Here is a 491,880-nt window from a genome sequence, read left to right as displayed (position 1 = left end):
ACTCTTTGGTACAGTAAGGCAGCTTCAAATTTTTACTACAATTTAGACTTTGGATTGCTTTGTATAAAAAGTGCAATTTATATTTTAAAAGGGAAAGCTGGAAAGACCTGGTTTCAAGCTTTGCTTCTTACATGTTTTAGACTGGAAGCATTCACAACATGACTTTTTTTTTTTTTTTTTTTTTCTTACCTCCTTGGATCCTTTTCATAGTGTAATTAAGGAAGAGACTATTACATCACCTACCTTTGACCTGTATATAACAGGTGATTAATCGTTACCCTGTTACTCTGTGTATTGAGTCCAATAACTACTGCAGTTGCCCTTTTAGGCGCTCAGTGTTTGTGGCAGTGTTTAAATAAAGTAGAAGTTTGTCACTCTGCCTTCCTGCCCAGGAGGCCCAATGCCACTCTTGAGAAGGAAAGGGATTGTAATGAGTAAATGTGAGAAACCAAAACAGAATGAGAGAATGAAGCATTTGCAACTTCTACTTTATTCTATAAATATATTATGTAGACTGTGATAATGCCATGAGACTCAGTAAATGATCAAGGCCTCGTGCCAAATGTTTCAACAGCTTGAAATAAGAATAGACAATTGTAAGCTAGGCATGACTTGAAGATCTTTGCCTCAGGGAAATGACTTCTGTTTTGCACATCCCTTATTCAGACTTAACAAGCATGAGTTTCCTATCCTTAAGGAAGGCTTTATTCCCAAGATTAATATTTTTTTTTACAAGGAGAGGGTGGAAGAAAAAACTTATGAAGAGAAAGAGTAAGTGGGACAGACAAGTAGTGTGTGCCTGTGCTCTTGTCCTACTACAGAGGAACACTCTTGCAGCTTACTTTCCAGACCTGCTTGCTGTGGGCTGCAGGAAGCAATGTAGTGGTGGTCCATGGGCTTTTCTGCAAGTCACCTCATAGTGCGGTTGAATCTTAGAAACTTGGTTCTGCCCAAGTGAAAAAAAAGCATTGGGGGGAACCAAACCAAACAACAGTTGAGATACTTGGAAAATCTCTGCTTACACAGTGACTAGTGTCTGTGCACATGCAAACACATGCACTACAGCTGTTCTAAGTATTTCTACACCCTTAAAGGAAGTACTTAATTTTAGACCTCATGCAGGCTACAGCAGTTCTCTTCAATATATTACAAGGTGTCCATTTGCATTGCTGATAATTCTGATTTCGCTCATAAGAGTGTCTTTCGTTTGGAAATTACCCTTCCCCACAGAAGGTTAGTGCCATAATGAGATTAACTTCAAGAGACCCAGAATCTACTGGTAGAGTAAGGTCCTGAGATGTGCAGATGAACATACATCTATTAACTTACGTCAAGGGAAGTACTGCTGTGTACTAAATCTCTGCAGGGGCACTGATTCTGAAATTGCTTTCTTAAATTCACTACAATGATTCTCCTTGCTTAGTATGTTTAGTCCCCATTATAACTGGGAAATTCTCTTTCCAGAAGTTTTGAAATATTGGTTAGAAGATTAATATTTTATAGTGTGATTTAAAAAAAAAAAGGCATCTTTTTTAGGTTACTGCGAACTGTTGTGAATTCAATTTAAACCTAGAGGATGGTATTAGAGTATAACGGTAGGAGTGAAGCATCTACCAATCCAAGGTGATCAAGTACTTACCGTTAAGGTGTGAGACACTATGTGATGTATCATTTGTATCTCTGTTAAGGTTTTATCAGTATTCCTATAATAAATCCATGTTTCAGGGATTTATAACTTGGTTGTGCGTGTGATTGAAAACCATCAGTTGCTGTAAAACTTTGACTAGGAATGAATGTATTTAATCTACTTAAAATCAATATAGTTTTTCAAATTTGAATAAAATAGGATTTTAAGTTATGTTTTTGTGCTCAAAACTGCAATCAGATTTATTATTTAAATGTGAACTAATGGCTTGTACAGTTTCATTGTGAGCTGATCACTTTTATTAGCTGTCTTTTATTAAATCACCTTACTGCTTACTGTGGAGAAGTGCCAAAAGCTGTTTATTTATTTTACTTTTTTAATTTTGTGCATGTCCACAAGCCAAAACTGAATTCAGCTAAATGGTTTCTTTAGTCTTTGAACTTTAATTTTGCTTTGCTCAGGTGCATTTCAGTCTATTGATTTAATAAAAAAGACACCTTCTTTTTCAGTATTCTGAGATGAAAGTTCAGAGGTCAGTTATGTGCCACAGTTATGACAAATAGTAAAATCGAAGGTAAAATGTCTTCCAAAACTAAATCATAGTGATGTCTATCTTGATGTTCTAAACTTCACTCTACTCTCACTTTCATTTCTTGATATTAATTCTTCCTAAGATAACTAAGTTTTTCTAGTTCTCTTAGACTAATAGTTTTGGGTTTTAAATCTGAAAACGCCCACCTGTTCATGGAAAAAGCCATACTGGTCGATTGGAATGTAATATTTCACCTATGTAAAAATGTGATCTTGAATTAAACAGTTATGTATATTTACCTATGTCTTTAACTGTATATGTAGTTTTGATCCAGTTTATCTTCACTGTTTAAACGTCTAATTCTTTACTAATGGCTGTAATCTGACATTTCTATATAGCAGAAGTTGAATTTTGCCTTTGAGATTACTGGGGACAGGAGCCTGGTGCCAATCCCAGATGGTCCGCCAGGGGGCGCTGCGGTCCGCGCGGCCGTCAGTCAGGGGCTTTCGCGCTGGTACATGGATGCTGACTGCACAAAAATTGCAAAGGGGACCAGAAGTTTGTGTCTGATGTTTTGTTCATTTCTTAAGCCAGTGAACAGTTCTTTCAATGCAATATGTACAAACTTGTACAGGTTAGCCTTGTTAAGTATGATGAATAAAATGGTATGTAATAGGACAGAAACCTTTTCTTTTTGTCATGCTGCCTCTTTTAGTTTCTTTTGCGTATGTGTAACTGTTCTTAAAATCACTGAGAGACTTGATTCCAGCAAGATGGATGAGTCTAATTTCTAACTTAACCTTACTGAATGATGGTTTTGCTCCTGTGTGCGCATACAGAAAACAGAACTTGATCTCAACTGGGATCTCAACTCAAATCAAACACCATTCTTGATTATATCCAACATTATTAGGTGCTGACAGAACTTAATGGTCCTGGTAATTTGGAATTATTCATCGGAGGAACACTGTTCCAACAACCTGTTGCAATGCATTTGAATGAAAAGAGAATGAGCTTTTCTGTCTTCCCTGAATACTTCCCTCACCCTGCCCCTGCCACCACCCCAGTTGCCCCTCCACATATGTCTCGGGTCACTCGTCTGTTTTTAGGAAAGGACTTGGTGTTTTCTACTGTACTTTTCCATAAGGTCTTCCAGAACCTGTTACAGAAAGGGCCAAAGTCCTGTCAAACATTGGCATTAGTGATACTGCGTTCCTTGCAGATACAGCTTGCTCCACTCTTGACACTTTGTAGTTGTTGAGGTCTGATGCTGTACCTGGCTCAGGACCACCTTCTCTCCCAAAGACCAGCAGTCTCTCTCAGACTTAAGGCAATGCCCATTTGTTGTCTCCACAGTTCCAATTGTATCTTCTTTTGATAATCAATTTTCCAATGTCTTTCCTGAGTCAGTAGGATGCTCAGAGGTGTGCAAACCAGGCATCTCGTGTCTGTTAGCAATGGCAACAGTTCTGTTACTTCTCTTTATGGTTGTCTTCTATGTTATTCTGTGTTTCTTTCTGTCTCTGGGAGAGGACACTGTAATGTTAAGTAGGCATATTAAAGACTGAATGTGTACTGCAAGATGCTGCTGCCTAGTGTTATCTTAAATTTTATTTTTAAACCACAGCTAGGATTCTCACAGAAATGGAATTAGTTTCTTAGATTTGTATAATCACTTCATCCAGACTCTAAACTTTAATCTTGCCTCTATTTTTATCTTAGCTAATCAGAATATGGCATTCCCGATATATTGGGACCTTCTTAGCCTTTTTTTCCTGAATAGTAATCATAACATAACAAACATAACCATAATCATAACATGACCATAATAACAGTAACAGAAGATGCAAGTTCCTGACTTTGTTTTATAGGCCTTAAGAGTAGACAGATTTTTATCTCAATGAGCCAAGTACTATTTCTTAATCTGTTAATTCCAACATAATTCTATTTAATACCTTAATACCTTATAAGTTATTAAAATGTTACGGTTGTGTCCTGTCCTGTTCTCTAAAAACTATGCTATTGATAAAGATGCTTCTCAAATTAAATTTCTTCCCTAATTCCAACAATTTAAGAAAAAAAAAAATCACTCCATGTTTCAGGGGTTTTGTTCCATGTAATTTTTTCAGCTCAGTATTGTATTACTGCTGATTATAAAATAATTTAAAGGCATTTTTGGTTGAATTAAATGCTAGCTAATATACAACTTAGTTTTTTTCTTATTGTTTTCTGAATTACTTTACTTTCACTAAACGCTTTATTATAGCAAGCATAATATTTCCAGCTAGTCTAATTTTTCCTGGTAATAGCACGGAGGTGATTCCTTTTAATCTTTTAAATACTAGAATATTTGGGGAAGACTTACTATACCTATTGTAGTAACTTGAATTACAATAAAATGAAATGGTAGATGTGATTTGTGGCTTGCTAACTATTATAGGCTTAATGTGAAATTATTTTTTGCATTCAAAATCAGTTAACTCTAAATCATTTTTTCTAATGAAAGAGGAGAGATTATCCTGTGATGTAATGCCTCTCAATTAAAACTTAAGAAAATATGATTAACTTCAACAGCTAGTACTACATCCTCTTCTAGCTGCTCAATGTACTTCAATTTGAACATAGAAAAGTGTTAGTCAGGACACCTGAGTGAATGAATTGGAACACATCTGAAATAAATCACATTTAATCCATGAGAAATGTAATCACTTTAATTTTTTGCAGATTACGGCAACAGTAGGAAGAGGAGCATTAGTTATTTAAATAGTAGGTCCTCTGGGTATCTGGCACTTGCTTCTGAGTTGTGCTTTTGTGTAGTAATTTGGGGTATTGGTTCTGTGTGCATGGATCTACAAAACAAACACTTTATTCTCATACGTGTTTGATTTTTATATCAGGGCTTGAGTTGTAATACAGTTTGCTGAGTATTTGTATGAGCAGTGCTGGCATTCCAAGGGCTGGACATAGATCGTGACACTGATTTTGCCATGATGTGAAACAGAAATATTCATGGCACATAGGGGAAAGAATAGGAAATATATCTGCAAATAAAAAAGCCATATCCTACCATTTTTCTCTTTATTTCCATGCTTATTTGTTTTACCAGAGGAATATTCTGTCTATTTCAGACTTGTAGTCTGTATACATGCACACGCTTTTTTTATATATAAAAACAAATCTATAGATGTTTACAATCTGATGTTCAACCTAGTGGAAACTGCCCAGAAAGGCTTTGAAGATGAAAGGAGAATTATGAAAGGACTTTAGTTCTCCTTCAGCTTTCCTATAACATATGTAGATTTGTGGGGCTGTGGAGGTAGGCGGTACGAAAATCTCCCTCAGTGGTGTTTTTTCTGTATTTGAATAGGTCTGTCCTAGGTGCCAGTTTAAAGTTTTAACAGTGAAATGCTGTTCCCTTCCTGAATCTTCGGTAGGCTTATTCAAGACCCATTGACTGTAATTGTATGTTTGGGGTTTGTTTTGTTTTGTTGGGTTCCGCTACCACCACCACCCCACCCCCAGTATGGTGATTACTTACAGAATGAATCCTCAGCTGTGGAAAAATCATGGTAGAATTGCAGGAGCCAAACCTGACAACGTTCATGAGAAGACAATAATTATTACTGATACTTGGGTGAACCACCAGCATATGTGTGTGCCAAGTGTGCCCTTTGCCAGTGCCTCTGACTTTTTTTGTTTTGCTTATGGAACTGTGATTTTAGGTCTTGTATTAAATCACACAAGGATATTGCTGTTCCTGTGCAATACAACTGAGTTCATTACAATGTGTAAATCTTAAATGCTTATGACTTTAATGCTGTAGGTTGTTATAGTATGTGGAGCTTCTTCATGTATTTTTGCAACATAATGAATATGATGTATAGCTGAATGGAAAACCACTGGTTTCTGAAGTCATGGGGAAGCATCTTAAGTGTCAGTAGCTATTTGTAAGCAGCAAATAATAAGCTTCAAAACACAATTTCATTTGCTATTTTATTTTTTATGCTTATTTTAATTTCCTAAAGGATCCTATTTATCAGGGTACATGTTCATATCTTTGTTTAATAACAGAAAGAATATAATTTTTCTATTAATTTGAGGGGGGGGGCAGCTAGTGTACTAGCATGTAAGGCTTCAGTTTCATTGTACTAGGTACTGTGTTGTTAATAAGAATTTTGTCCCAACCTAATGGTGTTACTGTCCTACAAATAAATACTGTGCTTACGCTTTGCATAGTGCTTGTCTAGTTAAGAACTAGAATATTCCTACAATCAATATTATTTTTCCATTCAACTGCATCATCTATAGTTGCTCAGAATTCCTTAAAAATACCAGAAACCAAAAACTTGTTTTCTAGTATTATGTTTACCAATGCGAGATAGAAAAATCACCCTATTTCCATTTATTACTTTGTTAATATGTTTGTTGAATTTTTTGACCTCCTTCACCTCAAAGATTTGATTTGTGTTAGCATAGTTTGAGTTCACCAATGATTCTCATCAAGTTATACAATTATTTTGGTTAAATTTTGCCTTTTGGAAGGAAGTAACAGGCCCAATTCACCAAACATCATTAAGATTTCATCCTTACAGAAATTAGGTTCCTAATGATTGACAAGGCATTTATTTTAGGCTCTTTGAGCTTAGATTTTATAATGGTTCATCCCTGAAATAGTGGCTGCCTCAAGTACAACAGAAGCAGTAAATGCTAATTGCTAAGCTTCTGCTGCTTTGAAATGCCAGGTGGAAGACAGAGGAAGCATTTAGGTTGGATTGCAGGCTGGGTGAATGTCACTTGGGCTACAGTTTGAAACAGATGTGAAGGTGGCTATGTTTCTTTTAAGTAAGTTCTTTTTGTTATATTGCAGTGAGAAATAAATATCACCATGCTACATTGTAAACATCTTCATAGGTGTAGAAATGATAGGGCACAGTAAGGCACAGAGAAACAGAAGGAAGCATCAGGCAGTGTCTGACATACATACTTGGCTTCCGGTTGGTACAGTGCATTACACAAATCTGTCTGGTCTGAATTTTCAGGTTTTTGGATGTTTCCTTATGCAGATGCCTAACATGCAACGCGGAGGGCCTGTTTTTAAGAAGCTTTGAATATCCCAAAATTTTGGCACTTTTCCTTTGCAACAATGTAACCCCTTGATGATATTCTGGTGGCTGCTAGGAAGAGGAAATCATTGGATTACTGGATGTTTCCTAACTAACACAGGAGACATAGGACCAGTGGACTCCTATTCCTCTCTTGTGCGTTGGTTAGAGATGTCATACTGGACATCAGGAGCAGATGCACTTTGGCTGTCCGCAGCCATATGTGATGCCACCACCCCCACCTGACGATCAGCTTCTGACAGATTTCATCTGGAGTACAGAATTGGTAAGCAGTGCTCCCAACAGAAGTTTCCTGAATATCCATGTGTTATGGAAATGTGACACATCACTGCTTGGTAGCTAATTTGAAAGGAAAAACATTACAACAGCCATTTCAAATCTAAGCAAAGCAGGACTAGATTTAACCAGCTTTAATAGATTTAATTTGTGGGCTGAAATTGCCTTTATGCAGTTCAGAAAGCCCCAAGTTACTTTGGTTTTGCTGAGTTAGCTCTATGGGGTTTCAGCTGAAATTATTTCCATGCAATATACAACACATTTTGTAAGCAAGGAAGTGATTGTGGTTTTACATGACAGTGTAGTGCCAGTAAAATATGGTTGGGAATAGGTAGAATTTCTGGACATAAAAATGTATCGTTTTTTATCAGAGGATGGCTTACATGGTTGCTTTATTTAACATTGCTAATCTGGTTTTAGAAGGACTTCTTGCATTACTGTGTTGAATTTTGCAAGTGCTCATCAGCATGGACAAGAGTTGCACAGGTGTGTCCTTTGAAATGAGTTGATCTTTTATGTCCCACCAACACAGAGGGGAAGCAACTGGTATTAACTGAAATGTTAGAGCATCAGTGTATAAATGGACACAGAAATTTGCATGTAACTATTTTCTTCTGCTCTTCCATTGCTGATGGTAAAGCTGGCAGTACTGTTGATGCCCGTGGCAGCACTGCACTAGGAATGCAGCAGTGAAAAGCTTACTGCCGGCTCGGCTAACATTGTTCTTCTAGCCGCTTGCACAGGCTTCACAGTATGCACAGAGGTGCAGACCATCACAGCCAAACAGCTGGAGAACTCTGTCATGGGAGCTGTGTGATGGAAGATAGTTTAAGTCTGCCTGCACTATCCGTCAGTCACAGTGACTGCAGCCTAGAGGTGCCGTACCAGTTCTGGGAACAGCTTTCTGGTGCATGTGGTTTCCATTTCAAAAGGAATTATGAATTGGTTCCTGCTAAAACATGATTAGATAACACTATCTCATTGTTTTCTTCTTATTCTAAAGATATTAGATAGATGTTTTGAATGTTTTTACTTGCTAATACAAATGCTAAGCCCATCAATACTAGAAGATACTCAGAATGCCTCACACTAAACAAAGTAAGTTACTAATTCCATCCAAACAAGAAGTCTGATAAATCTACGACACACTGTGAGGTATGATGTGTTTCATCATTTAGATGCATATTTTCTGTTTGTATAAAATAGAACTTTATAGACACAGAAGAAAATAAACAGATTTCTGCCAAAGGTTACTATATTTTGAATTTAGATGAGCACTTACAGAATGCCTTCATGTACTTATCTAAAAGCACTTTATTAATGAGTGAAACTTCACTGTGCTCATTGTTTTTATTTATTTATATATATAAATATATATATATATATATAAATATGGCTACAGTATTGTAGCTACAAAATTATTTTCCATTTAGCAGAGTGATGTGCCAGAGGTTACAGGGCAAGTGACTGGCATATCAGGAAACTGTACTGCTGACCTGTTTTACTAACCTTTACAGTCCTGCCAAAGCTGCGGGGTTTATGCCTGCAGGAAGGAGAAATTAATGGGCTTTGATCCAGTTGTACGGTTGGAATTAGTGGTGCACGTGTATCTGCTACTCTGTAGCCCTCATCACCCTTCAGCATGATTTTACCTAAGTACAGAGTAGCAATTTTCGCTAGGAATTTGTTTATTTGCTTACCTTTTCAACAAGCAGAGGAGAGCTTTACATCTTGTGTATTTGCCAGTGCATTTTGCCCCCAGATTGTATGTGCTTACTGTTGTTACTAAATATTCCTTATGTAACATGTTGCCAGTGTTTGCTCTGTATGGCCAAACTATAGTGAATTAGCAATATGTTAAAAAAGTAAATTTATAATTTTATACAAACACAACTTTATACAAATTTGTAGACAAAGGTTAGAAATTACACCCACAAATAAGAAATCTATGGTCCCTCTGTCCCTTCCAACCCGGCTTCCCTCCTCTGTAATTGTGAATCTTTCCAGTATATGAATGGAAAAATCCTGAAGAAAAATTTCAGAAGAATGAAATTAAGAGAAACTATGACTAGAGGCAAGAGAGTTTTATTTTAATTATCATTTTACTGAATAACTTGGTTTGAAAATTATGTAGTTGGACGCTAAGCTTCAGAAAAAAAGTGCAATGAAATAAAGCTACAGTATTGCTCTGCATAGTATTGTTGAGTGTTGTAAACATCTTGGAGAAGTTATGCTTGCATAGTTAAAATATTTTTTTTTCTTCCTAGTTTCAATAAAAGACATTAGAGGTTCAACTGTTTTGCAAGGAAATATTTGAATTTGACTGCTATCAAAGTCAAATGTTTCTGTTTCAGCAGAAGTACACCTTGGATCTAATCTTTCTCCATCTTTCTCTACATAAAGAATCGAATGAAGAAAAGGTTGTACAAAATAAGAACAAAGTAGTAGTTTCTCACCTAGGTAATATGAATGAACCTAACTGGAAATCTGCTAGATCTAGTTCAAGCAAAATTATCTGGTGCAAGAAACTGAGAGCAGAGAGAGTACTAATAATCCAGTATTTGGAAGAATATTGAAACAATTGCTTTCTAGCTACAACAATTTTAAATAAAGAAAAAATCCCACAAAAAATTTTGAACTAAAACTCCACATTATAAATGCGTTTAAAGTATTTGATGCTTCCACTAGTGGCATTAACTTGAAACAGTCTTTGCAAAATTACTTTTAAAAAATGAAATGAGGTATGTTAAGCTGAACCAAAATGGAATGTTTTCTTTTGAAATAATGGCTTTCCCTCTTTTTAAACTATGAATTGAAAGTATGCTTCTGGGCAAAATATGGGAGGAATCCCAGATTATATGTCATTGTATGAGCCACACGCAAAAGACAGTCCTGAAAAGAGATACTGGTCTTCCTTTTGTCCAGTAACCTTGTAAGCTTACAGGACTTTCAGGAAAACTCAGATAAATGTTATAAACTTGAATATTCATTTCAGTAGGGATTGTATTTCTGATAAGTACCTGCTCCACCAAATAAGGTGTAGGCACAGTCTAAATCAACTCTGGAAATTTTCTTAAAATCACTTTTGACTCTGACTCATAAGTGTGGTTCAACAGAAGAAATAAGGTTTATAACTGAATATATTTAGTGTAGCCTGTCAGCTGAGTAAACAGGTTGGATGTAAATCAGAGACACTGAATGAGTTCATCAGGCTGCTGGAAGCTGGAGCAGATGGGTCACTGGCCATTTCCTGTGGGAGATGGCATCGCTAGCTATCTTGCAACCAAATTAAGCAGGGGATACAGCATCAGCTCTGCTACAGAAGAGTGAGCTACTAAAACTGCTCTGTTCAGCACTTGGAATTTCCTTGGAGATCTGGCCCAGTCCATCTCAGTTTAATGTTCATGAAATAAATGTCCAAGGTCTGCAGAAATTCAGTAACTGTAATAAAAATTGCATAAATAGATTAAAGGAACTGTCACAGGTAGGAGAATGAACTGAGAAGCTAAGCCATCAGGGAGAAAGACACGATGCTTTAACAACAGTAAAGAGAGTATGATCAAACACATTTCCATTCATTTTTGTATTCTCTTGCATTTTTTTTGGTCTATTTTAGGAGACCTACAGACATAGAAACTTTTAATAACATGTTGGGGTTTTTTTCCTATGGTTTGTAGAAAAACAGAGTATAATAAAAGCAGGAGAATTGAAGAATCAGATCAGCCCACTTCTGCTACTCAGACTAGCCTATTTTGGGTTAAGTTGGGTTTCTTAATACTGCTGCAGAGTGAATATTGCTTGGGTGTGATTTTTACTTGCCATCTATGTAGGACAAAGTGTTAAATGCTCCTGTGGCTTCATCTGATATCTGTAAAAAGCTGATTTCAAAGAAAATTGGAACTTTACTTTGATTGCTTCTCCATCTATAATTTGAAAAGTTTAAGAAGTTTTTAACTTGTTTCCCAATAAATAAAAAATACAAATAGTTTGTCCTCCACAATAGTAGTAGTTCCTTTATCTTGTGCAGATTTTTCTTTCTGAAGTAAACTCATTATTAGAAAGGTTCTTACTTTTCTGTTCAGAAGGCGTTTTTCCACTGTTAAAGGGACCACTGCATGGACTAGGTAGGTAGGTCAGCATCCCTGCACAGACTCTTTGGGCCAGAGTTATTGTTCGAGCTATAAGGGTAAAGGGAAACCATGGAAGTTTTGTTCTTGAGGTCTATGGCATGTTCTGGAGGGAATTTCTTCCCCTCTGTTTCTATATCCTTTTGTTCCTCTAGAAACCACCTTTACAACTTCAGACTTCATCTGAAGTGGACTTGATGCCAGAAAGGTCATAAAAGTTATCAGTTGTTTATTAGATTTTAAGTAAGGAATGCAGTCCTGTTTGAAATTCATAACTCATTTGGAAATGCTTGCTGACAAATGTTTAATATTTTTCCCAGCCTTGATGTGTCACTGGCATACTGCATCAGTCTTTGTTTTGACTAAGCATTATGTAATGGTAAGTGTTTGTAGTACATCAGCTCTATAATAGGCAAGCCCAGAAAACTCAGAAGGCTGCGGTTCTTTGGGGATTTTTGAAAGGAGACTTCTAGAGCAAATACTGCAAAATTTGTTTCATTTACCAATGTACTCTATCTATTTCCTAATGTGTGTTCTTTATTACCAAATATGCACATCTCCTGGAAAAAAGGCACTCCTCTTTTTTTTTTTTTTTTTTTTTTTTTTTGTAACTGAGGCTTTGATGCACAGTGTAACATCATGGGGCCCAGGCAATGTAGAAATAAACTGGAACGACATTAGTCCCACCCTGTCTTAAAAAACCCCATATCTATGAATGCAGTACTACCATGGTTTTGACCTACATGGGTGCTGCACGGTTTTATTTATTCTTGTGGTAGCTGCTAACTCCTTCACTTCAGGAGTGGGTGATGTCTGTATACAACTTGGTTTACAAGAGCGTTGGTTTAAGAAAGCCCAGTTACTCATGTCAAATTACTATCGGTAGCAAGGCTGTGATTTGATATTCAGCATTATCCCGTACTGGATCATAAGTATTTGTTTTGTTTTAAGAATGAATATAGTTGCAAGCTTAACCAAATACAGAAATATTTTATATCTTTGTGGTGGTTTTGTTTCAGGAACAAGTTGATATATGGCACTTTATGCCATCAAACTTTGACCTTACCTGTTCTACTCTGATCCATTTTCTCCACCAGTGAAGTGCCTGCGGCCTCCTTTCTGTCCCGCTTTTGTCTGCTGTTCCATCCCTCTTCTAATCCATACTTACTTTGAGTCCAGCAGCTAAGACCCAGGTAGATTCATCTATCAGCAGCGCCTCTTGTCTTTATTTAAACCTCGTATGAAATTCTTCCATCGCTCCCAGAGAGTTCAGGCTGCTGTAGCGAGTTTGTAAGCTTGCACAACTTCAGGGCCATGTTTAACCATAGAAATAGCCATACCTTGTCTGTGGCACTGGGAAACACAGAAGCTCTGCTGTCCTTTGCTAAATATTGTCTGCCTGAAAAGCATGAACTTTATGGTTGGGTTTTGGGGTGTGGGGGTGCCTTTTCTTTGTGTGTGTGTGTATGTGTGATTTCTTCATTTGTTCATGTAATTTGCTTCTGTGAGTGGGTCACATATTTTAAGGACAGGAGCAACCAAAATCACTACCTAGTTTTAATCTCTGGGTAATGCTGACTGTAGAGTTTTACCTAGTGATTCTAGCTATGGAGATAGATGTTCTTTTACCTAGTTCTCCAACAGCAGTATCTGATGCTGAACAGATTAATTTTTTATATATTGGCACAGCATTGAAGTGCTGTAAACCTTCTCAACAAATTCATTTTTCCATTGTAAAAACAATAAAATTGTCATAACAGCTGAAAGAAACCGAAGCACCCTCCCTCCTCCCCGACCCGCAGCAGGCGGCGGGGGTGGCACTGAGCCGTAAGGCGGAGGGCGAGCGGCCACGCCGGGGGGCCACCGCCGCCGCTAGGGGTCGCCCTGCCGTCGCCGGCCGGGTCCCACTGGCCGAGCGCCCCGCACGGCCCCGGGGAGGCGGCGCGGGTGCTGCCGGCAGAGGGCGCCAGCGAGACGATCGCCCCCGGCGTCCGTCCGAGCCGCGGGTTCTCCCCGCGCTGGGTCCAGCCTGATAAGGAACGGGCGCAGCAAAGCTGGGCACGGCGGGGCTGCCAGTGGGTCGACTTCTGTCTGTGTTTGTTGTGGTATTTATTTCGGCACAAGGACAAAGTGAACCAGAAGAGCCCTCTAAGTAACGTTTCTGTGTAGGGCAAGCATTGCTCCCTCACTTAGGTGAGTTACTGGATTAGGTCTCATTTTGGAATGTGCACTAGGGACATGGCATTCGCAACCATGTGAAAGCATCTGATTCTGATAAACCTCATCAGATAACCCAGTTTTATGGCTTCGTTGAGTTACTGAAGGATACGTATTACACAAATCTATCATTTTCGCTGTTTCCAGTGTATAGCCTTGACTGAAAGTCAACAGAAAGCAGTCTCCTGTGACCCAAAATATTTAGAAAACAGGACACAGAAGTGGAGGTTTCTCAAAGCATCTTGGGTGCGTAACTCTTTAAACACAAATCTGACCCTGAAAACCAAAAGTTGAAAATACAATTTAGAATGGAAGTCAATATCCACTTTACCTATAACTGAATGATGACCAGATAAGAAGGAATAAAACTTACAGTTCCTTATCTGGAGACAAATAATAGGGTCTTGTCCCATGGAACTGGGATTTGCTTCATACCAGTACCTAGAAATGCTGAGAATGCAACAAGGAAAAAAACAAAAAAAACAAAAACAAAAAAACCCCCAACCAACCAAAAAACCATACCAAAACCATACCAAAAGTGGTTTATTACTCTTGCACTTTTTTTCATGTGGAATATCAATGTGCACTAGGCTTTTATAACAAAACAAAGTATAAAAAAATACTTAATGATCTTAAATATCTAATGTTAAGGTCCTATGATTCTTGTAGAACTCCACCACGGCTGCTAAAATAAAGTAATAATTCAAAACAATTGGAAATTTGAACACTTTACATACACACTGCATTCTTGCATATAGTAGGCTAACTGTGCCACTGTACTGTAGGGACTGAAATAAACCATAAAGCCAGTTTGACAGGCCTCTTAAACCACTTTTCTGTTCCTATCCATGTAGCCAAATTTTCCTGTTGACTTCCATCCTACATATTTTAATATGGCATGGCTGATGCAAGAACATCATCAAAATATAGTCAACAATCATCTGGGTACTTTAAAACTCTAGCACCTCTGCAAACTTCCTTGCAGAGTAGGGATGACATTTAAGGATTTTATTGTTTTAGAAAACACTTCATAATATACTGAATTGTGAACTGATTTAAGTGGTCAAACCATGCTGCAGTAGACAGAATTTCAAAGGAAATGGAATATATTTCTTTCCCTTGCTGATGCTGTGCAGCTTCCGATAAATATGCAACTGATTCCCAATGGAAATGAGAAACAGATAGGAAATCTACATAGATTTGTGCTTTAGGGATGTTTCTGAAAAATAATCAAAACATCCAACTTGTATCTGGCTAGAGCTTGGGTAATGATTGTGATTGAGCAGGATTGAAAGCAGCCCTGAAAAGAAAGACTTGAGGATCTTGATGGATGAAAAACTGAATATAACCTGCCAGTGTGCGCTTGCAACCCAGAAAGCCAACCATACCCTAGGCTGCATCAAAAGAAGCATGACCAGAAGGTCAAAGGAGGTGATTTTCTCCCTCTACTCCACTCTCATGAGACCTCAGCTGGAGTACTGCATCCAGCTCAGGGGGTCCCAGCACAAGACAGACCAGACGTGGACCTGTTGGAACAAGTCCAGAGAAAGGCCACAAAGATGATCAGAGGGCTGGAGTACCTTGCATACGAGGACAAGCTGAAAGAGTTGGGGTAATTCAGCCTAGAGAAGAGAAAGCTCCAGAGAGACCTTATTGTGGCCTTTCAATAATTAAAAGGAGACCTAGAGGAATGATGGGAATGACTCTTTATCGGGAAGTACAGCGATAAGATGAGGTAATGGTTTTAAACTGAAAGAGGGTAGATTTAGATGAGATATGAGGAAGAAATTTACTGTGAGGGCGGTGAGGCACTGGCACAGGTTGCCCAGAGCAGCTGTGGCTGCCCCATCCCTGGCAGTGCTCAAGGCCAGGCTGGATGGGGCTTTGGGCAACCTGGTCTAGTGGGAGGTGTCCCTGCCCATGGCAGCAGCTGTGATTAGATGATCTTTAAGAGTCTCTTCCAACACAAAACATTCTATGATAACAAAGAAAAGGCCCAGGAGGTTTCCCCCAAAAGACTGCACAAAGGAGAAGAAACAGCCAATAGCTCAGGAATCAGAAAAATAATTCCAAGGTCAGTTTCAGAGAGAGAGCACAGGTGGTGCAGAACTCCCCTCGTCCACGGCTGTGAGGAGCCTCCAGCAGCCTGTGGGACCACGCGTGGTGCAGACTGTGTGTGTGTGCTTCCTGGGCCTTGGTCAATGGCTTGTTGAAAGCTGCAGACATGGCTTTCATGCAGAAAGCTGGCTGAATGGCCGTGGAGGGAGGGGATGGGAGTGTGCCATGGTCTGGGCCTGCAACTGTAAAACGCAAGATTACAAACAAAGGAGCAGCCACCCTTGCTCCCCATGGGCAAGCCTGGCCCAGGGCTCTGCCAGACAATTGGTGCCTTAACTTAGTGTCAGCATCCCTGTACAAGGTAGCAAACCTCTCTGGCTGAGTGGATGTGGAGGGAAGGTGTGGGAGTGCACCATGCTCTGGTCCTGTCCTGGTGCGAGCCTCCAGCTCAGGAAAAGAAGAAGCAGCCACCATGGCATGCCGTGGGCAACCCCTTCCTGCCAGCTCAGGCCCAGCAGCCCTGCGCTCCCCTCCCTGCCCGCCTCGCTGCCCTCCCCCCTCAGCCCTGGCTCACCCGCCTGCTCGCCTCCAGCTGCCTCACCGCGCAGCCCTTTCCGTGCCTGTCCTGGGATGCCCTGACACCAGCCCCCTGTGACATGGCCACCACATCACCGCGTGAGCCAGGGCTGATGGAAGGCCCAGCCCTGGGCTGCTCGGGGGAAAACGGGCTGTAGCTCTTCAGCCATGTTAAATGCAGCGGGATGGACAAACCCCACAACTCAGGCCCATGGGGAAAATGGCCGACACGCAGAGCTGGCTGTCACTCCTGTCTGCGTGGGGACAGCCTCCTGACCCGGGGCTGTGGCCACCTCAGAGCCCCTCACCGTCCTGTCCCACCCCACGTGCCCTGGGCCTCAGCCTTGCTGCCAGGGCCGGGGCAGGGCGAGGTGGAGCTCAGCATGAGGGTGCACACAGATAAAGGGGATGTCTCAACACCCGGGAGCAATTCAGCGTTTAACAGACTGGCCTAGGGCCACTTGGGCTGTCTTACAGCCTGGTGTCGTATGGATACACATGAAACTGGCAGATAGGACAAGGGACCTGGGGAAAATACACTAAATGCTTACTTCAATAAGCACCTAGAAGGCGGCTGTCCCCATGCACGGACAGTCAGCTCACAGCCGGCCGCACAGAGCAGGGCCCAGGTGCCTGGGAACAGGCCCCGCAGTGTCACCTCAGGCGCTGCCAGGAGCCTCCCCTGGCCTGTACCCGCTGCGCCGGGGCCGGGCAGGGCTGGTGTAAACGGCACCGTGCGGCTCAGCTCGGCTCTGCCCGGGGGTCTCGGGCACTATGGAGGCCTCCCAAATGGCACTGGGTATTTATCTTTTAGGAACTGAACACCCTGTACAGATACAGAATAGTTCAGGTGTATAAAGCTGCTCAGGTGGATTTTATAATCAGGCACATTTTTTCTCTTTTTCCTCAGACATCATCCGTGTCTACTGTCACCTAAAAATCTAACCCTCACCTTGGTTACTCGTGAGACTAGCATAACGTCTCAAAGAACATACTGCTACAACTGTTCATGATCAAACTGGTAAAACCCAGAGATTCATTGAGGGATATTCTCACCCAAAAGAGCAGGCTGATGCAGTTGACTAGACCTGAGTCTAAACCCCAGAGTTCATTAATCCTGATGTTTGCTTTCCAGAGGATAATTTCCTTTCCCTAGCTATAGCAAAAAACACTTTAGATTTATATGTGTATGTATGTTTAGAAAGTGTTTGGATAACATATATGCATAGCATAACAGAACAATACCATAATTATTTTTCCCTGACAATTCTAGATTTGGTCCACTAAGAATTTTAGCATGGGTATAGCTTTATGTACATATAACCTCACTATACATATATGAAGTGTTTTCAGACTTGAGGCTTAAGAAAAGACGGAACACGTTTACAAGAGTTTAGGTGATTGAAAAACCTTAGTATAGAGAATAAATATTCTATTAATAACTCGAAGTGCAAAACTAGCTGTAATGAAGAGTTCTTAATTATCATAAGAACCACAAATTAAAACTATATTATTTTAAGGCATATTAGCAAATAAGTTCCAAATGTGAGATTTGTTTTACTGATAAATAGTCTCCCAAGGGGAGTCACAGAAGCAACCTTAAAACATTTAAAAATAGACTGAATAAAGGTTAATTAAAAAATCACACTAAGAAATCCTAATGACCTGATAATAAAAGGGACCAGACATTTAATAATGTGTCTTACGATTCTCACTACATTCTATCTTCATAGATAGCTATCTACTGTCAGGCAACTGTCATGTCTACTTACTAATTTGTGCTCATACCCCTAGATTTATTTTATTAAAACCAAATTTCTAAAATAATCTATTTTCATATCAGTTGCATTTTCTCTGTTATTGTCATAACAATATGACAGTATTGTCTGGGAGACTTATTCTTACACAAAAATAGACAACTAAGTTAGGTAAGTATAAAGACCATGGAAAGTTACAAGTCAGTATACCAGGGGACTCTTACACTAACAGGGTATTCAGGTAGCAAGAAAGGCATAATGTGGAGCTGGTTGCTAGTGAAGTCACTAGCAGTTAAGGTAGTCTTTCAGATGTAAGAAATATTATTGCAGACTTTCAGAGCTGTTGTAATTCCATATAGACATTCCAGCCACAAACATCAGTCTTTCCTGGAAGTTTCTGTTCAGTATTTGATTTAATTTGATAATTGAGCTGTTGAACATGACTGGTCTTAAAAATATGCCAGTGCTTACCTTGCAGCTTGGAGTCAAATACATAGAGAACGTGAGTACCCAGCTCCCATTGCTGCCTCCACATTTTTAAAAATCCAGTTATATGCATGCCTGAATTGTTAGATACCTTTGACAAGGTGGGTCCTTATCCTGTATTAGAAAAAAAAAAAAAAAAAAAAAAAGAAAATTGATCTGTGTGCAGGAAGTCCTATAATTCCAAATGAACCAAAGTTCTTAGCCTATATGTCACTGCTCAGTAATTCTTATCATGTCTATCTTGAGGCTTGGAGCATCCAACCAAGAGCACAAGTTTTGGTCACAGCTGGCTAATCAGCTTATTTTCATGCCATCAAGAACAATGAGAGTATTTGGACATTTTACAGGTGATCAGCGTAGGCATAATTAACAGTGACGTTACACAGTTGAAAATTTAAGCACAAAAGGAAAATAAATATGGTGCTTTTCCAGAGGAATTTCTACAAAGCACAGGCTTCCTAAAAACTGCTCGGCACAAAGCTCTAATCTGGGCATGGTAGGTAATAATTGTGTGTTGGCAGGGAGGATTATCAGCTAACTCATGACAATAGCCCTCCCCATCTCTTATTTTTATGATTTCCATTATGATTCTAGCAGAGGGCTACCTCTTTGATGGCAGACGAGAGCATTGACTCAAGTGCAGCTTATCACAGTTTCTGTATCTCTAGGTACTCTTTAGGAACAAAAGGGATTGGCAAAAGCAAAGTGAAGTAAAACCACTTGCCCCTTCTTGGCAGGCAGCTGGGCTGGGCTCTGATTTGCAGCCAGGGAATTTCTGTCTAGTCCCATGTTTGCTATTCACAATCACTCAACCATGAGCTCTCCTAAACTGCAACCACTGTAGTTCATGTTTTCTTTTTGCTTTTAGAGCCAAGGGTAACCTGGAGCACAAATCAGAGCAATGAGTAGACAAAATTAGCTCTATATTGTAAAAGAACTACAGCTGTATTATTCTGTTACATTTCTGTGCTAAGTAATGGGCACTAATTGATGCTGGAGGTTAAAAGAGTTCCTGTTCAATTCAGCACAGAGCTATGTGACAATCCCCCAATTTCCATGTCGGTTGGTGCTTGGCAGCCCATTCCAGAATGGTTATAGCAGTGTTTCATGACTGGTTTGGCTCTCCATCTCTAATTGGAAAAATCCTTTTCTTCTGAATTCCAAGAAACAGCAAAGTCACAGCTCTGTTCAGGGATAAACAGTCAGGATCCAAGATTGACTCCTCATTTTACTACTCATTCCCTTTTTTTGTAGGATGTATCATCACTTTTCTTAATACCTGAATGGAATATATAAAGTAACTACTTCTATTATCACTTCTACTACTTTTTATTACACCCTGTCTCCTCATCCTTTGCTTGTTTGTTCTTTTGGGACCTGGAACTGCAAATGATGTCAATATGGGTACACAAAATACTGTGAAGGACTTTGAATTTGTGAAGCTCATAGAGAAGGATTGCACCCTCTTGCATGATTGTATAGCTGTGATGACACTCAATTTTCTCCTAGAAACACATTCATAATATTTATTATTTTTCAGATGTTGGCATTGCATCAAGGTCTACCAAACTTACCCAAAATAAGCTAATTCTGGGAACAGCCAAGAACAAAATTCTCTTGTTTCCATCTAGAAGTATTAAAGCCAAAGTGGATCCTGCAAATAGAACAACACATTAGATCCTTCTTGGCTCCCATTGATGGTTTCCCAAAGCAGAGCAGACTTAATTAATAGCAGAACCACGAGGCAGCTCAAAAGACAGTGGTAAACACAAATTTTAAGATTTTTTTACAGTTATTCTTACATCGTAATTTAGCAAAGGTTTGTTTTTTTAATATCATGCCTGAACTTGCTTTGAAAGTAAGTATGTGATGGGAAAAGATTCCAAGAAAAGAGCACAGTGGATGCTTTCAGCCCCGATGGGCTAAAGCTAAGGTAAAATCTATGTGCAATACCCACTGCTAAGAAATTAAGTGTTTGGCATGACTCTCATTTATCAAATAATGTTATAGGTTGATAACTGAGGAGAAAAACATTCCATTCTGTGCTTCTGCCCTTTGTATTAACTAGTTGAATAACAGTGCATTTAGGAAGGTGGTTTAAGGATTGACCATTGGACCCACATTATATCCTATATACAGTATTCATCATCAAGTACACCACAAGGATAAAAGGCAAAGCTACTGCACAAAACTGTGAGCCTTATCAATCCTTCCTCTGAGCAGCATGGTTGTCAGCTTCATTATCTCACGACTCTGAATCAGTCTGTGTATGATGAGGGGCAAATGATCTGAAATCCTAGGAAGTCCAAAGATTTTTTTTTTTACTTATATATTTTTTACCCAAAACCATTGACATGATCAGATTGTTAGTGTTGCTAGTTTGATTCATATAAATATTTGCATTTTCTGTGCCACCTGGGCAAAGACGTCTATTCTCAAATGAAGTAGCAGTACTTCTTGCTGCTATATTAGCTGTACTGCGGTATATATATAACTAAAAAAGAAAACTAAGCACCAGTGGCTTCCATAGCACACTGAGAGAATGCTGAAATCATCAATAATAGAGCTGACTTGCAAGTACTACTCAGCACGCCAGAAAACAGAAGCTAATAGCTGTTTTTACAAGTACAAAGGCCCTGCATCCAAAACGGCTTCATTTGACTATGACTGGGAGTTTCTGAGAATAATCATTTCATGTAGTCATTAGTTTATTCTGGCACAATAAGTAACTGCATTTTTCTAAGTGAAGTGAGAGCTTGTGATCTTAAGAGGTGATGTAAGCAATCTGGACCAGTATAGATGTAAGAAATCAAATAAATCGAAGTTCACCTCTACATTATTTCATAAAAAAAAAAACCTCAAAATGCCTTTTGGAATATTTATAAATTGCAACATAAGGGAATTTTTACCATCTGTAATACACAGAAGGAGAGGAAGCAGCAGCTGCTCACAAGTTGAAAGTCTTCCTAGCAAGAAGACACACAGCTCATCTCTCCTTTGCCTGTGACTCCAACTTTGACTTCAGATCTGTGGTGGAAGAAGTGTGCAGAGGCCTGTGGTCACCCTTTCAGTATTCCAGTATTGTCACTAACTTGAGTCACCTACTACAGGCCTGCTTTCAGTTCAACAGCTCTGTACTATGGATCTAGCTCATTCTATCTCATCTGAATGCACATATTTTATGAGCCTGACTGAGAGTAACTGGTATTTGAAGCATACAGTCACTGGTAAAATTAAAACTTGCTTGTTGATTACTTTTCTCATTAGTTATGTGATGCTATTTATCAGCCAGAGATCTATAGTGCCTTACTCATGTTTACATTCATATTAATTAAAATTGTACCAGCTGTGGTTTAGGTTCTATCAGAGAAAAACAAAGACAGCATTTTCCAGGAGTAGCTGAAACAACATGGATGGTGCTGTAGCCTGCTCATCTTTGCTTAGTTACTGTATGCTGCAAAATGCAGAAGCTTAGACACAAATGTGCTCATCAGTTTGCCAAATCCTGCAGCACATCAACTATTTACTATGCACTGGCTTCTGCACCTTTAACAGCAAAGACACACATCTAAAAAAAAGAAGTTTTAGAAAGAAAAAACAACAAAAAAACAAACAACAGAAAAAGATGGTCAAGTTGCTTGATAAAGAAAGCTGTCCAGGACATGTGTAAGCACATGTGGTAACACATTCTGTCATACTCTCCATTCGCCCATCCAGCCTTTGGAGAAAATGTTGAATAACACCAGATCCAGGAGGTAGGCTACTGCATGAACTTTGTAGTCTCACTGAGAACCCATTGTGCTCCCACCTGATGATGTTCACACACTGATGATCCACTTCCCCACCTGGCTCCTTCACCTGCTAAGCAACAAAGCCGTTTCCTTTGTCTTTCTTTTATTTCTAATCTTACTGTATGGCCTACACTTGTTGCTTTACGTTACCTTCAACAATCAAAAGTGATTTATTGTCTTAATCTTTCTCACTTTGTGCCCACATGCTACTGTTATTACTTTATGTTCATACTTAATAGTGTTTCCCCATTTTATTCAGTTCCCTCCTATTCTCAGGTACCTTCAAGTATGATGGTATCTTCCTTTGACCTTTCTCTTGCTTCAGAAGAGTTTGCCTTTACACAGTTTATGCACTTTATTTGGTTCTCTTATTCTGTCCTACACTCAGGGGTTATTTTCTTAGACTATTTTCTCAAAAGATTGCACCTACCACTTCCCTGATTTTCTTGTGGTCTGCATTCCTGAAACCAATCATTCTTATTCCAACTGCTCTTATCCCTTCTTCCTTTCCAAAAGCAAGCATTATCTATAAAGCAAAGAGAAAAGCTGTGGCAAACAATATACAGTAGCTACAGTTGCTAGGTAATGACCTAGATGGGTGATAAGATCTGTGAGTAATTTTGTAGCTTTATTTTAATCTGAAGCTTTTGTTTCATATTAATTTTCATTTGCATACAAGTGGATGAGACAGTACATTATCATTCATTTCTCTTGACACTTACAATCATGGTCTTTTATTTTCACTTCCAAGGGTCTCTAAAACATCTAAAGGTAAACAGAAGATCCTTGTAAAATTTAGCAGGGAAGAAACCATGAGAGTTCTATGAAAATAATACAACTGAGATGTAGATAAATAATTTTTTTACTCAAATCTGTATGAAAAAACACAGAGGGATATTTTCTACTTCATTTGAAAAACAACCAGTGATTTACATTAAAAAACTGAATTCCTTTCATAGAATGCTAATGCTTCTATAGGATGCTAAATAGCAGATTAAAATTATGAAAGGGATGAAGTTTATACACTAAAGATTTATTGGAATTTAACAGTCAAATGAAGTGTCTGAGTGATACACACTAAAAGAGAAGAAGGAAATACATTGGGCAAGAAAGCCAAAAGTAATCTGTGTTCTCATGAAGGTTTTCGCAGGATTTTTAAGGATCAGAGGCAACTTCAGTTCTGAAGAGCTCAAGTAAATGAAGAAAAGAAGAAAGAAACTGCAGAGGATGTACTTTATATGTCACGGAAAACTGAAGGGCTAAAAATGTGCTTTGCTGATTAAGGAATATAAAGGTGCTGGATCCTTTGGCTTTAATACAATGGGTGAAGAAACAGTTATGGTTGACTTGAAGTCAGTCTCTCCAGCATGGTCAGAGAGTTGTTGCAAGCACAGCGCTCAGCTCTGAAGTGAAGAATGCTGTGGCCCTGCTCCTAGCATCTGCAGGAGGTCCATTGGCACTCTGCAAGCTCTGCTGCTCAGCACCATGGCAGGATTGAACCCATAACAAAGTGTTTCTACAAATCTGCTTTCTCCCCAGCAGTATTGTGCATCTTAAACACGAACAAATAATCACAAAAATTTGAAGAAATGTTTAGAGGCATGTGCTGGTTCCTCCTGCCTGCTTTTTAATGCTTTGTGTGTTGGCATGTTTTTCCACATTCCCACAAAGCTGATTTCTTTGTTATTGGTTCAGATTACTGTCAGTAGCTACTGTCAGTTCTCCTGTTTGTAATCACTATGATGATCAAACTGGGCAAAGTTTATCTGGAGAAGGGAGGGGTATTTTTTGTTTAAACGTTAGTGTGTAACAACAAAAAAGAGCCAAGAAATGCTCTGTTCTGTAGCACTCTGCAGTCCTTACTGGCAACAGCAAAACCACTGCTAGTGTCATGTTCCTTGTGGTGGATTCTTCCCACGCCAGCTCAGATGGCCAGTCACCTCCCCGCTAAGGTAACCTGAGGCCTCAAGCTTCTTTTCCTCTCTACTCTGACAAGAGGGAGACTTGCTGTCTGCTGCCTCTGAATTTGTGATGTAAACAACAATTTTTGTGGTTACCATTCTTGGCAAAAGTGGTGCTTCTAGGAATGAAAACCCCTTTGCCTGGTAAACAGGAAAAAGCAGTGTGAGCCACTCAGAAGTTTGTATTACAGCACCCATACTGTGTGGACTTGAAACCGATGAAGAACTTCCATTACACAAAAGTCTGCTGATTACACAATACTTAAGAATGAGAAAAAAATTTAGATGGCCTAATGTCAGGTCTCTGCCCCAACCCCTCTTTGCCAGCCCAGCACGCAAACTGAGTTTTTAGCTATCTTATACAGATTAGGAATTGATCTTGCAGCAAGCTAGTGGGACAAGATTTTGAGATGCCAGTTAGCAGTGAAACAGGGAAGAGCACGTGAAGGGATTATTGCAATTTATTTTGTAGAGGGGTGCCACCCTGCCTCAGGGCTGCCAGGTGAGTTACAACAGGATGGGCAGCTCCAGAGAGAGCAGATCATGAAAGTTTCCAATTTACTGGTCGGTGTCAAGCCAGAGTATGCTGGCATTGCATTTCTTCCCATCCCATGCTGTGGTCTCCGAGCCAGCCTTCTCAAACTTACAGTCATGACTGTTTCCTCTGCCTCTCTCAATCTTTTCTGATGTACCCCCATAGGTCTGTACAGAAAACATGATTCCAGACCATACCCCTGCTATATGTCTGCTGTGCAGCCTTAGGTACAAGACTGATCCCAAAGGATCATTCCCACAGAAAATGCAGGAGAGCCATACTGCTGCATTAACGCAGCCTAGAACGGCACGTCTGCTGCTCTGCACTGAGCAGCGTGCAACACAGGTGTGCCCACATGGCAATGGAGCTTCACCCGTCCTACCCTCACGTGCTCCAGTACCTCCCTTTCGCTTCACTTTGCTTTACTTGGCTTCACATCAGTTCACTTCAACACCACATGTAAATCCCTTCCCTGAGCTCACCCTCAGGAGCACCGCGGGTGGCCGGTGGCCACAGTGGAGATTCCTGTTAGCACATGGGGCTTTGTTGAAACCCCTGGCGCTGTCCCCCCATCTCCAGGTTTCCCTCTCCATCACAGGCTCTCCAGGAGCAGGGCTGTCTCTCACTCCTCTGGGTATGAGAAGAAAAACACTGAGGCATCCCATAAAGAAATCCTGCCAGACCCTGCTGCAGGAAGCTGGGTAATTTAGAAAGCCTCTTATTGTCTAGGGGGAAGTGCCAGGGAGAGAAGTGTATGAATATAAATGTCATAGTGCATTTAGATGAGCGATTGGATTATATCCCCTTCACCTTTAATTGTGAGAAATCTGGCTTTTCTGCTTACATTCTCTCTGAGATGGAGTTCAGCCCAGCTGGGAAGGAACAGGGACGTACAAACTGGTCATCAGGCCAGCCAGCACGAGAGAGGAAGGAAAAGGGGAAATCAAGTTGAAAATATTAAGAAATGATTCTTGGAAGTTAATCCAGAGTTCAGGTAGGGAGGTATGTTTATGTGCTGGGATGTGGCAAGAAGTAGGTCACAGACTTCCCTACAGGCTGGCCGGGAAGTCATTCTAATAGCTGTGGTTTGGCTCAGGTTTGCAGATGCACTGTGATGTGTCCCAGGGATTGCAGCACCTTCTGGAAGCTTCTGCCAGCCTGTGCTGGGCCTGACAGGGGCTGAGCCACCCTGACCCTCCTTGCTGTAGGGCCCAAGCCACCCCAACCCTCCTCGCTGTGGGGCTGAGTTTGCCTACAGCTGGCCATAACTGTAGCCCTGTTTTTCTGCTAAGATTGCATAGCTCCCAAATTGTCTCACTCCTCTAATTTTTATTGAACTGGCTGAATTATTTCAAGGCAAATATTTTATTTACAACTGACTTGGTAAAACTTCTATAATTTCCACTTCCCAAGGACAATGCAGGGGGAAGGCCGGGATGTTCAGTGACAATGACTTTCTCAATCATTACAGTTCTTCCTGAGTAGTTTTATCAACAAAAATGTAGCAAATCAAGTTAGAATAGAGGAAAGGTTTACTAACGTGCCTAATGACATCCCCTTCCTCCTTTGACCCTGCAGAGAAACACAATAAAATTTGCTGATACCTCAATGAAGACTGAATTAATGGAAAAGCCACATATTGGATTTTTCATTCTTGTCACACTCCACAATTGCACGTAGCAACATCAGCAGCAGACAGGCAGAAACCCACAGTGGTGCCGTTCTGCAGCAACTGCTGGAATTACACCGGGAATTAACATGCCCTAAAAATCTTATGATCTCTTTGTTCAGTGCTCATGATCATAGTCTTCCCCTTTGTTCCAGAAAAATAAGTCACCAGTATGTGATGCGGAAGATATTATCCTGATAGGACTCTAAAGTGGTTACTGCAAATAGATTTGTGGCGTTACAAACAGATTGATGGAATTCTTCTGTTTTATTTCAGCAGACTACAATAACAAGTTTGTAATTCATCTGTTCTTTTTCTAATATTTTTTTCCAAGATACAGATCTGAAAATGTAGTTCTAAATCCCACTTCAAATATTTTAATAGCAAATGGGAGATTAAAGACAAAAAGACTAACAAACCATGTTAGTCAAGAAAGATTATATGTATCTAACAGCTCTTTGTTGGTTGCTTACAGAAGTGAGCTGTGATATGACAGAAATATAAGATCATATATATACAAAATACATTTTTAAATCCAACAGACCAAGTACTGATCTAAACAGAGATTATTTAATACTTAATAAAGGTTCTCCTGTGCAGCTTTTGACTCTAACTCTCTGTAGAATTGCATCACTCTGAAAAACCTCCCTCCTATTTCAGACTATCACCTTTTTCCACTTCCAGGTTTTCACATGATACCCATTGAAACCATCCAGAACTTTGCCCTGTAACTCACATATATAGGGGTAGCAGTGGTGACACTGGGTATCTTAAATTCTTTGTGGGCTTCCATTCAGGACTGATTTAGAACAACACAAATATTAGTAATAGTATGTGCAAGTATTATCTTTTGCTGAAAAGAAATATCACCTCCGATACCCAGAACAATTAAATGTCCTCCATAACCATCATTAATTAAGCCCAGGGACTCAAAACATAGCCTATATTTTTAAAATAATCTGGTAATCAAATAGCAAAATAATCTTTGAAATCTCTATTGTTACTCGTATCATTAGTTCAAAAGCATTGTCAAAGGTACTAGTACTTAATGCAGTTTTTCAACTCCATCATGTTTCAGCTTCTGCATTACAGAGTGGAAGCTTGAGACATCATTCCCTTGATTTGGTGAATGCCTATAAGGACCCATCCTGGAACATTTGTAACTTCTGGCAAGAACTTCTGACTTAGCTAGTGTCCACTTCTATTATCCAAAGAAACTGCGGGATAATTAACCTATATTTGTGGCCAAGCTACCACAGGCTGAGGACAGCATACCATCCTGACTCAGTAATTTTACATTCCCTTTGGTCACAAAAGCTCATCCTTGATGTCAGTATTTATGCCACTCAGGTCCCTATATTTATAGGTAAATATTTTTCAACAGGCATTGATTCTTGCACACTTGGATTTTAACTATGGGCTTTATATAATAAACATGGATCCACACTTCTGATGTTTTTCAGGCTTCTTCATAAGCTATAGACCTGGAGAGAACACTTCGTGCACTTACAACACATGTCTCAGTAAGTACATCTCTAGCCTGACAATGTAGGAACTGCCATGTACTGTTTAACAGCTGCTGTGCTGCTGTATTTGGCTGTTATGCTTCCTTTCTTTATCAATAATTTGTGATGATGAGTGCTGTATGTGAGATAAGGGCTTTTCATATCCAATGGTTTTGAATATCTTTGTTTTGCAATAGGCAATAAACATTTCCTCCTTGGAATGCAAAAACGCATTCCAGTGGAGAACAAAACAAAGCAAGTTCAAGGTACCTAATAAATCAGGGTTTGCTGTTTTCATTTTTGCTTATTCTACTTATTCCTAGGCATTTTGAGTTCAGTACTAGGATATGAATCATGTGTTGTGTTTACCAGAGTTTTTATTTCATTTTGTGACATAATATAGACCATCAGCTCCAGGACACCTGGGATTACAGATGTTTCACCTTTCCAAACTTTGGACTATAGTTTCCTCCCCTCCCTTACTTTGCTTACTCTTTAATTTTAATAGTTACACACTAATAGGACTATTATTTGTTCTTGATAGAAGCTTCAAATAAAGGACACAGTTGCACTGTGTTTTGTTATGATTGTTTTATTTATGTCTATGTAGAAGTTGGGTTTTTTTTATCAAGAACAGGTTAATTGTGAAGCTACCTCCAGATGTTTAACTAAGCAAATTTTCTTAAGCCATATTTTTCTCAAAGAAAGTTCCATTTTTAACATGCTTCTCCACAGTGAATTGCAACTAAAATGTACATAATTTCACATAACTAAAGCTAGTCCTTCAAGAGAAATGGAGAGGGGAAAACATGAATATGTGAGGAAAAAGTCTGAACCCATAAATCAGCTTTTCTTCTATGTTTCCTTTTCATGTGAAAAATAAATACATCCACTAGCAAGACTGCTGCTTGATCAGCTTTGCTTGAGTCTGTGACTATACTTGGGACAACTTGCAGCATCTTTTACATGAGGAGGATAAAGAACTAATCCCATCAAATCTTTTCTGCTTGGTTTCATGACAATCATCCTCCCAAATGAATCGGCCTACTCACCTTTATGAAAGGCTTACACTGTTATCCTGCCTTTTTTTTCACTGCTTCATCTGAATGCCCTGTGCTTTTAATGCCTAAATCATAGGAAATTTTCTAGTTTGCAAATATGGTCTCTCTTATTGCATCTTTGTACATTTTTCAGACCCCAGGCCTGTCTAGAATCCAAGTTCATGTAAAGTGGGGTAATCTTGAAAATTTTTGTTCTACATTAGAGGATTTCATATATTTGTAAATACAGTGTGGAGGGCAGATCAATATATATTAGGAAAGTTCCTTGTACTCCCATTTAGTTGGATGTTACAGTCTAAGGACTGTAATCACTGTTCTGTTCGTAACTGTTGCATAACTGGCTTTTATTAAAAAGAATGTTTGACTGACCTCTCGAATACCGCCGTCAAAAATTTCATTAACTCAGGATGAGTAGGAGTAAATAATTCCAGTTTATATTATGCATTCTCTGTGCCATGACCATTCTAATAGTATGTGGATCTGTTCTAGCATCTCAGGTTTGGGATTTAGCCTAGAGCTGTAGGGGTTCAACATTTTACCACTGGAAGTCTGCCCCTTGTTAATCAAGATAAGGGTCATTACATTGGAATTTCACCACCTACTCCTACAAAGATGACTGTCAAGTAAGGTTACCCCTTGTGATGTCTTGGTTTGGTTTGGTGTGGTTTGGTTTCAGTCTGAGTCAGACAATACTCAAACTTTTCTTGACGAAGAGCCCCTGATACTTAGCAGCTACTCAGGGAGATCAACAACTCTGTAGCTTCATTACTATCAGCAAAGAATGTCCGTTTAAGGTATTCTGCAGTTTATGCGATCAATAATGTCAGGGCTGAATCACCAGATTCTGTTGTAGAAACAGAAAACGCTTACTCTAAACAGAATGTCCAAGAAATTTTTTGGAGCAATCTGAGCAGGCTTCTCCCTATGACACATTTTCAATTTCTGCATAGCCTGGTCTAATGACAGGGAGAGGTATCCAAGTCCTTAACAAGAAAGTTCTGAATAAATGTCTGAATATCTGAATATTTGAATAAATATTATATTAATATTACTGTCCACATAGGATTGTATTTAAAAAAAAAAAAAATTATTTAATCAGAAAGATCTTCAACTTATCAGGATCCTAGCACTCTGGAGCAATTTTGATAGTGAGAAAATTGCTTGCATTTATAGATTGTTAATAAATCAACTGTAAATTTCAGACATTTTTAACACAGTTTTTTGACTCTTTGCAGAGATTTAGAAGTTGTTTGGAGTAGTGTCTGTCTACAGTCATAGACTTGAAAAAGAGGACTAACATAAAGTAGTATGTCAAATGAATCTTTTGGCTAAAAGAGTTGAGAAAATGACAACACACTCTTGTACCTGGGCAACGTTTAGCTCTGTATTTCTTCAAACAGAAAGACTTAGCATATAGAAGAGATTAATTTGAGTCTTCCTTAACATGCAGCACATTTAAGAATCCATCTGTTTGTTGTTATGCTTCTAGTTATTTAATAGCAGTTGTGGAAAATCCGCTAGTGATTCACGGGAAAGACCTCTACTTTCAAATGTCTGTGAACCACCTTACTCTACTCCCTAGGTAAACAAGACAGAGGAGTTCCCTGCTTCAATTGTCTCTTCATTTTTTAATAATCTAAAAATACTGTCTGAGTTTCAGACTCAGACTTGAGTCATAGTTTTATGTGACTCAGATAACCATCAACCAAGTCTTATCAAATCACAGGTGAACAGCTTCAGTTCTCTGAGGTTAAAGTGGGCACAATGTTAATTAATCTTGCCTGACTGCATGCTAGCTTTGGCAACTGAACGACTCATTTTATGTTCCCAGACATTTTGTAACCCTCATATACACGGTGCTCACTCACATGTCTAAACTCCATAATGAAAGAATTAAGAACGGTCTATTTTGAACACTTAGTCCTCTTACAAAGTGTTTGTAGACAACATTTTTGTGAAATTTTTATCCAGCCACTTTGACATTTTATTTTCCTTCTCAAATGAATGGGCTAAGCTTATGAATCAATAGAGAGCCTGACACAGAATTTAAAGGGAGAAATCTACCAAAGTTCTATATAGTTTTGGGTTGTCAACTTGATTTCTTTTTTGAAGTTGAATACCAACAGACTGATTACATGGAGACTGGAATGGGAAACCATTAGCAGTGGATACCCTTTTGTTGGAATTATTGGTTGAAGAATTAATTTGCAAACCTCATTTTAGCATCATGCACTAGAATTTGGACTTTCAAATCTGCAACCATCTTTAATGAGTTTCTGATATTACTTGTCTGTAAATTAATATTTATTGATGATTTAACCACTATTTTTAGGATCCTCCTCTATAAGCATACTATTAATTTTTCATTTTTAAAATTAATTTTTCATTTCAATCAAAGAGTCCTCATGATTTGAGGACTAAAATTAGATGCTTAACAAACTGCCAGAAATAAATGCAATTAATTTGGCAGACACTGTTTAAGTTTGCGACCAATCTTTCTCAATTTAATGTACACCTTGCAAGAAACCGCTTAGTTAGGTAATAGGTACATATGATGGTTAATCACCTATTGCTTGTGAAAGACTTTGAAGCTAGAAGACTGATTTTCAGAATTTTATTGTTGACTTACTACTATTAAATGTGAGAAAACTCAGAGCTAAAAAAACCCCAACATTTTAGACAAATATTTTGTTCACCAAAAAAAATGCCATTTCAAAGCACCTGAAAATGTTCACAAATCTGAACTAGGTGGAAGAAACATCATTCAGACTTAGGACCACAAAAATCAACAAACCAAGAGCAGTGTGCAGAGTATCGTTTCTCAGCAGCTCGGGTCTTAAATTACTTAGGTTCCTTCTGAAAGACCTTCCAGTGACCTACTGGATCAAGAACAGCCTTCATTCAAAGAACTGAATAAACATAGATTAATTTAGGTTGGAAGGGACCTTCAGAGGTCACATGGGAACCTTTGCTTGTGTTTAATTAGACCACATTGCTTAGGGAGTTGACTATTTGAGTTTTGAACACCTGCAAGGATGAAGATCCAAAATGTCTCTGGGCAGCCCATTCAAATGTTTTACCCCCCTCATGATAAAAAAAAAAAAAAATCCTAATATTTAAGTGGAATTTCTGATGTTCCAGTTGGTGTTCATTGCCTCTTGTCCATTCTTTGTGCATGTCCAAGAAAAGTCTGTCTCCATCTCCTCTGCATTTTCTTGTCAGCTACTTGTAGATAACAGTAAAGTTTCCCCTTTGCCTTCTCTTCTCCAGAAAGAACAAACCCAACTTTACCAGCCTGTCCTCCTATGCCCTGTGTTCCAGCCCCTGACTGTCTTAGTAGCCTTTTCTGTGTATCAGGGAGTCCAAACCTGGACACACCACTCCAGATGTGGTCTCATAAGTGCCAAACAAAGGGGGTGATCACTTCTCTGGATCTTATGGCTGTACTTGCTAATACTACCCATGGGTTTTAAACAGGTTTTGCTTAAGCCTTAGCTCTTATTAAATATACATTAAATGTGTTTTATTTTTTCCTTCTGACAAGAAAGACAAACACAAAAAACTTCAGATCAAATAAATCTTCTTATAAAATAAATATTGTCTTCTCCTGACTGAACAAAAATATCAGCTATTCACACAGCTTTAGAAAAAAACCCCACGCATTTATCTGGTGCACAGCACATTGTATATCCTATAATTTAACTTACATTTTGTTTAGCCACATGAGGGTTTTTTGTCATGTCAGCTTTGAATGGGAAATTGATCTTTTCTTACTGTTATTCTTTTCCTGTAAATGATAATGAAGGAATGCAGCTAAAATTGCACAATAAGATAAAATAATTCTTACATTTTGATAATGTTAGAGCACAGTGTGCACTTCTAGAGTTGTTTTGGGTTTGGGTTTTTTTTTTTGCTACCACTAAGACAGTAGTAGCAAAAACTCTACAGTCATGTCAACTTTTATTCTTTAAAGTTGGTTGATACTCTTTCTGCCTTCTGGATTTGGAAGGTAAAGAGCCTGCTGTATAAGAGCAAAAGTGAAAACTCCAGAAGAATAAATCTTCACTCAGTAATCAATGGCTTAATATTCTGTGGCAGCCAAAAGTAGTCAACAAAGTGCTCAGCATCACCAGTATAAGGGCTGAGAAAGTGAATGACGGAGAGCGTAATTTTGCCACTATAGAAGACCTTCCTGTGTCCAGTCCTTGAGTACTTTGTGCAGTTTTGGTCTCCAAATCTCAGAAAGGATGTACTGACAGTGACAAAAGTACCCAGAAAGGCATTTTAAATTATTAAGTGAATGGACAAGCTACCAAGTTAGCAGTTTGGAGAAGAGATCGAGAACTTGATATAACTAAGATTTGTAAAATCGTAAGATAATCCTAGGCTGAATGTAAAGTTTTTATGTTCCAGATTCTACAGTATTAGAACTAGAGGGCTTTACATCAGGCTTGCAGGAGTCTGATTTCAGACAGAGAAATGAAAACATCTCTTACAGAGTGGTAAGTGAATATCTGGAACTTGCTATTACAGAAAACCATGAAAGCAGCCAGCATCAGTCAAAAAATCATCAGACTCATGTTCTCCCTAGATATTGTCTCTTATTACAATTGCTGAGACAGAATACTGACTTAGATGGATCATATAGTCATCTGCATGTTACATGGAGAAATTGAAGCAATTCAGCAAAACCGAATGAAAGTATTTGTATTTAATGGTACAATCAGAGTTTTGTGCTCTGGGAATTAGGTGCTCCAAGAAACAGGATTAAAAACTGGATTGATTCCTTTGCACACAAAGGCAGGAGGAACTGATTCAGCCCTTTAGTACAGCAACAAAGGCATTCATCTGGGATGTAGGTGAACCTCAAGTTCCTCCTTTGCTAGGTGCATGGATGTGAAATTTTGTCTCCTAGTCAAATTCCCTAAAAACCAAAAGTAGATCTGTCATGTTGTAACATCCTTTTCAAGTCTGAAGTCTTCCCTTACTGGAAGTCAACTGGATTAATTTTGTTGTAAGTCAGTAGTTGATACATGTGATGTTTCCTAAACAGAAGTGGTAAAAAATGTTTCAGTTATTCCAATACTTTCAAATAATTCTTTATAGAAAAGCAAGCTTCAGAGAAAATCTTGGCGTGTCATAATATTTTGCTGGGTTTTAGACAAAGCTAAAAGATATTGCTTCAATGCTCCTCTTTCCTCATCCAGAAAAACAAAAATACACAGACCTTATTTCTAACCATTTATCTAAGGCTGAAATGTAAATAGTCTTGTTATTTGCTAGTAATGGAAGCATTTTTAGTAGTCAGTTTTCCATGTCAGTTTTAAGCAAATTTTATAAATTATTTTGCACTGAAAAGAAATAAAGCGATAGCAAAACTTAATGCATAAGCTCTGTGAAACTTCCAATGAACATTTTTCATGGTTTGCTTTTAGTCAGGGATTTCCACATTATGTGCTAAGGGAACCAAAAGGCACATGGTGCCAGATTTTTTATTAACCTAAAAGATTCTGGTACAACTATGGGCAGATACTTCCTAACCTGTGTATATGATAAACTACATTTCACATCTGGCTAGTGAAAAGTGGACTAAACAGACTAGAAGATAATTAAACTTTGGGAGGATGTGACTTGAAATCTTCCCAAGACCTTGCTGTGACTGTCTCATGAGTGTGATAATATCATGATTGTTTTCAGCACAAAAGCTGGTGAAGAGAAGATGCTCTAACCATTTTAAAATAGACAGGGATAGAATCTATTCTGTCTTAAACCTTGTATCATTTTAGTGATGCTTTTAATAGTTGTGAAACTGCAAGTATGAACTATCACACAGTATTTCACATTTATGACACACATGAATATTGCTTGCATTTTGTGTATTCTTTACACAGGTAACATTTCTTTCTTTTTCTAGATCTCCCAATAAATGGAACCATGCTTGCCCACCTGTAGAAAATACATACTGGTGACTCCCAGTAGCCTCTAGTCTCCCACTGGTGCACCCTCAATTGCTGGGAAAGACAGTAGGAAATTTAGGTTGATTAAACAACTCTGAGCCTTTATTGGGAGGTTAATCACTGGTTTAAGTCATGGAATGGTAACTACCTGGTAAGATGCATACATACTTAACAGTGGGAGTGATTTCTAGCAGCTGTTTCATATGCCTAGTCCTTGTGAAACATCAGAACTTAGTTAACTATAGAGATGGGGGAAAAGTAGACATCTGTACTGGATTTGAGACAAAAAAATCCAATTGGTTTAGCACTTCGGTAACAAGTATGACTGCCTTCAGATAATATTCATTAGGGCAATGAAATAAACCCAATAAGCCACTGTATGCAGTCGTTGGACGGCTGAAGTCTACATGGAAATCAACAGCGATGAGCCACAGAAAATGTCTGACCAACTATTATCTGTAACAAGCAATTTTTTGTTGTGATGTTTTAGGTCTAGCCGAACTAGCTAAAGCAGTGACTTCTCTGCTGTATTTTCCTTAGGTGTTTTACAGATATAAACTCCTGTATGTTTCCTTACGCAGGTATTGACTAATAACCAGAGAAGTTCATTTTTTCCCTCTGGTGCTCTTTAGCAAAAGAAAGACTTGCTTATTTTATTGTGTCTATAAGGTGTCCAAAACTTCTAATGGTTAGCCTGTCTTTTGGTAAAGGGCAGATTTCAATATGCATCTAGCTGAAAACTAACTGTGGAATAGTATGTTGGGTTTTGGCATGTATTGACAATTAAAAAGAATTATTTTTTATTAAGAGATTTGGCAGCAGTTCTAAAAAGCACTGTGACAGATAAACACAGAGAGGGAATGCAGGAAATAACTTAAATCCCTAAAAAAACCCTTAACTCTGTGAAATAGGAAGCTCCATTGGAAGCTAATAGCTAATAATAATATTCAACACTGGTGGGGCTACACCTGCTGTATTGTGTCCAGTTCTGGGCTTCCGAATACAAGGGGGACATGGACATACTGGAGAGAGCCTAACGGTGTCACGATGGTGATGAAGGGACTGAAGCATCTTTCCTGTGAGGAAAGTCTGAGACAGCTGGGACTGTTCAGCCTGGAGAAGAGAAGGTTCCCAGGGGAATCTTATGTATATAAAGACCTGAAGGAAGGGTGCAAAGAGGATGGGGCCAGGCTCTTTTCAGTGGTGCCCAGGGACAGGACCAGAGGCAATGGGCACAAACTGAAATACAGGAGGTTCAGAATAATCAGGAAAGACTTTTTTTTCCTGTGAAGATGACTGAGCACTGGCACAGGTTGCCCAGGGAGGTGGTAGAGTCTCTACCCTTGGAAATATTTAAAAGATGTCTGGAGATGGTAATAGAACCATAGAATCATAGAACAGTTTGGGTTGGAAGGGACTTTTAGAGGTCATCTATTTCAGTCCCCTGCAATGAGCAGGACATCTTCAACTGGATCAGGTTGCTCAGAGCCCTGTCCAACCTGACTTTGAATGTTTCCAGGGATGAGGCATCTACAGCCTCCCTGGGCAACCTATTCCAGTGTTTCACTACCCTCATTGTAAAAATAATCTTCCTTATATCTAGTCTAAATCTACCCTCTTCTAGTTTAAAACCATTGCCCCTTGTCCTATTGCAACAGGCCCTGCAAAATGTCCCCATTAAGTACTTGAAAGATCACAATAAGGTCTCCCCGGAGCCTCCTCTTCTCCAGTCTGAACAACCCAACTCTCTCAGCCTGTCCTCATAGTAGAGGTGTTCCATCCCTCTGATCATTTTTGGTCTGGGCAACTGGCTGTAGCAAGGGAGTTGAATAAGATGACCTCCAGAGGTCTGTTCCAGCCTCTAAGCTATTGAAGTTCAGTTTTTCAGCATGAATATGAACAAGCATTTCTAACAGAAGTCACAGCCTTGGCAAGTCTTCTGTTAACCAATAATATTTCTAATTTTACTTTTTTATAATCCTTTAACCCACTAACCTGTTTGAATTACTAGTAGATGGTCTTTACCACTGCAGTGAATCAGAGCACACTGCCTGCTGAGGAAAGAAGAAAAAGTATGTAGAAAATACCACTTTATATTTGCTGGTACAGAAAAGAAAATGGTGAATGTCAAGGCTAGGAAACACATGATTGGAAATTTTCAGCAGATATAAGAACAGAGATATTGTGATGAGGAATTAATTTCTAAGGACTTGGAAAAACACTGCAGAAATTCCTTCTTTTCATTCTCATTTCATCCCACAGCTACCATGTTCCAAGTGCTCAGTGTTTAGAGCCACATGACAAGGAGACTGAATACGTTTTACTAGGGACTCTGTGTGAGAAAACATCATCATCTCTTCCCCGTCCTGTGTACTTGCAATTGAATGCTGGTCATTTTATGCTAAGTCTTGTGAAAAAGAGGAATGGAAGCTGTTATCTTTTTTTTGAAAGTGGGTATAGAAGGGTATCTATATAGCAGAGGATGGGGTGAAAATGGTAGAATATTAGAGAATGGCTGAAAGAGAAATGAGGAAATCTGTAGTAATGGTTGAAAATGCTCTGTTAACATGATTCATATAGAGCACTGTTAGCTTGTAGGGTATGTTGTGGCATTAGATAGGCTAATAAGATGTTCAAAATATCGAAATTACATATCTGGAGAACTACCTTTGAATCACACTAGAGTTAATCTGCATTTGCAAACTATGTTGGGTAGTTAATTTTTCTGTATCGGTATATAATGGTGGACTTGGCAGTCCTGGGTTAACTGGGTTGAAATGATTTTATGATTCTATATATCCGACCAGTATTTTGCAGTAACTGAAGACCCACTAATATCAGGAAGTCATTAATAAATAAATTTGAACATGATAATCCTTTAAAGATAGTTTTCAAATGACAGCCAGCATTTGCAAGCCTGTTTTTGTGGGTTTTTTTTACCAAGACTAATTCATTCTCAAAAATCTGTGATGTATGGAATTTGAGTATGTCTTCAGTGTCACATATCAGTATATCCACTGAAATGTTTTCAAAATATCTAATTTTGATATTTGGTTACTGATATTAAGGTATAGAATCACAGAATAACTCAGCCTGGAAGAGACCTCAGAAGGCCTCTGGTCCAACCTCCTGCTCACAGCAGGTCAGCTCTGAGGCCAGACTACTCAAGGCTCAGGACCTCACTCAGTCGGGGTTGAAACCCTCAAAGAACAGAGACTGTTTAATCTCCCTGGGCATAATCTCTCTGTCCTCATGGCAAAACCTGTCCTCGTGGCGAAAAGTCTTCTCCTTATATCCAGGATGAACCTGTCTTGTTTCAGTTAATGCCCACTGTCTCTCATCCTCCTGCCCTCCACCACAGTGACATGACCAGCTCCAGCTCCTCGAAGACCTCCCCATAGGCAGTGGGAGCTGCTGTTAGGTCCCCCTGAAGCCATATCTGCATCTTCATAGGGCAGGTGCTCCAGCCCCCACCATCTCAGTGGCCTCCCCTGAATTTGATCCATATGGGGGAGTAAATTTTTTAATTAAATGTACAGCCACTTTTATATTATATTTCTTTGTAAAGGAGAAAGAGGAGGCATTTATTTCTGTGCCATTTATCTTTATAGTTGAAAACATGCACTTTACTAGGTATCACGAGGAATTTTCTTAAATCCTCCGTTAGTAATCTCTTACCAGTAATTCAGACCTTAATTTTAAACTTACTACTTGCTTGTGGTACTTCCTATAAAACTGTATGCATCAGACATCTAGGTTTTTTCCCCCTTATTCTCAAAAGCTTTTGCAATAGACTTGAGAAACTGGTTTTTAAAGAGCCCAGCTGTATAAACAACATGAATGTGGTTGGCAAGCAAAAGCCAAGGCTTTAAAAATTATACTTCCTTTCCTAAATGCTTTTAAAATGTATGGTCTTACTCCTAAAAGTCCTTACAAATCAAAAATTTACAGTAAGCTTCACTTAAAGAGGTTTTTTTCTATGCATTTCTGTGAAGGACAAGCACCTGTCCTTAGGGTTTGTGATGATACCTCTTTTCAGTAATTTCAATGCAACTTTTTAAATTGATGTTATTCTGAACAATTTGTGTGCATATATGGGAGGCTTTGATCCTGAAAAGAAATCTGAGGTAGACACACAGGTGGAAATTCCAGTAGGTATTGACTCGGAAAAAGAAAAGTCATCAGGCATACAGTTCAATTAGGCTGTACTTTTAATGATTGACGCATCTGGGAAGTTTCAGGTAGTATCTAATTCACTATAGATCATTATCTTGTGAACAGCGGCCACAACTCTCCTATTTTTCACTGGTGCTGAAGAGAGGATTTCTCTCCACTCCTCTCTTCCTCTGCTGCATTTCTTCTTACAATACCTGGACTACCTAATACCTACAAAGCATTCATGGGGTTAGGTACTAGAGCCAGCAGTGGTTCGAAATGTCTGGATTCAGTAATAGTACTTGTTCTGGTTTGTTATTACTTAAGAGGTATAGAAGATATAGTGCTCTTAAGTAGCGATCATTAGAAAGCTTAAGTTATGAGGAGTCTTCATTACTAATAGTAACTGTTAACATACATCAGAGAAAAGAGCTTGTGAGGACAGGAGAAGGATGTTATGTGTTTCTGTTAGGGTCTTAGCTCCAATTTTCATAAATAATAAATAGTCTGAACCAAAACATTTCAGAAGACATTATACCACTTTTTATTTCACATTCCTAAAGGGGCTATTTGTCCTTCCTGAAGGTGTGTAATGCACTAATTTAAAGTTGAAACTCCACTTAGGCATTTAACATGCAAAATTTGTTTCACCCAAACAATTTCTTTAAAACCTTGACTGTCTAAACTTTTAGAAGGAAATGTTGAATCATTATATAAATAAACCTGGAAATATTTTTTTCTTCTTAATGTTGATGGTTTTTATGTCTACAATGAACTATGTCTTTCTATGAACAATAGCTATTCATTCATAGCAGAGGTCTTAAGATTTGAGAATAAAGCTCTTATAGCATATTATTAAAGCAAATTGGCAGACAGCAAACATATTTTTCCATGGTGGAAGAGCTAAAATTAAAATGGTTTAAAGATATATGTATTTTTGAGTTGACATGAGAAATAGAATACATCAAAACATACCAAGACCTAATTATGAGTGTCCGAGAGCCACAGTGCTACTGAGGTAGTCTTTAAATATATTTTTGTAAGTGTTTGCAAACATAAACATCAGCATTTAAAAAATAGAAACATAAGGTGCTGGATGTCTCAAAAAACAAAGTTAAAAAATTAAGTTTTTACTTAATTGGATTTTTTTTTAATTAATTAATTAAATTTAATTTACTTAACTGGATTTCTGGGTTTCATTTTCTATTCTTTGTACTGTTGACCAGCTTCTTCCCATTAAGAGCAAAATTATGTTGACTAGACACAAACTCATCATTTACCTACAGTTTGCTAGCAATAGAGATAACAGGTTATTTTGTACTTGATTTGAACAATCAATGAACCCTTACAGTGGAAGAAGGCTCTGAGGACATGGATAAGGGTGACGTTCTCATAAATCTTGGGGAAGAATATAAGGAGGGACTGTCCATGGGTGTTGCAAAGAAAGCTGAAATTGTCTCAACACAAATGGGACTGAAGGCTACATCTACTGGGTGAATCAGCCAGCTGTGTAAGTGTTCATCCCTGAGTTAATCAAGAGTTGAAAATATATTCCTGAGTTAGCCAGAGCAGCACGGGCAGTGTATGTGTGGGGGCAGTGTATATGTGGCTCAGGCTCACACTGAATATAAAAAACAGCCAAAGACCTCTGAAGAAGGAAAGAGTCTTGAGCTGGGTTCTTTCCAGGGATTGTGGACACCTAGTGTCATTACAGTGAGCATATAATAGAGACTGGTAATCACATTTGTATTGTGATTCAGCTGTATGTTGCAATTGCTATATTTTGCCAGATGTAATTTTACTTATATTGTGAGTTTTATGTACATTGCTGCATCACTGTGCTAATTCAAAACCCCATGTCACTTCAAATAACTTCAAGTAAGTAAACTTTGTACTAAGCATTAAACCCTACGCATGTGGAATACCTGAAAAAGCCCAGTCAAGAGAGTACTGGACTTTGACAGTTGGGTACCACATTTTACAAAGTAATAAAGTAACTGTATTGAAAGAATAAAACATGTCTACAATCTCAGAATATAATGGCTACAGTCAGTCTTCAAGTAATTATAAATTTTTTAGTTCCATCTATTTCTTTCAAGAATCAATAAAATTCAGTTACCAAAAAAAAAAAAAAAAAAAAGACATAATAAATATCTACCTCAAAAGGTTAGTGCAGCCTGGATACAGAGGCACTATCCTGATTGCAATATGAAGCACAACAAATAAGCAGGTCTTGAGCAGATTAGCATTGGTACATACCACTGCAGATGTAAAAAAATTGCCATTAAAATGGCAACAACTGCCACATGATAACAGATAGTTTAGCATCGTATGTTTATCCTGAAGCAGAAAAAGTTGTGGGTGGCTCATATAGAATGGCTAGACCAAAACTGGAAGCCAGTGACAGTCCTTGGGAGCATTTAGAGTAGTAAGGAGAAGAAAAGCACAGTCTGACCTCCACAGGAGTTTACAGCTGATGCTTTGCATGGAGCAGCTGACTGGGGCACACTCACTTCTCTGGAGCAGTTTTCCTGAATCTGACAAGGAGTTGTTTGGACAGAGAAAACCTGTATTCTCACATCTCTTTGAGGCATTTTCTCTATTTCAGTTTGGCTGTCAGCATGAGGTAGGAACCTCTCCTTTCTCCAAGGCCAGATGTAGCTGTGAGCAGGAGCGCTGTTCTGACAGGAGGTGCACGGCACCCCACTGCCTTCCAGCTGCAAAGCTGCCACCTTGCACAGCGACACAAGAAACTCTGCAACATGGTGGCCGCTGGCTTGTTCAGGCATCAGCAGAAAACAGGCCTGAAGTTCAGCTCTAGGGTAGGTCACCTAAATTGAAGTGTCTCTGTGTGCACCATATGGTGGGGCTCTGTAGAGGAGTTATAGAGGACTGTATGAAAAATTTATTTGTATAAAGGTTGTAATGATTGTTAAAAACATTAAAAAAAAAAGGGAATGAAGTGTAGTGGAATGAAGCTGGGTTAATTATCATTGATAATATACAGCTGTGGGCTGGCTTCAGGGGCGGTGGGTTGGCCGATGTAGATAAGGTGCAGCTGTGGCTGGTTCTGTTAAGGGGTTGAGAGCCAACGAAGGGAGAGCAGCCCAGGAAGATGTGGAGAGAGGGAGAAGCAAGAGAAACAGAACATGCACCCTGGATGAGGTGGGATGAGGAGAAGGCAGTAGAGGGACTGTATGAAGAGTATGCTGGTATGAGGTGGTGAGAGACCTTGTTGCAGCTTGATAGTTTGGAGAGTGCTGCGACAGGTCAGTGCAGCACAGCTCTGAGGGACTCACACAGCAGCCTGGAGAAAGGCATCTAGTGCCATTTGAGATACAGGAGGGAAATGTCTCAGATATGACATAGGACTGATAAGAGCTCTCTGTCCTTCAAACAACATCAGATATCTATATGTAGGGTGCTGAAATAATCTGAAGGTGTCCACCTCAGTATAAACTGAACTGCTGTCTAGGGTTTAGTAAGTGTATTGGCTTTGTTACATACAATGACAGTTTAGACACGCAGCACCCAGGAGGTGCCCAGATTTAGTTCTTTTAATCTACAGTTGAACCTTACCTTGGAACTCGGTGAATCCAGAAGAAAGGTAGTGCTGATCAGCAGCTCCTAGTGTGGCAGCAGCCCCCACCCAGGTCCTGCCAGGCTTCTGCAGGTGCTGCACTGCAAGCTGTCTCATGCTACAGGCAGACAGCCGCTCCATGGTGCCTTAGCCTCTGTATGACCTAGTGGCCCACAGGATCTGCAGAGACTCATTCTAACAAGAGGCATTACCTCTTTGAGACTTGTTTATATATTTCTTGCTTCTGGCACTGGAACCTGCTGAACACCTCTGGGCACCCCAATTGCATCTTTTTTTTTCCCAGAAAATGCCACAGGGATGCTGCTGTTTAATATAAAAAGGAGTCAGGTTGGTGTAAAATTGTTTGCTGTCCCAGCTTAAGAGCTGCTTGTGGAAACCGTTCTTAGTTGTCTTTTGACTCTTTTCTTGTGAAAGGTCCCACAGATGGAGTCCCACTCTGGAGAGGCAGAGCCAGAGCGTGTGTTTTTAGCTATTTTGGGACTCCATTTACCCACTTGCACAACGGGTCTCAGAATATTGTCTTTCTTCCTAGAGGAACCTGATCTAAATGTGATGGTATAGGAGGCCTAGACACTGGAGGTGTTCCACTGGAAATCCAACTTGCAGTAAAAGACACTAATAAACAGACCCATTGACTTCCGTTTATTTGTCCTAAGTGAGGTGTCTGCTGTTTCAGGGTCACAAAACATTCACCACGTTCACTGTATGGTGCTATTAAGGGCACCAACACAGAATGTAAATCAAAACATGACACCTTTTAATTATTTGTGGTAGCAAAATGTCTGTTGAAACCATGTGGTTGGCATAATTCTTGTTTTCAAGTAATTAGTACCTAAATGCTGCTTTAAGGCACTTCATTTCTTCTTGTTGCATCCCTCTTTATCCATTCTTCCTGGGTGCAGGGGAGAAACCCCCATGATCATTCCAGTCTCTGCTGTGCCTGTGAAAATTAACCATCAGTCCAGCTAACTACCCACACCCACAAGATGCCAGAACTGCAGAAATTTTGCAGTGCTTGTTGAAATCTCACAATTCAGCAGTTCTGTGGGTTTCAGTGCTTTTAAACTGTAACTTTCCATGCTTGCTTCTTTGCACTGGGGTCAGCACAAGGTCTATGAACCACTGCTGACTGCTTTTACCTTTATTTACATTTCACTTCACAGTTTTAACTTTTTTTTTTTTTTTTTTGAACTCAGACAGTGGCATCGCTTGAACCTGAGCCATAGATTTTACATCTTACAATGCCCAGCACTGGCAGCCTTTGACATCGTCATTCATCATTCCCAACTTTAAAAACTTCAATTTCTTGAGGCTTTAAAGAGTCAAGCTATTAAGGTAATTGATAGCAACTTCACAGGTCTGTACTTAGCTCTGTCAAGGCTTTTTGTCTCCCCTTAAAAAAAAAAAAAAAGTTACACACTGTGTCTGTGTTGCTGTTTCAGAAAAAGGGAATACTGCTCATTTTCACTGGCCCTTTTATGTGCTTGTTTGCACAGCGCTTCACCAGTGTTTCTTCAGTTTGTATACGGAGGACATAAAAATCCAGACTTCAATATAGGCTTCTAGCCACTGGTGTAATATAAATAGCAATAAAACGGGCAAGAAAACATATTGGAATATGTATGTTTACGTGACCAGGGCTCCCAAAGGAATCAACTGAATGTGCAGAAAACACGATACAGCCATATCTGCTCTCAGATGGTTCACTACACACAATCATTCAGAGATCAATTTCTGGTTTAGCATTTTGATTTATTCCCTATGACAAAATTTTTACAGAATTCCTACCTTTTTTCTCTTGGTATGTTTTTACTCACAGCATCTGCACAAAACAGTGGACTGTCTTTTCACTCGTTACTTTCATTGTCTTATAATAGCAAAAGACCGAGCTTTACGCATCTCTTAGACAAATCTAAGAAGAGAGGTTGTTTTCAGAAAAGCTGCTTCGTTTAGTTTTTTGCTATGATTACTTTGTCCAGTTTTTCAAATATTACTTGGAAATGCCTCAGGGCAGCTCCGTAAAGGGTACCAAAGACAAAGTTTTTGAACAAGTTTTCATTGTGAACATCAAAGGACTTCACAGCACCTGTGTAAAAAAAATCACAGAGAGTAGAAAGTGAAAAATCATTATTCCCTGCCTAATCTATCATTCTCTTCATGCAAGACAATTCTCTACTACTGCTTTGACTACTGCACCTTAAGTGTTTTGAACAACAGGGCTCCACAACTCCTTGGACCATTATTCAACAGGCTAACATAATTCTTAATTTTACTTTTGTGCCTAGCTAAATAACTTTTCTGTTCTACATTTGTATCATTGAAATATTGTCCCTGATTACTTGGTTTTACCTTTATTTACCAGTTACCTAAACTATATTTATTAAGGCAACCCTGAAACCATTTGGGAATAATTTGGGATCATTCTCTCATAAAGTGTGATGAGCTGATCACATTTTTGCATTAACAGTTGGTTAGGAAATTAATTTCTCCTATTTCAGAAGCAAAGATTCCAACATCAGAGCTGAGAAAAAATAGTGATGTAAGGGCCTGGAAATAATAAAAAACTTTTAGTTAAGTCTGGCAGTGATATACACATGGTGGTATCTAATTCTCCTCCCTTAGGTACAAGAAAGCTAATTTCAGAGAATGTTACCTGTGGAGTTTTAAGGTGTTCGTTTTACTCAGGCTTCTGAGATACTTCGAGTACTGTTCTGCAGAGCAGTGATACAGCTTCATGGTCTCAAGAAATTATTCCTTATAGCCATGAAAACCATGACAAGGTAGCACCGCTGCTCCTAAGCTCCACACAAAGCAAGAAAAATTCACTGTAAACTCTGCTTACCACATAACCGAGTATCCCATCTTTAATGAAAGGTATGCTGCAAATATTAATATAGAAGTGTTGGAAGGAGAGAAATGAGACACATACATCATGTGACAGTCTGCATGAGCAAGGAATGCAGCGCAGTGAGAACATCGGCAATACGATTCAGTGCTCATCCTGAAGCAATCCAGGGGAGAGCACTTCTTAAGAAGGTGGGATAATTAACAATCTTTATGCTACCGGTTGTTCAGTAAAAAAGTCTTAGTGCTGGTGATGGACAATGTAAAGAAGAATATACAAATTGACTGAACAGATGTTGCCTGTCCCTAATTGGTGTAAACATATTTAGTATTGGCTGAGATGGGCAGTGAGGCAGAAATAGCCTACATAACAAATTCCTCTCAGCTTTATTTGCTTTTGCTGTTTGTCATCATTAGACACAAGGCTGACATTGTTTGAGTAACAAATAGAGCTTTTACACATTCAGCTTCACTGATTTTTGTCTTTTTCCTGTTTTGTCAACAAGGCAGCATCCACGGCAGGGTAGTGTATTACAAAAGTGTACCAGTGTCTACCAGAAATCTACTTGAGGTTTTCATTACAGGAACACCCTCCATGAAAGAGGAAGGTGGATTCAGCAGAAACAGTACCTCCCCTCAGACCCACGCTCCTGGGCATGCAATATGATACAAGTCTTAGCAGCGGTTGAGATTGGAGTGTCGCTGGGGAGACAAAACTTCAGGCTTTGAAGTATAATAATACCCGTATCTGTCATAATGCCAGATTTATCTTATTACCCACCTCGTAAGTCAAAATCACGTATTACTGTCATTCTAGACACACAGATACATTGCCTGCCTGTAGCTGGTAGATTGCCTCTCTCAGAGTAGTAGCTGTCTTACTGATCTCTGGCTGTGCTTTACTCATGAAGCAAATTAAGTTCATATTTTTGGAGGAAGATAAATTGTATGAACTAGTCACTTTGCGTGACCTGCTTTAGTACTAATAAAAACCATTTTAAAATACTCAAAAATATTGCCTGATATTTAGCATTTCTGTTTTTGAGTACATCTTAAGCAGTAAATCATTCTGAAAGACAGATGGGAAGTCACTTTAAGGATCTCTGAAGTAAAATTTCTGTTAATACTTTGGAGTTATATTTCTTTACAGAAACAAGGAAATGTAATATCCTGTTGTATACTTTATAATGTTATTTCTTATCAGCCAAGGCAACATTTATGAACGATTGAAGTGTGTATGATCTATTACAACTGTTAAAAATTGCTGTTGGACTAGTGTTACTACTGAAAAATTGCAGAATTTGTTTTAAAAACCATGCAGCTTGTTACATATTTTTATTGTCTAACAAACAGTAGAAAGGCAATTTTTCTAGCAGAGAAGAGTAAGTTATTGCAAAGTTATTGCCAGTTATCGTCAGTGTAAGTTATTGCAAAATAATCAAAAAGTGCAGTTTGCTTCTGCCTGTTTCTTCCCACAACCTATGTCAATATTCAGAAACCGTGTTTATATGAGGATACAATTTCAGAGCCCTCAGTGGGACAACAGATGCCTAAACCACAGTGTTGGGGAGGAGAGAAAAAGTAGCCACCTAAGCATGTTTACTTTCAGCGACAAGGAAGTTCTAACTTGTCCCTAAGTGGTGACTCACTGGGTTGGGACTATAAAAGTAAAGGTAACTGCTCTCTAAAACATCAGCGCTTCAGACTTCACAAATCCAACATGATGCAGGCAAGACTTTCAGCTGTCTTCTTTTTCTTGTTGGGTTTGTCATTTTGCCTGACAATCCCTATTCCACTTGAAGACAGCCATGAATTCACAGAGAAAGACCTTCAGTTTGCAGAGGTACAGTATAAAATAACTCATTTGCATATTTTATAAATAGTGAGTTGTGTAGTTACAACTGTTTCAAAACTAGGCTCATTACTTCTTTTCCCCTTTTTAGCGCTATCTCAGGACTCACTATGATCTCCGTCCAAATCTTGGTGGCCTAATGAGGAAGAGTGCTAATACAATGGCATCTAAACTTCGAGAAATGCAAGCTTTTTTTGGTTTGGAGGTGACAGGCAAATTAGATGAAGAAACATATGAACTGATGCAGAAACCAAGATGCGGTGTCCCAGATGTGGGGGAATATAACTTTTTCCCTAGAAAACTCAAATGGTCAAAACCTAATTTGACATACAGGTAAATGCATGGCATATTGAGTGTTACTACCGTTATTACCTTCTTTCAGGTACCTTGTCCAATAGGTTGCTCAGTTAGGTTGTTGGGAGAAGGATGCATTTGAGTTTGACAAAATTCATGTTGCAGTTTAAAATCCTCACAGCCCCATTTTTGGAAAGGTTCCCTGAGCCCATCTTACAGCCCAAGGAAGTAAATATGATTTTTTTCCATCGCACTTTGTCGTGGAGGAAGGCTGGTGTGGTGTAAGCTAGTAACTCCTCATCTGGCCTCCATGTAAACACTCTGGTCACATCCATGGTGCCCAGTGAAAGAGGGGTAAGGACTACGACCGTGCACCTCACCACTGATCCTCATAGCACTTTAGGTCACTCCTTAGCTCTTAGTGCTTTGGACCTGGTTTAGTGTCTGCTTCATATAGGTCCTGTCCTGGACAAAGCACTGTAGAGGCAAACCGATCTGTGTAATGTGGCTCTGAGATCAGGGACTGATCCTTGTCTCTCTTTCACAGTCCGTTTCACAGTCCCATTTCACAGTCCAGATGTCTATGCTTGGTCTGACAAATTTCACACCATAACCTCAGGAAGCTGACCTCGGGAAGCTACGGTGCTTAAAGGTCACACAGCAGCTCCTTCTCCCTTAACACAACAACGTCATCAGCAGGGGGTTTTGACTGGCTGCAACCCAAGTTTCTTTAGAGGGCTCCAGATATGAAATCACCAAACTATCATTTCAGTATCTAGGGATAAATATTACTTTTATATGAGTGATTCTAGCTTATAAAAAGCCTTGAATCATGTTTGCTCCTCCAGGCAGTGAGGGTCATGAAATATTTTATATGGCATAAGAAAAAGTTTGAAATTACTGATATGATTTGACATAATACAGTATACAACTGTCATTTTCTGTTTCTTCTGGTGCATATAAAATCAATTACAGAAAGCTGTTGGATCATTTCAGATGTCTCTGAATGATTTTAATGAAAATAGAAATGGTTATTTTTACTTTTTTGAATACTGTATGCATCTGCCAAGCTCTTTGGTTTTAGGTAAGAACATAAGGAGGAAAAAAGCAAAAATTTTAGTGAGGTGTACAGTTAGATAAAAGTTTGTTACACATTTTCTTCAATTCACACAATTAACTGGAGATATTAATCTGTTTGATAGGATTATGAATTACACTTCAGATCTGAGACGTGCTGACGTAGACAGAGCTTTCAAAAAAGCATTCAAAGTTTGGTCTGATGTGACACCCCTTAACTTCACCAGAATACGAAGTGGTATAGCTGACATCATGATCTCCTTTGGCACTAAAGGTAACACAGAATGAATTATTTTTAATTATAGTTATATTGCTGCCAATAAGACAGGATAGTTGATTTAAATGTTTTGAATGTTGTTTTATAGAACATGGTGACTTTTATCCCTTCGATGGACCCTCTGGATTATTGGCTCATGCTTTTCCCCCGGGTCCAGACTATGGAGGAGATGCCCATTTTGACGATGATGAAACTTGGTCAGATGATTCTAGAGGTAACAGAAGTTCCTGAGATTATTTGAAATGGTGATATATGGACAATTTTGTCCTGTTTGATAACTGTAAACTGTTTTGCCTGTGTACTGTTCATTATGTTCACTGGTAACTCATAGGAATTTGGGGTTAACCTCCAATCATAAATAGAAGTAGAATATATGCCTAGCATAAATTTTAAGGTACACACCTCCTAAACAAAGTGATAGAAAAAATGCCACAAAGAAGGTATTTTTTCATCTTGGCATTTCACTGAGCTCAAGGGCAGCTAGTTCTGATCACAGATTGATGGGAATTACATACTGAATCCTATAGATAACACATATAATTTAATTCGCTGCAAATTGTCTACTTGCATTGAATTTGAAAATTCTTCACCTTGCCTGTTCAGGACAGAGCTTTAATAGAACAAAACACTATGGGTTTTTTCAGCACTATGTTATTTCACCCTCCTGGCATTAAAGCTATTTTTTGCAATACCGAAAACAATATAGACTCCCTGCTAGACGTGAATTCCTGACAAAAGATGAAAAATGTTATTGATTTGAGTAAGGCTGACTTTGCCCTAGAGCTTTCTGGTGTTACTAAGAAATTTTAAGAAATCTAAATCTGCCTACAGAGCAACACTGTCAAAAAAAAAAAAAGATTTAGTTTGAATCCAGCTATAGCTATGAGATTCTCAATCGATTAGGCCCTTAACAAAACAAAACCCATGGTACTTCAAAAAAGGCAAGCAATGTACATCATTTTCCAATTTATTCAGGTGTCTGCTTCATTGCCCCATATGTTAAAACATAAGTGTTAAGATCAGTTGATTAGTCTAAGTACACTTTGGTGATACAGGGAGCTATGCAGTCACTTTCACTGTGGTTTGTTATAGGGTATAACTTGTTCCTTGTTGCTGCCCATGAATTTGGTCATTCTCTGGGACTTGAACATTCTAGAGACCCTGGAGCTCTGATGTTTCCAATTTACACGTACACTGGAAAAACTGGCTTTGTGTTGCCTGATGACGATGTTCAAGGGATCCAAGAGCTCTACGGTAAGTCTGTATAATATACATACCCTGTGTTGTTATAACCTGTTACAGATGCACTACACAGTTACTACAGATCTTCAATAGCAACAGTCATGACTGATTCAGACCAATTCACTGGATACTTGGCAACCAGACTTCAGGAACAGAAGATGCTTAGATTTAATAGTTCAGATTAAAAAAAAAATGAATAAAAAGGAAATAACACTGCAGAGGACAGTTTGTCACTCTGCTGCCTCCTTTCGTTGGGGGGGCAGAATCTTTATACTTTTTGAACTGCCTCAAAAGAGAAGGGAAAACAGAGCTGAAAGGAAAAAAACAGAAATATCCATTTTTCATCATGGAAAGAAGAAAACTTTTGGGGGACTTTCACAACTTGGGTTAAAGAAAGCAAGTCTGTTTAACATCTTTGCAACACTGCTGAACTGTGAAGTCCATGAATGTATTTGGCTAAAGAAGAGAAAGAGAGAACAGACTTTCCCCAGTACAAATAGATTGCTCATTATGCTTGTATTCATCATGCTGTTTGGGAATTCTTCCATGTCCTCCTGTTCAATACCATGATCATATAACCATAAACTTATAGAATGGTTTGGGTTGGAAGGGACCTTAAAGATCACCTAGTCCCAACCCCCCTGCCACAGGCAGGGACACCTCCCACCAGACCAGGTTGCTCACAGCCCCATCCAGCCTGGCCTTGAGCACTGCCAGGGATGGGGCATCACCACCCTCACAGTATCCACAGAAAAGAAATGAATGTTGTCAAACTTAGATCATATGATATGATTCCAGGTGCTGGAGATAGAGATCCCAATCCAAAACATCCCAAAACGCCAGAGAAATGTGATGTAGATTTGTCACTTGATGCAATAACTGAACTGCGTGGAGAAATGCTGATCTTCAAGGACAGGTAAAGCGATTGCCATGTCACAGATGATGGGTGCTGGATAAAATTTGAGCAAGAGAAAACACCATCACAGATTTTTACTAAAGATTTGAGTAATCATACATTTAAAAAATCACAAATCAATACAGATGTCTCTAAGAAACTGCATCATGTATCTTTTTAGGGAGGATTTATAATACAGTTACAGACTTGACTGCCTAGTAATATGAAGATAATATGGCTAAAGACTGACAGTATTTGTACACATTTTTAATTTCACGGGGCTTTCTTCTACACACACATATCTACTAACATTTATCTGAGTGAAGTTATACTACATTCAGAAGCCTTACATGGGACAGCAGTGTTTCTTTTATTCTAAATGAAAAAAAGATTCAAGTTTGGGTTTTTTTGTGATGATCACTGTGTGAGTGACAGAAATGGTCTGCAGCTAGGTGACTATGAGGAAAGGAAAGGTCTACAAGGAGCTCTATGTATTGAAAAGTCTATGTTATATAAAAAAAAAAATTCTCCATTAACTACTTTTTAATATAGCACATCAAAGTTACTGGTATTCTGTAGTATGAAAAAAAACCATAAAATATGTTTTCTTTTTATGACTAGGTTTTTCTGGAGACTGCACCCTCAGATGGTTGAGGCAGAACTAGTGTTACTTAAGTCTTTTTGGCCAGAGCTTCCAAATAAAATAGATGCAGCTTATGAAAACCCCATCAAAGATCTTGTGTTCATGTTTAAGGGTGAGTTTTCAATTTTGTTGTTGGCAGAAAAATATACATAGTCAAGCTCAGTAAGTGATGTAAAGGTAATCAAGAGAAGAACAAAACATCCTACCTTCCTTGCTCAAAAAGCAAACTCTGTTGGTTTCACCCTGTGAAAATCTATGCAATTTCCAGTGACATTCCAGTGATTAAGCTCAGACTACAATTAGGCTCAGATGACTAGGATCATACTTAGCATAAATAGTTTAATAACTGCTGAGTATGTGACCTAAGAATCTGTTGCTTGTATTAAAACAAGGATCATAGTATCCTCATTTTATTCTGTTCTAAGTTGAGCCTTTACAAAAGACTCATGCATACTTTGTTCTTATTTTCAGGAAAGAAAGTCTGGGCTTTGAACGGTTACGACATAGTTGAAGACTTTCCTAAAAAGATATATGAAATGGGGTTCCCAAAAGAAATGAAAAGAATAGATGCAGCTGTCCATATTCAAGACACTGGCAAGACTCTCTTTTTTACTGGAAATAAGTACTGGAGGTAAGCTGGTGACAGACTGGTGTGTCCCTGGTCATAACCTGTCCAGAAGTATCAAAACATCAGTTTTTTTCAAACCAGCCACTTGATTGTAGCTCATGTTTCCAGTCTGTGCTTTTCATTAGTGCTGTAGCTGTGTAGAAGAAATATGTCATAAAGATGTATGCAAGACATAAACATATGGGCATAGCCTTTAAAAACTGAAAGAGTGCGAGAAAGGAAAGGAGAATAACAATGCCTTAGTCCAGGAGAGTTTGTAACATCAGCATGTCTCCTAGAAAAAATTCCCTTCTTGCTTCTTTGAGTTGCTTGTGTGACACAAAATGGTATCAGTGCTGTGAGAGTAAGAAATCTATCCCACCCTAGGATGGCTGCTTTTTGCTGCCCATGAGTGGGACTTACAGCCAGGTCTGATGCATAATTAAGACATTACCATCCCTTCCCAGTATCTTTGTGCCAAGCAGCCTCAGGATAGGCTTGTAGTGCAAATACATCCAGGTACAGTCATCTCCATATAATATGTACCTTCTAGATCAGTTCTGAAAATATAGCTTTGTTACTTTAGTGTTTATTGAGCTTGTACTTGCGGTGGAAGAGTGCCCTGGTTATTGTCCTGAGTTTCATTAGACATAAAGTCCCCAAAGTACCTGGTGCTTAGGGACATGGTTTAGTGACGGACTTGGCAGTGCTGGGTTAACAGTTGGAGCTGATGATCTTAAAGGTCTTTTCCAACCTAGATGATTCTATGATTCTAAAGGCTGCTGGTTACTTCTGATGTGGGTAACTTCAAAGCATATAAAGGGCACAAGACCAAAGTCCCAGGCTGTTTAAATCTGAATTATTTTTTTTGTGTGTTTAATATAGTTACGATGAAGAGGCAGAGGTTATGGAAGCAGGCTACCCCAGGCCAATAGAGGAAGAATTCGCAGGAATTGGTGATAGAGTGGATGCAGTCTATCACAGAAATGGTACATAATCTGATAATGAAACTTTATTAAAATTAGTTGTTATTGAAACCTGAGATTAATGTCCTGTGGGAAATTCTGTTATTTGCAGTTTTGATTTTTTCACATCAATACTTCGGTTCTTCGCTGAATCAAGTTGCTGTTCTAAATTGACCTCTAGTCAAGGTGCTCTTACAAACTGTGTACATACATATTTCAGGAGCCAAAAAAGATCCGCCTCCTTACTTAAGGAACCTAAAGTGATATGCTTAATATAGAAGTGCTATAATGTGTCCATTCCTCCAAATGGAGCTCATTCCTATCCAACTCTTCAAGGAGTGTTTCCAAGTCAGAGCCTTAAACATTAACTGGCAAATCCTGTATTTTTCTAAGCAAGTGCTGTATAGGAATAAAACACAGAGCTTGACTCTAGATTAAAATATCAGTTATTTTGAAATACCGGTCCAAGCCTGGCAAATGGAATAAGGACCTTTGAAAATTTAGCTCAGCATTCTAAATACTAAAATAGTGCATTTAAAAGAGTTATTAAAAATGAAAATAAACAGCATAGTTTTTATTTGAAGGGTAATTTAAACATGCAATGCAGTTTTCTCAGGGTTAATTAATTTTAACTTTTCTTTTCCTTAGGTTATCTCTACTTCTTCAATGGACCACTGCAGTTTGAATACAGCATCTGGAGCAAAAGAATTGTCCGTGTCCTGCATACTAACTCCATATTTTGGTGCTAATTACATCTGAGTGCCATTTCATAGGCTGCAGAGCAGCTAGTAGTACAAGGAAATAATAATATGGGCATATAGATTTATTAGAGGAGAGGACAGCAAGGTTCTGTGAACAAGCACTGGCTACCTATCACCAAATGTATACTGTATATATTGAACTATATAGCTGCATGTCAGTCTGGGACTGAATTAACTTAATAGGAAAGAAGAAAAGAAATCATTAGCATTTCAAGGGGCATTACACCATTTAAAGTTTGTCTAGTATTGAAGTGAGAAGCTGGATACATCCTACATGATCATGAGTACTATTCCCGGTAATCTGAGCGTGTCTAATACCTTTCAAGGATCTCCTACCATGTCCCAAGAAATAGACCTGATAAACCCAGGAGTGTTATATTTTTAAACTAATCCTTCAGCAATTTGTGAAATTCTCATTAATGTACTGGGAATTCAGATGTGTAATGGATGAGTCAGGACTGAACGGTGGCTGCCTGGTGGCTGCCTGAGCAGGATACACCCGGCTGCGTTAGGGGATTCAAAGGTATTTGAATGTATCCCCATTTGAATAGGAATGTCCCCCTGGAAATGGATGCCCATGTCATGTTTGGAACAAGTAGACGTATAGAAGCACCGAGGTGTCATTCCAAAGCAGACAGAAAAGCAGGAAAAGGGAAGAGTATTCCAAGCAGAAATCATCAGCCTGTGTGATACTGGGGAAACCTGAAAGAAGTGGCAACAAGAGCATCATGCAGGCTGAAACCTTGCATGAAGCTACATCTGGTATCACAGCCCACGTTTTCAGCTGCTGTAAAGTGAAGCAGTTCAAGTGACATTTATAGAGGTTATGCCTAGCTGTGCCAGCAGAGAGCCTGCACATCCAAATCAAAATATTCAAAAGAATATCTTTTTTCATGTTGGTCATTCTTTTAATATCTATATCAATTGTTTCAGTACCATCTAAGGGGGTTTGGGGGGGTTGTTTTGTTTTATTTTAGTTTGGGGTTTTTTTGTTTTTTAATCATTGCAGGTGATGCGAGATTGGGTTTATTTATCAATTTGGAAAAATAATATTAAATAAAATGGATGAATAAAATGACATTGTGAAATTGCTTAAAATTTAATTTCCTACACTGCATATCATAAAAGCAAGACAGAACTATTAGATAAAAGAAATCAGGAACTCTACCTGTGCATTTTATTCATTAAAATTTTCACCTCTATTTAAAAATCTGTTTTGCTTTTTTTTCCCTTTGAGTAAATGACTTTTTTAGAAAAGAGAGGAGGAGAGAAAGACAGAAAGAGAAGAAAAAGGAAGGAGCCCTCAGATTTGCAGAATAAGAACTAAGTTGGAATTAGTACTTATCATTACTGAAGGTATGAGAAATTAAGAAATACTGTGAAATTCAGTTCCACATTAATTTGAATGCTAAACATAACTAATAACTAATTGAACTACATTGTCCTCTTCTGCCTCCTCAAAATCAACCCCTAAGTCAATCAACCAGCCAGGCCTGCCAGACAAAGCCCATCAACAATGAACATGTTTAAACAGGCATTAATTGCCAGGCTCACCCTCCAATGAGCCAGATGATTTTGACTCTGTAACTTATGCAACATAAACAGTTAGTCAAGGTAACCTAATAGATTTAGTGGTCTCTTCTGACTGTAAAACTCTGAATTAATCAATTTCAGACCTTAGTATGCTTAAAACAAATGCAAGGAATTAGAGCTGAAAGAAAAAACATTACAAATGGAAAAAAACAGACTAAAATGAAAGTTCATTGTATCATCTGTTACATGATATAATATTCATAAAAGTGGTAGGGAAAGAGGCAGTACAATTCTCTATGCATAACAAACAGAATTTGGCTCATTTATATGTAAAAATCATTTTTGACAGACATGGTCTGCCTGAAAAAATAATGCTTGAATTGGGCTGCAGTTTATCTTAATTACTCTGCAGTGAAATAAGGGTCTCTAGATGTAACCCTAGTCCTCATTATTCTCAGTATAAAGACTTGGTGGAAAATTGTGTCAAAATAATAAATTGCTTTCCTTAAGGGCTAGTTGTTGAGTCTGAGTGTTCTGAATTTCAAAGGTCTGACCTGAGCCTCACTGGAGCAGGGAATGCAAAGGTGGACAGGGAAGCAAGGAGATATCAATGAATGTCTTTCATACGTACATGAATTTCTGTTAACGTTGAACATTTGGCAAGGGAAAAAGCTATTGCATAGAAAGCTGAATCTTCCAGAGACTTCAGCATGATCGCATTCAGCTGCTCCCCAGTCCAAACAGTCAGATTCCCGTTTGCCACTGGGCTGACTGGAAGCAGCCTTTGGTACAAGTCCAAGCACAGCTCCAGCTCATGTGCCTGCATCCCCGGTGAGAGGCGAGCACCGCTCTGTGCTTAGCTCTGCCTCAGCTGCGAGAAATACCAGGCTGTCAGTTCCTGGCACTTTGTTAAGAAAAAATGGAAAACAAAATGCCTGTGCTGTGGATGTGGAAGGCTGAGGACAGAGCCAGAGGAGCCCTGGTGGTGCCAGCAGCCACAAAGGAAAACTGTCCACAGGACCTAGTGCCCTGTGGGACCTGCTGCCACCTCAGGAGAGTAACATCGCATGAGTGCCTGGTGGGAACCCGTATGGGATATCACCCAAGTGCTGAAAAGAAATGAGCCCTTTTCTTGAGACAGAGGCTGAACTGACTGTTTTCCTTGACATGTGAGTGAGGAAAGGACCACAAAAGGCTGAGACATCTGTGCCCCAGGATGTAATATAAGCAGAACTAATAACTTCCCACCTGGTTTCTAGTTTTCACAGAACTACACAAACCCACCTAACGATACATGAACTGTTGCTGATTAATACATCTTTTATATCCATTTTGGTCTCGGCTGAAAATTATCTTTTGGAGGGGGAAAAAGAATAAGGCAGGAAAAGCAATCTGTCATATGCTCCTTAGGACTACTTTCTGTGCTGGTTACATGATCCCGAGCAAGCAGGACGGAAATAGATATTCCAGGAGAGAAAGAAGTGAGCAAACATCATTTAACCTTTACAAACTGAGAAACTAGACAGCTGTCTTCTAAATTCATTAATACTTTGAAAAGGCAGCAAACACTCTGAGAGGTACTGTGAGCCCCATGAGATTTACTACGAGCTGAGAAACTGGTGAGAGAATTCATTCTTATCATGAAAATGCCTTTTTTTCTCAGCATAATCTCCAGAAACCTACTATGAGGACACTAGATGGCAGTGACAGCTTTGCCCCTTAGAGGATTTGCTCAGAACCGAACATGATATGGTGAGTGAGGAAGCTGCAGCTCATTACAGCAAATTCTTACATTTGGTGAAGATATAAAAAAGCCAGGACTAATAAGTAGAAATTAATAAGTAGATTATATTCTGTTGAAATGTGGATCTCTGAGTAACAAATTAAGATATTAAAATATTAGGAATTTCTTCTAGATATAATAATTTTCAGGGCCACTAATTTTTCAGTCTATTGATCGTCCTTTTCTGAACACCAGTGCAATACACTTAAAACAGTATACTCTGTGGGTAGTCCTAGGAATAATGCGATCCCTTAGTGTAACTCCATTCTTTGGAGAATTACACATGCACACACATACATAGGCATACTCCAACTCCTCAGGAGCACGAGTGCCTTCCAGAAAACAACTTGATTTCTGAAAAAAATGACACTGCAGAATATGGAAGTAAGGCGAAAGTGGAGAAAAATATCAGTTTCAAAGAGCCTAAGTAAAATAGTAAAAATCTACTCAAAAGTGTCTGAAATGTCAAGTATGCGGTCACATCTGCTTGGAAGAACTAAGGGCAATTTCTAAACTTTTCACAGTTCATTCTGAGCTAGTATTTCCAGACTTGTGAATATTTTACAGATGAAGAATATGGTCTTGATCTTTGAATCCCTAATACTACCCAGATCAGTAAGACTACTGTGCGTTTTGAGCCAGGCAGGAATTGACTTTCCTATCCTGAAAATATTTCTGAGACTTTCAAACATCTTTTCTGTTTGCAATAGAAAGAAACAAGAAATTTTGGGAATTTTTAATGGAAAAACATTTGTCCTCTGGTATAGTCTGTAACTATATTGTCAATCAGCATAGTTACTGTGTCTGGGGAGAAGAATATACTGTTTCAGTTTTTTGCTCATACTGATTTAAACAAGGGCCTAGGCCTCAATCTTCAGTCTTCTAGGTGAAATCATTGTACATTCACTTAGGTTGAGTTTCTTTCCATTTGCCCTGCTGATAGATGTTCCCTCTTTACACAAATACAATTAAACAGTACTCTCTGGAAAGACTGGCTACCCATTAATCAGAAAGTTTATTTGGCATGTAGGATCAAGCCCTTCTGTCAATTATGTTTGGGGTTTTTCATACCAAGTGGGGTGTCTATACATGCTGGGAGTCCACACCAATTTTTGGTTTTGATGGTTCTGCTGTTCCTAGTGAAAAACATTTCCAGAGAAGACCTCACCAGTTCTCCCTAACATGGTGCTAAGGGTACAAATTCTACAGAGACTCTGTCTGGCCTGGGATCTTCCTCTTTCCTACTTAACACAATCTTGTGGTTGACACAACCTTTTTAGTCACAGCCTTTTGATTACACGCTGCAGTTTGAATTTCCAGCCAGTGCTGTTCAGGTGTCTCTCTGGCACTCACTTCAGCTGTCCCTTCAACTTCATACACCGTTATCTCCCACGCACTGTGCTACAGGCAGTGCACTCTGCCTCTGCCTTTGTCATAGAAAACGGATGAGGAAGCATTTTGCTCTAAGAAAATTCTTTCTGGGCTTTCTGGTATCGCTTTCTTCCTTACATCGTATAACAAATATCCTACTGCCATAATAATACAGGATAATGCAGTTCTGTGTGTACCTGAGTGAGCCACCTGAGTTGTATCTTCACTTTTTGCACAGATTACACCACAGTCCTACCACCAGGCAGTAGGAAGCTCATGGAGCAGTGTCCTGGGGATGGTCATGTCCATACTGCATAGTCCCTGCTGGACCTTGCATGAGCCTTTTCTGCTCTTCTTAAAAGAGGCAGATGGACCATTTCCAGAATGAAGTGCTGCTTTCTCTGGCCCAGATGACATTATTATGGCACTCTGTAAGTTTACCACTACAGGGATTGCCACCCTAGGAAGAGAATAAAAAAAATTCCTTTTATCTCTGCGTGACTCGTGTTGTGTGAATATATTCTTCACAGGAACATCAAATGACGTAGCCCTTTTCAGAGCCTGCCATCCTAAGAGGGACCTGCAGGAGTCTGTTGAGAACCAGTTGTGTCTCGAGTTCACAGTGTCCTTCCCATGAACTGTTTATCTAACATCCTTTTGAGGCTCAGCATGAGCTGTGTCCCAAGCCACATCCCCCATTGTGCCCCATCCTGAGAGGGGTAAGTAGTTCAAGCGCTGTAAATGCGTGCTACACTGGAACAACCCTGCACTTTCCTAGTGAGCATTAGGGAGGGAGCACATGTAGGTGTAGTTGGGAGGAGGGGTGCATTTCAGAGGGTGCTTTTGCCTGTGCTGTTTGCTGGTGTCCCCCAGGTGGTCCACGCAGGCAGTCCAGTCTCAGGCAGGAAGGACATGGGCAACTGTAGCTGTGGCTGGTGGAGTCAGTGCTGGTAGAGGGACCAGGATAATTTAGGTGGACTTCATAGACAACCATGACTTCAGGATCCCAGCAGTCAAGGCATACCATGCATATACATTAAATTAATGATTCCAGACTGTTTCCAGGTGAATCAGCAGATCAAGTCCTTCCTGACCATGGTCCCGGCTGCTGTTGAGGGACAAAAAAGTGCAGAAAGTGTCCCTCCTTAGGGCCAACTAAGGGTTATTAATGATAAAATAGTATTTAAAATTGTTAATGTTAAAAAAAATTACACTGGCACAGATTTGTTATTGTCAGGGCCGGAATGAATATCATTTGATGCATGCTTCTTGCATTATGAATACTGATTCAGGGAAGGACTTAGCTGCAAAAGGCTTCCCTTCTTCTCCATTCACGCCATCCAGAGAATTATCTCTCCTCCCATATTTACCATTGGCTATGGCTCTGGGTGCTCTTGAGGTCGCTTGATTCTGGTCTGGGTCTGTAGGGTACCTCAATAAAAGAAGGTATGCAGGTGTATGAGCAGGTATCACATAAGCCTTGGGACATACTGTGAAGCCTTGGTCACAGAATACTGGGGAGGAGATGTCACCACTCACAGGAGCCATGCATGAGAGGTTTGAAGTCAGATATTTAACCCTCCGCAGGCCTCCAGGTTCTGGCACAGATGCCATAGAAAGTTGATAAATCATAAATCTTACATATGGTTCAAAATTTTGTGTTCTTTTACTAAAAGTATGTGGCTGGATAACAATAAGTACATCATGCAGAGATGCATGATGGGGTAAAAGGGCATGAGTGGTGCAGAGAAGTCAGGGTTAGACATATGTCGGAAAAATTTGGTCATGGAAAGCTACAAGGACCCATAGTATAAGATGTCATGTTTGAGGTCCCCTGAAGCAAACTGCAGTGCCAGTACCCCAGGACAATTAGAAGTTGCCTGCAGTGCCATGGAGTACAACTTCAACAAGGGACAGCCTGATGAAGTGACTCACCAGGGCAGTGAGGATGTGGCCAGACAACTGGAATAACTGGAATAACTGAGCTTGGGAAAATGTATGCTCTCCTTCTAGCTACATATTTTGATCTATTAGTCTCAGTCTATTAGATTAGACCCTGCAGGCAAAAGCCATAAAGGAAAACAGGTTTTATGATTCTGACAGAGCCTAGACGCAAGGTTGGTTTATGCTCCAAAGTACCCCATATCAGAGACTCAGCTGATGGCTGGGTTATCCGGCTGTAATTTCCAGGAATCTTCCAAGGACCCCTTCTCATGGAAAATTTGGCTGTCTTGCACTAATAACTTAGCAGAGTGGTTTATTGACAAAATGCTTTGGGAACATTTTTGTAGTTCCAATGTGGAGGTTCTGCTCCAAAACAAAGGGAAAGAAACTCCAATACGATCATCAGTCCAAAAATTAGCTTGCATATGAGAATAGCTTTCCAAATGTCAATTCCAAATTAAGAGAAGCAAATATTAAATGAAGCTCTCATAAGTTCCACAGAAGTGTCCTGTCTAGAACTCTGTTGAAAATCATGGTGCAGATAACCTTTGGGGAAAATCATGGTGCAAATAAACTTTCTTGGAAATAAAATGTAACCAGATCTACAGTGGCACAAAACAGCAGAAGGGCAGCATAGTAATGTAACAGGGAGATACGGAGTTATAACAGGAGAATCAGGATGTAGTGGGAAAAATAAAGCGAGTGATAACATCAGTTTATTTCCAATTACTGAATTTGTGTAACTATTATGAGCATCTGAAGTATGAGAACTAAGAAAGAAATAATCAATGAGAAACACTGCTAGGATCTGAACCAAAATTCAGACAAAATAGAAATCTCAACATTGACCTCACTCATCTTTTCAGTAAGTAATTGCCCAGATGACAGCTGCTTTGCAGACGGCTTGGGTAACTTGCTCCTCCTGTACAAGCAGGCTCAAGTTTAGTAATAACTTGAGAGAAGATGCTATCAACGTATGCGCATTGTTTTGGAAGAGCACCTGGTACCTTTCAAGTGTTTCCACCAAAAGACAGTAGCAGCCCTTCGGCAGCTTTCTGCTGTGTGCCAAGGAGGAAACACAGAGCTCACAGCCTTGAATTTGGGAATTTTCTGCGTTATGTTCATGAGACTTAGAGTATGAGTTATGCTTTCTGAAACTGAGTCACTGGATGCACAAAGTAAATACTGGATGTGGGCTCACTATCTCTGCGTGAGGCTGCACAAGCATCAGCTCTGGGGGGAAAATACGTGTTGAAAGTTCAGGCTCAAACAAACCAGTACTGTGCATGCAACCTTAAATAAACACTGGAAATTTTAATTTTTATGTTCCTCTTGCTCCATTCACAGCATTGGATCTTTCATGGCACTCCAAGGAATGACTTGCATCATATTGACACGTTTAAAGTGTGAAGTTTCTCCTTGGGTCTAATAATTACAGTTGCAAAACATCAGAATTGCCCAGCTGACCAAATCAGAGGCCATCTCAGACTGTCATATTCCTCTCTATCTTTAATAGAAATGAGGACTAAACAAGAACCTGTCGTGGAATATTTCAAGAGCTGCTGAATTTTGCATTGTTTTTCTTCAGCTCTTTCTTGCATAGATAGAGGTGTTCTTAATATCTACATTCTTACTTGAATCTCAGGTTTAAAATAATACAGGAAACCCCAGATTTTTTTTGTGCTCTTTTTGAAACGGTACTTCCCTATTATCTTTTCAAACTATTGTCCTGTTCACTGAATGAGTCATTGAGTCATTGTGTTGAGAAAGAGAGTAAATAAGAGCACCTACTTTCTGTAAGTCCCCTGCTTATATAATTTTAGCAGATGTCTTATTTGTTTTAATCTTAAAACTGATGTTATAATTTTTTGCCCTTTAATGTGAGCAATATTTTTTAATTCCCCTGACAGTTTTGGCAGTCTTTGATTCTTGTTGTCTGCTTTGTAAGACTGTGCGACCAGAACTAGACACAATATTCACGTCAGACTGAATCAGGTCATTATGTTCCTAGAATTATCATCAATCTCTTTCTCTATACTTTATGACTTTATTTCTTATAGTCAGCTGTATTCTAAGAGGTTTACTCTAACCTCTATTATCAGTAATGACATCTAATAACGGAAGCCAAGCCAAGGGAACACAAACTTAAGAATTCCTCCAAAATTATAGAAAAATAAGCAGGAGCCAAGGACATAATCAGTATTACTTCATTGATCAATTATCTACCATTTACCATTTTCTCTGTGTTTATTGAAAGCCAGAGATTTACAGGCTCTATATGTGTTATTAACTGCCAAGATTGAATCACACAAAAGCCCAGCCATCCTGTTATAATGAAACTACTTGGGACTAAAATAATAGATATTAGCACTGGACAAAGACAGAGGGCTGTGTGAAGCTATGACTTGTTTTACTTCCTTGGATGTATCTTACCACAGGGTGCTTACTGCTCACATTACTGTGCCAATTTTGTGGTGCCAGGTTTGAGAGAATGGGTTTAAGAAACAGCCAGAAGGAAAGAAATCCAGACTGAAAATACAATTCTCAGAAGTAAAGAATTTGGGAAAACAAGCTACTTTATGACAGTGTAGAAGCTTAATGGATGTATGGAATGCACACACTGCAGGGCAGGAGAGGAAAAAAATGGGGCAACAGGAAAAGGGGAAGTTTGTCATTACCAGTGAACTCCACCAGTCCTGTTATCCTGAAAAGGCAGGATACATAAAAGCAGAACTCCCAGGAGCAAGAGATGTCAAACCAACTTTGACAAATATGTGAGACCCATGGATATGATCCTATGTGGAAAGACATGGGCGGGTTAAATCACCCATTGTTGCAGATCAGGCTACAAGGTTACAGAGGTGTAATTCCACCCCCTTACACACACACACTTTACAACGACAGCTGTGTAGGTGGCACAGATGTGTTTAGGCTTGGAATGTGTAGACTAAATTTTAGTGAGATGATGTAATCAAAACAATTCTTAGTATTATTTCCAGCAATACAATTTGTTACTGAAAATAGTACACATGTAAAATATCTATTTTTAAAGATATCACAATGACATAATTAGCCTCACTTCCTCTGTGTCTGATGATTAAACACTACCACATTGTATGTCTGTGTAGTCAAGATAGAAACTGCAAGTCTAAATTATATGACAATTACTGTATCATTAGTGACTTACACTGAGAATGACCAAAAGGGACTCTCTCTTCTTCTGAAATATTGGGGCAGAAACAGAGGCAGGCTTTAGGGGCCATGCAACTCAAGATAAAATGCTTTCTGCTTTGGCATGGGCATGCTGTTTCTTGTGGACCAGGTAAAAGCAGTCTTCATAACTCAAATTTGGGATGAGTCAATTGCTCCTCCAAAGAGTTTGGGCTCCAGGTAGATGTAGCACGCAGTGAGGCGGCAGGTATAACTGCAGTAGCCTGTGAGCAGAGCTCCAGCTTGCAGGATCTGGAGCCCATCTGTGGTTTATTTGTTCTCTGTGTGTTTGGATGACATGCTGTTGGATGAAGAAGCCACTAGGCAGGATAGCAAAGAGAGAGAAGGACCACCATGAAGAGGGCCTGTCAGAGAGCAGGGAAAGGGAGGAGGTGAGTGATGGACAGGAGAGGTGGGAAGGACAGCTGACTATCTCAGACTGTCCCTGGCCTGAGGGGCAGGGCAACGCTGCAACGCAGCCTGCTCGTATGGTCAGCTGCAATGGGGACACACTGGAGTGAGCCCTTTCCAGCTCAGTTTCCTTTCTGTGGGGGAGATGGTAGTTTGATGTGCTTGGTTTGATTCCCAGAGGGAAATGAAACATAGCCAGGGACCTGCAAGCTGGGAATTGCTCCCAAATCCCTTTGCTTAGATGTAGGGAAGATGCTTAGATGCCCTGGCTTTCTTATAGATCACAGAAAATGGCATAATTCAACACTTTGTCTTAAAATGTTTATATTAATGGTGCTTGGTAACAGAGCTTTTTTAAAATTTGAGGATGGTCTATACTGGATCTTTTGCTAAGAGCAGGCTCATATGCACAGTGGGATAAAGAAAAGGTTTCCAAGCCCACCTGTTTATTCTCTTAGGAGTGTTTTTGGAGTCAGGCTGAACTCTTCCTGTTTGAAGTTTCAGAGGAAGTAGGATGAGACATTTTTATGTAAACAGTAAACATTTTGCGTGAGCTGGTTTAACAGACCCTATGTTCCCTATCTCCACAAAAGGAGACATTTACTGGGACTTGGTGTTAAGTTTGAATGATGTATCTTTCTGCAAAAAATTTTGCTGCTACTCAACACAAATAATGCCAAGGAAAGCCTTGTAACCCCATGTGTGAGATTAACTAAGAAGCAGCTTTGGGTTGTCATGTTGTCTTTGTTCCTTCCCGCTACGATGGTAAGAGACCAAAGAGCAAATGTGTAAGCTGGTGGTAGAGTGATAGTCACAGGCGGAGTCACTGCAATCACTCCCATAGCTATTAACACAAAGATGTCAATATTTGTTACATTTCTTAAGCATCTGGGACTACGTTTAAGTGTCACTTACACAGCTAAGTGTCTCTTTCAGAGGCCTACTGGCACATTTGCACACACACACGCACCCAACTCTGTAAGTCCATAAGGCACCTAATATTTCCGACGCCAAGCATGGCCAGAACTGTGTAAGAGGTTAGACATGCAGCCAGCCTGCAGCACGTTACGAAGCACAGCAGCTGAACTATACATTCTTCAACCTAATTGTCCCAGCCGCTTTATGTGGCAGTTGTGGTCTAAGCAAGTCAGTCCCCACAGAAAACCCTTGAAAGCTGATGAGGGGGCAGAGCCGTTTGTCTGACTTGATTTTTGTTAGATCACTTGTGCAGAATACGAGACATCCAGGTTCAAAATCCTTCTTTTCCTAAGAGATAGGAATACCTACCACCTACTTCCTAGAGAGACCTGTAATCACCAGATTACTGAGCTTCTCAAAGGCTTGGGCCCTTCCACTGAAGCTGTTCTTGTGTAAACAACCATATTAAGCCAGTGAGGAGACAGTGATACTGGATCCCAGGTTCAGGGAGACCACCTGGAAGCAGGGCACTGTAGCCCCATTCCTAGTTGCACTGAACTCATTCAAATTCAAACAATTTTTCTGTGGAGGTCTGAGAAAGTGACTCTACTCCATACTGCCCAGCAGTATTTTCGGTTATTTCTGATACTTGAAACATCATAAGCAACTGTTGGGGCTTTTTTTTTTTTTTTTTTTTTTGGGGGGGGGGGGGGGAACATCCCAGATTTAGTGTGTGGGTGTAGTACTTGTCTAGCATGATCCAGTTGACTAGTCTGCTTCCTCACTTTGAATCATTAGATATTTCCATCAAGCAGCTTGCACGGATTTAATTTTCTTTCAGCTCTCAGGTGCCACAGATCTTTTCTCATTTGCTGTGTCAGGCATTCTTGCTTCAGGTGGTTTGGAGTAAATAGCAAAGACCTGGAGGGCCTTTTCTGCACCCAGCAAAAGAACAAACCCACGAGGCTCTGGTGTATCATGCAACAGGAAATAAAGCTTGCTAGGACTTGTGTGAAGATTAATATAGTTTGGATTCGTGTTGAAAGAGCAACAAAGTCCCTAGCCTGTTCATGTGCTTATATGAGATTTCCATAGCAGTGTCTGCATTTGGATGTTATCAAAGCAAGCAGGGCCACCATTCTAATTGGATCCCCTGGGCACTGCTGTCACATAAATGACATGAATAGGCATCTCATTAGGCATCTCATTTGTCACCCCCCCAGTGCCTTAAAATCTTGTGTGTTTTTCAGTTTCAAAGGGTTCAGAATTCAAGCACCATCCAGCTGAAAATACCCTGCAGGTAAGGAGGTGTAATACAAATGTCCTGAGAATTTATCAAACACTTCTCAGCTAGTCTTGTCCCCAGACTACCTGACAGTGAACAGGTTATAACACTTGATGGCAGATGATGGAACATAAGGGACTCATTTCTCAGAATGAACAATTGCAAAACAGAGTTATTCAGAGAAGGAAGGTACAGGAGAACTTCAGGGCTAGAAGAGAAATTCTAAACCCTGACAATAACATGCACTTGCATAAGGATTTGTTTCCGCAGACCAGATGAAATACTTCACGATGGTACAGAAAAATGAAGAAAATACACTAAGTATATAACAGAAATAAGCAAATCATTTTGTGCCACAGAACTACAGGATGAATTGTAAAACTCCTTTTTTTCATACTTAGCTGTGAGACAGCAATGGCAGAGGCAGCACACTGGAGTAATTACTTCCTTATAAATAGTGAATAGTTCTGGGTTAATATAATTTCTTTTCTTTGCATTCATTGAACCAGGGTTCATGTAAAGTCCAGTAACAGACATCACGCAGCTAATTTGGTTTGAGCTTAAGGAAGAGATGATGTATCTTGCAAGTAGAACTGATTGTCTGTGAGAAAAAAATAAACTCTTTTGGAAAGATAGAAATCATTCTGGCTAAAGAATGGGTTGGTTTATAGTAATTATTTATTGATCTGGGGGGGAGATCCAGTGGCTTTGCGATTAGTTTCCTGACATAGAGGCTAGCTGGATTGTTAGGAAGGGAAGTTCACATTCCACCTACCCCAGACATATCATTTTGAGTTCTATGTAACTTCTTTATGAGAACGGTTTGACTAGAGCTAATATTTCTGTTCAATCGATGATGCAGAAAAACAACAAATAACTATATTTGATTCACAGATCATGGTTCTGTGTTGATTTATACTAAATCTGTGAAATGCCAGGTTGACCAAAGCTACAATGATGTCCAGATTAGAAATGGTTAGACAATTACATTTCTGGTGAACAAGATAGAGCCGGTGATAAAGAATCTTTTGTGGGTATTAGCTAGTTTATATGGTGGCCAAGAGAATAGACAATGCCAAAGCAGTATGACGGCTGCCCACACCCTGTTAACCCTTCAGAACTTTTGAATTAGTGGGAATTGGTGAAGACAGCTTCTATCATTTTAGAATCATAGAATATTTCAAGTTGGAAGGGACCCATAAGTATCATCGAGTCCAACTCCCTGCTCCTTGCAGGACTACCTAAAATTAAACCATATTACCGAGACTGTTGTCCAGATGATCCTTGAACTCTGGACTACTTCCCTAGGGAGCCTGTTATAGTCACTGACCACCCTCTCAGCAAAGAAACTTTTCCTAATGTCCAGTCTTAAATTCCCCTGACGCAGCTTCATCATTCCATTTCCTTGTGTCCTATCGCTGGTCATACTGGCACCATGAGTTAATGTAAATGAAACAATTTTCACTTTTAGCACAGAAACAAACAAACCAACCCCACCTCCACCCCACCCCCACCCCCCCAAGATTCATTTTATGGCCAAATGCATAAAGAAAGTAGAAAGCTTTGGTTGGTACTGAAGGGTAGATTAACACTTTAAATAAGGATAATACACTGAAGTACTTGTGCATAATGCAAAATGCAGAACTGCTTCATTTCGTAAGCTAAACCTGACCTACATTACCTAAGGCACTCTGGTTATTTTTCAGTCTTGTTCTCTCTCTGCTTTATCCTGGGGCATCCCTGTAGTTGTACAATTTGCCTAATCATCTCCATTGATCAACAGATTTCTTCCTTTCAGCTCACTTTTCCGCAGATTGAGGATCAAGCCATAGCAGAGATGGGCTGAAGCCATCAGGACCTATTGAATGTGGTGATAATAAGAGGGATCTTCCTCACATCTTCTTTTTAGTATCTTAGTGAGTGCAGTGTTAGTGGCTTACAGCCACCAATTTCAGAACCAATTTTCCCATCTGTATTTGAGAAAGTATTATTTGATCTAGTCCTGCTGACTTCAGTGCAATTCTTAACCTCGAAACTGAGTGTCAATACCACTGTCCTCCAGGAACAGCAGACCAATAAAACATCCTCCTTTGCCACTTCATGCATTATGTCATTTTTAATCCGGATAGATTGGAGAATGAAGCTGTGTGCAGAGCTGACACCCAACTGGGTAGTTAGCACAGTGCAGCTGGTGGTGGCTGGTGAGCAGCAGTAGCTGGGGCAAGCTGGAACGGTGAGCGCCTTTCCCGTATGTTGGAATAGCCATGGTAGCAGACTTTACCCTAGTAAATCTTAATCTAGACAAATTTTGATGGTTGCACTCAAAATTTTATTCTGAGCAAAACCGGAACACACCATCTATACACATCTAACAATTTCATGTTAGTCCCCTTTGTGTTAGGAGGGGGGCCAAATCCAGGAGCCTGATAGAGGTGAGTGTGGCACAGACAGCTCCATGCTCCCAGATCCAACCAGTAGCGAGGATGGGTTCGTATTCCCAGCAAGCATACACCAGCCTTTGGGAGGCTGGTCACACTCCTGTGATGCCATGGGTGCAGTCTGATCAGTGTATTATTGGGGTCCCCGCCACTGATCTTGGGGCTCCTCTGTGCGCGGAGACCAGCTCCTTACCGCGTAACCTAACTTACTTAACATTTTGCCAGTGTAACAAACAACAAACAACATGACTAGACTACTCTTTGCCGTGAAATTCACTCATTGCCCAATAAAAAAAAAAAAAACCAAAAAACAAAAAACAACCAAAAAAAAAGCTTGAACTGTGCTATTGAAACTGTTACACTGAGAAACAACTTTCTGAGCACCTACCTCTTCTCTTTTGTGCTACAGTCTGGGACCTGTGTCTGTACTTTCCCACACCACAATTTAGTCCATGCAGAATAACTTCTCACTGTTGCTACAAATGAAAGCTAAGCTAAAAAAAATTTAGGCAGTAACAGTCTAAACAATTGCTATCACAGCTGAAACAAGCTAGAATCTGTTCATGCTGAAGCAAGTCTAGAGAAATCCTATCACATCAGCACAAAGGCTATGGACTTTTTGTAATGGCAAAAACTTGACTTACTGGGCTACACAGTGCTAAGAATTTTGACAGAGTAAAAGAACTCAAAATTTTATTTTCTGAAAGTATTGATTATAATGGTGTATATTCACTTTGTATAATCATAGCTCTCTATTGTAGCATTTCTTCAGGAAGCTTGTTCAGAACAGCTACACAGGACTTAGAAAATACTGTTGCACCACAGTGCAAGACATACTGTACAAAATAATAGGAAATTATTTTGATTTAAGCGATGCTTGTGGAGCTGTTTTCTGTGGCTGGATTTAGTCAGGACTCCCTCCTGCTCTCTTGCCTGTGTTGCAGAACACCATAAGAAGATGTCTGTTTATGAGCTTTGCCAAGACTGATAATTCAGATACTTTGTTGAGGATGTTGACTATTAAAAGAATAGTGCTTTTTTCCTGCCTATTCTGAAATTGTAGAACTGACCCAGCTGAAAAATTATTAGAGGAAAGCATAGGTGAAAGACAGAGGTGTTCGTTTTTCAATTCCATACTGAGATCACTAACTGCAAACTCCTATTCCACCTGCAACAAGGTGGTTCCTCGCATCTTCATGTTCATGCCAGAGAAGGGGCTTGCAGAGCCCTCACATAGGATTTTAGCCCAGACTGCGGGTCATGGCTCAGGGCCCTTCTCAGCAGCCCGTCCTGGTGTCACCCTCCTTCTCTGTCCCTGCTCTGCATCGTGGGTCCCATCCTGCTGCAGCTCCCACCAGCTCTGCCCCACTCCCTGTCCTCTCCCACCTGCGGTCTGCAAAATTTGTCCTGCTGCCCGAACACCAGCAGACATTTGTATCACCACAAATTCCCTATAATAAACTGCCCAAAGACAGTTTTATTAGGAGTTATAAACAAGTCCTTTGCACAGCTGCAGAGTGCAGTGCAGGCTGATTGAGATCTACTGATGCCTATTATTCTGCCTCAGTATCTTGTCTCACAAACTTAACCTTTTTGTTGCAGTGCTGCTAAATATTGTCATGTCATGAACTTTTATGGAGGGGCTAATTAACTCTGCAGCTGAGGAGCAATAACAGCAGAAGCTTTCATGAATAGGGACTGGCAGCTGTAATGAAGTCTGCTCTTACTCCTACTCTATGACTTGCTTCCACCAGAAAGCAAATGATAGGTATATCAATGTTTCAAGTGAAAGTCGCTATTTAAAAAGGCATTTCTATTAAAAACAATACATTTTCTACCATTTCAGTAGCAATTTCAGCTTTTTTTGATACAAGGTATCGTAAAAATTATACACTGCTAATGTATATGGTTGCATTAAAGATGTGCTAGAGAACCTTGTTGAATTTTGTGGTTTACTTGTGATTTTGATCCTACAATTAATTCTTGCTTTTTTCTCTGTTTTTTTTTTTCTTTTGTTTGTTTGCTTGTTTGTTTTGTAAAAAGCTGAAGTAATGAGGAAAAGGGATAAAAAGAGAGGGAAAGGCAAGGATCGATAGGTTTAAATTTTTTAGAGACATAAACATAAATGAGGGAGAATCTTGACTGACTGAAGAGAAGAAACTGAAGTTACACCAAAGACAGCTATCTGAAACAGCCTCTGAAATATCATGTATTTTAGATTATTATTTCTGGGACCTTTAGGGTAGGACTAACTTTTACTTGATTTTAATTATCTAAAGGTGAAATTGTCTAGACCTTCTTTATAGTCAAAGGGAGATAAATTTATGCATCCAGAAGTGACTCACCTATCCTAATATGGTTAAAAAGACAATAAAATTGCTGAATATAATAAGCAAAAAGAAAGATGATGAAGATATTGATTTTCTCATGCATATCCCTGATGTTTTCCAATTGATATGTAATAAAAATAACTGTTCATTTTTTTAACATGCTTGCCTAGGAGATAAGGGATATTGTGGGAGACCCACATCAAGGGCTATATAATATTTTAACGATCACTTCTAGCGAGGACTGTCTGACAGGATGCCCATCAGGATACGGAATTCTCTGTCTGATTTGCTTAAGGGTACACATAATGAACCAAGGTTTCAGAAGAGACTGTGAGCAACAGTCTCAAAATATCAGCTAGAAAGGAGTGGCTATGGTTTACTACTGTATCTTTCATAAGTTTGTTTGATAGTTGCTTTTTTCTTATCTTTAATATGAAGCATTCAGGTCTGGGCACCAAGTGTGTTGTCTAGGTGGAGTTGACTTGTACTGCACAAACTCTTTTCTCACGAGAACAAAAAAGCAGACAGACATACCGCACAGGTGTCTTGCACCTAGTGTAACATAGAGAAGATTTCTAGAGCTCCAATATGTATGTTGTGTTGTACTGCATCTGATGCACTGGGAATTCTCAATCCCGACAGGTAATGAAAACGCCTTTTTGGCAAGGTGTCTAATGGTATTAGAAGTATTATGAGTAAGGAATCACATCAGCCTCCTGACAGTCTTCAATTCTGAATTTTGCAGTTTCACGGTATTTATTTTATATGAGTTCTCAGGTTCATCCTGCATCATTCTCTTGTGTACTGACAGTGCCTTCAAGTTGTTCTTTTCTGCCCAGCTCTTTGGTTAAATTAGTAAAGAAGAAAGATCCCTTGACCCAGCCAGACCCTGAAGCCCTGCAGTTCTTCTTTTACCATAACCTGTAGTGGTCTTCTTTATAGTTAGCTCTTTGTTCTCCCTGAAGTTCTACTTCTAATCATCATGCTCTCTGTTTTAGCTAGTTTTCCTTTGGTATTGCTTCAAATGCTTTACTGAAGCTCAGGGAAGTGTGATCTAACACATTTACATTGTCTATGAAAACATTTGCATTAGTCAAAGGAAGATACGAAGTTCCTTTATCTCATTCCCTTATCTCGTATTATGTTAGCTTCCATGTTTAGTTATCCTTACCTTCAAGTACATTTAATGTTTTGCATACTGTTATGGTTGGATTAACAGACTTTCTTTCGCCTGGATCACTGTTCCACCATGTCCAATATGGGTACTATATTTAATAAAATCTAGTAATTCTATGTCACTCCTCAACAAACTTTTTCTAATATTTGCTTGCTGACATTTTTCAGAGTTTTCAGTTCACATACTTTGCTCTGAATTATGCTTCAACTTAAAAATATTGCTTTCTACCCCATTCCCACATCCTCTTACTCATCTGGTGTTTGGTCCTGTGTTCAGTGCCTGTATTCCTGCTGAAAAGTGGAATGACAAATTTTGCTTTCAAGCCATACCTAGAATATCTTAAACTTCTACCCCACTTTACCTATATCATCTTTTTACCTTCTTTCCTTCTATTTTTAGTATCTCGACATTACTGACATTTTTCTGGCAAATTAATTTTTGTTTCAAGGCATGATTTGGGCTAACAGCTTTGACTTTATCCCTACATTTCCTAACACCTAAATTAAAGCCTTCTTTGAATGCCTACATTCTTCCACTTAACTTCAGGCCTCTAAAGAAGATGCTAAGCAAGTTGTAAAATTACTCTTTGCTTCCCATATAGTCGATGGAGAGAGATAGACAGAAAAGTGATTGAACCCACTAATATCTCATCTTCTTTCTGAAGACATCTTATTTTGTTCATTGACTGTAATAAGGAAACCAGATTACTATGTTCCTAACCTAGACAAATCTATGAAGCATCTACATTTATGGGAGATTTATCTTAGATTAGCCGGTTTTCTGTCTCCTACATATATCACCTCTGCTTTCTTTTAAAAATCAAATTATTAGTATTCTGATATGATGAAGTACTCTCCTAAGATTGTATTTTTTGGACACCCAGTTTCTTTTCAGATTTGACCCACAGATAATTAGGGTCTCCTCTCATTCATGTACCTGAACCTTTTACTCCAGTTGACTTCTGATTGATTCCTTGATTTTGCCCAATGAAAGTCAAATGCTATTACTAGCCAGTGCAGTCACATATTTTGTAGTCAGCTGTTCCTTAATAGCCTTGGTACTTAGCAAAGCCCAAACCAAAATAGAAATACTTCATAATGAGAGCAACAATCACTGCTACGCACTGTGTTGACTATAATACCAGGTTTCATCTGGACCCTGCAGCTGTTATTATTATTTGTTAGGAAGCTAGAGTGAGATTCTTCCCATGAAACACAAATGTTTAAACCCTTGCAAATCATCTTTAGTCTCATAATTAAAGCAAAAAAATAAACTTCTTATAAAGCTCTGTTCATGTATTTTAAGTGTGTACTTTGGGGTGAGATGAATCACATAGTCGGTATGCATATCTTTCAAAGGGAGACATCCAACATTAAGGGAAATTAATTTCACCTTTGAAGATTCCTTTCATAGCTTTTATTTCTCTAAAAGCATTCCAAATGATTTGTTCAGAATCTACCCAGGAGTCTTAATCAGATACTCAACTGCACATAATTTTGATCCAGATAAATTACTTTTCCTTTGAAGTGACTTACTTGCTTCTATTCCATCACATTGTAACACTTAAGGCTAATTGATCTTCCCTTTCTTCCTTCTCATCTTATGTTCCACTCACACTTGTTGCTCTGTCGTGTTATTTCTAACTCTGTCCTTGGATTCTTGTTCTGAGATACCACCTAATATGTTTGGTAGCCTTCAGCATTTAAATGTTTGCTGTCTCTGCTTACGGTCAAAAATAAAAGATAAGTTGAGTTAAAAAAATTGGAGTTAAAATTCAGGAATATTCTGGGAAAAAAATAATGAATAAGGATTGTTGAGAAAGTATAAATCAAATAACGTAAAATAACAAAATGGAAGAAAAGTGATTTATTTGCTTGTAAGCAATTGTTCTGAATAAGTTAACAGCCATTGTACATATGTTTTCAAACTACACTTGAGGACATAAAAGGCTGATGATGCAGAAAGATCCAGGAAGCCTCTGTGGTCAATAATGCTTTTGGACAAATAATGTAGAAGTGTGGGAAAAGACAGAAAGAAACCAAACCCTTGCTGTTGTTGATAACAGGGAAGGGAAGAAGGAAAGGCGGATCTCTGGAGAGGGATTACTGGATTCCACCTCTTTCAGTTTTATGTCTCTTTTCACATAGCTTTTGCTATGACAAAGCAATGAAACAGCACAGACTGATCAACATTGTACAAGTAATAAATTCAGACTTACAGATGGGTAAATGGCAGCTTTTACTTGTAACATCAGTTGGCTTTAGGATTTGTATTTCTTCTGCAAAGGTGCCTGGTACATACAAAGGTGTCCAAATCCACCAGTTAAATATTCTAGTGAGACATCACCAAACTCCAGCTTAGCTTCTAAGCCTATCTCCTACGCTCTGGCAGGGCTTGGGGAGAAGAGGAATGTGGTGGCAACTCTGCCAAGCGCAACAAGACTCTGTGAGGTGTGGCACCTGCCCCACGAGCAGGCTGTCCTCCTGGGATGGCGACCCAGTTGCATGGCCTCCAGCATGGCACTGGGGGAAGGAGGGAAGGCAGTCCTTTTCTGACTTCATTCAGTCCCTAGCTCCGGCAGCTACTACGCCTTGTAGGGGAAATACTACCTGCGACAGCCCATAGAAACTATGCTTACACTGCTGAGCTGGCAGGGACTGGGATCCAGCAGCAGTGGGTGGCTGACCGTGCCATTGGCTTTTCATCCCATTCCCAGTACCAGTCAGTACCCTGCAGGCGATGCCTCTGGAACCCCAGTTTGTAGGAAAGACACCTGTTTTGAAGCAGGGAGGGCAAGAAAGCTTGGCTGCAGGAGGGCATGAGGCACACCATGCTTTCCAGGACCAGTTTGTGGTTCTCTATTTACCTGGGTGGGTGTCACCAGGAGGGTGTCATCACCCTCCCCTGTGGGTGCGCAGAGTTTACCTACATGACACACAGTGTGGATTTCTGTAGTAAGGTCTGTGCTGCCTCACCTACACTGGTACCAATGTCACTATTTAAAGACATAGCATGCCTCAGACTCAAGGCAACACGTTCAATGCTGTCATTGAATGTATATCCTCAAGGAAATTCTCGGCACAGCTATTGGCCTTAGCTACTGCTTGGGAAGAGTCAGGGCCTGGGCTTCTGTTAAAGCAGACGTGATTTTCAGAATATTCTCCTGTCCTAGCTGTGTTTCCTCACCCCCATAGACCTGTGACTTCTGGGAATTTGTTCAGTGCCCATCAGAATAGTTCTGCCAGGTGTGGAAGTGGGTACATGACTGTTGCAGCAAAATGCAAATACTTTCCAGTAGTCTTTGTTCAAGAACAGAGCCTCGAGCAGATACTAACAATTGAATCACTCTGCTGAACAAATTGTAAGCACCTGAGTCACGCATCATTTTAATGCTCTTAAGAAAGAATTAGCTTAATGAAAACTGATATGGATTATTGAGTCAAAATAATTTTCCAGCAATACAATCTAGGTTAAATATACCCTTCCCAAAATGCCTGCTGGGAGGAATTGAGATATATTGACACATTCTACTTAATTCCACAACTGGAGTATGGCAGCAATATTCACAGAATCATAGAACAGTTTGGATTGGAAGGGATTTTAAAGACCATCTAGTCCCACCCCCCTGCCATGGGCAGGGACACCTCCCACCAGACCAGGTTGCTCACAGCCCCATCCAGCCTGGCCTTGAGCACTGCCAGGGATGGGGCAGCCAGAACTTCTCTGGGCAACTTGTGCCAGTGCCTCACCACCCTCACAGTAAAGAATTTCTTCCTCATATCTAATGAAAATCTACCCTCTTTCAGTTTAAACCTATTACACTTGTCCTACCACTACAGGCCCTACTAAAAGGTCTGTCCCTGTCTGTTTTATAATCCCCCTTTAGGCACTGTCAGGCTGCTGTAAGGTCTCCCCGGAGCCTTCTCTTCTCCGGGCTGAACATCCCCAACTCTCTCAGCCTGGCTTCACAGGAGAGGTGCTGCAGCACTGATTACATGGGAGATTTTTTCCTAGAAAACTCCTGTTGCACTTTTTGCATTATTCTTTGTTTAACAGTAAACATGAGGGTTTTGCCTTTTCATTATCCTTCTTGTACCAATAACAAATACTGTTATCTTTAATTGACCAGATCAAGTCTCCTATAAGTTGCTTGTGAGCAGAACACATTCTTGTCCACGTTTGCCATTCTCTGTGCTAATGGTTCAGTAGTTAACATGACAGCCAGATGGTTTTGGTACTATCTTTTTTACTAAAAGGAAAATTACAGAATTATTTATACAGCTGCACCAAAATGTGGGATGTCTTTTGTGGAAGGATTTATCTCACTGTTGTTATAAAAGCCTCTTTATGGTCAATGGACAAACAGAGGAAACTCTTTTAAGAGCTTGTTCAGCCCATCCTAAAGGAATTATTTCAGGCAGTTTGAGTGAATTATGTTCCCCAGATGCCTCTTACACAACCTTGAGAGTAATGAGAACTACATTAATAACAAACTACATCCCTGACTTTACACAAAAAGAACTAGTTGAAGTGAACTCTATCCTTAATATGCTGGAGGCTTAGTACTAATGAAGGGCATGGCTGCAATCATTTTTTCATTTTTTCCTGTCCTCTAAAGCAGTTTGTCAGTGTGTACCAAGACATCTCTTCACATCCTTCCCCTTTCAGGCTCTGCTACTGCAGTGGAGGAATGTGCTGCCTCTGATCCCTTTAACTATAAATTAACTTCTCTCCAAGGTCAACTGTGCATCCAGCAATGTTATTAATATTTTTAAAGAAAGGTTTAGGGAAGATGGAGCAAGCCAAGGTATATAACCAGCTACTGTAGTTGTCCACTTCTCCTTGCTCTCTGTGTGCCTTTGGGCATACAGATTGTGTTTAAGTTTTCCTCATTAGCTGTGACAGATGAAATGACAAGTACTGCTTTGAACATCGGTCCCTCCCTGCTCTGATGGATGCGGTTATTTCATCTTGGAAGTTACAAGGTAATTTTTATCAAAAATGGCTGCTTTCATTTTCTTTTAGTTAAAAACATGTTTCAGACTTTTTGTGTGTGTGATCATTCATCGGTGTTATGATCCTTTGATAGGAAGGTGATGTACCAATAAGGGAACGTACCATAATTCTCCAGAAACATTCTCTAAGTTGAAGTTCAAACAAATAGTCCAAAGGAAAATGTATCTAACATCCTTACAAAACAGAGTTCTGGAGATAAGAAAAGTCATGTGAAAGGGCAAGAACTTCAAGAGTTAATGAATAAAGAGGAAGCAATGAAGCTTCTTGCTAAGAAAATAAAAGGTGCCACACCTAATGAGAGGGAGACCTATGTCTCCCCATGTTCCATCTCCAGACTGTGTCCTGTAGACTCTTGTGGAAAATAGTACAAAACCAGGGTACGTGAAATGTGCATCTTCTATGACTGTCCTCTCCCACCATCTCACAGACTCTGATTAAATGCACAATCACAGAATAGTTTGGGTTGGAAGGGACTTTTAAAGGTCATGTAGTCCAATCCGCTTGCAATGATTAGGGATATCTTCAACTAGACCAGGTGTTCCATCCCCCTGATCATTTTCTTGGCCTCTGGACCCGCTCCAACAGGTCCAGGTCTTTCCTGTGCTGAGGACCCCAGAGCTGGATGCAGTACTCCAGTGGGGTCTCACCAGAGCAGAGTAGAGGGGCAGAATCAACCCCCTCAGCCTGCTGGCCATGCTTCTTTTGGTGCAGCCCAGGACATAGTTGGCTTTCTGGGCTCCGAGCACAGATTGTTGGCTCATGTCCAATTTTTCGTCCACCAAGTACCCCAAGGCCTTTTTTGCAGGGCTTTCTCAATCCCTTCGTTCCCCGGCCTGTATTGATGCCAGAGGTTGCCCTGACCCAGGTGCAGGCAAGACAGCCTGTGAGAGAGAAGCACCTTGGCATTTTATTGTTTCATCATAATTACCCATCTATGCGCCTGTGTTTACATTCACTGCATTGCTCTGTATATGAGGAAGGTTCATAGGTAAACAGCACGGATGGATGCATGTACCATCTCGGCACCACTGGAAGTTTTACGGCTAGGTGTCTCCATTTCCATGTACTTAGCTGGACATTAGGTACTCTTTTATATGTTTTAAGAAAAAAATAAATTATTTTTTTCTGTTAAATGCAAAATGTATTTTACAAGCAATATATACCTGATAGGATTACACGCCTTAATTCTAATGGTGTTAAAGAAAAAAAAAAAAAAGTGTAGAACTAGAAATCAAAACTTGCCAAGTTCAGGAGAAAAACTAAGCTTAAATGTTTCCAGTGCTCTTGGCACTCAGCACCCTCTGATGCAAACAAGATCTTTTCCTTTATTTGTCAGCTTTGGGCAGGAAACTTTTTTAAATATATGAAGTAATAGGTGGTGTAGAATTTTGGAAGATATAAAAGATAATCTGGGAAAATTTGGGTGTATTTGACTGGTTTATTTTCTAAAGGAAAGAGAAACTTTCTTGGTGGTGGAAAGAAAAACTAGGAGTTGCTAAGCATATTATGGTTGAGAAATAATGACAAATTCTCTATTGACAATTTAACAGACTTGTATGATTACTTTTAACACATATTCAGTGACTAATTCACATTACGTGGCATTTCTCAAGTGTATAGCAATTTATTATATTATCGGCCCAACTATGATTTATATTAAAATTGAATCATGTTTGAGCCATTATTGCAATAACAAAACTTACGGGAATTTTTTGATTCTTCCACCTGTGAAATTCCTATTAACACCAAAGGGAATTCAGACCAGATTCTCACTCTACATAAAATGATCAGTCTTTTATGTCAATTAAACTTCTCTTAATTTTACCACATGTGAATATGTTCTCAAATATTCATCAAAGGAGAAAAGAAATCCTTTCTTTGCAAGATGCAGGAACAAACAATACACAATACCTGTTCTCAGAAGAAATAAATCAGGAAAATATTTACCGGATGTTTTATTAGAAGTTGGTTTCAGATGCATTAAGATGAGCTGTTCTTTGAACAAATTGGTTTTTTTCCTCACCTGTATTATTTCCAGACTATAAAGGAAGACACACCTGTTTCTTGCAGGATTTTGGCAGGTCAAAAGAATAAGGTCTTTCAGATGAAAAATAGAAAGAAATCAAGTTTTTAAGTAATCCTGCTCTCCTTTCACTGCATGTCTGCAAATAACAATAATGCCTGAACAACAAAGAAAATACTCACTTTATTCTTCTTCCATATGGCGTGAATAGAAGAACACCTCTCTCTATGCTGTTGCATTTTTAATTGCTTCACAAATATTACTTGTGTTCTCAGGTAGAATGAGGAGACAATATATGGCACAGATCTTAGAGGAATGAACTAATGACCTGTTTTACACAGCATCCAGGCTCTAACAGAACAAAATTCGGATACTGCAAAGACAAATTCTCAACAGTGAGCTCCTTCGAGAATACCAGTGTCTGAAAGGATGTGCCTGTGTCACCTGAGGCAATTCTAACCCTGTATTTTGCAGTGTATATGCATTGCATTTGCTAAATAGCAGAGATAAAAGAAGGTCTATTATTAGATAAATGTTCACACTAACAAAATTTCTTTGGGTGCAAAAGAGGAGCAGATGGTTTCAGAATCAAATACTGTGTGAGATTACTGACTGAGAGTTTAATTACAAGTGTATCAAGTAATCATCTCTATAGGAAAAGACAGTTGGCATATGGGGGCTGAGAAGCTATTACTGACAGACAGGTAAAGCTAACCAAAATTTCCCTGAGGAAATAAAAACTTCTCTAGTTATCTCCTAAAGAAAAAGAAAGACAAATTTTGACCTGTAAACAACAGGAAGATTAGTGACTGAGACGGATGTCATGGTGTGCCCTAACTGTGTGTGTTGGTGCTGGTTTTGGTACTCAGCATAGCCATGTGATTTAGTTTCCAGCTCATCTTTGGAAGGCATTGTCCAAGTCTCCCTTAGTTTATCCTACACAGCTACCAAGAGAGTATATGGTGCACTGGGTAAAGTGTCTTCCACTGCAAATTCATGAATGTTCTGGAGATTATAATGGTTTTATGATGAGGTGTTTACAGTAAGGACAGAGGAGATGGTTTGACAAGCTTTATGTGTCTTGTAAATGCATGATCTAGTGAAAAATCTGTCATGAATTACACATCTGCCTATTATTTCATTCCTCAAGCTCCCTGACAACCTGCAGCACTTCCTTCTGTTCATATTCACCTGAACTACTTCCCATAGCGCTGGGAACAGTTTACTGGGTCTTTAGCATGTGAAGCATTATGCTAAAGGAATCTGGAGATAAAAGGCTGTGATCAACTCTTACACAACTATAGTGAAGCAACATCCTGATGAGCCTGCCTTGTGCTTTTTGAATTAGCTGCAGGCCACTAGATAATAATTTCCAGCCAAGTCATGTGAATCCAATTCCTTGAGAACATTGTGATCATGAAAAAATAATTTAAATTAACATCTGAAACCTAATCCCTGTCCTTGCTCGTGACTGTGCATGCAAGCTTGGCTCATGTGCCATCCTCAGCAGTGCCAGTTGGAGAAGCTGCTGTTCACCACTCCCTCTCCCTGCTCTAGAGCAGAGCTGACATCTCCCTGACATCCTTCACTCACAACACTTGAATTTGATTTAAAAATCAAAGATACAAAAGTTTAATAGTCCAATCTGTTTCAGGTGAGGTAACGTGAATTCATTCGAGTATCTCAGTCAGATGTTCTGAGGACGGTAACCTCTGTGTGGGCAGGTAGCGATGAGCTGGAGGAAGCCACTGCTGGGAAGTGGTGCATTAATAAGGTCTTGTCATCATTTTGCTTTGACCTGACTCTGCATTCTTGAGATCACAGGTGGTTCTCTGTTAACTACAAGAATTATACGCTCAAAGCAATTTTCATATAAATGAAATAGATGATGACTTTAATATTTGCAGTATTTATTAAAAACCATGCTTTTGTTATAGTCAAGAAACATTCTTGGAATTGTGTTCCAAGGCAGTTTAATGTGTCCACTGTGGTGTTTCATTATTTGAACTGCTATTCAAAATAAGCATTTTCTTTGGTATTCAGGTTTAAGAGAGATGTGAAAAGCTGATTGTTTCCTTTTAGCTTAGCATTGCCACAGATGCACAATGACAGCACCTTCATGTAGTGAGCATCTTTAAAGAAGTGGTTTGAAAAACTGACCAGCTTTTTTTTTAACAAGAGTTTAAACTAAACAAATATTTTCCTTCTTTTAGATGTACAGCAAATATTCAATTGTTTTGGCTACTCTGCTTATGTCTGGCAATTTTCCTGTGGCTTGTGGCTTCGTGTCTAAGAAGTACATTTCTAAAACCTTTAATTGCCAATAGTATTACAAAGCTGATAAATTTTACCCTTGACAGCCTGTGGTAACATCTAAAGATTTCCCTCTTCAACACTTTGTTGAAAGACATTCTTCTGCCAAGTGAAACGTTTGCGGATGCAGGGCTGCTTGGAGAAGACAGGGGTTTAAGATGGCTATTGGCACTTCTGAGCAGGTGAGCAGCTCCACAGGAGCTACTACCTCTTTGTGACTTTTGTACCATCTGAAAGAAAAGAAGCCATTTGATTTAGAAGTATGGGCCATTTGAAAAATATCTGGTTTTGTCAGTGGTGGGAGCACCAGAAATTTTGGTGTCTTTTATTGTCTTATGTATTTCCCTGCCACCTCCAGCTCTCTTTGGTAAAGGCCCAAATGCATGAAGGCAGGGTCAGTGCGTGAGGCATGTACAGGGGCGACAAGATGAAGAACTGAGTGGCTGTTACATGCATACCAGTACCTCCTAAATATCTGCAAAGTATCTCTTCCACACATAGACGTTTTTACAGGAGGAGCGTTAGAATACTATACACTTTCTAACAGAAATTCTTCAAAGTAAAGACATGATTGATTACACAAATGGCGTTAATCTCCAGCTAAAGATGATAAGTAATGAAGGTAAAATTCACGTTTGGTACTCATGGTCTACTGGCAGGTATTTAAGGATTATTGTAGACCACTGTACAAAGCGGTGATCATATCCAGATCAGAAAAACATCAAGGAAATATGAAGATGTTAAAGAATTCCAACTATAAACAAGTCTCCTTCAGAAAATGGACCCCTGCCCCACAGAGCTTAAGACTACACCAATCAGTGGTCAAGTTCATTATCCAATATTTAAAACCATTGTTCTAATCTCTGCACCTCAATAAATAAATCTGTTGCATCTATCACACATCATCTATGTCCAGAAGACTTTCTTCTTAAGAACCACACATGAAAGACAGCAGATATTGTATGAGATTCCAATATTAAAATATACAACATGAAGACCAAGATTTCCAGTAGCTGATTGTCTAAATTTTCAAATTATAACCATTATATATAACAGCAGGATGACAAATACTTCCCTAGAGAGCTTCCCTGCTCTCCCTGCTCATGTCTGAAGGAAGCACAGAACTCAGGCTTCTTAAGGAGGCATCCTGAGTGTCACGTTTCTTATAGCATCTTGGATGAATACCTTAGTCAGGGCTTCCATGTCAAATCATCAAAGCTGTAAGCTTTTCCCAGTCCACATCAAAAGTAATTCCAGAAAAGTTTGGAGACGCTTTGAATGGCAAAGCTTCCTGTATCTTCCCAATACTCAGTCCAAAGCATTGCAATCGAGATCATATAACATTACATATAACATATTAACAATATGGCTTATGGAACTAGGTCAATTGCTTAAGCACTTGTTAAGAGATGGAATGACCAACTGCACATAGGAGAGCATTTTCTGTGGACTTTTTTTCTGCCCTACCAAGAAACCACATAAAATCTTCTTGAGGCTAAATGACCATCACCTTAACTACCAACCCAGAGATCTGGAAGCTTATTGATACCCTTTATAATGGAATAAAAATCTTACAGGTTTAGGTCATTGACCATTAAAGTCTTTGCCTGGGAGAAGAGGGGAGGGCAATGTTTTACTGATTATTCCCCTTCAGAAGGAAAGGTGGGATCTTGCCCACATTTCAGTTTCTTCAGTGATTTGGTGTTTTGAGACAGTGACATAGTCTGAATCTAGAAGGGGCATAGATGGCAAAGAGGGAACAGTGAATTAAGTGTGTCTCACAAGCACAGTGCTTCCCTCCTCATCTATGTATTCCTCAGGGTCATGTCTAAATCCAGAGTATGGCCCCCATATATTGTCACTTATGAAATAAGGGGTCATAAGTAGGGTGCCAAAATTTCACAATTTTGTATTCCAGTTTAATTCCTGTTAACCTCAAAATTCTTGGGCATTGGATTCTGACCTACGTCTTGTTCATTGATGGATGATATAACACCAATGGACTGCAATCACTTTCTGACCACGTGTTCTTAAGCTACTAAGCCAGATGTTGCTGAGAGGAAATGACATGCAACTTATGAAACTTGTTTATACACTAAATAGAAGTGCGGAAGTGATTTCAGCTTTATTGCTGTTGATAATACTCAAGAAGAGGATACAGACATCAAAAAAATATCCAAATTCCTGTTTAATTAAGATCAGCCAATGAGAATATCTCTACATGCCATCTCTCAGTTCGCAATGGAACCTGGACAAAATGCTCGGTTGAAGTAGAAATGACTAACATAATTATCACCAGCAGCTCTGTATTATAAAACTAGGATGAAGAGATCCCACTGGTGAATGGAAGTATATAGATATACAGGCAAAATTGTGGAATTCAAGTTAAAGCCTATTTCAGGCTCAGTTTCAATACTTTCAAAATACTGTCTTGCAGAGATAGATTTAAAGTGTTTCATTTTCAGTAAATATTTTCTGGTTTCCCTAAGTCTTTAAGTAACAGACCTACTTTTTTTTGCATGTGGCAATTTTTTTTGCTTGCCTGCCTCCCCCAACTACTTCTTTGCTATTATCCAGCTGTTATCTGGCAAAGACTGCTCCATATAATGATGTAAAGGGCTTGTGTCTTTTTCTGTTCAGTTATTGTTTCTCAAATCCCAGAACCTGCTCGTATGGATTTATTTCCCAATACCCCTCAAGTGGAAAAAAAACAGCAGCTTCTTCCTTGTCTGGGTATGTCCAAGACCTTCATACCCCATTGTGCTGCTTTGGCACAGGCAGGTCAAGGAGGGAGAGTTTAAAAACAATATGACCAAAAAAGGAGATGGGAAAGAAGACATCTACAGATGCTTCTATAAATTTAGGAAGTAAAACCATAGTGTATATATATTTAGTTAAGCTTCCTTTGACCTAATTTGCAGTTGTTTATACAGTTAATGACTATTTGTATGACTATATTAAGTATCCTTCCGCTTCTTTCTGTAAGTCAAAACTGCCAAACAGAACTGGCATGACATTTCTGGATGGAATTTCAACCATATAAAAATAAAAAATGGCAAAAATTCCTAAAATTTTGACAAAAGTGCTAAAAAGCCTAGTACTTGGGCTAGACCCCACAGGATAATATGAATTACACTGCAGAGGACAAACAGTTCTGTGGTGGAGGAGTATTAGCCTGGATGTTGGCAGTCATTCAATGAAATGCTGTTCTACTGCAGGGGTCTTCCTGGGAAAGCACCCACTCTTGTCCCTGCGTGCAGTGATTAAGTGCACTCACCAGTGATACGGGATGTATGAGTCTGAGTGCTGATGAGCTGAGGGAAGAAATGAGCAGTATTTCTGAATCCATCCTGGCTGCTTTACTGCTGTATAAACTGGCAAAAGTCACAACTGCAGTTTGTGTGGTCTCCAACCCAGCCCAGCTGGAGGGCAACAGGACTTCAGGGCACAGAGGGGAGCAGCCTCCCAGGGCAGGTGGGAAGATCAGCATATCATGGGGGCCAAGGCATGAAGCAGGCACCCGACCTACTCAGCCTTGTCAAGAACTATGTGTTTCTGGGCACCCCTGAAGCAGAACTCATGAACCAGTAGACCTATAGATAAGGCAAAAGTGCCATGTGAGGCCACCTTTTCAGTTCAGCTGCCCCCATTTAAAGCAGAGATGTGTCTTTGCCAATAAATCTTCACCGCGTCCACTGACAATGTAATTTTCAAGCACTCTAAACCTCTGATTAAAGCCACAACACAGTTCCTGGTTGGATCCTGTAATGTGTAAACCCAGGACTGAGTACCCGTATAAGTTTAAACCCTAAAAACTGCTGCTGTCTTTGGGGTCAGCACAAGAAGGCAAATCCTCTCATGGATCCGCATGCAAGGAAAAAGCACACTCACTCACACCTCTTGGAGATGTGCAGGCTGCCTCAGCTGTGAATTTCCCCCACTCGTCCTGCCAAACATATTCCAAACGCAAGACCCAGCACTCACCAGCCACTCTGCAAACATCAGCTCCAGCACGCAGGCAGAAGACCCTGGAAGGGGAAGCCAACAGCTATGAAGGAGCTCTAACATGCCTTTCGGCAGCCTTGCAAAAGTCAGTGAGAAATGATAGCTTGCTGAAATGTTCGCCAGCTGGCTGTGCTGTCTCTTGCTGCTCTGACTGCTTTGCCCAGATCCCCTGGACACAGCAAGCAGGGTGTTTACAAAACATTTAGCTGAAAGCAGGGGATAAGTGCCACATGCTAACTGTTGCTGCTAGATGCAGAGATACAAACACAGTGTTTAAAATGGCCCTGCTTTTTCTCTGAATTTCTTTGCCGAAATGCAGGCACCACCATACAAAAATGCAGACACCATACCATACAAATGAAGTCTGGGGTGCTGTTCCATGACCAGCAGAGATAATCTTTTATGTTGCTGCTGTCAAAAGGAGAGGTCCTAGCATCCCAGCCTCATGTCTGGCTGCATCCCTGCATTCCCGTGGTATCACACCCCTCCTTGATGCTGACTCTGGTACTCTTCTCACCCCTTAGGGAGCCAGCGTAGCTGTTAACCTGAGCAGAAAACTACTGCTGGTGGGGCTAGGGTTGTTTTCTGGGCTGCTTTCCCATACTTCAGCCCTCTGAGTCAGTTCACTGAGGGCACACTCAATATCAGAAGGGCACACAGAAACAGCAGGAGTGCTGGCCAGGATGGGAGGAGCAGAAGCACCCCACTACAGCATCAATGAGGTATTGGCAAAGCCACCCTCATCTCACTGCAGCCTTAGACATAAATATTTGTGCCACTTAACTCAGCAGTTCAGGGACCTGGGCTCTGACCTGGGTCATGCATGCAGTGTGACCCTTCTCCAGTCGGGCGGTTCAGCCCCAGTTTTCTTTGGAAGTAGGCCATGCCCTTTCCCCAGGCCACCTCACAGACTGCAGAGCTCAGCTGCTGTGGTGTTAGGGTTGGTTTTTTTGAAGTTTATAATGTTTGCGTTCACTAGAAAAGTGGTTTCTTCTTTTTTCTCACGTTCAAAAAGAAGTAGATTATTTTTAGCTCACATTTTCCCCTTTGAACTTGCATTTGGGCACTAAGTCAACACAGGAGAATTCTGGTTCAGAAGACGGATGTCTCAGAAATGACATGCAAGAAAGAGGGAAGCGAGTAACAGTGGTTCTGCAACTTCTGAATAAAGTGGAGTACACCACCTTCAGAAAAGGACACTAGGAACCAAAAGCAGGAGTCCTGACACACTGGGGAACTTGGAACGTACAACTCAAATCCTCGTCATCTTTCATCTGATTTGGGAGACATGTAGGAAAAGGTTCTCTGAAGACCCCTGCACCCACAAGTTTCCTGTATTTCTCTAGGGCAATTTCTGCCATTTATTCTTCAGTTGTGAGAATGCCCTTGGCCGATAGACTATGCAGACCGGGATATGTGACCTGGGGTGCTCTCCTGAGACCTTTACATTGTGGTGTGGGAGTTGCCTAGGGCAAGTACGGGAGAACAAGGGGATGCAGCCATAAATCTGTGGTTACACAGGCCAGGTAGCAGCACGGGTGATGGTCCTGTAACTGTTCTGGGATGTCAGGTTCAAGAGAAGAGACGAATGAGTCATTTGTATAATCAGCTATGTCACTAAAATTGTCAGGGACAAGATGGGCTAAAGGAAGGGGTTCATGCCTGGTGTTCTGAGGTCCTACAGGAGTGCCGCACTGAGAAAACCGAGGGGCAGTTTCTGGAGGTCTTTTATCGTGTGCTACAAAATGTTACAGACTCTTGTCCCTCACAAAAGGTGAGGTCTTTTCAGCACCTTGGAGAAATGAGGTGATTTTTACCCAGGTGACCGATTATACATTTAGATACTTGTAAGTTTAAAATACTGGTCCAGTTTAGGAATGAAGAAAAAAAAACAAAATACTGTCCAATAATATGATTGCGAAATCAGGGGGTTTCAGGCAAGGTGAACTGTCATGTGTTAGCTTGCTTCTAAGAACAAATTTGTTTTCTGTGGGAAATCAGAGGATGTTATAAACTGAGTCATGCAGTTATTGACTTTAACAAGCTCACAACTGGTATAAATAGAGAAACACAAGTGAGCCTGGGACAGAAGAAGAGATTGAAAGGTCTTCTAGCAAGGGCTGATAAGACAGGGAGGCAAAGATGGAGACAAAAATCCTTTCTTTTCTTGGGTTACTATATGTTGCATGTTCTTGTGCTTTCCCAGTGGTTCCAGAAAAGGAAAAAGAAGATATGCAATTTGCTAAGGTAAGGACTACAGACAGAACCTAAGAAATCATTTACTGAGAAAATTAACATAGTGATAGTGATGTAGAATATTTTATTAACAACTCTCTGTCTTTGAAAATAAACTTCTATGTTCTAAACTGTTGCTTTTTCTTCCCCATCAGAAATATCTGGAAAATTTTTATGATTTTCAAGACGAGAAACGTTCTCTTTTTAAAGCAGAGAACCTCGATCGCATGACTGACAAAATCCGAGAAATGCAGTCATTCTTTGGGCTAGAGGTGACTGGGGAACTCAATCGTAAGACACTGGACATGATGAAGCAGCCTAGATGTGGTATACCAGACGTCCGATCATACAGCACCTTCCCACAGAGCCCTAGGTGGAAGAAAGAAGATGTGACATATCGGTAACATACCTTAAACCATGTGTCTCTGTACACCACTGGGAATCTTTGTGAATGCTGGGCAGAAGTAATGCCAACAGGTTCCTTACTATTTATTCCTGTATTTCTCTATATAAAAGCTTCATTGAGGATAAAAGGGACATGAATGTGCGGTCTATTCGATAAAAATACCAAAACAGGAGTTTACATTACTCAGTAAAGCAGCCTACTAAATAATATACTCAGTGGATAGAAGGTATACAACTGAGAATATATATGTTAGGGTTTCTGAAAGGCTTGAAAGAAAACTGTGAATATTTCTTCTGTAATTTAAGCAAATAATTTGAAAATAAACAGCTTGAGACACATAAATAAGAACAACCACTGATTAAAATATTTGACCTTGATACTATGTGCCCCAGCCACATGTGGTCTGGTTGCTTTTAATTCCCTTCTCCTTATTTCACAGGATTTTGAACTATACTCCAGATATGCTAGAAGATGATGTAGACGAAGCAATTGCAAAAGCCTTCCAGCTCTGGAGCAGTGTCACCCCTTTGAGATTCACCAGGCTCTACAGTGGTGAAGCAGATATAATGATCTCCTTTGCAGCTGGATGTAAGAGGACTTCCTTGCCCAGGAATGATAAGCATTTATCACTTTCTTACAGATATGATGAAAAGCATAACTTTCTCACCCCACCCCTTTTTTTTTTTTAGTTCATGGTGACTTCTATTCCTTTGATGGTCCAGGAGGAACTCTGGCTCATGCCTATCCTCCCAGCCGTGGGATAGGAGGGGATGCCCACTTTGATGAAGATGAAAACTGGACTAAATTTACTACCAATAACGGTAGGTAACCTCAAATATTGCATTGTCTGTTTTTTATTAGACATTGTTTTCTTGAAGACACTGTAAAGTCACAGATTCCATGGCAGTAGTTCCAGTATTTACTGAGATTTAAAATGTTAGTGTAATTTAGTAAAATGATTCTGCACATATTGACCTGAGCTGCAGTCATGGCAGGACCCCTGAAGTTAATGCACAGACTACAGTTACAGCTGCAGTGAAGGAAATGAGATTAGCATGAAACAGCAATATTGGGTAATAGTGACATTGTAAGGCAGGGAATTTTCACCCTCAGGTAATGATCTCAAAAGTTGTAATACTGTAATATTATAATCATAATATTATTTTTTTTTAAAGTGATACAAATCTTTAACCTCTACAAAGGAAAAAGAAATCTTGAATTTGTTGGTAAATATAATTAAATATAACAGTGAAGTGTTCTGGTTTCCAGCAATGTCCAGGAACGTTCTTACATGTTACTGATCTCTGTGACGTAGTCACCAGATGAATTCCATGCCATTTATCATTCCCTAAATCTGGCCAGATGACTAAAATGTTCTCACCCAGTTTTCAGTTGCTATTAACATTAAAGAAACTGATTCTTTGTTGGCAGGAAAATTTCTGCAACATGAGCAAAAAGTGTCCTCAGATTGGTTTCCCTGAGAGAAATAAATGTTTATAATTCAAAACTCATTTCTCCTCCAGGATGTCAGAGAGCCTTTTACTTAAGACATAGTTAGATTTTGCTGGTTTATTAAGACCATAAATGATATATCATGCATGAAAGGATGACACCTGTATGCCACTGTTGCGCAAGAAAATTTATTTAGTGATTGTTCTTTGTGCTGGATATTTTTTTAGGATACAACTTATTTCTTGTTGCTGCTCATGAGTTGGGCCACTCACTAGGTCTTGGTCATTCCAACGTCTTCGGTGCTTTGATGTATCCTATATATATGGCTGTGGATACAAGGAACTACAGACTTCCTCAGGATGATATTGATGGAATTCAGGCCCTCTATGGTAAGCAGGAAGCATAATTTTTTTGGTGGATGATGGATAAGTATTTATAATGAATTTTACCAAACAGCTAAAATGGACTGAACTTTCTACTGCAAGAAGGATACTGAGGTTTAATTTCCTGATATTATTCTTGGCCAATTCTCTTGGTTTCTTTGTGGCTAAGAGCCTACATCTGCAAAATGGAATCTGTGGGCTGTATCCATGCCAGTTACTCAAAAGGACCAAGAGCTTTATTACCAGGGGAGCAGCCCATGTCTGTGGTATTAAACTCTCTTATCTTCCACAAAAGGTAGTCACATGCACAACTGCCTTTTGGAAATAGTGTTTGCCCTGCATTCACTCTTGAGCACATACAGTTTGACACACCAACAGCTTGTCAAGGCAAAACAATGCCAGAGACCATTTTAATAGCCACCAGCCCAGAGAGCCAAGTCAAATTGCCCAGGGACGTTTCCTGGCATTAATTTACTAGTTGAGTTTCAACCTTAAGAAACTTATGCATTTGGCTCCATATGGTACATCCTGAAGCTCCGCAACATGAAATGCTCTAATTCAACTTCCAATTCTACACTTATCTGTTTCCCAAAGGACCCCCCAGGGAATCTCCCGTACTTCCAACAAAAGCTTTTCCCCCACAAGAACCAACTGAAACGACACCTGCAGAAGCACCAACTGAACTGTTACCCCGGGAAGAACCAACAGAAATGACACCCATGAGACCAGAGGACTGTGACCCTCATTTGACTTTTGATGCTGTCACCACTCTCCGGGGCGAAATACTGTTCTTCAAAGGCAGGTAAGTGCTTTCATTTCTAGCAACAGCTTTTTGTGAGACTCACAAAGGAAAAGCATAAAGTTCAGTTCAAGGAATTTCTCTTCCCTCGGTTACAAAGGTAGGTATTTCTTTCTGAAAGTATTCAGGCAACTTTGCAAAATTTTACCAGCCCAGCTGGGCTGGATGAGTAACAAGGTTTACTGACAGGTGAGTAAAATGTTTTAAACCATCACATATCATCACCCATATCTGTTAAAACTGTGCAAGGCTGAATAATCCCAGTGCCACTGCTCAGCCTGCAGCTGCCTTGCATGCAGGACAGTCCTTGTCACACCAGCCTATGTGGGGGTCAGGGAACTGTAGAAAACATCCCGGGTGACTTTTGGTGACACAATGACCTAGGGGTCTGCACTGGACCACTGCCCAGTACTGTCTGTAGGGAGCCACTGCTGTTACAGGTGTCTGCTTTTTGGGCATGCTCTGGCCCTGGGCACTGTAGTGCGTTGGTGTATGGGCACATCCACCCTGGTGAGGGAGAACAGCGTGTTCAGCCCATGTTTTCACCCACTTCTTGGGTTGGTAATTGTGTTTTGATTGAACAGCTTCCTTCGGTGATGTGGGTCTGATTTCTCTTCTGAAACACAGGATGAAGAATTGTAGCTTAAAAACAATAATTTTCAGGGAAGAGGAGAAAGGAGCAGTTTCTCCTTAAATTGGATTTTAACATGCTTCTTAAGATGTTTAATGAGCATTTGTAACCAAACTGAAATTCAGAACACAGCTGTGTCTACCTGCATGGCACATGGTGAAGAGAAAGGTTCAGTTGTCAGCACTACCACAGATATCACATGTTGTCTTGGGTAAACTATCCGTCTAAAGGTCTAAAGGGCCACCAGCTCTAGGTGCCACTTCTTGAATGAGGGTTTGGTCAAGATGACCTTCAGAGGTCCCTTCCAGCCTCAACTGTTCTGTGACCTTAGAGCAACCCATAGTAAAGGGCAAATATCTGTGAGAGAGCAGGGCAAAATGAAGCACTGCATCCCAAGAGGGGTGATATCCCTGCCCCATAGGGAGGACTGGCTCCAGCACCCCAACAGTAGGATTTAAAGTACATTTCTATGCTACTAATCTCTTAGTGAAACACAGACAATGAAACAGTGCTGTTTTCCTTCCTATCAGCTATGTCTGGCGCAAAAGTCCATTTTTCTCAGTCATTGAGCACGACACCATCTCCTCGTTCTGGCCATCACTGGCAGCTGGTTTTGATGCTGCTTATGAGGTTGACAAGAAGGATCGAGTTCTATTTTTTAAAGGTATTTCTCTTATATTTACATCAGTCCTTTTTATGAATGAATAAAGTTAAAATACTCCTGCTAATGTTATGTAATAAAAATGGACATAATATTATACTAATACTAAAAGAAGATATTCTTAATATTTAAATCCATTTTAATTTTGAAAATGCTGTTACTCTCATTAACTAATGCTGCTTCACAACAGCCCTCTACAATATGATACTACTACTCTTTTTTCAGTGAGAGAAAGATCATAGCTGAGACAAAATTGATTGCCTATATTAAGTTATTTAAATACATTTTTTAAAGTGATGGCCACATTTGGAAAATATGTTGAGTTTTAACTATTGAGTATATAATACTCTTAATGACTATAAAAAGTGGAAAATCTAACAGCTCTGAAATATTCATACTTATGTGTGCCCTAGATGGTCATGATCTCAGCTGGACAGCTGTGCTGTTAGTGGCATTTACTACACAGAAAGCTCTGGGGCTTTGAGGAAAAGGAGCTCAGCCTCCTTCTGAATCCTTACTAACTTCTGGTTTTCCTGCAGACGACCAGTACTGGGCTGTCAGTGGCTACAGTATAGATTCAGGCTTCCCCAAGCCTATTCAGAACCTGGGCTTCCCAACCAGCGTCAGGAAAATCGATGCAGCTGTTTATGATCAAAATACCAAGAAAACCTATTTCTTTGTAGGCAGCAAGTACTGGAGGTAAGGCTCATTGCTCTTTTGAACAGCAGAAATTCAAATTAGCTTTTAAAATGTCAAGTTATATTAGTATTTGTACAGTAAGTTCCACGGCCTCTTGTTGTCAGCCTTCTCAGCCAGTATAAAGCTGAAAGTCAGAGGCAATTACTCATGTCTTTTCATAAAGCAAAGTCTGTAACACCTGAGATGGAGACAACATCCATTTACCCTTACCATTCTGCAATTAACAGGAAAATGAGCTTTGTTTATTCATTAAGAAGCAGTAGTGAACTAAGTGAACTTAGTATAAAAGGATAACATGAGTAGACCTTGTCATCATGTCATGTATTCATTCAGTAGCTATTAAGGGACAGAAGTGCTCTCTGAAACTCATAAATGACAAATCTATCAAGAAAGTTATGGAAGGAGATTAGAATATTTACTTTTTAAGAAACAATTCAGCTAAACAGTAATGTCATCCTAATAATTAATCCATCATATCATCTTGAACATGTGGTGACTTCACAGATTGGATGTTGTAAAATTAAAATATTCAGTTAGAATAATTATTTAAGTTTATTACCCAGTATAAGCCCTATCCAGCCTCATTAGCAGTCTCAGGAAATGGAAGTGATCTATGTAATCTAATGTTCTGAAAATAGGCCATTAAAAAGATTACTTCAGATGTAAATATTCACACAGCCGGGATTTATACAGTTCTGTGATATCACAGATGCTCACAGTTACTGGATTTTCAGCTGACAGTAGGCTTATTTAGTAAAAATTCCACCTGGTTTCAACATTGAACATCACATGCTTGTTTCTTGTTTTCATGCATTTTCTTTATTTAGTTTCAATGAAAATACCCAATCAATGGAAAGTGGATACCCAAGAAAAATAGCAGCTGACTTCCAAGGAATTGGCCACACAGTTGATGCTGCCCTTCAGAAAAATGGTAAATAAATTAAAATGTAACTAAAATCAAAGCAAAAGACCACCAATCAAAGCAAAAAAAGTGTATGTTTCAAATAGATATATAAATATATGATTTTTTAAAAAAAATCACCCAAGAAAATAACATGTGTATATCAATAGGTACACAGAAAGGCAAGATTAATTTGCCAATATTTTTTCCTTCCAATTCTAGGATATTTCTACTTTTTCCATGGATCAAACCAGTATGAGATTGACCTCAAGAACAAGAAACTCGTCCGTATAATAAAAAGCAACAGCTGGTTTAATTGCTAGAAATATTAAGTGATGGTGCAGGGCTGTATTTATACCAGAAATGTTTTTTTCATGTTCCTTGGGTATAAACAGTACCTTTCAGCTGTTACCGTACATCTGAGTTCGAGATGCCTTTGAGAATTCTAATTTAAAACATTAAAAAATATAAAATTAATGTACAGTTTTAATTTATTTTGTTTTCCAACTATTTATTAATCAATTTGGTTTTAAGTAATAAAGTATTTTGCTCAACTATAGCAGCCTTCTTGTGTTCTGATTCAGTCCACTGGAGGCAAGGCATCTGATACAGCCACACACAAGCCTGAGCAGCACCAGGACCCCGCCACCATTTTCAGCAGGGCTCAGTGTCTGTAGGGGGAAGTTAAAGAGAAGCAGAAGTAGGTGGGCAGCTTTGACAGGCAATAAGAAATGACCTGGGTGACAGAGGAGGGAGAAGAAGACACTCAGGAACAGTGCAGGGGAGGCAGAAGAGGGAGGAGTAGATCCTACGCGATGGTGTAGGAAGAGTTGTGGAGAGACTGGTGGCTGTGGCCTCACCTGCCATGATGCCATGGCATGGCAGCAGAGGGGGCAGGGCAGGGATGGGGATGGGTGCCTGCTGGTAGGTGGGGAACATGGCAATGGGCTGAGAGGACCCATGCTCCATTGCTGCTGTGGGTGGGTTTGGCGGGCAGTCATTGGTACAACAGGACATGAGCAACCAGGAAAAGGTTAGGGCCCAGTTTGGTGGTGGAGCCAGCACACAGACAGGGCAGAAAGTGTTGAAGATATGGTCACAGGGAGTCAGGGGATTACCCCTGTTGATCTGTGACCTTGTGCTGTGGGAATGAAGTCAGGGCTCACAGTCCAGCTTACAATATCAGACAAGAAATTGCCTACAAGAACCACTTCCCAGAGCAAAAAAGCCAAAGTGATAAGAAAAAAACACCAGGATTTTCATGTAACTACCAGAGATAAATCCTCCAGAGGACAAGTGGTGACACAGAGAAAAGCACATGCGCTTCCTCCATCCACCCTGTTTAGCCCCCCCCTCACAAGGCAATAGCTCAGTGACTTAAACACCTCTTGAGCCATAAGAAAGCTTGGCTGAGGTCTGTCCTCTCCTTGAAGGGATTTGATCCCAACTCTCACAGCACTGCTCTGATGATGTGATTGCACAAGGAATTCAATTCCTCCTCACTGTTCCTCTTTCTCCAGCAGAATTGGTAAAGGCAGCAAGATGGAATGGGAACGGCTGATGAGGACAGTCTTCCAGTTATCACAGCTGAAACCCCAATAGGCAGAGGTGAGATATGCTCCTGGTCTTCTGCGCAGGGCAGATCCCTCAGTCATTTGGTCAAAACACATACTAACCTCTGTTGCACCATTCGTCAGGGCCGGAGGAAGCCATGTGTCTCCCAGTGTACCCACAGACCCACTGTCCCACTGTGCCAGCAGACAAGTCCAAGGACAGTTAATTGAGATGCTGCCACGTCCGACCTCAGGAAAGCTCTTCTCTGCCGTGTTCTGATCCTCATGCATGCTTTGTGCCACGCTAGATATGCACTGAGCACTGCTAAAGCAAAGTCTAAAACCAGCCTAGGTGAGAAACTAAGCAGTAAATTGCAGCAGGGCTTGCAAGTCACGTAGGAACTGAACAGCTCAGCATTGCCACAAGGGCAGCCGTGCACTACGGTGAAGTCATGGACTGGAAAGCGAGTGAGCTCACCTGGTAGCAGGTCCAGGCAGGGTAGAGACACTGGAAAACTGGTGTTGCCCCAACATCTCCCAGTACCTTTCTCAACAGTTTGTGTTATGTACACAGCCTGTCCAGAAGAAACTTCAGTCCGAGGACTTCAGGTGCTGAGTTAGGCAGGGTACTGCTGTGAGTACTACTGCGAGTACTGCTTGTACATAAATAATGGAGTTTAATTGCCTTTGATTTTAAAAGTGCCTACACACTTTGATATCCTAACGAGATACCTTCTTGTATGTGAAGCCTACCTTCAGAAATCAGGTCTTTAGGCTCTGGCTGTTGTCTGAGACTTGAAAGTGGTTAAGGAGGAGCCAAAAGGACATTTCAGCAACGGTGAAGCAGAACACTGATAATGTTTACAATGATGCACATTGGCCATTATTTCTTTTACAGAAGGCCAGTGTATTTTTAGTTATGAATTCAAGGAAACAGCTAAATTAAAGTACTCTTCCCACCTCCAGGTATTAATAAGCTTAAACTACTAGTATCTGGACAATTAATGGTACTTCTTTGGCTGTGAAGGAGAATCTAGAAAGTGTCCTGTGTTCTGGTCTAATCTGTACCATAAATGGAAGACAACATGGCATGGATTTTACCTGGATAACGGGACCATGGATTTTTCCATCTGTATTTCTGCTTTCTCAATGTCTGAAACTTTGGCAACAAAAGAACAGGACTTTTGATTTAGGAAAATCAATGAAATCCCTGGCAAATGGTATAACAATAAGTAGCTCAGATGGGTTTGGAAACTGGAGTGCTGGAGCTGTCTGTCTACACTTAATGGGCAAGAGAAAATTTCTTGTAACCATGATTTTGTTATAACTCATAAATGATTGCTGGAATTAAAGGCCTCTTGGATACCAGCAGGGGAAATTCGTCCATAAACATAATTTTAAGTATTCATCCTCTATAAATATGAACTTTCCCTGGAATCTGAGGCCAGGCACGCAAAAAGAGACACACAAAAAAACCTAGTTACTTCTGAAATTATTGACTGCACAAGTGTTGTTCCAGCCCCAATCTCTTGCACATGAAAACTCGGGCAAAAAAAAAAAAAAGTCTTAATGACTTCACTGAGAGTTTAATAGGGCCCTTACAAAATATTGGCTGTGCGAGCTTGTAACAATATATACTAACACAAAAATGTCAGAAGCACAAGAAGCAAAAGGAGTCTGAGGAGCATCTTCTCTCCTAGCACTCCTCGAGTCATATATACTGGGCACTTCTAAATGCTACAGCAAAGCAAGAGGCTCCAGACCCACACATTTGACAGCTGAGTCATAAGCACTTGGTCTGCAGCTGCCAGACTGGTCTAGTCCCACCAGCAGTAACTGTCGTATGTTGCTTCTTGAGAAGGAGAATTAACTTGTTACACAGAAGCCTTTGGAGAGGTTGTGACAAGGATCTTCCGCATTTCCTCTTCCTGGCCTTATTTTCAAGACGATTGCTGTGGTTGCAGAGGAAATTTGGAAATATATGACTAATGCTGTTCTATGTGCCTGGGATTTCAGATCATCCAGGGTGGGTTTTCTGTACAAAGCAAGACACCATTCATAGGAACAGACAGCACTGCCACAAGCAAGGAAAAATTAAGAATGAAGGATTAAGCTGCCAGGAGGCCCTGAACACTCAGCACTCATGCAAGCTTACTGGGACACAACGGACCCTGTCAGTGAATCAGCATTACCATGCTGGAGATGGGTGACGGTTATATAAAAACGAGAAGTAGGTCACACACTCATCTTCATCAGCAATAAGACATTTTTGAGGCTAGGTTTGTAGTGCCAGGTCTGAGGGTTTGCAACACAGCCAGGTGGCACGGGTTGAAGCTGCAGTTTTGCAGCTCACAAGCTCCCTGCTCAGGGACCTGCTCTCCCAGGCTTTGGCCAGGGGTCCCACATTGCTACCAGAGTCCAGCCTGGCCAGGACATCGAGGGTGTGTAAGGCAGCAGAGTTGAAGCAGTTTCAAGCTTCACATACTTAAGCCCTTGTCCTTTGCAAAACAACTTAATTATGTCCTCTTGAGGCCTTTCATAATGTTCTTTCACTTTTCCTTTCTCTGTACTGCAGTTTGCATTAGTTTTTAAATACATAAACTAAGCATTAGCAATTACCTTACCAAAAAAGGAGCAAATTTTAACTCTTCTTGTCAGTGTTACATGTCTTTCTCAGGTACAGCTAGTAGGGGCTGGGGCTCAGGAATGCATCCAAGGCAGAAAATTGACTCTGGAAGAGGGAAAGATAAGGACAATCTTAAAAGATTATCCAGGCACTTTTAAAGGTTGAAAGAAAGAGGGCATAGCAATTCTCACACTCGCTTCTGTCCTGGTTTCAGCTGGGATACAGTTAGTTTTCTTCCTGGTAGCTGGTGCAGTGCTGTGGTTTGAATTTGGTGTGAGAACAGCGTTGATAGCACACTGATGGCTTTGGTTTGTCGCTGGGTGGTGTTTACACTGAGCCAAGGACTTTTGTGTTCCTTGGGCCCTGCCAGCGAGAGGGCTGGAGGGGCACGGGAAACTGGGAGGGGACACAGCTGGGACAGCTGACCTGAACTGGCCAAAGGGATACTCCATACCATGGGATGTCATGGTGAGTATATAAACTGGGGGAAGAAGGAAGGGGGGGACATGTGGCATTATGTCATTTGTCTTCCTGAGTAACCGTTACCCATGACGGAGCCCGGCTGCCCTGGGGATGGCCGAACACCTGCCTGCCCATGGAAGTGGTGAATGAATTCCTTGCTTTGCTTTGTTTGCGTGTGTGGCTTTTGCTTTACCTATTAAATTGTTCTTATCTCAACCCTTGAGTTTTACATTCCTTTCTGATTCTCCTCCCCATCCCTCTGGGTGAGGGGGAGTGAGCGAGGAGCTGCATGGTGCTGGGTTGCCGGCTGGGGTTAAACCATGACAACTTCTTTAAGCCAAAACAGGAGATTGTCATTATATGTTGTACTACTTCTGGATGAAGCCACCTCAAAGGACAACATCAAAGAAGATCTCTGTGTTACGGAACTTCCTTCATAAAGCATATTATAGGTGATTCAGAAATGTTTGAGGAGGTGATTGATCTCTGGAGGGCAATCGTGAATAGTATCAAGAAAAGTGAGAAAGGTTGACAGAGTAGCAATAGGATGTCCTTTAGAAGGCTGCTAATCAGAACACCATAAATTTCATCATTAGCTTCCTAGACAGTTTTGATGGCTTTTAATGGCCCTTTCATTAGAGCAAGGAAAATTTATCAAGTCCTCTAGGCTTGAAAGTTACTTCTTTCCTCTAGAACCACAGAGACACTGTGCACATAGAGACACTGTGTGGGAACAGAAAAAAGTTGTAAAGCTGTGGTGGGGCTCTAAGTACCAGAAGTTATTTCTGCAGAGAGGTATGGTGGGTGGGTGTGTAAGCTGCACAGGAGAGCTCTGCACCCAATTTTTAGATTCATCTCACTCAGTTAGGGATATCTAACACAACTCTGTGAGTAGAGTCATTATCAAAAACTCCCTCAGGGGATTGCTTAGCTCATCTTCTCCAGCTCTTGGTCTTTCCCTGAGCCTGTCCATCTCCTTCCAGGACCAGGGAGGGGGTCTCTGCCTTAACGCACCTCAGGTGTCTGTTTTCAGGGTAGGAATTCAGTCCTCGGCAACCAGACAGCCCCTGCAGAGTCCCGTCGGCCTTGCCAGGGTCTGGCCCCATTTCAGCTGCACAGAGCCAGCAGTCCCCCATTTTGCGCTTGGATGGCACAAGGCATGCTGTGCTCGGGGGAACCTTCTGGTACCAACACAGTGTTCCTCAGCAGGAAATGTTTTCAGCAAATATCTCAAGCGTACAAAATATTTATAACCTCTTCTTTCACAGCTCTATTATTTTGCCAGTCCTGTGGAAGGGGGTTTATTTTTTACACATGTGATGTCCCACCTGCCTTGCAGTGCTGCAGGTCATACCCTAAACCCTGTGTCAGCCCCACACAGAAGGCTGTCTTCAATGACAGTAGACACCTCTCTTCAGGATTTCCAGGGTCTTCACCACCACCTCTGCTTTGTCCTCATTTGTGGAAGTGTGTGGAGAGGGTGATTGGACATGGAGAGAAAGCGGACCCAATATTAGAGTAGATCTGATGTTGAGTCTCAGAAGTTCTTGCCACCAATGGAAGATATGGAGAACAAAGGACCCTCTCCTCTGACTGGGAAAGCCATCACAGAGTTTGATCTAGGAAACCTCAGTGCTTTGTAAAATCTTACAGTAAGTATAAAAGGAGACTGTGAAATATGAAGTAATCGGGCATTTCTCTGGAACAGTGGAAATTGCTGAATAAAAATGGCATGCAAACACCTTGGCTCAATTTCTATAATGAATTCAGCTATGCTGAGAAAAGTGTTTTCATTTCCTTGTGGGACTACCATGTTTTTGTGCAGGCAAAATGAAGTTTCATCCAGGTGAGAACTGTATCAAAGAAAAACTGCATAAACAGAGCACTGCTTCATCAGACAGGGAGTTACAGCCCTGACCTTTTAATTTTGAAGGACTCGGCCAAATGGAAAGATGATGGCACTAGAACAACCTCCCTAAGTACATGCTCCTGTACAAACAAGTACAAAAAAATGCCTAGAAAGCAAATTTTCTACTTCTAGTCTACAGTCCTGTAACCCTCTGTGAATTTAGGTACTTCAACAACGCATCTGAAATCAATACAAACTTTGAATGCATAACATTAAAGACATATGCTTTGTTTTTGGAGAGTAAGACTATGTTTTAATAACCAAAGGTTAATGAGCTTATAAAAAGAACTACAGGTCTGTTTTCCCCTCAGTCATATTTCCATGTTGCAAAACCTGCACAAGGATGGAACCACATGAAAGACAGCACTGATCTTTTTTATGGCAAAAACACTGTTACACTTGTGTTCTCTTGCTAACTAGAAACTGTGAGAACTGATAAGTCAGGGACCGGAAGGCTTTATAAAGCAAACGATTCCTAAAGAAAAGTGAAGCAGTTGTGTGGCACACTACAAAAAGGACTTTTTCTAAAGGCCAGTGAAAATGAGAATGGAGACCCTCCCGTTTCTCCTGTTACTATGTACAGCACTTTCTTGTGCTTTTCCTGCAGCCATAAGGCAGAAGGAAGGCGGCATGCAGCTTATCCAGGTGAGGAGGGTAAACCTCGGGGGAGGAGATCTTTAGCAACTGTTGAGCATCCGTTGCAGTCTCTGGAACTAGTATATAGTAGCTGAGGAGCTAGTTCTGCAAATTCTAGCAGAATGAATAAGGTGACTATTTTTCAAAATAGAGGGGGCTGCATTCTGTACCGTGACAATGACTTCTTCAGCCCTGACTCATTTTTCTCCTTTTTTGTAGAGAACTAAAACTGATGATGCATTCACTCATGTGTTGATTCTACAAATAAACAAACTCCTGAGTCAGTCTACATTTGACCTGTAGTTCAGGTGGAAATACAGTTATTTATGTGACTTCTGTCATTATGAGACATAACTTCATAAAATAAGGATATGATTTTGTCTGAATTATTACTGTCAAAAAAAAGTGGGGAAAATGCGGTACTACTTACTACTGCTGACATTTTGTATTCAGTCATATATTTCAAACAGCTGCACTGTGTGCTCTAAAGGACTCTGGGCAACCCTAGAGAGCAGGGTAAGTGGAGGGTACATCACCAGAAAATAATCAATTAATTAGAGAAATACTCATTTTGACCATTTTCTGATTAAACTGCAAAACTTTTATGGTGATAATATAATGCAAAAAAAAAATATTATTAAGAGAAAGATATTCATACAGGGTTTAACAAACTGTATTACGCATGCTCCAGTGGAACAGAAAGAAAAGTAGTAAAGGTACACGTCTGAAGCAGTGTTAGTATAATTCCTGAAGTGCTTCAAAAGCAAACACAACTGATTGTCCTAAAATCCCTCCCCACTATCCCCCGCCTCCCCACCCTTCCCCCATTAGAATTACCTAGAAAATTATGATTTTCTTTAAGAAAGGTGGATAATCTTTCATTCTGAAAAGTAATAGTCCAGCAGCCCAAAAAAGTTAAAGAAATGCAGGAATTCTTTGGGCTGGAGGTGATGGGCAAACTGGATTCTGGCACTTTGGACCTGGTACAGAAATGCTGCTGTGGATTTCCTGATGTAGCTGGGTTCTCCACCTTTACAGAAAAGCCAAAATGGGCAAAACAAGTTTTGACATATAGGTAATTATAGTGGAACTCTTAATGTAAACAGAGTGTGTTACACAGCATAAGTTGTAAAAACACAGCTGGTTTTCTATCTTATGTTTTAAAGGATATTAAAAAACACACCAGACCTGCAAGCAGCAGATGTCAATGCAGCCATCCAACAGGCGTTGTGTTTGGAGCAGTGTGACCCCACTGAAATTCATCAAGAAGGGCAGAGGTGATGCAGACATTATGATCTCCTTTGCAGCCAGAGGTAAAACTCTATGCAAGCATTATGAGTTATTGCCAAGTTACTGCCTATATGGAGCAGCTGCGCTGAAACGCTAGTGATTTCTCCCCGTACATGGCATGTGCAAAGGTCGGTGTCCAGCTGTGCCAGCAGACAGAAAAACACAGTTCCTGCTCAAGATGCTGTGGCTATAGTTCTTGACAGTCTTTGAAGAAGGGTATAGAGGCAGATGAAAAGGAGAAGGGAGAAAATAAATGTAATGAGCTGCCTGTAGTTCACTGGATCTATACCTAGTATATGATGCCCAATGCATGTACAAACCGCAAGAGGCTCAGTGCTTGCAGGGTATACCCAAGCCTAGAGCGTTATGGAGCAGATAGCTCTAGTTACGCTCCTGGGATTAGACATGTGCTTTGTGTGAAATAAAAAAATTCTAGACAGACTCAAGGCATATAATTCTGGCACTGCCCTCAGGGTAGGCTTACCAGCAGCCTTCCCTCTCTCATTACCAACCATGCACACATGCACACTTCTAGTCGGCTCCTGTGTTCCCACCCAAACACACCCACTCACCCGGGCTATGTAGAGTGAGCACATAACGTCTGTGTCCTTAAATCCTTTTCTGGAGACTACATTCAGGGTATTACAGTCTTTCCAGGATCTCGCTTCTGCCATCAACACTTAACTTACCAGTCAGATTCAAGTAACCACCTGATGGTTGCTGACACAGAGTTTATGAATGTTTTTAACTTATGAGCAAAAAAGGAAATACATTTCAACCTAAAACACGTGTTCCTCTTCCCTTGCAGCAGCAGCAGCGTGTAAATGCCCACCTATTTCTTGAGGAAACCAAGATTTCACTCCTGATGCATCAATTCAAATTTTCCTAAGTTTTCCCTATGAAAAATAGAGCTTTTTGCAAATCTGTATGGAAGGGGAATTTGGAAGTTTACAAAATCAGAACAGAGCGCTCTGTGCACGGCTGAGATCCACTACTTCCTTAACCCCCCGTCAGCTGTGCATGGGACTTGCTCCTCACAGTGACTTCAACTCCCTTTCATGGCCCAGGAGAGTCCATTACTCCCTGAGCACGCAGCAAGGACTTTGGTGGAGTTGCTTGCTTTGTTGAGGATGAAACCTGGACCAAGAGCAAAGAGGGCAGGAAATTAAGGTCTCCAAGCCCTTCCTGAAGCAGGCTGCATGTGAAATCAAGGGTGCAGTGTCTTTCTTCTCTCTTCCTTAATGAGTGCTTAAAAATGGTGCTGATTTCAAGGACCATTGGGCAGCTGGTTTCCATAGGTGTAAAAAGTCTCTGAGCCCTCTGGTTTAAAATGTTAAGGCCTCAGCTGAACTTCTGCCATGAACTCAGTAGAGACTTGTTTGGGCGGGTTCTGAGGGACCTGGTAGCTCCCTTCTCTCCACTCCTCCAACCTGCTTGTCTCTCCCCATGCAGTTACATCACTTGCATTGGTCCAGGGTCCTTCTCCCGCACCGATTTCTGCAGGATCTACAGACTATTTCCTTGTGCTCTACTGTAATGATTTAATTATTTTTCTTTCTGACCAGAATTTCATCTTCAACTGAATTTCCTATAATAGATTCATTTGCTTAGGCAAGCAGTTATGAAAACTTCTGATCTACCTTATGTCCTTCAAGTTTTCAGGACAAATGAGAAAGCACAGTTCTCCTGTTATGTGTTCTGTTTGCTGTTTTCAGCTACAAACCTGTTTTATGTTGCTGCCCATGAGTTTGGCCATTCACAGGGACTTTTCCATTCCAAAGACCCCAATGTTCTGATATACGCAGTCTGCAGGAAATTTGACCCTTCAGTATTCCCTCTTCATCAAGATGATATTAATTACCTCTATGGTAATTGGAAGTTATTGATCAACTAGTGCTTATAATCTCAAAACCTTTGGAATACCTTTTAGTGACATTTTTGTGTACGGGATATACCTGAATGAGTTCTTTAATTTCTTCCATAAATGGCATCTTTTGGGACCATCTTCTAATACCCACAATGATCAAAGGGAATCTGCTCAGATGAAAGACCCAACTGAGACAAAAGATCCCTCACTGCCCAACATCTGAGGCCCTGATTTAACTTTTGATGCTGTTACCACTTTCCGTGAAGAAATCATGTTCTTTAGGGACAAGTAAGTCAGCTTTCTGAAAGTAAAATGGCTGGGTGTCATTTTTAAATTATACCCCACAGCATGGAAAAGTAACTTTACCCAGAGTATCAGCCATTCCAGACAGAAAGGTGAGACAGGGAATCAGGGTAAGAGGTGGAAGTCAAAAACCACGAGGATGGTGGAGAGATTAAGAGGGATAAGTATAAGGAGGAAGATCACCTTTGAAACCAGGTATGTTCTGAATAGGATGGGGAAAAGTGGCTCCTCTGGAAACATGGGCTGTTTTCACATTAGGTTGCAAGCAAGTCCCAAGTGTTTGGCATCTGGGAGAGTTCAGCTTTGGTAAAAGGCACAACCAGCCCTGGGACACAGCACCTTCATTACTGTCCTCACTTGCAGAGAGTTAAGGGTTTGCAAGTCCTAACAAAATAGCTGCTTAAAAAGCACCTGCAGTGGTGATTTAGTACAATAATAAAAGTAAAATATAACTGATTCAGTGCTAAATTCAAACTGTCCCTCTCTGGGGCATGACAGCCCAAAGACTTCAGGAGAAGGGAAAGAAAAGCTGTTTTCCCTCCTTTTCACGTGGTAGGGTTGTGCTTCCCCTGCTTCAGATCCTCCCCAAAATCAACATTAAAGCAAGTTTTGACCTCAGAGTTTGGAGTCCACAAAGCCAGTGAAGTGTTGTTTTGCAGAAGATCCTCACGTACACTGATTGTTTCTCCAAGCTGTTGTTGGTAAACCCAGGGTGGGGTTTCATTCCCAAAATCTTATCCCATACCAGCCATGTGAGCCAGGCCTCTCTAGGCTCCCCTTCTGCGTAAGGGAAAAAAACACTGTTTTGACAAAATAGTTCGTCTGACCTATTTTAGATGTCTGCATCAAGATGAGAGGAATGCCACCATGGAAATAACTTTCTTTCCATCGACATTACAGGGAGCTTAGGGTGACTAACGCAGGATACATGGCTGGGTTTAGTCAGATAAATCCTGCCCTTGTTGCCATGATGTGGTTTCATGCATTAATGTGTGTGAACATCTGATTTGATTTAAAACCTGTTCTGTATTTACATAAGGCATTTTTTGTGCAAGAATCCGGCAGTTAGAAGAGCTGATTTTAATTGAATATCTTCATTCTGGCCACGGCTGCCACCTGGTGTTATGCTGCATATGAAATTCCTGAAAAAGACAAAAACGTCAATTTTAAAGGTGAAATGTTGTATTTTTTTTTTCCTATATTGTCTTTCCAAGTAAACTTGAGAGTTTGTGTCTGGCTTAAAAAACACTTAAGCTCTTTCTGTAGGATTCCGTAAGCTTTAGTTTAGTCTTACAAATTGGTGCGTTTCAATCACAGAGATAACAAAAATATTATCCAAGATAAGGAACATGCATCTTATTTTTTAATGTCAATACAGAAAAGTTTCTCTGCCAAAATAAATGCCATTATTTTCCTTTGTACTGGAAAATTATCTATTGAATTTTAAAACGATTGCACGTGCTTCTTCCTAGTTCATGGAAAACTAACATAAATATGAATGAAGACTGAAATTTCAGTTTTCAAAAAATGTGGTGCAAAGAGCTATTGCAAATTTTTGGGGCTCTAGAACTAATACATAGAATGTTTTCAAGTAACCATTGTTTTCTCTCTGCATTTTTCCATCCGAAGATTAGTTTTCATGAAAAGGATTGTGTCATTCCCAGAAGAAGATTCTGATAAGATCTTTACATGAACTTTTCTTGATAGGGGATGAATTCTGGGTTGTGAGAGGAGATACCATACTTCCTGGATACCCCCAAAAAGTCTACACCCCATGCTTTTCAAAAGGCATTACCAAAATTGATGCTGCTTTTTATAACAGAAGCGAGGAGAAAACAGATTACTTCATAGTAGACACATTTTGAAAGTAATATTTCCTGTGCTACTTTCCTAAATAGGAGCAAACATAATCACATGATCAATATCCTGTCATGATTTACGATGCGTTAGTCACGCACTTTTAGTAATCCCTTTCAGTGTCACAATTAGCTATGGAAAAACATTTGAAAGGGAGGCGAAACAGTGCTTTTGGATTTCTTTGTAATTAATTTAATTAATTAACAGTTCATTTATCTATATATTTATTAATTTTTATTTAACTGCCTTGGGGGAAAAAGCCATCCTACTGGTCCACAAGTTAACTCAGGAAACCTGTGGGAACCTCACTATATATCAAAACCATCTCTGTGGGGTAAGAAGGAATGTGCAACCACTTTCCCAGTTACTGATCTATAGTTTCATAAAGTTTCTGGTAAATGCCATGTACTGCAAAGAATTATCTGCTGTGCATGGTTATTATTTCCTCTTTTCAACCCAATTCCTACTGCTCAGGTTTGTGTTATGGGATATAGGTGTCTAAGAACTGAAGGAGGTGCTTCTGTAACAGAAGCAGTAGATAACCTGACCCTCTCCAAATGAATGACACAACTTCTCTCTTTCCTGCCACCACAATGCCCAATTCATCATACATACAAAGATCATCCTGGAGCAACTATTCAGCCACACATTTGTAGTTTAAGCAGAAGATCAGACTTCCAGATTTCAGTTCAGACTCTCATAGCCTGAAGGACTTCAGCTGAGCAGTTTGCCCTATCATTAAATCTCTTACTGAGCAAAGGTCAGAAGGAAAATCCTTTCAGAAGCCTTCTTATTCCAGCACTGATAGACAAACTGCAATTCATTAAAATGTAACAGCCTGCTATAAGTAACTTAAGTAAAATGACTTAAAATAACTTACAGTTTAAAAAAAAAAAACCACATTTTTTTCCTGATAAACATATCTTAACAGAGAGGCAACATGAAAGCAATCTTTTTATAATCCTACAAATCTGAAATTTGAGATAAGATTACCTACCTCTCCTTTAGGTTCAGTCTCTTAGCAAAAATATTTAGCAGATTTATGATGATGCTTCAAATATTAGGTATTCTTAGTCATATCCTGACTCGATGTAAACAGAAGCAATTCTTCCAGAGCAGCTAATAATGTAATAATAATTTATGGCATATCATTCCTGTCTCAACACTACCTAAATGACACTGAAAGTCTTTAACTGTAACTGAGCTACTTGTTGGTAGGAGAAGGTAATGAGATGAGCTGTACTAATTATGAGTTGTTTGCAGTTTTCATTGATACCAGGTTGTTTATAATTTTTTTCAGTTGTGATAAAAGAAGTTAGCCCACATACAGGAAGCCCGTACTGATAAGAGATGCATTTCCTGGAACTAATGGGAAGGTTGATGCTGGTTTTCAACATGACAGTGAGTAACTGTTCTTAATAAAATCTGTATGAAATGCTCAGGGTCATATTGCTGAGAGTTCTTGGACAGACAAAGGCGCTTCTAAACACTGCTTATAGCCCTTAGGATGACCAACAAGACCCTGAAACAGTCACGTAACACTCCCATACTTCACTTTACCCCCCTGAAAAACAGTGATGATAGTCCTCTGGTGACAGCTTCACAGCTGGAAAGGCCAACCCTAAGGAACAGATAGCTATCTCTGTATTCATGTTGACATGCACTTCACACCATGAAGAGCACCACTCAGTACAGTGGTGTCCCACCGAAATAAGGTCTGCTTGCTGTGAGCAAGGCTATCACAGCCTGGCCCTCTGACATGAAATCGCACTGCTTTGAGAATAATAATCGGCGCCAGCTTCTGCTGCATGAGGGAGATTGTTACTTAGAGAGATGCTGGGACAGACTGAAGGGTACATCCACACTATCAAATGGCACAGCTTCCCAGTTGTCTCCTTGCTCCTCATCTCCTGATCATCAAGACCCACGCATGTTAGTTGTTTCCCAGCAAATCTATCAGCTTCGTCCAAAATGAGTCTTGCATGTGGTGCTGGGGATCCTTAACTGCAGCCATCACTCCTGGAGGGCAGTGTGGGCAGGGCTGCCCTAGACTGGACCTCCCCTCCCCTGCACAGCATCTGGTAGCACCCCACCAAGCTTGTACCCACTCTCACCTTGCCATGCTCTGTGCCGCACTCCTGGTTGTGCAATACCTACCCACAGGTGGCCAGAAATACACCCTTCTGGAGTGTTTCAACACAGCCACTGCGTAACAGCAGATATTTTAAACTGCAGAAACACACAGGATAAATTTTTTGTAGGGTCACCTCGTGGAATTCATCAAGAATGTTATGCAGTCTGTGCATGGCTGGCTTGCTATGGGAGGTGTCCCCATGCTGCTGTGCATCATTTTGTAGAGGTCACACCTGGGAGCAGGTGCTGGTGACAGCATAAGTGTATCCAAAGTTTTTTTGAGCTCTTTCTAGGTGTTGTTAAAGCATACTAATCTTTACACCTGCAAGATCATCATTCATCCAGGTTTTCCCCCTAGACTTCTTTTATTTCTTCCGTGGAAGAAAGCAATTCCAGTTTGGCTGTGATAAGTAAAGACAAACTTCTGGTTTCCATGTTAAGATAATGAAATCTGTAATGGTGTTGGAAAGAATGTAGTGTTATTGCACTAGAAACACTTCATCTTTTCTAAATATACGGAACGTATAGGTACTTCAGTGTTAGTCAACAAACCTCAGCCCTGTACAGTCTATGTTCCTGTAAATAACAGAACAGTATTTAACATACTGATGTATATATATGTACATAATTAACATCAGGATTGCTTGTTTACGAAAGAACAATGCAGTCTTCAATTTCGATCCAAAATTGTGTCTTGTTTTATGTTTCCCATCTTCTTGTCACTCTCCATGCTGTACCTCACCCTGCACAGAGCCCTACCAGCCAGGAGTCCATGAGGAAGAACATTTCTGTTCCTAGAAGCAAGGATTGCTTTCAACAAGTTTTAGCTATTTTAAAGTCAAGCAAGCAGGCTAATCAAAGCTCACAATTACCGAGAGACAGGCAGGAATTCCAGAAGGCAATCCCTTCCCAGCCTGAGCTGGGTGCCTAGGGATGGAAATGCTCCTTTTCATTATTGACTGGAGAGGCAGCCTGTTTGAGCAGTTTATGTTAGACACCTGATTACAGAAGGCTAATCTTAATCTTACCCTAAGATATTTGTTGATAGATATGTGATTAAAGGCTCATCCCCACAAACACAGAAGCAGAGGGGCACAGTGGCATGTAGGGGAGCCCCAGTCATCCCTGATCTGCCTAAAGGGATCAGCTCCACTCCACTCCAGCTGTCCTCGGGGACCCCCCATGGGCTAGGGGACACCTGTCACCATGTGTCAATGGTAGAGAGTCCCCATCACCTCACAGGCTGAGGGGTCACTGCCAGGGGAACAGGGATCAGTATCCAGGGGAAAAGCAGTTGAGGACTTTATAAAATTCATTGTCATGTTTGAAGGGGACTGTGGGAATGTTGCAAAATTTATTATGGGTTGATTAGAGGAAAGACCAACGGCAGGGAAATGGAAGGATCAAGGTAGACTGGGGAGAGGAAGGTTTGGGAAAATAGAGGGATAAATAGATGAAGGGGGATGGTTGCATGCAAACAGGCTACAGGCCAGTGCACTTCTTTGCTCATGCTCTGCATATTTGGTCCTGCCTTCTCAGTAAATCATATCTTATGCACGACTGAGCTTTTTCTACGTGTTTGGGTGAACTTCAAGTTGAACTGGCTGCCGTGTAGGCTGAGGTCTGAGTACTGGCAGCTGGACATAGCTGCAAGCTGTAGGGACTTGTATGTTACTGGCGATGCAGGAGGTGTGGGGGCAGCTGTTGGGGGGACTGAGGGCATCCACACTGTGTTTCCGTGTCAGTGCTTTACCAGTGGATAGAAGCCCTCATCAGCCAGAGGACAGGAACAGGATGGGGCCATCAGTCCTTTTCGTATTTGTCCAAGCGCCCCACATGTTCTGTCTGTCATGGTCTCTGTGGCCAGCCTCATGGATCTCTGGACTCGGGAGACAGACACACAGCAGCTGCCAGCTCAGTACTGCTGGCAATAATCTCCCTGCTGCTGAAGTCAGTCATCACTTAGTAGTGCTTCACAGGAGCCCATAAGTTTTCAGATTAACAGCTAGCAAGATCTAAGGTCTTAAAGCAGGTATCTTTTCTATTTGATTCCACTTCTCCATGAATCACACAATCACAGCATGATTGAGGTTGTTTGGACCTCTGGAGGTCATCTAGTCCAGCCCCCTGCTCAAGCAGGGCCACCTAGAGTGTGTTGCCAAGGCTCTAGGTGGCTTTTGAAGATACTACTTTTGCACATACCCAAAGAGGGAGACTCCAGCACCTCACTGGGCAGCCTCACTCAGTGCCTGGTCACCTTCACAGTAAAAAAGTGTTTCCTGATGTTCAGAGGGAACCTCCTGTGTTTCAGTTTGTGCTCACTGCCTCTGTCCCTGTTAGGACAGGGCAACTGTATTGATACATACAATTGTATCGTATGAATGCAATATGATATTTTAACACACTTTTTTTCTGATGCATTTTAAAACCTCTGGTAGCAGAACTACTCAAATAGGGCACACCAGTGTGTTTCTAGACACCAAAAAAATTTTATCTGAATTCTATCAAGGCCCAAACATATGATGGCATTCTCAGCCTTGAAGACAAATACTGCCGCCACACCCTGCTGTGGAGGTGGTAAAGATGACCTTGCTGACCAAACAGAACTACAGTCAAAATGATTGGCTTTAATTACAGCACCTCCAGAAAAGGAAATTTGTAGCTCTGATTGGTGTCTGATATTGCCAAGGCCAGGGAAGCAGGTTCATGTCTTTTAACTCAAATATTTCTATTCAATTTAGCAGGAAATATTTCAGTCTGCTTATTTGTTCCTTATTAAGCTGTTCTTGTTTTCTAGTTCTGGTTTTCCTTCATGTTTCTGGTATGGCGTTTTGAGTGGTCTCACAACTGCAAGACTTAATCAGTCCATGGTCTCAGCTATAACAGTAAAGTCAAAAAGACGCATGTTTGAGCAGTTGGCTCACACTTTATAGATTTTTTTGTTCCTTAAGGAAGTTTCTAACTATCTTAGGTATGAGCGGTTTTCTTCGGTTGTTCCTGTTGCTGATCCTCCTCTACAGTATCTGTGCCCTCCTTAGCACTGCCATTGCTAGACCATGTCCTCTCTTCCAACTCCGAGCTTTCCAGCCTTTCTTGGAAATATTCTCTTTCAGGTGGGATTATAGCTCTCAGAGCAAAGCTGGCTTGTCCTAGACCTTTCATGATTGTTTTGTAGATTTCTGGCTCTCAAATACTTACCTGACTTCTTTGTTTTTGATGGTTTCTGATTAGTCAGGACTCTTTCCTTCCTTATTTCACTAACTATGTACACAGATGATCATGCTAATTGTTAAATACAAAGTCTTGGATCTGTAGCAGAAACAGAGCATAATCTACTCTAGTACTATCTATTTTAACATAATTTCTCTGTTTTAGTGGCAGATGTTGATGTCTTTTTTTCTTTCACAATTCTTATTTTGAAAACCTCTGGTACTACTGACAAGTCAGCCTCATCACCTGGGTGAAAGTAAACTTTTGAATGGAAGGTCATTGACCTATATGCAGTATCCTGTGCTCTCCTAAGATACAGTTTGATACCTGGACTCTGAGTTGATATATTCATTGCCTGTGGTACACTCAGTCCAAGCATTTCAGTTATGGTTTTCTCAGTCTTCTTCACACATCAGATTTTTCCATGCTATAGAAAAATTCTAGCCTCTTTGCATGAAAAATTGTGTGAAGACAAAAGTTTATTCACAAGGAACAAGTTTATCATGTGACTCTCCTCTAGAATTCAGATCACAAAAATTACTTTGCTTTCTTCAATGCTTTATTTGTAATGGTCTCATTTGTTGTGGTTTTCACCACCTTGTCTTGGAGGAAATTTTGCCTACATCTGAATGTATCTATTCACCTTTTCTTTGCCAAGGACTTCGTAGTGCATCCACCAAAAACAATCCAGGAAGTCCAACATGGAAAACCCAACACTATCTACCCCAGAAAAAAACAGTTTGGTTTGGATGGTGTTTTTTTCCTTACCGTTTATTGGTTTTCTTGGTTTCACACGTTCACCCTGCCTGGAAGGGACAAACGCCCTTTGATACTGCTCTTGGCAGGATTCCATATGCATCATTACAATAGATAAGGCTGTGACAGTGAACCCAAAAGCTCTTGTGTAGTGATTTGGACACCCAGAACTAAAAGACCAGAGATTTTAACACCTGAGTAAAACAGACAAAGGTAAGTGATACTGGCAGAAAAGAAGGAAATTAGAATGAGTCCACTGAACTACTGTTTGCAGGTAGTTGTTCCTAGTGAAATGTTGGCTTGGGTTTAAGGAAATGGGGGTTGGGGGAAACTCTTTCTTGGTGACAGAAGCAGCGTATTTGTGGGCTCAGAAGTGCTGAAGGCAACTCAGAACTGCAAAGACACATCTCAGCTGCCACTGGTATTCCAGAGAAAATAGTTAAAAGCTGCCAAGGTGCAGACTTTGTTTCCAGCTGATTCCTTGGCAACCTCTCAACTGCCATCTGGCTGGGCTTCAATCAGCTCATTCATGTCTGCTCCCTGCCAGCAAGACAACAGCCCTTGCAGGTTCACCAGTGGTAGCTGGTTCACAGGATGTTTTGGCCTTGGTGCCCTGCATCCAGCTGGTGGTCTGTCAGCCTGTAGCAATTCCAGTATGTCCCAAATTGTCCAGAGCCCCAGGGCATATGCAGATTTATCTTGTAGATCAGTGTGGAGATATTGATCTCCTCTTGCTGCCTATTTCAGCGCAAGTTTTACATCTGCACAACTTGTATGGCAAATGCCAAGTTTAGAGGCAAAGGCCTTTAAGCTGGTAAGGCTGGCTTTGCAAGGCATCCCAGGGCCTCTCTGCCATCAGGGAGGTCATGCCCAGGACACATCAGAGCAAGTTCCCATCCCAAGCAACAGCTCACCTGCAGGGATGAAGAATGTGATTTGGTTTTCCTGTGTGTTCAGGAAACAGGTGCTTGGCATGGCAAGTGGCACTCCATTTACTGAAATCATTGATGATGCCACGTCTGAGACTGTGCAAGTCACTGATGTGTAACTCAGGCACTGCCCTAGTGTGTGACTTGCTACGCTGAATTGCTTTTCTACAATAGAATAATTAGGACTGATTCAGCACTTGATATCCTGAGCCCTATCACAGTGGCCTTTGGACTTCAGCATGAGCTGAACTATGCCATTGTGCTCCTAACCCTGCCCAGCACAGCACCCTGGTTCGTAAACAGAGGGAGTGATCATTCTCTTGGAGCAGTATCAACAGCATTTCTATAAAGGAAATGTTTAACATTGGGTGACATTAAGCCACAAGCTTATGCAGACTTCAAGACTGTCTTGGAGGGATGCCTTCAACTTCAGACATCTGTCTTGGAGGGTTGCCTTTGGCTTTTTCATCTTGGTATTAAAATGTATTTGGGTTATTAAGACAAAATTCTTAATGGATTCTCTAACTCCGTGTGAATATCTGGCAACCAGTTGAATATTGCTGCACAGTGACATGATCTGGCACTTTGACACTTCAGTCTTTGCATGAAAAGTGACATCCTTCCAGGAAAATACCCTGTTTCAGGGTAACATTCTGGGTTTGCAGAAAGATTTTTATTTTGTTGCTTCAAAATAGATGGGAAACCCGTTGTTACAGGAGTTACCTGAACCTACGAAGAGTGAGATACGCAAGGAACCAGCCGAGTGCAAGCATGAACCAAACCAAGCCAGTGCTGGTGCCCAACAATCAAACATACTGCTTCTCCTGTCCTGAGTACCCATCCTGACAGATGGGGCCCAAGTCACAGCCTTTTGTGAACATCTGAAGGAGCAAAGAAAGCTCATGGAATGGAAAAGTAATATCTATCTGTTAAAAGACAAAATAGTAGTTAATGAGAATGTATAAATCTGTATGTTGGGTATAAAGATGGTTTAGGTATGTAGTTTAAGTTGTAAATGTTGGTAAGAAGGAATTTCAGTAATGAGAATTAAATACAATGGAGTGGTTAGATTTATATATGTATTAAGTCATGTGGGACCTAAGCATGATGCAAACAGTATGGGATAAGGAGCAGAGATTGTATTGGGTCTGGCTGACTCCCACAGCAGCCCCCACAGTGCTGTGCTTGTATTGGTAGCTAGAAAGGTGGTGATAACACACCGGTCTTTTGACTATTGCTGAGCAGGGCTCACACGGCATCACGGCTGTCTCTCCAACATTCCCCACCCCTCTCACCAGTAGGCTGGGGGTGGGCAATGTCTTGGGAGGGGACAGAGCCAGGACAGCTGACCTAAACTGACAAATAGGACATTCCATACTATAGGACATCTGCTCAGACACAAAAGCTAAGAAAAAGGAGGAGGAAGGGGGGGCATTCATTTTTTACGGCATTTCTCTTCCAGAGCAACTACGACATGTACTGAAGCCCTGATTCCCAGGAAGTGGCCAAACATCGCCTGCTGCTGGGAAGAACATCTTTTGTCTTCCTTCAGTTCTGCACATGTGACTTTTGCTGTTGCTTCATTAAACTGCCTTTATCTTGACAGACAAGAGCTTTTTCATCTTATTTTCTCCCCTGCTGTTCTGCTGAGGAGGGGAGTGATAGAGCAGCTTGGTGGGCGTCTGGTGTCCAGCAAGGTTGACCCACCATGCACATGAAGAGATTAAGATATGCAAAGAGCACAGAATAGACATAAAAGTGCTTCCTGCAAGACTGACGATTGTAGTGCCACCTGCCACTGAGAAAGCAATTTTAAACATAATTGTGACAAATTATAACAGCAAACAATTCTCGGAATTGTGAATACTACTTTTATTTTTTGTAATATTAAAATTACAGAACTACCAATCAAAGTTCCACTGTAGTAAGAGACTTTGGTTTAGGGAAAACCCACTATGATTCACACTGTGAATTTATCTTTTCATTATTTAGTCAAGGGTGTGGGTGGAAGTTTCTCCTTAGGGAAAGAAGGATGAAAGCCATTAGAACATTTTAAAATATTATCAGGTATAATTAGGGGAAAAGGGAAATAGCCTGAAGAGTCAAATACAAGCCCTAGGTAAGTGAGGTACAAAGTACGTGGAAATGTAGTCACTACATGTACTGAGACAGAAAATTGTTCCAGGCTGGGCAACTCTTCTGGGGAAATAAGTCTCCTTTTATGCTTCTGCCTAAATCCTTTTCAGTCAACGCTGGAAAGGAGGAACGTGCTGGATACACCTCTGGCAGTGCTTACGTTCCTATGCAGACTGAACAAACAAGGAACAGTGAGTAGAATACCTAGCAAAGGGATACTTCAGGGTCTCTTGCCTCAGTACAAACAACAAGGGTGCAGTTTTAATGAGGAAGAAATGTGCAAATAAAACAAGATTGCTGCTAATACAGGCAGACATAAGCCTTACTTCCTGGGTGTACGATGGAAAAGCCCTTGAAAATGCTGGCCCTTTCTTACCAACAGTGTCAACCCCCTCTTCCATAGGCACCCAGTTTGGGTTTAGCAGTGACTTAGCAGATGAATGCCAACCTGGGAGGGTGATTCAGGGTGACCTGACTGAGGTACTGATGCTCATGGTCCAGGCAAGAGCTGCCTGTGAAGAACAACTGGGTGTAAGTAAGGGCAAAGTTTATCTCTCTCCATAGGTTACATGGAGATTTTTGGCAAACTTCAGGCAAGGCCAATGTGTCAGGAGTTTCCCAGATCTTGTACCCTGATAGACATGAAGCTCCTGCAGCTCCATGCCCCCAGGCCAAGCCAGCAACAAGGCTGAGCATGTATTCCCATGAGGTGCATGCACACAAGCACACACATACAAAGACGCTATGGATCCCCCAGCAGCTGGGCTCAGACACCTCATCCACCCAGCAGCTACCCTGGGATGTGCTGGTGTCCCCTGCTGCCTCATGTGCACATACACCAATGGATGTCACCACCCACCCCAGGTCCCACAGCCTCCCCAGTTGCTGACTTAGCCCCCCATCCCTCCCTCAGGTAGCCATCCCACTGAACCCTGGTCTCTCCAGTACCCAGCCCTGGCTTATGGCCACTTTGACACACAGCTCACCCAGCTGGATCTTCATTAGCCCTCACACACATACCTATGTGCCCAATTGACATGCATGCACCCCAGTCTCTCCAGCTGCAGCACCACAGCCACAGGGGTCTCCAGCCCCTTATCCTACCCCAGGGGCTGTCACTGAGACCCCACACACACCCCTGCACACAGGACAGAGCCCCTGAACTGGGAAAATGGGTAGAAATTGGTTTTAGTGAGAGGCCAGGACAGACTGTGCCTATCAGATGCAACACAATGCTCCTGCAAGCAGTGAGAGACTGTGTAGACACTGGCTGGTACTCAATGAAAATTTTCCTGTATTTCAAGGGGTCTCAGTTTCATTTTGACATATTCATGTCTCCTTCTGTTGAGTTTTGAGTTTTTTGTCTGAAGGCATGTGCTTGCAAAGGAGATGGTGGCAATGTGCTAGCTGCCACACCATGGGAAGAGCAGATGACCAAAACCTCTCCTCCCTCATTTGAGGGAGATGTGCTGAAGGACACGCAGTAGGAAGCCAATGCAGACAGTGAAACGGGACATGACTTTGTAGCCTAACACTGTGGAAATTCCCAAGACGGAGGGAAGCCACTGCTTCTGCTTCCTCTTCCTGATGCTCTTTAAGGTTTTTCACTTGACTTTTCAAATGAATAAACAGTTCTCACAGCTAGTGCTGAAGTCCAAGACTTTCTAGTTCTGCCACTGGCTGCTTTGGAAAGTAATTATTTATTTTAAGTTTCCTGGAAAACAACCAGATGTTCCCTCTCACCCTCTGCCTGACTCAATATCCCCTTGGTAACATTAAAATCTGGTCATAGGAAAAAAAAAAAAAAAAAGAAGAAAAAGAAAAAAAAGGAAAAAAAAGAAAAAAAAAAGAAAAAAGAAGAAAGATATGGAGGTATTGATCAAGAACTATATAGACCAGCCTATAGAAACACATGAAGGAGAAATATTTACAGGGAAATAACACTGGTTTAGAAACACAGTTAAAGAAGTTAAGCAGCATGTCACAAATTCCAGGATCGTGTGAGCCATAGCAGACTTTGGAGAAGCAACCAACATGCACAACTGTTTTTGTTCTTCTCTGAAAATCAAGATAGATTAAGAATAATCAACAGTGAAGTTTTCTTGGACTATGAACCATGAGGCTGAATTTCTTTACATCTACAAAACCTGTACCTTTTGAGGAATTATTGTCCTAGTCATTTCAAATATCAGCACTGGGCTGCTGCTTCTGCTTTTGGAATGTCCTGTTATTAGCTTTATTCCTCCAGACAAGCAATGTGACTTGCATTGGGTGGTATAAAGTAATTTACTTTTCCTAGGAATGATGTCTGTGCTGCTGAACCTAGGTATAATTAGGGGGTGCTACACTACAGTGAGTGTAGAATCATATACCAAATAAATTATCTTTACTTGATGTTTGGGAAATTAAGTACTTCCCAGCACAGTTAAAATTTTCATCCTGTATTGAGCTCCTTCAGAGCAAAACTTGCTCATGTATCAGAAAAATATGATACTGGTATGTATTTGTATTTCTCCCTCTCGTACTAACATTTACTGTTTCCCTTTAAAGGTTCCCATGGAGGCTTTTTACCTCCAACAAGGACAGCAATACCAAATCCATTCTGAAAGATGTCCCACCTGTACTTGACAGCTTCTAGAGTTGGCAAGCATGCAGCTACTTCAGGTCATCTGCTCTGATGCTTAGCCATCCTTGCAGTTAGAAATGCTTTCCTCAGTGTAGGGGGCTATACTGTAGGTTCCCACATGTGTCCTGGGTATTTAAACACCTTTTATCATTGGTAGAGATGTAACCAATACATTCAATGAAGCATAAAGAGCAATTAATCTCGAATTAACTCTCTAGAATCCATTATTCAAAATGGAAGCTTAGACACCTAAATAACTTATGGTTATCTACACAACAAAACACAAATTCCATCTCATTACTCATCTGCCTGTACTGGAGATGCCCACCTGGGGTGGGCTGCCATGACACAGGAGCTATGGAGACCTACATCCTTCCAGGGATGTGGAGGTCAAGTGGGATTCCCTAGAGCATCTCAAATAGTACTAATGCTCAGGCATCTGAACTCCAAACCTCATGTCTAAACTTAACCACTGTTGTTTAAGACCATTCTAGAATCTTGGAGAATGGTCACTGCTTCCCTTTTAGGAAAAACCTTTCGTATATTTAACATCATTTGTCATGGCTCCCCTCGCTCTTCCTTCCATGAAACAGTGAACACAGTCACAAAATGGTTACTTTAATCTTCCTTTTCCAGACTCACAGAAATTCTTGTTGAGCTTTATGGAATCCTTCCGACCAGAGATGATCTATCTGTCTGAATCCAAACATGCTGCTGCAGCTGAGACCTCACCCATGGTGGCAAGAGTATAAACATTATTTTACTTACCATACGTATGGGAACCTAGTTTATGCATTCTACTAACACAACTGATTTTTTTTAATATTAGTCAAAAATTGTTCAATCATTTCTGCACTCAGTTTTGCTGACATCATGAGATTGTTTTAGGTAGAACTTTTAGTTAGCTGATGACAGTCCTCCTGGAGTATACTACCATCTATTCCTAGATAAGAACAGTTCTTTGTAGTCTTTTAAAGATATTATTATCACATATTATGACATAATATGATGTATGTTTTAAATATTAAAACATAAGTATCATGCATATAGCATAACATTATTAATTATAATACAATGTTATATTGTTACTCTTATATGTTATTTCCTATTTTTTCTCCAGTTTGTCAAGACTTTGTGCCATAAATATTCTAAATTCATGATTAAAAAAATCCTATGAAATGTAGCTCCATGTTACCAGAAAAGCATTTCCTTATTTATTAAACACACTATAACATCGTCCAAAACAGAAGGCTCAGGCAAAATAAGGACAGTTACATTACTTAAATACATTGCGTCACTACCTGATGATGAAACTGTTACACATCATTTTTACTAATCAGAGGATATTATACAGCATGAGTCAGACTGTCACTGATTTATGCTATATAAACAGACCTGAGAAGCATGTTCAATAGCTCAACAGTGAAACTGAGACAGACAGCCTTAGACGAGGATGAAGACGCTTTCGTTCCTGTTGCTACACGTGGCCATCTCCTTTGCTTTTCCTGTGGCTCCAGAAGCAGAAGATGAAAGAAAAGCCCTAAAGCTTGTAGAGGTAAATATTTTTCAGTGCATTTCTAAGTGAAACATAAGGTAGTCTGAGAGAGAACTATAATTGCAATTCTTTTCACAGAATATGGCTTGAAATTAAAGGTGTAACATTTTGCAGGGGTTTCAGGAGAAATCTTTTCCTATCAATCTAGAAAATGTGTGAAAATTATGTGGAACTTATTTACCCAAAAGTCATTTGAATATTGCATAGCTTCACTTCTGATGTTGTCAGTAAAGTAATAACAAAACTTCCGAAGCATAAGTTCTGGCAGCAAGGCTCTGGGGCTGTGCAGAAATAATAACTCAGCCACAATTTACATTTCAGAACGTGCTTTGAAACTTGTGATATGATCACTCTCAGTGACATAAGGCAGGAAATTTTCTTGAAGCAGGCATGTATTTTAATTTTTTGCTGAATAGAACTTTTACAGAATACTTTGAAAAAATGGGACATCTATGAGAAATACAACACTTACATAGACGCAACACTATTTACTTGAGACAAAATTGATGAAATTTCGTAGGAAGACCTGAGTTCCTAATATCATATTTCATAGCTAAAAACGAATGGCATGATTCACGTGCTGACTCTGTAGCAGTAGCCACCTGCTTTGTTGGCATTCGTGGTTGTGTGGGGTCTCACTGCCAATCTTTATTCCCTTGAATGAGACCAGGTTTGCTATTACAGTAATTGGACACCATAAATAATGAGGAATTACTTATTAATAGTAAATATTAGATTTTAAAGGCACTTCTTCATATATTCCATCAGTGAAACAAGAAATTCAGAAAACTTTATGAAAACTGTAAATTATATCTCACTCTTCACACCGGTTCCTGGAGAAAATAGGTTGTTCATGCTCCTGGTAAACATAGGGGGTGTTGATATGGGAATAGTTCAAGATTACATAGAAAATTTAAGTGTGACTGCAGACAGTGCTGGTATGTCATGATGCTCTTTTTTTTTTTTTTTTTTTTTTTTTTGGTTCAGAATTATCTACAGAATTTCTACAATCTTCAAAGGAGTCATGAGCCTCATTTAAGAAGGAAGGATGAAAATGCCCTTTCTGAAAAGCTCAAGGAAATGCAGGAATTCTTTGGACTGCAAGTGACTGGGAAACCTGATCTTGAAACTTTGGAGATGATGAAAAAACCCAGATGTGGTATACCTGATGTAGGGCAATATGTGTTCACAGCAGGGAATCCCAAATGGAAAAGAAATAATCTGACATACAGGTAACCTTTCCTAATCTGGTACAAAAAGATATAAATCTAGCATCCCAACTTTGGGGGGTCTGGAGTAGGTACATTACACCATATACAGACATCCAGAGTGATTAATTGATTTCTGTATGAAGGCAGGCACACTAGAAGACAGTATCTAAAATGAAGACATTATTAATTTTCATTCATGCAAGATATGTCTAAGTTTTCTGACTTTTGCACAAGTTACTATTTTTCAGCTAAAATTCTGTATTCTTAACAATATATAATACATTTGGTTTCCTTTTAAGGATTTTGAATTACACCCCAAAGATGAGACAAGCTGATGTAGATGCAGCAATCCAAAAAGCTCTCAGTGTCTGGAGCAATGTGACGCCACTGACGTTCCAAAAGGTTGAGGACAAAGAAGCAGATATAATGATCTCTTTTGCCTACAGAGGTAACTGATATATTTATGTATTAAATAGCCATGTGCGATCATAGAAATAATTTAGGATACTAACTGATTTTTTCCCTTTTCATTTTAGACCACCATGACAACTCTCCTTTTGATGGCCCCAATGGGCAGCTGGCTCATGCCTTCCAGCCTGGTGAAGGCATTGGAGGAGATGTGCATCTTGATGAGGAGGAAGCCTGGACAAAAGATGGAAGAGGTAAGGACTTTGTAACTAGATCCATTTATATAGTCTCACCTCAAACAATCTTAGTTCATGAGCCTGATCACAGGCAAAAAGTGAGCAAAAGTGGCAGAATGTGTCCTTTTAAATTGTTTTCCTCTTTTTTTTTTTTTTCTTTTTTATTTTTTTTTCCTTTTGGTCATTTGTAGGAATCAGTTCTTAGAAAAGAGACTTTTAGGTCATAGTGGTCTATAATGGCAACAAAGTGAGCACTTAAAAATACTTTTCTTGTTCAGATGAAACCTAAAACTTGGATACAGGAACATCTGGTGGTAAACTTCTCAAGTCAAATCCTTTATCTTCCTTAACTTAGCACTTCAAAGTTTGGTGCTAACTGGCATATTCAAGTATCACCAAAACTGTCATCTCAGTGCTTCTTTTGAAGGTTGTGGGTTTTTTTTCTGTTGGATGCCTGAACCACCACGTGTCACTGGCATGTCCTTGATCTGAGCAGTTCATGTGATAGCAGGGGAAACAGGGTTTGTGTTTAAGACACAAGGGCACTAGAGAAAGGACAATGAGACCACAGCTACAGCCAGACATTCTTTAAGTACTCATATAGCTCTTCTGTAACAATATTTTTGAGTCATGATGTTGATAGCATTACCTACAGCCTGTCTTGTACCTGTAGTGTATTTTGGGAGGATGGATAAGTACTTTCCATTTAGTCAATTGCGCTGAATACTGAAACAGATTTTACCTTGGTTCATGTGATTTTTATCCTACAGGATACAATTTGTTCATTGTTATTGCCCATGAGCTTGGCCATTCGCTGGGTCTGTCGCATTCAAATGATCCTGGAGCACTGATGTATCCAACTTACTCCTACACGGACCCCAGTGAATTCCTTCTTCCTCAGGATGACATCGATGGCATTCAAGCCATCTATGGTAAGAAAAAAAAATATTTAACATTTCCACTTGGGAGGCTGGTAAACAATAATAAGAATACATTTAAAATATGCCTATTCCACCAAAATGAGACGTTTAACTGTTGCTGAACAATGGATAACAAAAGGGAAAATTCCTAGAACCTAACTTCAGCTAAAGTCTGGTTCTGCAAAAAAACTTATTTTGGAAAAGATGAACACAAATGGCTTTATCAACATTAAAAGCCTTCTTTTAGTGACAGAACCTTAGTTTAAAACCATATGCCTTCTCATTCTCTGTAAAGAGGCTTCTTGGTGTCCTCAGAGATCTTCTAAACACTGTCTTTATATTTCTCCATACTAAAAGATAAAATATTCTTCCCATAGGACAGTCTAATGCTGCTGTGCAGCCAACAGGCCCCAGAACTCCACAAGCTTGCGACCCAAATTTGACATTTGATGCTATTACTACCCTACGTGGAGAAATAATATTCTTCAAGGGCAGGTAACAAAAATAAGCACATATACTATCTCCTTAAAATATTCAGTAGTTTTAAAAAATCTGTAATCCATGAGGGAAAAGTGTCCTTTTTGGAATGTAGTAGAAAGAGAAGCACTAGAAAACTATCATGTTATTTACACAAGTGAGAGCTCTCCAATCATTAATCCTAAGAGCCCTGGTTGACAAGAGCAGTGAAGGAAACGAGGGCTTTTAGATTGTTTTCCAGCTATTCTGCTGCTGTTGCAAAGCAAGAGCATTCCTACATCCGCCAGCGATGTGCCCGTGGGTCCCACACTAACCCTTCTGCTGCTCCTCGATACCAGAGCAGGGGCAGAACTGAGAGCACTGTTATGTAGAAAGATGCCTGTTGGGTGGTTACCGAAGCCAGATCTTAGCCTGCTTGTCCTACAGAGAAATAGAAGGGCTTATATTTATCTTGCCTGATTTTTAGCATGTAACTGTGGTGCTAAAGTTAAGAGTGCAGTCACTCAAGATTTTCTTCACATTCAGTGGAGGGATATGTTCACATCCAGGTACCCATCTCCTCCCTGTTATACTCCAGGAGCTATAATTATTACTTTGCACTTACGATCACAATGGAACTACTTCATTACATAATTTTTGTTTAAAACAGATATATGCTGCGCAAACATCCTTTGAGGGCAGAGGCGGAGCTCAATTTTATCTCACTGTTCTGGCCAAATTTACCAGCAGGAATTCAAGCTGCTTATGAAAACGCGGAGAGAGATGAAGTTTTACTTTTCAAAGGTAATGGAATTTGAAATTCTCCACCTTTTTCTGACCAGTTACTCCCTGCTCCTTTGCAAACTATGCAATTACGGAAGTCAAAGTGGTTTTTAAGGAAGATCAGTGAAAGAGAGAATATTACAAATCTGCAGATAATTAAACCAGAGGATCATAGAGTTATATTGTTTAAGGGATCTCCAGAGGTCCTAATACTGAAACTTGCCCTTTGTTATTGTTAATCTCTAAAAAACAAGACATGGAAATAGCTTTCCTTCTCCAGGTCTAGTTCTCTTCAGGTAAAAACATTTCACTTTATGCAGAGGCACTTTTGCTAAATTGAGTTGGTAAATACAGATATTTGTACACTACTGTTACTGATATGCTTATTAGTATTTTGTGATTTTTTTTTTGGGGGGGGGAAATGTCTGTGGAAAGGCATACTGTGAAAGGAAAGTTGCTAATTGAAAAAACAATTAGTTTTTTTCTTTAAAGGTCTGAAATATGCTTTAAGTGTCTCAAATATCTTCATTATGCATCTGTTACAGTACATGATATATTATCATACATGAATGTGTTCATTACTTTTTAAATTACGAAAGCATTTTCATTAGACATATGCCCTTCTTAATGGTTTAATTTAATGCACATTGTCTAATTTTCAAAGTAGTATATGGCTGTATAATCAAATAGCATATTACAGGCATTTAATAAACTCAATATCCCAACCCAGTGTCAGTGGATTAACTCATCAGTCTCCAGCCCTCCCTAAGTAGTTACCCAGACAAACACTTCATATTCATTTGAAAATAAAACCTTGGAAAAGTGCTATCCATACACCTTATGATTCTAATGTTTGACTCATAAAACCAAAATACATCTCCACTCTCTTCATGATGTAGCCCCAGTGCAAGAATTAGAACCATTTTCTAAAGTAAGAAACTGAAATGAATAATGCTGATATCTAAGACATATTGTTTCCTACCCACCTAAAACACAATTAAATGCTGTTTACAAATAGCAAAAACAAATGAAATGCAATTATATTTTTCAGAGGGTAAATACTGGCTTCTCAGGGGATACGACATTGCACCTGGCTATCCTAAACCAATCTATCATTTGGGGTTCCCGAAGACTGTTAAAAGAGTTAATGCAGCTTACAGTGATGAAACCACGGGAAAAACATACTTCTTTGTAGCTGACAGATACTGGAGGTAAGATTCAATGTTCATTTAATAGAAGGTTTATTTTCACTTGTCCCTGAGGACTCATGTAATACTATGAAAGTCAAGTGCAATAATGTTTAAACCAGGTATATTCCAGAAATTACTCAAATCTCTCAAAGTTTAAAAATTTTAAGCATTTTCTAAGAAATGTCAACATTTCTAGAGGATTTTTTTGCCATATATTAGATTCCTGTAGGAGCAATGTAATTGATTGCAACTGAATGAAACATCTGCCCAATAAGAGTGATTTTCTAGTAAATTATTCACTTTTTCTCCACAAGAGTGCTGCCTTCCTGTGCGATGCTGTGATAGCATCCACTTTTCATTTACATTTCAAACAAAAATGAACTGCTAATAAAAAGTGTTCTAATTTAATTTCTCTATGAACAAACTATAAATATTCTCCAGTTGTACAGTTGGTCATATTTATAATTCAAGAGTAGCTCATGACAAATTTCAGAGAGTAGTTTTGTTTAAGAAGCACGTAGCTGACACTTACACAAGTATGCTTCAGGACTGTGCTACCATCTTCTACTCCCAAGTTTTATATTTTACTTTTATACTGAACTGGATATCCCATGCCTTGAAATAGAAACTCATTTTAGGTGCAAGTGATGGCCAAGGCTCTGAACAGTCCAGAAATGCATGAATAAATCCTGGCCTGCATTGCCAAGGTCTTTGAAAGTCTTGTTGCAAACTTTACCAAAGGCAGAATTTTGAGATCTCAAGACACTCATAATGTGAGAATCTTTATACATAATAGGAAGAAGCAAAAATCTACTTTAGCTAATCTTTATAAGACTTGTTGGTAACAGTGGAATTGTATATGTGTATGAATTTGCTTTGGACTTTCAAAATATTGTCTGCTTCCTCACAAACTGTAATGATATTTCTTGTGTTAAGATACGATGAAAACAAAAAAACCATGGATCATGGTTATCCCAGGAAAATAGTCTCTGACTTTGGAAAAATTGGCAGAGTTGATGCTGTTTTCCAGAAAAACGGTAAGTAAAACATACCTTTTATCTGGGTTTACTTGAATATTTAGGCTTCTGTAAATAGAATTATTTGTTTTCAAAAAATCTGTTATTAACCTTAATGAGAAAGTAATTAAAAATAGCAAGTATATATGGGTTGCCTGTGTTGGGTTTTTTCCCTAAATACTGGAAAGGAATCACCTATGAAGTATAATTGGATTAAATTTTATTTCTAGGCTATGTTTACTTCTTCCATGGAACAACTCAGTTTCAGTTTGATCCTCGTGCCAAACGGATTGTTGGACAAATGAAGAGCATCAGCTGGTTTAATTGTTAATTGCAGTATTTTCCCATATGCACACTCTATGTTTTTATGTACTGAATTTTTCAGCATGTCATGACTATCAGGTCAGAATGTATTTCTGCCCAGATTCTGTGGGAGTATGGTTTTAAGAATTATTTATTGTAAAAAAAATACATTTATATAATTTATGACAATTTCACTTGCTAAATTAAAGTTTAAAAATATATTATGTTGTATCATTGTGTCCTTGGTGTCTTACTTGCAGTAATAATCAAGAGTCAAGTCTAGCTTCCAAACACTAAAATATACATTCTGGCAGGAAATGTCAGATCTTTTTCCCAAAGCCAGAGAAGGAGCATCCAGCTGACTCTATCATCCCACATAAGCCCTGGTGAAAACCCTATGGGTAATTAGGCCAGTTGGGGCTCATTAGCATCAGTCTGCAAATCACTGTTTCTCTTTCCCCAGCTTCCATTCTTAGCCTTCTCCCCAAGGTGTATGCCTTTGCAAGCGTAGGCAAGGTTATTTCTCATGTTTTTATGTTTAGGAACTGGGTTTAAGCCTGGAAATGTAGATTAGAAAGGACCTCTGAGATCACTGAAACCTCTCCTTTGCTACCACAGGTAACCACTCTTTACTCAAGGCTCTTTCAAGCACTTACTCCTCCAGTAATTAGTAAAACCCTCCTAATTTCACTGGGTTACAGGATGAAGAAGTTTACTTAAAAAAATGAAAATTCCTGGCCAAAAATATTTCTGATGCAAAAATTCATGAAAAAGATTGCTTGACTTCCAGCTTAACTGCAATTTTTTCAAATATCCTCCACTAAAATGGTGTTTAAAGTGTTACCCACTCTCTCTTTAGTCTTTGTAGCTCAGCTGGTTAGAAGCCATATGACCATTACTAAATATATTCTCTCATACACTTTCTTTATTATTAGACCTGTTTAAGAAGAAGGTTTCGGGTTACTGTAATAGAAGTAATAGCATTTTGAGAAAAGAATGTATAACCTTATAAAAATGTGTCTGTTCAATTTTTTAAACTACTTAGCTCCCTGTATTAGAAGCCTATTAAATTGTATCCCTCGTAAATAAAGAACAGACTTAGTAATTCTTACATTTATTAAATTCAGGAGTAAAAATTAGTCTAAATACTATTCGAAGATAAGAAATTGTATAACTGTAAATTAAATTGAATATATTATATTCTTTATAAAACTGGGGCAGGGGGGGAGATCATAAAAATAAAATTAAATTACATTAAATCAAAGACCGTAATGAAGAAATTGATTTATGTGAATTCTGTTCTCACAAGGTGATTTAGGTATCGGTTCTTTAATTTGAAGCATTAGTAGCAGTGCTATTTAATCATATTTTCTTGTGTAAGCTGGTGCTACCGAGCTACCAATGACAACGAAACCAAAATTTCTTTAAGTACATAATTCCAAGTTGATTATGTTGTTTTAGCAGAGATGTTCTACAAACATAACACGAGATTTACAGGGAAAGATAATATTTCTTACTACACCAATTATGCATTAAAAAAAAAATTTAAAAAATTGGAGTTCACATGTTCCCTTCAGATACGAAGTAAATCAGAAGATCTCACGGTAATGCCAGAACAACTCCTCGAATGTAAAGAAGAATGCTAATCCCTCTCTAGAAGAAAATAGTAGAGGGAACTCATGGGGCAGCGAAAATGTTAAATGGGAGACAAGGGGTCTTTCTTTCCATGTTCTGGGGGAAAGACAGAATTAAAGGGTAATTTAAAAACCATAGAAGACTAAGAAGTTAAAGGGAGGATTAAGTTTATAATGGCATTTTTTAGACCAAGCTTTTGGTATCCTGTGAAGCTCTGATTTTTAGTTGCCTGGCACATTTTTTTGTTTTGTGGATTTCTCTTGAGCGGGAAGACTGAGAGAGCAAAATGAAGTGATTTCTTTGTGGAAAACCTTCCCTGTGCTTATGTGAGTGACTCTTTCCTTTGCCTGCATGAGCATGGCAGTTGCTCCATCCCAGCCACACCGTCAGGAGGAGGGTACATCTAGTGCCGGCGGCTCTCACCTGCCTGCAGGCACATATTACTTCCAGTAATTTGGGATCTGGCTCTTTTCAGTTTAGTCCACACAATCACCTGTCATTTGCTTACTCCTTTTTAATAAATTTACAGTTCCTATTTGCTAATTACTGTACTACGGTAGAGTACCGTACCACTCCCTAGTGTCTGGTTACTGGTTTTGTGTGTATTTGTAGCTCGTATCGTTATTAACTGAGCACATTTGCCCAGGCAGAGATCCATTCCCCTAAATAAATGTTTAGTGCATTTGAGGTGCTATCAGGTATCCAAGCCACCCATGCAGGGATGCAACAGGATTTCTGGGAGACCAGCACTTCCCAAAGCCCCACAGAGCCTACGCTGTCTCTAGGCACCTATGTTCAGGTGGTTGAATCCTGCCCTCACAGGCTGCAGCCTTTGCTAAAGGTTTGCCAGGGGTCAAATACAGTATTTGAACCACGCTGTTATGCCATGGCTTTCACTCAAGCTAAGTAATGATTCAGCTTTTTTGAGTCTATGGGAGGACTGAGCCTGCAAAGCAGTGGCTCAACTCAGTTGCCTGAACAGGTATCTAGTGCCATTAAGGTGCCTGAAGGTTCCCAGTTAGCTTCCAACCAGTCCAGAAGCCAAAGGTCCCCTGTAGGTCCTGGATCTCAGCCACCAGGCCTGTGTCAATGTCTCAGGTTCACTAGACTGTCTCAAAAGCATAACAAAACTGTTGATGCGGTTTAATTGCAGCCCAAGTGTTTTCATGTGATCTCAAGCTTAGGGTCTCATCGCAGTCAATGGTGCTGGTCAAAATGTTTGGCGGGCTTCTGAAAGCTGCACAAATCATCCTGAGTTTACCTCTGACGTGTGGTCAGATCAAATGCTCTCTAGATGTCATTTGACCGTATTGATTAGACTTCTGTTGATATAATGCAAACTGACAGTTAACTCACGTGCAGACACCCATGCTGTGAACACCTAGGAAAGCTGAATCCCTGCTGGTATTGTGTTAAGATCACCAAGATGCATCAGTATTGATGATTCCTGTCATGTTCTGTGTAGCATCACTTGGTACTACTGATGTGATGAAGATAGGCAGTGACCTTTCCAGGGTAAAGCATGAGTCACATCACTGCAGTCTAAATAAAACAAATTATAGGATGAGAAAAAAAGTCACGAAGTAAATCAACACCCACCAACTCCAACCAGTGTCAAAAACAAGCATTAGGAAACCATAACCAGCAGCTGCTTATACAGCTTCTTCTTTTCCCAGACCTCAAGGACAGCTATTGGTGCATTTGTGAAACATTGCTTGCAAAAAAATGTCTTCAGGCCTCTCTCCTATGGGTATTGGGAACCAGCTGCTATGTTGTGTAGGTGGTCAAGTTGCAAAACCATAGAAGTGCTTTGAGTGTCATAGGCCTCCATCATCTGTCACTCAGATGTCTTCTGAGCAGCACTAAGGTAGCTTGAGCTGTTAGCTGAAACTAGAAATATAGTCTAAATTAGTTGCTTAAGCTTCTCTGTGTTCACTAAAGACAGAGAGCACCTATAAAGGCCAGTTTGTCCTCTTCTAAAATAGCTGGTTGAATAACTCTCCATAGATATGTATTTCTCCATCTTCTATAGAAGAATGCTTAATTAATAAAGTTAGGTGCAACTAATCTTAACCTAGCTGCTCTCACTGTCTCTATCCTTCCACCACCACAGAGCAGACAGCTGTGGGGATCTGATGCCAGCCACAGTGGGAATAAAGATAACCACTTCTCCCAGCGCATATTGAATCTGCTTATAGTGCTGCCTTGATTTTTTTACAAAATTATATTCATATCAGCCAAAACCTGTTCCAGAAATATGTTCTAGTGCCATTGGAAAATATGTTTGGTGCAAAAGCCACTGAACAGAGCTTTTGTGACCTATACCATGCACATTAAGTAAGGTGATAGCACCTTACTTACACCTTACTAGGACTATTTAAATAAGTAAGGTTTCTAGCTTTAAAACCTTCGAAACAAATAAATATATCCATTTGAAAACATCAGATAGATCTCAAAAGAGAAAGTCTGTACTTCTGAATAAACACACGGGTCGTTTCCATTATCAGTTCAGTTGAGCTTTCCACCTCAGAAAATTCATTGTCACCGTTTGTACCTCAACTACAGAACTCAATGAGATCCAGGCCTCATGGGTCTCTTACCTTACAGTACAATGACAATAAAAGCAAATTAAGGGAAGGGTTTGGTTTGGGGTTTTTTGTGGTAGCTGAGAAATGCCGTTAACAAACAAGTTTAACTAACAAGGCTACATTGTGAAATTTGGGCTACAAAATCCATCATTAATGCCTCCAGCTGGAGAAAAGCTGGCCGCAAGTGACAGCAAAAAAGCCAAAAACACGAAAGCAAGGATTTTCTAAAAAAGCCTCAGTCAGACATAAGGGTATTTCTTACAATTGTTTTGTAAAAGTTGAGTACATGCTGTCAGAGCTCCTCTGAGGTGCCAGCAGAAGAGGAAGGTGCTTGGCCAGCACAGGGTGAAATCCCATAATATGTCACAACTTGTATGACTTTTGAAACTTCCTTTATTCTGAATTACTTAAGACAGGAAATAATCATATCCCCTGTGGCTAATGTGGTTAAACTGAAGAAACCTTTTGTAATGAAATGGCAGATAGGTAGATTATGGATAGATAAATAGATAGATAGATTAGATAAAAGTAGACACAGATACAAGACTATTCACACCCTTTAGGCTCGATTTGTAGGGTAAAATCTTTTTCATTTATGTGTATCTTGGATTCCACTAGTATAACTTAAAAGAAACACACCTTTTAAAAAGGTTTCAGGGAAGTGGTGGGGAGGGATTTGGAATTTTCATCCATTTTCCAAAACACCCAGTCTCACTATTAATCAATTTAAAAAGAAAACTTCCTGTTTACGGCAATTTCTCCCAGAGTTTTAATTTTTTGGATGAGATTCATATCTGGTGCATGACTCCCATTTTCTAGGCTGAAAATGGTTAAGAGTCCCTACATTTCATGGCCCCATTTCACACAGCTGGGTCAGGGCAACTTAAAAGGTTTTGCATTTGCCCACCATTTCATCTGGCATTAAATTGCACAGGTTCACTAAAATTCAGTGTAAAATAACTAAAAGTGAGTGCCAGTTTTCCAGTTTTGAAATGGTAGCCAAGCAGCTTAGGAGTATTCAAATACTAACTGACTTCAGATGTCTGTGAAATCAGATGCTTTTAATTAAATTTGATAGTGTCAGCCAGCACAGTGTTATAGGATGTGTGGAGGAATTCGGAGCGTGATACACCCTGAGTCAGTCTACAGCTGACTCTACAAAGCACCCCATAGCCATAGGGACTGGGATGCGAGAAAGGATGCACATGGAGAAGAAAGCGGACTGCTCTCCTACCAGGACAGAGGCGAAAGTGAGAATGAAGGATCTTCCACTTTTGCTTTTAGCATGTGCAGCTGTTTCTAATGCCCTTCCTGTCCACCCAGAGAAAGACAACCAAGAAGATGCAAAGCTTGTGCAGGTAACTGCCCAGCCCGTACCTGAGATCTATTGAGCCCTCTCTTCTTAGACATTATCTGTGTGTTTCAGCTACAAGGCAGCTTGCTGTCTTTCTCAGACAACACTGTTACACAGAACTCTGTTGCACAAACTTTACTAAAGTGGGATGAATCTGTATAAATTGGAAATGTCAAGTAAATAAGTGTCAGGGACAACGTTGTCTGTTTCTGTTTAGCTATGATCCTCAGGAAAACATCTGTTGTGCTTCAGAATCACAGGCAGATGGTTTTGCCAGCAAAGTACATGAACCAAATCAGTCCTAAGGTATTTGTTTAAGAAACAGATCAAAATGTGAAATGTGTTTGCTTTGTTTTTTCACTAGGACTATTTAAATAAATTCTATGCTGCTGAGCCAGATCCAAATCAGCTTGGATGGAAAATAAATGCTGAATCCACAGCTGAAAAACTGCAGAAAATGCAACAATTTTTTGGTTTGAAAGTGACTGGAAAACCAGATACTGAGACATTGGAAATGATGAAGAAACCCAGGTGTGGAGTTCCTGATGTGGGTCTCTATGGTGTTACTCTTCCAGGATGGAAAAAAAACAAGCTGACGTACAGGTAGTATTTCAATAATTACTTTTTGAGTTTAAATTTGGGGTTTGTGAATATCCACATCTGTTATATTTAGGTATAACTTTATACCAATTGTTTCCAGTTGGGAATATAAAAATGTTTCTCTTTCCCCAGCTGTTAGCTATACATATTCCTGAGAGGAATTTCTGAGAGTCAGGCTTGGTATTTTTTATTTTCTGAGTCAACCACAGTATTTTGCCTGTTATGTATCACTTCTGACAAATATTCTGTAAGCCAAACAGAAATATCAATTGCACCCTGTACAAACCCTGTTATCCTCAAAACATGCTAAGACCAACAGTTTAGCAGTCACAGAAATCTGAGGAGATGCCTTTCCTCATGCTCAAAAGACAATCTTCTGGCTAAGGGCCATTTGGAGAAAAACCGATACTGTGTACACACAACTATTATTATTATGAAAAAGACCTGTTGGACAGTTATCGCATTCCTCAAACTTACTCAGTCCAAGATGAATCTTGGGAGCTATTGGATTACAGGTTAAATTGCTTCTTATACCTCTCTGTTCATCATCTTAATATTAGAGAAATTCTTTCTGCAAACACTAAATATTATTACTTGAACCCTCGTAACTGTAGAATTGTGAACCACACGCCAGATATGAGCAAAGAGGATGTGGATGAAGCAATTCAGAAGGCATTTAAAGTGTGGAGCACTGTCACCCCGCTGATTTTCAATCGTATTCACGAGGGAATAGCAGATATAATGATTGCTTTTGGGACCAAAGGTAATACACTGGCTGCATACTAATGGTAAGATTAATTTAAAGATTTTCCAATAGTCATGGCATAAACTCAATGTTGTTTCAACATCATATTATTTAGCTCATGGACGTTGCCCTCGTTATTTTGATGGCCCCCTTGGTGTCCTCGCTCATGCCTTTCCACCTGGCAATGGTTTTGGTGGTGATGCACACTTTGATGAAGATGAAGACTGGACCACAGGCTCAGTGGGTAGGTAAAAAAAGGTTTCTGAAGTGTTATGCAGATGGTTAAATTCCTTTCTGATTTTATTTCAGTGAAGGAATAGACTGAGATGAATCACAGCATTAACCATAAGAGCAGTGTGAGGATGTTACAGGCCATCCTCCAGCTGGGATACTCACGATGACGCTGACATAAAATCACCCTGATCTACTCCGGTTCTTATTTAATACTGGTAAAGATACCAATGGGACAACCCTTTTCCAATACGAACGGTACAGGCATGGGCCACTCTTCCCTGGGGGCTGGTAGGGTCCGTGCCCACCGGAGTTTCACAACCCATGGCAAAAACTTTCTAACTGCTGCCCCTCACGGTGCACATGCCGGCACCAAGCCTGGCACCACCACACACTGCAGGGGAAGCACACTGTGCCTTGTAGCAGCCCCACCACCTAAAAAAAATTACAGACGCCAGTGATAATGAATATATTTCACTAATAATACCAAGACAGATCCAACTAGGCTGTTACAGCTTTACTCTGCATTCAAGCTAGGATGGGCTTATACATGAAAGTGTTCTCCAAGCAATTTCAGTCACCTGCCAGCAGCTGGGAGTTTGAACGTGCTGTTCAGGCCACCCACAGGCAGTGTGTAGAGCTGTCTACAGGTGTGTGCCACCACGCCAGAACAGAGGGGAATGCTGAGTGCTTACCTATCTGGCTGGGACCCATCTGCTCCCCTCGATCCCCTCCCCTCAACCTTCAGGCTGGCCATGCAGCACCTACTGCCTCTGACAGATCTGTCAGTACAAGGGCACGTTGCCCTGTTGTGCTCTAGAGCCTTATCTCATTCAGTTTGGGGATGGAAAACTGCAGAGGATAGCTGCCACAGGAGAATCGAAGTCACACTGCAGGACAAGCAAGGAGCTAACAAACACGAGGTGCTGTAAGAGCACTGCACAAGGAGGAAAGCTGTGGGTTTATTGTGCTGGGAAGGATGAGGGGTGGACATGTCATACTGATAAAATGCAGTGTTTTCCTCACACTGGGACTGAATGGGTCAACCTGTTTTGCTGCTGTTCCTTAACATCGTGACTCCAGCAGCCAGGCATTGCAGAATTTGTTGGAGAGCTCAGAGGACACGTGAGAGAGGACTGGAAATACGTGTGGAAAAGATGATGCTTTGTTTGGTTTTTTTGAGAAACAGTTATCTTGGCTCCAGCTAGCCTTTCTTGGGCAATCGATGACCAGTCCTCTGCTCTGCCACGGATTTGTGATCCTCACTAAGTCTGTTGATGCTGCTAGCTCCTGGGCTGCAGGGCAGATAATCATTCTTCCCTAATTTAGAAAGGTGTGTTACTTGGAGGGATGCATTTCGAAGGAAATTCCATTTTTTTTTTAATTTAACGTGTTAACACATTTCGCTGGGATTAAGCATGCATGAGCATAATATTTTAAAAAGATATAAGGGCTATGAAGTCCTAATGATAAAATGGTAAGTCGTTCTGTTAACCTGATATTTTTCCTTGTCTATTCATGATTTCATCTTTCTTTCTCAGGTTTGTAGGAAGGAGGGTGACACACAGACTGACACTTTGGTACCTCAAATGAGCACGGAGTACATGGTCCTATCCTTGCCCTGGAGAGCTGTTAGTGTGATCTGACTCACTACCTAACCTGCTCTAGCTCAGCTGGGAAACCCTGCCAGAACATTCCTCAGAGCTGCACCCACATTCACCCCCAGACATCTACTCATGCCACACACATACTTTCAGTAGCTAACAGAAAGAATAGCAGGAACGAGGGCCAAAAGTCACTCCCTTCTAGTGGGGGAAGAACATTACCTTATCCTTTACAAAAAATACATTTACATATATACATACTGTAGTGAATGCCAATGTATTGTACGAAAACTGTCGCTGAGCAATAGCCCCGCTGTGCTCATATCAGCCATTTGCAGACCAAAATTAGACTGATCTCTCTATCCATTTTTTAAGGGTTCAACTTGTTCCTTGTTGCTGCTCATGAGTTTGGCCATGCCCTGGGTCTTTCCCATTCTAATGACCAGAGGGCTTTGATGTTCCCCAATTATGCCTACATCAGTCCCAGTGAATTTCCGCTCTCTCCAGATGATATAAGTGCCGTTCAGTCCATTTATGGTGAGTAAAATCCATGGCTTTAAAAAAAGGAGGAGAGAAATAATCTCTTTCACAAAGTTTTACCATAAAAATAATTGTATTCTCATAATATGAAAAAAAGCATTTATATGTGAAAATATTAGTGTTTCTATAAATTTGGTGTATTCTTTCTAAAACTTAGGATATCCACCAAATGCTCCAGACAAAAGGCCAGCCACCCCTACCCCACCTAAAACCTGTGGCTCCCAGATGTCTTTTGATGCTGTAACTACACTCCGACGAGAAGTCATTTTTCTAAAGGGCAGGTAAATATTGATATGACATTTTTCTCTGCAAAGTTTATTTTTTCTTGATTTCTACAAAGACTGAATACTTTGCTGGTTCACATGATTATGATTATGGGATTTACAATGAGACAAATGGTTTCAGTTCACGGAAAGAAAGCTTTCAGCAGATGCAAGTTATATTAATATTTTTCCAGCATCCCCTGAAAAAACATGCTTCATTTTTCTCCAGAAAACATCTCAGTCCCAATAAATCTTTATTCCCAAATGTAGAGATGGTTACACCAAATAGTAAAATGACTAAATGCTGCAACCACTTCCTAAGAAATTAGTATGTTCTACCATATAGATGGGCCAATCTCTCCTCCTATGGTGACCTATGCAAGCCCAAAGTCACCAGGGTAAGTCAGTCATCCAGGGAATAACTTACAGTCAGGCTCATCTAGGACCCTATAACATTCTTACTTTATGGCATAGGAACAACCTGAATTTTTCAGCTGCCTGTAGCTGATCCCACTAATCAATCAGTACTGATGGGAAGGGTAATTCCAGAAAGCCAGAATAAACCTCACTTCCCACTGATGGGAGTATTTTCCTTTCTGACACATCTACCCAGGTAGCTCCAGACAAGAAAGAGCCTGTAAGTCACAACGTTGTTCACATTCCTGTGCATATACAGAAATGTGTGTGGTTTGTTATTTACTACAAAAACTGTTTCATATTTAAATCAGGCACTTATGGCGAGTCTATCCTGATAACTCAGAAGTCGAACGTGAATTAATTTCTACCTTCTGGCCAACTCTGCCACCTGGTATTGAAGCTGCATATGAGAACATGAAAGATCAGATCCTATTTTTCAAAGGTTAAGTATGAGATTTTCTTTAATTTTTTTCTTACCTTTAATTTTGTGAGAAGATGGGAGAAAGGTAGGGTAGCTATACATGCATAAAATTAACTTTTCAAATAAAGAAAGAAAGAAATAAAACTTAGGATGTTTATTCGAATTTTCCTGCAACCTGCACTAAGGGAGCACATTTTTTTCTTTTAGTGTCTGAAAATCACTGGTGAAACGAATTCTTATTTTTTTAACAGGCAATAAATTCTGGGTTATCAGTGGATATCAGGTGTTACTTGGTTATCCAAAGAATATCAACGCACTGGGCCTCCCTAAAGGTGTCAAAAAAATTGATGCAGCTGTTTGTAATAGAAACACAGGGAAGACAGACTTTTTCATAGGTGACAAGTACTGGAGGTAAGAACTGACAAATGTTTTCTTATGATTGACTCCAATATAATCTGAATACAATTAAAATTGTCTACTGCTAAAAGAGAATGTAGACCTTTAGCGAACTATATGTAACTGGGTCACTACAGTAATACTGCTTTTCATTAAAATGTTTCTTTGACTCCTGCGCAGGGAGAAGAGTATAGCTTTGAGTTTTGAGAGCTTAAGGGTGTCCTGAAATGCACATTTAAGATATGGACCCATTTGGATGCATTGTGCCTGGAAATTGAAAAAGTTCCAGCATATAGAGTATTTTTATGAATAAAATAGATAAAACTCTAGAAAATAAAGATCTGAAAGCTAACCTACTTCAACAGAAGGTTGGCTGGGATGGCTTGTGCAGCATTTCTCTGATCTCTGGAAAGTCCTGGATTATTTTGTCTCTTTCAGAGAGATAGAACTGATAGTTCATTTTCCTTTTTTTGGTGATCAACACTGAATTTGCAACATGCTCCTTCTAAATCCTATTGCCAAGCTGGCATGAGTGATTCCTGATTCCCAAATACCAGCAAACAGAAGCAAAAAGTCAGCTTCGGGAAGCTGATAGATTCCTCTTGTGTGCATGCACAACTGCTGCAAAGGACTTCTGCCAGCAACCAGGAACATGCTTGGCTCAAACAGACTTTCTTGTGACCAGTTGTGGGGTTCCTCAGTGAGACATAGTGTCAGCCGGATTTTGAGCTGCATGTCACTTCCTGTCCTTTGGTTTTGATAGTTTTGGAAAGAGTATTTACAATATTTTGCATTGCTTTGGTCACAAGGCAAAGGCATGCAAGAAAACCACAGCATGGATTTCTTACTTAATAACTCATCCTCTCAGTCTCATGTGCCTGTAAAAAGTATTTCTGGTATCCAAGGAGAAGTAAAACAAAGGCTTGCTTGTTTGCTTGGTTTTTTTTCCTGGGAGGGTTCGTCAAATCTTGAAGAACCATTTAGGTCCTTCTTTCAGCCCCCACATTCAGCCCCATCTCATAAAAATTGTCCTGTCTCAGTTATTAGAAATAAGTCATCTTCCTTTCCTCCATCTAAATCTGTCAGCTGGTAGAGGGTTATGTACAGTATCATGTCAACATCTAAGAGGAGTTTAAAATTCGTGCAACAAATGCTGCATGAAACAAATTACAGCCACTATAGCAGGAATCAATCTGGCCAGTTTCCACGTGCTGCCTGTCACACTGCTATCGTGTAAATCCCGCCAGTGCTGTCAAAACTGTGGGTCTTACTTCATTTTTTCTCACTCCAGATGCTTCTTTGGAGCTCTGCCTACCTTAATCAGCAAACCAGCAGCCTCCTCATGGAAAATGTGATGGCCAGCATCCCGCAGACATTTGTGCGAGTAGATAACTTTACTCTCTGTAACCCCAGTGAAGTCAGTCAAACTACAGATGGTGGACACCTTTCAGCTGCTGCTTAATTCTTTGCAGAACTGATGTCCAAACTCTGTAAGATTACATTTCTCCCTTCATGTGATTTAGGTTTGATGAAAACAGCAAGTCCATGGAGAAAGGTTATCCTAGACAGACAGTTGATGACTTTCCAGGAATTAGCCAGAAGGTCGACGCTGTTTTCGAACAGAAAGGTAAATGAAATGAGCTTTTAAGTAAAATTGGTTTACTTGTCACAAACCTGAGTTCTGGAGTTATGATGAATGTCATTACTGCTGTAATCTGCAAAAGACAGAACTAAAGAGATGCTCTCCTGTGTGTAAAAAGATGATGTTCCCTGCTTTGTCAGAATGAAGCTTTTTCTTGTATCCATAACATAACGCTTTACTTTTTTTATTTCCAGGTTTATTCTACTTCTTCCATGGATCAAAGCAGTGGGAATTCAGCCCTACTGCTAAAAAAGTTATCCGTGAAATAAAGAGTAACAGCTGGTTTAACTGTTAATATCGCTAAACTTTCTTACACACAGCAAATGACAACAAAAATAATTCTAGATTTCTCAAAGGTTGTTCAGATATATATACTACTACACAGAAGAGGCAACAGGACTAGTTTTATATATGTCTACTATTTTAATAAATCAGCATGTCAGCTCTAATGGTATCTTCAAAGGCTAGACCAAAACTGCATGTTTCCCCTATTTAATTGCAAAATGTCCAACATAATGTATAATTTTATACTCCAGATGGATTTTCAAATGTTTTGACAATAAATGGTTTTAGGTTGATGTCAACTATTTTCTGCTTCATCTGTTGAAGGCATTCTATATTTCTGAGGTGTTGAAGACTTCAGGTTGGTATGCTAATATCCTTCCAACATACAATGTTTGTATTTTGCTCCTTTTCTCTCCAAACATCTTCAAGAGCCAGGCTTTTCATTTATCACTTGTTTTTCTGCCCTGTGTCCTACATCTTCTCCTGCTCTTCTTTGGCCGTTGCAGCCTTGTCCTTTTCACATCATACCAATATTTCGCCACCAGAATCACCCTCCCGCCCCAGTGTCTAAATACATTATCTCACCCTGATCTGTCTTAATAGTGTAACAATTAGCATTTCATCAATGGCCATTTTTTTGTGAATCTGTGAATGACATCCTTTACAAATCAGCCCTGTCCTATTCAAGAAATAGATTCAATTACCACGTCACGGAGCACAAGCTTTGCTCTGCTAACACAAAGCACGTGTTTAACGTACACGTATATCTGAGATTTATTACATGCTGCCATTGCACGTGGAGCAAACCCCTCAGAAAATCAGACAAAAATCCACAAAGTCACAGCTATATCCCCTCCAAGTATTTCCTTTACATTTAATTCTGGAAACAGGCCCAGAGCACACTGCCACATGGCTGGCCATACTGCCTGCATGGCTGGGTATATCTGACAACGTGATCTCATTAGTATTGGCTTGTCCTCCTGCTCCCTAGTTCTTACATATCTGGCTGTTTTACACACCTGTTGTATGTTTGAGTAAAAAGTTTCTTTTTGCTGGGTGCTTTTAGTGTACCAGCTACAACAACGCAATGATCCCGACATGAACCTTCCCTGCCTGATTTGGTGCAAGCAGCAAGAGCACCGTTATGTTACTGCTATTGCTATGAGAACCCCCCTGGCTAGGTTCTCACCATGAAATCAAAATAAAGGCTCAGATATGCCACTTCACTGATCTACAAAACTAATCATGGTGAATACCACCCCACACTCTAGATCCCTAACAAAATTTAAATGTGGTGAAATGGTAGACATTTGGGTGAGATTCATCTGACTTAAGTTTGGCTTTCTGTCTACCTCCCTATATCCACTCTACATGAGTTAGGGAAGATCCTTGTACTGAAAGAAGAGGGAGAAGTTCTCCACAAGGTTACTTATCTCATCCAAGGACCGTACCAGGGCAAACCAGTGTCTTCAGCCCCTGAGGAAAACTCCTCTTTGCAGCAGAAGGCCAGCCAATTAGCTCAGAGTAGCTAACTTTCACACAACTGAAGTATGGTGAAATGTATAGTGTCTTTGCTGGGTATCTTTCAGTTTTCATGTGATCCAAAATATAATGACATCCTACTTTTATCCTCTCTGATGTTCACTTTCTGGCAAGATATGCCATCAGCTTTTAATAACACAAGCCAGTGATAAAGTTGCCTGAAGGCACTTGATTGGACTGACGCTGCCCATGGAGTCACCAGGAGTGACCAGAATGTGCTGGAGGCAGGTGGGATGGCAACGGTTCCTTACCTATTTCTGTATTTCCAGCCTCCTCCAGCTCTTCATCATTCAACTGACGGTTGTGTAGAAAGCACAGTTTAACAGCACAGTCAGAGAAGCTGCCAAGTTACACCCAAGTGTTTATACTCTGAGGCAAGATTACTATTTCACACACACACTGCTTAGTGTATAATACAATTGTAATTTTAGCTGCAAGAAAAGTTTAGTCACTGAGTTATCAAGATGATTATTCAGCTCTTTGTAATATGTGGGCAAGTTCCTTTGTCTTCAGATATATAAACAAACATCATAGCTACTCTGCTCCTCCTTTTCTCAGGTAAAGCATTATTTCACAATTTATATAAAACCTTTGTCTTAAGGAAAGTTAATCTTCAACAGTGAAATGCTGATAATGAAGTTTTCTAACTGGCAGCTTTGCCATTCTGTTAAACCAGTGTGAGATGCATACTCACAGGTCGCCTGCAAAAAATAAATAAAGCAATGAGTACTGCTTTTCCTCTTCTTTTGCAAACAAGGCCTGTACAGTCGCTCCCAGCACAAAAAGGCTTGACTTTTGATTAGTGATAATGGCTTGGTCACTCAGTTTTCCCTCTTCACTTGTCATTTCTTTAGAGGAATAGGAACCAGGATAGGAGTGTCACACAGAAATCCAGTAAGTGATGAGTGCTTAGCGGTGTTCCTTCCCCTCCATCTCTGCCAGGAGCCTTGCTAACATGGGATTATATCTTACACCTCACCATACCCTCCCACAGCCCTAGAGAGCTCCCAGTGCCACCTCCCCCACATCCCTCATGCCCCCTATAGCTCCTCATAATGCATGTCCCCATACTACATTTAGGTTACCATCTGAGTAATGCTGCTCAGCAATGGGAGCCGATGAGCCGCTGGCCCCACAGCCCAGCCAAAGGATGAATTACCCACCTTCCCACTGTTAGGGGTTTTTCTCCTCTAGTCAGCTGCTATTTTCCACAAAACCTGTAGGAACTACAGCCTCTCAGTTCGGCTTGGCTGAAGGTGGCCAGTACCTTCCATTACTGTGGGACCAGATGGACACAGGAACAGACATGCAGAAAACAGAATCCCATGTGGTCAAGTTAAAAAAAGGTTTCTTGGTGTTTTTCCTAAACATCTTTCTTGCTTTCCACTGCACGCTTCCATTTCATTTTATAATGCCTATTTCCCTTACTATTGACCAGAGTTTGGAAGGGCAGGCAAGGCGAGGCAGAAAAGACATATAAACCCAAGGAGACAGCTAATCCACACTTGTCCTTCCAGTTGTTTTCTATCACAAAAGAAAAAATGGTCATTTGTTTCTTGGCCAGTTAATGCATTTTTAACAGCTGTTTTTCAAATGGATCATAAGATCATAATGATGAGACTAGATTAGGAAATGAGGAAATTATGCATCCTAATGTAATGTGCGTCTGAAATACAGAAAGTACAGCATCCCTGGTAGGTTGTCCTCAAAAGTCCCGCTCGCTTCTCTGCCTGCAAGAACCTGGTCTCCCAGAACTGCCATGGCAGTGCTTCAGCTACCAGAGTGGGGCAGGAGCTGGGTATAATCAAATACTTGCTAGACCAGAGCTTAAAACCCACCTCTACCCCTTATCCTTTCAGAGGAGGAGCCTATCCCCTGTGTTCCTGGGTGACAGACCGATATGCCAAAAGCCTTGAGAAAACTGATACTTAATCTTTCTAAGGGTCTGGTACCTCAAAGGAAGAAAAAAGACAAGCATGGGAGCTTACGTATGGAGAAAGGACTTGTCATTAGCTGGCTGTACATAACTGCTCTTCCCTGAGCTTGCTCATAACTTTGTGCCTCTTGCTGCTAATTGCCCAAATCTTGATAAAAGAAAAGGAAGCTGAAAGGTTGGTATTTAAGTGTTGATAGCCAACACACTCTTTGAACAGCTTATGAAGCTTGAACCTTTTTGAACACTGAACCTTCAGACGTGCCGGAACCATACGCAAAGCACAGTACTAAAACCCAGTGCAGCCATCGTGGGTACTGAGGTGGGGCACCAGCAAGAAATGCAGACGAGGTGCACGATTTGCCTGGCTAGAATGGGGGAAAGCACTTCTCTGAAGGCTACAAACACAGGCAGAGACTGAGCAGGGTGTGCACTCTTAATGACAGCCATCTCAGTGGCATTGCTGGATGTACCCTGTACACATACTTTGTAGACAGGACGTAAAGGTTTGAGATGTGGGTTCTGTGGTTCTGACTGTGAATCAGAGTTTTTCATGGTCTGCCTACATTCATTGATTAAATCAGTTTGAAGAGGGTGTTTTCTGTTGGGGTTTTTCCTCATGCATCATGTGTTTCATCTATTTTTATGAACTGTAAGCACTGTGTCTTGCTACCTTTCAAAAAATGAAAAGACATAGATGTCTTTGTGTGATTATGTGTTTATGTGCTCCCATAAAAGTGCCTTGCCCGTGGTGCATGTGAGTCTGCACAGCCTTCATGGGGCTCTGCAGGCTTGCGGGGTCTAAAGGAGTAAAGGATCTCACCAGCTACATGGAAATGCCTTTTGTGTATTTTATGAACAAATGCTGCTTGTAGAACTGAGGGCAATACAGCCTCCACACAACTGAGCAACACAAGGTTTTAAACCATCAGATAAAAAGCCAGCATGAGCTCTGAAAGACTAGGTACAGTGTGGGTAGCTCAGGCTTTTGATGCTATCAAGTGACTGCGGAGCATCTGTTTAACCTTGGACCGATGAGGTTGGTGGTTACTTTTGGAGCACTTGCTGAGGAGACAGAAGGGCACAGGCCGACAAAGAAAATGCTGATTCTTGCAAGAGGACGCAGTTGTGAACCTCATATTGCAGAGCACCTCACCTTGCACAGCACCGCTCATTGCCCAGCACCGCACACGCATCCCACCGCAGGGACCGGCCGGCGCTGCCCACCATCGGGCGCACGGGGGTCCCCAGGGCTGGGAGAGGGGGACCACACACATCCACCGTGGAGCCGTCAGCTGCCACCCAGTGGTCCCAGTGCCACCCAGTGGTCACAGCTGCCACCCAGTGGTCACAGCTGCCCCGGCATCTGCTCCGGGTTTGCTCCCGACAGCTCGGCTCCTCGGATGCTACGTTTTAATTGTGCGGTTACGCAGCGCTCAGTTTTCTAAACAATAGTTTGCATAAAGATATAAAAATGAAAATTGAAAATGAAAAACGCTTTGCTAAATCGATTAACAATGTAATTTGAATTAAATAAGCTGAGCAGTGTGTTTCCCATATTGCTGGTGATTCAAAATCACCAAAGAGAAAACACCTAGAAAAAGCGTTGATAGCATGCAGGAAGCTATGCCCTGAAGGACTGAGTCCCCTAAATTGACAGCAATTATTATGGGAACCAGTAAATGCTGTTTTACTCGAGATTGTGAAGGTTACGCTGGTTAAGATGAAAAATCAACATTTAAAAATGAAGGTGTTTTCATTAAAAAAAAGCTTACAAACATGTGGTAAATGTCATTATTAAACAGAAGAACTTGGTAAGATGAAAAAGACATAGTTTACAGAATTACTGGGAAACATTTTTCAAATGTGTGTATATGTATATAATACAAATACATACACATATTTTCCTTTAGCTGTGCCCCATCCCTGGCAGTGCTCAAGGCCAGGCTGGATGGGGTTTTGAGCAACCTGGTCTAGTGGGAGGTGTCCCTGCCCATGGCAGGGGGGTGGAACTAGATGATCTTTAAGGTCCCTTCCAACCCAAACCATTCTATGAGTCTATGTTTCAAACTATCATCATTACTTTTATAAGCACTGCTTTTGATTGTCACCAAAGATTATTGAGGAAGTGATTTACACAATAATTATATGAACTATTTTCTTTAAATGATGGTGTAATTTAGCTTAGGTTATTATATTTTTTCAAGCAGCTGAACAGTGTATTTATCACTTCATCCTACTGTGAACAGGATTATTGTGAACAAACTAGGCTCTTAATGCAAAAGAAATACATTTGTTTAAGGAAGCAAGGAAAGGTTGCACTGATCTCAGGAGGTGAACAAACTGCTACAGGTATGTTCTGGAGCAAAATTCTGCAGGTTAACAAGTACTTTTTTGCAGAGATGTACAGAAACATCATTTTAACAAGCATAGAATATGGAAGGAGAATGGCTGGTTTTAAAGATGTCTTTTGAATTTCTAAGAGTTACAAACTCTTTCCTGATTTCCAGGGTCACAGTGCAGCCTGTGTACAACATGAGCTAGAGGATAGGCTCTAATTAGAGAAGAAGGTGCTGATTCAGCAAAGCCTTCAAGCCCGTGCCAAACTTCAAACACAAATTTAAGTAACGCTACTTTTGAAATCTTTTCTTTAGTCAGAGTCCTAATGAAGACATCTGTGCTCATTATGACCAAAGAAATGTATCATCATAACAAAGTTCACACCAAGCATGGCTGTTCCTCAAGCACTTGGCTGAAGAAACGTGCATTCACACTGCTACATTCAAAATTATCTGCATGCGAAATAGGAATGGACCCCTGCACCTTCCTTCCCTTTGCAGTCCCCTCAACTCATGCCCAGAGCTTAACCTGCCGCCCTGCAAACTTTTCTGCCTCTGCCTCTGCTGTTGCAAAGGTTACCCTCAGGTGCAGATCATTGGAGGTCATAATTTTGGGAAATAATGCTATTAAAAGGCAGAAGGCTAAATAGAATATGAATTGTACAAAGGGAAATACATAGGTCATTCATTCATTTCTGAATACGCTGTGGGATATTTTTGCACATGTGGTATTTTTGTATCAATTTGTTTAGATTGTGAAGGCCAAGTTCTAATTACCTAATTTCCACTTTTATCCATGTCTCTGGGTGTCCTGCTAACTGAGCCAATCTTTTAAAGATGCTTAACCATCACGAAAATCTGTCTCTGCAATTTGGGGTCGATTTGACAGTCATAACCGCATCCTCAAAGCTTTAAAGTGAGTGTGAAACAAAATACCTATGTAAAAATGATCCTGAACTTAGAGAACACACTGACAATGGGCAGGAATAAAGATTTTATCTCTTAGAGCATCTATTTGGGGCAGGGGACAAAGGAATTATAGACTCCAACGCTAGGATAAGCATGCCTAGAAAGGCTGACGGCACGTAAGCATTTTGGTTTGGAGCAGTGTGGTTTTGAAGCCAGTCTCCTCATCGCTCTCACTTACCATGCATGGTTTCAGTTTGTGGAGCACTTTGTGGCCCAAAAAACAGAATCCTGGTGGAGAAAGCTACCTGGGAGGCTCTGCCACTGCTGCCCATGCACCTGATGGAAAGATCCGAGCCTGGAAGTACGGTCCTTTCGACACTTTCAAACCACATGGCCAACGGGAAGTGTTTAGCACCAGAAGTCAGTCCCGAGTCTCTTACTAGAATGTTTTGCCTGTGTATAGCTAACAGCAGGGAGTTATAAAAAAAAGATGGATTTAGCCCTCAAGTAATGCTTCACTCAGCAGCAGTTATAAAAAATGTAACTGTGCATGCCTTCAGTCATGCTGGAATTTGTTTGTGGTGTTTGAGGCAAACAGATGAATACCCAGTCTGGGCAGCTTCCCCTGACAAAACTGTGTGCTTATGCATGCTGGCGGTGACCACAATCACCTGAATGGGTGTAGTGTATGTAGTGTATAAGCTTTCTGTTTAATTAGAAATTACAAAATCAAAGCCAGTTTTGCAGCAATGTGACCCTAAAGTGGCAGGAGTAAATATTTAGTGTAACACATAGGTGCGAAGCAGGTAAAACAAATATGCACTGGGAGGAGAAATAAGGAGACCCGATGCCTGTGCGCACTGTCAGGTGGTGTAACTACCCAGCATGGGTTGCCTGTGGCTATCTGAAACCCCACAGCTTCATCTCAGGGCTGTGCTTTGCAAGGTTATTCTCTGCCCAAAATTAAAGCCAAAAGAACAACCACAATGTCATTAACCAAGTGTGGAAGCGCTAGCTGAATCCTCTCATATCCCTGCTGGAAAATCAAAGGATTGTTCAGTTTTGCACAGAAGGGAACAGAGACCACAAAAAGAGAAGCTGCTCACTGAAATCTGTGTTAAGTAACCTACTTGGCAATCCTTGTGGACCTTGCACATTGCCGTGGCCATTCCCTCATCCCAGGTTATCAGACCTCTCTCAAGAAGTTACTACTGGGTCCAAGATATGACCTACTTCTTTCATGGATTATGTCCAGGTAGTACCTTGCTCTCCTGTCCTACTCCTCACCCAAATCCTACTCCTCACCCAAATCCTTTTTTTTTTTTTTTTTTTTTAAAGCTAAATATTGGAGTTTCACACTTAAATTAAAAGACTCTTGTAACTTGTGAAGTGCCAAAAGGGCTGCTTGTAACATAACATCAGGCCCTTGCCTCTTCCATGGGACAGCTGGGGCTTCCGTGTCACCACTGGGCAGAAGCATCCCTGTCCCTGCAGTCCAGCACAGCAAGGCCCAGATTCATGTCACACAGCACCTATTCTCTTTCCCACCAAGCTTGCACTCTTTCTGGGTAAACCTGGCTGAAACTCAGATTTGCCCTGATTTTGATGAAGGTATGTGCAGATTTAGAAGCTCCTTTTCAAAATTACCTGTACAGCCCTCCCTCTGCCATGCTTAATCACAAGAAGATCAGCAGAAGAAAGCACACCACTCACAAATTACAGGGTTTCCATGAAGATTTCTGTGACATTAGAGTTCTTAATGTCATGATTAGGCTTGAGATACAATCACGAATACTTTCTCTGCAGTTTAATTAGACAGAGTAATTCAGAGAGTAATCGAGACATCTGTAGCTAGAACTTGTTATCCATGAAACTCAAAAAAAGCAAAACAGAGCTCCTCCCTTCCCAAAAATGAGCATGTAAGGCTGAAAGTTTAAAACTCAGTATTTTTGTCTTGGCAAGTATACGAAGCATAACTCAGTTATGAGCAGTGGATGGCTGATAGGCTTGTCCCTTCAAGAGAGATGGGTAGGGAAACTTCACAGAGTGCACACCCACCCCAATTCAACAATCAATCCCTTCTCTTTGTCAAGATATGAGTGCTGCAATGATTATCAGTCCCTTCCTGAATGGTTTAGATATTTTTGTTTGTTTGTTTTCCACTGCAAACCTAACCCACATTGCTAGGAAAGTAGAAAGATGACAAAGGAGTGCACAGAGGATTACTGCAGATGAGGGCCTGAATGTGCACAGCAGGGGGACAAGCAGGGGTATCTAAACATAGGCATTTATAGAAGGTCTTGCTTTCAGTGTAATAAGTTTTTATTATTAGAAGTATAAGATTAAGTACAAGAGAATAAAATACACACAACTATCACATGAAATACAAGAAACTTGATAACATGTATTGTTATTAAAATATGGGTACATTAATTTTTATCTGTCATTTAAATGACATTTTTATATTCTTAGTTCCATGCCTGTAATAAAGGAGATACTTCAAAATGAACCATCGGATATGAAATATGGAAGAGTCCTGGGAGCGAGATGTAGACAAATCACATAAAGCATACAACAGTCTAAAATTCATAGCACTCCTTAGAGTTACCGCATGCTACAGACACTTGCTGTTAAGGGACTAAAGTGGTGAGAAAAAAAGAAAACACTGCAAATTGTCTTAAAACAGAAAAAAGGGGAATAGTCTGTGACTACACACTTTAAATAGGCCACCGACCATGAGATCCTGTAACAAGCCATGTTCTGGTCTTTGGTGAAGGTCAGCAGACAGGATCGTTACACTCACGGGCAAGTAACAAAGAATTTATCTAACTCCTTACATACAGTCTATTTGCTATCAAGAGCATTCATTTTGATCTGCTTCTGCAACACCAAGTGAAAACTAGCACAGAGTTACCTCCTGCAGTCACCTCTTCTGGGAGCCTTTCCCTCCTTTGGCACAGACAGCCAGGAGCCATGCTCAGGGAGGCATGGAGTGCTTAAAACCTGGTCCGTGCACCTACTGCTGGTCACCAAAGCAGAGCTGACATTGTAAGAGAAATACTGGGCAGCTTCTTTTGGCATGCTGAGGAAAATGGTCTTGGTGTGAACACTCTACAACACAGCACAGCTATGTGCCGTTGGTGTGTGAGACAGAGCAGTTCCTAATCCTCTCTCTTAGACTAAATTAATTTGTCATCCTCCAGCAACAAAACCAAATCATTTATCTGTACAACTGCTTGGCTGGCAGCTGGAATCATATGATTCCAGCCAGCATCATATGATAACTGATAAAGAGATGAAGGTCTTGTTTCATTATAATGTACAGTAACAAGTTTATCTCCATGCACAGTAGTAAATTTGTCTCACTTTTTTGACAGAATACAAAATAATAGTGGTATCTTTCCTGTGCTACTGCTAGACATGGGCCTGTGCAAGTCACAGGGTATGTTATGGCACAATTAATTTCTAATTACTGAACTCATTATACCAGTGAAAATTATGGCTGGCCAAGCTCCAAGCGATGTCACTGGATTTCATATCATGCTTGTATTCAGCTGTGCATTTACTGATTAAGGTTTATACACACAAGCAGCAGTTCTCTCTCTGTGACTTAACCATTAGTGGTGTTCACAATATCCTCTCACTCTCAGCACACCTCTACTGCCTTACTATGTCAGATACCAGCTCAGTCCCCGTCCTCACCGAGCAACAAGATTCCACAGGCTTGTGCTGTTTTCAGTCTTTTCCCATGACAAACCCACAAGGCGAGTTGAGGTTTGTAACCTGTCACGCTGCTGGTTTTGGCTGGGATAGAGTTAATTTTCTTCGTAGTAGTTGCTATGGGGCTTTGTTCTGAATTTGTGCAGAAAGCAGTGTCGGTAAGGCAGAGATGGTTTTGTTATTGCTGAGCGGTGCTCACACAGAGCCAAGGTCTTTTGTGCCTCTCACCCCCTACATCAGCAAGGGGGCTGGGGGGGGGGCACAGGGAGCTGGGAGGGGACACAGCTGGGACAGCTGACCCCCACTGATCAGAGGGATGTTCCATACTTTATAATGTCAAGCTCAGCATATAAAGCTGGGGAAGAAGCAGCAAGGGGGGTGTTCAGAGTGATGGTGTTTGTCTTCCCAAGTCACTGTTATGCGTGACGGAGCCCGGCTGCCCTGGGGATGGCTGAGCACCTGCCTGCCCATGGGGAGTGGTGAATGAATTCCTGGGTTTGCTTTGCTTCCATGCGCTGCTTTTGCTTTACCTATTGAACTGTTTTTATCTCAGCCCACGAGTTTTCTCACTTTTACTCTTCTGATTCTGTCCCCCATCCTGACACAGAGGAGGGAGGGAGTTAGCAGCTGTGTGGGGCTTAGTTGCCAGCTGGGGTTAAACCACCACACAGACTTTGAAGCTGCTTCAGTAAGACATGAGAAGAGCCCTTCTGTGCACCACCATATTTTCAAAGATCGTAACTGTACAAGCTCTCTGAGAAGAAGAAATCTCAGCTACAGTGGCATGTACAGCAGATTCATCTAACTTAAATCTGGGTCAACTAATTTGGTTGCCTAAGTGCAAGTATTCAGTGCCACTGACTACAGGGTGTCGAAGGTATCTGCACATACCTGGCAGACATGATGTAGAGCCTGTCTTGAGAAGACCCACAACTTTCCAGAACTGCAGCTGGCAGCCAAGCAGGATATCCTAAGAAACCTCAAATAGCCCTAGATGGCTACATGTTGGCAAATTAATGGGTAATAATTAAAAAACATATATCTACTTCTGGGATTATGCAACCATAGGTTTCCTTTGCAGATGATTAAAAGAGGTAGGTTCTTGCAGATGATGATTCATCTGATCATCCTAGTTGAGGATGTTTTTCACAGGATACCCATCTTAGGATAAGGTGAGTCATTCTTGGGGGTACCTTGTCCCAGTCTTTAGATCAGACTTAGACATCTAAAGAAAGACATCTATAGGACTGCTCATCATCAAGGATGTGCTAGTGTCTGGTCCAGCTATTCTCAAATATGTCACATGCTTTTTCCATGTAACCTCTTTGCTATCTCCTTGCATTTTCTTGAACAGTTCTACAGATACACATCAGGTCCCTTCTGTATCTTCAGATCTGTGTATCTGAAAACAAAAAGCTAAGCAGTAATCACTCTACAAGCCAGTCATCACTCTACAAACTAGAATAAAGTTATCATTTAGCCTTCTTTGCCAAATTGCCTTAGAGAAAGCTCATGCAAATAAACTAAGCTTGTCAAAACCTGAATGTTTGATATGATAGAAAACTCCAGAATTACAATTTCCTTTCATTCTGAATTGAACCTCAGTTCAGTGTAAGACCTAATTTCAGTATAAATATACTATAGTCTCTTTATGCTAACACTTGCCCAGTTTTCATTGCCAGACTTTTCTACTAATACTATGTTCAGCTACATTATTTTTTAATCAACATTTCAAACAATACAAATTGTGAAAAATGCTCCATTTATGTCAATGATCAATATCTGCTTGGATTTTTCTGGATTTTTAGGAGTACCTTAATATGTATTATACACAAAAGGGAAGGCATCAGGCTGTGGAGATGGCAGCAGCCACATGACAAGGAATCTTGGAGACATGTGGGTATTCCTAGGTGTTCAGGAATGTGGACTACAGCTCAGAGACCATGGTGTGGTGTTCCTAGCATAGCAAAGTACCAGCTCTTTCCAGAAGATCCTAAATGAGAAAAGAATACATGAATGCACAGCTGGTGAGCTATGGGTTTTCTGGCTCTGAAAATGAGTAGGCATTGCTTGGATGGTTTAAAAGAACTATTAACATTTTTTAATTTATATCAATGTTGTCTCCTATTTGTGTTTCAGATCTTTTACCTCCATTATAGATTCAGCAAGGACTTTGTAATAAGTCTTTATGATGTTGCCAGAAATTACTAGGACTTAGAATTAAGGGAAGACTATTATAAAGGGCACAGCCCAAGTTCAAATGCACAATTCTTGATCCTTTTTAGTGAGAGGCACACACTTGCTACTGCACCACTAAGATCATTTCATTACACTAGGAAGACTAAAATTGTAAAATCACAGGTTCGCAAAATGAGATGATCTCATGATATGTTAATGCCTAAAATTTTCCCGGGGTGTGACGTCTCTGACCACCTCTGGCTTTTTTTTCTCTTCCTGCTATTGCATAACGCTGCCGCCAGGTGTCAGATGATGAAAGGGCCCCTCGAGTCCCCACAGATGCGTGGACCTGGTTAACAGATGAATTTGAAGAAAGTACTGCATAGGCAAGGGGGATTGCCAGAAAAAAAAAAGAAAAAAAGAAGAAAAAAAAATAATAATTTTATTGATCTTTAGCTTTTGGCAGTATTAAAATTCTGGTCGTCTAGGAAGAATCACACTGCTGTGACATACTAAAATCTCCTGAAGCCATCTTCTTCCTCTGGGCTTTTACGCTGTTTTTAAAACATCTTTCAAAATGGACCCTGATCCATTACAGGAAGTCTTCAGCATTACCATAGTGCTAACACTAAATAACGATAGAAAATTGAGCCACAGAGCTTACCCAATGCAAATTAAAATCATATAAAGAAAAAATAAATAATCAGCTCTACTTCCTTCAGTCAATACAGACTTACCTATAGAATCACAGAATGGTTTGGGTTGGAAGGGACCTTAAAGATCACCTAGTCCCAACTCCCCTGCCATGGGCAGGGACACGTCCCACCAGACCAGGTTGCTCACAGCCCCATCCAGCCTGGCCTTGAGCACTGCCAGGGATGGGGCAGCCACAGCTGCTCTGGGCAGCCTGTGCCAGTGCCTCACCGCCCTCACAGTAAAGAATTTCTCCCTCATATCTCATCTAAACCCACCCTCTTTCAGTTTAAAGCCATTCCCCCTTGTACTATCACTACATGCCCTGGTAAAAAGTCCCTCTCCAGTTTTCTTGTAGTCCCCCTTTAGGCACTGGCAGGCTGCTATAAGGTCTCCCTGGAGCCTTGTCTTCTCCAGGCTGAACATCCCCAACTCTCTCAGCCTGGCTTCACAGGAGAGGTGCTCCAGCCTCTGATCATCTTTGTGGCCCTTCTCTGGACTCACTCCAACAGGTCCATGTCCTTCTTTTGTTGGGGACCCCAGAGCTGAATGCAGCACTCCAGGGAAGTCTCACAAGAGTGGAGTAAAGAGGGAGAATCACCTCCCTCGACCTGCTGGTCACATTTCTTTTGATGCAGCCCAGGATGCAGCTGGCTTTCTGGGCTTCAAGCTCACATTGCTGGGCCATGTTGAGCTGCTTCATAACCAACAACTCCAAGATAAGAAAGCTGGAGAGGGACTTTTTACAAGGGCATGTAGTGATAGGACAAGTGGTAACGGCTTTAAACTGAAAGAGGGTAGATTTAGATGAGATATTAGGAAGAAATTCTTTACTGTGAGGGCGGTGAGACACTGGCACAGGCTGCCCAGAGCAGCTGTGGCTGCCCCATCCCTGGCAGTGCTCAAGGCCAGGCTGGATGGGGCTTTGGGCAACCTGGTCTGGTGGGAGGTGTCCCTGCCCATGGCAGGGGGGCTGGAACTAGATGTTCTTTAAGGTACTTTCCAACCCAACCCATTCTATGATGAGTACAATCATCTTGACAGCACACAGAAGTGGACCATGGCAGCAAATGGTACATGGAAATATCTTATAGATTTTGCAGATTCAAGGAGTTCCTGCGAAACAATCCTCAAAATTTACATCCAGAAATCAGTCTGTTCCTAAGCTACCTGGGGATAAACAGTGTAATGACGTGGGACGTTACAGCAGTTTAAAATGTGGAAGTGTGAAATATAAAATCCTGTATTAGGAGATAAATTTGAGGTCAGTTTGGAAAGTGAATACTATGTGCAGGGACTGACAAGCCTTAATCCCAAGAAAACTAATCAAAACAAGTATAAAGAAAAGGATCTAATCTTATTTTTTCAAAAGTAGACTAACCCAGTAAACCCTGAAAGAGTTATTTCTGATCTGTCGTTGTGTAGCAGGAGGTGGGAGAACAAAATCTGATCCATCATTATCTGTGACAATAATTTAATAAAATAGCACAATCCACAATTTTTACTGCTGGCCATTGAGGATCAACATATATACAGAGAAGTTCATTATGTGGCTTATCGTTTTGTTTTGCTAAGGAGCCACCAGATAACTGTTTCCCTGTTGTGTAACAGGAAGCTGTATGACCCTGATGGGAGCGACTGCTTGTTCAAGGCTAAGCCTATCCTGAAGAGCTTTGCAACATCAGTGCTCGTCTTGTAGTGCTGAGGATTGATATGTCCCAGTATGTTGGAACATACTGGTTTCTTGTCCTCAATAGAGTAAATTAAGCAGTGTCAGAGAAGTAATGATCGATACTGTGAAATTATTAACTTGGTCCCTGGCACAGCCTTGTCCTGGACAAACTAATATTTGGACATGATTCAGGAGTCAGTACAGCTCAGAGATTTCCTCAAGAAGCAATCTGCATGTCCCTGCCCTGATTTGAAAGATAATTTTAGATAAGAGGAGAGTGGTTCCAGGCCTATTTATTTTATTAGTACAGTGATAGTCAGTGTTTGCTCTTTGTACCTTGATGGCTTGCCACACTCATGTGGATAAACATGACATGCCTGACCCTGCTTTCCTGTTTATACCATCAGGTTTTGTTCCTATCTGATAGGCTGTCTATCATCCTCCTGGGTCTTGCCCAACCCTCTCTCCTGCAGGGTGCTGTGGTAGCACATCCAGATTTTAGTAACCTTTCTTTTGGAAGCTGATAAGGAAAACAAACCTGACTTTTAGTTAGAAGTCAGAGGCCTACTCTTAAAACCCTGTAAAAAATTGCAAAAGCCCTTTTTTTCTGGATATTCTACTGCTTTATAATGGTGGGTTTTTTGAGAGCACATCCTCTCAGTCATCTCAGTTCTGTTTGGGTGGGTTTGCTTGATAGTGCCACTGAAATCTACTGTCATGGGAGGTCCTGTTCAATGCCTACTGTTTGTCCAACTGCGTTCTATAATCCTTCTTTACAAGGCAGACTTAAGACTGATGTCTTCTATTACTCTGTCACTTGGTCTACAGTCAAAACAACCAACTTTAAACATGTCCAGGGCATCTGACAAGCCACTGTCTGCAGGCCTTTCTGCCAAGCTTCAGGTTCTTCAAAGCTCTGGACTATCTTTTTTCTAATCTGCCCCAGAGCTTAGCTTTCATCTGCCTAATTTCAGCATCCATATAGATTATCTCATCTGAAAAATTCAGAAGTCAAATCCCACATTATTTCTCCAGTCCTTCAGTTTACCAGATAGATCCATATCCAGCCGTAGATCACTCGCCCAAGTGAACACATTCTCAAGGATACAGACATAACCACTCGCACAGATTGCTGCTGTCTCCTCAGAGTTTCTGCAAATGTTCACCAAATTTGGTTTTCTGAGGTATGAGAAATTTTTTCCTTTTCCAGGAATCAGTGTAAACTCAGAATCCTGACCTCTAACCCCCAGATGGTAAGAAATACAATCATCTGCCCATGATGGAAATACCCATGGGTTTTTTTTAATTATTTAGGATTTAATTTATTTACTGTTGTTGCCCATGAATTTGGGCATGCTCTGGGCCTCGGTCATCCTACTGATCCATCTGTTTTGATGTATCCTACTTTCAGATCCCAGTCTTCATTTGGATTTTGTTTGCCAAAGGATGATGCGAAAGGGATTGAGGCATTCTATGATACATTCTGTATACCTCCTAAAGAACGATCTACTTAACATGAAATGAAAAGAATCACAGGCAATTTCTGCCTCTTTTAATGCTGTTACAGTGCTGGGAAAAGTAATTATCTTCTTCAGAGTCAGGTAAGGTTTACACTCCCTGATGTGCTAGTCCTGACAAAAGAAACATTTCTAGATGTTTTGCAGTTTCCCTGCTTTGTACAGTTTCTCAATGTTTAGTATAGTTTCATTTTGGAATAGCTGAAACCTGAGTTTCTTCGTGGGCAATAAGATTTTGGAAGAGATGAAAACTATATGTTTGCTCAATAATTTGTTGTCTAGCTGTGATAAAGGAGATAAACACTGTTTTTCCTCCAAAGAGGTTAAATCACATCTGCACTGAAATCAGTCATAAATGCCTTTATATCTGGGGGAAGACTCTGCCTCCAAAGGATTACAATATCTTGACTAAAAATCCCTTCTGAGAGATAAAGGTATATGTGGGACAGGTGATTATTTTCCTTTACAAGGAGTCCTTTGAAAGCAAGGAAGCAGTTTGTCTCAGACTTGTTACCTCTTGAGCAGATGCTTCAGCGGCTGTGGAGGGTGAAGATAGATGCACACTTTTTTTTTTGGTGAAAGCATCAACCAAATTAACACTTAGAAGAGGGTGGCTAATGATTGCTGGATACATTTCAGTCCAAGTTTACAGCAGAAATCCCAAACTCTAATTCTTCTGCTGAGCTAGAATAACTTCTCTTTCTTTGCTGGTCTGCCACTTTAGCTTCTGTGAAACCAGAGACCAAAGGGACCAAGAGCCTCTTCCGTGAAAAATGTAAAGTTCTTACAGATAACAATCAATCAGCATTATTACAGATAACAATCAATCAGCATTCTGCTTAAAGCTGTGACAACACTGTTTCCCTTGGGCTTTCCAGACTTAAAGTAGTCAGCATGTTTGTACCATTTTGGAGGAGCAGTCCATTGAAATCCCATATACTGCAGCCTCACTTCATCACAGCCCACCGTGAGCCGGCAGAGTCATGCAGGATTTCACTGGACTCATGCCTTAACAGCACTTTGCAAAAATAATGGTTGTAAGCAAATGACTTTGGAAAACAAAGAAAACTTCCTAAAATAAAGTGTAATTTCAATTAATCAGGAATTGAAAAATTCCCCAGATTTCATAAATTGGTTGCCGTATCGTTTGTGGCTTGTGAGTCATCTCCTAGATCTGTGGTAGGAAAATTTTTTTAAGAAAAACCTTTTTATTACCACTCAGTCTCTCATTCCGAAGCTTCTAGAGGAGATCCCACCTGCAAAAGTGTCTGACAGAACAGACATAACATGATTGTAGCTGGACTAATGCATTACTCAGTGCTGGGGACTGATCTCCAGCTGTAGATATAACCAATATGACCAGATCAAAGAGAAGTCATAGGACTGATATGATGAGGCTACTAGACTGAAGCACGTAAACCTAAGGCTGCATTTGTAGCCGGAAATAAAATATAATTGGGACCATTCTTTGACATGTAGGGCAACAGACATGAAACAGTTCATGCCCAGGCTATTGAACTCTCTTAGTTTCTGAGATAGGTTGGCTACACCCTGGGAACCATTCAGAGAGTCGGTCTGAAATGAAACCACCCAAGAGCTACTCCAGCAATTTAGAACAGAGAGTTGAGATTTTTAATGCCTGGGGATGTTTTTCAGTGCCACAAAATTTACTAATACCAGACATAGCCTAAGCATCCACCCATCTGTCTCAAACTCATTCGAGCAGCAGTGAGGCCCACAAGGCAAAATGTTTTCTGCTCTTCTCACCTAGTCTACTTCCTTTTCATTTTATGCCCATTTAGTTAGTTTCCATTTAATTTTATGCCTGGCAGTCCGACAAGAAAATTGAGATGACTTTGACAAGAATTTGAATCAGAGTTGCAGCTGCTGCAACTGTTTCACAAGAGGCAACAGAACAGTGACTTATGGGCAGCCACAACACCACAATAAAAAAGGGAAGAAATTATAGAGCAGGATATCCTTTGGAGACTGCTACTGTTTATTCAAAACAGATGTGAAACACATTGGTCTAGTGGTAGGATGAACGGACAGAGTGTTGCCTTGGAAAGCTGGCCCAGTAAAAGTGCACAGAATCTTTTTAGACATACACACATAAGAGCACATGCATATATTTACACGTGTGTATATTTGTATAACATTGAGGAGGATCCAGCCAACATATTGCGGAGGTTCTCTGTGTGTGTGGTAGCTCCACATGGACAAGCTGCATTTGGCAAATCTGTAGCCCTTTGACTCTATTCTCCTCCTCCTCCCACCCCATACAGCCTTCGTTAAGGTACCTATGGTGGTCCATGTTGCAGTAAATTCAGTGCAGATTTTCTATGGCCTGTTCTTGACAGATTATCTATAGAGTAAATCTGTTTTCTGTCTGCCAGATGAAAGTCCTATAAAAATCAATCAAATATAACAATTATTAAAAAATGTTCCACTTGCGTCATGTGTTCAGATTCAAGCATGGAAAGGGATGCTTTCTCAACCAGAACTTTGTGCTGGTCCAAGCTATCTGTCTTGAAGAGTCTTGGGATAGACCATCTTAGCAACAAAAAGTGAAGAATAGGCAGGACATCAGCAGGTGACATCCCTTTCACTTAACCATAGGTATCTATCATACAGGTTACGTGAAAGTTAATCCTTGGTGCCAGTGGAGAGAAACAAGCACTTTTGGGGAATGAGATGTTGTATTCTAAAGCAGATAGTTAAAGTCAGGAAATATTAACCTACACTTGACATCAAAATCTACCTCCAACAGTATAACAAACACTCACACGTGATCTACATTGGTGTTCTTGTTGCTAGCCAAATGGTACAACTTTGACAGGTTTTTTAATCTCTTCATTTGAAGGGAACACAAGATTGAAACTGGCAAAGAAGTCACTGCCATGTGCCGTTCATCGAAACAGAGAACCTACAACATGGTGAGGCTCACTGACCACCCCTTCCTTTCCGCAGTTCATGTTAAATGTTGTTGCTGCTTATAAAGTTCCTGAAAGGGCTTTTGTTTCTTTTGGCAAAGGCCAATTATCTCGGAGGTGGGGGGAGGGGCAAAAAAGAGTAAATTTGTTTAGCAAAGAAAAATCTCTCAGGCCTACTCGTCTCTTGAAAGATAAACACAACTGTCCATAACTTAGATCATTAGTTTGGGTCACTGGAGTACAGATCCAATACTGCCAGTGGGAATTTCTAAAGCTGTCAGTTCGATGTCTTTTTGTGTGGATTAGTCAGCTGGAGATGGAGAAAGTTAAGGTTACCTTTAGCAATCACAACAGTAAATTAAACCAAATTCTGCCTTCTCCTAAGTTAATTTTAGCCACACTTTGCCAATCCATAGCAATGTGCTACTTTTCTAAAGAGGCACAGCAAGTATTATATATGAGCTGGGACTTCATGTCTTGCACAGAAGTTCTAGCTCTATATAGAAACATTATTCCTGAGGAGAACACTTACTGAAAAGTAAGTGAACACTACTGAACACTAAGTGAAAGTTAGTGTACCAAAAGTTTTAAAAAGAAGGAGCCATTTCCAAGCATATTTACGTCCAGAAGGACCTATTCCTTCACTTTATTTTACCTTTCACAACACAGAGACCAGAAACTTCTCCAGTATTTCTTCTCTTCCAAGAGGCCTTACATTTGAGCACTTTTTCAAAGAAATGGGTCCAATCTTTATCTAAAGTCATTAAATGATGAAGAATTTCCCAACTCAAGGAAAAAAAAAATCCACAACCTTCCCAAGAACAGTTTTCTGGAAAATTCTGACCCACCTATCTTAAAATCAGCTCACACTTACTAAGCAAATGAAATAAGAATGCAGAGTGAATGCAATATTATTACAGCTGTTCAAACCACTGAGGAAACACATTGATTCATTCTAAAGAAACCACATTCAAAAAAGCTGTAAAATTTTCATAAGAGGTATTACATTAATTTGACTTGGTGAATACAGAGCATGTGTATGTTTTCTGGCATAGGCATGAGTAATAAAATAAATATGGATGGAACTAAAACAAATGTCTGTGCTGCTGTCGTTCGTACTTAGCGAAATTACGATGGAGAGCACCTGACTTTCCTTGAAGAATAACTTCAAAAGTAGTATCAAAGTTTTTTATCTGATTTTCTGTTTTATCAACTTGACAGTGTGATACTGATCTTAGAGAAAACCAACGATGAATTGGTTTTCATAAGCCTTTTCTACCAATCCTAGAAAAATTCCATTATCCTAAAGATGATGATGTTTCTTACTTGCAGTTTCTATAGCTTTCTTTTTAGATCAAGCAGTTTCCTATGGCTCCCTGTAGATTTTCTACTTAGCACGTTTAACCAAAATCTTCAAACATTTCCTTTTCTGGCCTATGTAGTCCATTTATTTTAAGGTATGAGAATGTCTAACTGCATCCATGCAGAACATATTATGTAAACTGCATAATCCAAGTGAAGTTATCTGAAATCAGTTGCATAGGTGAGGAGCAAAGGTTAGTTAGCCATGGCAGGGCTACTGGGAGTAAGCAAGTGTGAGCATGCTTTCCTGAGGGAGAGACAGCAGAAACAGGCAGGAAGGGTTGTGGTTTTTTTATCTTATTGCTCCTCATACACCACCAATAAGCTGAAAAGAGCTGCCTCTGCCCACTTTCTGATATCACATGTTCAAAGTTTTCTATGAAAGATGCTATTTAAGTCTCATTTATTGATAGCAGTGAAGAAGTAATTGGCCTTCCAAATACATTTTCAAAAGTATGAAAAAACCCAGCATTAACACTGTTCCATTCATAGCAATAGTTTCTTCTTCCAAAGCTACAATGAAAAGAAAAGAAATGAAAAATATCCCAGAAAGAGCAGCTCTCTGGAGGAAGAAGATCTGCTCTTGTGGTTCAAGCAGTCCTATGCAAGACAGATGAGCAGAGAAGCAAATATTCACACCTATCCAGTCTGTGATTGCTGGAGCTCATTCTACCGCCCCTTCAGCCTGACCTTTCATCAACACAATCTGTTCTCATCAAGGAGGAAAGGTGGTAACAGAGCAGGAGCTAATTGCCCATTTCTCCATTTTAGGTTGAAAGAACTTATTGCATGATCTTATGAATGAGGCCTAACAGAGTAACTACACAGTTATTCAGCTAATCACAGTGACAGAGGATTTGCATTCATTAAAACACTGCAGAAGCATAGTTTAAAGTATGGATATTCATGAAGTCTGGTGCTTTTTGTTGTCATCCTATTGTCACAGTTATTTGCAATAAACAAATATATACATATATTTAAACATATGTATGCTTCATATTCCTTCCTTCATGCCTTTGCATGCCAATCACAAATTTTCTCCACCAGAAACTCTTCCAGGCAGTACTCTTCAGGTGACTGCCAAAAGACTGGCCAACGGAACAGGCTTACGTAGAAACTGCAAAGATGTAGAACGCTTGTTACATAAGTTTCATTTACTTATGTAACAGAAAAAGCCATTTTAACCCCCAGGAGAGCCTGGGAGCAAGGCATAAGTGAGCCATAAAGTTGTTATGCCTCCCCTCAGAACTGTGGAACCTATGCAGAAGACAAACAGATTTCATTTCAGGTATTTGTAATTCATTGATTTTTAGTCTTCTGTCCCACTTCTTGTGAATGGATCTTCCTTTCTATTTGCTTCAGAACAAAGCCAAGTGGAAAAAAAAACTGCTAGCTAAAACTGGCACAAATTTATCCTCATCTGGGACTAATAAAAACAGCCTCCGGTTTTGCACAATGAGAGTCCTGCATGCACATCCCTTTATTTCCTACTGTCATCAGTGAAAACCAAAACTTTTTTCATCTCTAGCTCTCTAAGCAAAAAAGTGCAAGAAAGATTTGCCAAACATGCTGATAAAAGGGAATAGCTATTTATTGCTGTTATTGAATTCAGCAGACATTATTGTGCAATCCTGAAAATCAGTATAAACACACAAGGAGAGAGCTGACAAGAATTTAGGAGGCTTGTTCAAAGCCACAAAGCTATGAGAAAACACAGTAACTCTTCGCAACAGCATCCATAAAAGACTGGCTAAGATAAAGGCAGATTACTTTTCTCAAGATAAGAAATGCAGGTGCCATTTTAACAGATAAATTCTCCATGTCATCAAAATCTTAGATTAAGAGTCTGATTTTTCCGGTAATACACCTCCAAGATGCAAATCTGGGAGAAGCCATACTACAATAACTCTACTGGAACAGAATTTCCTCATACAAGGAAAACAGGACATTTACTCAGATGTTGGCCATGTGGATAGAGAAAGCAGAGGAATAATTATCTGCTGATGAATTGAAACTACTTCTGGGATCATATGCACTAAGCAATTGATAGCTTTGACTTTTGTACATATTCTAGGTTACTGAGTTTTAAAACACCAAAACAAATAATTAAATAAATATAAAGAAAATGTGTGTTATAAATGATCAAAATACAGCTTTCAAGTGACACTATTATCACAGTAGAAAACATCTTTATTTGTGGACTTATAGGTTAACAGTTAGTTTGTACCTATAATACTTGCAGTTAAATATTTTTGCATGGAATCATAAAAATGTCAAGAAACTTGTGAGCTAACTGGATTTATTAAATATCAAATTAAATTAATTAAATTAAAGACAATGTTCACTGATGTTCCATCAACAATGGCAATTTTCTAATCAGAAATTAAATAGGACATTAGGAGCTATCTATTCTTTTATGTAATTTTTCTTGTTGGGGTTTGCAGTGCAGTTTTGAGAATTTTAGCATCCAGATCCCATTATTTTCCAGTTATTTTCATGCCAAAATTTTTGATTCAAAGAAAAAATTGCAAAAGATTCAGACTTGCAAAATGGGAGGACATCTTTCCCTAATATTTTGCTTTGCAACTATGGAGAAGGGTATTTTTTTTTTAATATCCATGATTTGTGAAATTAACAAGCTTATTTCATGTCATCAATTAAAATCTTTTGAAGTATTAGCTAAGCTGTCTATAATAATGAATGTTTTCCAATTTCAGTGTGAGAAAGGGTCTCATCTACTACCCTGAAATATTTCCAGCAAGATAATTTTTTTGCTTATTGAAAAAATATTTAGGTTGTTCTTAATATTCTCTTTGAAGAGATGTGTCTGCTTTTCAACTTGCCCTCATTTCTGTAAAGTTAAAAAAGAAACTGTGAGTGTACTTCAGTGACATTTTTTTCTTACCGAAGGCTGATGTACAGATATGTTATAACAAGAAAGTTCTTTATATTTTTTTCTCAACGGGTTGTGACAGAGCGGCAGCTGGTGAGAATGAGGTGAAGAGATCTGAAGGGAAGTGCAGGCCTTATTGAAATCAGTCATTTTTACCACTAGTCTCAAGGGGTTAGAAGTTTCACACTGAGACTTAGTATTTTTGGAAGCCAGGATCCCAAAGCCTTGCTCCGATGTATAATTTGAAGTGTGTGGTACCATGCCTATGTAACCAAAATACTGCACAATAAATCCATTCTGTATGTATTTTCCTTGGTTTGAAGTTTCTCATACCCATGCTTTAAAATAATGATTCTTCTGTTATTCCTGTATAGTACAAAGTTGTATAACCCAGAGAAAATTAAGACAGCACTGTGTGATCTAGCTCGACTTAGGCATTGCAGCAAGGCTCTGCACTGTGCCCAGGTGGGCACTGATACTTGGTATCAGCCCTTCCTCAAACGTTTTGTCTCTCTTGAGAGCCCCCCCCACACGTACTGTAGCACAGCAGGCTCATGTCTAGAAAGCCAAGGTACGTTCAGTCACCAAGTTCAGGTTGTCACATACCTGTGAACGGAGGAGTTCGGGACTGGCATATTTGTCACTGCTGTCATCTCCCATTTTTCTGTTGCTGTTGTACCTTGTCATAAAATCTGAGGATAAATTCTGAAAACAAAGAATTTCTAGTGTGACCTGAGAACACCCAGCAAGAAAGAACTTAAAGGATGAGGCCCTCTCATGCATGGAAATCATGAAGGAAGACTTTTTGGCAAGAAAGACCTCTTCACAGATGTCCTTCAAAACATCCATTTGGAGGCTTTGTTAGGAGAGCAGCTTTCTGCTGAAATACCCTGTCCCAAGCCTGGGCACTAATCAAGATGAGAGCGCTCTTGTATGGACATGTTGCCCCTTCCTGTGGGGTCTGGTCCTTGGCAAACCTCTCAGTCTTTGGCTGTGTAGCTCAAATCAGAAGTTACTTGCTGGGAGCAGTTGTGGATCCCTGGGGCAAAGCAATATAAATTGAATTATATTATATATATATATATATATATATATATATATATAAGTTATAATAAGCTGAATTATTAGGTACCTGGTTTGGATCAACCTCTGAAGAGGCCCCCTTCCCTCCAGAAAAGACTGTGGAACCTAGACAGAAGACTAACTTTAAGAAGAATCCCTCCTTTAGTGTACTTTATATTTTTATTTTTATTAATATTTATAGCTTAAAGATGAACTATAGGAAAATTCTGTTTCACTTCCCCTTTGCCAACCCGGACCACTGGTACTACTTTCTTTATAGCGTCCTGTTTTAATGACACAGCTGGTCCCTTACCTCCTGAAACTGCCTGTACACCGACCTAAATTGCTTTAAATTGTGCAAAATGAATGCAAAGTTGCTGTAAAATGTTTATCAGTTAAACCTATGTGAAAGTCATGCTGGCTTACTGAGTTCAGAGCTGTCAGGCAAATACATTGCATAGTCCACTTCATAAATTTACCAAGTCCTGTTTTGAAGCCACTTCAATTATTGTTCTTTTCACTAGAGAGCTATCAGAGCTTCATTCCTCTGGTGATTAGAAACCTACTTATTTCTCTTCTATTTTTTTCCATATAATTTTCTATATCCTATAAATTCAATTGTCTTTGCTCTAGTTTAACCTCTGCAATGTACTTGAAGAAAATAATGCTATCTCCTCTTCATTGCAACAATGCAAACCACTGTTGTGGTGTTTGGAATTTAGATGTGAAATTAGCAGCTGCTCTCGCATTACAGACATACGAAGTGGCTCCAGAGCAGAAAGCAAAGAACCTATTCCATTAAAATTCAGCAAATTTTGCTCAGCTGACACCAGTAAGGATGAAAGTAAAGGAAAACAGAAGTCCGGCTTAATATATGACGGACATCTGTGGAATTAGGCCATAGTTATGTTAAAACAATGCAGTTATTAATCATTTTGCAACGCATTGTAAATGAATCATCTTTAATTACCAGCAAACTTAGGCTTATAAAAATACCTGTAAGCTACATTTTTTTAATTACAGCAATGTAGGTTTTAGCTATCACTAAAGTGTATTTGAATACCACTGTTATCAGTGTCACATCTTTCTTCAGCCAAAACTTCAACTTTTTTCTCAATTTTTCATTTTGTCATCTAAACTTCTAGACTTCTTTGCCTTCTAAGGATTTCTTTGTCTTATTTTCTACAGAGTATCAATATGTATGCTCTATAGTGTTTCACTTTTTCAGCTTTAAGTCTTGAGCAATGCCCCATAGACATTCCTGCCACACAGTACAAAAAAAGCTGCTATAGTGATAAACTCTGAAAAAAGAGGTAGTTCAAAGGTATTTAAGGGGAGGGCATACTTTTGTCCTCGGTCTGCAAACTTACTGAATTTTACATTCAGTACTTCCTTAACATGTACTGCAGGTAACTTAGTGGTGGATTACTCTGCTGATACAAGAGCACGGTTAGTATGCAGCATAAAGGAAAACTTGCTTTTATACATATCTTTGTAGCTCACAGAGACTTTTGATCATCAGGGAAGCAACTGGTTCATGTGTTTGGACCTGCATCTGAAGGAGACATACACTATGACGGGCATGAAAATGAAGTCTTCTAGTGCGTAGTGTGAAAGCATGGGAGAAAAAAATGGGGGGAAAGGGGGATGACTCCACTTTGGTGTTTGAGCCTGGTTAGAACAAGCCTTGATCACATTTTGTTCAAAGAGACACCCAGTATCAAAAGAAAAAGTCCACAGGTATTGCTTCATATTTCTTCCTGACCACAGCCATGTTCTGTTTGCCTGTGACACACTCTTACTTCAGCTTTTGAAACTGCTGTTTCTCCCCTTCAGTCACTGCACTGTCCTTTAAAGGTATTAACTTGCACTTCCTTGCTGCTGGTGAGTTTGACTACTCTAAATTCCCCATTCAAAAAACAAATATGTCTGAAGCATCCACATACCAAAACCACAACAGGAACAGGTTGCCCAGGGAAGTGGTTAAGTCAACGTCCCTGGAGGAATTTAGAAGATGTGAAGCTGTGGCACTTAGAGACATGGTTTAGTGGCAGACTTGTCAGTGCTGGGTTAATGGTTGTACTTCATGATCTCAAAGGCCTTTTCCATCCTAAACCATTCTATGAATCTATGATTTAAACATCTTCAAGTTGCCATGATCAAGATGCAAGGGATTTCCTAAAAGAAAAGGGACTGAAGCAATATTTGCAATTTGTTGAAGGTCACGTTAGGCCATTTTGGACCAAAGTGGGCAAGCAAAGAGCTCAGCCTCTCATCATCATGTGCATGCAGACCAGGGCCTGTTAAGCAGTAGGAGTGTGGGCCTGGTTCAGTCCTATGGCGGTTGAGAGCTGATATGTTCCCCAGAGTTTTTTTTAGACCAGCTACTGATTCTATCTGGAAAGAATATTGTAGAATATTTCCTCTATCCTTCATCCTGGTATTTCACTGTCTGATGGTTTCTGGGGCACAGAAAGGCTATAGGAAACTAATGGTATATCTATGGGAATGGACAGAGACTTCTTCTTACTCTGAACTTAGCAGGCAGGTAAGAGGTGACCTTCTCTTCCCATTGACTACAAAAAGAGATTCAATAGTTATTTTAAGTTGGACACCTTAAGTGTAGATGTCTAAGGGAAACCTACACCTTAGTTAGAGGTTGGCTTCTGAATATGTCTATAAACATCTCAGTGTTGACTATGTCCAGCAGCTAGGTGCCTCTCCCATGTTCTATGTCCAAAAAGTCTCTCAATTGATCATTTCTCTGGCTAGCTCTTCTATGTCTCCTCCCACCTAGCACATTAATTCTCCTCCCAGCTGGCACATGAAGCAATCTCTTAGCTACACAGTTGTACCCAGCTTGTCTTCTTCCCTTTCTCAGAGTGTGGCTTCATTAGCAGCAGCTGAAAGATGTCTTAATCTTGGAAAAAGTTCTGAGCTAAGGATCAGAAATGGATGATAATCCCTGTTATGGAGGAAGGAATGACCCATGACTTAACATTTTCTACTGTTAGTTTCAGGTGACTGAAGCATTTTCTATAGCCTATTTAAGGATAGGATAATTCATGTGATGTTTGTTTGTCATTCTTGCCAATAGAGAAAGCACATGTGATCAGCTCACATTAGAGGAGTCCCTTACTCATGAGCTTTTAGACATTGATGTAGCAACCAGGCAGGGAGAAGTTCCCCATCTAACTGATTCATTCTCATCTGCCTACTCTTCCTCTGTATCCACAAAAGGAAACCAAAAAAAAAAACCCATGAAGACTTTTAAATTTAACTGGCATAATGTTGAATGGCTGGAGTCAGAATGTAGAGAAGAACAAAAATGTATTTGGAGAATAAATATGGAGGAATGCTACAACAGCCGACAGGGACCATTTGGAAAATTCAAACATTCTAGCAATTTCTGAGTTTGTACCTTGTAAGGATCTCAGACTGTCCATGAACTACTGAAATAAGGTTCTAGGAAAAGAGAGTGAAGATGAGCTGCTAAGAATAGAGGTACGACATCAAAACACACAGGATCAAGCAGTTACTTTCAGTTGCTCATTTTGCTGAATAGTATAAAGGGTGGGAAGAAAGAAATTTCCATATTGCTTTGTCAGCAGGCTCAATAAGAAGACAAAAATTTGAAGATTAGTGACCCTGTAGATTTGGGTTGAGGTCATAATAATTTGTTATAAATTAAGAATTACCTATTAGCAAGAAAATGGTAATTTCCAGTTCATTTATATAAATTTATCAAAAAGTATAGGTTTAAATTATAATTAGCATTCCTAAATAGCCACTTGATGCCTTCTTTTGGTTAATGCATATCAATGAGTATCCAATGACTATTTAATTGCTGTTCATTTTGCAAAAGATTACCTGAATTCACATGCAAACAAACATGGACATCTGAAGAACAGAACTAATAAAACATGACTTTTATAAAATGTTCTGTGAAGCAGAGAACACAAAAGAGTATCTCTCATCACTACCTTTGAATTCAGCAAAGTTCTTATCAGATGCTACACATAATTATGCTTGTGTATCTTAACACAAAATAACATAATTTGATCACTGTGTCATTCAAAAGTTTCACTGCCAAGTCAGGAAGCACAACCCACGCATTAGGAGTGGTGTGACAAATCACACTTGACAAACTAAATTTAGTCAAAATAAACAGTTTGGAAGCAAACATAGTTTCTAACTGCATCTTCAATACGTCTGTGAAGAATCAATGTATTCATTAATAATCTAATGGTCAAATCTAAGTGCACTGCAGGTCTGTACACAGACCATTTCCATAACAAGGTCATTGAGAAATCTCTAGTCTGGGCGTATTTGTATAACTTTTGTCAAATCTCGAGTTGAGGAACTGGGCTGGAAAATTTGATTTGAGAACGTGACTTAGATTCACAGTGGGAAATTCAACCCAGAATTCTTTTCTTTTGACCACAGAAGGCTGGCATCTCACTAAATACTGGTTGATTTAAGAAGTCCTGGGATTTCTCAGAGGGGAACTAGGGCTTTGCATGAATAGATCCTAATTGGAGGAAGTGCTTGCTTCACTGTTTCGTATAACACAGCTGTCCATTTATTGAATTTTCTAGACTGGATCTTAATGAATAGTTCATTGGGATATAATTTCTTTTTTGTTTCCTCCTTGCTGGGTGTTTAGGGAAGGTAGAAGAAGAAAGGGTTGTTATTCTTCTTCCACTAAATTTCAATTAAACCCCACTAAACTGATGTGTCCCAATTTCTGTAGATTACATTCTTCTGAAGATAATCCAGAAAGTAGGGAATAATATCGTTCTGGTCTACTGAGTAGGGGACAGTCAAACAAAAACACTTAGTTTACCATGAAGCACATTCAGCCGCAGCAAGTTCATCCAGCACAAAAAGTAAATGCAAATATTTTAACAGAAATTGTTATACAAGAGAAAGTCAGTCAGTGTATCTGATAAACTGAACCACAGAGACTACAAGTTAGGGCAGACTGTCCAGATACGACTTAAAGTTTCTTTTTGTGTGATCCTTGTGTATACCATTCTTCCTGGGTTGGTTTAAGTCAATGCCAGATTTACATCATGTTAATGCACAGGGATGAGCCTGTAAGACCACAAGGAGTTCAGCATTCTAGCTATGTGTTGACGTAGCCTCTTAACGTTTTGACATTCCTGTTAGCTCATTTCAAACACAAGGAACTGGCTATACAAACCTCAATTTCCCAGTCAAAATATCCAAAGTCCTGGCATCATTTTCCCAGTCGGATCGCTTTACAAAAATGAGGTACCTTCCTTTTCAAACCATAAATAACATATTTGAAGGTACAGCTCTATTCCAAGAAAAATGTCCAAACGCCCAAGAATCAAATCCTACAAATACTTCCTATCAGAGAACTGCCACAGTAGTAAGATTACCACATAAGGAGATTAGCACTATGTGTATGGAGAAATATACCTCAGCTAATGTCTCTCAGTAATAGAAACTTTTATTTTTACATCAGATTATGAATAAAATGATCTGTTTCAATACTCAAGAAAACAATTTTCTATGTTCCCTGGTGTTTTAATCAAACAGAACATTTTGTCCGACTTGAAGTGTTTTGTTTGCTTTTTTAAAAACCCTAGGTACATGTAGCTTTGAAACACCATTTTGTAACAAAGTATATTTTATCTAAAAGTTGTAACGTAATCAGATTTTAGGAAGGGCTGAAATGATTGAATGTATTCAGGTTGAGCTCACAAATTGTTCTATTCAACATGAAACTGCATTATTTTAACAGATTAATTATTTCCCTGGGAAACTTCACTCTATTGCTGCTGTTATTTGAAATGTATTAGTAAAACACACATCTTCCTCTGTTTCTGCATTATACATACATTTACACAAGGTGTATCCACACACCACCAGTTTTTAGTGGCAAGAGACAAAGGGGGAAATTTGGCAGGCCAGAATCAGCGTTTGAAGTTAATTATTGCCAGTTATGTCTAAGTGCTTTTTTCATCAATCTTAAGTACATTTAGAGCAACATTCTTTCTAAAATATTTGATCCATCTATCATGTTTCCACCTCCATAACAAACTTGGGCTTGGGAGAAAACTCCAGCTTATACAAAATATAAGTAGGTACAAGTCAATTACAGAAGGACAGAATCACATCCATAGAGCCAGAGGAAGGCAGTGGGGGAAACTGGTTGTGAGAAGAAAGTTCTTAGAAGATACAACGTTAGTAGGTCAGTTTTCTTAATTTTGTTAAACTCTGGGCTGCATTTTTCCTTAACGTTGCAACAGAAGGCTGAAGCAATAACTAATCATGATCTTCCCTTGGCCAAGGTAGGTGCAAACCCTTTCACAGCTCGGGGGGCACCAAAGTAAAGAAAGAAGGATCACTGACTGGGTCCCTTAAGTGCAATGTCAGGCTCTGAGGACTGCTGCAGGCTTCATGGCCCAGATCCTGGTCTCATTGCCCTGGGTAAGCTGCTTTGCAAATAGCTCTAGTCAAGTTAGAGGGCAAGGGCGGACTATGAAGCTGTTTGTTATCAGCAAGAGTTGCAGATACCTGTGAAGCAATGCCTGTAGTCCTTAGAAAAAACAGATGGAAGGAGAATTTGCCTGCAGTAGATGGAGGGGCCTGAATTAGCTCCCAGGAACTGATTCTTTCAGTTGATTAAAAAGACAGTTGAAACCCACAAAAGGCAAAGCCTAGGGTTGGGCTACAGAAACAAAAAACCAGAACAAGTAACAAGTGTGTCAGCTACAGACTGATCCACCACGACAGTATGATGAACACTTCTGGACATACTTTTAAATGTCATAGTTTGATTTTAGAATATCCATTGGCAAACACTATATAATTTTTTAATATTTTATTTTCAGGATTAACCTTAGATACTATAGTAGCAAGGGCTGCATCAAAAAAGAAGCATGACCAGCAGGTCAAGAAAGATGATTCTCCCCCTCTGCTCTGCTCTCATGAGACCCCACCTGGAGTGCTGCGTCCAGCTCTGGGGCCCACAACACAAGAAGGATGTGAAACTGTTGCAACAAGTCCAGAGGAGGGCCATGAAGATGATCAGAGGCTGGAGCACCTCTCCTATGAAGCCAGGCTGAGAGAGTTGGGGATGTTCAACTTGGAGAAGAGAAGGCTCCAAGGAGACCTTACAGCAGCCTGACAGTGCCTAAAGGGGGACTACAAGAAAACTGGAGAGGGACTTTTTACATGCAGTGATAGGACAAGGGGGAATGGCTTTGAACTGAAAGAGGTTATATTTAGATTAGATATGAGGAAGAAATTCTTTACTATGAGGCTGGCAAGATACTGGCACAGGTTGCCCAGAGAAGTTGTGGATGGCCCACCCCTGGAAGTGTTCAAGGCCAAGATGGGTTTTTGAGCAACCTGATCTATTGGAAGGGGCAGGAGGGGTGGGGGAGCTGCAGGAGTTGGAACTAGATGTTCTTTTAAGTCTCTTTCAACTCAAACCATTCTATGATTCCATAATGTAAGTAGTTGGGCCTTATTGACACAGGTTGGAGAAAGGATTTTCTCTTAACATCTACCAGACTGGCTTCTATATCTTCTTACACCAACACATGCCTACTTAGGGGCAAATTGCATCCTGCTCGTTCCCTCCTGTACTTGCAGTGTCCTCCAACTCCCTCCAATGCTCATACTGAGCAATGACACATCCCGAAATGGCATTGTGTCTTTCAACGAGATAGTGCAAAATGTGGGTTGGAGTGGTGCACGCGCTGTCTGGGCATGAGGTTTCCTCTGTTCTCCATCCCGTGCCAACTGCAGTTTCCTGTACGCTGCATTCCTCACTCGCCTCCCCTCAGTCAGTGCCAATGCAAAATAGAAATGACAAAGCATATATTTGCTTCTGGACTTGCATTTGGATATTTTGGCTAAAACGTCAATATAACTAGGTTTTCTTTCAGATGCTAGACATATTACCTTGTTTTGAATATCTTTTTCCTGACATGAACAACCTCTGAACCTTCCACATTCATACAGAAATATCTGCAGCAGACTTATAGCATGAACCACAGTTCTTCAAGGAGACGCAGATACATTCAATGTGTCAGAAAGATTAAAGAAATGCAAACTTTCTTTGGGTTTCATATCCCTGGCAAGCTGGGTGCTCAGAAAGTGACAAAGATGAACAGTTTCAATGTGGAATCCCTGATGTGAAGACATAGCAGTTCTCTCTCTCCTCTTAGTTTCATATGAATATGAGGGCTTGCTGCTTGTCATCCTTACGCACTGGCTGTAGTACTGACTCCATTGCTTTAGAGATGTAGAATGGTGATATTGCAGAAAGGTGCCCTCTTTCTAATAATACCTAAAATGCTTGACTTCAGTGAAAAAATAATTTAAGACAGAAAATCTATTCAGCAAATTGAAAATGGTATCATACTTTTGCTCTGTTACTGATTGCCACTGTCATACTCACATAAGCTCACATCTTTCAAAATCAAAGAAATATTAATGCATATTCAAAATATACTTGCACATTAATAAACTGAAGTGAGAAAAAAGGAATAACCATGGTCTACAGATGAGCACTAAATAGCAAGTACCTATTCTAGCATGTCAGTAGTTTGTCATCACCCTGCTGGTATACCCAGTATAGCTTGGGACTCTCTCATTCCCTAGTGCATTTGCATCTACCGGAATTGTTTTCTTGGGAATCAACCAAAGCATCCCTTCCTGGTCCTGCATTATGAAGGCACATGTTCCCTTTAACACGTAATATTTGAATATACCATCTGACTCTCAGAAGCAAGGTCAGAAGAGGGATGGTGAAGCTCTAACAATGTCTCTGTTTATTTTGTCATTCTGAATATATAATAAGGTGACATAATTCAAAACATCCATAAAGTGAAACAGCTAGACTTTTCTTTCAGAATAGACTGAACAATGAAATACCACTGGATATAATTCAAAAGCAAGGACCCCTTTGCTGTGTTTGTTAGTGCATTGCTATTATTATCATCCAAAGTAAGTGTATGAAATAAATCTGATTTCTATAGATAGCAGAATAAAAGATACAGGTGCTGACATTTTGGGGAAAAAATTGTTTCTGACAAGCCAGTCTTAAAACTATTTCCTGAAGCCACATAATCTGTCAAAATCCTTCCTGGATCAGCTTCCATTGATCAGAGTAATTAGACCATTAGGCAATGGTGTTTTAGAAAATCAGTTTCATGGTCACTACAGAACAGGAACAGGATTTCAAAGCATGTGGCCAAACGCCAATTTTTTTTGCCAGTCTATTAAGCAGAGTGCAACCTTTTCTCTATGATATGGGTACACTTTGAGCAGTGGTCCGCACCTCTGTCACCTTGATTTTAGGTTGAAGTGCACCGTTACCTTCAGGCCACAATGAATTCATATTAAGGGGAAAGCTAAACAAGACATTTTGTGTCAATCTGTTTAAACAATATCTAAAAGTAGACTACAGTAACTGTTCAGGATCTGATAAGGAAGGAGAATACTTGCAGACTCCTTATGTCTGCAGACAATTTCCCCCATGCAAAGGGAATTTTCAGTGTTAATTTCCAACTGGTTTGGACGTACTCAGTACTGCTTGTATGAGGCTATAAACAAAGCAGAACTTCCTAGCCCACAGAATAAAGTATTTGTATATCAATATTGGTATTTTTGGAACTTTCCTTATGCGCAGTGATACAGACCTGCAGCAGGAAGAGGTGAACCAAATAGTCCAAACATCTCTAAAGAACACAAGGGACATGACATGTCCAAACTCTGTGTAACTGCAAAGTGAGAACACTGGTATCAGAACAACCACCTTTTCTAAGGTTGGTTGTTGACATTTTGAAGTGAGAGGTTTTCTTCTCAGAAAAATGATGAGCCTCTTGGTGTTAATGCCACCTTCTCATGCAAGCACTGCTGAGAAACGACAACTTGTTTCAGTCATACAGGACATAAGCTCCAAAAGAACTTCAAGTGCCACCTGCAGCAATATACCAAAGCCCAAAGGTAAGTGATCCAAGAAAAAGCAGTGCACACAAATCCCTAACTGTACACAGTATGTTTTCTAAAGGTATCTAAAGGTGCTTAATATTCAGCATAAATTTCATCTGTGAGTCTTTGATGGGCAGCAAATAGGCATACCACTGAACCAAGCCGTTCCTGCTCCCATGCCTGCAGCATGCTGGCTTGAATACTGCCTCTGTTCTCCCTCCAGCTGCTGCCATCTCTGCTGCTGCGTCCTGCAGAGCAGGGAAGTGTGCAGAATGAGGCATGGGATGCTCTGCCCTCACATGCTTCAGATACACTAGCTCATCTTCCACCCACAACAGGGGAAGAGAACAAATTGGCCTTTGTGTGATATTATGACCTTAAAAGTGCAATACTACCAGGATAGAAAGGAATCCTTACACAAGGGAGCAGTTTAATGGGAAGACATTTAAATATGTTACCTAAGTCTTGGTACTCACACAAACTGTTTTCAATGTTTAGAAATACATACATGCACTACGTATGACAGAGAACCTTTTAAAGATTGGAATTCCTACCTAATCTCAGTCTTGGTCACCTCACTCCATCTTAGGCGTGTAAGAGTTTGGTGTCTAGTCTAGACTCTATCAGTGGCCACTACTGAGAGAATGAGAGATTCAGAGGGTCCTTCATTGTGCCTCTTACAACAGAATTATTTGCTTCTTGGAAGTGACTGTCCCTTTATATTTGACTGCACAGAGAACCTGATGAATGAGATATGATGGATTTCAGATGACTAAAGTCTGATGACCAAAATATTTAAATTACATGTTTCAGGCTCTTCTAGTAGGTTCCCTTCTCTTGAACCAATTATATTGGTTCAAATGGCACAAGGCAACCAAAATGTGCATTAAGGAAAAAACAGAGATTCTTTTTGGAAATATGATTTGGCATAGAGGTAAGCGAGAATGAGAGAGGGACATGTCACAAGCATGCTAAATCATGATGCATTCTTGCACTATTTGCTAGAAGACAGACACCTTAGGAGAATCTGTTTACCACTGCCCTTAGAAATTAACCCATGGCAGCTCTCCATGTTGGGAAAAAGAAGTCTCTAATTAGCCCATATAATTTTAATTCCCTGCACCCCTAGATGTTGCTTATACCATAGCTGGGAATATAGCACCTGTTGACGTAATGTGTACAAGGGTTTTGAAAGAAAGCCAATTTAACAGCGAAGGAAAATTCAAAGGTTATTATCCTACAGCTTCAAATTACCGTAGTTTCTGGTTTAACTGTTTACCTGTGTACAAGAACTGCCAGCTAAAATCCAATATGCCTCTCACTACAACAAGGGAACTTTTTCCCATTTGACAGATGTCATGTTGTGCTAGGTCATGTGAGAGAATGTGAAGGAGAGGAAATAGGAGGCAATATTTACTGAGATGAAGAGGAATTTTGGACAACAGACTATGTCCCACAAGCTCGATCATCAGCCTCCGACTAATGAAATCTTTCTGCTGGTTTCCATGAGCTTGGATCTTGCCCAGAACGATGACGTTGCAAACGAGGAAGTGTGAAAATCCAAACCCGCTTGTGTACAGCAGCTAACAACCTTGCCACTCAGCAGGCACGTCCACATTGACCTTCAGTCAAAACCAGGTTTCTTTCACCAAGGATTTTGTTATGTGATAGATGCCAAAGGGTCAAAGAACAATCAGTTTATAAGAATCCTTTTAGAAAGGATTTTTACTGCTTCCTTCCACTTTGTAGCTCAGGCCAGGAACAGGTTTATCTGCATGGAAGGTTTAGGGTTATTGCATATTCTCAGTAGTTGTCCTTCATTAACCCCTCTAAGCTCCCCATCCACAGTATTGCTGTATCTGACCAAAACTATACATTTCCTTCATAGTATTCACCAGCAAAACATATCCCTTCTGTCAAATCTTTTTCCACATGTGTTCCTGATTTCAGGTCAAATTTTACTTTCCCCAAGGAAATGACTGCAGGGCCAGTACCCCAGGAAACTGCAGTCAAAAATGTAACAGAATTCAAAGAAAAAGTTAAAGAAATTATGTTCTTTGAGCTATGAATAAATTAAAAATAGATAATCACAACTGTACCTTCTGGTCTAAAAATCCTAAGTTCCTTGTGTTTGTTATATTACAATATATCACAGAAGGCAGAAATTATTCATCTGTCAAACAATGTAAATTCCTGATGAAAGCTAAACTATACTTTCAAATCTGATGTTAAGCCTAATGATTTTTTCTTTCATTAGGACATGACCTGTTCAGCAGAGTAGGACAGCTCATTAATTTAGTCATTCTTTTGGACAAGTTCACAATTTAGAAATTTTTCATCTCAGAGGAATTCTACCCTTTCTATTCTACTTTTTGGTAGAATACAGCCTTGTATGGCAAGCTGCACTGAAATAGTCCCCATGTGAATGGCTAAGCTTCTCTCCTCCTCTGTAACACATCATAGCATAATAACATTAATTCTAGCCTGAAATTGGATTAATAATTTGCTGAGGCCTGGAGGGAATACTACAATGATAGGTAAAGGGACTATATGAGTGCCCTTTAGTCCTCACTTTAAAAAAAATAAATCATAAAGGTGTGCTTAACTAGAGAGAAAAACTTATATGTCCTCTGGAAAATTAGCTCAAGGAGAGCACCTGAAAGATGCATAACATTTACACATAACTGCATAACATTCTGATACAAATCCAAGTATTTTGGCGTATATGTAACATACTGAAGAAAAATCCAGCATGCAGAAGAATGAAGAATTTCTATACAGCTATTTTTGCTTTGGCCAAAAAAAAAAAAATATCCTGTTGTTATGACTGCTTGCACAATGACCATAATGAAATCCTTTCAATTTTCATACACACCACCACCACACCCTTTACAATATTACTTCCTTCTGCCTCCTTTTTAGGTGAGAATGTTTAGTATATACTGTTGGGAAGGGATAGTTCAATAAACTGTATGATAAGCAAAGTGTCGTCTCTAGAGGCTGGAAGTACTGAAATTTAACAAGATCTAAAAGAATCAATCCATATTCTGCATTTCATCCAAGTGCCTCAGGCTGACAAAAACATGTGTGAGCTCTGGCCTATTCTTTTTTTATTTTGAAGACAAATCAGTGATTTCTTAGTGGGTTTTCATCCCCATTTCAAAGCTTTTCACACCTCTGGGATCTGACTCTGCAGGCCATCTGTGCATAAATCTTTCCTGCGAGCCCACAGCAATTCTCCACTTTCTCTAACACGGCAGGAATGTTCCCAGCAATATGTGAATAAAGACTCCATACTAAAGAGTCCGTTTAGTTTTAGACAGAGTTCTAAGACAAAAATGAAGTGGAAGATATTAAGATCTCTTTAATGATTTGCTAATAAGCAATAGTGTGGGAACAGTTACAGATTGCTTATTTGAATCAGCTGTTTCCATGAGATTTTGGTCCAGTTCTTTCAAGCCAAAATAAATATACACATCTTTCATTCAGTTTTGATGAAATTCACAAAGTACTTCCAAGTAAAAAAAATAGAAGAAGTTTTCTCTTGGATTAAGAATACAGAAAATGCAAGATTTGAAAAAGGAGGTGGGTGGCAAATGTAATGTTGAGCCAAAGGAAAAGGTTTAAGTGTAGCATTTTTTAACATGTATACTTCATTTTGCAGAATATAATAATGGTCTCCATCAGTCACCTATCAACACTGCCTGTAACTTACTTCCATTATGCTTGAAACAAAACCATGGTTATTTTACAATGGCTGTAGAGTCACAAAATGACAAGCAGAGCCTGCTGAGATGACTAACATGCTGCAATCATTACTACCCAGCACAGAGAAGGTAAAACATATGTTCCTCAGTCATTTACATTGCCTTCGCATTGGTCTGTGGTCACAAAAATCAATATTGGCTGTAGTCCAGCACACCCATCATTTGCTTAACCTCATTAATGTTCATAGTCTTGCACATAGTTCATTAGAATTTAATTGGAAATTAAATAAAAATTTTTTTTTAATAGATCTCATTTGTTTTTTTCCTGATTCTCAAGAACACGCAAAAAACTACAAAAAAGAAAAAGTCCTGTCTGGATGTTCATGTCCAGAGGCATCAAAAGGACACTGTCAGCCTGCAGCTGTTGAGCTGAATACCAAGCACCCCTTCGCAATGCATGCATGTGTGTATTTTACGTAAGATATTTCAGTTTACTAGCTCCTGTGGTACTGCAAGAAAACAATGCAATGTATGTTTGGTCAAACAAGATAGTCCCTGAAAAATCTCTCATTTGCTTTCATACCATAGATCTAAAACTCAGATACTGGAAGTCTGGTTATCCTGTTCCTGTCTGCCTCAAACCCAACCGGTACTTAGAAATGCAGCTCCAGTTCTCCAAGGGGCACAGTAGATAAATGAGTGATGTCTTTTAACCTGCTGTTCTTAGAAGTTTACTGCAAAGGAGATTCTGAAGCCTCACCAAGCAATGTGCTCAACTATCCTGGTGTTACCACATTTTTCCTACCTGCTAAGCTAAATCTATTCCCAGCAGACACTTTCTTCCCCTTCGCCACTCTGCCCCATGTAGCTGTGGAGCCATATCACTTCTTCAGTCCTCTCTTCTCTAGACCTAGCATCCTTATTGTCTTCAACCTTTCCACAGAAGTTATGTTTCAAATAACATTCCTGTGGCTCACCTCTGTGCTCCCTTCAGTTGGTCCCCACCCTTCTAGATGCATGGTGCACAAAACTGTATGTGAAACTCCCCTCAGGGACATATCAGCACAGACTGGAGCAGAATGACTTCATTTGTTTTAGTTCCGGGATGATGTTTGCCTTTTTCAAAAGAGCAACTTTTTTTTTTCTTTTTTTCTTTTTTTTTCTCCCATTCAGCTTCTCATTAACTATTAACCAGTTCCTCATCCTGCATGGTAATGTGCAATATTTTACCACAACCACAGCACATGATTTCAATTCCTTTTTAAACTGCACCCTGTTGTGCTGGGTCTTGGATACATTTCCAACTTAAATGTATATCACAGTCGGATTTAATGTGTACCTGCCGCTTCCAGAAGACTTCACTGCTTCTACCCATGACACCTATACTTCAAATGAAATGCTTCATTAAAAAAGTCTCTAGATGATTTTTTCCCTAACTCCAGTATTTAAAATAATTTTTATTGGGTTTTTTTGTCATTGTTTGTCTGTGACTTCTTATGTCCAGTATCAATCCTTTACCTAGCCCATGAGGAACAGGTATGTCCTTATGTTTATTTCAAATAGGGACTTAACAAACTATAACTTACTAGGCAAGGACTCAATAAAACAGATACAGCCCTCCATGGATTTTGGCTTCCCTTGAGTTATCCTATGCAGGATGCTGACATGAAAACCCTATTCTCTGCTTCATGTAGAAGAGTAATCTAGACCTTAGCAAAGCCTTTGAGATTGGCTCCCACAGCATTCTCCTGGATAAACTGGCTGCTCATGGCTGGGACAGATGTGCTCTACACTGGGTAAAAAGCTGGCTGGACAGCCGAGCCCAAAGTGTGGTGGCAAGGTGGTGTTGCATCCAGCTGGCAGCTGGTCACAAGTGGTATTCCCCAGGGCTCAGTACTGGGGCCCATCCTGTTTAATATATTTCACAATGATCTGGATGATAGAACTGAGTGCACACTCACTAAGTTTGCTGACACCAAGTTGGACAGTACTGTTGATCTGCTTCAGGGTAGGAAGGCTCTGCAGAGGGATCTGGACAGGCTGGATGGATGATGGGCTGAGGCCAGCGGTGTGAGGTTCAACCAGGCTCAGTGCCGGGCCCTGCCCGTGGGTCACACCAGCCCCAGGCAGCGCTACAGGCTGGGGCAGGGGGCTGGGAACTGCCCAGTGGGAAAGGGCCTGGGGGTGCTGGCTGACAGCCGGCTGGGCATGAGCCCCCCGTGTGCCCAGGTGGCCAAGGGGCCAGCAGCGTCCTGGCTGGTGTCAGAAACAGTGTGGCCAGCAGGGCCAGGGCAGTGACCGCCCCTGTACTGGGCACTGGTGAGGCCGCACCTCGAACCCTGGGGTCAGTGTTGGGCCCCTCACTGCAAGGTGGATGTAGAGGTGCTGGAGCGTGTCCAGGGAAGGGCAACAGAGCTGGTGAAGGGTCTGGAGCACAAGTCTTATGAGGAGCAGCGGAGAGAACTGGGGGTGTTTAGTCTGGAGAGGAGAAAAGGAGGCTCAGGGGAGACCTTATCGCTTTCTACAACTACCTGGAAGGAGGCTGTAGGCAGGTGGGGGTCAGTCTTTTCTCCCAGATAACTAGTGATAGGACAGGAGGAAACAGCCTCAAATTGCACCAGGGGAGGTTTAGATTGGACATTAGGAAAAATTTATTGACTGAAAGGGTGGTCAAGCATTGGAACAGGCTGCCCATGGAGGTGGTAAAATCACCATCCCTGGAGTTATTTAAAAAATGTGTAGATTAGGTGCTCTAGCAACGTGGTCTAGTGATGGACTTGGCAGTTCTGGGTTAACAGTTGGACTTGATGACCTCAAAGATCTTTTCCAACCTAATTAATTCTGTGATTCTATGATTCTTACGAGTTTTTTGAGTTCCCATCACTTTGAAAGGGACACTAATACAAATTATTCCAATTTTTAATAACATGACTAGACATAATTTGGCTAGGTCTGGATAGCGTAGGTAGGTCTAGTACTACACCTGCTCATTTTAAGCGTTTTCCATAACTCTCACAAGAGCATCACATAAGAGCAGCATTAAAATTTACACCAAAGTCAAAGCACTGAGGGAGGGAATGAGTATTACTACACTGAATCCCTAACAATAACTCAGTTAAATTAATGGTTTCTAGAGACAAAGCAATGTGCTTTTGCTGGTAGAAGATAATGCCTGTTCATGCAAATTCCTTCATGCAGGGCACCCATGGGTGATATCTTTTGCTTGCTCCTAAACACAACTACGCATTTTACTGGGCCAAATATAATCCGTTCTGGAATTAGACCTAATAAGCCTTACCAAAACCAGTCATGAACTCTGCTTGTCTTCTTTTAGAGCTTGAAGACTTCCAGGGACCTCCTGAACTAGGTGAGCATAAGACAGCAGAGAACATCTTAAGGGAGTGGTGTTCATGTCCTTTTCAGCCCAGGAGGAGCTGACAGCCCACATGCAGCAACCAGAAGCTGCAGAAGTAGCTAGATCAGGAGCAGTCACCAGCGGCAGCCACGCTGCCTTTTGGAGAGCTCTCCTCAAAACCAGGCTCAGGTCTGGGGAAGCAGCAGGTTTGCAAGCCCAGCACTGTGTGCTCTGCAGCTGAGAGCACAAGCTGCTGGTGGGCAGTCAGCCCCTGTTCCTTCACCAGCTTCCTACAGAGCCACATACACTCTCCAGGTCACCTGCTGAACTGCTGCTTGGCTGAGGACCATACCTGTGCTCCGATCATCAGTAACTGAGGCTGTCACAACAGGGCTGAGCTTGCACAGGGCAACGTGATCCCCATGGAGGAAGCAAACATTGCCAGTTTTATTTTTCAGGTTTTGCCAGCCTCCGTTTCAAGATCATATTGCCACATTTCGTGTTGACTCGATTACTCAATTTGCTAAAATTGGATCTCTCATATATTGTTGTTTTGTGATCTCTTCCCCCATTACGCAGAGTTCAAAGGGTTTAGTTACTCCTACCAAATTTCCACACACCCCACATAACTCCAGCAGCTCTTTTTAAGGACATATATGCTATGATGTTTATCTGTTCTTTTCCTCCCTCTACAGCAATCACAGGTTGATTTATCACTATAATTTTGGATTTAATAATATTTGATCTTTTCAAGCACCTCAGAGACTCAGAACTAGGTGAATATATAGTATGCCTTCCACTTCTGTGGTTGCCTTTTTGAAGGTAATAGAGTCCATCTTCATCTCTGTAACTTTAGGTATCTATGAGCTGCGAGCACCAGTGTGAAAGCTGAAAGGCTAAGAGAGCATGAGGGGGGAAAAAACCCCAAACCCTAAAAACTGAAGGGATCAGGTTGCTGTAGTAGGTCTTTTAGTCAAGAGATTAGTAGCATGAGAATAAAAAAAAATAATCCTGTAGGACAGCATTGCTATGGACAGGATTACTGGTATGCTGTGCTGCCTGGAGGAGACAAGGCTGAAATCCTAAGCCAGATTTCAGTGTGCTGTCTAGATCTGATGCAACCTTGAGCTGAACGGGCTGTGTTATGCTAAAGGGTGCTGCAGCAGTACCAGATAATAAAGATTAAGTTTGATTAGTTCTCTATGCTTGGTGCTAGTTCTCCTACTCAAGGGAGGCTCAGGAGAAGTGCCACAAGCCAGTGGGCCTTTGTTTGAAAAAAAGCGGGCATACAGAAGGGCCAAATGTGATAGTACACATGTATATATATTTCTTGCTTGCCACTTGTGTCAGAACATGATGTCTTATTTTCTGTTACAGTGATTTCATACCAGCTATCTACTATTGTAAGATTCTCTTCTTTCAGTCCAACACGGATCTACTCTATAATCATTAAAAGCTAATGTAACTTCAGTTGGTTTTTCCATGCTAAGTGAAAGAAATCCAGCTGCTGGGAGAAGAGGCTGGAAACTATGAAGCAGCTGATGAAAGTTCTTGTTAACACCGCACCACCTGTAAGTACATCACAGCCTGAAGCTTTAGCAGATCTAGGCCAGCTGAGGTGTGTGGATTGTTTGTCCATCTTCACCCACCCTAGAGCATAGTAATGATGCTGCTAACTGTGCTGTTTGCAAGGTGAGCATAATTTGGGAATAAACAGTTATAAATATTCAGAATGTTATATTTTTTCAAAAACCCTAAGAATTCTGGCAAAATGCACCAGCTTTGGTCCTGCCTTACCACAAGACAGCAACTATGCTCCTTGTCAAACTAGAGTAGATACATGGTTTTGAGAATGCAGGTCTGTCAGTTCCTGCTTCTATGAATCCAGGGACTTTTCCTGAATACCCAGTTATCTATCTCAGTCAGGCATTTGAGAGCAACTTTAGCTGTCTAGAGATTCATCTGACAGCTAGTTGCTAACCTTAGTTTGAAACTTCTCCCACCCGTAACCATGAAAAGAAATCTGGATTTTATCTTCTTTGGTAATGTTCAAAAGATGTTAGTGGCAGCAATGTAGCTTTGGCTAGTACAGACGAAGTAAGCAAACCTCTCCTCTGCCCACAAAGAAGATATACTGTAGTCTCATTGTGTGATGTTCGCTAGAAAATTGCTGGAAGAGATACACTTACATTCAAGTGGGTTGGCTTCCGAGTTCATTGGGGAAGTGGTTATAGCTTCCCGATCTCTGCAAGGATGCTTATATCACGTGATAGCTAAGCAAAATGAGGTCTCCACACAGTCCAATTGGTAAGTCAGAAAAACTGCATGAGGTTGCATCCCTAAAATGGGAACTGACATGTTTCAAGCAGATTCATCATTACAGAAGTTTTGCTTTCCATAGTTAACCACAAAAATTTTGCCATTAAGTCTAAGCATGTTCAAATCTTTCCTCTCGACAATTTCTGCCACTGTGTACCTATAACCATTAAAGTCTCGCAATTCACATTGCATAATATTCCTTTAGTTGCTTAGTGTATTCATTTTCTGCTTGTTCACCATTGAAATGTATTACCATTCTGAGGTATACTCATGTCACACTTTGTTCCATTCATAGCACTAGTCTCTATCCATTTTGCTTATCCGTATGTATAGGTTCCCTACTGATAGAACATTTTTCTATGTTCTTGCATACTTCTCAAGTTAATGTTTATGCTGTTATAAATATTACATGGGATGAACAACCTACTAGCATGAATGCACTCTATAAAAATAAGTAAACACGTATTCTGATTTCACATCTCTTTCTCTTTGGTTTAAATTCATATTACCAGACAAAATTGCAAAGACAATAAGGCCCATATAAATCCATAAAAATAATATGTAGAAATAAAAGAATCATGGGAAATGTCTTTCCCATGCAACAGAGTCAAATTCTGTAGAGGTATAAAAGATCCTATAAGCTATATAACAGGCCAGCTATAAATTGGGTCCAAGAGAGAAAACTGTCAATCAGCATAAAAATAGTTGATCAAACATCGATCCAAATTTTCATCTTAAAAGATCTCCGTATGAACACGTGAACTTTGCTTTCATGCAACAATGCCTACAAATTTAGCTTGGTGGGCAGCTATAGAGCTGTTTCATGATCTGCTGCAGTTTCGCATTGGACAAGTGTGGGCTGGGTTTCTCTGAAGCCTGGGAACAGGTATGGCAAACTAGGGCAGAGTTTCCCAGAAGGTAACTCCTGCTTCCATATTCTTGCAATTAATGTAACAGCCCTCAGTGGTTTAGGCCAGACATCCTGAGTGAAACTAAAACAATAAGTCTTTATTCCTTCACAAGGAACTATGATAATAAGCAAGGACTGAAGACTACTGATTCTGAAAACACTGTTGTCGCCAAGAGCATGATGCATTTGCTCTTTTAAGATCTGGCACTATTGTTTGTATTAAGTGCAGGAAAAGCCACCCTTGCTTGATCAGAACATTTGCATTATTGAAGTGACTACTTTTTTCCTCAGGATTTGGGAAGCTGCCATAATCCAGGGGGCAACACCTGCAACAGCCAATACAGGCTAGATAGAGAGCACATCCCCAGTGCAACACCTCTGGTTTCGCTGTACACAAGCAATAAATCTAAACTAATTGTAAATGACAGAAAACCAGCTGTACTGGATTTGCATAAAACACACTGGGTCTGCTTTTTTTTTTTTTTTTTTTCTCCTTCTTGTCACAGTATGGTCGCTGATCTGTTACGAGTGTGACAGAGTAAACTCCTTCCACCCTTTGCAGAGCAATTGACAACTACCTCCAGACCAAGCCAGAATAACAACAGGCAGGGGCAGGTCATCTTTAGACAGGATGCTGTGACAAATTAATTTTTACTGCAAATAAACTGCCTTTTATTAATAGCCAAAACCCCCTAGGCTAGTTTCCTCCTCCCATAAAAATGTAAACTTGCATTATGTAAAAATGCAAACTTTAGTTACAGTAAACTTTTGAGACACGGACTGAGGACTGGAGGGAGTCTTCCTTTAGTGTGCAATCTTCTTTTGTTACACATTAATGTAAAAGATCATAAAGGATTAAAATGCACAAAAGCCTATTGTTCCTGATCCGTGATCAGCCATAATCACCTGGCAGTGACATTTCCTCAGGAGAAAAGGTAATGATGTCAAGTTGATTGTAAAGGGATAGGGCACCTGGTATGCCTCTGGGAGTGTTTCACTCCAGACCAGGCATGTGTTTCCAAAAGCAGTATCCCAGTCATCTGAACACGTGGCACTTGGGTTCACGCTAGGATCTGCTGGGCATGAGCAAACTTTGTCCCTTTCAGACAGTACTGAGCCAAAAAGCACACCACCCCACTGATGGACCCTCAGCTTGCTGGATCAGACCCGAGTGGGTCTGGAGCAGCCCGCTCCCACATGGGTGCCCAGGCCTCAGCACCCACTTTTCACCCTCCAGATCCACTTTACTCCTTAATATAGACACAGATTGTGGTGCCTGGGAAAGAGTCTAACAGACTTTTGGTACTGATGAAATTGTGATGTGAAATTCCCCCTTCCCTTATTTTGCCCTGAAAGTGCTCTGACTCCAGTTGGTTGACCTTGGCAGGCTGCTAGGTGCCCACCCAGCTGCTCTCGCCCCCCCTTCTCAGTGGAACGGGGTAGAAAGTAAGATGAAAAAGCTTGTGGGCTAAGATAAGTACGAGGGGTGGCTTAGCAATGGCTGTCACACAACAGTCTCGACTCAGGGAAATTAGTTTATTACCAATCAGGTTGGAGAACGATAATGAGAAGTAAAAACTAAATCTTAAAACACCTCCCCCGCCGGCGCCGGGCCCGGGGGCCGCAGTCGGTGCCGCCCCCGCCGTCCCGGCCGCTCCTGCCCCTCGGGGGAGGGTCCTCACCCCCTGCCCGGCCCCGGCGCGGGGTCCCCCCCACGGGAGGCGGGTCCCCCCCACGGGAGGCAGCTCCCCACGGGCTGCTCCAGCGGGAGCCCTTCCCAGGGGCTGCAGTTCCTCACCCCCGGCCCCAGCGCGGGCCCCGCCGCGGGGCGCAGCTCCTCAGGCCCGGCCGGCCCCGGCGCGGCCCCCGCGGGGTCCCCGGCCCTGCCCGCAGCCCGGCCCCGGCCCGGGCTCCTCCCCGCGGGGCCACGGGCCCTGCCCGGAGCCGGCCCCGGCGCGGCCCCCGCGGGTCCCGGCCCCCTGCGGGCACCCCCTGCCCGGGCTGCGGGGGGGAGCTGCTCCCCCGCGGGCTCCGTGGGCCGGGGGCACGGCCTGCCCCGCCGGGGCTGCCCCGCGGGCTGGGGGAGCCGCTGCTGCGGCGCCCGGAGCCCCCCGGCCCCTCCGCACCGCCCGGGGCTGCGGGGCTGCTGCGCTCACACGGTCCCGCTCCCCTCTCAGCTGCTGCGCGGTGTTCTTTACCCTTTCTTAAGTATGTTACCACAAAGGCACCACCAGCACCGCTGACAGACAGCTTTGGGCAGTGGCAGGTCTGTTGAAGCATGCTGGAATCAGCTCTGCCTGCATGGGGGCTGCTGCTGGTGCCTCTGTACAGAGGCTGTACCTGGAAACCCCCCACTACCAAAACCTTGCCACAAAAAAAACAATACACGAACATCTGTCAACCTCCTGTTTCAGCCGTCTCACGTGCTTCCTGGTTCTGGCCTGTAGCATCCTTGGGAGGGTGAGAACAGAGGGAAGTTAATTTCCTGGAACAAAGAAAAGTGAGAAGGAGAGGGGAGCAAGCACACAGCCTCCTTTGAGTAATTCTTTGCCTGAGATTGGGTTATTGCCTTACAAAAGACAGGAGGTTGTCTTTACAGAAAATGAAATGACATTTAGATGTCATGTTTTTAAGATGAACACCAAGTTCTTTTTAAGTGTATGTATTAATGTATTTACTAAGATTTTTACAAATTAGACACTGTCAAACTCCTGCTAGAATGTTGCAACCCCATCAAGTCTATATCTATTATGTCCATTTTGTACACTGTTGTAACATACTCTTCTGTAAAATATTGTTTGGTTGAAAGCAACTCTAAGAGTTTGGTAAATTTTATATCAGTTATAGATCCTGAGGGGAAAAAAAAAAAAAAAAGAAATGTAGAGAAGCAGACAAAATGGAAATATTAGACCACAAAAAAGAAACCGCAAATAAAAATAAAAAAAAGGTGAGAGGATGTTCCCATGCTCTATGGATCTCCTTCAGGCAATGATGCAAGAATTTTTTATGTTGTTTTCATAAAGCAAACATTTTAATGGTAAATTTACTGCCTTTAAATTATATATTCATCATAACAGAGTAAAGAGAACAATGAAGAGGCCTTGTGGCTGTACTTCATTGTATTTCTTGTAGTTTTGTGGAAAAATCTGAGATAAATGCATCACAGATGAAGTCAGGAGTAATATTAACACATGCAGTAACAACAGGAGGCTTTTTCGTAACAGGATGACAGTCTGGGGGTGGGAAATGGCACACTTCAGGTGTCTGTAACATAAGCAGCAACATCTGAAATGCTCAGTTAAGTGCTCTCTATGGCAAACAGTGATCAATAGGCAGTGACAGGCCACAACTAACTCAAGCAATTTCAGGAATCAAGTTACAGGCGATGAAGCCCGGTGTTATCCTTCCATTTCAAAGAAATGGAGTGAAAAATAGTTACTCACGTGGGGTTTGGCTAAGCAACCGCTCAGGCTGGCGAGCAGCTATATGAATAATTGTTCTAAAGTTAGCAAGGCTTCTTTGTGACTCACTCTTCACCACCCGAGTGCAAGCGGTCCTTATTTGGTTGTGCCGTTTTTAATGGTTGTGTTGTGTTTTGATGGTGCCAAAGTCAAAATCCACCATGCTGGAAAACTCAGCGTAACTTGCTTTGTGTGAAACAAAGGCTGCAGCCCTGCTTAAGAAAGAAAATCTTCCGTGGAAGAACATCTCAGCAGTATAACCAAGTTTACCAACAAGGTGATGCTATTGTCTTTACACTCAGTTACTGAAAGTCAAGACAGAGGAATAGAAAAGGACTCATCCCACACTCAGAGGACCTGTCTGACGAGCAGATAACTACCAGTCATGAATTAATGCTGTGAATCAGGAATCATTTGAATAGAGACAATAGCATGATCATGACTGACAACTTCTAGGGGAGGGGGAAACGGTGTAAAAATTTTTTACCTGTGTGTTCACTTATGGCTGTTTTCAGGTTTTTGCAATCCTCCTAGCTGAATGTCAGCTCTCTCTAATACACATGAGATAAATCAAGCTTCTGCATGGGTCTTACATTGATTACATTCAAGTTTAATATCTCACACCTTCTATACTAGAGCATAAAACCCCGGTGGTAAACCTATAATTCCTCTGGAATTGCTTTACTGCATGTCAGTTTACAATGAAGTCTATCAACTCTCTGGTGTTTCAGGGCTGTTTAATTTTTTGATAGAAATAGGATTTAGCAAATCAGGCTAAATGCAAAATTTTGGTTAACACTGTTTATACTCCCAGCACTTTTTCGAAACACCTATACAAGTCCATGAGACTCGGCACAGGCAAAGGCACAAGAAGGTAAAGCCTTGCTGTGTCTACCCTGCCTTTTGGACCCTGGCCTCCGTCACCACCGAAGCCCAAACTCACCATGAACTGCATGTACAGACATGTGCAGTTCCTCAGGATGAGTCAGGGAAAGCTTCAGACGTTGACTGCTCCTTGGTTTAGGTTACATTTCGTGTGGATGGACCAAGTGCAGCATGCCTCCCCATGCTGTCACAGGTACTCTGCCTGCCCTTGCAACGCTGTTACATGATCAGTCTGTTTTAGATGCAATTCTGCTGCTTATCACAGAGATTTGCTGCAGAATTACAGGCAGTCTGAGGTTGTATTAGTCCAAGTACTAAGTTAAAGGTTTCCTGCATGAAGGAGTATGGTTTTGTCAAGACAATATGTACGCAAGGCTTTAGATTGCATCTTGACCCGGTCCTTTAAAGACAGTGTTGAGCCAGGCTTACAAATGGATGGACACAGCCAGCTACAAAAAAGGAATTAATAAATCAAAGGTGACTACGGGATGATGCCACTGCTACTGCCCAGCAAGGTTTGGATCCACGCTGCAGTGAAATGCAGCTGACTTGACCTCTTCCCTTCTCCCTTCTCCATGTCCTGTACATGTGCTTCTGGAGAAAGGAAAGACTGCATGCACCTAAAAGTTATATCTGGTTACTTCAATTTAAATCAAATAAAGCAAATTACTATATGGAAAATTTTGAGAGATCCACATGTGTCTGTTAGATGGAGGAAAGAGAGACTCCTGATCATTGACAAAAGGAGCATAAAAAAATGGAGGATGTCAGAACTAACACATGTAGGTAATATTTAGAGGAATCCTATTTCCCTTGTGGTTTATTGCTCAAAATTATTATTGTAAAAACTTATCTCTATATTTACATCTTTTTCCCCACACAATGTCCCAATTACACTGTTGTAAATACAAAGTCATTAAATGCAAAGCAATTCTAGACACTGTAAGAAGATGGTAAATCCACAAGTTAAGATACCTTAAGTTTTATTGCTAAATTATTAGTAACTTAGATCTCTTAGTTGTTGTCACATTGTGCTGAACCTGAACATCTAATCCCTTCCTCAGGCCTTTTTCGCCCTAAAGCAGTGGTATGTGAGGTACATCTTGCTGAGAAATACCGCAGTACACCTTGATCCACTGAAGAACTGCATTGCCTCTCTCCAGGGATGGGCTGACACAGTGCCAAGGGACCCCAGCAGGACCTCCATGCCCAGGCAGGGATGACTGAAGGTTTTTACCCTCACAAAGCCTGCAAAAGGGATACATAGCCCTGGCTTCCAGTTTCCAAGGGACAGCTTTGAAGAGAGCCCCCCTCAGTGGTATATTCTGTGGAAATGGAGTGCAGAAGCCATGGAGATGTGCCTCTCCCTACAGTCTAGGCCCCAGCCAAGAAAGATGGCACATAACAACCATGAGGGGACTTCAAATTTGTGTTGTGCAGAGGCCATTCTGCATCCAAAAGGAGTGTGCCACACAAAGCTGAGGCAAGAAGAAGGCTGAAGGTTCATTTTGTGCAAAAATACCAGGAAGGTTCTGAAGCAGACTGTGCCTCACTGAGCTTAGCCTCAAGAAATCACTATGCAAAAAATCATTTTACTCTGCAGAAATATTTGCCATGTTTGAATTTTATTTTCTGTTAGTCAAGTTGAATAACCAGGTAACAGAACAAAACAAATCAGGAGTCCTGGAGACCATAAGAATCCAAGTGTATCCAGTTTGGTAGGACCTTAAATACAATATCATGTAATCCATAAGTGTCGCAAAGAAAACCTTTCCCAGGAATTTTTGGGCTTTCTTTTTGCTTGATACTCACTGTAGACCACAGCCAGAAGCCGCTCACTCACTCGCCACACACAATGGGATGGGTGAGAGATTACAAGTGCAAAAGAGAGAAAACTCATGGATTGAAACACAGTTTAATAAGTGAAAGAAAGGGATGGGGGAGGGATGCAAAGGCTCACCACCTCCTGCGAGCAGATTGATGTCCAGCCAGTCCCCATTCAATGGCTACCTTGGAAGACAACCCTCACTCCACCTTCTTCTGCTAGCCCAGTTTTATTGCTGAGCATGACATTGTATCATACGGAAAATCCCTTTGGAGAACTTGGGTCAGCTGTCCTGACTCTGTCCCCTGACAGCCTCTTTACCATTCATCCTCTTCCAGACACTGTGGGGACAGAGTGTGAAACAGAAAAAGCCTTGACACTGTGCAAACACTCTTTACCAATGCCCAAAACACTGGTGTGTTATCAACACTGGTTTAGCCACAGACCAAACATGGCACTATACAGCCAGCTATGAAGAAAGTTAACTCCATCCCAGCTAGGTCCATAACATTCACAAAGACATTTGAGCAGCTCTTGAGTTGCATTGAGTCCACTGTTGGCTGCATTCAGCTTGGGCAGAATCCTGCTGAGCCTCCTGTCCAAGTCAAATTACTAAGAAACAGTGATCATTCACCACTGAATCATCCAATCCTACTTCACTTTTTCATCCTACCACATCCAAAGGAGGCTCAGGTCTTAGTTTCTATGTCTTTTCCACTAGACCACAAAAGCTCTGATGCCCATTAACAAGTTCTGCATGGGACAGACTTCCATGAAACATCCTTGTTCAGCATTACTCACTTCAGAAAATGTCACAGTGTAAATATTTCAGTGACAATAATGTGAGTCTTCTTAATATAATTTTACATCATGGAGCCCCTTTATTGTCACTATGGGACTGCAGCAACTTCTTTTATTAAATGTCTCTAACATCATTTCTTCTGACCTCCTTGAACTTTCTCTACAAAAGCCATACTCTCTGACATAGGCACAGGCACTCTGCTGAATGTAAATGATACATTATCTATATATCATTATATGTACAATGATATATAATAACTATGATGTTTGGGCAGGAAATTATTTTGCCTGACCCAAACAGTTCTTGTCATTCAATATCAAGACAAAAAGATGAAGTCTGGAAAATTCACACAGCTAGATCTAAAAATTAGCATCTGTTTCCTTTTGATATTGATCTTATTAGAGTTAGATTGATTCTTGCTGATTTTGAACCCAAAGAAATTACAATTCTTTTAGTGGAAAGCTTTTTATTTCAGTTCAAGCCCAATGTTCATCAAACCCCTCTCTCTTTTTAAAAAAAAAACCACCAAACAACAAAACAAAAAAACAAAAAGGAGGGGAGTTGAGAAATTTCCAGTAGAAAATAAAATGGAACGTGATGTCTGTCCTTTCTCAGCAAGGTCTTGTGTTTAAACTCTCCTTTTCAGTTTTACCCATGGCCCAGTTAAAAGATATGTGTGATTTGCTCAATAGCCTGTCAAGCGGAATGGGGCTCTGGAGGCTTTCAAATTCCTCTAGTGTATAAGAGGAAATAGTCAGTACCACACACTAGAGACATGGAGTTCAAAGTGGTTTAAGCACATCCTCATCTCCTGCCACGGAGAGCATGGTCCAGATCCTACTTTACTGCCACAGTCAGACATAAACTCAGTTGTTAAGGAAGAAAAAGATGAACCTACCCTAACAATAATTTTTTTTTTTTTTTCATCAAGCTTTAGATTTTGGAAATTGATAGATTTCCTGTAAGTCTACCAAAATGTACAGAAATTACCATATGGAGGGTATCTGGGTTGTTTTCAATATCAGGTGGAAGCATCGTTCCTTTAGCAACTGCTTCAAACATAGTGTGTAATGTAGTCCTCTCTTGCATAATTCAGCAGTGTTTTTAGTATAGGTCATCTTTCTCTGAACTGAAAGTTTTTCTCATCGTGTCAGTCAGAAGTACATTGGACTTAAGCTAGTAACACACAAACTCGTCAATACATGTTCAGCTATACCCATATGAGCTGACCTATTGTGAGAAACCATAATGGTCTTTTTCCATTTATGTGCCTCTCCTTTTGGATTAGAGGTAATATGCACAGCCTGAAACAAATCACAAGCCAGTCTGTGGACTGGTGTTTCCAGTCCTCAGAAACTATCACTTCCAGTAGGGTGTGGTGGTATGAAGCTGAGACCGGTGATGGTCCCAGGGGACCAGGGAGGTTGTGGCTGCCCTGCTCAGCTTTGGTTTTCTCTGCCAATGCTTCATGGACCTCGATCAGATTGCACTGGTACAGCTAGAGGTAGAAGATATCTTCACATTCGTTAGGGTAAGCTCCTCTCTCTTTTTCCTGAGGGATTTCACCTATTTTTGTAAATTATATTTTATATCTAGTTCTCCAATATAAAAAGACTCTCCTGAAAGGCCATCTCATTTGGGAGGAAAGCGACAAAGACTTCCCACAGCTTCCTATTTCTAAAGGGCACATTTAAAGAGCTGCCTTCCGATCTCTGTAAAAACAGCAGAAACCTATTTAACTTCACTGAACTTCACCTTTCCTGCAGCATAGGGTACCTCACAAGAGAACTTGATTCAGAATAATTACCTAGACAGTGTTGTGCATGCTTCCTAGGAAATGCCACTAGTTTCAGTGAGATAGGTCTCCCATCCATCACATCTCTGCCTCTGCATCAACTAATACAGGCAGGCTGTCTGACCAAGAGGCTGTTGCAAAATGCCTTTGTGTATAAGGAACTTGGGGGAAGTCCAGTAAGAAGCGATTATACAGTAACTGTACTGATGAAGTTACACAACGTGAACTTCCCTATGACCCTGTGGTTTCACTGTTGGGAGAATATGAAAAGGAAGAGCCAAAGCTGGCTGCTGGCTATGACATGACATCAACAGGGAAGTCAAAGGCAAGGTTTGTTTAACATGCTTTCATTTAGTTCTTAGAACAGTGATGACATTACATTAACACCACCAAAAAGTGAGTCATGTATATAATTGCCACTTGGAGCTATCAGGACCTATATAAGTATTTTAGCTGTGGTCTTGAGAGACAGAAGGTCAAACCCTTTCTGCTGTAGCAAGGTTCCTTGGTAAACTGGGCACTATGCAATACCTCCTGCTTTGTGCTGCCATCCTCTTACCTAAGAGTCTTGCTTTCCCAGCACAACTTAAACTAGAATCATCGAGCAACACAGACCTTGAGGATTTAAAGGTATGTTACCAGGGGGACAACATAACTGCATTATCGATAACCTGATTTTTGATTTAGCTTCTATGTTCCTTTCCTATCTGTTTATATTATCTTCTTGTCTTACACTACCACACCAGTTTTCGCAGACGTGACTAAAGAATTTAAACTTGCTGACTAGTTTTAGACACCCTAAGTCTAGCATACAAAAGAAATCAAGTTCCAACTGGCAATAGAGGAGCATGTCACCCTTCCAAAACATCTCAAAAATATTATGTAGACTACATTGGAAGGTTGCATATTTGAATGCTCAGTAAATAGTGTTTACTTAAAAGGGTTGCTTGCTTACAGTGTTTTGCTGCTATTGCAATTCTTTTTATATGTGTTGGTCAATAATACAGTGAGAACAGAATTTGATAAACTAAAATAGGGAGAGAAAATAGATCTAAAACTAGCATGACTGCAGGATAATGAAACAATTCAATCATATCTATAATGCAATTACCAAAAGATCACAGGTATATGTATTAATTTTTGTTTCCTTTTCTTCTTCCAGGCATATCTTGACAGATTCTTTCCACTTCTTACAAAAACACCAAGTTTAAGCTTAGAAGACAGGATTAAAGAAATGCAGAGGTTTTTCCACCTGACTTTAACTGGAAAATTAAATGCAGAAACAAAAGAAACAATGAAACAGCCCAGATGTGGAATCCCTGATATAGCAAATTACGAAACATTTCCTGGAAATCCAAGATGGAGAAAGAGACATTTGACTTACAGGTAAGTGATGTTTCAGGTTTTATGGGGAAAGGGGTTGCTTTGTATTTAACTGCATGGGTTTCCTTCACACTCTAAGTGACATTAATCTGTCTCATTTTGCTACCAGGATTGTGAATTATACACCTGATCTACCTCAAAAGAAAGTGGATGATGCAATTAGAAGGGCCTTTATGGTATGGAGTGATGTGACTCCACTGAAGTTCCAAAGAGTATTCAAGGGACATGCAGACATTATGATTCAATTTGCACGTGGTGGTGAGAACACTTGTAATTTTTAAAATACAGTGGTCCATATTTGACTCAAAACATGTATTTTTATAGCCACAGCTTTAAGGCAGAACAGTTGGAATTATTCTGAAGTGTGCATAAATTTTATCTTGTCTTTATCATGCCACCGAATTTGTATGTTATGATTCAGTTTTACTCCTACGAAACCATTAAAAAATCCTTTCAGAGTTATAGCTGAGAAATGGAGGGACAATTTAGCTCCAGAACAAGATACTTAGATTTAGATGTTCAAAGCTCTGTCTGCCTTGACAAATAATGCAAACTAATGGGAACTGATCTGTAGAGCAAACCAGCTGGTTCTGAAGATCCAGCCTCCACAGGCTGGATTCAGGCAGGTTCAGGCTGGTTTACTTTGATCTAGATCTAGTTTGGTACCCCGGACTAAACAGGCTTTGGCATCTGGGGTACATTAGGTTTGCTCATAGAGAGTATCTTCTCATTGATTTTCTTCTAGAAGGAATCCCATTGATGCACTCCAAGATTGCACCAAGGTGCAAGCAAAAGCATGGTAAATGCGCATGTCCCAGTAGAGTTACTTCAGAAGCTCCCCTGTGATCTAGATTAATATATGAATGCACCCATACCTTTAACCTGTGCCTGGCACCTAAATTGACTCAACTTACCCAAACTAAATGACTACTTTATGGTTAGCTGACTTGTTCTCTAGATCCATTGACAATAGTTATTAGATCTCCATCAACCGTAAGTGAAGATCAGACACCTAGCTTACAAGTAGATGGCTGCATATAAACACCAAAATGTCCCAAGCTCACTAATGGGAAGCATCTTGTGTTGCCATGAAGAATTGACTAATGTGCCAGTCAAAGTGAGAAAGGATCCTGCAAGCTGGAATTTCTGACAAAGGCTCACAAAAAATGTTCAGCTCTTTCTGAAACATGCAGCAGTCTGAATTAGCAAATACAAGTTTTGAACCTAAGTCATTAATTTGGACAGTGTTTCCTAAGCCTTGCTCCTCGTTTCACAACCTTGCTGCTATTGTAGGATTTTTTTGTAAGGTTTGGTAATGAACAAAACTCGCACAAACAAGCAACATGTTTCAATTTGCTGAATTTAAACATTACAGCTGATGTCATCTGAGGATACATTTCTTTTTAAATGCAGAGCACGGTGATGGATATCCTTTTGATGGAAAAGGTAAAACACTAGCTCATGCATTTGCACCTGGAGAAGGTATTGGTGGAGATGCTCATTTTGATGATGCTGAAAGGTGGTCAGAGTACAATCAAGGTAAAACCCACATGTGTGTATAAAGGGGAAAGGCAAATATTGTACATGTTAGAAGAATACGGCCATAGGAAATGCTTTCCATAACGCTTCATGCTTTGGCACCATTTCAGGACCAACATTTCTGTTCTCTTCAACTACCTTTCTAAGTACTTGTGCCTCATTATCATTAGCAGCTACATAATGCCTGTCTGTCCACATTTTAAAGCCCTTTCATGGACTAAACAAGGACTATGAGCCTCTGTTTTCAATATAAATTATGAAAAGGTAAAATGACCTGCTTGTAGTTTGACTAAAAGCAGGGTTGGAAAGAGACTCAGGGCCTCCAGATGCAAGAGATCAGTAATGTTTTTATTAAAATATTACAGTAACGTAAGAAAGATCAGTAATAACTGATCAAAACTCTGAGATTTCATTCCAAGGGAATTAAAGATATAAATTCTCCTGCTGCTTCAATTCTTTGTATGCTAAAAAGAAATGTCACACCTTTAACATACTTTTCTATTCTTCTGTGCTGCAGAAGTTAATTTGTTCCTTGTTGCTGCTCATGAATTTGGCCATTCTTTGGGACTTGCTCATTCAAATGTCCGGGGAGCTCTGATGTACCCTCTCTACTCATATGTGAACCCAGCAATCTTCAGACTTTCAGAGGACGATAAGCGAGGAATTCAGAAGCTATATGGTAAATTCATTATAAGATTTGATTTTCAAGATAAAACTTGCTGTGGTACAGGTCTCACTACTCTCCCTGATTGCAAGGGCCTCATCATATTACCAAAAAGAAAGAAGGGGAACAAACTTGTGAGAAACATATCCCTGTATACTCCATCTGCTATGTTCCTTCTGTAGCATGTTGCCACTGCAACCAAGAGGTGATGGAGTAGCAGTGCAGCAGCCTGATGCACTGTCTTCCTGCAGACCTACATATTGCCAAACAAATCCAGTGGACTTTGCTCTGCAAATGAGCTCTTTCAGTGAGTGGGTTTACTGGCAGGGAAATGAAAGATACTGTGCCACTTACTGAGTCAATGGGACAGTTCAGTGAAAGCAGAAACTACTCAGCAGTAGAAGTGGAACACAACAAGAATTGACCCTACAGAGTAAACTTTGCCAGGTTTGCTTTTCTTTAGATGCCACCTTCCTCAGGGTGAGGAACACTAGGAACAAAACACAGTTGTCTACATTGTGTATTTCCAGTACAGTCTCTATATTTTGTGCTTCTTTCCCACAGGGAGAAAGTCATCAAACTTTTGAAGGCAGTGCTTCAAAAAGATGAAATAATTCACATCTGGTTGCTTTGGTATGCCAAAACGATTTTAATCCTCTAGATAATTAAAGTGGTAAACTCCTGGACTGCACTTTCCCTCCCTGATTTTTTATATTGATTTATTTGCACTTTATACAATTTCACTTAACAATTAAAAAAAAAAAAAAAAAAAAAAACACCAAACTTGTATACTCTGTTGTCTAATAGCGTTTTTTTAATTGTCTTCTGGTATTTCACTGGAGCATTAAATAACTCCTGTATGTGTGATAGACAAATATCTTTCTGAATAGAGGTATAGGTCCCTGAAGAGCCTGTGTGCATTTACCGCTGGAGTTACAACTGTTCATGGCTCACTTTCAGTTCCCATGCATGTCCTGGCCCTCCACAGTACCTACTGCTGCCTTCTCAGAATCAGTGTGCTTCTTTCCTATATGGTTCACACAAAGAGGAGAAGGTCCCCACAGGGCATGAGCTGGAATGCTTTCCCAAAGGGAACAGCTTTTCAATTTTGTGTCCTCTCTGGCTTGCCAGAGAAACAGGTTTGAGAAGTAGTAGACTAGGATTCCCATCGTCCAGTGTGATATTCCAACATGTCTCAGGTATTCTGAAATTTAAAAAGACACCAAACAGGAATTCTCCTTCCCTCCATTGGAAGACTATTCCCACATTGCCAGAAATCAAAAGCAAGCACAGACAGGCATAGGATGACCTCCTGGTTGCTGGAGCTGGCCAGTTGTCCTAGAGGTCTGAGCTCTCTGCTGCAGGGTGGCATACCTGTCTTCCTGCCATAACTGAAGAGATGAAATGACATGGGAAAATGCATTCCTGTCTCTCAATCCCAGAAGGAAATGGCTGTGCCTTCCTGGCTCCCTGAGCAAAGCATCACCTGAGGAACTTCAAAGCCTCCACTGGGCTTAGTCCTTGGAGAGACTGGGAAAGATGTGATGAGAACAGTTTACTTTGCATACAGGCAGTGGTCTACAAACACTGGAGTTTTTTTGCATATATAGCAGGACAAACTCTTATAGGATCAATGGTTTCTCCATTAGGAGTTTTTTATGCTCCCTGATGGGGAGAGAAGGCAGCTTCTACCTCAACACATTTGCCAGATGAGCACAAAGATCTAGTCTCTCAAAAGATTGACAGTATGTCCCAGCCTTTATCCAAAGGCTTTTTCCAGTTCAAGAGCTGCTGCCTGGTGATGCAAGGGCTCCAAGTCCACATACAGCTGAGAAGAAGTTTTGCTCAGCCCCAGGTTTAGTGCAGGACATGTGAGAGATGGAAGTCTGCTCATGGGCCAAGTGGGACTCAAGAAAGTGGTAGCATCTTTTGCAATTCAAGGGCTGAGTGGAAAGGAGGAGAGGCGATTTTAATCTCCGTATACTCAAAAGACTTATGTCCTGCTCTCTCAGCCACTTAGACATACACATTTCCTAGGATGGCATCTAAACACGAATGCACTTCCTAAGGTAGGTCTAATTCCCACTCAAGTTTCTGGGTACCAACTGATCTCTGGGTTTGCTCTTCCTCGCTCCCTGGAGCTGGAAGGGATGTGAAACAAGTTGTAAGGATACAGGTCAAGTTCCCTCTACCATATTACAAAACTACCTTTTCCTGCTTTCCTTCTGACCTCTTCTAATCACTCCTTTCCTAGCTGACACTTTACCTTCAATGTACTCCATCAGGAAAAGTGTCTTCAGCATCCACGGGATTACCACTGCTCTGTGATTGCCTTGGAAGTGCCTCCAGCAACAGCAGAGGAGCAATCCTATAGTAATCATCTACCTGAAGAGGGTAGGAGAGAGAATTAGAGCTCTACACCTACCAGACAGGCTGCAGTTTATTCGATGGAGAATTCCTGTTAGTCCAGTCCCTCTAACAATATCTGCTGCAAGAAGCAGCACCTTATCATGGTATGGCTGAAATAAGTCACTGACAGACATGCAGAGTGTCAAGGATATGTAAGGACAGGGTATGAAGCATGCTTCTTTCAAGTGCTTCCCTCTCAGAAAGCTTTCTCACCTCTAAACACTCCCACCAGTTACTAGCCACTTCTTCCACATGAAGCTCAAAGATGAAGTAGCTAGGGCTAAGCGGGTATTATCCTGACGGCACAGGTGTCTTGAGGTATGAGAAAAACAGGAAGCCCCAGAACAGAGGGTCAGATCCCAGACTGCATCAAAGACTATGAAGAATGGGACTAGTGAGCTCCATGACCTGTGTGGATGCTTGACCAACTTGGGTCTACCTGTGGAGTCCTGGAAAGATGCAATGCTGACAGAAAGTACCCTGTTCTCTTGGCCGAAGTCCCCACAGGGAACATAGCACAAAACAGAGACACACCATGCTCTTTATTGAGCTCAAGTCACTCGCTAGTGCTTCTTAAAGAGAAGACAGACATCATCAGAGGAACGACTGTGCAGAGAGAACCATTCCTAAAGATGCATGGGACAATCCATGCACCGTGCTGGACGATGTGCTGTACTGACACATGAGGAAGGCATGAGAACAAATACTTGACTGAAAGTAGCAGACCTGTTTTCTAGAGTACAAATTTCCATGTGAACTGAGAGGAATGGGGTAAAATTCCAGAGGTGTATTCCTAGGAAGACCATCCTGACAACAGGACACATCTGGGAGACAGCTTCCAGTGAGGACACGAGCTGACTGGCCTGCAGCAGGGCCAGCACAAGGTGGGAGGGAGGCACCCTTGTGTCTTGAAGTAGGCACATCTGAGAGGCAGCAGCACTCGGCTAGCATCTCTACAGCATGTGAAATAAAGTAGGAGCCACAATTTCTGTCCTGAGAAGGCAACGGTAGCACTGATGAGCTGTCAGCAGCATCCTACCTCTTGCTGAGCCCTTGTTGTGCTGCCATTTGCACACAGGACCTCCTTCCCTTTGGGGAAAACTGCCACTGGCATACCTCACCCTGCTTACTAGACATTGATGCGATATCTGCCTCCATCTAGTGGTACAGCTCAGCAAACTGCACTGGCTTTACACCCTGTTGTAAGGTGCGTCTTGCCTGTCCACAAGCCCACAGCAGTTACTACTATACATCCCACCATTAGGGTAACTTAGAGACAGGAGCAAATTTAGAAAGGATGCTGCTGCCTCTTCCTTCTTCACTTTATTCTACTCATTCTGTGTAAGTTTTCACATGCTCTTCCTAGTAGTATCTGAGGACATCTAAACACCATCTGCTTCCTCCTCTTCCATACAAAAGAAGAAATGGGGATTCACATAGCATTTTGGTTTGGTAGGGCTTTGAATTTTTGTTTGCTTGCACTACTGTTCTTTTAAATAGAAATTTACTTAAATGTAACTTTGCTGTTCCAGAGAGTACAACAAGCAGCAAATGAACTTTCAAATATGCTAATATTTCTGATGGGTCCTTTGACCAACCACACGTAAAGGATAAGCTTTACTGCTGTTTTAAAAAAGTCATGGTTACTACCCTAGAGAGGCTATTATCAGGACTTACACAGTCACTCAGGTATCTTGAGCCTACTCCATCAAACACAGAGTAATATTCTGAGAGGGTAAAGTCGATATACACGTGGTGGAATTGTGCACAAGAGGTGCACAGGACCGGTAGGAAAATAGCAGCTTTAATTCACACTACACTATTGATTCTACTTATCTGCTGTCTAATAAAAGTTGATGACAAAATACACATCTGGATAATTTTAATTGTACCATTCATTAATTTTTCTTTCTTCTAAAATGTGCTTTTAAACATAATTGTCTTATATTAATTTATCTGTCCATATAGATGTATGTACAGATTAGATTTTACTAGTATAAATTGAAACAGTATCACTGGTTAGTTATTTGGAGAAAAGCCTAGTGCTATGCTTTAGCTTCTATTCATTACCTAGATTTTAAATATTTATTATTTTATGAGATTTTGAAACAATTTGTGTATCCAAAGACATTTTAAAAAGTGAGGAAGCTTGTAATTTCCTAAGCCATCAGAAATACTGCAAGAAGAATCCTTATCTCTTCTCATCTGCTTTTGCCAAATACAGCAGAAGCAGCATTTTACTTCAGGCACTAGCAATTTTACAGTTTGAATATATACCATTTTGAGGTGTGCAGGGGAGACTTACCAATCCTCCTTTTCTAGTCTTGGGTCACTGCTTTTTCCTTTCATATTAATCTCTTTACATACATCCTTCCTCCTTTTCTGGTATTTTTAGAGATTTTTCTTTCTTCAATTACTGTGCCTGCATTGTCTCCTCTTCTCCTCGGTGACTGTAACAGTGTTTGGCTATGCGGCGATAACGCACATTCAAACACGACTTCAGTCCTTTCTTTCAGTCTACCATTTCTCTCACACAATGAGGGAGAATCATCTTTAATCCAGAGCTTCTCTGTGAAATGTGTGGCATTATGTCCTTGGGATGAGTTTCTTCTGGAATCCTGGAAATGGAAACATTTGATTCCACAAATAAAGCTATGAAGAAGATTATACTGGTATAAGGACACTTTCATTTATCTTTTAATTTATTTATTTCCCCAACAAACAGCCTAACAAAAACAGAACCGACAGTAAAAATGTGTAACAACAGTGCATCAGGAATGAAGAGAGATGGCCATTTTGACATTGCAAGGATGGACAAACAGTACTAGATAAAACATCTCAAAGTAAGAAATACACCTTCATTTCAAGTTCTCAGCTACAGGAAAGTGGTCCTCCAATACTTGAAGTGATTGTAAGTCCAGCTCTAAAGTTTATATAGCAGCTTGTATCTCTTCATTTCCTGTATCTCCATGCCTGAGATCAAAGAAATAAAAAATAGAGGTCATGCTATGAATAGTACAAGTTCCCAAGACTTTTTGTTTGTTTGTTTTGCAGCAAGGTATTTCTGGACAGTGTTAACAGCAACATTCAGCAGAGCTTCTCTGATTTCTCCACATGAGAAACCATTTCTGGTGCTATAATATTCATAATACTTCACTTCCAAAAGGGCCATCATTCTTGAGGAAATTCCTTGTATTTTATAATCTGAGTACTTAAACTTTATATGGTTCAAATACTGTCTGGACAAATTCATGCAGAAAAAAAATCCATTAAATGATTCTTTATGAGTCCCTATCTCATGAACTTCCTGACCTATAAATTACTAAAAGCTAATATGTTTTGCTTGGGAATGAATACTGTATGTTTGTTCTATTATTATATTCTTACCTAGGTGGCCCTTATGGGGGACCAAACACACAGCTACACAGATATTTTTTGAATCTAGTATAGCCATCCTTATATTTGGCTTTTTTTTTTTCCTTTCTACAGGCTATATACTTAAATCAAACCTGCTTTTCCAAGCTTTGCAGTCTGCCAAACTGCACTCTTACACTTCTTCTACAAGGTTATTTGCCACCCTGTCTCTGTCTGGTTATTTAATAACTGTCTATCTTACTGTTATCAGAGTATTTCTCCATTTTCTTCCTCATTTACATACAGTTCCATCCAGGGCTCTTTTTCCTTCTCAGATGAATAATAAAAATAAAAATTTACCTTTGCAGGCTGCTGTCCCTAAAAGAAACAAGGGTACTGCCCTCGGCACCCTGTCACCTGTGATTGTCCTGGTTTCAGCTGAGATAGAGTTAATTTTCTTCTTAGTAGCTGGTGCAGGGCTGTGTTTTGGATTTAGTATGAAAATAATGTTGATAACATGCTGATGTTTTAGCTGTTGCCAAGTAATGCTTGCTTTAAATCAGGGACTTTTAAAGTTTCCCATGCTCTGCCAGCGAGCAGGTGCACAGTAGCCGGGAGGAGGCACAGCCAGGACAGCTGACCTGAAGTAGCCCAAGAGGCATTCCATACCATCAAACATGATGTTCAGTATATAAACTGGGGGGGGGGGGAGGCTGGGGGGTTGGCTGGGGCCTGCCGGTTGGTGCTTGGGGACTGGCTGGTCAGTGGGCAGTGAGCAGCTGTATTGCGCATCGCTTGGGGGTTTTCCCCTTTGGGTTTTATTCCTCTCTCCTTCTCTCTCCTTTTCATTACTTTTTTTTATTATTATTTATTTTATTTCAATTATTAACTTGTTCTTAGCTCAACCCATGAGCTTTACCTTTTTCCCAGTTCTCCTCCCCATCCCACTGCAGGGCAGGGGGTGGACTGAGCGAGTGGCTGTGTGGCGCTTAGTTAGCCACTGAGGTTATACCACGACAGCGATGCATTCAGATCCAGGGAAAACCTTGCCATCAGGCAGCTGAACTCCCACCCCTGCTCTGTGCAGGAACTTGGCTTTGCATGAAGGCTCATGTTGTTTCAGCTTTTAATTTTATAATGGGGCTTAATTGCTACATACTCTAGATGAAGGCCAGTGATAGCTGGTATTGACAGGGGAATAAGATCTCTGGAGAATAAATCTAATGACATCAGCAGCAATTCCAGTCTTAGCAACGTATCTTAAAGCTGCTACAAGTAAAAAGCTCACAGATATGCGATGGGAAAGAGCTGATGAGCTGCAAAAGTATGAAGTGTGGCCTGCCGCAGTACCATCCTCTTGACTTTTCCTTGGTAGTGGAAAAAGCTAACTGGAAATTTCATCCAGTTTGAAGATACCTTTTTTTCCTGTTTTTATAGCATCGTATCTTCAACAAAACCCACCTTAAACAGGATGTTCTTAATGGTATCATAATCATGTTTTCAGTTTCAGCAATGCCCATCTGAAGTAGCTCCACTGACGTCAATGCAATTATTTTGGATTTATCTGTAACAGTAAAAGTGTTAGCAAAGGACTACAGAAAATATTATCTGTTTTGATTACTGTTACAGCAGGAACCACAAGCCAGAGAACTACAGATAATCACTGTTGGAAAAGGCTGAGGAAAATTATTTAGGGGTGGAAATGTCTAGTCTGTTCTGTCAGCCCTAAAAATAAAGTTCAAAGGCAATAAAACCAGAAGCATACAGACAAGCAGCAGGCTGCTGAGGTATATAGGAAAATACGGAAATCCATCCACATCAGAAAAACAGAAAACACTAGATGTCTTCAGCTTGGCCACATGAAGGGATCTGACAGAGCTGATACACTGAGTGTAGCGAGATACTCATTATTCCTTGTAATTCAAAAAGTAAAGCACTCTAAATGAAATGTTATGGGAGATTTAAAAAAAAAAATGTACTTTTTTTACACAGCGAATAACTCAGCTGTGGAATTCACTGATGGTGGAGACTCAAATTCATAAAATCATAGAATTGTTTAGGTTGGAAAAGACCTTTAAGATCATCTAGTCCAACCATTAATTTAGCACTGCCAAGTCCACCACTAAACCATGTCCCCAAGCACCACATCTACATGTCTTTTAAATACTTTCAGGGACGGCAACTCAACTGCTTCCCTGGGCAGCCTGTTCAAATGCTTGAAACCCTTCTGGTGAAGATTTTTTTCTTAATTCACCTAAAGGTGAAAGGGATCTATGGTACTACTATGGGCTTTCTCTAGATGGAGCTTTGCACTTGAAGCAGAGGTATCTAGGATCTAAGTAAGGTGGTGCTGAAAAATCAGTTTGCATTCAACACCAATCTACCCAGTTCGGGCATGAATTACAGAATACAGTACATTGCCAAAAGCATTTGCCCATTCCATTAACTGCTGTTTGTGCAAAAAAAATCTGAACATAAATTGGAGTTTCTAATGTTAAATATCTTTTCAATTACAGAACAGTGTCGTGGTGGCATTCCTGATCACATACTACTCACAAATAATGCACTCAGAGTCCAACCATTACTCTTGAAGTCGATGGCTTCCCACTAAAGAAACAACTTACTCTTTACAAAAAATGAGCTTTGCAAAAGATCAAACACAGTGTTCTTGTTATTCACAATTGGATGTTGGATCAGGAAAGGCCTGAATCAGGACTTTCCTGTTTTCCTTTGAAGGGAATCAGCCAAATGACACACAAAGCTTGCAATAACTAGAGGTAGGTTTAACACAAAAATAGGCTGCATTTAAAGAACACAGCCAGGGATGCATTCTTTCTTTGCTTTGTACTTTCAGGAGCAGTTACTCTAATCCTAATGCAGAGAGCAGAAATAACCTAAAAATGTCCATTTCCACTGGAAGACAACTCTCTTTGACTTGAACTCAGATGTAAATATATTCACTGCTCACTGATGTTCAGAAATAGTAGAAATGAATTCCACCCTTCCAGTCCCAGAACTTTAAGTGGATTCCTGGGTTGAACACACTCGGCACAGTCATCTTCGAGTCATCACTAATGCATCTTTCTTCTACCTAAAAATAACTGCATTTAGGTTGTTCCTAAGTGTTTCTCACACTGACTTGTTTTACTAGGGCCCTGCTCTCCTCTTTGTCTGCTTGGCTGACCTTATACTCCTAGACTTTTTCCAAGTGTAGTCTCACATTCTTCACAACATTTGCAATATTCAGCATTTCTAGAGTAAACTGGAAATAATTCACAATGGGGTCAAGCTGAGATCTATCAGTGCATGGTAACACAAAGACACAGTAAAATGGCAACATTTCCATCTTTCCATTTTGAAGTGATAGCAGCAGCTTTGCAGTCTCCCCAGAACCTTTTCTATAGAACCACTAATCATCAAAAAATGCAAGTAAAAACTGTAGGAATCTAGTAGGGATGAAAAGTGACAGGCTAGAGAGGAAGATCAGGAATCTTTGTACTGTCAGTATGGAAAGAATTACCTAGATTCATGATCAAGACCTCCAATAAAATGCAGCCTGGAATAGCTCAAAACAGCCATTCCCTTAGATGAGAGGTGCTATGGCCAAGGAGAGGCACACTGCCACCAGGGGCTGACCCATAGGGTAATGTGAGCCACGAAGGAGCAACAAAGAACATCACCCCAGGAAATGTGGTACCACATCCTAAAGCTAATGACTGCCAGTAATACAAGGTCCCTCTCATCATATTAGACAAAGGAGCTCAAAAATCCTGACCCTGCTAAGTGTCAGATGGGAAATTCCACAGCTAAACAGAAAAAAGAAAATAAGTTGCTGCTGAAAACATACATTCAGTTTTCTCATTATAATCATAGTCTTCCTGACTAGCAAAGCCTTTCTTTCTCGCAATGCTTACAACAACAACTAACAGCAGTTAAGGATGAAAGGGAAAATTATTGCAAAATACATTAAAAGACATTAAATAATTAATGTGCAACAATACATTCATGTTATTTTAATGGTCCCGATGCTGTTCTATTTTTTTAATACTTGGGGGAAAATGCAGTATGAACTGACATTGCTTAAAAAAATTAACAGTAGAAAAGTATATAAGAATGGTGCTTTTGTTGGTAATTGGGCTTATCAGAAACATTTTTGCCTCAAGTTTCCTTCAATATTTTCCAGTGGTTCTGAATATGAATGGAAAGAGTGATAGAAGAGGTGGGAAAGAATCATAATGTGGTGAAGTAAAGGTTTAACTTTTTCTCTCTAGTCATATTATTTTCTTCATTCCTACCTTTAGTGCCAGAAATGGGAATGAGGCTTCATTCCTTGCATAAAAAGATTTAAGCTTTCACTTCCTGGCAGTGAGAAGTTCGATAGAAATTTGAGCAGAAGTCAAAATGCTGGGACAGCCCTAATATCAGCACAATACTCTTTTAAATGTGCCATAGCTTTGCAAATAAAACTCGACCACTTAGAATCCTCCTTGAGATAATTTTCCAAGCCATTAGATGATTATCTAGTCCTGCTGTAAAAAGATCCAATTTTTAGTTAGGAGTGAGTAGAATATCCTATGATAATAAGGAAGATACCAGTTTTCATAAGAAGCCAGAACGAAGAAGTCACTTTTACTTGAGTTTGCTATGGCTACAAAGCAAAACGTTGGTATCACACCACTATCAGGCTGGTTCAAACAGCTCAGAGTTCACACACATTGCAAATCATGTTTGAGATGATGGATAAATATTGGTCAGTACTTTCCACTGAGCTATTTGCTCCCACAGTACAATATCCACTGCATAGAAACCCTTTGGACGTGGGACACTTCGTACATACTCTTCCTATGTAAGCTGAGGAATGGGTCCATCCATTTAGAAGACTCTGCCAACAGTCTTTGCTGCTTGCTAGGCCAGTTCGATCATTTTGCCATGGTCTTTCACACAACATGTGAGCATTAGAAAAGCCCACACAAATTCCATCTCCCATTACACATTGCCCGTCTTCATATTTTGGCTTAACATTGGGTTTTGACAAAAACACCCTACAATGCTTAGGGATGCAGCATACCTATATCACTTAAAGCACTAATCCTAACTTCTACATGCTGTCATCCTAAGATTTTTATTGCCCTATTATCTCTTAGCTTCAATTTGTGTTGTAAATATTTCAGTTGTTTAACCATATTTTCATTAGGTTTGTACAGTACCTCAAATGATTGGTCCCGAGTTCCGTTTTTTAGTCTCTTTGTTATTACAGAAGAGGTAGCAGTATAAAATAATATTCTCCCATCTCCCTACATTAACTACATACTAGAATTTGGGAAAACTTACATAAGTGGTAACCAGATTTCTGCTTGTAACACAGTTACAAATGCTACAGACTTTAGATGCCTTAATCAAAGTTCTCATGGGTAAAAATCACTAGCAATCTAGATGACAGCCAAGAAGCTGTCCTAGGTAGTACCTTGGCAACAGTTTGTTTAACAGCATAAAAAATCACCTAGCAAGAAGTTCAGTGTGAATATCCTGGAAGTACCAGATCAGAGCAAACACACTGTTTCAAAGGGAATCCTGCATCTACAGTATTTTTGCCAATCTGACTTCCCTTCAGGCAGCCCTAGCTTCTGCACTTCACTTGTAAAATGTTGTCACTATTTTTCTTTAAATAAAATATATTGCACTGCAAGCTAAGTTTTGTTTCTAAGAATACCACAGTTCTTTCACACCTTCAATCCCATTTGCCACATTCTGTACTCTTGAGATCAAAGGTTTCTTTTACCAAGTAAACTATGCAAAGACCCTGCGTAAGATTAAATAGCAGTTTTATAAATCAAACCTTAAGTGCATAAATGCATTTTTTATTTCAAGCAGTAAATTAAAGAGTTGAAGCAGAAACATTGTCTTTGCAGCCATTACAATTCAAACACTGAAACTTGTAAAATTTTTATTACAGCCCATTTTAAAAATTCCTATGCTTAATGTAAGAAAGGTATTTCTACTTCTGGTAATTTGTGCTACCAGAGAGGTACAAATAGTGAATGTAGTGTTATTCCCCCTAAGTACTTTATTTCCAGGCTATGTCTGTAAACAAAGTAAAAATACCCTTTTTGTAATTACTTCAAATTTAATTTTAGGTATCATATGATATAAATTAGAGTTCCCTAAATCTTTGCCAACTTGAGTGTGCATTCACAAGCTGATGTGCTCTCATGCAGAGCCACAAATGCTTAGCGGTGTACCTCCTCCAGCGCAGACTTACCCTTGGGCCACAATCCTTTCAGAGGTGTACCTCCTGTGGCATGGACATAACCATGGCCACAGATGCTTCGAGGTGTACCTACCTGCTCTGGCATGGCCACAGTCACTTTGGGGTGTCCTGCTCCTGCATAGACTCATCCACAGGTCACAGTCCCTTTGACTCGAGTTCACACTGGAGCTCCAGCCTGTCCAGTACAGCAGCACAGAAGCAGCAGCCATGCCCTGGCCACCTGCCAGCCCAGGTGCACTGCCACGGCTGTCATCAAAATGTTCCCAGGCACAGCACAGTAAGATGATAAGCAGTGCAGCAGTACAGTGAGCAGCAAAAGCAAAAAGCAACCACTAATGAACGCTAGACTCTAACATGCAGTAAGGCAAGCAAGCCCCATGGCAAGCACCAGAGCCTGCAAATTAATAGCTAAACAGCAATAACAGCTATAAATTCAATCTAGCACATTCCAATCAAATCTGTCATTATGTTGAACCCTTTGACCTCCTCATTAGGCACCAAGAAGGATTGTCATGGTTTAATCCCAGAGGATCCCCAGAAATATGTGTCGGCAAATTACTTAAATTAAAAAAAAAAAAAATTAAGAGAAGATGGATGTACAGGTTATGACAGTGAGAAGGACAGATATTTGGAAAAACTTTCTCGAAGTACCAAGTGTTACTGCTGGAAAACAGTTTCTGTGATACTGGTTCTTTCTTTCTTGAGTCCTGCAGCGCATTTTTTTCAGTTCCGGATCAAAGTCTGATACTACTATTTTACCCTTACTGATTTATGAGCATGTGCTTTCCAGCTACATTACGACATTGTTATAGCATTGACCCATGTGTGCCAATATTGTGGTGCTCACAATGAGCAGTATATCAAACCCTCACATGAGTTTGCAGCTCACAAACTGTTAATTCCCCAAAAGGTGATCCAGCCTGCCAAACAAAATGAACGCCTGATTGAACTAACTGCAGTATAAATATTTCATCTTACTATTATGATAGATTTTAGCAGAAACAGATGCAGAATCCTATGGAATCTAAAACATTTTCAAAAGGAAAACTTACCTTCTTGCATACTGCAGCACTGACCTAATTTGCATGCATTTTCATAGCAACTACAGACATATCATTAGTCTTTGTTTAAAAGATATCAATCATTATTACAATCCAGAAACAGTATCAGTTAAAGGGGTGAAATCATTTTAAGACCATCAATAGTGAAAGCATGGAGCTATATGACAGACTTAATTTACAGATTTTTCAGCTGCTACATCACATATAGTATTTCTTGCTTTTAGAAAGGGTTGGGTTTGGGGTTTTTACATCAGTTACAGATTCCCTTTGCTTGTTATCTTGCCTTTTCCAGCTGCAGTCCCAGACAGGAATAAGACCAGACCATGATGTGCTGAAGTCCTCAGCCACACAGCCAGATAAATTTGCTACCTTCTACAAAGACACAGATATTAAGGAATCAAAAATTACACCAGCTCTTGGCACCAACCTAGTGATGCAGTGGCACGGCAAGAGCAAGCAGTCAGCTGGCCCATGCCACAATGGGATGGGTGTCTCCTGGCTACCAGGGAGATGTCAGACTGACAGCTTGGAAAGACATAGGCTGGAGCTGCCCATGGGGATTGAGGGCAGCTGCTCCCTTTTTTTCTTGATATTAACGTGCCTTTTGCAGCCGCAGGCCCAGACAGGGACAGGACCAGACCATGGCACACTCCCATCCCCTCCCTCCACGGCCATTCAGCCAGAGATTTCTGCAGCTTTCAACAAGCCATTGACCAAGGCCCAGGAAGCACACACACACAGTCTGCACCACGCGTGGTCCCACAGGCTGCTGGAGGCTCCTCACAGCCATGGACGAGGGGACCTTTGTGCAGGTGGCTCTGTGCACCCTCTCTCTCTGAAACTGACCTTTAAATACAATTTTCTGATTCATGAGCCATTGACTTGTTCTTCTGCTTGGTGTGGTCTTTCAGGGGAAACTTCCTAGGCCTTTTTTTTTATTGGCCTTGTCACACTGAATGTCTACATCTTTACGTATGTCTATAGATAAAAATATCTTTGTATATAGACATATAGAATAGAACATTTCCCTGTATCTTCCTTACGGGAAGGAAGCGGGCAGCCAACCAGAGGCTGCTCTGAGACCATGTGGGTATGACGCTTTCAAAACATGGAATCCACCCAAACACAGAGCAGCATGAAAACACGTGGGGTGTGAGCCTGGAGCCATGTCCTTGGGTCAGTGGGGTGAGGCAGGAGGCAGAGGTCAGCCTGTGGTACGTGGGCTTCATGCCACCATCACCACGAGGTCCTTCATTGTCAAGTGCATAGCTGGGATGTTCTGCACTCTCTCTCTGGGAATTTCCACCTGAGGCCATCAAAGGAAAGCATTTCACTGTCTCACCTGTTTTTTTCCTAGCAAACATCCATTAGCCATGGAATTCCTTATAGATTCACATAAAGATGCATATGGCTGCTATACTGAATTTACTGATTGTAATATTACCACACAGTGCATCAAATCCAGGGCAGACCTTATTACTGAAGGTTTTTTTTCTCCAATGTTTCATTATATAAATATTAAAACCCCTCATATTCTCAGAAAACCATAAATCTAAGTCAATGATGATAAGACAATACTCGCACCTTTAGAATATCTTGGTAGCTTCCCGAAGTCACGGTAGAATCTAAGTTCTGCCAAAGTATGTAAGCCAATTTTTTATGATTCAGATGTCCCTGGAGTAGACTATGTCATGTGAGCTGGCACAGTGCTCTTAATTCCTGTGTAGTGGAATCTCATTTGCCATCTAGTTACTAGGATTCTTTGTATTATTCTCTGAAGCAATGAGATTGCTAATCAGGTTTGAAACTAATCATTGCTAATCATTGCAACTAATATGCAGGAAGAGAACACTGTCTAGAGGAGACTCAGAGCCTTACATTCCTTGGCAATTTAACATTTATGGTGTTGTTTCCTTGCCCTCTGCTCTGATTTTTTGATGTTTAGTTTTGTATGATGATCATACTTCCTAGAACATTTGTTTCACAGAAATTAACACAATATCAACACATTCATAACAGGCCTGGATGAATGTGGACTGGAAACAAGGACAGCACTAAAATCTTCCTCCTTCCTGAACACAAGAGAAGTCATAAAAAAATGGGGTGGTGACCGCAAGCAGGCCCCCCTGAGCGCTGGCAGCCCCAGCCCCAGTACAAATTCAGGAGAGCAAAATACTCCTTGCTACAGCAGCAGTCACACGTGACCTGCAAAGGCCAGAATTAGGGTTCAGGTGCTTTTGATCTGATGATGCTGTAATAACGCAAAGGCAAACTGGCATGTTGATAATAACATCAGGATGCTTCTAGCAACGGACACCCATTGTTACCAGAGTCGCTCCACTTGACTATACGCTTCCCTGCTACAGTCTCTCCTTTAATAAAAGAGTCCTCTTAGCATCTGCTTGAGTTGCATCAAACCAATGTGATTTTAAAAGTCATTTTGTGGGACCTCTCTACCTCCATACATATCTCTCATACATCCCTTCCAAAGGCAGGATGGTCTCCCTTAATACTCAACCAAAAAGTATGTCTAGTCCAGAATTCCACCTCCAGGAACTAGGAAAAGCCTTTGGGTATATTAGTCCCTTGTCAAATATAATGGAACAGTAAAAGCTGCAAGGGAGTAAGGCCAATTTCTCAGAAGATGTGATGGGAAATACATTTTTTAAAGGTTTATCTAGATGTGTGCTCTGAGCAGCTTGGTCTAGTGGAAGATGACCCTGCCCATGGTCACCTTCCAACACCCAGCAGGGGTGTTGGACTAGACGACCTGTAAAGCTCCCTTCCAACCCAAACCATTCTAGGATTCTGTGATATCTGTAGGAGATTAGTCTACAATGAGAGAAGAAAATAATTGTTTCATGGGAGTACCAAGTAGAAACCATCTGAACCAAACTGAAACAATCTAATTTCCCATTCACATCTGTGTAAGTCCAGAAAGCCTCCAATGATACCTATAAAACTCATCCTGGACTTAATCCAGATAACACAGAGCAAAATTTACCCCATCCTACTGATAAGAAAACCAACACTTCCTGAAGTTTTAGTCCATATTTTTTAAAGTGTTTACATGGAAATTTTTTGTCCATTCAAACGTATCTCAGTACAATCAAATGTATCACATTCATAGAATCATAGAATGGTTTCAGTTGGAAGGGATCTTTAAAGGTCATCTAGAACAACCTCCCACAATGAGCAGAAACATCTTCAACCAGGTTCCCTATCGTTCCCATTTCTTCAAGGATTAATATACTGTAAATGACTCTACCTCAGCAGGGAAAAAGAGAAGTTTCACATAAATCTTTCCCTCTCATGTGAGCAGTAGACTGGGACTTAGTAGAATTTCTCAAATTATGAAACCCATTCAGCAAAGAGCAACTTTGACTGATTTTCAGTTTGTTCATTAGAACATTGATTTTCAAATCTGGGCAGCATTTAGTCTTCTGGTTCAACTTAAGAAAAGTTAGTTAAGGATGCTTAAGGCCTTCTTCCTTGCTTTTTTAATAGAAAGCACTCTAACCTAAGGCTCCAAGACTCAGACTGAATTTACACATTCCATTTTAAAATCCTACTTATATTGTAACAGGATTTTTAACAAACAATATTGCTTCTGACTAATTAGACAAAAAGATGTATGCAACTTTTGAGAACTGTTTATTTTTTCTGGTTTTTTTTCAAAATGAGGTCACTATTCACAATCTCTGCTTCGATTAACAGAAGAGTTCATAAACACAAGACTTCATAAAGACAAGATTTCTAGATTTTAATATAAAGGAATGTCATGCAGTGCAGAACATTGCCTCAAGCAACCACTAGTGCCAAGTACGTTGGCTGATGTGTTTGAGTAAGTGGAAGATTCATTCTTCCGATGCAATTACATTTCCATGAAAATAAGTATTTTCATCTTTTTTAAAAAAAAAAAAAAGTGTAATTCCAGGTTTACCTCAGAGAATATTCTGTAATAGGAAGAGTTTTCTCCAGTACTGAGAATTACTTCTGAACACCAAGATCTGATTTAATTTACAGCAGACTGCAGCTGTGTTCATATCTATTGCTGTGAGCTCCCTCTCTTCCTGCCTGCTTAGACGTACATCTATACCCAAGTCTGAATCAGGCTGCCGAAGCCAGCAGATAGCCTTAGTCAGCACTCGGACAGCCATAGAATCGCATGCCCAAGTGATACCTGCCAAACGCTGAAGGAAGCAACACTGTCCATGCCAAATAAATAAATCTCCCTGTCCAGGACACTGGACAGTGTGAAACTGACAGTTGCACCAAAGACTGCACCATTAAGGTCCTGTAATGGATTTTGTCGGAATAGTTGTTTCTTCATCCCATCAAACTGGGCAGGCTCCAAAATCAGCTACTGACTTCTGGATCACTGAAATTCACCTGAAGTTCTAGTTAGGGGGTTTTGTTGTTTGGTTTGTTTCGTTTGGTTTTTTTTTTTATGATTTCCTGGTTTACACCATTACAAAAATGTCTGATGTCACCTTTGTAAGGTGGCTGTATTGCACTCAATATTCTGAGTCTATTGCACTCAATATTCAATACAATAATACTATTGTATTCTGTCACAGCACAACAGAGAGAAGTTTGCTATGTTGCTGAGCATCTGAAACTCCCACTCATCACTAATGCATCTGTGCACTTTCACTGGAAACTGAATAAACAAAAAGTCCACTGCACTTAATTTTCATAAAGAATTTAGATCTGTATGGGAAAACTGCGGCGTAAGAGGAAGGCACTCTATTTTTACCATTTAAATTATCTTCAAATCAGGTCAATGATGACTGGAAGTTTTTTCCCTCTGATAACCACTCCACTATATGAGAAGCAGCTAGTTCTTACAGTCAGATTCTTAGAAGACAACAGAAAAAAAAAACCAGCTAAGGACATGGCAGGTACAATTCCCACATTCCTGACCACACACACTCCAGACTTCCAGGCACCCTCAGCAGCAGGCTCTATGCTTTACCAGGCCACTGGCTGAAAGGGTGCATGCCTCAGGACCTGCATGCAAAACTCTGCACCAGGCACAGCATCCACAGAAGTACAACACGAGGCAGTTTTAGTACAGAATTCACTATAGGAGATAGCATCATAGAGTTTGCAAAACAGAAAAGCCATCAGGAGGTTCACACTTACACCAAGTACAATACAGTGAGAAAAATCTGGTGTATGGGTTGGAAAATTTTAAGCTCTTCAGGAATAAAAGTGCACAGAGTTAAAGACTTTTCAAATCACCACGTATACAGACCTTTCTGACTGAAATACTTGAATTATGGTTGATTTTCATTACAGTTGTTCACTTCCGGGCCCACACTGAGCTCAAGGAAATGCCAGTATTCATTCATAGTGTGCTGATGCTTCATGTGGGCACTGCTGCTCAACAAAATATGGCTAATCCTGGTAGTGCCAATATAATTTTGAACTTAATCCCTTAATCTTTAAAAAGTATGCATGAAGAAACCCAAACAAATACAGATTTGCTAATGCCCCCGATTAAGAAGACTGCCAGTTTGGTCAATCTTGGTTCTCATCTCTCCTTCTGTAGTGCACAAGTGTTAACTATGCGATGTAAAGAAGCATGAATTAAAGCTACCCTTGCCCCTATTTCAGCAAAACATGTTGCATGTTGCTGTCTTTTCCTGATTAGAAATACTTCGCTGTTAGCTAGGAGTGTTGCTGTAACTCTGATGTCTAAGAATATGAAAATGAACGTGATTTGTAAAGTGAGGTGCCATCTATGACCTTTTGAGTAAGACATTTTGGGGTGGGGAATAAAAACTCATTTACAAGTTGGATCAGTACACAGCAGGCATCAAGCTAAGTATAGGCTTATATTGATGTACAGGGAATGATTGTTCTTCCAGTAATCTAAATTAATATTCCTCAAACACCGGAAGAAAGGAAGACAGCTGATCAAGTATGTTAACTAGGAGAGATGACAGCCTATAGAAGTTAACTTCTGTGGAACAACAATGGGTTAATACTTGTTGAGATGTATGGAAAACTATAGTGGTCATAAAACTTTCACTGTGCAAATATATGGATCCAGTTCTCAGTACTGAGAGAATTGCTACTTCTGGTTCCCAGGCTTGCCTTTGTAGGTCTTCCCCGAGGATCAAGTTTCAGATGTGAATAAAAAGTTTTCCTTGTTCCAGTTGGGTGTATCTGTTTTTTATTGATCCTCTTATTGACTTAACCCTGCCCTGGAGCTGTTGAATAAAAAGTTTTCCTTCTTCCAACTGGGTGTTTCTGCTTTTTATTGATCAACTTTTGAGTTAACCCTGCCCTGGAGCTGTTGTTTGGTTTCACCTGCACCATCTCCACAAAGCCATCTGAACATCTCATGGACAAAATGGATCTGAAATGCTTATGTTCCTGTTCCATGAATTTTGACAATTCTGTTGAAATCATTTGTAATACTTGTGTGAATGTCCTATCAGTTATGCATCTACTGCACCAACACAAGAACAACTTTCACTAATCAAGGACATTCCTCTAAGACATCAGATTGTACTTTTGAATGAACTGCCTGAATGTCAGGGCCACGAGTGGACTTACTAAGCCTTAACTTGTAGTAATAAGCCCTAACCAACCTCACCTGGGACCTCCATCCACATGCCCTCTGCTCATTCACCAAGGAGCTCTGTTTCAACCCTGGCCTGAGCTGCATCACACCTGTGCCTGTCCCCACCCCTGCCTCCAGCTGCCCTGATTTACTGGCTGGTTTTCCTGGAGAGACACCAGACTGACAAAGCTGGTAGCTTTCATCCTGTCCCCTGGACTGCCATTGGGAGGACTGATGAAAAAACTACCTGTGCTCCTGAGTCCCTTACTGCTGCTCCTAGGGCTCTGCAGTCCTCCTTGGTACTTCTCAGACTGCTCCTGACTGTATCACTGGTGCCTACGTGAAACAACAGCAGCGGGTCATAGTCAGTGGGACTGTATGTACCAAAAGGAGATGATAATTTCCATTAAATTCTCCCAGAATGTTCCCTTCTCAGCACAACTCCCAGCCACCTCCAGATACCTAGTCAGAAATTTGCCTCCCACAGAACAAGGCCCCAAATGAAACAAGATCACACCAATGTAATCAACACAAGACTTCCCAACACCTCTGCCTTTACGCAGTAAAGAACCTGTACTGTTTTGCAACACATCTCAGTTCCTGCTTACTCATCACTTCTACAGAAGTTACGTAGCTATCTCACACAAGCCTGTGACTTCTTTTTGTTCCATGTATCTTAACTACTTTTTCCTGCAGACGCACAAGTTAAGCAATGTTAATTAGGCTATTCCAAAATAAACTGCTTCGAGTCTGTTCTAAGCCTAAGTTGTGCAACAGCTGAATGATTTACACAATATCTTTATCCTCTAAATGTATGTTAGTTTAATAAAAAATATTCTTTCTCACTATATGCTTTGCCTCTATAACCAAACAGAGGTCCTTATACTTAGCAACATATAGATTACTAGTATTTCTAAGCTTTACTGGAGTTAGGCTAGCTGCAGATATCACTCCTACTGCCATCATAAAGAAAAGCTTTGGAGGATCATCTCAGAAAATTCACAGGAAAAAAGACACACGTTGGTGTTCAGGTACCTGAGTCATGAAAACAGCACGGGAAGCAATGCAGAGCAAAGGCGTAAGAAAATGCCAGAAGTATAATGCATGCACCTGTTTTCACCAAATGCAAACTACAGGGCCTAACTAGGCTAGAATAAATAAATAAATAAATAAATTTTATTCAGTATTATAGTTTACCGCTCACTTGCTGAGAGTTACAGAGCAAACGCATGTGGAAGGATGATGCTGTTGCTGGGGAAGGGGAGCAGGCAGCACGCGGTGCCTGAGCACAGCTTCGCAGCCCACCCTGCGCTCCCAGGCTGTCACCTGCCCGCCACGGCTCAGCCGCGTGGCTGTCGCGGGAATGCCGCTGTGCTGCAGCGATCAGAAATGCAGCAATGCATGCTGAACATCCTGCCGCTGCTCGGGTGGTGATCCTACAATTATCCACGTTAAAAGTGTTTTTCTCTAACTTACTAGAAAGCCATCGGTAGTAGCGCAGTTTTCCTTCCTTTGACAAATAATTTTCAAGCTGTTTTCGGTCTTCAGAATGTATTAACAAATTTCCCACGAAAAATAAATTTCTAACATCAACTTGACGTTAGAAGTAGAGGAGAAAAATGTGAAAGACTTGAACGTGGCTGTTATCTTTCACTTTCCCTCATCAATTTCTCGCTGGTTTCGCAACTCTCCAGGCACACGGGGAAGTCTCAGAGCGCCTCCACGGCATTAGCCCCGGTGACCGACCAGCACCGAACCCGGCCGGAGCCCGTGCGCCAGCCAGCACCGCGCACCCGGCCCGCAGCCGCCGTGCGACAGGGACGGCGCCCCCGCACCCCGGGCGAGGTGCGCTCAGGCTGCGGAGAGCACCGCGAACAACCGGCTGGGCGCCGGTCACACCGCTGCTGCCAACAGGGGGGATAAATCCGCACGCCGAGGCTCCGGCGGGGGGTACCACGCCGGTGTTGGGGCCGGGGTCTGGCTGCCACCGGCAGGGCGGGCACTGTGTGCAGGCGGCACGCCCGCTGCCCGACCCCCGGCCCGCCGCCGCCCACGGGCCCGCCGCAGCGGGTGGCAGCTCCGTGCGCACGGTGCGGGGCGCGGCCCCGCTCCCGCTCTCTCCTTGCGGCTACCGCACCGCTTGGCCCGGCCCGCCGCAACAGCAGCGGCAGGGAGGCCGGCGGGACAGCAGCCCCGTGGGGCTGCCGGCTGCCACCGGGCCGCGCTGAGGGGCGGCCCCACGCGGGGGCGGGGCCCGGCTGCCGCGCCGCGGGCTGCGGGCGGGACGAGCGGAGACCGGCCCCCGGGCAGGACGCGCCGCCGCCCCGCTCCGGCCCCCCCGCCCTTCCCGGGCAGGCCGCGCCTGGCGGTGCTGCGGCGGCTGCGAGCGCGGCGTTCCGGCTCCCTCAGCGCCATGCGGCTCCTCGCCGGCGCCTGCTGCGCGCTGCGGGCGGCAGCGCTGCTGCTGCTGCTCACCCCCGGCTCCCGTGAGTAGCGGCCGCGGGCGGGCGGGCGGGGCGGGCACCGGCAGCCGGGCCGGCCGGTGGCTGCCGCGACAGCCCCGCTGGGTGGACCCAGGCCTCGCCGTGTCGCTGGCGGCAGGGAGCGGGGCTGCCCCGCAGGGTGTCCCTACGCTCGGGTTTGCAGCCGCAAGGAAGTTCGGTGGGTCGCCGGTTCTTGCTTCCCACCGTCCCCAGGCAGAGCTCGGCTGCACGGTGCGCATCGGTGCACGTGGCCCGGCGCTCGGGAGCGGAGCCCTCACAGAAGTAGGGGGCTCAGGCTCGGTACGCGGGACCGTTTTGAAGCAGAACCGAGTAACACGTAAAACAAGAAACAGTGGGAAAACAAGGAGGAAGGGGGTGCGTGGCGTGGGTGTTTGCACCCCACAGAGGGGTGCCGGCCTCGCTCCGCCGTGGGTCCCCTCCTGGAGCGGGGTGGGGGACATACCCCGGCCCTGCAGGTGCCCTCGGCGGAGAGCCAGCGCCTTCCCGCGGGGGGCGGCCGGGCCGGGCGGTCACAGGGAGCCGGGGAAGCCACGGCGGCCCAGGCAGGGGTGGAGTGGAAAGAAACGCTTTCGCTTACCCGCCGTGATGCTGCGCGCACAGGCGGGGCTTCTCGTAGCGCGGGGGCGGCGGGGGACCCGCTGTTGGGACCCGCTGTTGGGACCCGCTGTTGGGACCCGCTGTTGGGACCCGCTGTTGGGACCCGCTGTTGGGACCCGCTGTTGGGACCCGCTGTTGGGACCCGCGGTGCGTGTGTCGCGCTTCTGCCAGGTGCTTGCAGCGATACCCCTTTTCGATGGCCGAGTCGAGAGAATACGCAGCCTCCCGTTTGCCTGTGCTTCAGCCCCGGTGGTAGAAGACCAGATTCGCTGATGCACACTCAGATAAAATGGGACGTACGAGATTCCGAGCTGCCAGAGTTCCCTTTTCGGAAGACTGAAATGCCCCACGTGGTGCCCCATAGCTTTGCTAATTAAAGAAGCTGAAAGTTAGGTACCAAAATGAGCCTACGAAGGGATGTCAGCCAGTCCAACGTTAATATGCTGTTGTTTAATCTGGTGAAGCTATAATATAAATTGATACAAAAAAAGTAAAATGAGGAACGTAAACAGCTTATTGCCCTTTCCAAAAAAGCAAGGGTTTTTTTGTAGAACTTTACCAGTAACCTGTTTACCACTTTGCCAAGATCTTGTGGCTTCCATTTTACAGCTATAGACTGTCATTTCATTTGATACAAGATCGGCTTGCTCTGTCTTTTACCATGCTGCTTCCTGAGTGCGTATGTTGGTTTAACTGAGTGTGCAGTCAGTGCTGTCTCCTGGGGCAGGGGTGATCTCATCTAACTTTCGACAGTCAAATGTAGACCTTCCTCTATACATGAATTTGTTTTCTAGAGCCCGTTTATAACTTGCTGAGAGAATTTGTGCCCTTTTAAGGCTCAGTCTAATGTATCTATTGAACTCTCTGGGGTTTTTTTTCTGCCCACTTACTCAGAAACTTCCAGAAACTACTGCTGAGGTTTGTGTTGGTTTCAGCAAAAGTTTGTGGCTCACTAATGAACGCTGCAGGAGAAAGTGTGTAACCAGTTAAATACTGTGATTTGCAAAAAGTGAAATTGGCAGTAGATTTGTCGTCACTCCAGTTAGATTTTTTGGGCAGACTGCTTATTTCAGTATAATGCTGTTCTTTTATTCTGCTGGAAAGTTTATTTATTTCCATGTGTCGGTGGAGTTAGTGGAAGACACATCACCAAAATGTTACGGTTTGGGAGAAGTCCTTCCCACTGTTACGAAAAGCCCAGCCAACTTCCTGATACCTGAGCAAGTAAGGAGAATCCAGGCTCCCTGGCAGGGAGCTGCCCCCATGCCCTTCCCGTGCTGCTCAGAAAAGATAGTTGGCAACATCTTCCAATAGCCTACCTGTATACAGAACTACTCACAGTACAAAAATGTACCGAGCAGCAGCAGCCTCCAGGCCTGAAAACAGGTATGGTCTCCTCACTTCTCTTAGACTCTTGGGGGACAGCAAAAGGTGTTGTAGCTTTTCAGTCTCAAACTGACCAGGGCTGAGAATCAATTACTTGGGTCTGTGTTGTTTCCTGAAGCCAGCTGTGTTTACAGCTTTCCTTTGCAAGACTGTGAGGTAATTTCACAATGTTAAGGCATGAGGACCTGTCCGAAAAGTTGCGGAGATAAATAATCCTGGCTGACCTCTGTCTCAAGATGAGAATGCCACTTCAAAAAAAAAAAAAAAAAGGTACCAAAAGACCTTGTTCAGTCAAAGGGGAAAAGAAATAGAAAGTGTCCAGATAGCAGCAATTTGAATTTATAGTTTGTCAAAATTGCTAGGCAGATGTTACAGTAGATTTGGGATTGGGAGTTGTTTTTTTTTTTTAATTTCCAGAATTTGAGTTTCATCCATTTCAACTGAGAAGAAGAGTATCCCGATGGTGGAGACTATCTAGGGTGTGGTTATATTAATGTCACCTGCTCTAACATCTCTGCCTTGACCCTTCCAGCACCTCAACTGTTACTCATTCAGATTGCTTAACTGTTGCTGTGCAAGTCAGAGATCTCTCTGACGGACTGTGCAGTGTCAGTGCCTCTGTACTTTTTGGTTTTTTTAAACCAACAGAAGCAGAATGGCTTAAGCGTAAAACTCTCATACTTACCTGCTAGGCATCAAACTTGAGAAGATGCTGAAACAGAATTTTATGTATGACTTTTGGTATGTCCCCAAAATGAATGTGTAAAATTGCGCTTATAAAAATGTGAGTTTATATACCAACATCTTTCTGCAGTCTGAGGTTTAGTCAGACTAGATGTAAAGCCTGTGAGCCCTTAGAAATGTGGTTATCTTAAATGTGAAGGCAGGAGCGGGCAAACTGACCTTTGTCACATGCAGGGATTTGAACGAGTAGTGCCACTTATCCTTCATATACAAATACTAGTAATTTGGTACATGCCTGAGCCAGAGACTACTGATTCCTAGCGTTAAAGGTTCATGGGTGTTATCCACTGTGCTGATTTTTGCAGGATCTGGCAAAACCAAGTCCTTTTAAACTTGTCTTGTCCATTTTCAACAAGTATCGGATCAATCCCCTTTGCTTACCCTGCATCTATCTATGCATTTAGCACAAGCACGGATCTTCAGCTCCTGTGTCTGAAAGCTACTTCTGGAAGCCGAGTTCCAGCTATAAAGCTGGCAGAAGTGGCCTGATTTTGTCCTTTTGAAAGTTTGCTTATCTGAATTGTCTCCAGCTCATGACTTTTCACGCACTAGAGCAACAAAACGGCGAGAGGCCCTGGAAGCACTCAACGTACCAAGCTGTCGTAGCATTTCACAGGAAGCACGCTTGCCTTCAGATACACCCTGCCCAGCCACAAGCAGTTGTGTTTTTAGCTGCAGCTGACCTTAAACAGAGAGGAAGAAAAAGAGTTGTCTGACAAAAATGTCGTTGATCCCCTTTCCCTGTTCTTTTCCAGTGTGTAGTGCTTTGGTGCATTGGTTTTAAGTTTGGTATTTCCTTGGTTTGGTTCTGTTTCATCATGAAAAATGAACACAAGAGCTCCTTTCTTCCCCCTCCAGTCCCCTCCTCCCTTTCCTCTGGATCACGGTGGGAACAAGCATTAGCAGAGTTTCTCTACTCAAGATTTGTGGGCCCAATATTGCAACTAATCCTGTGGCCCAAAGAGCTTTACCTCTGCTTGTGCGCAGCACCTTCCGCCTGCAGCTGGCTGCCGGCTCCTTCCCGCTTCCTTCCTGCGCTCATGCCTGCACTGGTACACCTGGGTCGGTAACCCTTGCGCTTCTGCTCCCTGGAGAAGGCCAGAAACCCTCGCTGTTTTGCTTTGGGCCGGTTGCCCTGTGCAGTCTTTGGTCTCAAATGAGAGTCTCCAGTTGTCAGAGCCATCGCTGCGTAGAAGCATGTGCTGCTTTTCCCTTTGCCTTAGCCCAGGAATCCTTCCTGCCTCCTTGGTTCAAGTTTCCTGCTGTCTCTGCAGATACACACACTTCCAAATCCAAAACCACAGTCTGAGGACAGAGAAGTAGGGGAATAGTGTCAATCTTCTTTTTCTTACCATGTCCTGTTTGCTGCCACATGTTACAATGTGGCATATGCTTATGCAGTGCCCCATATTAAGATGTATTGGTATTCTGGAGCAACTGTTTGTGATCCAAATTAAGCAACTTGTCAATTTGGGGTTTTTTTGAGAAGGGAAAAGAAAAAAGTTTTATCTTTTAAGCTGGATAAGGTCCTTGACATCTTTCAAGGTGTGCAGTCCAACCTGATCTGAACTAGGGCTAATACAGTCCTGCCTTCCCTTCCACAGCTGGTTCCTTCCCTTCTCTTTCTTCTAATCCTACAGGGAGTCAGTTCTGCTGGTTGATGCAGCAAAAAACATGGTGTACTGTTGGGGAGGGGGTGTAACGTCAGTTTTCTGTTGGCTTAGCTTCCTCAGTCAGATCATTGTTAAATGTGGGGGGAAGAGCTCTGATGTGGACCACTTTCTGTAGGATTGGGTCCTTCCTGGGGAAGCTGTATTTAGCTGTGTCACATCCTCCTTTTTTGTCTGCTTGCTTTCCCTAAGCTCCCTCATGAAACAGTCTAACATATCTTGCAGTGCTGCCATCAATCTTGATATCGCAGGGGTGGGATACAGTGAGTGGTTTGACTTTTTTTTTTTTTTTTTTTGCAAACATTACCACTCTGAGACCTTCACTAAGGTTTTGCAACTACTAAGAAAATGTCCTATTTCTGTGATACTTAGTTCATGTTATTTGCCTTTAGTAGGATATTGTTACAAATTACCAAAACTGAACTGCTTGGCAAAGACAGAATCCACAACTGATCCTCTTACATGCATGTGAATGCCAGAGTTTTCTTTTTGTGTGGTTTATCTTTAAATTTTACCACTTGTGTGTAGACCAGGCCTGAGGACAGAGTAATCGGGCCTCAATTAGTCTTTAGGGTATGATAGTATTTCACCAGAGGTGTGATCTTCCTCTGTCCCACTCCCCACCTGCAGAATGCTTAGTGGAAGCATTAACATGCTGTTAGTCCCAAACTAAGTAATTCTGCTTGTTAGTGGAGCTTGTTATCTTACCATGCTGTCCATGTCGGGGCAGAGCAAGTGCCCATCTGCCTGCAAAGGCCTTGCAGACTTTATAGGAAAAGATTTACATGAGAGATTCTTTTCTTCTGCTGTAGGCAATGCACATCATGTTATTACTGAAGGAAGGTGCCTGATTTTCTACCTCTTGCTTCTTTCAGTCTCCTTTCATGTCAAGGAAGAAGAGAACTTGGGATGGTGATGATGGGGAAGATAAAACTGAGGATGGGAAGGAGTTCCAGTTCATTTGATGGCTGGGTAGTGCAAATACAGTTTTTGATGTGCTAAAAGCAGGCTGTTGTGGTACCATGCTTTTATATCATCATTATACCTAACTCCTGTCCGTGGTAGTTTAGTCATTTATATGCCCAAAGCAAGTGACAGATGCTGCACTAGCTTTTTCTTCTTTCATTTCTTAGTAATAAAGTGCCTAAATCTGTCTCACTCTTTCTTGTTTTCTATGTTCAAAATGAAGAGATGAACATCTCCAGCAGTACTGCACCCTTCAGCACGGTTCCAGACCCTAAGTTGCAAGGTAATACTCTTGGCATTTCTGTTGCTGTTCCTCAGTAGCATTGAGAAAAGCAATGTGTATTATTGTATGCCTCAAACTGTCTTGTAATAGTTTGCCCTTTATTTCATTTTATGTAATTGTGAACAGCTGTAGGACATGAGGATGGTACTTTGATTGTCACATCTATTCCGAAACAACTAAAGACATTTAAGAGGAACAGTAGAACACAACTCAATCCTCATATCCTTAGGTAACCTAGAGCAACAGAGAGGAGAAGAAATAAAATGGCAGAATTTTATGTATAGAAATAGAAATAACTGCCAACATCAATTTACAGTTAAAAAGACATCCACCAGCTCAAGAAGTCTGCTAGGCTAGAATTGAGTGCTCTTGAGAAAAAGGCAAGGCACTTTTTCATTTGATTTTTAATGTCAAAATGGATTCTAGTTCCACCATGCTTGAGCTCATTGCTAAAGTACACATTTATTTCATAGTGTTATCTCATTTGACTGCATTAAGCTCTATGCCTTTAAGCATGTGCCATGCAAAGGCGTATTCCTTGAGTCATTTTTGTCTTGTACTACTTCGCTCATCTCATTTGCTCTTGGCCAGCGACATGGGACGTATAGTCAATACTCTGCTCATTGACTCACTCTGTCTTGTGTTAATTCCATCACTGACTCACACCCAAATTCCAGGCAGTGTACGTGGTTTCTTTTCACCTGTATGAGCATGCAGTCCACATCCAGATGTGTTCCCAGGATTGCAGAAGTAAGCACTCGGAACCTGGGGGAAACCCAAAGCTGTGTTCTGGTTACAGCACTGGGCCAGTGCAGGAAAGGTTTAGCCCCATACACGTACATGGCTTACACTGGTATAAAAGCCTACATAAGGAAGAAAGAATGTGTTTGTAATTGTACAGTCATGTACTGTTTCTCAAGAGCAATTAAACCTGCAGCTTAATATCCCAGGTATGTCAGTGTGAGGGTTTTTTGTGCAGTACTCAATGATGGGGCTGGTTGGCTATGATTGTACCAAAGAAAAAGCAAAGAGGAGTAAAGAATTCAGACGGAGAACTTTTGGGCACTGTTGTGCATACAGTGTAACTATGTTCTTGCTGCTTTGAGATCTGGAAGCATTTTACAAAAGGATCAAACCATCTGCTTTGGGATGGAATACTCTGCTGTATTCCCACTTGTAGAGTGCACACACAGATACCCCAAGGAAACCATTGTTGTGGGTACTTTAGTTATAGTATGTTAAAATGAAAATGAGTAATATTTCTTCTCTTGTTTTGTTTTTTCCTTGAAGGCAATAACAGTTCATTCAATCTCACTGTTATATCATTCACACAATCTACAGCAACATCTGCAGTAGGTATGTATCTGTTCATCTGTCTGTTACTATGAACTTAGAAGCTAGCTCCAAACCTACCCCAGATCATACCAAATTCTAAAAAAATACCCATCAAACCATGGGTGCTTGAGAAAGGCATTATCATTTTAGGGCTGGGAGGCAACATGTAAAACAGCTCTTGAAATGAAGCTATACTGTTTTTCAAGTTTAGGTACTGTGCTTCATCAGTAGAAGCGCTGATGTTTGTGATAACATTGAAAAATGTGATAATCAAAATAAAACTTCAAGGAAGAATTGAAAGAAGTTGGTCTTTTTAATGTTCATTCTTTGTCGCTGAGCAAAATTCTTCCATTTTCCTGAAGCAAAGATGAATAGGTTATTGTGCAAACAGTGAGTATCTGTTTAATGTTATTTCACAGCAGGTAGATTCAGGGTATAATGAAGTTCTGGAGGCTTGAGTTTCAAGAGTAAGATTCCATTGCCTTTTAGATAATACTCATGGCACCTTATACCATAGAAAATAGTCCTTATAAAGCTCACAGCACAAAACAGCAGAATTCAAGCGAGCCGCAAGTAGCAGATCTGGAACAATCTGTCACAGATACTTCTGCATTGTTCTAGCACTACCATCTTTCCTTCACAACTTGGCAAAAGAACTGTAGGTAAGGGTGATTTCCCAAGGCAGCAGTGTTGCAGTTCTGATGCTCCAACATAAGTAATATGTTTACAAAACACATCTTTGTCGAAAGAAGAAATAGCTGTATTAGATCAACTAGTAGAGTTTGAAAGCAGCTATTTAACCTAGGACACAAACAGTTCATTCACTTGTATTTGCAGTGTTCCAGCTGTTGGCTATGTCGGTATGAGATTATGAAAAAAGGTAAATAAATAAAAAAAAAAGGTCTTTTGGAAGAACTTGTTACAGGCATATTTCACCACATCAGTAAAGACTGGATAGTAATTCATGTCATGCAGTTGTTCAGCCTGTGATGCACAGATAAAAGGTTATAACTGAGAGAAGAGAAGCTAGTTTCCTGCATGAACTGCGTCCCCTTTGTGCTAAGAGCCATGTGAAAGCAGGGCCTGCCCTAAGATACTTTGTGGAGTTTTATTCTGATCATAAGATCCCAGTTATGTTGTTGTTTCCAGTATGGCTTTCGCTTTGCATCTCTGTAATCTTCAGATAACCTCTGAGCTACCACACTCAGAAGATTGCTTGTTACTCATTTAAGAATAAAATACTCACCAGGGAAAAAAGACAATCTCTGCAAAGACCTTCCTTTTGATACAAGGCAGTGGTGCAGTGCCTCATTCCATTGCCTGCAGTGTACCGGTTTAAGCATGTCTGACTTGGAAAGTGGAGAGATGGTTGCAATCCCCTTGTTGCCTTAGGGCCTTCCCTATGTGTAAAGCCATTGTTAACCACAGGTGTTTTCACCCTCTGCTCCAACCCTGACTGAGGGGTTCTTGCAGAGGTTTGAGCTTTACCATCTCTACATAATAACAGTGAAAAGAGACCTGAGCCTTTTACTGTTAGTACTGTTAGGCACAGGCACAGTACAAACCTAACAGCCATGCTTATGTGGTTTGAGTCATGTCCTCCTCTTTTTTTTTTTTTTCTTGGTTTTTTTTTTCTTTTCTAACAGTCCACGGATTTTTAAGACCATGTTCATCCATTTTGATTATTTGTCTTTACCTCTTCAGGGTAAAGACTACTGGATATATGTACTTAGTTTTGCTTAAAGTCTGTGCTTTTTTTTCCTTTCTTTCTTTCTTTGGAACCTTTCCACGACAGGAGCAAAAGTCTGTTTCATTCAATCATTTTCCATGCAAAGGAGAGTGTTTATTTATTTTACGATGAGCATTCAATAATAATTATTTCGTATGTTAGCACAGTGCTTTTGTGGTTTGACTTGTATTCTAATTGAACAAGAATGAACACTAAGGGAGTAGTGCGTGCTGCTAAGAATTCTTATCTTTATGCTACATATATAGTTTGATTGATGGATATAGCATAGCTATTTATTGTTTAAACACAGGTAGCATACAAAGTAAAATATTTGTCTCCTTCAAAAATAAGTTGTCATAAACCTGAACTATATTACTGCCATGCATTCCTTTTTAAATAAATATTAACTCAGTCTGGGTTTGTTTAGTGTGATGTTCAATGAAGCCCAGCTGGTCTTTTGGGGGAAAAGTAATGGGGGGAATAAAAGATAAAAGGACAGATGTTGCTAGCAAATGTTCTTTCATCTGTTGGTAAAATAGTACGGGTGAGATTGTTCAAAGATACAGAAGAACAGATTGGTGCCCGATTTACGTCAGCTCCCCAAATTCTCCAGCTGCCTCAAATAGCCTCCCACTGATGTTTTGAACTGACTGATGCGAAATACATCATGAAAGATAAGTCTGTAGGAGATTTAACCAGATTTTACTCTTTATGTTACATCACCAAGTGCTGTAAGATAAAGTAAGAAAATAGGATGGCTAGTAGACAAGGGAGGAGGGGAAAATGTGCAAATTTGCTGAAATTCCTCATGATAGCTGCTTGGATATTTTTTGTGCTGACTTCAGGTTTTCTGTAGGGTAATTTAATGCCCATGGAATAAGTACCATCTTTGTGTAACCTCATCTAATACCATTATGCATGGAACAATTAACCATCATACTGCTCAGAAACACAAGCAAGTTTGACACTCGGAAATCATGGCTAAAAAAAACCCCAACAACAAATACCCACAGAAAACTAACTGGTTGAAACTTGCATTCAGATTTGTCTTTCTTTCGGTATCTTTTATATTAGGAATGCAGTCACCAGGTGTGGTTTCATGTGATATAACTGTAGATGGTTTCCATACAGACGTTTCCTTGCTTATTTCCTACAATGAGGAAACATTTGATATTTATAGATCATTGTGCCTTTGGGGAGTTTACCTGTCACCATTAAAATGTGCCCTGAATTTTATCTGATGTGTTTTACACATGCTTCATAGAGGAACTGAATTTCCTAATTGTAACAAGGTAAGCACATAAATATAGTACTCCAACTGTTCCATCTCAATGAATGCTCATTTCAAAGTGTTTCCTACGGTTATGGCACAATACATCAAAGAACAGGAAAATAAATAACATTTACTATGGGGACTGTATTGGGCTGTTTTGGTAGTTTTAATGTTAAATGTCTCAGAAAAGTGTTGTGTAAGCCAGTTCCTTTCTGAATGCTTAAATTGTTGCATTGTTTGGTTTCTTTAAGTTTTTGATGTTCACATCTGAAGTAGTGATACTTAAGTCTTAGCAAAGACACTATTCTGTGTGTAGCTACTCACATTTTAAAGCACGCTTCCAGGAAGATTATTCTGTAGAAGCGTTTTAGATGCTGTATAAAAAAGCAGAAATTGAATATCAAGTTTACTGTGGAATTGAGAAGAAACTACCTATTCTTCAGTTCTAGTTTTAGACAATTTCAAAAAAACATGGCTATAATTAGACATTTGAATGTCCGTAATAAAAAGCTTTTGCAGTGGTTAACATGAACATAAGCTTGTATGAGGTTATAGAAATAATACACCTGCAAATGGAGGTTTTTCTCCCTAAAATTCCCTCACATATAAAAGCTTTTTGCCTCATATTGTCTGCTTAGAGAAATGTTTGTTGCATAACAGGCTCATGTTTCTTGTTAGTTGCTTCTTAATTAAATAAGTAATTATTCTTGAGATCATCCTAGCTGGGTGCCTTCCACTAGGGTTCTAAGGATTTTTCTATAAATATCAATCTCTATTATTCTTGAATTTTGCTTCATGGTATTTTTATTCTGAACAGTTCACTACTGCTTTCTGAGGAGGGAAGGGGAAGTGTCAGGTAAAAGCAGAGTAAAAGTTAAAGAGTTTAGGTGTCAATTAAACTTGAAACAGCATTCCAGTCTTTGTTTTAACCTTGGCAAGACAGCTTGCTACTAAATAAATGATAGAAGCCAGCAGATTTACTTTGGTCGAACTTTTATCACGTGTGGAAAAACCTCTTGAGCATTAAGTTTACCACATGCAGAATTCTCTCTGGTAAGTATAATATACATGCAGCCTTAGCAAAGCTAGTGTTTCATTCAAAAACAAGTTAAAGATTAAGTCATTACTGAAATGGGGGGGGGGTGTGCGTTCTCATGCAAAAACTGTTCTTATCAGAAAAGCTTTGTTATCTGAAAAGTTGGTGCTTCAAGTGGAAAGTTACTCTTGATGCAGAATTTTATCACATTTTCAAATACTGTAAGTTAGGGATGATTCTGTGGAACTGGATAATGATATCCAAAGAAAAACACCTTTCTAAAAGTTATCAGCTATTATCCAGGTTTGCTTTACAGCTTTTCCTTTAAACTATTCTTGACCTTGAGCCCAAGACATCAGAAGTTGGGTCTTTCCAAAGGAAATGCACAGGCGAAGAGTCTGTTAGCAAGCCTGGATATCCAGGCAGTGGCATTTTCATTGTTACTCTGTCATCCTATTTGGGCATGATAAATGCTGTCTTACTCAATGAGTATACAGTTGATTATCTTTATGTATTTTTCTGTGTGATATCACAAATAAAAATTTCCTAGGTGTGTCGACCAATACTACTCATCTGACCAGCCAGCCCACTAACACCACTATGCCTGTCACCTTGACAACTCAGACCACCAAAACCAGCCAGACAACAAGGTCCACCACAGCTTCATCAGTCACATCATCCCAACTCAACACCACAGTGGCCGTGACCACTTCCAAAATTTCTTTGACTTCTGTAACAGGTGAGATCACATTTCAAGAAGCTCATAGACACTTGTACATTGACATGTGTTCCACAATTGTAGAATTGTTAGTTTTACAGTGGTATAACAGAGAATGTATTTGCATGCTGAAAAACGGGAATAAAGTGGGGGTTTATTACTAAGTTGGCTATAATAACACTGCTTTGAGCACTCCACTTACTTAAATAAGGCTTCACTTAACGTGAGAGACTTGACATACTTAGGAGAAAAAAAAACCACCAATGTGAGTGGTGAGAACCAGCAGCCACCAGTGAGGAGATCAGCAATGTTAGGGAGAAAGCCTGGCTTTTGAATACAACTTCTGTATTTGTTCAGCTCTCCCTTCTACAGCTCACCTGAACTCATCTCTAATACTTTCTTTTTCATAGCTGACCTGTGGCTCAAAATACATCTGCTGGCTTGGTAGAAAGACTGAGTTCTGTTAGCAATGTAATTAATTCTGTCCCTAATGGAGAATAGAGTATGACTATGAATGAGTCACACTTTATGTGAAAGTTGTCAAATACAGTTTGACAGCAGCCTTTAATACGAAAACAGTAAGTGTGGAATTCAGTACTTGCAGTTAGCTGCTTGTTCGCATCGCTTTGTGCTTACACTTCCAAACAGATTGGGGTTGCTCATGTCAGTGAAGTCTTACTGAATAGGTGAAGATGTGTTCAGCAGAGCTTTTTTTTTTTTTTTTAGTTGGCCACGTAATGCTCCCTGTGGCAAGTATAAACAGAGATTGGCAAAGGCTGGCTCTTTTGTTTGGAGTTTATAGCAGATAAAACCAGTTTTTACACAGAAACTGCTGTGGCTTATCAGAGGTCATGTTATCTATGTCAATATTTGTGTTGGGCTGTAGAGCTGGTCTTGCGTGTGGAGAGTGAGGGTGCAATTCTATCGGACAAGGTAAAGATATCTGACAGCTCATTGCCACCAGATTTTAGCACCACCACATAACCTATACTGCTTGACTTGGGTGTTGTTGGACCCCTCTGCAGGCTGACTCAGGATGCTCATCGGAAAAGCAACTTCCTTTTCTGCTTGGGTTAATTTCAGGCCAGCTTAGTGAGTTAAATTGGCTCACGGAGGGTATGAAAGCACTAGAACTGGCCTGAGGAGGGCAGGAACTGCATGTGTGGAAGGAAGGGAAAGCAGGGGACAAAAAGGGAGGGGAAAGAGGGAGCTGGAGAGGAAAAGGGGCAGTCTTTCAGAGACAGCAAGCAGTTGGGTCAGCTGCCTCTGTCACCAGAAACTGGCACTTAAAAATGGAGCTCTAGGTTTCAGTGTGCATGGCTGGTGTCTTGCCTGTTGATCTGTGTTAAATTTTTCTAATTGTGTTTTTAGATGATATATTAATGGGGAGGGCAGGATGTAGAGAAGTCCCTCAAAACACAATTTTGCAAGCTCTGTAAAAAGTGCCTTTTGTTGTCTTCTTTTCAGCCACATCAAAATCTGAGGCTGTTGTACCCAAAACCTCCAGATTTGATGTGGGCAGTTTTGTAGGTGGCATTGTGCTGACACTTGGAGTCCTAGTTATTCTCTACATCGGATGCAAAACCTACCACTCTAGAAGAGGCATACAGTACAGAACCATGTAAGTTCCCATCAATTTTTCACTTTCTTGAGGGGAACAAGGACAAACAGAACAAGGAGTATGAACTCTGATACATACATTTGTTTAATGTACATGATATTAATGTCATTAAGGGATTTAATGGTGATATTTTTGTCTTTCACCACTTCAGCTATTCCTCATTATTACTATGCCACTCTTCTGTGTGGGTTTTTTCTCTGATCTCTTATATAATTTTTTTTTTTTTTTTTTAAAGAATACTTGTCCTTTAGCTATTCCATCAATAGATAACCTTCCCTTGAAATGTTTGCTCCAATTTGCAACACTTCTGGTTCTTCCTAACACTTTCTCATAGACTCTTATTTTTCTATTCACTCTTTAGTGTTTTTCTCCCCCTTGCCATTATTTTTTTTTGTAGTAGCTCTATTTTCTATTACCTCTATGACATCTTCTTAGAACTCTGTTACCATCTCTTTTGTATCACCTTCTATGTACCTTCAAGTCTAGTTCGAGCAGCCAGTTTTAAAGCCAGACATCTAATATTCCACATTCTTAAGCCACCACTCTTGAACTGATTCCTTTATTTATTGTCACAGAAAACATTTGAAAGCAATATGGCCATTATTCACATTTTTAAAAGCATAGCATTTGATTGTTGTCAATACGTGAACTTAGACTTTTGCCCCACCTTGCAACATAGGCAGGCCGACTAGTTAATCTCTAATACTTAGTTTTCTCTACTACCCTCTTCTCAACTCCAGAAACCTGTCCATAAAATCATATGCACTGAACCTGCTGTAAATACTTTTCACACATCCATGAAATGAGAAGTAGCATTAATTTAACTGTACAGGCATCTGCATGTGAACTACTCATTTCATATCATTACTATTACCCTGAAATTGGGTAAATCTGTCAGATGAACCAGCCTATCTGTGCGTTTTTTGTATTCACTTACTGTGAGGGTAGCTGAGAGTCTTAGATAAAGTCTGTGCTGTGGATGTTGAAATGTGTAGGCTGGATCCCACCTAAAGTCACTTGTTTACTCTGTGTATGCCAGTGACTTTCCACCTTGTCTGAGCTGCAGGCTGCTGGTATTTTCCCTGTGGAGTGCAGGTGCTGTACAGCAAATACAAGCCTATCTTGCTCTTCTTAATCATCTTTTCAAGACCTTTTAGAAATTGGCTGTGGGCTTCTGTCAGTCTGTACAGTACAAGTTGAAAAACACTGATTTAACTGAATTCTTTGCCACCAACTTCTTCCAGGCAGCTGGTCTCTCTCCTTTATGTTACCAGATTGGGGGACAGGAGGTAGTAGGTCCAGTCTTGTCTTGGGTATGGTTCTTCTCTGTGGAGCTACTCTTTTCCTTTCTTTTGTAGCATTCATTTCTGAGAGCACAGAACCAGTCAGACATCTGATTTTTACTTCATCTTGTATCTCACCCGTTTCTTAATGAATAGTTCAACCAAAATTGTACCATTTCACTTGCTGTTTATACTCAGCTGTACTCTGTTTTCTTCCAGGCTTCCAGACTTACCTCCTTGTCCCACATTTCATTTAGGACCTGGGAATTCTTAAAACTAGATTGCTTTTCTTTTTCCTATTCAGTATCACCCATCTCAGTTGAGAAGCTTGTTTTAAGTGAGGTGATGTCATTAGATTTGTTGGGATGCTAGCGTTTAGGCCTTGTGCTTTCTCCCTGTCCTGACTCCTGCTTGCTGGGGACAGAATTCAACCAGTCCCTGCTGCACGTTTACCCACAGTGGTGTCTGAATGGATATTGTAGAATTCAGATCAACAGTCTCTTTAAAACAAAGGAAATGTGTCAATGAGCATGTGGCTTTGATTACCTGTCACTACTGGGTGCAGGTAAGATAGGATAAAAATGCCTGAGCAACAGGTGATCTAAAAATATATACTTGAATGAAATGTGAAAGCCAAAATGTTAATAAGGCTAGTGGAGCTTGGAGTGATGACAAAATGAAATTGTTCTATTGACTTCAGGCTTGGCTCAAAGATGACTGTAATACCCAGATCAATGTGCCCTCCTTAGCCCTTCCCAGCAAGACAGCCTCTGTTCACAAAATAACCTTCTTGGCAGTGGCTGGGTGGCTTTTTCTCATGCTGACTGTTGTTTGTACTGCAGAACATTAATTACTGTGTTTCTGTTACAGTGATGAACATGATGCCATCATTTAAGGAGACTTCAGGGAAGGAAGTGTTGGAAACCCATCCTATCACAGCTGTTCTAACTTCTGAAAGAGTTCCTTTTGTAAAAATAATCACAGTCTGTAACCTCTCCTGGGTGTGATCCTGCAAAATGTTGAGAACACCCTGATTATTTTTTGGCATTGGCTTTCATAAGAAGAGAAACTCCAGCACTTTGTAGAGACAGTATTTTCTTTTACCAGTATTTGTAACCAAATTTGAAGAAACACATATATTGTCATTTTAAGATATACATACAAGTCTCTAAACAGCTAATTACTAGCACAGTGAATCACGTCATTGCAATTCTAATCAAGTTCCATAATTTCTCACATATTGCATAAATCCTGTGTGTTCCATAGTGGATATAGTTGGTTAAATAGGATACCTTTGAGACCAAGCATAGGTTTTTGCAAATAAAATGGGGGGTTTTCCCAACATTTTTTATGAAGTTGTATTTATTTTGAAGTTTGATGTGAACTTCAGTTTAGAAATTTTGAACAATTCAGTTAATTTTTACTAGGCTATAAAGGGATGTGGTTTGCTAACTGTATTAGAAGGTGATAACAAGTACTTAAACTTGAGTCATTAGCTTACCAGTGACCTGCAGAGACTTTCCTCAACAGGCTATACAATGAGACTAGCTGCAGGAAGTATGGACAGACTGGAGATGTTCATCCACAACCTTTTTCTCTAAATGAGTCCTTATAAGAAAAAAGACTGTGTAATCCATACTTTTTTTTTCTAGTATGTCCTAATGAAGGATGTGCAATTGAAGATAAAAAAAGTAAAAAAAGTAATTGCATCATCGTAAATATGATGAAATACAAAAATTGCTTCTAAAAATTGGCTTTTAAGTTGAATGCAGCAATCATTTGGCTCTAGGGTTTATTATGAAGCTGTATGCAGTGTTTTAGCAGCATTTGACAAGCATTGAAAGTTACAGAGAAGTGGAAAATCTGTAAGATAGCATTTTAGAACAATATAATCTGGATTTTACAACTGTTTTCAGAACTTGGTACTGCTGCACACATGTACAGAGGTCTGGTCAGAAGCCCACTGAAGGCAACAGGGCATCTCTCAGAAGGCCTCTAGATTCAGGCCCAAGCACACTGGGAGTCCTGTGCAAGGTAGCTGATGCTCCTTCCATCTCACTTCTGCATTTACCCTGAGGTAAACCTGCTGTCTTCAGTAGACGGGCTCCTGATTCACACTGGTGTAAGGAAGGCTAGAGCAAGGATCAAGAAACACAGGTCTGTACCTCCTTACGTCACTGAGTAATTGTTCGGTCCTGCTCAGGCTCTACTTGTAGACCTCTCTGTGGTGAGGAGGGTTGGTGTAGTGGGACTCGACCATCCTGGTTACTGCTGGCACTAGTCCATCATGCAGGGCATAGTGGGAGGTGGTGACAGCTGAGGAAGGTCCCGATGGGAAGTGCATTATAGGTGTGTCAGGAGGCTGGGGTACAGCACATCAGGGAAATAAAACTATAGCTCTGACAGAGGTTAATTTTTTTTGTTGAGCAATAGTTCGTTCTGACATGCAGTGCTGAAGTGGCCGTATGGATGTTTGGGTTCTTTCCTTTTTCACATGGAGAAGTAAAACTCTTGTTTCTGAAGCACAGCTGACTCCAGCAAACCATGGCTAGTGAGCAGTCTCAATAGCACCAGCCACGCACCTGAGATGAGGGTAGCAGGGTTGTGCTGGTTTATACTGAGATTGAGGTACAGGGGGAAGAGTGATTTGAAGTAGCTTTTGTTGGTTTTCTTAATTGTGGTGTTTGGAAAACTGTTTTTGACTTGAAGAATTTGAAAACAATTCTTCCACAGTACTGCAATTCCTTACTTTGAGTTGTACTTAATTGTCTTCGTTTCCACAGTTCTTAGGATTGTCTGATCTCTGTTGTATAGATGAATAAATAAATATTTGGAGTTACTTTACCAATTTCAGTTGGATTTTTATTTTATTAGACTGTTTCAAAATTCCCCTCAACATGTTCCACAGTTGTATGTATTGAATAAGAAGTGTTCAACACATTTTTAAATGCTTGATTACCAGTCTTAGTACATTTTTGCCCAGATCAATCATTTGTAATGTGTTTTGTAATCTAATTATTACCATAAAGCAAAATTATGTGCTTAAGATTTCAGAGGTGTCAATGCAAACAGAAAACCTGACTCCTCCTTTCAAGGAAGTCCAATTGATAAATCTTACCTTTAACGTTACATTTGCTTTCCAATAGTAAACAAAAGCCTAGCTTTAAATTACACATGTATAAAGTGAGATGAACAGGACTGCTTTTCAGTGTGTCATACCACCACTATGTATTTCAGCCTCAGTCCTGGAGGTCACTCTACAGCATTGGAACAAGCAGTGGACCTGAATTTTGCTATGCTCTACACGCATAGAGTGGTTGATTGTATTAAATAATCAGGATTTTTTAATGCTAAATTACTGTTTCAGTTATGTTAACTAAACATTGGCCCTTAAGATTTTGTAAGGAAAAAGTAACTGAAAGGGCTTGGCACAAGAGTCTACCACGTTGTAGACCAGTATGAGGTATAAAGCTTAAGTAGGAGCAAAAGACGGGAAAAGGTCTTTTATCTCGTAGACTGATGTCTAGTGCTATCCCAGGCAGCGGGGAAACAAAATATAGAGTAGTTGCAAGGGGCCTAGAGCAACTGCCTGACCAGTTCAGGGTGGACCAAGTTAAAGCATGTTCTCAAGGGCATTGACCAAATGCCTCTTGAACGCTGACAGGCTTAGGGCATTGACCACCTCTCTAGGAACTCTGTCCCAGTGATCAACCACCCTCTTGGTAAAGAAATGTTTCCTAAATGTTCCTTCATGGAAGTCTCTTTCCACTCACTTCTCTGGTGATCAGTTATCCTAAATTCAATCATTAGTTTATGATCTGTTTATATTCATTTTATGCTACAATTTTTTAGCATAAATAGCTCCTCCCCTTCTCTAGGTATACTTATGCTACAGTCTTTCAGCTGTTCCTTGAGGGAGTTTATTAATATTGTATTCAACTGTTCATGGTTCATCCTCTCAACAGGGCTGCGTTTCTGTTTCCTTACTAGTACGGATGGCCGAGCAGGCGGTTCAGAGGTCTGTCTTGGATTAGGAACCCCTCTGGTGACACATCACAGAACTGCATTTACAGTATCAAGTTTTAAGGCCCTGCCCAGCATTCAGGTGATTGTTACAACTTTCACACAACCCCTTACTAATTTTTAATCCTTAGAAGTCATGTTTTTGTGCTTTGTATTAAGTGAAATGAATTTTTAATATTACAGGCTTAGGAAATCATCCCATGGCTACAGAACACAGCCACCTTAGGCCACGTATCACGAATGTTACTTTTGCCTTTCAAACACATCAAGATCAACCACACAAGCACATCTCAAAACTGCACTGTTCTGCCTTCTTCCCACCGGTCTCTCCTTTTTATGTAGCTCTCCTTTAGCCTGTGTTCTAGTACCAAATCATGGCCCTTCCAGCTTAATGGTTCTGATGGGGCCCTGCATCAAAGGCTTCAAAGTCCAGAAATCCTGCAGTACGGTATTTAGTTTCTTATTTTAAAAAAATATTACAGCAAGATTATGTTACTGTGATAATATTCAGTGACATAAACATCATCCCTTTGTAAATCTACTTCCATACCTTTTTGTTCAGTGACTCTTAAAAGGTCTTACATACTCATGCCACTCTATTTTTACCCTGAAGACATACAGAGCATTCTTCACATGCTTTATTGAAAAAGATATAAGCAAAAAAATTACAATATTGCCAAAAGCAAAGTGGAATGGCATCAGAGACTGAAAATTGCCCAGATAAGAGGTTAAGAATTTAGCTGTGATATGGAAGGTGAGAGGATGAGAATGGACCTGTGCAGAATGTAAACACATTCTCTACACAACGCTGAAGGAGTCACGATCGGTGTGTGATTACATTCCTAAAAAACAGGAAAGTTAAATAAATTTAGGAATCTGCATTTGGTAGTTCTCACAAACAACATAGGTGCAAGGACTGCAAATTCCAGGTATGCACTAGACTGGGTAAACAGCTGGCTGGACGGCTGAGCCCAAAGAGTGGTAGTAAGGGGAGTAACGTCCCGCTGGCAGCTGGTCACAAGTGGTGTTCCCCAGGGCTCAGGATTGGGGCCAGATCTGTTTTAAGATCTTTATCGATCACCTGGATGAGGGGATCGAGCACACCCTCAGAAAGTTAGCAGGCAACACCAAGTTGGGGGGGAGTGTTGATCTGCCTGAGTGTAGGAAGGCTCTGCAGAAGGGTGGCTGGACCGATGGGCCAAGGCCAGGTATATGAGGTTCAACAAGGCTCAGTGCCGGGCCCTGCACTTGGGACATAACAGCCCCACGCAGCACTAGGGGCTTGGGAAGAGTGGCTGGAAAGCTGCCTGGTGTGTTTTAAAAAAATGCCTAGTTGTGGTGCTTAAGGACAGGGTTTAGCGGTGGCCTTGGCAGTCCTGGGTTAACAGTTGGACTCAATGGTCTTAAAGGTCTTTTTCCAACTGAAACTGTTCTATGATCCTGCAGTGTCTAACCTTTAGCTCGCATTACCATATATTATTTGCTTTGCTATAAACACACTACTTTTAATCATTGATCCATTTTATCCTTCAGTGTCAGGTCATGCCTACACTTCAAAACATCCAACTCAAGAACTCCTGAAAGAATGAAAGGGACACTAAGTTCTGGAGGCTTTTCAGTGTTCTTTTGGCATACCAAGAGGAAAGATATTCTCACTCTGATACTCCAAATTTTGAGTTTGTCTATTGTTTGTTCTGACCTCCACATCAAGTGTAAAGCAGTTTACAAACCAAGGTGTTGCACCTGGCCAGTACTGGGGTGATGGATGCTTCTAAAGTGTTAGAAAAAAAATGATTGTAACTCGGTTTTCTTGACAGGGTTTGTGAAGAAAAGCAATGAGTGTCTGTACAAATGGTGTGCTTTCTTCTTTTGATAGTTGCACACGTAACAGTCTTTTCTACAGACTTTATTCTTCCCTTAGAATTGAAGCTATTTTCCACTGGGCAAATCACAACCCTAACTAATATCCTATACTCTATAAATCAAGTATTTCACTTCTCTATCTGCCAAAAGAATAGAGCATCACTAAGTCAAGCTATACAGATCCAACAGAACAAAATCTTTGTTTTGACCAAGTCTACACCCCCTAACACATGAGCTTAGGAACCTTGGCAAGCTCTCCAGCTGTTCCCTAAAAAATTTCACCAGGCCACAACTAAATGTGAAGGCTACTGCTAGGACATCACTTACTGTACAAGCAGCATATTTTGAACTCTTCAAAAAGAAAAAAAAAAAAAACAAAAACAAACCCTCACCTGTTTCTTTTTTGAAAATAGCACAGCAGGATCTGTTGTTTGGAGTTCTGCTCTTCCTTGCGCAGGATGCATGCTATATTCCAGACTCTTAGGCTTGAAGGGTCCCATGCCAGCACCCATCGGTGAGGAAGCTGAGCTGGAGCACCAGTAACTGTTGTGATCACACACTCAATGAAAAACAGGAACAAAGGACTAGTGATTTAGTATAGTCTCAGAAAGTTTACTCCCTGCACTAATAACCTCCAGAGCAAGAGTGACAACAATTGTATGTTAAGTAGCTCAACAGAACAGATAATACCCTTCCACATCCAGAATACATCTGCCTGAATTCACATACCTGGGGTGGGTGACTTTAGAAATAACTAACAGCAAAACTGAATTTGCAAGTTCATCATCTGCAACACTAAGCATGATAGTGCATACCTCAGCCTCGCAACACAGAATTAAAGGCAGATGAATACACTGTTCACAGTTCCGTGTGCTTCTCTTCTTCTGATGTCTTGTGAGGAATACGTCAAAGAACCAAGTTCTGAGAGCGTGGCACTGTGAGTTACTGAACAACCACTAACTCATCAGTCACAAAAAGCAGCAACATAAAGATTTTTCTTTTACATCATGCTAATGGACTTCCTAGGTATTTTACACGTGGCCATTTATTTCAGCATGTAAGAGCAGTACTCTGTTACAATGCCAGGTACCGAGCTGATCACTTACAGTTACTAGGACTGCACGCAGTCTTCAATTTGAAGAATGCTAGGCTTCCTGGTCAATGCTCAAAAGCAAACAGAAGAGAAAGACACAATTCAGTTAAACAAAGCACACACACCAAAACCACCATGCAGGAAACCGCTCAATAATTACAATAAAGCATCACGGCACTTGCTTCACAAAACATACAGCCGCTGCCTGGGAAGCCACTGTATCTTGCAGTATCTCAAACCATTATTGGAAACTGCAACTGTTCCGGGCTAGATCCTTTGCAGATACGATAAGCTTCGTTCAAGTAAAGAAATGGCTCTTTTATAGAATCTGGTTATATTGCCTTCTGTCTTCACCTACAGCAAGTCTGACCACCGACTCCAACAAACTCCAGCTTACCCACCCTCTACAACCCCTAAGCCACGCAAACATACTCTGCAAGCTCAAGACAAACTATGGACCTGGAACGCTGACGTCTGAGAACTTGAGCTGCTTCATCAGCAGAGCTCACAGCAAGCTGGGGGCAGGGGCGGAGGCTGTTTATTGCTGTTCAACCCAGTCAAAGCTCTGGAAAATGCTTTCAAAGCAGGAAGCGGACACAGTACAAAGTGTGAAACATGATCAGCTGGTTCACAACTAACAGAAGTCACTTGATCCTCGCCAAACATTAACACTGCAGTCCCCAGGGTTTAACATGGTGCTAGGGTTCTGCTTGCAGTGTGCTACAGACAGCTAGTTTTATTAGAGCTTTCTTGGAATAACACTGAGAACATAACTGCTCACGTGCACAGCATTACAGATCAGGGCAACCACAACTGTGATAGTGGGGAACAGGGGAAAGCCATAACCTAGAGTAGCCTTCCTGTCAAAACTAGGTCAAGGAGTTTTATCCAGTAGTTTCTAGACCAAGTTCCTCCACTTCTCAGAACACCGTTCAGGTGCCTAGATGCAGGCAGCCGGCACTGTTTGAAGTTGCCCAGGACATTCAAAACATTCACCAGCCCTGGCTGACAGCTATGCTGCAGGTCCTGAGATACCCTCAGGCATCACAAATGACACTGAACACCTGAATCAGTTTTTAAAGCCCTGTCATCTGATCTGTATGTAGTAACTGCAGCGTTTGAAAAACTTGTAACCCCCATATGCTTCTAAGGAAAAATACATTGCTTAAGAAGTCTGCCTGCTACCATGTTTTTCCCTATCCTCCCTCTTCCCTGTTCAGAAATAGGGCTTACATACTAACAATTCCACACTGTTCAGGTGAGCCTGACCTCTCCAGCTCCCCCTGCAAGATTCATCTTAATCTGTATAAAGTATACTTCGTTCCAATATTACTCATTTTATGGGTCTGAATATCGAATTTCAACTCACAGGCTTTATTCTTTTAAGAAGCTTGCATAATCTTTGACAACTTTTTAAGTTGCTACACAAGACAAGAGTCTTTAGAACCATTTCAAAACCAGAAAAGCGGAAGTATGTTAGTTAAAGCTGTTCAAAACTACATGCTACATTTGAAACACAGTTTTAACACCAAAACTAAAGGGAAGATATGTACCTATAATAAAGTTGGACAAAAGCCTGCATTTAAAAGAATTACAGCAAACTGATCTACAGTTAGCAAATAATCCTGTGTGCTACAAGGAACCAAGTATACTGTGTGCTACAAGTATACCAAAGCATTAAAACAATTATGATGCCAGCTAATGCACAGCATTAAAGTGTTGCAGAAATTATGGAAGAATGGATGAAACAAAACATCAGCATTGCTGAATTCACACAAAAATGTTTAAAGACAAACCAGCTGAGATTCTTGCACCCCTCCCTTAACCCCCCAAACATTAAATCTTTGAGAAATACCTATCAACACCTTCCCTCTGTAGACAGCTACTATGCAAATCTAGGGATACAAAGCTGAAAAAGGTAATTGTAGGAGTCAACCAGTAAAACAGGAGTCCCTAAACTAACAGCTTGCAAACCAAGACCCAAGACTTCAGAGGGGGCTGGAAGACCCTACTGTTTAATTGCAGATCACCATAAACTTCCAAACACAGAAAAGCAGGTTTGACATTTTAATCCCCAGCATCAAGGCTGTAATTGCTACCCTCTGCCTCATCACTGAGGTCATGAGGACCATTCCTGACCATGATTTCTGTCTTTGAAAAAAATCAAGACAGAAAGAAATAACAGGTGCTGTTAGGGTTTTTTGAGGGGTTTTGTTAAGCAAGGATAAAAATCTGAAACCCCTACTTTACCAGAGGGAATCCTCAAGCAGCACAGAAGCTCATGCCCCTGTTCAAAAATGAATGATAGACACAGAATTAAGTTTTATTGTACTTTTGCAGGCAGGCAACCAATCCTAAACTTTTGTCAGGAAAAGACAGCATTCTAGTCACTGCAGCCTACAACAGAAAGAGAATAAACAAGCACTCACTGGAGAAGTAGAAATATTTTAATTCAATCTTCATATAAACTATTATTAATATATAGTACACAAGTATGTAGACATGAACAAAACTTAACAAGAAGTCCTGCTGTCCCTGCAAGTTTGCCTCTTTCCTCCTCAAGTCCACAAAAAAGCCAAGCCAGAACTAAAACAGTAACTGAAGTTAATTAATATCAATTATTAATAAACAGCAATCAATGTATTTCCTCAGATCCTCAAGGAGGAAACTCATGAGAAGAGTTATGCCAAGCTTCATTTCAGGAATTCAGCCAGGAAGTTTTTCTATTCAAAGTGACACAAGGGCATACTAGTGAAACTGCTTTCCTTAGAAAGGAAAGCTACAAAAACTTCACCTTAGTATTGAGTTAGTTTTACAAACAGAAATAGTCTTTGGCAAGGAAAAGCTAGTATACTCATAACAACTATACAGTTTACTATTACACAATGTTGTTAGGTAGTTGATTAATCATCTTCTGGACCACAATTTTCCATTCTTAAGACACTGCTGCCTTAAGCTTCAGCAGTTGGAGGATGACAGGAACAAAGATTTTGCAAGTTCCCCTCTTTATGAAAGAAAAGTACGAACTGTACCCTTTATTGTCCCCCTGCAAATAGGGCATTTTCTAAGGGATGGTGCACATTCTTTGCATACCACTAAGTGACCACATGGAATAAAAACAATAGAAACTTCTTTGTCCATGCAAACTTTACATGTTCTTTCCTCTTGCAGCCTTCTTAATTGCTCTTCCATAGGTAAACCTGGAAAAAATTTTAAAACTTTTTAAGACAACCAAATATAATTCTATTTAAAATACAGTCATGTTCTATTTCACCCTTTATTTCCCTATCTGCATTCACTAAAACCAGATGGCAGTGAGAAAACAGATACATTTTCCAGAGCTCAGAAAATGGCATGCAAGGAACTAGTCTGTAGTTTCCACTTCCATGAGACAACACAAACAGCTTAGGGATTGGAAGCCAACTGTAGCTCAAGACCAACCAATGTTTACATTTTAGCAAATGCTGTACTTTTCTGGCTTGGATATTAGAAGTGCAGAGCACACAGCCCAGCTGGTGGAAGCGAGCAATATTCAAGCTTGTATACTTTTCTGCAGTCTATTAACATATTAAATTACAGGACTAAGAACCAGAGCAAACTCAATCCCATGTCTGACAATTCTTTATCTACCCAGCTGTTGGTCAAGCTAGACCGCAAGACACCTATAACCTACTCTGGAAAAGCAGAGATTATAATACCTGCTGTGATATGCTAAGCTACTATTCATTGTGCAATCTTTACCAAATGCCTGAATGAGAGCTTGTACCAGGATCAAGTCCAGCATGTGCTTGAATTGTCAAGCTCCAGAAAGCTCTACCTCCCATGGTACAACAGCATGTGTAAGGCACGGAATGACACAGCTTACAGCAGACAGACTTGCAAGCAAGTCCATGCATGCACTTAACTTTTTCAAGTAAATGCATCTCACCAAAGCACTGTTGGGGAAAGGGTAATGCATAAAACGTATTTCTTAACCAAAGTAATTTTCTTTTTTATGATGTTATCAGCTATTTGTCCTTTGAAGTAAGAAGGCAGAGTTTAAGGTACCTGAAACATCTTCTGTGGGAACATACTTCATGTTCTTCTCCACTAAAATAAGAGGGGAAAAAAAAAAACAACTAGTCATTTGGCTAATCTATATTCAAATGGTATTCCCCCCCTATTTTTTTTCCTTTAGGTTCTTATGACAGCACTGGTTAGAATTCTGTAAGCTTACATCCTTTAAAAATAATAATAATTAAAAAAAAAAAAAAGGACAGACATACCAAATAAATCTTTGTACAGCACTGGGTCACAATCTCGTAGACAATTTTTGAATATGCTGGCTGCTTCATTTCCTTTCACTAAAACTGTATCTATCAGTTCCCTTGCTTGCAGTGGTGTCTGAGTCTTTTGCTTAATAACATCATGCTCAAGTTCCGTTATCACTTTAGCTGATAGTAAACTCCCAAGGATTGGAAGCACACATGTTAAACGTTGGAATAAAGCCATACGATTCTTTCGGATTAAGGACAAATCATCTGGAATGCAAAGGGGATCAGACATTTGTTAAGAATACACTCCTCCAAGCTGCATTTCTGCTTAGCAATAATTGATACATTATTTAATCTCTACTTGAAATGTTCGCTTACCACACACCATTAAGAAAGACCTCAGTAAGTTTTAATGGTATTCACATGAAGAACAGACTGAAGAAAACCACATACAAGCAGCTTCTGAGCTGAAGCATTTCCACCAACAAAACTTCCTGCTTCCATCTCTAGGTTAAATTAACTGAGGGGGATCTTGTCTAACTTCACACTAGCAAAATTTACATTCTCTGCACAGCTGCAAAGAAAAAAACCCACCACCTCTGCACAACACCAATGCTAACTCGCTGACAACCAACGGGTTAATTTAGTCAGCAGCAGATAAAATAAAGTCTGAGATGCAGACAGAGTAAGTTTTTCTAAGAGGTGTCCAACAGAATTATGTGCAAGAAAACCAGAAGTACAGCACAACCAGACTCTGGCTGTTAGATTATTTAAAAAAAAACAATCTCAACAGCAAAAAAAAAATATTCAGTTAAGATTTAATGGTTGAATCTATCCATGCTTTTTTGATAGAATGTGCACTACTGCAAGAAGCAATCTTAATTCAATTTATAATTGTGATATTTTATTACAACTTCACAGACTCAAAAATAGTAGGATTTTTTTTTTGCTTCCAAAATTATATAGTATTAAAACAAAAGGAAACGTTAAAGACATATCAAATAAACACTGTTAAATATCTGATATACCTGGTTGAGTCAGACACAGAAAAAAAGACCTTTGGCCACCTTACAGAATCCAAATTTGCAGAAGATTATAGCCTCTTCTAGAAAGTGGATATGGTAGCTCATTGCTTCAAGTAGCTTAAAGAGCAGGCAAATTTGAAGAAAAAAATTAGTAGGGTGTGCCAAGTAAAGTATTTTGGTTCTACTTATTTTATTAACAGCAATAAAAAGGCACACTTTTTTTTTAAAAAAAAAAAAAAAAAAAGGCTTTGTTCCTGTGGAGAAAATCAGGTGATTCTGAACCCTAGGCAGCTGTGTGAACCATCATCCTGAATGGGAACAAAACATTTCCCAGACTGCTAGTTCCATACAGATGCCCTGACAATGCTTTTACAGAAGCTGATCATAACAGCAATTAAACTGAATCACTTCATGCATACGTAATACAAACCACTTCCGCTTTTACTTTTATTCATGCCTTTTCCGTACCTGATGCCACTTCTTCAAATTGCTTCTCTTTCTCTTCTTCTCTCTTTTCATCTTCAGCAGTGAGCAGATCAGACACAAGGTCATTAACAGTCTTGTAGTTTTCTCCAGTGGCCAAGATTTTACTTTGCACTGTTTGCTTTATTAGCCTTCTACGGAATCCCATCTCCAAGGCAGCTTTAACCACAGGCGTGTTCATCATGATTGCATCTTCTGAATGACACTCTCCAGGTTCAAAATGAATAACTAATCAAAGAGTAAAAATCAACGTGTGTAATATAACAAATAAAATACCTATAACAACCCAGAAGTCTGACTCACCAACATGACCTACACACATGCATATACACATGAATACCTAGCATTAAAAGGTTTCAATGGTTTAATAGATTTTTTTAATTAGTTAGTTTTAAAAATGGAGGACAGTTACTTAAGATTCAATTGTACTGAATCCATGAGGAACTCCAGCCCATGTCAGGCTTTCAGTAAAATGTAGGATAATCCAGAGACACCACAGAGAGAGAATACCATTGTGTTTCAGCAGCTTTTTTTATACTAAGTCATTTCTAACTTCAGCCTTGAAAAAAAGTCTTGGAGGAAGAATCAAAATTCAGGTTTATAGTACAAACAATTGCTCTATTGCAGCTCTTAATCAGTATTTTCCATTCAGCTTACTAAACACCAGACACAGAATTCTGACTCATTGTCCTCAACCAGCAGTGACTATGATAGCATAAGCCACTCACCCTCTTGGAGGAGTTTTTTCCCACCATAACTAGAGTCCAGCTCAAAAAGACTTCACTTTATCGGCTCATCCTACCCTCTCCTTAACCACTGCTGTTCCAAGTCAGAGCATTTACCTAGCTATGTGCCTAAAAATGGAGTTGCATAACTGCACAGTCATGACACCCCACCCTCTAGCAACTGTTCCACCAAGTTCAATACTGTGCGTCAATCTAACAAATATCAAACCAACTTGTTTTGTTTAACTCAACCATGAAACTAAAAACTACAAATCCAGCAAATGCCAAGCATTCAAATCAAAAACCTTAAAATGAACTGCTAATAGGAAAATAATGAAAATGAAAGACAAGATCTCTTAAAGGTACTTCCCTGAAGTTTATCCATATAGTATCAAAGCTACCTAGCTTTTATCATTAGTTAGAAAATGTTAGATAGTTAGATAGTATTGTTGTTTCCAAGAAAATTTAAGAATTGTTAAGCGGGTTAGCTTTGAATAGCCAATCATTAAGATTGCAAAATGCTGAGGAAGTTTAAAAACATGCTTTTATATACATACTTGGGGGATCAATGTTTTCATCTACAGGCGTATCAGAGGTTGACAAGAGCTGTGGAACACAACAGAACTACATTAGTATCAAAGTATTGCTTTTCCTCTAACATACCTTTCTAATACATTCTGCCCTCATCAACCATCTGAACAGGACCTGGGAAGTATTTTACATGCAGTTACACAAGTCTACAAATTTGTGCAGCTATATCATTAGTTAGTGATGACCAATTCCATGACGAGAAGTTCGGCTTACTCTTTCTGTAAGAGTTATGGATAGAAGTATTTCAGGCTGTTCATCACTGATTTCTGGAACAACACGTACTGATCTGCATTACTCACTGAAACTTGCATAATGAGAATTTCCTTCTCCTGACAGGAAGGAGCTCACTGCCTCACAACACTTTCCACAAGTAATCCGTACAGGTTAAACTCTACTAATCCAAGTCCCCATGGTTCAGCACCAGTTTCATTTTTGTGCTCATGAAGAGCATTTATCATCTTAGAAACCTAGTAGAAATATATGCAGAAGGATGGACCAAATTCCCAAAGGGAACACAGTGCTCTTCAACAGGGGAAAATCAAAGTTACACAACAGTAAAGTTTACCTGTTCCAGAAGATGGGGAAACCTGGCCTGAATTTGACTTACAAACTCTCCTCCTTTTACACGAAGCAGATACTCACACCTGAAACATTGACAGAAGTGTACCAAATTATACTTTCTACTTGCCAAAGAAAAAGATACAGAAGAATGAAACAGTTTACAATAACATAGTGTAACTTAAATGTTGCTCAGAAGGCAAAGAGTTCTCATAAGTGGAAGCTCAATGCAGTCTTGTGTCTGATGACTTTGATAAAGCGTCTCCATGATGTTCATCAGTCAGTAGGCTTACGTATATAAATGCAGCAGCTTTACATTCTGCTATCACCCCTAATCAAAATGGCAGTCATGAGAAATGATACCGTTAGCATCACTGCAAGTGCAGTGATAAACTGTTTCCATCTCACCATTCTTATCTCCCCCTCAAATCATTCAAAAGAAGTTAAAATTTAACACCACGATCAAAGCCAGATCTGCTTCAGTAACTCAGAGTTATCTCTCTAAAATACATCTACTGACAGGGACACCACAGAAGGAAACAAACATGTCATTTGACTCTTATGTACATCATGTAGTCCAACAGTAGCTGGTAAATTGCCCATGACAGACTACCTGGACATCTGTGATGTGAAGAATTATTGTTAGCTTTCCTGAAATAAAGTGCAGCTCTTTCTGTCATTAACGTAGGCAGAGATTTCCACAGGCACAGATAGGAATTAGGTATGCAATTCCCATTTAATTAAGGGTGACATGAAAAAAAAGTTATTTCTGGCATTTTTCCAAGAGGGACACAGTGCACAGCCACTGAAAGCTTCTTCACAAGCCTTTCTACATCTAACAAACAAACTGCATGAACTCTAAAACTGGTTCAAGAGCATTCAGCATGGGCACAAAACTAGACTGAGGGAGTCAAATGTTCCTTTACTTTCTCAGCAGCTTTTCTCTCCTCAGTCTGCTTTCTAACTGCTTCTCTTAGATAAATATGCTCATAAACAACGTAGCCTCACTTGCTAATCGTGATTTCGGGATGCACGCAGCTTTTAATTATGAAGCGGAAAGCATTAAATATCATGCTTAATGAAGAAGCATTTTAATCAAGGCCACCTTAGTACTTCAGAGATTTTCAATAGAGGTACATGAAATACATACAAATGAATGAATTTGTATATCATATGGTAAAGTTAAATAAAAGTACAGTACTTAGCTACCAAAATTAGAAGTATTTAAGGATGTGAACAAATTATAAAAAAGATTTTGCAGATTACCTTGGAAACCACTTTGCATGCTCAACCCATGGATCATCTCCAGATTCCCAGCACCTTAACCCACCATCACAGCAAAAACACTTGACATCATCATTGCGGCCTTTAAAAAAAATACAGGGCAAAATAATCTAGCAAACATTTGCACAATTTAAGTAGTAAATGCTGACATAGCAATATGAACAAAACCAGAGACTCAATCAGTTTTTCTTACCTACATAGTAAAAGCCAGCATCTGCAAGCTGTTCAGGCTGAACTGGAATTCTAGCTGGCCAGTTTATGAATGTTTTAACACGTGCTTCATGCGTTTGCATGCTCACGTTTGAAACATTGAAACTTGGCTGGTCTCGGGTAAGGTTTTCCACAAAAGGGCAGTCAGGAAAGTGTCTCCGATGCTCTGACATAGCATTATCTTTTGGTTCCCAGTTACTCAGCTGACCACCACAGGTGAAACAAGCAACTTTGTCTGCTGTCCCCAAGTAATACAGTCCAGCCTTTGCCAGATCAGAGGGCGAGAGAAAAGTCAGTGGCCATGAGTGAAAAGTGCATAGTCTAGCATCTTCTGTACTCATAGAAGGATTGTGAAGTTTAGGTCTCAAGAATGAAAGGTCTTCAACTGCCCTCGTAGTTATCGGGTCTTGAGGAAAACTGGAAAAAGAGCCACTGAAATATCCAACTTGCTCTAAATTTGGAGAAAGTGTTATGGAATGTAGAGATGGTGACAGACTGCTTGTGACCAGAGGTGAAAAGGCAGAACGAGAAGACAGTCCAAGGTTGTTAACTGAAAGCATGTTTTGAACAAAACTGCAGCTAGGATACAGCTGCTTATGTTTTTCCATAGCATTATCTCCTGGTTGCCAGTTGTCCAACGTTAAGCCACAACTGAAGCACTTAACTTTATCTTGCACACCAGTGTAATAAAACCCAGCCCGGGCAAGACTCCGTTCTGACACTGGCACGTTAACAGGGAAAGTAGAAAACGTTGACATTCTGTAGAGTTCACAGGATAGATCGTACTTCAGTTCACCGCACAAAGCACTCTGCTTCGTGATGCTAGCCAAGAAAGGGCTATTTTCCATTATGTTCATAATGGACTATTTTTGGAAGAATGGGACAAGTCTTCCTCTGGGAGGTAGTTGTGTGCATTAAAGGCAATTTGGAATAACCCCTGCCTGTACAAAAGCAAGAACCTGAAAATTAAATACTTCAATGTGCAACTTTGAATGCATATGTGAATACAATTAGCTTCATGATTGAACAGCCTTTAAATATTTGGGAAGTTCTTGTACTTCAGTTTCTGCAACTGCTTTCAGTGTAAAAGCTGCCTCATCCCACTTTGACAGTTGACGAAAGCATGGCAAAAAGGACCTTCCCTTGAATCATACAGGCATCACATGCTTTCCTGGTACAGTGTATCTGGGGGCACAGTATTAATTTGTCAGGCTAGTTGAGGGGGGATCCAGAGGGGAAAAAAAACCTCAAATAGGTTTATCAAAATCCTTCGTTAATAAAGAAACTAAAACATGGGGCAACTAAAAAAAAAGTCATTTCTAACCAGAACATATGTTAAGTAATTTAAGAACTATTTCACCCTAGACAGCTGATAAATATGCAGCTTATACTCAGGTTAAGATTTTAGTTTGTAAACCTCATTAAGAGGCTGAAAATAACGGTTTATCAGCTCCAAAAGGCATACCAAAATAAGCACCTCTGAACTGACATTACGGAACTGATCTGGTGTATTCGCTACTACTAGATGTCCAAAAAACTCAGCTCACCTTCTGCATATTGTTGGAATAAAGAAGTTGATGTAAATATTGTTGTTGTAAAGTTAATTTATATTCAACTTCACATATATTGACTATACAGCTATGAGAAAAATAAATCCTATACACTGCCACTGACAGGGTGAGCTGTCTTAATTAACAAGCCTGGAATAGCCCCAGGCTTTTCTGTCTATAACATTGTCAGCACAGACTTAACAGGGAATTTCAGTTTTAACCTGGTGACTTAGTTACCAGTATAGAGTTAACAAATTTAACATAAATGAATTGCCTTGTGTCGGGACATTCTAATACTTTATACTGTTGAATTAAGTTTTTCCTGTGTGCCATCTTTATGGCATACAGAAGCAAACAGAATCCTCAAATTAAAAAATTTTTTTAAGCCTTAGTTTCTTTATTTGTGCACAGAACTACCTCCCAGAGTTAAGACTGAAGTCCCTCTAAAGCGCCTACGCCTCCATATTGATACTGACTGTTCACAAGAAGAAATTGTAAGTATCTATAGTTTCAATCACTTAATTCTTTTGAGTGGAACAAAACCTGTAAGAAAGAGAGGAATGTTTCAAAATACACAAAATGATGTGCATGTAATGTCTATACAAACAGAAACTACACAAACTGAAACACTAAAATCTCAGTGTAAGCTCTTTTGTAATGTTAGCTAGGAGGTTTAAGGGAGTCACTTTTACATAACGTCCTACTGAAGGGATTTACACACTTAATTTCCTTGTTACTGATACATATGCAAAACTGTTTAATCTACAGGCAGAACTTCTTTGGCTGATAGATGAATCTGACAGCTTGTGATCAACTAAACTAAACTAAAGGCAAGATCTTGTAATAAAGAAATTGCATCCATTTAAATCAGTTTAAGCTTTCAGATTCTCAAACAATGAAGATCCAGTTTTCTTACATTGACTTAATTTAAGAGTACTGCAATTTCTTATTTAGGTAAATCCAATGATACTTGAAATATAGGGCATCAGCACAACTGAAATTCAAACAAATTCACATAACAGCAAAGACAAAGTTAAAAATTTTCAAATATGTAACTTTATATTTATTCATATATAGCAGTCAGGTCCTAAAAAAGAACCACATATACTTGTCATGATGACACAGCCGTCGAAAAATCACCTACTGGAAACCAGCAGAGCATTTCCTACACAACTCAACAGCTCTTAGCAGGTTCGTTCTTAATATGGTCATGCCACTACTACTAGTAGTTTCTTAATCACTGAGGACACAAGTTACAAATACCTTTCCCCAATGCACTCCTCTAACTCAGACGGTGGGACTAAGCGATCACCACACACAATGCTAGCCCAAGAAGTTAAGCCAGTTTCCGTACCGCAGTAAGTCTGATACCTCACAGTAAATGCCAGAAATACCAGAACAAACTAGACCTTAGTAACCCTACAACATTTATGATCACTTAAACCCGAAATCCTGAGGTCATTTTCTGCTGAACACTCTTCTCCTAACGTTATCCTCCACCTCAGCCCCACGTACCCTCGACTTCCAAAGACACCCAACTGCTCTGGTGGTTGGTTTTTTTCTTCTGTTACCTTGCAGCAACGCTCAGGGGTTACTTAAGCACAGAGCTGCAACGTCTGAAGTACAGCAACCTCAAAACTCAATTTAATATTCCTCCACTCTTACGTTACAAACGAGGCAAAGCAAGTCTGCCTTCCGAGCACCCCTCACTAAGTTTACACATCTTGAGCACCGAAACCCACCCGGCGGGGTTCGTGCGCCGCCGCCCCCGCCACCCTCCCTGGCATGGCGGGGCCTGGCCCGCCGCCCCTCCGCCTCACGCCCCCGCCGCGACCGGCTGGGAGCCCCCAGCGGCCACCCGGCAGGGCTGCCGCGCTCCCCCCCGGCGGCCGAGACCCCGGCCTGGGGCGGAGCAGGCCCCTCAGCCCGCCCCAGCCCTCCCCCCGCCGCCGGCCGAGCCCAGCGGCCGCCGGCCAGCGCCGCGAAGCCGGTGACAGGCGCAGCCGCCCCGACGCGACACGACGTGCCCGCGCCCCCGCCCGCCGCCCCCTCAGCCGGGCGCAGAGGCCCGACGCGGTCGCGACGCAGCACCAGGCCACAGCCCGGCGCGCACCCCCATACTCACGGACTGGGGTCGCACCCCGGCAGCGGGCGGGCCGGCTCCGCGCCCCAGCCTATATACAAACGGTGCCTGGCGAGGGCGCGGGGGGGGAGCGGCGCCCCCGGCCGGCACCGCCCCTGCCCAGGAAACTCCGAGTGGAGGCGCCGCGCCGGGAAAGCCCCGGCGGCCGCCGGGCGCATGCGCTGCCTGACGGGGCGGGCGGTGCCTCCCCCAGCCCGTCTCTCCCTGCCCGCCGCGTCCGTGACGAGCGCCGTCGTGTGGCGGCCGCCGGCGGGAGGAGCGCGCCCCTGGGCTGTCCGCGCCCCTCGGCGCCGGGGGCTCCGGCCGGGCGGCTTCTCCGTTCGGCCTCGCCGCCCTGCCGCTTGTTCGGGTGGCTGCGCTGCGGGGGAAGGAAGGCCGCGGCCCCGCCGGCGTCAGCCGGGACGTTAGGTACTTTCCTGGCGGCCGGGGAAACCCGCCGGGGCAACGTGCTTCCCCGCGGCCCGACCCGGCCCGGCGTGGTCCAGGGCGGGGATTTCCAGCCCCGGCGCCTTGCGGGGCGGTGGGCGGCCTGTGACCCCCGCCGCTGGGAAGGGCCGGGCCCGGCCTGGAGGGGCAGCGCCTCGGGCAGCGGCCCAGCCCCGCCGCCGTGCCCGCGGGGCCGCGCACTAGCCCCGGCGGCTGCCTTGGGCTCCGGCTCACGCTCGGCTGCAGGCACGGCCCGCTCCTGCCGCCGGGGTTTGCGGCACCCCCCGCGGATTGACGTTTGCTCCTTGACAGCAGCGTAAAACGCTGTTGCATGGCCCCACTTGCTCATACAGGCAGCTCTGCAGACTTCAAAGAGGGGAAACATGACCGGTGAAGGCCTTCAGTCATTGGAAGCCACAGGGGAAGAACATGAGGAAGACAAAAAGAGAATATAAATTTCCACTGGAAGAGTTCAAGGCAGTATCTCTGCATATAGAAAGCTGAAAAACTTCCACAGCGGGTACCAGAACACTGACCAACACTCAAAATCTCCTAGCGTAGTCGTGGTCTGGGCATTTCCTATAAAGAAACAGCAGATATGAGATCCAAAAAAGCCCCATTTTGTGATGACAGAACAGCAGTAGGTTGTTTGCACAACTGAGAACTGAAGAGTAAGAATAAAGGAAGCATAACTGAGCAGAGCCTTATGACACTAGTGGGTAATTTTCTGTAACAGCATTCCAGTAAGATGAATTTGCCAGACTCATTCATACCTTTTCTAAAACTTTTTCAAATTTCCTGTCATATGTGGTGATGTCATGTAGAACACTGTCAAATTTCAAACATCTAGCTGTGCTGACAATTAGTATAGTATAGCTTTTACTATAACACCATTTCACTTTGCGTAATTACAGACATAGAAACATTTGCTGTTTCAGCAGTGGCACACAGAAAAAAAGGTTAAAATCTTAACAGTTTAAAATGTTTATCAGATCACTGATAGGTCATTTTAAGGAAACTGCTGATGTGGACAAGACGGGACTCAAGGTTCAAAAATTGATTCAGCTCTCCATATACCCTATCTGAAGAGTGACGGGGTGTGGAGAGTTTTATTGGACATAAGGAACTGTTTAATGTCACAGAAGGAACTGAGTTCTGTATATGTACATATGTGTGGCTTTAATTGCAACTGCTGAAAGATATACTTTCAGAGGGCAAACTTCAGTGTGAGGACTTCAAGCAGAACTGCCTAAATGAACTTACACTGAATCTGTTGTAACATATTCTTGACTTTTTTACATACATTCTCCCAGGGCTGATTAACCCAGTGTTCCTCCTCAACTCTCTTGCAGCCTGCATTGCTCCCTTGTGCCGCTCCACCCCCAGTCACATATCTGCCCTTTGCCCCTCTGTGCCCTTCGGCCTCCTTCCAATATGGCAATATAAACTGCTGTTTCCTCCACTCCCAGGCCTCAAGGCAAGCAGTTTCAGGCTCTCCCTTTCTGTTTGGCAAGCCTCATATCGCAGTGAGGAGGAAGGGAGGGGGAGGATCAAAAAAACAAGCTAAAATGCTTGTAAAAGCAGAAAGAGAAATGTCGCTGCTCTGAGCTGCCAGGCTCTTGCTGCTTGCTTTGTCTCTTCAAGTATAGTAACAGCTCCCTCAATTCTCCATTCCCAACCATTTTCTTTTCAGAGAAAAAGATAGAGGGAACTTTCCCCACTTACTTAGCTGCAATGACAGATAGTCCTTTCTCCAAAGAACATCAGAACAGAACTAAAGGTTTCTTCTTGGGACTGAAATGCCTGAGGAACAGTGCATTACCATCAGCGTCCTGGGCCTCTCCAGAGGCAGAGAGGACAGCAGTGGTGCATAAGTCCTACCCAAGCTAAATACAGGCTTCAGCTTTGGTTCTTGGGTTCTGTGGCACATCACAGTGGGACTGATCCTTATTCCGTCCCTTTCACCTGCTGCAGCAATCTTTCAAGATTACAGTCCTGATCTAAAAAACAGTTGATAAACTGAAACAAGGCACTCTGCAGACTCTTAGCTCTGGAGGGGTGGGAAGAAGGCTGCATTCAGATAAAGGTGTCCTCAGCCAAAGGAAACTGCTTTCTCAAGGAGCCCCATCTAATCATAGAGGTCAAAGTGTGGCTGCCCCATTAGCAGTGTTTATGAAAATAAACATAATGGTAGTGTTGACTGAAACAGCAAAGGTGATACAGTAAATTTCTGGAAGTGGAATGCAGCGACCCTGGTGAATGAGTGCATTATAAATACTGATCAAGTAGCCCAGACAGCCTTTGAAGTACCTGATGTAACTGCATGTCCAGAAGCCTTCTCCAAGAGGCCTGATGAATGCTGGTCTCCCCATGCTGTCATCCTCCTCTGATGCCTTCCTCAGTTTACTGTCTTTTGCAGCGTTAAAACATCTGGCTTTAATGGTGCCTCTGTAACGCACCCCTAAACATCTATGAAGGGGAGAGAGGGGAAAAAAGGCTTCCCATTGCTACTGCTCTTCTCTACCATAAATTTCAGAAAAAAATACTGTTACCTGGTTTCTTACCACCATAACTGACTGTCAGAATATCTCACTAGGATTTCAACCTTACCAGTTACACACACACAACCTTAACAACCTGACATGCAAAAATATTCATCATGATTTTTATCTCAGCTTTTTTCTGGAGACAAAACCAGCTCAAAGTGGCAAATTCATCATGTCAGTGCTACCTAGGATAAAATACAAGATAATCTGAAGTTTCAGTACCACTGTTCTGGTCTTTAATCCTGGCCAAGAGTATTAACCTGTAACTGCTTTTTTGTCTTGGGGACAAGCGTTAAGTTAGGTGAAGTACTCCATAGAACACTAAAAGTATTACTTCAGCTGTATCTATAGCCTGCCTGGCTGTTGATACATACAAGTAACAGGAACTCTCTGAATTCCAAGCTGCCTTAGCAGTGAGAAATGGAACATTGCCCCAAGGCCTCACAAGGCTTCATCGGGGAGCCATGCAACTCAGCTAGCGAACGGAGAGGTGGAAGGAGACTCCTGTACCCACTCTCCCACAAATCCAAACCCACCTATAAAACCCATATTAAAAAAGAAGAACAGTTATATCACTGGCTAGTGCCCACATTTTTGAGCTTCCCAAAGTTATCAAATGTCTCCATGGAACATGATTTACTTATTTTGAACTTCAGAGTGTTAGCTTCGTTACGAGCATCAACCCCCTTTCCAGCAGTAAAGAGGTAGGTTTCATTTGTTAAACTGATCTCAGATGGCAATTAGCATTCCACAAAAAACTACTGACCAAGTTTTCTTTGGAAGATGTGGCTTATCAACTTCTTTAGGACATAAGAGGAGGAAAACAAAAAGAGAAATAGGGAAAAAAAATGATATTAAACTTAGGAAAAGCCAACTTAAGACAGAAAATATTAACTGTGGATAAAGTAGCACAATTATTTAATTTACAAATTAAGCCATCCCAAGAGCAGAGTAGTTCTGACATCCTGTAAACATGAGATCAGATAAACTATGTTTTGATAATCTAGGTGGATGCAAACTGCCCACTTTGTTTTGACTAAACACAGCAACAGGACACCTAGGTCTAGACCAGTGATAATGACTACTCTTTTTTAATTATTTATGAGACTTTTTAAATTGCTTTTGGGCATATAGAAAAAAAAGTGGGTAAAAGGCTCACAAGGGACAAATATCATAGCTAGACATTAAGGGCATCCATGACTCATTGTAATAACCTCAAATGTTCAAGAAAAAGAAAAACCCAAAACCCAGAGCGTACATCTTGCTGCTCCCTTAGTGAAGGTCAATACATTCACAGTCTGGAAAGTTTCTATTCTATTTGCACCCAGACAGAGTTTTGTTTTCCACATCCTCCTACACAAAGGATCACAAGTACAAATGTTAAAGTTTTCCTAAACCAGTTGTGGGTTTTCTCACATTTAATGCTCATATTAATTCTCCCATAAGCCATAAATAGTCTCAATAGCATATCAAAGCCACACTGAATAAGTTGAGGCTTTTATATCAGTCAAAAATTCTCTTTCATTGTTATTTATTTGGAGGATAAAAAAGAGTTGGAATGAGTTGCAGGAAGATCTTCATCGTGTTCAATTCCCTTTTTAGATCTGAGGGTCTGCTTACTTTTCTAAGTTTTATTCTCTGCTTCTAGGAAGACAATTTTATTCTTCTGATGGTATAATAACATTACATTCAGCAGGAGATAGGAATGCGAACAATGCCAAAACAGAGATGACTGGACTAAAATAAACCACATTTAGATGGGAAGAGGACCACCTATGTGTCAAGGAAATCAAAAGGCTGCTATTCAGCTGCATCATGTTGTGTCAATTCAGAGCTCCACATTTCTGGTTCTTCCAAAGGACTTGTCCTTCGAAACAGCAGGTTGTCTGACTCCAAGTTACTTCTTGCTGTCATAGTAAAAATTTCTCTAGATCTTATGCCCCTCATTTATTCCTCATTATTTCTCTGCAGATTTTAGATCCTTCCTGAAGTGTTTAATTTGCTTGAGTTGAACGAGTTGTTGCTATTCATGTTCTTGAGGTATATTTTATGTCAATACTCCTCCATCAGAAAGAGAATCAGATGTGGCAGTATGTGATTTCCAGAGGATTTCACTGGAGGATTACTACTAAGACTATTAGGTTCAAGAAGACACAAGTGGTTTGTAAATCATGCTAAATGTGATTGCATCGCACTTTACCTAGGAACTGGGTCGTTACTGTGATGAAGCATTCTGTTTAAAAGGCCAGCTAGCTCAGAAATTAATTCATCTGTTCAGAAGTTACAGATATAAGGTGAAAATTCCCAAAAGATCTACATCACTGTTTCAAATGGTACATAAGCACAAGGGAATTCACTAACTTCCAAAAACCTGCATGCAAAGAGGAACTTAAGTCTTACATTGTCACATGCAAAATAAGTCCCTAATTCCCAAAGCAAAACCAGAAATCTGAGCTTTGTGCCTGAGTTCCCAATGCAGCTAATGGGGAACTGATCTGTGGTTTACAGCAACACAACAACAAAAAAAACCCCTCTGTACAAGCTGAACAAGCCATAAATCATCATGTTCTGCTTGAACAATGATGGCACAAACAGTTGTAGCAGACACAGGGTTCAGTGACAGGAGCAGGGGCTGCTTAGGTTAATCCTGCTGCCAAATGATGGTAAAACTGCAGCCCGAGAGAAAGCGGGCTTTTCCTTTTCGTATTCTGCTGTGCAATACTGTGTTGCTTAAGAATATTTTGAGAAATAAGAGGAGTCATAGTTGTACTGAAAACCCTTTGTCTTTTTAACACTTATGGGAGTAAATAAATGAAAAGTAATCTGACGTGCACTACAGAAGAAAAAAGTTTCCTTTAGACTTTACATTAAATTTGTAATATTTTCATGAGAGTATATTAGAAGAAAAAATGTAGTGAGAACAGGAAGAATGGTGATGAGCCTTTGATGAGAGGTTAAGCTGGTATTTTTTGGCTACCAGCTACAAACTGAATGTTAACCCACATACCAATACCCACTGGATACACATAACCGGAGTGGCGTGGGGGGGTGTGTGGAGGAGGAAGAGGCAACAAGTGCTAATTGAGTGAATGTAATTAGTGAAAAGGTTAAAAGACTGGGTTTCCAGCAGCTAGAGTTTGCAGTCAAATTTTGACAAATTTGCTTGTTAAATCACTCAATTGAAAAATTATTGGGGTAGAGTAGACAGATAGATACATTCTAATACAAAATTTATTGCATTAATGAGATGCCAAAATCAGGCTAAAAAACACACACTGGATGTCATGCTGAATATTTTTTTTTTTTTTTTTTTTTTTTTTTTTTGGTAGAGGAGGAAGGAAGATTGCTCCATTCATGGTGTGCTCATTCAAGACCACCTCAGACTCAGAAAACAAAGAACATACTGACAGAGCTTAATTTAGCATCAACCAGTGGCTGCACTGACCTAAAATCCATCTATCTCAGTACCAGCCAGTACCAGCCATCCCAGGTAGCAGATCATCTGCTTATGCAATGGAAGCCATCTGGACCTCTAATACAATAATCTGGGCTTGTTATTTGAAGTTCAGTGTTACTATTTGTGGTAATCCAAAAGGTCACTCAAGTACTTACTTTATAAACAAGGCTTTTCGGGGAAAAAAAAACACGTTTGCATCCAAATAGAAACATTCTTGGGCCAGAAATTCAGAATGCCAGTGTGCACAGCTGGCTTGGGGAGCGGGTGCTAGATGCTGACTTCATCACCCCACGGTGCTGCTGAGACAGGGTATACAGCAGCCTTGGAGGAGCAAAGCATCCGTTGTTACAGTGTTAAGTGATTTCAGCAAAGGGAGACCATTTTCAGCTGGAAAAGCACTGTCCTAAAGATCACTAAGGCCAAAGAACAAAGTAAGATTCTCATGTCCTTCCATTATGCGAGATTAAAGAAACAAAACACCCCCTTGCTAACACACAAAAGCAATGAGACCATGTTTTCAACAAAAAGGAAAACATAGTAAAACATGCTTGTACCGCATCTGGAAAATTAAGTCTCAGTCTCTGGGTCTTTATGAAGTCATTACTTTAGAAAACATGAACGTCATAAATAGACATGAGAAGGGTTTTGTCCTGCTCTGAGAGTAAAGCACATATTTAAAATAGGCAAGACCACCGGCTCTGACATTCAAGGTGCTGTGCTCTCTTCAGGCTATGGTAATAGCGGAGATTAAACTACTGTCTAAGGGCAGGCACAGAAATCTGCACGTCTCAATATCAAATGTTTCAAAGCCTTAAGCACACAGCATCATTTCTAGCACCGCTGACACATTGAGAAGTACAAATGCAAGGGTCTGAATGAAGTACCAGCATCCTGGGGTTTGATACTGGCCTCTTGTCACTTCCTTAAACTTCCTTGGTTTTATTTTAAAAGGAAGTTAACTTTTCTCCTGTGGTGAAGCTCTTCCTAATACAGTTTGAATGGATATCTAACTGCGAACCTGGTTTGTGTCTGAGCTTTGTCAAACACATGCTGTAGTTCTTCAGCACGCTGTCTCCTTCACTTGGCCGCTCAGTTATAAGCATAAAATAAGCTACTGTGAGAACATATCCAAAATTAAGCAGGTTATCGTCCTCTGAAAGAATATACAAATGTTTGGCATCGGCCCAGGTCTGTAGGAGTTTCTGTTTTCTGTGGGTCTATTTTTCTTACTTGGAAACAATAGTGGCATTCATGCCTAGGCAGTTCATGAGGTTACCACTTCTGAAGCTGCGTTTCTCAATATGCAGCAATCACTATAAAAGATGCAGCATACTTCAGACCTTAGCACATTCAGTGTTACCACAGTGATTTCCCTTCTGCTGGCTCCTATGGAGTAATTAAAAAATTAGTTTGTTTTGAAGTGAAACATTGCGTGTACATATGAAGCTGCTCAATCCTGCATCCAGGCTTTGTAGATTGAAATACATATACATTGTGAGTGCTGTTCTTTTGTTTCTGTCCTTGCAAATCTCTTTCTCCCTCCCGTCAGTTCCTTTCTAGCCAATGCTAATCTTCTACACACAGAAAACGAGCACATTTATACAATATCCTGTTCGTCAAACATTGTTTTGTCCCTTTAGTTATTACACACAAGTACACTTCAGCTGACAAGCTGTCGGCCACATTGTTTGCAGGTTGTCAGGCCTCCCAAATTAGTGTATTTGCCCAGCCCCATCAAGAAAGGCTGTGGCTTTTTCATAGGCAAAGATAAGCTACAAAATTCATTGTAAACCAATTTCTTCTGTTCAATAAATAGTAGCACAAAAGACAAGCCCCTGCAAAGCAATGCGTGTTTGTCTTCTGTAATATAACACTATGACAGGCACTACAGAAAGCTATAGAAGGCAGGCGTGCTACAGCAGCTCTGAAAATAAAAAGAGCTGCTGATCAACAAAACTCTTAGGAAACACCAAAAAAGGGTGCAGAATTTGAATGTCAGGCAAGAGAATGACAAAGGTTACAATGATGCAGTTAGCGGGAGAGAATCATCTAGTAAAATGTAGAAGAGTTCTGGGATAGATACATTTATCTTAGCTGGTCAGTCTTTATAGTCAAATGAAAAGAAAAAGGTGCTTGTGGGATGTGTTTTTATTAAACCCTGAAGTAGATCCTAAGTAAATCCTTAGAATTGATTACACGCACCACCCTGAAGTGCCTTTTTCTCTCTGTTAATGGCTAAGGAGGTGGGAGTGTTAAGTCACTAGCCAGCGTGTTGCAAGGCTATTAGGATGGATAACAAAAAACAAGTCTGTTTTGAATCTCACATTTCTGTAACATCATAGGAGGCTAACGTAACTAAAATCAGTGGACAAAGGAAAACGATAAATGAGTCAACAGTTGTTCCAGATCAACATGGTTTTCAGTGCATGGTTTATGCATCAAAGAACAGGAGGGGTGGTCTGGCTGGGGTGCTCTACGGCTGTCCCTAGGAGCAGCAGAAGGTACAAGAAATTCTGCAGCAGGAAATCATGGGTAAACACAGCAGATCTTCAAATACCTTTGTCATTTTGTTTCTGTCCATTTTCACTTTTGTTTCATGGATGACAGGATGTGATAGAACTGCAGAGAAATGAAACTGAAACGTTCCCTTCTGGGGCAGCGGATCAGAACCCGTGAGCTAGTTTTATTTTTTCAAATGCACTGCTTGGGGGGGCAGGGGGGTGGGTTTTAGAAGATAATCAGGAAAGTGTCATTGTTTTATGGAATAATTACACAGAATGAGCTATGACAGGAACGTGTTCCTAATAGGACACTAAGAACTATCTATAGATGCCCATTTGGCAGGCCCAAGCTCATTAGAACACCAGCCCAGAAGGCCCTGGCTGGGTAGCCACATGTACTGGTCCCAAAAAGCCTCTTCTCAGCAGCGAGCACCTTCTTTTGGTTGGGCTGCTCCTCCTTGCAGCTCAGGGCACTGCTGTCCCCACTGCCACTTCTAAGTATGAAAATCCAGGTACCCACTGGTCCTAGCAGCAGCATCTCACATGTTAGTAGCAGTTCTGCCATCTTGTCCTCATTCTGTATGTCCAACAAGTTAAATGCAGAAGGTGACTGCTGTTTGGGCAGCTGGGTAGGAAGAGAGGGCATAGTGGTAAGCTGCTCATTGGGAGGGTGGTCCTGCAGAAGAGCACAACTGTGTGTCACACATCAGGATTTTGTAAAGCTGAGCAGTCTATGGGTGGGTTCAGACACACAGAAACTTTTTACTTTCAACACACAAAGTGTGGCGTGGTGCCAAATTTCACAAGACAAGTAGTCAAGCTAATCAAAATGATCTAGCTGTTTCCACCAAGGGCTGTGTTTTACAGAGTATCATCCATCATGCAGTGTGACTGTGGGATTTTATTGCCAGAGGGGTTTCAGTGGAATCCTCATGGAGGTTCCAGATAGGTTTCCGGGGTATGAGCTTTCCTGGGGGCAAGAAATTTGGCAGGATTACCCTCAAACTTTTGTGGGAATCATCTTTGAGACAGAAAGGATGTGGGAGTTCATGGACTGAAGATCTCCCCAGCCCATGGAGCCAAGGACTCAGAGGAGAGAGGCACACCACTGCTGCAAAGTCAGAGTGCTTCTGTGGTGAACATCTGTTCTTCCAGCAGAAGTGTATGTGGCAGGGAAAGTCCATCCCTGGGGTTCCTTGGGATAGCTATAGTCATCCTAAGTGCTACAGACCACTCACCTCTATGGAAAGCTGCTGTGGAGAGAGGGCAGCGACACAGCCAGACACTCGCCTTCCCCTTACCCCCGAAGCCCTCACCCCATCACCTCCTGCACCCAGCCACCGAAGAGCCCACGAGGCTGTGCTTCCCCCATCTGTGCCCCAAACGGGAGCCACAAACAGCCATCTCTGCCCCTAGAAGGGGAGAACTTATGGGGTCTTGTTGACTTGCAGCACAGAAGCCAGGATTCAGGTAAGTTCATGTTTCCTGGGCAGCCTGTGAATGGGAAGAGGTCCAGCCACAGCAGAGCAGAGGGCACGGAGAGCACAGGGCACGTCTGGCTCAGCGTCACCCACAGGCATCCAGTCTGGTACGTGGGGCAGAGGACAGCCTGGTCATGTCTCTGGCACGGAGCTGCACTCCTGGAGCATGAGCTGGGTCTTGGGCTTTTCACACAGAATCTAGAGGGTTCAGGGCTCTGTGCACATCAGCAGGTCATAAGCTATAAATTAGGCCATTAACCTCCAACACTGAGTCTGGCTACAGGAAGTTAATAATGTAAAAACTGGTATGAAGAGGGGGAACAAAGTACAGCATTGTCTGCAAGGATTTAACCGCTCGTGTGCTGGTGAGTTTTGAGGGTGCCTGGAATTTTTTCATAAAACCAGAGTTCAGAGATACTATTGCAACTGTAATAACACAGAGTTATATTACAAGAATGAATATAGGAAGTGTAATCACATCACATCACATGCTATATAGGTTTTTCTCACTGATTGTGCCTTCAGAGAATCCTCCCCTTCAGACATACTGAGCCACTTACCGTTTTTTGAGTGTTGACTCTGAGAATTAGAGTTAGGAAACATTCCTGGCTGTTCAAACCCTGGTCCTTCTTGCTATGTGCTGCTCCACACAGGACAGGCACCGTGCTGGATGCTAAGGCTCAGGCTCATCTCACACGGTAGTTTAAAAGTAACTGAACCTGAAGAGAGTTATGCATTGCAGATTAAACTTTATTTTTTTCACCCATCTTTCTTGTATCAGTTGATAAATAAAAAGTGATTTTCCCCACAAACTTTGCCTAGCAGCATCAATTCTTACCGGGCAACACTTTTTTTTAAAAAAAAAAACAAGAGTAGTTTTGGTAGTGACAGTATTCCATTTGCTTTTCCTCTAAAGACAACATGGACTCCCAAATTATTAGAGAAAAAGATCGTGAGTTTGCTAATCTCTTCCTATCTAATTAGGCATGACGAGTCTTTTGTGTTTCTTATCTCTGTTCCACTGGAAACTAAGCACCAGGGTGCAAAGCATGGGCGCAGGGAGCTAATTAGGCTTCCTGGCTGTTGGGTTCGCAGAGGTGACTTTTTAAAGCGATGACCTGAGCATCCCCGAAGAGCACGGCCATCCTCCGCCTGACACAGCAGGGAGAAAATGTCAGGAAGGGGCTGGTGGTGTGTTAGCACCACCGAGTGGACGAATAAGGGAAAAAAAGTTCGGTTTTGACACTGGTTGGGGGCGGGGGGGGGGGGGGGGGGGGGCGAGCGGTGCCTCAGCCTCACCTATGTTCTTCCTACTGACGGGTATCTTGGGAAGCTTTCATACACCTCGTCACCAAATCGGGCTTTTTTGTTACACCAGGCGTGGTTCTGGAGTCTGGAAAGTCACTCCAGAAAGCATTAGGTCTGTAAATACAAACGTAATAGCTGTAATAAATATAACTGTAGTAATAAATATAACTGTAGCATAAACCCAAACAAAATCTCTAATCCATGATACAAAATTTCAGATGCCTCAGAAAGAGCTCAGACCCTTCTCAGCATTTTCTGCGAGTTCTGTGCCACCCCTGAAATCAATGTGCTGTTAGGTAATGGAATGGGTTGTTCGCTAAATCACAGGGGAAAAACCCCTTAATGTGCTGTTTCAAATTGTTTCTTATACCCCAACTGTTCTGTGGGGCTTTTGGCCAGTAACCCTTGTGGGTGGCTGGCCTTGGGCGGCTTTTAATGCTGTTCACAGAAGATACATGAAGACGTGCAGCAGCTGGAGCTACCTAAGAACTGCTTTCCCCTGGCACCAGATAAGATAGTTTGTTGAATTAGATAAAAGTGCACTCACACCCCCCCCCCCCTCCCCTCATTATCTACACTTTACTGGCACACTTCTGCCAAAAGCTTTGGCCAGCTCTGTCTCCTGTGACTTATCTGTTGTGGATCTATTCTTTGGATTACATTACAGACTAGAGCACCCTTTGTGCTACTCCACAAATGCACCCGCTGTCTCTTTACTGAAGCATTTACCATTGCCTGAGATAAGCCCGGCAGAAAATGAAACCACAGGTCACTTGTGCTTTCGCAGTAGCTTCACAGCAGGACCGCCACCACCACCACAGCATGCGTGTGCATGGGGTCTCAGTGTCCTCCTCCACTGAGTTGGTGGAAAGCAGGCAGAGGTGGCTCCTTTCCAAGAGGGGGTCTGCAAGCTGGTGTGGGAGGCAAGGAGTGGCAATGCTCCTGAAATACACCCTATAAAAAGTTAACACTTGAATGGCTGGCGAGTGAGAGTATCTTTTGGGATACCCGACCACTCTGCTGCAGCCAACAGGGCTCTCCTAGAACCAGCACGGGGCAGACTACCTGCACCCTTTCTGCAAATCAATGGTCTGGACGAGGGGATCGTGTGCACCCTCAGTAAGCTTGCTGGTGGCATCAAGTTGGACAGGAGTGTTGATCTGCTTCTGGGTAGGAAGAATCCCTGCAGAGGGGTCTGGACAGGCTGGATCGATGGGCCAAGGTTAAACAAGATGAAGTGCCAGGTCCTGCACTTGGGTCACAACAACCCCACAACGCTATGGGCTTGGGGAAAAGCAGCTGGAAAGCTGCCTGGTGGGAAAGGACCTAGAAGTGTTGGTCGACAGCCAGCTGAACATGAGCCAGCCGTGTGCCCAGGTGGCCAAGGGGCCAGCAGTGTCCGGCTTGTATCAGAAACAGTGCGGCCAGCAGGACAAGGGCAGGGATTGTCCCCCTGTACTGGGCACTGGTGAGGCTGCACCTCGAGTCCTGTGTTCAGTTCTGAGCCTCTCACTGCAAGAAGGACATAAAGGTGCTGGAAGGTGTCCAGGGAAGGGCAACGGAGCTGGTGAAGGGTCTGGAGCACAAGTCTGATGAGGAGCAGCTGAGGGAACTGGGAGTGTTCAGCCTGGAGGAAAGGATGCTTAGGGGGAACGTTATTGCTCTCTACAACTACCTGACAGGAGGCTGTAGGCAGGTGGGGGTCTGTCTCTTCTCCCAGGTAACAAGTGCTAGGACAAGAGGAAGTAGCCTCAAGTTGTGCCAGGGGAGGTTTAGATTGGATATTAGGAAAAATCTCCTCAGCAAAAGGATTACCAAGCATTGGAACAGGCTGCCCAGGGAAGTGGTTGAGTCACCGTCCCTGGAGGTATTTAAAAGATGTGTAGACATGGTGCTTAGGGATGTGGTTTAGTGGTGGATTTGGCAGTGCTGGGTTAATGGTTGGACTGGATGATCTCAAAGGTCTTTTCCAACCTAAATGATTCTATGATTCTAAACTCCACATTTAACAGCATGCTTGCTGCTTGCTTATCACATACAGCCTGCTTAAAATAGAAGCATATGAGAGTGCTGATGTCTCAGGTCCTCTCAGCTTTGAATGGAGAAAAACATACCCTTCAGATTCAAAGGCTACAAGTCCTAGTTATTGCTAACCTTTGTTGTGTACTTCTCCTCCTTCATCCTACCCACACCTTCTGAAGGTCAAGCGAACTGTCAGAGCCAGGTCTGGCAGTAGATTTCTAAGCTGTTCATAAGACAACTGAGCACCTATGTCCAAAATAATGCAGCCAAAAAAACTAGTCACGAGTCTAAAGAAAGCAAGAAGCCGCCTGACTGTTTTCCTTGTTAACCTGGTTTGTTGGAGGAAAATCCACTCCTACCTACTTGCCACTGTCCCACACCAGAGGAGGCACTCGCGTCTTCAGCCCCAGCACTCTATAATCCTTGGCTGCTTGATAGTCCAAGCATCTATAGGAAGATCGGCAAATTGTGGCATATTCCAAGTTATCTATAACCCAGACATGTTGGTTGTACTCGTTTAACTCTTCAAAGTAAGGAGGGAATTCACAACAGGTCTTCCACATCCTGGGTGTATGAGCTGCGCAGCAGGCTACTAGGTCAGGTGGGCCAGTATGATGGCCCAGATGGCAGAGCTGGGTCACCTTCTTCAGCTGATGACACCGATTTGCAGTCACAAGAGCACAGCTTCTTGCTTGCTTGTGGGCACTGTACAAATGATGAGACTGGAGACCTGGACACAGGGGGACACAGAAATTACTCAAAATCATCAGGGATATGGAATAAGCGTGTTAGATCCTATGCAATATGCCCTATCATGACCACCTCAACCACCTTCTCTCTTCTAAAATAAGCTTGAGCCTTTCTTCCAGGAAGAAATTAACTTCAAAGACAGCTGGGCTCAAGGGAAGCCCCTGAGCTATGGACTAAGTCAAGCAAGGCAATTAAACCCCTGAAAGGCAAAGTTTTAATCTATGCTTGTCCCTAGAACTTCTTGCTGGTTCGTTCTGAGTAGCTTCCAACAAAACAGTTTAGTATTCGGTGGCTTTTGCTCTACATGTCGGCATTTTAGATCCCTTTGAGATCATCCGAGTCCTAAATGTTGCGTACAGGGAAGGTGGGTGCCTAGTGTGGGATCTAGCTTTCATTGCACATGGGAAGCTCCTTAAAGTCCAGCTCTGCAACATTCAATTTGTAAGTACATAAATCATCTTACATCTGGTTCTCAACATCTGGGAGATCTATTACTGCGCTTGTTTAGAAAGTATATTTGATCTTGGTTCTGGCTGCAGCAGAGCATCTGTGTTTTGTCTCTCCTCATTCTGCGTTGCCCAGCTGTTTGTGTACCAGCTTGCTGTGTAAACAGACCTGCTTCTGCCAGATTCATTCAGCAGTTTCACAAGCTAGCGTCTGTGACCTTGCAATTTCCAGCCCTCCCTGGGAACACATCTGATTAAAGGAGAGCTTGTACCACCCCACAGCTGTCCCAGTACCTCACAGTAATGGGAAAAGGGATACAGAAACCGAGGACCACGTATGCATTTGAAGACAATGAAGATATTGTTCCAGCTCGCCCAGCTGTGGCGATGACATTAAGGAAACCAAAGAGTTTGTGCTATGATTTTCATACTAGGAGTACGAAGGCTTTAAAAAGCACAGCTGTACAGTTTATTCCTTGCCTTTCTTACACCTCTTGCCACGTGGCTTGCTCAAGCCCTCAGGCTGACTTACCTACTGCAGTTCGGAGATTTAGCAACGTGTTTTAATTCCTAGCTGAATTTCGATGGAAATGCAGCCTCGAGAGCTAAACCTGGCTGGCTCAGCAGCATCCACTGTCTCCCTGCCCCTTCCCTGCCCCTGAGGACTGGCTTCTCCCCCTGTCCCCTCCTGGCCTTCTCTGGGCTCTGATCCTCTGCAGGAGGCACAACAAGCCATTAACCATTCTCCCTCTGAGCTTGTTCTTCACAAGCACCATCCAATAACTGGGTAACAGAAAACAGGCATGGAAAGGAAACAGGGTGAGACCCAGGCAACAGCTCCCCACAGGCATCACATCATCCTACCACGCTACATCCCTCTGGTCCATGGTGCCCCCTACCAAATCCCCCGATTATGTGCACCTTCTCCAGAAGACAGTGAATGACCTTTCTAGTAAAGCATGTAAGGAGAATTTTGAACCATAAAACTCATAAATAATGAAAAATGTGATTTGCCCATAATTCTCATTGTTCTGTCTCGATGTCTGTAAACGTCGTCTCTGGGGCAGGATTCAACAGCTGTGCAAAGGCAAACACGTCTTCAGTGCAGCATGCTCCATTTGCTCCAAGTTGGTGGGAAGAGATTTAATAGAAAACACAGGTAATTGCATCGATTAGTAGGTTGTAAATTAGTTTAACATCAAATTATGTAAACGAGCCTGCTATTGAAATGTAATATACTATTTTCAAAACAAATGTTCCTTTTTAACATCTGCTGCTGGTAGAACAAACAGTTCTGGTCCCAGAGAGGAAAAAGTTTTCCTGTTGGGTAAAAGAAATGTCCCTTAGTATGACCGTGATTAAACTGCTGGTGTTACCTAGCAGCTGGGTAACTCCACCTCACAGAGCTATATCACCATTAAGAAGGTGCCAACTATTTATGTAACTTTAAGTGCTCACAGGTTACACCCATAGTTAACCTGAAAGCATTACACATGCAAAACCTGGGGGCTCATAACTGGGGGATCAATGTGTGAAGTACCTAGAGCTACCATAAAATTGTGCCTGGGTGTTGCTTTTTTAAGGAGATTATAGTCTATTTGAGTAAACATCAATCCAGGGAAGCCCCATAGCCTGTGTTATGCAAGATACCAGATCAGATAACAAACCTGTCTCCTGGATTTACAGCTGTGAAAAAGCTGAATCCTTCCTACAACTAACTGGGCAGAATTTTAACCCTCCGTGAATCCAAGCAAGAGCTGGCCAAGCAAGTTGACCTGTGGCTAGTTTCTCCTGTGTGGCTGGCGAGCAGCATACTCTCCTCAGTATGCCACTCTCATTTATTGGCTTATTGTTCATCATTATATCTGAAAATTAAATAAATGAGATGCAGACGGTGTCCACAGATAGGGGTTATAGACTACCAGGGGTTTTTGTTGGCTTTATCTGAAACTCACTCCTGTGCTAAATCAAATTAATACTTCCTCCTTGCTTTTCCCATGGAGATTTTTCACAGCATCAGCAGTTTAAAAAATAGGCAGTGAGTGAAATGAAGCATCTATTAATATTTCTGATTTTGGGAACAGACTAGGTTCTACTAAAGGTGTCTTTTTAAGACTGAGCTCATCTAATCTAAGATGTCCATGGCTTTTCCCCACTGATTTTTTGCCTTATTCTAATTTAAAGAATGGTTCATGATCAGGAAATAGCTTTACATAAATTGCCCAGTGAAAGTCAGTATTATAAATGTTAATGTATACAGGATCACATAATCCTTCAGGATTTTATGATCCTTTTTAAAACAAACCCCAAGTATTCTCAGCTGAGTTGAGTAAACCATTTCAGAGATGAGTATTAGCAGAATGAGGAGAAAAACAAGAGCAAAAGACAAGGGATCCCAGATATGAATTGAACTGAAAGCTGACATTAGAGAGTTCATAGAAGAATACAAGAACACTGTTCCAGATGGCAGGAACTGCAGAGGAGGAAGAGCACAACTGCAAGAAGCAACGAAGGGAAGCTAACGATAGATGAAGTAAGATGAGAAACAGACACTCCAAGGCATGCATCCAATTCTTCAGGTTATGTAAAATTATTTTTACCATTTATGCACTTCCCTCCTTTTCTGGGTGATGCACATTGCAGATAGAGTTGGTAGCACTGCTTGTAATTACCACTGCCTGACAGTTCTCGTTACAAGCTCCTGCTTTCAGTTGCTGCTAAGTTTGTTAGATGTTACTCACCCAGGCTGAAACGTCTTCTGCCAAGTCTTGGCCTGGGGCTGATTCTTTCCCCCTCCATTTTCTTTTCAGAGGAGAAAAGGGGAGGGCAGTTTCAGTAAAAATGGTTCTGTGGTTTTCAGGGCAAGATTAGGCAACCATTTATTTGAGCAAGAGCTTGAAATTTGGCAAAAGAAAGGGGAGGTCACCCCGATGCCAGAAGATGTAGCCAAATTATAAATGTGTTTTTAAGAAGTCTCAGCTCACATACTTTAGCAGAGACTTGTCAGCTTGGCAGATGAATTTGCAGAGGGTTGTGTCAGCACAGGGCACGCTGTGTCCCCTGCCAGCTTCCAGCTCCTGGCAGGATTGTCCCCAGCAGGCAGCAGAGCTGGATCCTGCATGTGCCCAGTGCTGCTGCCTCTGGGCACCCAGGCTGCAGCTGCGCTGGGAGCCCCAGGGCTGGAGCTGGATGTGAGCAGGGAACTGGGGCTGAGGTAGCAAGGTAAAAAGGCACTTGGATTACAAACCAGTGAGAATAAAACTGTGATGACATAAGGAGCTGGAAAGGTAAATGCTAGCGCTCCAAAGTAGTGCCCAGGAGCTGGGGCAGGCTGACTGGTGGGACAAGAGGATCAGTGTGGTCAGGAGGAGGAGGGAGGATAATGTAAGGGAGGGGGAAGAAAACATCTTGGTGATAGCTACCATGTCCTTTCCAGAGCCCAGAGCCGAGCTGAGGTCACCCTCTTCCTCCTTTATAAGCAGAAATCTGGAAGTTGACTGGCACGTGAGGTTCTTCCCGCTCACAGGGACGTCCTGCACTGGCTGAAAGCCTGTTACTGCTGTGCCCTGGTTAGGTCTAAAGCTTCAATTCTCCACCAAGGAGATACATTAGTGCTTATCCTTGGTGGAGCACCTCAGCATGGGATCAAGGCAGACTTCTCTGCCATCTGTCATGCACACTGTTCCCTGATGCTGTGGAGGAGATAAGTGAGATGTGGTGCACAGCCAGACTAGCTGCTTGTGCTCCCTTCCTTGCAGCCTGGGGAGGAAGAAAGAGCAGCTGTTGCCAGGCTGGGCTGCAGAGAGATGACAAAAGGCCCTAATACCATGTGTTGCTGCAGGCCCTGAAGCATAACACAGAGCAGTTATGGAAGAGGAGCTTGAAGAAAGGCAAGAAGCAATGGCCATAAACTGTATCCTTACTCACATGTCCTAATGATCCCTTTCTTCCCCAGCCAAGTCAACTGCCAGTCTCCCCTCACACTCCCACCAGCTCCTCACCCCATAAAAAAAATCACCGTAAAACTAAACCTCTGCCTTAGTCATGCCAGCATGTCCTTGTTCTGCACCTCAGCATCTTCCCAATGACGTTGCCACCAGTGATCACTGCCCCTCAGGCTTCTTGGTCCCAGCACCATCTGAACATCCCAGCATCCTCCTGACAGCTCAGCCCCAGTGACAGCACCCTGGAACCCTTTTAGCTCTTGCATTAAACCTCATTATTCTGTAACCTCTACACCCTCACGCCACCAATGACCCTCCTCACCTTCAGATTTATCTGTATCATCCCAAATGACTATTCCCTCATCCCTGCTGCTGGCCAAGTCAACAAGGTGTAGTTCTCAGTGTCATCCTGAACAACTTCTCCAGCTGCCGCCTCCTCTCCATGCGAGAGAAGCTGGATGCAGAGACCTCACCAGCAAAACAGTACAACCTTTCTTGTCTTTTCCGGATAGAGTCAACTTGGTCCTGAGTGTTGAGGTTCCTCCCAGCTGGCCTTAGACAACTGCATCCAACCAAGCCAGCACCAGTTTCTTTTACAGGGAATGGTGACAAATGGACGCTTCTAGGGCCCTGTTGGTCTGACTCAGTTTAGAAATTTACTTTGACTGCCCCAAAGCCCCATTATCTCTCTAATCACTCTAAGTTAAGTGGAGACAAGGATAAGCTCAGCTTAGAGACCCCTTATTGACTTAGAAAGTCTACTGAGATGATTGCACCCCAAACAACATTGCATATTTACCCTTATTTCTTAATTCATGCACAGCAATGATTTTTTTTTTTTCCTTCAAAACAGCATTTCAAGTTTCTAGGGGAGTGTCCTGCGTTGTGAGCTTGCCCCGGTGAGGGCTGGCTCAGCAGCAACACCCTTGGCTGCCATCAGCACACAACAATACCATACCATACCATACCGTACCGTACCGTACCGTACCGTACCGTACCGTACCGTACCGTACCATACCGTACCATACCATACCGTACCATACCATACCGTACCATACCATACTGTACCATACCATACTGTACCATAACATACCACCCCACCCCACCTAGGGGTAAGAGCTTGGATCTCAATGCACGGTGTAGAAAAAAATTTGTAACACATTAGGCACAGAAATGCCAGGGTGGTAAGCATTAATGAAAAGCAGGAATAAGGGAAAGTTCCAGGAAATATTTTTCCAGCATTGCCATCCTTGCTCCTAGGTAGTGCAAGTGTCATTTAGAATACATTCAAGTGATGTCTTTTGCTATAGTCAGTACGTTCCAGCTTCATCAGCTTGACCAGAATGGGTTGAAGGTTACAGAGACTGGAGAACGGAGGAGACACCACCATTATGCACTGGAGAAACCCAGGGTGGGCTCATGTCTGGAAATCTCTGGGCACTTTTCTCTATTGAAAATGATAGTATAGAAATGGAAAGGCTCCAAGAAGGGCTACAAGGGCATGCAGGTTTTGGATGAATTTCACACAGGAAGTACTTGAGCAAGCTACAGCTTTTCATCTCAAAAATAGGGAGGACTGAGGAGAAAATGATGAAATATAAATAGGAAGAAAGTGAACAAGAAAATATCCCCCAGCCTCTCTTCCTTTACAAAAATCAGACGACATCAAATTAAATTAGCAGGGACCAGGCTCAAGACAAGATGCAATGGCTCTTTGCACAACAGTTAATTAGGCAAAGATCTGTGTAACTGCCACATGACGTAGTCAATACTGAAATGCTTACCAGCTGGCAGGAGAATATTCAGGGCTTCTACACTATACTCACAGACTGCAGTCTCTGGTAATAATTCTATACTCTAGACGTCAAGCAGATATGTACACATGTGCATTTTCCTGTGCTTGCAACCTCTCTGCTGTTGGCCACCGCTGGCGATGGGGTACCTGCCTGGGCAGAGCTTTGCTCCAGGAAGCGGAGATGTTCCCAGGGGAAAAAAAAACGTGTTTAAGAGTGAAACAAAATTCAGAAACAAAAACACAGTGTGCAAAGTTATAGATATTTTTCAGTTGCTCTTGAACAGTTGTTTTCAAAGTTTTACAATAGAAAAACTAAAAATTGTTTTAACGTGTACCGAAACAAGAAAATCTGAAGTAACACCAGATTTCAAAAATTAATATTGGCTTCAAGCTCCTTTTACGTAGTATAGGTTGGTTGCTCATTCACTGGGTATTTTCATTATGTGCTTCTGCAGGGAAGATAATTTGCACACATATTTATTTGAAGACTATATTACAATGAATAAGCATAAATAATGTATATGAGAAGGCAGGGTAGGATTGCCTGGCAGCCTTCAATCTGTCATTCCCATGACTTCTAGTTTGGCAATCTTAACATAGCTCTTTGTGTGGGACAAATTATAAAGCAAATAATCCTGAGGTAAGGCTTTCTTTGCCTACATAGTGCTGAATTTATTTATTTTTCAATTCCATTCAAGTCCCAAGTGCTGTCTGAGTGCCAAAGTTTTAGTCAATATGATTTTTCATACTTCAAATCTTCTTTGTTTAGTTTTAAATGGAGCTGTCACGTCTCTTGTGATGACCGGGGCAATGTTTTTTACAAATATATAAAAAACTATGGAAACTTTTCAAGGTCTCCTGCAAATTTGCACAGGCAGATGAGGCTGTTGGGATGCACTGAGTCACACCCAGCAACAGCCTCTCTGGAGGCTGACAGAGGACCTTATCACCTCTTGAGCCTTTCTCTTTCACTCAGGGGTTTAGTAGGTGACATGGTGTCCAATGAGAGCTGCAACGAGCATGTCACATAGGCAAGAGCTGAAGGTCCCACTGCAAATACATCACCTGAAAGCAAGGGCTCTGCAGCTTCCCCTCAGCGTGCATCTGCAGCAACACCAAGCACAGTAACTCTTCGTGGCATCTCAGCCTCGACTCATTGCCACGGAGCAAGATTACTCCTTAATGCATGTCGCCCTCCTTCCAAGGTGCTTTCAAAGGCTTTTTCTCCCCGTTGTACCTGGGCAGGCAGTGGTTTGCCTGGGAGCTGGGAGGGGAGCAGATCTCCTCGTGCCTCCAGCAGTTCATTCCCTCCTTCTTCATATACAAGTGAATAGGGGGAGGGAAGGAGGAAGCTGAGCCCACTTCTGGGGATGCAGCAGCTGAAGATCCAGTTTAAGCTGCCAGAGAGATTTCTTCTTTATTTACTACGGCAGAACAAAATACAGTTACCAAGGATCTGGTTAATCTATCATACAAAAAAAATATTGATTGACCTAGAAGAAGGCGGCTGATGTTTTTCTTTTTATGACTACAAATGACGCCCTTTTGCTGTTTCAACACTGATGGCATGAAATCAACATAAAAAGCAAAAAAAAAGCTAAAGTAACGACATTAACTTAATAAATATGCACCGTGAACAAAATAAAAATAGCTTAGGATGCTAGGATGGTTCCAAAGCAAACACAACCTAAAAATAATGAAGCTAAAGTTAAATTTAACAGAAATAAAATATATTAAGATCCAGGAAATCTTAAGCTAAAAATACCCTGCTTTGCTCTGACTCTTTAAAAAGTTATTTCAGGATCATAAACGCAATTCGGATTTATACTGAGCCGGGGATTTTTTTTTGTTTTATCTATATGTTTTCTTCTGTTTGAGATTCTGGCCTTTACAAATGTTTAACATTGGGCATTTATGAAGCAATTAAGCATCTAGGAATGGACATTCCCAATTGACTACTATGGCTGGATTATTTTTTAGGAGGCAAAGGACTGAGGACAAAGCAAATTCTTCAATTTAAGACATCAGTTCAAAAGTTGAACACTGATCTGCATAAGAGATTTTTGGTTGAATAATAAAATTTTAAAACAAACCCAAGAAAATTATTCTGCCATTTACTTCACACTTGGTAAAAATATAATTCAAGCATATAAATAAATGTAATCTTTGATGAGAATCTCTTCTGGTTTTCAAAACATCAGCAAGAAGATATTCAGGTTGTACATTCTGGGTCCATTTTGATCTACTACCTTTTCAAAATTAGTGTGGTTGCTAGCAATATTCCTCTGAAAAGCCCCGAAGTTTCTGAATTGCTGTTGGGGTCAGCTTACTCACCTTGGGGTCCATGGTTTGGTGCATGCATTAGCTAACTCTGCTAAGTAGGATACATTTCCTTTTTCTTTTTTATGGAAGCAGCTTGTGCAAACTCCATCTCTTTAAAATTACTTGTCAAGTATTTTCTTCTTTCCTGGGAGAGTTTTTATTTATCTCAGTTTTCCATAAAGGTGCGTTGAGGAGGCCATTCTGTTTGGGAGGAGGAGGGGAAAGACTACTACTGCTTCAGATAGGACTGGCTGCATCCATTTCAGACTCCTTCGGTTTGAAAAAAGTACTAAAGTTAGGCCAGAAGAAAATGGAAAGGGCCAAAAAGCACAAAAAAAACCCAGTTGTGATTTGTAGACTGTTCATTTATTGTGATCCCCTTGGCAGTTCTTCCCAGATCTTTGAACGCCAAGGTGGAATTCACACTGCAAAGGGAAGGTTAAAAACGTGGAAGTATTTAAACATTTTAAACAAGCTGGATTTAGTTTGTTGGAGGTCCCATACGCAGATCTGTGATTTACTTGAGGCTGGAAGCAATGTTCAGAGTTCCCTGTCACTTAATTATGTTGTGCAGAGCTCCAAGCTTATTTAAAACTGTAGCAGACAAGAATAATTTGCATGTTTAGGATTAGGGTGATTCATTCAGTCACACAAAACCCCATGGCCTGCAGTGGCAGGGGGACAGCTCAAGGTCAGCTGGGGGGTGGCTCTGCTGGTATCAACTTCAGCTATTCTATTACATTATTTAAAGCCAAAACCAAGGAACAATTTGAAAGTAATAGCTTTAAATGAACTACTACTGTAAATTGGGGGAAAAAATTCCAGCTAAATGGAGAAATAACTTTTAGAGGATGCACCTCCTACTGCCCCCTCAGCTGTGCTTCAAAGTAATTTTTTTTTTTTCCCCCAGACAGAAGAAAAAAATGGGACCTAAATAAACAATTGTATTATTAATTTGCAGTTTACAGCATAGCAACAGCTATCCAAAAGGGTGCTGGATTAGCTGGCTCTGTGCTTGCTTTTATCTATCCACATTCTGGAAGGATGCACTTAATTCAGTGTTCCTGAAGTTTTAACTGTGGTCAGGTTTGATAATTGAACGACACCCTGGGAATGGGATTTATATACATTTCTGACACCTGGCCATCACACCCTCCACTAAAGAATCACGGCAAAGGTCACGTAATGATTTTTTTTTGGTAAATGATGTAGAGACTCCTAATAGCTACAAAATGGATGAATCAAGCAATTTACCTTTTGGCAAAAACATTTTAAGGTAGCTTTACAGGATTAGTAAAATTCATGGGAAATAACAGATGAATGCCTGTGCTCTCATTGCAGTAATTGTACTGGGGATGCCTGCATGGTTACTTACACCTTGGCAACCATTTTTTCCAATACTGAGTCTGACTAAAGATTTCTGTTTCCCTCATCTTGCTAGACAGTATAGCATTAGCAGGTTTATACTGAACAGTGAATACAGTTGAAGAGCATCCCAGGGAGAAATTTCCAGGGTCTGTACTACCTGCAATAATTAATTTCTGTATCTGTGATTTGACTAAGTAGCATTCTGCTTCTGCTTTTTTGTAGAAAAAGTTGTGCAGTGTCTAAAGCACCACAGAGTCCCAGCAACTTCTGGTAAGAAAGGAGACACACTAGGCTTGCTGGGGCGGTTTCTGGCACGCCAGAGTTTTGGGGCAGATGCGAGCATCGCCAAGCCTACCAAGGGGATGCTGTTGACAAGCTAGGCTTCAGAGAAGGCACTTGAAATACCTCTGGAGAACAGGAGGCCAAGAGTACCTTGACTCCTAAGGAAGCCTTTCTGGGGTCCAGTTTTCATATTTTCAGGAAATGTTCGGGTAGTTCTTAACCCTAGTTTTTTTTTGGTTTGGTTTGAGGTTTTTTTGTTGTTTTGTATTGTTTTTTTGTTTGTTTTTGGTTGTGTTTTTTTTTGGTGGATGCCTTTTAAGAATAACTTGTTAGCTTGCAAAGGGAAAGAAACCTTGAAATGACTTGAGAAATCAAGTTACCTTCATAGTGGCAAATTAACAATACCCATTTCACAGGTGAGGCACGTGAAGGGAGGAGGTTTGCCAAGAGTCTCTGCTCTGTTACAGTTCAGGGTCTAGCTTGTGCTTCTGCACGGGACCCCTACCCATCCACTCACTAGTGACCGCTTCACCAGTCAGAAGCACCAAATTCCTGGTTTTGCTGTTCGCCTTTCCACGCAAAGCAAACGAGAAAAACTTGCTTGTATAAAATGACTATATTTTAATTTCTTGTTTTCCGTACCAAGGAATCAAGAGAATCGGTGCATTTTGTAGATCGGGCATCTTGATTGCTGGCACGAGACGCAGGCTGGGTATCGCACAGTTAATATCCTCAGAAAGGTGGTGTGTTGTCTTTGGTGCAAGGCAGAAGGCACAAGCCTGCGGAGGAGTTCTCTCCTAACTGGACTCAAATACTACTTGAAAGGAACAAAGTGTTCCCATCCCTCTAACCAAAAATAGAAGAGAGAGAGACCATACTTCCCAAAGTATTTGCCAAAATGATAAAGGAGTCAAACAAAACCCACTCCTAGCTCCAAAGCTCTAGTTTAAGCTCACCAAAACACTTCACCTACTCCAGCGCTGACGTTGCTGATCCCCAAATCTTGAAAGTCCCACCTCTTCGATGCAGGGCAGAGAGAAGTACCAATGCTCTCTTGTCTGCATTTAAAAAAAAAAACAAACCAACAAACAAAACCCACACAACATGTGAGGGGAAAAAATAATGCTAGTGAACTTCTAAAGGAAATGACAAACGCTTTGATGGTATCACCTAAACTGGCATGCCCAGGCTTGAAACTCCACCTCTCACGTGTTGTTCGCTGTACATTTAGGTCACTAAAGTACATCTTGAGGGAGGGGCTGTCTCCTGAGAGTTTCAAGATACATTGCTTCCTTTCTCCCTAATCAGCTGTGCAACAGGGTAAATTTAGAAACAAAAGCAGCAGTGCTGGCAAATGGGTTTAGCGCACATTAAAACCTGTTTTGGAAAAGTCAGAACAGGTCGTGCATGTCTCCAGCTCAGGCAGAACTGGCAGGCTCTGAGCAAAATAATAAACGACTTGCATACATTCAGCACCTTTCATCCTGAGAGAGCCCGAAGTATTTTACATAATAGGAGTTATCGCCTACCCACCCATGAAACAGGCACCTGTGGAAGGCAGGCTGCACGAGCCAGATGGGGCACAAGCGTTTTAAAGGGGCAAGTGAAGACTATCATCTCCTTTATTCAAACACGCAGGAGGAATTTAGGTGGGCACACGAATTAGCCAAGTTGGAATTTAGCCAGGAAAACAGCATATGAAATAGTCCTTGCTTGGCAGTAAGTGCCATGAATTATTTAATGATCCTGAGCCAAACACGGAGCATTTCATCTTAACCTACTGAAATTGCTCCAGACTCCCAAACAGGTCTATATTAAAAAAAAAAAAAAAAAAAAATCTCTTTCAAGTCTCGTGAAGCTTATTTAGTCAAGGGCATAATTGCGAACAGCAGAAAGTCAACTACAAGGAAGACCTTCCTCAGTAGGGGGAAAAAAAAAAAAGTATCATAAAGAGAAAGTTTTGAGGTGAAGGGGGTGGGAAATATCCCACTGCCTTAAGGGAAATATACCAGTAAACAAATGATGTAGAAGTCTGCAGGCCATCATTTTTACCACACTGCTCTGCACCAGAGAACGTGCAAGACTGTTCCATCAGAAAAGACCACACACTTCTGCTGGATTTTTTCCCCTCTTACCCAGTTTGATGCTTTTGTTTTTGCCAACGCTGGTATCTGGGCTTAGCTTCAAGCTCATCAGTAGTTCCCTTAGAGTTTCAGCCAAAAATACATCTTTTCCACAAAGGCTGGATGATTTTCAGGATGATTTTACTTCTCCGCAGGAGGCTTTTCTCCTACTAAGTGGGAGCTGTGCTCAATCTATTGTATCTTGGCCCCACTCAAACTCGACTAGCTGGGTTAATTCACAGACAACTTGAACGCATGCAGTATGTTTAGTTAGAAGACAGATAGCACTAAAGTGCCCTTTACCATGGTGCAAGCATTTTGTCCAGTTTATTAAAGCAGTTGAGCTTAATTAAAACATGTAAATATTTTCAATAGAAAAAAAGAGCAGGTGCTAAAAGACTTCTTAAGCAGAGAAAGAACCAGTGTTTGGAAACCCAAACTGGACAAACGTAAATAGCAAGTAAGTTCCACCACCCCCCCCACCCCCCCACCCCCTATTTTTAGACATCTTTACAGTGTGATTGTCCACTGTAAGGAATTGCCAGATGAAGTGCCACTCAAAACTGCACCTTTCTGAGGTGTTTACCTTAGCTAACAACAAATCACAGGAACAACAGTGGTTACCAGCTGAGTCAAAGATGGAAGAGGCCAGCTGGTCTGAAGCTCTGGGAACCTGCATTTTCTAACCTAGCGCTTGAGCTCTAACAGTGGTCCCTGTTCTTCGAGATGGTGCTGGGGAGCGGACCTCGGAGGTCAGCCAGATCGCTTAACCACCCCGAGGCTGGTTCAGCTCTACCCCATTTCTGAGAGATGCTCATCTAACATGTTCTTTGAATTCTCCCGTGACAGAGCAACTACAGACACCTCAGGCACCCCAGCAAGACACCCAGAAGAGCAGGTTTTCCTAACCTGAAGTTCATCTCACCACAGTGTAACCGATGGCTTCACATCCTGTGCTTGGTGGATAATAGATTCATAGCAGCAGTTGCTTTTTACTTGAAGATCGTCTTCAACAATTTAATCAGCTTTTCTCTAGGCAAACGGCCCAACTACTGTAATCATCCTCTCTCACATTTTTCTTATCATCACTACTTTCCTCTGAGCCATTTTCAGTCCATGTCTTTCATCAAATGCTTCACACCCAAAAGGCTGACCAGCACTCCAGCTGCTCACCAATATGAACCAGCATAGCCTTGTGTCTGTTTTATTTGCATTTGTGCATCTCATGACAGCATATGCATTTTTATTACAGCAAAAACCTGACAGATAAATCAATTCTGTGTTGTTCTCCTGAGCCACAATATCTGCTGAGCTACCAGGTCCTAACCTGTAATTCCTGTAGCTGACTATTTCTGAGTACACACTTGGGTATCTGTCTGTATTGGTTCACCTCCATTTTTTTCTCCAAACAGTCCTCTGTCTGATCTTGTCTTATAGCACACTCAGAGCCCCTCCAAATTTTGTGTATTTCTAAATACAATTCACAAATATATGCAAATTTATTAACACATGTAAATCCATAAAATGCAAACACCCTCGCTGAGATCTGAGTATCTGAATAACACGGAGAGTATATCATACGTTTTTACAGATGACACAATGGAAAAAAAGAAAAAGAAAAAAAAAGAAAAAGAAAAGCCTAAGAGAGTGGCCACTGGAGTCAGTGCTAGAAGCAGTTAGAGCACTTAGTTTGCCTATTATGGGATATAAAACTTTGTTCAAGTAGCAGACTAGGACCTATGCAAGCACCGCACGCAGTCCAAAGGGCTGATTCAAAACCTAAGGTCAAAGACTTCTGACTTGAAAAGCACCCTGAATCGGCTTCAAATGCCTGGACACCAGCTTGTCATCTTATATTCCAGCGCTACTGTTCTACTAAAGAAATACCTAGCAACAAAAGTCATAGCACAGAAATAGTTATACTCAAGTGCAGAATAAATCCGCACGTTAATACATTTTAACAGAGTCTAGGCCCACCCACGGAGGCAGCTTAAATCTTCAAAAACAAAAGAAACCCCAGCAACCGTCATGGGATCCTGGGGAGGGGGAAGTAATCCAAAACCATCTTAATCTCTATTTAAAAGAAGTAACTTGAGCAAGTAGCGTAGCATGCGCTATGTACCGGTGGAACATGGCAGTTAGCTGTACTGGGTGCCCATTACCTGCCACGAGGAAACATTTGGCTCCGTAACATACCAGTTCTCTATCGCCTCAGCCATACGCATCTCTTTGTGTATGCACATACACGCCTGTGCAGTTACAGAATGTGCATGTACTAAGATGCATAGCATGGATTATGCATTAAACCTGAAGGTAAACTTCAGTGTAGACAAACGGTATCTGAAGCCACCCTCCCCCCTGTCCCAGCTGAAAAGCAAGACGCACTCCCACAGGAGGGAAGTGACTGGCAACACATCTTCTCTTATCCCACCCCTTTGGTTTGGGGTTTGTTGTGTGTGCAAGGTGCCTTTATGTCCCCAAAAGCTAAACTAACTCATATGTGGCGTGCTACAGCTACTCAAGACTGGTTCCTTGAGAGGCAGCACAGCTGAATAACATGTGTGTTCACATTCCCTCTCATTATTCATTCTGGTTTTCTGATTGAAATGCTCCTACATCACACCTAAAACCCAGAAGATTTTAAAAATAAGCACCAACCATGCAGACTTTTACGTCTGGGATGGCACTTTGGTTTTTTTCTTCTGGACCTAGAACAAATATTGTAATCCTCGTGAGAATCTGAGTTATCTTTAGGCAGGAAATTAGTGAGTCTATATATAGATACAGATGCAAATGCCAGCAGCATTCCTCTATGTGTATATATGTATAACAATGCAAGATTTTCTCCCTCTCACACTCATAATTAATTAATGTACACCTAAAAGATTACTTCAGCTTTGTGGAAAGAAGACCAGATAAAGCTCTGGATCTGAAAAATAGCTAAAAACAGAAGGACTTGAGCACAAAAGCTTTCAGAGAAGGACAGGCTGGTGCAGTATTTATCTGTCAGTGGTAACTGCACACTCTTGTCGTCCACCAAATACAAGTAATTCAAGTGAACTGGTGAGCAGCAGAGGAGGGCTAACCTGAAACAGCTCACCCTTCCTAATGAGCGCCCACGTGCAAATGAAAACTATCATCTGATATGCACTAACATATTACCTTTCTGTCATGTATTTGTGGGTTTAAGCTAGCAGAATCAGATGCAGACCTTATACTACATTACAAAAATTACATTCCTATGTGGTGATGCCACTCAGTAAAAGACCCCCAAAATAGCACGGTTTGAGACTGAATTAATAGGAAACTCTCAAGTAATGCTTCACCCTCAAAGCATTTTGCAAGCATTAACATTTCAGTGCTCCCTGGACACAAATAAAATCATGCCATACAACTTTCCTGCGAAATGGTAACAAAGCTGAGCAGAGAGTCAGATGTGCCACTACAGGGCGGGCATCCTCTTTATCCAGGGCAGCGCGTGCCCAGCTAGATTGCATTTTGAAAAACATCTTTTTCCTTTGTTTCAGTTGTCACCGATGCACTCGCTTCAATAACATGGTCATCTGTTTTAAATGTTAGTGACACTAAAAATAAAATGCAAGCAAATGTGAAGCCACTTGCCACAAAGAGACAAGTCCACCAGATGTCTTCACTTCGTTAGAAACGAGACATTTCTAAAAGCAGCTAAAAAACTCTGGCCTCATACAGCAGTACAGCTCTTCCTTCCCGTTTTCATGGAACTCACCAGACTTCATCATTTTATTTTCAAGGTGATGATAAAGCAAATTCCATGTATCACAACAGTAAACTTCACTGGCAGAGATTACGGTTGTAAGGAACCTGAACCTTACCACAATTCTGGATTTTCACGTAAAACCAGCTTTTTTCCAAGCCACAGCTGACACACAGATGAGAGGAACTTGGATACTGGTATTACTGCTTGGGTGACAGGTTTTCTAGCATTCTTGCCAATAAGCTGCAAAGAGAAATTGCTATTGCTCAGTGATCAATGGGTACTTATCAGATTCAGATTAATTCTTAGAGGAATCTGTATCCACATAAAGATTATCAGGTCCTGAAAGGCTGTTTACAGGAGCAAAGACCTTTAACAGGAGGGTCATGTCTTAAGTGAAAAACAAAAATTGAGACATAAAGGAAGTCACAGTTTTACGTACTGGAGTATATAAATCTAAAAACCCAGGGCTTTAACGCAGCTGTTAGACTTGCCAGGGGTGAAGGTGGTGGCGGGTACAGGCTGCAGCAGCAGGGGAGCTTTAACAAGTCCAGCGTCATCACCTTCTGTAGGCTCTGAAACTTCTCAGCAGCACTCCGCATCTCTCCTGTACAGCAAGTGTAAGGCTCCCACACAGGCTTTGCTCCCGCCAGCAACCTCTTGGGCTAAAGAGACACCCACAGCCCCTTGCAGACCACAGACCACACAGGCTGAGGGCCACTGGTCTAACCAGAAGGCAACTCACGGTTGCTGCCATTTGCTGTGAGGTGTCACCACCTAAAACATGACATTTCTTAAAGTGTGGGTCTGGGACTTTTTCCATACGCATACATAAACAGTATCTTGTTTCAACTGTAAACTTGGAAGTCTAGAATTACAGCTGAACCTCCTAAAGGCCTCTGGGTCACACTTTTCGGCAGTGGATGATGGGTATGAAAGGGATGTGCCGCTTGGCGAGGTCTGAAAAGGGTCACTTGTCAGTCAAGAGAGCCGAGACCAACGTGTTTGCATGCCTAACAATGGAACTGTGAGTGACAGACTGAATAAACCTGTCAGCTGGTAAAAAAAAATCTCACCATTAACATCAGGTTGAAGTGCTGGTGAGGAGTCCTCCAGCTGGTGGTGGCACTGGCCAGGGGACCCTGTGCCCCTGTGCTGGCAGCTGGCTGCAGAAATCCCAGCAATGAAAGAGGAAAGCTGAACAGGAAAGGTTCAAAAAAATCAAGCTTGCCAATAACCATCCTGTCACAGTAGTTAGGCAGCACGTTTGGAGTCAGACTGTGATTTCTGCGTTACATGACAGACCTTAGACAGGACATCGACATCTGAATTCCAGAGAGCAGGAAGCCTGCTCTCCGTGGGGGTGGGCAGCATCTGGCGCTGCCGTCCCAGCCTTTAGGTATTAGGCAAGCAAAACTCACAGATGGTGAATACAATAATTTAAAACATGGAAGAGCTGCTCAGAAATAACATATATGGGAGGAGAAAGGGCATTTCAGGTGAGACACCATTTTTATGGAGCTCTATTTTGTTGTCACATTAACATCAAAGAAAAAGCCTCTTGGGCTGCTCCTGACTACCTCCCCCCTTTAATAAAACAAACAAAAAAATCACTTCCTAATAAAAGACAGGAAAATCCAATAAAATTACTTTGCCTCTCATGTTCTAATACAAGCCAGTTTAATATAGAAAATACTATAGTCAGAGTGGCCAGCTTCACTGCCATATAGAGAGAATAATACCCGCCAGTTACAGCCTACATCTGCAGCATTCACTATTACAACCTCTGCATTAGAGAGAGGAGTATGTCGGGAAAAGTACAAATCATGAGTTTTCCACAAAAAAAAAAATCTAAAAAAATCTATTAGGCAGCTTTGTCAGATGTACTGTATTTACACATTCCTTAATTCAACATGCTTTCTTAATCTTTTTCCTTTGAAGGAAAAACATACTGGCTTTTTTGTTTAAGAGACGTTAAATACTGGATACGGTAGTTGGTACAAATCTCTAACCTATACTCTAAACACGATTTGGTTCTTCAGTTAGTGCTGGTTTTACCGTTTCATGTCAACCAAGATTTCTCATGCTGTACAGACATCCTCCTATCTTGATGACACGCAGACTTAGAGGGGGTGGTAACTATTGTCAGCAATAAGTGGTGATGCCAAGGGGCAAGAAGCACACCTTTACTCTTCAGAAGGAAGATATAAACTATGGATGCTGATACTGCCAATAAAAGAGGGCCCACTTTATCTCCAAATGAACTTCCAAAACAGGAGGTGCTAGACTGATCATAGCCTGATCTCAAGCAATTATTTTGTTAATGATCCTAGGTGAAAAACACTTTTTTTGCTGGGAACTTGTACATTGGCATAGAGAAGACCCAAAGCTTCCTTGGAAGCATACTGTTTCTGGCTTGTTACTGAAACAAATACTTTTTATTTTTAATTAAGTGCTGAAAATATTTCAGAAAGAATTGCCAAGCGAGCCTGGAACACCTGGACCAGATATCCTGCTTTCCTGCAATACAGTCTATTTAGGGCTGCCTCAGAAGGTCACTCATACTTCAGCTACTGCAGTATGTCACCACCTCATATATGGGAGTGATATCAGCAAGTTAAATCGGTGCCTTGTCATGCCCTGGCACTGGCTTTCTACTCCCAGGTGCAAGGTGTGGTGTTAGGTTTAAATTCAAAGGATCCGAGTGAATAAACGTAGCTACGAACTCACAAGTAAAAGACAAAGTGATAGAAGCACCCAGCCCTGGACTTTGAACTAAGAAAGCACACAACTGCACTGAGTTTCACAGGGTTGAGGCATTTCAGCGCTGAATAGTAGTAACTCTGGAACTGCTAAAATGCAAACAGTGCATGATGTCAGCCATCACAAACTGCATTACACTAAAAAGACACCTTTCAGAATTACTGTTTTACAGGAGGTCAAAATTAATGAATCCTGTGAAGATTTTTTTTAACTAAAAATCTTCAGACACTTGCAAGGTATGTCAATACATATTTCACAATTCATAAGTCAAAACTTGGAAATGAAAATAGTGTGTCTTTATTGATAGTCTGCCACAAATTATTGTATAAACGTAGAGTTAGCCAAAAATGTATCTGCTACGTGGGAAAATCCTGAACATTGCCAGCATATCTGCAAAAAGTGGATGCTTTCTTATAGTAGATAACAGATGTTGTTACCAGCTCTCACTATAGTGCCATATGCAATGGAAGTATTGTTTTACACAAACTGTACGAGGCTCACGAGAGTCACTGTCTCTTCATTATTGCAATCACGCAGAGATGTATATTTTAATGTTAAACCTTCACTGACTTCAGTGGGACTCCGTCTCTTAGGTGAGCTTGCACAGAATGTTTGCAGGACTGGAGTTCATGACTACAAAAGCAGTGATGAGCGGGATGAGAACAGACATACTACAATAGGAATTCCAACAATTCAATGCATCCATCTTACTGAGGGAAATCAGTATCTTTACATACTACTGAATGTTAAAAACAAACAAAGATGTTTAAGCACAAAGTATATATTTATACCAAATAAAACAACTGAAAAAGTATTACATAAAGAAAAATAATGTAACAGAATGTACTTAAGTACCTAACTTACAGTCATGCTTGTATCTAAAAGTAACATTGGTAACTAATATATATAATTTTGACAAGGGTGCATTTAAGAGTTCTCTAACATACAACATTCTAAATGTGGAGAGTATTTTTTCCAGGATACAGAAAACAAATTATTTTACACAGGCACACCTGTTAATTTGTATAAAAAACATGCTTGTAAGTGAAAAGGTCACTCTAGTACTAATTTACCAGATGTGTGAAAGCTATGTAGTGTTAATCATGTTGAAATTGCCTCTTCTTCTTTTGCATTGGTGAGCGCCAACACTGAATGGTACAATATTTGATCCATATGGTTTACTGACACTGCAACCTGTTCCCAGGCAGTAGCCCTGCCCAGGTGTTGAACAGCACAGTACTGTACAGCCCCATCTGTCTGCATATAGTGTATTTATAACTAAAAGCTATTACAATTATTACAATGATTTCTGTTTCAATATATACATCAGTATAAAATACTACCCAAAACACTTTTGCATTTCAAACAATTTTAACCACTTCATCAAACAAGGCAATTGCAGAATTAAAAAAAAAAAATTCCAAATTAACTTTTGATTGCCAACAGTACAGCATCTCTATGGTATGTTTCCTAATAAATGAGAGAACGGAAATGTATTAAAATCAATTAAAATAAGTATCACAAAACATAATTAATGTTAGAACAGTTCAAGGATTCCCAGTTTGTCAGTATCTATCCTAAGCAGTGCTACCCAAATACAGTATAAGCCATTTAGTGTTTCTACAATGAGAAGAAAACATTCAAATATTAAAGCTGTGACAAACACACAAAAGCAAGGAAAGAAAATCTGGTCTGTACTCATCCCTGTTGTAGCAAGGTACAGCATGTCAGGAGTTTGCACTCAGTGCATTGTATGTGCTATTATACCTGGATACAACTGTGGAAGACAACTGAAATGGAATCAACTCTGAATTTCCTTGCTGTTGTGGTTTTATGTCAGACCATTCAAGTTATAACAACTTAGTGTCTTTTTTTCCTGAAGGGAAGAAGAGAGAAGTCGATAATGAAATTGTAAAAATGCTACTAAAATCCCTATCTTGGACACAATATACTGTTTTAGGAGCTACTGTGTCATTGCACAATAAAAGTGGCCTATTAATCACTGAATTATTGGTGTAGCAGAATATTGTCATTGTGGATGTGTTTTAAAAATTGGTACTTTAAAACCTGGCTCTATCCCGTAACAAGCCACAAACAATTCTGTGTAATTCAAACACTAATATCCTTACATAAAGTAGTAAGTGTACATTTACAGTGGCTAATTTCAAATCTCTGCCTCTGCTGCTTCAGTTTTTAAAATGAGACTTGGTTCAGTTTTCATTCTTTACATTATCCTAAACCAGAACTATTTCTGAAGCATAAAAATATCCAAATGATAATAATACAGGGTTTTTTCGTTTTGTTTTGCTGATTCGTTCCTAAGTTGAATAACCAACCAATGTCTTTTAAAAAAAACACAAAACAAAAAAACCCCCAAAAAATCTCTCCCCAGGAGAATTCCCTGCTAGCTGAGATTTTTTTCAAAACCAAGTTTCACGCTTACAGTATCATTATAGTCATGTTATACACCCTTTGAAATAAAGGCTCACGTTGAGAATGGTGACAGGCCCTTAATTACAGAGGTGTTACCTGGTGACACTATTTTTCATCAGAAAAAAACAAAAGCCCCACAAAACTTCATAGCTTATACTCAAAGTTTGATTCATGCTCATTTTGTTCATTTAAAAATACTCTTTGGAAACTATGTCAACTCCTGCAGACAACTTAGTGATACATCTTTTCCTGTTAAAATAAAGATAATTCATATTCACCTCTACCCCATGCTAAGCTCTACTACTAATATACACTTCATTACCTGCTCATGTCACCATCTAACACATATCTTTACATTCTTCTACATATAGTGTCCAGGGCTTATTTTTCACCAAACAGAATTTGATAACTTACACGTAGGAGTTGTTCTGGAGGTTTTTTTTTTTTTTTGGTGTTCTAGCCTTTTCATTGCAACTTAGAGTGATATTAATAGTTCAGACTTTTTCCATGTTAACTTGAAAGAAACTTTTCATGAAGTTTTTTTCCATTAAGGATTTTAAAATCTAAACTAGCTTAGATATCAAAACTGAAAATCAGAAGAGAGATTAAATGCATCTGTCATTTTAAAATGGTTTCTGCTACTTTAAAATGCATTCAAAAATTGTACATACGACACTTAGGATTCTAACTTTTACATTGCTGCAATCAGATTCTAATTCAAATTCTTGCAAATAAACATGAAAAATAAGCCACTGGTCATGAATTCTAATGATTACATTCAAAGCTAGCCTTTAAAAACATAAAAAAGTTACAGGCAAAACATACTGGTTTATGTACTCACTAGCTTATCAGGCTACAATGCATGTTTTAAGTATAAAAAAGCAGACAATTCAGATTTAAATAAGACTATGTGAAATCAGAAAAAAACCCTTAGATTTCACTCTTTAAAAAAAAAAGAACACCTATAATTACTTCCCATCCTACAGCTATAGTTAAACCAACTAACAAAAATAATCAAACTATTTTTGACAAACAAAAGTTAGGCTAGAATATGTGGCAACAATCAAAGTTCATATATGCTTCTATGTAAAATGACTCATGATTTACTCTAACATAAAATATGAACAAGAGCACTTTGTGACTAATAAAAGAGCTACTAGTAGAAACACTTAATGCCAAACAGTCTTCAGCCCTCCTTTAAGTCATATCTCCAAATCAGTATTGACTTCTTTTGACCAGATACATCATTTTTGGCTTGTCACCCCAGTATGTCATGTTTTACCACTTGCCACAGGCAGCAGAAGACAACTAGCTGAGCAAACTACAAGCAGTGACATGCAGAAATTAACTCTCATAATATCTGAGTACTTAGATAAAACGATATGCAAGAGCACACTAGGACAAAAGGAATGGCATTCGTCATCCAAATAGGCTCATCATCCCTCCCCACCCCCCTTGAACAGTAGTTGCAACAGCAATAGAAAAAGATCAAGAAGATGTCTGTTCTCCAGAGTCAACTGTGGAAAAAAGTCAGCAATATATAACAGCAGCGATGGACAAGGAAGAGCAAAACGAAAGAATCTTGTTGAATATTTGTTCATCTACTTTTTCTGAACACAAGCCAAAGTGTGCCACCCTGGCTTGTTCTGAGCTTCAGATACAGATGTCCTAATCTCCTTAGATCCTTCACAGATTTAGAATTCAGTCTCCCTGAGGCCCCTATAACCAAGTAAGAAAACTCTCTTTATCTAGCTTTGTGGCTGCCAAGACAGATTCCATGTCATTAAGGATGTCAGAGCTCAAAGCCTCTTGCAGACTTGGCATCAGTTCTTCTCCTTCTATATTCATCCCATCTCCTTCCAGTGTCCCAAGGTCCACATTTGTCCCTGGAATGGCTTCAAGGTAGTCTGGGAAACGGTTCTGATGGGATGGGATGTTACTTTGGCTGATACTGTCACCTAGTTATAACACAAAGCAAGATGGATATTAAATATACTGGAAGTACCGAACACACAGTTTATCAGGATAACTGGTTTAAAGGTTAATCCTGTATGTCTTGCATCACACAAGCAAAATGATTTATAGAAATACATCACAAAAACAAAAGACAACTTGACTGCGTGCAGGTGTATAAAGAACATGCCTTGTTTCAATCTTTCCACCTACTGACCCAAATCTCTACAGATCTTTGATGTCATTTAGCATGTTTTAATTTGTACACTTAAAGGAAAAAGTCAAATATTGTTTTAGAGATTAGTATTAGCAATATTTGGTGTAGTAGCAACACTGGATGAGGTACTACACTTAGCTCTGAACAAACAGTATTACTTAAAAAAGCAAACGGACACTCAAATTCCATATAACAAGAGGAGTGATATGTTGAGCATATGGTGAGCCATCCCCCATCCTCCCAACAGAGCCGATTATGTTTTTCACAAATCTAACCATAATATTTGTGCTACAGAAATAGAAGGTGGTAGAAAAACAATGTGAAAAGTATCACAGTGTCTCAGAGTTGCTTTTTTTCATTGGGAATGGACACAGTATATTTGGAAAACATGCACTAAGGATGTACACAAACACAGACCTGTATCCATCTCATCAACACTGTTCAGGAAGTCATCGGGGGTTCTGGGTACACTGTAACTGCTCATGCTAAGTCCACTATCTGTGCTTTCATCTCTGGAGTGGTATGTTCCGCTGTAACAGAAGAAAGAGAGCAAAAAAAATGAGGATACAGTAACGAAGAAATTAAAATAAATGCTTTTTTTTTTAACTAATTCAAGGGCTATGAAAACCATCACTGTCACAAGAAATGCTCTATTCTAATCAAAACCTGAAGCCTTTGTCTGTGAGAGACACCTGGGATTTATTTTATGCAGCCCTTAAAACCGCATTATTTAGATTCAATTTAACTTGATGAGAGCATACTTAAGCAGCTTTTAAAAACTGCCTACCTGTGTTCTGCATAGCGTTAAACTTTTCACACTCACCCGCAGCTAAAAACTACTGGAAGGATATCAGAGAGAGTCCCTAATGATTATAAAAATAATAATGGCGTACCCTTTCACACTTCTAGAAGAATTAAAAAAAAAAAAAATCTAGCTACTAATGTCCCCATGTTTTATCAACCACTGAAGTGTATTTTTAGGTCCCTGCTGTTATAAATAGGAGCTATAGCTGGAACTCCTTTAGTGATTCAATTGCTTCCCACTGTTGCATTACTACTAGTTCAGTCACACGTCATGGCAAGAGAGCGCCCTAATATAAATCAAATACTGGTACAGAAGCCATCCTGTAAACAAACCCTGGTTTAGAACGATCTCGTTGACAGAACAGTTAACAAAAAAGTGATGGCATGGGGCCTGACATGCATTTGCTATCTTACCGCTACTGGAGCGAACAAGCTCAAGAAAGCTGCAGTGGGAAATACGGGCTGGGATGGGGGAAGTAGGCCAGTCTCTTGAGTTTACATAGCAAAGTTTTCGTAGCAGCAGGGCTGCAGGGATGGCCTCTGTGAGAAGACACCAAGAGCTGACCCCATGTCAGACACAGGTGGTCCCAGCTGGCTCTAAAATGGTCCCGCTGCTGCCCAAAGCTCAGCCCATCAGTGACAGTGGCAGTACCCTTGTCATAATGTATTTAAGAAAGGGTAAAAAAACACTGTGCAGCAGCTGGGAGAAAGGACTGAGAAAATGTGAGACAAACAGCCCTGCAAACGTCAAGGTCAGTGCAGAAGGAGGGGGAGGAGGTGCTCCAGGCGCCAGAGCAGTGATTCTCCTGCTGCCCATGGAGAAGATCATGGTGGTGCAGGTTGTTTCCCTGCAGCCCATGGAGGACCGTGGTGAAGCAGAGAGCCACCCTGCAGCCTGTGGAGCACCCCGTGCGGCAGGTAGACATGCCCTGAGGCAAGCTGCGGTCCATGGAGAGCCCAAGCAGGAGCAGGTTTCTGGCAAGAACTGTGGCCGGCATAAGCAGCTGTAGAAATCCACCATTACTTCCCTCCCCTTGCATCTCCTAACAGCCAAGCCTCACAAAATACTTTCAAAATTTGTATTTCTTCAGGTTGTGGTAGCATTCACTGAGAATCTTTACTGATTTTCCAGCTTGAATACTAAGTAATATCAGCCTGCCTTACTGTTAAAATTAGCATTTGAAGACATACTGATCCTTCTCATAACGTGCTCATGAAATACACAACTTATGCCTTTTTGTCAAGTATGAAGGACCAAACAGATGATGGTTAAACAGCTAGACAACATCAGATGCAAGCAGAATGCCATCAGCCACGAATATATATATATATATATATATATATATATTAGATTTCACAAAGACACCTTTGCATACAAGAAAGAAACTCAACATTTCTTTATAGTTAAATCATAAATATTTCTTGGCGTTTAGATTGATTTAAAAATAGTATCACCACACATTTGATAACAATCCTAATAATTAAGCTATTTAAAACTTCTGTGGAAAAAAAAATGCTGGTTTACTTTGTGGGACAAAATACTAAAAACAGAACTGAGACTATGCTGAACTATGCCACTCTGGTTGAGAAGGCTTTTTGGCTGGTGCTCTCACACTCGGAATGTTCAGCCTGTCTCTTCAAATCACTCCTTAACACACATTTCCATTTTCTACAACAAGGATAGTTCATTTAGTACTCACAGCACCCAAAATTACTGCATGCAGCTAAACTGCATTACCCAAAATAGAGTGGATGCTTCTTCAACTAATACTTCTTAAAGTATGTGTATACAAAAACAGAAATCCCAGTTTAGAAGTTAAACAGAGAATTACCATCACTACCAATATAAATCCAATAGACAAAAACATATACAAAATGACAGATCAAAAGGTGAAATAGTCTAATAAATTCTGCACTGCTGGATGTCCCATTCAAAAAACAAAACATACCACTAATGACAGTAAGTACTGAAGACAGCAGGTACAAGATTGATTATGTAAATGAAAACACTACTGTACATTTTCTCAAATTGCTCCAATGTAGCAATTATTTTCTGAGATTTTTTGGATGTTCTGATTATGTAGGCAGTGGAAAATTTCCAGCTACCTGAACTCTGGATAGCCAACTTTGGTACCTCCTACCTAAAGACAGGAGGACTGCCTCACCAGGAACTTTATATATACCCTATAAAGATAGGAAGAAGCATTTCTCTAAGTCTGAACTTTAACATAAGGGACATCAAGGAGATCTTTAGGGCAAAACTATTGGACTACTGTATCTAATTCAGAGATAGCAATGCATATTCACAAAAGTCCTTTTTAAAAATCCCCTTCCCTTACCCAACCCATATGCCAGAATTAAGTGTGGTGATGTACCTAAAATTACTTAGAAGGGGACAATGCTCAGACCAAAATGCAAATTAAGATACTCTGAGCTCAGGTCAGGTACAGACTTCCAGTATTTTATGTGAGGTTAAGGGCTACAAAAAACCCTCCCCATTAAACATATTTGCAACTAGGCAAGTAGTATCTTTTTGCATTTTACAGTACATAGTCCTTGGCAATTATCAATCTGCCAAAACCAATCAATTTGCCCTTTCTAGCTTTTTTTCCTCTTTCTAATTAATAGAAAAGATCCATCATTTTGTATTTCATGTGTGTAGACTCACAATGAATAAACTGCAACAGTCCACTGCCATGGCCATTTGAAACCTGAAGACGCATTTCTTTCACATCAGAAAACAGGTTTCAAAGATGTGACAATTCTACATAATTTCAGAATAAATTTCCAAATATACCTGGGCTCAACGTATGATGGCAACAGCCTCCCAAAAATTCAAGCTAGTATCATCAAGGCCATCATCTGCCTATAGAGGTTTCTCATTGGAGAGCAGGTCAGTTTTAAGATTCTTTGTCCTTTTTATTCCTTGGGACAGGCCAGCACAGTTAAGGCTCACATCAGAACCCAGGATGAATTCAGTGGAGGACAATCCTTCCCTCTAACAAAAAATGAAGTTTTTTAATAGGATCTGTGTAGAAGGTAAGTCTTCCTGAAAGGCTTACCAAAAACTTGAAAATACTGCTTACTTCCTTATGAGTTTCATAACAAAACACCACTACTTTCTTCTCCATGTGCAAGGCCTTTTTTTTTTTTTTTTTTTCCTAAACTTGTTTTTCTCCAATATATACAAAGCACTGTGTACCTTGAGATAGAAGGTTTTTACCTGCTTTCACAGTAGCACACACACATCACTAGCACGGACAATACTTCATGCAGTAGGAGAAAAAGCTTAAGAGCAAGATACTTTTTATGTTTTACATAACCTAAACTATATGCATGACAACAGATTCCACTGGCAAGATGGAGGTTATGTTCTTGCATGATCTCCACTGAACTTTACCAATTTTAAGAATTAGAGTGAGGACAGAGTATATGAAATGACGGATAAGTCTTCTGGAAAAGGCAGAAAATGAAACAAACAAGCTAAGGTGATGTAACATCATTTAACTGGAAAAGTTACATACAGTGACACTACCTCTTCAGGGATGAAGAACTTAAGCGTGTGTATTAACAACTTTAAGTTATTTAAAAGAATATGGGATGAGATTTATAGTTGCAGCAAAGGTTTGCAAGGATTTGAACATTTGAACAAGGAAGTTTTCAGTATCTAAAATTACAACAGGTATTTAAACTTGCCCTATTCCAAATTCATGCCAGTTCTAACATGATGTGGATTTCTTACCTGATGAGTAGGTTTGAAACTGTATTAGTAGCAAAAGCCATAGAAGTTAAGACTTAAATTGAAAGAATCGAGATAAAATTTTATGGAGTTTTCCATGAGTATAATAACGTACCATTAAAGAGAAGGACAAGCATGTTGTTATACTTCATAAGCACTTACAATAAGCATCTTAAAGTTAGGCTAATATTACAAGGTAATGCAGGAACGTAGTGATGAACTCTGACAGAATACGTATTTTTTTCCTTTTTTACGGTAGGGGATACTGAATTGATATCAGTTCAGAATGCTGACAAAATATAGTACAATGGAGAACTGCAAAATTAACTACTCCAATTTCAGATCAACTACTTGATACTGCTGAAGTGTTTGTAGAGTTTTACTGCATTAATAAATGTCTTTGTGGCTTGGAGATTTGACTGTTTTACAATTTTCATCTTTTCTTTCCAGCATGCTAAGCAAAATATACAGCATTATCTTAAGTTGCAGCAGTTTCTCCCAAGTTGTAATCATTAGCACGAAGCATTTGCAAGATGCAATTAGAATAGTATTTCCACCAAAACAAACTCCAACTCAGAGGGGTTAAGGAAAGAGTTACATGAAAAAGACTAGTCTGTGCTGTAAAATTATAGATCTTTTAATTAAAAGACCCACTTCGAAATAATACAGCATTTAACATGAAACATGCCACTATTTGCAGATTTAACGTTAAGAGTAAAAATACTGCTAAATTAAATACCTGAAGTGGAGGGGAGGAGTGAACGGAGAAACCTTAAAATGAACCTCAAGGTGTAGTCCTAAAATGTGCCTCACAGTTCATTTGATCTCACAGCAAGCTATTCACAAATCCTTCTGAGTCAGTAATTTGAAATGACTGCTAGTCAACAGATTATGCAGAGGCAAACATGTTATGACTTTGAATAAAAAACTTTCCTACAAGTCTGAACAGACTACTTCCTCCCACAGGAGACAGCTTTTAATCCTCAACTTTTACTAGACTTGCCATTTAAGGAAAGATTCATTTACAGCTGTGGCTTTTGGCACAGACAGATGTTCAAAATAAACTATTACATGTACCAAACAGAATTCTAAATCAATTTTTTTCCCCTCTAGTAGCTACTCCTACAAACCTGTTGAGAAAAGGATCAGAACTATTTGTAGTCATTGTTCTTAGTTCCTGTGACATTCCAGGAGATGACACGGGATTTTGAGATCCACTGTCTTGTTCCATTGTTGGAAGCTGGCTACGGAGAGCCAATTCCTAGAACAGGGGGAGGGAGAGAAAGAAAGATCATGTTAGGCATCTGAGTGCACTTTTCAGATACATGAACACATGACATTACAGGTAATTGATGCTTATACTGTTTCCAGTTACAATGAAATGAAGTTTCTAAAGACAAAGTGAGAATTTTTACCAACTTCAATGATAATGCAAGTTCCACCAGTCAAGCCCAGTATTGGAGACTTCACTATAAATGTATTTATGGATATAAGTATCTGTATATTTACATAAATCTTTCCTAGTTCACTGCAATATCCTTTTGCTAAGCCTATTCTTAAGATCAGAAAGGAACTGTTAACACTGTCTGACCCCTATGATATGTCTGTATCTTTTTCCCCTTTATTTTAATTTCTGATTTAGTCCCTGGTTTCCTTTTTACCTTGCTTGTTTCATTTAGCAAAATTTAAAGCCTTTACCTACAAGTTCCCATTTACTCCTCATGTTTGAGGCATACATTTTGAAATTTCTGATTGACCAAATCAATGATTTGTCCCACATGTAAATCTTAAAAGCTCTTCCAATCCCTAACAACTTCTTAGTAATTGGACTTCTGAAGTTACAAACCTAGATTACATAGATATTTTACGCATCTGACTGCACCAGCTTGGATCAATCCATCCATAAAGCTTATAATTACTAGTTAATGAAAATAAGTTTTAACATAAAATACACAAATTTAAAGGTGGGTGGATATAAGCAGAATCTTATGTAATTTCCTGTGTCCTCTCTCTCCCTTTTTAAACAGGTAATCCATGAGTTACGCATGTGAAAAATACAATAATTTTCTTCAAGCAACCCTCCTAAAACATCATTAATGGTTCACCAAGCCTGTGCTTTCTTCATGTAGAGACTGCTAAATACATCTATTGACTATCTTGTTACCATTATTAGTAGTATGTGATTTCCAGGCTGTGTCTGGGAAGCTAATCTCAGGCAAAAGCAATCTTGTCAGCATTGACAATACTCAGTATTTCTCACCTGTAAAATGAGAGGTCTTCATCCATTCTCAATTATTAGCCTAAGGATTACTGTAGACTTCTAAGATACAACATAATCTTTCTCCAATTCTTCTTCAAAGTGATTTCTTTTCAAAAAATCCCAAGGTTATTTTCCAGCAGATTGTGCCAAATGTTGAATGCTTCCCTACCACCTGTTTTTTCCTTTTCTAATCTACATATGCTTCACTCCCATTCCTGTGGACTATTACTCTACACAACACGTTCCTTTAATACCAGTTTTCATGTCTTATACTACAAGGTTATCTCACTCCTGTTGATCAGACCTTTGCAGAAAGTGTACAAACATGCCACTGGTTTTTGTGTTTATCACACCCAATTGCCTACTCCAAGTAAATCCACTTCTCTGCTCACTATCACTTACTTGGCCACTGCTCTAATAAATCGTAATAATACTACTCCCCATTTACAGATCACAGGATGGTAGGCACCTTTGAATCATTTCTATAGGCTGCTTATCCATATGATTATCATTTGCTTATGTAATAAAACAAGTGCAAAGACTATATAATGAGGTCGTACTTCATAGCTAAGTTTACAAACTTTTATCAGCCACATCAGCCTTGATACAAGGTGGCTGATATACAGGTGGACTCAATCCATTTAAGGGGAAAAAATAAAAGAAGAAAAGAAAAAATAAAAAAAAGTTTTTGTTCCTGGAACGCTTCCCAAATGGTGATCTGGAGAAGGTAGAAAGTCTTAAGAGCAGCCATCCCAGACATGGCTCAAGAACTGCTCGCTCACCTCATAATCTTTATGCCCCTCCTCTGGAGACCAGAATTCCTCCAAATGTCACCTGCGACTTCCCTTCTCTGAGAAACTGCCTTCATGTGATGTAGCTACTTTTAACTGATTCTATCTTGCTATTAGTCCAATGAAAAAGGAGGAAGGGAAAATAAAAAAAATAAATAAAAAAAAATAAAATAACTTCTATTTTGCACCACTGCTTCTAGAAACTTTTACCTGGAATACAGCACATCTTTCTTCTCCACCCTGACAGCAGAGCTGTCCATCAGTGAGCGCTCTGCTCTTACATACCTACAACTAGCTGGCCACAGCAAGAATGCTCTGTCTTTTTCCCTTCCTTCTTGCTCTGATCTGTGCATTGCATTTTTATTTCCTTGGGCTACAGTCCCTGACTAGGCTGAAGAAAAGGGGCCAGAAGTGCCAGCAGCTTGAGGAAGAAGCTTAATCACACATCAGCGCCCCAAAGAGTGATGACAAAATAAAACCAACACGGAGTCCTTTCTGTATATAACGCACTGAAGTGACATTGTATGTCATTGTGTGGTAGGCCTGGTCTTTCCAATCAGCAATGACTCCTGATGCAATAGTTAAAAAAACAAGAGAAAGAGACACGAGATATCCATACAGGTTCCCCTTTTCAAGAGTTACTGAAACCAGGAAAGAAAAAACCCCACAAATTTCTCTTCTGTGCCTTAAGAAAAAAAGTCAGTACAAACAAATAAGCAATTTGGAAAAATGAGGAAGTTACCTTCTTTATTTTCTAAATCCTTACAGGGTAGCAGAGATTGATGTTTCATCAATATATGAACTTAAATAGTATGGTAAACAAATGTAGTTCAGATACTAGCTAGCCAAAAAAGAAAAAAAATCACATTTCACTGAAGGCGCAATGAAGAGAGATGTTAAATCTGGAGAGAGAACAGTATTTTGCCTCTTCTTTGGCACGTACAATGTAGTGAAGTAAGCCTTTTTAATATTACTACTTAATAGTGCTACTTTTATCCTTGTTTTAATAACAACATTGCTGAAAGTACAAAACGACAACTATTTTTAACTATTTGTAAGTAGCATTACCACTACTTATTCAGGAGGCAGACCTACAGCACTTCCCCCCTCAAAAGAATTTTATTCCATTACTCATTCAAGTAATAAATTTATGTCCATTTGGGAGTCTAAAAGAGAAAGGGTTTACCAAAAAAGACAAGCTACTGAGAAACAAATAGAGCAATTTTTAAACATTCTGTGAGATAAGCTAAGTTTTTACAAGCCCTAAAGAGTGTATTACGACTATTTTTCATTAAAAATGCATGTAACAGAAGCTAAAGTTGTATTGCTTGGAGAATGGTCTTTTCATTTCTTCTTCCTTACAAAATTGATTTTCAAGAAAAAAAGTTATGCGTTTCCTGCACTTAAAAAAAAATGTATGGGACTGTACAAGCCTTTCCCAGCTCCAAACAGAGCAATCTGAACTCTAGGCTTTTAGTTCATGCTTTAAAATTTATCTTTTATTAGAAGTATTTAAAGTCTGGAGGAAAAATAAAACCATGACAAACTCCTGGCTTAGATTTCTATAACTTGATCTCATCCTACTTTTATAAGTATGTCAAACTTACTAAGTACCTCTGGGAAAATAAAAGCTTAGCATTCCTATTGTTAACACAAAAGCTGAATTTTGGTTATTACCTAAAGACCAAAATGATCTGTCATCTCCTTAAGCAAAGTAATTTTAAAAATAAGGTCAGCATTGTGTTAATTTATCTGGCTGGCCTTATTCTTTTTTTTTCCCCCCATAATTACATACAGATTAAGTTTTACATGAAGTTCCAGGTCATTCACACCATGATCAAATTAACTTTATGAAGTTACTCTTTTCAGAGCATTTTTATATTTATCTTCACGGTGTTTTTGAGGAAAGGCAAAAGACTCCCTTGTGCAACTCGTATCATGTTCTTACTGTATTAAACATATAATATGTCACTCAACTTGAACTGGTATATTCTTATAATAGGGGATTTTTTGGTAAATTTACTTTACAAGGGCCAGTTGTAACATTTCTACCCCAAATACTGTTCAACTGTCAAATTTTTATCTGCAAGCTTTACTAGAATGGGAGAGAACTGCTAAGGGAAAGAAAAGAGCACAACACCTATAGGCAGACTTACAGCAACAGTATTTCTTCAGACTAAAGTATTCAAGTTCTTGTTTGAGGCCACAAAGTTACAGCTATGTACAAAAGAAACAAGGAAAACACATGGACAGATGAAGACAAATGAATTCAGCAATGAGGAGTTATGCAATTAGTGAAGAGTAAGGGGGAAACATAAATCATTCAGTGTTGCAATCATGAAAACCAGCAAAATTAATTTAAGAGGTGATACCGCTAGAGTAATAATTAATTGTATTGTATACACTTGGTGACGAACTCAATGCTACGCAGAGAATTGCAAGTACAGATAAGGCAGCATAAATTGGAATACACATTTGTAAATTAAGTCTGGCTTCTTGCCTGGTTTTGCAGTCCTTTGCTGTGCCACTGCTTCACCCTCCCCTTGATATCTATCTGCCCGTGGCTCCTGCTGCGCCTGCCCAGCCGAGGTGTCTCAGAGCACCAGTAGGGCAGGGATGTGTCAGCAGGAGCCAGCAATCACGAAAGCCATGCAGACCTGGATGGCCTCCCTCCACCAATTTTTGTTTGCTTCTAGCAAAAGCTGTTACTCATGGCCATCTCGTACTCAGGTCAACATGACTCATATCTTCTGCTGACCAATTGCTTTAGAAGTACTTCTATGATTTAAGTTTTGCAACTGCAATCAGCACTGGTGACTCCAGGAAATCCACTGCAGTGAGCTGCAAATACTATTCAGACACAAAATGTGTCCTGAAGCAACTAGGGACATAAAAACCAGACAGAGACAACAAACGCAGTTCTGATTTACTCTGCAGACTTTTAGACAGGGTATTTCATAGACTCACACAATAGTATTTATCTATAAAGATCTACATTCACAAGCAAGCAGTAAAACTACTTTGTTGATCTGTAAAGCTTAGGTGCTGCAAGTGGAATCAGAGCTTCTGAATTTTTACATTACTCATATAAGACTATCTAGTATCTTTCCTACTGTGTAACTTTGTAGCTACCAATGCTCAACATTCCCCGCTTAAACCAACAGAGTATGAAACAAACTACAGCCACACTAATAAAGTTTCACTTACACCTATGGTTTTCAATGAGGAATGAAGCTATACTATTGCAGAAACCACTTGGTTCCCAAGACAGCTGAACAACAGCAGTGTTGCTTTTGCAGGAAAACTAGCTGAATTCCACATTTTGTATATTTTGATGGCAGCCAACACGCCCTTCCCCCTCAAACCCTCAAAGCTACACAGGATTCCCTTTCCATAATGCTTGCATTTTCTAGGCAGTATTTAAAGTAGTACCTTAGTGTACTGCTCATCATAAATACCAAAGACTTAAATAATAATTCGGCCAGGGAAGATCTCAATAATTTCTACAGGACATCTGACTCCATGCTGAAATTTCCAATGCTTTGACAAAATTTTCTGTTTTATCTAATAGCGTTTAGAAGAAGCAGAGTTTGTTAACCAGGACAGAGGAAGATATGTGCCTTGATCTCTTAATCACTATGGGTCATAATTCGGGGGCAATTCCAAAGTGACTTTATACTGGTGATTACAGATAGCCTTTGACTGCGTATTCTTACCCCTCCCTTCAGCTGGAACTAGCATTTCTATGGCCATACACTAAGACAGGTCAGAAAACCAACCTAGCTGAAAAATAATTTTTCTGATAGATCATGTGTCTGATCTGTCTTGTGGTGTAGCCATACCAGTGCTTCAGCTACTAGATTATGAAAAAATGACATTAGATACATCATGTTCTGCCTTGTTATTAAGGCAATCTCTGGCAGACGACTCCTTTTTTTAAGACTCGTGTCTTAAACCTCCTGCAGTTTAGTGTGCCGGAGCACGTCTACCAGACCTCTCAGTCAGAAGTCATTTTATGAAGAAGCAAATATTTTGCTTAAAAAATACCATACAACGCCCCAGCTGCAGCCTTCAGCTCCAGCTTAGGAAGCCTCTCGACAGCTGGTTAAGTCTTCTCCTGAATTAATTTCTAAAGTCATGGCACTGCATAATGTGCTGCCTTACATGTAAGGCTCATGGTGCTCTCTTAAAAAGGTCTGTGCAACTGATGCAGAGTAAATCACAGGTACCTGACAGATTATCTTAACTGACCTTTAGCAATCTAAAATACAAGCACTTTCCTACAAACAGATGCCTATATAGAGGCAATATGCTAAGATTTGTTATTACATGCTGAATTTGCTGCCACAGACTAAAGAAGTCTGTTCATTAATTGCAAAGATTTTTGAAGGTAGTCCAGTGAATAACAAGTTTGTTACCTAATGAAGTAAAATATTCCTGCTAATAACATATCAACAGTTCAATGACACGCATACAAAATGAAGTAAAATATTCTAGCTAACAATAACAAGCCAACAGTTCAATGAAAACTGAGAGAAATGTATACAAAATTGATTTCTGCCTACTTGGAACATTCAAGTTACAGTACCGTACATAGTGCTCAGCTCCCTTATCTGCATGACAGCTCTCCAGTAGTATTTTGTTATTGATTTTGGACAGTAAGAAATCAGTAACGGTTTCTGTTCATTGTGCAAGGAAACATCTAACAGAAAACTTAAAACCATGAGGGACAAAGCAAAACTTAGTACTAGTACAGAGAGCTATCAAGTGAGTAAAACAACGAAAGGAGGGATAGAATATCTACTTCCACTAAAATGAGAAGTTTCAGGTACTATTTGTGACAATTGATTAAAAAAAGTTCAATTGGAAGCAAAAATTTCAAATGGGACAAAAACTTTGTTGGACAAAAATGGACAAAAACTGTCGCAGCTAGCCTTCCCCAAAACCTGGATCTCTTCATAACAGCTATTCAGAATAAGACATATCACAGGCCATTTTCTCTATCAAATATCAAGCAGTAAGGCAAATTAAAACCAAGGGACACAACAGAGCTATGAATTTGCTCAAGTGACTTGTTATTTTCTTCCTGCATCTTTTAAGTGTAATTTTCAAAAATGTTTCTGTATACCAGTGGTTGTATCTTCACTTGGCAAAAAAGACACGTTCAAAGACCAAATGACTGGCTTCAGTACCTTATCTTTGTTAAAAAAACCAAACCAACAAAACCCCAAAAAATCCAACACCCCCCCACCCCCACCACAAACACCCTTGATGAAACCAAGACAAGTTATTTATCTTGTTCATCTAGGTCAGCTTCAGATAACACACAGAGGCATGGGAAACAAGAGGTTCAAGGGACAACACTGGGATTCACTAAGAAACTAAACCAACTATTGCTTACTGCTTCCACTAAGATTTGAATACAAGTATATCTTGTTATTCAAAGGCATATTACTAGGAAAAGAAAAAAAACCCAACGAAACAAACCTGAAGTCCCCAGTAAACTTCCAGCTTCACCAACATCACAGAAGTTCAAGTGTACAGAATTCCAGACAGTACTTGTTTTTAATGATGCCTTCCTTACTTTCTAGAAAATGTCACAAATCTGACAGTAACAGAGCTTTGTATTGGTGTACATGCAAAGTGACTGAAAAAGTCTTTTATTGAAAAGTAGTAATAGTGTCCTATGAAATTAACACTTCCTTGGAACACTGGAAATCTTCTCAACTAAGTTGATAAAAGGTATTAAACACCAACTAAGATAAACTAAAAAAAAAAATAAAATAAATTCATAGGGAACTGAAATAGTATTTTACCCAGTAACAACTGTAAGTGCTTATATTTTATGCAGTAAGAGGAAATGCAAAAAAAAAAGAAATTGAAATAAAACCAAGTGATTCAGCAAGCAGTGACCAACTGGGCATACATCTTTGTAGATTCTTCACTGAGTAAGGGAATTTCCAGAATGTCACTCAAAAGTTGGTAAGATATAAGTTCAGGGCAACAGGACAGAGAATATGAGAGGTACTTCATAAAATATAAAGGACAAAAGAATGGAGACAGTGAACAGAGAGCACACACCAGGTATGCAGAACTACCATGAAAGCAGCACAGAGATAACAGAAAGGTTAAGTTGGAAAGCACAACTGAGCAGAATAGCAAGGAATTCCTGCTTCTCAGACAGGGATCTCCACTCAGTGCCAGAAACAAGCAGCAGATATGGAATGAGCAAGCATATATAGAGGAACCTATCACTTAAACGGCTGTGTAGTATGCTGAACTAGCAAATACCCTAATATTAGCAGAAGACAAATCAGAAATCTTTCAGTCTTAGCACAGGAAAGTAGTCTGCACAACATCCTAGAATACAGCCATCAGTATTTCAACATTATTTGCCTCTATCTCTTTCCATCATATACTAGGAGGCATTAAATCCGTTACCTAACATCTAGTCAATTTTGTGATTCATACAAAAGTTGATTGACATGTACTTTAGGCGAGACATTGTAGATAGCCAGATGCTAACTGCAGGGAAACGGAAGGAGAGCTACTGGGAATGGAGTGCAAGTCAAGTCACTCAATCTCTTAACTAAGACAGGTAGGCATCTTTAAGGTGTTCACAGATAATTGATGATGATGATGAGCACAAGTAACTGGACCAGTGTTTGGCATTTTCAAATTTCCTGGATGTATCAATAGCTCTTGTTTATATAGAGTAAATACGGAAGTTACAATTTTTCCTTCAAACACCTTTGACTTGGACATTTCATTCAAGCAAAAATACTTGCTACAAAAGATGAAACTAAGCAATTGTTTCATCTTTCCAGGCAGTATTTAAATGCTAAGGCCTCCCATACATAACACTTCAAGTGTTGGTGTCACTACCTGATGCTACAGTTCATGGCAGAAAGATTAAAAACTGGCAAGGACACAAAGTACACTCAGTACCAAAAAAACCTGACCAAAGATATCAATACAACCAAGACACTGCATCCAGATTATATAGACCAAAATGTCAAGAAGGAAGGAGAAGGTTGAGCTGGATGCAGGATGTTGGACTACATGACTTTCACCAGTCCATTCCAACCTATTTGATTTTGCAATTAAGAAGAGCTCAGAGATCCAGTTAAAAAGTTAAGGAACACTTCTCAGGTTTTTTTAACCCATATAAAAAAGACATTTCATTAGAGATAAGCTCAAGAACGCTGGTATCGTGTAACTTCTTTACAAATAGAAGACCCTGACAATCCCTCTCTAGAACAGACTTAGTCTTCCCAGAATCAAGAGCACTGAACCTATGAAGATTTTATTTTCAGTATGCCTTAAAAGAACATCTAAAATTTAGCAAGACAAGCTATTACTCTTCCTCCAAGCACAGCTTTATCATCACGAAAGCAGGTAATTCCTCTGAACTTCATTAATTTTATTCACAAAGGAAAGAAAGGATCTGTCAAAAAGAAAAAGTTGACCAAAGAAATGCTTGTTCTTTCTACAAATTTTTCACAGATTCACTAGGTTGACTATGACTTGATAGGATGCACAGACTGGGACTTCAATAACAGCATCACTGGAGAAGACAGACAATATTTGCCTCTATAGCACAAGGCCTCAGGAAGCACTTAGAGAACAATTTCCAGAAGCAGTTCTCTATAAGCACCTTCTTCCACATGTGGCTGCTCACTACATTATTGAAGTGACACATGAAAACACAAAAATACATTTACATTACACAATATGAATAATCTGTTATTACAGAACTTCTGAGCTGGTATGATTGCTTACTTTCCTGTCCACCAGATCACTCAAACACTCATTAGTGAGTGCAGACTAACAAAACTGATCCCAGGAGGGTGTGTATACAGATGAGCCTGGTACAAGGCCAGCTAAAATATAACTGGAATCCTGATTTTTGCCTAAAGCCTTTCATTAGTTCCCATCCCAAACAAAGCAGCATGACCTATACGTATAAATTTAATGAATTACTAATAAGGTCCCTTTGAGGTTTTGCAGCTTTTTAGTGTTTTAAGCCAGAATTTCAAGAAGTTCCAAAAATCTGATCTTATTAAGTATGAAACCGATCCCAAAGTTCTCCATTTGCTGCATATTTCTGACTTGGCAAGAGGAAGAAGATACTGTGGAAGAGCAAACATGACAGGGCTGCAGGCATACAAGAAAACATAGAATACACTTTTGGCGTTCAGTAAGAAAAACATCCCTTCTGAATGACTTAATTGTGGCAGAAGATAAGGTGCTTCCAACTGGTATGGAGAAATGTGCTTCTCTGTTTATTGCCTTGTATACCAGACATCCTTAAGGATTTTTTTTTTCCCTCATCCATAATAGGAACTAATATTGATCAACAAGATAATTCGGTGGTTAATGATCTTTAAATTAATCAAATTATTACATCTCAATTACAATGCTTCATTTTTAGAGCTGCACTGATACTGACAAACGAGAAAGTATTTTTTTCTGGGGTGTCAGTACTGTTTCTAAGGTCTGATGCTCCTATCTTGAAGATGATCGTCTCAACAGAACTAGCAATGTACAAATTTTGTGGTACTCTTCAGAATGCAATAGTACACCACTACTCATAGCTTCTGAACACAGGATACTTTCTTTTATTCTGTTTTTCTTGCCTAGTGCATATAGCGTTTTTTCTTAGAAAAACAAGGTACAACACAAGCCAATATAAATATTGTCCTAAGAACCGGTAGATGAAGAATACTGTTAGCAATAGCAAGTGAGAAGCTCTCTGAATATATCCATAAAACCACTCTTTCAGAGATTCACTCCATATTCAACTTCTTAAGAGCCTAAAAAAAATCCACATTAAACTGTTTATTATGCTTTGCATTGTGACCGATTTTCTTTTGGTCTGAGCCTGGGAAGCTTTTCAGAATTGCTGTTTCCTATACAGAAAATGTATCTGTGCAGCAGCCTGTTAAATGTCAAAGTGGAATAATTACATGTTATATCCCCATAGCAATTATTTTGTTAGTCTAATTATTAAGTAATTCTGTTACACTGTACACGCTTAAAAATTGTAAATATTTCAAGTGACTTTTTATTAATTGATTGCAGATATCCTTCTTTAAGATTGTACCTGTTTAAACAAACTGATAAGAACATTCATATGAACATTGAAAGTCACAAGCTACTACCTTAGATATAATGGGAGGTTTGTTTTAAATAAACATCTTGATGACGTCAGGATTGGAACAGCAGTATCCTCAAGAATGCTAAACGAGAAGGTTGTTTTCAGTGCAGAAAAAATGTGCAATGAATTCCTCATTTGCTTTTAAGTATTGATATAAAGTTGTGGTAATGCAGCACTCTTAAAAACGTTATGGTTGTGACCAGAGAAGTGGTTCAAAAATATGTATGACAGAGCTTGGCTTGTTTTTTTTTTTGTTTTTCTTTTTTAGAATGTCTTCATGTAGCAAAAGTTCCCCTGCTAGCCTAATTTAATGCTTTTATTTTTCTAATTACGCTGAAACATCAGTTAAGAGCCTACCTGATGTTTTGGAGAATTTGCTGTGCTGGGATTGATATTCCGCAATGCCTAAGAGTAAAAATAAGATGGATAAAAATTACTTTAGCTGCATCGTTTGTCTATGCAGGCTGTCTTATAAACACCATCTTGTAGTATCAAGCCCCCAAGACAGGCCAGATGAGACAGGATAAGGGAGAAACTATGAATATCACAACACAGTGAAACAAAACTCACAGATTTACCACGGATGTGTATTTGACAGATAAGCTTACCAACCAGGGAGAACAACATGAAGGGAACTGGCTTCAACCTGGTCAAATGTTAGTCAGGTTCTCAATGACAACTGAGGCAAGAAGACAATTAGAATGCCTACCTAGAAGCATGGTAGCACAGGGTAAAATGTTGGTGGATTAATTGCAAAGCAGGAACAGCAGAAGCCCAGGTGCTTAAGCGGAGAGAAAGTCCTGATGCCACCTTTGCAATGTATTCTTACCTAGAGTACTACACAAAGTAATGGCTGTAAAGATGACCCATCCTACACCAAGAGATGCTGAAGATTCCTACAAAACAGGCCTTGACTACAAAGGGAATAATGGGAGTCAGATTCCAGGACAGAATACTGCAGGTGACGAAGAAAGAGAAAAGCCGTCTTTGAGGACCATGAAGGTATTATACTCTCCTGGTACAAGGCCCATCACCCAAAGTGAAAAGGGAACAGGGTAAGATTTTAGAAAGTTTTCCTCAAAGAAAAGATTAGTGCTTTCTCTGGCAGTGTCAAAAAACCAAGGACTACCCTAAGTATCTAGCACAGATGGTAGTAAAACACTCAGATGGAAAAGTCGAAGCAGAAGGCTCAGAGTCAAAAGGAAGTCAAGCCCGAATTCAAAATCCAGAGATTACAATGTCCAGTCCTACACTTTAACATTTGCTACAGCTCTATTCATACAGTAAAAAAATACTGAAATAGCTTGCAACCTAATTACAAAGCTTGAAATTCTTCAGCATAAGAAAACCACAGGTTCAAAATACAGCACGAGCGATTCAGTTGTTCCATGCTCCACTCCACAGTTTAACAGAGAAGATTCTAGCAACAAGGAGTCTCCTCAACGTATCTTCTGTAAACTTTAAAACTGTTTTGAAATGCTACAGACTGCAACAGGTTCTAAAAGTGAAAGACTTTCCCCCACTTAAAAGGGAGAACTAAAGCAGCTGTGGGAACCAACCTCTTGTCTTTTTGCATGACTCAGTACTCGATAAATATGAAATATATTCTTAAAAGGAATATCCAACAGTCCATGATGTCACCCTAGAAGTAAAGAAGTCTGTTCTTTGAGAGTTTTGTTAGAGAGAGGAATGATGGAGGAAAGTAAAATCCTTCAGTCTGATAAGTCTGATTGCTTTCACTACCAAGCTGCTATCAGTAACAGAATAAATTCAAACCTTTTTAGATCTCAAAGCTTTGTGTACATTCACTGGTCTTTAAAAGTCACTGAAATGACAACTTAGCCAAAACAAAACATAACATACAAAAGAAATAGTGGAAGTAGGTGTCTAACCTGTGGCCTCACCTGCCGAAGCAGTTCTTGATGCTTCAGTCTCAGCCTTTCCTTCTCCATCTGTAGCTGCTGAAGTCTCATCTGCTGTTGCTGATTGGAGCTACTCCCACCCATCACACCACCTTGGGGACTCTGAGGAGCTAGAGGGGGTGGCTGTTTCACTGGAGCACTTTGGCTGATTCGCTGATTCATGGCTAAGGAACCAAACCAACAAACATTAAAAATAAAATTCAAACAAATACATGCAGGGAAAGTATTATCCTTAGAAGGCATATATTAAAAATTGTATAAAATTAAAAGCCATAACAGTACAAAATATGCAGTTACATTGACGTTCAGTGAGAAATGTATGCTCACATGTGTTATTCCTGTGAAATCGATGCAACAGTCTCATGTTTAGGAGTACATACTTGTTCTAAAAGCTTCTGAAAACAGTTAAATGTGTGAATTGGTGAAAAATTGAAAAGCGGTAGTAAAATACTTCACCTTTGATTAGAAGGATCTCTCTTTTTCCTAATAAACTATTCTCAATTTAGACACAAATAATATAAAATCCCTTTTCTTATTCACGTGAAATCTCAGAATCATTAAACTTGAGAACACATAGAATGACAAAACAAATCATCTCACTTGGTTAAAGGCCACCTTTCTTCCCAATGTGGTACAGGTCATGAAATAATCATTCACATCCTTGTCACGTCAAGTTTTGAGTGTTACAAACTCTATTCAGGGTACCTTGACAAGCAAAGTTAAGAGCTGGTACAGAAACGGCAGATGAATTACACAGCCAAAAATATTGCCATCAACACAGGAAACATCTTGCTAGTTCTTCATTTTCTTTTACCCCACAAAAGTATGTGACGCATATTTTCTGGGGTGTAGAGAAGAAAAAGTGTCATCTTGTTGTATGCCTAATGCACAATCTGAACCTATCTTCCCTTCCCCCATGAAAACAAGACCTAAGACAATTTTATTTATTAAAATAATGCCTGACTGGGATGCAACTACTTGCCAGGTCTGATTCTTCCCCCGCCCAAGACGACTATAGTTGAAGTCAGGCTTTCAGTTTTGGTATTAGCTCTCCATCTTGTTGTCTGGAACAGCCTGATTCTGTTAACATTCACAATAAGCTGCAGAATGCATTTGCCAAAGCAGTGATAGGAGAGTGGTAGGGATTTTATTTTTTTCTGGGAATGAGGATTATGGTTTATGGGAACTAAGGGAAAAAAGGGAGTGAGCTTCTTCTAGGATGACAGGCTGATTTGGTGCAAAGAAAACCATCTGTTATATTAGTTTGAATTAATGTTTTCATCATATAGAGAGGCTTCCTGGAATACTAACGCTTCTAATAATCATAAGAAAGAGAATTATCAGCTTTTCCTCTGAAAAGCCCTTCAGTCTCCACTGTCTTCTCAGTGTTCAGCTTAAGGTACAGTAGTGTTCTCCTGTTCCAAGAAAGCCTAAATATATTTATCTCATAATAGCAGTAAAAATGGCTGTTGCTTCAGTCTTGCTCCCTTTCACAGTCATGCTCCCTTCTCCCCTTGCCACAGCTCATCTTCCCACTGAGAAGTAACACCATAGGAAGAAAAAAAGCCATATGCTCACTGGAGTGAGCATAGGAAAGAAAAATAAAAAGTCGTCAAAACCAGTTACATACTTAACTCTCCAGTCTACTCTTTCAACTTTTTTTTTTTCCAATAAATTCCATAGGTCCAGCACAGAGTCTAATGGACAGGTGGGTCACATTTTCATGAGCGAAGTCAAAATAAAATGAAGTGTTAAATAGCTTGAAATAATTTGAAATGATCTTTTACATAGTTACTTGTAAGAGAGCTTCATACACATGACTGCAAATAAGATAAAACTGAACAGGTGAAGTAGGAAAAGAAACTGAATCCCAGTACCAAGTAGAAGCAACAAAGTGAATACAAAGGGCTGGAGGTTCAACTCCAACCCATAATTCCCATCCTGACTCAGCAGAGGAAAAAACAGCAGGAAGATTACATTGCTGGAATAAAGCTTAACATCAAGCAGTTGGTCTTACGAGACATTCAGCACCACTTCATTGTCAAAACCTGAACATCAAGAGGAAAGTGACCAGGATGAGCCCATCAACCAGCTTTGTGACATGAGCTGTGCTCCCTAGATCAGCAAGAGGAAGGCAGGAGAACTTGTTCCTCTACCGACAAGACACAGAAGGTTCATAAGCCCCAAGACAGCAGAAACTGTTAGGCAAAAGTTTCAACAGCATCAACAACTGTCCTGCAAGGATGTGAGCAATGAATTGTTAATTACAAGCACCAGGATCTCCACTGGGCAATCTCTGCTGGATGACTGTCAGCAATTAAACTACCTACATTAACCAAATTAGAGTGAAGGTGAAGCTAGAGAGAGCACTGCAAAAGGAGAGCCAGCCCACCTACCAACTCTAGAAAAGTTAGACATGACACTGCTGGAGTGGGGAATGTATCTCCTCCTTTCTCTCTTTTTATCCAGAATCCCACCAAGTCTGGAACTAGGACCATGCCTTTTGCTTTTTTTATAATTTATATTCTTCCACCTTAAAAGCAGACAACGAAGGGGTTAGTAAGGGACAGCAGAAAACAACAGCCTTCTCTTGCTGTTAGCTAATTCTGCAACTCAGGCAGAAGTCTGTGCTACCCTTCAGAAATTCCAGGAATCAAACCTGCTATCATACATGATGGAAGGTCAATTACAGTGGAAAGTCAAGAGGAACACAGGTTAGAAAATTCCAATCAACTGAAAGAAGCACATCTGAGTCAAAAGCAAACTACCTTCCTTGTAGAAGTCAAATATCCAAAGCTGAAGAATGTCAGTTTTCTTTTGGTTAAAAGGGTGGCCTTCGTGGTCTAGTCTCCAGTTACATACTCGTGGTTTCAGACTCCCTGCCCCATGCAGTTCACACCCAAGTCATGTCACAGCTAAAATACTGTCAAAAATTGAACAGCTTCTAACCTTAGTTAAACAATTAAGTGCAGTATCACTAACATCTCTTCAACACGTTATTGATTTGTTTTTCCTGCATGCATCATATGAGTATGGAATATGTATTTGATGGATGAACCACTCCTTGGATAACAAACTGGCTGGATGGTCACACTCAAGGAACTGTGGTTGTGGTCAATGGCTCAATGTCCAAGTGGACACCAGTGAGGAGTGGCATTCCTCAGGGGCTGGTACTGGGACTGGCACTGCTTAACATTTTGTCAGCAACATGGACATTGGGATCGAGTGTACCCTCAGCAACCTCATGAAGTACAACAAGGCCAAGTGCAAGGTTCTGTACACAAGTCGGGCAATCCCAAGCACATATACATGCTGGGTGGAGAATGGATTGGGAGCAGCCCTGAGGAGGAGGACTTGGGGGCGTTGGTGAATGAGAAGCTCAACATGGCCCAGCAATGTGAGCTTGCAGCCCAGAAAGCCAGCCGTACCCTGAGCTGCACCAAAAGCAGCGTGGCCAGCAGGCTGCAAGAGGTGATTCTCCCCCTCTACTCTGCTCTCATAGAGACCCCACCTGGAGTGCTGCATCCAGCTCTGGGGCCTGCAACACAAGAAGGATGTGAACCTGTTGCAACAAGTCCAGAGGAGGCCACAAAGATGATCAGAGGCTGGAGCACCTCTCCTGTGAAGCCAGGCTGAGAGAGTTGGGGTTGTTCAGCCTGGAGAAGAGAAGGCTCCAGGGAGACCTTACAGCAGCCTGACAGTGCCTGAAGGGGGACTACAGGAAAGATGAGGAGGGACATCCCTTTTTACAAGGACACAACTTTTTTACAAACTTTTTACAAGGTCATGTAGTGACAGGACAAGGGGGGATAGCTTTAAGAGGAAAGAGGGTGGGTTTAGATGAGATATGAGAAATAAATTCTTTACTGTGAGGGCGGTGAGGCACTGGCACAGGCTGCCCAGAGAAGTTCTGGCTGCCCCATCCCTGGCAGTGCTCAAGGCCAGGCTGGATGGGGCTTTGGGCAACCTGGTCTGGTGGGAGGTGTCCCTGCTGTGGCAGGGGGGTTGGGACTAGATGATCTTTAAGGTCCCTTCCAACCCAAACCATTCTATGATTCTAAGTATCACTTCCCTAGGTCTCCATTCTACTAACATGTAGCTTTGGAAATAATTTCCTTCTCATGCCAAATTCTTTGCTTTATGTATAGGCATCTTTCTGACAGCTGCTTGCATTATTCCTATTCTCTGATCACAGTTGCTGCTCTTCCCATCTACTGACTTTGCAATTAAAACTGTAAGAAACAAAGCATGTTTGTTGGATGTTTTCCATTTTATTCCCTCATATTAAATCGCTAAAATGCCTTTTAATGCCCATTTTGAAAGTAATGTTTCTAACTAAAACTGTATGTAAAGCAGGAATATCCTAAAATATTTAGAATTCAGTGTATACTTAATTTTCATCAATAAATACTGGGGGGAAATTTAATTATATGATTTAGTAATTCTTTAGAAACCAGGCCTAAAAATCTAGTTTCTGAATTCTTATTCAAGTATCCATTAAAAGGATTTTTCTGAGCATTTTATTATTTCAAGGATGCAAGTGTAAAAGACTTCAAATCGACAGGATTTTAAAGTGTTCTGAGAACAGACCATGGAAATGCTTTTCACATAAGCAAACTATTTTTAACTGTGAAACGAACTACAATTTTGGACATTAAAATAAGACACTACTAAGAGAATTTTACTGTCTTAAAAACATACCCAAGTGAAGAACACTGGAAAAAACCCAACAGTAATAACACTGAATGATTTTCAGCCATCTTGGCTAATTACACAAATGTGCTATCTTCAAGGGAAATGGAAAGAACTTAATTTTCTTTAATTTCCAACACAATATTTAATGAAAAGAGGGAAACACATCTTGCTTCAAGTGACAGGAAAAAACAAAGGGTTTTAAAGGTTTTTTGTTGTTTGTTTGGGGGTTTTGTTTGTTTTGGTTTTGGGTTGTTTTGTGGTTTGTGTTTTTTGTTGTTTTTTTTTCTTTTTTCTTTTTATTCTCAATTCTCCATTACTTAATGAAGACATGACTGCTGAAATCTGCACTCTAAATGCTTATCAATGTGACCTCAGATAAGCACTATTTATTTTTTTCTGAACCTCATGGGTTTGTGATGATCCTGACAGCACAGTTCTATTTAAGTACATTCAAAGGCAAAGATTAATTTTTCTGCCTGAATTCGGACTTATCGTTTTTCTAATGCACCCGGTTCCTTACCTTCCATGGTTATGGAAAGCATTTAAATAAGGGGCTCTGCACCCACACAGCAGAGCCTGCGAAGACCTCACAGGCAGAAAAGGAACAAACGAGTCTTTGTTTCTAGAAGAGGGGGATTTGAGGGAAGAGGAGGAGGGGCAGACAAGTTAAAAAACACACACAATTTAAGACAATAAAAAAGATGTTGCCATCCTATAATATGGCTTAACTTCACAATCTGGAGAATAAAGTCAACTGTAATAGCTGCAATATACTTTTCAGAACAGAGAATTAGTGGTCTTCAAATGTTACACATTAAATGTTCCACTGTCTAAACTCAGCAGCAAAACGCCTGTTCTGTACTGTAGCAGATAATACTCGCCAGTTACTGAAAAAAGTTTAGACTGATGTAAAAAAACAACACCCCCAAAACCAAAACAAAAACAAACCAAGAGAGAGAAACAATTACCAGTCATCGGTGCTAAAGGCCAGCAGATTGTTAACAACTCAAACATAAAAGGCTAATTCTCTCCCAAGATCCTATGCCAATTTAAATCACCCCAGGGCACTGACAGTTTGCAGTAACACAGTACCTTTCCCCTATTCAGAATTACATGCAAAGATTGCTGTAGAGCACCCTTAATGATTAACAGACACAGCTGAATGTTTGATGGTTTTTCTTTTGTATTTATCATTTCACTCTTCAAAACTAAAACGAATTTTAATCTGCGAATTTGAAGATGTTATTTATCTGAACAAACAACAACAAAGCAGCTCAGGATCTGAGCATACTATAACCTACTGTTCTTAATAAAAATAATCAATGTTTTCAGTGCGGGAACTGAAAAATTTCCTTTGCAAAGTTGACCATTTTTGTGCATCATTTTTGGCTATGGCCAGGTTTTTAAATGGTGCTAGTTTGCAGCATGCAACAAAGGCAAAAATCCTCTTTGATTAAATTGAAAAGAGCTGTGAAGAAAGAAAAAAATTCCAGCAGCATTTGAAAGAATGAGTCTTGGAAGTAATAAAAACTTGTTCCAAGTGGCTTTTCTAGAGAGACTTAGTACAGCAATATGTTGTTTAATCAGGATACAAATCATGTTTCTGGATTGCATACTTTATAATGCATTGCTATATTACTTTAAGGAAACCCCCATTGCAGTTTCATAATCCTGCTGTTATAAAGCGACTTAAAAATCATCACAATAAAATATTCCATTGTTTCCAGTCTCCAATTAATCTGAGAATCCTGAAGCTTATTATAGGGGAGGGAACCTGAAACAGACTGCTCTTCGGACTCATTTTGCTGTCATAAGTGTACAAACAAACCTTAGTGTATTAGGTAAAAAGAAATATTCACACACACCTGAACTGGACTCTTGGTTAAAACAAGATATATCCAATGAAAATACTATCTATTACAGAAGCACATCCAAACTGCAGATTGATTACTCTGCATTTATCAATTACTTGTATTCAAATGAAAATAATATTTTCCTTTTTGTTCATCTATCACTATGGCAACCTGCTGATTAGACCATATAAAATCATTTAAACAGTTCTTTGTTTCCTTTGATAAAGCTGCCACTGTTTTTAAAAGTCATTCTGCATCCTAAAATGCAGAGGTGCAACAGCTAGATTGACTGATCACCACTGGATTGACTGATCACCACCAAGACTTGATTGCATCCACAGACAGACTCTTAACACACTGGAAACTACATTGGAATAAAATGCTGTTGCAGTTCTTCACGGATCTAACTTTTTTTTTCCCCCCATAAAAAAAGCACTTTCACTCAATGTATGCCAGTTTTAGAAGAACTGAAATATTCTGGGCAGCCAGAAAAGCAAATACAAATGAGATTCAGCAGTAATGTAAATAGCTGTAAGAAACTTCTGCTCAGTGCATGCATATGAAACAATACATTTTCCATTCTTTAAAAATAAATCAATTTTAATTTTGGAAGTCTAAAACATTTTTAAAATATCTGACTTTATTTTTAAATTTTCGTACAGAATGGAACTGACAGCAGATTATGAGAAGAAACCTCAATAAATGTTGTCTGAGTTTAAACTGTATGTGTGAAACGCTGAAGACTACAGAAAGTGCAGGACTGTGAGCTCATTAAGGCCCCATGTCTGTTCACTGAATATCTGGCAAAAAATATTTAATCAATGTTAGTCCCCATTTTAGACCAAAGTTAACCAGCTGAGAGTCTATGTAAGGGTATTAGTTGCAAACAGTTTCACTGCCTGATCACCACACAACACTTCCTGGGTTAATTAGGCCAAAACATGAAAACTTTTTTTTTTTTTTAAATGCAGATTTCTTTTGGTTTATTTGAAGGCAACAAACCCTGTATATACACATGTGCACATCTGCATCTTTTTTTCAATCTCTGTCATAAGTCCATTAGAAATGATTAAACGGAAGTTACAAAATCCAGTAAAAACTACTGTAATTAAAAAGTCAACAGTATCCCGTCAAGAAAGAGCAAAACTGTTTTCTGTGTAGAAGAAACAGAAATCATGTTTCAACATGATTGAATTCAAGGAGGAAAAAAGCTGACGCTTCTTTGAATTTTTGATTATATATGATTAGATATAGGGTATATAATTAGTGTGTGTGTATATATATATATATATATATATTTAGATTACAGATAACGAATGATGCACTCAAAATGATCCACCTTCAAATTTTAACATAGTATGCTCAGTAACAGATGTGCAAACTGTGGTGTTAGAAGGGTATGGTGAAAAGAATGTCCCTATTAGGAGTACAGTTTTCTTTCACTGCCACAGCTGTTCTAGCACAAGAGTGGAAGTACGCATTATTTCTACTGGCATAAAGACACCATTACCAAAAAATCACCTTTCTCAAACAGGATTAAATTATTCTAAAAAAAAAACAAACCCCAGAACAGGTATCAACTTACATAAACCTACTGCCCTAACATATCTTGAATGAAAGCAGGGGTTTTTTTCCCCTCTTTTTATTAGTATACGTATATTCTACATAAAGTAGATAACTGCATTCTTACGCAATACTTGTGGAAAGATTTACCACTTTCTTCAGTGGACTCTGTTCAGTAAAGAGGTGTAACTACTTACTGCTTTAGAGCAAAACAAGATTTTACTTTCTGATGCAGCGATGAACTAATAAGCATTTATTGTCACTACCACAAGGGCAGCATGCTTACCAGTGAAATTTCATATGTCTGTCAATATTCGCAACAAGTTCACTTTGACTCAAGTCATTGGTTCACTGAAAACTAGTGCTGTTCCATCTGTACACATTCTCTGACACACATACCAAAATACAGAGGCCTTTTCCCCATTCTAAACGATCTCCTGAAATTGTTCTGGAAAACAGAGACAGGGAAGTGAAATATCTAATACCACTAGACCTTTCAGATGAGTCCAATCCACTTTGTTTTGGAGAGCATGTAAAGAGGGTATGACATTGCATTTGCAGATCAAAACAGACTGTGGCTCATGCTCTGCTTTTGTGCAAAAATGGAAGGCAGATCTGAAACTTTAAAAGTCTGAAACACCATTGTGACCAGACATAAGGTCTGGGCTTTTTTTCGACCAGACAAAGGCCAAAAGCAAGTTTTCCAGTCTAGAGTTCTAGTTCTATCTTGTGCACAGATCTGCCTCTGGCAGAGCTCCTACAAACTAACTTGAAAAAACACATATTAAACAAAGTGCTAGACAGGTAAGGGACAGGAAAGCAACACTATAGAAAACTTCCTTTTAATTTCCAGTACTTAAAGGTCAGCCAATGCATTGAAGCTTAAGCTTTTAAGTAGCTTTTAAGTGTAATTCAAGTTTGTTGTGTGGTTGGTTTTTGTTTTCATTTGTTTGTTTGTTTTTTAAAATGGAAATGATAAATATATATTTCAATGAAATCTACAGGTGCATTTTACTTCAGTATTTCTGAACAAGCCTTTTTCATTGTTTCAAAGGTATCGTGTTCTTACATTACAAAAAAAGGGAGCAGAAAACCCTGATGTGCATTCTCTACATTTCTATAGTTACCATCACCTTTATTCCTTTTCCTACTTCTGCAGTTCAAGCAGCTACTATACACAGAGCCCCTATGACACTTTCTGTAACGATATTAAACTGTCTTTCCTTGTCTGTCCCACCTCCCCAATTCATACAGAACTTCGAAAAACATTACCATAATCTCTAAGTGAGAGTGATAAAAATAAATTAGTGGCAATGATTTCAACCTGAGGTCACATCATTTGCTTCATACTCCCCCATGGCAGCTCCAACATTTGAAAGAACAGAAGGAAAAAGACTGGCCATGGCTAACACTGGTATGATCACTAGTCACAAGCCTATAAAACTTCAGTCTGGAATACAGTAATACAAAAACTGAAACAGTAACTTGTTTTACTCCAATTCCTGCAGATAAAACTGTCTGACTACTCTAATGGAGTACTACTTTTGAACAGAAGACTTAACATTAACCCAACAGACACACACAAACCAACTGCCAGTTTCTAGTATTTTCCCAGTTGAAGTTCACCATCCCATCTTCGAATTTAACAAATTGAGTATCCTCAAAAAGCCAATTATTTTAAGTTGCATTTCAAAACCAAGTCCTATCATCTGCAAACTTAAATAACAGTTAAATTCCCTTAAATGGTATTCGATACAAAAGCCAATTCTCGGAAACTTATAGCAATAAAGTTGAATGAATCCAAAATCCTGGTTCTAGGAAATTTAGTTTTATAGAAAAAGCAGATGTTGTTTTACTTTACCAGCTCCAGCCACTCAGAAAGCATAGCTGACCTGTTTCCTACCCAGATGTTCTTTGACTGTCAAGAAAACATTAACTTATCTGGAAGGCTTAAGAAAAACAGCAAGATCTGTGAAGAATGACCAATGGACAACAGCAGAAGCTAGTAAAAGGCAATACAGTCCAAAACACAAGCTCAACCTGACAGTCCAATTACCCTAAAGAAATAACCTTCTAAATGAAAAAACAATTTGAAAATTTGAAGCCCCTTACTACAAGGCCTGCAAAGGCACTGAGAAGGCACAACAGCATGTTTGTAACAGACGCTCCACTAGTCAAGAATCCTGCTGACACAGGCTTAAGGACCCCCTGGCCCCCCCATCCCCATTCCCTTGATCTCATGTCATCTTTTATGATTGCCTGGCATGAGAAGACCCTCCTTTCATACTCAGTTCTTTCCTAGATTTTAAAGTTTGTGAATTGTCCCAACACAAAACTGTTCTAAAGTCAAATTCATAGACTTGGAGGATCAACATCTGAGCCACAAGACCTCAGTGCCGTTTAAGTGGTGTAGCTGAAGACCTCAAACCCACTTCAAAGATGTTAGATCTGAGTCTTGAAAGAAAGTTCTTATCTTCAACTAGGAGCACTCAGATTTTAGACTCAGCCTACCCCACAGCCAGGTATTCTGACTGGGACTCTTATCTGATGCATTAGTCTTAAAAGTCTGCTCCAAGAAAGAATCCGTGTAAACTGCATCCTTTTATTTTCTGTTTGAAAGCATGAATGCAATACCCAAATTCCCCTTACCAAGTAAGTCAGTAGGTGTGTCTGCCTAAAACAATTTTCAAACTGATCCTCCTTTCTCTCTCTTTTCTGGCCGCATTAATGGAAAATTTCCAGTACCACTTAAAAAAAAAAAAAAAGAAAAAAAAAAAGAAAAAAAAAGAAAAGGTATATGCACACCTACTAGAGAAAATACAGATGAATGTGAAGCTTCCATCTGATGAGGTGATGAGGAACATACAGAAACATAAGGGCTGTCTAGTTGGAAGTTGGGAATTCAAAAGCAATAAGGGCAAAGAGTTTTAAACCTTCTGTTTCTGAATACTGGAACAGAAGAGTATGTTTGTACATACCATTCAATAGCTTTACTGTTTTCAGTGGTTCTTCAGATTGGTGAAAGCGGCACTATCAAGGAAGAAATTAATTTCTTCTTCATTTTCAATCAACGTTAGTATCAGTAATAATCCAAAGCTTCAACATGACAAAGATGAATTCATCTAGGATTGCTTCTGAAAGTGTTAGTAGTCAAAAAACAGTGAAATCCAAGCCCTTATATTGAAAAACAGTGACAGAAAAGAGTATGATGACCCTCGGGGGGTAAAAAAACCCAACAGGATTTTCAACCTATATTAAGCACAGAGAGGTAAACTTCTGAGTCATTCACATGCTATTTAGGGTCACAGCACAGATTTGTTGAGGATCTCCACATGATAAATAAATGCAAGGCTCAGTAAGTTAGCTCTGTCAAACAGATCTTTTTCTTCTTTACTGGAGTGACTGAAGGAGGTCACAAGTGAAAAAGCAACAGGAATAAGATTTTGTATTTTCTTGGCTCAAATGATAAAAACATAAACCACAATACAATGTGTACAACTTCAGATTTCAAGGAAAACTCCTTCAAGCTCAACAGCAGCTAGCAGCTTGTCTCTATTTGCCGTCACTCTAGATCAGAAGAGCCCACATGCTTTTTTTTTTTTTTTTTTTTTTTTTTTCTTTCCTGCCCCTTTCAGTTACACTTGAGCTCTTTGACTGAAAAGGTCTGGAACAGATTAAAAGTCCGACCACAAAATAAAGAGCCTTGGCATGTACTCAAGCCTGTCTGGGATACACATACACAGTGGGCCCAAAAAGGGAAGCTATGCAGCAAGAAACCCTTATGCAGTCTTTTGGACATTTCTAACTTGTTTCAGTTTAACTGCACAGCATCAACATTCGATGGAGTTTCAGTATGCACAAGACAAGTTGCTTTTGCCCTTACAGTTAGACCATACTATTTACAGGAGTGCAAAATAGTTCTGAGAAACAAGATTCATCTCATTCAAAACCTCTGTCAATTAAAGCCTTTTCCACACTCCTTTTTAATTCCAGCTCATCATTGGAAACTATAAAGTAATACAAAGAAAAGAAAAATACACACCCTGCAAGATTACTTAAGTAAATATAATTGACCTGCCTCTTTTAACTGCAAAAGGCAACACTGATTTTCAAAATGACTGCTTCCTTTTCAGCCTTATTCACATATTAAGTAATTATGAAGTTGCAAATTACCCACACACTGCTCTTACAACAGGCAAACAGGTCTGCAACTCTGGCTGGTGTTAAAGCCAGCATGGACATTCGCCAAAGCTGACAACCTTCAATACACGCCCCACCTTTAGGCTCAAGTTGCACAGTGGTTCAACCTGTCTACAAACTGGTGAGCAGTTCATAAACAAAGTGTGACAATCTGGTGTTCTCCATAAGAGCAAACGGATGTTTAAAGTAAGCACTCAAGCCCACACAACAAAAAAGCTAAAATTTCTAACAGCCATTTCGGAAAAACAAAACAGAACAGCGAGGAGTTTTCCAGCTCTGTGTTTATATGGCATTCATGGAGTTAATGCCTCTCCCAAAAGGGGCCCACAGTTGTTGTTAGGTCAACCCCTGTAAAGCTTCAAAGGCTTTGTATCCCCTCAGCCTGACCTACTCAGTGATCTGCACACTGTTTTCATTTAGTTGCACCGAGTCCAAAACTAAAGCCTGAAAACCACAATGATCTCTTCTTTTTTTTTTACCCCTACTGTTTTTTCCATGGCTCTGGAAAAATAACCAAAATCCAAAGGAGTTGAAAATAGTAAGTTATCGGGAAAACAAATCAAGGGCAAATGAATACAGCTAATAACACTCACACACACAAGTCATGGCTTTATACAAAAATTAAAGTTGTAGTACCACCTTAAATGCATCAGAACAATCACTTGGACAATCTGAGAATCTAGTTCAGAGTCTGTTAGTATTACATGCTATTGCTATTCATAGTCATCAGTGCCAATATTTTATCAAAATGTTTGCAGCTCTGCTCTTCATATAGATCAAAAACATTACAAAAAATGAGGTATCAATTCTATTTTGTTGAATTTTTACATCTAGACCTTGTGATCCCTAATTTAAGTTACTATTACTAGTTCCAATATTACAGTCTTTACCCCACAAAAAGATGATTAAAGTAGAAACAGCAAACCTAGTCATTTCTCTCCATATTGTTTAAAACAGAAAGTTTTGTCATGATCATCACTGTGACAAGCTGGAATTATAAGCTGGTATATGTTTCAAGTGTATTTGAACAGCATAAATTATTATTTGACAATGCCCTCTTTAAGATAGCGCAAAGGAAAGCAAATATTTGTTTAGGAGTTAAAAGATTTTTCTGCGGTAAAGTTTTGCAATTTTAAAGGGAAGAGTGAGCTTGGCTGAAACTGTCTCTAGGTAAGTAATTTCTGAATGCCACCAATTTTGGGAACTGTATGGATCATATGGCAAAACACTAATCCCTAGAATTAGATACTTTGGTGACATAGACTCCTAAAGGGTATATGTTAATCCTTTAAATCTTTTTTTTTTTTTTTAAATAATGATTTAAATAAGATCTGTATAATTAAAATATATTTTAATCGTACTATAAAAAGTTTTCAAAATATGCCTGCAAAATTAAAGCTGAGTGAACTGAAGCAGATCAAAAATTCTGAAGCGAGATGAACTTTTACCAAAGCGTGGGTCAAGCCTTGGGTCTAGCCAAGATGTGGTCTTGTTCTTATGGTTTATGTAGTAAATTTCTCCATCCTGGGTCATAGCTTGTTCCCATCCATCGGGGAGTGGGCCTGCAATATAGAAGGAAGGAGTTGATGGCGGGCTCTTGTTTGCTCCAGCTGAAATTGATCTAAAAAAAATTCCAACATTTTACATATATAACAGTACATGAAACAGAAGAGTTTCAAGCTCATCTAACATTTCTGGGATAAGGGCAAAGAAGTGGTGGGTGGAAAATCAAAGAACAGAAAACACTTCTATCATTTTGATTTAGGATTTGGAGTTTAATTTTAAAACTCATTTGCATCCTTTCATATGCTTTTGACACTCCCTTTTGCTATAGCATTACAGTACAAAACCAGCAATAAGTCAAGCCTGCCAGAATGAAACCAGCATAAGCACCAGGAAAAAGAACAAGCATAGAGATATTCTACCTCTCATGGGAAAGCTCATTTACTGATTAAGGCCCAGCAGCAGCAACAAGGTAACACTGATGAGAACCTGAAATATTCCTCTACCTTTAACAAACAATTAAAAAAAAAAAAAAAAGTCAAACCCGATTTTCTGTTTACCTCACACCATAACTTTCTGTGAAAGCATTAAAGGCTTAAGCAAGCAAAAACACAAACCTGAAGCACAGGAGGCAATCAAGCAATGAAAAAGCAGAGCTAAGAAAACACCAGGAGCAGACACAGAGACACAGTGCTATGCACAGCAGTGCTACGCCTCTACGAGCAGGAAGGCACAGGCAGGGAAACCCGCATTGAGGAAACACTAAAAGGGAGGCAGGTGATGGTGTTCTGGAGCCCATAGCTAATGTCTGAACAGTCTTGAGGTGTGTTACCCTTATGTTCCAAACAGCAGCTTTCAAGAAACCACCTTTCATCATTATACAGTTCAGAAATCACTCATTCCCATCTCCATATGATCATGTACATTCATCTGTATTCTGCTTAGACTGAAAACTACTCTTAAAGTTATACTCACCTCAACTTATTTGGCAGGTGCTTTATAAACGTATGGTTTTGAATACTTATACCCACATAGATACAGACTTTTACAAATATCTAAATTAGATACAGGAATACCCTGCTTGTATTTCTTTAGATTTAAGTACAATCCTAAGGTGATAAATCAGAAGATCCATTACAAATGTTAAGAACGTAAAAGAAATTAGAACAGGACCTGCTGCAGGAAGCCATCCTATCTCAACCTTTTTTTCCACTCTTCTTCAGTGTAATACAGTAATACACTAGCAAAAGCGACCTGGCTGTTGGACTAACAGACTATCCTGTATAATGTAAATTACATTAGGTATGCACAAACTTCACAATTTCACACATGAGATTCAGATATACACATAAAAATATGTGTGTGTATCTGATAAATGCCTAAGCGCCTGAACTACATTAGCTCTTTGCCTGTCATTTCGTCCTAAAGTCATGCTCCTGTTGAAGAATTCATCGTCTAAAGCTGGGTGGTGGGGTGGGGTGATAAATTTGTTTATTTAATCTCAAAAGATGTAAAACCATCAATTGATTGCATTCCAGTAATATCCCAAGGCATGACCTAGACAAGAATTTCTTACTCTGGTCTTGCAAATCCACTGCAAACTACATTTCTAATTTAAACTCTTTCACTTTGGCTCTGGAAACTATGCCTTTCTCTAGGAACCTCACCACCCCACCATTAGAGATAGAGCTTTTTGAGCGAGGAAAAACAGTATCTAACCATTAGGCATTTTCTTCCCACCCTTAACACTCACAGGCTTTAAATGATGCACACAAGTCACAAGAGTACTTCAGCTTTTATCAGCGGCTTATGAATAGAGCAGGCAAGAGTGACAACATTGCAAAATGTTCATAAATCCTAATACATTCACAGTACAACAGCACTTCAATGCAGAATTTAAAGATCAACTGCAAAGAACCCTCTACTTTGTTAACCATACCCAAAGACCAGCCAGCTAATCAGTGAGATGCTGTTTTATAAAACTGGGGCACAGGGACACAGTGACAAGCCCCACATCATCCTAGTGTAGAAGCCAGTGAAGAGCCAACAATGTTCCCTGACCGCTAAGCCAACACACTGGTCGTGTGGGCAGACCTTCTTGCTACCATTCCCCTCAGAGTCCTTCTAAGCCACATATCCCTTGGAGATGAAACTCAGCAAGAAATTCTCTTTTGAACTGCAAAGCCAAAAAATGCAGCTGGCTCTAGGAAAAACAAAACTAGCCTTGGGGTGGCAGTCCTGCTGAACACTGAGTAAAGTATATACTGGTCCAGCATGTCCCTTTATAGTAAATAAGAACAAAATGCCTTTGAAGCAGGATGTCAGGAGCTGATCAGTCCACCTACTTGGTGGAACAATACTGCTTATGAGATTCAGTGTTCTAATGAGTACTAGCTTACCAGAGACAAACCTGGGCAAGATTCTCTTTCTAAATAAAATGCACAGCTGTGGACAAGATAGGAAAGATCTGTCTGCTCACCTGGTTGTCACAGTAGGAAGTCTTCCTTGCTAAGTGCCATCAACAGCTGCAGAAACAGAACTTTTTTCTCTAAAAACTTTTGGCATTAATCATGATGTTGTTTTCTTCTTTGGCCAGTAAACTGCTCTCCTGTTTCTGCTGTCATCTCTACATGTTGAAATGTGCAAAAACTGATTAGTACTGCTTTCTGTAATTCCTATTCGGTTTTGTGAGCCGTTGTGGAACCAGAAGACTGTCAAGTCTGATTTTGTAACTGGCTGCTGACAAACTTTGTATTAGAGGCAAGTAACAGAGGAAAAATGGAAAACCATGGTGAAGAATATCAGATGCATTCAACTCAGAGCATCTAGAAAAATTCCTGTGCAATTACATGTCCCTTTTCCTTCAAAAGGCTGAATAGGGACAGAACTTCCAGTACTAGTTTATAAGTGATTTAACTTATGCAAGTTCTATATTACTGCTCTTCAGACCTTCTCATTAAAATTTCCAGTTACTGCAGCCCATGTTGTACAAAACCAGTCATGTTGGGTCTAACCAAAAGTCCATTTAGCCCAAGCACCTAGCCTGGGGTGATGGACAGATCTTACTGCTGCAAGCAGTCTGTTTAGTGACTGTCACATTCTATAAACTTCAAAATAAAGCACTGAATACACACAGAGACCCCAAAAGTATAGTGGTTATGAATAATCACTTGGCCTCCAAGTACCTCAGGTGATTTCTAGAGCCAGATTCTGTCTACTCTAGGTGGCAAAGGATCTCTCTTTCACATACTTTTCCAGTCTTCCCTTGAACTTCTGTAGACGTTTAGCACCAACAATATAATATCCCTGTGGCATGGTCTCCTACTAGTCCTGTTTGGTGCCTCCTAGGTCAACTGAACACAATCACAATCATAAGCTTACAATTCTATGAAATTATGTGCAGAGGGAGAGACAACCCTTCTAGGGAACTCACCATTTACTGTGGTACTTTTAGAGACAAGGTTATCCAAAAATTAGATTTGAATTTCCAAATGTAAGCCATCCTTATAGAACTACCGATAAGGCATACCTCTGTAACTAAATATTTATGTAATAGTGTAACTTAACATAAATACATGTAATTTTAAAATTCTTTGTGCATGTCTCTGTTTGGTGCATGTCTTCATTTTTGGTGAGTTTTTACTTTATCATACATCATGAAACGCAGATCTTGAACGCAAAGCAGAGCTTGCTGCTGGCAGACAGAAAGCAACAGGAAGAGTAACAAAAGCAAAAATGTAGTAGAGATCCTAGCTATGCTGGGATGCAAAGTAAATCTTGCAAGTCCCTACATTTGCTGATATTTAGTTGTAAAATAAATGTAAATAAAACTGTATTTTAACAAAAGGTTCATGCATATTAGAGAGCACCTGTATCTAGGTATTAAAAGAATATGCATGGACAACCTAGGAACTGCAACACCTATGTTCAATAGCAGGAATCATCTTCACCTAATACAAACACTGATCTCCAAGAACCTTCCTGATCATTCTAATAGTTGAAATTTTTTGCTTTAATTGCTGTCACTGTGATTCCAAAATTTTTTAAAATTATATCAAAGTCTACAAAATTTACCTAAAGTCCACCTTTATTCTGTCAAATCAGTAAAACTTACAAAAAAGCACTATTACAAAAGGGGCACTCTTTGCAGATGAAGAAAGAAATTAACATTACTGTTATGCAGACACTTAGGAACTCAAGTTTCATAACAGATCATATGGAGTGTTGACTGTACACACAGCAGAATTTGTAGTAGGACTGGTTGCATAGAAGAGAAATCTGCAACTGAAGTCAGCCAGAATCTAAGAGAAGAGCCAGAACTTGTTTTAGTCATTGGCGTATTCTTCCCTACCCTCTCATCACCCGGGGGTGGGTGGGAAAAAAGCCTCAAGAGTTATGAATCAGTGTCCATTTTCCTACCAGCCTTCAAGATGGCACTACAGCCCTACCCTAAGCGGCAACGGAATTACACTGGCTCTGCAAACTTTAACTGGGAAGCCCAATTCAAAACTGCAATGTAAGAGTGAAAACAAAAAGACAAAGAGAGGTAATCTGCCCCAAAGGTAATTATCTAATGTCTATGTGCAAGGAGAAGAGGCTAAAGTAAGCAGTGCTGTCAAGCATGATTCAGGCAGTAAAAGTATCTGAAGAATGGAAGTTTATAAGTACAAGTATTATCCCATCTTTGCTACATCAACTGTAATTGTACAGGAAACAGGCATTGTTTACTTTCAAATTTATAACTTTACCTCAGTAAGAAATTTATAGGAGGGGCTTCTCAGAAGAACAACATACCAATATTACTTTTTTTTTTTTAAATCAAGACAGAAGAACATGCTTTCTCCTGTGATAACTTTCTGGGGAAAATGGTTAGTAACACATACACACACAAATCTGAACAGTCAAGACTAATTTTTATATACATGTTGCATATTTCTAAGTAACAGGCTCATTTTCTTCCATTATTGATGTGAAGGTGCAATCCTATTTCACAGGAGATTAACCAACAAATACCATCTAAAAAAGCACTACGTTTCTCTGCATACATATGGCTAAAACCATTTTAATGTAATGAGCTATGTTCAGCAAGACTAAGACAGAAAATATCAAAGAACCGAAACAAGCAGGAAAAAAATTCCTCACTTTCCACATACTGATGCCCCCCACTAACTAACACTCACAAAATAGTTCATTCAGAAAATCATGCCAGGAACAGATGAAGTTGGTTCAGATGCCCATTAATTTCCTTAAAGAAACATAATTTACAGCAAGATACCTGGATTCTTATCCAGACTTAGCTGCCTCAAGAAGTGGGATTTCCTAAGAAAAACAACATAAAAATCTTAACCTCATGCTAAACTACATCTTCCCTGTTTTTATTTTAAACATCTTTTGACTTGCCTTCACCCTTACGACACGTTCTAGTTTTGCTTTCTTCTCATTTTCCCTGAGCTCCACTTACCCTATTTATCCAGAAAAGACAACACGTTTATGTTCAATATGCAGAGCAGCTTTCTGAGTTCTGTTCTGTCTCTCCTTCTTCTGTTTGTTTTCCTGTTGTTAATTCTAGCTAACTGCTAGAATTCTGATTCTGGCTAAATAGCTAAAGCTTCTAATGGCTTTCAAGACAGCCTCTAACAATCTTCTCTCTAATATTTTATTACAGCGACTTTACTCACAAGCTCCTGTAGCAGTCTGTAATTAAATATACTAGAACCTGGACAGAAACTTCTGATTAAGAATACAATTAATAAGCGCTACACACAGATGAATCATACAGAAAGAAAAGCATTCTCCCTTGTGGCATTTTGGACATTTTTTTGCAACGCAGTGACCTCCAGCTGCCACAATACTTACACTTGGTTTTCCCAGTATCTTTCATGAAAGGCTCTCAAAGCACTAGGGCATGTTTCACTGCCAGCAATATTTCATAACAGGAAACTTCTGTCTTAAAGGTCTCAACTTTATTTCCCAGTTCTTGAAGATGAACATCCAAATTAGAACATTAAGTAGTCTTACATTTATGACGTTAGCACTTGGATTTAAGTTCCACTGTGCTGAAGTGGTACATAGTTACTTGATTTTTCCACTTCTCTCAAAGATTCTTTACAAGGCCACCAAGGAAACACAAGTTACCATGAACTTGTTAGTAATAAGTAACAGAACCAGATATGAGTAATATTAGTATTACAGATATTAGTAAATACAAATACACAGTCATAATTTAAAGTTAGTACATAAAGATTTTCCAAATCTTATATCAGAAACTGAATCATATCCAATAAATGCAGGTTCAGTATTATTTAATTCAAAACAGACTTCTGTTAAATGAAAGTAGGTGCATCCAAAAAGCCAGTTCCAAGGCATACTACCTTAACTGATTTAGGCTTAAAAAAAGCAATGCCATGTAAACACATAACTCATTATACACAGCAGTTCTGATTTCTTCATGCACTTTATCAAAATCAGAGCACTGGAGAAAAAAAAAAGCTTTGCAAGATTTTCAGCTCACATTCGATATGGTATCACCTGTGAAATTAAAAATAAATGTTCAATGAACTTCTATTCAAAAAGTGCTTTCTCAAGTCACAGGACAACCCACTTAAATGTCTTAACTCTTCTTTATTGCATGAGCAACAGAATATGCAGGATCACTTGCTCCCGCACACCAGTCAATTACATGTAAATTCTTAATTTGCTTCTAAAAATAATCCTCGTGTACTGATTGCTAGATTCTCTTCTAGATTTTTACCCCTTTATAACTACCCAGTTTTGGTGGGTTTGTTTTGCTAAGGACCCTTGATTTCTTTCTAAGTACATAAAGTGAATCCTACTTCACTATCAATATTTTTTCCTGTTAATTCTTGGCACAACGGAAGGTTTGAGGCGTTATCTTAAAACACAGACTTTATGTCAATATTCAAACAGCAAGTATCTAGTTTTAGCACAAGTGAGATAAGCCAAAAGGCAAGACAGACCAAGGGAATTATTTCCTTTCTCCTGTTCTCTGTTCTTCAGAACTGTCCCTGCAAAAACATGTCTTCTCTGTTGCTGCAGGTTTCTTGGGATATATTTACACAAGAAAATAATCACAGATATTGTATTTTCACATCGAAGCCTGAAACCTTAATTGCTCTGAATCGTGACTTCCTGAACTTGAACAGGACTCTCATTTGTTTCAGGATAATCCAACCTCTTGGCCCAGCCAGCAAAAACTTTGATTAGCTTCCCCTCTAATACTCATTCATGAACAGCACAGTTTGGTCACGCCTGCTCATCTTTTGGTATTGTCTGCAGCATATGAATTGCAGCATGAAACAAAGCTGTCTAAATGGACAACAAAAAGCAGCCAGAGAATAACCTTCATGAAATACAGGAATAGCAGACGTACACAAAAAACAATGACACTGTGAGAAAATAAATAAAACATGAACCTCAGCGACAGACAGAAGGTGACAAAGCATAGGGAAGACTGCAGCAGTCAAACTAGCATGGCACCAAATTTATCTGCTTGCTCTCTGCATCATCAGAACAAGAGAGCTCTAAAAACATACAGCTCGTAATATGCAGAATTATAGCAAGAACAAGCACACTTTACTGCTGTCTAGTGATGTCCCCCCCCCAGGCTAGCTGAAAAAAATTCTGTATTCCATGAAAAGACATCAGACTTTGTCAGCTAGAGGAATAATCATCATGATACAGGACTCTGGAAATGATAGGAAAATAAGAGAAAAATCAAAATTCCTCTGCTTCTAAACAAGATTTTCCAGGTGTTTCAATGTTTATTCCAGGTGTTCATTTAGGGGAGACAGGAAAAAACGAGATGTTCATAACAAATGAATGGGAGTATACGAAGTCTAGTAAGTGAGCAAGGGGAGGCAGAAGAACACTGCCAAAGTACTATAGCTTTAATGTAAACTGAAACTCATTTAACAGAAATACTGGTCTTCATCAGTTTAACAGCATTTTCAGTCAGAATAAATTAGCAAAAATTCTGCTTCTTTAAATGTTTGAATTTTCCATTTGAAAAAAATAAAACCACAAACCAAAGAACTACTGGTTACTTTCTGTTGACATCACAAATATTATACAAATTCTCTTACCTCAAGTATCAGTCTCTTGCTTGGCACACCAGGCATCACCAAATTTAATGTTTAAAACCAGAATAGCTAGAAGGACAATTGTGAGATTTGGACTCCCTTCACCCCAACTAAATTGCTAGTGGTAACTTCATTTGTATGACCTTTTTCATAAATACAAATTTTGCTTACCTGATGCTGAGTTCATGATGTTCTGCTGCACAGAAGGACTGGTGGGAGCCGTAACATTCATCTGGGAAAGCATGGCCTTCCTAGGATCTTGCCATGTCGTTGTTTGATCAATGTGACTAAGACAAAAAAAACCCAAGAGTTAGGACAGTCACGCATTGACAACAATGACCTGCTAGCACAGAAAGTTTAACAAAAGATTAAGCCTGCCAACAACACCCATATTCAAAACCAAGCAAGAACTGTTTGGATTCTTTCCAAGCATCACAGTATGTCAGATTCAAACCCTTACTCTGGCTGCCACACTTCCCCAACAAAGAGCTGGAGCCATCAGACCTAGAGCAATGGTGAGACAAGGCTCAACACGAATATCGTAATCTAGCTTGTCATACCATAACTAGATGTTGTACCCTTGAACTGAACATTCTCTTCCTTTTCTTGCTGATTAGTTACTTGTACTTTTAAAATGTGAATTCAGAGTCTTTAAAAGCAAGCTAGTTATGTCTGGAATCTCAAGCACAGTGGTATGATGAGTTCATATTCAGTGCCTATGGAGTTGCTATGAACTGACTAGTGAGTAATCATTAGTCTTCCCAAACTTTCTGTGCACAGACCACATCCTCAGATTATTTGATGGACTATTCCCTTCACCACTGAACAATCTCTGCATGGTAATTTAAGTAACCAGTCACATTAGAGCAGTAATATGAAAGTGATGTGCAGCTGCCTTTCAACTTCATGTGAAAAGATGAGGACAGCCAGACTGTCAAGTAACTCAACTAGCCCTCTGCAGAACCTGATTCCAAACATTCGGAAGCTTAGATTTATGAGGTTTGGGGGGAAAAAAAAAAAAAAAAAAAAAAAAAAAAAGGAAAGTACATTCAGCACTGTCATACACAAAGGTATTCAATTCAATGGAAATATAAAAGCTTAATTAATGAATGATTACTTCACCTTTTGAGTATTTGATTAGCATGTTTTGTTAATTAATAACAAATGCAGGCTATTCATAACAAGCACAAATATTATCTTGATGCCGTTAAGCAACACTGCTCCAAGAAGTACATGTGGACAAAAATGAAACTACTAATACACACTGAGCATTGACAACAAAGCTTGGTATTGATTCATTTAGAACGCGTATCAATTAAAACTCATATTATTATCAAGTGGAATCCAAGGCATTACATGGAATGCCCATTTTCATACTTCTGCAAAACCACATTTAAATCTGCAATGTGAATTCTATTGGTGATCTGAGTTCAAAACTAGGTACTGCCAACTCTCTGCTTTGCACCCATGCCTGTGATTGTGTTTTGTATGTGTCTTGGTGGATCAATGTGTATTGGTACTGAACTATCAATAAGGCTGTAAACTTTCCATCTTTTTGTTGGGATTAAATAATAAATGTGTGGTAACTGTTCCCAATTCACAGCTTCTCTTATTTAAAATATAATCAAGTTTAGGAGCTGGAACTGTATTACTTTAAACATTCTAAAGGGATAAATAATTCAGACCTGTCACTTCAACACTAGCATCTTTGCGGACACTGACACCTTGTCACCCTGCTCTCCACCAATGAGCAAGGGACCTACATAAGCACTACTAAGATGTAATTCATTTGATCAATTTAAGGAACATATTGAAGGTGAGTCCGGCCTATTTTCTCCTTGAAGAGGGGAACCTAAGTTAACTAGGTCAAATACAGTGACATTATAAGCGATGAATCCAAACTTTGGTTTTGTATTTGCATGACCACAGCACCCAAGAGCTCTGGTCATAAATTAAGACCTCATCACAGGTCAAACCGGACAAACAAAACAGAATATAATTTTCTCCCTGCCCTAAGCCACTAATTGGTTGCCTAGAAACTTACTAACAAAACCCCTGACTCCAATTAATAAAAATGTGCTCCACTGAATTATTAAATGTTTTTAACATATTACATGATGTTTAAAAAGTTGGTATTTCCCCCAAAAAATACTGAATTTTGTAACTACTTCATAATTCCAAACAAATGACAATGAATAGATACAAATTCAGAAGATCATAAAATGGGGCAGTAGTCACCAAAATAAGTACTTAGGTAGAATTATTTATCACATTCTAAACATTGAAGGGACTTTCTGTTATAAGGTAGAAGGTAGTACAAAGTGGTTTTTAAAAGAGGTTTTAAGTTATGTATATTTTACCATCTCTAAACATGCACACAATTCCATATCAAAGAGTTACAGACACACTGCAGCAGGGTCACAAAATAGGCAGGAATGCTAGCCGTACAAAAACATACTAGCAAACAAAGCTCTACTTTGTCTGCACGTGGCAACTACTGCCAGTTTTCCCATGCGTACAGGGAACCCCCCAGTTACTACAGCGTTAATTAAATGGTGTCACTGCCATGTTAGTTCCCTCAGTACAGCTCACTTGACACAGGTACTATTAAGCACACTGCATCTTTGGTTGCATGTTCTCCAATATTCAGCTCCACTGAGAAACATGCCACATGCAGCAAGACTTCATTTGCTTTTCAGCCTATATATTTATAAAACAGGGCACAACATAGTAAAGGCTGCCCTATACATACTGGACTATCCACAAACCTTCATACTGAAGAACATTTTTTCGCTTTTCCACTGCTCAATTTCACAAAGCAACGAAAGCAGGTAAAGATAATACATAGAGGTAAAAACACTGCACAGTAATGCTTCACAGACCATGTGTTTAAATTACAGTACCAGCACGTGCTACTCCCCCACCCCCCCTCCTTATTTCTGATTTGTTATATTTGCTCAACCCAGTTCTGAGAACAATAAGAACCAGGAAAATGCCACTGCACTCATGATAACATGCTCATTTATTTCCATTTAACTCCTATAAAAATCCACGTAACACTACAAACTTAGAAAATGTCTACCTAAGGCCACATATTTTATAGCTTTTATTTCCATATGCTATTTGAGTATAGAGTAAGAAACAGAAGGAAAAAAGTTATCTCAGTGCATTACAGAACCATTTTTGCAGTTAACTGTAGGAACACATTGAAACAACATTCACCAGTTTTTCCAAACAAATGTGAATATGGGATAGATGAACGGACTATGGAAGAAGCAATTTTAAAAGTACATCCAATTTTGAGCACAAGGACAGCATTATCGACGCTTCAAGACTGCTTAAGCACACCATGCAAAGCACAGTTAATGTTCATATAGCTGTTACCAGGGATAGCTATTTTAGGCAGCAGCAGCTTCCAACTTTCCCTAGCTGAGTATCACTTCAGAAAAGTCAGCATGGTCCTCACTTGACTGACTAAACTCCAACCAGTAGTCATGGAGCAACAAGCCACAGAAGAAACGTCTCAAAGCAAGCAAGCTGATTACATTAAAATCATACTAATCACAAGGCTGGTTCAATAACGCAAACTTTTCATGCCCTCCCACTCAGCTCTGTGCTTCCTGACCTACACATCCACTTCCCTCATACATTCCCTCAAAACCTCTCTCTTCAACCTCCACCAAACCACAGTCCTTACAGGTATCTCATGTACTCCATATATCCTCAGTTTTTCTATGTTATAGACTAAGAAACCACCCAAAACACATCACAACAGATCAGTTCTTTTCCACAACTTCCAAACCATGGAATGAATACAAGCAGGCAAACCCCCGCTTACACGGATGAAACGTCTAAATAAATCCTCAATACTATAGGAAGGAATACAGGTCTTCGTTTTGCTCATATCTGCAGCATGTACACCAGGGGTAACTTACTACAAACACTATGGATTTTTCATTATCAGGTTAAGTACTGGAACAGGACATTCTCCCCATGTAAATATCTTTCCCTCTGTTTTGAACAGTAGCGCAGAAAAGGTCTAAATGGACATAACAAGAACTCTCAACACCAGCCCTACCTTTCCCTGCACTAAACAGATTTTCTCCATAGCAGCTGCATTACATGACAACTGCCCCAATCCATACATTACCTTCTATTTTACATGACCTGAGCCATATCTTGATAAAGCACTACTGTCAACCTCAAGATTTGTAAAAAATATTATCAAATTATATCGAATCAACAAAACCTATAGACCAGCCATTATATTTAGTGCAGTACTATCAATTAAACTTAAATTCTACCTACTCATGAACTAGAATCGCAGCTCTGTACTGTGTGCACAGAACAACATGAGTAAATATTCTTGGAATTAAAATCAACATCTCTAGGGCAGTCAAGGAATGCGAGACATCTTACTTCATAGAATAAATTCTCAAATCCAACGTCTAGCTATCTGACACATCACATCTATTATTGTTCATTTATATCTAGGTGAAGCAAATCCTTGTTAAATTGGAATAATGTTGTATAAACTAAGGAAATCAACTTAGACTGTACCATAAATTTAACTCTGTGGTAACAGGCATAAGAACAACAAATCTAAAACATCCACAACATGCCAAACATTTGTCAGCAAACTTATGTCCGTCCTGCTATCAAAAAGAGTGACTGTTACAAGCCCCCCCCCCAAAAGCACTTTCAAAGTGCTGTGCATTATGAAGCTGCCTTTTCCCACCCATCCCCAAGTTTTACAGTAATACACAAATTATTTACATATTGACAAGAATAACTTTAAAGAAAAATGTTCTCATTTTATGCACACAAAGCGCATTTCTGCAGTTGCTAAGAACCAGAATTTCTTATTGAAAGAAAACTTTATTGGCGTGAAGCACTATCACATGCCTGAAGATTTGTCAGATTATATTTCTAATCTAATTTTAAAGGATTTGGGGTTTGGGTTGTTTTTGGGGGTGTGTGTTATTGTTTTGTTTGTTCGTTTGTTAGTTGGTGGGGGTTTTTAAAGGGTAGCGGAAAAGAAGCAAGGAGATCCAGAGACGTAAAAAACAATATTCGTTCCTTTTTATTGAAAATAACCTTTAGATGCTAATAGTTAATAAACCAAAACCATTTCTAAAAACAAGAGAACTGATCTGCCTTTCCACAGTGGGATATACCTTCACATTTGTACTCCAGCTGCTGCACTGAAAAGACATGAACTGTATTACTGAAAGCCACATCAGAAATGAACTAATACACAAAGAACACACAAAAAATTACTTGAATCCTTTGAGAAAGGCTTATCTAAGAGGCCTTGAGTTCTGATACTCCGTAGTATTTGTAGCAACTACAGTGTCTCTGTTGGTAGATACTCTTTTCAAGGTATGTTGAGGACTTCATTCATATGACAGAATTCTCAGTCACTACAAAACCATGATTTTTTTCCTCTCTTTTGCCTTTATTAGCATAAAGTCACCTTATATATGGTGCATGTCTGCTACATAGTGAGAACTTTTACAAGAAAGGATCTTCTCAAAAAAGATATTATTAACAGAAGAAGGTCAGAAATTGCCAGATTATTTTACTAAAATGTGCAACAGAAATGTGCCATTAGGAAGAAAAGCAAGAGACAGGGAACAGATATTTCAGTCTTAGGTACCAGATGAACACAGCATATGGAATTTCTGCAGCAGCTAAAAACCTGAAGAGGTCTGACCTAAACATAAAAGAATATAAACAAGGCAGAATAAATCATACATCACTTCTCTTTGCATTTGGACATGATTCTTCATAAAAGGATATTTCAAAAAAATAGTCACAAAAATTCAGAAATACAAGTTGTTCTTCAGTATAAAAGCATTCTTACTGAAGTGATGCATGTGTTTTACAATGTAGACAAGACTTATGTCTGTGAGAAAACAATTTCCAGTCTCCAGTGAAGTTGAGATGACTAACTTGGATTTTGGTTTTCAGAGTTTTGGGACTGTTTTAGGAATTCACTGGAAATCCTGTTTTATTAAAAGCAAAACACAAACACAGACCACTGACCACATCATGCCAGACCTACCAAAACTGCTGACTTGGCACTGTGTACTTTTAGTATTGGGGATGGATAACAAGCAAGTGCACAAATGAAGCTAAACCAAATTATTTTCTAAACATGGTGTGAAATTTCAACTTTTCATTATATCCCAAATGTGAACTACTCTATCGACAAGCATGTCACCTATGATTCTGCTTTACCTTAAATGACTGAGCTGCAGACTTTATTCTTTCATATTTTATCCTTTATCTTCCTAATCAGCTGTTTTTCTTGATCCACACAGTTCATGTCTTTCTGAAAGGTTTTCCTTTTTTATTTCTTTTCATCTAAAAGCTTCAAAGATTAGATGGATCATGACCATAGTAAGTCTCTTCATAAATGCCATTACTGAATTACTTTAGAGCTGTCACTAGTACATTTTAGTACATCAGAACTTGACGTTATATACTGTAAGTTAGTTCTCCTGGTGGTGCCAAGAGAAACTGAGAATTTCTGCTCTTGAAACTACCATAAATTGCCTTAAAAAAAGTCAACTTCAAACTAACCCCTTTGCCAAATCTTATATAAACTTGTCCTGTACATAGGCAGTGCAGGCTACCTGCAAGATTCCCACCCAGCTATCATTCTAGCGGGCAGAGAGAAGAAACCAAAATATCTACTTCTGCAGAGGCCCAATCTGCAGAATCACAAACGTGGTGGTCTGCCTGTAGGGCAGCTGTGAAACTAACAGTATCTACTAATTCAAGAACACAGCTGGATGCAGATTCCTAGGAAGGGTGGCAATACATACAAATACTTGGCAATACAAAGACAGCCAAGATCAGTCTGACACGGCAGATGGGCTAGGGGACTCCACAGGTGAATTTTCCAGAGTTCGGTTTAAGAGATGGGGTGAAAGGAAAAGTTTAGAAAAGAAGCAGCCTCGGCATAAACTACTCTGATTGCCACTCTCAAAAACTGAGAGTGTAGCATGCAGAGATTTCTGGGTTATGGCTGCTGATGTTTTCAGGATATTACACACAATGGAGTGGATTCAGCTTTGACCTGAGGGTAGAAGCTGTGACGTTCTTTGTGCACCCTTTTTTCTGCCCTGTTGAGGGGATTTCAAGAATTGGAAAAGATTAAAACATGAAACTAAGTCTTTAGCTATATGGGCCATTTGTAATTAGTTGTTACTGATTTAAAAACAAAGTACATTTCTTTGCAAATAGTGTAACAAAGTTACTGATTTATACCTCAAATAGCATTAATACATTGAGATGACACAAAATTTCAATTCCAAGCAACAACAGTAAAGAGAAAAGCCTGAAGTTGAAATGATAGAGCTCTGTTAGCAATTACCTCTACCCCAATTCAGTACTCCATAAACACTTCCCTAAATTTGCATCGCTATTAGACAAGGACACACCTAAAATGGACCAAAATTCTTTAAGGACTTTCGAATTGTCTTGGTAAATAATGAATCCAACAATAGGAAAAGCTGTTGGTCACACAGCAATGAAAATCTCATCGGCTGAGAGGTGATATTCTACCCATTGTGTGGGAAAGCATTGTGTTTCCACTTGTCCTCTCCATATTAACTTGCAATATTTCCCTAGGTTTCAGGATTATTACAGCCTAACATACATATAAAAGCACACAGCAGCAAAACTAATAACTTCTTAATCTGTTTCCCAAACACAGTGTGCTTCTTAAGGACAGTAATGTCTCCAGGCATAGCTTAATTGCCTCAAAGAAATGGAAACACAGAAGTTTCTAAATATTGCTGCAACACATAATATGGCTGAATTTTTTAATTTTCCATATTCATTCTTCTGCTTGACAAGTCTTTACGCATTTACTAAACAAAGTTTGTGTTAGACTACTCCATCTGCGCCACTGACGATGTCCTCATCAAACCATACCACAGGCAGATGACAGAGAGCATACTGGCGATACGACAATAGACAGCTCTACCCTACTTTTAGCTTGCAAAAGCATACCTTAAAACCAACATGCAATTGTTCAGTGTGCAATCACATGTCATGCCACAGCTGCCATTTCATTAACTTTGAGATAGAACAAGGTATATGAGAACGGCAGACACTAACATCCTGTTGACCAGGTGGGAAGAGAGCCTGCCACAGCTCCAGCCACTTAATCGAAGTATGAAATAAAACCATACATGCGATCTTACATAATTACAGTCTTAGGCAGCAGAAATTCATTCAGCAAATTAATGGTTTGAATCTGGACCAGAACAAAGCAGTAAGGGGAATTTAAATGCCTTAAAAATCTCTGACAAAAGTCCAACTGGTGCAGAAATAGGTTTTGCACAGTCGCTAAGTGTAAGGCAAGTTCTACAAATCCCTCTGGAATTTATTCCTAAAGTGGTTGCAGCTTGCAAGATGCTAAGAGCTACCAGAAATTCCTGAAAGCATGGCCCATAAAGCCATGAACACTGATAGACAAAACAGAGTGTTTAGAGATACACAAAATACAGTATTTAACATTAAGGTATTCAAAGGCAGCCTTCCTTTGCACTGACCTGCATGCAGACAGCGCACAGTACATACACCAGGGACTCAATACTAAGCTTTCTGGTCCAGTTGTAAACATCTTGCTGTTCTGAAGTTGCAAAACAGCACTGGCCTTCTTAGGAAAGCTTCACAGAAAGGTCCTTGCTTCAGAGTGTATAATGCTAAAATGGACAGTGGGCAGTAGGTAACCTACCCATAAAGGCATGACTAATGGAAGAGATGAAGGCATGACAGGTTTGCCATGACAGCACCACTTTTATTGTCATGTACTCTCGAAACAACGGTCATTTGTCAAAGCAAAAATGGAAGCAATAACATGCTTATTATTGCACTTATTATTCATTTTCCTCCCGTCCCCTCTTCCCATCCTGCACTCCAAGGTCATTTAGAAAAACAGGGCTAGTATCACAGTGCTTGGAAGTATTTTAAATTGATGCTCAAAAATATGTTTCATGGATTCCTTTGAGGATTTCCCAAATAAAGTAAGATTATTTTCTGAGTTTCAGAAAAAAAAGGATTATGAGGGCTTTTTTATTTCCAGTGCTTTCCATTATTTTGAAAACTCTAAGAAACAGCAGTGTTACAGAGACTAAGAAGAAAAGCCTGTGCTCTTACAGTCCTTGTACCAGTTCAATCCTTTCCCAAACTCCATAAAGGACTAAATATTGTGATCATGTCCATATCACCAGTTTTATTTAATTTTAAACTTGCCCTCTCAGTTCCACAGCGGTAACAGGCTATATTTAAAGAAAACCTCCCCCTTCTCTCCACCCTGCTTCCAAAGTTACAAAGCTTGCTTCCCGTGGCAAGTCACTCAGCATACTCTGGATTTACCTTTCTTTCTCTCCTTAATTTTAAATTAAAGAGATAAAAGATATATCACATAAGAGGGCAAATCTAGATTAAGAATTGTCTCTGTTAGTATTTCAAGTGAAATGACTGGATTCATTTAATTTTACAGATACCCCGCTATGCCCCTGGCTCAGCAAACACAGAGAACACCTTCTCAAGATGCAACCATTGTGTCTTTTCTAACACTAAAGGCAAGACTAGACAAACACTAGCTTTCACATTATTAAGGGAAGGGCAGACGATTTTCAGAAGTGATGGACCATAGAATCCTTATCACTGTCTTGTCCTTTTATCTCTGAGATTCTATCTTATTTCTCCCTCCCTAGTTAGCTCTTAAAAGGAGACAAAGCAAGCAAGATGGAAATCAAATGCCTCTTTGCATAAACAGGAGCCAGGCAATTTTACGCCCCTTTCTATGTACCCTATTTCTGTTGCCTGGAGGTTTTCAAGTCAGAGAGGCTTGCCTAAGCATGCTGCAATAAAAGCCACTATAGCCAGCTGCCTTAGTATCTAAAGGGGGTTCCTAGCAATCTATCCTGTTATCCTGAGGCTAACCACCACGAAGGAAAACAAAATATTAAGATAAAAAGATTCTTTAGGTTGTTTCCTTATTGCTCTAAGTAGGAAGCCTCAGAGGGCAGTTCAAACTGGTTGCTTGAGTGTTCAGACAATGATCACTCCCAGATGGCCTTGACAGGATGAGCTGACTAACAAACCATTAGCAGGACCTCCTGGAAACGAATGCCTAGTTTTCTGCTACAAAGAATAAATGAATCTGGTTTTCTTGCCATTAAAATCATTAATGTTGACAACTATTTTTAATGTATGCTTCAGAACTAACACTTCATACCTTAAATTTATCAGCTGTTTGGATGTTCTCAGTTTCAGTCATACAAACAGCCTTAAGGACTATCTTTTCCCTCATTTGAAACTGCACCATAGGAGAAAACCCAACTCCCCTATTTCTTTTCTCTATAGTTATGTGGGTTTGGGTTGTTTTTTTTTTTTTTTTTTCTTTTCGCTTTTTCACTTCCACTTCCTTTATTACAGGTATTTTTCATCCCTTTTTGACGACTCCTTACGACCATGTCTCAGGGACAGCTTTTTGCTTTTACAGTTCAGACAAACACTACATGCTGCAGAAGCTGGAGGCAATTATTCCTGTCCCTGAAGACTTCACAGACTGCCACGTAAAACAAAGAAGAAAATTTTCCAACAGCAAGTTGCTGCCTGAGTCAGTACTGGTGAGATACCTGCTCAGCCAACTCTAGGCAATCTATTTCTCGGCAGCAGATTATTCTTTTTTTATCCTCCACACTTCAATCCCCTGGAGACAGGTTTCCAAGTTGCAATGCACCAGAAAGCAACAGATTTCTCAGCACCCAGATACAACACACTGTTGAAGGCTATGTCTTGAAAAGTTAACTTTTATTTATCCATTTAACCTAGAGGGGCAAAGATAACAGAGAGCAAAAGCATGCAAAAAAATTAAGCTACTGAGATTATATCATTTAAAGTGACAGCTATAATAATTAAATGTATAGCATACTTAAATGTAATAGCTATTATATTTATTTTTTTAAGTGACCTAAAAATATTTTCAACCTGAAGATTTTCAAGTTCCAGGTTCTACATTTCCCTTCACCACTCACAAAGAGTTTAAAGAGCATCCGTTTTAAAAGTGTTTCAGAAGACCATTGTTAAATAATGCAAAGTAAAACTAATTTTGAACTCAAATTTAATTGAAAGTTTCATAAGTTATCCAATGGAAATTTTCCTTTCTATTTTGTTTTATTATTAAAAATTTGGGAAGTAGCCAGAGAACCTTGGTTTGACAGTGAAATTGTCATCAGCAGAACAAGTTCTACCTTCTTTCTAGGAAGAAAAAAATAAAGACCGTAAAGACCCATGTGTTCTTTAAAAGAGGTTTTAAATTTTAACTTAATCTATTAAATCATCATAATAAATGCCAATACATCAGCTTTTATATATTTGATTTGCAGTAACTTGATTTGCTTTCTGAGCATCTTTTGGTATGAAGTGAATCAAAAATAGTGATTATAAAATGTGTTAAGCACAGGACTTTCTTTAAAAGCACATTACTTAAATTACTAACAGTTCTTAAAGTATAAATTTCATTTAGAGATATGTAACCATTTAGTTTTTGCCAAAATTAGCAACTACCACGTTTTATCAAAAAACATAGTGAAGTACTTATTTAGAAACTGTTCAACCCTAATCTTGGATGCAGAAAGACAGCAAAACAAAAACCACAGATATCCAACTTCCACTAAATTTCAGTGGGACATTTATAGTAAGAGCTGAAGTTCCCAACAAATCCTATTTAACTTAGAATTATTACCTTAACTTAGTATAAATTAATTCTAGATTTATAATCCCTGCAGTCTTCATCTACTAATTAAGAAAATCAGGATTCAGCTGTTGGGGGGGGGGGTGGGGGGTGGCTGCAGTGGGAGAAGGGGGAAGATCATTATGTTTACTTGCTGACATACTTTTCTTAAAAAACACATACTCATAAAATGCATGTCTAGCATACAAAATCATGCTTCGTAGTAACAGATTTCTCTAATACAATAAAGATATGAATACATACTACACAAAAGAGATCAGAATACAGGTCACAGCAGAAGTATTTTAATGGCTGAGAATGCCATTAAAATCAAGCTCTCCTTCCAGCAGCCTGTCCCTACTTTCTAATAGTCCAGTGTAAAGACCTCCCCAGTACAAACTTTATGCTTGAATAGTATGGGGTTTATTTTTCTTTTCGGAAGTAAAGCCAGCTCTTAATACAAGAACTGCCTTACAGTGTTTGCTGACTATTAGTCAGCACTTCCCAATGACCCATCCCTTTCCTCCCCTCCCTTTCAGTTCCAAATGCTGCCATTATCAACTTCCAGCTTTTCCTTTTTTGCCTGCAAAATTCACAAACTGTTTTAGAAATTCCCTTGACAGTGAAGAAGCTTTTTTCAATCATTGTTAAGTCACTTTGAACTCTTGGACAAACTTGAGTTCTTTTAATCTCTTCTATAAGATAGGCTTTCTATAGCCAAAAGTTGTCTTATCACCATTCTACAGGGCTACCTTTGCTCACGAACCAGGCAGCCAAAATTGTTTTGAACCCTTCAATTCAAAGTTCTAAGTGCAAGCTCTGAAGGTTGTTCAGGTTATGTCTATGGTTGTTCAGGTTTTGTCTATTTGCTTGGCTTTGGACCATTCAGTAGCTAGTATATAAAATTCTGGAGGCAAATTGTATACCGCTACTGATTGCAGAAGTGCCAGTATGTACTACCACATAACCGTAATTTCAAGAGCTGAGTAATAGCACGTAACTTTTCTGAATTTTAAACCGTAAATTAGAGAACACAGTAAATGAAACAATATTCATCCCAGTTCCATGTCAACTTCCCACAAGGTAAGACTTTATATAGGCTACCCAACATACACCTGCCGGGGCAACTGTGTGAACTGCAAATGAACACGTGGTTACAACGTGGCTCCCTATGATGTACTCACTGTCACTGCAAACTCCAGAATATATCCACTCTTGCCCTTTAAACTCAATAATCTAGATTGTAACCTTCAGATCAGAAGATATAAATCAGTACCTGCAAGCAAAAAAAGAAGGATATACGGGGAGGAGAATGAAACCTCCAATATATTTTTTAATTAATATTCCTTCACAGTCATCCACAATTGGCCTGCTAAAACCTAACACTGAGCTAATATAACCCCCTTTTGTCTGCCCTGCTCCAGAAATTTTCAACATCCTCATAGAACGTCTGATCCATATCTAGTGATCTAAATCAAATGCTTCTAGTCACCACTTACTGAAAGTTTTTTAAAACAGATGCCATTTTTTTTACATCAATTTCATATTTAGAGTTATGGAAGAAAGAAACAAACCAACCACTCTTCAGCTCCTGGTTTCTTAGTTTTGAACTGAGAGGCTTGAACAAACCAAAAAAAGTAAACATTCACTTGGCTAATGCTCTCTGAGCTGTGGTTTTAACACTTTATAGTTCCAGGCACTTACCCAGCAACTTCCTTCCAGAATTTATCACTCAAAAGTTCAGTAGCAAACATGCACTGTTTGGTGTTATCTTTCAAATTTATTCTGCAATAACTTTATATCACTACACAGGTCATTATCTTAAACTTTATCTCAAAACCTTCCAAAAGTAAACTGTACATTAAAAAGAAATAAATGTATTTTCAGATACCCTCACTCTAGTTCTGTAGCTTGGCACATTGCAGCTTCTAGTCAGTCTTCTCTGATATCTTGTTGTCCTTTAAATATATTATCAGAAATCTGTTCTTCAGAAAATTATTACAAAATATTTATGTTCAAATGAGGACTGAAAAGGACTGTTACAGATCTGACATCATCATGTCCTTCTCTACAAGAAACCTACTTGCATTTTCATATCTATCATAAAGAACAAAATCTTACAGCATAACAAGGGCAAAGAATATGCTGCAGAAGACAGGCAAAATATCCAGTATGAAACTGAGAAAGTGGAAAAGGTCCTGGAGTTGAGTGGCTCTATTTCAGAGTCCCCATTTCTTTGTGCTCCGTTTGTCCTCGTCTCTGACTTCACTAGTTGTATTCTGAGCTCTTCAGGACTGCAATACTACCTAAGTAAATGGACCTTGACTGCAGTAGTCCTGTAATCTACCAGTCTATCTGGTAACTCACCTATTCTACTACAGGGAACAGCTGCTTGGGCAGCAGGCATCATCCAAGCAGCCAAATACCACCTTCTGTGCTGGAGCATGCACAGAGCTGGCTGGAAGCTGCTGCTGCCAGCAATACTTCCAAATGAGACAGGAGAAGGAGGGCCTGGAGGTACACTCCTCCTGCGCGCAGAGCAGGTCGGGAACTGCTCTTTGCAGATTTTGTCAATGCAGTCAATGGGGGAGGCAGTAGGTAGACCTTGGATTCGTCCCTTAAATACAGTAACTGCAGTGAGATATCACACCATCAGTACACACAAGACAAATGAATCTGCTGATGGAGTCACTCAGCTGCAATTAAGAAATTCATTGGTGATGAGGGACTTCACATAAATCAGTTTCCTAGATCTCTTCATCAGGTGCTGAGTATCGTACCTGAAAATCACTGTATATGTTGGAGTAACAGATGTCCTGCAGGTGAAAGCTGCTAAAGAACAGTTTGCACAAAAATAAATCATGTCCATATAAAATTGATTTGCACCCTATCCAGAACTGTGCAAGAATCTAATAAACTGTTTAATTACTGAAAATCTGTAGCTTGTGAGACAATGAAATTCATATAAATTTCTGCACTTTCATAAAATTGAAGGGTACTACACTCCAAAATAATGCAGATTCTGAAAACATGGTTTACCTGGCTCCATAACTGTGGTGCTGATTATTTATTTTCAGTCATGTAAGAAGGAAGAAATTCACTGTGAACCACTTCAGCACAGTACTAGGGGTGATTAAGAAGGGAGTGGCAGAGGCAAGGATGAAACATCAAAAGTGAATAGTGGAAGCCTAAAAGAAGAAACATGACCTGCAGAGGAATCTGGTAATACCAACATCTCCTAAGGAGCTGAGCTTCATGAAGAGAAGCTGAAGCAGACAAGGAGGGAGGCTTAAATCTCTAAGTTTAGAAACCACAGGAAGAATTCTTGCAGAGAATGAACGAACTGTTGAGTTCACTAGACAGAAATATATTGGTGTGAGAGATTAAACTGGGAGGCAGACTCTCACTAGAATGGAAGGAAGCACTGAACAAAAACATTATGAACCCTCTCCTACTCAGGCAAAGGAAGAATCCAGAGCACTTCAGCTCGGGTGAAAAAATTAACTCGATTTGTTGAGCAGCAAACTATCACAGAAAGGAGCACAACTTCTCAGAGAGACTAGCCACTCTAACAGAAGGATACAGCTCTATTTGAATATCAGCAGCTGAAGAACACTAAAAAGAGCATAAAGAAGAAGAGAAGCTAAAAGCTGATATAAAATTTTCACAATGTAAGAACAGATTTTGTTTTTAAATCTGTACAAGTCAAAATAGAACTTTCCATACTTGCAAAGCAAAATCCAGTTCCTTCTATTAAGCATCTAAAATGCATTGTAGACATTCACTGAGAAACAGAAAAAAAATCATCAAAAGCTGCAAAGCAGTTTTACTGTGAAAACTATATGCCAGCTGCATATAAGAAATGTTCCTTTCTCAGTGCTAGAATTCTTTTAAATAGTGTCGTGCAATTCTTTCTTCTCTTCTGAAAATCCCTAAAAAGTAAGAAAGGAAAAGTTCCCTTGCTCTCACATTTGCAGATTATTAGGTGAAACTCTTTCACTTCACCATACTGACAACAATAATCAAGATTTCCCCCTCAAGTTTTGAACAGAAGGATTTTCTAAATCTATGCAGCAAATATCCCAAGACCCTATAGAAATGTGCATGTATTCTGTGTTAGGTGGTAACGTTGTTCTCAGCGCAGAGAAAGCCAGCACTGACTTAGCAGTTCTGTGCACAAAGCTGCCCATTTGCTCCTTGCTCTCCTTGTTTTTGCTTTGCTGATCAAAGGAGTTGCCAAGTTTTTTCTTTACCATTACAAGGCAGGAAAAATGGCTCTCCTCGGAGAGGCCCCTTGCGAAGGTCACAAAGGTTAGCTCCACAAGCCCTGGAGTCTGCTCTGATGCTGGAGTGATTGGCTGGCTTCCCCGCAGTTACTCTGCATTTCCCCTCCTTCACAATAGTGCACTGGTTATGGAAACTAAATATGAAAGAACGTGGTGGGGGAGGAAAGAATTTCTATGGAGACACAGTCGAAAACACTCAGAAGTTCCGCTTGCTTGAGCAGCCTGAAAATCTACCATTCTAAAACATTTGATTTCTTTCTGGAAAAATGAAAATAAAAATTTCAGCATGCACTCCCCCTTAACAAAAATTTTTTAAAAAAGAAGGAAAAAAAAAAAGTTTGCTTTTTCATAGTATATGAACAAATGCATACTAGTCTGACTTGGTCTGGAAAAAGTTGTTTCTTAAGATGTTTACTTGCCCCACCTCTGGACTTAATCAACTGGAACCCACAGGTCACACCCTCTTAACAAAGCCTGAAACAAAGCCAACTAATCAGGATTCAGATTTGTAGCACCTTCCAGCTCCCCAGCAGTATCACACCAGAGATATTTTTAAAATGTTACAGAATATATGAAAGCTTGTTTACAGGCATCATACACCAATTACTGTTAGGTCCTAAAATTAAGTAATGAAAGTATCTTTGAACACTCGGGAAAACAATCGTTACATTTCAGATGGCTGATTAAATACACTCCCCATTTTCTATAAATTTCAAACCTACTAATCGACAGGCAAGCGTAACTACTTACATTTTTATTAAACATAAAAAGTTTAACCTGTAGTGTATACACTGAAAACTCCACAGTCAGTTTGAAGCACCTACTCCCAGGAAACAGACTGAACGTTGGTCTAAGTAGGGGAAAGCAGCATAAAGTTTGCATACTAAAGAAGGAGTATTTCGAGGCTTCATTTTTTGGGGGCACTTTTTTTCATCACTTCACAAATAAAACTTTGATTCTCACCATTGCTCAAAAAGCTTTCTTACCACCCTGAAAGTCAAGCCAGGCTCTTTCCTCTCTATATAAACTGTAGGTGTCAAGTTCTGCCTCCAGTGCCATCACCCATATGTTTGGACAGGTGAAGCCAATTACAACTCAGCCATCAGTGTGTTTGATGCTGAACCCACCTCTGCAGCTGTTTTGAGTTCATTATGTTACCAGAAGTCAGAAGTACTTCCAGAAGTAGTCAAGTTGTATAGCCCCACTGACTAGGTATTTCAATCTGTTTAAGTACTCTCAAGATCTAACAATATCCAGTAACAGAGAGGCTCATGCTACAGCTTTTTCCTCCTAGGAAGAATCAACAGGCTTCATCTTCCTACCCAGTCACCTCTGTCCATAAAACACCTAGGAAAACAAGCCCTCTGTATTGGGAGACACCAATAAGTGACTGACAATGCCAGAATCCTAAGGAAACTAAGCTGAAAACAGTAAAATATATCATTAAAGAAGATGGAATATCATACTTCATATAAAAGCATAGAAGTGTAAGTGGGATTTTGATCCAGTTACTTTGATCTATTCACCTGTAGAAACACATAACAAAAATGTACAGACACCTCAAGGGGTCTCCAGAACTGCTTCACCAGATTCAAATGCAGAAGCATGAGGAGAGCTGAGAGAAATGCATGCAATAGCCATACTGTAACAAAAAGCAAAAGGTATATAAGAAGGAGCTGCACTTGATCATTAACATTATTTACTGGAGAAACATTTTAAAAAGCACAAAACCAAAATACCAAATTCCTCTTTTCCTCTTTTGCAGCAGAGCTTTTATGACCAACACTTGCTTCTCCCCCCCTCCCCCCCTTTTTTTTTCCAGCTAGTGCAATGAGATAACACTTCTGGCTGAAAACATTACCGAACTTCCCAAGCCTCTTTGGGCACTGCTACAAAGTCCAGCACACCTAAAATCTAACAAACCCAGGCCTTCCTCAGCTCCCATACAAACGCCAGGTGCACAATGTGCTGGCCAGCAGAAGGCAGTCACCAGATTACCTGAAACATTTACATTGCCAACAGAACACTTAGCACACCCTGTTTTGCCAGCAGGCACATCTTTGACCACCTCAGTACAGGACAAAAATTCTTACTCTTCTGGCTGATGTTGCTATGCAAGCAAAAATGTCTCCCACCATATATGCTGCACCAAGATTAAGGCAATTCTCCTGGCCCTGCCTTTGTTACTCAAGTGATAAAGGTACAAGGCAAAAAACGGGGTTTTTTGCCATCACCTACTGAATCCACACTAGGGGGCTCTGCGGATGTAATCACATTTTCTAAAAGGTACTTACTTCATGACTACATTAACCCACTCCTATCTAAGGAATTAAATTCAGTATCTGGAAAAGGTGGTGCATCATCACCTTACCACAGCTCCTGTATTCTTACAGACACCACAGCTAAGAGGAAGGAGAAAAACAAAACAAAAACCACTTAAAATATCCAAGAGCATCAAAACAAACAGAAGATGCTAATAAATGCACAAAAACACCTCCATAAGCAGCAAGACCAAGACTCCACCCAAACCTATAACATGGGAGAAAGCTAAAGTCTATGACTATGGTTTTGTAAGTTTTTATGTTAAAGGTTCTGATTGCTGTAATTCTTTAATGATGACACAACTGGGCCAAGAAACACACACTGTAACCAGCCTCTTTCTGCTGTACGTAATGCAGGAGGAACTTCCAAGACAGCTTTGGAAAGCAACCCCCTTCAAAAAAACATTTTAAGAAAATGCTGCGTTAATTCCCTGATAAAAGACTCAAGCAATACAAGAATCCATCAAGTGGATGTAGTACCAAATGCCCTACATCAGTCCTTAAACCAAACAGAAGAAAGATGTCCAGAGCTACTATCTTTTTTGAGCAACTTAAAATTACAGGAAAATTACTAAAAACAGCCTGAACCTATGTTACTCAAAATTTCAACTGAAAAGAGTTTAATGTATGGCAAAATGTTTAAACATTTCATTACTTACCTCAGTTTCTTTTAGTTTTACAACTTACAATGTAACTAACAGGTCAATAAGCTCATAATTTCTAAATCAACAAAAAATTACACAAACTGATCACAAAATATGAAAGGCGAAGAATAAGGACAAAAACAAGGATGCAGATCAAAATCAGCAAGTTTTACACTTTCTATTTCAGCATTATGGATGGCTCAACCCATCAAATATCACATTTGATCTCCAAAGTTAGGTTTTAAGCTTAAACAAGGACAGGCTTTATTTTTTGTATTCAGCCTAGGAACACCTATAAATCTAACATGTTGTTTAAAAGTGGGTAGCATTTCTTGGAAATTTCAATTCTGACATCATATAAAAATGCAACTCCCAAAATTGTTACACCTGAACAACTGAATCAAAGCAATCTTACCACAATTTAATTGCTCACAGCAGACAACGTCATGTATGCCCATGGAGGGAAACCTGATCAACTAAAAAGAGAACTTCAAAATGCTTTGTTCTCAATGTTTTAAATATAAAATTACATGAGAATACAGTGGGTTTCCAATAGGAAGGGGAAGCAGGACAAAGAACCCAACAAAACCATACATGCCAAAATACTTGTTATGAGGTAGCTTAGACCAGTGGTCTCCAAACTATTTTGACCACAAATGCTATCGGTAAAAAAAATTTGGAGTAGGCACCTCCAACGTATGTATATTTATGAATAATATACATGTACTACATATTAAGTACATTATAAAACATACACAAAAATAGGAAGTAAAAAAAGATGAGCTAAAGATGTACTAAACACTTTTTATTTTATTTTTTGAATTTTATTTATTAATGGTAGAAATTTCATTTTCTTCCCACACCCCAGTGGACTGTCCTACACATCACTTGGGATGCAGGCACACCACATTGCGGACCACTGGCTTAGAATGTCTAAAAGATGAATGTCATCCTTCTGAAATGCACTCAGTTTCAGTACTTGGAATATGACTTTCCCTAAACTAGCCAAAAATACATTTAAATTGTTTTTAAAGTAAATTATGCCGGTTGACACACTGCTCTCATATATTTGTTGTACATTTATTGGAAAGGCTGATAAGAGCTATATTTTAAATCAAGGCTAAAAACATACATGTTTTGTTCGTAACAGACTTTTACTTTTAACAGGAATCATAGTTGTTACATTCCACCAAAAGCTGCTGAGACTTCTTCTAGAGGTGTAGGCAGGAAACAAGGCAAAGCTAGGAGCATTTAACACTGCAAAATACTATTTTACAAGAGATTACATCATTTCATCTTTCCAACTGGGAAATCTGTTCAGGCATATTACAAATACCACCTGAAATTAGGAATCTCACACTGAAAGTTACTGGAATTTCCTTTACCTTTCTGTTTTCATAGATGTAAAGAGAACTATGACCTGGAGGTTCATGCTGAAGAAGATCCAGTCCTAATAATTCTCCACCAAATACAAAAGGATTGGGAGAGGGAGTGAAAGGAGGAGAAAAAAAGGTTGTTGTAGTACAAAGCCAAGTCCAAATCCAGAAGACAAAACAAAATCACAGCCAGCAATGAAGCCAGGCCTGACATAAAAGGCACAAGCTACCACAAAGGCAAATTTTCCCCCATTCACTGCTTGCTGCAGAGAAGGAATTCTTTAGTGTGCCACGACAATTTTGACATCAACTCACAACTGAAGGGCAACCAGCTAGTCATTGATCACCTTTTGAAAGCTACTACCTCAGAGGATGCTAGCTTTAGCTTGAAAGATGCTCTATGAAGAAAACAGAGCTATGACAATTGATACAGGTATTTATTTCTTCTAAATGTTTGATCTTGCTAGATCAAACAATAGGTGTTCAAAATGTATTCGCACTAACGAGAAATGGGACAGGCTGGAGATTCAGCACTACTCTTAAGGCTTTTTGAGTCACTGGGCCACAAGGTTCCATTTCTACATATAGGTAAACAGAAGAAAAAAGGAATATGCCCAGGAAACGAAGAAGAGAGAAAACACTTTGAGCAACTTAGCCTTATTTTGATCCAATACTCCCCAAACATGCAGTAGTAGCAGCACCCTAAGACAGTCATCAAAAAGACTCAAATTCTTCATCAGTACAGTTGACTCAAAAAAACATGGTAAAGTGGCAGGGGAAATTATGGCCCACTTAGTAAGCCTACATTTGTTATGTGAGAGTGCTATTTATAATGTCACATGCTGGAACTTGTTCCCAAGCTAGCTAAACCTACGTGTTTAATTGACCCAATAGACAATGCTGCATTGTCAAGACTAATCTTTTCCTACAGGTTACAGTTTCTAAACTGTGAAAGCTTTTATACATTTTATTTTCTTAGCAGTTCTGAAAACTTCAAAATACACACACATATGTATATACAGAGTATGTATTCGGGTGTACTACACTGACTACGACTGAATTCGCATATCTATATGCAAACTGAGTCATCAAAATGTCCAAGCATCTTAAAGAACATGGGAGCCAGCAGGTTCTTTAAGTTCCTATTTCAGATATCCAAGACAGAAGGGACTAAGGAAGAAAAAGCCTGTAAACATTAGTATCACCAATACACACCATGTGATTCATGGAACAGCAGCTCTCACACACTTGATTTTGATTAAGCCACCTTATAAAGCATTTGTTTCAAGTTACTTCCCAAGAGAAAAGTTTTGGGAAGAAAGAAATCTACTTCTAATTAGATTGAAGTCTGAGAAGCTGTCAATTAAGAACTAATTTAAACAAAGATTACCCTGAATGCTGCAGAGACTGGATTGCCAACTCCTGCAGACACTTTTTTGTTCATATTGATGAAAAATGCTTTCGGGGGGGGAAAAAAAAATGATATCAGAAGATACCAAGTTTTGCACAGTAAACAAGTTTCATTAAGTAATTCTACAGTGAAACGGAACTTAAGTTTTTCAAGATTTCTATACCAACTATCAAGATAACTGCTGAATTTTCAGAACTCAAGTGATTCAATTACTATTTATTTAAAACAGAAAACTGGTGCAATCTTTTCTGTAATCAGCTTCAGAAAGCTGAAGTTCCGCTCCTGCCTCCCCCAAAACTGATGAAAAGAAACACCTTAGAAAATAAAACTATTACATCTCAAAAGCTCTTGAGCAGCTTCATGAAAAAACAACAAATAAAGAAGAAAAAAATAATTAAACTGTGCCTTCTCAAACTACTGCCAGATGTAAGCAACTAGCAGAACTGAAGTCTTCATACTACTGCCAAGCAATTCTGATAAGGGCACTTGAGTTCTTTAAGAAGCTGAAAGTCAATCATGATTAGCTGTTCTAAATGACTATAAACCATACAACTAAATACACCGATCAGCTTCCAAGAATACAGAGAGTAAAGTCAAGCTAAACATTAGGAGGCATCCATGTACAGATGCACATATATTTTTCTGTACAGACTGGTTGTTTAATGAGTTTATATTTCAAGTTTTTATAGTTAAAATAATGAAAACATTTGAACTCATTTTGTTGCTAATATCTCAACAACAAAAACAGTTTTCCCCTTTTAAAGGGCAATGCCTCACTGTAAAGACAACTTTCAAAATGATATATTCAAGTACATGCAACATTTCTTGAACATAGCAGTCATGAATGACATTGCTGAGCATGCTGCATCCAGCACGCTGCAGATAAAACCTGTTTCAGATAGTCTGCTATATCTCATGCTTCATTAACTCAAGTTGAAAACAACCTTCTAAAACAAAAGAGGGCTAAGTTAACAACCATCATGCCTTTCCTCTATAATGCATCTCCTAATTTTCCCATACCAAGCACCCGTCAGGTTTATACTACAGGAGGATAAAACAGCTTTGCAAAATCCATGTATTTACTCCATTTAATAACATGCTGAAGGGCATCTGGTCCCATTTGTTTCACTTATTTCTCATCTTCTCAAAAACATCATTATTCAACCTGACTGCAAAAATTAAAAGAAAAAGTTGTAGATGTAAAGCTGCTAAATTACTTAATGCATAAAAATTTGACTCCAAAAAGCCAAGCCATGTTGGAAAGATGTTCTTTCAATTGCCACAGGGTCTAATGCTATTTTGACAAGACTGCAATTACGCTTCTGTTACAAGAACAGATCTTGTTCTCCATGTCTTGCCAGGATAATACTGCTTTTAATTAATGCTTTTGTTGTGAAGCGTACCCTCAGGCAGTAATACGTTTTATAATAATTTCAGTATGTAGCATGTATTTCCCCACACAATTTATTCAAAATTTCTCATAATTTGGTCTCATAGATAATGTCCAAGTCCTTACTACTTCCCAGAATTCCTTAAAACATGGCTAAACACTGTTGTGCTGAGCAAGACATTGTTAAAACATGTCTTCATATGATTGTTTTCCTCTGCTTCCCTCGGGAAGAAAGAAACATTACATGCCTATCAGACTGGCACAACCACAAGAGAACCAAATTTCCTTTTAAACATCAATCCCAGTTTCTCTTTCCGGAATCAGCACACACATCTTTATTCTTTTCAAATAGTTGATACATGCTTTTACTGTATTATCTTTTAAATAGTTATAATCATTGTCAAAGTGTCATAAGGTGCCGATCTTCATGTTTACTGATCACTAAGCGTGGGTAAAAAAAAAAATAAATCTAAGTGCAACTTTTATTCTTACAATCCACTGCATAACCCAACTCTCAAATTTGATAAGTCGTGCTAAAGGAAATTACAAACCAGAGGTTCAGTGAACAAACAGGCACTTACTGAAGCCGCAGAAATCTAGACACATATTTATCCGAAGCCTGAGACAAGTAAAGTACTGTGTGGGAAATGTTATGAAATCTCTGTCAAGAAAACTAGGCTTCAAATTTAATCCACTGCCTCTCTCTACCACAAACAGCTGTGAAGTAACTAACTCATTTTTGGTTTGAATGTTATTAATTAATAAAACATGACTGTCTAATTAACTCCACAAGAAGGTGGGAAGTTTCAAACCAATTCCTATATGCCAATTAAAACTGGCTTTACAATGTGTTTGGACAGATTGCATTGACTTTGAAAAGTAAAGTCAATATGCAAGCTGCTGCCTTTACAGACTGCAGGGACCCATTTTTATCTGCCCCATGTTCTCTGACCAGACATTAAAATTTTAAATCTCACTTCCATTGGAGTATTCAAGCTTTTTCTTTTCCTTTCCATTAAAGTGATGTCTATATTTTAGTAGACTCAGTTTTCCAGTGTTTGAGCACTAAAAGCAACACTAAGTTTATACCTTCAACAGAGAGAAGTTAATGTTAAACATTATTTCCATTTATTTTCCATTACTTCTTTATTTCTCTAATAAAATGGATCCAATATTCTGCCTAATTTCTCAAAAGATAAATTAATTTCAGAATCCTATCCTGATTCCATGCAGAAACAATCCTCAGTTTCTTTTGCATCATCTTAGCATGACTGTACTGAAAGTAAACATTTAAATAGAACAGTATTTGCTAAGAATAAATGTACATATTGTCAACAGTGAAATTCATGGATTACATTATCTGACCTTTATCAAGAAGGTCAGACTAGGTGACGGCCACCTCTACTGTCTCCAAATCCTCTTGCTGTTGCTGGAAGGTTTATCTGCCCGAAAGGGCACCACTTGAAATTTTGAGCCAGGTTGGACTTACTCATGAAGCTTAAAATCTGATGAGCTAGTAAAAACAACAGCAGGTTGAACTCCGAGCTCTGAGATTTTGATTTGCAAAAGCAACCAGAGTAGAAAAGTTCTAAGGCTTGTAACATCACAGTATGTTAATATGAACTCTATTTAAACAGCTTAAAAAGACATAAAACCACTCAGACACACACAAACAATGGAATTGTGTATACATAATTGTTTTTATCATCAAACCTACCATAACTTTGAGCTTCTGCAGACTTAACTGCCAGCTGCTTCTACACCACCGACATACTTTCACAGCAAATGACTACTGATGGACTTAGTCAGAGGTGTCAAAGTGAAACAAAAAAATAAAGATGTTAAGCACACAGGCTTTCCTTACAAGAAGTGGTTGAATTGCCACAGTCAATGGAAATCCACTGGTTGTCTTTGAACAGCATGCTATAAGCATTGATCAAAGAAATTATCCTTAAGACTCTTCCCATTTTCTTTCATATGAAGCCTTACTGCATTACTACATTCCCAATATGTTTCTTGGAAGGAAGCAAAACTTAACCTTGGAATGAAAATGGATTCATCAAACAGAAGCAGACTGAATAAAGAGTTAAAAGTATTAGACTTCTGGTAATCAATCTAAATACAATAGCACGTATACATACAATTACAAATCACTCACCAAAGAAGGAAGCATTCAGTCTGAAAACTTGTAAATTGGCTTCAATTAACTGTACTATCAAAAGCCCTGTATCTTGATACAGAGCAGTATTAAAAAAGGAAATTAAAGTTATTAATCTTTACTCTCTCTTTCCTGTTGTTATTGGGGGACATTACCACCAATGGCATATCTAGTGCTACTAGAATGAAAAAACAGGTCACAATCTAGAGTATAAAAAAATGTGCACAACTCACAAGTGAGATTTCTTTCCTCTCTTTATGATTTTTGTCACATTGGCTAAGCTGCATAAAGTTACTCTGCAAAGACTATTAAAAACACACAAAATTACTTCAAATAAAAAACCATTCAGAATAAGAACTACAGCCTTTAGATCTCAGGCACACTTGATAATTTCTACTTGGAAAGAATAGAAATTTCATGGTGTACAAAGTCCCTGACTGGATTTACACGAAGTATTAACACTGCTATACACTCTCATTCCAAGGATGTGTCAATCATTGAAATTCAATATCGAACACTGAGTATTTTAATGGCATTTATTTCTTAAAATGTGTTTACGTGTTATAATTCTGACCTCTGATTAGAATAAAATCATATACCTTTTGATTTATGTATCCAATTCTATACATGTGGGTGAATAAAAGATTCACAGATGAGCGGAATACATCTTTCTGTAATGAACGCATACACTGAAACTATTTGCTCTATCATCATATAGCAGGAAAGTTAATTAAAGCATTCAAAGTTTACTTTAGTTTCACACAGCACAGCAGTTAAACCAAGCTGGTCAACTGGAAGAACAAGTCATAAATCAAAAAGGAGCTGTGTGCAGCAAGGAACAACTTCATTTATTTATTCTGGTGTTTGAGCTGAACCATAACTGCAGTAACTATTTACATAAGGAACAGAGAAGAGATTAAAAAAAAAAAAAAACCAATGAACTTTAGTTACTAAATTTATAAAAGACTAGTTTATTCACACTTTTAAATGTCTAATAGAGTATCTGAAGAAAGTCAATGGTACAGGCTTGAATTCTTTGTTAGTATCAGTTCCTCCAAGAACAAACCACGACAAATTCCTTTACTAGCAGACCTGCACCTACATGTTTCTTGTTTCCCCACATCAGCTCCTGTTGGTCAGACACTCAGTATCCTTCACCATCCTGCTTTGCCTATGGCAAACAAAACAGCTACCTGTATTTCCTGAGCAAAAAACACAGCACAAAACAAGCCCACCTTCCTCTTAGGCTTCTACATCAAGTCTAACTTGACTATAGGAAATAAAGCAGTAGACTGCTGCTTTTGTCACTGAAAAGCATAACACACCATATTGGACAGGCATGCAGTTATCGTTTCAAACTGTCATTACTACCTAAACCTAAGCTAAATCATTAACTAGTTTATTGCTTTTGTGCAACAACTTTGATTAAACACAAGGGAGAAACTAAGAAATGCCAATTCTGCATTATTTTTCAGTTCCTTTCTATTTCAGTCTCCCTATAAGTCCTCCCTCATCCTACCTGCTGTATGAATTTTTACCTTGCTCTACATGCCCATTTTGCTGGTAGCTGTGCTTCAAGAACTTGCAAGCTGTTCAACAACAAAACACCCAAAAAAACCCTAAAAAAATCCCAAAACTGTGATGTGCTTCCAGTTATGAACATTATGTGAACACCCTTCTCTCAATAAAGCTTGCACTTGTTATGATTTATACTACTCATGTAGATCATCAAAACATCTGCAATTTTTGCTTGCAAAGGTATATTTGCAAAACTTTTGAGGACAACTGCTTACTCTGATTTTACCTGGACTGGTAACAGTCAGAGGTCAGAGGCATAAGTACACTAGTTTCAGTGTCGAATGTCCCACTTAAAAACAGAACAACCTAGAATATTTATCAATACCCCACTTTAGACCTAAACTACTCTGCTTTTGTAAAACTATTTTTACTTCCTCCAATTCCTTTTTAGCACGCTTTGATCAAATTATTACTGAGAATGCCTTTGTGACAACAAGGTAGATACCATGGTGGGAGTCTGTTAGAAACTGCCCAACTAGGATGAAGAGGCAGATGAAATATTCTACAAGCAGCTGGGAAAAGTCTCATGACCACTAGACCTTGTTCTCATGGGGGACTTCAACTTACCAGACATCTGCTGGAAATATAATAGAGCAGAAAGCAAACAGTCTAGGAGGTTCCTGGAGTGTGTGGAAGATAACTCCCTGACACAGCTGGTGTCAGGAAGGAGCCAACATGGGAAGATGCTCAACTGGGCTTGTTGTTTGTGAACAGAGAAGGACTTGTGGGTGATGTGATGGTTGGAGGCCACCTTGGGCACAGCAGTCACAAAACGATATTTTTCGATTCTCGAAGAACTAAGGAGGGAGGTCAGCAGAACTGCTACCTTAGACTTCCAGAGGGCAGACTTTGGCCTCTTTAGGAGACAGGTTAACAGAGTCCCTTGGGAGGCTGTCCTGAAGGGCAAAGGAGTCCAGGAAGGCTAGATGTTCTTCAAGAAGGAAACCTTAAAGTTGCAGGAGCAGGGTGTCCTCATGTGCCCAAAGTGAGCCAGCAGGGAAGAAGGCTGGCTTGGCTGAACAGAGAGCTTTGGCTGGAACTCAGGGAAAAAACAAACAGAATTTATGACCTTGGGAAGAAGGGGCAGGCAACTCAGGAGAACTACGAAGGTGTTGTGAGGTTATGCAGGGAGAAAATGAGAAGGGACAAAGCCCAGCTAGAACTTAATCTGGCTATTGCTGTAAAAGACAATAAAAAATGTTTCTATAAATACATTAGCAACAAAAGGAGAGCTAAGGAGAATCTCCTTAGGAAGACAGAGGAAACATTGACAAAGGATGAGGAAAAGCTGAGGTACTCAATACCTTCTTTGCCTCAGTCTTTAATAGTAAGACCAGTTGTTCTACAGGTGCCCCATCCCCCGAGCTGGAAGACAGGGGCAGGGAGCAGAATGAAGCCCCCATAAACCAAGGGGAAAGGGTCAGCCACCTGCTGCGCCACTCAGACACACACAAGGCTATGGGGCCGGATGGGATCCACCCAAGGGTACTGATGGAGCTGGCAGAAGTCCTCTCTAAGCTACTTTCCGTCATTTGTCATCAGTCCTGGCTAATTAGGAAGGTCCCAAAAGACTGGAGGGCAGGAAGTGTGATGCTTCTTGTGATCTACAAGAAGGGCTGGAAGTAAGACCCAGGGAACTATAAGCCCATCAGCCTGACCTTGGTGCTGGGGAAGGTTATGGAGCAGATCATCCTGAGTGCCATCATATGGCACATGCAGGACAACCAGGCAATCAGGCCCAGCCAGCATGGGGTTATGAAAGGCAGGTCCTGCTTGACTAACCTGATCTCCTTCTATGACAAGATGACCCACCGAGTGGATGAGGGAAAGGCTGTGGATATTGTCTACCTAGACCTCAGTAAAGCCTTTGACACTGTCTCCCACAACATTCTCCTGGAGAAGCTGGCTGCTCATGGCTGCTGATGGTTTGGATGGTGCACTCTACACTAGGTAAAAAAGTCAGCTGGATAGCCAGGCCCAAAGGAGTGGTAGCAAACAGGGTTACATCCAGCTGGCAGTCAATCGCAAGTGATGCTCCCCAGGGCTCAGTACTGGGGCCAGTCCTGTTTAATATCTTTACCAGTGATCTGGATGAGGAGATCAAGCGCACCCTCGGTCAGTTTGCAGATGACACCAAGCTGGGTGGCAGTGTTGATCTGCTTGAGGGCAGGAAGGCTCTGCAGAGGGATCTGGACAGGCTGAATTGATGGGCTTGAGGCCAAATGCATGAGGTTCAACCAGGCTCAATGCTGGGTCCTTTCTCCTGGGTCACACCAGCCCCACACAGCACTACAGGCTGGGGAAAAGTGGCTGGAAAGGTGCCTGGTGGAAAAGGACCTGGAAGTGTTGGTTGACAGCTGGCTGAACATGAGCCAGCCGTGTGCCCAGGTGGCCAAGAAGGCCAACAGCATCCTGGCTTGTATCAGAAACAGTGCGGCCAGCAGGACAAGGGCAGTGAAGATTCCCCTGTACTCAGCACTGATGAGGCCTCACCTCGAATCCTGGGGTCAGTTTTGGGCCCCTCACTGCAAGATGGATGTAGAGGTGCTGCAGCATGTCCAGAGGAGGGCAACAGAGCTGGTGAAGGGTCTGGAGCGCAAGTCCTATGAGGAACAGGTGAGGGAACTGGGGGTGTTCAGCCTGGGTAAAAGGAGGCTCAGGGGGGACCTTATGGCTCTCTACAATTAGCTGAAAGGGGGGTGTAGGCAGGTGGGGGTTGGTCTCCTCCCAAGTAACAAGCAAGGACAAGAGGAAACAGCTTCACGTTGCACCAGGGGAGGTTGAGATTGGATATTAGGAAAAACTTCTTCACTGAAAGGGTGGTCAACAGGCTGCCCAGGGAAGTGGTTCATCCGTCCCTGGAAGTATTTAAAAGATGTGTAGATGTGGCACTGAGGGATGTGTTTTAGTGGTGGATTTGGTAGTGCTGGGTTGGATTCAATGACCTTAAAGATCTTTTCCAACCGAAACAATTCTATGATTGAAAGTCACTCACACATCAGTTATTAGTTGAGCTAATACGTACAAAATTTACACTGTTAATGAACTAAAATTAAGTTTTAATGAAGGATCAGCACATTATCTACACTAAGATGCTGGTTTTGTACAGATTTTAAACCCTGTTAAAGGTCTGAACAGGCTGAAACTGTTGAGCGCCTGTATGCTTAAAAATTAAACATTTATATGCACTGACTGTCCAAGCTATCCAAGGCAACTATCAAGCTGTCTTCCTCCCAACACTACTCCCAAAGCCCACAGTATTTCAGATCTTCAGCTAGAGGTTTTCACTATAATAAATCACAAGGAAAATAAAGACACTACACAAAAGGCAACAAAATTTGGTTTCAAAACATTTTTATTAGCACATTACCCATGACAGCATAACATATCATACTGGCTAACAGCACAATTTAGTGCCCAAGGTAGAGTTTGGGGTGGTTTTTTTTTAACTAGAAAAAGCTAAAAGCCCAAACAGAAAAAAATAATAATAAAAAAATCCAGCCACAAAACCACTAAACACACACACCTTGCTGACTTCAGCTGAATTTAGTTTACACATTGAATTTGTAACTGCAGCAAAGCCAAGTTTACACATACTGTTAGAATAAGACCAAGCTCAGACCTCTGAGTATCAGCTACAGAATGCATGCTGGACTATAGCCAACTATTATACTTACCCAGCATTAAAGTTTTAGTTTAATTGCCACTCCTAACTAACTAAGATGTGTATTGGTGGCATTGGAAGAACCATTGTCTCACTGTAGTTTAGTTTTTGTGCAACAGGAAGGTGGTAACTCTACACAGATGTCTGCAATAAAACTCCTTCAATTTCAGTTTACAAGCCAGACAAACACTAATACTTTTAAAAATCTTCTTTTCTCTCCATATGGCTCATTAAGAACTGCTTTTCCCCATTATTTTATTTCCTAGTTTTGAAGTTAATATTAAGCTAAATAGTAATGCCTGGTTTTATTTACTAAAAAAACCCCAAAACCAAAAACAATCACCAAACAAAACCCCAATAACCACCTCCCCCCCAAAAACCCCATACAAATCAATAATTTGTTACAACAACTTATCTGTATGATTTCCACCGTCTCCCATTGAGGCACCACATATTCCTAGCAGGAGATTGACATCTTCTGTTGAAGACACTGAAACAGACTCTCTTACACCATGTTTCAGAGCACTCCATTCAATTAAATCTGTGCTTATATCAACACCATGGGGATACAAATTCTACAACAGAAGATGCTGATTACATATCTACAGGAGCTCAAATCAAGTTTTTTGTTTTGGTTTGGCTTTTTTAACCAAGTACCTCAAAATAAAACTTAAAGAGTGAAATCCTGTAGGTTTTTAAAGCTAATTTTCTTGAGGATTGCAGTCAATCAGCTCTCTGAATGTTACATTAAGAACAGATAGTTTTTCTGAGCATCACCACAGCTGCTAGGATGTGGGTAAAGATTAACTGGAAAACTAAAAGGATCTCTTTTCTGGAGGTTTGTAATAGAATTTAGCTTCAAGGAAGACAAGAATAAAGTTAGGCTTTATTACTACCTTACTCTGTATTTAATATTCACAATGCATGTTTGCAACTAGCCACAGAAGAATACTGCTCAGAAGCTTGAGTCAAGAACTAAAAAGTAACATTTCAATAAAGCATTTAAAAATACTTTGTCTCTCCTGTAAATCAAGCTTTATCATTCAACTCAGCCATTATCAGGTTAATCAAAAGCTCAAGGGCAGCCTTGGCTGCAGTGACCATGAAATGATAAAGCTCAAGATCCTTAGGGCTGCAAGGAGGGCACAGAGCAGGATTGCTACCCTCAGCTTCAGGAGAGCAGACTTTCACTTCTTCAGGGATCAGTGCTTAGTGGAGTACTAAGGGGTAAAGCCCTGGAGGGAGGATGGGCCCAAAAAAGCCAATTAATATTCAATGATCACCTCCTCCAAGCTCAGCAGCAATGCATCCCAACAAAGAGGAAGTCGGGCAAAAATGCCAGGAAGCCTGCATGGATGAACAAGCAGCTCCTGGACAAACTCAGACTCAGAAAGGAAGCCTACAGAGGGTGGGGGCAAGGTCAGGTAGCTGGGAGGAATACAGAGAAATTGTCTGAGCAGCCAGGGACCACATTAGGAAAGCAAAAGCCCTGAGAGGATTAAAGCTGGCCACAGACATCGAGGGCAACAAGAAGAGCTTCTATAGGTATGTCAGCAATAAAAGGAAGACTAGGGAAAATGTGGGCCCTTTCCAGAAGAAAATAGGAGACCTGGTTACCCAGGACACAGACAAGGCTGATATACTCAATGACCTTTTTGCCTCAGTCTTCACTGGCAAGTGCTCCAGCCACACCGCTCAAGTCACAGAAGGCAAAGGCAGGACTGGGGCAATGAAGAACCACCCACTGTAGGAGATCAGATCTGAGACCATCTAATGAACCTGAAGGTGCACAAGACCATGAGATCTGATGAGATGCATCCACAGATGAAGTGGCTAAGTCACTATCCATCTTACTTGTGAAGTTGTGGTTATCCAGTGAAGTTCCCATAGACCTGAAAAGGGGAAACATTTCCCTTTTTAAAAATGGGGGTTACAAGGAAGACCTGGGGAGCTACAGGCTGGTCAGTCTCAACTCTGTGCCCAGCAAGATAATGAAACAGATCCTCCTGCAAACTATGCTAAGGTACAGGGAAAATAAGGAGGTGATTGGTGACAACCAACACAGCTTCACTAAGGGCAAACAGCGCCTGAAAAAACTGGCGGCCTTCTACAGTGGGGTTACAGCATTGGTGCATGAAGAAAGAGCAACAAAAGTCATCTACCTGGACTTGTGCAAAGCATTTGACACTGTCCACACAGCATCCTTGTCTCTAAACTGGACAAACATGAATTTGATGGATGGACTGCCTAGTAGATAAGGAATTGGCTGGATGGTCGCACTCAAAGAACTGTGGTCAATGGTTTGATGTCCAAGTACAGATCAGTGACGACTGGTGTTCCTCAGGCTTCAGTACTGGGACCAGCACCGTTTAACATCTTTGTTGGCAACACGGACACTGGGAATGAGTGCACCCTCAGCAAGTCTGCTGACAACAGCAAGATGTGTGGTGTGGTCAATACGCTGGAGGGAAGGGATGTCATCCAGAGGGCCTGTGCAAACCTTATGTTCAACAAGGCCAAGTGCAAGGTCCTGTACAGCCTGGGAGCAGCCCTGAGGAGGAGGACTTGGGGGCGTTGGTGAATGAGAAGCTCAACATGGCCCAGCAATGTGAGCTTGCAGCCCAGAAAGCCAGCCGTACCCTGAGCTGCACCAAAAGCAGCGTGGCCAGCAGGCTGCAAGAGGTGATTCTCCCCCTCTACTCTGCTCTCATAGAGACCCCACCTGGAGTGCTGCATCCAGCTCTGGGGCCTGCAACACAAGAAGGATGTGAACCTGTTGCAACAAGTCCGGAGGAGGCCACAAAGATGATCAGAGGCTGGAGCACCTCTCCTGTGAAGCCAGGCTGAGAGAGTTGGGGTTGTTCAGCCTGGAGAAGAGAAGGCTCCGGGGAGACCTTACAGCAGCCTGACAGTGCCTAAAGGGGGACTACAGGGAAGATGAGGAGGGACTTTTTACCAGGACCTGTAGTGATAGGACAAGTGGTAATGGCTTTAAACTGAAAGAGGGTAGATTTAGATCAGATATGAGGAAGAAATTCTTTACCGTGAGGGCAGTGAGGCACTGGCACAAGTTGCCCAGAGAAGTTCTGGCTGCCCCATCCCTGGCAGTGCTCAAGGCCAGGCTGGATGGGGCTGTGAGCAACCTGGTCTGGTGGGAGGTGTCCCTGCCCATGGCAGGGGGGTTGGGACTAGGTGATCTTTAAGGTCCCTTCCATCCCAACCTATTCTATGATTATCCAAGTAAGCCACAGGATAAAAGAGTAAAAATAGGCTTGAGTTAAAACTAAAATATATCTACTACAGACAATATGAATGGATCAAATCCTGTCTGAAACTGCCAACAATAATGTAGAATGCACCTATTTGTCCATAAGAAATGGTAAGAATATGGTTTTCGTTGCAGAGAATAGTATTGTCAGTAATTGTAAAAAATAAGCAAATTAAAAACAAAGAACAAAACCAAAAAACCCATGGCAACAAGCCCCTTCTCTAAACCCCAAATCCGTTCAGTACATCCCAAAGGTAAATCAAAACTGGTTTACTGGCTCCAGAATTGCACTTGGTCTAGGAAAATATCACTATAAATGTGGAGGCATGAATATTTTTTTAAAATTGATTACATCATCTACTACATTTCTGATAAAAATCACTAACACTGTACAAATTATTTTAAAATCTCTAACAACATTAAATATTTGGTTTATGATTATATTGAATTTTAGACTAACAATACAAAATTCATCAGCAATACTTTACAGAGTAGTGGCTTGTTTTGACTCAAAAGTAAAACTGGATTCTTATGCCAGATGGAATGCCTCCACTTGCATCTCTCTTTAGCGGCATCACTGATTTAAGGCTTAATTTACCCTCATGCAGCAAAGTATCATTGCAGAAAAGAACTGGTATATGGGTTCAGAACGTAACTACACAACTATGCCAGCACAGCAGCAGCTGTGAAACTCCATGGGTCTGCCTCAAACAAAGTCTACAAACAAAGCTTGCTTTCACTCTTCAAATCCAACCTGTTCTACCATAAGAACATCTTTAACCTAATTATGGTCTGCTGTCTTCCCATGGGTTTCCTTATTCCCATCCCATGTGCCATGACAAGCTCTCCATCAACCAAGTTGCAGGGAAAAATTAAAGATTAACTGTAGCAATAAGAACGAGAATAGGACCCAAAACAGACCAAGTATCACTGCTGGTGAAACAACCATGCATGTGTATAAATGTAGCTACCTTGGTAGGTCCACTACTGGAATCAGCTGTGAAGTTAGTGCTGTAAGACTTTTTTTTCAAAATCAAACCACATTAAAAACACAAGACAAACTTTCCCCAATGGAACTATGTTTTTCTCCATTCTATCTAGTTCTCTCTTCTGTTTTATCTACCTTGTTCAGAAACCCGTAATTACAGAACACCAAGAATACAAATATGAAGGATGACTTCACAGACAAACAGCAATTTCTTCTACTTTGAATAGGATTCCCTGCTATTATAACTTAACATACAACATATAGTTCACTTAAGAAGCCATGTCATGTGCTGCAATGTCATTACTGTATTACACATCCAATAACCTGTCAGAGCTTCAAGTGAGTTAAAAAGAATTGCATAAATATGATCACAACAGTAAGCAATAGTCTAGAAAACTGATACAAGTCAACTAGGTATTCCAGGAAGGCAAGTTCTTGTATGAGTTACTGAACACATACAAGACTGTAGAGCACAGCAGTCATTTGGACAACTTATTTGATGCAAGATGGGACATGGGATGTCACTGCACATGACCATCTTATGTACATGGAACAGGCCGAGCAAGTGTGGTGGGTTGACCCTGGCTGGATGCCAGTTGCCCACCAAAGCCACTCTACCACTACCCTCCTCAGCTGGACAGGGGAAAGAAAAAACACAAAGAAAGGCTCACAGGCTGCGATAAGGACAGGGAGAGATCACTCAGCAACTACCATCACAAGCAAAACATATTCAATTTGGGAAAATTAGTTTATTACCAACCATATCAGAGTAGGATAATGAGAAAAAAAATCCTAAATCTTAAAACACCTTTCCCCCACCCTCCCTTCTTCCCAGGCTCAACTTCACTCCTAATTTTCTCTATTCCACCATCCCTGAGCGGCACAGGGGGGTGGAGAATGAGGCTGTGGTCAGTTCATCACATGCTCTCTGCCACTCCTTCCTCCTCTGGGGGACAGTCCTCCACAAACTTCTCCAATGTGAGCCCTTCCCATAGGCTGCAGTTCTTCACAAACTGCTCCAGCATGGATCCCATCCACTGGAGCAGTCTGTTCCTGAAGGACTGCCCCCTGTGTGGGTCCCCCACAGGGTCACAACTCCTACCAGCAAACTTGCTCCAGCCTAAGCTCCTCTCTCTCCACAGGGTCAGAGGTCCTGCCAGAAGCCTATTCCAGCATGGGCTTCCCACGGGGTCACAGCCTCTTTTGGGCATCCACCTGCTCTGGCATGGGGTCCTCCATAGGCTGCAGGTGGGGATCTGCTCCACCATTAACCTCCATGGGCTGCAGGGGGACAGCCTGCCTCACCATGGTCTTCACCACGGGCTGCAGGGCAATCTCTGCTCCAGCAGCTGGAGCACCTCTCACCCCTCCTTCTGCACTGACCTGGGTGTCTGCAGGGCTGTTTCTCTCACATATTCTCACTCCTCTCTTCAGCTGCAATTGCTATCGTGCAGCAAATTTTTCTCCTTCTTAAATATGTTGTCCCAGAAGCACTACCACTGCTGCTAGTGGGCTCAGTCTTGGCCAGCGGCAGGTCCATCTTGGAGCCAGCTGATGTTGGCCCTATCAGATGTAAAGGAAGGTTCTAGCAGCTTCTGGCAGCAGCCACTCCTGTAGCTGCCCTGCTACCAAAACCTTGCCATGCAAACCCAGTACAGCAAGTTTCTTAATGGCTTTTTAAAATTTTAATCCTAAGAAAATTCTAACTAAACCATGAAATTTTATTTTTTTGGCTAGTAGAGAAACTATAGCCCATTTAAAAAGTTACTGTACGTGAGACATCCATCAGGACCTACACTAGATGGTTTGCTTTGCTGCAGAGGCAAATTTTCTGAAGAGGCATACTAACAGGAGGAAAGGATGTTGTGCGATCTCCACTCCTGGTGGTTTTTCAGACTTGGCTAAACAGTCACTTCTGACCTGATTTAGCTTTAGCAACATTTGTGCTTTCAGCAGAATGCTGGATGGATGACCAACCTTTGGTGAATACTAGGCTGGCTAGATAACAATACTAAAGACACCAACATACGTCTTTGTGACCTTAGTCAAAACAGAACAAAAAAACCAACAGGTCTAGATCACTTGGTAAATTCACAGCTCTTCAAATCTTCCAGTCAACTTAAGATCCTAAGAATCCTGAAACTCCTATGCAGAATTAATCAACCTTCACAGCTGGGAGAAGAAAGCTTCCATCTGAACCACTTGTGGTTTTTTAGACTCAGACAACTGTCCCTTATTATCCAATTATTTACTGATTGCCACATTTGAAACAACATATTCAACATCACAAAATCAGTTACAGCTGGTTGACAAGCTTAAGAAGCTCAGAAATTTGGAGAGCCAAATACTTTTCTTTTGGTTACTGAACTGTCACGATATGTAGACGTATTGCACAACACAGAAAAATATGGTGTAAGTATCTGGTACTGAGATACTAGGAAGTAAGGCATGGTATTGACAGAAGCTATTTTGTAACTAAACTTAGAAATAGAATATGAAATTACAGTTCCAAAACAAGGCTTAAAACAACATTCTTCCAGTATTGCTAGAACTGAGTATATAAAGAAACATAACCTGTCTTCCAAATACCCTGGCATTGCTTACTTCTCTAACAACATATCCATTCAACTAAAAACCTACACACAGGTACATACAGGTGTAGTATCAGCCACAATATAAGATATTTTATTCTACAAATCAATCTCACTTGGTTTATTTTTTTTAATGACATACAAAACATAATTTTATCACACCAGCATACTTCCATTTCATTGGAGCAGCTCCCAGACATAATCCAGAAGCAAGTGCAGGACAACCTTTCGCTTTCAAGGTGAATGCACCAACAGAAGTACTGGCATCCCAAAGTTCATACCAGAGACTCAAATTCTGGTGACACCGCAATCATAGCGGACATTAGGTTCCAGAAACCAATGACTACAAGATCTCATTAGGAACAGCAAGTGTTATCTTAACAAAAAAAATGACCCAAAACAAAACAAAAAGCAGCTACAGGATAAGGATAGGTCCTGATATGACATGAACAAACAGTTACCAGTAAGAAATAAAAAAGAAAAACAAACACCAGGAGGGAGGCATTAGCAGCTTTAGCACCAGACACAGGCCTCTGGTAAACTTTCACAGGGGCTATACAATAGGATGTATACAAGAAAAAGAGCAGCAGCATCACAAACTTTCCCAATGACACAAATTTACTCTTGGTCAACTGCTAACTGCAAAGAATTAGAAAAAAATTATATAGCATAAAAGGACAAGCAGCAGCAGGAATATTTTTTTTCTTAGATGAAAGTTTCAGAATGGTGGATGTTGTAAAACATTCTTAACCTTTCAATCTGAAGAATAACAAAAATTGGAAAAGGCTTACAGAAGGGCTGCAGGTTGGAAAAATGCTTCTATCCCAGGAAAATGCAGCAGGTTAAGACTCTTCAAGTTTCAAAAGAGATAATTTCCAGAGGAAAAGATACCAATCTTGAGCAGAACAAATATGCATCAACTGTTCATTGTCACTTCCCAAATAAGAACTGGGCACCACTCAATGAAGGTGATGGGAGCCAAGGTTAAAACAGAATGAAGGCGCTTCTTCATGCAGTGGATAGACAACCAGTGAGACTCCCTGCCAAAGCACACAGCAGATGCTGTAAGTTTCTATGGCCTCAAGGGGAGACAGCACAAGTCTTGGAGGACAGTTGGAAGCTAGGAGAGTTCTGAGAGAGTATCACATATGCTTGCCCTGTTCTTAGCATTTCCAAGAAATCTGGTCATGACCACTACTGGCAACAAGATACTGATCCAGGACAGGCACTTGGTTTGAATCAATATGGACGGTTTAAAGACATGCTGCTTACAAGCTCTCTTACAAGAGCAAAGCTGACAGGGTCCAGCAGTTGCTAGGTTTTAAAACTGAACATCTTATAAAAAACAGCAGATGAAGACTTAGGGAGAACAGTATAGCTACTTTACTGCCTCACTACTACCAGTATTCCTACTTTTTATCTCCATGTCAACCACATAGTCTTCTGAATTATCTTCACCTCTCATTGTAAGTATACCTTAGATGTACCAAAAAGATACCTATATGTAACACTATTATCTGATGTAACAAGCATTATCATCTAATTCTGCAGTTCAGCCTTACAGTATGTCTGCCTAAAGCCAAATACTGTCTCTGTAGGATCCACTGGAGGGTAAGAGCTCAGAAATTCTCAGCTGATCTAAAACACTGGGCAGGAGCATGAGCTGAACAGCCTAAACACTTGGACAAATGTTTTTTCTTTAGCAGAAATATTGCCTTGAACAGTATGCAAGTGATATACTAACCTAAATGAAAAGCTACTAGTCTTAGTGAAGTGGAAATGAAAAAAGACTGTTTTATGAAGCACAATGTGACAGCAACAGTTGCTACGGCACTGCAGCCTGTATGTCTTCATTTAATAAAAAATTTTCTTTTTGGACTCAGTGTGATAAAGTAATTGCTTACAAGACTCTACATCTTACTTATTTTTACGCAGCTTGCAAAACAGACAAAAGACTTTTAGCTGGAAGTCAAGAACCAAACAGCACCCTACATGATAAGCGAAAATGTGCATCATCTACTTTTACAGAAAGTGTATATTGCAGTTTGACTAAATTAAGAGAGACAAAGTATATGCATATCTACCTACGTATGGTAGGTGGGGCTGGAATATTTTAATCAACAGTGGGCAGTAACGGAATGGTTAGTATTCTAAGCTCTTGTAGCTTCATATCGCAACTGTAGGTAACAACAGTAATGATCAAATACATTTATCTGTAGAAATTGGAGAGAAGATAGTTATTTCAGTTGGTTATGAAGTAAAAGCACCAAGCATCAGCAAAACCATCAATCTGCTTATATCTTTTCATATGAAGAGTTTTACAAAGTTACAGGCAAATTATGTGTAGATCCTGGCAAAGCAAGATGCATTATCACTAGAATCTCCTGTATTTCAGATAAATTCCATACAAATAAACTTGTTCTGCATACACAAAACAAGAGCTCAATGGCTTCTCATGATGATAAACGACTTCTTTCCATAAATTTATTTACATAAAATTTATCCATTACAAAAGCCAGCAATTTTCCCTTTATTGCAGCTCCCTCAACTATTTGGTAGGTTAGCTGTTTACCTTGGCTTAGAAAGCACTTAAAATCCTCCCCCTTCGCTTTCACAGAGTAAGCATTTGAGGCCATTTTAAGAGGGCAAAACTCAGCACAGACCAGGGTCTACACTCCTACTGCAACAGGATTACAGAGTGGAGGAATCAATTACAGTTCACACACTATCTCCGAGTTGTTCACCATCACAGCATAAACAAGATTCAAATGGCAGCCCTGAGCAAAAGCCACACAAATAGTTCCAACAGAAGAAAAAGAAGTCCCCCTTCTGCCTCCCTCCCCCTCCATATTCCAAAGCAACCTTAAAACCAGAAGTTGGAAAATGGGTACCACAACTATGAAACTGAATTAAGATTCATTTTCCCTGGAGACAGTGCTGTGTAACTGACATTTAATGCATTAAGAAAACAATGAATTGTCCAAGTTTCTCAACAAATCTCTATAATACACAGCCGATCATGTCAAGACCCATCTAACAGCATAACAAAAAATGGGCACAAATTTGAATTTCAAACCATCTTCTAAAAGAATGTAATTAAGACTTCCTTTGACCTTGTTAATAGGGATGCTAAAATGTTAATTCTTAACTGTTTACACTAAGGTCTGTTTCGCATTTTGTCTTCCTTATGCCTAGCCAGTGACTAAATTATCAGGATATTGCGAAATATTCAATAGACTTTTTTCCAGTTATTAGTCATTATAGTTAAAAAAAAACCCAAACAAACGCGAAACCAAAACCAAAACCCCACAAGCATACAGATCACAACAGTTCTCCTAACACTACAAATCTGAAAGTTCCTGTCCTGTTACCTAGTAATTATTTGGTAAAAATACCTTAGTTCTCCTTTAGAATAGTTTCAGAATAAGATTCTTGTAAAAAGTGAAAACCTGAAAGACCAGTTATGAAAGCGAACACTTCAATCCAAATGTTAAACTAACGAGCTAGAAAGTTTAAGAGACATACACAGATGGAAATTAAGTGTGCATGCTTTTAGGGACAGAAGGTAAGAAAATGAAGCACAGCTTTACACTGGCAATACCATACATATAGTTATGTAAACAGCAGTGTAACAAAAAGCTCTCAAGAAATCTATCCATACACGAACTAGAATGCAAGCAGTTTTCCATTAGTCAGGCTCATGCATACAAAGCCCTGTAACCATGGAATGCACTATTAACTGTTTTCACTGAAAACTGGAAGCATTTAAAACTTTATCACCGAATAAGCATAATTCATCCTGACTCAAAGACCAGCACAGAATTCAATGGACACCTGAACTCCAATTAAAGCACAGTATTACTTTTTTTCTGCAAATATGTTTTTCATATATATACAAAAATGGCCTGTGAAGTTGGGCATAGAACATTCTTCCAAATCCTTTCAGTCTTTTCTTTGCTACAGCCTTTTATACGTCAGATTACACCTTTTTAAGTATATCATTTCATATCTTTAACTCACGCAAAGCTGCTTACCGTGACAATGACAAAGGTTTTGTAAATAAAAAAATGAAAATCACCACTGAATTGTGTGCATTGGATATTTAGATCTACCAATTATATTAACTACACCATCAGCGTAGATAGAAAATATGGAAAGAACTGTCTTTTTTACTCTATTTCTTGCCATTCTAAAGAGGATATATAAATGTTGGAATGAAAGTTATTGCAGAGGACCTACCAACCAAGCTTTTCAAATAGAAATAACAAATGAAACAAAAAATTTTGAAAAGTGAGATCCTATGAGAAAATATACCTGTGGATTATGTTTCTTTACCCAAATAATTCCATTTTGCCTATATACCCTTACGCTTGTTTGCTTTCAGATCATGTTTTATTACATCATGAATGTCTAATTTTACAACACATCCAGAAAAGGCAAAAGGTTTACTTAGCATTTCAGCTACAACAGGTAATCAGAAAGGGAAAGGCATCCTTAAAGCAGTAACACTATTTAAACAAACTTGTTTAGCGCAGACAAACTTACAACAAAGCTCTCCATAAATCAAAATCCATTGAAGATAAACTAGAATAGTAAATGACCTTTACTCTACTTTCCTATAAAACAGTCCAGCAGAAAAAAAACTGGCTTCACAACCTCAATGTGATAATCAATAACTAAACTTTACCACTAACACTGATCTAAATTACCAAACTGCATGTCAGAGAGACTCAACAAAGGGATCTGGTCTTTCACTGTGACACAGCACAGTCTCATTAGTGAAATTAAAGCAAAGTCCAAGACTGTTTTCAAGACAGCTTTGTTTCCTTAGCAACTGGCATGACTGACAGGTAGTATACTGGTAAAAGTCCTACTTTACAAGGCAACTTCATAGCTTGACTTAACCAGCAATTTAGAAAACTTAGCTATACTTGCCTGAAACACAGCCTGAAGTAACTTAGTTAAAGGCCAAGTAAAATACCAGCAGAGTGAATCCCAGAAAACAGGCTCCAAGAAGCACTTCAGGAGGCCATGAAACATTGACACAGCTTAGTCACACCTTTCAAAACCTTCCTTTCTCCAAATAAAACTCTTAATTGTATTTACCAAAAACCAGCTATTAGGTACCATTTTCATAGTAAAGACAAACTTCCCCCATGCTCTAGAGTCCTATTTAAAGTATGGTTTTTGTCAAGCATTTATCTGGTAAATTTCCCAATAAAGCTTTACATCAAAACAAGGTTTAGCAAGCTGTTTGTGACTGTATGTCCTGCCACGACATGGCATTTATCTGTTAACATTCCAAAACACAGCCTCCCCCCAATAATTTTGTTTCACATTATGCTAACCCACAGCCCATCAAACTTCTCCTACAGACAATTCTGTCTTTCTGCTGGGTCAACTACCTGGTATCCTGGCCATGTCCTAGGGGCACCTGCCAGACAACTGCTACTCAGAGATCTCCTGTAGATTTCTTGCATTCAGCCAAATGAAATTTTGTTCAGAATTTACAAAAGAAACAGAGTCATTTAAATATTAGGGTTTACATAATCATGCACAGCTTGGGGAGGGGTGGGGGTATAAAAAAAATAATTTACAAACCCACACCTTAAAAGAGGGAACATTTACAATAAACAGTGAAAGACAGAGAGCTCCCACCATTAATGAGTTTTACTGCATACGTATGTTTCGATCAGACAAACAATAAATGCAAATATGTTGGAATTTATAAAAATACAAGGACACAAAATTAACAGGAGAGCTGAGTAGGTATCAATTTCAAAAGGTTAAACTAAATCTAATTACATCATCTGAATTTGTTTCCAGCTATGACGATAAACACATGCAGTGGTCTGGCCACATATACAGAGAAACTTTTGGCTGACAGCTCTCTATAGCCGTTTACCTCATTTTAGGTTTTTCTTTGGTTGGCTGCAAGGGGAGGTATCTAGTCTTAATCAGGAGCCTGAAAGAAACTGCTTGTAGTTAAAATCAGACTAGTTTTAATAATTAACTTTGTATCTCAACCCGGAGTAACACATCTTGCTCTCCTGGGTATCATCCAGTAACTGCTTACATCTGCTATGTGAAAATGTTTCTTTGGGAGCAAACTAGGAACTCTGCTTTAATTTTACATGTGACCCAATTTAGGTCCTGCAGTTAAGTATTTCAGCATTCCCAGTGCTACTAAGTTACTTTCTCTGAGAGTCTATCATAACAATGGATAAACTGAGTGAAAAATCCACTTTGATTGCTCTGCGTTGGCTTTTGAAAGTTCGCAGCTGTTGTGTCACAATTGCAGAGAGAAACTGAGCAATCTATAAATGGAGGTTTTATACTTAGAATTTTAAAGCTACTGATTCTTTTTCATTTCTAGAAGACGACAGATAAAAAAAGAGATTTATCTTGTAAAAGGAGGTATGCTTTTATCCACATATACCACTGATCAGGTCGACTGCGTTTACCCATTAGAAGTATAATTTTTACAAAAACTGGTGGGGTAGAGCCTGTCTTACTTCCATGGGAACCTTCAAATTAACATCCTCTTATTATTTTACTGCTTTCTATCGAGTAGGAATTTCCATTATGTGACTGATGTGTTACAGATTACCGCATGCTACAAACCAGATGACTACTACAAAAACCACTATAATTCTTTGCCATCTTCAACATACAGAAGAAAGGCATAAGGATAAGAAAGTCCAGAAGACACTCATCTTGATTTATATAAAATTCTTGTTTGTCTTTAGAAGAAGTCAAGACCTGAGAAAACAGAAGTGGTTCCACAGTGGTGTAATTGCTCCCACAGAGCTTGATGCTACTGCTTTTAACCAAATATAACCTGACAGAACTTTTACTAAGCAGAACTGCAGAAGCGTAATTTTTAAACATGAAATTCTGATTAAACCTCTATCAGAAGCCTCTTCCTATTACCGATCAGAGAGAGACTAAGATTTCTCATTACAAAAGACTAGGTAATAAATATCTGTGTCACAATTATAGCTTTCAACATAATACAAACTTTTCAGGCCAGAGTAACATAAAACTGATCTCAAATTTGATTCAGGACATAGAAAAGTATTGCTATAAAACCAGCATTAGGCATTTAAAGCACATAAACCAAAACTACAACAGTGTTCTCAACAGCTAAACCAGCAGTAATTTTGACCAGTTCCATAAGCGAAGCTGAAAGGTTTAGTTTTATGTGTTTATTACTTGGAACAACAGTATTTTTCCTCCATAGTGAGCATTGTGTTAATACAACCTTATTTTTCCAAGTATGCCATTGCTTTCTCTCTCCACTGCATGTATATTCAGATCCTATTTACATTTGTAAGAAATATATTCACATTTTATTTTCTATAGCTGGTACACACTCCTCTACAGTATTAGAAGCCCTCAGTAGAGGTTCTATCCAGTGTTTTTTAAAGTTTATGGGAATACTTCAACAGGCACCAAATCAGACACTATAAAGCACAAAGATTACACTTATAAGGGATATACTGAAAGGCAAAACCTGTGAGAAGTAGAAAAGTACAGATTAGAAGCCAAATTAAAAAAAAAAAAAAAGAAAATCCTCAGAGATAGTTGTAAGCTGATAATTAAATTAACTGCCACAGATCCTATGTTTTTCCCCAGTTCTATTTTCTTCTAAAGATAACAAATGCCAATATACATATAACTAAAAGGAAAACATATTAGTGAAAACCACAGGGTATGTTTTTGGTTTACCTGAAATCACGTTTATTACACTGTTTTTGGAACAGTCTTAGAAAATCACCTTGTATGGCAGGGTATTGAATGCATGGATATTAGTTTGCAATTTTTCTTAAGCAAAACAAAACTAAACACAAGAGAAGCACCATGTGCCATTTCTTTCACTAATGCCCACCCACTAAGCTGGCTGCAAGTTCTCTGAATTCAGAGGGCTGAATATGTACTTTCATCCTCCTCCCAGCTCAATCTCAGTGCTAACACAAATAAGGCAGGTTTGCCCTTACTCCTCCTCCACCCTTTTAAAGACATGAATCTTTAGCACAACTGCAAATTCAAAGTAGTTTGTACTACTGTTCTTTCGCAGGGCTCCTCAAGTGGCAGAGGGAAAGATACACACTTAGTAGTACTATAACTGTCTTCCAAAAGAAAAAAAATAATTATTAAGTTGCCAAAAAAATACAATACATTTTATTTAAAAAATGTTTTAACTAATGTCTTTCCTCCAGCTATGTTCTGAAACTGCCAGTGCCCATTTTCTCCTTGCAAATTTAATTGTTTTTTATTTTTTTAGATCATCGAACTTATGAGTATTTTCATATGCACTCAGAAATGTTAAGTATAAAAATGAAATTAATTCAACATATTACAAATAAAATCTAGCAAACATAAATCTTCAACTGCTTTTTAGTATTGAAAGCACAAAAAAGTGGAAACAAACATCAAAGGCAGAGATGGCAGTTTTGGTTTCCAACAATACAGCTCTTTTAATGATAAACTAGCCTGAACTATAGAACTATAAACACAAGAACTCACATTAACTCATGATTCTGAATATGCATTTCTCCAGTAAATTAAGGTATTCAATAAAATACGCAACTGTGGCAGCAGTTTTTCCAATAAATGTATTTTGGCCTGAAAGACTAAGATTATTTTGGCATGGTGGGGAGGAGAGGAGGAGGGGAGCAGATGATATTGGTGTAGTGGGTGGTTCCAGTGAGGGGCAAAAACAGGATGCAAGAGAAATTTAACAGCGTTGCTGAATATTTTTCATGTGTGACACAAGGAGAAAAAAAAAAAAAAAAAAAAATCACAGCAACGAGCCATATCTCTATATAGAGCACATAAGAAATGTGTAACAGCGATCTGTTTTTAAGGTTTCTGCCAGATGGGTAAACACCTCAAACACACCCATAGATACTAATGAAAACCACCTTGGCCTCCTTCAGGAAGTCATTCAACACTTCACAGAAAAAAATAGGAAGTTGTTGATAAACTGCTTGCAAGAACTACTTCCTGTAGGAAAAATAATTAGACGACTTTGTTTGCTGGACAATCAGTTACCTCTTCTCATTTTGTAGTGTGAGGAGAAGTTATTACTTTGCAAGAATCAATAGCATAACAGTAAGTTAACACAACACAAGAGTAATTCTAAAATTGAGTGAAACTTCTTCCTTCTTTCTGCAAGCTGTTGTCTGCTATTCCCGTGGCATATTATCTTTTGCCTAGAGAGTGATTCCCTATCTTTCTCCATAGTTCACTGAAATGTCAACCAGCAGCTGGCTAACAGGAAGTGGTTAAAAAGCAATGCAGTTGACATCACCACACAAACCAAGCAAGTCTTTTTCACTGCATGTTTAAGAATGGGCTAAAGCATACAGCACTGCAATGCTGAGATGACTCAGACATGACCACTTACTACACAGGCAAGTCTTAACTTATGAGTTCTATTTAAGTAGCAGTTTCAGTAAAAAATAGTATTAATCTTACCAGCTGTATAGCAAGCATGTCTTAACTCATTGGCCAAAATAATCTAAGTTTTCACTAACGGAAAATTATACTCGGGAGTCCTACTCATAACAGTAAGATGAACGTTAATGAGCGGAGTTCTGGCAAATCGTATGTTGGGCATTCATACATAAAAGGGTCTATTTATCTAGAGGACAAACTGATCTACAGAGTTCTGGTTCAGACCCTACACCACCACTCTCACCCTCCTTTAAAAATATCCATACATGATACGTGTGTGGTGTGTATATAAAATACCTGGGCAAGTAACTGTGCATGCATCAATACGCACAGACAAGTATTTTCTCTCCTGTACACACCACTTTCATTTCTTTGCACAAACTACTATGCTTGTAGTGCTTGACCCATTGATTAGTGGAAGTGACTATATTGCAGACTGCATTAAGTACAGTACTCAATTTTATATTATTCTCTTTGCACTGTAGTATATTATGATAACTATAACCATAAGGCTTACTGACATCTGGAAAAAATCTAACGCTGTTACCTATTCTGCAAAGATCTTTCTAGAGCCTGATTAGCAGGCTGTTCATAGAGTGGCTACAGAATACAGCAAATGGAAACAAAGAGCAATGCAGCCAATCCAACAAAAAAGCTGAATACTTGGAAGTGACACCAAAAATCTGCACATGGTAGAAGGAACCATGTCAAATGTATACAGTATCAGGAATCTTGGTACTCGCCCTTCAAGCAAATGTTTAAGGTATAACTAAACAAGATGAGAGTTTGTAGGTATGACACACAACTTACTCAACACTGAGAAAAGCTTCTGAAATACAAACTTGCTACTCAAAAATAATTCTTACGTTTCTTTGGATTTCCTAAACATACAAAGCAAACATTTTGCTAGTACTTGAAATGTTTTTTACAGGTCTTTATGACCTCCAATGAAGTTGGTGGATCTCACCTGTAGATAGTATTAAACAGCCTTTTATGAACAACAAATGTTCTTCCAAGTGTGAACAAAGCCTTCAGAACTGTCCTCATTAGACTCTCCCATACCACCACATCACCCAAGAAAAGCCAAAAGAAAACAGCCCATTATGCTGTTTAAAATCTCCCAAGGTCAGCATGTGACCCAGCAGGGAGAGGTTCAAAAAGTACAGCCTTTATTTTTCTTCCTAACAACCTGGTTTGTTTCCACTCCTTTCCCCTTCAAGACACATCCTTCACAGCTAGCAGCTCTTTCAATCATTTACTTTGGATGTCTGCTTGAGAACAAATGATCTTGCTCATGCAGATGAGTTTGCCAGACTTGTGTGTACTTTCCAGTCTCAGGCTCTTTATTGTTCTTGCTGAAACCTGACCCTTTGAAATGGATACCAGGACACCAAGAAAGGACAAAAAACTTGCAGGAAAAAAAGGAAAGATTTTTTTATAGTAATAATGAAACTGCAGGAAAGCTTTCCAAGAACAAACCTTTCACTTTGATTTCACCTGAATGAGCATAATTAAAAAGAAACAATTGTAAAAGCATGAAGACATTCTGCATCTCTTAACTGTTCTATTTTTTGTAAAACTGACAGCATAATCAAACCCAAACACTTGTGACAGTAAAAGTGAAAAATCAAGTATCCATTTTTCATGCTTCATAAGCTGGTCTTTAAAAGCTGTTACTAGCACAGTCAAAACAAGGTTTGCTTTTCATTTCAAAACCCAGTTTGTGCTTTCCTCAAGGTCCAATGAGCTACAGCTCTGAAATGACAAACTTACACAATTCCAAAAAAATTCTGTTTGTGCCCATATTCTAGAATATGCTGATTTACAAAACTTCACCAAAGAAATATCACATCTTCAAGATCTATAGGCAATGCTAATTTTCGCATTCCTAATACAGAATGTTTTCTGAAAGTAATCTTCAGGCTCAAATTATGTCAAACAACTGCTGCAACCTCCTTTTGGTTAAAAAAAGCAATACTAATGTATCTGTATGGAAACACCATCGCTATAGGAACAAGAAACGGTTTTAAGAAGTTCTGCAAGCTCTATTTTCATTGCAGACAATGTAGATTTGGTTTTGAAGCTACAAACTCAACTACTTCAATCAAATGCACATATTAATGACAATGTTTTAGCAAGAAAGGTAGGGATAAAGATGTTTTCCTTGGCTGAAACAAGTTTTACGTAAATAACGTACTGTGGTGCCCCTCCCCTCTCCCGGCCCTGAAAATGACACATAATGGGTTACTTAGAGACTTGCAGTTAAATAAAATGTTCAAAATACAGTCAAAATATTTGAAGGTCAATTACGTGTCTTGGTGGGTACACTTTCAGAAAGAAGGACAAGCTCCTGCTCTTTTAGAAGACTACACAGCATAAAAGAAAATGCTCCCTGATGGATTAGGCATCAGATGGTTGGCATGTGTCACCTCTCATCAGTTACAGAAAAGGTGATACTAATTTCACTGCATGAAAAAGCTACAGCTGTAGGAATAAGGAAAGATGTTAGAAGTTCTGTAATTTCCCTTTCACTGCAGGGAATATAGACAAGTTAAGAGTTACAGACCCAAATACTGCAATCAAACACATATTTTCTCATGAGCAGAGAGTAAAGTATTTTGATTGCATACTTACACAATTGTCCTTATTCAAAAAAATAAGAAGCCCCAATATTTTCTCACTATAATAATTTCTAAAGTTACTCTATATTTTTACATCTGTATCATAAAAATGAGGTAAAATGTATTTTGACCTGTATGAGAACTCTGGCAAGATTTAGCAAATCCAGAAGGCACATTGTTCAAAAATCACTACGCACCTTTCACTGATTTTCAATATACAATATAATGTACAATATATGAGCTGATATGGGAGAAATACTGAAGTGGTAGGATCTCCTACTTAAAATCAGGCAAATTTGTTAAAGAATATTTTAAACACACTTAAATTAATTAAAATTCAAAGACTGTAAAAAAAAAACACAACAACAAAACCAACAAAACCCACCAGAGAGATAGCTAACTGAAAACAAGTTTTACTTACTTAAGAAAGTATCTCTGTCCAGATGGCGTCTTAGCCATCTCCCAACCTGGTGGCAAAGGTACATCATCAGGGATCTCAAATGAAGACTGGCGGAGATGTTGAGAAGATGGAGCTCCAGGTCCAGTCACTACTCCAGTGGGTGTAAGCGTCCCTGGAGAAACAGCTCCCAGCTGCAGTGATGCTGGAGAGGAATGAGCTCGGACATGCTGTGGGGTCAGGGCTCCTGCTGTCCCTGCATCAGTGCTGGCCTGCCAGGAGTGAAATTATTCCCATTAAGATTCTTGTATTTCAGTAGAAATGCCACTGACAGAAGACATTTCACTTTAAATGAATGTTTCAGAAGAAAATAGTAAGTTAGTAATTCTAAAGTTCTGCTTATTTTCCAGTTTTTACTGTTCAAGAGAGCCTCCAAATAGGTTGGTATAACTAACTTCACAAGAGCCCTTGCGTAAGTCAAGAAACATTAACTATAAGTATGGGCTAAGTGCCTTTAGTTTTATTTTGAAAACTGAAGTTCTTAATCCTTGGTGAAGGGTTCAGAAAAAAACATGCTTACAGTCAGCAGATCTCATACAGCATATTGCATGGTTCATTACTGGACTTCGCCAACCCATTACCATCGCACCCACTTTCTGCTGGAGGAGTTCATTTCCCGTTCTCCTTTCGAAAGGGGCGTGTGGGGGTGCAAGGAAACCCACACATGCACTCTCTGCAGGAGTTTAAAAAATTGCACAACGACAAAAGCAACAGAGAAATGCCAAATTACTGCAGTGAGTTCGAATGGAGGAAGACTCCTGAACCCAACCATTAAAGAAGACCGAACACAAAATTTCCTAACCTGCACACAAACTACACTTTTAAAGGTACTGGGAGCTTACAAAGAGTCTGCCCATGCTATCCAAAGCAAAGCTTCACCAAACTGCTTAACCAGTCAATCAGAAATGACTCACAAAACCATTCACTAGAGTTGCCAGTCTTAAGTACATAAAACTTCCTTGCCAGTTGTAAATACGTGTCCTCTGTGAAACAGAAAAAGCAGCTCTGAAAACTGGATTAAAATAATATTGACTTTTTTGTGTATATTTACCAATTAATTGATTTCGTAGATACACCAGAACAACATGGACACCTATAATAAGATGCATGTATCACCCTTGCCACACCTCTCTACACAAGGTATTGCACCATACATGAGGCCCCGCTTACATGCTCTTACAGACTGACAATTCTGTTTCACTACATCTGTATGCAAAGCACACGTGAAATTTCATAAATTAAACTGGAACTGAAGTAGCATACATTTACATTAAACAGAATACACAAGTTGCAAATTAACTGAATTCAAGGCATTTTAACTTTTGAGAAATGTGGAGAATTACAAAAACTGGAAGACCTTTTCTGTTAAACAGAATATTTTTGTGGCACAACTAAACAAATAGGAAAAGAAGTCTTATTTTTAAAGGCAGTCCACATGAAGCAAATGTTTCTCTGGCTTTAGCTGGACTTCAAGTTTACATTTTAGGAACCACAGACACAAGGAACAGTGATCCAGCTAAACATGCACTACAGATGAAGACGAACATTCACAAGCAAGATAACCCTAAACTCAGCAGCACAAGCTGTACGAATGTCACAGGCATTAAGTGCATTTCAGACACAATAGCGCTTTACCTGCAGTCACTGTATTTAACAAGACACAGCACTGAGTGTTAGCTGAATATATACCAATGCACATTGGTGCCCAATGGAACTGCGATAAGACTTGCACAACTTAGAAAAAATGATACATAGTAACCTTATTCCTCGCTGGATTTCAGTGTGTTATTAAAGGTCTGCAACTCAGAAGCAAACACAAGCACAGAAGCAACTCAGCCCCACCCCTTTCTATTTTCTTTTCAGTCTTGCAATACGAAGGCCAGACCGATTTTTCGAGTATTTGGAAAATGAATTAACTCCTGGACTGAGAGCGTACGTGCCAAGGTTCAGCCTGGAGTAAGCTTCTGAAGCCAAGTTATAAATCCTTCAAAACAGAAGTTTAATAATGGAAATGTTGACAGACCCATAACAACACGGGCACCAGGCACCGGTACACAGAGCAAGTTTCACTCCTACCGGCTACACAGATAAAAGTGACAATAGCCAATAATAAAACCTATTTTATAGCTTAGCAACAAAGTTCGTTACTTAATAAAACACTTGAGTAGGCACGGCCTCCTTCCAAAAAGTTGGTAACAGCAGCCTAAACATTAACTTTCGGTCGTATTCGCACCAACGCTTGGGTCTTGGCACAGAAGTCACTTCGCTTGAAGCCCGAACGCTGCCGGAGGCCGAGCGCCGGCCGGGCCCCGCACCGCACCGCACCGGGCCGGGCCGGGCCGGCCCCGCGATGCCAGCCCGGGCCGCTCTAGCTCGACGGACCCTCGACGCCGTCAGACCTGAAGGGCGGCTCGGGAATTAACTTCTGAAGTGTGTGTGTGTGTGTGTGTGTGTGTGTGTGTGTGTGTGTGTGCGCGCGGGGGGGGGTGGGGTGGGTAATCCTACTCTGCCCAGCGCAGCGATGAAATGGTGGAAAAGCTACATCCATATTGTTTGACGGGGCGGGGGAAGCTCGGCACAACCTCACTATCCCCCTCAACAGACGGGCAGCCCCACGACGCCGGAGGATTAAAGCTCACAGCGAAATCCTCCCCGTCTTCCAAGCAAAGCGTTTTCACGTAAGTTTTAGGTGCTCCCCCCTCCCCCGCCGCCTTCCCGGCGAGGCCGAGGAAGCGGCCGCGGGTCTCGCCATGGAGCGGATGTGGAGCCCGAAGCCCCGCCGGAGCCCGGGCCAAGGGCCTCCCGCCGCGCCGCCGGCTGCCCTCAGCGCCCTGAGGCGCGGGAGGAGAGGGGCCGCGCGGCGCCCCCACCACCGGGGAAGGACAAATAAATGGGGGGTGGGAGGAAGAGGAGGAGGGCGGCCTCCCCCGAGGCGCGGGAGGAATAAAGGCAGCGAGCGCCCCGGCAGCCCCGGCCGGGCGCCCCTCGCAGCCCCGCGGAGGGCGGGTTCCCGCCCCAGCCCCCTCCCCCACACACCTCCCCCGGGAGGAGCTCGGCGGCGGGGAGGGAGGGCGAGAGCGCGGCCGCCCCGGCCCGGCCCGTCCCCCGCCCGCGGCGCGGCCGCCCCCTCCCCCTCCCCCTCACCTGGCGGGAGTGGGCCTTGGGCTCGGGCGGCTTGAAGAAGGAGTCGGGCAGCTTCCGCAGCCGCATGGGCAGCGTGTGCGGCACGTTGGCGCCCTTGGGGTTCATCACGGCGTTGAACAGCGCCTCCAAGTCGGTCTCCGAGTCGCCCCGCACATGGACGATCTGGTGCCCCGCCGGAGGGGGCCCCGCGCCCGGGGGCTGCGCCGCGCCGGCCGGGGTCCCCGACACCGCGCCCGGGGGCTGCGGCGCGGGCTGCTGCGAGGCCGGGGACTGCGCTGCCTGCGGCGGCTGCTGCGCTTGAGGCTGCCCAGGATCCATGGCTCCGTCGGGATCCCCCGGCGCTTCCCTGGCGGGGCTCGGCGGCTCAGAGCCCGGATTCCCAGTCCCGCATGCCCCGCTCCCCGGGCCGCGGCTCGTCCTGCTGTCGCCGGCGCTTATCACCCCTCGGCAGAGAAACCGACCCGGCTGCAGCAACTGGCAAAACAACTCGGACCGTGCGGCGCTTCCCCGAGCCCGGCCCAGCCCGGCCGGCGCCTCTGTCCCGGCGGCGGAAACTAACTCACACAACACACCAAACAAAAGTTCGCAGTTACGCCCGCCCGAATCACTCTCCGCCGTCGACTCCGCCCCTCCTGAGCCCGCCCGCACCGTATCCGACTGAGGCAGCCTGTGCCGCGGCAGTCCTCCTGCGCGCGCCCGCCCGCACCGCCTCCCGCTCGGCGGCCGCCTGGCGCGAGGGGCGCCGCCCGGGCCCCGCAGCCCCGCGCCGCGCGCGGCCCGCACTCGCCCTGCGCCCGGGCTCGCCCGCCACCCCACCGCCCTTCCCGGCGCGCCCGCCCGCACCTCTCCCGGCTGCCGCCCGCCCGCCCTCCGCTGCCGCGGAGCGGTGCCGCCAACCACAGCTTTTTTTTTTTTTTTTTCCTCCCCGAACTTCTATCCCAACTTCCAGGCGGCCGCTCCGCCAGCGGGTGGGGAGAGGCGGCCGTGCTCCCCTCCCCCGCCGGCCTGCGCCCGCAGGGAGCCGCTGCCGGGCAGGGGCTGCGCCCCCACGCACGCGTACCGCCCGCGGGACCAGGCGGGGACGCGTCGGGCCGGGACACCCCCCAGCTCCGGCCAGCGCCCTCCCGCAGCGAGGGCAGCCGCGGGGCTGAGGCGGCGGGGCCCGTCCCCTCTCGGGCTGAGGCGGAGGCCGGGCTCGGCCTGCCGGCCGTCGCCTCACCTGGCAGTGGTGGGGCGGCCGCGCCCCGGGCGGCGCCGGCCTGCGGGGCTGCTGCCGCGGGGCCGGGGGTGGGGGCGGCGGAGGGGGGCAGGCCGGCTGGGGGGCGCCTGACGCACCTTCTCCCGGTCCCGCAGAGGTTTCACTGACTGTGGAGCTTCCCCCGGCATTTACGCGTTGTGGCTCTGAAGGGCTGGCTCAGGAAGAAGGGACGAGACGCTTTGATAAACGCATTTTATTAGATAAAACGGGTGAGGGGGACAAAACTGCCAAGAAAAGAAGCACGCCTTTTAAACACAGGAAAAATTGTTGCTAACTGCATAGTAGCATCTGCGTGACCTTGTAGCTCTGCAGAGCATATCACCAAGGAGCACATACTTCCTCGTAAGAAAACTAGGCAATGTCTACCTGAATTCATGCAGAGAGGCAGCCACCTCCATTATAAAAGTGGAGAACAGCTGGTTTTATAACTAGTTATTAAATAAGCTTCCACCAAAACAGTGGTACAAAGTATGCACGTGTCGCTTGCAGGGATCCACAATCAAGTAGGCAAACGTCTGCGGGTGGCTGTGGCTTGAGGGGTAACACAGGCCATTATCACCCTGCGAGGAAGTAAAAAAAGAACTCAAACAACAGCATTAGCCACAACATGGGCACCCATGAGAGAATTCATAAATGCTGAATGAAATGTGTCATTTTGTTGCAACTGTAACAGTTTGTTTCATGGCAAAATTGAATACATACGGTCATTTATTTAAGGGAGATTATGTACCCTTGAGGTTCCTGATGCTACAAAATGCACGGTAGTTCTGTCTGTATAGCTCCAATAAACTTGAGGTAAATATTAATAAAAAATGTGAAATTTAACATGTATGCATGCATTTACACAATTAGAGCCTAAAATACAGATGATTAAATACACAACCATGCAATCATGTTTCCTTTGAAACAGAAACATTTAGGGACTATATTAATATATAAAGCTTGTTCTATCAGTAATTCTTTTTCACTTAACATTTGCTAATGCATCTGTTCAGTTTCAAATATTTGCATTTAAGGAAAACCCTCATTACAGCTCTTATTGACAACTTTGAACTGTTACTGAAAACATTTTGATTGCCAGACCTCAGAAAGGGTCTGAAGGGAGTCCAGACACCTAGCTCCAAAATCCTTGCTCTGAAAAAACACGTGTTCAGCTGATGACTAACACCAGAACTGGGCTCTTCAATTTAACATTGTACGTCTGCACGTCAATAAAAGCTTCAGCACTGATGGAGCAGCACAGCTTGACACACACTTCATATCCATTAGGGACCAAGGAACTAGAGGGGGGGATTTTTGGAGGGTTGATTTGGTTTTACGTATTCAGTCGGGTAACTGAACATCTGAAAGACCAACAAACAGCTGACACCTCCTTGCTTTTAAAATGTATAACAGTTTCCCCTTGTTCCACAACACCTTTATACAACAATTGACGAGATGTAGGTTCTGTTCCACTTTTTTTTGCCTGAGGGAAATTGATATATTGCATATGTTGTCCATTTTCTCCAGGAAAATTTTAAACTCCCGGACTACAGACTATTCCAGATTAGAGGCACATCTCTTTCGTTGAAGCTGTCTTCTTTTGCATAAAATAACCCATCTCTTTTTGGACCAAAGGAACATGAAAACTGTAACCTCTCCCAGTGGTTAAGGCAGTCAGCTTAGAAGGGAAAGGTCTGGGTTCCAATTTCTGCTCCAAGGACCATTTGTAAAGTTTATCCAGCAGTTGTTACTGGCACCCCATTTTCTCTCCTGTTATTTCAAAGAGGATGAACCCCCTACTACATGTTCTGGTGTCTTCCTTTGAGGGATTATTCAACACCATAAATCTTGAATTAAGATAAGCACCACCATAAAAATCATTGTTTAAAACAGGTAGAGATTTGATAATGTTTATTCACAGCATTTTCTGATGGTAGTCCAATGCTGCAAGCTGAAAATAACATTCTATTTTTAAGTGGTGCAGCATACAAACTCTGTAGCTCCACTTTTAAGATGCCTAGCTCTCTCCAGGTATTTTTCAGGGATATGTGTGTAACACCGGATTCCCAATATCAGTAAGGAGAGCAAGCTTTAAGATTTTACAGTACTCAGCATCACAATGCCTTTGCAGTTTGATCAAAAAATAACCTAAGCTCATGCACAAAACTGGAAAAAAAAAAAAAAAAGGGCAAAAGAAGACCAACATGCAGATGTGACTGCTAGTTAAATTTTTTTCCCATTGCTACTGAAAATCCCACTCCTGCAGTCCTTATGGAATTGACCAACATCAGTTGAGGTTTTGACTGTTTAAAGGCAGTGTTAGCACACTAAAAATTTGTTCAACTCACAAACAAAAACAACTTAAGTTCTGGTGATGAGGCATTTCAAGAAACTTTAGAATATACCAAACCTAGTATGAGGAAAACAATAAATATAACCTAATTAAATGAAAAGGGTACTTAAATTTATTTTAATTAGTAAAAGAGGTCATTAAACCCCCCAAAATCCTTGAGCATAAAGACTCTGGAATCTACACAGTCTTGCTCTGGGTTTTAGAGCAATAAGGTGCATGTACATTAATTCAGAATTGAACAATTCCATCTGCAGTGTGGACTTCAGACATGCAGGGGGTGTAATGATTGATTTACTGATGTTAGAGTAGGATAATTTTACTTTTCCATTGTAGGAACACAGATAATCAGCTGATGATTTAAGAGTACATATGCATAGTATAATGCATAGCATAATAAGAAATAAAGATAGTGCTGAATATCTCTCAAAACTGCATAATTTAATCAACTTTTTTTTTAATACTTTTTGAACAAACTATGCATTACACTGATTTCTAACACTGCTGTAGTTCAAGTTCAGGTAAAGAAAGTTCTAAAATACAAGCCAGCATTCAAACACTTCAGCTGTAACATTTTATTATGTGCAAGCCCTAAAGCTCTCAAGGGTATTTGGAGTTTGACAGAGTATTTGGTCACAGGATTTTAAGTTCTCTTATGATGCCCACATCTGTCAAGTTTTAATCCTAAACAGATCTACTAACATTTAAAACTATACCTTAATACTTTAAAATGTTTGCGTCTCTACTAGTGTGCTAGGTAATGTTTCTAAAACAAGGGCTTCTTAGCCACAGCTTAAAAACCGAATAAAAAGGAATGGATGGTGTCAGGATGCTGTTACATAAAGTTCTTAATTCCTGATTCCATTTGTACTTCAAATATACAAGTATATTAATTTGTTGATTTCTTAATCCAGCTTGCAAAAATGTGCATTCTTCTAGCTTCTCAGCTACTCAAGTCTCTTTTACCAGAACAGGTTTTTTTATTTATATCAGGCTAAGAAGGTATGTCCACTTCTTTCAGATACAAACCAAGGAAACATGGCTTAAAAATTGTCAGCTCAACATGAAGATCATAGTAGCACACTTTACAGTTATTTACCAAATGAAACTAAATCTACTGCAGAAATGTAATTATCTCCTTGACAGAAACTTTTCTTCAGGAGCACAAGATATTTGTGCTCCAGTAGGTGCCCTTCCTGTAATTTTCAATTTAAATAGTTTTGATCCACATAGCCATCAAACAATCTAGACATACACACTCAAGCCTTTCTCTATTCTGAGAGAAAATTCTTCAGGATGTTCTTTAATGCAAACCAGAATTTCAGAATTCTCCTTCACCATGCAAATTTTCGGAATGTGCAGTAAAGCCCAAATTTCCCCTAAGGCTACAGGGAAGATAACCTGCTCTGTATTTACACTGGATTTTCTTTTGTCCATCCATTTTTTTTGTTTTCAAAAGGTTTCTGAAGTTTTTCTTTTTTTTTCTTGTCTTTTTTTTAATTATTTTAATACTGATGATATTTCATGTATGACAAAGAGAGTTAAATATCAGCTCTTAATTATCATGCATCTACCTAAACATAGAAATCTGTGAAGTTCACATCAATATCTTAGATTCAGAGTTGGGGAGGAAACAGTAATAACAGAATAACAAGTTACCAGGGTTTTGCTTTTTTATTTAATTTTTGTTTTATTTTTATTACAGTCTGTACCCTGGTAGAAAGGTAAGTTTTGATACACCCATGAAGTGCTTATTTTCAAAAACCTTTCAAAAGCCTTTTATGAATCACACATAATACTCAAAATATGATGACCCACAGGTGAACAACTGGGCTATTGGCAACTTACAGGGAAGTTTGTGCAGTCTGAAATGACATCAGCTAGTTCTTTTGAAAGGGGGTACATTATCTGACATTTAATTATTACATATTCTGGTTACTCAAGAAGAATTTGGAGTAGTTCATCCTACTGTAACAATTAAATGACAGATATGCTGAACCTAGTAAACATGCAGCCAGTTCTCAAACTTATCTTGATGATAAATGTATGATTTTGCAAGAAAAACAGATAGGAATGAGACTTGACAAGGGAGGATAAAAGAGGTTAGCACTCATCTCACCTCTGCAACCTTCCTTGCAATCTTTACAGGAACAGGAATAGCAATACAAGCTATTCAGAAAGCTCTATGAACATTTCTAAAAATAAAACTATACAAAGTCAAGTGGATTCTTAATTCTTACTGTTATCTCAAGTAGATCTAAACCCAGAATTATTCAGACCTAAAGATATAGTTTTTTTAATAAACTAGTTTCTGGATGATTATTATGACTTCAAGTGTAATCCAGTAAAACTACTGTTAGTAAACTACCAAATAAAACTTTAGTTGGTGCTTATTGATAAAGAGTTAGTAAAGAGGGCGAGAAAGCAGGATGAGATCAGGGAAGGAATTAATGAATAAAAAAATTACAACTATGGAAAAAAAAACACCTTTAAATTGGAATATTATGCTTTTTTTTTGGTGTAAATGTCAATTCATTATTTTCATATTATGCATGTTACTTCCAGTAAAATTCTGTACCAAAAAATTATTAATACTTACATACGCAGACACTCTGAAGACTGTAGAAATAATATGTATTTCTTTTGTTTCAGGATTCTTTTGAACACTGAAATACAGGGGAATAATATATGCTTAGTACGTACAATAAGCACTGATTATTAGAAACCTTCATTTAATAAATAAATTTTTAACATATGCAGTCTTCTCACTCAAATTTGATCACGTTAAAATTCAACTCGTGGCACACTGACCATGAAAAGGTACATTGACCTTTTCAGATAATATGGATATTGTAACATTTTACTGAAAACTATTGGAAGTATCTAGTCATGTGAGTTGGTTTCACTGTTTTCAGCTACTATATCACAACAATATTACCCAGGCCAAGATTACTCTAATATAAAGTTTGCATTTTGATAGCTATGAAAAGTTACTCAGCTAAACATTTTGTAAGAATCTTTTTATGTATTCTTTGAGAAAAAAAAAAAAACTTGCAAAGTGAATTGCATCTTAATGCAGACTATAAGAAGTAGCAGCAGAACTGGTGAAGAAATGCAGACTTTAGTTCATTTTTAATCAATATATAATTACAGTTTAGGTTCATTTTTCCTCCTTTTGAATGTTGTATATATAGACAGCTATGCAGCTTTGTGTAGTATTAGTTCTACATTTTTGTATTTCTAGACTGTGTTTGTTGTGAAGACTTCCATTTCTTCCATCATAATTAATAAAGCACTAAGATATTGTTGCAAAGCCTCCAGGTGTCTCAACATAATTTTTATGTTTATTTATCTTAATATATTTTAATTTTATATGAAATACAATGTATTATAAATTATAATTAATGATTTAAATTTAAGTCTTTTAAAATGTATCATTTTCCCTCAGGCCTGCTTTAAAGCGATGCTTGCATTTCTTCATAAATTAGATCATGTAACTTCTATTAATTTATCTAATTTCATAGATTCCTATTTACATTAACTTACTGTGGAGCAGTTGAGCCTTATAAATTCCATACTTACAAAGGTCCACGAAATGCATATCTCAAAACCTGCCTTGTCACAAACAAGTTCAGTTCCCAGGAAAGGTCCCAATATAGCCAAGCTGCTAGGGGATGTGTGTTAAACGCCACCAGCTCCACACCAGCTCCAAGCAGTCCCCCATTACACTGCTTTCACAAAGCTTCTTTTTATAAGAACAAACAAACCCCAAGTCAACCAACATCTTTGTTCATTCAAATCTCTCCAACCAATAAAAGAAATTGACTCTCTGATTATCTGATTTGCACTTATGTGCAAATTAAGCCTATAATGTGAAGTTGATCTTTCCTGTGGTGAGTCAGTAATGAAGCTTTATCAGAATTTTTTGTTGCAACTGACACGCTGATCTAGTCAACACTGACACAGCACTGCTGAAACTGGTACTGACCCCAGCTGTCTAGACGCCTTACCACCCCTCTAGAGATTACTGCCTTCCCAGCAGGGACAGCTCAACTGGTTCATGACTCAGCTTCTGAACCACTGCAGTTTACAGAGCAGCATATTAAGATAAACTAACATGGGTGACAGTTTATGCTAACGTACCGGGCTGTAAACTGCAGCAGTTCAGAAACTTTAACCATCTCTGCTGAAAGAGTAACAACTTCAGAACAAGGTATAGGAGGTTAGTGGGGTTAGCACTTTCTACCATATATCACCACCCCCAAAAGCTACTGTTGTATTTAAGTTACTCAGGCTTCATATTCTTGTGTCTGAAAACAATTTCTGATTTCTTAGTTTTTATTTTATACCAAAGTAAGGGGTGACAAAGAACAAGTTTTCCTATTTATTCCACTGCCTTGAGAAATTTTCCCCTTGTGGTTAGCTTCCTGTACATCATTTATTCAGACTGAGTATTTATTTCTAGTACTTCAGTTAATTTTTAAGGCAAAATAATTTATCTGCCAAAATCAGATGAGATTCTTCCCTTGCTGACTTGAAAGAAACCAGGAGGTTGCCTTTGACAAGCTCCTTTGCTCTATTTTTTTCCTAAAAAGTTTTAGAAAAAACCACCTTGTCTTCTTGAAGAGGATAGTATTTTCTTAAAAATAGTCTTCATACCTCTGTTCTTTCAAATTGTTAACTTCTAAACTATTCCTTGAACATGGCAGTTCCCTCACAATTTTAATGTGCATCTATTCTTTTTATAAAGAACAAACTTCCTTATCGTATCTCAATTCACTTTGGGTTCTATTTATATCCTAACCTTACTGGCAATATTTTATTAGGCTTTCCAAACATTAAAAGAACAACTCAATGCTTTCACATAAATGCATTTATTATGGGGGAAAGGGCATGGAGATGGCACAGAAGGAAGGAGAAGGAACAATGACTGCAAGATACTACAGCAGGTGTTACCATGGAGAGACACTGTCAGAAAAATCAGGGGTTAAGTACAAAGGACAAGATTTATCAACAAAGAGTCATAGATTATAATTAATAAGTTTTTGACATGTGAATGTATTCTTTAAACCAAAATATAACAGCAAAGACTTTGAAATTATTTAGGTTACATGGGATATGACAGCACTAAAATCTTGGATGGATTCAACTGGTCACAGACATTACTGCTGGATTAGTAACAGACAACAAGTTGTGCATTAATTTATTAGGAAGTAATTATTATTCATTTTACAAAAGAGAAGATGCCTGCCATTTAATAGTTGTATGTGGAAGTTCCTAACTGTGCTTGTAAAATATCTAGAGCAGTTAATTTCAAAATATTATTGCATTCTTTCACAATAAAGCTATATGCATGGAAATGCTTTAATAAAATTAAATCCTAAATCTTTTGACACTATTTTGAATGCTAGCTATGGAGTTAGGAAAGGCTGTAAGAAAGAGAAGTGGGGAAAAGCTCACAACAGGCCTGCCACTCCCAGCACTAGACACTTCTGTGGAACTCTTCATGCCAAGGCTCTTTGCCATAATAAAAATTATTACAGGACCAAATGGTGAGGGTTTATACCTCTATAAGCATATCATGATCAGACTAAGTTCATTTGTGGGAGCTAATTTTTCAATGCACATCAGCTAGCAGATATTAATTATTGTACTATCCATTTGTTTTTCACCAAGCCTTCCGAGCCCTCAAAACTTAGAAATCAAAGCTTAAGAGTATAGTTTTCAGAATTTTTTAATACCAAAAAGTTTTTAGTACTGCTTTACAAAGAGTAGAAAGTATCCAGTATGACTGCAATCCAACATGAAAAGAAAACAGATGGAGGGTAGCAGTGTAAAAAATAAGAATGTCAAGGATAGTTGGTATTCAACAGGACTTGGAACTGTTCGGTAAACAGAACTTAAGAGACCACCACTCTCATTAGCAATTGTTTACTGAAAACAAGAGACCATAAGAAAGTAATTTTCATTGCTTTATTTTCTGGTATCATTTGTGCGAAAATGAAGTAAGTAGCACAGTGCACAGATTGGAGTAGAAATTAGAAATTAAGTCAAGACTGTGGCATCAGTGTCCCTTTTCAAAGCTGCATTGCTTATCCCTTCACTGGCTTTTTCTCTCTTAAGATGGTGGTAAGAGAATAGCAGTATCATTCTGGATAAACTGGGAGCAGGGGGAAATGTGACAAAGCAGGAGACAACTGTGATTGTGCAGGGAGAGGGAAAGCCTGAAATGTCAAGATCAAAAGCTTTTCTCATGGGACCGACAGAGAACTTAGTATCAAAGGAGCAAGATAAAAGATTTAGTTAAGTTGTGAGTTTCTTTTTCAACTGCTAGTCAGCGTTAATACCAGCTCCACTGGCAGTGAGAAACCAGCAGACATTCACAAGCACAGAAATGGAGAGGAACATGGTAGATAAATACTGAAGATCAGTTATGTCATATAAACTGAGTAGATGTATTTCAAAACTTCGGAGGACAGAAAGTCAGCTGGCAACTGGGGAAAAAAACCACCCAAACTGAAAACACCCAAACACCAAAAAGCAGAGGAAGGGATCTTGACAGATTTTCTCCTGATACTGTATAAAGGACAGAAGTAGCACACAAGAGAAAAATCACAGAAATATATAAAGTGCCAATAGGGAACAGGCTGAGGGTATAGAAAAGGCAGACCTTGAAAGCAGGATGAGACGGTGGAGAAGATTTTGGCAGATGGTTTGTTGTTTTTTTTTTCCTTAAGCAACAAGAAATATTTGACATCCTTATCAAATTTTACAGCAGGAAAAGGAAAAAGAACAGGAAAAAGTTTAAGGAGATAGGAAGGTAAAGAAAAGGAGCAAAACTGGAACAAAATGTGAATGAACATGTTCAGGATAAAACAACTCAAAAGCAGAGGGAAGCAATAAAGTAAAGGAACTGATTGGATTTGTGCTTTATCCTAGGTCAATTCAACAACACAAGGGCAGAAACAGCTGTAGTCAATGCAGAGTCAACTAAGGCCAAGGATTAGAGTAACAAACAGCTTCTTTCAAGTGCAGAGTGAACAATTTAAAAGAAAAGGAAGGGTAGAGCTGAAGCACTGATGGATCCTCATGTCATACTCTGTTTTTCTGAAGAACCCACTTGATTTCCATCTGTGTATTCTATGACAATATCAAAACTAATCACACTAATAAGAAAGCTCTGGTGACTAATCATAGTATCCAAATTAATATATGCAGCAATCTTAAATTCATTATTTCTACAAAAAATATTCTTGGAATATTGATAATGCTCAATTTTTCTGTCAGTGGTTTCTCTAAAAGTATCAACTGTTCTACTGCTACTTTAATAATTTATTTTAGATGATGCTGGGGAACAGCACCTAAGTCAACTTACACCCTGAAAAATACTGACCATTAGAAAATCTGAAAGCTTCTTAGAAGTTATTAACAATTTGTAAGCTGCTTTGGTTCAGTATTACCAAAAATTTCCAGATCCAGCCAAATATTTTGTTTTAAATATTTTGTTCAGATACATCAATCTATATACAAGTGCTACAGAAGTAAATAAATATTCAGGTGATTAAGAATCACTGGGTCTAATCCCTTCACTGTATCTTTGTTCAGACATACAAATTTTACTTTTCGGTTTATCCAAAGACATTTTAAGAACAGACATAATAGTGAATACATCTTAAACAATTTTTTTCCTAATATGCTTGTATATAATCTTAAAATAGGAGATAAAGTAACAGTTGGTCATCACACCATTCAAAACAGAGCTGAGAAAGAAGAAAAATATCAGTTCCTACTTTAAGCAATTTGAAGTCTTTGTAGTGTACAACCTAGTGCATTACTTAATATCCACATTATCAGAGTTGTACTATCATTTCAGAGGTCTGCAGTTGTTTTCCATTGTTCAGGTTACTGTTGTTTATACTAACACACGAATACTTACTATGAGTGGCAAAGTATAATAGAATACAAAATTTTAGTAATATCATTGATGATACTCACATTTCCATTAGCTTAGCTAGGAACGAGTCTTTGCTAACTAACCACTAACCAGGAAATAAGAAATGTTGTCAATTGCATTTGGATATATGAAAACAGGGCAAAACCCAGCCTTTTTTTCCCCTGAATTTGAACGTCTGATCCATCACCTCTAATCTGAAGAAAAAAAATACATAAAGTTCCATACACCAGACCTAGTAAAAAAAGTGTGCTAGTCCACTGTGTCATGTTAACAGCCAGATTCTGTCACCCTTAGCTTTACGCTGCAAGAACTGTATTTGTGGAATTAAGAATGCCAAAATCCTATTGTACTTAAAAAAATAATATTCATCAGATAGAATAAAATATATACAGAACTAAAAAATTCAACTAAATTATTTGATTTTTAAATCCTAAGCCAAAAACATCTTAAAATCCGTCCAAGACTATATATCCAAGACTTAGCTGATATTTTATCAATGACAGTGGGAACACAATCTGGTTCCAGTGCCATGCCATGTTTTCAGTAGACAATTACAGAAACAAAAATGTTTGAGATGGAAGTGAATTATAAAACATCAATGTCCATATACATAATATTAAAAAGTTTTCATGTCAGACAATTAAAATTGCATCTATTTTGCCATTAAACTACTTATCATTGTTACCTGGTACTTTGATCATTGAAGGCAAAAATGCTTGCAGATTGATTAAATAACAGCCTCACTTTTGAAGCAGTAATACACAATAAATATAAACAAATTAACACAAGGTATCTATGACAGCACAGCACGTACATATACAGTTGCATAAAACAGAAAACACTTACCTCACCAAGTCTTTATATAAAGCTTTTGTAGTTTGTAAGTATGGATCAACTACATCTTCAAACTGGCAAAGAGTTCCTCCAATGCAAAGATGTTTAAAAAGACAGAATAGAAATTCCTCACGATCCGATTGACTGAATAAGTCATAATGGTCTGAATCTTCCAGAAGCAAGACCTTGTGGAAGAAGAAAATAACAATGAAGTCAAATAGATGAAAATTTCTTATTTGAGATTAAGTTTATAAACAATGCAACTACTTTGGAGTTGACATCCATATAAAATATATGAACTAGGGATGGATTTAAGTACTTCTCTTTCTTCCAATGATGCAATTATGTTCAAAAGTTATAGACATAATATAAAGCAGAATCACTGTCAGATCTGTGCCCACAAGACATAAGGGAAAGTTTTTCAAGAGTCTTGTTATTCACTGGTTAATTGCTCATCATGCTAATGAAGCAATCAATAATCTGAAAATAATCTAGCTGTATTGGGTATGTGGGTCACTGCTAATTAGTTTGTCTTTGATAACTTTGCTTATGTTTGCTTTTTTACTCTCAGTTTGGAGAGTTATGTCACATTTGTAAAGCAATCCCAAGGATCTCCCAGAGGGGATCACACAAACTCACATCATCCTTTACTGCAGACTCTAGTAAGCCTTTAACTGTAGCCTGGACTAACCAGACATGCTATCCAGCTGCCCGCATGTGTCTCACCTGCCTTTTGCTGCACTATCAGGTGAACAGAGACTTGCTAGATTAGTCCCAGTGCTGTGCACCGGAAAGGTGGACAGGAACTGTAACTCAGTACAGCTACAAGACATTTAAGTCACATCAGCCAAACTGCAGACGCCAACCCAGGCAAAGCTAGACAGGAGCTTACTGCTCTCTGGCCCTCTTTATAACAACACTATACAACCTGAGTAAAAAGAGGTCAGAGCAGCAAGTGTCGTTGATGGCCACCTCATCTGTACCCAAACCTTGTTCCTGGTTGAAGCAAGAGAAGACATGGCAGGTAGGAAAGAAACCTGCAGTTTTGCAGCTGAGGGCCAGCCACCCTCTGACACCAGGCGATAGACAGTTTGCTGCCCCCTACAGTCTACCATCCTCGTGTACTGAATAACTCGATCTGGAATTTTGACGCCATTCCTGGAAGATTTTGACTCTTAATTTTCTGCCATTTTAGGTTTTAGGAGTAGGAATCATGTTCATTTCAAACAAAAGTGAATCCTTCAACTTGAAAAAGCAGACACACACATCCCTTCCAAGGAAAGGAAAATGGAAAGAGACTGGAACTCCAGTGATTTATTTTAAATGTTGCCTCTAACTTTCCTACATCCAATATACTTAATTTACAGAAAACATTTCACACATACTCAACTTAGAAATAAATACATAGTATTTTTAGCTGCTAGGCTACAAATCACATCTGAAATTCAAACATGAGCTTGCATTCCCTCCTTTTCCCAGAATTTTACAAGACAGACCAGTATTTCAGGCCACATCCGGTAACCAGTGTCACTGGTTCAAATACATTGCCTTCAAAGGATTTGCCAAGTGCAAATGAATGCAACTCTATAATTATTAAGTACTTATGTTGATTATATATACAAGGAAGAGTAAAATCCAGTTCTCCCACACTATGCTTTGCTAATAATAAACAAACATAAGTAAAAAATATTGGTTTAGATTATGAAGTCAAAAGAAACACAGTGAAGACATACATTGATTAAGAAAGTGCCACTGTTAAGAGATATTCTTTTTTCAGAATAATCTGTTTTCTGACACCTCTACTGCAGTACAACAGTTTTTACCTTGCTGGTCTGTTCAGGAGAGATATTTACTCCTTTTCCAGCGTTACACTGAAAAATATTTTCCCTTTTCATAGTTCCCTCTTTGACTCACACACACACACACACACACTACTTGAGACAAGGGTGGGTGGAAGAAGGTTTTATCTTTTTCTCCCACCTAAAAAGGAAAGAGGCCCTACCCGGAAAACAGCCATTGCTTTCACACATTCACGCATTGCAGTGCCTCAGTCATTTCTATCATGTGGCTATCAATGCTCATTTTTATCATGGAAAGTATGTGTTGTCAACAAAAATTAAATACCAAAAAATGTGTCCTTATGGTAGCTTATAGAGTATGAAAAATGATAAGAAATTATTCATTGCTATACTAACCTTCCTTAATTCATCAGAGATGAGAATATCATCGTAATAATCATCATAACATTTCACAATATCGCCAGTTTCTCTAACAACTCCTTCTGAGTATAGCCGATCAAAAAATGACATGGAAATCTGTGTACAGGGCACCACTGTAGCTTCAATTTTTGTCACTTTCGAACCTGGAATATATAGGAAGGCTTCACTTCAAGTCTCTTGCAATAAATAAAATAGGAGAATTTCCATATGCTAATGGTTTTACACTAATTTACAACTTGATAATGTGTGGAAATAATCAACTTCTCCAAATGGTTGTGTGTGGCATATATATTTTTTTTTAAATACAGACCCCATAAATATGACAATCACATAATCTCTCAAAAACCAAAGAAAGCTAAGAAAGAAACAAGTATAAAGGAAACATTGAATTCATCTGCATGCTACTTTGCATTAAGGTTTTTATGTCTGCTTCCCCTGTTGATAATTCTACCAACCAAAAGAATAATAAATGAAACACCATGTGAACTCAACATCACATTAGATCACACCCTTGGAAAATCATATACTGCATCTTAAGCCTTAAAGAATCTGAGGACAAATACCAAATTTGGCACAATGAAGTACAAAAGTCAATAGCTGCTAACAGCACCCTACAAAGTAAAAACCAGAATGAACAGAGCCTGACAAAGTTTTGGTTTGTTGAGTATTATTATATCTGAATTTTTTGAAAAGTTGATTTGTAGCTACTGCAAGCTTTACTAACCAGCTCTTTCAGAAGATAAAAAGGTACTATCAGCACTTCCTGTATGAATACAGTATTACCTCTGTAATCATTAAGCAGATGAGTGAGCCTGAGCACAAGTGAACGTGCAACACAAGGGCAAGGTGTCTCAGCAGAGATAGTATTCACAGCATTCCAGCTTTCCTTGAGGTTACTCTTGGCTTTTCTCCTCTGTAGGTTCCCTTGACGGGAGACTGGCCAACAATATGACAATACCAAAAGGCTTTTGACCATACAGTTAAAGATAAAATTAATTGGTGTTTGACAAACCGACCTAAAGAGTCCCTAAGGTGCCCAAATTTCACTCCAGATGACAGCATTTCCAGAACAGAAACATGCCAAAAAGGGATGCATGAACCATGATGCTTCCAGCAGCACCTATCATTTCATTCTGATCCTAATCTTTGCAAGCATAGCATAACCTAGAATTTCTCTTGCCCCCACACTTCCAAAAAATTATTGGGATTTCTCCAATGTATTAGTACATGGAGATTATTTATTCATAAGTTAAGTAGGACTGGCATTTTACTATCTAAGCCCAGGTAAACTGTACCACCTACCTAATCAACAGTAAGAAAAAAATTAAAAAGAAGTTAAAAGTTGATGGTTTGAAAATGTGTCTACTTAAGCTAAAAATAATGGCATGAAATTTTAAAATTATTTTATTGGGCCAATGTGCTATGAAGAAAATCAGCTATTGAGAAAATCTTGGTATTTAATTGTTTGGCTTCACATCTACAGATATGGTTATGAAAAAAGGGTACCTTTTATTAAAGAAAAAAGGTTTAGGACATTCTCCTACCTGTCCACATAATGACTATCAAAAAATAACCAAATTATGTAACCAAAATCACAAGTCAGAAAAAACATGACTTACAGCCTGACAACCTAAGAAAAAAACCAAACTGATTTTTATTTATTTATGCTTCCTCCCACCAGACTCATCTAACTTCTAATTCTCCAGCTTTCTTTCATGGCGATAGAGGATTTTGATTTTATAAGAGATTTAATATGAGTTAAATAGGCCTCTAACATATAACTGTTTTGTAAAGATGAACGAATTAAAAACTGAGTCACAACTAATAAAAATAAGATATTAAGTGACTTGAGAAAAAAGAAACATCTTACATTTTCCCAGTTATTGAGCTCAAAGTATAAGAAACCGAGCTTTTTATAGGCCTTCAAATTGTTAGGATTTTATTGGGGGAGGGGGAGGAAAGGAAACACACTTCTGCTCTGAAACAAGATTTTATGAAAACTTTAATCAGGAAAAAAAAATCAAGAGCTTTGTAATCTATTCAGTAGTTCAGAAAACCAAACTATAAATGGAAAAGTTTAAATGTACTAGAAGCTGCTACTCTCCCATTTGAGAGGTGAGATTTGAAATTGGAGATTCAGAATTTCCTGGAAGAGAGTGATCAGTTTTAATAACACCGTGAAAGTGAGCAATAAAATGGGAAGAAGAAATGCCTTGAGAACTCTGCAAGTGGAAAACAAAGAGCTGAGAAGCAGTTTAAGCTTATTATAACGTACAGCTTCTTCCAGCTAGCTCTATAAAGTGCCGCCCATATATTTTTACATGAGCACACTGCATATCTAGTGTGGGGCAGATAAACCCCAGATTAGGTATATTTAGAATTCCTCCAGAGTTTAAGAAAGATTTTTACCTCAGGGAAGCATCTGGCAACTTACTATCTACAAAACAGTTTGTATAGAACACATATAGAACATAGCAAGTTCAGTGCTCTGTACTAAAAAGTTGGTATTTCAAAAGTAAAAGGTGCATGTTGAAGATTTATAAGTTCTAATGACATCTAAAATTTTTGCAAATGATAACCTGTAGCAGTAGTCTAAACACCTGCTGATTTAAGATTACCTTCTTTTAAAAACCCATTCCAAAGACTGCAATCATTAGAGCTTCAAGTACATAGCGCAAATCAAGAATCTTTCTTAGGCAAATAGTGAATTTTTATTTACACAAAAAGACAGTAACCCTATCCCTTTGAAGATAACTTTTCAAGTGTTAATTGAGCTTAAGCAGATACAGTCCTGCCTCCTCAAGAACGCTGACAGGTGCAAGGCCAGTAACGTATCCAAGAAAAAACTACTAGTTTGCATTGCAAGCTATTTAAAAATACAAGACTCAAGTTGTAATTTGGTACGCACCAAATTTGTTCCTTTTGGTGTTTCTATTTTTGAAATATGAGAGTAATAGATAAAGGAGGAGCTTAAAGCACATGACAGAACTATTAAGTACTCTGCCATGAAGCCAGGAAGAGGGGAAAAATATCCCTACTACAATAGGCAAAAAAGTGTCATGTAAGAATAGGTAATTCAGTATCTGTCTGATCAGATGAAGCAGACTAGAGAATATCCTTGGGTACTGTTTACATAAAATGTTATATTTCAGGTAATGTTAAAGTTGGAGTCCTTAAGACAATGTACTCTTGTGGGCTCTACCATGAATCCCAACACGTGGGGGAACTGAGAAGAGAGGTACATACTGCATTCCCTGGGGACCCCATGCTGTATGCCACTTTTTGATTTAAAAGACAGAGACTGAAGACATTACGGTCTAATAATATTAAAGTAAGGATGAAAAGCAGTCAAGAGAAATAAAAATGAGATTAGACACAGGAAAAACAAAGTAATAAAAGTAACAAAGAACTTTTAAAAACAGATTTTAGGAAAAGGAGATATGTAACAGAGAAAAGGTAGATATAAATATGAAACCATGCCCACTGAATTAAAGAGAAAAATAAATTCTCAGTGAAAAGGTAAAAGTGAACCATAGCTTGGAAAAAGACAAAAGGATTATGAAAACAAACACTCTGCTAAAGTAGTATTATATTGATGTTTCATATATATATATATATTTAATGCTGACATGTTTCTTTGGGTCCATAAATACTTCCTGCCCAGGCTCATGGCGGGAAGGAGAAGGGAGGTTTCTAAGAACTTTTCTAAATCCCACTTATATTATGCATCCAAAATATCTCCCCCCTGCAAAAAAACCCTAACACTTCTGTGTGCAAGAGAATAAACACAGTATTTGAATCAATTAAGATTATGTAATTGCCTTCATATTTTCTAAGAAGCAAAATAACCCCATTTCCAGTTGTTTTGTTTTGTTTTTTTTTTTCCAAGGACAGAAATGCATTTTTAAAAGAGTTACTCCACAGTGATAAGTAAATGATGTATCTGGATTAATATATTGGCAAGCCCAAAGAAGAAAATACCGGAATATAACTTTTTTTACCTCCTCCCACTCAAAAGCTAATTCTTACTATATTTTCAAAAAATGCACATGAAGACTAAGTATAGAAAAATGTGCCAACATTCCTCACCAAAAATAGGCAAAGAATGGGAAGATGAAATTTTAAGAGCAAATGGGGTATACCAGCTGTTCAGGATTTAGAAAGGGAACCCTTCCAGTCCTCAGAACAAAACGCATTACTTCTGTGCTGAGGAAGATTGAGCAGAATCAGGAGTTAAGCTGGGATACTTGGCAAGTGACCCTCCGCTCTTAACACGAGGTATGTAACCTACTGACCTTCACTACAGGGACTGGCAAGTCATAGGCTAGACAGACAGCCTAAAAACAAATCTTGCCTGAATCAGGAAAAGGTTTACCCACAGTCTGAAATCTATTTATTTTCTTTCTGCTTGCTAGAATGAAAAAGAGGTAACTGAAGGGGGCCTTGAGATATTTTTTGCATCTTATGTATGTCAGTTGTTTTAACAGCCAGATACAGTGTTTGGAAAATGGATTTTTGCTGACAAAAAGGTAGCAATGTCTAGTGTCATTGTATAGAGTGTGGAAAACCTATGCCAATACCAGAGAGTTGAAATGGAAAAGTTAGAAAATTCCCGAAGCTCCATTAAATATTTACACACAGTAAAGTACCTGCAGACAAACCAAAAGAACTGGGGACTTCCTACTACTCCATTTTAAAATATTCCCATTAAGGAAAATCACTTTGGTGATATCAGAGTTCACTTTATGCATAAAATCCCATTACATTATTCCGTGCAATTTCCAGGAAACTTTGTGTGTCATTTACATAATAAAATGTACAGTTTCAAAGTGGTGCCATAAAATCATGTGCTATTTGCTTTTGGTCTTTCTCCTTCAGTCCCTCATCTCCATCTACAGACATAATCAAGTGTTGTAAGTAGTTAATGATCTAGCAACAAACTAGAAGTCAACCTCATGCCATGATTGCAACTTAAGCAACCTATCACATGATGCTCTGCAGCTGGATCACTTCTGTTGTGCAGATAGCGTATTTACACAAACTTGGTTGAGGGTGTGGTCTGTCTAATCTTCTGCTCTAATTTGTATAGAGCAATAATCTCAGATCTGTCCTAAGTAAGGTGATTGCATCTATAAAAGAGTGCCCTTCTCCAAATGTTATCTGAATAAGGTAGTACTATAATTCCACAATTAATGCAGTTGATTATTTCTGGACACACAATTGCGTCAACGGGATGTCATAGACCATTTAAAAACAATTCTAATCGCTTAGTTTATGGATCAAGGTAGTGGTCAAGGAAAAAAGTGTAAAACGTGACAATTTAGTAACAAACTAGGTAGGAATCTTTTCTATTATTTAGTAAAAGAAGTCATTCTTTGAGATATTTCAACCAGGTGAAGATACACATATATGAATTGTCATTATTACAAAATGGTAAATTAGAGGAAAATAGTTACAACACAGACTTTTCTATTTAGGATTAATTTATTCTAAATTTACCCAGTGTAATCCATTGTCCTGAAGCTGAGAGCAACTTTAAACTGGAGCTCACATTTTGATCATTAAAAAATGCCTGTAATATTCAAATAAGAGAACACAAGTTAATGAAATGAAATCATTTATAGTGACCTGGATATTTTGAAAGCAAATTACAGGGATCCAATCAGTAAGTAGATTCTGTATGATCTTTCAGTTTGGATACTAAATATCACACCACCAAATACATTTTTTTTGTAACTTTGTATAGCCAGTCTTTTACATATTCAAGATACCTTCATGCACACATTTATATATGCTTTATTAAGGTTTTACAGTAAAGGATTTTTAGTCCAACAACACAAAAAAAGTTGTATGAAATCCTTGGACGTGCAGAAAATGGAAGAAGTGATGAAACAATTCTACCTTTCCATGCAGTGTTGTTGAAGTAAAAAATGAAATGCTAAGTATGATTGTAAAATTTACATTTTGTAAATAAATTTAAAGTTTGGACACACCAACATTACTAAACAGATAGAGGAGAGATCTGTAAGTTATTGAAAAGATGGAGAAGATGTTCCACAGTTTGAAGTATTCAGTCCTACTGATTTATCAATTAAAACAAAATGGGACGTGCATAGCAATGTTGGTAGTTGACAAGTTTAAATGACAGATAAGCCAATTAAGAAAATCCACACTTAAGTATATGCATACAAGCAGACTGAATAATCACTGAACTAGCTGCTAAGAAAATGATGGATTTTCCAGTCTCTGCATAACAAAATCTCTACCTCCTCTCTGGTATACAGAGAGATCAGACTATATAATTTAATGGTCCCTTTGTTCTCAATTAATTCACAGCTACTCAGGGTTCATAATTTCATAGTTACATTTTTACATTTTTAATTCAAAAGAGACAAGCATTGAGAATGTAAATGCGTACTTTTTAAACATCAGTAATTTGAAATGTTTATCAGTGGGAGACGAAATATTGCTATATTTCTGTGTGAATGTCTTTAAAATACAAAGAAATGGAATTCCAGCATAACAATATAAAGTAGACATGCAACAAATCAAAGAGTTGTTTTTAAAACAACAGATGTAAAAAACCACACTGTTTTTAAAACCACAGATTAATTTTTTTCTGTCTGCAGATGAACAGATTTGACTTTGCAGACAACAAATGGAGAGGACACAGAATCAGCAAGAGATTTGAGTCTCAAAAAGCTGAGACCCCAAAATTCCAGTATAAAGCAATGGTATTCAATAAATTTTAAAATCTTGTTATTTTCAGATATATGGTGCATATGCACATCTAATGGCACAGTGTATTTACTGTGACAAAGCAGGAATAGCTGGGAGCAAGGGTACCAACTGCATGTACACTGTTTAAAGTCTCCCCAGGGTGGACTTCCCAACACTAAATGCGGTGGCCAAGATAAGCATGCAGTTCAGATTCCCATTCTTGGGAATCCTGAATGACTAAATTGTTCCCTCAAAGCAGAGTAACATTAGTACAGACTAAAATATTTTTACTGGACAATACAGTTAACCCACAAAGCAAGACTTGAGCACCACACCTAAATCACCTACTTTCAAGGAGCCAGTGAGCCAGCAAATAGCATGCTAACACTGCTACAATGTTTGCCATTATGCAGTTTTCCAATAGCTATAATTTCATGAAGAAAGTCAAAATATTAAGGACTTAGAACTACCATAAAAAATTCATCCTTTTGATAGGGCTTAAACTGCTGGTCAAAACTGAACGCTTGGGCTGTGATCCTGCCTTGCATGGACCTGAAATGGAAAAATGAGATTAATTATGCTGCAGACATATCAGATACTTACTCATTCTGCAAATTTGGCTAGGTACACTACATAAACTTCTATTCTGACCAATAATTACACTTTTTTCTTTTTCTTTTTTTTTTTTCATTCTCACTTAGAACCGCCTCACACCCCTCCAAGGAGGGGAAGCGCAACTGCTGCTCTAGCAGCACCAGAGCAAAACTGTGAAGCTGAAACAGATCCTGGCTAACTCTGTAAGACAAGAGAAAGAATACATGCCCTGCACCTCGGAACAAGCGTTTTACGCGCCTGAAAAATGCTGAGGAGACTTACAATTAAAAGAGGGGTGGGGGTGGGGTGGGGTGGGGTGAAGAAAAAAACTAAAAGGAGAGCGAAAAAAAGAGAGAAGGGAAAGAGAGGTGAAACCAGAGAGAGGCGCCGCCGCCAGACCGGAGCCCTGAGGGCGCGGTGACGGCCCCAGCCCTCAGCTCCGCCCGCCCTTTCCCCTCCCTCCCGCCGCCTCTCGCCGCTCCCCGCCGCCCCCGGCCAGGCGCCTCGCGCAGCGCGCTCTCCCCCTCCCACCATTTGAGAAGTCGCGCCCCGATGTCCCTGTCCTCCAGGCAGGGGAAAACTTTCTGGGGCAGGGAGCGGAAAACGAAGCCCGGCGCGCAGCGCCGGTCCCCGGCGGACATCTTCCAGCGCCAGCGGCGGCTCGGCAGTTGCCGTGGAGACGGCGCCGCCCAGGCGGTGCGCAGCCGGCGCGCTCCCGCCGCGGGGCTCGGGCCCGCTCGCAAGCGTTCCGCGCTCACCCCTTCCCGCTGAGGGCCGCAAGGCACCGCTGTCCCCGTTCGGACAGGATTTCTTTGGTTTTTACCTATAAAATCCCCTGACTAAGCATCAGCCTTCTCCCCCCTCATCTCTGCTCCTGCCTGTGCACCGGGAAAACGCAGAGCCTAGCAGACGGGCACGCAAAGGCAGGGACTACCATTGCTGGCTTAATCGATGCCACCCCCAATAACATAATACCGACACGAATTATGAAAAGTGCAAAGTTATGAATTATGAAGCTGTAATGAATCAGGGCTGCTTCTTACTTCCTAGTGTGTTGAGCCATTTGGAAATAGCGAGGCTGTGCTCTCAACCTGTTCTCAGTGGACAATTTAAGGAAAGCATATTATTACTTAAGGAAGTTGTTTTGAAAAGTTCAGTAAAGCAATAGATACCTTGCAAAATTTGGGGAATTTCCTGCCCTTTGAAGGGAAAGCAGTGAAAGTTTAAGGCTGCCGCACACTTCATGCTATATCCTTTAGCAATCCACCCGCCTCCAAAACCAGCTCTCTCACTTTGCTGCAAATCTCCAAAAATGTAATTTTCCCATTAATCTGCTGCTTAAGCTAAGCAGCAGCCCCATTTCTAAGAAATTTAGCAGTGGTTTTGTTTGTTTCTAATTAAAAAATCACATTTGATTGATTAGAAAGCGGAAGAGAAAGGTGCAGCGTGTCATGGTGGCGGGGAGCAAAGCGGGAGCTGCCGGCATGTACTCCCTTGTCTCAGCAGCCTCTACGAGGCGTCCAACAGATTTAACTTGCAAGACGTGTTAGTCAAACAGGCTTGCAGTAAAGGAATCCAGAAGAAGTAGATCTCATATGCCTGTTAAGAAACTCTGTTTTAACATCGTGTCAGTAGAATTCATCGCTCACTACAGACCCACTAACTTTTGTGAGAGGGACCAAGTTTTGTTCAGTGGACCAAGTTGTTGTGCAGCAGCTATGTAATGTTTAAGGCACCATTCCCCTGAATCTTCTCCATTCTGTTTTCTCCCAAGTGCTTTCCCACACACTTGCATATTGTTTTTTCCTAAAAACCTTTTACTTACATCTAAACAACAATAGAAAATAAATCTATGTTATACTTCAAGATGTTTAAATGGTATACACAGTTCAAGAGGGGATAAAGAAAAAAGTGTGCTCGTTTTCTTAGTATTTAAATACAATACAAAGAAGAAACACCTAAACCAAATTATTTTAACCTTATTCTCAACACGTCTCCACCTACTCCAGCACTACCCCATCTGTTAAATTCCTCTTGCCACTAGTATTACTAGCCAGAGATTAAATAACCAAAGTGAAATAACTGGTTTGGGCAAGGAGTGATGCGTAGCAACAACTATCCAACACATAAATTCTCAATTTTGAGTTGTGCAGACTGAAACACAGGATTAAAAAAAAAAAAAAAAAAAAAAGAGTGAAACTTTAGGTCTTTTGGGGCAAAAATTCCTACTGACTTTAGTGAGGATTTTCTCCGAATAAAGTGTTGAATCAACAAGCATATGCCTAAATCCCACTGAAATCTAGAGAGTGTAAATGCTTTGATGAATCAGGAGTAAGGAAATGAGTAAGGACTGCAGGACTGGCTCAGGAGGATCAGGACAGGAAGCTCTAAACTATGGAATGGATTTCTTTAATGTTGTGCCATCTACCTATGGTAGTTTTATAATTCAACATTTCCAGTTTTAAGCAGTTTACAATAATAAAAGTTAAACTGGGACTTTCAGTTTAAACACTGACCTCATTATCCTCGGATGTCATTCACATCAGGCTGAAGTAGAAAGTCAGGCACAGTACTCTTAAACACAAACATTTAATTAGTTTTTTTAAAAAGTTAAGGATTTTATGGTCTCATAGAAGATATTTGGAGGGTGGAAAGTATATTTTTCTGCTGCAGAATGAGGTCTTGTAAGCATATATTATTAAGCAATAGTAGCCCCTCACTTTTGACCAGACTAATTTTCAGCATTGTTTGTTTTTCACATATTTACTTATATGTGATTTTGAAGAGTTCTACAGTCCTGAATAGGTTGGGGGCCTTAAGCGCAAAGCAAACAAACCAGCCTTTCCATTGCAAACAAAAATCAAATTACAGAGGACCAGCCCTGTTGCGCCTCTGCAAAGTGCATCAGTCTTTAAGGCAAAGGTCAGCTGGTGACAGAACAGCAGCCCGTTCCAGTTGGGGAGGTAGAGAAGAACCTGAACAGCAGCTCCTCCCTCCCATCTGCAGAAGTCTTCAGCATTGCTAAGGGATAGTTAAGCCACATGAATTAGCTGAATGGAGGAGGAAGGCGATAATTGTCGCTATACATCTGTGAAATAAATCAATCTTACCAGCGTTAAAATACTGTAGGAAGAGTCTGATGGAGAGTAAATTAAAGTCCAGATCCTGCATCTTGTCTGTAATGAGGACTAGAACCCCCCAGAATAGAAAGCACTGTAAACTACGGTGAACCTCAGCTCCTGCAAAGGTTCCACGGGGTGTCAGTGTCCAATTCTAGGCACCTGCACTGATAAAAGACTCCAGGTTCGAGTCTGTGAGAGAGACCGAAGCCAATTAGAAGCCAATTACAAATACCTTTAAATTAGCAAATAGGAAATACTGTGGTATATCTGAATCCCTCCTTTTCTCCCCCCCTACCCTGAGTGTTGCCCTTCACTAATCCAAGACTGCAAGGCAGGAGCAGTCCTTGTCTGCTCAGGACCCAGGCTCTGGATCCTCAGGTGAAGGCAGGCATCAACACCTCTGCTTGCAGAGAACTGCCAGAAGTTTTCATTTAAAACACAGCCAAAGAGGCCATGGTGGCCAGTTTCATACCATGCAACTAGAGCCCTCTCCCAGGAAGGGAGAGATCTGGATTTTAGCCTCTTTCAGCACGAGGAGGTCCAAGCTTACAGCTTTTACATCTAAAGTGCCTCAACTGCTAGGGCTGGTGTCATGTCCCCTGAGTTAACCTGCTGCTGTCCTAGCGAGCTTATTTCTGGATCACAGTGTTAGGACCCTGCAGAGGCTCAGCAACCACTTTTTCCCAGTGATGTGGCTGCCTGCACTCAAGGTCAGCTCTGCTGTGACCTTGAATCAGACAGCTGAGAGAAGAGCTGGGTGGGACAGAGCTGCAAGGCACCTTGATGGAAGTCTCATCCTTTTGGCTCGGAAGCTGCATTTCAGCCCCAGCTGTTGCCCTTGCTTCTCACTGGAGCTGTGTGGACAGCATGCCTGTGCCTGGCCGTGCACCCCACCAATCCTGAGCCTGACCTCAGACTCGACTTGTCTCATCAGTGTGGACTGCTCTGGTGATCTGGACTCGTGGCTGAATGTGGTCACTGTCACCAGACCTGCTTTGCTGTTGCGGTTGGGGTGCTGCAGGACAGGGTTAGGTCAGGGAGGGCACTGCCCTGCTGGCCTCGCTGTCACCCTCAGCTCCTAGCTCAACCCATTTTACAGAGAAGCCCCCTTTTGCTGCTGTCTGACACACAGTATGTGGTAAATAGATGGTTATGTTTATGCCAGATTTGTCCGTGTTGCCTGTTTTAGTTTAATCAGCTCAGTATATCTGACTGTTCCGTTAATAAACTCCACTTCCAAAGGACACGTGATCTATTGCTTTATACCTGCACTACAGCCTTTTATGAGTCTTAATTCAAAAAGTGATGCCAAAATAGGTAATTTACAGTTTTCCTCATAAAAAGTATTTAGGAATAAGTAGCAAAGAAAATATGTGAGGCTAAATAGCAACAGTGTATTTAGGCATCAAAGTAACAAGCTTTGCAATGCCTAAATTTTCTTGGGTCCTCAAAAAAGAAACATGAGATGCTGAAGATACATAGTAAGAATTAGAGTGAGGCCCAGGAAACTCAACACAGTGTGTGTGACACTATCCAGGCCTATTTAAGAGGGAAACAAAGAGGATTCATGCACTTAAGTCTCATCTCTATTACAATTTTTGTATTTCCCTGAAGATTCATTGCCTTAGAGCTCTCCTTTGAAGGCTGGTGTCTAAACGCCCTTTTTCTAAGTCAGATATGAGTTGCTGTTTCTTTTAAACCCAGCAGAAAAGGATTACTGAGCTGCTGTTTCTCTTTGCAAGCAAGTAATGAGTAGTTCATATACACAAGTAGCGACTGAGGTGCCCAGTTTCGAGTTCATGTTATGCTTTGAGAGTTCAGTGCTATACCCACTTTCTTCTAGGACCACAAGCAAAAAACACAGTTTACATACATAGTTTTCATACCCAATTTACATACAAAAGCTTACAATGTGTATGGGCAATTGCATTTCAGAAATTGTTTCCCTGTGGAGAAAGTAATGGTTTACAGTAGTAGTTTGGAAACATAAACATGAGTTTGTCTCTGTAACTTCTTGGTTAGGGCCTTTAGGAGGGAAGGGGCAACTCTGGGGCCTGTCCAAATGCCAAAGACTGTTTATAACTTTTATCCAGTGACTGCCTGGCTAATAAAAAATGTTGAAGTAATCTTGGGTTTAGGCAGGCAAATTCTTCAGCAATCCTATTTTAAATGCTTTTTACTAATTCTGACTAATTGGGTTTTTTCCATATTATTTATAGACAATTGTATAACCATACTGCAAGGTGTTCTGTTAGTTACTCAGTAGTTTTTACATATATAGTAAGAACTGAATTTTGCCTATAGACATGCTTTTATCTTCATTGATTTTTGATGCTCACACCTCTTGTGTTGAAAACAATTTTTTTCAACGTATAACAGTTCCTCTCCCACCTACATACATGAGTACAGCAGTACCAGGCTACAGGATGTGCTGTTTTCCTCTAGACAGTGATCAGGGTATTGGTAGGAGTGAGTGAAGGCCTAGATGCTGGAGGCTTGAACTTGGCATCTGCTGTCATTTCAGATCCCTCAAGGGACTGTAACATCTTCATGGGGCTGTCAGATATGACACAAGGCCTAGAGGAGACTTATGTTCCTCCATACCGGTTGCTGGAGGTCAGGCGGGCATTTCAAATGGCACTATTCCCAGAGGTGAAAGCTGAGATCTGTGTGTTCCAGCTTCAGAGACTTAATTTTAGATGCCTACTTGTAGATGTTTACACGTCAGCTATGCTTCCATTATCATCAGGGGAGATCAAGATCTTATTTTAATTGCATAGAGAGGCATTTCATATGCCCAAGGTACCTTTCAGATTGCCCCAGATACCCCTTTTCTGATTTTCTGGAACGGCAGGTAGAGGCTGAATCTACTCTAAGTAATGATATATCTGCCAGCTGCATAAAGGTGATACTCTGCTTTATCTCAGATGGAACAAGGTGGCCATGTCAGGGAGGGCAGGCATCTGAATTGAGTCACAAGACAGTGCTGTCAGTGCAGTGAATAACAGTGAAAGTTATTCAGCTGATGAGTTGTCTGCCATAAGGTGAGCTCAAAAACATCCTAAACTCCATACCTGAACTTTACTGGAAGTGTAATTGTGTGTACGTGTTACATGTATACATCTACCCATCAGACACCTAAAGTTAGGATTCAGGGATAAATTCCAGCTGTGGAGGTGCTGGCCGAGTGGCTGAAAAAGCACACCTGTACTTTCAATTGTAAATTTATTTACTGTTTCTCTTAGCTCTGTACACCTTATTCTCTACCTATACTCTTGGGAAAGCATGTAAGACTATTACCTTGCCCACCAGTATTTTGTATATCCCCAGTTTGGCTCTAGTCCCCCATACCTATGAGCAAATTATCTCCAAGATCCCACTTCCTGTGCACTTGCCTTTACTCCCTCCCACCTTTGGCACATCGTACCCAGCCTTGGGTTACTTTGTCCTTTCTCCTCCCACTGACCCTCAGGGATCTTTGCATCCTACGCTGCTCTCTGTGCCATAGCGTTCATGTCTCACAGCTCTTTCATTATATGTGCCAAAGTCAGACAGTTGTTGGCTTTCATTTAAAATAGGGGGCAGAAATATCACCATTGTTTTTTTCACCATTTTTCCTTCTCTGAAAAGGGCTATATACAATAGTATTATTATATTTAAAAGGATTCTTTTTCGCATATTTCATACTGGACTACTGAATTAGAGATGAGTTATAAGCATATCACTAATGTATACTCCTTGGGTGCTTATTCTGTTATTTATTCACCTTGATATTCCTTGGCTCTCCTTATCGAATGAGATTTTTATCAAATACAAAAATCAGTCAGTACTGAGGGCTTTGCAGGGGTGATACTGTATTTGAGGAGATTATTAAAGGTTTCAGTGAGGAAAAAGGAAAGCTTCGTTTCAGAATGGAATTGAGTGTGGTTATGTGGTAGGATATATTTACCAAAAATCTTGTTAGAGTGACCTTGGAGAAATATGTATGTGTGAAATTAACAAGCAATAAACAAAGGCTTGTCTACAGTATTTTACAATGAGAGGGATACATCAGTGACAAATCTCAATGTAGTTTGACATGAATGATTTGAAATTGGGATATTGAGGACCCACAGAGACCTTGAATTCTCTCCTGCAGCACATATGCACTGTTATGAACATGTCCCATGTACGCAAACTACCCATCAACATACTTTGCTTTGAAATATTTACTTCGTGAAAAATCAGGATGGTCTCAGCTACTGTTAAAGGTAAAAGCTATGAAGGGTTAAGCCTAACTGCATTTTCTTTTCTCATCAAGAAGGTGGGGTTAAGGCAAGGAGGGAAGCTATAAACATGTAAGATTTGGCAAGTCTGTATACAAGCTATAAACATGTAAGATTTGACACTGTTGCCTAACAAGACCTCTGTCTTTGACATTAAATTCAGTCTTTTTCAGGGCTGGCAGGCAAAGCAAGTTCTGTTGCTCTCTTAAAAGCTGGGTAAGAGGTCATGTGACTTTTGCTTTCATAAAAATAGCTTTTATTGCAAAATCCAGTTTCCTTTGTCTGCTGTTTATACTGTTTAAACAGAGTTTATGAAGCGTTATAAAATAAGGTACCCAAATGTTGTCTTAGTTTCCATCTGACAAGCATCATTCATTGCATAATCATGGATCTTAACCTAGGCCATCTGAGAGACTGGCAATCTAAACCCTGAACTAGGCTGAGAGGGTGGAGAAACTGGAAACTGCTCTGTTTTCAGACTTGTTTACTGAAATTATGAAGTCTTTGCTGAACTGCAATATTTATTCTTTGACCTTTACAAAATGCCTTATGTTTGGGGGTTTATTGTAAACCATTTAGTCTAAACTCCTGTGCAGATTTTTTCTTGCTATTGCTTTCAATCGTGTAAGAAAATCTATTCTATTCTATTCTTCCTGGAAAGGGGAGGAAAAGATGGGCTCCATGGTGAACTACTTCTTTTGGGCTTTGGAGAACTGAAGTCAGTTCCCAATGTGAGCACAAAGCTTCTACTGCAATTTAAGCAAGTAATTTAGCACTAGACCCACAAAGGACGTAGAAGGCTGTGTTGTTTGGCTGAGATGGCCACTAAGATCCAGATTCTTAATTATGATTCTTGGGCTGCCACTTCAAAATGTAGATAGTTACAGAGATACCCCCCCAAAGCCCCACTCTAAGCAAAAAGATGCACAGCCAACAGGAAACAGTAGCTGGCAAAAGATGTTTCAGATGTATTATGAGAACTGAGGCATGCCTTTGGATTGAAGTCTCCCTGATTTTGGTTGAATACTCCGGCCAGTAACTCTACAGTTATTCTGGTGCTCTTCAGCCCAGCAAGTATTATGCTTCTACATAAAGAGAGACAGTTTCAACAGTGGGGCTGCTGGAGATCTGTCCTATACTGCCCTCAGATCTGGAAGTTATAAAAGGCAATACAAGAATATGCATTTCCTTTATGGATAAAATCCAGATGAAAGGATAAGAGTAACATAGCCACTGTCTGTCTTGTTTTGTGCAGGATTCTGTCTACTAGAATATCTCTGTGAATGCTTACTGAACTGGGCTTGGGAAGTCACATAAAAGAAGAAATTTGAATCCTGATGCTATTTAGGTGTAGGACAGATGTTCCACAAAGTCAGCATTAAGGTCATTATAGGCTTGTCTACAAAAATCAAGACAATACCAAGAAATGTGGGGTTTTTTGGAAAAAGTATTTTTATCTTTTCTGTGAAATTTTCCAGCTGCCTCTTTTGTGGTTTTCCTCCACAGTTATGACTTCCACAACAACCAGTAGACTATTAGCCAAGACATTTATTTCTTGAGGTAATGCCAGTACCTCCTGTCATGGTAAAGGTGGAGTAAGAAAGATGTTTCATACAATTTGACCTACTCAAAGTGAGATTTAGCTTCTGTCAGAGGGCTGGTGATAATGGGTTCCTCACTAAGCATCAGGTGCTATGACTGTTCTTGTTCACCTCTGCAAATTCAGCTCTAGGACAGGCAAACATGTCTAGGGACCTAGGGATAATAAGTACCTGTAAGCAGGTTGGCACCCATGTAAATGTCTGAAGCAAAAGGTTCTTGTTGTTCTACTCAACCTAAGAGACAGGCTGTAGCTATCAGGACTAATTGAAGAGTGAAGGTAGCCTTTCAAGATATCTATTTTGGGTACATTAAGGCAGCATAGCCCGAAGTAAGAAAATATAGGGTTGATTTAGGAAACACTCGTGTTGTCAAAACAAAATTGTCACCAGGTTTGAACAAAAACTTGACATTTCAACATTTCCTACAGAAGAAACAGGAAATAGGTTTGGAAATAGGCAAACATTTTGGTTTCAGTTCCAGCAATTCTGTGGTTAATTCTCACCTGTTGGCGAATATGGGGCTTTTTGTCAGTGTTGGAGAAGTATACAGGGTTTCTAGTAGTCAGGAAAACCCATGGAGTCTCTCATGGCAGAGCTGAAAGTGTTAAACTTGAGTTCCACAGCTTATGATGAAGGTCACCAAGTGTCAAGGCTTATTCCTCAGTGCCAGGGACAAGCCCTCATTAGTGTTAGAAATTTTAGACTCTGGAAACAACAATACAGTGTCTAGAAATCCAGATCTATCTGCACAATAGATCCGTCTTGAAGGCACGGTCTAGGGAAGACCAAGCTCCTGCTTATCCTACCAAGCAGTGTTATTTTGGTGGCAGGAAGCTAGGAGGGTTTTTATTCAGAATTCTGCATGAATTTTGGTGAAGTTGGTTTTGAGTCATACAAATTGAGATTATCTAATGAAAGCCTCCTTATCCAAAACCTCTAGCTTTTACACATCAGAATAAAATAACATATCATAATTATATAACAACAGAATAAAATAACAGATCAGAGAATGTGATTGCTACATTATCTTTGCAAACTCCTCCTCTTGAATCAGCTGGTGTTTATTTTCTATTTAAGCTGCTGTGTGATTTGCTGTGCTGATGTCCTGATGGTAACATGCTTTAGAATCCATGTTGAAGGAAGAAACTTCTCTCCCCAGATGCAGGTCCAAGACTGCAAGAAGAGTGTGGAGGTCTTGTTTATGGGTATGAAATGTGTGGCCTAAACCTTATGCATGTCCTCTGGTAGGAAGCCAAATCAGACACCTCACCACTTCATCTACAGATGCCAATAGATAAGAAGGTAAGTACTCTAGTTTGCTTCTGTAATATATCTGGTGAGAATAAACTTCCACTTGCAAAACAATTGAACTAAAACGCTGCTGCAGATCCACAGTAAGTACAGAAAGTTAGTATACTTGGCAAGTGCAAAGAATTCTTCTAGAATTTGTCCTTACATTGTCTTCCCCACCAGGTGTTTCCATCTCCTTTCAGTACTTGGACCTTACAAATCATGCTGTGTAGTTAGAACGTCAGCATCAATCCTGTCTTCCCTTTGACTCCATTCTGAAAGAATCAGTATAAAAGAGATGAGCTGCTTCTTAGCCTTCCAAATGAGTGCATATGGCTCAGTTACTAAAGCAATGCTGTCCTGATGAGGAAATGACAAACTCCTTCTAAGATACGGGCCAGGTAAGACTCCCACTTGTTTGTTATTCTGCACAGTATCATTTGAATAAAATGATATGCAAATGTTTTCTTCAAGTGTTTCCAAGAATATATACTACTTTTTACTTGGAATAACAAGAAGCCAAACTGAGCCACGAACTATGAAAACTGATGGAAACCAATCAGTTTCATCCTCTGCAAAAGGGACTGGATTGTCCTTCCTGTTCAGCTGACATGATGAAGAATGGATAGTCTGCTTTTATTCCTTAGCAAGGAGTCTGAAAGAGAAGTGGCAACATTTTACTTTTGATTTTAATACTTTCCGCATTTCGATGTCTAAATTAAATTCTCCTTGCTAAAGCTTAAGATAAGAAGTGATTGCTAAAGGTTTCAACTTACAAACTTCAAAATCAGAAGTCCTGAGAGAAGGCTATGAGGTCTTTAACTTCTGAAGGATGCACAATTTCTGGTGCCTGGTCTGGCTCACAGAGGAAACAATGGGATTATTGCCATTTTCTCTGAAGTTGCAATTGTCTTCCCAGTCTTGTTGTAGTTCAACTGAAGAATATTTAGACTAGAGTGGTAAATGTTTGGGTATTAAGGACCTCTTAGGAAAAGAAAAAAAAAAAAGGATCAGGGAAGCAGCATTTAGGGGAATTATTTATATAACAATAGATCAAGAAATCCTTGCTAAAATATAGTTGTGCCAGACGTGTACAATAAAAGATTTTGTAATCTGAAGGAGAGGTGTTAAGGGTTTTCAAGCCTGTACCCAAGACACAACAAGTAGGCAAAGGATAAGATGCTCTTAATAAACCCATAACTTTATTTAGAACTTACAGCATCATCTTTTGGATGCATTCAGAATGGTATCTCTATCTAGAGATCTCCATACATTTCAGAAAACATTATTTAATTTTCTAGAGAGCTTGTAAGCATTTCCTCATTCCATAAACCCAAAGAGATGCAAAGAGTTTTCCAAAAGGCTGTTCTAACAGAATTTATGATGCCTGACAAACCTGGAATTGGCTGTAAAGAGGTTTTTTTTTCTTGAAAGATAAATTTAAGTTAATTAATAAACAAGTTTTGCTGAAGTGGTTTTTTGTTTGTTTTTTGTTGTGTTGGGTTTTTTGGAGCCTTTTTTCCCCTTTTTCTCTTTCCTTGCTAGCCATTTCTCTTCGTCATTTCAAGTTTCTGAAGATGTTTGAGATGCTATTCCCTCTACAGCTGTTGAGTTCTGCCTTTTATTTCAACAGCAGAAGGACCGGAGTCATACATATTATTTATATGTGAATATCTCAAGATGCAAACATATCACTCTTAGTGGATAATTAGGTTTTCAATCTTAATACATCATTATTCAATCTTAATGTATACATATAACTTAAAAGTTAGATTTAGGACATGCATTGAGAATTAATAAGGGAACAGCAGAGTATTCAAGGAATAAACAAGGTCAGAGGAAGCAATTTTTTTATACTGATACATTTGTATCCTCTTATTTGTCATAAATCAGATCAATAATGCTAAATATCCTGTGAACTGTAATTCTGGCAAGTCATCTGGCTATAAAATGCCATTACTGAAACTTGGTGGGATGAATCCCATGTGTGGAGCATGGCTATTGATGGCCACACGTGGTTCAGAAGGGAGAGGTGAGGAAGTGGGGGTGTCTACATCAAGAAATGGATGAAGTGTGAAGAACTGTCTCTGAAGAATAGCTATGAGCAGGCTGAAAGCTTATGGGTATGAATGAGAGACCAAGGCACCACAGGGAACGTTGTGGTTGGTGTCTACCCCAGGCTGCCCAATCAACGGGAGCCTATTGGTGAAGCCTTCTTACTCCAGCTGCAGGAGACACTGCGCTCGCAGGCTCCCATCCTGCTGGGGGACTTCAACCACCCTGGTATCGGCTGGAAAAGTAGCATAGTGAGCTATAGGCAATCCAGAAGACTCACAGAATGCATTGAGGATATAAGTCAGGTAATAGATAGACCAACCAGTGGGGATACAATACTGGACCAGTTGGTCACTAATGGAAGTGAGCTAATTGGTGATATCAAGAGCGGAGGCAGCCTGGGCTGCAGTGATCATGCACTGGTGGAGTTCACAGTCTTGAAGGATATGGGTCAGGCAAAGAGTAAAGTCAGGACCCTGAATTTTAGGAAAAAACTTTCATCTCTTCAAGGCATTAGTCAATAGGACCCCCTGGGAAACTGTCTTCAAGGGAGCAGAACAGAGCTGGCAGATCTTCAAAGACTTTTTCTATAAAGCACAAGAGCTCTCCATCTCCAGGTGTAAGAAATCAGAAAAGGAAGGCAAGAGACTGGCATGGATAAGTCGAGACCTGCTGGTCAGAAGAAAATGGACAGGCAGCCTGGGAAGAGTATAGGGATGCTGCCTGGTTCTGTAGGGATGGGGTCAGGAAGGCCAAGGCACGTCTGGAGCTGAACTTGGCAAGGAATGCACAGAATGTTAAGAAGGGCTTCTACAGGTATGTCAGCCAGAAAAGAAAGGTCAAAGAAAGCATTCCCCCTGTGATGCGCAAGAATGGCAAACTGGTAACAACAGACGAGCAGGCGGCTGAGGTACTCAAAAACTTTTTTGCCTCAGTCTTCACTGGCAATCTCTCTTCCCCCACCTCTCAAGTGAATGGACTGCAAGACAGGGACTGGGAGAGAAAAGTCCCTTCTGCTGTAAGAGATCAGGTTTGTGACCACCTAAGGAACCTGGACATACATAAGTCTGTGGGACCAGGCAAAAGGCATCCCACAGTCCTGAGGGAATTGGTTGATGCAGTTATTTGAAAAATCATGGCAGTCAGGTGAAGTCCCTGGTGACTGGAAAAAGGGAAACATTGCATTCATTTTTAAATAGGGCAAAAAGGAGGACCCTGGGAACTACTGACATATCAGCCTCACCTCTGTGCCTGGGAAGATCATGGAACAGATCCTCCCAGAAGCTGTCCTAAGGCACATGGTAGATAGGGAGGTGATTTGAGACAGCCAGCATGGCTTTACCAAGGGCACGTCCTGCCTGACCAACCTAGTGGCCTTCTGTGATGGAGTGACTACATCAGCAGACAAAGGAAAAGACACGGATGTCATCTATGTGGACTTCTGTAAGGCCTTTAACATGGTCCTCCACAACATCCTTCTCTCCAAAGTGGAGAGATGTGGATTGTTTGGTGGATGAGGAACTGGTTGGATGGTCGCATCCAGAGGGTAGCGGTCAATGGTTCAATGTCCAGATAGAGATCGGTGACAAGTGATGTCCCTCAGGGGTCCATATGGGGACCAGTAATTAATATCTTCATCAATGACATACACAGTGGGATGAGTGCACCCTCAGAAAGTATGCAAATGACACCAAACTGAGTGGTACAATTGACATGCCAGAGGGACAGGATGCCATCCAGAGGGACCTGGACAAGCTTGAGAAGCAGGCCCATGTGAATCTCATGAGGTTTAACAAAGCAAAGTGCAAGGTCCTACACCTGGGTTGGGGCAACCCCCAGTATCAATACAGGCTGGGGGGTGAAGGGATGGAGGGCAGCCCTGCTGAGAAGGACTTGGGAGTACTGGTGGATAAAAAGCTGCTTCACATAAGCTGACAATGTGCTGGCTGCCCAGAAAGCCAACTGTGTCCTGGGCTGCATCAAAAGAAGCATGGCCAGCAGGTCAAGGGAGGTGGTTCTGCCCCTCTGCTCTCATGGGACCCCACCTGGAGTACTGCATCCAGCCCTGGAGCCTTCAGCACAGGAAAGACACAGACCTGTTGGAGCAGGTCTAGGGGAGGACCACAAAAATGATCAGGGGGATGAAGCACCTCTTCTGTGAGGAAAGGCTTAGAGAGTTGGGGTTGTTTAGCCTATGACTCTGTAAGATAAATTTGATTGCGTGGGAAGCACTGAGGGTCACATTAGATATGGAAGGTGGCCCCTGTATGGAAGTATTCAGATGTTCAATAGAAAAACTTCAAACTTGTGGGCGTCTAGTTCCCTAAGGAAATTGAAAACATAGCCAGAGTTACCTTATCTTTATTCATTATGCAGTTAGCGAGCAACTTAAAAGGTTGGCAAGCACCACCTCTCCCCCTCTGGGGAAAAATAAATATAAAACAAAAGTGAATATCCTTCCTAGGATCCTGTTTATTTTGAATGTCTTCCTTACTCCTGACTTTTATCGTACCAAAATATTGTTGACTATGTCTTAGTGAAGCATTGATAGGAAACCTGAGCACTCCTTACAACATTATCAGAACAGACAGATTTCTCAAACTCTCATCCTATCATTGGATAAAAGCCCTTAGCTAGACAATACAAGAGCTTGATTTGTGGGAAAGTCAGTGTTCAGAGCCCTAAACTGGTATGAAATGGAATCAGAGTCATTTGCTCCTTTACATCTCATTGAACGTACAGATTGTTTGGCTGAGTTTATACCACTGAGTTGATTCAAGCCTTGAGGCTGAATAGCACTGAGTGGCTTGTGCCCACTGTACAGGGTCACTCCCTGTGTTCTCTTAGTGACAACCAAAGTGGTCCAAGACAGTGTAAAGGAGAGCACTAAGAATTAAGCAGTATGACAGTAAGTGTGAATGCCTGAGCTCGTTACCTGCTCCTCTTTTATTTAGCAGTATAGATATGCCCTAAAGACAAAAATAAGTTACACTCAGTCTCATAATCTGAAGGGCCTCACACAGGGCACTAATTGTTGCAGCACTCTCAAAACCATCAAGCTGCAACAAGGTCTTTCACCATCTCATACCAGCATACTCTTCATACAGGCCCCTCTACTGTCTTCTCCTCATCTCACCTCATCCAGGGCATGTGTTCCCTTCCCTTCCCTTCCCTTCCCTTCCCTTCCCTTCCCTTCCCTTCCCTTCCCTTCCCCCTCTCTCCACATCTTCCTCGGCTGCTCTCCCTTCACTGGCTCTCAACCCCTTAACAGAACCAGCCACAGCTGCACCTTACCTACATCGGCCAACCCGCCGCCCCTGAAGCCAGCCCACAGTTGTGTATTATCAATGATAATTAACCCAGCTTCATTCCTCTACAGTGCCACAGCTTAGGAAGAGGGCTTCTCTCTAGGATTCTCAGTAATATTTGTGTCTGGAGAAGCAAAGCAGAGACCTGAATTATGGATTATGAAGAACTGTGCTGCAGCTGTGCTTACAAGGATCACGTGTACCTTGGTATAGCCTAGGCAGCTATGTCTGCCTGGATTCAAGGGCTGGTTACCTCCCCTGCATGTATGTACACACACACACGTATACATATGGGAGACAAGACTCATATGCATATATATAGATATACAGATAGATACATGAAATAGAACCAGCACTGCTTTCCAGTTTGTGTAAAACCAGCTTGTGCTCAGTAAAATTTTAAATTGCTGCTAAGAAATCTTCTTGACAATGGAGCCATTGATTTGAGTATGGTCCTTTTAAGATGTTGCTCTGGGCTGCTGTTAGGAGGCTGCTTTGCAGGCTGCCAGATATATTTTTGTTGTGTAACACCAAGGGTGGCTTAGGACATGAGGCCATCTGAAATACTGGTTAGTCTGGGAGGAGCCAAATCCAACATGAGTCACACTCATACTGTATTGTCATGCAGTGTGGGGGTGGGACACTAGCACACACCATCTCGTAGTCTCTGCCTAGCTCTTCCCAGCCCGGAGACAAATGAGCTTGCTCCAGAACGGAGCTTGAGGGTGGACTAACACTTAAGCAGTGTGGACTTTCAGGATATGAGACTTGGGCACAAAACTCTAACAGACACCAGTGAGACATTATAGTCGTACTTTTTGTTTACTAAATATAAAATAGTATTTTTCCTGTGTTGTCTTCCATCTAGAGTAATTCAGTCCTTTATAGCAGAGTTGGTCATGTTGGATTGGGAAAAGTATTTAGGTAACATTGAAAATTCTGCCTTGAAAGATTGAGTCTAGAGACTAGGAAGGTGTAATATCAAAACTCCACTACAGTTTAATATTGAGCATGCTACTGCAATATATTGTTTTCCCTTGATATGCTCACAACATGATACAACACTGAAAATACAGCGAATTGCCCCATGTTGAGGCCAGATTATCTCTGTTGAAGTTAAACCATGTCCTAGGCACAGAGGCGTATGATCTGTCTGCCTGATGAAAACCGTAAACCACATTCATATAGCAGTATGTCTGAGCCAATATGTTTTATTAGACTCTTAAACCACTTCTATAGCTACACTGGAAACATGTACTAATGCAGGGGATGGATTTAGGCACTGACCTGTTAATGGTCTGTACAATTTAACTGGTGGCACGGTCCCTGGCATGGTATGGCCTGTGCCAGCTAGCACTTTCCCAGACAACATCCAAGCCCGGCTCAGGGCCTGGCACAGTCCTGGGACTCTTCCCAAATGCAATATGAACAAAACTACCTGCTGTAGGTGGAAAGAGAGTTTAGCTGTGTGGTTGCAAACTGTAGCATGCCACTTGCTTTTGGGGCTAGACAATTGGCTCTGGTCCATTTTATTTGCTGATAGAGATATAGCCAAACTGATCTATGCAGAGTCAGCTCAGCTTCTGGACACCCAGCATACCAGTTGCACTGGACATGTTAGGAATTAGGATGCAGAGATTTCAAACTTCCTCAGTTTAGGTTTGGAAACAATTTTTTTCATTTACTTGTGGAATCCCAGTGCTTCAGCTACTTGGACAAAGGAGAATTCTGCAAAGGACTGCAGGTGAACAAAGTTGTGCCTACAGGGACATGATCAGTTTGGCCAGGATATGCCACAAGTGTATATGCGTTGCATCTCATAACATCTTGTGCATCCATTTGTAGCTAATTTAGGTAATCTCAGCTTGAGATTTAGTTCAGAAAAAAACCCAACCCCAAACAACCCACAAACCAACTGAAAAACAGTATGCCAAGAGAAAAAATGAGGAAGACCTCTTCTGAGTCTGCCTACAGTGGCATGCACATCATCTTCTAGAGTGCTTATGTCTGATCTAGTCTCTAAGGTCTCTTTCAAGTCATTAGAGACAAATAGGTACTTTTAGGGAATGATTATCTGACCCGTTTTATATATATAGGGACAGATGAATCGCACCTTAAAATTGTCTATTTCTCTCCAGTTGTTATAAAGGAAGCATTACCTCACACATAATTTCTACACATCTACAGGAGGCATACTAAACTTCTAATTCCTCAGTCTGCAATAGTACCATACACTTATTCTTAACATTTTCTACAAACTTTCTGAATAAAACTATACACAGCAGCAGCAGGCCACCAAGGAGTAGCTTTCAGCTTATGCCCAGTCCCCCCATGGTGGCCAGGCAGTGAAGGGTAGGGGCACAGACCTCAATGGGATGTCGGTGACATACGGTGGCCTGGGGGAGACAGCTTGGGGGCCCTCCTCAGCACACAACAAACACAGTGGCCATGGATCTGGTGGGACTTGGGCTGTGCTACAGCTGCAAATTTATGGCATGTTAAACCTTCAGCTACTCAGCTGCCAAAGGAAACACAAGCAGCTACAGTAGTTACGTTCTTTATAAGAAATGAATAAGCACAAAAGGGCCATCTGATACCCCACACGCTAATGTGCGAGTACTGCCTTATTAAGGACAAAAGACATCTGAGGAACAGGCAAGAGATGTGAAATCTGGTACTCCTGCTTTTTAAAATATATTAATAACTCCATCTTCCTTAACCCTTCAGCTTTTCTCTTCCACAGAATAGAAAAAAAAAAAAAAAAAGAGTAACTTTTAGACTCGTTGGGTTTAATATATCTTTCATTTCATAGCACCAGAACAATCTTAAAATGCTGTATTAATTATGGGCCAGATGTTGTGTGCTGTGCCAAGCTAAATTGATAGGACTGTTCAGGGCTGTAAGTGCTGTGCCACAAAGTTTTATGTTTGTAGTAACCTCTTGGGAAGGGTAACATGGCTGGCAGCTACGTACCACTCAAAGAGAATTTTGATGCAGGCAAACAAGGAAAATCAGTATGATTTTAAAAATCATGTTATTTTTTTAAAGTCTCATCTACAGGACTTCTGGAAATGGTTTATACCTTAGTATTCAGGAACTGAACTAGGCATTTCCATTGGATTCACCTTGATCTGATGAAATGTGCTCTGTACATTTATTGGTCTTGTTGGGTGCTGTTCAAATGCTGTGCTTGTACTTGGTTTATAAATCATACCTGAGATTTTAAAAGATTTCAAAAAAATATGGACACCCAATTTCCATTAAAATGAATGGGAACTTTGAACTCTGTCCCTTCAGATGTTGCCAAAATCTTCTGAAGCTGCCTTGGAGTGTTATAACGTTGTGCAAAAAATTATTCATTTCAGTATGCTGAATATTTATTTAACCTTCTGTCCTTCCAAAATGAAAAAATAACCCAAACAAAAAAAGCACTTTTTTTGATGATTTCATGGCAACATACTGGTCTTGAATGGATTTTTATCATGATGAAAAAGACAAATTAAAATATTCTGCAGAGACTAGCACCACTTTTCTTCAGAATCATCTAGCTTTTACATTCAAAATAAATGTCCTGCTATATTTTCTATATTTCTAGCTGCAAGCAGCATGTCACAAAACTAAGCTTTTTCTTGGCTTCCCATTTTGTAGAAGACACCAATATAAAAATAAGTATGTAATTACATTATCAGCAACATATAATAATACATGTATACAATATAATACATACTATAATACTTATTACATACATTTGTATATATGAATATTGCAAAGGAGCTTTTATAATGCTCCCCCTCCCTCTGGTGTAGGTCTGCAACATTTTAAAAATCTGTGAGTAACAGGTTCTGAGCTATCAGTATGCTGAGTTACTAGGGATATCTGACTCCCCAAATGGCTTCTGATCTATTCTACCCAATTTGTTCTAGAATATAACCATACTTAACCAATGGCCATTTGGATTTAGTGTCTCCCAATAATCTGCTTCATGTAAACTTTTAATCAAGGGATTTTGTCCTGTATATACTTCATTTAAAAATCTTTGATATGACCAATAGGGAGCTTGAAGAGTGCTTTCCTGGAGCAGCCTGTCTGTGTAAATGCTATGAGCCAAAAAGGTCACTTGCAAAGAGTGGTGAAAGAATCTCAGCGTTTCCTTCTCTGGTTGGAATAACTGAGCTCAGGTGATAGGGTCTCAGAGACCTTGAGGTGTTCTGCAGAGAGACGGTCCTGACTTTCCTTCATGCTGTTCTGGTGTTGGGTTGAAAATATGGAGTTTTCTTCTGTGTGGGGTCTCTATTCCTCCATTAACAGCAGATGCAGAACAAGTTAGAACTTGTCTCAAAGTTTCTTTTTGGATTGGATAAAGAATGGGGATGAACCACTCAGAACAATTTCAGCATAATTTTCCATACATTATTCAGGCAAAGTTTGCCCTGATAATGTTCTCATCATTTGGGTTGCTATAACACAAAACTATGCAATTATATTTGTACAGAATCAAACAGTATCTACCCCATAGCATGCTCAGGAATCAGGTGAAAAAAGAGAGGAGGCTGAGTCTGCTATAAATTCCAAGAAAAGGTAACACAAATCTAAGGGCAATACGGTCCCTCCAACTAGTATGCATGAAGGACAGTGGCATTGGACACTACATGGCAAATAAAGTAATACGTTTAGACCACAGCTGTGCTGGAGGCAGTTCAATAGGCTTTGAAATTGCTGTGTGCCCAAATGGCTTTTGGCAAGCTGTGCACCTTGCTGCAGGGTCTCCTGGGAACAGTGCTGCAACTCCTCCTCCTTTCCTCTTCTTCCCTGCCTGCAGAAGCTTGGGTACAGAAGTCTGCCTCTGGCCCTGCAACCAAGCTCCTTAGGTATTGATCTGGCAATGGATTTAAAGACAGTAATGTGTGTTTATGTGTGTGTGAATAATAATAATTAAAAGAATAGGTCTAAACTGCAAACAAACTTACTTTAATTTCAAGCAGAAATCCTCGAGATACTCATCTGTGTAGCCACCACCTATGTATCTGTGTAGCCACTGCCTTGGCATGCAGTACCAGGTGCAATTTACTTGTTGGAATTAGTATCTGTGCAGTGTTTATTGCAGTCATCTCCTCTCCTTTCCTGTCATGCACTATAGCCAGAAGGAGCATAAAACCTGTACCAGGTTCCTGAAAAGAGAGGCAGGTCGGTGGGTATTGTGAGCATACGGGGGTTCTTTCTTTTGCAAGTGTGTATTTTTGATCCTGTTACTGCTTCCTTGCATGTCCTCTGTCTAACATTGTCATTTTTACTGCCAGCGCTATCTATGATGAGGCTTGTGAGTCAGAGCCCCGAAGTGTCCCAGATCCCAGCCCTGGGTGTTAACTAACATGCCATGGGGATGCAATTCTCCAGAGATTGGGGAGAATGAGGAGTCACAGACAGATGAGGTCTGTGACTCCTTAAGCAGCCCAGGATTGGGCCACGGTTGGATTCTATGATCTTAAGGGTCTTTTCCAACCGAAATGATTCTATGATCCTGTAAGTCTAACATGAGCTATCAGAGCTTGTGAGCAAGGCATCTAATAGGGATTCAAGAGCACTGAGACTGGACCATGTGGTTGGTCCATGGCAAAGAAAGACCCAGGAGACAGCAGGTTGTTTATTAGAGTAGGATGTAACCTCAGTAAGGTTGGAGAAATCTTTTATATTCCTCTTCTCTATCCTAATTCACTGAGATAGAGACAGCACAACTGCTATGACTATTGGTGTGTGTGCATATATATATGTACGAGCGACTGGAAGCCAGGAATAATTATTCAGTTCTCTGAAGCATATTAACCTCTGGGAAGATTCAGAATGATATGCACGTATCTAAGTGGATCAATAAGATCAGGACACAGGTTCAGCACCTGATCCATACCCAAAGATCCATACCCATTCCTGCCCCTGCAGAGGAACACTACTACCTCAGGTAAACAGACTGTCTGGGTATTAGGTGTTGAGCTAAGGCATTTGAGAACCCAAATCTACATGTCCCTGAGTATATGTGCTCTGAAAAATGTGGTGCCCTTAAAGTACACTTAACAGATGCAGGTAACATGGAGCACACATCAGAGCAAGGTAAGAGGTGGAGGAGGTGGCCCTCGTTGCCTTTTGTATAGGTCAGAGCAGACCCTCAGACAGTGAGTTTGCCACAACAATTTACTTCTACCAATAGGAGCCTTTCTGTCAAGTTTATCTTTTTCAAAATTGAAGTGTGTGGATCTAATAACATGGCTCTTATCATTTTGATAGAGTGTGTGAATACAAAAAGTGATTTAAGAAAACACTTAGTGGAGCTTGATTCCAAAGCTGAGGCCAGCAACTTTTGCATAGTGTCCTCCTGCATAAACTCAGGCCTGCTTTTCCTACTCAGGGGTTAGCTCTTCAGAAACATGAAAAATGTGGTTTTCAGAGGGGAGGCTGGGCGATCCTGCTGTAAGTGCTGCAGTAGGAAGATGTGAATGGCACTGAGAGCTTTCCAAGAAGGGAAACACGGAAGACAATTGAAAACATTTTTTGGTTGCAAAGATTTAAGATAGTATTCATTTCTTTAAGCATTGCCTTGTCAGATCATTGCACTTCAACAGAGCTTTAGTAGCTGGAGTAGAATACCCTCTCTGGATTGTGTTTTCCAGCTCTTCATATTAAAAGAAGCATAAAATGCTATAAATCAATTGCACTTGGATAGGAAGCTTGTAAAGGAGAACTTCCTTGATGGAAAATAAGATTTATGGGAAGTGTGGCTATTGTGGAATTTAAAGAAATGTTAATACATTTAGGGGAAAAAAAGAAGGAAAAGTTCCCATTTTTCTGTCACTTAACACCAAATATTCAGCCAAAGGAAAAGAGGTACAGACTAAGCAGAAAACTGTCAAAGATAGTTAAAGTTTATCATTCACATATTGCCTAGAAATTGTCATCCATTACTATCATAATTATTCCATATTTGGGCTGTCTGGCATTCAGCAAGAAGCCATTAGCAAGAGAGTAAGGCTGCTATTGCAGTACAGCCTGAACTCTTCTGGAAAAAGCTTGCAAAACAATGAATAGCACAGAAAAACGTGACCAAGATGTTCCTATTTCCCCAGGTTCACCAGAGAGCAAAGGTATGTGATATGAATCTGAGATAACCTGAATCCATTTCATAATATTTACAAACTGAAGGTAAAAAATACTGTGCAACTTTTCTGTAACAGTCAGGCCAGGAACGGACTGAGAGGATGTTGCAGTATTTCTCTTAATCTCTACCTGGAGTGCAGGCAGAGGGCACCAAAAGGAAGGTGTGGCTACAGTCCCACAAGGATATAAGGATGGCATATGTTGCTAATTCAACATGCAAAGGCTTTGCTGTTGTACTTTTCCTGGGGAGAAATTTGCCCTATTTTCACAGTACAAATTGAACATACCCAAGACATCGCTGTCAATCTTCACAACACCCACTTATTCCTGCACTGCATAGTGTTACTCTCTTTCTGTGGGTGATGTGGCTGATCATGTTCTTTGCAACAGTGGATGCTATATAGCAGCAGTTTTCCATGATGTGGAGCTTGCTGCCATCTAAAGATTTGCCTGACGTGTTTCTGCTGCCCTGTCTTCTCATCTACTCTCGGTTATTTAATATATGTCAACTGGCCATCGAATCTGGGGTTGAACGGCCTCTCTAGCACGTGCAGCAGCTGTCTGGGTGAACGTATCTTACAGGAGTGTTACTATAGCACTCAGTGTTTTGACAGGACTGTGAATAATAGGCTAACTGCACCGTGCGCTCATTTATACCAGCAACAGCACAAAAGTCAGTGCAGGTGGAATTGGGAAGTCACATGCCTTGATAATGATAAACCGTCCTTTTCACAGGAGTATGGAAAAGTAGTGATGACAGCTGGGTGGCACTGAGTCACTTTGAAGCCAGATGCCTCCTGTATTCCAGAGACACTGTTCTTTAATCTCCTAAGAGCTGTGCTGGATTTTGCTGTGCTCTGTGTGGCTTCATCTTTTGCCGTGACACTCCAAGACAGCCTCCTGCTGAGGTAGCAGAATTGGTCTGCAGGCTTCAGGGCTGTGTTGTCAACACAGGCAACTGGCTCAGCCTATTTTCTAGCACGGTAAAGCTGGAAAAGCACCTCCATTTTCTTTTTACTGGTGCTCAGGCCAAATTGCCTGGCAACATTGTTGAAATATTAATTAATGTGCTGTACACCCTCTTCTGCGTGCACAATGACTACTCGACTGTCAGTGAAGAGTGAGTGGGTTCCAGGCCATGTCTTTCATGTAGCACAAAGGCTCTGGGGGTAGCAGGAGGGACATTATTGTTATCCCACCTAGCAATGGTTCTTCTGCACCGGAAGAAAGAACATTCTTTCAGTGATTATGTATGATTTGCAAATAATAAGCTATCTTAGAATGACTTGACTATAAACGAACTTAAATATGTGAAAAGACATTTTAAGCTGTGTCTCTGCAAATCTTTACATGTAATAAGCTTGAGTGTGACGTTTGATCCAGTGATCATTCTGAGACTGAATAAGGCCAGAAACATAAGCCCTAGTAAGTGCAGACTGAGACCACTCTATTTGACTAGCCGTTTTCCTGAGAACTTTCTGACCTAAGTATGTGACAGAAGCTTTCTTTTTTAAATAACTTTATGAATGTTTGCTGGCATGGGAAACCAAAAGAACAAGATACAATAGCCTCTTGGTATAAATCTCTGTTAATGAGATCAGGACTAGAAACCTCATTGTTCAACTCGCATTCTGTCTGAACGCAATCTGCTTCTCAAATTATAAATCAGGGGCAAGACACTGTACCATTGTGTAACCCTACACCCCGGCTCTGGAATGTTTCCTAGTCACAAGAGGATTGTCATCATTCCATTTACAAGAGAACTATCAAACAAGCTTGGGCCATATTTGGTCTACAGCCCCCCCCCTCAAATGAAGATGAATCAGCCCCCCCTGCTTGCAGCAGGGTATTTTTGTAGCAACAGCGCAGAAGCATGCATTATAGTGTGCCACATCCTGAAATCTAAAAAAAAAAAAAAAAAAGAAAAAAGTTATTATGTTTACCACTCTCAGAAGCAGTGCTAAGGATTAAGAATTTGCTTATATATGCCCTATATATCTCCATGCCTCTAGAAAACACACAGGCTTATGTGTAATAAGATAATTGAATTGGAAAGTTTAGTTGTGCCTGCAAAGGCGTGTATTGTGTGTGCAGATCTCTGTCGTCCCACAGGACCTTACAGCACGTTGTGCTCCCTAAAGCAGATCCCTTCCGATGATCTCGGTCAGAGAGAAGGACTTAATCACAAGGTGCGGATGGTGCAGTGATTTTTGAGAGGTCTGAAGGACATAACTGCTTTCACATTTTCATCCAGCTTTCTAACAATCCAAGAAAAAGGGGAAAGACTATATTTATTACTGGCTGAGGAGCTGTCTAGGAAATCCCAAAATCACTCTTCAACTCCACCAAATGCAGGCATTATACACTTAACCTAAACGTACAATCTTTCTGGTCAGCCAAGTCACCTTTTGTTTCTGGTAGGGCTCAGGCTGCAGGACGGCTCTCCAGGGAGGGGAAGAGGTTCACCCTTAGCGACCTGCAGCCTGTCTCCCTAGCTCTGCCTGCTGTTAAGAGCAAGATCATTAAAGGTATGTGTCAATACTCATACTTCCCCCCATATCCCTGCTAGCTGAAACCTCCCTGTGCTGTTCTTAACTACTTAGAACACCTGTGCTGGGTCCCCTTTGCCCACAGCTGAGAACAGAGTTCAGATCTCTTGAATAGCTTGTGCAAATAATTTTTTATTTCTGTTAGATGCCCACACTGAGGAATTACCAAAATATTTAAGTGGACCTCAAACTAAACATTTCACATAGTTTGTGACTGATCTGATTAAGCTAAATTTAGCCTCAAAACCTTATCTTGAGGTGAAAAGTCAGACTTAAATATAAATAGAACTCTAGTGTTTTGTTTTTTTTCCTTGACCAAACCTCTTCACTGAATATGAAGTATTTCAGGAGCATTTCCTTCTTTGGAAATAAATGTTTTACTTTGTTTTGGTTTGCTTAATGGCAGAGGTTTTCAATGACCAACAAATAACAGATAATGGCCCACTCTATTGGAATTTTTACCTAACTGTAGAGGTTTTTACCTAACCTATTGGCGTTTTCATCTAACATCTTGCAGAGCCTCATCCCAGCCACAGGAGGAAAGATGAAACATGAACAAACATTGCTGAAAATTGGACAAAAGGCATGGGAAAGTGATGGGGGTTTTCTTCTTTTTTCCCTTCCCTTCCCTTCCCTTCCCTTCCCTTCCCTTCCCTTCCCTTCCCTTCCCTTCCCTTCCCTTCCCTTCCCTCCCCTCCCCTTTTCCTCCCCTTTTCCTCCCTTTTCCTTCCCATTTTCTTCTTTTCCTCCCACTCTGAAAGACCATGAACTATTGGACACAGATTAAAGAAAAATGTCGAACAATTCCTTCCTTCTCAAAACAAACACAAAATTAATATATACAATAATAGAGACTACTACAAATATGTAGATTTGTGTCACCCACAGCCACTCCTGTCACCTGGATCATTGCCACTATTGTTACTGGCTTGGGAATTATATTCAATATTGAAGGAATCCTGCGGCTATGATTTGAAATACAATTCCAAAAACATTGTGGAGTTGTCTTTATTTATATGGGGTCAAATCCATTCTGGGTGAATTCTGTCTTATAAAAGCAGTGGTGTCAGAGCAGGAATCATGAGCCAGACTTAGGAATATTATGACGAGGATGATTAAAGGATATGGAACCTCCTGTCTACTTGATCAAGCAGATTTAAGTGTTTCAGTATATTAGATGACAAGTGAGTCTGGTTATTCCCACACACCAAGAGCCATGTTTTGGATGGCACCCCCATATTTACTTTATCCATATTTTGCCGATTTCTTTCCTAATTGCATTGTCATTCCCATTTTGTCTGCAGAATTTGACAGCATCAGTCAGGTTCCACTCCCCAGCAGGAGCTTTACCACTTCTGCTGCATAACTCAAGACTTGTGTACTAAATATTGGCCTAATACAGGTAAATGCATATTTCAAGCACGCTCTTTAATCTCAAATGCTCTGAGGTACCCTCGGTCCCAATAGCCTGTGGCTGTACAGAATTGCTGCAATTTTACACAAAAGTTGGCTGCCCCCAAACACTGTCATAAGGTAAAGGTTTACTTGTGTCCCTTTTGGCTGCAAAACATGGTGTTTGAAATGCAGAGTACAGCTGTCAACAGTGGCTTGTAGAGGAATGAAAGAGGTTAATTACCATTGATAATATACAGCTGTGGGCTGGCTTCAGGGGCGGCGGGTTGGCTGATGTAGATAGGGTGCAGCTGTGGCTGGTTCTGTTAAGGGGTTGGGCAGCCAAGGAAGAGAGGGCAGCTGAGGAAGAGAGAGGAGGAAGAAGAAGCAGAGAGAAGAGCGAGTGAGCATGTCATGCATGAGGAGAGACTAGAAGAAGGCAGCAGAGGGGCTGGCATGAAGAGTATGATGGTATGTGATGGTAAAAGACCTTGTTGTAGCTGCCTAAGTGCTGCAATAGTGGCTCTGCAAGGTCTACATCCCTTCACAAGGCTGCAGCTCTGTTACCCCGTGAATCTGGTAGGTACAGAAAATACTTTTCCCCCGTGCAAGCAAACTGGCCAGAAATAGCATCTGGAGGAAGAATGTCTCTGGCCTTTCCCAGTCCCCCTCTTCCCTCCCGTTACCACCACCACCAAGACCTTATCGACAGCACAGGCAAGAACCCTGCTGCCTGATGCCCCTGGCTGCCAGAAAGTTCCAGAAGAGGATGGAGAATCGGAGTCTTGTTCAGAAACCCCAGCCTGCTGTGGCAGCTCCAGCTGCAGCCCAGTCAGTCCATTTCTGTGCCTGTCCCTGCTAACACTGAGGACATGGTGTAGTCCCCATGTGGCAGCACCTTTGTGCCGGTCACCACTGCCTCCAGTGCCAACAGCAGGCAGGGGCCCTTCTCGCCCTGATCAGGAGGCCTCGGGTCCATTGCCTCCTGCCACCCTGAACCCTAGCTGTGGGTGCTGGAGTGGGTGGTGGCTAATAGCCTGAGGTGCCCTCCCAGGTGTAGGGGTAGATAATATTCCTTCTGGCATTGGAGGCTGCTGCACAGGAGGTGGAGGAGAAGGTGGACCTTGCCAGGGGTGCTTTTGCTCCCTGCAAACCCCTGATGGGGTGTAAAGATTGTGTTCGCGTCAACCCATTTCTTCTAAGCCTGGCTTTCTCCTAGCCATGTCTGCGCTTGGGAAGGTGCTTGTTAATGACATCCCAACTGGCTCTGCTCCGCTGCTGTTTGGGACATTCTCCATGGCTGCTGCCTTGTATTAGCTGATGGGCTGAAGACAATGCTGTGTCTACACCGCTATTGTAACTTTTTCTGAGTAAAGCTGGAATGGGTTTCTCATTGCACACCCCATAGTGCCACAGAAGAGCCGTGGAGCTGACATCTTGTGATGAAATCTTACCTTCATTTGACCCTGGAACCTTACTGCTTGCTGGCAGACCTTGGGTTTGTACAATGTTCATCACAAGTGAGTTTTCCAAAGTATTGCAGTAGTATAAGTAAAATATGCCACAGGTGAATTTCCCTTATAAATCCATGATTTATGGATGGGCCAATTTACTCAGTGCTGCAGCTCAAGAAGCAAATTGGACTAAGAGGGAAGCTAAATGTAAAGCAGTAAATTTCTTTCCAAGAAGAACACATTTGCTTTCTATGAAATGTGAAATTTTAATCTTAGCAATGAAAAATTAATTTTGTGCTCTGTATCCCCTGTACAACTTCATGCAGCCTGTTGGTCTTTAGCCTTTTGCTTAAAGTATACTTCGGCATGTGGGAAAGGACATGTGCTGAGGACATGTGGTTACTTTTTTGGCACCATTTGCATGTTAGTCTCTGAAAAAGCACTGAGGTGTGCTTGCACCTGAAACCATCCCTGCAGGTGTTCAGTCAAGCTGAAAATCAGGCACATAGGTGCATGTTTAAAGAATTTTTGCGGGTGTTTTGAATTTAAGCTTGTACTGGAAATTATAACTTTAATCTGGTTTTCATGTTTTATTTTCATACTAAAATTTTATTGTAGAAAGAATATGGACTAATTTCTTTAAAAAGTAGCAGAGTGAATGGTAGGCAGAGTGAAGAGTTTTTGAGAGAAATCAAAGGTACACAAGTGTTCATGTACGTTCATGTCTAAACCAAGCTTGTTGATTTAAAGTTACTTTTCCTCATACTTGAAAAATAAAATTAAGCTTTTTAATTTATAAGTAAGAAATAGAAAAGCCTAGAAACATCAATCTGAAGAATAATCATTGACTAATGGCAAAAAAAGACCTTGTTGGCTCTTCACAAGTGCTTGGAATCCAGCAGCTGCCTCTGGGTCCGTTCTTGTACTGCACGTTCCTGATGCCTGAGAGTCACACCATTTAGATACCTAAACAAAAAAGATACGTCAGTATTTTCCAAAAAAGCTAAAATGATCTGAGAAACAAGGTTATTAGCTTTGAGTTGAAGCCTGTAACCCTAAATAAAAAAAACTAATTTGAAAATATTTTTCTAGAAACATAAATGCAGGCATTTGTTTTTGAGAAAACAATTCTCCATGTAGTTGAGGAAGCTGACTCATGGGCTTTGCTTTTGCCACCTAAAGCAATTAACAGGAGAAGAAACCTGGTTAAGCTGGTGCTCTGTCTTGCTGACTAGCAGGGTTGTTTTTGATCCATGGCCTCTGGTATTTAGATTATTTTCTTTCCCTTCTCTTAATCTCTGTGGGGAAACTTTCCCTCACTATTTAAATATTACATCCTTGCCATACTGGAATGTTGCAGTGTACTGCATACAAACAGATGTAAGGGCTCAGTATTTTCAGTGCAAACCAGTTTGGAGTTCCAACTCAGAAGGCCTTTGTTCATTTGCTCTGAGGATACAGTCATGTCTTTTACGGGGAATTCTACATGTATTTGAGTACCAAAGACCCAGTAAGTACTGACACACTTCATCAGAATCCTTTAGGCGTGTAGATGGCAGCTATAGTTTCTCTTTTCTGGCAGCAGTGTCTGGACAGATGGCAACAGCAATCATAAGACACCAGGTTTCTGCAGTTTTGATGTTTAAATACAGTTTATCTTAACAGGCTCCAGACTGAAGTCAACCCCTTTAAGACTATCAGATTTTTCTCCAAAGATGCTGCAATGCCTAGCTAGAGGAAAAAGGTAGCATTATTTCATTCTTCAAAACATTGTTTTGAAAAAAAATCAATCTTTCCTAAACCTCCTGTGTAAAATTTCAGCTGCTATTTGCTACATATGTACCTCGCCTTGTCTACAATGTCTTGTTGCCAATGTCTACATGTCTTGGCTGACACCACACACCAGCAGGTAGCCCTAATCCCCTGATAAATTTACTGTTGTTATGATGGGCACCCATCTTCCTCTTCTCTCTTTTTTAAAGGCTGGTTCCCTCCTAATCAAATGCATCAGAATGGTATGATGATCTTGGTATGATGGGGTATAACAAAGTTTTAAAAAGCCTTTTGCCAAATAATCATTTAATTGCTTCTTTTGGGAAGGTGCATTCCATTTAGAGAAATGCCAGTGCCCTTCTGAGTGCATGTTCACATGATTGCACTGGTACAGCACTGACACCACTCCTGAAATACAACTCTCCGGAGCTCCCACACACTTTAACAAAGACTGGCAATAGCACTGTGTGGAGTTCAGGCACATCGCTGGTGGAAATACGGCACTGATTAAGTCCCCAGGCAAACCGCACAGTTCTTACTGTACAGACGCAAGCAGAAAACCAGGCATCAAATAGGGACTTACAAACCCAGAGATTTAATAAATTGTTTTTATTGCTTCTTGCAGCTAGTTACCAGCCTAGATTTGTTGACTGATTCTGTGCATTGTATACACACCTTCTGCAGCTTGTTTCAGTGTTATCTACTTTGCACTGAAACAGCAAAGGAAGAGCAAAGAAAGGACGTTAAAAAGTTACCACTCCTTAGAAATTAACTAACAAAAAGCCTTTAATCTAGAACTGACGTAACAATGCAGACAGGTTTTTGAAATTAATTTTACAATAGTAAAAAAAGTGTGTAATAAAATGGACTTAATTATCCTAATTGCTTACCAGTCAACTGACATTAATTATCTGACTTACGTCTTTATTTTGTTGCTAATTTTATAGTGTCAAATAGTATACACGTTACATATAAAGTACCTAAAGCCACAATATCCTGGAGCAGATGTCAGTATCTCCTGTACAATTGCAGTGGATTGCTAGCTGCGGCATTCTGGTACTGCTGTGAGGCTATTGTAGCGTTCACCAAAGGGGAGGATGTACATTGCCGAATGCTCTGTAATGAAATGGAGGATAATAAGATATACAGGTATATAAACACAAATGTGATTATGTATAATATAGCATTCAAGAAACATCATTTGATGATATCATGTGATCTGTTTTCTGTTATATAAATGACTGTGCACCTTCATCTGGATTTAGATACAGGGTACAACGTTGTTCACCTGAATTACTAAGTGAATATCCACACTCTATTTGGATGCTCTGAAACTAGGAGGACTGCAGCAGGTTATTCTCTTGGTGAAGTAAAAATTTTAAATCCTATTGCTTCTTGTAGCAGGAGATTTGATGAAATCTCAGTCATCTGTACTTTTTCGGCAGCTGGGAACTTGTATGCCAGTTGTTTACTCTTATCATCAAGAAGAATTGCAAGCCAGTGTCTGAGATCTGAATGTATATCTACAGATGGACACCTGTTTAAATGCTTAAGTATATACTTGCAGGGAAAAAAGGGTCTTAAATGCCTATCAGAGAGCTTACAGTTCCAGAGACTGGAAAGCCTGGGTAATGTCTACTGTTAATATCCTATTCATGAAACAAAAATCTTGTAGATGAAGAATTAGTGGGAGAAAGCTTTGTCACAGACCAGCCAGCCAAGAAGTCTGACTGCTGAAAGCCAGGTAAATGCATTGGTACGGAGAACAGCTTCTTCTTTCTCTCTTTTTTTTTTTTTTTTTTTTTTTTTTTTTTTCTTCTTCTTTTTTCCTGAAGTAGGACAGGCTATGAAGAAAGCCCCAGAGAACACACAAGCTCAAAAATGCTTTGGTAAACCAGTTAGATCCAATAAAGGTAGCTATGCTACACTGATTGCTGAAAAACAGTAAAAAAAAATTACAAGTTGTTTTACCATAAAGAATTAGATTTATAAGACAGAAGAGAGGAAGCTGAAGTTCCAGGTCACACCCAGTAGCAGAATTCACAAGGAGAGGTAGTGAGGTACTCTGTGTTCTTTTCATGGTGTCACTTCAGAACCAGGCAATCATTTTGAATTTAGGAACCTGGATACTTGCTGGGGGTTTTCAGTCTTAAACTGGGTAAGTGGCAAAAGCCTTCTGAATAAGGAGTATTTTCTCTAACACTTTTGCTAACAGTTTATCCAGGAAAGTATATGAATTATGTGAACGTGTATAAAGTACGTGAAGGATACAGTCATCTGTCTATGTTATTTCCTCAGTATAAACCTATAGTAAAGAATGAGACTGATAATACAGATTTATAAATACTAACTCCTGCATTACAAACTGAACATTTGAAATGTAAATTTTGTACTTCAGACACTCATCTGCCTATTCAGTTCTTTATATTCCAGGTATCATCATTATTTTGTTTCAAACTGACAAGATCTAGAGTATATGAAACAAAAACAGTTATTGAAGAAATGTAATACCTATCACATATAGAAGGTGGCGTATCTGCAGGTCAAATAAGAATTCATTGTATTACCGATTATCTTATGCACTGCCATGCATCATTCCCCCCTTCCTTTCTATGCTATTAAGAAATACAGAATAATTATGAGCTGTATATAGTTCAGATGGACCTTACTAAATTACTGTTTTTGAAAAGTTCTTGGAACTTCCTGAACTTTGCAAGTGTCTTCAGATTCCAACAGGAAAATGAAGCCAGAGGATGAGGCAGTCTGGTATAAACTGTTAAAAGCTGTTTACAGTACTATAAAGTTCATAAGTGTGTTTGGTTGTTTGTTTTTTTTACATTAATAGAAATCTCAAAATCTGGCAAGCCAGTTGAATAGACTGATGTCAATATTTTAAATTATATTTTTACTACAAAATAAGCCATAAGGTCAGTTTGTAGGAATTAAAGCTGAACATATTTAAATTAAATACTTACTAAAGGGGTGATTATCTGCAAAACATTTGAAGCAGATGGGTTTCTGGCAATGGCTTCTTGAACATCTAAAAATAGCATAAAAGTATATAATAAATATTATGTAAACCGAATACTACAATAGAAATATGATTCATAGTAAAATATTCAACACAAAACTTCCTGAGTATTGTGGAAATGTAGTTTAATAGCATTGGGTTTATTTCCCTTATCAACAGCTGCTGAAGTATATGTTGTATCTGTATTTTTAAAATTTGAAGCTAGATATTTTTAACTGAAAAAAACATTATGGTCAATAAAGAAATCTAAAGCTAGAGAAAAGAATGCCATCTACTCTAAGCTGGCAAAAAAAATAAATTTGGACTTAGATTGGTTAGTGACTAACTGCCATTCATTAAAAAGACCACTATGAAGGTACACAGTTTTAGTCTGCTATTTTGGTAATGTGTGAAAACAAAGCCAAAAAAACCCCGGGTTCAAAAAGTTCATGGTTTAAAAAAGCGAGGTACTTACATGTCATGTAAGTACTCACACCTCTTTAATTACTTACTTTCTTAGAGGTACATACTTACATGTACTTACACGTCATATAAACCTACCTGTAAAATTTCCCAGCTTCTTATTACCAATTTTAATCCCCAAATAACTAGGCAAGCTAATTAAATGTCTAAGATACACATATATATGTATTACCTTAATTTTCAGTTACCTAATTTGCAATCAGTTAACCCATGTGATTCTTTCGTTGTTTCTTTCATATTCCTTATGTATTGTTTTTACAGTTTTCACAGTTTTCCTTTTCACAATTTGCAAACTTCAACCTTATTGCTCCCAGTTTTGCTGCATTTACCTTTGCTTCTATTTATTTGTCATTTCTCTGTTATTTATACAGCAATTTATTTTCTATTTTCTTGTATTTCTCTTGTTATGCCTACTTTCTTAACCCAAGCACACCATGGTAAAACTCCTCTCTGCCAAAACACAGAATTCTTCACTTCTATTTGCCTGGAAGCAATAACCATGAGCTACAGTATAATGAAATTTTGAACCACTGTTTGACGGGAGCAGGAATTATAATTTCTACAGCTGCAGAAAGTTTCAAAGGGGTTGCAAAGACCTTTTATTCTGCTGTTGCAGTTTACAGGAAACTGGAGCCAAGTCAAGCAATCCACCATTTTATGTAGAAAGGTATGGATAGTGTGCAGAAACTTAATAAGCCCTGGTTTAGTTTGATTCCAGTCAATAAGGTGGTAAACCTGGGTAACCTGACCGTGAAATGATGTAGTCAGAAGGAAAAGTAGTGGAATAGTAAAATAAAATCAATGGACTTCAAGAAAGCAGACTCATAAACTCATATAATTGGCATGTAAAACTTCATATGGAAAAAGTCCAAGGACAGCATAAAATTCAGTAGAGTTGGCAATTCCATAAACAGCAAAAATGGCAAGCAGAAGTTATTCCAATGATATGGAAAGCCAAGCAGTCCAGTGAAGAGGCCACGTGGACTAAACACACAAGGTCTCCACTGATTTCAAATACAGGAAGGAGCACAAAATAATACAGGAACTATGTCAAACTAGTGAGAATGTTTATGAAAGACCTGTATGATCACATAGGTCAAAGCAAATGTTAACCATTAGACACAGTAGCAAGAGACCCAAGAAGTAAGTTTGTTCTATGCGTATGTTACAATAGGATGATGAATGAAAGTGTTAGCTAACTAATCACTGGAGGGAAGAAATTATCAAGAATAAGTACAGACTTTTTCCCCTCATTCTTCAGCAAAATGGAAGCTGTGATTGGAGAGCTCATTTAAAGAGCACCAGTATAAAGCAGGTAAGAAATCGGCCTGGCACAGATTAAAAAATACGTTAGAGAACACTTAAGTAAATTGGACATTTCTAAAACAGTTGTGCAAATGGTAGTCACTTGAATATTCAGATTTGGCTGCAGCAATCTCAGATCTCGGTATTTGTGATCTTTAAGAATTCATCGAGAAGAGGAACATTCTAAAAGACTAGAAGAAAATAAATGAAAAACCATTCATTATAAAGGGTTACATTTGCAAAGATATAGGATACATAATATAAAGGGTAAGTATTCGCCAAGATCGTTGCAAAAAAGATGGATAAGCTTTGAAAAAGATTCCCAGGTAAGGCTGATAGGTCTGATACATCTTTAAAGAATAATTTTGACAAACATCTATTAGAAACAACAGCTACAGTTGGGCTGAGCCAGTTTCTAAAGGCGTCCTCCAGTCATATTTTGAATGATTTTTTTGACCAAAGCAAGATCACTATTATTTCAAATTAATTTCATTGACTTTAAGAAAGGTTTCATGATTTTGATCTACAGTTTGCTACATTAAATAAAGAATAACAATAAGAAGAAAATAGAAGAAAAATATTTCTATCACAGGACTCATGTTTTTAATCCAAATTAATCCATGAGAACAAAATACGAGGTTATTTAATCACTTGATGTAGGATTCTATTTATTATCAAACTTACTTTGTAGCCTTTGATTGAGATGATCAAGAGACTGGAAAATGTTCTGTTCTTCTACTGAAAGTGTGCTCATGCGTGGACATGGAGCCCTGCTAAGCAGTAAGGGCTGTCTGGCTGGTTGGACACTTGCCATAGCTGCAAGGGTCTCATCCTCTGCTGTGGGTGTACTTGCTAGTTTTTCTGCCATAACAAACTGAACAGTGCTTTCTGAAACTGAAGAGATTACAGGGGGAACTTCAAATGAGAAGATCTCATGCCATTTAAATATACCGCTTGCTTTCATGACTACAGGTCTGTGAAACACCTAAAATTTACATTAAAAGATCAAAAAGGTGGCAAAGTCCAGAAGCATGATTTGTTAGAAAATGCCATAATTAAGATCACTAATGCATCTTACAATGGGCACCAAAGCAAGTTCTAACAAATCTGGAAATTTGTAACGACAGCAAGCCATACTTCTTTGTATCATACAGTTACGTATGATACATACAGCTGTCATACAGTTGAATACAATCAGGAATTAAATGAAACTTGAGTATATGTTGTAATGCATTTATAAAACCATCAATATTATGACACATGATGCTATATCTTACATTTCTGTAAAAAAATTTGGTCTAGGCAACAAACTATCCTTTCTAACTTAGAATCACTGGTGCTAAAAGACATGTTACACAATGTATATACTAGGTCACTACTTTATCTATAACAAAGAATTGAAATGAGATGTGTTACTGTACCTTCATCAGACTTACAGGTGTTATTCATATTTTGTACAGGACCAAATGCAGATCGAACAGGACTCAGTTGGACAGCACATAATGACTTCTATGAAAATATTGTAAGAATATTTTAAGTATAATTTAAGCTAACTATACTATTTTCTGAACATTTTAAATTTATTATTTCATATTACTAAATTTTTCCAAGTACAAAAATATTAGTGTATACTAATACAGTGATGAATTCTAGTGGGTTTTATTTTTTTCATTAGCAGTGACAGCAAGGTGACTAACCACACTGATTCAAAATTGTATGACACTGAACACACCGTTGATATTCCTGAAACTCTTAACATTTTGAAGATAAAGAAACTTCTTATTTTTTATAGTACTTACCTGTGCATTATGAGTAGGCTTCCATCTTTTAGAGGCTACACTTTGTCTTCTGTGTTCTGAAAAAGCTCTGTGTTTATTTTCGTGGATGTCAAAAACCTGCTTTTGCCTTGTAACAGGAACAAAACCTTAAATGACATGACATAAAAATGTGTAAAAACATGATAAAGACAGTAGTAGCAAAACTAAGTAAATGTCTGTCCAAATTTAGATGTTTTCCTTCTGTATGTTTACATCTGATCTCACTAAATGTATTTTCTTATAGTGAAAAGAGAGAAGCAGGCACTTCTAAGGCATATTTGTTTTCATGTTAACATAGGACTGTAAGATACAGGTGTGGATGATTGTATGTGAACATTTATAAATGAAGTGAAACCCCACCTTGAATCTCAGATAATAGTTGGTCTGTACCAAGATACGAGTTGGTCTTATCAAGAGAGAGAATGAACAGTGAACTGTGATATAACAAATATTGAATAATGTGCCAAAAATAAATGTTTTAGAAAATAACTTGCATTTAGAAAGTAATCCTAAAGTCTCACTGTCCAACACAGTAAATGTCTGTTGCCAAGGTTCTGTATCTTATATCTTAATGGATTCAAAGTTTGTTAAGATTACATAGAACCATGCAGAAAACCTGTAATATTTCACACAACTTATTTGATTCACAGAATCACAGAATGGTAGAGGTGGGAAGGGACCTTTAGAGGTCATCTGGTTCCACCTGCCTGCTCAAGCAGGGCCACCTGGAGCTGGTTGCCCAGGACCATGTCCCGACAGCTTTTGAATATCTCCAAGGATGGAGACTCCACAAAGTCTCTGGGCAACTTATGCCGGTGTTCCGTCACCTTCACAGTAAAAAGCCAGTGTTTCCTGATGTTCAGAGGGAACCTCCTGTGTTTCAGCTTGTGCCCGCTGCCTCTTGTCTGGCACTGGGTACCACTGGAAAGAGCCTGGCTCCATCCTCTTTGCACCTTCTTTCCAGGTATTTATAATGTTGCTAAGATCCCCCTGAGCCTTCTCATCTCCAGGCTGAACAGTCCCAGTTCTCTCAGCCTTTTCTCCTGGGAGAGATGCTCCAGTCCCTTCACCATCTTCATGGCCCTTCACTGGACTCTCTCCAGTCTGTCCATGTCTCTCTTGTACTGAGAGCCCAGAAATGAACACAGCATTCCAGGTGTGGCCTCACAGGTGTGATTGGAATGCAGTCATTCTTTAAAACCTTAGTTCTACAGATTAGGATGTTGTAGCTAACCTTACTGATTTATACAACTGTCTTCTAATTTTAATGACAGTACTGCTGTATAGTATTTTACCTTAGCTAAAGAGGCCTAATCTAGACACTGTACCTCAAATTTATCTCAGTTTTGTCAGGTGTTTACATACATACATACATTTCCAAAATGAAAGCATCAAGTTTCAAAATTAAAATTAAGTTCTTAGTTAAACTTTCATGCATGCAAACTAGGATGTGGATCAGCATTTTCACGTGCAAGTCAGGAATCCACCTATCCAAGGAGGTATTCTCATTTGTAAAAGCAGTTACTTGATTTGTAAATGCAGTTACTGGATTTATACTTGGGAAGATAAATTACCTATTTATTCACATAATAAATATTTACATGTACAGTTCATGATTAGACCAAGAGGTCTGTTAGTGATTTTAACAGAATTCTATTTCTTTAGTTGCTATTACGGTGACATTTAACAAAGCAGAATTCCTACCATTTGCAGAAACAGAAAACAATTAATTGATCCTAGAAGCAGATTTGAAAATAGTCATCTGTCTGTTGCCATCAGTAGTAAGATGGAACACATTAGCTTTAAAAGGTAGCTGTTTAGTTATATGTGAATTATTGTAATGTGACACATGGGGCTGAATAGCATCTGAAAAGAAAATGAAATCTGATCATGTTTTACTGAATACAGGGGAAAATTTAAAAAGCAGCAAAGAAACCCTTGTTATATTAGTAATCACATGATGTTTTTCTGAAATATAAAATCCGAAGTAGCTCTCTATTGATATGCATCAACAGAATTTAATTAGCTTGCAAGATATGCTAGATCTATGCCAAGGAAAAGGCTCCTCTGAGAAATGTAAGACAAAAATATCATAAGCAATAGCATCTTTAAGGGCATGAGACACTGAGCAGTCTACCCTTGTTTAACTATAAGCACGTGAATTAGTTCCGTATTTGTCACAGGCTAAATGTTAAACACATTTTTAAAGCATTTTACTGACTGAGCACCAAAGGACAAAATAATTCTAATATCCAGCTACAGTATAATATGTGTCAGCCAGAAGATATACACTTGAAGCCTGGGAGCCCAATTAAAGGAAGATCCTTATGGACAAAAATTTCATTTATTCTTCATTGTTCTCACTGAAATCTTTCTGCACATTTGGCCGAGCATTGCAACAGATCACATTTCCATCTACATCTCCTCACAGACCTCGCTGAACTCTGTTCACAGAAGGTATTTAAGTCAAGACCAATGCAGTATCCAGTCTCCCATGGCAAGCACTTCAGGACAAAGGCTATAGTGATCTATGTGCATTTACAGGCAATAGAACAAATAAAAGCAAGTCATTAAGCGTTATCTAGAGTATTTAAAATAAAAACTGCTATCAAAACACAAAATCTAAGCAGGTTCTGAAAGATGGCCACCCACTCAAATATTATAAAGAGGTTACTCAGCTCTCCTAAAAAAGCTGGAGCTATATGACACTGGGGATACAGCATTTAAAGTTGCAGTGAAGACAGTATTAGTAATGCACACAACTTTGACCCCATAGTTTTCCTGATTCATTGACCTGATGTGCAAACAAGGACATCAAGAGGCAAGTATCTTGGCTGAAGGGGAGGCATGATAATGCAAGACTTCATTCGTTTCCAGGGTAAAATCGAGCAGGTTAAGTCACCCATATCTTAAGCTCATCTGTTTCACTTTGAACTGGAATGAACAGGCAGACATTTCTCATTTCCTACTGCTGCTTTAGTACGAGAAGATTCATCTACCTCTGCTCTTACACAACAGAGCTGTTCTGAATCACTCTGTAGTTCAAACTATGTATTACTGTAGATAAAACTAGAAAATCGGGGGGCGGGGGGGGGGGGGGGGGGGAGCGGTTGAGTTACAGGATTTTTTTTGTTTTGCTAGAAAGTATCTTTGAGCTGTTTGGCCAGTCTTTGGGGTAATCCCAGTATGTGAAGCAGTTTGGAGTGCTGCTTGTACCTGAAGCAAGGTCCACAGATTCAGGAGCTCTGCCTCCAGCTGCAGCCCTGTCAGTATGAAGCAAACCAGCACACAACATACAAATTACGAGCACAAGGATACCATCAGTGCCTGAGGAACAGAACACAGCTAGGCTGCAGAGGAGAAACCAGGCAAATTGAAAAGCATGAAATCTGTCTTGAAATGTAAAACCCAGGAGATTAAAGTTTATTATCCCAAAATTTCTTATGCATCTTTTCTCTATCTTACCCATCAATCTCTGCATCATATTGTTCCTAAGGTTAATTTTTAATAAAATACAAGATTGGTCCTTGAATATCTTTAAATTCTTTCTAAATCAGACATACATTGCAGCACAGCAAAATCTATCCAGCATAAGCTCTTTATTTTTAACTTACTTTTAATTTTTTGAGTATTAATTGTATTACTGGGACTAAAAGTGAATCATTTTAGGCATTTACAGTGTCAGCATTTTAAAACCATGGTAGATCTACATTTCTTTCACTCTTAGGTGGCAGTGACTTGGACAAGCTATGACTCTCAGTTACCTTGTAAAACTTGCTCATATAAACTCAGTCACTTCCTCTTATATCATTATTTAGACCACCTGTCACATCTGCTCATTGGTCAGGAATATAATCTCAGGGAAAATACCTCCTTTTCATTTAATATTGTAGAGAGCTATTAAAAATGGGGATCGACGTTTGAGAGGCCTCTGGGCACAAGTAGAATAGAAATGACAATGACAGATGGTGAAAATTGTTAAAACTGGCTGTATTGTGTGAAAGGATGAAAGGCTGGATGTTTTAACTGAAAACAAATTTGTGATGTAATTGAAAAAGATTTTTGTCTGAGCAGCCCCCCCCCAGTCCCAGAAACATGACTCTTACCAGTAGCGGAGTCTTTTGGAGCTCGGGCAGTACGTGCTCCTTGCCAGGAGGTACTTGTTTTTCCAGCTGCTGGGATATGATGGAGTTGTAATCCATTTTCTGCATTAACAGGTCTTCTTTCAGAGCAGGTTACTGAGTGACCTTGACAGGCGCTTGTCTGAACACTATTTACGGAACAAGTATTTTCTGCCCAAGGTTCGTAGTTGACTGTGCTGCAGCCAGGTGTAGCTATGGCAGTGGCCAAGTCAGAACGACAAGTAATACTCACACTGTTTTCTGTACCATTTCTATTTAAAACCCCATCTGCTAACACAACATGCCTTTCATTTAAATCATTCCTGCTTGTAGTGGTAGCTTGAAGACTTGAAGGTGGCAGTGGCTGACACCCAGGGCTGGCTGCGTTTTTGCCACTTCTGCTTCCTGGCAGAGGTGTGGATGGTGGGTGAGGTGCTAGCAATTTCCCTGGAGCTTTTTGAGTTTTGTTGGCTTCAGCAGCTGACTGCAGTTGGATTATAGTGCCTGTTCTCTTCCTGGGCATAAATCTTGACTGGACTTTTATAGATACTGTTTTTCTAGTTATCTTTGCCTTATTTTTGATTTGATTGCCTTCATTAATTTTAGAATTATTACCACATACTGAGCTTTTATTTTCTTCACCTTCTGATACCATCCAAGCTTTTCTAGCAGAAAGGGATCCGGTAGACATAAATATATTCTGAGACGTGTAGTCTTTTTTTGACTCTTCAGTATTAACATTTAGTTTTGGTATGTGAGTGTTTTCCTGATGATTTTTTATGAACATGGGGCTTGAAGGTTGAGCAACAATACTTAAATTAGTCTTAGGAGCATTATTTGTAGTTTGAACATATTGCAGCAGCGCAGAAGATATTTCACTGGTGTTTTTTTCACAGCATGTTGCATTATTTTCTATTATCTGGTTACTTTGATCACACCATTTTAGCTTTCTGTTGCATTTTTCTGCACTTTTTTTCCTTATTTTTGCCAGTTCTAAACTGTCCCTGATAGATGACATGGGCTGAGTTCCAACACTGATCCTGTGGTTCATAACCACAGCTTTGAAATGACTGGGTCCATATTTAGAGTCCTTCTTTAAGATACTTCTGAATAACTTCACTCTTTTTCTTTCAAGATTATTGTTTTTCAGGGGGCTGTGCTGTGCAGGAGTGCCAGAGTTGAACTCTGTATCAGACACCAGTGACATAGTTTCAACCATATTTCCTTTTTTTTCCCTTTCATTATTCTGTTGCTTAACATCGCACAGAACTGAGGCATTTGGTATGTCCTGAAATAAAGATGATCCTGGATTAATGTCATAAATACATTTAAAATTTTCTTCTTTTGTTGCAGTCATTTTTCCTGAGGTATTTTTTAAAATCCCTGTACTAATGTTTTTGTCCTTTGGTAATGTATCAGCTGTGCTGGGAATGCCAGTGGAACATCCCTGATTAGGAAATAAGTTTATAGATGTTGCAATAGGTTGACTGGAGGTTTGAGCAGATATAACTTCTTTTTGTGGGGTCATTTTAAAACTCTCATCTTGCATCAGATCCTGAATTCTTTCTCCTGGAGCAGAATTAGGGCTGGCCCAAGCTTTGCTATCATTGAAACCAGGATGAGCAGTAGCTAATGGGGTAGCCATTCCAGAAGGTGGCTTTCTTCTTCCTTCTTTTGTATTTTGTGGAAAAGTAAATGCATTACTTACAGACCTTTCTTCCTTACCAGAGGCAGAGAGCACTGCAGGTTTTTTTGCAGATTTTTGAGAAGCAGATGATTCCTCTTCTGAATTGTTTACATGTTTAGCAGGAGTTAGAACATTATGTTTAGCTAAAAGGTCATGAATAGGTGAGTTGTGATAGTATTGTGAATCTGCATTTCTCAGACAATTATTTAGATGCATATTTTTAGAAGTACTTTGAGCTGTATAAAGCAAACCATTATTCCTAGTCTGTGATTTTTCTGGACTATACAGGGCACAGTCACACTGTGTAGTCAAAGATGATTCACTCCGTGTTGTGTAATTTCCATGTTGCTCTCCAGCCTCAAGACTGTCAAGGCTTGACAGACTTTCTGAATCATCTGTTTTCTTGACTTCTTGATGAAAATTCTGAAATACAGGCATAAAAACAGACTGTTATTTTTATCAGAAATGTTTTTTTGCTGATACTGATTTTTCATTAATGAGAGCTTAGGCTAAAATACAATCAATATTGAGCCTGGTGTTTTTACAACTTGGGATCATAGCACCATGAGCGTTTCCACCAAGTTAAAATTTACCTGTGTTCAATGGAAAAAGATAATTATGTGGTTTGGGTATGAAATTGAGAGGAAAGAGCTGCATTGTTCAACAAATTTAATCCTCGGTTCTGTATAAATTTTACAATATCAAAAAAGGAATGAGATTTGTCTAAACCACATTACTGTTTCTGGATTGCCCTATGACATGGGATGGTTTTTGTACTTTGACATGTAAGGAGTTTACAAAATGAAAAAGAATACATGAAAACACAGACGTCATAGTGGATGTGCTCCAAACTTGAAATTTTCCATAATTCTAGAGAGGATATGTTTATTTTCATACAAAGTGCCACAAGTGATGAGGATTTAAGCACTGTCATGGCAAACACAGAAAACATCTCTCAGCTACCATAACCACAGTGATTAACAGCTCCCCCCAGTGAAACCCCCTCTTCTCATCTTTCAGAAAGAGGAAAATATCATCTAACCTATGAGGACAGATCAAGTCTTAGGGCATACAGGAGTTTCATCCACTCCCCCAACTTCTTCATCAAACTTTTAATACAGTGATGACTAAGAACAACTGGCACCACCCAAATCATCACTGGGACAACTTTACTTATGTACTATACAGGTATTTTCTTTCCTATTATTTCTCCATCCAAACATTGAAATGCCTGACAAGGTTGAAAATATATACTTCTTTAAGTACAAGATTTCAAAATACACATAAACATAAAGGAAAACAAGCATATCAACTATTTTCAAAATCTTGTACACTCGCTGTTGTGAAAGCGGAAATTCACTTCCACACAACTCAGCAGCTAAGTGATTTTAAACGATATACAGGAAAAAAATCAGCGTGAAAAACTAAAAGAAACTGAATTAAATACACAGTCTTATGAAAAGAAGATTTTTTTTTCATTAGTGACTTTAAATGGAAAAAGTTTCAAGTAGCAAAATTAACCTAGCTAAGTGATTATATATCCCCTGACAATTATAATAAAATTAACATTTTGACAATGGACCAAAGAATGCATAAAATTCATTAGTGAATAAGAACATATTTTTGTAGTAAACCTTTTTCTTATTCTAATAAATGTGTTATACCATAATATCGTGCAGTTTATAGGCGTACAAATATTTTAAATTGCAGAATAAAAAGCTTAGTGAGTCCTGAAAGACTTTTTATGATTGAATTAAATCTTATCTTGCACTAAATGTTCAGAGGTTGGTGCAGTCTTCCATTATAGTTACGATTTAAGATAAAGAAACTAAATAGAAAAGCAAAGAACTAAGCGTAGGGAAAGATCCCTTTAGGAAACGTTTTCAAACTAAAGCTATACAAACCAGCATCTTTCTAATAGAAAATAATAAATAATGCTTTATTAACCTTTATGTTTGCATAAATTGTATTGTTAACCTCTACTTGAACTTCGCCAAACAAGGGAATGGCATATATGTTCAGAGTTTTCTGGACCAGGCCAATTTTAAGAACTAACTGAAATTTTCAGATGGGGAAAAAAACCAGTAAAAAGAAATTTTACGTGTCAGGCTTACTTCTCGTCTAATTTGGAAACTACACCTTTACAGCTAAATATGTGTTTCTAAAATTACTAAGTTAAACAGAGGAAAAATTTTGTAAGAGTTGATGTAAAAAAACCCTGTTCCAATAGCAGGTTAGCTTAAAATGGTAAATCTAGAGGGTGCAAGAAATATTGCAACTTTTAAAAATTAAGCTAAAAAAAATCCTACCCGGTTGTGATCCAAAGGTTGAAAATAGACTTGATCCTGCATCATATATAATTTTACTCTCCTTGTAAAACAAAACCTCAAGGGAACAGAAAATCTCAGTTGAGGCAACCTCCAGAAATAGGAACTAAAGAGTAAAGAAGGATTCCCCATTTAAGCATGTACTCACTTTTACTTAGTTCATGCAAATTTAGTTCATTTATGTTTACATTGTTGCACCATACAATTTCATCCTTTCACACATTAAAGATGCTTATCATAATCATTAAAATATTTACATATTTTATTTACCTTTCTAGCTTACTCTGTAATGAATATGAACGTCACATTTTCTTGAAAAAATGATTAACTAGAACTACTTCTGCAGACCTTAAAAAGTATTCAACAATTATTCTTTTTTAGTGGTCAATAGCTACAAAGGAATAAACCTGGAAATCCCAATGATATAATCTAATTTAATCTGTGAGAATATTATAGGATGATGAAGAAACAAAAATGTTCATCAAGTACACTATCTTTGTTTCTGTTATAGAAGTACAATTTATTGTACTACCTGTTGCCTGCATTATCTTATGTTTTAATTCATGAAATCCAAACCCAGCTTGTTCACATAATTGGTATTCTAGGAAAAGGAACACTTACAAGGAGTTGCAGAGGTCACTTGCACATCTTAACACTTAGAACATCTATGTCAAGCAATCTCATTTCAGTAAAGCACTAAACCAAAGAAATCTTTCAGGAGGCCAATGAAAGAACAACACTGCAACAAGCAAAACTTTTAAGAGAACCTGACAAGTGAATCTTCTGCTTTCAAAGGACTCTGTCAGAACGGTATTACACTATAGGGCTGCTGTGTGTATACTTGACAGTTTCTGCAAAAGAAGTGCTGACTGTTCACAGTTCCAAGAGGTGAATGGGACCATCCTTCTGAAGAAAAATGCTGGAAAAATGCTACCTAATCTAGAAATCCGGGCCCCTTGCCTCTCACGCTACTTGCTATTTTTGGCAATTTCCACCACTTTATTTACAAGAGTCCTTTGTGTGTTATATGTGTGTGTATATATGTTATACTTCACATTCATTGTGAAGTAAAAGACGCCAATGGTCACACAGATGCAAAGGTACCTCTCAAAGTCAGTGAGGTACCTACACACCCTTACTGGTTTTGTGTTTACCAACTATGGAATGGGAAAGTTTGTTAGAAAATTAATAATCCTTTTTTGATGCAAGTATGGAAAACATGATGTACGTTGTACTACACAATACTGATTTCACAGAGGATTTGGGCAGACCCAAGAAAGCATATGCCACTGAGAAAGGATTTTGGTGCTTACATTACACAAGAGAACCATTACACTGTGCCAAACCCACCAAGGAAGCTATGGAGGTGTAGGATGACCGGAGAAAAGCTTCCTGTCAACACCCCTGTTTTTCCAAGGCTAACTCCAAAATCCCTAATTTCCCCCCAAGCCATCTAGGATACAGAAACTAGCTATCTATGAATGTAAGTATTTAAAAGGACCTGATTTGCTTGTTTGGAAAATCATCACAGGATGCTAGAAATATGGGTTCAAACCTCTTAGGATAAAAAGAACTCACATTTCCACTCAGGCACTTCAGTAAACTACTGTACTGAAGGATTTTAAAGAAAAGTGATCTGAACACTGAATGTCAAGGTTTCAAGTTCTGACTTCCAGCTTTAATGAAGCCCTGTGGTAAGTGTACGTAAGTGTAGGAAGCAGGTTTTCAGCTAAATATGTCTCTCTGTTGGTTTCTATTACTTAATTTAGCATCTCAGCAATCTCAGTTCTCAGGGTGGTGCTTCTCAGGATCCCTGTTCTCCCACAGACTAACCTAGTCATGCAGGTCTAGAAGTGGAATTCATAATGCTAGTTTTTAAGTACTATTAAAATTATTAAACAGTTAAATATTGAGGCATTGGGCACCACAATGCATTAGTCCCTTCTTGGTTTCTAACTCATTAATAAATTTGTTTGAGCAGGCACTATCTACCCTGAAAATTTAAGAGATTGTGTCATGTAAAAATAGTATTGGAGTGCATAATTGAAAACCGTCATAAGGCAAATAGACATGGAGAAAAACTGGGTGTGCATATGCAATATTCATTCTCAAAGTTTTTAACTAATAATTATTTTAATGTTATATAAAAAATGCAATGATACAATTTAATGAGCAAATTCTTAGTTTTTTACAGTCTGTGTTATATTCAATGTCATTTTCGTTATCCCAAAAAAGGAGAATGGAGATCAGCTAAAACTTATCCCTTCTCACTTCTTCGGAATTTGCAGGTAGTAGGAGAAAGGACGTTTTAAAAAGTATTTTGTAGATGAAATTATTTCTAGACAATACTCTAGAGACAGAAATGAAAGGGAAACTCAGACTTTTTTCCATTTTCAAGCAAAGAAATAATCCTCTTTCACTGATGATTAAGGTTTTAATGATGAGATTCAAAGCCTTAAAATTATCATTTTCAGAAAAGCTTTCCAATAAAGTCTGATTTATGGGGAAAGGAGACTAACTGATGGAGGAAAGTATTTCTTCATCTTCTAGAAAAGTCAGATTCTCTTTTCCTCGTTTATTCTTACTCACAAATACACGAATAAGGCAAAGCATTAGGGTTGACAGATTTGAATGAACTGGAGCTGTAGCATTAGAAAAAAATTATTAATACTATCTGACCAGTACAGACCTCCTAAAAGATGTGTACCTTACACATCATTCATAACGATACAATGTGTGAACATAATTTTTAAAATAATACCTATTTCAGCTGAGGAACTATCCTACCAGATCCCTCTGACTTGCTAAAAAATCAGTATACATTTTTGCAGTCAATAAAAAGCATTACTTTTTCTTTTAGCAATGTAAACACATTGCAAAGATGGAACAGTTTTTAAACACATTTCCACGCTATTTTATGCACTGCACAGCAGCGACCAAGGCAGAAGGTGGATTAGGAATCCTAAAGGTTAGATACAGAAATACTTTTAGAATCACAGAACATCTGAGTTCTATGCGTGTATGAGAAGAGACCCACAAGAATCAGAGTCCAAAGCCTGACTCCACACAGGGCAACCTAAAAGTTAAACCGTATATCTAAGAGTCTTTTCTGGTATTATATATTTATAATTTTCTAGAAATAAGTTTATCTAATGAGACTGTTTCATGTAATTGCCAACCTTCACTGCAAGCTTCATTAATGTAATTAATTACCTTGATAAAAATATTCAGTGACTGTTACATGTTACTTGCTTTACAAATTAAATTTTTTTGATCAGATGTTTATCAGGACATACATTCCTCTTAAGGACTTTACAGATATTACTTATAAGAACATGTACAAAATTTCAGCATCTACCTTCCCCTAAACAGCCTACTGAATTTAAAGGTTGATCTTTCTTTTTTTTCTTTGCCACTGTTTGAAACAGCGTAATTCTTTAAGGTGCTTGTTACAAGATCTTTCAGTGTCCTGGGACCAAGTTATTCTCTGCTTACTCCTGTCCTCTGAATTTTGGGTGTTTGGTTTAATGCTGTATTTCCCAGTTGGTGAGCCATACTTCCTTATGGAGATATGCCAGTATCAGGCGGAAACTGCACAGCTAAGTTCAAGCTACTAAATACCACAGACGTGGTGCTACAGTTTAATAATAATGTTTTTTAAAAATTGGAAGAATTTCTATGTACCCAGGCCACCATGAAACTACTAGGATGGAAGCAGAATATTGGAAGAAAAAGTAAATTCTGTTTTGCTTCCCACTTAACAAAAGGTTTATCTCTTTAAAACCAAAACACAGCTCTGCCACCTTCAGAGAGGTAGAATAATTCTGAACAGTGATACTTCTCGATGAGAAAGCAACAGATTGCCCAACATCCCCATTAGAAATTAGTATATACTGTCTCTGATGGTATCATAACATGATATACCATCCTGGCAGATCAGTATGCACAAACATTTTATCTTCCACTCTCTTCCCGCAAGCAAACATTTTATTACCATAAATGCAGTAAACTAAAGATCAGATACTGCTATTTTTTCCTCTGTTCCTCTCCTTTAGTTACATTTATGAACACTTTACTCTGTTGCAATAAAACAAATAACTTCAAAAATATCTATGAACTATGGTAGCAATAATTACATAGCTATATGTAAATATTTCATAAATATTTACATATATTGAGAGAGATATATGAATGGAAACCAAAAAATAGAGTCATGATAATATGTATGGCAATTCTTATGAAGAAAACTATACGCTTGTAGAGGAGGAACAGGTATATATTAGAAGACAGTTTTCAGTTTCCCTGTTTTGGTGGTTTGTGAACTATGCTGTATTTATGACCATCTTAACTTATCCACAAGGAAAGTCTTATTCATGTGTTAATGTACTTGTGAAACACACTCTTTTGTGTTGAAAATGCTGTTTCAGCTTCAGTTCTACATTGTCACCTGTTCAAGCAGGGCTCTGAGTTGAGGCAAGACACTCTTCAAATGACTGAACATCCAGATTGTCAGATATGAAGATTATAATGTCATTTTATACAGCAGGGGTCTGGAAGAAACCACTATTTTATGTAAAAAAACCAAACCCTACCCTTGAGGACTATACAATCAAAACAAGTTCAAGTATTTGGGTAAAATATTACATACCCAATACCCCCAAAAAATGTCAGCAAAAATTTAGTCTGGAGATACATTTCAATTTCCCTTTATAGCAAATGTGAATATTGGATTAGTGAAATAACATGGAAGACAGTGGAATGTTGCAATATTGGTTAAAAGCCAGTAACAACTGAACCCCTCTGATCTTGCTAAAAGGAAAATGAGTAGGGAAATCACTCAGCTTTGTCATGTCGGTTGTCTAAGACAATGGTGGGACTTGGTGATCTTAAAGGTCTTTTCCAACATAAATGATTCTATGATTTTATATAATTTTAGTGAGCAACATAAACTATGTAAACAGTCACAGTTATAAGTAAAAAATGATCAATGTTTGTAGATTTAAAGTGACCACAGAAACCTATTTCAAGTTTTTGAATGGTATCTTCAAAATCAAGTCTGACTTCAGTTCCAAAACCATTTTATCCAAACCCTCCCCTTAAAAGTTCTGTTTTCCCACTAACTAGCCCTAAGCATTCTACAAGTTCTTGACACTCTGGAGAGACTCTGTACACAGGCACTCCTTTTTTCCATGCTGGTCTTGCCTATCCCTTTGAAGAGTTAGACTGATACAATAAACATTGCAGAAGGAACCCTTGTTTAACTCATTCCAGTCATGCTACAAATACATTGGAAAATGAATTCAGTTTTTCCACCAGTTATCTGAAACATCTCCGTTTCATAGACACAGTTGAACCTCAAAAGCATAGCAATACAGCCAGCAGTCATAAAGGTCAACACATTCATGCAAGTAAGGCAATGTCCATACCTATGTGTTTGCACCATCTGCTGCTTTCATTCAGCGAAATGTAATTTTGAAAATATTTTTCATTATTTCTCAAAGACTTATTTAATTCTATGTAATATATATAAACAGTATATATATATTACAGTATAATAAGATACAAATTTTACAGAAGTATATAATACAAGTATATAATTATATATACAGTGTAATTATAACCCTCTGACTTCATGGCTTGGGATGCAACTTCTGAGAAATTATACCTGTGCTCCAGTCCCTATTTCAATAACTATTGAAGTATTTTATGTCAATGGGAACAGTACCCATAGAAAGGCTGATACTGAGCACTTCCATGGCTGCACAATACTCTTGGGGGGGAAAAAAAAACAACACCAAAGAGCCAAGGTAAAATTCCTGCTTCAAATCAATCAGAAAGGGATTTAAATTTGGATTTCAGATACCACTTGAATAACTTAATTATGGTCATATAAAGGAGGGAACAGGAAAGTACAGTCTCCAGGTTGTAATCTATACCTGTTTTGTCTGTGAATTTACTCTCACCTCCACGTATTTTGTTTAAAAAGTAAAAAGATAGAGTATTGTGTTAGGTCAACCAAAGAGTTTAATTCAAGCATAATGTATTTTTCTGGTAGAGCATAAAAATATTGTACTGCCCAAACAACTTTGTATGGCCATCAATTTAAAGAGGTGATGAAAAGAAAAATAAAAAGAATATCTGAATAATACTATTCCTTGTCACAGTTGAGCCACTTTAATGGGAATTTTCTAAATTTTTCAGTTTAAGGCAGATGCCAGAAATGGAAAATTTCAACATAAACAACTAAAATTTGGAAAAATGATAAGCACTTGGGAGTAATGTCTTTTGGCTTTGGCAGAAAGCTGCATGCAGCTTTAGCTAAAGACCATGCTATAAGCTTCACCTTAAAGATTTTATTTATGCCTGCAACAAAACCAGGAAGGACTGTGCAACAAAAATTTGATTGTGCACAAAGTAAGCAATATTAGGTTCTTCAAAATGGAGCAAACTTACAGACATATAACAAATAATAATTTGATGTACTGGCTCAGGTGTAACTGTTGCACAAAATAAAATCTGCTGCTTTCAATATTTTAAGCAAAATAATTTTGGAGAATGGTAGAAAGGTCACTGACAACCTTGGCTTACTGATAAAACTACCAATTTTTTAGGGATGGAAAGCAGGGAACACACCAAATCTACTGGTAAGTGTCTACATAGAATTGTATTGTCCTGTAGGAAAGAAAAGAATTTTAGGAATCTTTATAATCCTGCCTGGCCTGTAAAAACAGAAACAAAGAGAGGTCAAAGGATCTCAATGGATGGTTAGACTGCAAAGTATGTGTACAGCAAAATACTTTGACATTAATTTCAGAAAGGCAAGCACTGTTGAAATTACTTTGGACAACAGACAGTAACAAGACTACTGAAGCCTATTCATGTCAGTAAGAGTATTATAAATAATTACAAAATATCAATGTTATTAGTAAGAGTATTATAAATAATACTTTGCAAGAAGCCACAATGCACATACACACCAGCACAATCCAAGAATTAAACTTCCAAAGCTAAGACCTTAGGACAATGACAATAGCTTTTTTTTTTTTAAAAAAAATATTTTTCCAATCCAAAGCATGCAGTTCAAGAAAGAAAGTCCAAATGTTTGAAATATAAATATTTACAAATTGAAACTATTTATCAGAGGGAAGAAGCTGAGCAACCCCTAGTGGCAGCAGAAAAATAAACTTTGGAAAAAAAAAGAATTTTGCAGGACCAAAGCATTTTCAAAAATAAATTAATTCATAAACACAAATTCATATCTTATATGCAGTGTCCAAAGCTGATGATAACATTTGGAAAAAACTAGAAGTAAAAAGTCATGCCTGACTTGTGGTGATTTTCCCCTAGAATTCAATTAGAATGTGATAACTGTGTTTGGTAAAATACACTGCAATATAGTTACCTTACAATATATTAAGAAGTATCTTTTTATACATCTTTCTCAAAGACATTGCATTTTTTTCCCTAATTCTAAGATGTCCTAATGCAGCTACTGCCAAATTTGGCATCATCATTTAGGGAGGGATTTGCAAATACCATACCAATGAAATGCACAGTCTGGTATTAAAACAACCCAACAAACAACTCAGACTTTTTGTGTTTTGTTTGAAAATTATTATCTAAAATTCAGTTTTATTAGCTCTCTTCTATAAACTTCCATTTTCTTTTCCTTCTTTTATGCTTGGAAATAACAATGAACTGTAATCAACAACCCTGCCAGTACAAACTGTACTTTCTGCCTTCTCAACCTTTTTGAAATTTACTCTGCTTGAGTGAGATTTTCTGTGTTAGCCATCAGCTCAAGGTCCTCATGAATACCCATCAGAACAAAGTAGGTACAGAGATGAATGTGCCTGAAAACATCAAAGAACTCAAAATATATCTGAACTGTATAATTTTTCACAAGTTATCCGTGAAAAGGTACTAAGAGAAAAGCCCTTGCTCTATCATCACCAACGATTCTGTGCTTCTAGCCATCACCCATATAAAAGGTCATTGCTTCATAGAGTCAAGGTCATTTCAGACACCAGAAGTCCAGATGCCAGTAGATAATAGTATAGAAATAAAAATGAGTTCAAAATTATGTCCTCTTTTTTCCAAAAATTTAATATTGAAGACAGTATTTCCAAAATCAAAGACAACACTGACAGACCTAAAATCACACTTAAAAGTGCAGTTATAATAAATCACTTTGGAGCTCAGTTGTTCTTGATTTTCACTGTGCTTCTAAAGTGACTGTTAGGTCCAAAAACTAGTGGACTAGCAGAAAGTTAATGGGCTTGTTATTGGAACACCTGCATCTATTCCAAAGATGACAAAAGAGGATCTCAAAGAGAATTTAAGTCAACCCCTAAGAAATCACCACACACTGGGAAAAAAACCAAGAAAAAATACCCAAGAAACACCCCCCCCAACAATTTACTTACCGTATTTATACTGCTATATCATTTTGTGCTGAGCTGAAGCAATCAGCAAAGCAAAAACTTAAGTGCAAATTGCAAGCTGGCAATTTAAGTTTGGAGCTAGCACACAACTTCTGTGTGATAGACTAATGGCTAGCTACTTCAGAGCCAAGACATCTGACATACATATCTTACATTCACAGAAAGACAACATGACAGATATCTTTGAAGAATTTGTGAAAATAGTCTTACTAACATTTTTAAAGATCTCTGATTTCTTACTGAAAAATATGTACAATTTTACTATAAATAATCTATTGGTGAGGCATAACACTCTGTGCCCTCAGGTGTTGTCTACTAGATAAAAAATGCTTAACAGACCTTTCATTTTTATTACATTCAAGAAACTTCTATTACATTTAAGAAACATCACGTAACGAATCACATGGAAATATTATACCTCCAAGTTGCTGAGGTGTTTTTTTTCAAGGAGCTGTCGCATTTCTTCCAGCTTTTCCTGGAAGAAGAGTCGGTTACTATCCACGTTTGTTCTACTGCTCTCTTGTATTGTTCTATGCCAGCCAACCATCGCTGAAATCGGCTTCTCATCGAAACAACTGTTTCTAGATGCTGATGAGGATGAAGTGTCATCTGTGGTTCTTGATACAAGCAAATAACTTATTAGCTTGGCTTATTTCTATGTGTCAACCATACACTTTTAAACATATTCCTTTCCAAAGGTATACATCATCAATAAATGCCTGACAAGTGAAGGACAGCTATACTATATGTAACTACAGGTGGTGCTGTTAGTATTATCTAAAACTGTCCAACACTTTCCATTTTAAACCTTCTGTTATCTATAAATAGTCATACTTTTCTGATTGGGTTGTTGGGTGACTGCCTCAGGCTGAATCAGTCTGGAAAATGTCAGCCAACGGTTTGGTCATTTACAGAAATGGAACACAGGAGGTTTTATGTTTTTTTTTTTTTTTAAAAAAAAAACACAAGTGAAATAGCATTTATTTTCCCATAAGGTTGGCTTATATAGAGGATGACTATATACTGATGCTATCAGATATTCCCTTACTTCAAACAGCAAAAAGCCTTTGTAGTATCTAGAGACCCTAACTCCACTAATGATGTGTAATCTTAGCAATGTGGTACACAAAACAATTTGTATTTGCTGCCTGAAAAAAAAATAATAATCTGTGCAGTAGCTAGCGTAGCTGGACATTACAGCACAAACATACTAGTAGGCTGCAACAAGGCTTTACCATGGGTCAGATTCTACTGTCTGTGCTGTATCTCCTTCCTCCAGAGATCAGACCACACTGCTGCTCCTCCATCCAGCCACCTCTCCTACCATCCTCAGGGCTATTTAACCACTTAGTGGAATAAGCTACAGCTGCACATCATCTATGTCAATCAACCCACTGCCTTCGAGGCAAGGCCACAGCTGCATGTTATCAATGCTAATCAACCCACTGCCTTCAGTCCTCTACAGCTGGATACTGTGGTCAGGGTGAACCCAAATTAAGATGAAAACATACATTTCCACAGGCTGAGAATTAGCAAGAAATATGGGGCTGGTTGACACCCTGGAATCAAAGAAACCAAGCAGCATGTGAAGCCAAATGACAAGGAAAACATGCAATCAAGAGATTAGGAAGGCAGGGAGCATGCAACAAGATAATTTCAAGAATAAAAAGAAGATAGAACTGGAAAAAGCTTGGGTAAGGTCACTAGGAATTGGAACCAAGTTTTGGAAAACAAGAAGCAGGAACTAGGTAGATATCGAGCATGACAGAAACAAGAAACAAGTAGTTTAACCAATAAGAAAGGTAGGTCTTAAAAAAACCCACCTAAATAACCTACACACCAAAACCCACCAACTCATAGGCAGATTAAGCTTTAGTCTTCTGGAAGTATGACTATTAGCAGGTTGCCAGCTGTGCTTGCCTGCGTAAGTGGAACAGTTTAGCAAAGGAGACTGACCCTGTCTTTTGGCTCCAACCTGGTTCAAGGGCCCTAAATTCCCTTAGTTTGGCATATCCAAAGTGGCAGTTACAGGAATCTCTCATCAGATACATGCTTTGAGTTCTTACATCTGTTCAGTAGAGACATAACCCTTACAATTGATTAGAAAGACAAGTTTATGTCTTGCTCATTTAGGATCATGTATTTGTTGTACTCCACAATGATTGCAAATGGTGGTAGAAGGAGAATAGATATTGGAAACAGATTATCTGTATAAAATTTCAGTGAAGTTATTTGTAAAATGGGTATAACATTAACAAAAAGGGGAAATCGAGCTTGTATTTTACCAGCTTGACCAGGTCCAATATTTAAAATGACACTTTGTCTCATGAATCACTGGATTTTAAGTAACAAACCAAACCTTATTGTCCGTGCAATACGCAGATGCTTTCCAGCATTCCCAGGATGCATTTCTCCATCTATAATTCCTTAGCAGCATCAGCATGATCCTTTAAATATTGCTAAATTGGCTGAAGTTGTTTAGCTAAATTGTTGCAAAAGTGAACTTTTAATCTGCACCTAAATATGGAAATCAGGCTTTCATATATTTCCCTTTTTTACTTTTTTTTAATTGGAACCTGGTCTGACAAGATGCTCTACCATGCATATTTTACCCATCCTCATTTTCAGTGAAGACAATGGAGAAGATGATATACCTTTCACATATAGGCAATATGCAGTGTAGGAACTGGTCAGAAGATACAACTATTTCATGCTACACAAAGCTATCTTACGTAACAGCTGGCACCCCTACTGAGCAAATTTGAACAATGCAGACACACAACACACACAGACCTCATCTTTCTCTACTGTCTATCCAGCAGAGATGCATTATTAGGAAATGTGTATTGTTCCAAGCTGGAGATGGCTACCAGGTGTCTAATACAGGCACAGAAACTCAATAACCCCTTTCCTTAATTTCTCTCCATTTCTTCAGCTTAAGTTTTCACAGCTGGTTCTTCTGAGCCTTCACCTGTTTCATCTTCTTTCTGTATCTAAAAGTATACTCCCTGTTAAAATCAATCCCTTTTCTTTTTAGTACATCTGTGTCAAATGGGTAAATAGTCTAATGAGACCTTTTCTGTATTTATTACAACACTTACAGTTTTAGGACAATGGAGAATGGAATCCCATCAAGATTATTGTTATTTTTCAGAAGACTTTATACATAAAAAGGTTGCCTTAATTGCACTGATCTAAGCAGAGAGATACATTTGGCAGAGTCTGAAAAGGAATTTATAATTTCTGATGAGATGCCTGATAGCAAAAAGGGAAAACAACTTCCCATATTTATTTACGTAACTTAGAATTCTGCATTCTGTATTCTTTAGAATGGAAGATGTCCTCCCTCCAAAAACATTCTGTACCTATCCACTTTTAAAGACTTTGTTACTGTGGACATACTGATTTACACCTGCACCCCTGAAAAAATTTGAAGGTTTCTTTTGTGTGTATGTGGGGTTTTGTGTTGGGGGAATGGGAAAGTTTCTTGATAGCTATTTGGATGTTTAGACCATTTATATTTATATAAGTTTCTACATTTCAACTTTTTTCAGAGAAAGATTTTGATTTGTCATAATTAAGTTTCTATCCCAAGACAACCTGATCAAATACAACTGTTTTTAAACACAAACAGGGAAATAGCTCTTGTACAAAGTGCAGCGTACCATTTACACACCTGTGTGCACACATCCCAATGCCTGTCAGCTAATGAGTTGAACAACATTTTTGCTTCAGCATTTGAAAAGTAATCCTTACTGGAAGCAGAGTAGCCCTACTGCAAGCACAGATACAATCTCTCACTTATTAGGTGTTTCAGGATTTTTTTCCTTTCTTCAAGAGGAGGCAATATGTCTCCATTGCTTTAATTTTTTTTACGTTTTTTAAAAAATAGACATTAAGAATTCTAGAATCTTATAAAATTGACCTATATCCAGTTGGGTCTGCAGCCATATTCATCTTGAATACTTAATACAGTATTCATTATTTTCCTTTAAAAGGGGACTGTGAATAAATTCCATACATTTTATTTCTGAGGGAGGGTGAATTCTAAAGATCATACAAAATTTTTGGTTTAAGTGTTCATAGAAGTGTAAGAAGAGGGAGAAAACCAGAAAAAGATCTACTACCTCATTTAAGTTAGTTATTAGCAGTCTCAGAATTTCCAATTAAAGGGATTATAAGACATTTTTAAAGCTTTACAGCTCAGAACCAGGGAGTTTTGAAGAAACTTTGAGAACCTTCTCAAAATGCTTATCTGTATCAAAGCTTACTTTGCTGTACTGATTTGCAAGAAATTTATTTGCCCTTTAAGAGAAATTTGCACAAGTTTTGGAACCAAGTCTGAAAACCCAGAAATGCCACTTTTATGACCCACACAAACTGTGGCTCCCAGACCAAAACTAAAAGGAACAACCCTGCATAACATCCTGCAGCAGATCAGAAGAATCTATTCTGCGTAGCACGTGTTCAGTTTGAATCTCAGTGCTTAGTAAGGAATTGTGTGAGATGCAGACAGAAATGCATAGAGAATTTTCTGTCATAAGGAAGGAATACAAATTGTTAGCATTAGAATAAGTGAAGCTTAATTGCATATTAATTTGTATACCTTGCCCTGATACACAAGCCTGTACTGCAATAACTTAATTCTTTTTGCCTTATTACTATACTCCTAATATTCTCTACATCCTCCTTCACCCAACCCACACGGCTCCTGCCCAAGCCTCCTAGTTGCCAGCTGGAGAAGAGGCAGCACATTCTGTGGCAGGTTCCAAGATATTTGAGTGCTGTCTTATCTGTATTAACTGGCTTGTGACCTGTCACTAGGTCAACGTGGACTCAACTTTTAAACCTTTTTCAAGCTAGTGTCACTTGTTTGAATAATTTCTTCTTTGCCCAATTGCCAATTTCAAACTTGTAGGAACATAATCATTTTTGAGATTCTTATCTCTCTCTCAAATTTGGTTACTAGGGGAACACACACTGTAAAAGAATATGAACATACAAATTTAATTTCCTTAGGAAATCAGGTTATAAAAATGATAATCAGGAAAAGAACACACTATCATAATTACAGAAAAATGAATTCTCAAAATTATACAAATATAGTATGGAGTGACAAGACTGTTATACAGTAAAAAATGGTAAGTGGTCTGAAGAGGTCCTGAGAGAAAAATGTGAACCCCTGAGGCATAAGGAGCAGTTTGAAGAAAGATGGAAAACAGGGAAACAAATGATAAATGCAGGGGTAAGATGCACTGAGCCGCTGTCCTTAATCAAACCTATGAGTGAAACAATACAAACGATCAGGAACCTTGAGACAGGGTTCAGAAACACCTACATTTTTTTGCCACAACTTCAGCTTATATTTAGCAGGTAGGTTTTTTGTTTGTTTGTTTTTATGGCTGCAATCTTCCTTTATTATGTCAATACAGTGTAGTATCTGCAGAACTATATGCATGTTGACTGGCAGATAGCATGAGTATTCAGCTCTAAGAGGCATGAAATATTTTCTCAATTGTCCAGTTTATTACCTGAAAACATGTATTAATCAGCAGTGTATACGTAATCAAACTGAATATTAATGTCACAATGAAGAAAACACTGAGGCTCAGAAGTAGGGAGACCACTTTTAGACAGAATTCATCTCTATTCTGAACACCTGCACAATTTACAACATACAGAAATGAACTACAATAATAGTTACAATAAAAGCAGCAACTAAAAAAAAAACAACCCTGAATTGAAACATTAGATAAATGAGAGATTAGGAAGGGGATAATCAGGGAGGATTATCAAATACAGCAGATAGATAAACTATGCATGAAGAAGCATTCTGTTATAAGTCATGGTATCTTAGAAAAAGTGCTTGAATAGAGTGAAAAGTATGCAATTCAAATTTTATGTGATACAAAATGAAATTGCAGGCCAAATTGTTATCAGGATGCTCAAGATACATACAGAGAAAGAGAAAACTAAAGGTATGACAGCTGGATTGAAGATAAAACCGTGGGATGAATATACGAGCCAAACTATCCTTGAATGTCAAAAAGAAAAAATCTGAATAAGAATAAGAAGTCTTCTACACAGAATTCTTTATAATTCATACAAGAGCAGCCGGTTTGATAACCACGGCAATCTGTGTCAGGCTGCAACCGAATGAGGACTGGGTTAGCCCCAGGCAGTCCCAGAATTCCAGTGAAGGGAAAAGGTTTGTGTCCTCTGCTGTCTTACCAAATAGACACAAACAACTCAAGGATGTTTCATAATGTTTCATTGGAACGGTTCACAGAAGTGCTTTCTTTGCCATGAGAGAAACGCCTACAATTTCTTAATGAGTAATTGTCTGCTGCTTATTGAATACACTAAGCAATTTACTTCCTTTGATCATCAGAGTAAACAGAAATGCTTACCTGAAGTTGGTTTTGTTCCTGCTGGGGAAGCACAGTCCTTGTGTTAATAATGATCCTTTAATTTGTTCAAGAGCTTCTTCTAACTGAAAAGCTGCTTTTGTCTGGGCTGCAGGGATTAGAGTAAAAAACACAATGGAAAAAATATTTTAAAAATTGGAATATTTTACCATAAATGGTTTGGTTAAGTTTCTGAAGTTTGGAAGCATAAATCCAGAGTGTTAGAATAAACTGAGTGGTTTAGCATCGTTAGACATGCTAGAACATCTCTAGTTCCTCTGAAAAAAAAACCTCAGTCTATTTAAGTGTTTACAGTAACACATCTATTCAACAGTCTTGCTATTTGTTTTTAGACTGCATTGTTGAAAAAGTAGGAGGATAAAAAATTCATCACTAGATTTGTTTTTACATCATGATTATTGTATCATGCATTAAGCCAAAGTCATGGCTTGCAGGTATTTTACAGAGGCCAAATTGTAACTTAATAATCGAATCAGCGGAAAAAGAGTCCAGACAGGCACAAGGTGTTGTCTCTTTCAAGTAAGTAAAAGTAGGGTAGAAAGTGGTAGAGGCAGAACTGCTATAAAGGAAAACCAAGGAAAAAAGTTGTGATTCATTGTATTGTTAAACAGTCTGGGCTGTCAGTAGAGCTATGAAGAAGCCCTAAACCATACTGTTCTATTTTGTTATTTTAATCTGACATTTGATCTTGAAGTCAGAGACATTACCTCACAGTTGGCGCAATTGCAGTTGGGAGAGTAAATCTGTTAAAGAATACCTAAGTAATATACCATATCTTAATAGTTTCAACACTGGAAAGTTGACTGGAAATCAGACTTGGCTGATGCTGTTAAAAGCTCCTGCCAATCTGCATTGATTCCAAGGAAGCAGGAACAAAGTTGAAGTGATCATTATTTCCCAGCAATGAAAGAGCAGCTTAAAAAGCTGACTAATTCAGCAAAAGTTATGTAATACATTAATACATGTTAAGTCTGCTTTTACTGACTGATAAACAAAATGCATATTCTTGAATATTTCATATTCAGGGGTTCAAACAATGGCCCATTATACCATCCTAGTAAATTCCCGTGGCCTTGTAACATCTCACACCCAGCTGTGAAATCACAGCACTGTCAGCAATAAGCAAACTGCAGTGTAAAAAGTGGAGAAAATCCAGGAAGCCACAATATCCCAAGCAGGTAATGTACTTACTGTGACCATAATATAATGACATAGCTCACAAAGCAATTTGTAGGAAAAAAAATGTTGGGGGGGGGGTGGGGGGGGTGTCCCTCTTCACAATTTTGTCATGTGTATCAGATTTGACCTTCCTGTCAGTTTTGTTTATATGAATTCAATTAATTTGAGTGAAGTTAATTGTTCTGTTTGCCTCAGTTACACTCCACTAATAGAAAAACACTTGTATTGTGAATAATAGTTAAATTTTCATTTACAAACCCATTTGCTTGTGCTGAGAAAAAGGCAGATGAGCACGCTGGAACTTATCAGTCACTTTCTGAAGTTTATTTTTCCTCTGCTGCAGAACTTGTTCTCTGAATCTTTGAGTTTTTTCTTCTTCTTGCTTCTGTTTTTCTTCAAAGGCTCTGTATTTAAGAAGCAGAAGTAGATGATCCCTATTTTTCTAATTAAATTTACAAAAATATTAGTAATTTACTTGCTTATCCATTTGCAATTTTAGTACAAAAGCCTGCTTGTCCATAAATTAAATGCTATAAACTCAAGCACAGCTGGATTTCTATGGTTTGTCTGAACATAAATGTGACAGTGGGTGGTGAAGAAGAGACACACCACAATCTTTTTATTTTTAGCTTCAGTCAGAGATTTGATCCTTTCTTATATCTGAATTGACATGCAGACTCAACCAGTTTTTGTCACCAATGTGACTTTCACCACAGTCTTTACCATGTAAATGTATCACAGTGGGCAGATCAATAGGAAGGTGAACTGCAAATGCTCTGTGTGTGTGCCTTTCACGAGCTGTTGGGGAAATAGTAACAGTTTAGAAGTTGTTATTGAGAAATAACACAAAGGAACTACAGCTTTTACCTATAAAGATGTAAGTTAGCATCAGTTTCTAGTCGTTGTGAGGCTTCCTGAATGACAATCAGTTTAGTAGCACAAAATGGGATACAATAGCAACGTGAAACTATGATTGACAAGATTAGCTATTCAGATTTCAAGGGAATTCAAAACACTGAACCAAGATAGCTGATTGTAAGGCTTATTTAAAAATGCACACAGACAATTTCATTTCCAGAATGAACCAGCTACCTGCAGCCAGTAACATCACAGGAAAATGGGATGGATTGTGCAATAACAGTGGGAAGGTTACAGTCCCCAGCAAATCAGCAGCTGGTATTTAGAAAGTAGTGTGGTATATAAACCAAAAATAAAATCTCCTATTCATTTACGTCAAATACGTGCTTACTCAGTAGCTCTTATTTCCAGGATATTCCAGTTATTTAAACAAAATATCTGTTAGCTACTGTCCCAGATTGTATCTAATTCTTAAACTGATCTTGAAATAGAAACATCACATATCAGTGAGACAATAAAGAAATTACTTTTTTGATCCTCAGGCAACTTCTGTAAAGATAATTAGTAGGCTGTTTTTTTCCCTGTGTTGAAGTACTGCTGCTAACACAAAACTGAGGAGCTTGGTCAGTACAAAAGAAGCAAAAACATTGATAGCATCAGATAGGAATATGGCTTCTGCTAAGAATTCACTTTGAAAAAGATCTGTGACCTAAGTTACTGAAACTTTCCTTCCCAAAGCTATACTTGCTCTTTTTTGTGCAAGTGATGTTTTTGTTTATTACTAGTAAACCAATTAACTAGCACATCTTGTCAGAAGCTAAGTATTGTTAATGCCGAAGCTGCTGCATTTTAGAGGTACTGACAATGGATTGATACAACACTGTCAGGAAAGATTTCATTACGAGTACATCTAGAAAAGGCTGAAAACAGAAGACCTCAATCCACAAGCTGTCTGCATAGGTAGGTCTCGTTAGCTTAAAAAGTGCTGTGCGTTTAGAGGCTATCGGACTGGGGGTCAGCCTTGGTATTGCTTTGTTTAAAGGTAGGCTGGTGGTGATTGTTCAAAAAACCACACAAAAATACACAGAAAAGTTTTACTCCACAATGCAACACAAAGAGAATGAACCTAAATGACACAAGTTTGAGAACAAAGCAGAAGCTCTGCTATTTTTATAGATATAGAGGTATATCTATAAAGGTAGATTATATCTTCCTTTAGGGAAGATATATTTGCTAAAGGGAACCGACTGCTGTTACTTTTCAACAGAAGCTTTATAAATGTAAGATTGACATTAAATTTGTTCATGCTTGACCAACTTGATAGATTTCTACAAAGAAATCACTGGCTTGCTAGGTGAGGGGAGGGCAGTGGGTATTGTCTATGTGGACTTCAGGAAGCCTATTGATACTGTCTCCTGTAAGATCCTCATAGATGAGCTGTTGAGGTACTGGCTGGGTTAGCAGACATGGAGGTGGACTGAAAACTGGCTGAATGGCTGGGCCCAGAGGGTGGTGATTAGTGGCACAAAGTCTGGTTGGAGGCCAGTAGCTAGTGGTGTACTCCAGGGATCAATACTGGGCTCAGTCCTGTTTAACATCTTCATTAATCATAGAATCACAGGATCATCTAGGTTGGAAAAGACCTTTAAGATCATCAAGTCCAATTGCAAACCTAACACTGCCAAGTCCACCACTAAACCACGTCCTAAGCACCACATCTACATGTCTTTTAAATACCTCCAGGGATGGTGACTCAACCACTTCCCTGGGCAGCCTGTTCCAATGAGTGACAACCCTTTCAATGAATTTTTTTTCCTAATATCCAATATAAACCTCCCCTGACATAACCTGAGGCCATTTCCTCTTGTCCTATCACTAGTTATCTGGGAGCAGAGATGGACACCCACCTCTACAGCCTCCTTTCAGGTAGTTGTAGAGAGTGATAAAGTTCCCCCTGAGCCTTTTCTCCAGGGTAAACACTCCCAGTTTCCTCAGCTGCTCCTCATAAGACTTGTGCTCCAGACCCTTCACCAGCTCCACTGCCCTTCTCTGGAAATGCTCCAGCACCTCAACATCCCTCTTGTAGTGAGGAGCCCAAAACTGAACACATTATTCGACGTGTAGCCTCAACAGTACTGAGTGCAGAGAGACGATCACTTCCCTAATCCTGCTGGCCACACTATTTCTGATACAAGCCAGGATGCTGTTGGCCTTCTTGGCCACCTGGGCACACTGCTGGCTCATGTTCAGCCAGCTGTTGACAAAAAATGATTTGGATGATGGGGCAGACTGTATTCTCAGCAAGTTTGCAGATGATAACAAACTGAGATGAATGGTTGATACACCAGAGAGTCATGCTGGCATCCAGGAAGACCTCAACAGGCTGGAGAAATGGGTTGACAGGAACTTAATGAAGATGAACAAGAGGAAGTGCAAAGTCCTGCACCTGGGGAGGAACAACCGACCAACCCTGGGCACCAATATATGCAGGGGACCACCCAGCATTGCAGAAAGGACCTTGGAGTCGAGATGTACACCAAGTTGAACATGAGTCAGCAATGGGCCCTTGCGACAAAGAAGGCCAACGGTATCCTGGGCTGCATTGAGCAAAGCATTGCCAGCAGGTCAAGGGAGGTCATCCTTCTCCTCTACTCAGCACTGGTAAGGCCACACCTGGAGCGCTGTGTCCAGTTTTGGGCTCCCCAATACAAGAGAGACATGAACAGACTGGAGACAGTCCAAAGAGGGGCCACAAAAATGATGAAGAGACTGGAGCATGTCTCCTAAGAGGAATGTTCAGCCTAGGGAAGAGAAGGCTTGGGGAGGATCTTATCAACATCTATAAATACCTGAAGGGAGGATGTAAAAAGGACATAGCCAGGCTCTTTTCAGCAGTGCCCAGTGCTAGGATCAGAGACAACGGGCACAAACTGAAACACAGGAGTTTCCCTCTGAACATCAAGAAACACTGTTTTTACTGTGAGGATGTCTGAGCACTGGCACAGGTTGCCCAGAGAGGTTGTGAAGTCTCCATCTTTGGAGATATTCAAAAGCTGGTCCTGTGTAACCAGCTCTAGGTTTGACCAGATGACCTCAAGAGGTCATTTCCAACCTCACACCACTCTGTGTGAAGGTTAGAAGTAGAAAACTGACTGTCATACTTCATAGCGCACTCATGTCTACTCTCCATATGTCGAAGGAAAAAGAAATATGAAAGAAACAATTTCAGCTTTGAAATTACAGACCAGCAGTGCCAAGAATAACTTCTGATACACGCATGTAAGCCCTGTCAGGGAGAATTTAGGGTGCTGTCAGGTGAGAATGTGGAGCTTAAGGAAGTCATGCTACCCTTGAGGAACCATCGTCATAGCTAACACCTTTACATGTGCTACAAAGCTAATGGATCTTGGCTCATACACAGAGCTGAGACATGACCTGCATAACTGTCAGGAAAAAAAACATAAATTCAGTTTCAAGGAACTTTTTATTTCCAAATTCCTTTCTTCCATATATGCAATGACCCTTAATTTTGATTTATATTTCACAGCTTATTAATACTGTATGTACTTACTACCTTTCTAACATTAGACAACTAACTCCTTTTCAGTTATTAGGGGAAGACTTGTCACCTCAGACTTCCATTTGAACTGCTTATTATACTTACAGTTATGCCATTCTCAATTATCACAAATGGAAACAATTTCTTTTTATGAATACCATACCTAAATTTTTAATTGGCTCACCTGAGTAACTTGGATTTATACTGTGTTTCTTAAGGCTGCGATGAAATACATATGGAAATCTATTTATGTATCAATGAGTATTAGTTTAACTACACTAGTCTGTCAAATATACGCAGGCTGTCTGGTATTTGCTTTTATGTTAAGAGTATAGCATTTCAAGCCCAGTAATACAATAAACAGTGTTCATCTGAGATGTGCAGTGTTCCAGTGGTACTGTTCCAGAAAACTAAATAAGATATTTAACCTTTCAGCTGGGACTCAGTTTACTATCTGCAAAGGTTGTGGGTCGCACAATGTCTTTTAATCACTCAAAGGTGATTATACATCCTCTTCCATTTTTATTTGTATTTCAAGACATATGCTGACAGCACATACTGTCAAGCTAAAGTGGCAGAAGAAACAGTATCTACTGCCTGTCATATGAGTTACCAACATATTGCAATAAGTAAACACTGTACAACAGAAATCATCTGATATGGGAACTGTGGGGGATGAGCGTTAATGAGTTAACAACAGGCAGAGGTCTGAGGCTCAGGGGCTTGCAAAGAGGAACTCCTTGCCTCTCCAGTATAACCATCTATACATACAGGAACATCTGCCTCTACAGTATACACAGACTAGTCTCCTGTATGTGTATGATCTCAATGCTAGGGAAAAGCCCCCTATACCTATTCAACTACTTACAGCACTTCACTGAAACATCTCAGAGTATAATTTACTTAATCCATTTGTCACAGAATATTTCATGACTTTGCGTTCTCATGTATGCAGAAAGACTGAATAATCAAAGCTCTGTTTAAAATTTCAGTACAGAATATCCTGTACTAGAAAGACTTTGCATTGTGTTTATTGGGGTGTGGGAGCACAAAGCCCCGCCACACTGGGGAGGCTGTTATGCCATGCAGACTGAAAAATGTACACTTCAGAAGGCAACAACTGCCTGTGTGCTGGCTGGTACTATGCATCTGAATGCATGTTTCACACATCCATTGCAGATCAGAGCAACCAGACGAAAGCGCTACTTACCTTTACTTTATATAGTAAGAGGTGACTACAGTGAGTTTCCAAAAAGTAGTGAGTAAATCAGAATATTTTTCTTTTTATATTTTATTTGTGCTATAGCAAGAAACTGGATTAGTGAAACTTTCCAGCCTAGATTCCTCTAGAACAAAGCAGTGAAGCTATTTAGCAAAGTGAATATGCAAATAATTGAAAGATACTGAAGTGTCTCTAGGTTTTGACTTTTTTTTTTTTTTTTTTTTTTTAACAGTCTCCCACCAGAGGAACCCTAGTTACTTACCTTATTCGTCTGTTTGTCTCTATCAAATATTTCTGTGCTTTACTCTGACATATTTTTTGATTTTCCTTCAATGCCCGATGTTCCTCTTTTAAATCCCACTCAAAATGACATGTTAAAGCTCCATCCCTAGTATTACGTTAAGGACAATGGAAACTGTAGCAAACAGCTCATTAAAAAATATAGTAAGTAGCCTTTTTGATTGACTTTATATACCTTTTCGGGGAAGAGCAAACTTTACCCATGAGATAGAAAATGCTGATACGCCTTTTGACTAAGTACACAACAGTTGGTCCCATAATTGTATATTATAGTAGTAATTAAATTTATGTTCATCCAGAAAAAAAGTAACTGCATTTTACTGCTTACAGTGATTTTAAGAGAGGCTTTGCATCAGCAGGTGAAAACCTCGCCCTTGTTACGTTTATTTGAAGAGACAGCGTTCTGTTGTTATTTAAATCTGTAACATATAGATACATGTATCACGGGGAAAATGTTTCCAATAGTAACAACCGGTCCCCTCCGGCAAAGGATTAGCTGTTTACACTGAAATTCGTCAATATCCCTGGATTGCAGCCATCCATGAGCAGCAGCGGCCCCGCCCCACCTCAGTAACGGTTTCAGCAGCACCCTACGGGCGGGGCTCAGAACTGGTGTCACTGTTCATCCCTTACATTCACGACAGTAAGGATCCCCAAGTTAGGGCGGAGAATACAATTCTCAGTGGCAGCACCTCTTCGAGGAAGGAAAACAAGAAAGCTCCGAAGTTGCCTGAGAAGTCAGCCTTTCCACAGCGCTCTGAAACCCCGAAAGTACGAGTTTTACTTGGCGCCGCTGCCGGGGCGATCCCCCGCGCGGGGGATGGCGGCTGCCCACCGCCGCCGCCCGTAGGGGCCCGGCGCAGCCCCGCGGCCCCACCGCCCCTGGGCGAGGCACAGGCCGGTGCCCGCGGGCCCTGCCCCTGCGGGGCGGCCACCCCCGAGGCCGCCCGCCCTCACGGGCCGCTCCACCGCCCGCCCCAGCCCCCCACCGCCGGCCGAGCCCCCGGAAAGATACGCTGCAGCCTGCCGCCTCCCACCCGCACGGGCCTGGCGGCCGCCGGGAAGATCCTGCCTGCGCGCCGCCTCGCCACCCTTCTCGCTGGGCTCCATCCAGCGCCCCGGCCCCGCCGGCCCCACACCGGAGCGCGCCGCACTCAGTGCCGGGCTCCGCTCCGCTCCCCAGCGCGCCCCGGTCGCGCCGCCACCACCGTAGCAACGGGGACGCCGCTCCCTTCGCAACGGGGCGGGGAAGCGGCTGGGGGCGGCAGCTGAGGGGCCGGCGGCTCAGGGGGCGGTGGGAGCGGCTGAGGGGCGGTGGCGCTGGGGGCGGCGGGGAGCGGCTGAGGGGGCGGCGGCTGAGGGAGCGGTGGCGGTTTGCCTGGCCCTGCCGTTACTAGACTTGAAGCCAGGCCGAGGGACAGGGTGAACGGGGGCTCCGCTGTGAGCGCAACCTCCGGGGGCCCGGCCCGGCCCGGCCCTGCCCCGGGTGGGAGCCAGGCGCGGCCACTCTCCGCGTCCGCCCGCCCCTTCCGGCACGCCGCCGTCGCGCTCCCCGCCCGGGCGCGGTGACTGGCGCTCGCCGAGGTTTCCATCCTCCCTGCACTTCTTGTAACTAACAAATGCTGTTTAAACATAAACAAACACCTTCCCCCCACCCCCAATTAAAAAAACCCACAAACCCAAACATAAAACCCCGGTATCCGAACAAACGCGTTTTTAATGAGTTTTTGCAGCGCGAACAAGCGCCTCGCTGAGCCCGTTTGCTGCCGGTGGGCTCTGCTCTCTGCGGATCTCTTGAATCTGTTGACAGTCAAGTCTTGGAGTTAAAAGCATAATCTTTTAACCGCAGGGTGAAGAAATCAGAATGAGGAAAAAAAAAGTTAAATTATATAAAATTTTATAGAAAATAAAGTATATTAAAAGTACATAAAGTTACACAAAGAAAATAAGTTCTTAACACTGCAAATTTTTTTTTTTTTTTTCCCCCAGGCAAAGCAGGGTGTGTTGTCTTGGGATATCGCCATGCCTTGGATGAGCTGTCAGCAAAAGGCTAACTGCCCTGGTGATTTCCTGGCGAGACATTTCTCGGCTGTTGTATTTGAGCTTAAACCAATTCTTCTCTTTTTCAGTGTGCAGCTGTTCTATGTCTTTGACTAGAAGGGTAAAAATAGTACCAGTCATTTGTAAAATACTTTTCTCCACAGACACCCCCCCCACACACACTCTGTAGAACAGCTTGTGAAGTAGGTGTTACTACTACCATTTTACAGTCAAGACTACTGATGCTCAGGTTGTCAAATGTGCTTAATTTTTATAATATCCCAGCTCCTCACGTCCTTCAGGCTGTAGGATGAGAAGATGACTAGCCGAGGACCATGTATTTCAGGACTGTATGATTTTTCTGGGACAACAAGCCTAATCTCAAGTGGTTAAGAAATGAAAGGTCCCACTCTGGCAGCTGGTTTGAAAGAAGTTTCATAAATTTTACTGTGGACTAGAGACTGATATTCCAGTGAAGGATAAAGATCAGCTCTTAAATCTTTGTGGAATAGATTCTGAATTTATTACAAGTTTTATTTGAAGGCTGGAGCTGCAGAAAAACATTTTTCTTTCCTTCTTGTTCCAGTGGGGTATTCATCTGATAATGCCCTTTAGCTTTCCTTCAAGCTTCAGTTTAACTGTGTATGCAACTGCATGGAGAAGAAGTTCAGTCAACGTTCTGACTGTTTCAGCCATTCCTTCCTGAAATTTGTCACCTTTCCTATTTCTGTGCATAGGATGACATATATAGGTAGCCATGAGTCTTTCCACCTTCTTTCTGAGACTGACCTGTCGATTACAACCTGCATCTTCTTGAGACACCATCAACCGATGCACTAGTCATCATTATCTAGTAATTCTTTTGTCAGAAAGCTATATGCCACGTTCAGAACAAATTAAAAATTTGATTTTGAGAAATACTGAAAATTTTGAGAAATGTTAAATACTTCACAGGTGGTTGAATGTGCTCCTCTCAGGGAGAGGCCAGGTACAGGTGCTTAGTGCCCTTCAGCTATTAATTTTGAAAGAAAACATTGGATTAAAAAATTGGATTAAAATCGGGATTTAAAACTTTATTAACCCTCCTCTCCCAATTGCTTTCAAATCTCTGTAGCAAAAGCTATCTCCAGTGTATTCCAACTTCAGACAGGGATGGAGATGAACCACAGTATCAAGAGAAATTTGGAACATTGTCTGGATGGATCGGTGTAAACTGATGCTGAACAGTGTAATCTGACAGTCCTCTAGACTGTTTATCTCCCAAGGGTATGTTAGAAGCTGAGATTTTATTTATTCAGCCAGATTGCAAACAGTTTAAATTCTTAATGTGCATGAGGAGTTGAAAATCTGTTGGATCTTTATGAACTTTCCAATTAATCTTTCCAAGTAATTTCCTTTTTGGTTAAAATACAGATCCAGTTTTTAAGATATAAAAATAGTGGAATTGAATGTATGAAAACTGTAAGTACCTCATAGCTCTAGTTAAGATTCTGTGGGCTACATTTAATTTTCTTCTTTTTCAGGACATTCTTTTGTACTTTGACATTCTTCAGAGATAAAAATAGTTGTATTTGAATGATGGTCTCACTCTCTATACCTGTGTTCCTACAGATGGGCTACCAGTGAGACCAAGAGCTGGCTATTGTCCTCCCAGTAAACAATTTTCTATGTAACACAAAGTGTTACTTTAAAGTAATATTTTTAATTTTTCTACTTTGAATTTGCTTTTAGGATATATTCTAAAAGTGCCTTCACAGTCTGTTCTAGTGCACTGCCATCACACCAATATAAACACTTCCATTTTAATTATAAAAACCTTTATAAAAAAAGTAAAACATTGATTAATACTAGTTTTTCTTTCAAGTATCCCAGACTACTCAATACCAAATATATACCAAAGCTCAAAAATAGCATATCAGAAAATCTGTCAGTTTTATCACAATGAAAATATATATTTGATTTGTCATGTAGGGGTGATAAGCAGTAATTGCTCTCAGGATACAGGCATTAGTATATAAAATCTACTGTGCAATTGAAATGTGGTTTATTAAATCCAGGCATTAAAGGAGTGATGTGTTGGCTGCTCTTTGTGCTGTAGACATTCCCAAATAGTTAGCTCAGGACTTCATAGTGCACAATCCTTTCCATGGAAATTTGAAACCCATCAAAACATTTGCATTTCTTCAAGTAAAAGATGAACTGCTTTAGGGTAACTTCACTGATTTGTCTTAGTATTATTTTGTTCAGTTCAGGAGAGACCGTCCTAACTAATGTCAAGCCTTGTTCATCGAAGGTAAGACTTTCAATTACTTTGCTTAGATAAGCTAATGAATGTAACTGAATGATTTTTCAGAAAATTGAAAGTTGTTTTTAAAATGTAGGTTGCTTTATTCAGGATAGATACGAAAGTACAGAAGATTCAGGTATTTTCAGATAGAGAAAAGAAACAATGCTGAAATTGGAGGAATTCAGTTTATTAGAAATTTTTTTTCTGTTAATGAGATTCATCATAGCTCAGTTGTTAGGCCAGATTTTTAATCTCATCTGCATGACTGTAAATGCAAAGTAACTATTGTTTTTGGCAGAGTCACAGTTTTTGCTTGAATTGCTGAGGTCAGATTTAATTGCCTGTTTCATGTTGGCTTTTGTTAAAAACAAATATTGATTAAAAATATTTGCTTGGCAGTATTTAATTGAACATCTGGTGAATAGCTGTGATAAAGCCCTGGAACAAACCAGTTTCAACTGATCTATTTATAAGTTTCAAGTGATCTATTTATAATTCTTACAGAATTTTTCTTCCTTTATTTTGTGCTTATTTTAAGATTAAAAAAACATATTATTTTAGTTCTCTAGCATTTATCTCCACGCACAAAATACTGTTACATTAATAATTTGAAATCTTTTTTTTTAAAAAAAATCTCCTTGTTAATAGAATCACAGAATGGTTTGGGTTGGAACAGTTTCATGTAATTTTTACTTTCACTTTTAGAAAGCAAAAATCGGGTAAAAAACTGTTCAGTGCTTTGCCAGTGTAGTGCTGATACCAGAAAGAGAAATTTGCAGCAGGAGAAGAGAAATATCATGTTGAAGGAATGTTCAAGTCTAAATAAGTTTTGTCTTTCATTAAAATATTTACTTTCCTAAGGATCCTATTTACATTTGAATATACAACATATGAACATACTACAGTGCTTTGCTGAGACTATGGAATCGACGAACAGACTCAAATGTGTTTCTTAGTCTTTTGACAATGACACATATTTCAGGAATTACTTTTAGCATTTCTTTAAGTGATGAGTCAGAGGCATTCTCTTATTTTATGCCACATGGCACCATGGAAGAAAAAATCTTAAATATAAAAAAAATATTTTAAAAGAACATTGATAGGTGTAATTACTTTTACTAATGCTTATATTGTTACTATTTCAGATAACTGTGTGCCTATGAATAGTGTCCCTTTATTGTTTCCTCTATCAGAGCATTTAAAATATTTTTTTAATGTTGAGTTTATCTGCAAAGCTGCTTGGGACTGCATGTGTGCATAGATTAATAACTTGTGCAAGTATTTCCATGATCAGAATCTAAGTAATTAATTTAGGGGCTTTCAAGAGTGAAAGTGTTTTGCTAATATGTGGTATTTCACTTTTCAGTGAAAATAACTTTGTTAGCATTTAAGATGTCTGTTGTGTGTGGCGATTCCTAAAATGTGACCTTAAATGCAAGATTTGCAAGTTCTTGCCTCCAGTTCACAGTGCTCACAAGTAGAATACTTAACCAGAAATGCTGGTGGTATTTTTTAAAGTTGTAGAGGTTGATCTTTACCTCTGACATTCTTTTTCTCTTGTGAGGTATAGCTAAGCAGAAGACACCTAACAGGCCTTGATTTCAGCTCTGTCAATTATTGCTTGATAAAGCTTTAAAAAACACAGGTTTTGAAGGAAGATCCATGGAGTAATCTAATTCATTTTGGCAGACCGATCTATTTTATATATGCTTTATGATCAATTTATTTCCCCCTCCATTGTTTGGTACAACAGGGCACAAGGAATGTTGGAGCTGTGGAGGAACCACTCAAGGCAGAAGAGAAAAATAAATCTGCAGATATTTCAAAACAAAAAGAACAATGCCTTGTACCATGTGATGTTCAAGCTAAAATTTTACGAGGGGAAAAACAATACATGTGCAGTATGTATTCATAAAGAATACTTTAAGCAACAACCTATGCAATGCCATGCTATGCAATCCTCTGCTCTGCTCTGCTCTGCTGTGCTAATTTATTTTTTACTCTTCTTGAGCACGTGACAGCCTTTGACCCTGCTGCCCAGGCTGAGTATTGTTCAGAAAATTTGGTGTGCCATGTTTTTGGGATGCAGCTGGTGTGACCAAGTTGAAGGATAATCATGCTAGTCTCTATAATCACTGGTGAAGACAGGCAAATCCGGGCAGCAGTTCAGCCCACCTGGATCTGTGTTACCCTCTGGATGCTGGTAGCTCTCTATTAGAGGGGAAAAGTAGGGTGTTTGTCCCTGACTTAAACATCATTGTTAGGTGGAGGGGAGGTCAGTGGGAGTTAGTTAGGTAGTTAGCCAAAGTGGGAGGAAATCTGTACTTCACCTTGCCTTTTATAGATACTTAATGCAGGACATTATTCGCTGCCTTGACAAACTACACAGCAAATGATGTAATCAGCCTCTGAAAGAAATTGCCAAAATTCTTTCCCATGATTTTTAACATGTATTATTAATTACCTGACATGCAATTTTTTTTATTATTATTGTTTTTTATTTTTAGCATCAGGGCAGAAAACAGGAGTAGCAGAGTGAATGAGTATATGTAGGATGACAAGAAACCTTATATATTTGTCTTTTATCATTTGCACTTGTATTTCTGTGATATTCGTTAACTGGTCATCCAAGTTTCCCAAGGATAAGACGAAATTCTTCTTCAAATCTTAAGAAGAGACATCACTTCTTAAGATGTCTTCACTGCAACCAGGGAGGCTGAGGTTTTTATCTGTGATCTCTGTACTGCTTTGGTTTCACTTTTAGGTACACCGAGGTTAAACACCTTCAATATTCACTTAGATATCATAAATGTGTTGTCATTCAGTCAAGAATATTTCTAGATTCATAACAACAAAGTGGATGAACATATTTCTTTTAAAGGAAATTTGCAGAACTCTCTTGTTGAATATGCAAGAAGTACAAAAAAACTGGTAAGAAACATGATGGATGATCAACAGTCGTCTTTGGATTACCTTTCTAATCAGGTATTTTTTATCATAAAGATTTTTATTTCTTATTTGTCACTACAGGTGTTGTCTAACTGAGGAAAATTAAGCATTTATATTGTCATTAAAGCAGTAGAATTAGAGTCTCTGTCACCATTCCCTGTACCTTGGGTAGCCTGTGAGTTCCATTCCTACAAGGAGTGATAAGCACCACCTGGTTCACAATGTAGTGGCATACCTGGAGGACTGTTCCTCCACATTGGTTGCTATCTCCAGTCCTGTTGTATTTGTGCAGGTGACGTATCATATTACTGTTAACTCTGATAATAGTTTACAAACACTGTGGATTGCTCAGTACAGATAAAAAGCCTTAATCAAACTGAAGGACTTTTTTTTTTTTTTTTTTAATTAACTGGAATTGCCTAAAAATTATTTTGGATGAAAAAGTAAAAAATCAGACCAATTCACCTAATGAAGGTATGAATCACTAACATACTACAAAAATGATTTTCAGATTATATTTACTAGAAGTCAAAAAGAACGTCTTCAGAATGCAGAATTCCTTACTGCGATCTAATTAAAAATCTTTTATTTGAATTTGCAGGTAAATGAACTTATGAACAGACTTCTTCTTTTGAACGCAGAGGTTTTGAGAAAGCATTTGGATCCACTTCCTTACAAAATGGTTCAATCTCATGGTAAGTATTTTTCGCATTTAGTCTTGACCTCTTCCCTTTTTATCTTTGTATCTTGACAAAGAACTAATTAAAGCAAAGGTAAGCAGTTATAACATTTACGGCATTTATTCTGTGTTAGTAACATAAACTCTGGAAAATTTGTAAAATGTTTAAGAACATCATCATAAAGAATTCTTTCAATAATTCATAACCGATAATTCTGGGCATCTTGTTTAGCATCTTATTGATTTTTATGCAAAGTATCAAGTATGATCATTAGTTCATAAGTGATCTGATATTGCTAAATGGCACTTTCTTTTGCAATAAAGTGTGATCTGCATTTGCAATATTTTTCTTTGAATGGGATGGAAGTCACTTGTCCACTGGACAATTAATCTTTGTAGTGTCCATCCCAACTAAAGGAAACATTACCTCTGAGCAGTCTTAGTGGCTGTAGAGACTGCTTTTCTGAGTATGTTTTACACAGACCTGGCTTAACACTTGGAAGCAAAGGGTTTTTTAGGTATACATTATGACATAAAGGATTTTACAAGTGTAAATACAAATATCTGCAGGAAAAATACATCCTTCCCCAGATAATTTGTCGTCTTCTCAGTACAAGTGTTACCCAAATAAAATCTGTAAAATGACCCAGATATATAATTTAATTTCTGCACTGTACCCATTAAGATTAGAAAGAAATATCTCTATAGAATATATTTTATACTTTCTGAGCTTAATGAAGTTCAGAGAATTTTCATTTATAAGGTAAATTAATGATAAAACATAATTTTAAAGTTTGCATGATAAGAAACTGCTATTCGAAATCATTCATACATTACCAAGAAGAGTAATATTTCTGTGCTTAAGCTGTATTTGATTTTTTTAAACATATTTTGCTAATGAACTTCACCAAATACTTTCTTCTCTAGGGTTGGATTGCACTGATATTAAAGATACTGTTGGCTCAGTTTCAAAAACTCCAACTGGTCTGTACGTTATCCATCCAGAAGGATCAAATTATCCTTTTGAGGTAATAAATTTATCTCTCAAAACAGTCACAATTTGCTTGAGAATATGCACTTATAATATATTTAATGGATCCAAAGTGTTGTCTGTCCTTGACGATTTCTCAACAGATGAATAAGAAATGTATTGAATGATCCAAATGCATCTGCCATTACTATAATTTTGATAAGTTTCTCATTTTCTACAAAGAAATTTAATGTATGTCCCATCTGATCCCATCACCAGTTTTCATATACAGTGAAAAATGTACCAAAAAGGAAAATCCAAGGTATTTTCCAGCATCCCTTTTGGACATTGAGATGTACAGTTCTTTTCCTTTTTAGAGATGGAAAACTGAGAAGCCGAGTGATTGATCCATTTTGGCTCCTAAAATGGGACCTTTGGCTTTTTGAATCATTCTGCTGGATGACTGTATAGCATTGCCTTCTCTTGAGAGGTGACACTACTGATGCCTGTAGCTTGGACCATGATATTGTGTAAGCATCTAAATATAGGTGCAGATGCACATTAGAGGAGTAGGTACTTTACTCTTGTCTGAGCATCGTTGTAACTCACTCTGGAGGCATTTTCTGTAACTGCTCAGTTATAGTGCCTATCTAGGAGAAGAGAGTTTGGGGTTCATTTCCTCAGGCTCAGGACATTCAGATTCATGCAAGCACAAGGAATACTTTGTTTTGTCTGTTTATTTCCATTTCAGGTGCTTCCACTTAGGGAAGTCCTTATGCATAGTGGAATGACACTTTCAAACCTTTAATTGTGCAGTACATTAGTTTTTGGTGAATAACTATGTAGTTTAAGTCAGCTAATAAATAGCAAAATTTAATATCTAACTTTATAGCCTTCCTTTATATATAACAAAGGAAGGATGAATCCCTTTATCTCTAGCCAACTGAAACCTTACAAAAAAAAGGTGTTTTTTTTCGTTCAAACTGGTTATGAAAAGGCTTCAGAAGTATGCTAGGATCTCAAAAGGAAAAATGAACTTGGTTGTGCAGACCCCAATGGAAAAACCTATCATTCTGTCAGTACAATGCAATAAGCTCAGGGAAAAGACCTGTAGCTCACTGGCAAGTTCATTCAAGGTAAAAGAAAGGCAAAGACAGGTAGAAGTGTTCACAGAACAACCATGTTTATAGTATGAAGAAAATGCTGTCTGCCTCACCCCAGGATCAACCATAACAGAAAATGCATCTGTTTCAGAGTATCTTCCGGATTGAGGGGGATTCCATTGAGGAAATTTTCATACCTCACCCAAATTACTTTTCCTGAGAGATGGTATGATTAATCTAGGTGAGAAAAGTGATTTCTCAGTTCACTTATAGCTTTTGGCAAATAAATCTGAAACGATAAACTGCCTTTCACTTCAAAAGTATTTTTGACACTTTTCCACATGTAAAGTTACTGCCAGAATCTGAGAATCAGTTATATGAGTGGAAAGGTTCCTTAAGGAGAGCAAGAAACAGAAAGAAAAGTCATAATAATTTGGTTAAAAGCACAAGGTAATGATAAATAATAAGAATAAATGCCTGCACTCATTAAATGAGTGTCTCATTTCTCGTCTGGTAGATGTTACCCAGAACTGAAAAGATAGTGCCAAAAAGGTCTCAGAGAAAAATATCTAAAATATGTGAGTTCCATAAAAAATACTTTTTTAAGGAAAACTGTTTAATGCAAATTCTTCCATGTGTTGAAGCATTAAAAGGGTAAAAGTGAAATGATGAATGGACAAAAATATCAAGACATTAAAACATAAACAAGAAATTGTAATGCATTTTAAGGGGCTAATAGCCAAGAGTTCTGGAAGTTCTGCAGACTAGCAAAATAAGAAAAATACTAAGGGGCAGAAAAACATAGTAAGAAAGTAAAAACCAGAAAAAAAAAGCCAGCATGAAACACTTTTATTTCAACGAGGACCTTTAGAGCAATAAGCTGCCCTTTAAATGTAACTGAAAGTAAACCAAAATATCTTCAGAATAATTTGCATAAAGATACCAAGTAAATGAAAAAAAATAATTTAGACAACTTGGTTCTGTTCTCATGTTTTCATGTTTTACACTTCATGTTTTCAAAAGCGAGTATAGCTTTTGCTGCTTAACTCAGGCTAATTGAAACCTGAATTACAGGAGCTCTAAGAATATAAAGTTTCAGTGGTAGTGGCAGATTCTCACAATCTTAGAAAATTAGTCCCAAATGGGCTTTTGTCTGATCATTCAAACATGAGGCAATTAAAACCAATTTCACTTCTGGAGAATTGAATCATGATTTCTTTCTGACACATTTTTCAATAAGTAAATTTAGATCAATGATATTTCTAAGGTGGGTCAGACAAAACAAAGAGTTTTTTGAAATATACCTCTTATACACACTAAAGATAGACAGGGAAGAAATTTCAGCAGAAGCATCCTCCTGCTCATTTAATTTAAATTGTACCTGAAACAGTCATGTCCCTCATACCCTGCATGATATGAGACACAGAACAAGCTGTAAAGTGGATTAACTATAAGGCTTTAGGAAAGAAAATGGCATTTTTCCCAGCATATAAGGAATTAAGAAACTACACAGTAATGACTCTTTTGTGTATCTGTCTCATATTTTTACTTAACTGGTGTATGTTTTGGTGCCATATCTAATTGGTTGATGATTTCTCATGTAGAACCAAATCTGCCTCTTCTGAGAATTATCAATACTCCCACTGATTTTATTGGACCCACACAGATTTCTCTGTATAAGGGGGGTTACAGGGGAGAAATGGGCAGTAAGATTCCTATTTCAGGGAACACAATTGCATGTCTACAGTTAAATGGGCTGAGGAGAAAATGTGCCGCATAATGAGATATTCCATAGCGGAGCAGAGCGCAGCTGCACCGCTGCCATTTGACATGCTCTTGGGCACAAATTTTAGTGAAGACTCATAAATTTGAGAGTTGATCTCTAGCATTCAATGGGACTGCTCAGTTGCTGGCTGTTAATTGTTCACATTGGGACTTCCCTGGATTGGGGCCCCTTCTTATATAGAGTTTTCTGCTGCAGCAGCATAAATTATTATATACTGTGTTATTGCTATCACTTTTCCCATTTCCTCACCTTTATTAAGGGCTCTACATTTCCCAGGCATCATACACACAGTATTTCTGGGGAAGAAGGTATAATGGTGAGGAAGAACACATAAGAAGTTGTGTCTGTTTTGCTTTACTGAAATAAAGGTATATTCAGTGTTAGTGCCTGTATCTGTAATATTTTGTGTGAATAATATATCCCATTGCATGTTGCTTCCACTTCATGCTATTATTAATTTGCAGTAACATTTATCAAAGCATATTTATTGTATCTGATACAAGCAGACTTTTGCACACAGTTCTTACTGGTTGAGGAAATGCCCAAATCAAGCAGCCCAACAAGAACATACAAGAAAATACTGCAGCTTCATTTTTTATTTTCTTTGAGCTTTTTGTTAAGATATTTGAAAGGTATGTTGCTTAGCAAAACACTGAATAGTCCACTTTTCTTTAATGAAAATGTTTTCTTAATAACATCTACTTCAGGGATGCTTAATTTATGTCTATTCTAGGTTTTGTGTGACATGGATTTTCAAGGAGGTGGATGGACTGTGGTTCAGAAAAGAACTGATGGAATCATTCCATTTCAGAGAACATGGTCTGAATATCTGGATGGATTTGGTGACCTTTCTGGTATTAATTTTAAATACAGTAAAGTGCTTCAGACCCAACATTTCTGTTGCCCTTACGTGACCTATATTCCACTAAATAGTGTGGGATTTTTAATAGTATAGAGATTAAAGTTCTTTTCCATTAAAAGTCTTATTTATACTTAAGAGGTTTTTTTATCAAATCTATTGTGTGATTTTCTCAATGACTATCACCCTACTAAAGGCTTTAGCCATTGCCCACCCTCAGTCTCATAAAAGGTGTTTAAAATGTTATATGTACTTCCTGAAATAATGTATAAATTGCCCTCTTTTTTTCAGATGGAGAAAAGAAGTGCCTTAGTTGGTTTTAATCACATTTACAAAGTATTTCCTTAATACTTTTTTGAGAAAAATCAGTAATATTTCACCATAGAGCATATGAAGTTAGAAAAAGAATGGAAATATTTCATTAGCTAATACAAACACAACTGTAATACTACTTTTTTACTGCCATCTTTCATCCAGCAAGTCTCAAAGCAGTTGTTTTTTGTTTACCTGGGATTGCAGTGGAAGCACATAACTTTTCAACTATACAAAAAAGTGCAGTTCACATGGGGCAACCCTTCATGGAAAAATAGTGTGATTTACAGAGGCAGCAAATCTGGAGAATAGGGTTTGAGTTTTGTTGCATTTCATAGAATGCTAACATTTATAATTTCTCAGTATTACCCTTAGGAAAGCTGCTGAATTCTCTTTAATCAAGTGGATCTTTAGTACATTCAGTTTTTGTGATCTTCTAAGGTATAAGAAGGTGAACACTTGGAAGTTATCATGTGGACAATTGTGTCACAGAGAAAAAAGATGATGCACACATAGGAATTTTTTCCATGGAATTCCCAATGAATTATGAAGATTACTCTGTACCTTCATTAGTCTTTCAAAGGAATATAATCCTGTCATACAACTTTTATTACAGTTGGTTCGGGAAGGAAAGTAGAAAAACTAGAAGAATCCATTTTTTCGTGTACACTTTCCATTTCTAGAAGTTTATTAATTCTTTATTATATTTCTGTTTTAGGAGAATTTTGGCTTGGACTGAGGAAGATTTTTCACATAGTAAATCAAAAAGCCACTGGTTTCAGTCTTTATGTGGATTTGGAATCAGAAAATGACAAGCATGCCCATGCATTGTATGATAGATTTTGGATAGAGGATGAAGCATGTTCTTTTAAGATCCACTTGGGACGTTATTCAGGAAATGCTGGTAAAAACCTCCTCTATAGTATTTAAAGATAGTGGCTCCCTTTCTTAATATGAAGAAATGCATTCAAAAGATTAATGCTTAATTAACTTTAAAAATGTTTATTTCTAATCTCTTTTTCACTATTTGATGAATAATGAACAGTTATGCAGATAAATGGTTAATGATCTAGCGATTGATTATGCCAACATCAATCTTTACATAGTAAGAAATCATTTTATTCTGTTGGTTCAAGGTCCTTAATGGAATAATTGAATAAACAATCCTTTAATAAAGAAATAAAGAAATAAAGAAAATACCAGAGGCCTACAAGAAAGCTGGAGGGAGACTTTTTACAAGGGCATGTAGTGATAGGACAAGGGAGATAGGTTTTAAGAGGAAAGAGGGTGGGTTTAGATTAGATATTAGGAAGAAATTCTTTACTGTGAGGGCGGTGAGGCACTGGCACAGGCTGCCCAGAGAAGTTCTGGCTGCCCCATCCCTGGCAGTGCTCAAGGCCAGGCTGGATGGGGCTGTGAGCAACCTGGTCTGGTGGGAGGTGTCCCTGCCCGTGGCAGGGGGGTTGGGACTAGGTGATCTTTAAGGTCCCTTCCAACCCAAACCATTCTATGATTCTATGAAAATGAATAAAGAAAATAAAGGAATTTTAATGGATTTAAGTCCACCCTATAATACAGAAGGAATTTTGTGTGTGTTTGTGTGTATCTATCTAATGGTTCAATTACTTAGATGTCCATTATCTCTTCCCAAATTCACTGATGTTAGGGGAAATCTTCCTGATGTTGCTTTGGTTAGTTCAGAATTGCTTAGACAGTGGCATACAAAGCATAGAGAAAGAAACCAAATGGAACAAATTAGGCCTACAGTATGTAACATTTACAGGCTGACATATAGACACAAATTAATTTACAATTCCAGATCTCCCTGAATATCATAGCTATACCAAATATGCCAAGATTTTTGTTAAGTATTGCACCATGTCTTACTGCTTTTTTCTATTGTCTTTTTGCATGTTTACTAATGTTCAAGAATGTTCCTTATTACTGACTTAATCTCTAAATGTGTGGTGCTTTACCTGGATTTGTCAGAAACATTGTCTCTTCATTAAGAGAACAGAACCAGTAATCACTGACCCTTGTGTTTTAACATTTGCATTTTACCTCATGACTCACTCTGTGGCTTTAGGCGCATCGCTGGAAAATCTATAGTTAACAATGCTTCTAATTTCTTTCATGTTTTCTTCCACTGTCTTTGAGGACAGAAGCCTTTACCTTTATAGCTGCTGTGCATCACTAAAAGTGACAACAATATAAAGAGGTTTCATTGAATTTCAAGTTCTTCCATACTTCTCAGTATTTAAACTTTCTCTTTCCTAAGTCTTTAACATATTGCCAGCTCATTATTTGGTGCTTTTGAAGCACTTTTGAAGAAATCTATCTTTCTAATAATTTCAGAGGAAAAGTTTGCAAGATATGCAACAGGTAAGAAGTGTTATGTTTCTCTGTAGCTCACTCTTTTATCCTTCTGTTTTATCTGTTGTACTTAGGGGATGCATTTAGAGGATATAGAAAAGAAGATAACCAGAATTTGATGCCTTTCAGCACATTTGATGTTGATAATGATGGATGCAGGCCAATGTGTGCTATTAAAGAACAGCTTGTGAAGAGCTGCAGTAACTTCAGTGATAACACTGGATGGTGGTTCAACCAGTGTGGCCTTGCAAATCTTAACGGTGTTCATCGCTACACAGGTAGATTTCTTGCAACTGGGATTCACTGGGATACATGGACAATGAACAATAAACCAGTCAAAATTAAATCAGTTTCAATGAAAATTCGGAGAACCTATAACCCATATTTCCATTAATCTATGAAAACAGAAATATAAGTCTTCTTGTAATTATGTCAGATAATGTATCACTGCATCATAAATACCTTTCATTTTCACTTGAACAGTTCAGTCTTAAAACTTTATTAGATATTTCCATAATACAGTTACTAATTTTTATTATGAAATGTCAGCATTTGTAGTTTCTGCTTGAGTAAGAACATCCTAAGAAGAACAGGGTTTTCAGAAAACAATTTAAGCTTAGTGCTTGTCAGCTTTGATTCAACTGCCTCTTATGCAATCTCAGAGCCAGTGGAAAATTCTAAAAAGCAGTGTAATGCTGACCTTTGAATGTGGTTTTTCTGTGCTCTCTGCATACCTGAATAGCCAAGAAATTTCAGCAAATTTTCTTTTAGAAAGCCATATACCTATCATAATGATGCCATAATTTTGGAAAAACCCTTTTCTTCACCTTAGGTTAATATTCCACAGTCAACTCTTCTTTCTGTATTCCTTATCAGGCAAGAGAACACTGACTTACTTCAACACCTATGCAACGTTTTATATACTCTCAGGGCCCAATTTTTATACAAGTAAGGTAGTTACTGATATATAAGGACTATGGTCTGTTTTTTCTTTGATTTTCACAGTCAATGTGTTTAATAATCAGATTGTTATTCTAACATTGTCTATTTCACAATTTACTGTAAATAAACACTCTTTTTCAAAGAAAATGTATAATATTTCATATAACCTTTATAGTTTTAATTTTTGGATATGGGCCTGATCTTATGTTTTTCATTCTTATTGGCATTCACTTTGTGAATGATCATATGGTAATGAACAAAACCAATCTGAGTTATAGAAGTACATTTTAAATTAGTGTGAATTGTTTGAATTTCTGTCAGTAAAATAGACTAATATCAATAAAAATGTGAATATTGTCAGTACAGCAGTGTTTCTGGAACCTGGCATCTATTCTGTAGCAACTAGGGATGGTATTTCTCATCTCTGCTTCAGTTTCAGTAGATCAGATCTGCAGTAACATGTGGAATGAAATCAGCTAAAAACTTTATAGGTTTCCTCTTTGCTGTCTTGCACTTTGACCAAGCACTAACACAGTGAGCAGAAAACATCATCAGTTCAGAACAACCATGTTTTAGAACTTCTTTCCAATGATATATGTAGCTATAGGAGGAAACGAAGCTTGTGATAGGGTATGTTACAAGGTTAAGGGAGAGAAAAAAAATTCCTCTTTTCTTCTGTGCTTGACTAGTCCTTAACAATTGGAGGTAAAAAATTACTAAAACCAGAAGGTTTCCCTCTGCTATAGAGAAACTGAGGACTGTCCTTATAGTGGGGGCCTATGGTAGAAGCACAGTAGGGAGTAGCTTGAGGAAAAGTATTACAGGTCCTGTTAGAGGGATTGTGAGAGAGGGAGTAGCTCACACTCCTGGGAGGACTGAATTCTCTGAGTGCAGGGGGATTTTGTTGTTGGACTCCATAGTCTTTTGAACCAGAGGTGGAGAGATAGTGTGTACAGACTCTTTAGCCCTCCCTCTCACTCCAGGCTTATTAGGAACGCAGTCCCTTCTAACAGCAGCATGAACCCAGCAGATCTATAAAGGTAGATGGTAAAATGAAAGGGCTTCTGCACCAAGATTAACAAGCAGTAGAGCAGTTTCTGACTGTTTAAAGAGTATTAATTCTGGCTGCAAACCTGGATGTCGTTTAATGTATTAGGGCTATTATATCAGAAGGAATCCTCAGGCTGCAGTACAACAATCTTACTGGAGAATGCCAGTGGCTTACTTTAACAGAAACTTAATGGCTTTGATGAAAGCCTCAGACTTCAATGGTGGGACCTCTGCTCTGACAACCAGGTTCAAGCCTGTGAGCAGAAAGGAAGAGTCTGAGCAGGGAATCTGAATGCTGAGTGTAGAGCTAGATTCTACTGATGCCCTGAGGCTCCTTCTGGTTTTATTAGAATCCCTGCTTAAAAATGAAGGTGGAAAATGAAGACTGTAGATCTGTGCTGGCAGATATTACCACATTTAATTACCAGGTTTGATCTCTCCTTTGTCATCATCAGTTAGATTAGCTGGCAGTAACAAATTGCAGAGGAGATGAGCCTGAAAAGATCACTAAAACTTGAAGGATCATTCTTGCAAATAGACACTGAATCTTAAAGTCAAGTCAAATTGAAAACCTCTACAAAAATTGAATTGAATTCTCAGTATCGGGGGGGGTGGGGGTGGGGTGGGAATGGGGAGATGGGCATTTGAATATTTAATGTTTCTTGGAAGATATAAACATTTCCAAGACTATTTGAAGAATCTGCTTTGAACTCAATACAGATCCTTTAATACCATGAAGTACTGCTCTGCTAGCAAGGTCACAGGTAGACACTGTGTCCTCTGTGGCTTACAGTACCTTCCCTTTGTAGATAAAATGAATCCATTTTGCCCCAAGCTTAACTTGTGTGC

The 491,880-nt window shown here is 39.9% G+C and overlaps 14 protein-coding genes and 1 long non-coding RNA gene across 34 annotated transcripts; 9 read left to right on the top strand and 6 right to left on the bottom strand.

Moving 5' to 3' along the window:
* Positions 1–16,169: 16,169 nt before the first annotated feature.
* Positions 16,170–220,013, bottom strand: LOC308059341 (uncharacterized protein; the record flags this gene model as incomplete). 7 transcript variants are annotated; one of them, XR_013926203.1, is made up of 4 exons in its annotated part: positions 197,728–201,908; positions 202,147–202,263; positions 204,106–204,208; positions 219,632–220,013. XR_013926203.1 is itself a non-coding variant. In XM_080376518.1 (4 exons), the coding sequence occupies 3 exons, from the start codon at positions 220,011–220,013 to the stop codon at positions 202,221–202,223; spliced, it is 528 nt and encodes a 175-aa protein (XP_080232644.1). In that variant the 3' UTR covers positions 197,728–201,908; positions 202,191–202,220. The 7 variants fall into 7 exon arrangements, 2 of the variants coding, with proteins under 2 accessions (XP_080232644.1, XP_080232643.1); XM_080376518.1 differs by having other exon boundaries at positions 202,191–202,263; XR_013926207.1 differs by lacking the exons at positions 197,728–201,908; positions 202,147–202,263; positions 204,106–204,208; positions 219,632–220,013 and adding exons at positions 16,170–18,911; positions 20,372–20,451; positions 37,272–42,706.
* On the top strand, positions 25,555–34,541 carry LOC308059342. The gene is made up of 2 exons (XR_013926208.1): positions 25,555–28,276; positions 33,733–34,541. It is a non-coding gene; the product is annotated as an uncharacterized lncRNA (long non-coding RNA).
* On the top strand, positions 44,641–55,596 carry MMP13 (matrix metallopeptidase 13). Its single transcript, XM_080376498.1, has 10 exons — positions 44,641–47,719; positions 47,820–48,061; positions 49,225–49,373; positions 49,465–49,590; positions 50,469–50,630; positions 51,417–51,534; positions 52,135–52,268; positions 52,628–52,787; positions 53,649–53,752; positions 54,377–55,596. Exons 1-10 carry the CDS (start codon positions 47,597–47,599, stop codon positions 54,475–54,477), a joined length of 1,419 nt encoding a protein of 472 aa, XP_080232624.1. The 5' UTR covers positions 44,641–47,596; the 3' UTR covers positions 54,478–55,596.
* On the top strand, positions 87,630–97,572 carry LOC308059330 (stromelysin-1-like). Its single transcript, XM_080376496.1, has 10 exons — positions 87,630–88,493; positions 88,637–88,881; positions 89,327–89,475; positions 89,577–89,708; positions 90,567–90,728; positions 91,317–91,524; positions 92,683–92,816; positions 93,353–93,512; positions 94,340–94,443; positions 94,636–97,572. Exons 1-10 carry the CDS (start codon positions 88,389–88,391, stop codon positions 94,734–94,736), a joined length of 1,500 nt encoding a protein of 499 aa, XP_080232622.1. The 5' UTR covers positions 87,630–88,388; the 3' UTR covers positions 94,737–97,572.
* Positions 100,885–110,179, top strand: LOC308059129 (stromelysin-1-like; the record flags this gene model as incomplete). The annotated part of the gene is given in 8 exon segments (XM_080376067.1): positions 100,885–100,900; positions 102,491–102,674; positions 102,766–102,828; positions 102,830–102,985; positions 103,985–104,046; positions 104,605–104,757; positions 104,879–104,976; positions 104,980–110,179. Coding segments are annotated over 8 exon segments (801 nt in total). The 3' UTR covers positions 105,049–110,179.
* Positions 110,207–130,773, top strand: LOC308059333 (interstitial collagenase-like). Its single transcript, XM_080376499.1, has 10 exons — positions 110,207–120,261; positions 121,249–121,493; positions 121,772–121,920; positions 122,009–122,134; positions 122,887–123,048; positions 123,414–123,531; positions 124,163–124,296; positions 125,327–125,486; positions 126,402–126,502; positions 126,712–130,773. The coding sequence occupies exons 1-10, from the start codon at positions 120,160–120,162 to the stop codon at positions 126,810–126,812; spliced, it is 1,398 nt and encodes a 465-aa protein (XP_080232625.1). The 5' UTR covers positions 110,207–120,159; the 3' UTR covers positions 126,813–130,773.
* Positions 130,818–147,518, top strand: LOC308059331 (matrix metalloproteinase-27-like). The gene is made up of 10 exons (XM_080376497.1): positions 130,818–132,365; positions 132,726–132,964; positions 133,576–133,724; positions 133,822–133,950; positions 135,917–136,078; positions 136,239–136,362; positions 137,073–137,203; positions 137,434–137,593; positions 139,102–139,205; positions 139,415–147,518. Exons 1-10 carry the CDS (start codon positions 132,195–132,197, stop codon positions 139,513–139,515), a joined length of 1,470 nt encoding a protein of 489 aa, XP_080232623.1. The 5' UTR covers positions 130,818–132,194; the 3' UTR covers positions 139,516–147,518.
* MMP7 (matrix metallopeptidase 7) lies at positions 191,034–197,572 on the top strand. 2 transcript variants are annotated; one of them, XM_080376507.1, is made up of 6 exons: positions 191,034–193,925; positions 194,458–194,681; positions 194,788–194,936; positions 196,092–196,217; positions 196,735–196,896; positions 197,446–197,572. In XM_080376507.1, exons 1-6 carry the CDS (start codon positions 193,818–193,820, stop codon positions 197,466–197,468), a joined length of 792 nt encoding a protein of 263 aa, XP_080232633.1. In that variant the 5' UTR covers positions 191,034–193,817; the 3' UTR covers positions 197,469–197,572. The 2 variants fall into 2 exon arrangements, with proteins under 2 accessions (XP_080232633.1, XP_080232632.1); XM_080376506.1 differs by having other exon boundaries at positions 196,735–197,572.
* On the top strand, positions 218,866–236,539 carry TMEM123 (transmembrane protein 123). The gene is made up of 6 exons (XM_080376516.1): positions 218,866–219,036; positions 224,641–224,700; positions 225,991–226,056; positions 230,624–230,812; positions 232,259–232,412; positions 234,566–236,539. The coding sequence occupies exons 1-6, from the start codon at positions 218,964–218,966 to the stop codon at positions 234,588–234,590; spliced, it is 567 nt and encodes a 188-aa protein (XP_080232642.1). The 5' UTR covers positions 218,866–218,963; the 3' UTR covers positions 234,591–236,539.
* A 6,560-nt stretch (positions 236,540–243,099) lies between these two features.
* BIRC2 (baculoviral IAP repeat containing 2) lies at positions 243,100–253,856 on the bottom strand. Its single transcript, XM_080376487.1, has 9 exons — positions 253,479–253,856; positions 249,787–251,896; positions 249,576–249,675; positions 248,317–248,395; positions 247,718–247,766; positions 246,421–246,663; positions 244,940–245,194; positions 244,722–244,763; positions 243,100–243,874 (listed from the first exon to the last, which is right to left on the bottom strand). Exons 2-9 carry the CDS (start codon positions 250,658–250,660, stop codon positions 243,681–243,683), a joined length of 1,836 nt encoding a protein of 611 aa, XP_080232613.1. The 5' UTR covers positions 250,661–251,896; positions 253,479–253,856; the 3' UTR covers positions 243,100–243,680.
* A 1,903-nt stretch (positions 253,857–255,759) lies between these two features.
* LOC308059339 (uncharacterized protein) lies at positions 255,760–286,890 on the bottom strand. Of its 5 annotated transcripts, none has more exons than XM_080376512.1 (4): positions 271,175–286,890; positions 267,601–267,967; positions 265,945–266,169; positions 255,760–265,329 (listed from the first exon to the last, which is right to left on the bottom strand). In XM_080376512.1, coding segments are annotated over exons 1-4 (651 nt in total). In that variant the 5' UTR covers positions 271,233–286,890; the 3' UTR covers positions 255,760–265,328. The 5 variants fall into 5 exon arrangements, with proteins under 5 accessions (XP_080232638.1, XP_080232640.1, XP_080232641.1 ...); XM_080376514.1 differs by lacking the exon at positions 265,945–266,169 and having other exon boundaries at positions 255,760–265,059; positions 265,207–265,329; XM_080376515.1 differs by lacking the exon at positions 265,945–266,169 and having other exon boundaries at positions 255,760–264,626; positions 265,207–265,329.
* A 147-nt stretch (positions 286,891–287,037) lies between these two features.
* YAP1 (Yes1 associated transcriptional regulator) lies at positions 287,038–385,640 on the bottom strand. Of its 8 annotated transcripts, none has more exons than XM_080376488.1 (9): positions 385,079–385,636; positions 381,899–382,146; positions 332,127–332,242; positions 323,802–323,915; positions 310,013–310,206; positions 308,478–308,525; positions 297,040–297,170; positions 291,784–291,896; positions 287,038–291,154 (listed from the first exon to the last, which is right to left on the bottom strand). In XM_080376488.1, the coding sequence occupies exons 1-9, from the start codon at positions 385,394–385,396 to the stop codon at positions 290,916–290,918; spliced, it is 1,521 nt and encodes a 506-aa protein (XP_080232614.1). In that variant the 5' UTR covers positions 385,397–385,636; the 3' UTR covers positions 287,038–290,915. The 8 variants fall into 8 exon arrangements, with proteins under 8 accessions (XP_080232614.1, XP_080232615.1, XP_080232618.1 ...); XM_080376489.1 differs by having other exon boundaries at positions 310,025–310,206; XM_080376492.1 differs by lacking the exon at positions 323,802–323,915 and having other exon boundaries at positions 385,079–385,640.
* A 236-nt stretch (positions 385,641–385,876) lies between these two features.
* On the bottom strand, positions 385,877–414,458 carry CFAP300 (cilia and flagella associated protein 300). Its single transcript, XM_080376508.1, has 7 exons — positions 407,521–414,458; positions 406,866–406,947; positions 405,175–405,247; positions 399,652–399,818; positions 397,469–397,641; positions 391,268–391,334; positions 385,877–386,896 (listed from the first exon to the last, which is right to left on the bottom strand). The coding sequence occupies exons 1-7, from the start codon at positions 407,628–407,630 to the stop codon at positions 386,765–386,767; spliced, it is 804 nt and encodes a 267-aa protein (XP_080232634.1). The 5' UTR covers positions 407,631–414,458; the 3' UTR covers positions 385,877–386,764.
* An 18,542-nt stretch (positions 414,459–433,000) lies between these two features.
* CEP126 (centrosomal protein 126) lies at positions 433,001–471,790 on the bottom strand (the record flags this gene model as incomplete). Its single annotated transcript, XM_080376081.1, has 10 exons — positions 433,001–438,057; positions 439,917–439,981; positions 442,424–442,633; positions 443,161–443,248; positions 443,539–443,663; positions 447,663–449,787; positions 460,554–460,752; positions 466,546–466,651; positions 468,001–468,184; positions 471,713–471,790. 10 exons carry the CDS (start codon positions 471,788–471,790, stop codon positions 437,950–437,952), a joined length of 3,288 nt encoding a protein of 1,095 aa, XP_080232207.1. The 3' UTR covers positions 433,001–437,949.
* A 2,673-nt stretch (positions 471,791–474,463) lies between these two features.
* On the top strand, positions 474,464–490,346 carry ANGPTL5 (angiopoietin like 5). 2 transcript variants are annotated; one of them, XM_080376505.1, is made up of 9 exons: positions 474,464–474,975; positions 475,027–478,014; positions 479,762–479,909; positions 480,890–480,993; positions 481,559–481,652; positions 482,564–482,664; positions 486,229–486,349; positions 487,385–487,570; positions 489,114–490,346. In XM_080376505.1, exons 2-9 carry the CDS (start codon positions 477,916–477,918, stop codon positions 489,431–489,433), a joined length of 1,173 nt encoding a protein of 390 aa, XP_080232631.1. In that variant the 5' UTR covers positions 474,464–474,975; positions 475,027–477,915; the 3' UTR covers positions 489,434–490,346. The 2 variants fall into 2 exon arrangements, with proteins under 2 accessions (XP_080232631.1, XP_080232630.1); XM_080376504.1 differs by lacking the exon at positions 474,464–474,975 and having other exon boundaries at positions 474,996–478,014.
* The last annotated feature ends 1,534 nt before the right edge of the window (positions 490,347–491,880 follow it).

The sequence above is a fragment of the Falco punctatus genome (genome assembly GCF_963210335.1).
Source record: "Falco punctatus genome assembly, chromosome: 2".
Lineage (NCBI taxonomy): Eukaryota > Metazoa > Chordata > Aves > Falconiformes > Falconidae > Falco > Falco punctatus.
The sequence above is the reverse complement of the archived record's forward strand: the minus strand, read 5'-3'. Positions and strand labels throughout refer to the sequence as shown.

Excerpts from the sequence above, each read along its gene's own strand:
- MMP13 (XM_080376498.1), top strand. The coding sequence starts at position 47,597 with ATGATGCAGGCAAGACTTTCAGCTGTCTTCTTTTTCTTGTTGGGTTTG. Across the intron at positions 49,591-50,468 it reads TTGGTCAGATGATTCTAGAG|GGTATAACTTGTTCCTTGTT; the intron begins GTAACAGAAGTT and ends GGTTTGTTATAG. Across the intron at positions 51,535-52,134 it reads ATGCTGATCTTCAAGGACAG|GTTTTTCTGGAGACTGCACC; the intron begins GTAAAGCGATTG and ends TTTTATGACTAG.
- LOC308059330 (XM_080376496.1), top strand. The coding sequence starts at position 88,389 with ATGGAGACAAAAATCCTTTCTTTTCTTGGGTTACTATATGTTGCATGT. Across the intron at positions 88,882-89,326 it reads AAAGAAGATGTGACATATCG|GATTTTGAACTATACTCCAG; the intron begins GTAACATACCTT and ends CTTATTTCACAG. Across the intron at positions 92,817-93,352 it reads TCGAGTTCTATTTTTTAAAG|ACGACCAGTACTGGGCTGTC; the intron begins GTATTTCTCTTA and ends GTTTTCCTGCAG.
- LOC308059333 (XM_080376499.1), top strand. The coding sequence starts at position 120,160 with ATGAAGACGCTTTCGTTCCTGTTGCTACACGTGGCCATCTCCTTTGCT. Across the intron at positions 122,135-122,886 it reads CTGGACAAAAGATGGAAGAG|GATACAATTTGTTCATTGTT; the intron begins GTAAGGACTTTG and ends TTTATCCTACAG. Across the intron at positions 126,503-126,711 it reads TGCTGTTTTCCAGAAAAACG|GCTATGTTTACTTCTTCCAT; the intron begins GTAAGTAAAACA and ends TTTTATTTCTAG.
- LOC308059331 (XM_080376497.1), top strand. The coding sequence starts at position 132,195 with ATGCGAGAAAGGATGCACATGGAGAAGAAAGCGGACTGCTCTCCTACC. Across the intron at positions 136,363-137,072 it reads GTCATTTTTCTAAAGGGCAG|GCACTTATGGCGAGTCTATC; the intron begins GTAAATATTGAT and ends TATTTAAATCAG. Across the intron at positions 139,206-139,414 it reads CGCTGTTTTCGAACAGAAAG|GTTTATTCTACTTCTTCCAT; the intron begins GTAAATGAAATG and ends TTTTATTTCCAG.
- MMP7 (XM_080376506.1), top strand. The coding sequence starts at position 193,818 with ATGCAATACCTCCTGCTTTGTGCTGCCATCCTCTTACCTAAGAGTCTT. Across the intron at positions 194,682-194,787 it reads AAGAGACATTTGACTTACAG|GATTGTGAATTATACACCTG; the intron begins GTAAGTGATGTT and ends TTTTGCTACCAG. Across the intron at positions 194,937-196,091 it reads GATTCAATTTGCACGTGGTG|AGCACGGTGATGGATATCCT; the intron begins GTGAGAACACTT and ends TTTTAAATGCAG.
- TMEM123 (XM_080376516.1), top strand. The coding sequence starts at position 218,964 with ATGCGGCTCCTCGCCGGCGCCTGCTGCGCGCTGCGGGCGGCAGCGCTG. Across the intron at positions 224,701-225,990 it reads TCCAGACCCTAAGTTGCAAG|GCAATAACAGTTCATTCAAT; the intron begins GTAATACTCTTG and ends TTTTCCTTGAAG. Across the intron at positions 230,813-232,258 it reads TTCTTTGACTTCTGTAACAG|CCACATCAAAATCTGAGGCT; the intron begins GTGAGATCACAT and ends TCTTCTTTTCAG.
- BIRC2 (XM_080376487.1), bottom strand. The coding sequence starts at position 250,660 with ATGAACATAATGGAAAATAGCCCTTTCTTGGCTAGCATCACGAAGCAG. Across the intron at positions 248,396-249,575 it reads CATGCAAAGTGGTTTCCAAG|GTGTGAGTATCTGCTTCGTG; the intron begins GTAATCTGCAAA and ends TCAATGTTTCAG. Across the intron at positions 243,875-244,721 it reads TCCCACAGAAGATGTTTCAG|GTTTACCTATGGAAGAGCAA; the intron begins GTACCTTAAACT and ends AATTTTTTCCAG.
- LOC308059339 (XM_080376511.1), bottom strand. The coding sequence starts at position 271,232 with ATGGAGGGGGAAAGAATCAGCCCCAGGCCAAGACTTGGCAGAAGACGT. Across the intron at positions 267,968-271,174 it reads CAGAAGACGTTTCAGCCTGG|GTCTCCAGTCTCATCATTTG; the intron begins GTGAGTAACATC and ends CCCTGTGTCCAG. Across the intron at positions 266,170-267,600 it reads CTGGTGTGGGACAGTGGCAA|GGTGTATTTCAGGAGCATTG; the intron begins GTAGGTAGGAGT and ends AACTTTTTATAG.
- YAP1 (XM_080376488.1), bottom strand. The coding sequence starts at position 385,396 with ATGGATCCTGGGCAGCCTCAAGCGCAGCAGCCGCCGCAGGCAGCGCAG. Across the intron at positions 323,916-332,126 it reads CATCATGAACTCAGCATCAG|GCCCACTCCCCGATGGATGG; the intron begins GTAAGCAAAATT and ends TCTATATTGCAG. Across the intron at positions 297,171-308,477 it reads CAAATTCTCCAAAACATCAG|GAATTGGCTCTCCGTAGCCA; the intron begins GTAGGCTCTTAA and ends CCCCTGTTCTAG.
- CFAP300 (XM_080376508.1), bottom strand. The coding sequence starts at position 407,630 with ATGTCCGCCGGGGACCGGCGCTGCGCGCCGGGCTTCGTTTTCCGCTCC. Across the intron at positions 391,335-397,468 it reads TTATATAAAGACTTGGTGAG|TGTTCAAAAGAATCCTGAAA; the intron begins GTAAGTGTTTTC and ends CCTGTATTTCAG. Across the intron at positions 386,897-391,267 it reads TCTTCAGAGTGTCTGCGTAT|GGTGATAATGGCCTGTGTTA; the intron begins GTAAGTATTAAT and ends ACTTCCTCGCAG.
- ANGPTL5 (XM_080376505.1), top strand. The coding sequence starts at position 477,916 with ATGAACTGCTTTAGGGTAACTTCACTGATTTGTCTTAGTATTATTTTG. Across the intron at positions 479,910-480,889 it reads GGAAAAACAATACATGTGCA|GAAATTTGCAGAACTCTCTT; the intron begins GTATGTATTCAT and ends TTTCTTTTAAAG. Across the intron at positions 481,653-482,563 it reads CAAAATGGTTCAATCTCATG|GGTTGGATTGCACTGATATT; the intron begins GTAAGTATTTTT and ends TTTCTTCTCTAG.